The 542,169-nt window shown below is 41.2% G+C and overlaps 22 protein-coding genes, 16 non-coding genes and 2 pseudogenes across 73 annotated transcripts; 15 read left to right on the top strand and 25 right to left on the bottom strand.

Moving 5' to 3' along the window:
- The first annotated feature begins 8,215 nt into the window (after positions 1–8,215).
- Positions 8,216–34,958, top strand: LOC120551322. Of its 4 annotated transcripts, none has more exons than XM_039788641.1 (7): positions 8,216–8,301; positions 27,408–27,509; positions 27,618–27,956; positions 28,129–30,608; positions 31,273–31,635; positions 31,730–31,851; positions 34,339–34,958. In XM_039788641.1, exons 4-7 carry the CDS (start codon positions 30,533–30,535, stop codon positions 34,483–34,485), a joined length of 708 nt encoding a protein of 235 aa, XP_039644575.1. In that variant the 5' UTR covers positions 8,216–8,301; positions 27,408–27,509; positions 27,618–27,956; positions 28,129–30,532; the 3' UTR covers positions 34,486–34,958. The 4 variants fall into 4 exon arrangements, with proteins under 4 accessions (XP_039644575.1, XP_039644576.1, XP_039644577.1 ...); XM_039788642.1 differs by having other exon boundaries at positions 27,621–27,956; XM_039788643.1 differs by having other exon boundaries at positions 27,826–27,956.
- On the top strand, positions 15,934–18,017 carry LOC120551662 (annotated as a pseudogene).
- LOC120551321 lies at positions 19,584–21,246 on the bottom strand. The gene is made up of 2 exons (XM_039788640.1): positions 20,058–21,246; positions 19,584–19,943 (listed from the first exon to the last, which is right to left on the bottom strand). Exons 1-2 carry the CDS (start codon positions 20,916–20,918, stop codon positions 19,716–19,718), a joined length of 1,089 nt encoding a protein of 362 aa, XP_039644574.1. The 5' UTR covers positions 20,919–21,246; the 3' UTR covers positions 19,584–19,715.
- Positions 34,959–37,177: 2,219 nt separating the features above from the next.
- On the top strand, positions 37,178–54,605 carry fdxr (ferredoxin reductase). The gene is made up of 12 exons (XM_039789027.1): positions 37,178–37,617; positions 38,641–38,744; positions 42,470–42,565; positions 45,152–45,274; positions 46,399–46,512; positions 46,686–46,787; positions 48,650–48,757; positions 50,435–50,519; positions 51,962–52,155; positions 52,252–52,423; positions 52,521–52,694; positions 54,021–54,605. Exons 1-12 carry the CDS (start codon positions 37,530–37,532, stop codon positions 54,149–54,151), a joined length of 1,491 nt encoding a protein of 496 aa, XP_039644961.1. The 5' UTR covers positions 37,178–37,529; the 3' UTR covers positions 54,152–54,605.
- Positions 54,606–84,798: 30,193 nt separating this feature from the next.
- trnam-cau lies at positions 84,799–84,870 on the bottom strand. The gene has a single exon. It is a non-coding gene; the product is annotated as a tRNA-Met (tRNA).
- A 1,169-nt stretch (positions 84,871–86,039) lies between these two features.
- On the bottom strand, positions 86,040–86,111 carry trnam-cau. The gene has a single exon. It is a non-coding gene; the product is annotated as a tRNA-Met (tRNA).
- Positions 86,112–86,117: 6 nt separating this feature from the next.
- Positions 86,118–86,190, bottom strand: trnar-ccu. The gene has a single exon. It is a non-coding gene; the product is annotated as a tRNA-Arg (tRNA).
- A 1,037-nt stretch (positions 86,191–87,227) lies between these two features.
- Positions 87,228–87,299, bottom strand: trnam-cau. Its single transcript has one exon. It is a non-coding gene; the product is annotated as a tRNA-Met (tRNA).
- A 6-nt stretch (positions 87,300–87,305) lies between these two features.
- Positions 87,306–87,378, bottom strand: trnar-ccu. The gene has a single exon. It is a non-coding gene; the product is annotated as a tRNA-Arg (tRNA).
- Positions 87,379–88,442: 1,064 nt separating this feature from the next.
- Positions 88,443–88,514, bottom strand: trnam-cau. Its single transcript has one exon. It is a non-coding gene; the product is annotated as a tRNA-Met (tRNA).
- A 6-nt stretch (positions 88,515–88,520) lies between these two features.
- Positions 88,521–88,593, bottom strand: trnar-ccu. Its single transcript has one exon. It is a non-coding gene; the product is annotated as a tRNA-Arg (tRNA).
- Positions 88,594–90,905: 2,312 nt separating this feature from the next.
- trnam-cau lies at positions 90,906–90,977 on the bottom strand. The gene has a single exon. It is a non-coding gene; the product is annotated as a tRNA-Met (tRNA).
- A 6-nt stretch (positions 90,978–90,983) lies between these two features.
- On the bottom strand, positions 90,984–91,056 carry trnar-ccu. Its single transcript has one exon. It is a non-coding gene; the product is annotated as a tRNA-Arg (tRNA).
- A 1,158-nt stretch (positions 91,057–92,214) lies between these two features.
- On the bottom strand, positions 92,215–92,287 carry trnar-ccu. Its single transcript has one exon. It is a non-coding gene; the product is annotated as a tRNA-Arg (tRNA).
- A 1,079-nt stretch (positions 92,288–93,366) lies between these two features.
- trnam-cau lies at positions 93,367–93,438 on the bottom strand. The gene has a single exon. It is a non-coding gene; the product is annotated as a tRNA-Met (tRNA).
- A 6-nt stretch (positions 93,439–93,444) lies between these two features.
- Positions 93,445–93,531, bottom strand: trnar-ccu. Its single transcript has one exon. It is a non-coding gene; the product is annotated as a tRNA-Arg (tRNA).
- Positions 93,532–94,687: 1,156 nt separating this feature from the next.
- trnar-ccu lies at positions 94,688–94,760 on the bottom strand. The gene has a single exon. It is a non-coding gene; the product is annotated as a tRNA-Arg (tRNA).
- A 4,088-nt stretch (positions 94,761–98,848) lies between these two features.
- On the bottom strand, positions 98,849–100,031 carry LOC120551663 (annotated as a pseudogene).
- Positions 100,032–106,769: 6,738 nt separating this feature from the next.
- LOC120551664 lies at positions 106,770–111,163 on the top strand. The gene is made up of 6 exons (XM_039789158.1): positions 106,770–106,963; positions 107,344–107,435; positions 107,942–108,265; positions 108,695–108,879; positions 109,547–109,724; positions 111,062–111,163. The coding sequence occupies exons 1-6, from the start codon at positions 106,770–106,772 to the stop codon at positions 111,067–111,069; spliced, it is 981 nt and encodes a 326-aa protein (XP_039645092.1). The 3' UTR covers positions 111,070–111,163.
- Positions 111,164–135,396: 24,233 nt separating this feature from the next.
- On the bottom strand, positions 135,397–141,016 carry mrpl38 (mitochondrial ribosomal protein L38). Its single transcript, XM_039788013.1, has 9 exons — positions 140,882–141,016; positions 140,274–140,462; positions 140,011–140,142; positions 139,703–139,905; positions 139,407–139,479; positions 139,217–139,262; positions 138,506–138,664; positions 135,779–135,915; positions 135,397–135,637 (listed from the first exon to the last, which is right to left on the bottom strand). Exons 1-9 carry the CDS (start codon positions 140,964–140,966, stop codon positions 135,501–135,503), a joined length of 1,161 nt encoding a protein of 386 aa, XP_039643947.1. The 5' UTR covers positions 140,967–141,016; the 3' UTR covers positions 135,397–135,500.
- A 21-nt stretch (positions 141,017–141,037) lies between these two features.
- trim65 (tripartite motif containing 65) lies at positions 141,038–154,741 on the top strand. 2 transcript variants are annotated; one of them, XM_039788012.1, is made up of 9 exons: positions 141,038–141,715; positions 142,199–142,647; positions 142,805–142,900; positions 144,197–144,427; positions 145,345–145,513; positions 145,624–145,713; positions 145,994–146,211; positions 152,181–152,524; positions 154,020–154,741. In XM_039788012.1, the coding sequence occupies exons 2-8, from the start codon at positions 142,201–142,203 to the stop codon at positions 152,487–152,489; spliced, it is 1,560 nt and encodes a 519-aa protein (XP_039643946.1). In that variant the 5' UTR covers positions 141,038–141,715; positions 142,199–142,200; the 3' UTR covers positions 152,490–152,524; positions 154,020–154,741. The 2 variants fall into 2 exon arrangements, with proteins under 2 accessions (XP_039643946.1, XP_039643945.1); XM_039788011.1 differs by having other exon boundaries at positions 152,181–154,741.
- Positions 154,695–164,596, bottom strand: wbp2 (WW domain binding protein 2). The gene is made up of 8 exons (XM_039788015.1): positions 164,365–164,596; positions 163,036–163,144; positions 162,671–162,806; positions 160,545–160,637; positions 160,296–160,442; positions 160,059–160,181; positions 158,119–158,195; positions 154,695–156,108 (listed from the first exon to the last, which is right to left on the bottom strand). The coding sequence occupies exons 1-8, from the start codon at positions 164,424–164,426 to the stop codon at positions 156,061–156,063; spliced, it is 795 nt and encodes a 264-aa protein (XP_039643949.1). The 5' UTR covers positions 164,427–164,596; the 3' UTR covers positions 154,695–156,060.
- A 3,291-nt stretch (positions 164,597–167,887) lies between these two features.
- unc13d (unc-13 homolog D (C. elegans)) lies at positions 167,888–182,516 on the top strand. Its single transcript, XM_039789015.1, is given in 34 exon segments — positions 167,888–168,023; positions 168,944–168,970; positions 169,619–169,675; positions 169,777–169,833; positions 169,916–170,023; positions 170,139–170,198; positions 170,400–170,466; positions 171,334–171,514; positions 171,596–171,640; positions 171,729–171,800; positions 171,904–171,973; positions 172,060–172,164; positions 172,590–172,682; positions 172,793–172,893; positions 173,518–173,635; positions 174,336–174,457; positions 174,550–174,640; positions 174,642–174,701; positions 174,818–174,915; positions 175,939–175,990; positions 176,112–176,242; positions 177,154–177,271; positions 177,365–177,517; positions 177,634–177,729; positions 177,808–178,014; positions 178,128–178,202; positions 178,284–178,363; positions 178,484–178,598; positions 180,035–180,106; positions 180,240–180,323; positions 180,419–180,539; positions 180,641–180,764; positions 180,913–181,133; positions 182,042–182,516. Coding segments are annotated over 34 exon segments (3,354 nt in total). The 5' UTR covers positions 167,888–167,963; the 3' UTR covers positions 182,155–182,516.
- Positions 182,517–182,618: 102 nt separating this feature from the next.
- unk (unk zinc finger) lies at positions 182,619–193,072 on the bottom strand. Of its 2 annotated transcripts, XM_039789016.1 has the most exons (15): positions 192,820–193,071; positions 192,061–192,270; positions 190,945–191,121; positions 190,132–190,262; positions 189,430–189,565; positions 189,200–189,317; positions 189,018–189,102; positions 188,602–188,909; positions 188,376–188,441; positions 187,971–188,154; positions 187,762–187,863; positions 187,455–187,640; positions 187,191–187,372; positions 186,734–186,994; positions 182,619–184,328 (listed from the first exon to the last, which is right to left on the bottom strand). In XM_039789016.1, the coding sequence occupies exons 1-15, from the start codon at positions 192,966–192,968 to the stop codon at positions 184,173–184,175; spliced, it is 2,451 nt and encodes an 816-aa protein (XP_039644950.1). In that variant the 5' UTR covers positions 192,969–193,071; the 3' UTR covers positions 182,619–184,172. The 2 variants fall into 2 exon arrangements, with proteins under 2 accessions (XP_039644950.1, XP_039644952.1); XM_039789018.1 differs by lacking the exon at positions 182,619–184,328 and having other exon boundaries at positions 186,755–186,994; positions 187,187–187,372; positions 192,820–193,072.
- A 336-nt stretch (positions 193,073–193,408) lies between these two features.
- LOC120551539 (histone H3.3A) lies at positions 193,409–195,527 on the top strand. The gene is made up of 4 exons (XM_039789022.1): positions 193,409–193,516; positions 194,332–194,469; positions 194,580–194,733; positions 194,836–195,527. Exons 2-4 carry the CDS (start codon positions 194,342–194,344, stop codon positions 194,962–194,964), a joined length of 411 nt encoding a protein of 136 aa, XP_039644956.1. The 5' UTR covers positions 193,409–193,516; positions 194,332–194,341; the 3' UTR covers positions 194,965–195,527.
- A 43-nt stretch (positions 195,528–195,570) lies between these two features.
- On the bottom strand, positions 195,571–201,811 carry si:ch211-250n8.1. 2 transcript variants are annotated; one of them, XM_039789020.1, is made up of 16 exons: positions 200,922–201,811; positions 200,511–200,618; positions 200,152–200,227; positions 199,820–199,976; positions 199,639–199,684; positions 199,476–199,534; positions 199,229–199,264; positions 199,021–199,073; positions 198,790–198,922; positions 197,157–197,371; positions 196,436–196,478; positions 196,279–196,344; positions 196,128–196,187; positions 195,940–196,025; positions 195,746–195,825; positions 195,571–195,655 (listed from the first exon to the last, which is right to left on the bottom strand). In XM_039789020.1, exons 1-16 carry the CDS (start codon positions 201,022–201,024, stop codon positions 195,621–195,623), a joined length of 1,356 nt encoding a protein of 451 aa, XP_039644954.1. In that variant the 5' UTR covers positions 201,025–201,811; the 3' UTR covers positions 195,571–195,620. The 2 variants fall into 2 exon arrangements, with proteins under 2 accessions (XP_039644954.1, XP_039644953.1); XM_039789019.1 differs by having other exon boundaries at positions 195,571–195,825.
- Positions 201,812–201,943: 132 nt separating this feature from the next.
- On the top strand, positions 201,944–211,541 carry zgc:194990 (uncharacterized protein LOC568410 homolog). Its single transcript, XM_039789021.1, has 10 exons — positions 201,944–202,089; positions 203,798–203,889; positions 203,994–204,092; positions 204,185–204,292; positions 204,753–204,911; positions 207,187–207,327; positions 208,407–208,458; positions 208,680–208,706; positions 209,992–210,018; positions 210,114–211,541. The coding sequence occupies exons 2-10, from the start codon at positions 203,827–203,829 to the stop codon at positions 210,671–210,673; spliced, it is 1,236 nt and encodes a 411-aa protein (XP_039644955.1). The 5' UTR covers positions 201,944–202,089; positions 203,798–203,826; the 3' UTR covers positions 210,674–211,541.
- Positions 211,542–211,998: 457 nt separating this feature from the next.
- Positions 211,999–248,853, bottom strand: itgb4 (integrin, beta 4). 3 transcript variants are annotated; one of them, XM_039789024.1, is made up of 42 exons: positions 239,560–239,989; positions 237,294–237,376; positions 236,135–236,217; positions 234,658–234,759; positions 234,304–234,508; positions 234,121–234,217; positions 233,819–233,990; positions 232,031–232,294; positions 231,821–231,910; positions 231,605–231,727; positions 230,865–231,032; positions 230,680–230,756; positions 230,376–230,584; positions 229,766–229,869; positions 229,583–229,678; positions 228,256–228,388; positions 227,934–228,059; positions 226,942–227,060; positions 226,824–226,857; positions 226,524–226,718; positions 226,255–226,358; positions 226,110–226,168; positions 225,906–225,929; positions 225,656–225,804; positions 225,323–225,502; positions 225,008–225,156; positions 224,487–224,694; positions 224,062–224,379; positions 223,699–223,862; positions 223,421–223,601; positions 222,438–222,575; positions 222,172–222,354; positions 221,953–222,081; positions 218,091–218,258; positions 217,850–217,996; positions 217,290–217,424; positions 216,374–216,523; positions 215,964–216,152; positions 215,674–215,829; positions 215,333–215,497; positions 213,151–213,267; positions 211,999–213,036 (listed from the first exon to the last, which is right to left on the bottom strand). In XM_039789024.1, the coding sequence occupies exons 2-42, from the start codon at positions 237,367–237,369 to the stop codon at positions 212,906–212,908; spliced, it is 5,817 nt and encodes a 1,938-aa protein (XP_039644958.1). In that variant the 5' UTR covers positions 237,370–237,376; positions 239,560–239,989; the 3' UTR covers positions 211,999–212,905. The 3 variants fall into 3 exon arrangements, with proteins under 3 accessions (XP_039644958.1, XP_039644959.1, XP_039644957.1); XM_039789023.1 differs by lacking the exon at positions 239,560–239,989 and adding an exon at positions 248,835–248,853 and having other exon boundaries at positions 212,906–213,036; XM_039789025.1 differs by lacking the exon at positions 217,290–217,424.
- On the top strand, positions 244,683–247,225 carry LOC120551542 (autotransporter adhesin BpaC-like). The gene is made up of 5 exons (XM_039789026.1): positions 244,683–244,809; positions 244,981–245,049; positions 245,119–245,205; positions 245,926–246,422; positions 246,604–247,225. Exons 1-5 carry the CDS (start codon positions 244,716–244,718, stop codon positions 247,153–247,155), a joined length of 1,299 nt encoding a protein of 432 aa, XP_039644960.1. The 5' UTR covers positions 244,683–244,715; the 3' UTR covers positions 247,156–247,225.
- Positions 248,854–251,492: 2,639 nt separating the features above from the next.
- On the bottom strand, positions 251,493–270,973 carry LOC120551495 (SAP30 binding protein). 4 transcript variants are annotated; one of them, XM_039788965.1, is made up of 8 exons: positions 270,907–270,973; positions 264,087–264,126; positions 258,676–258,764; positions 255,544–255,635; positions 255,245–255,357; positions 255,105–255,163; positions 254,362–254,452; positions 251,493–252,318 (listed from the first exon to the last, which is right to left on the bottom strand). In XM_039788965.1, the coding sequence occupies exons 1-8, from the start codon at positions 270,946–270,948 to the stop codon at positions 252,140–252,142; spliced, it is 705 nt and encodes a 234-aa protein (XP_039644899.1). In that variant the 5' UTR covers positions 270,949–270,973; the 3' UTR covers positions 251,493–252,139. The 4 variants fall into 4 exon arrangements, with proteins under 4 accessions (XP_039644899.1, XP_039644898.1, XP_039644902.1 ...); XM_039788964.1 differs by having other exon boundaries at positions 251,493–252,321; XM_039788968.1 differs by having other exon boundaries at positions 252,136–252,318; positions 255,025–255,163.
- A 9,397-nt stretch (positions 270,974–280,370) lies between these two features.
- On the bottom strand, positions 280,371–285,041 carry smim5 (small integral membrane protein 5). 4 transcript variants are annotated; one of them, XM_039789405.1, is made up of 3 exons: positions 284,668–285,041; positions 281,486–281,704; positions 280,371–281,228 (listed from the first exon to the last, which is right to left on the bottom strand). In XM_039789405.1, exons 2-3 carry the CDS (start codon positions 281,598–281,600, stop codon positions 281,137–281,139), a joined length of 207 nt encoding a protein of 68 aa, XP_039645339.1. In that variant the 5' UTR covers positions 281,601–281,704; positions 284,668–285,041; the 3' UTR covers positions 280,371–281,136. The 4 variants fall into 4 exon arrangements, with proteins under 4 accessions (XP_039645339.1, XP_039645343.1, XP_039645342.1 ...); XM_039789409.1 differs by lacking the exon at positions 284,668–285,041 and adding an exon at positions 283,280–283,339; XM_039789408.1 differs by lacking the exon at positions 284,668–285,041 and adding an exon at positions 283,133–283,261.
- A 5,444-nt stretch (positions 285,042–290,485) lies between these two features.
- LOC120551794 (cerebellar degeneration-related protein 2-like) lies at positions 290,486–304,794 on the top strand. Its single transcript, XM_039789374.1, has 6 exons — positions 290,486–290,921; positions 299,962–300,074; positions 300,632–300,780; positions 301,623–301,787; positions 302,475–302,682; positions 302,821–304,794. The coding sequence occupies exons 1-6, from the start codon at positions 290,843–290,845 to the stop codon at positions 303,595–303,597; spliced, it is 1,491 nt and encodes a 496-aa protein (XP_039645308.1). The 5' UTR covers positions 290,486–290,842; the 3' UTR covers positions 303,598–304,794.
- A 4,706-nt stretch (positions 304,795–309,500) lies between these two features.
- Positions 309,501–309,573, top strand: trnar-ucg. Its single transcript has one exon. It is a non-coding gene; the product is annotated as a tRNA-Arg (tRNA).
- A 987-nt stretch (positions 309,574–310,560) lies between these two features.
- Positions 310,561–310,632, top strand: trnam-cau. Its single transcript has one exon. It is a non-coding gene; the product is annotated as a tRNA-Met (tRNA).
- A 1,461-nt stretch (positions 310,633–312,093) lies between these two features.
- On the bottom strand, positions 312,094–315,579 carry mrpl58 (mitochondrial ribosomal protein L58). The gene is made up of 6 exons (XM_039789296.1): positions 315,389–315,579; positions 314,363–314,387; positions 314,201–314,260; positions 313,972–314,054; positions 313,574–313,743; positions 312,094–312,381 (listed from the first exon to the last, which is right to left on the bottom strand). Exons 1-6 carry the CDS (start codon positions 315,548–315,550, stop codon positions 312,297–312,299), a joined length of 585 nt encoding a protein of 194 aa, XP_039645230.1. The 5' UTR covers positions 315,551–315,579; the 3' UTR covers positions 312,094–312,296.
- A 214-nt stretch (positions 315,580–315,793) lies between these two features.
- trnaq-cug lies at positions 315,794–315,865 on the bottom strand. The gene has a single exon. It is a non-coding gene; the product is annotated as a tRNA-Gln (tRNA).
- Positions 315,866–317,983: 2,118 nt separating this feature from the next.
- On the bottom strand, positions 317,984–320,181 carry LOC120551752 (transcription factor Adf-1-like). Its single transcript, XM_039789297.1, has 3 exons — positions 319,888–320,181; positions 319,431–319,612; positions 317,984–318,501 (listed from the first exon to the last, which is right to left on the bottom strand). Exons 1-3 carry the CDS (start codon positions 320,036–320,038, stop codon positions 318,073–318,075), a joined length of 762 nt encoding a protein of 253 aa, XP_039645231.1. The 5' UTR covers positions 320,039–320,181; the 3' UTR covers positions 317,984–318,072.
- A 96-nt stretch (positions 320,182–320,277) lies between these two features.
- Positions 320,278–338,240, top strand: daglb (diacylglycerol lipase, beta). Of its 4 annotated transcripts, XM_039789299.1 has the most exons (16): positions 320,278–320,301; positions 322,054–322,201; positions 322,332–322,483; positions 323,065–323,239; positions 323,343–323,610; positions 323,812–323,934; positions 324,927–325,054; positions 326,113–326,239; positions 326,378–326,461; positions 328,198–328,275; positions 328,389–328,469; positions 329,187–329,314; positions 329,740–329,808; positions 332,182–332,254; positions 334,915–335,168; positions 337,116–338,240. In XM_039789299.1, the coding sequence occupies exons 2-16, from the start codon at positions 322,107–322,109 to the stop codon at positions 337,309–337,311; spliced, it is 2,031 nt and encodes a 676-aa protein (XP_039645233.1). In that variant the 5' UTR covers positions 320,278–320,301; positions 322,054–322,106; the 3' UTR covers positions 337,312–338,240. The 4 variants fall into 4 exon arrangements, with proteins under 4 accessions (XP_039645233.1, XP_039645235.1, XP_039645234.1 ...); XM_039789301.1 differs by lacking the exons at positions 320,278–320,301; positions 322,054–322,201 and adding an exon at positions 320,499–320,536; XM_039789300.1 differs by lacking the exons at positions 320,278–320,301; positions 337,116–338,240 and adding an exon at positions 335,280–336,057 and having other exon boundaries at positions 320,566–322,201.
- A 781-nt stretch (positions 338,241–339,021) lies between these two features.
- On the top strand, positions 339,022–389,948 carry spag9b (sperm associated antigen 9b). 19 transcript variants are annotated; one of them, XM_039789305.1, is made up of 33 exons: positions 339,022–339,799; positions 351,829–351,949; positions 354,849–354,919; positions 356,462–356,559; positions 362,234–362,381; positions 364,299–364,382; positions 366,267–366,732; positions 368,099–368,192; positions 368,646–368,770; positions 368,898–368,909; positions 369,159–369,173; positions 369,333–369,390; positions 371,306–371,458; positions 371,592–371,652; positions 372,418–372,548; positions 377,172–377,228; positions 377,340–377,342; positions 378,358–378,537; positions 380,461–380,590; positions 381,242–381,331; positions 381,939–382,100; positions 382,208–382,379; positions 382,574–382,789; positions 383,026–383,182; positions 383,677–383,805; positions 383,911–383,991; positions 384,084–384,151; positions 384,270–384,418; positions 385,163–385,334; positions 385,452–385,565; positions 385,937–386,113; positions 386,547–386,678; positions 386,770–389,948. In XM_039789305.1, the coding sequence occupies exons 1-33, from the start codon at positions 339,500–339,502 to the stop codon at positions 386,880–386,882; spliced, it is 4,239 nt and encodes a 1,412-aa protein (XP_039645239.1). In that variant the 5' UTR covers positions 339,022–339,499; the 3' UTR covers positions 386,883–389,948. The 19 variants fall into 19 exon arrangements, with proteins under 19 accessions (XP_039645239.1, XP_039645256.1, XP_039645236.1 ...); XM_039789302.1 differs by having other exon boundaries at positions 339,023–339,799; positions 385,934–386,113; XM_039789306.1 differs by having other exon boundaries at positions 339,023–339,799; positions 366,267–366,726; positions 385,934–386,113.
- Positions 389,949–455,374: 65,426 nt separating this feature from the next.
- Positions 455,375–458,822, top strand: tob1b (transducer of ERBB2, 1b). Its single transcript, XM_039788866.1, has 2 exons — positions 455,375–455,619; positions 456,702–458,822. Exon 2 carries the CDS (start codon positions 456,860–456,862, stop codon positions 457,853–457,855), a length of 996 nt encoding a protein of 331 aa, XP_039644800.1. The 5' UTR covers positions 455,375–455,619; positions 456,702–456,859; the 3' UTR covers positions 457,856–458,822.
- Positions 458,823–542,169: the final 83,347 nt, after the last annotated feature.

Below are 542,169 nucleotides of genomic sequence, written 5' to 3' on the forward strand. Positions count from 1 at the left end.
AGATTGTCACAAACATGACTTGTGGTGTATTATATTTTACAGCCAACAAGATACATTGTGGCTGTGGTTAATTGTAATACCAATTGTATAAATTATATGTCTATCTAGATTGTTGGATATTTATGTTTGTTGTATGAAGCCGTTACGGCCTACTCACCTGAGCCACCCCTGAGTTTTACATGTTGGTATGTTCCAATTTGAGGGGCGGCGTCAGGCTATTTAGAGAGGCTGTAGTATTTGCTCGGGACAGAGCTGGAGTGTACGTGGAGGTAGTAGGACATAAGTCTGCTGGATGATTGCCACGTTAAACCTGATTTAAGGTCTATTAGTGAATAATTGTGTATTTATACTTCCGATGGTTTTGACTCTCAAGTCAATGTTAATTGTTAATTGTTAATGTTAATTTATTTCCTTGAAAGTGCTGTCTAGTTACTTTTCTTAATTTTGTTAATTTTTTTATTATCATTTTTGCCTTTGGGCCTTAATTGGGTCAGCTATAATAAAAGCCCATAATTTGCACATCACCTTTGAATCACCCTGAGTGTTAATACCTGCTCAAGACTACTCACCAGTATCTACAGCATCTACCCTCAACATGATGGTTCGGAGTAATTTCACACTAGGGTCCTTTGCACCATGACCTCGAGCCAAACACCCCCCCAGAAGCTTTTTTCACCTGGGTCAAACATTGGACGAGTTAGCGTTATCAGCTGAATAGCTTAGCGTAGGGGCTAATGGATCCAGTGATGTATCTCGTAAATGACCCCACTAATAATGCCCAAAATGATACCAAACTTCTACACTAGTACAAATAGGTTATTTACTCATAAAACGATGGATTGGAAAGTTTGTAAGTACACCAGAAGTTTATGTAAATAACACTTGCCTGTTGGCTTCTTGTCGCTGCTGCTGCTGCTGCTACCTAACGGGCAGTAAGAGTGCTTAGGGCCGTCTACAAATTACAACACCGAAAAGTGTTTAAAAAAGAATATTTAACTTTTTTTTAAAGTAAGTGCTGTAGTATAACTAGCAGGAGACAAGTTATAATTGAGGTAAGTTTGGAGACATTACCTTATTTAATCATTAAATTAATAAATATTTTTGTTGCATCTCTTTTCGGTGTTGTAATTTGTAGACGGCCCTAAGCACTCGTCTTACTACCGGCAGCAGCAACAACAACAACAGCAGAGAGCAGAAGCCAGCAGGCAAGTGTTATTTACATAAACTTCTGGTGTACTTACAAACTTTACAATCCATCGTTTTATGAGAGCATAACCTATTTGTACTAGTGTAGAAGTTTGGTATCATTTCGGGCATTTACGAGATACATCACTGGATCCATTAGCTCCTGCGCTAAGCTATTCAGCTGATAACGCTACTCTACGCTAACTCTCCCAATGTTCGACCCAGGTGAAAAAAGCTTCTGGGGGGGTGTTTGGCTCGAGGTCATGGTGCAAAGGACCGAAATGGTCAGCACGCTAGCGTTCACTGTGAGCCTGTTCATAGCTGTTAGGCTACCGACAACGTTACCTTCGTTTCACCTGTTCAACTGACTGTAGCAGGTCAGATAACGCACTCGACTGTGCTGATGTTACAGACGTGAACTAACCACGGACAGTTGCTACGTTTATGGACACGCAGCGGCGATGCTGAATAACAAGGGAAAACACAATGGATATTTGGCGTTATTTTGGCATTATTATTACAATTATAGGGGAAACACTGAGCTTGTTAGGGCGCGCGTGTGACGTTGGGTCTCCCATATTCTTTTCCAGTGTCTGAGACCCACTACTATGTGAGCAAGAGAAAAAGTGAAGGCTCATTGATGTCTGGTAATATAAGATTGTATAATGACAAAATGTGTTGTTAATCAAACTTAATATAATCAGTATCTCACTACTGTATATACACTACTGCAATTTCAAAAACACCAAACTCTAGATAATTAAAACTGTATTTAACATAATCTTAAATTTGTGTGAAAAATTCAACAATCTCCTCATAAGCAGTTGTAAATATGATTTGGCTCCAGGCAGCGGTGTGCATAATATTAAGAAGAGTGAACCTGAGGTGAGGACACAATCCACATCTCTGGTCTCCAGCAGGCTGTTGTAAAACTCCTCTCTGACAGCCTCCAGCTTCTTATCAAAGCAGGGAGCCACAAACACGTGGTAGACTTTCTCTGGACTCAGCTTCTGCTCAGAGACAAGGCACAAGGAAAAACAAAATATCACATATCACACAATTTTCTATAGGCTCATAGTGCCTTAGTTTTCTTTTCACTGACCTAAATAACAGAACATCTGTTATACCATTACTGTTATACAGTCACATTATTCACTAAGACAATTATTTTATAGTGCGTTCCATCTTTACTCGAAGTCGGAGGTCAAAGTCTGAAACACCCCCCCCCCCTGACCTCGGATTTCCGAGCTCGGAACTCCGTCAACCACCGAGTACCCCGAGCTAAAAATCCAACATGGCTGCGCGGTGCGTGGTTGTGAAAGCTGTCCTATTTGTGTCTCACTAATCAGGACAACTTGGACATGATGCTATTGGGCAGGTCAAAAGAGAATTCAGTTAGCAAGTTGGGATAACATACAGAGAAACAATATTCTAAACAGCGTAATAATTAATAATTATATTAATACCACTCTCACTCACTATCAACTATATAGACCAAGTTGGTTTTAACATTGAAATAATTTGACTCTGGTTTTCAGTCGCTCTTATATTCCTTCTCATAGGCCAATTGTTAGTGTATACAGGTGCTGTGATTGGTACTGTGCTATTATCTAAGTAGTGCAGTAAAGCTTAGACTCATGTTCGACTACAAAAAGATATTATGAACATACTATTGTCATTGCTCCTTTCAAAATTGCTAGAACAGCGGGCTGGGATTGCCACTACATGGCTCTCACAGACCGTTCCCAAATACGTGACAATACATTTGAGTAAATTTAGGTAAAGTTTCTTTACGACCAGGTGACTCACGTGCGCGTGTGGCCGGGCCGGTTGTCAAAACAAAGAACAGAGAAGCTCAGATTACAACACGCACACAGGGAGTGTGACTTCCTTCTCTGCTCAGGACTAGAGCCCTGCACGGGCCAAAAACTCCAGCCCTAACCCAGCCCTGGCCCGTGGTGTTCAAGCCGTACCCGACCCCAGCCCGACAACACCTGCAATTTTTTCAGCCCGAACCCGGCCCGATCCTAGACCAACATCAATCACTTTTAAGCTCTCTCTGACGCGCGCGCTCTTTGATGCGCTCTCTCTCTCTCTGATGCGCGCTGTCTCTAGTACACATGCAAACACACACACGTTACACGCTACTAAGATGGGCACATTGAGGAGAGAAGCTAAAATAAGCCAGAGTCCGACCCAAGCCCGATCAGTAAAAAAAACAAAACGTCCCGAGCCCGGCCCGAATGGGCTTAGCCTGTCGGGCCCCATCGGGCCCCGACGGGCTTGCAGGGCTCTACTCAGGACACCATAACCCCCCTATATCTTAATGTAGCAAATCTATGTTTGCTGCTCTATTAATGTTCTTAATGTCCAGTCCCTCATTATAATCTTATGTGTTACTGCCCATGATGAGGACTTTGTCCATCCACCCTACAATTGTTTAAAATAGAATCCAACGCAGAGTTGCATATCTTCGCTGAGTCGTTGTGGAAGCCGTTGACAGCGGAGGCGTTATTGTCACTGCAGGCTGGGAGAGACTGGAGACGCGGCGCTGGTGAGGCACGAGGGCCGAGGTTCTGAAGGCTTCCTGGAACACGTCTTCAAACATGCTGCCAAAGAGCTCTTTGGTCTGGACGTCCATGAGATCACATACAAGACCCTCAGGTGGGAGACACTGTGACTTATTCTGCTGGGATATACTGTGGTTTCCATGCACGTAGACATCAATTACAATTTCTTCGTCTGAAAACTCTCCTCCCGTTTACCGTGTTGGTAAAGGGCTGCCTCTAGAAGATTCTGCTTCTGCTTGTACCATCTCATCATTCATGCTGGCACCATGAAGGACAAGCCAAATCAAATCTTCTGTTAAGCCACAGGGGGGTGATGTCTGTCTATTTAACATTGGTGGATCTCCTGTGCCAAACCCTGAGGCTGAGGAGAAAAGAAGATCCAGATTCCAGAAAAGCACACAGGTCTACATTATATGCGGAGTGAAGCAGTGATGTCACTAAGCTGTGGCTAATAGTTAACAAAATAAATAGGTACAGGATCAGGTGGTGGCTTGATCTGCGAGCTGTTGTGAGAAATGAGGAGGTCTGTTGCAAGTGAAACTACTTATTTCATCTTCAAGGCAGGGTTGGTAATGTTGAAAAGCGAGCAAGATTTGGGGCTCTGTCTAACCCCTCCCCCTGCTCTTGGCGCTGCTTCAGAGTAGAGCAGAGAAAGTACCACAATTTTACTACAAAACTACTTCACGTCTCACTCACTGGTAAGCAAACACCTAGTCTATATTCACGACGTTCCACTTCCAGGTTTGCTCCGGTGCTGCAGGCAATTCCTCCGGATCACGCTCTTTTCGCCCGGATGTCCGTAACCTTCCGCTTTCTTTGTGTTGTGTTGTGTGTGGATTTGTGAGGACTATGGTTAACTGCTCCTCAGATCTCTGCAGGGTAAATCCAGACAGCTAGCTAGACTATCTGTCCAATCTGAATTTTCTGTTGCACGACTAAAACAACTTTTGAACATTCCACCAAAATAAGTTCCTTCCAGAGGCTATTTTGCAGCGTCACAATGACTCTGTCTGTTGCTTAGCACTGCCCAAGACGATTGTGATTGGTTTAAAGAAATGCCATCAAACCAGAGCAAGTTTTTCTCCCATCCTGGAATGCTGTGTGGACTAGCCAGACCCTCCTCCGCAGCGCCGTGGAGGAAGGTCTGGCAAAGCGAGACTAGCAAACACCTAATAATATCATACCGGATATTTAAAACAAACATGACTACTGTTAGCAATGCGGCGAACTCAGATGGAACTCAGGCTCGTATACGGGAGGGGTAGAGTACGCGCAGCGGGGCAAGGAGGCATTTCATTGGTTCTTTCCAAGCGGAGCGCGAGGCAGTGATTGGTGGGTGTTTTTTACAGGTTCCCAGCAGCTAAAGATGACGGTTTGTTTTCACTCCTTATTCAGAGCCCATAAGTTCTTTATTGCTGTCAAGGAGTAAAGAGAATATAAAACAATACATAAAAAAGTGTATACAGGAAATAGTTACCATCCCTGCCTTTAAAGAGCAACAAGCCACCAAGGAAACATATAAGAAGCTTTTGACACAACTGGAACACATGAACGGAACCTGTGCATACTGAATGTTCATTTGAGGAGTCTAATGTATTCCAGATCTAAACTGTCCAATCATGAAAGATGTTGTTGTACTTTGTTTTGAAGTTGTCCCCACTGTTCCTCGCTGAAAGACAAGACCATGTGTTCTCATACACATCAATAATAACTATGCAACAGTGGGATCGTCTTATCCTAACAGTCAGTGGAAAGTAAAGCTGCTGTAGTTTCACAAAGGCCTTTTCAATAACACTGAGTGTTTGCTTATGTGTAAACTACCAGCCCAGTGTTTGGTTTATCCGTCCCAGTGAAGAATCACGGTCATTATTTTTTTAATGGTACAAGAGGATTTCATTTGTATTATCACTTTGTTCCCATTCCACAACTTAGTATTTTTAAGTTATATGTTGTTTTTGTTCTTTGTTTGACACGGTCAAACATACATGTCACATGTTGGGTGCTAAAATATTCTGACAAACAAAGTCTCATTTAAATGTCTCTGTGGATGATGTCATTGTTCCCTGAATGAGCCTCTGCCTCCTGTAGAGTCAAAAGTTTTAAATGTTTTTGACATTTGTGCCGCTGCATGCTGGTAATCCATAAAACACACTTAAGAGAATGAAAATGTCTGAAATGGAGGTCTGTGGATTGGCCAGTGTTTTTTTCCAAAGCTGTGAGCTCCACAAATTTTCATTGTATTTGGATACAACCTTAGCTAAATGAACCAAAACTATTTACATATCTCAATACCACTAGACAAAAGTGAGTACATTTGTTTTTGTCTTTTGACTGGATTAAACCTTCAAAGGTGCTGTATGTGTACAGTGTGTGTAGCGCTAAAACAATTAATCAGTTCGTTGATCGAAAATACTGAATCAACCATTTTAATAATCAATTTGCTGTACATTTTTTGGTTACACTTTACTTGAAGGTATCTACATAAGAGTGATGTGACACTGTCATGAACGTGTCATAAAGAAGTCATAAACATTTATGACATAACGCTTCTGCCATTAAGTGTCATTCGTTTTTTGTCATGACAAGTTAGGGTTAGAATTAGAGTTAGAGATAGAGTTAGGGTTCATGTGTCATGACTGTGTCATGTGTTCATGACAGTGTCTTACGTAAAGTGTTACGATCTTTTTTAAATTCAAAATCGGCAAACATGCCGGTTCCAGCTTCTCAAATTATAAGCATGTGCTGCATCTCTTTTTTTCTATCATTTGTGATTGAATATCTTTGGATTTTGTATTGCTGGTCGGACAAAAGAGGAAATTTACTAAGGGTTCACACACAATATTAAAAAGAAAAATTGAAAGGAATAGGTCAACATTTTGGAGAGGGCGTGTTAGGTGCGGCGCTGGAGTGGATAAGCCTAGCTTGGCATCAAAACTGGATTGGGGGGAAACATTCTCCCTCAAAAAGTTAACTAGCATGTTACAGTTTTTTCCAACTGCTTACACACAAAATCTTTTCATGTCACACGATTTTTGAAACATCTCACTCAAAGTGCAAAACTACATAGCAAATCTCCAAAACCATAAACTATTTCTCAGCCTTTCACTCAGCTTTCAATTGCATAAAACACTTTTTTCAAAACATTAAACACAATTCTCTACCTAAGACACAAAAATCTAACAAGAAGTGACTTGCTATCAATTTCTAAACACAACCAATCAAAATGCTACACTTATTTACCAGGGCACACACACACTCCTCACATTTGCAAACACATTATGTCATAACTGAACACTAACCAATCATTGCTTTAGTATAGGCCTATACATAGGTCAAAGGTCAGATTACCTGTTTTGAACAATGGATGCCAACAATAGACAGAGCAAGGGGAGTAGGAGGGAGAGACAGGGGACAACAACGAGGAGGAGGAGGGAAGAAGAGTAAAAAGGAGAGCCATCTCTGATGAGATCAAGGCCACACTTATTCATCATGTGATCAACCACGGATTGACCAATGAGAGAAGCCCCCCATCTTGAGTAGCTTTACCGTGGCGTCCTAACCCTAACCCTGCATGCAACTATCTAATGACTATTTCAGCATTACAAATCAACCAGACTTTGTTTTGCACAGAGTGCATACAATTCTGTCCCCCCAACACCCCGACCCCACGACGCACAAACAATCTCAAAACCACACACACACACACAAACACACAAACCACACACAAACACACACACACACACACACACACACACACATATGCTTTATTCTAAAAATGATACCTTTGGTTTACACATGTTTATACTTTGGTTTTCTTGTTTGATGCTACTGTATACAACACTGTGCTACTCTTACTCTTGTCCAATCAATATTTTCTGTTTTACTGTAACATTACATTGTTTTTTACAGTGCACTTTTCAACCCCTCTCAGCAGATGACTTTCTCTCTAGAACATTGTAAATGTAGATATAAGCCTATGAAAGACTAAAGAGCTTTAGATTTAGAACAACAGTGTGTACATGGTATATCCAAAAATGTACTATTATGAAAAAAGTGTTTTCATAAAAGTCATTTTGAGATGTGTTTATGGTATTTTGAATGCAGTGTTTCATTTTGAAGGAGATATGAGGCATTTTGCATTTTGTGTGTGCAGTTTTAGGAATTGTGTGTAGAGTTTTGAAAAAAGGAGACATAGTTTTTGGGTAAAAAACAAAGGGCTGCTTATACAGTGCAGACACTAAGATGCCAGTAAGACGTCTTATGTTCAATTCCAAAGTGTAAAAAAAGTGATTTACATATCATACTGTCCATCCAGTGATCCTATTTGGGAGCAACATTCTTTTCCGTCCTTGATCTCTTTGTTCATCGCTTTCACTTTTCCTTCACCTCCCTTTAATCATTCAATCTCTGCAGGAATGAGTTAAGTTTCGAAACAACGACAATAAAATCCCCCCAGGGGTGGAGGGCGGGTTGGAAGTTAGTTTACTTTCAGAGTGCTGTTCGATTTAATCATTCAACGCTCCCATTGGAAAGAAGCCCTCTTGAGGTAAGCACCTCTCTTTTTCTATTTATATTGATATAAGTGTGCGCCATGGTGCGTTGTTTGCTGTTCTGCAATTGAAGCAGTTGATGAGCCACTCAAAAGCTCATTCATGTTATAATGGGTGATGGTGTAATCGATCCGAATAGGTTAACATGCAGAGTTTACTGAAAGGCTGCAGTAAGTTGTAGTTGAAGACGTGATTACGTTAAATTTACATTTTACATGTAAAGTAAAAGTAGCGATACAACAATGTGTTTAAAAAGTAAAAAAATAAAAGTCCTCCATTCAAAATATTTAAGTAAAAGTACATATGCCAAATATACTAATATTGGATAAATGATTGGACTGTTATATTGATGTTTTAACATGTAAGCAGCAATTTATTTTAGGTCTTATTTCAACAGTTGTATCCATTACTTTTGGCTGATTCGTTCAAATGTCTACTTACTACTTTTAACTACAGTTCAAGTTACATTAAATATTTTCATCTAAAACGTCACAACTAGTTTTTTTTGCACTCTTAATGACAACTCATGGCTTTGAGGTTTAAAATCCAACTGACTGAGGCCGGTTGGAGATGTGTGACATTACATTTAAGATCAGCATCACACCTATGTCTAATTGTATTCGGAGTTGTTTTTTTTTTGCATTAGTTGAGCTCCCCCACAATATTTTCACATTACCCCCATCAAAGCAGCCACTATGCCTGGTCAGGTATAATCTATAACTATGGTTTTCGTATGTTTACTTTGTAAAATCTGTTGCAACACCTTCAAATTGTACAGCTGTAAAGATGAATCGATGAGTTGTCAAGTACTAATCGATTCATCGGTGTGAGTCTAAATGATCTCACCTTTTAACTGAATTATAATTTAGCCTTTTGGCTACTTATTTGCTACTTTTTTCTCAGCTCTGTTTAAAAGTGCTCATTCCTTCATGGGATTACCTGCTGCAGACTTCTCATTAAAGCTACAAAAATGAATCAGTAGTAACTATTAAAATATGTTCATAGCCCATTCATTCATTCAACCCATTAATTAAACAGGAAAATAATAAACATATGAATTGACTATGAAAAATTGTACAACAACGTAGGCTATTGGGGTAGGGCAATGTGTTAGTTGTGCAATATCTCATTGTGCAAGGGCTGTGCTACACTTATTGCGGAGAATGCAACCGACAGAGTTGTTCCATTAAAAACTGCCACTGAAAGGAGGAGTTAATGTGCTTACTATATACGTACCTGTCTAATGTATATGAGAGCATGTTTGGTGTTGCATGAGAGTATGTGTTGAGAGATGTTTATTTTCTGTATTGTGTGTTGTCTTTGTAAAGCTGCGGAATGGACAGAGTCCAAAACTAATTTCCCTTCGGGGACAATAAAGTATATCTTATTTTATCTTATCTTAAAATAAACTTTAGTTGCAGCCCTATAAAACTGTCACTTACTTTCCACCTCTGGTCTTTTGTCAGACCGAGACTGTTAATCACATATTGACGAGTGAATCATATATCCTTAAATAATGTGCAAAGAACAAAGAACAGGCCACATCTCAATAACATCCATCCTTGGAACCTTTTTTTGGGAGGTGGGGGACAGCTGAAGACATGAAAGGAGAGAGTGAGGGAATGACATGCAGCAAAGGGCCGCAGGTCAAAGTTGAACCTGCGGCCGCTGTGTCGAGGAGTAAACCTCTATACATGGGCGCGCGCTCTACCAGGTGAGCTAACCAGGTGCCCAAACCTCCACTTGTTTAACAAAAGGTGGTAATGTAATGTTAAATCAATAAAAGACATCGTTAAAAAAAAAATGATATAGGCAGGAAGGCAGGATTACAAAGCGGTCTGTTATTTACTGGAAACTGATGCCTTCACAAGGAATCCATGACTCAGATGTGTGGAGTTGCTGGGACAGTTTTCTTTCAGCGAGGCTGTCATTTTGTTTCTGCTCTGTCAACACTTTGAGATATTATTTTTTTGATTTATATGTGTTTTATACTACTTTGAGATTACATTTTTGTTTGTGAGGGTGTGGAGTCTGCATGGTTTAGGATCAAAGTCCAGCCTGCTTTTGTGTAAACCACTGATTGCTTACAGTATTTCACAATTGCTAAGACACATTTCTTGAAACCTTCACCCATATTCTCAAAACTTTAAACACAAAACCCAGTCTTTAAACTAAATTCACAAAACCCACACTTGCCTCAAAACCATTTGATCTGTGCTCAAAATCAAACAATGCTTTCAAAACATAAACACAGCCAGTCAATATATAAACACTCATCAGCATTCATTAGACACTACATCAAAAAATTGAGAACACAGCGTCCAGGGCATGTAGTTACAGAGAATTTTTTTTTATTGCATATAGAAAATAATTTCGCCATAATTAAAAATAAATAATTCACAACTCAGGACAGCAAATATATTGCATACTGTAAGAACTGCAAGTAATACAGTATTGAATTTCTGTATTTTCAGCATAAAAATAAAGAAAGAACAAAGACAACTCTAAATGAAAAGCGTATTACACAAAATATTGTGCAATTGCAAAATCAAAGTCAATGAGAGACTCATTCTGCCTCAGCATCCCGTCTTTCTGCTGGGTCCGGCCAGAGGACTTCATCCACATCACATGCAATGTTGTCCCTTCCTAGGCAACGGGGGAAGATCCCTCTCGTGTGCCGGATCCAGCATTGACAACACTCCACACCTATGTCACCACAGGCCAATTCCATTGCCTGTAAAAGATTTACCCTTGTATATGGTGTAGGAAAAAAAGCGACCGATTCTACTCTGGCTCTATAAGGCCAGAGTCTTTTAAGAACCACCGGTCACTTCTCAAACTTTCCCCTTTACTTATTGTGTTCGTTGAAAGGCAGACCAAGAAATGAATACTCAGGATTCGTTCAGTTAAACTATAACAATCTTTAGTAAAATGATATTGCAAACAGATCTTTCATATGCATATGGATCAGCCGCTCCTTCGAGACTTTCTCTCCCTAGCCACCAACAAAGTCTTTCCGGGTCTGACACCGGACCTTCCTTTTCCCTATTCTTTTATTCATCTTCAGGTTCCTCCTCTCGCCATTGCGTCTGGGCCTCCAATTGGTTGGATATCCCTCAGACTTTCTGTCTCCGAGAAGATAGAGAAGTTGCGCGCTAGAGATTGTCTGTTCCTTTAAGATATTTTATTAGGTGCATTCTGTTCCAATTGTTTATTAAACAAATGAGGAGCACTCTTGCTCCACTAAATTTGAACCCGTCTTATCTTACACATGCCAGACAGGAGGAGACAGCGAGGCCATCCCAGGCTACAGGACATTTTTATTCTAAACCCAATATATTTCTACACCCTCTTTTTCCACAGCAACACGCTGTGGAACATAATCCTAATATTGGCAAAACAAAATAATGGGATCCCTCTTTCGAGTCCTACGTATGACTTACTGGCAATTTAGTAATCAATAATAAGCAATCAAAAGTTAACTGTGATAGTAGATATCATGTCAGAGCGGTGTGGTGCGTAGGTCTTATATGTAGATTTTAGCTCCTAATGTAAGCTGCATAATCCATTGCTCTTTCTATGACTATACCAATGGTTACAATTATTTTTGTGGAAATCCCTAAACATCGTGTATCATGCAAACTTCAAACAAACATCTCTTGTAATTATTGTAATTAATTAAAAATTGTAAAATCATACTTCAAACCTATGTCTTGCTTAAGGCTATATTGACTATGGGCTGATTTTCAGCCCCGCGCAATATCTGTGAAACAAAGAAGGGAATCTCTGACAGCAGATAAGAAGATAGAAAAACAGTTGGAGATAGGAAACGGGGACTCAGGGAGAGGGGGGCACTGGGTGGTGATTGTGAGTAATTTAGACCCAGCGTGACTATACTCCTTCCTCCTCCTCGTCAGAGGAGGTGTCAGCCTCGTCAAAATGGTTCTCATAGTTGGCAGGGTGAGTAAATTCAGTCATGGCTAACATCTGATAAGCCGGGGGAGAACCCTCTTTTGATAAAGCCGTTACTATCAGTCTATTGATTAGAGTTCTGGGACAGAAAACAAATTATATATTATATAAAAAATATATTTAGTCTTTGTCAGCTTTATTTTTAAAATTTCTACTCAACTGTATTTTTGATTGATTTTTAGATTTTTAGCTTTCTTAATTAATAGGAAAAGTATCGTTTAAATATCCCTCCGATAAAGGCAAGCAGTAGGTCCAATATATCATATAATCATAATCTCTGTGTTAAAGTTGTTGATACCTGGTTTTAATCATCATGGTTTCAGCACTAAAACTCACACCACTTCAACAGGTCTCAGGAAAGATGCAGAAACTGCAAAAAAACTAGAAAAATACAATTTAAGGTTTTTAGGAAGTCTTTGAATGGATCATTTTTATCAACTTTTCATCAATCCAATTTGAACAGTGAAATGTACTTTAAACATTTACTGACACACCAACAGAACATTTATCTTAAAAGAAAAAATAAGTACTTCTAATTCTCTTCTCCTAATAGTGTGTGTATTTTCAGAATGTGAGTCTGTGTGCTACTTAACTTCACAGTGCATCAGATGTGTCAGAGCAGAACGGTCTCTCGCTCCCCCCCTCCTTCTCTCATTCCGTCTACTGGTCCGTACCTCCAGATATCAGCGTCTTTTCCTTTGGTGAGCAGGCCTCGGGGTCATATGATTGACCCCTCCGAAGCCTTCTTATTTCAGCGTCATCAGTTCATCACACAATGCTCATCAAGGCTTTGGGTAGGGCGTGTGGTTTGCTGCTGGCTCTTAGGTTTGACATAGTGCATCTCCAGATACTGAAGTCACAACCAGACGCCAAGCACTGGTCCCCCATCCCTTTTCTTCTGGGCCGAGAACTGTAGCCAGACCACAAACCTTTATCGTGTCTAGCTGTGTTGTGGTCTGAGGGGCTGTGGTGGTCAATCTCCTGGTACAGTTTTTCACCAGTCCTGCAGCTGGAGGGGGAGTGAGATGGACCCGATCGACACACATGAGGCGCTGTGTGGCACAAAACAGAACTCCCAAAAAGGCATTACTTGTTCTTTTATCAATATTATCACTTGAAAAAACTTCTACTTATTTTAGTGAATATCAAATATTATAAAGCAGCATTTATTGTGCTAAAAATTTTGGTTTTGTAACTGTTCTCTTTTAGATTACTTTTAAAGGTTATGTTTCTGCAAATAGTGAAAGTCAATCAAAACAAAACTAAATTGTCTTTAAAGTAGTTTTTTAATTATGCATGACAAGCTCATGACTCAAAAACGCGGCACATATAAATAATCTGTTAGTAGTAGTTGTAACTTGTATAAAAGCAACAAAAAGTTGAATGAATAATTTCTTTAAAAGAAAAGGAAATTACCAAAATAGAATGTTTGACATCAACTTAATTACTAATTTATTTTTAAGCAATTTGTGATATAGCAACCCAAGAACTCACTAGAGTATGATATTAAAACTGCTTTCAGGCTGAAATCTCATATCAACCTGTATTGGTTTGCAACCCAAAGCTATACTAATCACTGTCTGATAGTTCCAAAAATCATCCTGAATAAAAGTTGTTTTTTTTTTAGGCCTATAGAGCAAACCTAAGTACTAATTTGACGTCTATTTATCCAATTTGTTACCTGATATGGGAAACATATCACATTATCAATTGTCCCTAATAGCAAAAAAACAAACAGTGTATCAGTGCAAAGCATTTCTTCATTGCATGAAGCGAGTGTGTGTGTGGTATGTGAAACCGCTATGTGTATGCTCAAAACTTCTTGGACTCCTCCTCTCTCGGTGAGAGGGTGTGTGTGTATGCGTGAAATTTGAGCTAGTTGCTCGATGGCTGTTGTCCTGTCTACACCTCTAGTGCTCTATCTTAACGTGTGTGTGTGTGTGTGTATGTGTGTATGTAGGGTTCTGTCAATAAAGTTTTCCCTACTTCTCCTTAGTGAAAAAACGAGTGTGTGTGTGTTGCAGCCGCTCAGTCACAGACAGTTCACTCCCCTTTTTTCGCCCAAAGCGTAATTTGATCCAGTCCGCAGCTGTGCGACCCACTTCACACTCTCCCTGCGTTTGGATTTCACTGTCAGCTTTCCTGACTTTTTCTCCCAATAATTATTTACCCCCTTTAATATACCGAGGATTTTATATTATTATCTTTTCTAGATCCACTACTTAGCGTTTTTGTCCCACCAAGTATGTTGATTATTATATTATTTTTATATAATTTATTAAAACTCCTACGCGTCTGTCTCCTAGGAGTACTCTCTCTAGCCATTTTTAAACCAACACGCTAACAGTCTACTAACCCAAACTAGATAAACATTTGCCACACAAATGAATACACTGACTGCTCACATCATCACGCCAAACACATTAGTACGCTGCTTTTCACCTGGGTTTTCGAGACTGGATCGCTATGGGCAAATCGCCCTGTGAGATCACTTTAGCATTTTTGTTTTTTACTCTTATTTTATATAGTGACACCAATTCTCCACCAGGTGTCACTCTTAGACCATATCTCGAAACCCAGTTTTCCAGTCAGCTTTTAGACAGCTCTTTCTACGCGAGATGTCTTTACTTAATACATTATTATTAGACAATACTCCTCACTCGAGGTGTCTTTTTACTGGACGACACTCTTCACTCGAGGCGTTCTCAGTTAAACTGGACGACACTCCTCACTCGAGGTGTCTTTTTACTGGACGACACTCCTCACTCGAGGCGTTCTCAGTTAAACTGGACGACACTCCTCACTCGAGGCGTTCTCAGTTTTTCCCAGGCGACACTCCTTGACTCGAGGCGTCTGTCTCTGCGTGCAATATCATTTACAGTACTGGTTAGCCCAATTTTTTATTAAAACCCAAGATGTCTTACCCTCACAGATCCAAAAGAAATTTAGTTTTGAGGTCCGAATGTGAGAATTTTGGTCTTTCTTAAAGACAAAACAGGAATTCTCTTACCTTTAATTTTGGTGCACCATTTGGATCCGGAGAGAAGAGTCTGAGTGTGTGAAGTCCAGCCAAAAAGTTCTGGTTGGCTTCTGTTGGTTTCCTGGTCTTTACCTCACGTCGGGGGTCACCATGTAGGAAAAAAAGCGACCGATTCTACTCTGGGTTACGGTCATAGACCTTCCATCGCCACGCAGAGAAAAACTCTTCTATTGGGTTGAGGAAAGGGCTGTATGGTGGAAGGCAAACCTTCACGAATCGCTGGTTGATGTTGAACCACTCACGTATTCGGACACCACGGTGAAAGCTGACATTGTCCCAAACCACAACATAGACAGGATGCACTGCCTGCTGATGATCCTGCTGCTCACGTTCAAACAAAACATCCCAAAGACCACCCAGAAATGTAAGAAGATGGTCAGTGTTATATGGCCCCGGTGGAGAACCCCCCCCATTGCTTATGGCTGCACAGAGGGTGACATTGCCACCACGCTGGCCAGGGACTTCCACAATGGCACGTTGGCCAATTATGTTCCAGCCTCTCCTTCTCCTCTTCGCCAGATTGAACCCTGCTTCATCTACAAAAATATATTCATGGGGCCTTTCCATGGAATCCATTTCAAACACCCTCTATACACCTCTTTTCGGGGGCGCTAATGTAAAAAAGAATGTGGGTGAAACTTCCGGTCAGACAGCGGAAGTAGCATTCCAACGGTTTTGAGTCAGCTAATTAGCAAAGAGGCTAAGTATATTTTAAGTGTTTTCGGATCGTTTTTTATTATTGTAAAGTGGTTGAGATGTCGTTAAGGAGCTCAGGGACAACATGTGCTGTTCGGGGTTGTACAAATAACCGCACAAAATTAAGTCAGTGGCTTAAACGTGCGTGTTATGAACACAAGCCAAAAACTAAAGCCGAGTGTCCATGCCAACGGTGGTACAGTTTTCATCGCCTCCCACAAGAAGATGAACCAAAACGAACATGGCTTAAGAACTTAAACCTAAAACAGCCCCCCAAACATCTGTTTGTTTGCTCGTTTCACTTCGTTGACAAGAAGCCAACACAGGATAACCCGTACCCAACGCTTTTTCTCGGTTACGAGAAGCCACCGGTGAAGAGACGCCGACCCAGGACTCGACATGTCACAGGTAGGTCCACTAGCGTTAGCTTGTTAGTTTTCTGTACACCGTTTTTTAAAATACCTTAACTGTTCTTGAAATGCTTAAAATTAATATAAGAAAAACTGTCTGCCATGGTGGTAGTCAGATGGCCTGATATTTTAACCTAGCACGAAGTTTTATCCTGCACTTGGCACACTGTGGCAGGTGTTAATTTCGTTCCCTCTTTTTGGTTTAACATTTACAGAATATCTGTTTTGAGATTATTAAACGCACTCTGTGTTTAGATGTCACTAAGCCAGAGTGCTTATTTTGCAGTGGAAAAAAGTATGAGAACAGCAACAAATAAGGCACAGACACGTTAATGTTTTTAAAAGTAGTAACGTTAGTAGTTCTTGTAATGCTTTTCTGTGTACTTTACAAAGAATATCACAATCTAAACATGAATATCAATTTATTTAAATACTGTGGTTCAAATTTGTACATTTAATTTAAGTCAATCCTTATGTGCTTTCCATATACCTGAACTGATACTACTGCAGTTATAAATCTCATGTTCTAACATAAATATGTAATGCATGTATTCCGTGCAGATGAGCCTGATGTGATGGAGGTTTCTGGGGAGCCAGACCCTACTTCACAGACCTTCCAGAATGCCCAAACACAGTGGTCAGACCCAGCAATGGAGGACCACATCTACTCCAAAGGACCTACTATCACATGTGTTGTGACAACTGCCCCGTCTTCTGATTTGCTACCTGTTGCAGAGTTAACATTGAAAGATGATACAGACTGTTTGCTGTACACAGGGATTCCGCTACTTGAATTTAAAACACTTGTGTCTTGCTTGCAACATTTTGCCCCCAAATCATCAACATTGCCAGCAGAGGACCAAATCCTGTTGACATTGATGAAGCTTAGACAGAACTTTGTTATTGCGGATTTAGCGCAAACGGCTTCAAAATGTCACCTGGTCAAGTCAGTAAAACACTGAAATTCTGGATAGATGTGATTGCTGAGCACACCCAGGATCTCATTCCATGGCTGCCTCGTGAAACAATAAAGGCCACTTTGCCGAAGGCTTTTATGGACAGTTTTCCAAACACAACATGCATAATTGACTGCACAGAAAGTGTCCTTCAGAAGGCTAAAAATCTAGACTCACGAACTGAATCTTACAGTCACTACTATGCTAGCAATACTGTCAAGTACCTAGTAGCAACTGCTCCATCTGGAATTGTTATGTACATTTCAGAAGCTTATGGTGGCAAATGTAGCGATAGATTCATCACACATAACTCTGGGTTTCTTGACCATCTGCGTGCTGGAGATGAGGTGATGGGGGACCGTGGCTTCACCATCAGGGATTTGCTGGAGGAACGGAATGTTCATTTGATCACGCCAGCCTTTACGCGTAAGAAAAGCCAGCTGACAAATGAGCAGGTCACTCGCACAAGGCGCATTGCTAATGTCCGCATACACATTGAGCGAGCTATCAGGCGTCTTAAGGTGTACAAGATCCTCTCACAAACTGTGCCTATTCATTTTGTCACTAAAATTGACAAAATACTAAAGATCTGTGCAGCACTTGTAAATTCCGCGAGGGAGCTTATTTCAAGCAAATAGACACAATAACAATAATTAAGCTATGAATTATTCCAGTGAATCTAGCTGCTACTATGAGATATGAGTGTTTTATGGTTTGTTTGTTGAAAAAACACTTTTTCGTCAGTACACTGCTAACGTATAATAACCACTTACTGAAAACGGTCTCGATTTTACGTAAGATAGTTCACCAAAATGTATTTCTGAAAACATTTTAAGAGAGAAATAGGCCATGCAGTTGCTGAATCTGTCTGTTTTTGATCGACAAAGGTCAGTTTAAAGATTTTGAGAGACGGTGAGCCGACCGCCTCCTCAAGTGGAGTGCATGGCTGTATTAAGAGAACGGGGAGTGTGGAGTGCTTAATATTAACAGTCTATGGGAGTGCTGCAGGTCACGTCATGTGTAGAAACGCTTAAGTGGGAGAGAAAAATTCAAATGACACATTAATGTATTCTTATAATTAACTAACATGTACAAGTTATTTCATATAATTGAGTTAATTTACAAAAATGTATTTACAATGTTTATTAGGGCTGCTCTCTCTTAGTGGATTAGTCGACTAATCGGTGGTTTTGGTCTTAGTCAGCTTAGATCTCTGTAGTCCATTAGTCATGTCTGATGCTGTTTTCATGCTGAATGACTTATTTCCAAGAAACGTAAGAGCACATCTCTGGTAAACACAAGAATTAAAGTGGTTCTTTTGCATGACTCTAAATTTATTTACAGATCTGTCGATTAAATCAACTAATCGATTAGTCGATACAATAGAGCTGGGCAATATATCGATATATCGATATCGTGATATGAGACTAAATATCGTCTTAGATTTTGGATTATCGTAATATGGCATAAGTGTCTTTTCCTGGTTTTAAAGGCTGCATTACAGGCAAGTGATGTCATTTTCTGAACTTACCAGACTGTTCTAACTGTTCTATTTTTTTGTCTTTACCCACTTTAGTTATCCACATTGCTGATGATTATTTATAAAAATCTCATTGTGTGAATATTTTGTGAAAGCACAAATAGACAACCCTACAATATCGTGCGGTATCGATATCATGGTATTTGGTCGAAAAAATATCGTGATGTTTGATTTTCTCCCTATCGCCCAGCCCTACGATACAGTTGAATGAGTGTTAGCCGACTAAGAATATCTTTAATCGAGCACAGCCCTAATGTTTATACAGGAACCTATTTGTTAACTTTAATATATTTAATTGTTTTTGTCTGCCTACAAAAAGGTTAGAGCGAACCGAACTTAGGGTTACCGGAAGTTTTCAATCCCAGACCGACAGGATAAAATCTGGGTGGGGAAAGTGAAAGAACAGCACTTGTCCCTCCCTCATTACCACCACTGAGGTGCCCTTGAGCAAGGCCCTTAACCCCAACCGCTCCAGTGGAGCTGCTCATTGGCCAGCAGATCAGACTGTGGTTGTACCGGGCAGCTTCCAGGTATGAATGTGGAACTGTGTAAATGTGATCAGGCGTTCCTGCAAAGAGAGCCTGCCTTCCGTGATCCCTCCCTGAATAAATAAAGGTTAAAAAAAACTGGCTTTCACCTTACAACTTTCAATAAAAGTGGAACTGTCAATGAACTGAAAAATTCTTTTGTTTTCTATTTAAACTAGTGAAACAGCATTACACTGTCTTTGTGTAGGTAGATTTCTTCAGAATATACAACCAATACAACTGATTATACAGTGTAAACCCTGCCTCAACTACTCATTAAAGATTTGCAGGTATGTTGGGCAGAGATTCATCTTCTTGTCAGCAAAATCATCAGCCAATCTAGGTAGCATGTGTAAAAAGTAGAAATTCTGCAATTGTTGAACTTGTGCATCTGTGTAGTTTTTGTCAAATGGAATGTCCATTTCAATGTCCTCACTTGGTGTCCAGATGACCAGCTTGCAGCTCTGTAGGCCCAGACACATCATGGTCAATTGTGTCTGAAATAAGGATTGTTAGTGCATGTTGGTGAAAAAAACAAACATTGAAATAGATATAAAAAAACATTGTTTGGCTAATAAAAGAGCTAATCTACTTGAAAACATTTTATTTACCTGCAGGTAGTATCCATTCTTTCCTTTGGGAAGGATCAGGTACTGTTCATCACCTAATCTTTTAATGTCACCATTTGGCCGTCCCAGAAATTCTGTCAGTGACATGCAACTCTGGAAGGGGCACTTGATCTCAAGGAGCTGTGTTGAATCAAGGATCCCATCTGGACTGGCTCCCAACCAAGGATAGTCAGGGTGCACAACCAGGCCTCTCTTCTCCACAGTATGCCCTCTGCTCTCCATGAGTGTGATGACCTTGATCTCATTTTCTTTGCCATGCTGCGTTGCTGTATTGCCGGTGAAGGTTGGGTACAGATGCTCCTTTAGAAATTTTCTGGGATCAGTGGTGCTCCTTTTTGGGACTTTTTTTGCTGTGCTGGCTGTTATACGCAGCTTTCTAGCATCATGCCATAACTGTGAAGAACTCTGCATCCTGGTTTCTTCCATCAGTGTATCTGCTTGCACATGGGACACTTTGATGCAGTCCTCATAAAACTTGGTGCACTTTGGACAGGTGAGGGTTGTGCTGTGTTCAGTATGACAGAGTGTGTTATTGTGGGCTGGATCATGTTTGCGGAGGCCTGCCTGGCTGGTGTCTACATCTGCTCTGTAACTCAACTGAAGAAGACCATTTGTCTGGAGCTTAAACAGTGGGGCCATCACGGATGAATTGCTGTGGTCTATGAACTCTCCATGGTTCTTAAAAAGTTGTGGGGAGGTTAATTCTTGCATTGAACGTAGTGATGGGCCTGGATATATGTGGCTAGGTCTGTGATGGTTAAAATTAATGTGCTTAACCTTCTTCAGACCTACATTCTTCTTTACACCAGAATTCCAATTTCTTTGCACATCAGTGCTTGCCATCCCTGTCTTGCCCTGCCTCACTGCATTTTCAACCTAAATCCAATGAAATTAAATCTTATCCTACAAGATTGTGACTGACGGCTACAGTAAAACAACATATGCAGAACATGAATGACACAGTAAACATTTCAGTTTAGTAACGTAACATTTATTATTAATATCACAATACAATAAACAATGTCTGTGCCCCTAATAGTCCATACTTTACTGACCTTCCACAAAAGTGCTGCTGCATGACTACAAGATCGTCCTGGCCCTGCAATACATGAGCAACCTGCTGTCTGTACTTCACCTGTCACTGATGCTAGCACCCAAGCCTTATGATGTGCTACGTGTGGGCTCTGGCTCGGTTCAACGTCCCGCTTTTAGATAAACGGTAGGTTTCCGACATCTTTAAACAACACCCGACCGACTTTATCACTGTGAAGATATTGATACGCCTCTGAGCTTTTCAAATTGCTCATCGCTGTACCATCACAGGCTACTGAAGCAACAAAATAGCTAAAAATGCTACCGTAAGTGATACGAGGCCACTTCTTCACGTCATCCTCCCAACCATCTACCGCGGAGGGTAAAGGTACTGATGTTTCACCCTTTTTAAGCTCGTTATGGTTGTGTTCCCACATCATTAGCAAGTTTTCATCGGTATTTATCGGTATTTCTTAAATGAATGAATGAGTAACACTTCCGGCTTGTTTACTTCCGTCTCCAGGCTCGAAGCGGAAGCGGTATGCACGGCCGTAAGCATCATGGGACGTAGGAAACTTGTGGATATATAAAAGAGATAAATAAATAGTTTATTAAGTGTTACAGAAATACATACTTCTGCAAAAGTGTATGTATATGCACTCCTGATTTACATACACTACAATATAGTGCAGTTACAGTAACAGTATAGGACAATAACTGTAGGCTAGACTTGTACTGTAAGCATCAGTGCTGAAAGTGTACACTTACACTTTGACCCTTTCTGAATTGCGCTCAAAGGGTACTCTGTACACTTGCTTCATGCGTACCCTGATGTGATGGAGGACATGGGCAGTGGTAGAAAGGCTGACAATGTTGATTCCTTCAAAGTTTAGATTGTCTTCTACAACTCTTTGCTGTATTTCACGCAGTCGGATGGCATTGTTTTGACGGACCATATCAACAATGAGAGCCTCTTGCTGTTGGGAGAACAAAGGAGTCCTTCCACCCTCATTTGGTAGTTTTGCAATTCTACAAAAGGGAAAATGCTCTTACAAATGTATACATACAGAAGCAATAGTAATGGACATCACATTCATATGTAAAATGTATTGTAAATCTTTTTTTCTTTTTTCCCTAAGTCCCCTTTCTATTGACAAACTGATGTACTATATCAAATGTATACAGTAAACTTTCAGTCGCACAAATTAGAAAAACAATACATTTACCTGTTCTCTTCTCTGAATGTCCTGGTTATGGTGGCCACAGAGAATCTGGTCAAATTGGGTTGTAGTCTTTGTCCTGCTTCCCTCATTGTCATTCCATGAACAAGAACATGGTCTATCACAGTTGCCCGAATTTGAAATTAGTATTCTTGGTCTTGCTCTTCGTTGTCCTTGTACTCTTCCTCCTCGTCCACCACCTCTTACACAAACTCTTCCTCCTCTGCCTCTCACATTGTTTCCATCCATTGTGGTATCAACATTCAACGTACCTGGGCCACCTGTGTACTCTGAACTGGCTTATATTCTAGACAACTGATTTGATCACATCATTAGTAACAAGTGTGAAAAATGTTGAGTTGTTGTGCGTAAACGAGTGACAGCTGTGCTGTAGTTGTGTTTAACTTTTGCCGTTATCCAAATGCTCAGCGACCTAAACACATTTGTCGAATCAATCTCTCTTTTGGCAAAACTCTAAACACATTGTCACTCGCTAAAACACATTTTACACTGTGATGCTCTTGTGTTGCAAAATGGTTAACACGGGCAGCAAAAGTTAAACACAACTACAACACAGTTGTCATCAGTTACACACGACTCAAAATTGTACACACATATCTCTACTGAGGTGATCAAACCAATCATAGAGAATATAAGCTAGTTCAAAGTGCACAGGCGGCACAGGAGCAATATCTTTTAGTGTAGCTGTCATTTGCTTTCATTTCGTTGTCTTTGTTCTTTGGCTTTTTGCAGTTGGTCTACTGTACAGCATTGTTCTACAAGTGCCTACAGTACAGTAATATACAGACATTCAATATTGTAGTATTTGCACTACTTGCAGTGTACAAGATATTCAATGTACAAATTGTGACTTTTTGTTTTCATTGCAAAATGTGTGTTACTGTACTACATGAATTACAGTAAACATTTTTTTTCTGTAACTACATGCCCTTGACAGTGTTCTTGAATTGTTTTGAGGTAACGTCTAATGAATGCTGTGTAGTGTTGAGTTATTAGCTATGTTTCCATCGACCCGTTTTTATCCGAATTAAGTGATATCGAATGAAAAATGCCTTATGGAAACAGTAAAATCCGACTGAATTTCATTACAGTTTTTCTCGATTGCTTAAACACATTTCTTGAAACTATGCCTCGTATTCTCAAAACAGTAAACACAAATCCACAACGTCTCACCCAATTCACCAAACATCCTATTTTCAGGTCAAAATGAAGCACTATATCAAAACCATTAACTCTTGCTGAAAAACCAAACTTTGACCTCAGACGGGACACACAAGCCGTCACAACATACACACTAAAACTTCATTTTACACACTGGTGTAATAAATTCAAAACAACATTTCCAAAACTGTTAAGTTATGTTGCCACAAACCTTTTCAGACACAACCAATGGTTACATTGGCACATTTTATTCATTACTGTATTACAGTACTACACAGTAAAAAAAAAAAAAAATTATTATTATGAATTATTCTGCATCAGCATCCGGTCTTTGCTCTGGGTCAGGCCAGAGAATCTCGTCCACATCACAGGCTATATTGGCCCTAGCCAGGCAGCGGGGGTAAAATCCTCTTGCATGCCTGGTCCACCCCTGGCACGCACCTACTGATATGTCTAGGCAGGCTTCTTCCATGGCCTGAAGGAGGTGAACACGCATATAAGGTTCTCAGTCATACACTTTCCACCGCCATACCGAAAAAACTCCTCTATTGGGTTAAGAAATGGAGAGTATGTAGGCAGAAAGAGGTTGGAAAATATTGGGTTAACCCAATATTTTCCAACCTCTTTCTGGTATCTATAAACCTGTCACGAACCAGAGCAGCGCGATGGAAGCTGACGTTATCCCAAACAACAACATAGTGAGGGTGCTCTGGTTGTGCTGGTTCCCTGTGGTCCAGCTGGAACGTATGCTCTCTTAGACCGTCAAGGAATGCAAGAAGGAGCATAGTAGGACTAGCATAGGGTCCTAGACTGGCATGGCGGTGGAGTACCCCTCGTTGGCTGATGGCTGCGCACATCGTGACATTCCCTCCATGCTGACCAGGGACATTTACAATAGCCCGATGGCCGATTATATTCCTCCCCCTTCTCCTTCATCAAAAGTCATACCTGGACATATTCCACTTGTTGGTCTTTTACCCTGTCAGAGTTTCGTTCAAAAGGGACGCGGTACACCGGTTTCATCCGGAACCGATGCTTTCGGAGGATGCGATCAATTGTGGAAAGGCTGATGGAATTTATTCCTTGAAAATCATTATCATCCTCAATCACTCTCCTTTGAATCTCTCGCAGGCGGATTACATTATTGGCAATGACCATGTTTACAAGCTCCCTCTCTTGCTCCTCTGACAAAAGCCTTAGCCTCCCACCACCGAATGGTCGTCTCTGTATCCTACAAAAATAGAAGCACGCATTACTGTATATTTGATGGATTTATTTAGTGTTACAGAAGCATAATACAACAGTGCATGTGATGTCAAAGCACAGAGTACAGCACTCAAAAGTTACTGTACAGAGCAGTCGTACTGTAAGTACACCTACCTGTTTTCCTCCCTGAAGGTTCTGATGATGGAGGCGACGGTGAAGCGACTAAAATTAGGCTGGACTCGTTGCCCAGCCTCCCTCATGGTCATCCCATGGACAAGAACATGGTCCACTAAAGTGGCTCGAATTTCAGCCGAGACGGCTTGTCTCCTTGCCCTTACTCCTCCTCCACCTCGTCTTTCACCACGTCCTCCTCTTCTACCTCGTCCTTCACCATGTCTTCCTCCTCTCCCTCCTCGCCTTCCTCCTTCACCACGTCCTCGTCCTCCTCCTTCTCCTTCTCCTTCACCATGTCCTGCTCCTTCTCCTCCTCCTCCTCCTCCTCGACCATGTCCTCTCCCTCTCCCTCTCCCTCCTCGACCGTCATTTCTCTATGGATACATTGTTCCAAAACTCAATGAACTGACTCTGGCCATTTTATCTATCTATTGAAAGTTCTGATTGGTGTGTGATCAATTTTGACTCGAAGTGTTTCCACCTGGGTAATTGTGTGCTACTTGAGCTTCAGCTGTGCTGACTTGAGTGAGCAATATTGAATGCTGTGCTTTCTAAATGACAACATGGTGTAGGCAATGAGAAATTGAGGGATTTGTGTGTAGGGTTTTGCAGTAACAGTTCAACAAATCTGACTCATGTGTCAAAACCAGGGAATAGTGTTTATAGTTTAGTGAAATGGGTGTGCTTTTTGAAAAATGGCGTTATGGTTTAGAAATTTTACTTCAAAAGCCTGGTTATAGTGTTTAAGCAATTGAGAAAAACTGTAATATCGACTCAAAAAAAAAAAAGTTCGGTCCCAAGGAATTTTCTCTTGATCAATATACGGCTTATGCGATAAACGCTGATGGAAACGTTATTTGCCGAAAATAAATAATGAATTGCGATTAAGTTTTAGGTCATTTTATGGTTGCAACCCGCAATAAAACGAAGAAGAAGAAGTTTCAGTTCATTTCCGCCCAGTATTTCCGCTCTGTTTGCACACATGACAGCTGTAAACAAAAACAGATGTAAGCGGACAAACGAGGAGACTAGATACTTTTTTAATTTAATTTACCAGAAAAATATAACGGCTATTTTAGATAGCAAAAATCTAAGATCATTTATCAGGAGCTCGTGAAGGAAATGACCAACAAAGGTTACGACAGGGACATTCTAAAAGCTTAACGTGGTTTAATGTATCTAAACATCGATCAATCATCACCAGATGAATCATGGTCATATCTTGTCATGAACACTTAAGCCTGTCAAAAAAACTAAATCGAAATCCAACGATTATAGAAGTTATCTCACGTTAATGTTTTCTTCATCATTGCGCCCTATGGCGAGGAAAAAGCTTTTTGGTTATGTACCTAAACAATGATAAATGATTACCTAATTTCTCTCTCATATTGCTCCTCATATGAAAACTGTCAAAAACTCGAACCCAAAGTCCTATTATTATGGACGTTATCTGACATAAAGCATTTCTGCTTCACAGCAGGGCAGCGGAGCGGCTGGGGGTTGACTCTCCACGGTTCTCATTGGCTTTATAAGTCCTAATGTGAAAAAGCTTAACGTGGTTTAATGTACCTAAACAACGATCAATCATCACCAAAAAAATCCTCTCCTATATTGTTCATCATAACCACTTAAAACGGTCAAATCTAACCCAATGTCCAAATATTATGGACGTTATCTGACACATGATGAAGAAAACATTAACGTGAGATAACTTCTATAATCGTTGGATTTCGAATTAGTTTTTTTGACAGGCTTAAGTGTTCATGACAAGATATGACCATGATTCATCTGGTGATGATTGATCGATGTTTAGATACATTAAACCACATTAAGCTTTTTCACATTAAGCGTTTTAGAATGTCCCTTACGACAAGCCGTGGGACGTCCTGCGGAGTAAATAGGCGCTCAAACAGCGATACACGGCTCAAAAAAGAGAGTTGTCTCGCAGCGGTGCCGGAGGGAAAATAAAAGGCAAGTTCCACCTTTTAGATGAGCTGGATCAGATCCTCAGCCAAAGGCCCATCGTAGCTTGGCTTCTAATATTAACAACAACTACTACTTTTGTCTAGCAAAACTTTGTTCGCAAAAGTTTGCTTGAATCTTGTGCGATTCAGTGCAAAAATGAATGGAAACAACATAAAAAGTCTCAAATCAATTCGATATACCAATTTAATCGCAAAACAGCATGTGACGTCATTACGCACAGGTTTTTATTCGCTTTAGAGCTGTTTGATGGAAACACACTTTCACCAGCTTTATTCGCATGAGTTTTTTTACCGAACTAAAGATAATTCGATTGACAAGTGGATGGAAACTTAGCTACTGACTGGCTGTGTGTCTGATCTGAGAGCATTGTTTGATTTTGCCAGCAAAGTCAGGTGTTTTGTGAATATAGTCTGAGAATTTGGTTTTTGTGTTTACAGTTTTGAGAAAAGGGGTGAGGGTTTCAAGAATTGTATCTTAGCAATCAAGAGAAACTCTAAAATATCCCTATATGTTTTTTTCTCCCTTCTTTTAGTTTCTGAAGACAGATCAACTTCCAAGATGTCCTCCCTCTGGTTGTATCTGACTCTGCTCTATGCTGCCAGTTTTCTACAAAACAGAGCCTCATCAGATCAAGGTATTTCATATTGATTTTAACCAGAAACAAATATGTTGTATATTGTTAATACATTATGAAGTTAAAAAAAAGGAAATCATATCATTTATTGCCCTTTTTTCCATCCAGCAGTGACACTGAAATGCAACGAAACAGTGGAAGTTAAAGCTGGAGAAATGGCGACACTAAACTGCACTATAATATATATAGTTAATTCAAACCTCTGTAAATGTTTAAGTTATTTCTGGAATAACGCCCATGGCAGCATACCATGTGGCTTGATGCAATACAACTGTGAATGGGATAATGCCACATATGTGTCGCTCTCCATCTCAAGTGTCATGAAAACGGAAAATTACACCGCTCACATACACACAGACTGCGGTCGGGCTACATCATCTCCTATAGAAGTACAACTTATCAAGCTCAGTGAGCACAACATTAAGAACCCCAACAGCACCCATGATGGTGAGTAGCTTCCAGTGTCTTAAAGTATTTTACAATTTTAAATATTTTTATGTGAGTGAATGTTTGTGTGAATGATTATTATTCATTTCTATAGGTTCAAAGTTGTGTTTGCACATCCAGGACAAATTTGATTTAATCCACATGTAATATAAGTTTTTTTTTTTCTTGCCAGGTGAAGCCATGTCAACACATGTGCCAGCCAAAGCCAGGTCAAGACATGTGCCAGCCATGTTTTGTGGCATTTCCATTATCTTCATTGTTTCGGGCATGTTGTATTTCCTATTTAAAACTAATAGAGGCAGAGAAATAATGGAACGTATCAAGAAGAAAAAGACTCATGAAGCCCATAGTGACATGGACACTGCACCAGGGAGTCAAGTCCCACTGACTGCCTGACAAATTTTCAAATTTGTGTTTCACCATCTGTGGGTATGTTACAAATATTTCTTGTTCATAAGTTTATCCCTCAACACTGCTGGCTGTGTTCTGCCATACTGTCACATTTTTCAGAATTCTGATTGATCCATGTACATAATGATTTTATTGTATTAAAGAGGCATTCATTGCATCGTGTGACCAAGACTTTGGAATGCTCTGCCTCCGCGGTTACGGACCGCTGTATATATGATTCTTTTAAACATCATTTAAAAATCTCCCTTTTTAGACAGGTGACCTGTCTGCACTTTTTTGTTTTTTTTGTAATTTTAATTTTGTATAATGTTTTAAAATGTAATATGTATAGCTGGCTAGCTTGGTTGGCACAACACTTAACAAGACATCTTTAGGCGACAAAAATGTTCTTATTTGATGAAGTGAAAACACACAGTGAGAGGGTCAAAGTTCAAGATACAACACTTCAAATAAGTTCACAGCTTTTTTGATGTACACAGTGCCATGGTTAGCATTGCTAAGCCTCTGTCCTGATTGACAGGTTGACGTAGCCACGTCCCTAAAGCATCACCAGCTTAATTGTCTATTTTTAAATAAATGGAACAGTAGACCCGTTCGAGATGAGCCAGGCCGGCGCAGAATCGATCACCGGTGATCGCCGGCCAATGCATGCCGGTTAGATTGTGTCAGAGTTGATCCCGTCTTGCTCTGACGACATGCACACATTGGCAACGATAACCTCACGAGATCAAGGCGGCCGCAGTTTTGAGAGGCATGCAGCGCAGTTGTTTTTCACCAACAGCAAGACCCAGGCGGACCCAGGGCATGCTGGGAAACGCCTGGCTCTAAGGTGATGTAACAGCTACAGCTGATTGGTTCTGAATCGACTCAACATGAATGACGTTTCATATAAACGTTTTATTGTTTTTGAATTGGAGGGATTTTAATTGCCATTTGTCTGATTTAAAGGCTTATTCTGCTCCGAACACGTAGTTTAGAAGTCAAAGAGACTAAATCCGTTCAGATTACAGATCATCCACAGTTTGTTGTATATTAACATTGGCAACAGATCGCATGTAGAGCATTTTGAAAGCTACTCTGTCATAATAAAAACCACTGGAGACTGTGTACTAGCTGATATATGGGTCTGATAACATTTTATTAAATTGGAATCTGACCTAACAGGATGTGAGGCGTGAAGGCTGCTGGAAACAGCTGCAAACTGTCCGACTTTACCGCATCTTTTTGTCACCGCCCCCGGCTACTGCTGCCTGCTCTCGTCCACTTTACACGCGAGGCGCAGTTCATCTTGAACGAGCCTAATCAACAGAACATCATGCTGTATTGAAGAAGATTTGAACCTAGTGATTGAGACCACAAACTCATTATGAAACTGTTTGCTTAGGTAATAAAGCAAGTGAGAAGTAGGGTCATTTCCCCGTAGACTTTTATAGAAACAGACTTCTTTTTGGAGCCAGTGGAGTCGCCCCCTGCTGGAAATTAGATAGAATGCAGGTTTAAGGCACTTCTTCATTGGCTTCACTGCCTGGAAGCTTCGTCCATTATTTTTACAGTCTATGAGCTTGACCCATACTGGGGATTAAAAATCAGGTGAATCCAACTTTTTTTGTCCCTTTGCAAGTCTACAACTTTATAGAAGTGCAATACAAAGCCTTTCTTGTCACTCAGTTCATTCTGTATTATAAAAACATACCAAGTAGGCATCAAAAGTAAGTGTTATATTGTATAGACCCTACTGTGAAAGGAGTGTTTGATGTAGTATGCTGAATATACTGTGATGTAATATGCTGGATATACTGTGATGTAATATGCTGGATATACTGTGATATAGTATGATGGATATACTGTGATGTAATATGCTGGATATACTGTGATGTAGTATGATGGATATACTGTGTGTAGATTATATTTGACAGTTAAGGGTGATGGAACCTCTCTTGAAATAAAATTCTGTCAATAACAAGCGTTTCCACATCTTTGATCTAATGCAGCACAGCACGCACGCACCCACCCACACACAGCTGATAAAGACCAAGTAAGTAACAACAGTCAGTGTCACATTTCCTTTGTAAACCACACTGCTGTTTTTAAGCATTCGTGTGACAGTCAGCCTGTCAGTCAGTCGGGTAGCCTAAGGGTACCCCTCCTGCAGCTACGCTTGCAGGATGAAGGCTCACTGGTGGAACTGTGTGTTGGGCTTACTCTGTATGCCTGCTAACGTAATGCTCAGCACCTGGACAGGTGAGTGTGTTTGTGTGTGTGTGTGTGTGTGTGTGTGTGTGTGTGTGTGTGTGATAGAGAGGAAGGATGGATATTTTTTTGGTTTAATATCCAAAACAATGAAGATATTTTATGTGTTTTATGTATTATGTGAGTCATCTGTTCCTGTTTGTTTGCGGCTTCATCCTGTTTTTGCTCTCTGAGCAATGTATCTGAAAGCAATGGTGATAAAATGATCCTTTATTGATTCTTTACTTTAAGTACCTATACAACAATGAATTACAAGTAAAAGTCCTTCATTCGAAATTGTACTTAATTAAAAGTATTTTTTTTAAGATTATTTTTTGGGCTTTTTGGCCTGTATTGATAGGACAGATGAAGGCAGGGGGTAGAGAGAAGGGGGTGGACATGCAGAAAAGGGCCAGGGGTCGTACTTGAACCTGGGACGCTGCAGTAAGAATTGAGCATTGGTACAGTACAATGGAGTGCATGGTCAACCAGGTGAGCTACCAAGGCCCCCCCAAATAAAAAATTATTTTATCAGCAAAATCTTCTTAAATTATCAGAAGTATTTCAACTATTTATGCGGAAAAATATTGCCTGTGTGACTGATATAGGTAATGTTATCTCCATAAATAAAGACTTGAGGCAAGGCAATCAGTAACATTCCATCTTTCCCTGACAGTTTCTCAAGATCCCTCGTCCATCTCTCTGAGAGTCAACTCATCTGCTAAGATCACATGCTCCACATCCTTGCCTGAGCCCATGGGCTTGTCCTTGAAGAGGGCCTTTCATGACAAAAGGGACATTGTGTTCTTGTCCTTGAAGAACGGACTAGTGACCAAGTATACTATAGTTGAAGAATTTGTAGGCCGCATTAACGTAGCTCCAGACCAGCAGATCCGGGCGGGCTATGGGTTTACCCTGCAGCTGTCTCTGCTGGGGCAGGAGGACACAGACTTGTATTACTGTAGCTGGATATACTTCAAATCAGAGACGGCGAATATTGAAACCCTGCCCAGCAATGGTACCATTATTATTGTCAAAGGTGAAAAGAACCAATCATTTCAGTTCAAACACGCACACACGCTGTACATTCACATAAAATTATTTTACTAAGTTGGTGTCATTGATTTCCACAGAAAGAGATCCACAGGAACAATGCAGGGATCACATTTGGGATCTCATCTTGATTGCCTTTAGTGTGACAGCACTGATTGTCCTTTCGTTCCTCTTCGCTGGAGTGATTGTGAGATGCAAACGAGTAAGTACTACCAATATGAGAAGCCATGTAGGCCAAAATTCACACATGCAGTACATGCATACTTCAGTTGCACATGCATGCATAACGTGACCATGTATGAGTATGACGGTGTGTGTTTGTGTGTGTGTGTGTGTGTGCGTGTGTGTGTGTCAGAGATGTTCACAAGTCTCTAAGTTACAGTCCAAAACAAGTCTCAAGTTTTGCATTCAGTGCTTCTTTTGTTTGGGCCTTGGTGTATGAAGCTTTTAAAGCCAAGGCTTATGATGACAACAGCTGCTGGTGCGGCCAACATGTTTGTTGTCCTCTCTCACGTGTAGCAGCACACAGCAGATACATTACATATTACGTGTTACGTAGGTAGGTCATAGGTTACGCAGGGAGGGGAATAACAGTCAACTCATTAGAAGTTTCCTAAAAATGTATATGAAAATACAATAAAAAGACTTTGATTAAAAAAATAAAAATAAAAGGTTGTTCACGAGTCCCACATCTAGAGTCTGAGTCAAGTCTGAAGTAACTGCGTGTGTGACTTAAGTGTGACTCAAGCCCACTAAAAGTCAATTTATTGACTTAATGACTTATTTACATTGACTACTTAACTCATTATCACCCGTTATCTTTTCCTAAATCTAACCCAGTATTTTTGCTTGAATTCACAACATTAACCACATGTAATATCAACAGGATGTTGCTACCACAAGGTGGTAGTCAACGTAAATATGTAACTAAGTCAATCATTTGACCTTGGTTTAAGGCAGGTTGCAAACTCTGGCCTCCTGAGTGGAAGTCCAGTGTTTGTGTGATCCCACTATCCACCCTGACCACCTGCACACACACATACATATATAGGCCTACATACATATATACTCATATTCATATACACTCATACACATTGTCATGTTATCCATGTGCAAGTGAACAGTGGTGGAATGTAACTAAGTATATTTACTCAAGTACTGTACTTACAAATTTGATTACTTTTTCCACCACTACAAGTGAGGTATATATATATATATATATATATATATATATATATATATATATATATATTAACGAGTGAAGTATTCAATTTTGACCTAGATGGCTTTTCATATAGGCAATACGGTGGCCAAGACGGTTCAACACAAAAACAAAAGCTACAACACAAACACAAAAGCGACAATACAAACTGAAAGCTACAACACAAATACATAAGACAACGGAAGTGAGTGTGTTGTTGACAATGGAGCCGCAGGAGGAAAGTTCTTGTATGTTTGAGAAGTAAGTGAAATATGGTTCCTGGCTAATTATGATTACTGTCGCTATGTGATTGTCACAAATAAGCAATGTTGTTCAATATCTTTTTTATTTTCATATGTACAGTATGTACTCTGCCATTAAGGCTACGAAGCTACAGTTATAACGTTAATCTTAATGGTGCCCAGCGTCTTTTAATGCGCAAGTGCTAAGTTTAAAGTTTATAGTTTGTCACGTTTAGTGATGCTGTTTAAATCACACAAATATTATATCCCACTGTTACATGCTTGTAACTTGTTAACCGTATATATCTGGTTATTGACTCCCAGTGGCAAATTCCCTCGATACGGTTGATTTGGAAAGTGTGTGTGTGTGTGTGTGTGTGTGTGTGTTTGTGGTTATGGTTACGGTAAACAAATGTTTAAAGTGAAAGCTAATTGTGTTACCTTCAATATACTGCCTATTACAGTGTTAATATGTATATGTATAACAGGCGTAATATGTCATACATACACACATACACGGTCTATGTTCACGGTCATACACTGTTTGTTGATCTGAATGAAATAAACCCAGAATTTAAACCATGACCTTGCTTCATGCTTACTACTGCAAAATAAAATAAGTAAATAAATAGAATTCAGACTGCGAACTGAATATTTACACTGTATTTAAAACCATGCAAAAGGGTTTGTTCATAGACTGTATATTACCATTTGTTCAGTCTATGGTTTTGCTGCATGTCCTCAGTCTTACCCTACAAATAGGCACACACACACACACACAAACACACACACACACAAACACACACACTTTCCTTCGTAGCTTAAATGGCAGAGTATACATACATATGAAAATACAAAGATATTGAACAACATTGCTTATTTGTGACAATCACTTAGCGACAGTAATCATAATTAGCAAGGAACCATGTTTCACTTACAAGAACTTTCCTCCAGCTCATCCGCCGACTCTGTTTGTGAACAACACGCTCACTTCTGTTGTCACTCACTTCTGTTGTCGCTTACGTATTTGTGTTGTGGCTTTTGTATTTGTGTTGTAGCTTTTGTTTTTGTGTTGTAGCTTTTGCGTTTGTTGTTGTATTTTTTGCGTTTGGGTTGTGGCTTTTGTTTTTGTGTTGAACCGTCTCGGCCACCGTACTGCAAGCATATTGACCTGCTCTCATAATAATGCAAGTACAATGCTACAATGTTTCAATGTATTTCTTTTTTTTTGTGTGTGTTTCTACAGTTTAAAAAGAACTTCAGACCGGCCAGAGCTGTAAAACCACCCAGAGTTAACCGGCCTCAGCATGTCTGTGTCTGTCAACAATGTCCCTACTTAGACACATATGTAAATAATCCTACTTTGGACTTCAGGGGCATTCTGTATTGCTAAGAATCAATGTGATGATAATGATATGACATGGCCATTCTTTACAACAGTTGTTGTCTAAATGGATTAATGAACTATACGGTTAATGTATTGCACAGAGGGTTTGTAACAGATGGTTAAGATATATTTTGAGTCAGCAGCTTGCCTAATGTGCTCAACCCAGGAAAGGTGTCTCACTTCTTGCTCATTTCCTTTTTTATACAAATTTGTATTTTGTTTGCAGAAAAGCGATGAGCTACCACATCCTGGCTGATGTTGCGTGTACAGGTGCAATGCGTGTGAAGAGTGTCAGTAAAGTGCAGAGCAAGCATTATTGTTCTTCTAAACAGTATGTTGCATTACAGGTGGGCTTAAACTGTTGAATTTTGCAGGATACTTATTCTATATGTTTCTTTTGTGTGTCATAAATAGTTTGAACCTTTTGAACCAGTTTCTGTCTGAATTTATATGTACATTAAAGCTCAATATTTTTTCCAGTTTTGCAGTTCCTTTGAAGAGTCTTTGATATAGTAATACAAAAAACACCATCTTTATCCTGGAATAAAATAAAATCCACCTCAAACTGGCATTCACATTATATTTCTTAATATTGCACCATTCAGGGAGACAACTTTCAACGACTTGCTCCTCAGATCTCTGCAGGGTAAATCCAGACAGCTAACTAGACTATCTGTCCAATCTGAGTTTTCTGTTGCACAACTAAAACAACCTTTGAACATGTTCCTTCAAAACAAGTTCCTTCCTGAGGCTATTTTGCAGAGGCGATTGTGATTGGTTAAAAGAAATGCCAATGAACCAGAGCAAGTTTTTCTCCTATTATATCCCGGAATGTTGGACTAGCCTTACCCTCCTTCGCAGCGCTGTGAAGGAAGGTCTGGCAATGTGAGACTACTTATTTGGTAATGTAAGCTGTCAGGTAATGGTTCCCATAGAGGAAAATAACTAATTAATTAAAAAAAGTATCTAGAGGTGACCAGCAGAGCTGCAACTTTACATTTCGTTTGGATTGAGATTTGATATCTGTGTCTTTACATTTTATGTGTAGGCCTTCATTGACATTACCCACCGCAGTGGTGAGGTCATCACTAGGCAGCTTTATTTGTATAACACATTTCATCAAAAGGGCAATTCAAAGTGCTTTACATAAAACATTAAAGAGCAGTTAAAAAACGATTTAAAACTAAAATTACAAACATTAAAGAGCAGTTAAAAATGTTTAGAAAAAAAAAAAAAGGCAGAACCATATTTCTTTGCCATCTCATCCACCACGGGCCCCACAGGAACATGTGACTTTGTACTCTCGTTACCCACAACAAGAGTGGAAGTACTTCTCTTTACCTACAATATAGCCATCGCTATGAGGCTTAGTTTAATCAAGGTTTGATTGTGGGAACGTTCCCTGAAGGTTAGTTTTTGGTTCCCATGGAAAGTTTTCCTGGCGTTAGTTTTTGGTTACATCGACCGTTCTCAGAACGTTCCCCATAACGTTCGCCTAACGTTGCAACCTTTAGAGAACGTTCCCCTACCGTTGTAACCTTTAGAGAACGTTCCCGTAACGTTCCCCTACCGTGGCAACCTTTAGAGAACGTCGCCCTAACCTTTAAGTAACCTTTATGGAACGTTCCCCTAACGTTATTTTTTACATTCCCCTAACCTTTAAAAAACTTTAACAACCATGGTACCAAAAAATAAATATATATTTATATAAGAATCAGAATCGGTTTTTATTGGCCATATAGACAGATACTGTACAATAGAGACAACATACATATAGGCACAATAACATAATAACACAATATATTGTATAAATGTGTGAGTGCAAAGTAATGTCCAAATGTAGTGTGCAAGATGCATATTGGAATGATAAAGTATGTAATGTAGGTGAATGGCCAAAGTGGGGATGAGCCCACTTATCAGCGGCAGGTGGAAAGAAGCTGTTCTTGTGTCTGGTTGTTTTGTGTGCAGGGATCTGTAGCGCCTGCCAGAGGGGAGGAGGCAGGAGAATGGCAGCAGTGTAGAAGATGGCCAATAGCTCTTGTGGTAGGCCATGCTTCCGCAGTTGCCGTAGGAAGTAAATCCTCTGCTGAACCTTTTTAAGGATGTTGGACTCCCTCTTCAGGTCCTGGGAAATGATGGAGCCCAGAAACTTGAAGGAGTCCACCTTTGACACTAGGCTGTTGGATATTGTGAGGGGGGGGAGCACTGTGGGGTCTGCTGCAGTCAGCGCGGGGAAGTTTTTCTGGGAGGCCGCTAGAGTAGCAAGTAGAAGCATAATAATTAATAATTATCCTTCACAGGCACAAGTTCAACTGGTGTTTAGGCTACCTGTGTATAAATTCAGTAGTTTGTAAATGTGCCTGCTGCATCTTAAACTGAGCACCTGAAATGTACTACCATAAAAATTAAAAAAAAAACATTAAGCATAGACATGTTAAATAAAACAACACAAAGTATGCTTTGTTAGTATGCTACTTTAGAATTTATTTTATTTTCATTTTGGATCATGTTGTTCTCTGCTGTAATAACATTTCCACTCAAGTTTCAGCTATGCCAGCTTTTAATTCTTAACATTAGGGCAGCCCAAGTTATCATTTATCAATTAGCTAGTTATTCTTTGCGTGAGAAAATAGACGTTTGGCGTGTGAAAAGTGCTCAATGTTTACAGTATGCGGAACCTTCGTACTGAATTGTCGGTGTTCCACGGACTGTCTCGGGTGTAACACATGGTGCAGCCTTGAAAGCAGTCTGTTGATGGTACCACTGTAACTATGATAAAGTTAACATTGGCACAAATAAAGAAACGCGGTTCGAAACGCGTACGTGTAATTAACTGCCAGCATCATTAACGTTAAGCTGTTTGCGAACACGCAGCCCAGGAAAGATGAACGTTTTTCACCTTGGCCTTTGCTCTCAGTCCTGCTGACTGTCCAAAGCTCAGAGCAGAGGCAGCAATGTGGAGCTTGTTACTAAATGCCAGGAAAACAACAGAGTGGGTTTAACTATTTATTTTTTTAAGCGAGAACGTTTGTTTGTAGCCAAGGAAGAAGATGAGCGGCCATAAAATGATGTTTTCCGGGTTGAAGTTGTGGACTAAAGGAAGAATTAGGCCTGCATGGATAAGCCGATTTCATGATGGTGAGGCACTTTGAAACCATAACGTTAAGTTGTGTGTTAACCCCGCGGTATTTAACGCATAATATGTCTAGAACTTCCAGTGTTAGGTTTTCTATAGGAGGGGCAACACGTGCTAAACGCAGTACAAAAGTAAATCAATTATTATTTGTCTAAGTTGCCTTCCGACAAAGCTGCATACTTGCTTGAAACTATGAGACAACACTTGACTTCGCTTGGCAATTCGGTATATATACCCAGTGTACTTAGCAGCACTTCTATCAGTAAAATGTAATATTGCACAACTTTATGCCTTAAAGTTACTCTCAGTTTTTCAATGAATCAGTACCGTCACTTAGAGGACAGTAGCTGTGAACTGCTGGGGGAATGTTGCAATGCCTAAGTAGGACGTGTTAGTTTAGTCTTTCCTGTTTGCTGCAATGCATTTATTTTTATTTATTTTTTTAAATATGTTTATTGCAGATCATCATTGGGTACGGACTGCACAGTTGTTCATACAAGCATCATTGTTTTTCTATTTTCTTATTCATACAATAACATCAATAAAGCAGCAACCAAGAACGTACAAGTGTAATTATTTGGCAGATTCTGAATACATTATGGTGAGGCACAGTAGCAAATATGAAGACTTATGTTGACTTTGGGTCAAATTGACCCGTTTTCGATTTTTGTTTTATATCAGAAAATATGGGACGTAGAAATAAGCGCTGAAAATGTGTAGAAGAAAAATGTAACAATTTAAAACGTTGGAAAAAGCAAAAACAAACTGTGAAAGAAAGGTGTCAAAAACGTTGAAAAAAACAAGTGTTTTTCTCAAGGTTGACGGGAAGACACAAGGGTTAAGAAACCAAAGAGCAAACCAGGAGTCAAAAGAGAGAAGAAGAATTCCCTTTGCAACCATCGCTATTACAGTATCCGTATATGTGACCCCTCATTCCACAGCTTCTTCCCTCAGCCCCCTTAAATGTTTTGTTTGTTTGCTGCAGTTTTAAAGAGGATCTCACATTCACCCTCTGCTGATTACAGGTATGAATGGCCGTGGAAAGGCTTCTTTTTCCACTTGCAGCCCAAAGGTGTGTATTGTTGGAAGCGGTCCAGCAGCATTCTACACGGCACAGAGTTTGATCAAGGTATTTCCCGGTTTTGGTTATGTTGGAGAATATCTATAGGCATTGGGATTAGGGGTGGGAATCTCTTGGCACCTCACGATTCGATTCCGATTCAGAGGCCAACGATTCGATTCTAAACCGATTATCAATGCATCTCGATGCAACTATTTTTTGTGATTTTTAAAAATATACATATAAATCTGAGTTTGCTACTCAGAGTTTGCTAATCACTTCCTAGACAAAGCAGCTAGACAAAGCTTAGATGACATATTTATCACACACAAGTTTTAATGAAATTATTTATTTTGGGTGGGGGGGGTCCGATTAGCACCGGTGCCTTAACGACTGTTATCTACCGGACCGAATAGCAACGCGGATTTCGGTGCTTTATTTAGGTGCCACTTAAATGCCTGCGCTTCTTTCTGATGCTCCGAAAACGGACGTTAGAGGCAACTGAAACATCGCCGCACGGGACGCTAGTTAACGCTACACTTGGCAGCAGGTAACGTTAGCCTACCGTTAGCTAGCAGCTGGAGTAAACACGGTTAAAATGCTGACAGCTACACGGTGTAAATGTGTCTGTATTTCACTGGAGAGGATTCCAACAACAGTCTGCTGCTGCCGTCTGAAAAACAACACAGATGTTGCGTTCACTTGAAATTCGCTTCGCAAGCCGCGTGCTGCATTCAAAGTTATTGTAAAATACCCTTTTCCCATCCAGTCATTGTTTTTGTCGTTTAACAGGAATTTACTGCTGAAATAAGTTATTGTTATAAGTTATTGTTATTACATTTTTAACAAATCATTTAATTTTGACCCTGTGGCCTTAGCAATAAACAAGCCATTCTTTAATGTCGCCGACTGTCGTTTTGGGCTCGTTTTTTTTAGATCAACTTTATATTTTTCATTTTTCCCACCCCTAATTAGAATTGGGCAGTATGGATTACACCTTCTATCAAAGTATAATTTCATATTGTGATATAGTTAAGTATTTGGAAAATTCTGACACCTGACAAACTAAGGTACTTTAATATTTTATTGCAAACATTTTATGAACATACAACGTTGCCATAAAGCAGTCCTGTTCACTGATTTGAGAAAATTGCCTACAATGGCCTAATACACCCAATAGTAGCTACCAATGTATCAGCCTGTGTGATCCTAGCCTAAGTTAACGTAACCACATCTGCTTCACAATTATCTACTTTTTTTTTTTTTATACCTTTTACATTATTCTGCAGCAGTGTTGGGAGTAACGGCATTTAAGTATAAAGGCGTTACTAACGGCGTTATTCTTTCAGTAACGGAGTAATCTAATGAATTACTTTTCCCATCGTTGCAACGCCGTTATCGTTACTGAGAATGTAAAGTGGCGCGTTACTTGATTGAATGAAGCCTAAGGTGTCAGGCTTTGGCTGCACACCAGCTGCCTGAGAGAGCGGGGTGATGACACCGTTGCATATGACTGCACGCTCTGACTACTACTAAACACAAGACAGCGACGAGCCAGGGAAATAGGTAGCGTTCTCGAACTGGAAGTACCGGCACTACTTGACTACTCGCTCATTGAAATTAAAGACCAGAATGTTTATGTAACATGCACGCTATGCCCAGGAAAAAAGGCTTTATCCACGTCTGCCTCAAGCAACTCCAATCTTATGAAGCCCCTCACATCAACACATGCTAACACAACACTTGTTGCTGCTGCTAACCCAACCCAGAGCCCAAATGCAGCTAGCGTGAGCTCCAGCTCTGTTAAAACAAGCAACGCTCGATTTTTCGGGTCAGCAACAGGTGACCAATGCCGAGCTGAATACATCAATCGGTTAATATAAACATCTTTAAAGATGTTATAGAACGTAATAGCGTTATAGAACATGAAAAATAACGTCACAGTTACTTTGCTGAGTAATTACTTTTACAAAGTGGTAACTGAGTTACTAACTCAATTACTTTTTGGGAGAAGTAATTTGTAACTGTAACTAATTACTTTTTTAAAGTAAGATGACCAACACTGTTCTGCAGTAGTACAACACATCCTGTAGGAACAATGTCTTAGACCATGCTGGTGGACCAGCACATATACCAGCTGCTGTGTTTTCAGTGGGGCAAGGTTATCCACCATTATTATTAGAATTATGATGTTTGTTGATAAGGATAGAAAAGTCTTTTAACAGTGGCAAAACAGAGCACATTTAAGGCAAATAAGTTTAAGACATTTCAGCTTGACCAAAAGAAAATAAAGTTCCTGCTATATGTATTATGTTTAAAATATATTCTCTGCTTGTAGTTACATAATTTTAGCCTACAGGTCCACCTTGAACAACTAACCAGGTCAAAATGAAACAGAGAATTAGGTGTGCACTTCCTTAGAAAACCAACCCTGACTGATTGACCCTTGTTTGCTTAAGTTAAAAAAAGAAGCTCATACTTATAACTGCACAGGCCTTGTAATAGTAGGACAGGAAATAAGTTGCAGACTGCTTTGTGTAGACCAAGCTGGTATTTTTGAGTCATCAGGCTAGTACACAGTACACATTGATCTCTGTGTGACAAGTTGTCCTAAATAGTGCCTAGGTTTTGTACAGATATGTTATAAGAAAGAAAGACAGAGCTTTATTTTTAACATTTTATTGTAAAGCATTAGCTGGTGTTATTTAAATGCAGCTGTGTGGCTCTTTGATGTTTTCTGTCACTGTGGTAATTCAAGTTTTTATTAAGTTTTCCAATGCGAAGAGAACATAATATACCTCAAGGCACATTTTTAATCCGTAAAGAACAGGTAACAGAAGACATCTGGGCACATGAAATGGCTAAGTCAAATAAAAATAAGAAAATTGAAGGAATACTTTCAATAATAATTATCATTCACAGGTCCCATTTTTCAAGTTCAACTGGTGTATAACAGTAGGCTACCTGTGTATAGATTCAGTACTTTGTAAATGTGCCTGCTGCATCTTAAACTGAGCACCGGAAATGTACTACCATGGTTTTAGTCTCCTAAACTTGAATTACAATCCCTTTCCCAGATCTTTCTTAAGCCCTCTTCAGACTTGACATTAACATAATGTACAACAGTCAGAGTCTGGCCCAGGATTGCCTGCACATGGCTCTCACCTCTGAAGCTAACATGGAGGTGTCTGGGCCTAATTTGTCTTTAATAATTTTGTCTCTTTTTAATCTTGTTTTGTCTCTTTAAAGGGGTTTATTCGATAGTAAGATTAACAGGCTGTACTTAAACATTATGTTGTTCTGAGCTAAACGTTTAGATATTTGAGTCTGAACCAAAGTGGACATTGCCATCCATAGAGCCACACTTCTACCATGGCCATGTTACTTTGTACACTAGGGCTGTGTATTGGCAAGAATCTGGCAATACCACGATACATGGGTCACGATTCAATATATTGCAATATATTTCGATACTGTGCGTAAGGCGATATATTGGGATTTTTTTTTAAAGAATCGTTTTGACATGATGTGCATAAAAGTCAAAGAAGTTTACTTTAGGTAAACAAAACACACAGAAAATCAAACTGCCAGCTTGGGATTGTGGTTCACAGGTTCTTAGTGAGCACATTTTTATACGCATATACACATTATATATGCGTATTCCTTTAAGTCCTGTAACTCAGCCTAAAGGGTCATGTTCTTAAAAGGAGACTTATTTCTAATCATTGCAAATATCCAACAACTGTAATCAAAAGGATTTTACATGTTGTGCCTCTCTCGTTTTGTCCTCTCAGGCCCGTCAAGATGTTGAGGTGGACCTTTATGAGCGGCTGCCGGTCCCCTTCGGTCTGGTCAGGTTCGGGGTGGCCCCTGATCATCCTGAAGTCAAGGTCCTTGATCCTAAATAGATGTGTTTAAAGAACAGACTCTATTTGGTTATTTACGGTACGGACAGGGCTGTCAGCATTTTGAGGTAGCCCACTGTGGTGCAGGCTCACCTTAATAGAAAGTTAGAGTGCCTTCATAATGCTGACATGATTAATTTGTCCTCTCTGATCTGTGCTGTGATGATTTCTCCTCTCAGTTCTTGGTGTGTTTATTACTATAGTTGGCTTATTTAAATAAAAAAAATAAGAAACTCAGTCAAACCGGTTTACGTCAGTCCTTGCAGTAGTGTGTGATGAAAGATATGTCTCACCGTTTGAAGGCAGTTTCATTCTAACAACCGTCAGCCTGGCAGAAAAAGTCCCTGGCACGTATAATGGAAAATACCAAACCACTTAGTAATGTAGATAAATTAGATATTTAGATTGTTATTGTGAGACCACAAAGTGATGTGTGATACAATTGCAGTTATAATGACAGTGTGAATGTTAGTTCAGCCCAGAAACTTTCTGCTGTAACAGTATCCTGCAGGCATTAAAGTGAAAATGAAAAACAAAACAAGCTTGGTGTTCACACGCAGGAAGAAAGGATTTGCCTCCCATTCTGGAGCCATAGTTAAAAGCACTATGTGGGAGTTTTTCATTAAGACAGTGTGTGGGAGTTTTTCATTAAGACAGTGTGTGGGAGTTTTTCATTAAGACAGTGTGTGGGAGTTTTTCTTTGCAACTCTTAGAAACTTAATATTTTTTGCAATTAAAACAGTGTGCGGGAGTTTTTCTTTGCAAAAGCAATAGTATAATAGCTTTCTTGCCAAAAGGCTAGCTGTAGCTTCATAGTTACTGTACAGACATTAGCGTCGTATCGGTCTTCTCATCTAAGCATGTTTCCCAAAATATCCAACTGTTTGCATTAAAGTTCTTCACTGTGTCCCAGAAACATGCTATGTAATAAAACTAAAGTACATACAGTAAGTTCATACTTGGCATTTGCCATACAAGAAATTAAAGTACTTTGTACTATGTTTTCTTCTAAAAGGACATGATATGCACCGACAGGGTGCAATCAAGCAACAATTTTGGAATGCCGCTGCCAATTACAAACTAGAAAAAAAGAAAAAAATCAAAAAGAAATTCTACTAAAAAATAGAAGACTTCCCAAGTATGTATTGCTGTTTTTTTTTCTCCCAATTATAGGGAACCTTTGCTTCAATGTACAATGTATCCTCTAGTTTGAAACGTACTTTCACTTAAAGAGGTCATTCCACATAATAGTTTACAACTGTGTGATGTGGCATTCCTAAAAGTCACTCATACGAGAAACTTGGTTTACGAAATCAGGGCAGTGGATTAAAGAAACCAGATTTACCACATTTTCCTCGGAAAGCTGTGTGTATGTGTTATATAATTTAATTCAAAGTCAGAGAAAAACGCAAACTGATATTTAAGCCACTATAAGTCTAAATCACTTAGAACAGCTGAACTTTTATTTTATGTTATTACTTTTAAGGTATTATTTTATATTTTTTGCAAAATTAAGAAGGGAAATCTGTGTTTTCAATATAGTCTGTCCTCTCACTGCACCATTAGTCCAAATGCTTTGACACACACACACACACACAAACAAATCATTATGCCTACAGAACTTGCCTAGTAATAATCAGGATTTTACATTGTCTTTAGATGTCTGTACTGTGATAGTTGTCTGTACTGTACGTCCATGGGTACGTTGTAAACAGGAACTGCGAATAGCTAATTTGGCCTATTTTTAATGGCTCCCAGTTGGTGCAGTTATCTTGATTTTTGTCCCGGGGGGCCACCAATGTCTCTGTCTCAGAAAGGCTGTGTGTGTAACCTGTGTAAGGTTTACATGTAAATTCATATATTTGAGTCAATTTACTAAAAATATATTAACATTGTTTATACAGTTAACTATTTACACATTTGTGTTCACACAGTCAGTAGTTGCACATTTACAGTACATCAGGTTTTTTTTTCTGCCTTAGAATGGGCCTTTGGGGGGGGGGGGGCGACGGCACGACAGTAAGCATGATCAATGATGTTTGCATACAGTAAAGACAAGTAGTCTGTGTTACCTTATTTGACAGAAAGCTATATGCATTTGGCTGTTATTTCTGACAATTTGATGAACACAAATGTCAATAATGCTTCAGTAAGTGAAACCCCACTCAACAAAACTGCTTAAAAAAAATTATATTAACATTTAAATAACACTCTTTAAGTCACCGGGAGTGTCTGACACAGCCAGACTCTGGACGGTGAAACTGAGATAAGCGCTCCTATTCAACTTTATGCTCTGCTTTTCAACTGTTGTTTGGTAAATTGCTATTAAACACAGTCGAAGAGGATTTGAATTGCTATTTTTCCTCTTAATTCTTATCATTTTGGCACTGATTTTCCTTTGGTGCTGGCCAAAAGCTCTTTGGGGGGCGGCAAAAGTTCCTCCAAAGTGTCCTTTGTGTTATAATAAGGTGCACAAACTTGTATTCTTCATTAAACTGACTTAACTGTACAAATCCAAATCCTGTTATCTTACCTTTTTGACTAAAAATAGTTCTGAACCTTCCTTCTCAGAATGTCATCAACACATTCACACAGACGGCCAAACATCCGCGCTGTAGCTTCTACGGTAATGTGAATGTGGGGAAGGATGTGAGCGTCAAAGAGCTGCAGCAAGCCTACCATGCAGTCGTACTGGTAAGAACATTAAAACACACGGCTTAAAGTTACTATATGTCACTTTTTAATGTTTCTGAAACTGTAATTATGTATATAATGATCATAAAAAACATCTGTAACAGCAAACAAGACTAACGGTGAGAAAACCCTATTTTTATGTAGTTTTTAGTAAGGCCTCTGCCCGGGTCCGATTTTTCCTGTGAAGTCACAGAATGATTTGCGGCAGGTAGACGGCGCTACAGTAACACATTCTGACGGGTCACAGATTTCTTTGTAACACCGGAAAAGCCTGTGTTAGCGTATCCAGCCAGGTAAAAGGTAGCAGGAGATTTCTTTATAGGCCTGATTGTATTTTAAATGTATTTGATAAGATATTAGTTATAGTTATGGCTGATACTGGGGCAGGGCCATCACAGGAAAAAAAGGAAATGAAATGATGTACAACTAAAAACTAAAAGGAAAAGTGACAGACAACGGGCAAGAATCCGAGTCAATCTTGGTCGGGCTATCAACAGATTACGGACGAAACAATTACGGTTAAGTACCGTTAATTAAAATAACTTTACAATGCTCTGTGATTGTATGTCAGTAGCCTACATTAAATTACGTCCACCTTCCATTTAGCGCCCGTTTTTTATTTATTTTGTGTTGGCCTACTATTTTCTTTTCCCTTGTCCCCCTGTACTTGTGTAAAGTGTCCTTGGGTTTCATGAAATGCGCTATATAAATATAAGTTATTACATTGGTTGATACAACAAACTCTTATTGCTTTGGCTCGTGACACAGTGACAGTGATACCCAGTTTAGCTCACGTGACATCCAGAGTAGGCTAAGTTACAGTATGGAACACTTGAAATGCAACAATGCACCTGTAACGTATTCTCTTATTGTACATGAAGGATTTTCTGTCTGAGCCAAATATTCAGTGGGACTATATGACCTCTCAGTAACGCTAACTCGGTAATCTACCGTGCCAATACAGCACCGTAAAGAGAAGACCTTTACGACAGCAGGTGTGGTAAAAACACTACCGCGTTTGTCCAAAGCGGCCGCTAGAATCAACACAAACTGAAAGTTACATATAGCCACTTTAAATAAGCCTTAGCATCCATATGCATTGCTTTTTGTATTCTTTATGGTAGAGTTACGGGGCAGAGGGAAACAGGAGTATGGGAGTGCCAGGGGAAGACCTGGCCGGAGTGTACTCTGCCAAAGACTTTGTGGGCTGGTACAACGGGCTGCCCAGCTGTCGAGAGGTATGCCTTTAGACTGTGTAAGTCAAGTGAATGTTTCTCAAGTGGATAATGCCACCCACATGTAAAAGCATCAGCATGTGAAAGATTATCAGATCAGTCATCTTTTTCTTTACTTTTGGTTCTACTCCTTTATCAGCAAATCTCTGTCTCGCTCTGTTATCTTTTCCATTCAGCTGAGTCCAGACCTGAGTTGTGAAACAGCTGTCATTCTGGGACAAGGTAATGTGGCTTTGGATGTCGCAAGAGTCCTGTTGTCTCCCATTGACATTTTAAAGGTGAGATACACACAGCCTTGGTTATTTAAGATAAGAATATAGTAGTACACGTATAACAAAAATGCAAAGTAACCACACAGCATGTTCTTACAACAAGTGAAAACTAAAGTATCAATGTCCATAGCGATATTACATGTGCTCAATTCATATTCACTACATACAGTATATCGTACATTTCCTTTATATTGCCATACATTACATATTGTGTGGAAATATGGGGAAACGCGTACAAAACAATCACTAACCCTATTTTTATATTACAAAAGTCAAAAATAGAAAAATATAAAGAGTCTATCCAGAAGCAGTTTCAGATTAGAGAGGGCAAGTATGAACTGAGGGGAATGTGCATGTTCACAAAGATAAAGATTAGAAAAATGTAAAACAAAGATGTGTATCAGCAAAAGGAGTAAACATGTGGGATCTTTTAGATGAGGAAGTAAAAATGTGTTACACTCTACAAAGATATTACAAAAATATTAAAAAGTAGGATGATTAACAAATATAAAAGCGAGGCATGAATGGCAATGTGTAAAAGAATGGGAATGTTACATATGTGTGATAATATGTATATAAAATACAGAAATTAATGATAATACATTTTATAAAATCTATAATATCCTGAGGGACCTAAGAACAAAATAAGAATAAAATAGATTTTAATAAATAATAATAATAATAACAATTAAAAAAGATTATATTGTGGGCCTCAAACATGTTTCCCTAAAGTAAAGTAAATAAAGTAAAGTAATAAGCTGCTGTATTTTATATAAACATGCTGTATGTTCAATTCTCAAGACCCAAAACCTTCAAAGACAGTTTTATATATATATATATACAGTACAGGCCAAAAGTTTGGACACACCTTCTCATTCAATGTGTTTCTTTATTTTCATGACTATTTACATTGTAGATTCTCACTGAAGGCATCAAAACTATGAATGAACACATATGGAATTATGTACTTAACAAAAAAGTGTGAAATAACTGAAAACATTTTTTGCTTTGCTTTTTTTGATAACTCTGCAAACCCTTGGTGTTTTCTCAATGAGATTCATGAGGTAGTCACCTGAAATGGTTTTCACTTCACAGGTGTGCTTTGTCAGGGTTAATTAGTGGAATTTATTCCCTTATTAATAAAAAAGCAAAGGGTGGCTACTTTGAAGAATCTAAAATATAAGACATGTTTTCAGTTATTTCACACTTTTTTGTTAACTACATAATTCCAGATGTGTTCATTCATAGTTTTGATGCCTTCAGTGAGAATCTACAATGTCAATAGTCATGAAAATAAAAAGGCGAATGGCGAATGAGAAGGCGGTCAAGCCTATATGTATGTATGTATGTGTGTGTGTGTGTGTGTGTGTGTGTGTGTGTGTGTGTGTGTGTGTGTGTGTGTGTGTGTGTGTGTGTGTGTGTGTGTGTGTGTGTGTGTGTGTGTGTGTGTGTGTATATATATATGTATGTATACTGACAGGTGTCCATGGGTAAATAATAAAGATCCATGACAACATGTCTGCCTTGCACCTTAGACCACTAAATACACCTCCAGTTAACACAATGTTAACGGCCGTATGCAGTGTTTTGTTTTTTGCTCCATGCTTGTACAGACAAGGAATAAGGTGCCATTTGCAGAACCTTTACCTCCTCAACAGTAAATTTAAGCAAAATGACCAATGCCAAATACCAAAACTTACATACTACATAATTGTGGACATACAGCATCATAAAAAACACCAAGTATGAAGCAAAATAAACATCAACTTTACAACCCCTCAGAAATCCAGTTTCCAGGAGGAAAATGTTGTTGATGAAGAGACAGAATTGCAAAATATCTCTTTTTTTTGTGGTTGTTTTCCCCACAGAAGACAGACATCACCCAGCCGGCCCTGGAAGCTCTGGCAGAGAGCCAGGTCCGCAGGGTGCTGGTTGTTGGCAGGAGAGGACCCATGCAGGTCGCTTGCACAATCAAGGTGTGTGTTGGAAGCAATCTTGTATTTAGTACTCTGAAGTTCCTGTCTTCCTGAAGGTGTATTTAAAGTCATGCTGGAGACGTTACCTTAGCTGAACCTTGAACAAAGATATTGCAGGTGCCGTTTACACAGATACTAAATCGTGTGGCTGGCCCACCGACCTCCAAAAGGAGACAGCCCTGACACAAAACATTCCCTTATCATGTAGCTGCCTACGTAGACTCTCTGAATCTGTAGATAGACAAACAGCTATACATGAAGAGGTTTGGTTGAGACTGGCCGAATATTCTTGTCTCCTGACCTGTGACCTATGAATGACCTGATGTTGTCATGTAAGATTTCCCTAATACTGGGAACACATCGCCCGCGTAAGTGTCGCATAGCGTAGATACGTGCCTGATTGTGCGCCTAGTCTTTCACAACGGACGTGTATTTCTACACACTGGTCACAAAGCGATGCTTCTCTCTCGCTCTCTCTCTCTCTCTCTCTCTCTCTCTCTCTCTCTCTCTTTCCGATAGAATGAGACAGGATGATTGGGGAAAACCGTGGTAATTGGTGTGTTTTGGCTGTTCTGCCTCATAGTAAAGCATAGTATTCAGGGTTTCCACATCCTTCTTGAACATAAAAAAAACAGCAAAAACATTTCTTGCAAGTAACAAGTAACAAAGATGCTTAGGGGAAATGTAGTGGAGTAAGAGTATGCATTTCATTTAGGAAATGTATTGGAGTAAAAGTTTCCAGAAATATAAATAAAGTACACAGGGTTTCCTGCAGAAAATTTGTTAGTTAAGGTGGTACAAATAACAAGGTCACATGAGACACAGCCATCTTCTAACCGTATACATACTGGGAACTATTCTCAGAAAGTCAAAATACTGCTACTTCTGCTGCTTGGGCGGAGTGATTTGCTCGCAGCACCTGAGAAGCCCCGTGGTGAGGAGCAGAGAGTTCGCCTGGAGTTCGCTCAGAGGCCCAAGTAGCAGAAGTAGCAGAAGTAGCAGTGCTTTGCCTTCTGAGAATATAGTTCCCAGTATGTATACGGTTAGAAGACTACTGTGTCTCATGTGACCTTGTTATTTGTACACGCTGTGACTATGCAAATCACAACATGTAATTAGGAAAATGCGTTATTTTGTCACTTATTGGGAGCAGTAGGCTAGATGGAGCTGGTTACCTCCAGGATCTGTGCAAAGCTAGGCGGGTCAGACAGAGTTACAACACGCACGGAGATGAGAGGGGTATGTATGGACTTATCTAACTCTGGGGGATACAGTGAATGAGCTAAAGTCCCAATAAGTCGGCGTGTTCCTTTAAATGATATGTGCCGGGTCCAGGCTGCACACCTAGTGGCACACTTGACTCTTTCCAGGACAAGCTCAGGCCCTGTGTATTAAATTATTCCTTAATTTATGTTGTGATAGGTAATAGAAAAAGACTGGTGAATCCACGTGTAGTCCTCTAGTTTTCATAGACGCTCAATGGCAAGGAGTTACAATGGGAGGTACGTGGGAGGTGTGTAGCCAACACTATGAAAATAAGATCAAGTTGTGGTAAACTAGAATTACCCTTTAAACTCCCCAAACACGTTTACTAAGAGACACATGTTCTTCCAGCTTTAAATGATTTTCTAGTCCAGCCCAGCCCAGCCATCCCTGCTATGCTCTCCTTGTCTACAGGAGCTTAGAGAAATGGTGAACCTGCCCAACACCAGACCTGACATGGTGGCGGCTGATTTTGAGGGGGTCACAGAAGCTCTTAAAGGTAAGAAATTAAATATTATCTTAATACTGTACCTCTTTTTGAAGGATGGCATGTTCGCATGTCTCATATGTTATATTTGTTTTTTCAGTTGACACCAGAGCCTAAGAATGGGGATATTTCACATTTTAAGGCAACACAATAGGCTACATACAGTAGCGTGTTTATTATATGCAATACAACAGAAAAGAGTAAAACTAGCAGTACAGTACAGTAAGATACTGTCTGTGTTGAAAGTATGAGTTTAAAAGAAATATGACTTTTGATTAATGCAGAGACAGTTGAAAATGTCACTAGGAAGGAAGAAATGTACGCTGTGGTTAACAGCCGCAACATTGAGACACGTAGCCCATATACGGTGAGGTGAATGGAAACTGTGAACCAGTAAATAAAGATTTTTTTCTAGTTCCTAAGGTTTTCTGCTGGTGTAAGAAACTGCTGAATTATGCAACACCATACAGCGTCTTGGTCCTGATGAGCTTTTTGTCAGTCTTCGTCCTTGCTAGAGAAATGACATTGAACTGATTGATGCTGCTGAGCATGTTCACACTCAGTGATAACCGTCTCCTTGCCTCTGTTCATGGCTAATTATAACAACCTTGATCTTATCTCTGTTAAACACGATGAGCGGTAAGTGAAGGCTGCTAAAAGAAACTGGTGGTTTGTGTCTGTCTTGTTTCCAGTGCTGCTAAACCTGCAAGTAATAATATTAGCAGCGCTGCAGCAGTTACTGGTGCGTGGTTAAAGCAGCACATCAAACAGCATGCACTTACAGGTACTGATAAAGACCAGTGGGTTTAAACATTTTTACAAAATAATTAAACGTGCATTTCTTTAGTGTGGATGTGTAGGTTCTGTGTTGTTGATACAGGTATTTGGTATGTGCCCACATCTGCATGTACGCACACATTTTTTCAGACACACCTACACGTTTTTTCCATGTTTATGTACAACAAGGCAGAGGCCACGTGATCACACACACATACTAGAGTTAATTTTTCCAATTACTTCAGATTTAGTCATAGTGCTGAGATGAGAAGTCTGTGTCAACTTAATTCAGATTTATATCAACAAAAACTCAACACAAAACATTTGAATCTTGTCTTGTTTAAAAAGAGCAACATTCTTGTCTGTGGTCTATTTATTTTAGTCGATAATAAATTGGTCTTAGTCAAGAAGACTTGGGAGCATTTTAGTCTAATACAAGCAAAAACAGTTGACCTAAAATGTTCTTTTTTATTTTAAGTTTGCCTTTAAACAATACTTACATACCTGTATGTATATTTCTACTTAGTTATTGGTCACTGTGATTGTTCCTCCTGTCCATTCTGGCCATGAAGAGATCAGACACAAATACACAGACAGTCATTCTGAATGTAACTACTTTAAATGTAAGAAAAACCAAAGCTGACAGAAGTTCATTTTAAGTATCTGTGCTGTGTCAGATTTGCCGAGGCCCAGAAAGCGTCTGACAGAGCTCATGTTGAAGACAGCCCTGGAGATCCCAGGAGAGAAGGAGAAGCGAAACAAGGCCTCCCGCTTCTGGGGCCTTCGATTCTTCCGGAGCCCCATTGAAATCCTGGCCGACCCTGACACCAACAGGACAGCTGGCATCCGACTTGGGGTGAACAGGCTGGAGGTAACAGGATTTTTGTTTTAACAATCAAGAAGTCCCATCGTGGTCAGCTGCTTTGTTCATTGGCCTGGTTAAAATTGGTTCCCTGTGTATGACCAGGGCTCAGGCGAGGGAGCCCGGGCAGTGCTCACTGGAGAAGTGGAGGACGTGACCTGTGGCCTGGTGATTAGCAGTATCGGCTACAAGAGCATCCCCATCGATCCATCAGTGCCGTTTGACTCCCGCAAAGCCATCGTTCCAAACAACATGGGCCGTATTGAACAAGCTGCAGGTACTACTAGTACTAGTAAATACCATAAAGAACAAGAGCACTTAGCAAGCTAAATCCTTGCTAAGAAAAAAATTCATGAATTCATCTTTCTTTCTAGGGCTGTATTGTAGTGGCTGGCTAAAAACAGGCCCCACTGGGGTGATAGCGACCACTATGAATAATAGTTTTGACACTGCACGATCCATGGTGGAGGACATGGACTCGGGAACGTTGGACGTATCTACTGCTAAGACCGGTTCACAAAGCATCGGTGCTCTGCTGGAAAAGAGAGGTACTCTACTGTCCCTTTGGTTGTTTCACTGCTTTCTGTTGAGGCCTGTTTTCTGACGTGGGAGTTTTTATAATCACAGTCTGTTTAGATTTCCATAACATTATTTAAGTGACACTTTACATCTATCTAAAATGAAAGGAGTTTCTGTCTGTATGTATTATTGTCCTTCAATTTTCTCAACAGCTGCTCATCCAATCGACTTCACACTTAGCAGGTGTATTGCTGAGCATGCATGGAAGTGCAGTGTCGTGTGCGAGCTCTTGAGATCTACAGGACATATTTAGTAGTGCGTCGTGTGTGGAGTTGTTTGGATGAGCAGTTCTCGCAGCAATACCAGAGGCCAAGCAATCAGTCTGTTGCGAACAGGCATGTTTTCAATGTGCACTGCACTATTACATCATATATATATATATATATATATATATATATATATATATATATATATATATATATATATATATATATATTCAAGGACAGCAAACAGTCGTGACTTTGTAGAGCGGAGAAGCCAGCCAGATGGCAGTAGCAGATCGTAGTAGACAGGCTCAGGTTTATGGTTTTGAGCCATTCACAGCATGAGAGGCAAGTATTTTTCTGCTAATGATGAATAAAAAGAAGCTACATAACAGCTGCAGACTGTAGAAGAATCCACTCATGAGGTGCTTCACATCTAAAAATGACACTAACTGGTTTGACATGATCAAAAGTTCATGCAACTATGGTCCTATCTACTATACCAGTCCAAGTAGGTCACTTTTATAAAAAAAAAATAACTTTGTCATATTTGCTGAAACTGTCACTACTATCCTTACAGTAGCACATGATAATCTGTGAAAACAAATCACGTTCCTCTGCCTCCCCCTAGTGAATGACTGCGGTCAAACTGTAAACAACTTGGCAGCGCTGATCTAAAAATCATCAGAAACATTGTTTAGTGTGCTGTTAAGCTATGAAATAGAAAAGTTTGTGACTCGGCTGCTTCATAAAAACAGTCGAGCCAAAACCGAGCCCCGCCTACTGACCGGCTGGAGCAAACCTTCTCATGTTACAGCTAAACAGTACACTAAAATGTTTCGGAAATCATGCAAGGTAATAATTAGGCAATGCAGTAACGAAATCTTGATTCATATTTGATCAGCCCGGCCTAGTTTTTTTTCACAATTATTTGATTAATGTGGTACTTTTAGGTGTAGGTTAAGTAGTAGTCACTGTTTGAGCAAATATGACAAAGTAGTTATTGTATTTTTTTTATTAAAAACTGTATATTGAAATGCAAATCTGTTGAAAAAAATGCCATTAGCTAAATGTGATTTGTATTGCCTGTAGGAGTGAAACCAGTGACTTTCTCCGACTGGGAGAAGATTGACATTGTGGAGATGAGAAGGGGTGAAGCCACTGGGAAACCCAGAGAAAAACTCCTGACTGTAGAGGAAATGCTGCAGGTGGCTCGAAAATAACTGAAGACAAGAATTGGTTCACAGGTGAACTCTGCACACTGATTAACTGTTGCAGTATAAAATAACAGCAGTTGTTACCATACTGATGTTATCAATAACTGACCACCATGGTCACAGAAAAATGGCATTATGAAGCACTCAACATGACCCTAATTCATATTGTACTGTACACATTAAAAGCTAGTAGGTACCGTTGTTTACCCCTAAAGTTGGTCTTGTTTTTCACTTTGAACCTGTTCGACAGTATAATCTAAAGCACTGAAAGACTGAGCTGTGGTTTCCTGTTGCACTAACCTCAAAAACAGGACTCCCTAATGGAGGCTATTAATACTTAACTTATGTACTTTTATATACTATGTATGTTAAAGAGTAAAAACTGAACTGTACTGGCTGAATTATTGTCTTTACACTTCATATGAATCTTTTATACAAAATAAAATAAACTATCCTTTTATTCCGGTCTTGGAGTAGCGTTTCCTACTGCAGCATTCTAAATATGTACTACCATGTCAGCTTAGATGTTATACATGGTGGGTTTTAAGATTATTCTGGCTCACACTTAAACTTTTTGTGAAAGTGATATTTATACTGATTCTACATTTCAAATCTGTTCTAAGATGACAAGGTTGGTAATTCGCAAAGATTTTTGCTTGGAGACTGTACCACCAAGCGAGTCCTAGCACTGTTACCTACAGTATAAACAAGTTTTAAACTGAAAAATACTCAAGCCTAGTGGATACTCACCACTCGTACCATGCGGACTGTTGTGACTAATCTTAACAGCAGCAACAATAATGTCGATCTGAGAGGGATCCCTTTTCCTGCATTTTTATTCATTTTGTTAGTTTGGAGGCCTGCATAAAGGAATGCGAAGGGAAACCGTTGTGTGAGATTGTATCAGAAATAAGGCAACAAATATAATCAGTTGAGTTTTATATAAAGCAGAGATTTTGAAAAAGCAGAGAGGTAAGTAGGTACATGCAGACACAGAGGTCAAACTGATGTCAGGTTGGTGGGCTGCTCGCTGGACGTCAGGTTGACGAAGGGAACGGACGTCAGGTTGACGAAGGGAACGGACGTCAAGTTGGCGGGCTGCTCGCTGGACGTCAGGTTGACGAAGGGAACGGACGTCAGGTTGACGAAGGGAACCGACGTCAGGTTGGCGGGCTGCTCGCTGGACGTCAGGTTGACGAAGGGAACGGACGTCAGGTTGACGAAGGGAACCGACGTCAGGTTGACGAAGGGAACCGACGTCAGGTTGGCGGGCTGCTCGCTGGACGTCAGGTTGACAAAGGGAACGGACGCCAGGTTGACGGGCTGATTGCTTGATGTCAGGTTGGCGGGCTGCTCGCTGGATGTCAGATTAGCGAAGGGAACAGACGTCAGGTTTGCAGGCTGCTCACTGGACGCCAGGTTGATGAAGGGAACGGACGTCAGGTTGGCAGGCTGCTCACTGGATGTCAGGATGGCGATGCGAACAGACATCAGGTTGGCGGGCAGCTCGCCGGACGTCAGGTAGGTTTTGAGCTCTCTGGGTCCGTTCAAGGACCATTGTACATGTTCCAGTTGGTCAGTAGAGGTCTTAGCTTCTACTTCATTGGTTTCCAGTTGTGCTGAAAGAAAATATTTACAATTGTGAAGTTCAACTACCCTAGACTTCAAACACTGCAAAGGAGAATTTACCACTAAAGGCTTTTTTTATATAAAAGTATTAAGACTTGCTGTTAAGACTTTGATAGCCCCAAAAGACTTCATTTGGCATTAGTCCAGTGGAGTTTGTTTACAACATGACAGAATCGGTTACAATATTGAGCTAGCACAGCAGTTGTGTTTCTATGTGCTGCATTTATTCAGTTTAGGATATCCCACGATCTCTACAAAGATCATGTAGCTTAAGTTGGCTGACTGAACCGGCAGGAGCTAGAAATAGTCTGTTGCTTTTGAGAGGAAATTGCCCCACAATATAAACACTGTTTAATTATTAACTTATCTTTCTGGTAACGGTGGTATAATTGCAATATTGCACAAGAGGGTGTCATGTAAAGTCATTATTGGCATGACAGTGATGCGGCTATAGGCCGAGGTCCATAAGCATCAATTGTTGAATTCTCTCTATAGATCTGTGAATAATTTGATCAGAAAGCAGCTGAATACTCCACATTGTACGGTCAATGTAGCTGTAAACACGTGTTGGAATCCCAATCACAAAAGCCAGACAACTTAACTTAAACTTCATTAACTACATTGTGACACAAAGTACCTCAGCTCTACACACTCATGCAGCATTTGTCCATTAGGGTTTCACAGAACCTGCTCACCTTCTTTAGCATCTTGCGTCAACATGGACTCCATTGACTGGAGAAGTTTAAAGGTCTTCTTCATGGAGATATCATCGGGAGACATATCTGTAGTACAACATAAATTAAGTGTCCATAAGGAGCTTTGTAAAGATTCTGTCACGAATGTGCTTACCTCTAATCATTCTCCTCTGGGGCCCATTATCATCTCTCTCATTTGTGCCACCAACTGGCAAACATGAGCCTAAGGACAATGCAGTTGCGGTTAATCAAACATTTCTGCTGTTTGATGGCACATATCACAAACTTGTTGCAGCTAAATTTCATTTCAGGAATTGAGTAATTAACCTTATGCTTTACATTTGCTATACTCCACTACCAATGTGAATACAAGCTTCAAACAGAATTAATATAACAACCTTTGGTAATCCAAACAGTCAGCACACAAATAACAAAGGCCCAAACAGCTCCCATTGCTTCAGTCACCAAGAGGAAAGGTTTCCTGTGCCCCATGCCAGTTTAAAACCCCATCATGCAGGTAGCACAGCTCTAATTGGCTCTCTCTTCAGAGAGTCAGTGCTAGTTGAGATTCAGTCCTTGAAGAAGGGGAATTTGGAAACAAGGAGGATTATAGACCATATTGTAAAGAAAGTCCAGGAAGTTGTGTTTTTTACAAGAAAGAAAGAAAATCAAGCTGTTTTTTCTGAAGTTGTATAATCAAAGGTTACAAGGGGAGAAAACCTTTACATTTTGGGGATTGTGGTTTGATAAAATGACCAGGGGTATAATTCATATCAATAAGGTTGAAGATGTAAGCATTGAATACCATGAGATGTCTAAGGCACTGTTTGGGGAGCTGATCGAGTTGCTATAAAGAATGTTGCTTTAATTAGATGAGTACTAGATTATGGATGTAATTGTTTTATATCTCAGATATAACAAAGGAATTAAGTTTCAATGATTGGATTAGTCCAACCGTTTTAATGCCACCTGTTTCACCACAGCCTCTAGTTGATTTTTCTATATTAAAACAAGGACATTCAAGCAAGAATGTATTTAATTTGCAAGCTTATGTGAAAATTGTGCTGCATGATATAGTTATTGGGTACACAACCATACTGATGGTTTGAAGAATTCAGAGAAAAGGAAAAGCTGTGCTTTTCTTTATTCCAGAATTGAAAGTTAAGGTGTCTAAGATTAACTGACCATTTATCTGCGTATGCAGCTAAAGTGATGGTAATTTAATTGGCTCTACAGTGGATAGAGGAAGTCAAAACTATGAGAATGCTAAGATGTTCAGATTCAACCCCTGGCTAGTCATCAAAATGCCAGGACATTCTTTATGAAAGTCTACTAGATAGTTGACTTTCATAAACAATGTCCTGGCATTTTGAAAATTGAACATCAATTCCCGGTCTAATAGAGTCATTAGAATGGGAATTGATGTTCAATTTTCATGGGTACCAGCTCACATAGGGTACTGGGGAAGAAAAGGAGAGAACAGTGTCTGTTTAGCAGAATGACCGGGACACAAAGTTAAATGCATCTCTACACCTTTTTGTAAAACATCCCACTGGGACATGTGGTGCCTGCAATCAAATGGAGACTGTGGATCATGTTTTTCTTTTATGCACTAAATATTCAAATGAAAGACTGCTGTTGGGGAATGGACTGGAACGTGAAGGAATTAAACACATGGACATTACACTGAACGCTGAAGAGGTCTCTGCTAAATTATATTACAGGTCAATTGTCTAAAATGCCACCTTGGGATTTCACCCAAAGAATACCGTACCTTGGGGTTCAAATCCAGTTTCATACTGTTAACTACTTTCCTATTTCCTAGTTCCCTCAACCGCAGGCAAGTCCACAATTAAAAGGGAAATGTAAATTCAGAAATAGAATGTATTGAGAAATCCGTAAAAAATATATACAAAACATTTGACAAAGATTAAAAGAAACTGTTGTAGAACACTAATGCCTGGAATTTAAAATGACCACTCTTATTTCTGCCAAGGGATCATGGAGGAGCTATAGGTGAGGATATACGAGAGCAGCCTTCCCGGAAGCCGTGCAGCTGAAGGACGTATCCATGTGACGCTTCAGAGGAAAGGCCGTCTCATCCCTCTACAACAGGGGTCTTCAACGTTTTTTAAGCCAAGGACCCCTTTACTGAGAGTAAGATGGAGCAGGGACCCATAAATAATTGTTAAAATATGGTATGGTAATGGTAATGGTATGATTTTATAAATCAAGTTTTAATGTTAAACATCATAATCCTTTACTGTATCTGTGGATGACTACCTTAGTGATAACCTTACCTATAGGCCAGTAAGCGTATCATCTTTTTTCACAAATAGGATGATTTTTTTTTGCTAACTTGTTGGATTCATGTTAAGACATTTTAAATTTTTGAAAAAAACTTTCAAACATTGCAAAGATCTTCATTCATTTTGCCAGATGATGGTCTAGTACTGAAATGTTGCATACTATTAAATTTTCTTTTTGCTAGTCAGACAGTGTGCCAGGGTGTCTTTGCAAGTTTTGACCTACTTATCCCCTGCCGACGCACCTGTCTCACGTTATAGATGTGCACAGTATTCTTCTGAAATGAAAAACTTTCAAAACATTAACAGTAATTTGGTGGCCCCCCTGCAGTAACTCTGGGGACCCACTAGGGGTAGCCTGTAGTGCACCTCTCGAAAAATTTAACTACACATCGCTCGATTGTGGCTTGGTAGTGTTGCATTTCCCCCGACTCATTTCCTGGTTCTCCTTCTCCATAAACAACATGAAATTAAAGAGAGGGTTAACTTTTTCCTGCTACAGATTTCCCACCTTGGTCAGAAAACACAGGGGTGACACTTTGTTTCTCTCCAACCCAGTCTCACAGCAGTTCGTGAAATGGTCACGTTATTTAATCTATTGATTCGTGTACACCGCCACGTTTTTCTCGTTATTTTCGTGGTGGAGTAAGGTGACCAAATTTCTGAGACAATATCTGGGGACATTTTCAGCTCAGAAGCGTAAATACCTACAAAACAGGTAATGTTTTTATCTTTGTAAAACTTAAAATGGGGACACTGCCCCAGGGGCGTCACTAGACCTAGATCTGCACTGGGGCACAAGCCCCCCTAGGGGTGTCCATGGGCATGCTCCCCTGTAAGAAAATGTTGTCCATTTTAACATTTAAATGCATCATTCTGGTACACTTTGAAAAGAAATTCAGACAACCAGCAGGGGGCGGGGGTTCTATGTGTGGAGTGGTTTTGGAGACATGCCTCTTTGTAATTATGACATATATTACTTATTTTGAGATGCAGCTCATGTTTACCACCATTTTTTATTTCCGGGGCAATGATCTGGGAACTCGCTGCATTGGTCTATTGTGTGGCGTGACAAAAGTCGACTTAACCTGCCGGTTACAAGTACTTCAAATATTGTAACTTTTTTACAATTTTTTTATTTTCTATAGTTATTTTATTTTAAATAAAACAATAATGTATACAGTCATTTGTCCTGCTGGTGCCGGTGGCATTAAAGCAAACGTAAGAGGGTCACTTAAGTCATTAGTATTTATCATCTGTGGACCTTCGATATGTGTAGCAAATTTTATAGCAATCTATCTCATACTGTATATGTTGAGATATTTCAGTCAGTGGTGGATAGACAGACTGACAGACATTTACACAGACATTGCCATCCCTTGCTGCTAGAATGGCTAAATATATATGTCTTATCAACTTATAAAATATAATGTATTATTATAGATTGTAGCTCTGCACATTGTGGTTGATTCGATCTGCTCAGGTTGAAGGAGGCAAGGCAGACAAGGCAGGGCAGCTTTATTTATATAGCGCATTTTACCAACACCACCCTCCTTCTACTTCTACTCCACCCTGGCCTGGGAACGCCTTGGGATCCCCCAGTCGAAGCTGGTTAATGTGGCTTGGGAAAGGGAAGTTTGGGGTTCCCTGCTGGAGCTGCTGCCCCTCCGACCCGACCATGGATAAGCGGACGAAGATGGATGGATGGATGGACATTTTACCAACAAACCAATTAAAAGTGTTTTAAATAAAACATTAAAGACCAGTTAAATAATTAACATTCATTAAGAGAAGATAAAAACAGCTTGAATAGAATTAGACAGGTATGAAATACAAGAATAATACAGTGCATTGGAAGAAATGAACAATTACATGAATTACCTGTAAAAAAAAGGCAGCATCAAAAACAAAAGTTGACCTTTACTGTGCCTTTGGTTTGCATTCAGTTAGTCATAAGAATACAAGTTGATGCATTGTTCATACATCAAAGCTGGACATAATCTATACCTCAAATGTCAAAATGGGCACTTTGAAAATAAAACTTTTTTTTTTTCAATTTATTGTTGCTTTATTAATAGATTTTATTTGGTGCTAATGCTGAGGTGAATCTTCATTTAGTAAAGCCCCTGTGGCCTAATGGATATGCCACTGGCATACTAAATCAGGGTTTGTGTCCCATCTGTTGTGTAGTATAGCGGAGTGGCGCAGTGAAAGCGTGCTGGGCCCATAACCCATGATGTGTTTTCTCCTTATCAAAATCCGGGATAGCATTTTTTTTAAACGGTTGATCATCTAATACATGTATGTAGGTTTTTGGGCAGGGAGGTTTCTGTGGTTATTTCACAAAAAGTCTGATGTGGGTTGCACAAAATGTAACCAGCTGTGCTGTGTGTAATTGTGGTTAACAGTGCACAGCATCACTTCAGTTAGAGACTGCAGATGGAACAGATACCTGCTGCCTTGAGATGACCGTGAAGAGACTCACCAGCATAAAGGAAAGGGCTTTAGTATTGTAGGTTACTACTATCTCATGAAAGAGCCTTTATTCTGCATAGCTTGATTATGAGATTAATGCAAGAACCACTGGTTGAAAAATCTGCATTATCATGTTGTAGGATAAAGTTATTGTTACAACAATTAACTAAATTACACATATTACAAACTAATTCATGCTTGCAAATCCATGTTACTGTCCATGCAGCTGTAACAGCATGTGGCATCTCAGGTATCAATTTCATCAAATACTTTTTTGGTGGAGGCATAAAATTAGTAGCCTTGTGAGACCGTCCTGATCTCGCGAGCTCCAGTTTTCTACTCGCAGATCAGTCTGGCATCTTGATATAGAGAAATTTGGAGCCGTTCGCCAAACGACCGACCAATCAGTGTTGGCTTTGAGGCAGGTTCAGGTGTGAAGCAACGAGAAGTGACTGTTAGTCTAAATTACATGGCAGCTTTCATGGATGAGATGAGCGTAGCTATCACGCAAGTTTTATCCGAATTAGAAAGTATTCCTTTATTGAAAGAAGAGCAAAAAAACGGCACTGGAGGCTTTTCTCGGAGGAAAAGATGTTTTTGCTCTTCTCCTGTCTGGTTTCGACAAGAGTTTGAGCTGATTGGTTGATTTGGCCCGTCTATCACCAACATAGGTGGTGATAGACAGATGGTTTATCCAAACAGCTAACCAGTATTTTCGCCCCTTCCAAAAGTTCTCCAACGGAAAGTTTCAGATGGATATGCTGAGCAAATGTGAAGCAATCCATCTGGCGGAGTCAGGTTATAAAATTAGCCAATTGGGTTTCCTGCCTCTCCCTGTGCTGTACATTGTTATGTTTGTTTTACTTGTCATTTTAAATTGAAAAAACATAAAATAAATAACAAAATAAAAACTAACTAAATGGAAATTGTCAAAAAGCATCATGAACCACCAAACAGAATTCAGTGAGTTGGTGGTCTCAACGTTTAAGTGAACTCAGTGTGATTAATAATTAGCATCATTCATAGGTTATGATGTCTGAAGTTTGGCAAGTCTGCTGATCAAACATACATATTCATCATTGGTTATTATTTGGCTTTTTATGTATGAATGCTTTAAAATTGTAAATAATGGTTGCTGAACTTTTTTTTTTTTAGATACATTTTTTTTTTTTTTATGCAGACATACAGAACAGAGAAACATAAACTGAACAAGAACAAAAACCCTCTCCCACCCTCCACCCTCTGTGGTCTCAAGGAAAATAAAACAAGCAAACAGAAATCACACCTTGCCTAATCACTCTCCTCTAGTTCTTGTGACGCTGAGGTCATTAGGTCTGATATTTGTGCTGCTGCGCGTTTCCATAGGTTGATAGTTGATGATTTAGCTTTGTTAATCCTTGCTGTAGAGAGCTCAAGCATAACTATGTCTAGAAAATACGCCAGCCATTGTTTTATACAAAGTGAGTCCCCTTACTCACTTTGTATAAAACAATGGCGCGACAATGCAAGCCACTGGTTGAGACTATGGCCGTGGGATTCGCATATAAAGTACGTACCGTGTCAATTAATTTGGCCCCCAAACCAAGCCTCTCCATTACTTGCAACAACCAGCGCTGAGCTATCATTTTCTTGGTTGCAGTTGAGCCAGCTAGCCAAATTTTCTGAATTTTTCTGGACCGTAGTGATGCCGGCAGCGCAGACCAATTGGCCAGATCCGTTTGAACACAACATAATATAGTTTCATAGTTGTCCTCGGCAACTCGCTGTAGCGATGCATGTATGGTGATGCCCAAATATGTAATTTCGCTTTGGGTTGGCATTGTACCACTAATAGCTGATGTCAATTGTCTGTTGTTCAATAGAAGAAGATTAGATTTATTCCAATTGATTTTATAGCCAAATTCGTTGAAGTTCTTAAGAATTTTTGGAACAGAGTCCTCAAGGTCAGAGATGTACAGCAAAATATCATCTGCAAATAACGATATTGAGCTGTTATTGGATTTAATCTTGACATTACATTTTTTATTTTGCCTTATGGCTTGGGCTAACGGTTCAAGAGAGATCGCAAATAGCATGGGAGATAACATGCATCCCTGTCGCGAGCCCCGTTTGATGGAGAATGGCTGAGAATGCAAGCCACTGGTTGAGACTATGGCCGTGGGATTCGCATATAAAGTACGTACCGTGTCAATTAATTTGGCCCCCAAACCAAGCCTCTCCATTACTTGCAACAAGTAGTTCCACTCTAGGCGGTCAAAAACCTTTTCCGCATCCACTGATAAAAGTTCTGCCATTGTTGGAAGGTTTTTGGCTTCTTCTATTACATGAAATTATCTGCGTACATTGTCTGCAGCATGACGCTTTGGTATAGACCAACCTAACTAACTTGATCGGGGTGGACTAGCTTCTCAATAAAGCATTCTAGGTGGAGTGCCAGGACTTTGGAATAGAGTTTAATATCAGTCCTAATGAGGCTGATGGGCCTGTAGTTTGAGCACTCCGTAAGATCTTTGCCCTTTTTGGGTATGACAGAAATTAGTGCAGTGTTGGTTTGTTGATGAAAATTGCCCATCTCTATGGCCGAAGTTAAAGTTAAAGTTTGTAAAATGATAGGTCCTAGTATGTAAAAGTACTTTAGTAAAAGTTCTGATGGAATTCCATCCAACCCCTGCGTTTTCGTTAGAGGTTGACCCAGTTATTCTGCCTCCTCTGGGTCAAGAAGAGGCAGGTTTAGCTCTTTTAGGGACTTTTGGCACTGTGTCGGATCTGGATTGCATGAGGACTCATACAACTTTCAATAAAAGGATTGGAAAGAACCGTAAAAAAAAAACGTAAAAAAAACCGTAAAAAAAAAAGAACCGTAAATACAGTAAGATCATACTTCACGTAGGTGGTAATGGTTGTAAATCGGAGATCACTAAAATGAATGTTGAGTCACTTTGTGCATACGCAAAGACAATGTCGGACTCAGTAGTTTTCTCTGGACCCCTGCCAAACCTGACCAATGATGAAATGTACAGCCGTACGTCATCCTTCCACCGCTGGTTGTCGGGGTGGTGCCCAGCTAATGATGTTGGCTATGTGAATAACTGGAGGGCGTTCTGGGGAAAGCCTGGTCTGATTGAAAGAGACTGCATTCATCCCACCTGGGACGGTGCCGCTCTCATATCAAAAAATCTGAACGAGTTTATCAGACATAAACCATGACAACCCAAGTTTGATATTAGTAATCAGAGGTGCAGTGCTACGCCGTCTGTGCTTCCGTTAGACCATCCGCCCACTCATAGTCTAATAAGCACGCGGTTGTCTGTCCCCGCGCTCAGATCGGTTAAATCAAAGGTAAACAAAAGATGCGCTATACTTAACAACCTAATTGGAATTAAAACGACTGCAATAGAACAAAATAGGAAAATTAGATGTGGACTATTAAATATTAGATCTCTGTCTTCTAAAGCAGTATTGGTAAACGAGTTGATATCAGATAATAACATTGATTTATTTTGTCTTACTGAAACCTGGCTGGGCCATGAAGACTATGTTAGTCTAAATGAAGCCACTCCTCCCAGCCATATTAATACTCAAATTCCTAGAGGCTCATGTTTAGTCCTTAAATCAGACCAAGTACTTCTTGTAGGTGATTTTAATATCCATGTGGACGTTGACAATGACAGCCTTAGTACTGCTTTCAACTCATTACTGGATTCAATCGGTTTCAGTCAGAGTGTGCACAAGGCGACGCACTGTTTTAACCACACCCTCGACCTTGTGCTGGCATATGGTATTGAAATTGAGGATTTAATAATATTTTCGCAGAATTCGGTATTATCAGATCATTCTTTAATCACTTTCGAATTCTTACTACCTGATTATATTAAATTAGATAAAAGCTCCTACACCAGATGCTTATCTGACAGTGCTATAGCTAAATTTAAAGAAGATATTCCAACAGCATTCGACTCTATGTCATGCCTTAACATAACAGAGGACCTGTATGTTAACCTCAGTCCCTCTCAAATTGATGCATTTGTAGACGGTGTTACGACATGCCTACGGACGACCTTAGACTCCGTCGCTCCCCTGAAAAAGAAGATGATGAAGCAAAGGAAACTAGCACCTTGGTATAACTCCCAAACTCGCAAATTAAAAACAAATCTCGCGAAACCTCGAATGTAAGTGGCGTTCCACCAAGGTGGAAGAATCTCGTTTGGATTGGCAAGAAAGTCTCAAAACCTATAGGAAGGCCCTAAGAAAGGCCAGATCAGACTATTACTCATCACTAATAGAAGAAAACAAGAACAACCCAAGGTTTCTTTTTCGCCCTGTCGCCAGGCTGACAGATAGCCACAGCTCTACGCCGCCATCTATTCCTCTAGCTCTGAGTAGTGATGACTTCGCGAGCTTCTTCAATGATAAAATTACAACAATTAGAGATAAAATTCAACACCTTTTACACTCAACTTCTAACGGTTCACCTTTAAACGCAGTGGGTTAGAAATAAAGACGAGTCTCGACATATACTTAGACTGCTTTTATCCTATAGACCTTCAACAATTAATGTTAAAGATATCCTCAGCTAAGCCATCTACCTGTCTCTTGGACCCCATCCCAACGAGACTACTCAAAGAAGCATTACCTGTGGTTAACACCTCATTACTAGATATGATCAATATGTCTCTATTAACAGGTTATGTACCACAGTCATTTAAAGTAGCTGTGATAAAACCTCTTCTGAAAAAACCCACCCTGGATCCTGAGGTCTTAGCAAACTATAGACCTATATCTAACCTTCCCTTTCTATCCAAGATCCTTGAGAAGGTGGTTGCTAATCAGTTATGTGATTTTCTACATAGCAATAGTTTATTTGATGACTTTCAATCAGGTTTAAGAAAGAATCATAGCACAGAGACGGCGGCGCACTAGAAATTACTAACGACCTTTTAACTGCTGCAGACAAAGGTCTTGTCTCATTCTTGTTTTACTAGATCTTAGTGCTGCATTTGACACTATTGACCATTCAATCCTGTTACAGAGATTGGAACACTTGGTTGGCATTAAAGGAATTGCTCTGAGTTGGTTTAGGTCCTATTTCTCTGATCGATCTCAATTTGTGAATGTTAATGATAAATCCTCCGAATGCAGCTAAAGTTAGCCATGGGGTTCCTCAAGGCTCAGTGCTTGGACCAATTCTATTCTCCTTATATATGCTTCCTCTAGGCAATATTATTAGAAAACACTCAATTAACTTTCACTGTTATGCGGATGACACCCAATTATACTTGTCAATCAAACCAGACGAAACCCGTCAGCTAGCTAAATTTCAAGCGTGCATTAAGGATATAAAATCCTGGATGACCTATAATTTTCTGATGTTAAACCCTAACAAAACTGAAGTTATTGTGCTGGGCCCTAAACACCTCCGAACTTCATTATCTAAAGATATAGCTACTCTGGATGGTGTTGCCCTGGCCTCCAGCACCACTGTTAGAAATTTAGGAGTTATCTTTGATCAGGATATATCCTTTAATGCCAATCTAAAACAAACCTCAAGAACAGCCTTTTTTCATCTTCGTAACATTGCCAAAATTAGGAATATCCTGTCTCAAAACGACGCTGAAAAACTAGTCCATGCATTTGTTACTTCCAGGCTGGACTATTGTAATTCCCTACTGTCAGGTTGCTCAAATAAGTCTCTTAAGACTCTCCAGCTGATCCAGAATGCTGCAGCGCGTGTTCTCACAAGAACTAAGAAAAGAGATCATATTTCTCCTGTATTAGCTTCTCTGCATTGGCTTCCTGTTGAATCCAGGATTGAGTTTAAAGTCCTTCTCTTGACCTACAAAGCTCTAAATGGTCTAGCACCATCATATCTAGAAGAGCTCCTAATACCCTATTGTCCCACTAGAGCACTGCGCTCCCAGAATGCAGAGTTACTGGTGGTACCTAGAGTCTCTAAAAGTAGAATGGGAGCTAGAGCCTTCAGTTATCAGGCTCCTCTCCTATGGAACCAGCTCCCGATCTGGGTTCGGGGGGCAGAAACTGTAATCGCTTTCAAGAATGAACTTAAAACTCTCCTATTTGATAAAGCTTATAGTTAGGGAGTGAGGAGTTGCAGTGTTCACCTAACTGGCCCAACTGCTTCTCTTCATAATTGTTAGATTAATAATACATAACAAAGTAGAGGGAGGCAGGCCAGCCAAGCCAGATCCGGCAGGGGGAGAGTTCTAAGCCCGAAAAAGCTACCTCTCCTTATGACCTGTCTCTCTTAGTTACCTGTTATAGTTACGCTGTTATAGTTCTAGACTGCCGGGGGACTTCCTTCCTTTGACACACTGAGCTGCTCTCTCCTCTCCCTTTCTATTACTGTTACTATTACTATTACTCAGCGATGCCCTGCAATGTCATGCTGCGTCCTGCTGAACCCTGCAGCTTCCCGCTACATCCAGTCACTGTTCCATTATTAATGTGACTACTATCGCCACTGTTCATCACACCCCCAACCGGCTCGTCAGACACCGCCTACCAAGAGCCTGGGTCTGTCCGAGGTTTCTTCCCAAGAGGGAGTTTTTCCTCACCACTGTCGCACTGCTTGCTCTTGAGGGAATTACTGGAATTGTTGGAATTGTTGGGGCTTTGTAAATTATAGAGTGTGGTCTAGACCTACTCTATCTGTAAAGTGTCTCGAGATAACTTATGTTATGATTTGATACTATAAATAAAATTGAATTGAATTGAATTGAATTGAAAGTGGCGGTGATATCTTTAGGATTCGTTGAGATACCTCGGTCCGTGCAGATGCTGTTGATAGCAGCTCTGGACTCGCTTTGTTTTAATTTCAGAGCCAGCAATTTGCTTGGTTTACAACCATTAAAATAGTAATTTTGCCTCACTCTGTGCATTTTGAATTCAGCTCTCCTTCTTAGCAAATAATTTAGCTCTGCTCAACTTGTGACTAGAAGAGTATGTGTAGATTTATAAAAAAAAGACTTTAAAGACTGCTACAGAGATTTACGTTCTTCCAACTCCACAATCCTTGCCTCTCTCTTTCTCTTCAAATTGACCGCAAAGGAAGATGTGAAATCTCTAATAAATCCTTTAGTTGCTTGCCAAATGAAACTGAGTCAGTATTGATTGATATAAACTCAGCCAGTTTGGCTCTAAACTAAACAAAATCTGTGTTCTGGAGAAGGGAGTTATTAAATTGCCAAAAACCTTAGAACTAGGTCTCAACCAGTTCTGAAATAGGATATGTGAAAAAACAAACCAGCCATGTAGGAGTAGTAAACAGATTATAAGATGAATGTTCTTTCTTTTCATCATGTTCTTTCAGTCTAATCAAATGTTCCTTTACAGCTTGGCTCCCAAATTCACATACTATGTTTCAACCAGCTATTAAGTTCTGAAATAGGCTATGTAAAAAGCACACCAGCCTAGTGAGAGTAATAAACATAAATTATAAACTGAACAGTCCGCGTCCATCATGTTTTCAGCCTAATTAAACATTCCTGTAAAGCTTAGCTGACAAACTTACATACACTGTACAGTACTCCAGATATGCTAATCCATAGCTGTTGGTTCCGCCAGCCCCAGCTCCAGCACCAGATGAGAGGTCCCCCCGCCATCCTCTGGGTCTGCTGACAGCACCCGGTCCTGCCACGAAGCGGCTCGTGTGGCTGTCACGTATCCGTATCCAGATCCCGACAGAACTACATTAGCTATAGTGAAGGCGAGCGCTCTCCCTCCGTTGGTCACTCCAGGACGGCCGGATAAATAAAAAAATTAAGATGCCTTTAGCATGTAACTTACGCTGTACTCCTATAAATTCCTGGCACTGCTGGACTCTAGTCAGGCTTAAAGCACAGCGTTGCATTGGAATCATGAATCGGGTCTTTCTGCTGTACTTGTCTCACCCCCTGAAGGATTGTTTGGTGGTCCTGGTATCTCAAACACCTGAAAATCAGCGTATGTGCCCTTGCCGTAGATTCGGTTTGCTCTGTCAACTTTGATGGTAGCCCTGTTCTGTAAGGAAGGGATCCACACCGGTAGCTGATTTTGCAGGAACCCAACTGGGTCATCTTTTTCGCTGCCCTCTTTCAGTCCAATGATGCATATGTTGTTACGCCGGGATCTGTCTTCCATTTCGGCTAGTTTATACTCAAATTTCTTCTGGTCATCAACACAGGCAGTCACCATGCTTCTCATCTGTCTGCTATTTTCCTGTGTCCTTTCCAGTTGTTGTACCAGGTCACATACCGTAGCTACCTGTCTTTCAAGCTCTGTCCTGATGTGTTGAAGCGAGGTATCAATTTCTGCTAACGCTTCCTTCACTGCGTTGCGGACCACTGATTGTAGCACATTTTGTTGCTTTTCCAGGACCTTGGTTATAACGTTCTCCATGTGTAGATCCATGTTAGCATCAGTAGCCATGCTAGCCGTCGCCACGTTGGTGGACTTCTGTGCTCAGGTAAACGGTAGCTAGACCTGTTTTTTTGCGCCTGCAGGCATTCCAATAAGTCACTGTGGTAACAAATAAAATGACTGACGTTGAATAAGAAAGAATAGACCTGGTTTCTCAATGAAAATGCGGAGGTGGGTGCGGAGCCTTAGTTCTGAGAAACCATTGCGATCGTCGGTCACTGATCGTCAGTGCTGAACTTTTTAAACAAAATATAAATACCTAGGGGTGGAGTAGTGATGACCGCATCACAGAAAGCCTACTCATAAAATGTAGACACAGATATCAAATCTCAATCCAAACTAAATTGGAAAGTTGGCAGCTCTGATCTGTACCTAGATACTAGATTAGATTTTAGATACTAAAAGGAAATAGCTCTACGGGAACTACCATTGACTGACAATTTGCATTGCCAAGTAATACAATTTGAATCACTTCTTCAGTGATTAAAAAAAGAAAACGGTTATTGTGTAATTGTGCACCTGAGGTGTATTGTCATCCTATTTTATCTGGTCATTCTATATAACATGTATTTAAGCTTTATCTGAACATTTATGACTGGTATCTAAGATTCAACAGGAGACCTCGGATGAACTTTACTTTCAGAAGACACCTCTCGAAACATCTGGGATGCATTATCAATGGGCCCTCCAAGACAGAGCCAGTTGGCATGAAGCCATTGGTCAAAGTATTGTTTCCTCCCCCATCTATGTTACACACATTATAGAATATATACCATGTTCAAACAAAGAAAGTCAGAGGACCACTGGAGAATCTGGGAAAACGGTCCTCTCCGATCTCTGCAGGGCTTGTAAATAGATGCTGATTTCTTGGATGTGAATAAACCTTTATAATCAAGAAACAGTGTCGGCGGATTCCTCAACACACAACATTACAGCATCGCTACCAAATACACCACACACCAAATCTTTGTAACAAATGGTATCAATCAAAGCAAAAACTGGTGCAACAACCTTCTGAACATAAGTGAGCTTTAGACTGGCTATCATAAACTCATATCACAATGTACTAAGCCCTTATACACGTTCCAATTTAGTTTAATTAATTAATCACTTCATTGTTTAATCTTCTCCCTGCAGACATGAGGGAGCCAGTGTTTGAGTTCATCCGGCCTCTAGTGGCCCACCCACAGGACAAATACCCTCATTGACAGCCCCTACGCTACCTGGACGGATACAGAGATGGAAAGGAGCACACATATGGAATATCTAACTATAAATCAGTGAATCTCTGTATGTGTGTATGTGTGTATGTGTGTATGTATGTGTGTGTGTGTGTGTGTGTGTGTGTGTGTGTGTGTGTGTGTGTGTGTGTGTGTGTGTGTGTGTGTGTGTGTGTGTGTGTGTGTGTGCGTGTGTGTGTGTGTGTGTGTGTGTGTCTTTGAAATATCCCATGAACCATTTGTCCAATCTAATTCATGCTTGGTTTCCTAGGTACCCAATGAACTTGGGGTTTGGAATTTGGAGCAGTTTGGACAGCGTTGGATATGCTCTGAGTGAAGTTAAGCTGGGCTTGCAAAGCCTATGCACCCTACCTTGATAGGCTCACAGCGAGCTCACATTAATAACTAATGGTTATATTTGTCAAAATGCCAAAAGTTAAATTTTGGACTTAAAGGTAAACTTACATACTTTATATATATATATATATATATAGAATACATTTTACAGATCAAAGTCTGTTCACAGGTCTTCCTTCATTTTTACTTCCACTTGTAAACGTAATAAAAAGTATGAACAGTGTAGTAGACACATCTCTGGCTATTCCTGCAGAGCCTACATGTGATCACTTCAAAACTAGTTAAGTGACTTCTACACTTGACTCACTTGATAAATGGTGGGTTAGTGCACGGATTGTTATGCGGTGGTGGATTATGGAAATGGATGGTTGACTTACTTAAAACGTAAATAAATAAATAAAAGGGTTGGTATTTGTAAAATTAGAGATGAGTTGTTGTTTATATTGATTATCCTGTTGTAAAAATATATGATATATAAAGAAATGAGTTAAAGTGAATGAGGGGTGGGAAACATACAAGCTTCGGCTTCATCCTTTTTTATTTTTTTATAAAATATTAAAGGAATACTTCACCGATTTAGCATTCAGCTTTGTATCAGTAGAAACCCGATAGTATTTCTGAATGACCGTGCTTCCCTCCCTCATGTCCCCCTGAGACGAGAGATCTCTGCATTTGGGGCCTGGAAAAAAATCTTCCGATGACCTAAAATGACGATTTTTGCGTCATCGGAAGACTTTTGGGCCAGAGGCAAGGACTACAGCCAATAGTAGGATCTACTTCCGCATGTTTTCAACACGCCCACAGGGGGTTGGACTGCCGAGTCTGGCCGAGGTATTCTGAATGAAAACGACTGTCAGCCATCTTGAAGCTTCGCTAAACAGGCTCTCGGTTTTCAGCAGAAAACATTTACAACAATTATCTGCATTCAAACTACCGGACGTGTGTACCACCGGGATACATCGCTACAGATCGGAGAATATGCAGGAAACGTTATTACAGACGGAAGACTCGGCACACTACGTGAGCTTCGCCTGCACGGAGACCAGCAGTGTCGCTAGCCGGCTAGGGGACATCCTCATCGGCTAGGTGGAAAGCTAACACTGTCCACCTGTCCCATCCATCCTGCTTGCAAGTGTTTGCTCATTAAACAACAAGCTGGACTACATCCTCCTTCAACGAAACTCCCAACGTGAGTTCAGAGACTGCTGTGTTTTTGTGGAAACATGCCTGAACAACAGTGTACCGGCACCGGGACTATCCAGCTACCAGGCTGCTCTCGCCGGCCCGTGGAGGTGGGCTGTGTTAAACGGACTGGTGTAGAAATAAAATCCAACTAGCTACTGCTAACTGCTGGTGGAGCTTGTGACTGTTAAATGCCGACCATTCGATATTCCACGCTAATTCACGGCTGTGCTTATATTCTGTGTTTAGCTACACCAATGCTAGTATGCGTTAGCTGAACTTTACAGATCCTGCTTGCAAGTGTCCACTCATTTAGACCACAAACTGGACTACATCCAACTTCAACGACACTCCAAACGTGAGTTCAGAGACTGCTGTGTTTTTGTTGTTGTGGAAACATGCCTGAATAGTTTACCGGACTGTCCAGCTACCAGGCCTGCTAGCCCTCCGAGCTAGAGATGCTCTGTCGCCGGATAAAAGAGGTGGGCTGTGTTAACACTGAGTGGTGCAGAAATGTGGTGATTTGTATCCATTTAACTGCTAACTGCTGGTGGAGTTTGTGACTGTTAAATGCCGACCGATCTACATTGCACGCTAATTCATGGCTGTGTTTATGCTCGGCGTTTACAGCCCACCAAGCGCTAATGCTAGTATGTTAGTTAGCTGAATTTACGGAGCCTATGAAGTGTGTTTACTAAATGTAGCCTGTTTCGTATGTCGTTTTTATATAATGTTTTTATATATTTTAAATGTGTAACACCACTTGAGTCACGCATGAAACGTTGTTTCGTGTATATGGTTGAAATGACAATAAAACATGCTTGAGTTGAGTTGAATGCCTCTGTCTGTCAAGCGGTAGGCGTGGCTTGGGAGTGGACTCAAAGCGAACGAAGCAGGTGCATTCTGGGATTTGGTGTTTTTCATCCATATAAGACCAAAACACATTTTCTGGCTTTTCTCGGCCTAGAAGGCACCAATTTCAATTTTCTTTTCACATTTCTACTACACAAGTGACCCAATTTAAAGATATATTCAGCTTTCCAGCGGTGAAATATTCCTTTAATTGTTATAGTATTTTTAATATTATTTGTAACACTGTATAGATATTGTTCATTTTCCTTTGGTGGGTTGCTACGGACTTTTTAATTTATAGTTATAGTGTATTTCTATGTATGTATATGCATGTGTATGTATGTGTATGTATATATGTGTGTGTATATACTGTATATATGTGTATATATACATATATATATGTATATATATACATATATATATATATATATATATATATATATATATATATATATATATATATATATATAAATGAAATGCGTCTCATTCTTCACACTAAACAAAGAATGTTTGTGACTCTAAAACTGGCTATTTAGCCCATTCTAAGCCTTAGAAGTGAGATAAATACAAGCCCAGTCTCAAGAATCCACCTTTTAAAATTGTGAGATGGGGTATCTCATAATGTTTCACTATTGCCATGCGGGTACAGATCCAAATGCAGAAAAGACATTTCTGAAATTTTTTTCTATTATTGAAATGACAGATATATAGGTATCTATAGGTATAGAAGTAGCTATAGCTGTTTAATATATGTAGAAGAGTAAAATTACAATAAATGAAGTACTGTAAATCAGAATAAACTGGTTTGGCCAGACCTTTCCTTCTTGTACAAAACAAATTGTCACAGGAATGGTTGAATCTCAACTAGCACTGACTCTCTGAAGAGGGAGCCAATTAGAGCTGATCAGCAACAGCTGTGCTACCTGCATGATGGGGTTTTAAACTGGCATGTGGCACAGTAAACATTTATTTTGGTGACTGAAGCAATGGGAGCTGTTTGGGCCTTTGTTATGTGTGTGCTGACTTTTTGGATTATCAAAGGTTATTTTATTAATTCAGTTTGAAGCTTGTATTTAGGAAATTTGTAGTGGAGTATAGCAAATGTAAAGAGTAATGTCATTTCTCAATTCCTGAAATGTACTTTTAGCTGTAACATGTTTGTGATACGTTAGCATATTTTTAGCATATTACCTAACTACAAGCTAGGTAATGTTATTATTGTAATCATAACGGACTCTCAAAAACTGCATAGTTAACTTTTTTTTTTTTTTCTTCTTTCAGTACAACTGGAAACCAATGAAGTGGAATGAGGCATCATTTGACCACTTGAACGAACCTAAAAAGCTCAAAACTGAGAATCTCTATCCACACAGCAGCGGGGCTGCCAACGGGACGTCCAGCGACAACCTGGCCGCCGATGCGACGTCCAGCGGCAACTAGGGGTATACCCGATCCGACTTTTTCAGTCCCGATACCGATACCGATGCCAGGGCTTTGTGTATCTGTCGATACCCGATACCGATCCGATACCGTTAATGAATTAATAATAAACTGTATACCTTCCACATCATACCTTCCTTCCACCATGTGGAAGACACTAAAGGCACCAGACCTTCCTAACTAAACATTACTTTCCTAACTAAGACAAAATAACATAGATGTAATTTATTGAATTCTAATTTATTTGTTATTTAAAAAACAATTGTGCATTCAAATCGAAAATATAATGTAATCAAACTTCTTAAAATAAATTTAAATACATAATAATGGGCCATCAATAATGGGCCACCTTTATATAGGTTTATAATGGCTTATTCTACTGTCAGGATTACATAGAATATCACAAAAACATGTTAATGTCATGTTTACTAAAAGCTTTGATTACTAAAGGGTTGGCTTGGCTCCACAACATTATACAATAACTTTAAATGAAGGGGAATCCATGAAATAGTTACAGAAGCTAAACTATTTGTATTGTGCAAACTGCAAAGCAGTAAAATAAACTCAAATCGTATGAATAGCCTACACATACAAACAACTTTAACACCATTTCCCTTTCAAAACTAACTAGTTGTAAGCTAGTACTGTATAACCACTACCTTGGCCACAGGTAAGTTAGGTTCTAGTAGTGTGGTTGTAGTGGGGGACTGAACGTAAGCTCGCTCCCGTCAGCCTCCTTCGCTGTTTGAATAACGTTAGTAGGTTGGCGGACGTATTTCAGCGGGGCAAGACATCTTAAATCCAGAGTTTTAATCATTGCTCGAACCCGTCTTTCTCAACGGTCTGTAGCGGGACCGGAGGTGGATTGCGTTCATAACGTTGCTCCGCTGCGCATGCTTGAAGTGACAGGTCTTTAACGTTAGCACAGTAACACGGCCGAGTAACGTTAGGAGCGACCGGGCAACAACCCCGTGGCTAAATTTTGTCCGGATTTGTTAGAAAGAAAAAAACTTGGGAACAACAGACGGCTCCTCTCTTTTGCACACGCTTGTTCTGGTGTATCTCCAGTCTTTCTTCATCCTCTAGCTAACTTTCTTCTAGGTTCTTGTGCAGTAGCGACCGTAGCCTCTCCCAGCTTAACAGACTGTTCTGCTACCTGGCTAGCTAGGCTAGCAGCTGTAATGTTACCCAGCATGCCATTCGGCAGTGTAGCTACATTTGTGAATGTAAAATTATTAGTGTTAGAAACTGTTTAAGTCTCAAATTGTTATATGCTATGGTGTTTTATCCTTTTAAGAGAGTTAGTTGTGGGTTATTAATTGTTGTGTTATAAAGTTACTACCATGAGTGAGAAGGGTATGCAGTTAACAGGGGCCCCGGTGCTGCGACGGAGTTTAAAAAAAAAACTGGCCCATGGATCTGTTAATTTTTCCGATCCACCGATCCAGCTATTTTTGCAATATCGGGGCTGATATCCGATCCAAATATCGGATCGGTGCACCCCTAGCGGCAACGTGACATCCAGCGACAATCTGGCCGACAACTTGATGTCCAGCGACAACTTGGCCGACAACTTGATGTCCAGCAACAACCTGGCTGCCAACGCGACGTCCAGTGACAACCTGGCCGCCAACCTGACGTCCAGTGCCAACAAATGGGTGTGAGGAACCATGCAACTAAGTTGATTTGTTTGTGGTTGTACTTGCTTATTTCAAATAAAACTGATTTTTATTTTATTTTTTTATTTTATTTCTGATAAATTACAGTCCATATGAATAGAACATCATGGAAGCTGGCAGTGCTCCTCAGGGCTTCTTTTAGGTGGAAAACTGGTTTGTCCTTTAGCCACAGAAGGGAAACTTTTCATGTAATCCTCATGAATGCTGCATAGACATGCTTGTCCAGCCTGACGGTTCTGTTGTACATTCTATGATTCGTCACATCAGTTACCAAGCCTTACACCAGACTCTACTCTTTCAAACCTGCATCTGGGAATAATTCCCCAGAATGGAAAGTAGATTGCAAATGGTGTGGAAACACACCTATCCTGATGACAATATATATTTTTACTTGCGTCACTGTTCAATATTGTTGTGGTTTGCCATGCCACAAAAAGGTTGTCATATTCACAGACCCTATATTTTATTTTCTCATACTTGCTTATGATGAGCTCAAACTGGATTTTTAGGAAAGTATATACATGTAAGGTAAAATTAAGAAGCTTAGGGGGAAACACTAACACTGTTTCAATTTTGAGTTTTTGGGCCGTTTTGCATACATAACTTTCAGACTAGTGGGAAAAACAATTTAAAGTATTTTTTTTACTTCACTTTGTCTTTTTGTCTGTAGATTTCTCCTACATTAACCAAAAGTTAACATAACTTGAATTTTACAGTATTTTAACTACAACCGTTAATATACTATTCTACTTGACTGTAGTCTTTTCCTATTGGTTGGCTAGGGCCAGGTCCTCTTTGTGCAGCAATTCCTGGTCCAATGCCTTCTCAAGTTTCCTTCTGAGGGGAGGAACTTCCTTGTAAATGATACGCCTACCCCATCGACAGTGTCTGCCTTCCATTGGAATGTTGTGTTAAAATGTGACAAACTCTGGTTAAAATATCAAATTAAAAGCAAAGATTTGATCTGTGCTCCTATAATATTGATTGGCATGTTTATCATCTGCAAATGAGATTCCCAGGTCCCGCTACCTCCCAGACACATCTCCTCACTCTTTAGACAAAGAACTGGCAATGAGCCAGCTCTTACTGCACCGGGCACTTGGCACTGAGGGCTGCTGATTCGACTAAAAAAAGTCAGCAACTCTCCAGTCAGCAAGGAAAGTCCCTGGGCTGTCCCAGAAATAAAACCATCCAATCAGACTTCCTAGCAACATTCTCTAAAAATCCTTATTGGAGGATCTCCTCCTGTGAAACAATCCCCTTTTGGAAAATACAAGGCAAATGCAAGACAAAGAAATCCTGTGCTCTGTGCTCTCCCTACATCTGCATTATGAGTCCAACTGAAGTCAAACTGAAACATTCCATTATATAGAAAGAAAGTAATTGTAACCGATTGATCATATCATGCAGAAAGTCATAACTAATTGTTTTTATAATTCTAATATAAAAAGTAATTATAAATGATTGCATTTACTATTTATAATATAGAAAGTCATTATGAATGATTGCATTTACTCAGGGCCTTGGTGTGTCCTTGTTTTTTTTAACTTAGGCACTTTGCATGTTAATTTGTATTTAATTCTTCACAAATTCCCTCCTTTCACACCATTTATGGTGTGAACATCTATGTATAATCAATGGTATATAAAAGTAAATAATGTAGGATAAACATAAAGGTAAAGATGTAGAGAATTAAAAAAACATAAAATCGTGATATATAAAAAGCATGCAGTAATGGAAGGCTTGAGCCAGTGTTTGATCAAACTAAACACACTAAATCAAACAAAGAAAACACAATATTTCAAACAGTATGGCAGTGTAGGTTTCAAACAATTAACACAATCTTTTAAATTCTCCCACTAACAGTAAAATATAACAAATTACCACAGACATAGTAAATACAATTGAGTACACAATGATCTTTGCTAAACAATTTCTTCTAGAAAGTTTGTTTTTAGCCTTCTTCAGTTTGGTTGTTCTTATTCTGTCAAGGGTGAATTTTCTGTGATAAAATCACACTCTCATTAGACTACAGACACAATTTTGTCCTGTTGCGCTGTTTCTCTTTATTACATTTTTTGGAATCAGATTGTCACTACTTGAACTTCTTCCCAATTGGACGGGAGGGGGCGTTGGCATGTGCACAATGTGAGGGGGTGACTACTCCTATTTTTGCTCTTACTTTCAGGGCATGGGATGAGCGCTCAACCACTTCCCACAGTCCTGTCCACCTGGCTTTCTCTTGAGGACTTTCACCCTTACCAGGCATCTCCAGCGTCTCAACTGCTTCTCCAGGAGTCTCGTCCGCGTTCTGGACCTGTAGATAAAACTTGTGTGATGATAGTGAGGGCTTTCATATAATCATCTACCTCAATTTGCCACAAATCCAACAAAGGACCATGTCCACCTTCCCTGGGTGGGGCTGGCATAGGTCTTCCCGTCAACAACTCATGGGGAGATAGTTGAGTTTTCCCGCTTTGGGATGACCTCATAGACATCAATGCCAGGGGCAACGCATCCACCAGTTTTAAGAATTGTATGGACAGACATGAGGACACTGTCACCTTGACATTAAACCTTTGACCTACAAAGTCTCATCAGTTCATCTGCGAGTTCAAGTGGATGGTTGTGCAACAATTCAAGAAGTTCCCTCCAGGGGGTCCTGTGTTATTGCATTCACAAGAATGGGAAGTGCGTACGTATGTAGAGATGGACGGACAACCCAAGAGCATAATACTTTTGGATAGCGCTGGCGCCGAGACATAACAAGAGACAAAGAAAGAAGTCGGGGAGACAGAGTAAAGCCCTGACAGAATGGAGAACTAGAGACAAAAGCTGTGAAATAGTGCCAAATGTGTCCAGAAGAATAGGGAAAAAACTAGAACTATAAAAGACAAACCTTTTCTAAATAATCTTTATTGTGCTCACTTTAGCTCAAAGGTTGTGCTTTAATACATCACTGAAGTGAGCACACTAATGAGTAGCACACTGGTGCAATTTGTTTACCTTGTCATGAGCGAAAGCCTTTTTCCCAGCTAAAAGAAAACAAGGCACTCTTCTGAAAACGCACAGCTGGGAGTGTTTGAGAGCACTTTTGAGGTGCTGGGAATGCTTGAGATCTCTTTTGAGGTGCAGCGTGTATTTTCTGCTGAGATAATTCCTGTGTGTTTAGGTGTGAGCCCAAATAGTCGACAAGAGACAAAAACAAGACACAGTGATCAGGCGGTGGAGCCGGGGTATCGAAGACCCCGTCCATGCAACCGAAGGATATGATCAAAACCTGTAAACAGCCCAACCATTTACCAATCACATCACTGGAAACTCATCATTACAACAGGGTCCTGACAGGGTAGTGGATGTTGATTTGTCATTATGGACAGTAAACCTCCAGAACAAGATTTGTCTGGATAATACTACTTTTTCTAGGTACTGTCACCAACTTCTCCAGCAGTTATATCATGATTCATCTCACCATGGACCTCAGGTTGAGGATCATAATCTCTTGTTGGATCACCCTTTCAGAGTGACTACAATTGCGTTACGAGCAAAAGACATTTAGCAGAGGATGGTTTCGATCCATCGACCTCTGGGTTATGGGCCCAGCACGCTTCCGCCACCACATCTGCTGAAATTCACCCCAGATGGGACTTGAACCCACAATCCCTGGCTTAGGAGGCCAGTGCCTTATCCATTAGGCTCCATGGGGCTTTACAGCCAACAAGTTCACCAGTTCAGGACAGATACATATACAGTTCTGGAGAAGTACTGGCACAGTAACCTTGTGTGGTTGTGTATGCCATATTTAAAGTGATTCCCTCTAGGCGTTCAGAGATATCGCATTCATAAGAATCGGATGGACAGACATGGGGACACCGTCACCTTGACATTAAACCCTTGACCTCCAAAATCTCATCACTTCATTTGCGAGTTCAAGTGGATGTTTGTGCAACATTTCAAGAAGTTCCCTCCAGGGGGTCCTGTTCACAAGAATGGGAAGTGCGTACGTATGTAGAGATGGACGGACGACCCAAAAGCATAATACTTCTGGCGGCTAAGCTAGGCGCAGACATAACAAGAGACAAAGAAAGAGGTCGGGGAGACAGAGTAAAGCCCTGACAGAATTGAGAACTAGATACAAAAGCTGTGAAATAGTGCTAAATGTGTCCAGAAGAATAGGAAAAAAACTAGAACTATAAAAGAAAAACCTTTTGTAGAACTATAAAAGACAAACAAGGCCCTCTTCTGAAAACGCACAGCTGGGAGTGCTTGAGAGCGCTTTTGAGGTGCTGGGAGTGCTTGAGATCGCTTTTGAGGTGCAGCGTGTATTTTCCCCTGAGATAATTCCTGTGTGTTTAGGTGTGAGCCCAAATAGTCGACAAAAGACAAAAACAAGACACAGTGATCAGGCGGTGGAGCCGGGGTATCGACGTCCCGTCCATGCAACCGAAGGATATGATCAAAACCTGTAAACAGCCCAACCACTTACCAATCACATCACTGGAAACTCATCATTAGTACAGGGTCCTGACAGGGTAGTGGATGTTGATTTGTCAATATGGACAGTAAACCTCCAGAACAAGATTTGTCTGGATAATACTACTTTTTCTAGGTACTGTCACCAACTTCTCCAGCAGTTATATCATGATTCATCTCACCATGGACCTCAGGTTGAGGATCATAATCTCTTGTTGGATCACCCTTTCAGAGTGACTACAATTGCGTTACGAGCAAAAGACATTTAGCAGAGAAAGTTTTCGATCCATCGACCTCTGGGTTATGGGCCCAGCACGCTTCCGCTGCGCCACTCTGCTGAAAATCACCCCAGATGGGACTTGAACCCACAATCCCTGTCTTAGTGCCTTATCAATTAGGCCACTGGGGCTTTACAGCCAACAAGTTCACCAGTTCAGGACAGATACATATACAGTTCTGGAGAAGTACTGGCACAGTAACCTTGTGTGGTTGTGTATGCCATATTTAAAAGTGATTCCCTCTAGGCGTTCAGAGATATCGCATTCATAAGAATCGGATGGACAGACATGGGGACACCGTCACCTTGACATTAAACCCTTGACCTCCAAAATCTCATCACTTCATTTGCGAGTTCAAGTGGATGTTTGTGCAACATTTCAAGAAGTTCCCTCCGGGGGGTCCTGTTCACAAGAATGGGAAGTGCGTACGTATGTAGAGATGGACGGACGACCCAAAAGCATAATACTTCTGGCAGCGGCTAAGCGGTACGAAGACATAACAAGAGACAAAGAAAGAGTTCGGGGAGACAGAGTAAAGCCCTGACAGAATTGAGAACTAGATACAAAAGCTGTGAAATAGTGCTAAATGTGTCCAGAAGAATAGGAAAAAAAATAGAACTATAAAAGAAAAACCTTTTTTAAGAACTATAAAAGACAAACAAGGCCCTCTTCTTAAAACGCACAGCTGGGAGTGCTTGAGAGCGCTTTTGAGGTGCTGGGAGTGCTTGAGATCGCTTTTGAGGTGCAGCGTGTATTTTCCCCTGAGATAATTCCTGTGTGTTTAGGTGTGAGCCCAAATAGTCGACAAAAGACAAAAACAAGACACAGTGATCAGGCGGTGGAGCCGGGGTATCGACGTCCCGTCCATGCAACCGAAGGATATGATCAAAACCTGTAAACAGCCCAACCACTTACCAATCACATCACTGGAAACTCATCATTACTACAGGGTCCTGACAGGGTAGTGGATGTTGATTTGTCAATATGGACAGTAAACCTCCAGAACAAGATTTGTCTGGATAATACTACTTTTTCTAGGTACTGTCACCAACTTCTCCAGCAGTTATATCATGATTCATCTCACCATGGACCTCAGGTTGAGGATCATAATCTCTTGTTGGATCACCCTTTCAGAGTGACTACAATTGCGTTACGAGCAAAAGACATTTAACAGAGTATGGTTTTGATCCATCGACCTCTGGGTTATGGGCCCAGCACGCTTCCGCTGCGCCACTCTGCTGAAATTCACCCCAGATGGGACTTGAACCCACAATCCCTGGCTTAGGAGGCCAGTGTCCTATCCATTAGACCCTATCCATTAGGCCACTGGGGCTTCACAGTCAACAAGTTCACCAGTTCAGGAGAGATACATATACAGTTCTGGAGAAGTACTGGCACAGTAACCTTGACCTTTGACCTCCAGAATCGAAATTAGTTCATCCGTGACTCCAAGTGGTTGTGTATGCCATATTTAAAGTGATTCCCTCTAGGCGTTCAGAGATATCGCATTCATAAGAATCGGATGGACAGACATGGGGACACCGTCACCTTGACATTAAACCCTTGACCTCCAAAATCTCATCACTTCATTTGCGAGTTCAAGTGGATGTTTGTGCAACATTTCAAGAAGTTCCCTCCAGGGGGTCCTGTTCACAAGAATGGGAAGTGCGTACGTGTAAGAGATGGACGGAACGACCCAAAAGCATAATACTTCTGGCGGCTGGCTAAACGAAGACATAACAAGAGACAAAGAAAGAGGTCGGGGAGACAGAGTAAAGCCCTGACAGAATTGAGAACTAGATACAAAAGCTGTGAAATAGTGCTAAATGTGTCCAGAAGAATAGGAAAAAAAATAGAACTATAAAAGAAAAACCTTTTGTAGAACAATAAAAGACAAACAAGGCCCTCTTCTGAAAACGCACAGCTGGGAGTGCTTGAGAGCGCTTTTGAGGTGCTGGGAGTGCTTGAGATCGCTTTTGAGGTGCAGCGTGTATTTTCCCCTGAGATAATTCCTGTGTGTTTAGGTGTGAGCCCAAATAGTCGACAAAAGACAAAAACAAGACACAGTGATCAGGCGGTGGAGCCGGGGTATCGACGTCCCGTCCATGCAACCGAAGGATATGATCAAAACCTGTAAACAGCCCAACCACTTACCAATCACATCACTGGAAACTCATCATTACTACAGGGTCCTGACAGGGTAGTGGATGTTGATTTGTCAATATGGACAGTAAACCTCCAGAACAAGATTTGTCTGGATAATACTACTTTTTCTAGGTACTGTCACCAACTTCTCCAGCAGTTATATCATGATTCATCTCACCATGGACCTCAGGTTGAGGATCATAATCTCTTGTTGGATCACCCTTTCAGAGTGACTACAATTGCGTTACAAGCAAAAGACATTTAGCAGAGGATGGTTTCGATCCATCGACCTCTGGGTTATGGGCCCAGCACGCCTCCGCTGCGCCACTCTGCTGAAATTCACCCCAGATGGGACTTGAACCCACAATCCCTGGCTTAGGAGGCCAGTGCCTTATCCATTAGGCCCTATCCATTAGCCACTGGGGCTTTACAGTCAACAAGTTCACCAGTTCAGGAGAGATACATATACAGTTCTGGAGAAGTACTGGCCACAGTAACCTTGACCTTTGACCTCCAGAATCGAAATTAGTTCATCCGTGACTCCAAGTGGTTGTGTATGCCATATTTAAAGTGATTCCCTCTAGGCGTTCAGAGATATCGCATTCATAAGAATCGGATGGACAGACATGGGGACACCGTCACCTTGACATTAAACCCTTGACCTCCAAAATCTCATCACTTCATTTGCGAGTTCAAGTGGATGTTTGTGCAACATTTCAAGAAGTTCCCTCCAGGGGGTCCTGTTCACAAGAATGGGAAGTGCGTGCATATATGTAGAGATGGACGGAACGACCCAAAAGCATAATACTTCTGGCCGCGGCTAAGCGCGGCCGAGACATAACAAGAGACAAAGAAAGAGGTCGGGGAGACAGAGTAAAGCCCTGACAGAATTGAGAACTAGATACAAAAGCTGTGAAATAGTGCTAAATGTGTCCAGAAGAATAGGAAAAAAACTAGAACTATAAAAGAAAAACCTTTTGTAGAACTATAAAAGACAAACAAGGCCCTCTTCTTAAAAAAGCACAGCTGGGAGTGCGTGAAAGCTTTTGAGGTGCTGGGAGTGCTTGAGATCGCTTTTGAGGTGCAGCGTGTATTTTCCCCTGAGATAATTCCTGTGTGTTTAGGTGTGAGCCCAAATAGTCGACAAAAGACAAAAACAAGACACAGTGATCAGGCGGTGGAGCCGGGGTATCGACGTCCCGTCCATGCAACCGAAGGATATGATCAAAACCTGTAAACAGCCCAACCACTTACCAATCACATCACTGGAAACTCATCATTACTACAGGGTCCTGACAGGGTAGTGGATGTTGATTTGTCAATATGGACAGTAAACCTCCAGAACAAGATTTGTCTGGATAATACTACTTTTTCTAGGTACTGTCACCAACTTCTCCAGCAGTTATATCATGATTCATCTCACCATGGACCTCAGGTTGAGGATCATAATCTCTTGTTGGATCACCCTTTCAGAGTGACTACAATTGCGTTACGAGCAAAAGACATTTAGCAGAGGATGGTTTCGATCCATCGACCTCTGGGTTATGGGCCCAGCACGCTTCCGCTGCGCCACTCTGCTGAAATTCACCCCAGATGGGACTTGAACCCACAATCCCTGGCTTAGGAGGCCAGTGTCCTATCCATTAGGCCCTATCCATTAGGCCACTGGGGCTTTACAGTCAACAAGTTCACCAGTTCAGGAGAGATACATATACAGTTCTGGAGAAGTACTGGCACAGTAACCTTGACCTTTGACCTCCAGAATCGAAATTAGTTCATCCGTGACTCCAAGTGGTTGTGTATGCCATATTTAAAGTGATTCCCTCTAGGCGTTCAGAGATATCGCATTCATAAGAATCGGATGGACAGACATGGGGACACCGTCACCTTGACATTAAACCCTTGACCTCCAAAATCTCATCACTTCATTTACGAGTTCAAGTGGATGTTTGTGCAACATTTCAAGAAGTTCCCTCAAGGGGGTCCTGTTCACAAGAATGGGAAGTGCGTACGTATGTAGAGATGGACGGACGAACCCAAAAGCATAATACTTCTGGCGCGGCTAAGCTAGGCGAGACATAACAAGAGACAAAGAAAGAGGTCGGGAGACAGAGTAAAGCCCTGACAGAATTGAGAACTAGATACAAAAGCTGTGAAATAGTGCTAAATGTGTCCCAGAAGAATAGGAAAAAAATAGAACTATATAAAGAAAACCTTTTTATAGAATAATAAAAGAAAACAAGGCCCTCTTCTTAAAACGCACAGCTGGGAGTGCTTGAGAGCGCTTTTGAGGTGCTGGGAGTGCTTGAGATCGCTTTTGAGGTGCAGCGTGTATTTTCCCCTGAGATAATTCCTGTGTGTTTAGGTGTGAGCCCAAATAGTCGACAAAAGACAAAAACAAGACACAGTGATCAGGCGGTGGAGCCGGGGTATCGACGTCCCGTCCATGCAACCGAAGGATATGATCAAAACCTGTAAACAGCCCAACCACTTACCAATCACATCACTGGAAACTCATCATTACTACAGGGTCCTGACAGGGTAGTGGATGTTGATTTGTCAATATGGACAGTAAACCTCCAGAACAAGATTTGTCTGGATAATACTACTTTTTCTAGGTACTGTCACCAACTTCTCCAGCAGTTATATCATGATTCATCTCACCATGGACCTCAGGTTGAGGATCATAATCTCTTGTTGGATCACCCTTTCAGAGTGACTACAATTGCGTTACAAGCAAAAGACATTTAGCAGAGGATGGTTTCGATCCATCGACCTCTGGGTTATGGGCCCAGCACGCTTCCGCTGCGCCACTCTGCTGAAATTCACCCCAGATGGGACTTGAACCCACAATCCCTGTCTTAGGAGGCCAGTGCCTTATCCATTAGGCCACTGGGGCTTTACAGTCAACAAGTTCACCAGTTCAGGAGAGATACATATACAGTTCTGGAGAAGTACTGGCACAGTAACCTTGTGTGGTTGTGTATGCCATATTTAAAGTGATTCCCTCTAGGCGTTCAGAGATATCGCATTCATAAGAATCGGATGGACAGACATGGGGACACCGTCACCTTGACATTAAACCCTTGACCTCCAAAATCTCATCACTTCATTTGCGAAGTTCAAGTGGATGTTTGTGCAACATTTCAAGAAGTTCCCTCCAGGGGTCCTGTTCACAAGAATGGGAAGTGCGTGCGTTATGTAGAGATGGACGAGACGACCCAAAAGCGCATAATACTTCTGGCCGCGGCTAGCGCTAGGCGCCCGAGACATAACAAGAGACAAAGAAAGAGGTCGGGGAGACAGAGTAAAGCCCTGACAGAATTGAGAACTAGATACAAAAGCTGTGAAATAGTGCTAAATGTGTCCAGAAGAATAGGAAAAAATAGAACTATAAAGAAAAACCTTTTGTAGAACAATAAAAGACAAACAAGGCCCTCTTCTTAAAACGCACAGCTGGGAGTGCTTGAGAGCTTTTGAGGTGCTGGGAGTGCTTGAGATCGCTTTTAGGTGCAGCGTGTATTTTCCCTGAAGATAATTCCTGTGTGTTTAGGTGTGAGCCCAAATAGTCGACAAAAGACAAAAACAAGACACAGTGATCAGGCGGTGGAGCCGGGGTATCGACGTCCCGTCCATGCAACCGAAGGATATGATCAAAACCTGTAAACAGCCCAACCACTTACCAATCACATCACTGGAAACTCATCATTACTACAGGGTCCTGACAGGGTAGTGGATGTTGATTTGTCAATATGGACAGTAAACCTCCAGAACAAGATTTGTCTGGATAATACTACTTTTTCTAGGTACTGTCACCAACTTCTCCAGCAGTTATATCATGATTCATCTCACCATGGACCTCAGGTTGAGGATCATAATCTCTTGTTGGATCACCCTTTCAGAGTGACTACAATTGCGTTACGAGCAAAAGACATTTAGCAGAGGATGGTTTCGATCCATCGACCTCTGGGTTATGGGCCCAGCACGCTTCCGCTGCGCCACTCTGCTGAAATTCACCCCAGATGGGACTTGAACCCACAATCCCTGGCTTAGGAGGCCAGTGCCTTATCCATTAGGCCACTGGGGCTTTACAGTCAACAAGTTCACCAGTTCAGGAGAGATACATATACAGTTCTGGAGAAGTACTGGCACAGTAACCTTAAATTAGTTCATCCGTGACTCCAAGTGGTTGTGTATGCCATATTTAAAGTGATTCCCTCTAGGCGTTCAGAGATATCGCATTCATAAGAATCGGATGGACAGACATGGGGACACCGTCACCTTGACATTAAACCCTTGACCTCCAAAATCTCATCACTTCATTTGCGAGTTCAAGTGGATGTTTGTGCAACATTTCAAGAAGTTCCCTCCAGGGGGTCCTGTTCACAAGAATGGGAAGTGCGTACGTATGTAGAGATGGACGGACGACCCAAAAGCATAATACTTCTGGCGGCGGCTAGCGCTGGCGCCGAGACATAACAAGAGACAAAGAAAGAGGTCGGGGAGACAGAGTAAAGCCCTGACAGAATTGAGAACTAGATACAAAAGCTGTGAAATAGTGCTAAATGTGTCCAGAAGAATAGGAAAAAAAATAGAACTATAAAAGAAAAACCTTTTGTAGAACAATAAAAGACAAACAAGGCCCTCTTCTGAAAACGCACAGCTGGGAGTGCTTGAGAGCGCTTTTGAGGTGCTGGGAGTGCTTGAGATCGCTTTTGAGGTGCAGCGTGTATTTTCCCCTGAGATAATTCCTGTGTGTTTAGGTGTGAGCCCAAATATAGCGGACAAAAGACAAAAACAAGACACAGTGATCAGGCGGTGGAGCCGGGGTATCGACGTCCCGTCCATGCAACCGAAGGATATGATCAAAACCTGTAAACAGCCCAACCACTTACCAATCACATCACTGGAAACTCATCATTACTACAGGGTCCTGACAGGGTAGTGGATGTTGATTTGTCAATATGGACAGTAAACCTCCAGAACAAGATTTGTCTGGATAATACTACTTTTTCTAGGTACTGTCACCAACTTCTCCAGCAGTTATATCATGATTCATCTCACCATGGACCTCAGGTTGAGGATCATAATCTCTTGTTGGATCACCCTTTCAGAGTGACTACAATTGCGTACCGCAAGCAAAAAGACATTTAGCAGAGGATGGTTTCGATCCATCGACCTCTGGGTTATGGGCCCAGCACGCTTCCGCTGCGCCACTCTGCTGAAATTCACCCCAGATGGGACTTGAACCCACAATCCCTGGCTTAGGAGGCCAGTGCCTTATCCATTAGGCCACTGGGGCTTTACAGTCAACAAGTTCACCAGTTCAGGAGAGATACATATACAGTTCTGGAGAAGTACTGGCACAGTAACCTTGACCTTTGACCTCCAGAATCGAAATTAGTTCATCCGTGACTCCAAGTGGTTGTGTATGCCATATTTAAAGTGATTCCCTCTAGGCGTTCAGAGATATCGCATTCATAAGAATCGGATGGACAGACATGGGGACACCGTCACCTTGACATTAAACCCTTGACCTCCAAAATCTCATCACTTCATTTGCGAGTTCAAGTGGATGTTTGTGCAACATTTCAAGAAGTTCCCTCCAGGGGGTCCTGTTCACAAGAATGGGAAGTGCCACGTATGTATGAGAGTGTGGACGGACCAACCTAAAAAGCATAATACTTTGGCGCGCCGCTAGCGCCGAGACATAACAAGAGACAAAGAAAGAGGTCGGGGAGACAGAGTAAAGCCCTGACAGAATTGAGAACTAGATACAAAAGCTGTGAAATAGTGCTAAATGTGTCCAGAAGAATAGGAAAAAAAATAGAACTATAAAAGAAAAACCTTTTGTAGAACAATAAAAGACAAACAAGGCCCTCTTCTTAAAACGCACAGCTGGGAGTGCTTGAGAGCGCTTTTGAGGTGCTGGGAGTGCTTGAGATCGCTTTTGAGGTGCAGCGTGTATTTTTCCCTGAGATAATTCCTGTGTGTTTAGGTGTGAGCCCAAATAGTCGATAAAAAGACAAAAACAAGACACAGTGATCAGGCGGTGGAGCCGGGTATCGACGTCCCGTCCATGCAACCGGAGGATATGATCAAACCCTGTAAACAGCCCAACCACTTACCAATCACATCACTGGAAACTCATCATTACTACAGGGTCCTGACAGGGTAGTGGATGTTGATTTGTCAATATGGACAGTAAACCTCCAGAACAAGATTTGTCTGGATAATACTACTTTTTCTAGGTACTGTCACCAACTTCTCCAGCAGTTATATCATGATTCATCTCACCATGGACCTCAGGTTGAGGATCATAATCTCTTGTTGGATCACCCTTTCAGAGTGACTACAATTGCGTTACGAGCAAAAGACATTTAGCAGAGGATGGTTTCGATCCATCGACCTCTGGGTTATGGGCCTAGCACGCCCTGCGCGCGCCACTCTGCTGAAATTCACCCCCAGATGGGACTTGAACCCACAATCCCTGGCTTAGGAGGCCAGTGTCCTTATCCATTAGGCCACTGGGGCTTTACAGTCAACAAGTTCACCAGTTCAGGAGAGATACATATACAGTTCTGGAGAAGTACTGGCAAAGTAACCTTGACCTTTGACCTCCAGAATCGAAATTAGTTCATCCGTGACTCCAAGTGGTTGTGTATGCCATATTTAAAGTGATTCCCTCTAGGCGTTCAGAGATATCGCATTCATAAGAATCGGATGGACAGACATGGGGACACCGTCACCTTGACATTAAACCCTTGACCTCCAAAAATCTCATCACTTCATTTGCGAAGTTCAAGTGGATGTTTGTGCAACATTTCAAGAAGTTCCCTCCAGGGGTCCTGTTCACAAGAATGGGAAGTGCGTACGTTATGTAGAGATGGACGGACGACCCAAAAGCATAATACTTCAGCGCTAGCGCTATTTGGTAGACATAACAAAAGAGACAAAGAAAGAGGTCGGGGAGAGACAGAGTAAAGCCCTGACAGAATTGAGAACTAGATACAAAAGCTGTGAAATAGTGCTAAATGTGTCCAGAAGAATAGGAAAAAAAATAGAACTATAAAAGAAAAACCTTTTGTAGAACAATAAAAGACAAACAAGGCCCTCTTCTGAAAACGCACAGCTGGGAGTGCTTGAGAGCGCTTTTGAGGTGCTGGGAGTGCTTGAGATCGCTTTTGAGGTGCAGCGTGTATTTTCCCCTGAGATAATTCCTGTGTGTTTAGGTGTGAGCCCAAATAGTCGACAAAAGACAAAAACAAGACACAGTGATCAGGCGGTGGAGCCGGGTATCGACGTCCCGTCCATGCAACCGGCGGATATGATCAAAACCTGTAAACAGCCCAACCACTTACCAATCACATCACTGGAAACTCATCATTACTACAGGGTCCTGACAGGGTAGTGGATGTTGATTTGTCAATATGGACATTAAACCTCCAGAACAAGATTTGTCTGGATAATACTACTTTTTCTAGGTACTGTCACCAACTTCTCCAGCAGTTATATCATGATTCATCTCACCATGGACCTCAGGTTGAGGATCATAATCTCTTGTTGGATCACCCTTTCAGAGTGACTACAATTGCGTTACAAGCAAAAGACATTTAGCAGAGGATGGTTTCGATCCATCGACCTCTGGGTTATGGGCCCAGCACGCTTCCGCTGCGCCACTCTGCTGAAATTCACCCCAGATGGGACTTGAACCCACAATCCCTGGCTTAGGAGGCCAGTGCCTTATCCATTAGGCCACTGGGGCTTTACAGTCAACAAGTTCACCAGTTCAGGAGAGATACATATACAGTTCTGGAGAAGTACTGGCACAGTAACCTTGACCTTTGACCTCCAGAATCGAAATTAGTTCATCCGTGACTCCAAGTGGTTGTGTATGCCATATTTAAAGTGATTCCCTCTAGGCGTTCAGAGATATCGCATTCATAAGAATCGGATGGACAGACATGGGGACACCGTCACCTTGACATTAAACCCTTGACCTCCAAAATCTCATCACTTCATTTGCGAGTTCAAGTGGATGTTTGTGCAACATTTCAAGAAGTTCCCTCCAGGGGGTCCTGTTCACAAGAATGGGAAGTGCGTACGTATGTAGAGATGGACGGACGACCCAAAAGCATAATACTTCTGGCCGCGGCTAGCGCTGGCGCCGAGACATAACAAGAGACAAAGAAAGAGGTCGGGGAGACAGAGTAAAGCCCTGACAGAATTGAGAACTAGATACAAAAGCTGTGAAATAGTGCTAAATGTGTCCAGAAGAATAGGAAAAAAAATAGAACTATAAAAGAAAAACCTTTTGTAGAACAATAAAAGACAAACAAGGCCCTCTTCTTAAAACGCACAGCTGGGAGTGCTTGAGAGCGCTTTTGAGGTGCTGGGAGTGCTTGAGATCGCTTTTGAGGTGCAGCGTGTATTTTCCCCTGAGATAATTCCTGTGTGTTTAGGTGTGAGCCCAAATAGTCGACAAAAGACAAAAACAAGACACAGTGATCAGGCGGTGGAGCCGGGGTATCGACGTCCCGTCCATGCAACCGAAGGATATGATCAAAACCTGTAAACAGCCCAACCACTTACCAATCACATCACTGGAAACTCATCATTACTACAGGGTCCTGACAGGGTAGTGGATGTTGATTTGTCAATATGGACATTAAACCTCCAGAACAAGATTTGTCTGGATAATACTACTTTTTCTAGGTACTGTCACCAACTTCTCCAGCAGTTATATCATGATTCATCTCACCATGGACCTCAGGTTGAGGATCATAATCTCTTGTTGGATCACCCTTTCAGAGTGACTACAATTGCGTTACGAGCAAAAGACATTTAGCAGAGGATGGTTTCGATCCATCGACCTCTGGGTTATGGGCCCAGCACGCTTCCGCTGCACCACTCTGCTGAAATTCACCCCAGATGGGACTTGAACCCACAATCCCTGGCTTAGGAGGCCAGTGCCTTATCCATTAGGCCACTGGGGCTTTACAGTCAACAAGTTCACCAGTTCAGGAGAGATACATATACAGTTCTGGAGAAGTACTGGCACAGTAACCTTGACCTTTGACCTCCAGAATCGAAATTAGTTCATCCGTGACTCCAAGTGGTTGTGTATGCCATATTTAAAGTGATTCCCTCTAGGCGTTCAGAGATATCGCATTCATAAGAATCGGATGGACAGACATGGGGACACCGTCACCTTGACATTAAACCCTTGACCTCCAAAATCTCATCACTTCATTTGCGAGTTCAAGTGGATGTTTGTGCAACATTTCAAGAAGTTCCCTCCAGGGGGTCCTGTTCACAAGAATGGGAAGTGCGTACGTATGTAGAGATGGACGGAGCAACCCAAAAGCATAATACTTCGCGGCGGCTAGCGCTGGCGCCGAGACATAACAAGAGACAAAGAAAGAGGTCGGGGAGACAGAGTAAAGCCCTGACAGAATTGAGAACTAGATACAAAAGCTGTGAAATAGTGCTAAATGTGTCCAGAAGAATAGGAAAAAAAATAGAACTATAAAATAAAAACCTTTTGTAGAACAATAAAAGACACACAAGGCCCTCTTCTTAAAACGCACAGCTGGGAGTGCTTGAGAGCGCTTTTGAGGTGCTGGGAGTGCTTGAGATCGCTTTTGAGGTGCAGCGTGTATTTTCCCCTGAGATAATTCCTGTGTGTTTAGGTGTGAGCCCAAATAGTCGACAAAAGACAAAAACAAGACACAGTGATCAGGCGGTGGAGCCGGGGTATCGACGTCCCGTCCATGCAACCGAAGGATATGATCAAAACCTGTAAACAGCCCAACCACTTACCAATCACATCACTGGAAACTCATCATTACTACAGGGTCCTGACAGGGTAGTGGATGTTGATTTGTCAATATGGACATTAAACCTCCAGAACAAGATTTGTCTGGATAATACTACTTTTTCTAGGTACTGTCACCAACTTCTCCAGCAGTTATATCATGATTCATCTCACCATGGACCTCAGGTTGAGGATCATAATCTCTTGTTGGATCACCCTTTCAGAGTGACTACAATTGCGTTACAAGCAAAAGACATTTAGCAGAGGATGGTTTCGATCCATCGACCTCTGGGTTATGGGCCCAGCACGCTTCCGCTGCGCCACTCTGCTGAAATTCACCCCAGATGGGACTTGAACCCACAATCCCTGGCTTAGGAGGCCAGTGCCTTATCCATTAGACCCTATCCATTAGGCCACTGGGGCTTCACAATCAACAAGTTCACCAGTTCAGGAGAGATAGATATACAGTTCTGGAGAAGTACTGGCACAGTAACCTTGACCTTTGACCTCCAGAATCGAAATTAGTTCATCCGTGACTCCAAGTGGTTGTGTATGCCATATTTAAAGTGATTCCCTCTAGGCGTTCAGAGATATCGCATTCATAAGAATCGGATGGACAGACATGGGGACACCGTCACCTTGACATTAAACCCTTGACCTCCAAAAATCTCATCACTTCATTTGCGAAGTTCAAGTGGATGTTTGTGCAACATTTCAAGAAGTTCCTCCAGGGGGTCCTGTTCACAAGAATGGGAAGTGCGTATGTATGTAGAGATGGACGGACGAACCAAAAAGCATAATACTTCTGGCCGCGCTAGCGCCGCCGAGACATAACAAGAGACAAAGAAAGAGGTCGGGAGACAGAGTAAAGCCCTGACAGAATTGAGAACTAGATACAAAAGCTGTGAAATAGTGCTAAATGTGTCCAGAAGAATAGGAAAAAAAATAGAACTATAAAATAAAACCTTTTGTAAACAATAAAAGACAAACAAGGCCCTTCTTCTTAAAACGCACAGCTGGGAGTGCTTGAGAGCGCTTTGAGGTGCTGGGAGTGCTTGAGATGCGCTTTTTGAGGTGCAGCGGTATTTTCCCCTGAGATAATTCCTGTGTGTTTAGGTGTGAGCCCAAATAGTCGACAAAAAGACAAAAACAAGACACAGTGATCAGGCGGTGGAGCCGGGTATCGACGTCCCGTCCAATGCAACCGGAGGATATGATCAAAACCTGTAAACAGCCCAACCACTTACCAATCACATCACTGGAAACTCATCATTACTACAGGGTCCTGACAGGGTAGTGGATGTTGATTTGTCAATATGGACATTAAACCTCCAGAACAAGATTTGTCTGGATAATACTACTTTTCTAGGTACTGTCACCAACTTCTCCAGCAGTTATATCATGATTCATCTCACCATGGACCTCAGGTTGAGGATCATAATCTCTTGTTGGATCACCCTTTCAGAGTGACTACAATTGTGCTACGAAAGCAAAAGACATTTAGCAGAGAAAGGTTTCGATCCATCGACCTCTGGGTTATGGGCCCAGCACGCTTCCGCTGCGCCACTCTGCTGAAATTCACCCCAGATGGGACTTGAACCCACAATCCCTGGCTTAGGAGGCCAGTGCCTTATCAATTAGGCCACTGGGGCTTTACAGCCAACAAGTTCACCAGTTCAGGACAGATACATATACAGTTCTGGAGAAGTACTGGCACAGTAACCTTGACCTTTGACCTCCAGAATCGAAATTAGTTCATCCATGACTCCAAGTGGTTGTGTATGCCATATTTAAAGTGATTCCCTCTAGGCATTCAGAGATATTGCATTCATAAGAATCGGATGGACAGACATGAGGACACCGTCACCTTGACATTAAACCCTTGACCTCCAAAATCTCATCACTTCATCTGCGAGTTCAAGTGGATGTTTGTGCAACATTTCAAGAAGTTCCCTCCAGGGGGTCCTGTTCACAAGAATGGGAAGTGTGTACGTATGTAGAGATGGACGGACGACCCAAAAGCATAATACTTCTGGCCACGGCTAGCGCTGGCGCCGAGACATAACAAGAGACAAAGAAAGAGGTCGGGGAGACAGAGTAAAGCCCTGACAGAATTTAAAACTAAAGACAAAAGCTGTGAAATAGTGCTAAATGCGTCCAGAAGAATAGGAAAAAAAAACTAGAACTATAAAAGACAAACCTTTTGTCAAGAAATCTTTATTGTGCTCACTTTAGCTCAAAGGTTGTGCTTCAATACATCACTGAAGTGAGCACACTAATGGTGTAGACACATATAGCCGACGGGTGACCGTTGATAGAAAACCCCGTCGATATGATCAGTCGAGGTCCAAAAAACTGCCACAGAACAGACGAAAAAGTCGAGAGGAGACGAGACGTAATACATCTCTATAACAGCAGGTGGCGCTAATCTGTAATGTTGCCCAATAAATGAAAACCGGCAGCTGATTGGACGAACGCGTCACATGGGTTTGTTTCTTCAGAAATTCAGAGCCAGACTGTCATGGCGGCCGTTCAGAATACGATCTCATATTGTACTAATATAGTTCACTGAAACGTGTTTCTGAAAACATTTTAAGCGAGAAATAGGCCATGCAGTTGCTGAATCTGTCTTCATTTCAGCTCAACAAAGGTCAGTTTAAAAGATTTTCATCAGATTTTGAGAGACTGTAATCACCTCATTCCGCTCGTCATTTCCGGGTGAGTCCCGACTTCCCTGACGCCGACCGAACATGTTAGGTCAGCCAAAATGAACGCTGACAGCCCCCCAGATGGACGACGGCACGGGACACACCGAACAGATTTGAGTCACTGACCTCGCCAGACTGTCCCACGGCCAATAATTGGCCTGATGTGTCCCGGACTTAATGAGTAGCACACTGGTGCAGTTTGTTTACCTTGCCCACAACTTCACCAGTTCAGGAGAGATACATATACAGTTCTGGAGAAGTACTGTCACCTTGACATTAAACCTTTGACCTCCAAAATCTCATCAGTTCATCTGTGAGTTCAATTGGATGTTTCTGGAAAATTTGAAGAAATTTCCTCCAGGGGGTCCTGTGTTATCGTATTCACATGAATGGGAAGTGCATACGTATGTAGAGATGGACGTACGTCCCAAAACATAATACTTTTGGCCACGGCTAGAGACAAAGAAAGAGATGGGGGAGACAGAGAGTAAAGTAAAGTCCTGACAGAATAGAGAACTAGAGACAAAAACTGCTGTTGCATCCGAACCAGTTGACCCGTAAGGCCCTTTTTGAACAAAGGACAATGCCATGTGCTCCAACAAAGGAATGAGGCCTACATGCAGCTAGTCTGCAGCCTGAGGTGTGAAAACCCTAGAAGTGGGGTGTCACCTACATGTTACCTTCCAGTTTGAACAAAAACACTTTTTTCTGATTGGCAGGTAAATCTAGGAACTCCAGGTGTCCCTGCCCATGTTACCTGAGAAATAAAATTGAGCTATAGAATTTTTCTCATTGTCTCTTCCAACTGCGACCCGTCACTAACAGCAGTGTTGTAGTACTTGAGACAGACCACTTTTCAAAGGTCTTTGTCTTGTCTCTGAATCAACCATATTTTTACTCTGTTCCGTCTCAGATGAGGAGGACTCAGGATATAATTTCAAGACCAGTCAAGACCACAACTTCAGGGATATCACTAAATTGCCTGTGTATCGTCTGATTTATGTGTTAACATCATTACTGTGATTGGATGTAAAACTTCCTGCCTCGTCTCGTCTCGACTCGACGCCCCGAAGCCTCCATTTTCCATTGTAGATTTTAGTACCGCCTGTACATGTAGTCCTTGCCTGAGGCGAGCTTGGCTGGTCGTCATAGCAACGCTGCAGGAAACTACCGTGACGTAATGCGACACACACAAAAGGTGTGTTGTTTTTGATTCTCTGCAAGAAAAATTTTATTTCAAAGGAAGCTGGAAGCAGCCAAAAAAAACACCGCTGGCTAAACTATTTAAAAATGGCGGGTTTATTCAGGACACCCCCATCTGTCGCTAGCAATGTTGATGCAGTGATTAGTGACAATTCTCTCTGACCAGGTTTTCACGTCATCTTTTGGTATCGCCTCAGCTCGCTTGGAACCTCGACGGAGGTGATACTAAAAAAAGTACCTGTTAGCAGGTACCAGGGACTAGTAATGGAAAACCAAAAAAGGCAAGTAGAGTCGAAGTGAGTCGAGCAGGTACCATGTAATGGAAAAACGCCATAAGTGTAAGTGATGCTAGCTAAGCTAGCTAGCTAAGGTTATCAATCTGCCTCTGTACCAAAACTCTTCAGAAATATCTTCACCCCTCACCCAAGGTGATTAAGCAAATTGTTAGAAAAAGTATACTTGGAGGTCACGTGACCAGCAACCGCAATGGCCACAGAAGTCTAGTGCTCCTTACCCACCTCCACATCCCTGTGACTTTAAACAGGAAGGGTAATTGTGGGCTGGAGTTTACATGTGCTGCGTTTGATGTGGCCATGTATCTTACAGATAGGGGATGGGGTCTGCGGTCTCAGAGGGTTAGGGGAGAAACCTTGGACAGACCTAGGCTCTTGGTAGGCAGTGTCTGATGGTGCCGGTTGGGGGTGTGATGAACAATGGCAATAATAGTCACAATAAAGATCAGCATCAGGGGGCTAAACGGGCCGATCAAACGAGCTAAATTCCTGGACTACCTAAGAAGAAAGATTATAGATATAGCGCTTATACAAGAGTCACATTTACGTAAAAGAGATGTAAATTGCCTACAAAATAAATACTACAAGATTGCTGCTTCATCTAGTGACAACACCAAAACCAAGGGCTCCATTGTGTTACTGTCGCGGAAATGCACACTCACCGTAGATAAAAGTAGTAAAGATCTATCAGGCAGGATATCTGTTTTCAGGGAACACAGGACGAGATGTAATACATCCTTTAAGTGCAAGCGCGTACTAAGAGAATGTCCTTGACCGTGGCAGTGTATTTGACAGTGAAGTTTTCAGGTGAGCATCCCCCTTGATGAGTGATCCGAGGGACACATCATCAGTAGTACACCTCAGGCCTCATTGGATGTTTCGGCCATTATAACTAGACATCCTCGGCTGAGGAAAGCCCTACGGGGATGATCAAGTCCCCGCAGCGTACCCCCCCAATCAAGCCGGAGCCCAGCAGGAGTCTTGTCTCTTAAACAGAGCCACTGGCTGCTTCTCTCAGCGGCCTCCGACATTGCTTTGATGGCCTGACGCAGGTTCTGGCCTCTGATTCCCAGGTCTCTAAGCAGTCTGGTGGTAGACACTGCCACGAACCCCCTGCACCCCACCTCCACTGGACGGACTTCAGTTTTCCATCCGCGATATTGTGCTTCAGCAGCCAGCTCAGCATAGCATAGTTGTTTTCGCTCGTATGCCTCATCCACTGAGTCCTCCCATGGTACAGTGAGTTCAATGATGAAGACCTTCTTCAGAGAGAGGGACCAGAGAACTATGTCAGGCCTAAGTGTGGTGATTGCTATCTCTGGAGGAAAAACAAGCCGCCTACCAACATCAACTAGCATCTTCCGATCACAAGCCCCTCGAAGCTGACCATGCTCCATAGAAGAGGGGCTGCGCCTGGCTACCTTTGCCCTCATACGGACAAAGTTGATCTGCGGCAACTTGGGTGCTGATGGTGATAGGGAGTTGGAATTAGTCCGCTTGTTTTCCAGGGTGGCTGCGAGGATCTTAAGGACTTGGTTATGACGCCAAGTAGAAGCTTATTCGCTTCGCTTCCATGCTCCACAACTCCTTCCAGATAATCCTCCTTCTCTCCACACTCTCCCAACGTGTCCATCGTCCCTGTTTACCAAGTGAGACTTCCTTGGCCCACCTTGCTGCTTCCTCCTGACGATTTATTTCCTCCACCACCAATTTCCTCCGTTCTGGTGCCGCAGGTGTGTTGCAGGCTGGCAGCCTAGTTGTTAACCCGAGGCCTCCCCTTCCCTGCTGGACATGCCCCACTATGTCCGCAAGTTTGAGAGAGGCTGCTGCCTCCTCCACCGCACTGGCTGGTCTCCATTTGCGACCTGCCACCAAGGATGGTGCGTTATTACTCACCATTGCATCACGAGATTCATTCAGTGTCATCTGGAGTCTTACTTTAGCACACTTGAATTCCTCTGTGAGACTGGTGTGGGGCAGTTTGAGGGCGCAATCTCCGTATAGGCCTATGGTGGTTAGGCATCGAAGCACTCCAAGCCATTTTTTGATATAGCCTGTGATTCCTCTTTCCAACTTCTCCACTGTTGAGAGTGGGACGTCAAAAATGGTAAGGGGCCACAGCACTCGGGGAAGAAGGCCAAACTGTAAGCACCAGGCCTTCAATCTTCCAGGCAGCTGAGTGTTGTCAATGGCCTGGAGCCCACTTCTGATTTCCTTCTGCAGCTGCTGTACCTGATCTTTGTCCTTCAGGCTGGCATCATACCACCTTCCAAGGCTCTTAACAGGCTGTTGGGATGGGCTCCTCTCCAATGAAGAATCTGCAGTCAGAGAGCACTCCCTTGACAATGGAGATGCTGCATGACTTTGATGGCTTTATCTTCATGAGCAGTTTCCTGGTACATGGAGCAGTGGTGGTCAGAGTAGTGTCATCCATAAAGGCTCTGAGGGGAGGAAGACGTGTACCCAAGTTAAGCCGCTGCCCACCCACTACCCATTTTGACGCCCGGATGATGACCTCCATTGCCATTGTAAAGGCCAGGGGTGAGATGGTACATCCCGCCAACCTCCAAGGATTGCCAAGACGTGGTAAAATCAGTTGTGGTAAAGCAGAACTGTAGATCTTGGAAATAGGATTTAACCAGGGTTGTAATGGTGTCCGGAATGTGAAAGAAGGTGAAGGCGGTCCACAGGAGTTCATGGGGCACTGACCCAAAGGCATTCTTATATATGCACCACAATAAGAAGTAGGAAAATAGCGTTTGTTTCAGTATATGCACCGTCTAGATATGACGTAAGCTTTTTCCCACGTCTAAACAATGAATTGCTCTCTCTCAATGAATATTCACAAATTATTAGGGCTGAACAATTAATTGCGTTTCACTGATTCTTGGGAATTTGGATAAAACAGGTTTTAATTTTGAAAATAAAAAATTGGTTAAATAACAACATCTGAAGGTATATCATTATAGACCAAGGTCTTGGCTGTTCAGCAATGTACCGGTGTCACCTCCCCATTTTGTATTTTTTTCATAAAATAGCCGTTTTTCCAGTTATTACTTTGTTTTTGTCAACACCGTCAGACACAATAAAAAGCTAATTATTTTTTATTTACTTGGTCTAATATGTATTTAGAGTTTTTAAATCATTATCTGGCATTCTTAGTACACATACAGTATATGCTGTTAAAGGGGTGATAGAATGCAAAACCGATTTTAACCTGTCATAGTTGAATAACGACAGTTCGGTGGGTAAATAGGACATACTGTCACGAACGACCAGGAGACAGACTGGAGTGATGAGCAGATCTTTATTTACAACGATCCAACAACTAGGGATGGCTGAAGTGAAACTGATGTTCTGAAGCTTTGCCGAGATCCCGAAGCGCAGATGTTTCGAAACACTGATCCGAAGCGCGATTCAAAACACTGATGTCACGTGACTACGGCTAAATGAAACACCGGAGTGTTTCACTAGTGTTTCAACAGGTGGCATGGTCCGTCAAATCAGCGTTTGATTGACAGGGTCGGGAACACACATCGCACATCAGTATAAAAGTGAAGTCAACGTAACCTGGCTGGTTCCGTGGGTTTTTTATTTGATTTTTGAGATAGCGGATATTTGGTGATATAGTGACATTCATAGTGCGAGTTGTTTAGTTATATTTAGGCTTACATTTAAATTTACACATTGACTGATACACTGAGACAGACAGAGTATAGACCTACATACAGTGACACATTAATAGATAGATAGATAGATAGATAGATAGATAGATAGATAGATAGATAGATAGATAGATAGATAGATAGATAGATAGGACAGGACAGTTTATGGGAACGTTTTAATGATCGTATCCGTAAAACCCAGATTATACATAATGCTACAGCTGAAGCCACAGTGGAAGTGAAAAAATACCACAACTATGCGTTTTTGCCCAGAACTCATGATCCCCTAACTTACTGGAAAGAAAGAGCAGTAATCTTTCCTCATTTGTATGTCCTTGCTAAAAAAATATCTTTGCATGCCAGCAACAAGTGTCCCTTGTGAGAGGATCTTTTCAAAGGCTGGAGAAATTATCTGTAAAACAGGAAGTAGGCTAAGTCCTTCCACAGCAGAGAAATAAATATTTTTGAATGAAAATCTATAAAAATGAGACATTGTGGCTTGATTTCTTTTATTAATATTCATTTTTTATGACCAAAATAGCATTATGCACAGTGAGGAGTCTGCAAGCCTTACAAGCTTCACATATTAGAAAAATTATACAATACAATAATACATTTTTTATTTTTTTAATGGCTCGTTATCAAGGTTGTTTCAGATCAACACCTGCAAGTGACCACTAGGTGTCATCGTTGAGACGGGTGTCAGATTGTTTCGAAGCCTCGACACAATATGGCACATTTGCTTCAACTGTTTCACTGTTTCACGAAGCCTCGATCTGCCCACCACTACCAACAACGAGCAGGAAGCAACAGGCAGGAATCTGGTAGCTGAGCAGGCAGGTTTAGATCAGCGGCAGACAACAGGAGACAAAGCACTGGTAAGGCAAACTTGGATAGAGTAGGCATAACGTGTGTGAGTCAGAGTGTCATGAAGACATGAGACTAGACAATGAGTGTGTGTGGATGTGCTGTTTATGTAGGTGGTTGTTGATTAGCTGCAGGTGGTGAACTGAGGATGAGGCTTGATGAGGTGCAGGTGTGTGTAATCAGTACTGAGGGGACTGGGAGCGACTGAGCTGCGTGAGAGATGAGGAGTATGAATCAGTAGGAGGAGTGTGTGCTGGAGAAAGAGAGGAAGGGGTGAGTGCTGGTGCCGGTGGGACCCTGACACATACATAGAAGCTCAAAATCCCATTGACACCCCTTTACAATGAAAATCTCATATTTTGAAACTGACGCTGAAAACGGGCGAATCTCAACAAAGCTGGAAGTTGACGTCAACCTTCCAAGACCTGTAACTTTGTCACGCCCATGGGTGTATTAAGAGAACAGTCACACCCCAACATTTACATAGCCTACACAACTGACCTGAGATCAGGTAGTCTTCTGAATCTAGGTCATGCAGATCTCTGCTATCCCAGATAGCAAGCCAACATTGAATAAATATTGATTTTCCATCTGAATCATCATTATGGTTGATATTGAAATTTCAATGCAAAATAAATGTTGAATCACCATTACCATAACGATGAAACCTGACATTATTAATGTTGATGACAACAACATTGGAACAACATTGATCTATAGTTATCTTTATGATTGATTAAGCATTGATAATTGGTTTACCGGGCGATATTGCCAATGTGTTAAAAAGTCAGTGATTTAAAGTTGACCGGGAAACGACCTGTTGTTGAAAAAACCATTGACATATCATATCATATCAAACTTTATTTATATAGCACATTTCATATAGGAGTTAATATAACACAATGTGCTTCGTACAAAAGCGACATAAATAAAATACTTCATAGAGAGTTATACAGAGTAAAACATATACAAAACATGTATCGAACACGCGCACACGCACACACACACACACACACACACATAAAATATCAACATTGAATAGCGACAAACTCAGTTATTCATAGACTTTTGTAAAAAGAAAGGTTTTATCCTTTTTTTAAAGTAGTGTGAGTCCTCTCTCAGTACTGGCAGGGTGTGTTGAATCACCATTACCATATCGATGAAACCTGACGTTATTAATGTTGATGACAACATTGGAACAACAATGATCTATAGTTATCTTTATGATTGATTAAGCATTGATAATTGGTTTACCGTGCAATATTGCCAATGTGTTGAAAAGTCATTGATTTAAAGTTGACCGGGAAATATGATTGAAAATGCGTCGATACGTAGTTGACCGGGAAATATGATTGAAAATCCATCGAATTTTGGTTGACCGGGAGGTGGTAGGCCAACATACTGCGCGGACAGATCATTTCTGGACCAGACCTAATACGATCAGGTAAGGTGGCTTATGTAATTTTCAATATGAATGAATTGTACCAAATAATTTTACTGTTACTCATTAACATAATGGTTAGTTTAGTAACCCACGTATGCTGCAGTCATTAAACTAATGTCAAAATCTGCCAACGATGTAACTTCATGCTGATGGCAGGTTACAATAAGTAAGCAAAACCTCCAAGTCCAGTCTATTTTTGTGATAGCGTTGTCGCAAGCTGTACCATTATATTAAGGGAGGATGTATGTCGTGAAATAACACCGCTATTACTTCTGTGAACACCGGCACCAACGGTAGCATAGTGCAGCCTTCCTGGCCACTTTTCGTTATAGCTGCCACTATCGTCACAGCCACATTTACTGAGATTTATACAAATGCCAACGTTTGTGCCAGCCAGACTAAATAAAATTTCAATGAGATCCAAAATAAACCCAGATGGACAGCAGCAAATGCATAGGCCTAGCTACTGTAGTAAGTGGCTGACATCTGCACACACAGAATTTTCTACATAAATAATCTCTCCTAATCTATAAAATACCAAACTATCGGTATAATGGCAACGGCGTTCTGTGTTGCTATTTTGCTAGGCCGTCCGAAACAAGTTCGTAGTTTAGCCTAGCCTAGCCTGACTGGGTGGCAAAGTGAGTCGTTTACTAGCTAGTTAGACAGCCGCTCAAATGCTTCTGGCGCAATTGGATAGTCCTTCAACCAATCAGACCAACGAGCGATGTAGCAGCCGGAAGTTCGTCAGGGTTATGTCAATGGGGTTTCCCTTTCTTTTACTGTTCATGGGTTTTCCCTGGGAGGCTAGTAGGCAGCCCGTGTGTGTTGCTGTGTTACGATTGTCAGAAAGTTGCATTGGTAATCATTCTAAAAACAAAGTCGGCTAATTTAATATTCAGAGTTTACAACGGTGTAATTGATGATTAATGTTAATAAACTAAAAAGAGATACTTCAAATATATGATTAATTTACTTTAATGTATATTTTCAACAATATTATTGTATAATCACTGTACCGTGGACGGCACACACACTATAGTGAACGAAGTTAATTATTCATGAACGAAAATTGTTCGGTTTTTAGAAAAACTTTTGCAAGCCCAGTTTAAAAGAACATGTTATCATCTGCTTTGTGGATAAATTATCAGGGCAGTGGTTGATTCTGAATTAAATTGCTGTTTACTGACACTGTAATTTACTTTTTGTTCTTTTTTCAGATCATTAATCCACATTGTTTATCAAGTAAGCAAGTTTTTAGTATAATAAGACTCATCTGAGAATCTTTTTAATATCAGTTTCTGAATCTGCACACCACTGCACTCACAATGGCATCACGCTGGTCAAAGAGGCGCAAATGTAGGTCAATGCTTGAGGCCACAGAGTCAGAGATACTACAGCAGTTTGAGGAGACCTTTAATGATACAAATATACAAGGCAACACTGACACAGCATCGGAACACGTAGAGTTCCCAAGGGAAGTAGTGGATCCAACTGTTTCAACCTCTAGCCACTCAGTTGTAGAGGAGCTACCAGTTATAGGGAACTATGAGCCGAGTTCAGAATTCAGTGAGACTCATGAATCAATAGACACAGCTCATTATATTGATTCAGATGATACTGAAACTCCCACTACAGAGTTTTTGATGACGAGTCTGAGATTTTGGGCTTCTACATTTTCAGTCTCTCAAGTGGCACTAACTGCACTTTTGAGCATTTGCGTGTTTCATCCAGAATTGCCTAAAGATGCTCGGACAGTTCTGAGGACGCAAGGTCAAATAATAACTAGGAAGATGGAGGGTGGGGAATACTATCACTTTGGCATAGCCAATGGTTAAGTTGCAGTTCAATATGAGGATAACTACTTTTGAAACTACGTAGCCACCGAGTTTTCTTTTTGGACAATTCTTGCTATGGTAAATGTGGATTACACCAGATCGCCCTTCCTTGTTGGCCTGTTCTGTGGCCTTAGCAAGCCTAAAAGTCCATCTGAATTCTTGGGCCCATTTATTGAGGACCTTAAAGTCATTTTGCAGAGAGGTATAATTTATAATGGGCAACAGCTAATGGCAAAAGTGTGCTCATTCATTTGCGATGCCCCTGCACGAGCCTTCGTTAAAAACACAAAGGGTCACAATGGTTACTCTGGTTGCGATAAATGCTTTCAAGTGGGTAAATGGCAGGGCAAAATGACCTTTCCTGATGTCAATGCTAAATTAAGAACTGACACAGACTTCGCCTCCATGACTGATGAGGACCACCACTTGAGTCGAACACTGTCTCCCCTAGTTGGCGTTGTGAAAATGGTGACAATGTTCCCATTAGACTATATGCATTTATGTTGTCTTGGGGTAACCAGGAAGCTTCTGTATATTTGGATGAGGGGCAAATGTCTTGCAACTAGGTTGGGCAGTAAAACAATTGGGGAGATTTCTGTGAAGTTGAAGGCACTGACACCTTACACTCCCACGGAGTTCAGTCGCAAACCCAGAGAACTCTCAGAAATTGATAGGTGGAAAGCAACTGAACTCCGGTATTTTATGCTATACGCTGGCCCTGTAGTGCTGAGAGATACGATTCCCCTGGAGATGTTTAACAACTTTATGTTGTTTTCTTTTGCTATGCATCTCCTTTTATCTCCTGGGACATCAGAGAAAATGGTGGACTGTGCCCACAAATTGCTAATTTCATTTGTGAGCCACTTTGGGCAGCTATATGGCAGATCTGAAATTACTTACAATGTCCACCAGTTGACACACCTGGCAGCAGAATATCATCTCTATGGTCCCTTAGATAATATTGCTGCCTTTCCTTATGAGAACTATTTGGCCCAACTAAAACATTTACTGCGCAAACCTCATTTGCCTTTACAGCAAATAGTTAAAAAGCTTTCTGAAAGAGACCCTCAGACATCCCAAATCAACAAAAGCCTCAAATTCTTGCACCTCCATCATGATGGCCCATTGGTGTCTCATATAGAACATGGGGAGCAGTATAGAAAGGTTGTAACTAAACATTTCACCTTATCATGTAGGTCTGGGGATAATTGCATCCAGATAGTTGATGACATCGCTCTTGTTGACAACATAGTCAAAGAAGCTCAGGAAACATATGTGATTTTCCGGAAATTTACAAGGAAGGAGTCATGTGTCCAATACCCCTTTGAATCAGCCAACATCGACTGTTACAAAGTGTGAGACTTAAGCAGCTGTGTCGGAGTTGTAAAGCTCCAAATAATTAAAACAAAATATATACTTTTCCCCAATAAAAAAGAGTTCATTGCCATTCCCCTCATACATACAAAGTAAATAATTTTCGTGAAATCAGTTCATAAAATCAGTTCATGAAAATCAGTTCATAAAATCAGTTCATAAAATCAGTTCATAAAAATCAGTTCATAAAAATCAGTTCATAAAATCAGTTCATGTAAATCGGTTCATGTGTTAATAACCAACCATTATCTTTACCATAAACAAATAGTATGAAGCAGTGGTGCCTTGTGAAGTTCAACAGTGGTGGAACAGAAGTTGTGCCACACATATGGCTTCAGGGGGAGAAGGTTTTCTGGCCTCCATACCCTCCAAAAGAGTCGGGCAAGGTTCGTGCTGCCATCAGGAGGAGGGATGAACCAACGGAGGAATGGCAGACTTATGAGCCTGTCAGGGTCCTCATAACGTAAGGTGGGTATTATTAAATCTGGTTGAAATTTTATCATAGCCCTTTGTATCAGTATTTCATAACATCTCTGTGTCTGCAGATACTTTTGAGGAAGCAGAGAGGTGCCTGGAAAGGTATTTGAAGCAGCAATGCGACACTACCGACATCCAATCAGAGGAGGAGTGCCAACAGCCTCTGAAAAGGAGAAAGAAGTAATAATGAATTTCCAAATTCATAGTGCAAAGTTGCTGAATTGTATGTGCACATGGCCATCATCAGAAATATATGTGTTTGCTGTAACATAGAAATATTTTTTTAATTTTGAATATTACAGTAACTACAGATGAACAAATGTAAATAATGCAGTGTATTTATAGTTTGTCCATGTTCACTTCTAGACCAAACCCAATCTACAACAACCTTGATGACTCTGATGAAGATGGCCAACCTCGGAGTAAATATCCCCAAGCTCCCAAAATTTTGTTCCCAGGTATAGTAGCTGTTACGGTTGTATGTATTCCCTGTGCTGTTTGTCAGTTCTCCTCCCATTCTCTACCTCTGCTCAGGTGCGATGCATCTGAGGACCTTGATTAGCAGCACCTGACCAGCTGATTGATTAGGAGTTAAAGGCTACAGTATCCTGTTCCTGACAAGAGGCCTTTGGTGTCGGGACTGCTGGCTGTCTAGTTGCTTCTCAGCCTGGGATTTTGTCTTATCTTTATTTGGACTTTGTGTCATGTATTAGTTTAATGTCTTGTAATTGTTATGTCTTGATGTTAATAAATCCCACTGGTTGGGTGATTTTAAAGGTGTTATTTATTAGGAATTTGGGTCAATGGTGGGTTTTTGTTTGCCCCTAAAGGGCTGCCTGGGGTTAACATAGGCAACAGTGTGGTGTGTTTAACAAAGTAAGCAGAGAAGCTAATTCAGCATAATAACCTGTAATATCTTTTATACCCCCCCCCTCCCAACTTTTTTTGTCATACACACCAACAGCCTCCAGCCCTCTGCAGTCTCCCTCTCCATCCTCCCAACTCCAACCGCTAGCCCCAGCGAATTGCCAGACGCTTTCCACTCTGCAGTCTCCCTCTCCATCCTCCCAACTCCAACCTCTAGCCCCAGCAAATTGCCAGACCACTTTTAATAACCCAACCAGCTACGAGACCCTGCCCGCCCCAGCCAGCTGCCAGTCTCCGCTGCCCTACCCCAACAGCCAACCCATTACATTCCCTGCTGAAGATTTTCAGTTTCCCCTCCAGTCATTTTTGCCAGTGGCTTCTACCAGTACTCCCCGGTCTGCAGCCAATTTCTCTGCAGAAGGTATGTTTTAGAAAATAGAGTTTCATGTTATTCCAGACACCTATACCCAGTCATACAGATTAAAAAAATGTTTTTTTCAATATTTTGTCACAGACTCAAGAGACTCCGCCAGGCAACTGGCCTTGGGATTATTATAGGATTCCATTAATATATAAACGGAATGGCCCTGTGAATTGAAATACCTAAAGTCTACAGTGGTGTGCATTTTTTATTTAACAGTTAAAAACTAATTGTGCATTAAATATTGTGATTGGTTGTTGATTGGTCGCTAGGTTAAATCCCCTACCTATAGCATTTAACATCCCTCGTATATATATTTGAAATTGTGTTGACCATTTCTTTATTTTACGCTTTTTATTTTCCATTACAAAATAAAGGAATGCTAAGTTTTGCACTCAACCCAAAACTATTTCTTATTCCTGTCAATAGATGTAACCTTACAGAAGCTGCTCACCACTGTCACGGAGTTGACGAAGGAGGTGAGGGACCTGCGGCAGGACTTCCGTGAGTTCCGCCAGTCCTGTAGGTGTGGCCAAAGTGCTGGGGTGGTGGGCTTGACGGCAGAGCCACTGCAACTGCCTCTGCACAGCATGGGGGAGCTGGAGAAAGCAGAGGTGATACTCCAGTCCCAGGATGCTAGGAAGGCAATGTTAATTATTTAATGGTTAAAAAGTGGTTACATCATTCTTCTGACTGAACTTCACTGCTCTGTAAGGCTGTGCAATTAATCGAAATTTAATCATTGATTATGATTTTGGCTCCCAAAGATCATAAAAACAGAATAATCAAGAAAAACTATTATTTAGCTCATTACATTTTGCAAGTAAACTCTTATTTTCTCTTGTGTTCTGAATAAAAAAATAAAGTTTAAATAGGAAAAGTATTAAGGCAAATTTCACAGTCGTATGTTTTTTAAAACTTTTTCCATTGTTTTTTAAGTTCAATTGTAAGATCTTTCCAGAAGTCAACGAGTAAACGTGTTAAATTACCGTGATTTCAATATTGACAGAAATAATCGTGATTATATTCTTTTCCATAATCGAGCAGCCCTACTGCTACTAATTTTGTTAAACTGTTTAACAAATCTGTTAATCTGTGTTTAATCTCATCCAACACGAGGATGCAAACAAATATCACACTTTAATACTTTAATCTCAGTTAAATTCAGACTTGAAAATTGACAAACCTACATAGAGCAACATTACATCATCTTTTGAAAAAGACCTTTTTAAAATTCTTTACTGTTTAAACTGAAATAGTTACACTTTTTTATTTTGATAGGTGGCCCGCTTCACAATTATCGGGGGGACCACCCTGGAGATCAGGGTTTGGCGCATGCTGGCATACAGCATGACCAACGAGCTGGCCTCAGGCCTAAACTGGGCTGGCAAGAAAAATAAGGATGTGACCAAACCGAAGCGGTCCTTTAAAGAAATGTCCCTCTGCAAATGCATGTTTGGTAAGTCATTCTGCTTAAGTATGAATGCAGTGCTTTCAGTAAACATTATGCCCTCAATCGATTCTCTTCCCCAAAAGTAGTGCTGGGCGATATGGAGAAAATCAAATATAATTTTTTTGACAAAATACCACAATATCGATACCGCAACGATATAGTGTTGACTATTGGTGCTTTCACAAAATATTTACATGAGATTTTTGATAAATAATCATCAGTAATGTGGATATAATGACTAAGTGGTTAAAGGCAAATAATAGAACAGTTACAACAGTCTGGTAAGTTCAGAAAACATCACTTTACTGTCTATATGCGACTGGGTGTTGACATGTCAAGGTGCGACTAATGGTAGCACAACTCGACGGCGACAAGTAGCCTAGCCCAGTTTGACAGAACACCGGTGTGCATTGGCCTTTAAACGAAAAAGGGAATGAGTGAAGCTATACTCCTAGGCCGATTCGCTTTTCCGTAGTTCGCCTGTGGAAGCTAAGAAAGGGCTAACCTGAGGCCGAATCACATCTGGCAGGCGAAAGTCTACCTCAGCTAGGTTATTTCTCTAAATTGTGTAACACTAGACATATTGTAACACTAGATAGACACAGATAGACACAGAAACATTTAAATATGTTTATCTATCTGGTGAAAAGGGAGAAGCATTCCTCTCAAATTGGAGCCTTATGTCATAAAACTGGTAGTCTAGCCTACGTGTTTGTCAAATAATTCCATCCTAAGCTAGGCTATTTGACAGACTTTTGCAAATTGATGTTAAAAACGACTACATTCGCCTATTAGGCTATTAGACATTGCATTTATTCTGATAGACTTACCAGTTAATGTTTCCAGATGCGAAGTTTGTTGTGGTGTCCCTTCTGCCACAAATGACCTCAGTGACGCTTCAGACCAAAGTAAGGAAAAATATCGGACCAGCATCCAGCACACATATTTGACAGTCAAGCTAGCGCCAATCAAAGAGTGATCACACCTGAAACGTGATTCAGAGAAGAGAGTGGCGTGGTCCTATGGTGACGTCGTTCTTCCAACTGAAGGGCATGAAGGGAAAACATGGGCAACGGCAGCGCTCAAATTAAATTAGGCTAGTGTAGGACTTGAGTGTGAGGCGTTTGATTTGTGAGGGAAGGATACTAGCTATGCCACACACACACACACACACACACACACACACACACACACACACACACACACAATACACACACACACACACGTTTTTCTACATGGCCTTATCAAGTTTATATTCTTTTTTATATAAGACTTATATAAGTTTATATAAGTCTACTTTTAATGTTAAACTAAAATGTACTTTTGCTTGTTTTCTATTTTAGATGACTAAACGATTGAGTACGGCAAACTTCTATGAATTTTCTCAAGCTGTGCAGAAGTGGCTGCGCTACGCCCCAGACAGGGCGGGGGGAGCTGGTATAGCGCGTTATAAAAAAAAAAAAAAAAAGAATACAATAAAAACGGTTTCATTTTTTTTTAAATGCGTGGGGTGTCATTTGTGCTAGAAAGTCTAGGCAGAAGGCTAGTCTGTCATAGTTTCTATATTTTGCTCATAGCCCATCATGGCTGTCGATAAGCAGGATCATAATAGCCTAATACTGTTTTAATATATTAATTTATAGCCTACATTTTAGATTAAACCTGTGGTATAGGCTACTAAAATACCATTGAAGTTTTGTTGATATGCTGGGATTTCAACATTGTTTCAATATCCACTGTAATCGAAATACCATTGAAATCCTGTTGATCTCTAGGTATGATTTAAATGTTGTTTCAATGATAATGGAGGGTGTAACATGATGAAGAATCAACATCAGAGTTCGATGTTGATTCAATGACTTTAACGTTGACAGCAGGATGTTGATTTAACATTGTTTCAATGACTATTTGCTCTCTGGGATTCCATTACACTTCTGAAACTTTTTTATGCGAGAAATCAACCATGTAAAGCTCAAATATGGGCCGTTTTACAAAAATGGATGGCTAATTGCAAATTTTGTCTGACTGTGTGTCGGAGTTCAGCGGCTGGTGCTGCCTGGGTTGCTACATCGCCACCCTGCCTGTCCTCCGTCACAGACCCGCGCAAAATCACCCTTTTTTGGGTGACTGGAACTACCACACACCGCTGCCCTGACAGAGCTCCAGGGCCTGCAGCTCGCTGTTCTCCCTCCCCTCTTCCTGCTACCGCGTGGGGAGTGAGATTACACGCAGCCCGCAGGTTCCAGGTAATCTTATAATGGATATGTGTGTTGAGTTATTTAAACAAACAATCGGGGAAATAAACGCCTCTTGTCCGCGAGTCTCATTGATAGAGCCGCGGTGAGCTGGAGTCCATCATGAGAGCTAGCTAGCCTCCTCCTAACTCTGACATTCACAAAAATGCATTCAATTGAAATCCGAAGTCGGACAAGTGTTAGCTAAGCTTTGTAAGACCTTGGGGAACCTGTAATATTCATGCCGTGACGAAATTCAAACTGTAAATATACTTTAGTTATGCCGAAAGTGTAGCTAGGTAGTTGTGATATTTCCCCATTGTATTGAATGGGACATATAGCTAGCAGCTGCTCGTCCTACAATGACGCCTTGCGTTCATAAAAATGCCTTAAAATCAAATCGGACACAACGGTTAGCTTTATAAGACATTGGGGAATGATGTTATATAAGTGGCGTGACGAAATTCAAACTGTAAATATACTTTAGTTATGCCAAAAGTGTAGCTAGGTAGCTGCGATATTTCCCCATTGTATTGAATGGGACATATAGCTAGCAGCTGCTTGTCCTACAATGACGCCTCGCGTTCATAAAAATGCCTTAAAATCAAATCGGACACAACGGTTAGCTTTATAAGACATTGGGGAATTATGTTATATAAGTGGCGTGACGATATTCAAACCGTAAATATATTATAGTTATGCCGGCAGCCAGCCACGGAGCCCCGGTAGTGCAGTATCCACAAAGGGTGACTTTGCCTTGGGTATGGAGCTCAGCAGGCTGCCGCTTTCTCGTCAGACTGTGTGGAGCTCCTAAAGTCCGACACGTCTTACCAAATTTGCAATTAGCCATCAATTTTCGTAAAACGGCCCATATTTGAGATTTATATAGTTGATTTCTCGCATAAAAAAGTCTCAGAAGTGAATTTGGTAAGGAAACATTGCAGTGTCTGGAATATGAGATTCTGTCGAGTCTCTAATGTGTGTGTATTGGGGATTCGCTCAACCAATCAGCGCGCGTCTCTAATGTGTGTGTATGGCGATTCGCTCAACCAATCAGCGTGCATCTCTAATGTGTGCGTATGGCAATTCGCTCAACCAATCAGCACGCAGCTCATCTAAATATTCATGAGCATACCATATTTGGAAGAAAAGCTCTTGTTACAAATAGGGCCAAAACACAGGGATGCATAAGGGCCAATAAAATATCAACCAGGCCATTTTCAGCCCAACCAATGTTACATACCCCATTAGGAGACCATAAGGAACAGTGTGAAATACCCTATATAATCATTCTATCACCCCTTTAAATGTTGAATATTCGCTTTTGTTCCTTTTTTATACTGTTTCACGTGTACTCCTTTAAAAGATCTAACATCATACAACGTTTACTTTAAGCCTAAATATATAAGATTTTTTATTTAACAAACATATTTTTGTATTAAAAGAGACTATTACTTTAATAACTAAACAGCACTGAAGAAACATATTGTAAGCATATTCATTTAAAACAAAACTCCCTCTGACGGTGGTGACTTTAGAACTGACGGTGGTGACACTAATCTGACGGTGGTGACAGGGGCCTCATTACAACATACAATTCCAAAATGTATACCACTCAAGTCAATGGCTTCTTGTTTAACAACTTTATTTAACTATTTGGTCCAACAAATAACAATCCTGAGCACTGTGATAAAACATTTTTCAAGGAATATAAGGTACAATTAAGAAATACCATTATTAAAAGTACCCCATCCCCATATTATCAAATATCAAATCATCGTAGTAAAAAATAGTCATTACCAGTAGGAATAATGTACAATGCATCATCTTAAACTGTCATCTAGTGCCCCCTACTCATAAAATAATACATTATATTCTTCTGAAAACTGTACTGTAAACTGTATATTGGACGTGAAGAACAGATAACAAATAACAATTGTGAGCAATGTGGCAAACTTTCAATAAGAAACATATAGGTTCAATTAGCAATAGGCTATCATTAATAAAAGTACCCCTAATAATCATCATAAGTAAAAAAGAAATCATTCAACTCCTGTGAGTATTCCCTGTTTTACATCACTCCACCACTCATTTAGCTTTATCAGGAAGTATATGGTGTATATGTTTCTCCTCTATGAAGTCCATGACTTCAGCAGACAGGTTGTATATCTCCCTCGTCCTGCTTGCACGACATGGTGATGACGGTTCCACAAGTTTGACCAGAATATGGTCAAATGGTATGAAGCACATATCCTTTCCACCTCCTTTTGGATAGAATTGTGTGTTGGGCCCATGAGGGTGGAAAAACTCCACTTCCACATCTTGATGATGAGCGTCCACAGTGACAGCCTTTGTTAACCACCAGTTCTGGTCATAAATGACCGCAAGCCAATCTCCGCAATGAACTACATGAGCAGATAGATCTGTCACAGTCCCGTCAGGACCACTCTTGGACAGTGGTTCTTGCTCCATTGGCTCTTGCTCACTTTCCTCCCGTTCCATATCCTTCATCAGCAAAAGGACCTTTCCTCTTTTGCATTGGTATAGGACCATCATCCTCAACCTGTACCCTGGGTGTGTTGGCAGTCAAGTGGAATATTGTTGGGCTGAAACACTCACACATCTGTGGCTCACTGTAGAAACAGGACAGTGATCTGCAATGGATCTCAGAGTTGTTTCGGTGTGTCGGTGTAACCTGATGAAGTTTCATGGTTGCAGGTACAGATTTTAGTGGTTGAGAAAGGAGTGCATCATATGGCTGCATGTCAGCTTCAGTAATGATATAGAGCTTAGTGCTGCAGAGGCTTCTGCCAACCATCTCATGGAAGATATTCCCATACACAACGTCATTCCCCGCAGTATAAGGCTGTCTGCAGTCCTTTTCACAGTTCCTCCAATGCCGTCTGGGGCTCCCTTCCCATGCAAGGTGGGGAAGAAGTTCCAGGTTGCTCTCTTGAAACCTAGAGTTGGAGGGACACTGCAGAGGAGAGAAAAGTTCTTCTTGTTCTTGTATTGCTTGCTGGGGCCATCTGACCAAAAGTGAATAGTATCAACCTTTGGAAACTTTAAACGAATATCTGTCAGGACTGGTTCCATGTGAGTTCAAATGGCAGACGCATCTTGTCGCTTGGATTCTGATACTGTGCAAAAGCCTGTCTTTGTTTCTTTTGTATAGTACATGCCAGTGTGCAGGTTGAGCTGTGGGAGGTTCTGACCAAAATGGCATGACTGTACCTCAGAATTAGAATTGCATTTCCACGCCTCAGAAAAGTCCACGTGCACAATTACTGTGCTATCATTGCACTTCTCGATCATGCTCCTGTACTCTCTGGTCTGGTTCTGAACTGAGCACACGTGTGTTGTTGTTTCTGTCCTCAGTTTGTCTTCATATCGTTGGATAAGCTCTCCCAGCGTGCCAATGTGCATCACAAGTCTTGTGTTGAAGTGGAGCCCATCTGCTGTTTGATCCTGAACTCGTTCCCATTGCTGCCATTCAACATTGGTCTGGTCTTGCTGTGGTGTGGGAAGTGTATGTTTGTAGAGACACCGGGTGCAGGAGCGCAGAAGACATGCCTTGCTTCTCTGTGAGCAGCAGACTATCAAAACTATCCTCCAGTTTCCTAGCCTTGACAACACCATTTTCTCTTAGAACTTCAAGCATCAGCATTTTCATGGTACTGACATTGGCATGTCTTACGATCCGACGGTCTTGGTGCTGTGACATAGAATAGACGTAAGGCACAAAAGGATGAATAAATGAGCTTCACTTTAGGTTCCTTGTTGGTGAACTCCTTGTGGAGGTTCAATACTGTATCAGTTAGAATCATTCTCTGATGATTATTTTCTTGCGTGTTATTGTGTCCTGTTGTCATTCGTGCTGCATTATGGTAGAAATCCTGAACCTTCTGAATAATTCTTTGAATGTATGCAGGTTTTTTGTCAGTAAGCCTCCTCTTCCGCAGTGTGTTATATGTTACGCCAAATTGCCTTGTCTGGTGAATTAGCCAATATTTTTTCAGAACCTTGCCTGACAGAGTCAAGTTCTTGTTCTTGTGGGCAGACTTGTTTTGTTTCAATTCATGAATGAGTGCGTTGTGGAACAGCAGTTTTCTTAATGGAGGGGTTTTTGAGTTGGCTTCCCCGCAGCAGCTGCTCTGTTTTTTTTCTTGGTGATTCTTGTGTTTTTTCCTTGCTTGTTCTTGTAACCAACGCTTTTTCATTTTGTTCCTATCCTTTGTTACCTCTTGAAGTTTATTTCTCATAGCTTTCATCTCTCTAGAGTATTTTGCTCTTGATTTCTTTCTTTCCCTTTCTCCTGCTATAGCCTGCCTACTCCGAGCTGGCTCATGTATGGCCTGATCCACTGGACTGTCTGGGGGAGTTTCTGGGTGATCTGAGCCCTTTCTCTTACGTGCTCTTGATACTTCTTGTCTACGTTTCCAAGCCTTTCTCTGACTTCTCTTTTCCCTTTTATTTAAGTCATTGATATTTTTTAGCTTCCCTTCCTCCACCTTCTTCTTCCATCTTTGCCTTTCCGTTCTGAGGTATTCCTCCTTTAACTCTGCGTCCCTGTGTATTTTCTCTCTCCGCTTCTTTTGATATTCCCTGTTTCTTATCCTTCTCTCCTCCACAGATAGCGGCTGCCTAGCCATAACTTCCTAAAATACATAAAGTCAAAGTTGAGTGTAATCACTATGAAATTGGGGGGAATTACAGTGAATGTTAGATTTGGTTAAATGTTGTCATGCCATTTTCATTTGGCTTTAGTCATGGGAGATGCATAGCCTACAAGGGATATTGTATACTATGTGGCGTGTTTGTGAGGATGTTCATGGATATCCTCATTCTCACTCGCGCTATATTGCTTAAGAGTAGCATGCAGTGTAGGCCTGAATGGAAGAAATATAGGGGGAATTACATAAATAAAAATATAAAAGAGGTTAATGAAACATTACAGGTCATCTTGGTATTTATTGTGATCAACAATTATATTCTAGCCTCCGTTGAGGACCATTTGGAGGTTTTTGTCCCCACCGTCATACTGTATGTCATCACCGTCCGACAGAAAACCTGACGGTGGTGACGTCTGACGGTGGTGACAAAAACCTACTCTTTCACATGATATGCATGAGTTGTTCACATTAGCCATCTTGTTTCCCCTCTGTTTTTCAAATCTAATATTTTTTATACAAAAGAGATGGTTTTGACATGTTATGGTTGCGACAGTAGCAGTGTCAAAAAATATGAACAAGTTTAAGAGAAAATACCAAACTTACAGGAGCTTGGCTGATCTTGAAGCATGCAGTAGAGCTGAAGGTTTGAAAATTGGGTCCTCAGGAATGTAGTTGACCTTGTAGTTGCCTGATTTTATTGCTTTTTATAAATATCTGACGGTGGTGACGCATATGTGGGACACATTTTGAGCAACCAAAAAATAATAGTAAATATTATTCTAAACACACTGTTTGTCGTTTTTAATACATATTACAATGTACTCTTTCATGTAGTAAAGATATTATTCAATTCAATTATTACTTTTAGTTTTTTTAATCAAGTTGAAATGATTATCTCCTATCTGAGGACAACTGATTTTGTAGGCAATGGGCCAGAATATAATCATTAAATTAATAAAAAATTAAAATAAAACTATAAAAGAACCTTACATATGTGCAAAGGACCCCCTGATTATAACCTTGATTCGTTTTATTCATGAAAATGTTATTCATTTCCAACAGAATGAGCACTTTTCTTGGTGGGACATGTTTTTGCCAAGAATCAGTGATTTGCAATAATATCGCGATATGTTAAAACGTGATTTCCTAATCGCAAAGGCTGCGATTTGGTCACGTGACTCACGAGAGCAAATCAGTCTGCACTCCGCATATGTCCGCAGAGAAAGCATCAACTTAGCACGCTAACGCTACACCGTACCTTGAGCAGATTTCTGTCATTCAAACAACTCTGAGTTGTAGTTTAAAACTTGTAAGGGTTTTATTCGGGCTCCAGTCCATACATACAGTTAATGAATACAGGCACGCATAACTGAAGGCTCGGTTAGCAACGATTAGCTCTGATTAGCGGTTAGCTCCGGTTAGCTCCGTTATAAAGCTATGGAATGGAGGAGACTGCCGCGGAGAGGGGTAACAACCAGAATCTGAGAGGGGTAACAACAGACTCTGATAAATGACGTTCGGGGAGCTTTCACAGCAGCGTGGCCACGTTGTTTCAACGGTTTTATTAGTACAGTTAATCCCACGGCAACACCTGCATGCTACTACTAACGTAACGATAGCCTCTCTGAGCAAGTGCAACGTTGTTGCAGTGTTGCTAGATCTCGCGAGACAAATAAGCAACCAGGCCTGTGAAAACAAGCCCAAAACAAGTAACTTTTTCTACGGAGCCCCCCCAGGTTCCGGGAAGAGAAAAATAAATAAACTGTGTGCACGGTTTTACAATCCGTGGGGACGGATTTTAAACTGTGGTTACAGATTGTCAATTTACATCCATGTGGACAGATTGGTAAACTGTGCGCAGTTTTGCAAAACTGTACACACGGTAGTTTATTTATTTGTCTCCCCCCTGAGCTTCAGGACAATGACCACAAGAGGGAGTTAAACCACCTTTTAACATTATTTAACATTAAAAAACTGATGTACCAAGTACATTATATACACAGTAAATCTCTGATAATTAAAATTTGCACAAACAAATAAATATCATCCTGAATTCACAAATTATTTATTTATTATTATAATAACACCACCATTATCTTTCAAGCTGCTTCAGGTACCAAGGTGCAAAATATTTAACAACATAACAGTTTGTCTGAACTGAACCTATGAAATATCTGAAAATATCTTAAATATCCTGAAACATTCAACATGTTTTAGTTCTACATCCAGACGTTCTTGATGGCCTACATTCAAACAAGAACATAATAAAACCATATAAATAATAAAAACAGACATAACAAAAACTTGTGTGAAATGAGAATGAAACTATCCTCTTGTTTAGTTGAGGAGAGTGTGGTGACCCAAAGAGGGCCAATCAAAGTCAAATGTCAAAGTGGCATATGAACTTAAGATGCCACAGCACAGGTACAGAGTAGGCAGTTTCACTCTCTGTAGAACATGGCCTTATCCTGATGTCTTTGGGGAATTCTTTAGGTGTATCTTCATACCTTCACTGCTGTTTCCTTCATGTGTAGAGGCCAGAGCTTGTGCTGCAGAAAGAAAAGGTAAGATTTTCTAATGAGGGATACGGTCAAATTATACTTCAGCTATAACACTATAAGATGGATACCTAGGATTCCCTAAATCCCATTAAATATTACAGTACTTTGAGGATTATCATCATTCATCAAAAACAACTTTCCTTCTTAGCATCATATCCTGGCTCTAATAAAAAAGATACAGTAAGAGTGCTTACCTTAATTAAAATCCATCTTCACTGTCTTCATCTGCATCCGTCTCCCTGCTCTCTGATGCTCCACTCACAGAGTACATGCGACTATTGAAGCGCTGTAACATCTCTTGGCTTGGGGCAAAGTCCTTGCAGCATATGCCTTGTCTTCTCAGTCCGTATTTTATGTGGAGTATGCTGCTGAGAGTTTGTTGTCCCATTCTGTTCCTCAGTTTGGACTTGACCAGGCTCATCTGTGAGAACACTTGTTCAAAGGCATGCTCAAAGGCATCGCAAGCAATGACAGAGAAAAGAGGGCAGGTTTTTTGAAAGTGTGGTCTCCACTGCTGTCTTTGTAATTGAGCACTTCAAACCAAAAGGCCTCTGCCTGGCTGTCCTCCTTATTTGTCCATGGGAGATATGCAACAGCCTAATACTGTGTTTCAAGAACTGCAATATCACCAGAGTAGAGCTTCAACATTGAGACTGAGCTGAGCTGTGGTTTTGTTTGTGACAGTCGGACTGAACACAGTCATAGATTTCCATATCTGGATGTTAGCTGGGAGTCTCTTTTGCACTTGTCTGCCCGCTTCCACCAAGAACTCACGGCACCTGCTCTTCATATTTCTCTCAGCCGTGCTCTCCATTCTTGCCTCATCCAATGCCATCATGAAGGTGACCCTATAATTGACTGCACCCACAGGTAACAAAACACTGGGGTCCGTTATGTCGATTGCAAGCAGTTGTTCATCTGATGTGGGGATCATTCCAGGTCTCACCACTCTGGAGATGAGGGTGCGAAAGAAAAGAATCAGACACTCCAACATTTTGAATGGATTGCCCCTGTCCTGCTGGAACAGCTTGTTGATCCTGTTGAATTCTTGTAGAAAAGGCATTAAAAACAGCAGGTACAGTTTGTTAACAGGATCACTGTACATCTGGTGCAGGATTTCAGCATCATAACATCTCTGGTGGTCTTTGGTTAGCTGAAAGTGAAGCTTCAGTTCATCCCACTGATTGAGTATGCGCAAACAGCAATCATGGCTGGAAAGCCACCGTGTACCTGACATCTGTACAAGCATCAAAGGGATTTCACCAGGATTGATGAGGCTGTAGATCTTTGCATACTCACGGCAGCGATGAGCACTGTGGGAAAACCAGTTGTGAGAATGAGAGACCAAGTATTCAAGGTTGCGTGGGAGGGTCTCCACTGCCTTGTTTACACACAGCTGTATGGAATGGCACACGCACTTGAGCAGCTGGAGATTTGGGTTTTTCTGGAGAAGGTGAGTGTACACTGAATTCCTCTTCCATACCATGACACTGCCATCTGTACCTAATCCAATGCACTTTTTGATGTCGAGTCCAATACTCTGTAGGAAATGGGTCAGAGCCTCTGCTGTTTCACCCTCCAAGTTTATCAAACCCAAAAAGGTGGACACAACTTTGTTCAGTGTCATACTGAAGTAGCGGATTACCACACACAGTTGCTTGACAGAGGGGCTGGAGGCAGCTCCTCTCTGTGCGCTGTAAAAGAAAATACACCGATGTATATATTTTTACTTATTTAACTGTCTATTAAAGTTCAAAGACAGTGTTTAAAAAGTGCAATCCACATGTTTATAGATGTTTATGTAAATAATAATTAAATAATCTAAATACTACTGAGTGTGGTAAAGCCACATTTGTTTTTATATTTCTGCAATCTGCACTTTAGTTTGTGTGATTTGTTGCTGACTTTCATATGAATGTTTACACCAGGCTTGGTCAGTGCTACTACTGTGATTGAAGTAGTTAAATAAAAGATGTCATTCATATAAATTCATCCATCCATCTTCGTCCGCTTATCCGTTGTCGGGTCGAGGGGGGAGCAGCTCCAGCAGGGGACCCCAAAATTCAACATTAACCAGCTCCGACTGGGGGATCCCGAGGCGTTCCCAGGCCAGGTTGGAGATATAATCCCTCCACCTAGTCCTGGGTCTTCCCCGAGGCCTCCTCCCAGCTGGACGTTCCTGGAACATCTCCCTATGGAGGCGCCCAGGGGGCATCCTTACCAGATGCCCGAACCACCTCAACTGGCTCCTTCCGACGCAAAGGAGCAGCGGCTCTACTCCAAGCTCCTCACGGATGACTGAGCTTCTCACCCTATCTCTAAGGGAGACGCCAGCCACCCTCCTGAGGAAACCCATTTCGGCCGCTTGTACACTGGATCTCGTTCTTTCGGTCATGACCCAGCCTTCATTACCATAGGTGAGGGTAGGAACGAAAACTGACCGGTAGATCGAGAGCTTTGCCTTCTGGCTCAGTTTTCGCTACAACGGTGCGCGATAAATTGAATGTAATACCGCACCCGCTGCGCCGATTCTCCGACCAATCTGCCCGCTCCATTGTCCCCTCACTCGCGACCAAAACCCCAAGGTACTTGAACTCCTTCACTTGGGGTAAGGACTCATTCCCTACCTGGAGTAGGCACTCCATCGGTTTCCTGCTGAGAACCATGGCCTCAGATTTAGAGGTGCTGATCCTCATCCCAACCGCTTCACACTCGGCTGCGAACTGATCCAGTGAGTGCTGAAGGTCGCAGGCCGATGATGCCATCAGGACCACATCATCTGCAAAGAGCAGCGATGAGATCCCCAGCCCACCGAACCGCAACCCCTCCCCACCCCGACTACGCCTTGATATCCTGTCCATAAATATTACAAACAGGATTGGTGACAAAGCGCAGCCCTGGCGGAGGCCAACCCTCACCTGAAAGGAGTCCGACTTACTGCCGAGAACCCGGACACAGCTCTCATTTTGGTCGTACAGAGATTGGATGGCCCTGAGAAGAGACCCCCTCACCCCATACTCCCGCAGCACCTCCCACAGTATCTCCAGGGGGACCCGGTCATACGCCTTTTCCAGATCCACAAAACACATGTAGACCGGTTGGGCATACTCCTAGGCTCCCTCCAGGATCCTTGCGAGAGTGAAGAGCTGGTCTGTTGTTCCACGACCAGGACGGAATCCGCATTGTTCCTCTTCAACCCGAGGTTCGAATATTGGCCGAACCCTCCTTTCCAGCACCTTGGAGTAGACTTTACCAGGGAGGCTGAGAAGTGTGATACCCCTGTAATTGGCACACACCCTCTGGTCCCCCTTTTTAAAAAGGGGAACCACCACCCCGGTCTGCCACTCCTTTGGCACTGTCCCAGACTTCCACGCAATGTTGAAGAGGCGTGTCAACCAGGACAGCCCCTCCACACCCAGAGCCTTGAGCATTTCTGGACGGATCTCATCAATCCCAGGGGCTTTGCCACTGTGGAGTTGTTTGACTACATCAGTGACTTCCGCCTGGGAAATTGACAATGATCCCCCATCATCCTCCAGCTCTGCCTCTAACATAAAGGGCGTATTAGTCTGATTCAGGAGTTCCTCAAAGTGCTCCTTCCACCGCCCTATTACCTCCTCAGTTGAGGTCAACAGTGTCCCATCCTTACTGTACACAGCTTGGATGGTTCCCCGCTTCCCCCTCCTGAGGTGGTGAACAGTTTTCCAGAAGCACCTTGGTGCCGACTGAAAGTCCTTCTCCATGTCTTCTCCAAACTTCTCCCACACCCGCTGCTTTGCCTCTTTCACGGCAGAGGCTGCAGCCCTTCGGGCCCTTTGGTACCCTGCAACTGCCTCCGGAGTCCTCTGGGATAACATATCCCGGAAAGACTCCTTCTTCAGTCGGACGGCTTCCCTGACCACCGGTGTCCACCACGGTGTTCGTGGGTTACCGCCCCTTGAGGCACCTAAGAACCTAAGACCACAGCTCCTCGCCGCAGCTTCAGCAATGAAAACTTTGAACATTGTCCACTCGGGTTCAATGCCCCCAGCCTCCACAGGGATGCACGAAAAGCTCCGCCGGAGGTGTGAGTTGAAAGTCTGTCGGACAGGGGCCTCCTCCAGACGTTCCCAATTTACTCGCACTACCCGTTTGGGCTTACCAGGTCTGTCCAGAGTCTTCCCCCACCCCCTGACCCAACTCACCACCAGATGGTGATCGGTTGACAGCTCCGCCCCTCTCTTCACCCGAGTGTCCAAAACATACGGCCTCAGATCAGATGAAACGATTATAAAATCGATCATTGACCTTTGGCCTAGGGTGCTCTGGTACCAAGTACACTTATGAGCATCCCTATGTTCGAACATGGTGTTCGTTATAGACAATCCATGACTAGCACAGAAGTCCAACAACAAACAACCACTCGGGTTTAGATCAGAGAGGCCCAATCACGCCTCTACAGGTGTCTCCATCATTGCCCACGTACGCGTTGAAGTCTCCCAGCAGAACTATGGAGTCCCCCACTGCAGCCTCATGCAGGACTCCACTCAAGGTCTCCAAGAAGGCTCCAATGTAGTGGCGCTCAGCCGGGGGCTTGTGAGTATCCCCACACCCGCCCGGCGCCTCACACCCTGGGCAACTACGGAGAAGAAAAGAGTCCAACCCCTATCCAGGAGTATGGTTCCAGAACCGAGACTGTGCGTAGAGGTAAGCCCCACCAGATCTAACTGGTAGCGCTCTACCTCCTGCACCAGTTCCGGCTCCTTCCCCCACAGAGAGACCCCAGCGGTTCCTCCCACAGGTGGTGGGCCCATTTACAGGTGTGTGTCCAAAAAAGTTTATGCTAGCCTATTGGCCCTATTATCACTAACACATTGACCAACTTTAAACAGGTTGAGGAGCAACTACGCTACACCAATAAATGGCATTTGAACACCCCAATTTGGCACAACATACACTTAATGTCTGGTAACAAACCTTTTCTTTATAACCAGTGGAGTGAAAGAGGTATTTATACTCTAGACCAGCTATTCAATGATGAAGGTATGTTAAGTTTTGAAGAGCTGAGAGCTATCTTTGAGATCCCCAGGACATCCTTCTTCCTTTATCTTCGCTTAAGATCAGCCCTAAAATGTTATGGAGTACCATGGGGGAACAGTCTTGAGATGCATCCAATCATTAAATGGCTTGTTGATTCTCCGGTGAGAGGATTAGTGTCCAGGATTTATGCTAAACTGATGCATCTGATGTATCTGTAGGAGAACTCCCAATACTAAAGAAATGGGAGCAAGAGCTGAGCCCGGAGGGGAACGTAATTAATTGGGAGACAGTTTGGGACAACATTTCCCACTGTTCCAAGAACCCAAATCACCAGCAGATCAACTTCAACATATGCCATAGGACATATTGGACTCCTCAGAAGAGATACTTCTCTAAAGCCATTCCTACTCCCTATTGCACGTTCTGCCAACTTGAACAAACTGGAACTTTCTTGCACATGGTCTGGGAGTGTGAACAGGTACATGAGTTTTGGAATAAAACAGCATCAATAATATCTGATGTGATAGGATGTCGTATTCCTACTGACCCCATTGTTTTGTTACTAATGATGACTCTAAATTATACCTACTTGGGAGACAGAAGAAGATTTGTCTACCTGGCTCAACCGCGACCAAGAAAATTATAGCTCAGCGCTGTCCTTGGACCTGAATAAAGGAATAGCTTGCTATTGGGGAAATAGTTTTGCTTTCTGGCAGATGCTTTATTTCCATATTAAGTGTATGATGACGTGTCAGTCACTTCATTGTCAATTGATTGATTTATCATGCTCATATATTTCCTGTTCACTTTTGTGCATTAGTATGTTGCATTACAGTCAATATTTGACAATATTTAACTATAGTGGGTAGTTTCTGTCTCCCCCATGAGGAATTCTAAGTAATGACAACAACACTGTCGGTGCGTCCACGTCGCGCCCCCACCCCTCCCCCATGCAGTTGCTAGTAGCACGGATGACACGGAGGATTAAAAAACATGATGGACTCTTCAGAAAAGGTAATTATCTTCACTCGAGCTTCTGCGTGGGAAAGTCACCGGATGCCACAATCTTCTGAATATAGTCATACTGAGAAATACAGAGAGTTTTGTGAAGCTGATAGTCTTAATTAGCTTTGTAGCAACTCATTTGGCAATGGCTTGAATGTAACAGACGTTCATTAATATCAAAAAGTTACGCACTAAAGCTTTAAGCAAGAATATACCAATAGTGTAAGATATTCACAAATGAGCAAGTAGGTTACAATATGCTGCAGACTGCCCTCTGCTGGCAATATTAACCGAACAGAAATCATACACAATCTTCATAATTGCGCAAGTACTTATCTACACATGGTGTATGTATGGATATACATTAGGGTGTCACATCCAGTTCCTGCTCTTAGTTTGTGTTTTGTTTGTTTCCCTGACTTATTTTGTTAACCACTGTCTGTCTCTCTCTGTTTCAGGTCACTTGTCTTCCCGTCTTTGTCTGCTTTCCCGCCTGTATGATTACCCTCCCTTCCCTAACCTGTGTGTAATCATATTCCCCGGTCCCAGTGTATATATACTCACCTTGTGTCATTTATCAGTTGCCAGATTGTTGTAGTACCTTGTGTGTCTCACTCTCCAGCGTGTTTCCCAGTGTTTGTTTTCCCAGTGAACCATCACCTTATCGTGGTGGAGAGGTTTGTGTGTGTCTGTGAACCTGAGGGCTGTGTTGTCTGGAGCTTTGTGCTCCTGGTAGGGTCTCCCAAGGCAAAGTGGTCTCAGGTGAGGGGCCAGACAAAGAATGGTTCAAAAACCCTTTGAATAAACGAAGTAGAGATGGAGTGACCCTGCCCGGAGGAAGCCCAGGGCCCCCGTCTGGAGCCAGGCCCAGATGGCGGGCTCGTTGGCGAGCGCCTGGTGGCCGGGTTTGCCATGGAGCCCGGCCGGGCACAGCCCAAAAAAGCTACGTGGCTCCCATCTCTCCAGCCCATGGGCCCACCACCTGTGGGAGGAACCGCTGGGGTCGGGTGCGCTGTCACATGGGTGGCAGTGAAGGTCAGGGGCCTCGACGGACCAGACCCGGGCAGCAGACGCTGGCTCTGGGGACGTGGAACGTTACCTCTCTGTGGGGGAAGGGGACCTGAGGGTGTGTGCCAATTACAGGGGTATCACACTTGTCAGCCTCCCTGGTAAAGTCTACTCCAAGGTGCTGGAAAGGAGGGTTCGGCCGATAGTCGAACCTCAGATTGAAGAGGAACAATGCGGATTCCGCCAGGGCTGCGCTTTGTCACCAATCCTGTTTGTAATGTTTATGGACAGGATATCAAGGCGTAGTCGGGGTGGGGAGGGGTTGCAGTTCGGTGGGTTGGGGATCTCATCGCTGCTCTTTGCAGATGATTTGGTCCTGATGGCATCATCGGCCTGTGACCTTCAGCACTCACTGGATCGGTTCGCAGCCGAGTGTGAAGCGGTTGGGATGAGGATCAGCACCTCTAAATCTGAGGCCATGGTTCTCAGCAGGAAACCGATGGAGTGCCTACTCCAGGTAGGGAATGAGTCCTTACCCCAAGTGAAGGAGTTTAAGTACCTTGGGGTTTTGTTCGCATGTGAGGGGATAATGGAGCGGGAGATTGGTTGGAGAATCGGCGCAGCGGGTGCGGTATTACATTCAATTTATCGCACCATTGTGACGAAAAGAGAGCTGAGCCAGAAGGCAAAGCTCTCGATCTACCGGTCAGTTTTTCGTTCCTACCCTCACCTATGGTGATGAAGGCTGGGTCATGACCGAAAGAACAAGAAATGGGTTTCCTCAGGAGGGTGGCTGGCGTCTCCCTTAGAGATAGGTAGAGAAGCTCAGTCATCCGTGAGGAGCTCGGAGTAGATCCGCTGCTCCTTCGCGTCGAAAGGCGTTAAAGGAGCTCTAAACGATGTTGGGTGATGTTACTTCTTAATTTTTTTTTCCTACCGGAGGACAACTTTATTTTTATTATAGAGCGATATTTTTTATATACACAGTATGTTACATTCAGATTTAGAATTATATTCAGTGCATTAACCATTCACCCTGTTTTAGTGAGACCCTGGATCCATATAAGGGCAGGGGGGATTTAAAGCACCACGTACGAAGTGTAACACATAACACATAAAACGCAACAAGGTGACAAACAGAACAACAGAAGGAAGTGAGACGGGTGACGTTACTTCTTGTTGACGTTCGAAGTATTTTCAAACATAACGAGACTAGCTCGCCCCTCCCTCCTCCTCATCTCGTCCCCTCTCCCTCCCTTCCACGTACTAACCCCCCAACCCCCACCCCCAACTCCTTCTTGTCGGTTATTGGCTGGAACGCTGGAACACTGTTTGTGTCTCTTTTGTAGTGCAGGTTGGCCAGATTGTTTTTGTTGCCGTTTGTAGAGCCTGGGCTGTCTACAGAGACCGCTTTTTTTTTTACAGTGTGTTCAGGGGACCGGCAGTAAGTAATATGTTTGCTGTATGTAACAAGAAATGTTGTAGCCTAAAAAATGCGTGACATCGCATTGAGTACCTTTAAAATGCATGTAGACAATTCTTTTCAATATTCTGGCTCTCTTTCTCTGCAGTAAACCCACAAATAGCAAGGGTTGTCACCCAGCCTCCTGTCTTTTTCACTGCTCAACCTCTATTCACCCAGGGCCCTACTACTACTCCAACTCCCCAGCCTACAGTTCCCCCCCATCCACACTCCGGTCCATAAACAGCCAGTAACTGTCACACTATGCCCTACTCCTGTAACCAACCCACCACAGAAGTCATCCTCTTCAGGCAGCTTCCATCCATTTCCATCCGGACAGCCAGAATACCAGATAGGTACAGTGAATTTGTTTGTAATCTAAGGATTGGAATATAATATTAATGGCTTTTAACAATACTGCAATGTTTTTACAGAATTCATACACACAACTACATTGCTACTACTGGAGTTGACCAGACAATCCCTAAACATCTACACAAACAATAAACATAACAAGCCTTTTACTAAAAACTGGAACAGGCCTTCACTGCAAGAGGATACACATTCACACTGGGTAGAAACTGGGTAACATTCTTACCACTTACAAAAGAGCTAAGGACAGATCTCGAGCAACAGGAGAGGGCCTGCTCTGTTTTACACATCTTAAATGTTAGTGGGACTTTCTGAAAAGTAATCAGTCTTCCATAATTCTTTTTCAGTGTTTTTTCACCCACAACTACAGGGCTTCATCAGCACACTCAGGAAGGGGGGAAATTATCACAGCAAGGAATGTTAAAATACCAATTTGTGTCTTGATTTTGACTTAAATTCCATTGTGTCCTTTTATACAGCAAATGGATGAAATATTTTGTAGCTCCTTGGTGGGGAGTGCACCACCCGGCACCATTATTTCCACACCACTCTTCCCCAGTCAAACTCCCTCAGAAGTTGCATCCATCCGACAATGAAGATCACCAGCCTGGTCCCTCAACTGTCAACCCCACTAACCGCACAGAAAAAGGGCACCAGACCATCATTCCATGATACATATCAGTCCCATGCTGAGAGGAGACAGCTGCGTGAGGCCAGAAGTGACAAGATGGAGACGCCTAAAGGAAGTCACATGAGAAGAAAATGGTGACCTGCATGGGTCAAATCTTGACACAACTAAAAGAAATTGGAAAGCAGCAAGAACAAATTATTGGGTTAAATGATATTTATGTGGCTGTCTTAGTAATACATAAAGAAAATTAAACACCACAAAATGAGCAGTGGTTGGATGGCTCACATTCACAATGGTGAAATACTCCCATGATCCCTTGCTGATTCAGCCTGAGCTTGGAGGCACAGCAGAAGTCATGATAATGTAGAGGCACTTCAAATCCAAATGCCTTAGGGTTAAAACTGGGATTTTCACTGTAAGGTAATGTTATGGAAGTTTCCTTTGCAGCAGGGGGGGGAAATTTCAGAGTTAGTAAATTGAAAGAAATAAGACAGACTGAGACTAAACATCAAGTTGGGTTTTTGTATTTTATTAAAAAAGATATATTTGCAAATATAGGAGCAACATGATTTCACAAAAGGCCGCAGCCCAGTGTGGAGTCAGTTTCTCAAATGAGTGAACAGAACACTAGGCTTATATGCATCTTCAGAGTGACAGCACACACGCACTTAGATTATTATGACGCTACAGTTCTTACAGGCAATCTGATACACATGAAGACAATCAGAGAAATACAAGAGACATCTTGGAGCCATTTCGCCTCCTCCTCCCGGTACGACTTTCACCCCCCAGTTACATCTTAACTGGCATGGGAAAACATGAGAGTTATAGGGTGACCTTGTCCCTTTATCTGTTCAGACAAACAGCTCACATAATGTTCCAGACTGGACACCTCAGCAATTTAAGCAGAAACTGAGATAAACTGTCTTTCAATAATGTGAGAGAATTAAAGTAGAAATAAAACATAAAAATACAAGGAATTATGCTTAAATGTAATTTTTGCCATTACATTCAACCCTTTTGATTACAACCTAATCACAATACACAAATTACTTTAATGATTATATCTATTTTTACCAATAGCGTCTTCCATGTTCTTCAATTGTCAGAGGTTGCTAGCACTTGACAAATTGTTGGAAACAAGCTTTACCATTGTTTCGGGTGTGTGTGTGTGTGTGTCAGCACTACCTTCCTCATCAGTTTTTTGGACTCAGTCAAACAGAGGGACAGGTGTTGTTCTCTGTCTGAGGTTTTTTGCTTTTTCTTCGGGCATTTACATACCCAATGTCCAAAGTCCTTGCAGTACCAACACTGGTCTGGTTCGTTGGGCCCCTTAAATTTGCCCACGGTACCCGCCTGGGCCTCTCTCGCTCCCACGAAGGACCACGTCCTTCGTGGGAGCGGCCTTTTTTCGGGTCCGCGCTCCATATGTTGCCCACCAGCCTGTTGTAACATGCAGACAAACGCTTCAAACATGGTTTTCTCACGTACTCGTTCTTTAGTTGAGTCCATGTCCTCTTCGTCCCTCCGTTTCTCCAGCTTGTCTTCCTGATTTTTAGAGAAAGCTCAGAACACGGGCTTTGGTTAGTGCTGATGAGGAGGTTATTGGTGTATGTGTGTTTTTTGCATTCTTTGCCTGCCTCTGTCTTAATTTTGTCTTTTTTCATTAGTTTTACCAAGTTTTCAATTTGCCCGAATTTAAAGGAAACCAAAAAATAATAATATATTTTGACCAATACGGAAGACACTCTAGATATTCTGAACCACCATTTACCATCTCATCCACCATGGGTCCCATAGGAGTGTGTGACCCGGATCTGCTCGATCCGTTACCCATCCTACTTACAATCGTCACTGTAAGGCCCGGTTCCTACTTACAATCGTCACTGTAAGGCCAGGTTTCTATCTTATTTCGGAAAAACCCATGCACGAAAAAACCTAACAGTTTCTGAAAAACCGTTTATTAGATTTACTTCAAAATCTAATTAGATTTGTCCCCCGAAAATCTATAAAACAAAGTCCCACCCGTGTGGATAGAGATCTGTGGCTCAGAAGATTCTAGACATACTGTCAGAATGATCACAAATGTAATTACCCAAATTTAAAGGACCAACCAAAATGTATAAAAACAACCCCAAAATGGTTGTCCTATGTCAGTTTCCAACGTCAGTATTTGTTTCTGGAAGTTTACTATAGCCAATTCAAATTACTCTTAATTCAATTTAAATTAGAGTTTGATCTTACCCTGCTGCTTGAAATTGCTTCCGTCTTAATAGATCAGTGTTGGGTCAGTAGAGCCCTCCGTGGTTTCTGATCCTCTCTCTCTGAATGCTTTTTGGGCGAGGTAGAGGCAAAGATCGTTTGATCTCGGATCGCAAGTCCTCAGTCAACCACGGAGTCTCTCTTATCTGAGCCCCGCACATGATCCCATCCTCGTCGCCATTCTGTTATGGAAGTTTCCTTTGCAGCAGGGGGGGGGGAATTTCAGAGTTTATTAAATTGAAACAAATAAGACAGACTGAGACTAAACATCAAGTTGGGTTTTTGTATTTTATTAAAAAAGATATATTTGCAAATATAGGAGCAACATGATTTCACAAAAGGCCGCAGCCCAGTGTGGAGTCAGTTTCTCAAATGAGTGAACAGAACACTAGGCTTATATGCATCTTCAGAGTGACAGCACACACGCACTTAGATTATTATGACGCTACAGTTCTTACAGGCAATCTGATACACATGAAGACAATCAGAGAAATACAAGAGACATCTTGGAGCCATTTCGCCTCCTCCTCCCGGTACGACTTTCACCCCCCAGTTACATCTTAACTGGCATGGGAAAACATGAGAGTTATAGGGTGACCTTGTCCCTTTATCTGTTCAGACAAACAGCTCACATAATGTTCCAGACTGGACACCTCAGCAATTTAAGCAGAAACTGAGATAAACTGTCTTTCAATAATGTGAGAGAATTAAAGTAGAAATAAAACATAAAAATACAAGGAATTATGCTTAAATGTAATTTTTGCCATTACAGTAACTGTCTCAAAAGTTCAAGTTATTAAATTAGTTAATGACCTTAAACATTTGCTGCAACCATCCTTAGAGCCTTATAAAATATTGCAACATTGTATTACTATTTTAAACTTGGCATTTGACCCGAAGTGCCTCACATTACCCTGTGGCATACTGCACACCAGCTCACAAAGACGTGTAAAGAAAAGAGGGAAAAAAAGGGGGTATGACTGTAAACTAAAGTGTATATTATCCTTAAAGGTGGCCACAAATCATGTCTTGGTAACGAGAGGCATCATGGTTGTTGGGCTGTGGTGGGTGTGGATCCTCAATGTCCTCTCTGAGTTGAAGAAGACCCTGCTCATCTTCATCAACTTGGTCACCAGATTCCAAACAAATGTGATTGCTGCACTGTTTGCCACTTCCATCATGTGCAGACACTTGAGCCTCCTGAACTTCGACTTTAAGATGCCAAATGCATGCTCAAGGGCCACACGAGCTGCATTGAGCTTTCTGTTAAAGCTCCTCTGCCTAACAGTAAGGTGCCCATTATCCCTGTAAGGCTTCGTCAAATGTAGCGACAAAAGATAGGCTGAATCAGCAATCATTTGCATTGCCTCTGGTACCAGGGCCTGAGGATGTAATTCCAGTTGCCTTGCAACATATGTGTTTTGAAATGCTCTTCCATCATGCCAACTTCCAGGGTGACCTACATGAACATGACAAAAGCGGTGCTCGCTGTTGCAGAATCCGGTGAGTATGATGGAGTCAAATTGTTTCCTGTTTTAATCGGCTATGGGGTTGTTGCAAAATGGTTTGACAATGGGAATGTGACATCCATCAAGAGCACAGACTGTATTGCGAAAGCCGGAAATGTTAAATCTGTCTGCAACACCCCTATTATGACTCCTCGTTGGATAGAGTCCACAGACGGGCAAGAACAGCATGGGATACAGGCAACTTGGTATGCTGTGTGTTTGTGTAGAATCGTCCCAATGTCGTCATAACATCCTAGTTAGCAAAGAAGAAATAATGATTAAATTGACGTACAAGTATCAGTGATAATACTCAAAATGCTTCAGATAACCTACCTCTACTTGTCCTCTTGACAGTCTGAAATGACTTTTAACGTCAGTCACAATGTACAAAGGTACAACTTCCTCAACAAAATGTGGTATTTTTGGAACCAAGCTAGGAGAAGAATAATGAAGCTGATTCTATACAGAATTATTAAGAACTCATTGTGTTTTTGGGAGCATTTATTGAATTAATATTGTTGCTGACAAATGATAGTTTATATGATAATAATAGAACCTTGTCTTAAACTGCGTAACAATAAAAAATAAAATTCGTATGTATTTTATGAGTGTTTTAATTTGCCAATGATGTAGGATAATTTCTAAACTCATTATTACCTGATCATTTAGGAGCATCATCAAACCTGATAAGTGGTTTTACTGAATGCGATCAGAAAAACATTAAACCACTAACGTTACGTTAAATGAACTGTGGCCATTGTTCTTTTAAATATTTAGCGTTAAATCACCTTTTCTGTTGAAGTCAATCTTCGTGGATAAGAAGGGGCATCTCTTTATCTTGAATTTCCTCAGCGATCAAAAACGCATACGCGATTTCTTCAATCATGTCTGCAAACTACAGGTAGCCTACAGATGATCAAACAGGATGTAAACATTTGTGTGACTTCCTGTATGCTTTGAAGGCTGCTGGAAAACGTGTCTGAATTGACTGCGGCTTTTTGTCACTGCCGCCAGCTGCTAGTGGTGTGCGATACTGCAATATTTGGTATTGATCCGATAGCAAGTAAATACAGGGCCAGTATCGCTGATACCGATACGATACTGATACTTTTTAATAATTAAGGTGGATTCATCATCAAAATGCCAAAAATGTGGGCGACCTCTAGCTCACCTAGTAAGAGCGTGCGCCCCATGTAGGCTGAGTCCTTTGCAGCGGCCCAGTTTCGAATCTGACCTGCGGCCCTTTGCTGTGTCATTGCCTCTCTCTTCCCCCCTTTCCTGTCTATCCACTGTCACTGTCGATTAAATGGAAAAGCCCCCCAAAAAATAAAAAGATTGCTAAAATTGAATGGATTTTCATGACCTACCTTTTGACTGTTATGTTAAAACCCAGAACTGAATTGTATATAACTTTTGACTTCTATAATTGTCAATGCAGGCTGCATCAGACAATCAGTTGGAGATTTAGTTGTTCTGACAACAGTGGAGCTGCTCAGTGGCCAGCAGATCAGACTGTGGTTGTACTGGGCAGCTTCCAGGTATGACTGTGTAACTGTGTGAATGTGATCAGGCCAGTCCTGCAAAAGAAAGGCTTCTTCTCAGTGAACCTTCCCTGAATAAAGATAAATGACATGTTATTGTATTGTTTTTTGTTATTTATGCAAGGACTACATGATTAAACTACGTATTCAGTCCGTTGTAAAGGTGTTCAACATTGGTTCACAATGAGCCAGACAATTTTGTAGAAAAACGTTGCCTATTACAATAATGTAGAATTCTCATAATGATAAGAAAATTTCATGAAAGAAATCTGTTTCCAAACTTTGTATGTTTTTGGTTTCAACCGTGTATAGAAGAGCAGGCATGTTGATCTAATGTTTGAATATCAAGATCACCATGTCCAACTGCACAATCGTCCATATCTGTCATTTCAACAATAAAAAAAAATTCTGAAATGTATTTTCTGCATTTGGATCTGTATTAACATGGCAATCGTGATAAATATTCTTGGAAAATATTTGCCAGAGATGCCCGATTTCACAATTTCTAAATTTGGATTGGATTAGGTTAGATTATACTTTATTCTCCACCTTGGTGGAAATTTGTCTTTCAATCCTGGGCTTGTATTTATCTCACTTCTAAAGTTTAGAAAGGGCTAAAAAGACAGTTTGAGTAAAAATGTTTGTTTAGTGTGAAGAATGAGACACATCTATTAATTGGGTCAAGTGTAGGAGTAACATTAAAGTTATGAAGTGATCAAGACACTTAACCTGCGTCGGTCACATTTTTCATACTTTTTATTACGTTTACGAGAAAAGTGAAGGAATTTTACTTTTATCTTTCACTTAAAACTGTAGTACTTCCCAAGACTTGTAAACAGACAGACATGTGTAAAATATGTGCAGTTCCCATTTAAATCCAAAATTTCACTTTTGGCAGTTTGACATATATACCCTATAGTAATTAATGTGAGCTCACTATGAGCCCATCAAGGTAGGGTGCAGAGGCTTTGCAGGCCTTTCACTCTGCAGATTCTACACCCAACTTGACATCCCTGCTGCAAAGAAAAATGCAATAAAGTCCACCACAGAAGCAGCTGAGATGGCTATGGATCAGCAGGGCTCATCCATGGGGCAATGCTGCTGGGACACAGATCAGTGTCAGATCAACCCTGGCTGGGTCGCCCGAGGGTGTATGATGTTGAAAGACCTGAAACAACTGATGACCTCAGATAACATCACTAATGATGTGTCCCAGCACATCCCAGGATGCATCTTTAAATCAATCACCAGTTCTTTCACCCAAACTTTCCATCAAATTGTATCGAAACAAATATTGGAACAATCCTGCTGCCTGTTTCCAACTAATAACAGACCAAAAATATGCTCCATCAGGACCAAAAACATAACCTCCTTGGCAGATATAAACAAAGTGGAATCTCAGCACAGTTGAAAAAGGCTTTATTTTTCTAACATAAATATGACAAACATGACTACACATTTGCAAGGAAATGTGTTTTCTCAACTCTGTGAGTGTTTGTCTCATAATCAATATATTCCATATGTGTGCTCCTTTCCATCTCTGTATCTGTCCAGGTAGCGTAAGGGCTGTCGATGAGGGTATTTGACCTGTGGAGGGTGGTACACTGGAGGCCGGATGAACTCAAACACTGGCTCCCTCATGTCTGCACGGAGAAGATTCAACAGGCAGACTTTATTATTATTAGACAAGCAGCTGCTATACAAAGCTAATGTCCTAAAATCCAAGAAGGCTAGGGGAAATGTGACAAGACCAAACTTGCGCTGTGTTTGTGAGTGTGACTCACCGAGTGTGGTGTGAAAGGTGTCGGTGACAGATTCGTCCCACTGGCACTGGAAGAAGGCCAAGCCTGCAGGTGTCATGTTGTCTTGGTGCTTTCTGTAGAATTCTATCGTCTTGAATGAACGATCCACCAGAGAATGGCTAAGGGAGGAGAGCCAACGCAAGCTTAGTCTCTTTGTTGCTATATCAAACATGATGTAATGTATAGGATTGGGCATCGAGAACCGATTCCTACTTGGAATAGTTTCAAAAATTAAGACTGCAATAGAATCATTTCAAAAATTACGATTCCAATAGAATCGTTTCTTTATTGGAATCGGTTTCAAATCCGATCATCATTTCCCAGCCAGGCGCTTGTTGTGTTGCAGCCTTGGAGCGCAGTAAGCAGCGCTCTAGTGTGGCTTTATTTTATATTGAAAAAGCCCTGTAAAACTGCAAAGCCACCACTGAATCAAAATAAAACTTTCCTCTTATTTGTGAAAATAGTGTGTGACCCGTTTCAACTCCACCCCTCAAAGAATCGGAATCGATAAGAACCGGAATCGAAAGGGAGAATCGCAATTGGAATAAGAATTGTTCAAATCCAGACGATGCCCAACCCTAGTAATGCATGTCAATACAGTTTACTAACATTCCATAGTCATTGACAGTGGCACGCTCTTATGTTTAAACACTTTGTTAAATTACAAAAAAATGTCCTTCTTTGGGAATGTTTTCAATGTATCACTTCATGGCTGTCTGTTTTGGCGATTGAGGACAATAACATTATCACAATCATAGAAGATTCTATTTGAGCATCACAAGACAAAATGAGCAAAGTGTACATTTAAAAAAGATAGATATTTGCGTGACTAAAAAAACTCAATTTGAGCACTTATCCTATGCAGTAATGAGTGTACAAGTATACTTGAACGATGTGGTTATATTTTATATAGTCTGACGTCAGGCTTTGCCCCTCCGCTTCCATTCTCTTTGTGTTGCTGTTCTTAAAATCCCTTCGCCACGGGAAACAACAACTTTGAGCTAGTAAGCAACATGCTGAGCGTAGCAAATTATGAAGAAAATTTGGATCGTGCAACATGGCAGGCCTGCTTGGTTCTTTCGGGGAATGACTGTAAAGATTTACAAAGAATATGTTTACGGCATTTACTGTCCAACTGGGACGTTTTGGGACCGATTGGAGAGGATTGCTATGAATGAAGTACACAGGGTGATACACGGATAAGAGCAAATAACATTTAACCATGTATCCAGCTAATTTAAATAGCTCACATTACTGTATTGTGTGAACGGTTAACTTCAATAATATTGTATGTGGTGTTTTTTTTTGCGTGGTGCAAATGTTCCACAAAAACAAGTTCATTCCCGAGACCATTTTGCAGATCCACTGTCTCTGCATCCGGAGCTTAGCGTCGCCCAAGACGATTGTGATTGGTTTAAAGAAATGCGAACAACCCAGAGCGTTCTTTTCTCTTATCCCAGAATGCATCTGTGGTGTAGCCAGACCTTACTCCACAGCACTGTGGAGATAGGTCTGGCAACGCAAGACTATGGGCCCTATTTTAACGATCTGAAACGCAAGTATGAAACGCCAAACACAAGTAGCTTTGTGGGCGGATCTCGGGCGCTGTTGCTATTTTACCGGCGGGATAAATGACTCTTGCGCCCGACGCAAATCTAAAATGGGTTGGTGTGTAAGTAGCTAGGTGTGGTTTGGTAGCGTACGGCAATAAACCAATCAAGGCGTCATCTCACATTCCCTTTAAGAGCAGGGCTTGTTCCATGGCGGATTGCTATTATGCACGGTTACTTGCGCGACCGCCAGCGGGGAGCTGCCGATGCGAGATGCGGCAAAGTAATAAATGCCCGTCTTGGCCCGGTGGCGATGTTGCTGCGGCCACTCGGGCGCATCTCCTCAAGTCTGGAGAGGATTGCTGCAGCAATGGACGTGGCGCCTCCAAACGCACCACCTGCACCTGTTGTGCCCTTCTTCCCCCACTCCATCTCCGTCCACCCGCTTCCACCAGAAGGGAGCATCGCGCATTACTCCCGGACCAGATCCCGCCGTAGTTCAACATCATGTCTCCTTAAGTCCTCTAATATTTCCTCATTTATGTCATCAACACATCCATGATTCATGGAAATGTTGTGTAAAACACAACAAGCCACAAAGAATGCTGCGACTTTTTGAGGACTGTACTGTAAAGTGCCTCCTGACCTATCCAAACACCTGAAGCGCATTTTCAGTAATATTATCTTTGTAATTATGTATGGTTTGCAAAAATGGGAACTGCTGCATCTATTTAGATGAGAGAAGTGTATGCGCATGTGCACACACTACATTATGGCCAAGCATGCGCCCCTAAAATAGCATCTGAATAACGCGCTACTGACTTTAGACTAGCGCCACTGACTTTAGACCATGTTTTTCCTGGTCAGTGGCGGAATTGTTTTCTGAAACTGCAAAATAGGACCACATGACGTTTGCGCCGGAACACGCCTCCTCTTTTCGCTGAACCGCCCCCTGGAGCTCAAATACATTCCCTAATTTACCGACGTGCGTCTGTGGAGGGAAAAGTCCGCTGTGCGTCGGGTGCAAAATAGGAATGATACATGCGTCAGTGTACAAAGGCAATTGCGCTGAGTGCAAGATAGGGCCCTATATTTCATATTACACAAATAATGCTAAAGAGCATCAGCTTCCTGTCTGTGTATTGAGTGTATTGCTCACCATGGCGACGGCCTGACATCCTCCTGGAAGTCGATGGGTCCCTCCTGCTTGAAGAGGACATAAATGTAGCGGTGGAAGCCTGTTCCTCTGGCAGGGAACGGGGGCAGGTAGTGACACAGCTCCTCTCCGGCCTGCACTGCTCCGCCTGGTATGTTCCCTCTACAGAAATACGGGTCATTCGAGGTTGTAGTTGTTAAAAATACTTAAAAATTGCTTTTACTCTTTCTAACTCCTTCTAACTTCTAAATCCTAATTTATGAATATGCAATTGTTGTTGGTTAAAAGTTGAACCGCTGGACACAAGATGTCTCCTACTTAGTTGAACAGTCCATTAGTGTATGTGCAACAGAGGTTTCCCATTTCCACATCACATTGGACCATGATTGGCCCCCAAGCTAGTTGTGATGTCACAAAATCCTGCTTGTACGCCCACTTGATAAACTCAGATGTATGGTGATAACAGAGAAACTTTCCCTCTTCAGTAGATGAATGTGAAAACAGCCTTCTAGTGTCACAATTCTGCACATCCATCATTCTGACTTTAATTTTTACTGAACTGCCCGGTTAAGCATGGATTGACAAAAGTAAATTGATGGTAGCTGTAATTTAGGTTTGTCATTAATTATTTAATCGTATTTTGATAAATCTGTGTTGTTTTTAACTGAGATTCATAAACACAAAAGCACAGTTGACTTGACTTGCAGTACTCACACTAGCCAGTGGATGTATTCTGCCTCATTATCCAAAAGATGCTCATCTGAAAAAGACGATAAATGATTTTAGATGGTCCGTAAACGCTGAGAATCCATCACTGATCTGTGTTGATTCACTTCTAAAAAGGCAATATAGACAGTTGCTGATTATTACAATCTAGGGACCTCCTGTGATAGCTGATGCTGACCTGGACAGGTGAGCAGAAGGGTCCACAGGGAGCCCTCCTCGGCATCAAAGCTGATTTGAGGGACAGACACTGCCTAGAGAAAAAGTACAGCAAAGACAAGGCAAAGAATACAGTCAGAGAAGACATAAAAAGGTGGGTGCACAGAGCAGAAAAGTGAATAAAATAAAATACACATCAGAATGCAATGAGAGAATGATGTGTTCAAAGAGGCAGAAAGAAAGATTAACTTGGCGGCCCTTAGAATATCAATTATGGGCAAAATTAGGACACTATGAACTTCCAGTCCGTTTACGTACTTCTGTTGGTGTCAGCAGATTCCCATAATGCACTTGACCACTGTTGTCCTGGCCATAGCCTATCCGGAGCGAGACTTGAGGTAGAAAATATGCCATGGGAAAGAGATCTCTGAAGACTCCGTAGTGGTCTGCAAGTCTCTTTATGTGAAATGGCCCACTGCTCTTCTCCCAGGTTTCCTGCACTTTATCCAGAGGGATCTTAACTGATGAGATAAAGAGAATATAGAAGAGTTTTTTTGTTTGTTTTTTTAAATGCATTCACTTACCAAAAAACTTAAGTAGTTCTTTCATGATAAGTGTGAGCTTACAAGTGCGCAGACGTGAAGCCCTCTCCAGCTCAATGTTCTTCTTGTTGTCCTTCATCACCTGCTTCCTCTCCCTCACTTCTTTGGTCCTGCCGGGTCGATAGTATGGCAGTCCAATGTCCACTCGCTCTGCACCTGCAACAACACAGGATTCACACTTCAAACACTTCAAACTGCGAACTTAACCAATCATTTTGTCATGACATGTTCCCACCGCCGGGAAATCACTGTCAACTGTTTCTTCAGCTTCCTCCTTTATTTCTCACCATGCTCAGGGTCAGCTTTTTCCACGTAGCTCCTGTAGGTCTTCCACCATGCAGGTTTGTTCCTTGCTTCCTCCGCTTGTTTTAAGTAACGAGTGTAGCTGCGATACTTCTCTAATGACTCCAGGTTTTCAACATCAACCTCCTCATTTGGCATTGGACCCATAGGAGGTATCCGTCTGCAGAGGAATGCTGTTGTGTGGAAACATCCCAAAGAGATAGTTAATTACATAGCACTTGTTTCACCATTCATTGTTGGTTCTCCTTGTGCTTCCCCAAACCAATAGTGGGAACTAATGCCCAAATTAGGATGATATTTTTGTCAATGGTAACCCCGGGCATGTGAGATGGATAACCCTATCAGTGCTGACTATACAGCATACAGTCCATTGTGCTGACATTATTACTATTACTGCCGACCACTGCACCACTAAGCTCACAATTAATAGTCACATTTTTCTATGGACTTCCACAGAGGAGAGCACGTAATGAGGTTGCTTCAAACTGATGTAGCTAGCTAACCTGACACACACCGTACAAGCAATACTGATCCCCGGGCACGAACTTACTAAATGTAAACACAATATAATTTGGCGATGTCGTTACAATACCTGTTGTGACAAATGTCCTCGCATTATTGACCCCTAAATCTGTCCCAGTTCGCAAGGTAGCGGCGCAAACAGTGCGCAGCGCCATCTTGAAATGACTTTTTCCCTTCTTTTTTTTTCTAGAAGATACGGTGGCCGAGAGAACGCAAAACGAGTTCGTGGACCTTAGTACCTTTTACGTGTTTTTGTTTTCTTTAGTACTGAACCGTAGTCAACTAGCTAGCTAGCAGATAAAACGGTAACATCTATTATGTTACATGTTCTTTGTTTTAGCTTTCTTTCGTGCATATTTCAAAATATAACGTTATACTTTTTGGTTTGGGAGTTAAACCAAACAGAAAAGTACATTCAAGATTTATAATTGACAACGCAGTCAATACGACCCAAATCACGCAAATGCCGATACGCGCGAGAAACTAATATTCTCATTAAGAGAACAACCTCTGTGTTTGGCTAAAGATGGTGGGGAATTTGCGGGGGGATTTTTACTTGACTATTAACGTTACAAATGGGAGGTTTTAAATTACTAACGGTAGAGGTCCCCAGGTTACACTACTCCCGTGCGAATAGGGTTATTTGTTACAAATGTAACACTGCAATAATATTAACAATGGCATTGTGACACGAATCCCCGCATAACCATGGGTGTATTATTAACGCGTATAACACGTTAGTAACGTTTCGTTGGATCCTGGTTGGACATTTTACATGTGTTTGTGTATTTTCCCGACAGCACATGAAGGCATCATTTTTGCGTCTGCCGTCATCAGGGAAGGTTCTGACGATATTCAGTCAGTATTCACACAAATGCTGTGCACGAATGTATCTGTTGAAGTGGTAAGAATTCACATTGTGTCTTGTTATAGATAGAGTGTAAAAGGGTAAAATTGTGCGCTAATTTACAGTTAGCTAAATCACCAGACTGTTTTAATATCGTGACTGTTATTATTTGTTCACACGTCCTAGCTAACCTGAACTGACTTGATTTCAGGCTAACGTTAGCTAATGTTAGCTTTTCCTTCTACTTGGTTAAGTTAATGTGTGGTAGCCAACGTTACCATTTGGACTGAGCCTTGTACTGTCCTTGACCGTGGCTTTGTTGTTGCACATTCTAATAACTGACAATAACAAAAATTGGGGCCATGAATGATTTTTTTTCTACCCTTCTGAGAAACAGTTTCTATATAAAGGGCTTACAATGTGATATTAAGATCTTAATAACAAAGATGGTAAGCAGTTAAATTACATGACATGGTGTACAGATATGATACACTGATAGAGTTCTATCCCATTATTACCAACCTCTTTTTTTTTTTACAGAGATGTCTGCTCTTCCTTCAGAGATGGATTCTCAGAATTCAAACCTGAACTGTGCCATATGCCTGGACCGTTTCCGGATCCCTGTAACCATCCCCTGCGGTCACACCTTCTGTCAAGACTGCATCAACCTTCACTGGGACACCAAGATCAAGTCTGATATCGGACCTCACTGTCCAATCTGCAATGAGAAGTTTGCTACCAGGCCCATTCTCAAGCGTAATGTGTCCATGTCAGTCTTGACTGAGGCTGTGAATACTGGCCCCTCCTGTAGAGAGTCGCTTATGAGGGGAAGCGAAGGGGCGAGAGCCTTGCTGCTGTGTGATCGCCATAAAAAGCCTTTGGTTTATTACTGCAGGCAGGACAAAATGTCTGTGTGCTGCCAGTGTGGCATCTCTGAATGCGCGAACCACGACAAGGTGTTGTTGGAGGCAGAAAGGGAAAACCAAGAGGTATAGTAACGCAATGCCACCCCATTTGCTTAGCTGGTATTGTAACATGGATTGTCATTCCAGTTATTACACTGTCCACTTTACTCCAGAAACTAAGGGGACTATGATTGTGATTATGTAAAGTGCACTGTCTCAATTTGAGGTGTATTCTTTACAGCTGCTGCTGGAAAGGAAGAGAAAGGAGGTGGGGAAACTCACTGAAGAGACGCTGAAAAGTATAAATGACTTGGCTGAAAATATCAATCAAGCAAAGGTAAACCCCCAATTTAAGCTTTCCCTCTGTGAAAGTAGGTTAAAGGCTTCACTATGCTTCAAACAAACAAGTTTTCCCAATCTGTCAGAAAGGGGACTTAAAGTGCTCATGTTATGCTCATTTTCAGGTTCATAATTGTAATTAGAGGTTATATCAGAATAGGTTTACATGGTTTGATTTAAAAAATATATATATATTTTTGTTGTATTACACATTGCTGCAGCTCCTCTTTTCACCTTGTGTGTTGAGCTCTCTGTTTTAGCTACAGAGTGAGGCATCTCACTTCTGTTCCATCTTTGTTGGAAGTCGCACATGCACAGTAGCTAGGTAAGGACTACTAGCCAGTCAGAAGCAGAGTGTGAGGGCGTGCCACGCTAACAGCTAGGCAAGTATTATAACGTGTGTTTGTAAACCTGTAACGTGCATAAAAAAGAACTTATATACTTTTTGGCTTTTTCCCTTTCATTTATTGTGCTATATATCTTTTTTGTTCATATAATAGGTTTACAAAGTGAAAAAGCCCAAAGTCCACCCCAAAGGAACTTACCATCTCCAACAGAAAACACTGTTCACAAACTGCTCCAAACAGCTCTATTGTAGTCCAGCCTTTACTTCCGTGACGAACGTGCATCACCTTGTAACACACGTTATAATCCTCGCCTAGCTGTTAGCGTGGCACGCCCTCATACTCTGCTTCTGACTGCCTAGTAGTCCTTACCTAGGTACTGTGCATGTGCGACTGCCAACAAAGATGGTACAGAAGCCTCACTCTGTAGCTAAAATGGAGAGCTCAACGCACAGGGTGAAAAGAGGAGCTGCAGCAATGTGTAGTACAACAGAAATATGGTGGGTTTTTTTTAAATTAAACCACATAAACCTATTCTGGTACAACCTCTAAATACAATTATGAACCTGAAAATGAGCATAATATGAGCACTTTAACTCTTAATATGTTTCAAAGTGATCGAACGTTGAAATTTAAGCAAGTGTTTTTCAAGCAGTGTAAACTCTCATTGGGTAACCACATTGGCACAATTCACCACTTCCTGCAGCTGTCACACACTTACAGCCAATTTTTAACAGAAATCAGGCAATTGATTATTATTGCACACCCACAAGACTTGTAAATGAAATAAGAAATGTTCAGGTCTTCACGGACAAAGCTGCAGCTGAAGCTTGATATTATTGTAGATAAATAAAAAGGCAGGGATCAAAGATTTAGGACTGGACACTATTAAACATGTGTACCCAAAATACTCAATTCAGGCATATGATTCAACATCATTTTATCAACAGGTGACTCTTCAGCAGACTTCCACCTGGGTCAATGTCAAGTTCTCCACCCTGATTAAAATACTGGCGGAGAAGCAGGAGGCTACAGAGCTCTTCACAGAGGAGCAGAAAGAAGCTGCCATCACTGAGGCGGAGGCACGGCTAGCTGAACTTAAGGAGCGCTCCCAGATACTCGAAGAGAGCCGGGAACAGATAGCAGCTGTACTTAAGCTCTCTGATACAGAGCTCATCAAGGTTTGTACTTCTGCCTTTAAACTATCATACATTTGGCTTAAATGGAAAGACTTTAATGTAACAATACAACTATATTGCACTCAGAAAGAAACCGTTAGATGCCTCCCATCTACAAACATGAGGGGGGAAATTTACCTGACAAGCAAACATGGTTTGTTACACAGAACTGTGTAACAAATCGAAGACGCTGTCGTTGGAAACTGTAAGGGGAAGGGCAGGCACTTGAAAAGAAATACCTTGCAGTAGAGATGCACCGATTACAACTTTCTAGGCTGATTCCGATTTCTGAGTTTGAACTGCCGATACCGATTTTAGCCGATTCCAATTTCATATTTTCTAACCACAACAAAATACAAATAAAATAAATATAGCCTTGCAGTATAAAGATATTTCTCAAAACACACACAGGCCTGTTTGAACAGTAAAGTTACCTGAAAACAGCGTGTAGTTCCTTTTTTTAGCAAGTTTGCTTTATTTGTCATTGTGCATAAATATGAACAATACCATTGCTGTCAAAGGGCTTATCTGCTAACGTTAGCTGGTCGCTGGTCATGGCCGATCACGTGAAAATCGGCCAATTCTGGTCACCAGCTGGTCAATCGGTGCATCTCTACCTTGCAGGTGATTGGATGAACTATCTTTCTATCGCGTCTATCATTGTTGTTTTAAATGAACAACATTTGTTCGCTGCTGTCCGAACAGCAGCGAACCCAACCCATCAGCTTCTTCATGTGTTCGCTGCAGTTCAGACACAAAACGTATTACATGTAGCCTGACAAGATGGATTTTTGTGTGATATGTGATCCCGTCATTCTCCCGTGATCTCTCCAGAATCCAGCTTTTGTGCAAGGTAAGGGGAAAATATCATCAGCTGCCAAATCATCAAGGTCTTCTTTAAAATGCTTATCTCTTCACAGGAATCAATGGTCATAGAGGTCCCGCGTTTCAAAGATATTCCCACAGATGTAACAACAAACCTTCAAGAGCGATTAAACGGTGTCACAGATGTCCTTTCCCGAGTCTCCAAGCTGGTGTCTGAGGACCTAGAGAAAGCTGTGAGCACCGCTGTGGGTCCGGACAAAGATGGTAAGATGCCTTCAGGAATGATGTTCCCTCTGTAGCAGTTTAGCTAGAATTGGCAGCAGTGTGTTCCCCAATCTTTGCTCTGTGTTATTAAGCTTGTCATTGGCCTCCAGGTTCTCCTCAAGATAAGAGGCCGATTCTAGCTGTGGTTCCCAGTCCAGCTGCTCCGTGCCACCCTGGTGGGAAGGAGGGCCTCAGTGCTTGTAAGTCCTATCTAAAAGTTTAGACAGCTTTTTTGTTTTAAGAATTAACCTGGTTCTCTGGTTCTTCTAAATGTAATTAATTAGCAAAGTGCAGCAGGACAATAAGCTTCAGTGCTTGGATGACATTCAAAGATGGGGACAGCAAAGGTCATTGTGCCTTATTGTTATCCCTGCGACCATAGAATGATTTTGTTAGAAAGAAGGGCACATAAATGTATGTTAACAGTGTAAATATCTGTTTCTGCTTCAATCTGTCTGATTCCTTTTGTTCTCATTACAGACCGATGCTCTCTGACCTTTGACCCTCGCACGGCCAACGGGCACCTGTGTCTGTCCCAGGAGAACCGGAGGGCAGAGCACCTGACCACCGGGCCCCGCCCCGTCCCAGCCCATGAAGCGCGCTTCGATCACACCTGGCAGGTGCTCTGCTTTCAGGGCTTCAAAAATGGACAGCACTACTGGGAGCTGGAGGTGTCCAAGCCCTGGGCCTACCTCGGGGTAAGGAACCATGCATGTCGTGTTTGTACACCGTTGTGTTGGGAGTGGTTCATTGAAGTTATTCAGGAAAATTAGCCAAGCCAAGTTGAACAGGAATCACAATCTTAACACAGCATCTGAAAGTAACTGTTACAAGCAAAATCGTATTTACTAGCAAAAAATTCCTAAATGACTACAGTTCACATAAAAGTGTGTAAATGTTTGCAGCCATTGCTGCATCTTTTTTTTTTATAGACAGCCAGAGCCAATAGTTGATTTGAATGGCTGACGGTTATGGAGAATGGGCAGCAATGTCTGACAAACTTCAAAGAAGCAGTTAAAAGGTACTATTACAATAAATATATATACACAAATTTGCCAAACCCAAATTTAACTTGCACGTGGTACCACCTGGGTGGTCATTTTTGATGAGCCAGCCATTACCTTTTTTCATTAATATTGGCATTGCTGCATAACCAAGTAGCACTTCATTTCTTTTGCAGTAATTTACTAAAAGTAAGAATTTACACAGTCGAATCAGAACCGTCAAGTCTTGCCTATCGTCGACTGATCGTCGAATCATGTGTGTGTGTTTGTGTGTGTGTGTGTATGTGTGGTGCTGCTGAGGAGGGTCTGGCTAGTCCCCACAGCATTCGGGGATGGGAGAAAAATGTGCTCTGGTTCATTGGCGTTTCTTTAAACCAATCACAATCGTAAGGGCCGGTGCTAAGCACGGGAAAAGCCTAGGTGCCGCTGCACAATAGCCTCGGGAAGGAACTTGTATTATTGGAACATGCATACGTTCAAAAGTTGTTTTAGCCGTGTAACAGAAAACTCTGATTGGACAGATAGACTAGCTAGCTGTCTGGATTTACCACCGGAAAATCCACCGGAGTTTAGAATGCCAACACAAAGAAAGCCCAAGGCAACGGAAGTGGAACGTCGAGGATATAGACTATAGGGGGGTTGACTACATTGATGAAATATTACTTACTGTGATAAGGTTGTGTGTACAGCTCATTTTGTATGAAAACATGCAACCGAGTGGGACACAGATATAAAAAGAGTAGCTTCTTATTGCATAAGTGGTGCAGGGGGGGAGAAGATTAATGAAAGTTGTTTGGACGTAGCACTTGCGTGTCACTCAAGCAGTCAGCTCGCCCTATGTGACGAGAAGCAGCGCTCACAGAGCAAAAGTCTGTCCTGCTGTGCGCACTCTCTACTTCTTTTACACAGACACACACACACACACACACACACAGCTGTGCTCCTGTATCAGGCTGTGGCACACAATTGGATCTTACTTTGGGTGAGTTTTTACTATTTCAAAGTGCACCCACATTTTGGATTTTCTTTTCCCAGACATTTTCAGTTAAAGATTTAAACCCCTCCACCAAGTTCTCCTCTACGGAGCCCCCCTGGGGTCAGCTGAGAAAAAAAAACGAAACCGTGCGCACAGAATAAAAATCCGTTCCCTCGGTTTCATAAACGTGAGCAAAGTTAGAAAGATATTCACAGATTTGAACTTCCGGGATCAATTATTCTATAGCAAAATGTTATTAAATCACAAACGACGCATCTTTCCTAATGTAGTAAGGTTAACAACGAGCTACAAACTCATTTTCTCACTACTACAGCAATTACTTTAAAGAACTAAGCATATTCATAATTTTGGTAAATATTTTTTGCCAAAAGAATTTAACAAATGTCATAATTACAGAGAGTCATGTCTCCAAAACTACTCTGCACATAGAAGGCCCCCTGCTGGTTGTCCTACAGCACATAGTTTTCAAAAATAATCATATGCATAATTTATGGAATATTTATTGCAAGAAATATGTTATAATTACATTCTCACAAAATACTCCAGAGAAGGTAGTTGTACTACAACAAATACTTTAGTGTAAAAAATATATATACAGTATATATGTATGTAAATGTTGTTGCCTTAAAACATGATTTTGAGACTGAACATTTAGTAAGTAAAAATTAAGTAAAATGTTATGCAAACTGAAACAAAAAAGGTGGCAGAACAAACTTAAAGTGATGGTTCGGAGTAATTCACCCTAGGGTCCTTTGCACCATGACCTCGAGCCAAACACCACCCCAGAAGCTTTTTTCACCTGGGTCTAACATTGGGAGAGTTAGCTAGAGTAGCGTTATCAGCTGAATAGCTTAGCGCAGGGGCTAACGGACCCACGTTTGTATCTCGTAAGTTACCCCACTAATAACGCCCGAAATGATACCAAACGTCTACAAGTAGTACAAATAGGTTATGCTCTCATAAAGTACACCAGAAGTTTATGTAAATAACACTTGCCTGCTAGCTTCTGCCTCTGCTGTTGTTGTTGCTGCTGTAAGACGAGTGCTTAGGGACGTCTACAAATTACAACACCGAAAAGAGATGCAACAAAAATATTTTTTAATTTAACTTTTTTTTAAAGTAAGTGCTGTAGTATAACTAGCAGGAGACAAGTTATAATTGAGGTAAGTTTGGAGACATTACCTTATTTAATCATTAAATTAATAAATATTTTTGTTGTATCTCTTTTTGGTGTAGTAATTTGTAGACGGCCCTTAGCACTCGTCTAACTGCAGGTAGCAGCAGCAGCAGCAGAGAGCTGAAGAGAGCAGGCAAGTGTTCATAAACTTCTGGTGTACTTACAAACTTTCCAATCCATCGTTTTATGAGAGCATAACCTATTTGTACTACTTGTAGACGTTTGGTATCATTTCGGGCATTATTAGTGGGGTAACTTACAAGATACAAACGTGGGTCCATTAGCCCCTGCGCTAAGCTATTCAGCTGATAACGCTACTCTACGCTAACTCGCCCAATGTTCGACCCAGGTGAAAAAAGCTTCTGGGGGGGTGTTTGGCTCGAGGTCATGGTGCAAAGGACCCTAGGGTGAATTACTCCGAACCATCACTTTAAATATCAATATCACACATTCATTCATAATGAACACATTCACAATGTTAATTTTCACATTTCAGATCTGTATTAATAATGTGAATAATGGAAAAACACAAATGAAATACACATTTTCTAGCTTTTGTTTACTTTTCTTGCTGGGGTTAATGTTCACTTGTATGCAGTTTGTGTACAATTACCATCGTGGCAGTAGTTGAAATTTTGGATCCTTTAGTTAGCCAGACCTAAACCCCAAACTCGCCTCCAGCCTCTTTAGCTAGGGCTGTTACACAACCCACAATCCCAAGGTTTATTTTTGTTTGGTTTATGTGCTGCTGTCATTCCAAGGCACTGCGTGTGAAACCAACTTGTGCAAGTTCCACACTGAATCCACACATAATATTAAATGTTTTTGGCAAAGAATATTCCCCAAAATTATGCATATGCCTATTTTTGAAAAGTAAGTGCTGTAGTACAGTGGTTCCCAACCTTGGGTCCGGGCACCCCTTAGGGGGGTGGCAAAGATCACAGGGGGTACGCAAGTCTTTATCTGGTTTAAGGTTGATGTAAAAAAATATATATATTTGCACATGTATGTTAAACAAATTATGATAATACACTAGAATATATAATGTATACAAAAGTCTGTATAAAAACTATATATTTTTGTTCTCGCTTAAAATTGTAGGCAGGCTACTTAGTAGGCCAAACCTCCGGGACCTCTTAACCTGGGACCCTTGCTGTCATCAGGTCAGCTGCTAGCTGCTATCATCCTCGTTTTTCCTGCCGCCACGACATCACTATTTTATGAATGAAACATGGCGGAGAAACGTAAAAGTGCTGATAACTGCTTTGTATCAAATAAGAAAGTAAGGCTCTATCTCGAGAGTTACCTCAACTCAGCTTTTCTTAGACATAATTGGGGGGGAGGGGAGGCACCAAGGAAAAAAGGTTGGGAACCACTGCTGTAGTACAACCAGCAGAAGAGGTCTGTCTATCTGTGAGGTAAGATTAGAGACACAACTCTATTTAACTATTAAAATATTAAATGTTTTTGGCAAAAAATATTCCCCAAAATGATATTATGCTTATTTTTGAAAGGTAAGTGCTGTAGTGCAACCAGCAGGGGGCCTTCTGTGTGCAGAGTAGTTTTGGAGACATGACTCTGTAATTCTGACATATATAAAAAAAAATTGGCAAAAGATATTCCCCAAAATTATGCATATGCCTATTTCGGAAAAGTAAGTGCGGTAGTACAACCAGCAGAAGAGTATTTATCTCTGAGGTAAGTTTAGAGATACGACTCTATTTAATTATTAAAATATTAAATGTTTTTGGCCAAAAATATTCCCCAAAATGATATTATGCTTATTTTTGAAAGGTAAGTGCTGTAGTACAACCAGCAGGGGGCCTTCTGTGTGCAGAGTAGTTTTGGAGACATGACTCTGTAATTCTGACATATATAAAAAAAAATTGGCAAAAGATATTCCCCAAAATTATGCATATGCCTATTTCGGAAAAGTAAGTGCTGTAGTACAACCAGCAGAAGAGTATTTATCTCTGAGGTAAGTTTAGAGATACAACTCTATTTAATTATTAAAATATAAAATGTTTTTGGCAAAACATATTCCCTAAAATGATATTATGCTTATTTTTTAAAGTAAGTGCTGTAGTACAACTAGCAGGAGAGTTATAATTGAGGTAAGTTTGGAGACACTACCTTATTTAATCATTTAATGAATACATATTTTTGTTGTTATCTCTTTTGGGTGTTGTAGTTTGTAGACGGTCCCTAAGCACTCGTCTTACTGCCGTCTCACCGCCAGCTGCTCGTAGAGACTAATGTTATTTCTCCAGGTTGGAGGACGGCTCGTTTTGATGAAAATCAGTTTGTAGCTCGTTACGGTAGGAAAGATGCGTCATTTATGATTTAATAACATTTCGCTATAGAGTAATTTATCCCGGAAGTTCAAATCTGTGAATATCTTGCTAACTTTGCTCACGTTTATAAAACCGAGGGCACGGAATATAAATCCGTGCAAACAGTTTATGAAACTGAGGGCACGGATTTTTATTCTGTGCACACAAAACAGGTAGTTCTTTGTAAAATCAGACATTAAGCACCCCCATATAGCCAAAATGGCATGATCCTCGTTTCATAACGCCTCTGCAAAGATTCAACTGTGAGATTGGCATTCGAATCAGGCTCCTTCGATCGAAGCACCCCTAGTACTTAGGCATAGCAGTGCTTTGAGCTATAAGCTAACATCAGCATGCTCCAAATGACCATGCTAACATGCTGATGTGTGCAGGTATAATCTTTACCATGTTTCCACTGTATTACTAATAAATACTTTGATAATAGATGCAGAAATTACAATGTGCTGTTTCAAATTCAGTGTCACTTTTGAAGATGCAACATATAAGGTCAACTTGAAACCACTTTATCGGCATTTCCGTGACTCACTGTGACTTCAACAAAACTGCAGAGCCGACGTAGTTTGCATCGTCTGCAGCTCTGCGTGTGTGCGAGTGTGTGTGTTTGTGTCAGAGCTCTGCTCTCTGTCAATTTTCAGAGAGGACAGATAAGCTTGCGCTTATGCGCTCTCAGGTACCATTTCAAGGTTTAACGTGTAAAAAAAAAAAAGGGTGGCAAATTTACTGGTCGCACATGTGCGACTGGATGCAAAATGCGACCATTTGGTATTCCATAAACAGCGGAAAGTCTGACCCAAACAGCTGATCTGTGGCATAATACAGCGTGCGGCACAGTTGCTCTTCTGCGTGGGGATACAGAAGTGTTACGGTTAAGGAAAAAGGGGTGCCAAAGGGAAGGGCTGTCTGACAGCAAGGTAAAGCGGTGAAAGATTTCAAAATCTAGCGTACACTTAAACTGATATCGTTTTGTTTAGGTGGGCCTTTTTTTTTCAGGTGGCTAAAACTACAATATTTTTTGGCTGCCGATCCCGTCCACAGCAGTACATTGCTTCTGTGTTGGTACTGCTGTCTGTCTCTCCAAACTGGGGGCATCTACTGTAGGTAATATACTGACATCCTCTCCCTCGTCTCTTATCAGGTAACCTACGAGACCATCCCCAGGAAGGAGAAGGGCAAAAGGTGCATGGTGGGTATGAACGAACTGTCCTGGAGCCTGCAACTGGACGAGCATCAGATCAGCGCCTGGCACAACGGCCGGCGGGAGACTGTGGTCGGCCACTCCCAGCACAGCCGCATCGGCATGCTGCTGGACTACGAGGCGGGGACGCTCACCTACTACGGAGACGGGCAGACCAGGCTCCACGCCTTCCACTGTGCCTTCAGCCAGGAGCTGTTCCCCGCCTGCTGGATAGGAGAGGGGGTCAGCATCACCCTCTGCTCCACATGAGCTGACTCATAAAGAGAAGTGAAGAAGAGAGCTCAGTAATAAGAACCCCCCTTTTCAATCTCTTTGTTTTTATAATGACTGCCTTCCTACATTGTTTTAAGCAGAAGAACTGGCTGTGATGGGCCTTCCTTCCCAAAACTGTCGACCTGGCTTTGACTTATTCACATAACCACATGACAATAACATAGCTAAGGAAAGGCTCACAAAACCTGGTTCTAAAGGGCGTTAGGGTTCAATTTTAAAGGCAGAATGAGTAGGATTTTCTTGAAAATCAATGTATAGACTCGTACAAAAATAACTCCTTTTAATCATGACTTAGGGAGCCACCCAAAATGTGTGGCGTGCTCTGTAATTGCAGAGAGACCCTGCACTCCCTGCCTGTATTTTCTCTTTTTTTTGCTGTGATGCTAGGGGTGTTTCTGGGCGTCAGCCTTTGGGCACTGGGTGTGTAGCCCCCAGCCACAGCGCTGGACTCAACCAGTTGCCAAATCGTAAGCACTCACCCAACAGCAAGCTACAAATGGCGGACACAGCGCTTAAAAAAAAAAAAAAAAACACAAATACATCGAGGCCAAACGTCAAGCAGACAAAGCTTGTTCCAAAAGGAGGGGGAATCTGGGGTGGGCTTTCACACGCTGGCGAGCACTGAAGGAGAGGATGGGGATGAAGAGCAACCGTGTGATTCTTGTGTCGTTGAGCCGGGGAAGTGGCCCTTCCTCCTTTCGATGTTGTGTTTAAAAAACCCGCAACGGACAATTCCTACTCATTCTGCCTTTGAGGACAGCGCTACTTAGCTTGTAGGAAATAACCCTCAGTTGTAGATTGTCTGCTTTCAGGTACGAAAAGACCAATCTCCTCAACTCAGTAGATGATTGTACATTCACTACACAAAATTGAGTTTCCTTCTTCTACTGCAAAGCAGTACACATTTATTACAGATGGTTGGGGTTGGTTTCAGGCAAGTTACTCATTATAAAATACATAGATTCATACAATTCACACAAATGCAGGTCATGCTGCTGAGTCAGTGTTTCTAAGGAGCCGATGAGTACAGTGTTATCAGTTTATCCATTGTGTTGCTTTGAGAGGGCTGGACTACGACTAAACTGACAACTCCAGCATTATTTTACTTAACCCTAAACTGTTAAATAAGTGCCATTTGGCTGGTCTTACAAATACATGACCACGAAAGGGCGACGGTATGTGCTGCCATCTTGTGTCAGATTTTACCATGCCTGACTCTAGTCTGCTTGGAACAAAGTTCATCATCTTTGGGAGACCTGCTTATTCGCTTTCTTGCCCCGCAGATCAATACCACCTTCCAGACATAGAAGTCATCGCTGTAAAATACATACAACAAAGATAGAGACCTTTTTGCAATGCTGTGAGAAGCCATTTGTTGAGGAATTGCTAAAGCATAACTTAACATAACCCTATTGCTGTTGGAAAAAAAGAAAAGAAAATGGCACTTGTGTGTGCACAAACCTCTCAAAAACTTTTTTCTAATAGTTTTTTTTTATTTCTGGGCAGAATTCAATCCACAGAAGGATGTGAGCCAGTTCATATTGTGGTGCGAAGAGGACAAAGAGCCACTGCAGGGTATAGTTTTGAGACATTGTCCTGTTAAAAGAACAACCCAAAATCAATAAAGACATTGTTAAAAAAGAAGAAAAACAAAACTCCTTAAGTGATTAGGAAAAAAAAATAAAATAAAAAAAGTCGTTGTGGGCTGTACATTACTCCTGAGAATACAAAACTGAAAATGGATCACAGTTTTTATCATCTTGGGATCTTGGCATGAACGCACAAATCACCCGGTTTTAAACCTGTGATACTGACAGTGTTATGATGGAATCTGCTGTACTTTTTTTTTTTTTTTTTTTAAATCATGAGCACTTAGAAGGCATAGCTGTGACCTTTTGGAATGTTGAGGTACTCGAGGCTCGGGACATCATGCGTCTTTGGGAAACTGCGGTGGATTTGCACAAGATGTCCAGAAGCGCAGACGTGGACTACTGACTCCGAGAAGGGAAAAGCACATTTCCAGGCTGTTTAAGCCTAATGACATAACATAACCCCCTCCTGCTGACTCTGGAATATGTTTGTGTTATGTATGCTAATGCACTATGCTGTGGTTAAAGTAGAATACCCATCAATGTGTGATTATAGCAATGCTCAGTGTAGAAATACAGACAAAGACAGTTGTGTTTCACATGAATCAAGATCCATTTAATAAAATCCAATCCAATGCATACATTAGTTGAGATCATGCTTTGTTTTTCTTACTTGAGCCAATTTAATTATTCAATAAATTAGTTTGAAATAAATACAGAGCTTTGTTATTATTCTTATTATAATACACAGCCATGACAGAGCGAACAGGAGCCCGATGCATAGCATTCTGAAAGTGCAAATAATCAGCCACGGATGTGCCACAGATACAGTATATAGATAAGTGACAAAAGAGGAAGGAAGAGTAGAGGCTCAGATACTGAGGTGCTCAGATCAGATTTAAAGACGGACCTCAAACTGGAGTTAAGTTAACTGGAGTTAAGATCACAACCACAGAAAATAGAAACATCCTCTAATGGTCTTGTTTGTTTCAATAATGTTTCAAATTCACGTTAGAAGAATGGAAAGTGAAGCAGGCCGGCGTTGAGTCTGACCAATTGTTTTCTCGAATGTTCAGAGGCATGACAAAACAGGAAGTGACATCATTGGGTGACTGCTCCGCTTTTGCACATTATAAAGATAATCCCTCCCTGGCAGTACGCCCCACACTCTCTGCTCTAATCTAGGATCAGGGATTTACTGCGGGGGCTCAACGCTGCTCTAAATCTCTATGGTCCTCTCATCCACTAAAACATGTCAAAGCAGACCAGGCCACACTGCAATCGCTCACTTTACAAAAGCTAGTTTTTCTCTACGTTAGTGTTGTGAGAAAATATCTCATTTTAAAAGTCTACATATTAAAAGCCTGTACACACAAATAATAGAAAAATAAAACACTGCATTCAGCTTGCCTCTGAATAGATTAGCAAAGTAAGTAACATCTTTAGATTCAGTCTAGTTTAATAGACAGTCGTAGAAAATTATATCTGAGTGTCAAAACATAACTGAAGTTTAGGGTGGCAGTGGGGATTCTTGGGTCACCTGCAAGGCATTAAATGTTAAATTAGCTAATCAGGTTACAAAGTTATTGTCAACCATATTGGAAAAAAACTAAACAAATCCTGACAACTTTGACCTAAACAACCGTCTCGTTTCTCTCAAAGATCGCTACAAATACTTTTCATTTCCATCACCTTCACCAGGTGCTTCTGAAGAAAATGAAACAGATTACAATACGGTATATGAATTATGTAAAAGGTATGGGCTGAGGTGGAAAAGCAATGGAAAAGAAAAAGGGGAAACCAAAAGGAATGTGTTGGAAAGGGACTAGGAAGATGAAAAAGAAAGTTAAAAAAAAGGAAAACCTTGGCCTTCCTGGTGTCGAGTTAATTAAATGAGGTGATCCAGTAGAATAGAGAGAACATGAGACGGAGAGGAATGAGGGTGAGATCAAGCAGGTCTACTGGTTCTTCTTGTCTTCTGGAGGGGAGTAGGGAGGGGGCTTGTCCTATGGAGAGAGCAGAGTTAAGGTTGGAGACAACAGTACTGTACAGTCAGCCATTCTGAGCACGTTGAAGGCCTTTTTACACAGAGCATGTCACTAACAAACGGCATGTAAACACATTGTTGCATCGAATGAATTTACATCTACTGAGTCTGCGACTCAAATTTAAGACTTAAGTTCCCCCACATTAGGTCAATAGGTCAATAAATGTTTGCACTGTAAAAGGACAAGTTAACGGCGAATATGTCCCAGACGCATGAAGAAGCCCTGCATGTAAGTAGAGCCACTCTGATATCAGCCATACCGGTTAGGACTAGGCGTGGGCCGGTTACCGGTGCCATGGTATACCGCCGTTTGAAAAAGTCACGGTTTCAAAACCACTAACATTTTCCGTCATACCGTTCCTAAGGTATGAGCTGTTTTTTAGTCTTCAAAGACAGAACGTGCACTTTAGAAATCCCACTCCCTGCTAGTGTGCAGTGTGTTTAAAAATGAAATACATGGTGTTCAATGTTGTTGTTTTTCACCCAGACATTACAAAAATAATACATTTTAAAGCTGTAACTGCGATACCGCAATACCGTGAAATCTTTGCTGAAGGTTATCATACCGTCAGAATCGTATACCCATGCCTAGTTAGGACTAGCCATCAGAAGGCTGTGTAGTCTTGGCCTGCTTAAACGTGGGGTATGCTCGCCGCAGCCGACCTGTCGAGCGCCAGTGTGACGTCATGGGAGCGCCGTAACTGTCTTCTCATGAACAGAGGTGGCGCTAGTGAGTAAAGGCTACCGACTCTGCTATTTCTACGGACTAGAAGAAGAAGAAAAAGGTAAACAAGGGCAGGACTGGCAGCAGCATTGAGGTCAATGCTTTGATTTGATTGGATGACCTACTTCGTCGGATCAAGCCTTTCATTCGCCAATTCACAAGAGAGACTTGCGGTCACTGAGAGTCCTGGCATCCGGTTACCCTCGAGCTCGTTCGGGCTTCCCGTTTCCGCTTTAAAAAAAATAGAGTGGTCAAAATCCTGGCGCGCCAGCGAGATCTACTTCATTTTGACGTCACATCAGCACGCGCAAGCTCGGATGCGCCGACTGTAAAACAGCCTTTAGAGTTTACAGTTATTTTATGGTTCTGCGGAGGCTCCACACAGAGCTTTCGCCGTAGCCTACGTAAGTGGCCTGATGTTTATACTTGTGCGCTGGTGTTTGCGTCGAGCCGGCATGTGTGTGTGTGTGGAGTGGGTGGTAGAGCAAGGGAGAAGTAAGAGTGATGGCGATTAGCTTCGGAGCGAGTAGCGACTCTAGAGTCATAGAGAGAGAAACAAAGTGTCTCCCCTGTTGTTTCTGACCACGGTGGGAAATCTGGAGCAGGAGAAGTTAACCCTCTCCTTGATTTCATGTCGTTTATGGAGAAGGAGAACCAGGAAATGAGTCGGGGGGGAAATGCAACGCTACCAAGCCACGGCCGAGGCACGTGCATCGCTGTGACGTGTAGTTCCATTTTTCGAGAGGTGCGAGTCAGGCTACGGCGTAGGGTCCGGCGTAGACGCAGAGGGGTCTGCGGGGGTACGCCAGAAGCATAAAACGGCCTTTAGCCCTACTAATTGTTTCATCTCAATTGTTTCATGCTTCTTCCTTTTTAAGGAAGAAGCAAAAGAATTTTTTTTATTTAAATATTTTTTTTATTTAAATGGTTGCTTGTCTCTAATATCTTTAAAACTGACAAAAAAGCACTGTGTAATTTTTTTTAATTAATAGCTACATACAGCCAGGTGACAAATGAAGGGAAAACATAAACAACAGAGTGGAGAAACATAATAAATACTGAATACTTCCATAAAGGGCACAAGTGGCACTTCAACAGCTACTGTACTTAAGGTGAGGGACACCCACTAGCTCATACTTGACTTGTAATTAGTAGAAGAAGAAAAAAAACGGTCTCAATATCTCCGCAAACTGGGCGATAAAGTCCAACATGAGAGGTGTCGCAGAGTGATGGAGGGTAGCTTACCTGTGGCAGGTACACATGTGTAGGAGGCAGCGTGGCACAGCTGGCGCTTGCTGCTGCCTCGGCTGCTTTGGCCTCCGCTGGGAAAGAGATGGAGAGTGAGAGAAGGGAGGGGGACATTAATTAAACATTGTCTTACGATTGTCCCTGGGATATATGAGATGACTGAAGCTAATCAAGGAAATGTAGGCATAATTAAAGGGTAATTCTGGGTTTTTTTCAACCTGGCCCCTATTTTCCTATGTTTTTGTGTGTAAGTGACTGATGGGAACAACAATCTGAAATTGAAATTAGTCCAGTATTAAAAGGAGAACTCCGGGCAATTTTTAAATGCGAGTACTGTTATTAGATTATTACTCTGTGTCTGACATTATGGAGTTCAGGATCCCTAAAGAGATGGGCCTTTTTAAAACCTTTTTGTTTAACCAGAAACAGCTCTGAGGTCGCTAGCGCTAAATCCACCAGACTCTGTTTAAAAAGACAATACTTTTAGCCTGTATAGAGCTAATGTATGTTCACGTGTAAATCGGTAAACTATGTGTTTATTTCAATCAAAACTAGAGTTGTGATTGTTGAAAAAAGTGGAAAGACGACCGAAAACGGCTTTTCATAGTTTTATTTTGTTTCTGTCGACTTTGAATGAAGTATATTTTACTATGCCAAAATTACTGTTTATTTACATGGAGTCTAGTGGCTTAAGCAAACGCATTTTCACGGATGGTTATATACATACACACACATACATATATATACATATATACATACATACATATATATATATATATATATATATATATATATATATATAATATAACACATACACACATATACATATACATACATATATATATATATATATATATATATATATATATATATATATAATTGTGTGTGTGTGTGTGTGTGTGTGTGTGTGTGTGTGTGTGTGTATATGTGTATGTGTATATATATATATATATACACATACATACATAAAAAACAATGAGCTGAACCGTTTAGTCAAATCGATTAGTCAACTGACATAAAATTAATCAGCAGCTAGTATGATTAACAATTGTTTGAAGCCCTTGTTTCAGCTTCTCAACTGCTTGTATTGTCTTATGGGACAGTTAACCTAATATCTTTGGACTGTTGGTTGAACAAAACAAACAACGTGAAGACATCACGTTGGGCTTTAGGTATTGTGATGAGCCCTAAACAAGGTTGATCAAATCATCATGCTAGGATAACACTGAAAAATGATAAACAAGGGTACTCAATTATACTACTACTAAACAGCAGCATTGCAGGTCTGTTTTTCAAAACAACTCCAATAAAGTAAATTGAGGGACAATAAGAAAGTGGATAACAATGAATAGCATCATGATAACAGTTCGGCAATACAATTCATTCATTCAAACCTTTATTTAACCAGGATAAAAAACTCCTTGAGATTACAAATCTCTTTTACAAGAGTGTCCTGGCAAATAAAGGATATAACATTAGATTAAATAAAAGAATAGATTATTTTTCTTTTTATAAATACTAGTAACAATGCAATGTATTCCCAGTTTAAGATCCCTAAAGCAACTCTGAGCCATCCCTTTCTTTACATTTTAGACTAATCAACACCTGGAGTAAACTATAACTATCACCACCAGGGTCTGAATATAACTTTTTTTCACTGTACTGTACACATGCATGCGTATACATTAATGTGTCTGCCTACAAGCAAAGGAATACAGTAAATATTTCAACTCTGTGTAGCTCCATTCAATCCTACCCTAATCTTACTAAACACGTCTTTCTGTTGGGTGATTTCCCTGTCTGCCAAAGTGGCGGATGGCCTGACGATTTTACAAACCGCTGTCAACAATTTATTTGCATGGGGCGGATGCTAATTTCAGACCCTGATCACCACCTAGCTACAAATCAGTCAGAGCCTCTTTGACAGAGATCCTCACCTGCTGCTGAGGAGGGGAGGTCGGGGTCGTGTGGGGGCTGCTGACCTAGAGGAGCAGAATAAGGAGGCGGAGGTATGTAGGCCGCTGAAGCATCAAACGCTGGAGGGTTGGGATAGTATCCATCTGGATAGCAGAGCACAGAGCTGCAGATCAGACCACTTTTCCAGGAGTTGAAGGAGATTTGTATTGAGAAATAAAGGCGATAATGATAACCACTGCAATTATTGCAGCCCCTACCTGGTGGAGGAGGGTTGGGGTAGGAGTAGCCAGGTGGAGGTCCAGCAGGGTACATCCCGTTAGTAGGGGGAGGAGGGTAAGAATAGGCCCCGTTGGCCATGTAGGGGCACCCACCAAACCCAGGAGTTACTGGCTGACCTCTTGACGCTGCAAGACACAAAGTGGGAAAAGGAGGCAAAATATGAAGAAACAATGGAGGACAATCAGCCAAAACAACAAGACTTTTTATAAATTTCTTTATAAGCATACCCTGAGCAGCGACCTGCAACATGTACTGGCCAAACTCTATAGCTCCTCCAGCAGCGAAGATGAGCTTGAACATAGCACTGCCCTCCCAGCCACCTGTGAGAGATAACACAAGGAGGAATCCATGTAGTTACTGTGTGCTAAACAAACTAAAGCCATCAAACCCTTTTAGTATAGTAGCTTTAGAAGCGTATGTAACCCGTATGGACATTTACCAAAACACTAGATCTGTTTTGCGTTTCCAGACAGTACTCTTTAATTCAGGGGGGGTTGTTACTGGATGGTAATAGCCGTGTACAGCCATGCGCTTAAGTCTAATGTATGGTTCTGCAGAGGCTCCATGCAGAGCTTTCGCCGTAGCCTACGTAAGTGGACTGAAGTTTATGCTTGTGCGTTGGTGTGTGCGTCTATCTCATTAAGAGAATAGCAGGGCCGGCATGTGTGCGCGCGGGGGGGAATGTGTGGTAGAGCGAGTGAGAAAGTGACAATGATTAGCGTCGGAGAGAGTCCCGACTCTAGAGACATAGGGCCTGATTTACTAACACTAGCGCAGTTTGCACTGCGTCTGTTTATGCGAGTTCGGGAATAGCGCACGCTATGCTTCCACATTTTGCGTAGTATTTATCAACCCTGACACCCATCAGGCAATCAGCGTCTTTCTCCGCCCACTAGACCGTAAATTGCGCTGTAGCAAAGCGGTACTTGTGCTATGATACGGCTGAGTGCAGACTGCGATATTCGCACTGCTGATGCTATGACTGTTTGAAATGATCCTGATGCCAATATTTGTAATGTAGCGAGGAGTTTAACAACTGCTGGAATGGGATGTGAACGCTGAGTGGGAGATTCAATTTCATCTTTGATTTCTTCCAGTAACTCTAATATTGCATGGCTGCTTGATCTGTAATGCTAAATGATGTTGTGTTCACTGACAAAGTGTGATTCTTGTGTTTAAAAATATTTTGAGCCTCCGCCTATGTCTTCGTCTTGCTCAAATTACTGTTGCCATTTCACCAGCGGCATAAAGGTCTACGAGGAAACTCGACTGCGGCTGGTTTAGACCTGCTTTTAAGAGGCGGAGAATTTCCCCCGCAGAATAGAGGCGCGCTCTTACTGACAGTCTTTGTAAATACCACGGAATATATAATTAGGCGCACTTTGCGCTTATCCTCCCACCTTTTTGGGTGGAACTCCCACTTTCCCCACGACCCTCCCACGAACGCATATTGAAAGCGCAACTTGTCTCTTCTCGCTCATGTGGCAGACAATCTGCCCAAGTGCGCCCTGTTTGTAAATATGCCGCATCGGTTACGTCCGTCTTTGCGACCAATTAGCGCCTGGAAACAGGCGCAAACAGCTTGATAAATCTAGCCCATAGTGAGAGAAACAAAGTGTCTCCTCTGTGCCCGGAAATGAGTAAGGGGAAATGCAACGCTACCATGCCATGGCCGAGCGACATGCGTTGCCGTGACATGTAGTTAAATTTTTTGAGAGTTGCACGTCAGGCTACATCGTAGGACGGTATCTCCACGTACCTATATACCACGGCCTTGATTTTACGCAGAAGCATAAATTGGCCTTTAGAAAGGAGCTGAAGGGACACCCTGGTAGCTCACCTGGTTGAGCGTGCGCCCCATGTACTAAGGCTCAGTCCTTAACGCAGCAGCCCTGGTTAGAGTCTGACCCACGGACCTTTGCTGCACGTCACCCCAAAGGTCAAACATGCACAAAAAATTATAATCTTTAAAAAATAAAAAAGAAGGTGAAAAAACTTTTTATTCCTCACTGCTCCATCTATCTTTCACTGTTTATCCTCGTCACAGACGATGCAGAGTTCGCACCAATTGCGGACTGCAGTGTTTCTAGCTCAACCTTTTAGTATCGGATCAGTGTGCTAGATAGAACAGAGGACCTAAAAAAAGAACAGGACGGAATAGAGCAGTTCAACTGGTACCATCCAGAACTTTTAACAATAGAAACACAAAAATAACACTAATTGTAAAAACTGAACTGAAGCAGACAGCTTGGTGGAAACGAGGCATATCAGACACAGAATAATGTACGATGATCACCAGTATAACCTAACTGACACAAGGACAGTACGTGCACACACACCTCTATATACTTACCTCCAGGCTCGGCATTGACAGTACCCTTGATGTAATTGGCTCCCAATACAGGTTGTTTGACCTCACATCCCTTTATTAGGTAGAAGGGCATCATGAAAGACTGCAGCGCATCCCGCCCTTTAGCCACAAAGATCACCTGAGAGAAAATATCAGCAACTAACATCATATCATCACTCACATGAACTCAAAAAGCAGTGTCTTTTTCCTTACTACCTTATAACTTAGTGAAAGATAAACCTAAACTGCTTATTAGTGGAATGAGAGTTCTGCAGGTTGTTGTGTACTTGCTGTAAATTGTGTCAGCATTATGTCAGTGTGATGCTGTGGCTTAATAACAAATAAGACATCTAGGTCATGTCTCTCACCCTGTATGGAGTTAGGTAGATGCTGCCCTTCTTGCTCTTTCTGAAGGCTTCAGGCAGACTGTCCGCATCACAGAAAACCAGCTCCACGTTATCATAGTTCATCAACACACTAGTGACAGAAATAGACAAAAGAACACAATCAGTGGATCACAGGACACAACAATTTGTTGATGGAAAAAAAAAATTCTATGGCATTTATATTTTAAAATGTACAAAAATACAACATAATTTATTCATATGGGTTTGGTTTGATTAACAATATGACACAAACCCCACCATCATGACAACATATTTGACTCAAAAGCTTAAAAATGAGATCACTGGGTTATTGTGCAACTGTCCAGTTACATGCCATCTAGCTAGTGCCAGGGATTACTACTGGTTCTGGGTTAGCTGTAATGGGTTTATCATTGCTCTCCAGAATGTTCTAGAAGAATCTGCCTCTGAGTTTAACTCATAAAATGTCCTGACTTGATCCGGATGTGACAAAACAAACGTTTTTTTGTAACGTTAAAGCAGGTCAGAGTAAAGATGGTGAAGACAATGCAGCAGCACGGTAACAGTTATTGCCATAACTGCTACGCTACAATTACAATATGATTAAAAATAGCATTTTACCCTCAACAATACTAATGTCTAAATACAACACGTAAATATCCATTTAATCACGTGAAGCCTGCTATGGTTGACTGCAGTGATGATATAACAGGTTGAAGGCCATGTTTGAGCTACGAGTCCGAGACCCCGGTTCTGTAAGATGCAACGCGAATATTCCATTAACAAACATGGCGTTTTAACAATTAATGCGGCCTTACGTTACTTGCCATCTAGCTAGCATTTCGTGTGCAACATATTTGGAGTGGTTTTGGATATGAGCCACTCTGACATTCGGCTTATGTGTGATGTACAATAAAGAACTTTTGTTTATATAAATATAAAATACAGCTACAGAAGACTGCTTCACGGTTCTCGCTACCGCCAACACAACATTAGCTACGTTAACGTTACTTATGATAGAATGACACTACCGTTAGGTTGTATGATAATTTCGAATAAATTAGCGTTGGTTAACGTTAACGTTAGCTAGCTAGCTAGCTAGCTGTTGTGTAACGTTACGTTAACGTTAATAACGTTAGATAGATATGTCGAATTTGCAAGTGCTCCTGGTAAATAAAGTATATTCATGAATTAAGCAGAACACCAGAGAGACATTGTTCATTCTTTTTTTTTATTAGTTTGGTGTGACGTTCTCCCCTGACAAACCGTAAAACGTGTCCATCTGCTAGGTAATGGTAACAGCTAGCAAGCCCTTTGCACCCGCTTACTTACCTTTCACTATTGTTGATGATGACTCCGCCGCCGGACTCCGAGTGGTTCTGGTTCAGAGCCATGTCGACGGGCCTCCAGACTCTCCGACAACAAAACGATTAACGGTTATGTTCCTCTATCAGAAGGCGCACTGCAGCCTTTCCTTCAGTGTTGATAACGTTTGTTGTGATAATGCTGCTGGATTTGGTGTTGCACCTGCTCTTCCGCCATACGTGTGGCACGCATAGAGGTGGCACGCCCACCATCTATGAACGCCCACCAAGTGACGTCACACAGTCATGTTTGTTATGTAAACAAACAGTATTTACTGAAAAAGGGGATTTTATGGGTTGTGTTAAAAATTATACTTAATATCTAATTTGGTGAAAAATAGTGTTTTAATCTAATTAATACGGCTATAAAGGTTTACGCCAAATATTAGTTCATTAACAAAAATACTATAAAAGTTTGGCTGGACGTTGCATTTTCTTGATTTGTTTTTTGTGAATAAGAAATTAAGAAAAGAAAGAAATTTAGCATTTTACAGACCTAGATATGGACATATATTTTATTTCCTTTGCACAGTTGGTACTAGATAGAAGCACATGGCCACATTCATAAGCAGAAATTGACTGATTCAAAGCATGACTTTGGACATTTTTGCCAAGAATTACTATGGCACCACAAATGGCTATAGGCCTATATATATTGTTAAAATGTAGTAAAGGTTCTTGTTTAACACATTTTGTTGTTGTTAAAGGTCCCATGACATGGTGCTCTTTGGATGCTTTTATATAAACCTTAGTGGTCCCCTAATACTGTATCTGAAGTCTCTTTTATATAGGCCTTAGTGGTCCCCTAATACTGTATCTGAAGTCTCTTTTATATAGACCTTAGTGGTCCCCTAATACTGTATCTGAAGTCTCTTTTATATAGGCCTTAGTGGTCCCCTAATACTGTATCTGAAATCTCTTTTATATAGACCTTAGTGGTCCCCTAATACTGTATCTGAAGTCTCTTTCCCAAAATTCAGCCTTGGTGCAGAATTACAGCCACTAGAGCCAGTCCCACAATGAGCTTTCCTTAGTATGTGCCATTTCTGTGTCTGTTATTATTGAGGAAGAGAGGGGGGGCAAGGTGGAGTGTGGGGGTGTGGCCTTGACCAACTGCCACTTTGCTCGTTTGAAAGCCATGATGTCTCTCTGTCATGGGTGGGCCAAATTCTCTGGCAGGGCAAAGCAGAGAAAGGGGAGGTAACCTTGCTCCTTATTTCTCTGGGAGGGCAAAGCAGAGAAAGGGGAGGTAACCTTGCTCCTTATTTCTCTGGGAGGGCAAAGCAGAGAAAGGGGAGGTAACCTTGCTCCTTATTTCTCTGGGAGGGCAAAACAGAGAAAGAGGAGGTAACCTTGCTCCTCATGACCTCATAAGGAGAAGATTCCAGATCGGCTCATCTGAGCTTTCATTTTCTCAAAGGCAGAGCAGGATACCCAGGGCTCGGTTTATACCTATCACCATTTCTAGTAACTGGGGCACCATAGGCAGGCTGGGGCAACACATATTAATGTTAAAAAAACCTCATAAAGTGAAATTTTCATGCCATGGGACCTTTAATATGCATCATGTGATTATCCTTTCCAGGGGTTTTCCTGCCATTACAAGGTTAAGGTGCAGCATCCGAGCAGTTTTGGGCAGCACCTGAGCCGAATGAAAACATCTTAGTTTTTTATAATTCAACTTTATTGTCATTGCATGTGTCACAAATAGGCCCTACGTAGCAACAACATGTAGTTAGTGTCTAACCATAAGTGCTTAGACACCAACTACAAAACGTCACACTTCACATTTTCTTGAGGAAGGTCACTTTCATAAATGTATATCTGTTAATGAAGGAGACTTTTACTGCATTGTGACATTTCTACTAGGCAGAGTGAATCCTACACATTCATGGGGCAGGGCATCTGCTCCAGATGAGTTACAGGACAACATAATTATGTACGGGAAAATACTTTAAATGCTTTGCCATATGAATAGGGCAGGGTCATAACGATTATTTAATGATGCAGGCTATGATGTCTTGTGTGCATACCCAGTATAGGGCATGTGCCTCTTACAGTAAAGAACAGCGCTTCTTAGAATGAGTCAAGGAGTGGAGCGTGGTCTGGTTGCAAAAGTACCCGCATCTTAGTTGTGAAAGATGGAAGTCGATGCAAATTCACGGTGTGGTTTAGTAAACAAGAGTGGAGATCTGGCTCTCTCTTTGTTTCTCTCTGGCACAACACACAGCTCATGTTTTTTGCCACTATACATACATACATACATACATGTACATACTGTACATACTATGTTTGGTTGATGCACAACATTAGAGCAGAAAGTACTAGTCAATTAATCAATTATTCAATCAAAATAAAATTCACCGGCAACTGTTTTAATAAACAAGCTGAAAAAGTAATTGTTCGGTAAGAAGGACAAAATGTCACTTGTTTAGACTCAAAAGTGTATAGAAAAAACAATAGTACAAAATACAGACAGTATTATAATATACCATTTGTGTTTAAACCATTTATCCATTTAAGTTTTCGTTTAACATTTTACGTACTACAAAGTGAAATGTGTGAAGCATCAAATCTTTATATAACATGCACTTAGAAAGAACAAGGTAATTTAACTTGCCATTTCTAAACAACTTAACACAATTAAGCAAATACAACCAACCTAACATATACATATAAAGTAAATCTAACTTAAGACTAGATGTACTTAATTTTTGCAAGGCATTCAGTTTCCTAATTTTTTTTAAATTAACCTGTCAGATTTTACAGTGAAATTTCTGGTTGAAGAATTTTAACAGCTAATCCAGCATTCTTGTGCTTGTAATTAAGTATTGCCCCCTAAATTCCAAACATCATATTGTGATCACATTTTTCTGTGACAAAAAATGTACCAGCAAGATATTTTACAAGCACATTCATACAGCTGCAGTTTAATAAAGGTTTGGAGATACAGAAACAAATATAGAAAGTCTATACAGAATGAGATGTTTGTGTAGATAGATGTGTTATACACATGGTAATATTGGCAGAAATTAACTCTCAGTGCAGTAACCATATAGAATAATGGAGTAAATAAATTTTTGAATAGTATACACCCTAATGGGACACAGGTAGGGCTAACAATAGACAAACCACAGATGAACTGCTGTGGACTGTCTCATGTTACATGTTGTTTCATTACCTCATTTGCACCATGGATTTAGGTTCACCGTGGGTTCCATGGTAACTGCTAACAGTAAAATAAGAAGAGTAGGCCTGGGCATGTACAACCCTACAATTACAATCAAAGAGCCATGCAACAGATCAATGGTTTGGGTTTGGCTTTTAGCTTTAAGTGACTGAGATCTGTTGTTTTGAATTCAGGCACAATGTAGGGCACTAGATGAAAAAAAAAGTAAAAAGTCACAATTTTTCACATAACCACCTTCTACAGGAAGTGATGACTTCCGGCTGCTGTGTGACAGTTCATCTAAACACATCACACACACAGCTTCCCTATATATCACACACACACCGAGTACGCCAGCTTACCAGGCAGGAGTCTGGTTGTCAAATATTAGCATCATAATGTCAAGTCAAAGTGAGCCCACCAGCACCGGATACAATCTACTGCAAACCCCTGAACAGGTATGGACTAAAATGTACTTGTTTGGATCTAAAATATACTACATTTTAGTTTCATTTTGGCTCTCTGCTAGTTACTAACCAAAAAGTTTTTGCGATTTTCTTTCACCTAGTAAAAAAAAAAATCGTAAAAATCTACTTTTGTTTTGAATGTGTTTTGTGTTTCTCTAGGTCTTCTTATAAATTCTGCACCCATTGTCAGGCTTTTGGCTGATGATTTTCTCTTCTCTCTCTGTCTTTGTGAAAACCCCAAACCTTAAATTGTTAGCTGAGTCATAGCAGTGTTCAAATCACACTAAAACACTGACTCATGTTATCCAAATGGCTATTTCAAGATGCTGTGACTATGATTCATAATTATTTTAGATGTATGCTTGGATCAGATGATGCAGAACGAAGCATGTTTGTCACGGAAGACAGCCACACGGTGTGTTTCTGCGTATGTTGCAGTTGTCGGCAGTCAACACATTTGGAGGAGATTCATAATGTTTTATTGAGCTATGTTTTGACTACACAGTTGTTTTTGCAACATTGCTATCATATGCAAACATAATAAAACTAGTTATGCATGTGTTTTGGTTAGGTACAGGTTTATTTGCATACTTTTAGGATTCCTTTATGGTCATTTTTCCTGGTTTGATATTGTGTGGGTTGTTGTCTCTTAAGTCACTTTTATTATCAGCAATAGAGGAAGTCACTAACAGACACAGGCCTTATCAGCACTAAAAAGCACCAGTGTTTCTTGAGAGTGTTATTTGCTAATGGAGATATTTAAGCACACATTCATTTTAAAGAGCTGATGATGAGATGATATACCTCAATCTACCTTCAAATACCTGTTTAAATAACTATTTACTTTGACATCATGATTCGATTCCCTGTATTTAAACATAAGCACTGTTATATTTTTTATCCTTTTCCAGGAACAAGGCTTATCAAGACTCAGACAGGTAAAACACATCAGCTGGCTGCAGCTTTGCTTGTCAAAGGAAGATTTCTTCTATATGTCTTAAAGAAGTTTTATATAAATATTATTTGTCATTTTTTTGCATGTTAATCTAATTTAAGTGCAGTGGCTTAGGCTTGGTGACTGCACATTTCTAACAGAAAGCCTGTGTTACAAACTGGGAGTTTGAGGTTTGAAAGACATGGGCAATGGGCATTTACCAAGCAGGAAGGGTCTACCAAAAGACATTATTGAGTTGCATTATGGGAAATGTAAAATCCAATGTTTTGGGCCTTGACCAACTGCCACTTTGCTTGTTTGCAAGCCATAATGTCTTTCTCTTTCTCATGGGCGGGCCAAATTCTCTGGGCGGGCAAAGCAGAGAAAGAGGAGGTAACCTTGCTCCTTATGACCTCATAAGGAGAAGATTCCAGATTGGTCCATCTGAGCTTTCATTTTCTCAAAGGCAGAGCAGGATACCCAGGGCTCGGTTTACACCTATCGCCATTTCTAGCCACTGGGGGACCATAGGCAGGCTGGGGGAACTCACAATAATGTTATAAAACCTCAAAGTGAAATTTTCATGCCATGGGACCTTTAAGTAAGTGTTTTGTCATGGCTGCCTTTTGCCTTTTTCTGTCTTTATCTTCAGTTATCGCCTGGCCATGTACGTAAACTGGGGTTGACGAGGAAAATGCGAGAAAGGAGGGTAGGCAACACTACGTAACCTTCAAATACCTCAAATGTTACCTGAGGATATCTTACACTCTGACAGAATCATGAAGAAAATGTAACGCTCTTCTCCTTTAGGATTTCAAGGAAGATGAAAACCCAGAAGAGAAAGCCCAGAGACACAAGGAGCAGGAGGTATCACCATTTATGTGCTGTACTTCTCATTAAATGTTTTTTTTTCCAACCGAGCTCTCACTCTGTTTATTTCTGTTTAAAGCTGAAGCCTCTGTATAAAGAGCTGTTGTACACCATCGCTCATAAGATGGGCAAACCGTCACCAGCTGAGGTCTTCACAGACAGCCAGCTTCAACAGTACATCAAGGAGGTAATGGCTCCACACCATGGCTTCACACATAACACATAACTCCACTGTTGTGTTGGCGTACAACTGGTTTACACAGATTTTTTTTCTCTCTCGCTTCATCTGTCCTATCTACCAGGCTTTCGTTATGACAGAGTCAGAGCACAACAGTCTGACCGAGAAAGTACGGAGCACAGAGGTGAGAAAAGGAAGTCAGCATGTTTGTTCCAGTGAATGCGCCTTTAGATACCCCTATATCATTCATACCAACCATCTTAACTTTCACCCACCTTCCGTTCAGTTTACCAGTGGCAGAAATGATGTCATCTGCATGTCTGAGTCAGCAATAAGTGTCTGTCTGAGTACCAAAGCATCTAAATAACTATCTGACCCATTACAGCCCCCAGTATACTGCCTCATGGCCACTGTAAAGGAAGCCAAGGGAATCCTGGGAAAAGACGTCAGTGGTAAGGATGAATCCTAATGACTTTGGTGACTTCCCCCTGACTTTCCATCTAGGGCCACCAGCAGCATAAAGTTTTCACTTAGCCAGAATGATCTCAACATCTGCTCAGTGGTTTGGCACAAAATCTGGAGATTACCATTTTTTTGCTACACAGTGAGATGGCTTGACAACTTTCGGATAGATTTCCATTTCATTTTGGTACAGACACATCTTCCCCTCAGGATGAATTGTAACAATTGATGAGTAATGATTTTTTTTCCCTCTAGCACTATCATTAGACCAAAATGTGTCCAATCCGTTGTTTTTCAACCAAATACCTGCATAACAAATTACATTCCCATCAGCTTCAGCTGAACTGTGTTCAGTGCTAGCAAATGTTAGCATGCAAACTTGTCAAACTAAAATGGTGAACATAGTAAAAATGATACCTGCCAAACATCATCATGTTAGCACTGTCACTGCGAGCATTTTAGCATGCTGAAATTAGCACTCAGCCTGTTAAAGTAAAGTGTTTTCTTGAGATTCCATTTAGAAAATGACTCTGTAGTTGACATGTTGCAGTGTTTCCGTACCTTGGTTAAATTCCTCTATACTGATGTGTTGTGTTGTAGGTGACTTTCGGTTTTCATGTTTTATCCCCTCCTATCACTTCTTGTTAACTTCGTGTGGTATTTGTGGAGTAATCTCTTGCTATCTCTGGATTATGAAATACTGTCACCACACTCTCATGTCTGAAATTACTGGAATTGTTGGGTCTTTGTAAATTATAGTGTGATCTAGACCTACTCTATCTGTAAAGTGTCTTGAGATAATATCTTTAAATAAAATTGAATTGAAGTCTACTGCAGATCTCGTGTGTGTTGAACAGGTTTCAGTGACCCATACTGCCTGCTGACCATAATGGAGGACGAGGAGGAGAGCCGAACACGCCGGTCCAGAGCCAAACCCAGTAAATCTATTGTAAAGGACGCCGTATCCGATGACAAAATCTACCAGTCAGACATAAAGAAGCAGACTCTGAACCCCATCTGGAACCAAACCTTCATACTGTGAGTCTACATGTGTGTACTTATGTCAGGTGAACCAGGTTAAAGTTTGTTTCTCTTATCATTTTATCCTTTTTGGTTTAGAGAGTTCAGAGGCATCGCCGGTGCCAGCTTCCACCTTGAGATGTGGTGAGATAAAAAACCAGAGTTCCACTTTTTCTGCTTTGAAATCCTCCTCTTCATTACATTGACCTTAACATTGCTGTTTCTGTTTCAGGGATAAAGACGAAGAGGTTTCGCTCACTCAGAAACTAGAGGATATCAAAACCAACTTTAATAGCTTAAGAAGGTATTACACTCTATTACACTCTATTACTATTACACTCTCTGTGACTCACACAAAAAAGATGACTCAGCAAAGCAGGTGAACGTTTCTATTTGTACCTGCTTAGGATGATCAAGGAAGCCAAAAAGGAGAAAGGGACAGATGACTTTTTGGGAAATGTGGTCCTAAAACTACAGGTAGTAAATGTTTTTATTTTGATATCTGCTATTTTACTTTTCACTGTCTTCCCAGTCTAATACTCATTTGTATCATCTCACTTTAGGATCTCCACTGTACTGAAGACCACTGGTACAATCTGGAGCCCAGAACAGAGACGTATCCTGATCGCGGCCAGTGCCACCTGAATCTCAAGTTCATCCATAAAGCGGTAAAAACGTGCATTCTCATCCCGTAACTCATTGTTGGTTTTATACGGAAGAGGATTAGGGCCCCACGTGAAACAATTTATTGAGTTATTCTGAGAATAAAGTCAAAATTCTGAGCAAAAAAGTCTTTAAACTTTAAACTCAGAACTCAAATAATTTTTTTACTTGTGGCCCTAATCTTCTTCCGTAGTTTTAAGAATGAAAACGTCTGTTAGAATAAATGAAGAAATGTGCAATAATAAAATGTCAAGAGCTGGTCTTTCATGGTGAAATGTGTGCAACTGGAAGAGGAACTGGGATTCTGGTGAAGTTACTGACACCTGTGTTCAAGTATGATGAAAAGTGGGCATAAAATATTACAACAATGTATTAAATGTATGCTTATATTTCATTTTTTAAAACTGGGTTCGCGTTTTATGACCGACAGAGAGACGGGACGCTGAGTGCCGGTCGTAACGCTTACATCAATTACTGTGGGATTCTGCAGCAGTTTGTTCAAGCTTACATCTCCAAGCAACAGGTAAAGGACAAGAAAACTCCATCTTTTCAAAATCCCATTTAAATCGCTTACTTTTCTTTCTTCATTTCTTTCTTTCTTCTTAACTCCCCCATCTTGCTTGTTTTTTTCAGAGTTCTGCTCCGTGGAAAGGGGCGCTGTGTGGCGAGGCTCAGACTCTGCTGGAGCTCTATGCTACGCAGAATGACCTTTCACCTTTTCTTCAGGACCTGGCGTAAGCACCGTGTTAACATCAGGCAGACTTATAACAGATTACATCAGATCAGTGTTTAGACAGGAGCCAGTTCTGGAGCTCTATACACACTGAAAGGAATTGATGCAGCACATTCTAAAAACATAATTAATTTATCAGCTTGTATGAGGTGATATGAACATATTTTTACAAAGTTCTGCTGTCGAAATTATTGATCCCACACAAAACCTTAAGTAAAACTGAACTAATTAAATAGTTTGAGGTTTTGTTTTACACATTTGAAGAGATTTGTATGATGTAAAGTATAACAGTGGAACACAGTCTAATACAGAATTGTACATTAAATATTATTACATTTATTATAAATTGAATTAAAATTTTGATATCATATTTATATATATATATATATATATATATAGTACAGGCCAAAAGTTTGGACACACCTTTCTCATTCATGCAAACACATTGAATGAGAAGGTGTGTCCAAACTTTTGGCCTGTACTGTATATATATATATATATATATATGATATCATGATAGCAGTTTCAAGCATACCAGGTATTTGTTACCACTGCAATGTGCGCATGCGATGTTCTCTTTTTGTTGCACTTCTCAGTATGTTTGTGGATGTGTGTACCTCAACAGGAAGTGGGTGGCTTACAGCAAGCTGTACCAGAGTTTAGAGGTGGACTCCTCTGTGCTGTTCCAGCAGCTAACCAGTGTAGAGTACCATTGGCATCAGCAGGAGTTGCCACACCAACAGGTAGTGCTCACTTCATTGTCAGTGGTGGAAGGTAACTTGTGCTGCCTTCAAATGGAACTCAGAGCTTGTGGTTAACGACATGGGAAGTCGGGTACAAGATATGCTTGGCGTTCAAGTTATGGTTCAAGGGGTTGAGTGATGTGGCTAGGCAACGGCAACATAGAAGCCAATGAGGCTAACAATTTAGCAAGCTAGCGGGTAATAATAATAATAATAATAATTTATTGAGGGGGGGGAATTAAAAATGTTTTTACACTGTTGTTAGAACACGCTACACACAGGCCTGAAATACACACACATGCTCAGGTCCTACACATGCACAAATGGAGAGATGTCAGAGTGAGGGGGATGAGACTGTTGGACAGGTACCCCAAGCTGTTGGGAGATTGGTTCCTTTGCTTAAGAGCACCTTGGCTAAACTCTTACTAAAAGAAGCGTTATGTCATAAACGTTCATGACTTGTTTATAAAATGTATTGCTTTCTTTTATTATGCAGTTTGACAGTGAGTTATAACGGAAAAAGAACATAAAGAAACTATTTTAGGGTAGATTTTCTTCTGGGCTTTACTGTGTTGTCAGATCGGTGCATAATCTCTGGTACTTGCCGATACCAATACCAGCATTTTAGGCATTTTAGAAACCAGGAGTTAATATCTAAGCACACAGTAGGATTGAGAAAGGTGTTGCACTCTGTTAACAGAAACAGGAACTTGGGGACTCTCTTCATGGTTTCCTGCAATACGGACTGTGTCTGGTGGCCAAATACAGAGACATCTTCCCCCCAACTCCCAGTGCCACTCCAAAACTACACACACTGCTCAGGTATACATGGTTGTGTTGATATATTTGCTAACATAGTTGTTGGAATTAAATACATAGATTAAGCAAGAAAAAGGAATGTGCTTTTGTTTCAGAATCTTGGTCCAGATCTGTAAGACTTCATACATTATTACAAATTTAATTTTATATCATAAGTCTTTAATTACTCATATTAGGACTTTTATATCAGACAGGTACACAGGAGTGGTTTACCATCAAAAAGGGTTTGCACCAGCCAATGACTAAGGTAAAGACAAGCACATCATGAAAGGCTTCACATTGTGGAATTGAGGGTGATATGGTTTCTCCATTTTATTTTATAATACTAAAGTCATGTTGTTTTTGCACCATGCTGCTATACAGGACCTGTCAGAGATCGTGAGCGCCCTCTCCAGATTGATTGAGGAGGTGCAGTTAGACATAAAACACAACAAGGATGCCTGGAATAGGGTATTTGTCAGGTAAGGTGGGACAATTGAACTACTGTAGTAAGCACTAGCGTTGTTTTTTTTCTCCATTAAAGGTGCACTATGAGTTCCTGCTTGGTCACTTCTGTTGACGTTCCAAGTAAATTTCAAACAAAACAGAGCAAGCTCGCCCCTCCCCCCATGTTTCCCTAATTGTCATGACTGTCACTAACCCCCACCCCTTCCACCAACCATCTTGTCGGTGATTGGCTGGAGTGGTTTATTGTATTTTGGTGCACAGCCTGTGCCCCTAGTGTTTGTTTGACGTTTACGACCCCTGTGTTGTCTCCCGAGACCGGGCTTTTTCACATTGTATTCAGGGGGCAGGCAACTAGCGGATCAAGGAGAGATGCCTACGATTTTAGACAAAAATTAAATCGCGCTGAAACCATGCAGGAACTCATAGTGCACCTTTAATAGACAGACATTTTGAATTGCTGTAACCAGGTATATCAAATAAACAGTGATCATGGCTGCACATTCAGTTTATTTAGTTTTCTATACTGTTTGGTTTTGTCTCACTTTTGCGCTATTTAGAATGTATTTATTGTACTTTTTATATTTTGTATATATTTTGTACTTATTGTACCGTGGGTCGGAGAGAAACGCATTATTGATTCCTCTGTATGTCTGGCACATATTTTGAAAGAATTGACAATAAAGTTGATTTGACTTGATTCCATTCAGGTTGGTCAGGTCCAGGGTCCTGGTTTTGTGTATGCTGGTTTACTGGAATGGCTCACTGGGACAGTTCGTTAATGTTATTAGTTGCACCTGTGCTTTTCCTGCTATAACATGTCAAACTGTCTGCAGTGAGAGTCAAACCAAACCAAATTGGGTTTTAATGCATGAGAGGGCTTTGGGCTAGCACTATTTATAAAGTCCCGTTTAGACAAATCAATGCGGCTTCCAAAAAAAGTATAAGAAACAACTGTGTGTTTCAAAATTGCAAAAATGTATGCAAAATTGCATTTTTACTTGTTGTAATCATGAATGTGTTTTTTCTCATGATTATAGTGCTGTGCAGGTGGATGTGTTCACTGTGGTCTATAAGAGGTTTGACTCTCTGGTAAGTGGCAAATGGAACTGTTTATGTCCCCTCAACCTCCAGGTGTCTTGACAAACGTCTTTTTAATAATTCAATCTTATTTCATCTCCCCTCATTTTTTCTCCTCTTCTCTCCTCCATAGCTTGCAAATGAAGTGAGGGAAACCTTATCCCTGATTGAGGGTCACATGGAGCAGGCTCTAGCCAAAAGCTTGTTCCCTGTTTACCTGAGCCTGCAGGCCATCCACAAAGACAAGGCTTACTTACAGAAAAGGTTGGTTATCAAAGGCTACTCACACACTTTTTTGTCAGCTGTTACCCCCTCCTCCCTATCAGATGAGGTCAGCACCCTTGCATCGATACCACCCGTAATGTTCTGAATTTGTTTATTTCAGTTTATTTTAAAGTGGATGTTTAGTAACACTGCATTAAAGCAACACTATGTAACTTTTACCGCTTCGGTCCCCCTACTGGTTGGAAGCGGGATTGTCCATTACATTACATCGTCCAGTTCATTCGGACTACAGAGCCAAGGCGACCCGAACTGGCAAACTTGCATAATGTAATGTAATGGACAATTCCACTTCCAACTTGTAGGGGGACTGAAGCGGGAAAAGTTACATAGTGTTGCTTTAAAGTGGATATTGTTACAATATTTTTTTTATACTATTGATATTGTTTTGATATTATTGAATTACAGTCGAACTGTCAATGTTTAGGTCGGTTTCGTTTGCTGCTACTAAAAATGTGTACCAGAAACATTTCAACTGTTTATCCATTACTTTTAGCTAATTAGCATACCTGTTTATCCATTATGTTAAGCTTACGCTAATTATTTCACCTGTTTTGCTGTTACTTTTAGCTAGTTATTTCAGCTGCTTACTTTTGGCAAATTATTTTCTAATGTCTGTCCATTGCTTTTAGCTGATTATCTCACCTGTTTATCTATTAGCACACTTTTAGCTAATGCTAACTATTTCAACTGTTTACACGTTACTTTTAGCCTTTAGCTAATTATTTTAGTTGCTTACTTTTAGCTAACTTTTTTAGCTAATGCTAATTATTTCAACTGTTTATTTGTTGTTTTTAGCTAACTCCCACCCTGCCTACAAAAGGGTGCTACTGAACAAACAAAATATAGACAAAAGAACATGAAAATGTTATTAGTTATTACTGTTGTTCCAGGGGATTACTTGAGTTAACAAACTTTCAAGAGGGCTTCAGAGAGGCTCTGCCTTACTGGCTGAACCAGGCCTTCAGCACAACTCAGGATAGGGTGGAGAGGGCTGTGCGGGTAGACCAGGTAACACTCATTTTTTGATACTTGACTATTATAATAAACATTGTTTATTTTATCCACGGTATTATCATGATATGTTTTAATCTCTTCTTTCAGCTCCAACCCCTGCAGTCTGGTGCTGTGCCCATAAAACACAGTAGCTCAGCAGTGGACCTGGTGGCATGTATCCAACCTATCTGCCAGCTGTGGGAGCAGCTGTCCTGGCCTGACCCTGAGGAGGCCTTCATGCTCATGGTCAAACTCACTGAGGTGCAGTATTCTGCCATTAAAATGGTCCTAATCAGATGCTATACTGTTCCGATTATCTGACAGTGGGAATGCTGGTCGTTGACTGTGGTCTATCTTTGCTTTCTGTGTGTTTTCAGGATGTGTGTAAGATTGTGGTGAACTACTGTCACATCCTGAAGGAGAGGGTCAGGGTGCTGTCTGAGAACTCCGACCACGGCAGCGCCATCAACATGGTAAGGGCAGGCAAGGAGAAAATACATACTTTTAATGCTACATAGTACACTCATTTACGCTTTCTACTCTCTCTGTAGTTGTGTGTGGTGGTGAATGACTTGGAGCACTTACGGTCAGTACTGACCCGACTTCCTACGCAGCTGAACTGGGCAGGGCTCCGTGATCGGACCCAAAATGTGATTAAGGAAAGCCAGTTCCACAACACTCTGCCCTCACAGCTAGAGCAAGCCCAGGGTGTCCTTGGCCGAGAGATTCGCTCCGCTTTAGACACTCTTGGAAAAAAGGTGTAACATTTAATCATCATTATATCCGTAAAACTAAATGCAATGATGATGTATATGAGTATAGAGAAACCTTCAATATGACCTCTCTGTCTGCCTTCTGTCTGCCTTTCCAGTTAAACAGAGACATTGAGACTCATGTCCGAAACATGTCAACCAGGCGGAGGATTCCCTCCAAGTCCACAGAGGATGTAGGTGACAAATATACAAACATATAACACAAATACAGATGTCTTTTATGTATGGCTGATATCCAACCACCTCTCTTTTAGGCTGCAGCCCCTCTGATGCAATACCTGGAGCAAGAGCTGCAGTATATGAATGAAAACCTTGTTCAAGAAAACTTCAACAGGTACAGTACACAATTCTATCATTGTGAGCTCTCATGGTTCCATGTTGATTTGATCCAGTCTTGAACTCCACATCCCCTCGTGAAATTGTGTCACTTTTTTTTTTAATCTCTCATGCCCAGTCTCCTGATGCCTTTGTGGAATAACTCAGTGAAGATCCTCCACCAGGTGGCTACTCAGCATCCACAGCAAGAAGGGCTCATGGTGTTCTGCCAGAGACTGCTGTACACACTGCAGGTCGGTCCTCAGCCGTGTGGATGTCTTGACTGCTAGGGCAGAAAAAAGCTTTTGTAGTATAGTAGTGTGCACTTTAGCTCAGAAAGAATTCCACTTAAAGTATCAGGTCGACATTTTTGGAAATATGCCCAATCACTTTCTTGCTGAGAGGAAGGTATAGCCAGGAGACATAGCTTAGCTTAGCATAAAGACCGTAAGAAGAAGGAAAGAGCTAGCCTGGCTCCATCCAAAAGTCAAAAAAATCCACTTACCAGCACCTCTAAAGCTGTACAAAAACAACATGCTGGGGTTTACAGAGGGGCCATAGTTTCATAATAATAATAATAATAATAATAATAATAATAATAATAATAATAACTTTATTTGTATGGCACCTTTCATACATTAAATGCAGCTCAAAGTGCTTGTCAGTATGGCATTAAAAACAAAACACAATAGGCAAAAGACAACATAGATAAGTTCATTAGAATAGAAGACAATAAAAATACAAATTCACCGAAATAAAATAGATAAATGGCAGTAAAAAAAGCTAACAACGAACTACACTAACTAAACGCCAGCCTGAATAAGTATGTTTTCAGTTGATTTTTAAAAGTATCACTGTAGCTTGCATATCTAATGTAGCTGGGTCCCAATCTTGGAGCGTAGTAACTGAAAGCAGTTTCTCTGCTTGTTTTGTGGGCTAATTTGCGGAACAGTTAAAATACCAGTAACTGAGGACCTGAGGGCTCTTGTTGGTTGATAAGGAGTTAAAAAGTCTGAAATGTAAGAAGGTGCCAATTATTAAGAGCTTTGTATGTGAGTAAAATGATTTTAAAAGCAACTCTAAAAGAAATGGGAGCCAGAGCAGGGTAGCTAAAACGTAAAAAAAAAAAAAAAAAAGTGACATGCTCTTTTTTTTCCCAGTATTTGTTAAGTCTGGTGGCAGTATTCTCAACCAGCTGAAGTTTTCCTAACAGCCTTTTTTGGTAGTTCCAGCCAGAGAAGAGTGCAATACAATAATCTAACCTGCTAGTAATTAAAGCATGAATCAATTTTTCAGCGTCCTGCTTTGTTTAGAACGGCCTTACTTTGGTCACATTTCTCAGGTGGAAGAAGGCTGTCCTGGGTCACTTTGCTAATATGAGCTTCAAAACTTAAATCAAATGTCGAAAAATGACACCAAGACTTTTCACTTCTGATTTGGTATGGTGAGCCAGGTCCCCCCGCCTATTAAAAGTGTTTCTCTCTGGCATTCACGTCCTAGCAGCAGTATCTCCGTTTTATCTTCGTTGAGTTTTAAAAGACTGCTATTCGTCCATTGTTGTATCGAGGCCAAACAGGCAGTCAAAGACGATAGGCCAGCTGGGTTATTAGGCTCAACAGAAATGCGTAACTATAGCTGGAAATTTACTATGGAGTTTCATGGTACATTTTGATTTTGGCTTTGAATTTAGTGCCTGGAGCTGTGCTTCCACGCCGAGGGAAATGGACTCCCTCTGAACACACTCCACTCTGATGAGTACAAGGTAACTAAAGACAACATTTCCTTGAATTATATATTTTCGGGTCTACATTTCCTCATTCAAAAAAAGAAAAGAAAACCGTGTACGTGATAATATGCTTCGTTCACGTTCCATTCTTTCTCTCCTATGTGTCCAGGCTCTCAAAGCTCACCTTACTCACAACTCTCTGAGCAGCTGGCAGCTTATGGAGAAGTTCCTTGAAAGGAAAATATGGGAGCAGGTGAGAAAGGCACCTGCAAGAAATGCTTTTCAGACTACGGCAAATTCATGCTAGTTGTTCAATCTTTCTCTCTGTTCCTCCTGTATGCACAACAGAAGGTGTACAGTGGAGAGAAATATGGTGCAGTCACCCTCCTCACGTCCTACAGGAGATCAGACCAAAGACTCAGAGTCGAGGTGTTGAATGCAGTCAACCTCATACCAATGGACTCTAATGGTAAAACTATGCAGAACAACTGCAGCCATATATACATTTCAGGAAATGCACATTGCTATGCAACCTTTCCCTGAGGGCTTAATGCTTTGATGCTTTGCCAGGTTTCAGCGATCCGTTTGTGCAGCTGAGTCTGGAGCCTAACCACATTTTTCCTGAGGTAGAACTTCGCTGCACTCAGATCAAAAGCTGTGAACTCAATCCCCTTTTTGATGAGGCCTTTGACTTGTAAGTTGTTGGTTTTATATTTGCCACTATTCTTGTCATCATTCTCCATTTTGACACTGCCAAGTGAACCTGTACAGCCATCAGCTTTCCAGATGTTTTTTTGTTTGTTTTTGTACATCCTCTGATCTCTGTCTCCACTATATCCCAGTCTGGTATCCCTGGATCAGTGCCAGGCTCCAGGGGCTTGCCTGGTCGTGACAGTTCTGGACCATGACACCTTGAGGACAGATGACTTTGAAGGTGAGGCCTTCCTGGCCCTCAAGGCCATACCAGGAGTTGCTGGAGGAAAGGAAGGAGATGGACTCAGCACACAGCCAGATGCCAACCCTGCTCAGATTCGACTGCCTCTGATGCATCCTAAACCGAACGGTATGATCCGAGCCTGGTTCTAGGCATGGGCACGGCAAATGCTCCCCAAATAAAAATAAAAAAATAAGTATTTTTATTTTATCTTGTCGGTTCAACCAATCATACAAATGCCACATTGAAATAATATCTTTAATGGCCTATAAAACATGGAGACGTAACAAGAGAGCAGTGTCACTTTTCTGATCAGTAGGTTTTCCCTAAGCGTTAACTTGCCAGACCGCACATGCACTCAACCTGAGCTGGTACTGTGGGAGACCGTGTCCATAGTACTCAAAGTACTAAAAGTCCCATTCTGAGCCAGGAAAACCCCTGAAAAAAACACTAGTCGTTGGTGGCCAACCAACCTCTGTTACTGCCCACCCCCCATTCAAACCAGTCTACAACCAGACCTGGTATGATCTGTCAGTGGGTTTAGTCCAATGAAGCTGGATATTATTTTAATCCCCCCTTTCTACTTTCTACTCTTCTTCCCCGAGGCCTGCTGGACGTGCCTGGAACACCTCCCTAGGGATGCGCCCAGGGGGCATCCTTACCAGATACCCAAACCACCTCTACTCCAAGTTCCTCACAGATGACTGAGCTTCTCACCCTATCTCTAAGGGAGACGCCAGCCACTCCCCTGAGAAAACCATTACGGCCGCTTGTACCCGGGATCTTGTTCTTTCAGTAACGACCCAGCCTTTATGACCATAAGTGAGGGTAGAAACGAAAATTAACCGGCAAATCGAGAGCTTTGCCTTCTGGCTCAGCTCTTTTTTCGTTACAACGGTGCGGTGAACTGTGACAAAAAGAGCTAAATAATATATCTAGCTATAATAATCAAATCAATATTTTAAAATGAGCAAATTCTAATCTAAGTGACAATGTTACTATGCTGCAAATCCTGAAGCGGTTTCTTATTTTCCCAGAGGACAGCATTCTGAGGTTACTGGAGTCCAGGAGAGGAGAGCGAGATGCTCAGGCCTACGTGAAGAAGCGAAGACAGAGAGAGAAGCAGTCCCAGGAGGGGATTCAACCGTGACAAACATGCGGACAATTTCTTCTTCCAAAAATATACAATTTGTTTTAATGATCTGTACCAAAAACAAAGAAAAAAAAAATCACTCAGAAAGAAACACTGGTGTTGGATGAGTTGTGTGTGGACAGTATGCCGAGCATGGGTTCACCGAAGACCATCACAGTGATCATGAACACTTTCAACACCTGCATTTAAAACTCATACACCTGATACATGCATATCTGTCTGCTTCCTGATGCTTTGTCTAGTCAGTGCAAGAGATAAGTATGACATCACTTAACTATATATATATATGTGTGTGTGTGTGTGTGTGTGTGTGTGTGTGTGTGTGTGTGTGTGTGTGTGTGTGTATGTATGTATGTATGTGTGTGTATATGTATGTATGTATGTATACATATTGTATACTATATATATATATATATATATATATATATATATATATATATATATATATATATATATATATATATATATATATATATTGTGTATGTCAAAGATTACTACAAATGTAAAAAATTTGGCAGAGAAACCTGTCAGACATTGATTTTTAACAGAAAATGGGCCGGTTTTAACAAAGTTTGTTAAAGAGTTAACATGAAAAGCGTTTAAGTAAAAATGAAAAAATATGTAATTTCAAATACTACACAAGTTGACAGAGTACATTTGCCTTGATTGTGTTAACATGCTTTCCTCTTCCAGTTTACGTAGAATATTCGAGAAAACCTGAGTGTTTTAACAGAGGCCATCTGTTTCATATTTAAACAAATATTACTCATCTTTAATATTTTCTGTTATTTTACAACAGTAATTGACCATTTTAAATAGATTTTGCTAAAAAAAAAAATTTAACACGAAATTCAATATAATCTAAACAAGTGCTACTAGCAGACTGGTATGATGGCCCCCTTTTGGCTGTAGCATGATAGGATAATTGTCTGGATGACGCTAAATATGCCCTTTAAGTGTTTTCAGTCAGACCTTTTGATTTTGGTAAGACAGCCCAAAATCCTGCTAACCTGATAGGTCATCCATCCATCCAGGTTTTGAGATCTTTGCTGTCACATACAACACCATTTGCCTCTTTCCAGAAATGATAACAGTTACTCATGTGACCCTGAATTGGATGTAGACACACAGCATTGTGTTGGTACTAATGATACTATCCAGCCGCCAAGCATTACTTAGTTATAGCTCAGTTAAGAAGCCCGCTGTAGTTTTACATTCACATGTGTTGTCACAAAGCATATGAATCTTATCTTTGAGTATTGCTTTACTTCATTTTATATGGCATGTACAGTTAGACTTACTTTATTAGAATATAGATGTCAGTTAAACCGCTTGTAATAAGGATTGCTATTAACTGTGGATTATGGTTATTGTGGTTGATGAGGACTGGGAATTATCACGAGTAACTGTCGTGATTTCAGAAAAGAGACCTAACTGTTGAATTTCATATAAAAATGTTTTGGAGCTTTGAAGTGCCAAAAACCAAATGTCATTGACCTTTTTTTGTACTAAGTTGACAGTGAACATCTTTAAAACTTAGCAAATCACACTGAAGCCATCCAGATGGATAGATAAAACTCCAGAAATACTTTTGCTTGTGCTTTAAAACATATCAAAATATGATTTAGAACTATGTATGCAAATGTTTTATAGTTAGGGTAAGAGAAGAAATAACAGCAGGTCTTATTTTTTACAGATCAAGAACAGGGGTAAAGAACAGTGTTGCTGGTCAAGAGCATTAACTCGTTAAAAAAGTACTGGTGGTCCATGTGTAACCACTAGAAAAATTATTAATTCTAAATTCCACATTAAGAGCTTTCACTTAGCGACCTGTGCTGGTCATTCATCAGTAAACGTCATCTTAAAAATACAAAACCAGATCAGCGCTTGTGTTGTTACCACATTATAAAATGACCTTGACATAATTTTGAATGGCGGTTGAGATCCAAGGCTGGCATCTGTGGAATCAGGACTGACTGGTCTGAAATCTCTGGTGGTCTGAGTGGGTTGTAGGGTCAAGAGAGCTGCTGCTCCAGTGTCTGTTCAGGACAGAGTGGGCACTCTGTAGAGGTGGAGCAGCTCTCACACTGTAGTCCGTGGCCACAGGGCAGGGAGACTGAGCCCTGCTCTCCACACGTCACACAGCACTGCCTTTGTTTCCTGTACACCACCTTGGGAAACATAGAGGGAAATATTTAGACCTCTTAAATTGAAGAATGTTGGATGAATAAGGGGACCACACTTGAAGTTCATCACTATATTGTGAGCAAAGTAAAACAAAAAATCAAGGTCAACAAAGACCAACAAATATAGCTATGGAGTGACAACGAAAAACAAAAGAAAGAGTTAAGAAAAAAGGAATTTTTCGAAGAGACCCGTTCTGCCAGCAAGGCTGCACTAAAGGTCATACAGAGTTTTTTTGTTTTGTTTTTTCTAGGGGTGACCCCGAATAGTCGAAGATTCGATGCATGGAGCCTGATTCGACCACCAATCTCACAGTCGAATCTTCGCGGGTGTTATTATGAAACGAGGATCATACCATTTTGGCAATATGGGGTTGCTCAATGTTTAATTTCACACAGAACTACTGGTTTTGTACGGTTATATTAAGTTATATACAGCCTTTAATTATGACAGATTTAAGTTTCACTTTCCCTGATCGGTGACAGACGAGGAGCATCTTGGCGGCAGGGATTAACGTTACTTAACAATGTCTGGAAAAAGAAAATCTAAAGTGTGGATGCACTTTGAAATGGTAAAATATGATCCAAAAAAAGTTATATGCAAGTTGTGCCAACAGCTCATGTCCTACCACTCGTCAACAACAAACATGGCTTTCCACTTAAAACGGGTAAGTTTATTACCAATAAAGACGGTTCACTCTTTCATATATAATGGCGCTTTTAATTTACGAATAGCAATATCATATGTTGGGACTTCAGACTGACGACGGCAGTTCATCTAGTAGTTGTACCGGAGCTGCGCCAAAACTAACTAAAAGAAAGCTAGATTTGAGACCGTCATTGTCTGAGAAAAAGAAAAGAGAAATCACGGACAAAATTGCAGAGTTTATTGCGCTCGACATGAGGCCAGTGAATGTTGTGGACAGTGAAGGTTTTAAAGAATTGCGGCACACTTGCGCGAGGCAGGATACACAGTTCCCAAAAGAGAGACGGTTATGCATGTGGTGGATGCAAAATACGTGTCCATAAAATTGTTTTACCCTCCTGCTGACTAGTGTCGTGCCCCTCCCAACCTATTCACACACACACATAGATGATTCGACTGTCAGTCGACTATAGAAAGATTCGACAATTCTGATTCGAATGTGTAAATCCTTAGTCGGGGACACCCCTAGTTTTTTCTCTCACAGATGTGTCATTTTCCTCCCCGAAAATCCAGCCTAAAATGACAAAGTAAGCAACTCGAAGGCAACATTTGGTGCTCTGAGAACATGCAATAGGCATTCGTCATTACTTTTTACACTTTAAACACTAAAAATAATCAAGACATTATCGCTAGATTATTTTATAGCCACAATAGTCTGGATCAATGACATCAACCAACATTTTCAGGATAATTGCCTCACATGTTCCACAGGATGTCCCTCGCCTTTCGCTCTCTGTGTGTTGCTGTTGTCTAACTCCATTCCCTTCGGAAAACAACAATCTAGCAAGCTTCACGCTGAAAATGGTAAGTTGTGAAGAAAGTGTGCACCAGGCAATAAGGTGGGCCTGCTTTGTTCTTTGGGTTTGTTTTTTAACGCGTGATTAACGCACGCACGCACCCACAAGACTCAAGTTATTTTCACGTAACGTTCCTGTCGATCTGAACTGAGTTACCAGCAAAGTAGTAGAGTCTTAATTACGGCCCACCACTTGAGCATTAAAAATGGGAAAAAATATACCTTTTAAAGTACATTTAGAACAGATAACAAATGTGCGATTAATTTGTGATTAATGTATGTGTTGAGGAGCCAGACCTTACTCCAATGCGCAAAAATAATAATAAAAACCTGTTGAGTCTGATTATATGAGATTAATGTTTGTTATAACGTGAAACTCATATTTGAATAAGGATACGGATACATTGAGGAATACGTTCTTCATGCTTGGGTTGAGACATGGTGAGGTTCTGCTGTTATTGAGCACAGTGTATGGAATAAGACCATTAATAAATCTACTCTTAATTTATTTAGATTGTTTTCTGTGAGATATTAATGAGTTTATCTTTGCTGTTGTAAACATTACAGTTGCTGCTATTCAAACAACATTTAGCCTTGTTAAAATTAAAATATTGAATTATAATCCGGTTCTGAGTTTTAAGAGACTTAGGAATTGTATAGCTAATATGCAGACTTTAAATTTGTGTTTATTTATCACGAGGCAGCCATACGCTTCCATACCTAATTTTTTTTTTTAAATGCCCACAAGCACTAATTAACTACAGTGCTAGTGTTGACACATACAATCATGGACTCTAAGAAAAATGATTGAATCAGAACACTATACTCATATATGTTAAGGTTCCCCATGCAGGACTTAGGTACATGTAAGTTATGAATCTGTGGTATTACCTGTTCCACGGCATGTAAACAGCTACAGAGCTGGGCCTGCAAACTGAGGACTGACTCCAAGGGAAGTCGGTGTAGTAGCTGAAGTTGATGCAGTGCTAGATGGGGGTTGTCTCCACTCCTTAAGCTCTCCATCGCCTCTTGTAGGAGAGAAGCCTGCCTCTGTGCGTCCTCCTCAGCCTGCCTGGCTCTCTCTGCGTCCATGGCTAACCGTGCTGCATGGGCACGTGACTCCTCTGCATCTGCTTTTAGTGCAGCCCACGACTACAAGAGGCAGAATACCCATTGAAAATGGTAATACTATATAATATAATTATATATATATATAATATATATATATAATTATAACTAATATAATTTCCACATTCATTGCAATTATGTACACACATGCATGGCATTGCACAAACTCAACCAGCCATCTCACAGACATGCATGCACACATGCCCCACTACCTACCTACCTGAGCTGTGTGTCTCCAGCTGTGACCCCACTGCTTCAGTGTCCTATGAGCTTCCTCCAGCTCCTGTTTAAGCCTGGAAGTCTCTGCACCGGGGCCAGAGGGCAGAAGTGTGGGGGGTGTACCAGGGGAACCCTGGCCTGATGGAAAATGCTCCCAGATGTTAGTGCTCATACCATTCAGACCTACAAAGAAAAGAATAAATATAAGCAAAATCATTGTATCCCTCACTACCTAACTTGATGTCTTAAATCAAATTCCACAAACCTAAAGAGCTATGAGATGGTCCCAAGAAGGTGCTTTCTGATTGGCCAGGTTGTGACAGGTGAGTAGAAAAGAATGGTGAAGTGTGCGGCCTGATTGGGGGAGATGGTGAAGGGGAGCTAAAGGGAGCAGAGCTGCTAAAGGATCCTGGGATATTGACCGGGGCAGAACTCTGAAACTGGCTACCTCCTATAAAGGGAGACACATAATTAGGAGGAGTTATGTTTATGTACATGCATAGTGCTAAATGGTGTGTTCATATTTAAATGGCATGTAGTTCTGTGTTTTTATTCTTGTGTCTTTAAAATACCCATCATAACTCCAACACTGGGCAGAGCAGAGCTGCTCTCCAAGCTCCTCTCCAACACAGACACCCCAAAATCGTTCAGGTCGAGATCATCCAGGGCTGACTCTATAATACATACAACACAAGAACTATTTGTCAGCTTAACAGTTATTTCCTATTTGTATTGACAACTGTTTGACATGTGGATTCAGAATTAAGTTCTTTTCACTTACCAACAACTGACTCTACAGTCTCACTGGTGGGGTAAAAGGGCAGGGCATTAGCGTTCATGCCTGAGGAGATGCTGCATCCCGGGGGTCCGAGAGGGGCTGGGCTGGGAGGGGTGGCAGCCAGACTGGAAGGGATGCTGGAGGACAGACTCAAAGGGCTTCCCACAGGCAGAAACACTAACAAGTCCTGAAGATACAGATATGGAATGTGTATTTTGAGGAACAGGGGTTAGTTTATTCTTTTGTCCTTGCAGCAAGATTTGTATTGTCAAGAAAAGTATGTGGACAAGCTCAAAGTATGCTAAAGTTCTGAATTTTCTAAGAATTTTTATTTTTAAATTCAAATGTTCTGCATAAAAACGATTAAAAAAACAACAGAAACACCTGAGTTTGAAGTTGTAATTGTACCTGTTTGCTTTGTGCTGTTGCAAATTCTCTGCTGCGCTGCTCAAGAGCAAAACTCCTTTGCTTCGCCTGAAACCACAAGCAATATAAGACTGACGACATGAAAACATGCAGCGTAAGCCGTTTTGTACTAACTATGACATCATTCAACAGATGATTTTCCTTTCGTTTTATTTAGTATTATCTCATAAGGCCCAGGTTCCCCCTATTTCTTGTCTGTCCTTCTCACCTGATCCTCCCTCTCAAATCCAGGTGCTCTGCCGTACCCTCCCTCTCCTGCCCAAGGAGACACGGGCTCAGCTCTCCCACTCCTGTCCGCACACAGAGACAAAACACTACCCAGCAATCCATGCTCCGCTACACATGACCCTGCAGATGGGGAGAAGGGGTCTGAAACAGAACCAGAACTAGGCCCAAGCCCCATGTTGTGTCTGCTGGGACTTGAAGACGCTTCCTGGGCAGGAAGAGGGTCTGGAGGTCTGGGGGGTGGAGGGGAGCTTGGTGTGGGGAATGGTGGTTCCTCTGGAACAAAGGGCCCTGGAGAAGGTTTAAAAAAAAAAAGAATAGAAAATATAATGTTAAACTGTAAAATGAATCACTAGGTGGTTTTTGACAGGGCCTTAGAAATGTATTGTGGATACTTACTTTCAATGTGAGCAAAGGCACAGAAGGGCCCCCTGGGACAGCTGCCACACTGCTGCATGTCATTACACTTTGTGGATTTATATATCTGTGACAAAGTAACAAATCACAAACACCACGTTTATATGCTATCTCCTGTGATTTCCGGTCTAGATTATATAAGGTATTTGACGAACCAGACAAACCTCTGGGTGGAACTGCTGTTCTGTCCTTGTGTGGCAATACTGACACCCCTCTGCTCCCTCACATTTACTGGGATCCCCCCATTCCTCGCTCTGTTTCACAGCTGGACATGGCAACGCTCTGTGGCAGAAAGAAAAATAACCAACTTTGTTAAAAGTTTTTTGGGGTGGCAGTAGCAAAAACAATACCATGATCTTCAAGTATTTTCCTTATATAAGATGTAATGGAGCACCTGTATTTGTGCTTGTGTGGGCTTCGCCTCCTGTCTTTGCTGTTATGGTAGTATGGACAAGCGTAACCTTGGCGGCACAGACGAGGTGGTTTCTTACAGAGTTCTGTCTTATAGTGGGATAGCACGTAGTTGTTATCTAAGGAGTTAAAACAAAGAGACACAGAAGGAGAAAATAAGGCAAGCAGATGGTGAGGGCTGATTAAGAGTTATCCAATAAAGATATTTGACAGTAAAATGATTGGTCAACCTTTAAACAAAGAAAGGGGGGTGAGGCTGTTTTTTTTTTGTTTTTTTTACTGCATTTTAAGGGTTAAGTAAGGCCATGTTTAGACCTTTCATTTGAATGAGTCCACTCCTGCGATGCAGTGGGGGTACCCATACAAAAAAGTAGGCTCAACTTTCACATTCCTGGTAAATTAATTTGAAACATGAATGCCATATTTCTACAGTTTACCCCGCAAACAAAGATAACGCAGTTGCCACAGTGATAACTCTCCAGAGTTGTAGAATCCTGTCTCAGAGTATTATAGGCCAGTGTGCAGTGTTTGTGGCATCTGATAAGTCTCCAAACTCATGGATCTGTTACTCAAACTGGACTTCCTACACCATATTTCATGTCTCACCAGTATCATAAACACATCGCCACCAATGCAGCACCTTACAGTAGTTTAACACAAGGCTTTTTTCGGTCTGAGCATTTACCTTGCCAGCGTGGTTCCTCACTCAGGATCTTCTCTATGAGGGCTGTACTTGCTGCCTGTCCAGACTGTCCATCTCCTCCACCTCCCTCTGTGGGTCCCAAGCCTCCCTGTGACTCCATTACCTGCACTTCTCTGTAAAATTTAAAGTGTAAAGAGACTCTGTAAACAACTACAGCACAAATACACATTCAGAAAGGTTGTCAAAAGTTTGATTGATAATGTGGTAAAACTGAAAGAAAAGTGCACACAGCAGAATGCACATCTCCACCAGGTGTGTCTCCCTCTCCTCTTCTAAAAAAGGAGGGTTGAATCAATTGTCCTTCCTGGCTTTCTCACAGTCAAGATGGCAGCGAAAATAACAAAAACATGGACTTATTTATGTCATATCATGCCTTACTTTAGTGGATCATAACATATCTTCAAAATGAGACCAAACTTTTCTATGGATTTTAGTTTTTGAGCCACGACAAAGGCCAGAATGTGGCCTGCAAACGAGAGGTAAGGCTTGTTTTTAGCCTAGCCAATCCCCGAAAATGCCTTTTGCTACTGAAGCCCTTGTTGATCACGTGTGGCCCCGATCCGGCTTTTTTGAGAGGACTGAGGACTCTGCAATCAATGATGGTATAAAACAGTGCAGTCAGGTTTTTTTTCATGTGCATCACCTTAACCACTAGAGGTTCTTGAGTATACCGTCATAAATGAATGTGCAAAAAAAATACTAGGCTGATGGGTCCAGTTGTATGCAAGATTAGCTGCGGACAGACAGATCCACATACGCATGGGACCGAACACATTAATTAAGTTATTTTGGCACCTGATATCATAAACAGGGCTGCGCAGGTCATGTGATCCGTGTGCAAAGGCACAGTGGGAGCCGTTTTTGCTGCAGTGGCCTTTTGCATCTGTTTCATGAATACATGATCCCGTCTTATAGTAGCGGAGGTGGTATCTGCGCTCTGTGTCACCTGCTGTCCGATGAAGAAATGGGCATCTGGAACAAAGAAAAAAACATGGATACAAACATAAAGATATGCAGGTCTTTTAAAGCAAATGTACAGTATACACAAAGCCCTGGCACTAAAAGTTATTTCCATTTGTCATTTGTTTTATTGTAAAACATTGCAAGAATTCAACATTCACAAAATATTATGGTTCTTGCCTGAAATACATAAAAATAACAGAATATTTTTTAGCAGCTAAACGTTTCCTTTATTACAGTCTGTAGGTCACTTTCCACTTTTCCCAGATCAGCGTAATGGTAATTTCTTTTCTCTACAACTAGGCATTTTGAGATGAGATCTGTAACAGGAATCGTTTGAAATGTCCCACAGAGGGGGAGAATGGCTATATTCAGGTGCTAATGTTCACTGTGAAGATTATGCATCAGTCACTATTCCTCCATGGTGTTCAACTTGACTGATCATTGTGGATAGGGTGTATCCTCAATCACTACTTAACTTTTCTAGTCTTTTACCCAAAGGTCCTTTGTCATTCAATGTTCCAAACATTCTGGTAATTCACTTGAGCAATTCAGTATTTAAATGTAAAAGCTAACAGACGTTAGAGATGAGACAGGGACAATGCTTTGGATACCAGCAGGATTTAACCATTTAGAGTTAAAGAGGCTTCTGCGAACCCCCAGACGCCTAGGTCTTTGGGGCTTCTAACTGAAGGCCAAGTAGCTGTAATTTACTTTTATACACAAATACAGACTACAAAAAGTTAAACGGTGCGTTCTTTACACAGACGACATCTTCCCAGATATGGTGTGTGCCGTTAATGCAATTCAGTGCAAAAACAACAATAACATTTCCCCAAAGGTCCCCGATTGTTTATCTTAAATGTAGGCTCTATTGAGGGTCTAATGATAACCAATGCAGACATGATGTAAAGCAGTCTGTTATAATACTGAAATCTCAGTTGCACTCACTCATCTCCATCAGGGCAGGTGCCTGTTCCCTCATCATATTTCGTACAGTAAACATCTGGGCTATAGTTGAAGGTCCCATCCCGTCTGCGAATGGGTCTGCGGCGCCGCTGGTTCAGGAAGTGCCAGTGGAAACAGGAAAAAGGCCTGTGTTGCGTACATTTATGCTGTACGAACAGGGGGCACTGCTCAGTTCTGAACTCCTTCAGATATCTGGGAGAGAGCAGCAACAGTAAGGAGAGTGAACTAGCAACAAGAGAGTGAAATACATTTCTAGAAAGTGTTACTTCCTTTCACAGTGCTGCCTTTTACTGTTTCTTAAACAAGCAAGAGTGTATTAAAATGTATTTGCAGTAGATTCAATATCTGCTTATACGTGACTATTTTTCTAGGGTTCCTACCTGTCTTATTATCTGCTGTGACAAACAAAGGCAAATATATAATGTAACTAAACTTGCATTAAGTTTATGCAACAGTTAGACATATTCACAAATACAGAACTCAAATAATGCTGTGCCACAAAGCTTTTAAGAAATGGCTAACGTTACTGTTAGTAAATAAGGTAGGCCTCTTTATCGAGACCTGCTCCGGTTAATGAGCACATTATCGCTCAATAACCTTGGTTCAGTCATTTCAAAGAATATGAAGTTCATCTCTCACTCATTTTTTCAAATACAATTTAGTTGTTGTTTGGTATATGCAAATACACGTGAGGTTGTGTACACTTAGCTAGCTAGCTAATCCAGCAAACTAGCTACGTACGTGTAATGTTGAGGTTTCTCAGGCTGCACGTTTAACACGGTTGCTGGAGATGTCGAGCCCCCTGCGGGCGAAGACGAAGACGACGAGGAGGGTCCCCCGGTAGTCGTCGCTGCCGAAAATGACGGGGGTTGTGAGTGTGTTTTAGACATTTTAGCCGTTTCAAGCCTAACAACAAGAACCTTGTTTTTAGCTTACTGGCTAGCTATTCTTACTAGCTTCGAAATCCGCATTCTACAACGATGTGAGCTTGCGCAAGGCAGGAGGAAGTAGTAGCAAAGAGACAACATTGAACTATGGGACATGGAGTTCTTCTTCTTCTCTCGGTTTACTGGCGGATGGGACATAACGTCCAATCATAATTTAATTAATGATTGTGGCGATCACGAAACATTTTTATGCTTAGATCATTCACTTTGATAATACATTATAGAGCTATATACAACTTGTTTGTATAAAACTGAAACATGGAAAAAATAAGGAGCATTCATGGTTGTGGTTTCTTATTTATTGATTGGCTGTAACAGATGTCAACTTTGAACGGTGAACCAATGAGTGTAGTGTGTTACCAGCATGACGTCACGACTAAGTATTTATATTTGGCCTCAACCCCTCCTCACGACACAAATCGTTTTCGCTGGTCGCCAACGACAAACTATTAGTTACGGCGAATTGCCTCTTATCAACCGACGTCTTAAAGGTAAATACATTTACTTCTCCATGTAGACAATGTAGCTAACGTTACGTGAATTCGTTGTCAATGTAATATGTATCTGCGGATTGCGTTTCTGTTTCCAGGCATTGTTTTTGCAATAGGCTAACATGGCGACTTGCTAACGTTAGCGTTAGCTAAAAATAGAACAATGGAATCTTACAGTTGACGTTTCTAGTAAAACATCCCCAGCTCGTTCAAGTGAAACTAGACTTATTAAACAAGTTAGATTAGCTTTAATTAACCATCGAGATGTTGTGTAGCTATGTCATACAAAGATGACAATTAGCTAACGATAAGCTATGTGTAAGCTAGCTAATGTTGCCTGAGCTCAATCGAGGCAATGTCGTGTGGGGGTGAAATGAGAAACTATAAAATGGCGAAATCGAAAAGCAAATGCTCACTGGCGGGGCTGGTAACGTTACAGGAACCAAGTGTTTGGACACTAATGTCGCTGGTTACCATGGCGAGTGTGGTCCTTGTAAATGCTCATGGCGCCTACGATATGTAGCTAACTTAACTTCTTCTCTGATCTGCGTTTAGCGCGGAGTCGGTTTATTGTGCTTTTTATTTTAGGCCTTGCTGGTAGTCGAATGTAGCGTTTATGGAGCGTACCGGCGCAAACTCGACGCCTCGGCCCAGTGTTTGCAACCGGGGGGGGGAGCTTGTATGCTAGGCAGGGCTAGCATCTTATCTTCGCAAATAACTGATCCGTACGGATTGGTGCTGCTACGTTAAGTAACGTTATCAGCATTACTTTTCAAGTAATCGAAGTTTAATACAACTCGGTTTGTTTTATTTAGCAAATTCGAGATGGCCCGTACCAAGCAGACTGCCCGTAAATCCACTGGAGGAAAGGCGCCAAGGAAGCAGCTCGCTACCAAGGCAGCCAGAAAGAGCGCACCGTCCACGGGAGGAGTGAAGAAGCCCCATCGCTACAGGTGTAGTACTTATTCCTAAACTTTTAAATATGTAGCATATCTTTTTCTAATAGTTTACTATGACTAACTTTGGCCACAAATGTAGTAACGCTAAAATCGTTTTGATTTAGACCTGGAACTGTGGCTCTGAGGGAGATCCGTCGTTACCAGAAGTCCACAGAGCTGCTGATCCGCAAGCTGCCCTTCCAACGTCTGGTGAGAGAAATTGCACAGGATTTCAAGACCGATCTGCGCTTCCAGAGTGCTGCCATTGGAGCTCTTCAGGTAAATAACATGTAAAGTCATCAGTCAGATTCTTGGATACTAGTGGCAAAATGAGCAGTAGTCGCTATGAACCTAATTTATTTTATATATTTTTCATAACAGGAAGCCAGTGAAGCCTACCTGGTGGGTCTGTTTGAGGACACCAACCTGTGCGCAATCCACGCCAAACGTGTCACAATTATGCCCAAAGATATCCAGCTGGCTCGTAGGATAAGGGGAGAGAGGGCCTAAGCGGCTAATGGCAACGTCACGACAAATGATCCTATTTATCGTACCATTTTTGTGGAAATTTTATTTCTTGGGTATTTTTTACAATTTTTCCTTGAATTTTGTATTTTAGATTGGGACAATTCATCATATTACACAAACCTGAGTACACTTAGGATAGTTGGAAATGTTGTACAGTAGGACTATCTACATATTCCATTATGCATCATTACTACATGTAGCATCGTACCACCCTTCAAGTTCTTTGTGGGTATCAGGCTCCCTCTGGGGATCGTTTTTCATGAGAGGATTGATCCTCTAAACTTCTACAGGGGTCCAGGGTCTTGTCACCCATCTACCACTCATCACAAAAATGCCAGCGTGTCTTGCTTAACCAGTCTCACTGCAGTGTCAGGGCATTGGCTGCTACAGTTGCTGCTCTACACTGACTGGGAGCATGAAAGACCTTCCTGTATTTTTCTGGACTGCTTTTTACATGTTTTTCAACATAAAATCTTGGCAGCTACATTTAATATTTATGAAAATGTTGTCCATGTCTTTCTATTAAAGGTCTTTATGATTCAAAAGCCTTGTGTTCTGTAGTTGTGGTATTCAGTAATGCAGTGTACACATGATCTGGATAGACTTTATTTACACCTCTATACACAATAGTTGAGTTGTCATACAAACCACTCTGTATGCTTGAAACCAGTAGCTGTAAGAAGAATACAACATGGCTTTAAGGTCTCTAAAACTAATGTAAATTATGAATTTCTTGTATAGAGCGTGCATAATTGTTCCTCACCAATACGGCACTCCTTGATAGTGCTGGCCCTCAGTGCCATGCAGCAGAAGCCTGTTGACTGAGGGGTTTCTGGGGAGCCACTGAGCAAACCAATGACAATGTAATGGTGTGGGTATTGCATATCCACATCGCCTTTATGAAGGAATGGAAACCCCTTGCAAAATCAACCTTTGCTGCACGTATGTAATACTTACGCCACGCAGAATGCAAATATTGTGTAGTCCCCTTGGCCGAATCTCCCTACACATGAAATCTCTGGATAGTGATGCTGAAACAGCTCCTGATAAAACAAGTTTAAAGAGAATTTCATTGCAGCTGGAGAAATCTGAACATTGTCAAGCAATTGCAAAGAGGGACATGAACGACTAACATGTCTACTTACCGATTTACTGTTTCTTTCTGTGCATGTCAAATGCGTTTCTTTCATATCCAATAGCACTTCCTGTGGGACAAATTACACTGTTTAAGTGGATGTTGATATTGACAAGTGTTTCGCAGGCAGCGATGACAGGTTAGGGGAGCAGTTCCATTACCTTGCTAGGTAGGTTTTTCTGCAACACTTGTGTAATGGCATGCTGCAGCACCTCCTTTCCCCCCAACTAAGAAAGAGACCACACAAGTTACAGGAGAAACTAGCACAGGTATACATAAAGATTGAACATACATTGTAAAGCAGTAGCGATTATTTACCATTACGTTTGCCTTTCCCAAGAACTGCACAATGTACACAATCCTGTTAAGGAGAGGTGGGTCAGTGTCTTGACAGTTTTTTTTCGATTGCTAAACGACAGTGGTCTGAAGCCACATGTGCAAAACTCTAACTACAGTCTGCGTTACCAACAATCACCTGAGCTAAACAATTCACATCACATGCAAAACTCATTCACAGCAACACAACTCTTCACGCATCTCAAAACAGGCTCAGTGCAGCCAAACACTCAGAACTATCCTCACTGAGATAACACACCGTCACTCAGAGTAAAAACACTAGCATCAAACACCAATACAGAAATTACAAACTTTTAATCTTTACAGTTTGAATAATTTAAGGCACTTCACACTAATCAATAGTTTTTTTTTTAAAAAGAGTGAAATTCTTCAATACAGAATGAAATATTCTGTAGCCTATTTTGCTGTCAATACTGCCGATGTTGTCTTTGCTGTAATCAAATCCGTATATATTTACAGACAAGGCTAGCAGCAGCAGCGCCGCGTCAGACACGTTTCTGGTGTGCAAAGACATAGAAAACGCCACACAACAGAAACGCCACGCTCGCGCCATGCAGGCAGTGTGCAGGAGCCCTTACTCCACTATATCTTTACATAGCAAATAGTCGTTTACTGCTATGTTCTGAATGTTCTATGTACAGTCCCTTTTAAATAACCCTTAAGGATTTGGTAACCAACTTGCCTTCCCTCCTTGAGACACTGTGATGGAGAGTTTCTCTGGTCCTTGGTAGCTGACTGCTGGGAGGGAGCGGGACCAATCTGCAGGGTGGGGTCCTCCATCCTCAGGGTCTGCAGGAGTTTGATAAGGGGCAGATACACTGTCCCATCCTGAGCCCTCAACCGCAGAACACCAATGGATAGAGGGCAGCCCTTTAGGCGAGACAGAAGCACACCTGCCTGGGAAAACAGAGAAAACAGCAACTTCTAAGGCGTGTCCGGTAGCAAACGTAAACACTATTTTGAGAGTGGCAGGATTTTAAAATGTATGCAAACGATTATAGGATTTGTCATGGGTGTGGCTGACCATGGTTTCATGGGTTTAATCAATATGGAAATACACACATAACGTGAGCTGTACATCTTAACTGGTAACAGGGCTGCAGTGAAACCTCACACAACGTCACAGCCCTAACAGAGCTGTGAGGCTGTTAGTTTGTGGTTACTCTTATATGTTCTTTTAATGCTATGTTTTTCAGAAAACCTGTAAAAATATCAAAACAGGTGATTCACTTCTTCCAATGTCAATGTTATTCTTTAGCATTTAACTGTATTTCATCTAGTCAAATTCAAAAATCACTTCCTCGCTGCTCTAATTTTTGCACCGGTTTAGAATGAGGTTCTAAAGTGGGATCATGTTTATAATGTAATAATCAGAGCTCTGCTCAGGTTTAGAGCAGCTGTGCTGGGAATTGTGTAATGCTAAACTACATGAATTAATAAAAATGAAGTGTAAGAAGGTGCCTATCAAGCAGTAAGTAGGCTACACACCAACACAGTTCTGAGAAGAGTTCTAATCAGGCAACGTAAAAGAAAACACCTGTGTGGGCCTTTTTCTCAGAAAACATTTTGGCACGTTAGAACAGGGAAATACAATTAATGATGTCTGAATTCCATTTGCTGGTATTGTTGATGCTGGCTCACTGTTAAACTGCCATGGCTTACAGGGGCACTTTAATAGAACAGTGCTATTATTTATGTTATTAGTAACCCCTGTGGTTCTTCTACTGGGGGAAATGTACTGTATGTATGTCTGCTGGGAAAAAGGTATATTGTAACGTTCCATTCACATATCATTAAAGGTGCCCTTTTACCTAATGAGGTCTGGTCTCAGAAGCCACAGTGCAGAGGTGCAACAACTTTATCCGTTTTGTCAGGAAAAAAGTAGACACCATCCGCTCCCTCTTATCTAGCTGGAATGCTCTCCCTGAGCACCTGAGGACACCACATGCTGTGGATGTTTTTAAACATGGCCTTAAGACCCACCTTTCCTTGTCCTTTTGTTGTTTCTTTTAGTTTTAATACTTTTTCTCCTTAGTATTTCTATGTAGCACTTTGAGATTTGAGTGAAGTGTGTTACAAATAAAATGTATTATTATTATTATTATTGTTCTAATCAGGGCACCTTTGAGAAGCCCGCAATGTAAAGCTCAGTTCACTGCATGCAGTTTCTTGTGTGTTCTCTGAGGGCTCTAATGAAGAATTCCCAGATATCTGCACAGGGCAAATGTAAAGGCTTTTATTTATACCAGCTACGCTGTGGTGACACAGAAAGAGATTTCTTTATACAGTACTGAATACTGCATGTTTGAGGATACCTGTCCATTCTTGGAATTCCTCAGCGAGGTTCCGTTGATCTCATCAATGATGTCACCAGGAGAGATAAAGTTGTCGACATGAGCCTGACTACCAGGCATCAAGTCGAGGACGAAGACGCGCCCACTCAGATACCTGAGAGACAGAGGGAGAGGATGCAGCAGGTTGGACAGATATATTTATGAGATTCATATACTTAACGGAGAAGACTTCGTAGAGTGGAAGACACAAACCTCAACACCATCCCTACCTCCCGACAGGGCACTACTTCATATGTCTCACACACCTGGGAACATGTACAAACAATTAACAGATCTCTCACATTCTGCTGAGTCCGGAATTTCCAGGCATCTTAAAGTTCCCATGGCCACTAAAACCATAATTATATTGTTGATGATGATCAATGCTTTTAGTTCTGAAAAGAAAATCATTGTTTTTTACCGGTAGGAGCCAGCTTTCATCCAGAAAACTGCAATTCTGTGTGAAGAGACCAGAGTTGGTTACTAGTGTAAAATCGTTTGAATTCGTAGTGATTTGAAAGAATAGTAGTTTTTACCAAATTATAGTTTGCATTAAAGTAGTCATGTTATGTTTATGTATAAAATCCTGTTTGGCTTGAACAGTTTGAAAATGTTTACACAGCACATCTGCAGATTTTAATGGCATAAATAAAATAAGTTGAACAGACCTCCATGTCCAGTTTGAACTCCATGTGAGAGAGGACCAGCAGCAGCGACATGAAAGGCTCTGGAAAAGAGAGAACAGTGTTACTGAATGCCAGTGGTGACAAGAATTTCCTCGGCTTTGCTCAGCATTTGGTGTAAACAATCAGATCAAGTAAAACGCCTCACCCACAAATTCCTCATTCCTTAGGATTGACATTGCTGGACTGTACCACTGGAGGGGAAAGGAAAAAGTATGAACCAAAGCTGTTTTAGTCTATTAGTGAGACCAGCAATGGGCATATACAATTTACCAGGAAAAGCCTAAATATTGTGTATCATACAAATGTATTTGGTCCATGTATCTGACCTCCAGGACTCTGGGTGTGTGCAGCAGGTGTGTGATGAACTGTGGCAGAGCCTTGCGGCTGAGGGCCAGTCTGAGCAGGTAGCGGCCTCGGCCCTGAGCTGAGAGCAGCTTCCTGCAAACTCTGGTCTGCTCCACTATTAAAGACAGGGCAGACAGCCTGCACACACACATACACACACACACACACACACACACACACACACACACACACACACAAAGACAACAGGTATTAACAATGATTTAAATAGTGCTAATTTTATTAGTAATGAAAAATTGCAGTGTACAGTTATAAAATTGTTAAAAATAATTTAATCTAGGTAGCATGTTGGTACCTGCCACAGGTATCGTGGTGGGTAAGTTGTTCAAAACACTGCCAGTAGTCTCTGTGTACCAGACTGAGAACCGGCTCTGGAGGGAGAGCAAACACACCCTTAGTACATACTGCATAAATTATTTTACATGTGGTGCTGCAGATTGTTTATTATTAAGATATTAGAAATACATTAGATTTTGCCCCTAAATATTGTGTTTTTTAATACAACAATTGCAACAGATTAAAGCATAGACTGCCTGACATCCCAAAATATGTATGTCAGGTATACAAGCACATAGCAATTTGTTCCCAGCATGTAGGTAAAGAACATTAACATTGCATGTGGTATTTTTTAGGGGAAGCACAAGGGATACTTACGTTGGAGCCCCTTCCTGAGGACCAGCTCAAGAAGCTGACAGCAGGAGGCGAGGTGAGGGTTGGTGTCTGACACCATCTCTCCATTTGACTGCAGGTTCAGGACACACACTGGGAGGGGGGAAAAAAACAAGCAATTGACAGTGAATCTGTTGTCGGTCCGCATGACAGTGGCCAGAAATATATACATCGCCATTTCACACATTAACACTATTGCAAAAGAGGCTGTATTATGCCTTTGTCTTCAATGAAAGTAAAATTCGAAATGATAAAGACAGTCGTTTGTTTTGGCGAGCCATATCCAGTAATAAACCGCGCAACTACTAAGCAATCGGCTGCCTCTGACACAAAAATGAATCCAGCAATTATTCCAACAACAGCATGTTGCTTTATGCATTTATAATGGTTTCTTACATTTGAGAGTGCCGAGTAGAGGGTCTTTTGGTGCCATGTTGGAGGTCCAGCTGTGATAAGAGGCTGTCTTTGACAACAGACACACAACGCCTCCTCCTGTCATTTAAGCACAGCGACAAGCGCTGTAATTACACTTCCGTGTAGCCTACCTAACATACCGAAACACCTTCCCATTCCACAATAACTGTTGCCACAAACAGAGAGGGTGGACAGTAGATGGATTAACACCAGCTATTTAATTTGGTTTATCATTAAAACAAGCGTATACAATAAAATGATCAAACACCTGCCGGAGTTAGGGGCTTATAGACGCTCTCTGTGCCTCGTAGTAAAATACGTTAAGATAAGTGTTTATTGGCTGTAGTGACATCTGCTGTTCTGCTTTCAAACCTAAAAACGGTCGCTCTGCCTTCAAAGACTCAGTAGGCTACTGGAACCTTAGCTACATTTCCAAATGTTCCAAGCGTTGTATAGACTACTGTTTTATTTTAGATTAAAAAGTAGCTAACACAGAGCTATATGCTCTGCTGCAGAGGCTTATTTAATGTTTAAAATAATAACCCAAGGGTTGTGGTATAGCCTAGCTAAGTTTTTTTTGTTTTATAAATATAGGCTAGACCTATAGGCCTTGGTAAAACACCACTACATATTTACAGCTAATGTAAATATGATTTTTTTTAAATGCCACTTAGGTATAATCATTCAGTTTTAGTTAGCCCACTTATCTTTTGTTAAGCCTAATATTTCTGAAAGCAGAACGCCATAAGCACGAGACATCGTTAGCATGATACTGTTACTGGCTAGCGGCGTTTTAAACCGTCTGCTGTGGGCTTGCAACGGTGTTTAGTCAATAAACCAAACGAATTATACAAGACAGTAGCTACCTGGTAAAAGATAGTATCAGTTTAACTGGAGCTATGGCGACCTCTCACGGTTGTTTTTCAAACTACAGCTCAGTGAAGGCGGCGGCAGATAACAGGGGTAGGTGGATAAGATAAGAGCGCGCTGTGTGTGTGTCTCTCCTGCAGCAGTTCGAGTGTGGATGAAACATTGAAGTGCATCTCTTTAGGGTCTCGGAGCGCTAGCTAAATCAGTCCGAGTTTAGCGAAAACATCACGGAGGAGCTGCGCAAAGTTATCTGCGGAAAGGAAAATTCTCCCTTAACAAGGTGAGACGTTGGCCTTTTTTATTTAATTTTTTTTTTACAAAAACGTCAATTTCCGTAGAGAAAAGCGGTTAAACTGCACCGCTGCTTAAGGCGTTGTTAAACAAAAATAGTTTGTCTGCCTGTTAGTGATTTGTGGTTCATTTTTGGAAACCGTTCATGGGTTCATCTTCCCTGTTACGTGCCAGTTGTTGTGCGCGGTGTATCATAGTAGGCTATATGCGTGTTGTGATGTTGCTGCCTTGCAGAGGTTGGTCTTTCAGTCCTAATATAGAAAGTCACTACCTGGGTTTGTAGCCTACAGCAGCACCGAGGTAATCCTGGATTTTCTCTAATCTTCCAGCTCCTCTGCCACCTACACGCTCTCCCAATGCCCAAAATAAACCAAGTCGTGTTAGACTATATATAGGCACATTTATTTACTCAGAAATATATATATCAATAGCCTATTCATTAGTTAAGATGTTCTGTGGATGTTTCTTCCTTCCCAGTACGTGCCATGGCCTCAGTGGGCAAGTTCATACAATTTTTTTTTATACATGACTCTTTCTGGCTTCTTCAGTCATATGAAAAGGTTCACCACAGTGTGCCATTTCAAGTCATTGCACTTAGTGATTAATTTTCTTTGAGGTGTGTGTGTGGGTGTGTGTGTAAAATTATTGATAGAGACAAATTATATAGATTGCACTGACGTGATATTTTCCTGTGATATGCTGCCTGCAGAATTCCACTTGTTAAGCCCCTGTAGGGTTTTTAGGCAATTCTTCTTCACACGTATCTTGCAAACTATATGTCATACCCTTTAAAATTTTGAATATGTGTAAATAAAAAAACGAAACGAATCATCATCATAGGGGAAAATATCCACAAAATTCAGAAAAAAGCATTTGTCTTTCATCAATCCTCAGTAATAATATTTGTCACTCAAAGGTAAACTTTCAGTTATCAGAGTTTGTCCCTTAAGTTGGATGTCTTTTCTTCGTCAAAGAACTCTCAAAACCATATGTTCTCTTAAGTCCTTGGGAAGTCAGTAGCAGCATCCTTTGGCTCAGCTGCCACCCCTACATCACAGAGGGAACAGCAAATCCCCCTCAGCGCATCAAACTGGCGTACAGAGGCGGACTGCTGAATCAACAGCAAACTGGTCCAACGCTCCCCCGCACCCTCCGCAGTGTTGTTAAAAGTGCTCTGTGCTGCTGTCTCAGATCTCCTTGGGAATAAATTTCCAATTTCAAGGCCTTGATCAAGATGCATCGACCCACACACGTCAGGAAATCCTGTTACTGTGCAATATTTTTTGCCTGTTTCTACATTGTGCCGCTCTCTGCCTCTCACTTTGTGGTGTTGTGTGTGTGTGTGTGTGTTGAGTGGGTGAGCTGTCTCATTTCACTCTTCTACCAATGCGTGGGTCCTCTTAACCCTCCTCCTTCTCACTTAATGATAGCTCAGAGTGCCTAATAATGAGCCCTCTGTGGACGTCCAGTGCAGAGCTGTGATATAAGTTCTGCAGTGCTTTTCTCTCTCTCTCTTTCTCTCTTTCTCTCTTTCTCTCTCTGCATGCATACATACCTTTTGCCACCTCTCATAAATTACAGATTTCTGCTCTCTCATCGATTTGTGTGGGCGACGCGAGCCCAGTCAGCTGCACTTCAGCTCCAGCTCCTGACAGAGTGTGTGCCAGTACTAAAGCTTTTTTATTATTGTACCACAGGGCATCTGCCTCGCTCTCCAGCCAGCAGCATGATGAAGGACTGTCTGCAGTTTCTTATCGAGCCGGCCAAAAAGCTCAAGATCCGACTCAAGGTACGGTTATGCAACTCTGTTCTGCTCTGATAGCAAAAAAAAAATGTTTTGCCATGAAGTGCTTCATTTGTATACCTTGCTACAAAATGTTTCTTTTGCCCCAGGAGTCTCGTAAGCGAGTGAAACTTGAGAAGAAGGAGCCACTGTTGGAGAGTCAGTTATTTATCATGGAATTAGCCCGAGAGCTCAACAGAATTTGCCAGGTAAGCTTTTCTCCTCTATCGTTTCTTTCTGTCACAGACAAACATCGACAGACTATCTCATCTATATTATGTACTGTATATCTTTACCCTAGAGGTCAAACATCCTCGGCCACATCTGGACCAGTGAGGACATCTGGCCGGCCAGTGTGTGCCGTGATTTCATTGTGGAATGGGCTGCTGTGTTGGAGAAGAGAGTACAGGTACGTACGGTCTACGGATGGGGCTGTTTTTTGTCATCAGTAACTAGATCAACTACATGCTTTCTGGATGTTCTGCTTTTGGTGAAATGTGGGGCTCCGGTCAATGGTGTAGTCTACGTGATACGCAGGTATACCCAGTATACCCAGTATACCCACTAAGAAAGCTCCAGGATTTCCATATAGCCACTTAAAAATGGCCAATGACATACTTTCCATTATATGGTCTTTCTACCTTAAATTGGTTCATAAAAGTGTATCCAAGTACAGGAAATGAAGTCGCTGATGCTGAAAACTTCCCAGGGGAGGACATCCAGACCCCCCACTACGATATGCCCCCCACCCCCATAATCAATTGTGCCAAAATGGCACAAAACAAACTTGAATTGATTCTAAAATCAATAGTTTGTGTCAATGTACTAATCGTTGCAGCTCTACTTTAATGTTTGCGTTTCCTGTTCAGCCGAGGATCATCCTGTCTGAATACCAGCAGGAGAAACCAGAGAAGAAAGACTGGAAGGGACACCTCCTCTGCATGCTGGAAGCAGGGGGGGAGTGCGACATGGGGCCCCACAAAAGAGTCATCATGGACTGGACACGGGAGATAAAAAGCAGACCTCAGGTGACTATAGGATGATGTGTTTCTTCCAGCACCTATTTCAATCAGGAGAGACAAGTGAATTAAGTATAAATGAATGTTTATTATAGCGGATGATATGTGAGTGAGTATGTAAGATATGTACAGTGCTCAGCATACGTAAGTGAATACAGCCATGCTAAAGTTGACTAAAAAGTTGAATAAAAAAATCATCTTTTAAAAAGGCTATTTTAATTCCAAAGGCCAAGGGAACTTTATCAGGATGCATAGTATCCTGGATCCATAAAATAACTGGCCTTTAAAAAGAAAAATCTGCCTCTATGGGAATTTAACATAGGGGTGTACTTATTTATGCCCCCTGTATTTTAAGGAAGAACATTTATTTATTTACAATACATTATTCATTCACAAAGAAAATTGGTGTCTTTAAAGGTTGGATTTTTCCTTTTTTTTTTAATTAAGGGATTAAGATGAATTTCCAAAAGATGATTTTTTTTATTCCTCTCCTTAGTCAACTTTAGCGTGGGTGTATTCACTTATGCTGAGCACTGTAACTCTTGGCAGAACTCTACAGGGAGATTTGTAACTGAGGGGTGTCCAGACACTGGTGGTGGTGGCGGCTGATGATTCTGATAAAGCTGGTGGAGTTGAAGGATTCTGCGAAGACTGTTGGTGATGGGGAGGTAGTGGGGCGAATTGCAGTTCACGGCGATTTGCACTGAAATGACAGCTGACTACAACAGAGAGAACAGATTTAAATAGCAAAGCAGCCGTTGACGTACTGCACGCATAACAGCAGCATAAATGCACTGAAGGCAGAGAGAGAATCATATTCAAACAGTAAGCAGGATGACAGGCTGATGTAGGCGTGACGCTGAGCTATTGGATAGATGAGATCAGCTGATGTGACCAGCTAACGAGAACAGCTGATAGGATAATTGACTGTGACAGGCAGGACAGCAAGGAATAGCGAGTGAGCACGTGTGAGGGGATTGAATGCAGATGCATGAGAAATAAAACTACACACCTAAGCGTACAAAAGTATAATCTTCGTGACTGACCGGACACGTGGCTAGTCGGTGATTAAAGTCTGACCCACTTGCCTCCTTGCATCTGATAAAGATGATTAAACTAAACCCCAGCCTGTGACAGTCATCACCATCATACTCAGGGCGCTTTCACACCTGCGGTTCGGTAGACTCGGTGCGATCGGACGGTGAAGTTGCAACATTGTCGAAATTTCTCATTTGGTTCGGATTGCGTTCACTCTGCCATTTGTCAAAAGCACCAAGCACTAGGGCTGCATGATATGAGGAAAATATCTAATTGTGATTATTTTGACTGATATTGCGATTGCATTTATAATATTGAAGGGAATGATCATGTTTGTATCATTATTCTCATTTTCACTGCAAAAATTCAAATGATTATAGTGTGATTTTTGCGAGGATCTGTACCAAACAAAGATGTTTTCTGTAGGATGTGTAGGCCGGGGCGTTTCTGTAGCATCACAATACTTCATTCAGAATGGTTTGACACATATTTTGCCTTTAACAAATATTGCACCCCTCTGCGATTTGGATATTGCACTATTCCATATTGCGATTTGGATAAAGTTGCGATTAATTGTGCAGCCCTACCAAACACTGTAAACAAATGTCACACGGTCGAAACGATAGCTGGTGAACCGAGATCCCCATTTTCAAGCGGACCAGAGCTCGGTTGTTTGATCCGCACCAAAGTTCGAATGAGATTTTACACCACTCCAAAACAAACTCCAGGGTTCGGATAAAACGGACCAAACTGCGCAGGTGTGAAAGCAAACCTCAGAGCGTGCTGGAGTTATGATCACAATTTAGAGTAAACACTAGGGCTGGGCGATATGGAGAAAATCAAATATCACAATATTTTTGACCAAATACCTCGATATCGATATCTTCAGCGATACTGTAGTGTTGACTATCGGTGCTTTCACAACATATTTACACAATGAGATTTTTCATGAATAATCATCATTAATGTGGATATAACAACTAAGTGGGTAAAGGCAAATAATAGAACAGTTACAACAGTCTGGTAAGTTCAGAAAAGTACATCACTTTACTGTAATGCAGCCTTTAAAACCAGGAGAAGACACCACTTATGCCATCTCACGATATTACGATATCCAAAATCTAAGACTAGTCTCATATCGCAATACCGATATAATATCGATATATTGACCAGCTCTAGTAAACACTTCAATAAGTAACACTGATCATGTTTTTTTGTTGTTGTTTTCCTACTCGTGTGTTTCCAGCCCACCGTCTGGCCCGGCGAGCCTGTGCTCATGATGCTAGACGACCTGGAGTTCCAGTGGAAGAGGGGTCGTCTCCCCAACCTGCTCCCAGCCATGGAGCTCGTCATGCTGGCTGTGATGAACGCGGACAGCCTCGTCAAGGTCTGGATGGCTGTCACAATATATCCCTGCTTAGATTATGTTGAACGAAATTGGTTTATTTTCTACTTCTGTTTTGTAGTTGAATTTATTACCAGTGATAGAATAAGCAGTGTGGGGCACCTGGGTAGTCAAAAATTTCAAATCAAATTTTTAGGCCTTACAAAGTCTTAAATTAAAGTGTTGTGTTGTAGGTCCTAAATCATTTTAAACAGGTCTTAATTTCCCTACCTCTAATGCTCATTGAAATTTTCCCGCAGCGCTTTACAATGTTCATTTTTAATTCTGTGGTATTGTAGTAGAGCTGGGCAATATATCGATATTATATCGGTATCGCGATATGAGACTAGATATCATCTTAGATTTTGGATATCGTAATATCGTAATATGGCATAAGTGGTGTCTTTTCCTGGTTTTAAAGGCTGCATTACAGTAAAGTGATGTCATTTTCTGAACTTACCAGACTGCTGTAACTGTTCTATTATTTGCCTTTACCCACTTAGTCATTATATCCACATTACTGATGATTATTTATCAAAAATCTCATTGTGTAAATATGTTGTGAAAGCACCAATAGTCAACACTACAGTATCGCTGCGGTAACGATATCGAGGTATTCGGTCAAAAATATCGTGATATTTGATTTTCTCCATATCGCCCAGCCCTATGTTGTAGTTCTTTCTGTCGCTAGTCCAGTTATAATTTGCTGTATTACGACTACAAATTAGACCAATATGCAACTTATATTGCAGCCAATCTAGACACCGGTCCTATAATGCAAAAGAGAAAATCAGGGAATTGTTTCGGATGATGTTTGCGCACTCTGACATCTGACTATGTTTTTTTTTCTTCATTATGTTGTGATATAGGTCTTACATTTAATTCATAATGGTCTTAAAAAGGTCTTAAATAGGTCTTAAATTTGACTTGGTGAAACCTGCAGAAACCCTGTAGCATGATGCTGTCAATAGTGTTACTGTAACAGTGTGAATTGTTATGTGTGTGTGTGTGTGTGTGTGTGTGTGTGTGTGTGTGTGTGTGTGTGTGTGTGTGTGTGTGTGTGTGTGTGTGTGTGTGTTTAGGAGGACATGACTAAACAGTGGCTGGTGAGAAAGCAGAGGAGCCAGAATATTGGTGAGTACATTTGAGGTATCTATTGTCAACTTTAGGGAAGTGTTCTTTAGCAGGAGTGAAATTTGATGAGTCACTTTAATCAGAACTAATCCGGACCGATATGTGATTAGAGGATAGTGCGTGAAAGCAAGTTTAGAAAAGGAGCGTGACGAAGGACTTGGGTGATGAATGCAACTCCTGATTGTCTCCTTGTAGTCCCAGTAATCTCTTTCTTCTTTCAGACACTGTCCGCTACATCCCCCACAGCGGTGAGTAGAAATCCTCACTATTTATTATAATTATATATAATTACCCTGAAATTAAATCTGCATTGTAGTGGCTGTGCTGCTGGGTTATATGATCTAAAATCTACAGTCAATCACAATAGATTGTCTTTTACCTTGATAATAATAAACATAATAATAACCTTTTTGCATTTTATTTCATTACTTGTGTTGGCTCACCCCTGAGGTTTGTTCTGATTAATTAGTTTCATGTATTATATTTATATTTATTTTTCTGGACTTAAATGTACAATCAGTGCAGACCGGAGACCTTATGTTTGCCGCTCCATTTCACTCTCTTTAAAGCAACTAGAGGGGTTAAAGGTTATATAGTCTCACTTTGCCAGACCATCCACGCGCTGTGGAGGGTCTGGCTAGTCCACACGGCATTCCGGCATGGGAGAAAAACGTTCTCTGGTTTATTGGCAATCACAATCGTCATGGGCGTCCGTAAGCTCCGCACGTCTGCTGTCGTGCGAGAGAAAACTCAGATTGGACAGATAGTCTAGCTAGCTGTCCGGATTTACCCTGCAGAGATCTGAGGAGCAGTTAACCATAGTCCTCATGAATCCACCGGAGTTTAGAACGCCAAACACAAAGAGAGCGGAAGGTGACGGACATCGGCGAAAAGACATGCATCCGGCGGAATTTCCTGCAGCACCGGAGCAATCCCGGAAGTGGAACGTCAAGGATATAGACTAAAGGTTATATGACGTCAAATGACACGCTCCGTGCCATTGATTAAATTACAGATTTCTCTGGGTTTGACCATTATTGGAAACATTTTGGGATAATTTAAGTACAGATACAGTCATTTTTAGACATTTTAATGCAGAAATATTACATATTATATCTTTAAGGACCAGAGCTGTTTGGTTGGTTAAACATCTGCCTTCAATTATCGTAGCCATTTATAGTTTAATTATATGGGATTCTGAAAATGTATTGACATTTGGGTTGGTAGGAGACAAATGTAGGTCCATTAGTCACTCTCCTATTAGCTCTGTTTTGGTCTCCACCAACTCCTGAGGGAAATATCTGGCTCTTTAGCTGCTAAATGCTCCACTCTGTTCACCAGCTAGCTGCTAATGTTGTCTGTGTGCTGTTTGGTGCTGAGCAGGTAGTGTAGTGGGTTTAGCAACAGTCAGTTGATAATTCTTCATCACTACGAGCGACTCCTTACACATTACACACGTCGTCATTTGATCCATCGATAATACAAAACATATTGAATGTCAGCTTTAAAGATGTTCTCTTCTTTCCTTTACAGTCTGGAATTGGATTTGCGATGCTGCAGGTATGAAAATCATTGGCAATCACATCATCCCTGTTCCTCATTAAAATCTGTAATCAGATTTGTTATCCCATCTTTCCTGGTCTGTAACTCTGCAGAGGAAGTCACTCTGGACTCAGACTCGGCCAACCCAGACCTGCTCATCTCCAGTGATCATAAGCGCATGCGGTGCGGCCTGAAGCGCCGGGAAGTCCCGCGGTGCCAGCGGCGCTTCGACGGCTGGTGGTGTGCCGTGGGCCAGGAGGGCTACACCTCCGGACGCCACTACTGGGAGGTGGAGGTTGGGGAGCGGGACTGGCGGCTAGGTGTGGCCAAGGCGTCCGGGGTGAGGCAGGGCTTCCGCCCGCTCACCACAGCCAGAGGCTACCTGACCCTCCGCCTGGAGAGGGGCACAGATCTGAAAGCCCTGACGGTACCCGCCACCCCGCTGTCACAGAGCCTGGTGCCCAGGAAAGTAGGGGTGTACCTGGACTATGAGCAGGGCCAGCTGTCTTTCTACGATGTGGAGAAGCGCTCCCACCTGTACACCTACAACGAGAAGTTCACAGAGGAACTGTACCCCGTGTTTGGGACTGTGGAGTCGGTCAAAGACCTGGTGATAAGGCCCGCAGGAGTCAGACAGCCGTGCCTCTGCCCCGGGCCCTGCCTCTGGAATTGAACTGCTTAACACACTCCTCAGTCACTCCTCAGTCCTGACCCTCAGCAGCCCACAGAGTCTGTGCTTTTATTCTGGTCTGTGATTTAGTGAATTTGAATTGTGTGCTAATTCTGGACTAAAAGTGTGACTCTTTCTGTGAGGTTCCTTTTAAGGTCTCACAGGGACAAGAACCGCCATCATTCTGCAGTACACTTCCTGCAACACTAGAGAACTTTTCCCGCTTCGGTCCCCCTACAGGTTGGAAGCGGAATTGTCCCATTATGTCTTATTTGAACTACAGAGCCGCCACCCGATCTGGCAAACTTGCGCAGTGCGGTTATAGCCGGAAAAGGGTTGCAAAGCGAATGCAGAAGTGCTGTTCACCCTGTTACGAGTTGATTTTGGAAACATTATTTTAAGTTATAAAATGTTCTAGTGTTGCCTTGTCTTTTTTCACAATGCCCAATAGGCTTTGAGAGAGTTTAGTCCTCAACCCTCAAAGACCCATGTGTTTGGTTTTTTTTCAAGTGAAAAAAGAATGCCAATGCTGGTTTTAATGTCACAATGGAGATATGGAAGTGTATTTTTTGATTGCTTTTTTTATTACTTATAATTGAAACGTGCGAACTAACTTGACAAATGTTATAAAAGCATGAAGGCACTATGGAAGGAGGTGCGACCAGCCACTTAGAGCCTCAGTGCAGTGAAACATTGCAGCTGCTGAAGGCTTGCTAAAATGCACAGGCAGATAATTACAGACTGGGTTGACGCATGTGAAGAGTTAATTCTCAGTGTTTGCTTTTTTTGTCTCCTGCAAACATTTGTCAGGCTTGTTTTGGCAGCTGTGTTTGTGTTTATTGTTTATGCATGCAATATTAAGATGGCTCCCCTGCCAAACATCAATAAATGAACTGCAAATGCTCCAACTTGTCTTCAGTGGTCACAGATCTAGAGAAACATTCAAATGTACTACAAATGTATTTCAGATCTTTATTGTGCAATAGAATTGACATACCAAAAAGAGAAACGTAACAATGCAAAAGGTAAGCTCATTTTGCTTAAAGCTAAGTGATACATGATGGTCAAAAGAACATGAATACTTAACTGAGAGTATTTTGTGGTGAAACGTTCATCCACTTATCCACATCAGGTTTTGTGACAAAATATTTATTCTAATGATAATTTAATCTTTCTGTCTTTACGTACACTTTCTCTAAAATATCAAGATCTCATTGTTTGAATATTAATCGACTTAAAATGCAAAATACAATGGCCTTGGCAGAGCAAGCATATGAAAAGCATTAACTTGAAGCAGTGGATACTATATATATATATATATATATATATTTTAATATTAAACATCTTAAAGAATGCAAAAACATGTTACATCTAATAGATCTTTGATAATTTGTCTGTATTGTAAAATCATGCTGTCAGTAGAATGTGCATATCAATGAGCAACACAAGCACCAACCTATTTGTGGATGTATCTAATATTTGGCATTAGATTTAATGTAATGTATGTAAAAAATCGTTTAAAAAGTATTAAATATGCTTGGAAAATATAATACAAATCTATGAACAGTCCCAAATACACCACTTTTATACTCTTGATTTCTCAAGATAAGACCACTTGGGTGAAAATGATTAACCATGTGAAACATCCACAGCAATTTCAAGCAAATCGCTCCTGCATGCAGACGCAGCTCAAAAAGCTGTTGAAATTCGGTGGGTTTAACCTGAAACATTCAAAACACCTCGCATACAGACACAACATCTCTTACAGACAGGTGGAGGACAGGAGACAAAAGGGGGACACTTGTCCCTTTGGATTTCTGTCAGATTACTGGCCCGGGCTGGGCCTGGTTTAAAGCCTCAGTGTGTTACCAGATCTGAACCGACAGAAGGGAGGGAGGAGTCTAACGCTAACTAATTTGCTTAGTAGCAAGTAACTGAAATGAAAGATATCAGAAGCAAGAGTGAAAAATGAATGTAAATGATAAAAAAATGACCCTCATCTATAAAGGAAAGTGGCCCCAGTTTGTAACAGGCATGAGAGAACGGCCTCCCCTCCATCTTTTTATTACACTATATCTTTTCTGGTCGCAGAATCTCACACCCACACACACACATTAAAAACATCCGTGTGTGGGTACTCTGAAGCAGACTCTTTTTAAAAGAGACTCTCAGATATGATTCCTCATCATGTTGGACCTTTGGCTGTTAATTTGGGCGTAGCTCAATAAGATATTTTTAAGATTCATAAAACATCTTCTTTGTGACGGTGGTTCCTCCCATGACGCTCCTCTGAACCACTTCCTTGGTGACTTGACGGGTCACCATGCCGCTGGTCTCTGAGTGCTGTGTCGTCATCATCATCCCATCTGTTAGAAATGAGCAGGTGGTATTAATGTGGGAATGTATTTTTTATTTTTATTTATGTTGTTCAGGAGAACAGAACTGAAACTTTATTTTATTTTATTTTTTATCATTTGTACCTGAGAAGTAGGGGTCGTTGAGCATGGTGTGGGACACGTTGGTCCGCGTGCTGACCTCTGTTGGCATTTGGAAAACTTCCCTCCTCGTTGATTGGCTGCTGTACTGAGACAAAGCGCCTACAGGGAGCAAGGAAGGAAGGAAAATACTGGTATGTACTAGAATGGGATAAGTTATGAGAACGTGATAGGAAGGCTAAAACGAATATTTGGATAATACGGAAATCTTGAGTATTATTTAAATGTTGACTGCATTTTCGGTCCTAGGATGGTCTAGAACAGGGGTGTCAGACAAACTTTTCAAATCTCCGAAGGGTCCAATCCGGCCCACGTTTATGACTTTGCAATGTGTGAAATTTGCAGAGAAGTCATTCATTCCAAATTTCCAAATATTCCTAGCGCTGTCCTAATAAGTGTAGCTGGCCCTATGCTGATTATGATTATAATAGATCCTGATTATTATAGATCCTATTGTGCTTACATACAGCTGTCAAGCGTAGGCTACTGTTCATGCAGGAGCCGCCGGTGGAAAATGTCTCCTTCAAAAAGGAGAAAAGTGGAAACAGCGTCGGGTTTGACCAGATCCTATTTCTTCACAGAGGTAAATGGAAAGCTCACAGCGCCTTTCCAACCTCGAGGAATATAACATTCAGACTAACTTTTTCCGTCCTGACCAGAATACATATACAGTAAGTACGGAAGAGGATTAGGGCCACATGTGAAAAAAAATATTGAGTTCTGAGTTAAAGTCAGAATTCTGACTTTAATCACAGAATTCTGAAAATAAGTCAGAATTCTGACTTCTCGTTTACTTAAAAAAATGTCTTTATAATTTAACAATTTAAATTAAGAATTCTGAAATTTCTTTTTTCAAGTTTTAAAAAAAAGTCTGAATTCTGACTTTTTTTCCTCATAATTCTGTGCAACGTAAGAAAACCTTTTTGCACACCTCTTTTGTCGGGCAGGTGCGTAGGATATTATCAAGAGTAGCAGATCAAACATTTTTTTAGAGAAAATCCCGCACGCTGACCATTACGCAAGCAATAATTTATTAGAAAAATACAACGTTTCGGTCTCAGACCTTCATCAGGTACATTTTAAATCAGGTATTTACCTGATGAAGGTCTGAGACCGAAACGTTTTTATTTTCTAATAAATTATTGCTTGCATAATGGTCAGCGTGCGGGATTTTCTCTCAAAAAATGTCCTCATAATTCTGAATTTAAACTCAGAACTCAAATACATTTTTCACGTGTCCCTAATCTTCTTCCGTAAGTAAGACATATTTTTCAAACTGCCCTTATTTTTCCTAGGATATCTCAGGCTGTTCATTGTCTGTTTTGTCAACAGGCTGATCATTATGTACTTGTACCCCTTTTCACTAAAAGAGAGGGACAAATTTGGAGTTGTTATTTATCGGTTATTATGCACTGGTTTTACTGGTCCGGCCCACTTGAGATCAAATTGGGCTGACACCCCTGATCTAGAGCGACAAATCTCAATAACAGTCACATTGCCATGAACTTTGGTATAGATATTCAAAGTACACAGAGGGTCATTTCTAATGATTTTGGTGACTTCCAGACCTTTCATAGCGCCACGCTTCATGTCAAACTTTCTCCTCGACTGAGGAGATCAATAAGTTTATCACAAAAAATGTCTACATTGTTTGCTGTTGAAATTCACGCCCCTTAATGGATGACTCTTAAGTTGTTGTTTCGTTTTTTGTTTTTACACCAGATATTCATTTATCCATGAAACCTACTGCAAATATTCAAGATCCCCAAGCCATGACCCCAAATGTTTTCTCTGGTGCCGACATCCGGCCAAAATTTCCAACTTGAAATTTACTGAACATGTTCACGCCGCTGAATAGATGAACACTCTCCATTTTCAACACTTTTCCATTTGCAACATTTGCTCTAGCGTTCCATCCGGCCAAAATGTCAACAGTGTACAGATGATGTCCCATCGTTTAATACATTCATGCTCCAACTGGATAAACAGTCCTGATTCAGGACCCTGTGATCTTTCCTCTAGTGCCATCATTAGGCCCTAAGAAAAAGTTTCTGTTCATCCCCACTGTCATATTGTGGGGTGTGTTAAACATTTCAGTCTCTAGCCACTATTGGGAGGTTTGAGTTTTAATTTATATCTAAAGCTCTGTCAGTAGGATTCATCTTACTTCCATCCTGAGACTCAATGGTGATGATGCCCTCCCTCTCAGGGCCGAAGCCCTGTGTAGTCCGAGCCTGAACTTTAAACTTGTAGGGAACATTCTCAGTCAGGTTTGGAACGGTCAGACTGGTCTCAGAACTGTCCCCGTTCACCTGGAAGGAACGCACGTCTCCTGGAGGAAACCAAAAATAGAGGTCAGAAAATAACGTACTTTCACAACAAAGCCTTATGGCAACCTGGTAGATGCACAAACCAACTATGGTGTTTTTTTTATTTTTTTTATTTTATATTTGAATTTGGAATATTTTTAAGTTGTTTTTTCTCTCCAATCTTTCCGGAAAGCCTCACCTCCACCATGCAGCTGTTCGCAGCTGACTACATAGCCCAAGATGTCTCCGTTGGGTTTACGAGGTTTCTCCCAGCTGAGCTGCAGGGAGTCGGGGCTAAGAGCAGTAAAGACCAGGGGGCCCGGGGCACTGGGAGTGCTCAGAGTAAATGGTGAGCCTACAGTGAAAGATGAGTAAATAATAATAATAATATAATAATAACAATAAAAAGAGAACATTGTGCTTCTGGTAACTGCATAAAAACAGTCATTGTGTCCACGGATTAATCCAAGAAATCCACAGAACCAGTACCTGGCATGGGGCTGAGGGGACTCTTGGGGTCGACAGCCGACTCGATGGTGATGACTCCCTCTCTCTCGGGACCCCAGCCCTCCTGGCTCTGACCCTTCACCTTAAATAGGTAGGAGTGGTTGGGCAGCAGGTCCTGGATGATTACAGAGTTCTCTGCAGGGTTCGTCACATTGATACGCTTCATCTCCCCTACAGGACAGGACACAGCTTGTTTAGCATCAGCATTAAATACTCACAAATGGTATTTAAAAATAAAAAGTTAAAAGTAAAAAAAGATTTGTGTCTTAGATTGATTTCAGGCATATGCCTGTTATGCCAAGAAGTATATACATTGTATCCTAATATAGCAAAATGTAAGCTCTTTATTATGGAAGAGATGAAAACCAATGGTCATTGCAGGGTTCATGTACCTCCACTGAGCAGCTGGTAGAGAACACAGTAGCCCAGGATGTCTTTCTCACAGTGGGGCTCCTGCCAGCTCACTTTGAGGGCAGTGGGACCAAGAGCAGAAAACACCAGTCTGCTGGGGGTGTCTGGTACACCCGGAGACAGTCGAGCATCTGATGGGTGACACAGACAGACAGGAGTAAGACTACTGTTGGATATCATCACTATAAACTGGGTCTATCTCCGTTTAGACTCGAGAGTACAAGGGGTGAAAAGACAGAGAAGTATAGATTGAACCTTGTCATACAAATTACATATAAAGTACTTTGCAATACTTCTGACCATTTTCCAGAGCATATTGTTTTTAACATATTTTTTGACTGTTTATGCAATAATCTGAGAGCTACTTAAATGCTCGACTGCAGAGTTTGCTTGAAATTTTCCGTAGTTTTGTCATTACAAGTGACCACTTTCACATTATACATATAGTCTAATATAAAACCAGTGATTAGTGCAGCTTTAAGAAATGACCACATTAACATAATCCTTTTGGACAACAACCACGTTCACTTACTGTTCTGGGTTCAATTTGTGGACAACATAGCGCGTGAACGCAATGCTCTTCATTAGCTTATCTAAAATCTGTGATGTCACTGCATACTTGAGTACAACAAGAGGTTTTCTAAACAGTCACTGCCACCACTGAATTATCATATGATATGACATAACTTTGATTAAAAGTTCTTTGAAAGTTCATTTTCATAGCATACAGTAATGAATAGAAACAAATAGGGAGATCTTTAAAGAGGAGATCAGAGAGGAAGACAAAGTATGAGACAAACACAGAGGCAGGAATAAAGATGACTGAGTAGGGGTGGATTACGCGTCACACCCAGCAAACACATCCAGTGCCTTCATGCATGTGAGCCGCAGACTTACCCAGGAGCACCCTGTCCAGATTATATAGGGCTTCATTGACGTCTGAAGACTCAGTCCTGGCCCTGGAACCCTGAGACAGGTTGTAGCTGAACTGGCTCTGAGAGCTGCTCTGCATCCCAGCGTAGCCGAACCCACCTGATGGCGCATTGAGCAGGGGGGGCAAAGGAGGAGGACGAAGGGGTGGTAATAAGAGGCAAAGAAAAGGATGGAAGTACCAAGTAGGAGGGAGAGGTGGGCAGGTACAGGGTGAAGTAAAGAAAGAGGTCAAATTAAATAAATAGAACAAAGTTGAGACAAGGGGAGGGAGAGAGAGAGAGAGAGAGAAAGAAACAGCGATAGTCAGCATAGCTCCTGCAAAGTCAGTGTGGATAAGCCTGCTTTGCAGCCAACAGCCCCAACCCTGCTAACAGATGTCCAAGCAATCAACCTCATGCACTTTGCACAGTGTACCTGTTGAGACATCTCAAATATTGCACCCCAAAGACATGGACCAGAAAGACAAAGCTAATTTTTTTTCTTTGGAATAAAGAAATAAACTCCTGCAGAGGTCCAAAGCTTACCTAGATCTGGGAACTTGCTAGACACATCTCCAATGACGATTGAGTCCCGGATGTTTTCATCTGTGTAACCCCTGTTCTCTGAGCGCTTCCTCATGATAACTTCTGATGAGTGTACTCCTCCGATCATTTCATGTCTACGGGAGCCTGCTACAGGAAGAGAGAAAGATCAAGGATAAAGACAAATAATATCTTGATGTTGTGACTAAATTTGTGTCGATATAATTACTGCCGTCCATCTTACCTGCTCCGGACATGTAGGTGGTGGATGTTTCTGTGGTAAAGGAGCCGCCTGCCCCTCTGTAGTTTGAGCTCAGAGTGGACATAGGAGAGGATGATGCTGACAAGTTGCGTGTCGCTGTTCCCCCTGGGAAAAGGAAGTTCTGGTCCCACTTCCCATTGATCATGTAATCTGTGAAACAGCACAATAGGAGCCAGAATAGTCAACCAACAGAGTACAAGAAAAGCAGCTAGCACTGAAGCATTCTGCCATTTGGATTGGAACAACACATTTTGATGTCAAGCACCCAAAACCAGGCTCAGGCCTATAGAAGAAGCACAAGCAGTTTCAGATCTGTAGCTCCAGTCCTCCTTGTGCCACTTACAGGTTACAGAAACAGCAACATTTTAGAGCAGGTGTGTGCCATATACAGGCAAGCAAAGTAATAGAGTCTGGGATTTTGTCAATTGTGCCACGTGCAGCCAATTTTTTTTTTTTTTTGTAGCTGCTGAACTGTTGTTTTAGTAGAATTGTGGCTATTTCTCCAGATAATTAAAACTCAATTTAAATTCATAGCTAAGAGTTTACAGCCACGTCAGCAGGTCTAATTAAATGCTAACATCAACATGCTAGCATGTTCACAATGCCAATGGTGACATGCTGATATCAAGCAGGTATTCCCATGTCCATCATATTAGCACGTTAGTAAGCTAAAATCGCGTAATTAGCTCTGAACACAAAGTGCAGGCTAATGGGATTGATGTTATTAATCCTAGTAAAGCTGTACCACATTTATGTGCAAGTCATCCAATATTTGTTGAGACACTTTACCAAAGTCATTTGGATTAATGGTCTGGGTCTTCATGCCAATCAATCTAGCAGATGTTGACATATTTCACTGGATAAGTTTCACTTGGTTAACAGTTAGGAGATCACCAAAGTGCACTTCTGGGTGCCATGGAAATCTGCTCACTACTGATTTTAATGACAATCCATCTAATAGATGTTGAGACATCAAAAATGATGGCATCATAGAAAAAATCAGGAGATCACCAAAGTCATTAGGATGAGGGCAGCTGTGGCTCAGGTGTAGAGTGGTCGATCTCTGGCCCAGCAGTCCTATGTCGAAGTGTCCTGAACCCCAAATTGCTCCCGATGCTGTGCCATCGGAGTGTAAATGCGTGTGAATGTTTATCTGATGAGCAGGCGGCACCTTGTATGGCAGCCTCGGACAAAGTGTATGAATGTGTGTGAATGGTGAATGGTTCCTGTACTATGTAAAAGTGCTTTGAGTAGTCGTAAGCGCTATATAAATACAGTCCATTTACATTTATCCCCTGGAGACCACTTTTTGTTGATACAGCAGTTAAGATTTTTCAGTCTGCACAAAAGTGGTTTACCAAGTGACAGATAGACATTGTCATTGCTTGAGCCTCCATGTTGCTAAAAATGCGTCTGTAACACTGCAAGTTAGCTTGGGATCCAGACGAATCTGCGACATCATGTTTTATTTGCTCTTGCAGATATGTCTTGTCCCCTTCCCGTTCAGGCAGATTTCCAGTCGGCCATGGCCTGGTCGGGCCAATCAAAACCATTTATCTCATATGGTAGTTTCCGACGATGACTGACAACTTCCACACCCTCACCCCAGGGACACTATGGCAAGCACAAACCTAGCTTATTAAAATTGGAGCGCTGTTGAGGCCTTTCAAAAAGCTGATGTGGAACTTTCTGTTGAAGTACTATTTTCAAATTCTGATTGCAAAAACAGCAACAATGGTTTACAGACATATTGATGCTACACCATCACAGCTCATCTCTGCATGCTGTCTGTTTACATTTGTCCGACGATCAAACAAGCAAGATGGCAGCCTGCAGTAGATGAGCAACTTTCTGTTGAAGTACTATTTTCAGTCTGTTTACATTTGTTCGACGCTTAGCGCTACATCACGTTTCGTTGTTCTGATTGGTTGTCGGTCTATCCAATCCAAACGCACCATGAAATCGAAAATGAACTGAGAGGTTCCAGACTAACTTGCATTTGCGATTTGGTCTGGCTATGTCATACTAGTAGGTGTCCCAAGAGATAAAACTGGAGTAGATTTAACCTTCCTTGCCTGTAGGTGGTGATGTCGACATGTCTTCATCTGCAGAACTAAACTGGTGGTGCTATCACTTTGACATGTAAAAAAAAACATGTAAAATACTGGCTGAACAGCTCCCCTTGTGGAGAATCTGCAGCCTGCTAACTGTGAATAAGGATGATGGTTTACAAACCAGTTTTTTTATGGTGCTTTGCATCTAAAAGGGCACATCAGAAGATCAAATCAAATATAACTGCAAGGAAAAACTGATTAACAGCTGCAAGGAAAAGTGTCGTCATTGAAACTGCCCTGCAGAGATGAAACTGTTTTTCATTTAGAAGCCATTATTTTCATACAGCCGCACAGTAACTAAGCCTTTGCACACACCAGACAAGCTGCCTCCAGATGGCTACCTCCCAAGTGGGATGGAGAGAGGACAGACAGAGACAGGCACCTGGAAAAGCCTGCCCCCGATCATCAACTAAAGGTGGGGCAGTTGATGCCAGTGCTCCTCTCTGGGCAGGTGGCGGGAGGATAGATGGGATAGGTGCCAACTAGGGGCAAGGGGACAAGGACTGAAGCCCGAAATTGAATGATTAGACCAATGTTGATATTTCTGACAGGATCGAATCACAAAGGCAGAGAGAAACGTTGGTTGCCTTGCCGGGCACCTGACTGGCCGTGCATTACAGCTGGCATGCTAGCTGCCTGTCTGTCTATCTGTGGCTCTGATGGAGTGGTCTTCACCTGGCAGGGGTGTTTGGGCGTAGCTTGGGTGGGGGGCCTCATCTGAGCTCGTCTCTGTGTCTGTGCTGAGCCGATAGGGGATGACGTCCACTCGCTTATCCCACCACACCTTACGGAGATCCAGGTTGGACCCCACCAACTTGACATATTTCCAGCCTTGTATTTGGGGTCATAGGGGAGAAGCAAGTTGGCGAAGGACAAATTTGTAGCGAAGAAGTATCAAGGGTTGGCTTTGCCATACATTACTTTACAAAAAAAACTATCAAACACATAAATGGGATTACATAAATGTATTGGTTTATGTCATAAAAGTTCAAATTGTCTTGGAGTCGAGGAGCAACACCAGCATTTACTTCCTGAGAAAACTAAGAACACAAAAACGGCAGAAGAAAGCAGGAGAGTGACAGCAGATTAAGGGGTGGAGGGGGGGGGGCTTGTGGTTTGTGGTCATAAAGCACTTCTATTGCAGATATCTGGGGATGTAATTGAAAGCACATCTTCTTGCTGCCAGGCTGGGGCATAAATTACCCGACAGATAGAAGTGACAAAGAAAAGGCAGACCATTGATTATGATGCCATCCCTGTGCTTCACAGCTCTTCCAGCTCTTCCTTAATTCCACAATTGTAAAATAAGGAAGAATATTAATGTCACAAAGAAAAAATGAAAAATGAGAAAGCGCCAGTAATCCTGAGGTTTTCAGGAGTAGTCTCACAGGTTGGGTGATATTCTATAGCACAGATATGACCTGTGACACATTTCACAGTGTTGTTCATTCCCTCTCCATTTGACAGGGCATTGACACCACAGCGCATGTTGCATAAACAAATGGGCTAACCACTTGGCTACAAGAACAAAGAAAGATGTCTGGGAGTCCTGAGATTGTTGCCTGAAATAATTGGATCCATATTACAGCAATAGCTCACACTCTGGAAGTCTGGCAGTCACATCCATTCCTTTCCAGAGCAAAATAAATGCATCAGAATTGAGCACTTGCACAATGGTTTACACTGTCAGCTGTTATAAGTAGCCTGTGGTTTTGGCTCTGGGTACCCACCATCACCAGAGACGCTGGGCGTCTTGGAGCCTGTAGGCGACTTCAGCACCTCATTGCTGTACATCAGGTAGCTGTCATACTCGTCTCCTGCCTCTGCATCCACAATGGGGATATCTGGAATGATGGGAACTAGAGACAGAACGAAAGGAAAATTAATCTCTTTCAGGGAAATACAGATTGACTGAAAATGTTCTGGAGGTGTGTTTTCCCCTGACTTACTGGATAGAGGTCTGACAGGCTGTGATGCCAGGTTGATGGTGGCATCTTTGAAGGGGCCCCAGCCTATGCTGTTCATGGCACGGACCTTGTACTGGTAGGTCTGGGCATTCTGAAGGTTCTCGATCAACAGCATTCGCTTCTTGGGGTTGTCAATCTTTACTTTCTTAGCGGGGCCCACTGGCTCTGTGACAAGAGGATTGGGGAATGATGAAATAACATAATGCAAATGAATATACAGTATTTCCTTTTATAGGTTGGACTCTTACTCCTTCCATCATCAATGGGTGTGTAGATGACCTCATAAGCCGTAATGTTGCCATTGGTCTCAGCAGGCTCTGCCCAGCTGACCTGAGTGACAGTTGGACTGATGACATTAAAGGCCAGACGTCCAGGTTCACCAGGCACTGGAGAAAAACAGCACAGGAATGTAGAGATGAGTTTGTTGTATGAACACAGAGTCACTGCCAGGTGTAAGTGTTGCGTAGCTGACAAAACCAACGTTAGCTTCCTAACATTTGGCTTGTAACTGTTTAGAGTGAGTAGTTAAGGAGGTAATATAGAATATGGTTGACAGATTTGAGCTAACACATGATTAAATGCTGTTTAATAATGAGCTAAACTGGGAAGACTTAAAATTACATTTCAAAAACTAACATAACATCAAATTACAAAACATTATGCTAATATTTTTTATACTTTAATACTTATTTTAGTAATATAATAATAATAATTATATATATATATATATATATATATATATATATATATACACAATATATACACAATCATTTTTCACTCTAACTGTAGAAATACTACTGATTCTGAATTCATGATTCAAGAATAGTTGGTGCATAGGTGTAATTTACAGGGGGTTACAACTCCCCCAATAATCAAAACTGGCCAGTGAATCCCACCCCGAAAACCTATTATAATTTCCTTTATATAAATAAAGACATTTGCACCATAAATAGATGCAGACAAATTCACCAGAATGCAGAAAATGAAGTGTTTGACACTTCAAATTTCAATTTTGCTCTAAAGTGGAGATCTCAACCCCCGCAATGTTGAACCCAAAGTTACACCCTTGGGTGTAACCCAATCAGGAAGATTAAATCACATAAAAAACCTATAAACTCTACAAGATAATCAATTTGTCATACTTTTGACAGTTTTTGTAACCAGTTATATTTGGTAGTATCTCCTGCATAGCCCTTCAGGGACAACAGTTAACTGAATTCTCAGTAATTACCATCCTCCAGTGTTTGACAGGAAACCATGTCTGTTTCATAGCCATCTCCCATTGCATTGTAGCCGCACACTCGCATCTCGTAGTCACAATAGGGGTACAGGTTGGTCAACTCAGCTTGAGGAGTCTTCACATCTAAGACCTGGGCATCTTTCTCTGGGTCGCCATAGATCCAATACTTTACCTAAAACGAACAAGGAAACAAAAGATGAAGCATTTGAAAAATCGGAAATGATGGTTAGTAACTCAAGTTGAAGCTTCTCAACATTGTGTTAATGTACCTTGTACCCCATGGGGTTACCAGACAGTGGGTCCCAGTTGAGGCGAATGTTTCTGGGTCCAGTTGCTTTGGCCTTAAGGTTTTCTGGGCTGTGGAGATGACCACCAGGGGAGTTGGCATTCTGGTTTATGTAGCCCTTCTGCTGCATCTGGGCAACTTCTGGAGCTTTGGGGGCAGGAAGAGGGTAGACCAAACATTTACCAGATACAGGACCTCTGCTTTAAATTGTTCCATTATCTTATATATATATATATATATATATATATATATATATATATATATATATATATATATATATATATATATATATATATTCAGCTTCAACTTCAGAAACTCTACAAATGCCTTTTTATGTAACCTTTACCTCCGTCAGTTATATTGACAAGGGTGGTCTTTCTGTCTCCAACAGAAGCGTTGCTACTTGGGTCCAGCAGCTCCAGTTGGATGGTCTCTGGTTGGATTGGGCTATTGTGGGCCCTTGGGTCGATCACTATGTTCTTCTCTGTCTCCCCAGGACTAAACTTTAGAGTGCCGGCTAAGTCAAAGCGCTGGGCCTTCTTGGTGCGCCATTTCACTGTGGCGGGACTGTCCTGGTTGCGAGTGCGGACCACAGGGATAACGTAGGTTGGGTCAGATGTGGTGAAGTTCTGGGTGCCCTTTTTGAACATCATAATACTGGGCTCTGGATTTTTTTAAAACATAGTCAGAAGGACGAGAAGAAACATTAGCAATCAGTGATTTGGACAAAGGGTAAGACACTCTGTTATAAAGCCTCTTGCGTCCATATACCTGGTTGGTCCGCGATGGTGATAGTAGTTCTCGGGTAGCGTCCCAGCTTGGCACCGTCCCGTGGGTTACTGAGATCCATGACAAACTGCTTGACCTGTTTTTCTTCTAGGAGGCCATCTTTCTCGCCCAGCTCCAGCAGACGAACAGGCACTATTTTCTGGGTCTCACCTGGAGCATAGCTCAGGTCTCCTTCCACAGTCACATAGTCCTAAAATACATAAGAAGAATAAGTTAGGACTAGAGCCCTGCTGCAGACCTGTATCTCACAGACTAGGCTTCAGCCTCTGAAGGCCGTTTTGCTTCACAAAGGCCAAAGTTAGTCAGGGAAGAAATAACAGGACATGTTTTAAAGAAAAGAAAGGTGTGGACTTCTTTCAATAAACCGTGGCACATTCTAAGTGAGAACATAATCCATATCAACTAAATGTAGCCAGCCTAAATGTTTTTTGTAGGTATCAGGATTCCAAGCAAAATGAAGGGCAGTGCATCAGTACAGTATCAGTACACAGCCATCAGCTTACCTTCTTATCCTTGGCTGTGAGGTCCCGTGTGCGGTAGGTGACCTGTGTGCGTCCATCTTCTATGATCTCTCTGCTAATGGGAATGTTGGCCACTCCGTCCTGCCTGCTGTAGGTGTATGCAGGCTGGAGGAACGAGAAGATATTGGTGGCTGGGGAAGAGAAAGTGGAGAATCCATTATAGCAATACATTATACACTTTGTCATTAGTTCAGGTCACAGGAGCTCTAATGAGTTGGTTGTCTCATTTTCTTTGTTTGAAAAGGTTTACAGACAAAGCAAGAATTGTTTAAATCTATGAAGTCTGAGGTTTCTCACCATGCTCTTTGATGATGGTGATGTTGACCAAACGTTTTCCAATCTCAGCAATCCCCATTGGCACATCCACGGCCTCCACCAGCAGCTGCTTCTTTTCATCGTCTTCATCCTTGACAAAGAGCGGCACATGAACGTCTACTGACTCCACACCTTCTTGGAACTCGATGGCTCCTGCAGCCTCTGCAGAGGAAGAGCAGACGAGACGGAAGGTTTATAGCAAGATTGATAATACAAGCTTGATTAAAGATTAGAGAGCAATTGGCTTAACTTTGCTACAAACTGTACATTAGAATTTTCATTTCATCCACACACACAGCTAGTTAACAATCTAACCTCTGTCTGTGGCCACAGTGTAATAGCCGGGCACCACTTTGAGATCATGTAAGTTTCCAGACTGGACATTTCTCTCAGTGAGTTTGACAATATCAGGGTAGCTGCTGCGAGGAGCGGATAAGACGGTGTCCATGATGGCGTAGTCCTGCCTGAGAAGAGCACAGGAGGGGAAGAGAAGTTAGACATGCATGACCTTTGGGTCCTTAAAAGAAACTACAACTCTGGTGTTGTATTGTAATCAGAATGTTACCTTTTTCCGGCATTTCTCTGCATTCTGCAAAAATCAAAACAGGTATTTATGAGGTAGAGAACAGACATTTAATTTCCGTCTTCATTTTGATTACGAGAATATGAAGAATACAGTATCTTACAATTTTGTTCGTTTGCAGTCCAAAAAAAAACAGTTAAGGGACATATTGTATGTAATTAGCACATGTAGTTTAACACATCTTACCTGAATGCAGTTTTTTGCACTTTCTGGGCGCCGGGAATCTGCTTGTACACCTCATTTAGCTGAATGGGTGAACAAATACAGTACTCAGTGACACAGCAGTCATTCATACACTCATGTGCCCACCGCTAAACAAAAACACACTCACGTTATCGGCCACTTCCTTGCGAAGCTGTTCGGCGTCTCTGGAATCGGGGCGAGACAGGTTCTCAGAAAACATCCTGTTTAGCCGGAGGGAGATCGGGAACGGGACTACAAGGGGAAAGAGGAACCATGAAAAGAAAGCAAACAGAGGTTAGAGTTGTAACGTGTATCATTTTATCTTTAAATCCCTAACCCCTTTAGCTTAACATGCAGAAGGTACGTTTCGTACGTATTTGGTACGTATTGTTGTTGCTGAAACATTTGATCACTCACTGGTCTCTTTAGGGTTGGGCTTTATCAGAGCCTGGGGGTGATTGGGTGATCGGTGTACGTTATCAGTGACCTTCCAGCGGACCACATCGGTTCCTTTGGGTGGGCCGGTCCTCACCATTGGTGTGTCCAGATGGTCTGAGGTGAGCAGAGACTGGCGGAGCAAATACTCATCTTCCTTGAAGCCAACCATACGACCTGGAGAGAATGCAACATAAGGTGACTCAAGTTCAACATGGTCCCAGGTGGCAGGATAAAGCATTTAAAGCAATACTGTCACATGTAATATATCAAAAGTTGTACCTCTCCCACAACAAGGCAGCAGGGCAAGACAGCTCTGTGTGAAGAGAAGACAGAAGGCATTACTTCCACGTAGAGTTTATTTATTATCATTTATCGATGTAAATGTAAGTGTTTATACCTGGCAGAGGTTTTTGCAGCAGGCGCAGTATTTCCAGCAGCAGAGCAGCAGCAGGGCCAGCAGTAACAAGAGGAACAAGAAGAGTGGGAGCAACCACAGGAGGCTAGCAGGGGGACATTCTGAAGGACCGTCACGAAAAGTAGATAAAGTTAGAAACTCAACGGTCAGAATGCTGCTGCCAGAGGTTTATCTGGCTCACATCACTCCTGTTCTAAAGTCATTCTGCTGGCTTTTATTTCGATGCTTTCAGACAGTTTCAGTCTTTCAGACAGTTTCAGTCTTTCAGACAGTTTCAGTCTTTCAAACAGTTTCAGTCTTTCAAACAGCGAGCCGTTTCTGACCCTATTTAATTCCAGTGATGTCTAGCCATGCATATAGTTTGGGTTTTAATTGTCCAGGTTTTAACATATCTATCCTCCACCAGCAAAAAAATTGAGGTGAAAGGAATGGAGTCTAAGTTGCTCCCACCTTTGTACTGCAGAGATAAGTTGTTTTTTTTCATTTCATAAAGCCCCTAAAAACAAGGTATCACATGTTTAATATTACACCTAAATGAGCCACAATCAAAGTTAAAATTCAGTAAAAAAACATCCTTAAACATATTTAACATATTTATGAAGACTCAAAAATGCTCAAAAACTCTGCTACTACTCTGTTTCATCAGGCCTGTGTAAATACGTGACATCACCTTTTTCCAACTGAGCTCCGCCCACTTCAAACCAGTGACAAGAGCACAGACAAAACAGACAGAAATATCTTATTTGAAATAACCAAAACTGTTGTAACTTTGGCCCAAAATTGTGTATCCATGTAAGACCCCCATCGCTTACAGTAAGAAGCTGATTTTATCAACTTTGAGCATTACAGCTCAAATCAGAGAAATCCCCTTAGAAAGCACAAAATCACAACAGGAAAGTGTTTTAATAATTATACATCAGTTGCTGAAATGAGAGCACAAAGCATATTTGATACATATCCAACCTGCAGCTCACCTTTCTTTTCGAGCACCTGGACCTCCAAGTCCTTAACTAAGGGATCTTTAGGGTTTTCGACAGTGTAGTAGTACGTACAGTCATCATCCTCATCACGGAAATCGCATGCATCAAGCACCTTCTCACCTGAAAACACATATATAGATGCACATATGACTCATCACAAGTGTTTTTAGGTATTACTGCTATAGTGCCAAAGTGGCATCATCATCATTATAACCTAAAAGAATATGAGAGATGTATGTGCAGAGTGTATCTGGATAATAAAATATTCAATAAAAAAGCAAACCACAGTCATTTTGCTCCTCTTAGATGTGCTTACGTTCTTTGAGTTCATCCACCAAGGTAATTTTAAAGGGGCACTTGTCACACTCCTCTTTCTTTTTCTTCTCTCCTGTCTTCCATGCCTGACACTGGACGCAACTCCTCGTAGCCTCACACACGCCCAACTGGGCCTAGACAGGACACACACACATCAAAAGAAGCTCAGGCAGGACTGTACAGAAACACTTATTTAGGCTAAAAAGCTAAAAGCTTAACACGGTACAGAATGGTAAACTACATAGGATATCTCCAGAAAAGGGACCAGGCACAACAAACTCAAGGGTATTGCATAATGTCATAAAGGAGTTAGGTCTCACTGATCCATGGAGAAATGGAACTCTAGTGGCAGGGGTTTTACCTATTGCTCTAATCCACATGGTAGTTATTTAAGAATTATTATTTTCTTGTGTCACAACAAGCTTTGCACTAAGTCCTAGAATGTGGCATAGACACAATAACTATAAATAAAACAAATAGGATAATTAAAAATATAATACTATATATAAGACCTCTAAAGAAAATATGATAAAGACAACAGAGATAGGAGAAGCTTATCAAAATCTAGATGATGACTCATAGTCTGAATTCATAGGAAATACAACACAGGCATTCCTAAGAAGGTTACATCTTCCGTCATTATCAGTAGAGGAGGCTTCTGAAATGACTCGGCCAATATCGTTACAGGAGATATCTAACACTATTAAAGCCCCTAAAAGCCCAAAGTTGCTGAAGTTCTGAAGGGATGTTCAGGGTGAGGAAGGGCAGATTCTGAGCATTAACTCTCGATCCAGCATTGTTCGTTTTTAGTATACCTCCTGAGAATGTGGCGGAGAGCGACATGGTCTACTTAAAGACAAGTCTGCTGTAAATAGCAAAAAATGTAATTACAGCTTCTTGACTGAGGCCAGAACCCCCGAGCATAGCTCAGTGGAGAGAAAGGGTAAGAAATGTATATCATATATGTATATGTATATCATGGAAAAGATCACAGCAAGATTGCAGCTGAGTACAGATAGGTTTGCTAAAAAACAGTGATAAAGGCAATGTCATAATGGTAGTAATTCTTTATTTTTTATATTTATTTATTTTATTTTCTCTTTTCTTTTTTGGTGGCTTTAATTTCATTGTTTCTATCTGCAAGCTTGAATAAGTGTGTTTATGGATGCATCTCTTTCTTGTTGTTTGTTAAAAAAAAAACAGCTAAAAGCATATACAAACATTATCGGGTATAATATGAGTATATATGTAGTTGAAAAAGCAAATATTTGACTAGAAATTACATTGGAACTGGCATACATTGAGTCATAATAATAAAATCCACACACCTGGAAATTTGGCTCACAGGATGAAGTAATTTCGATAGCAGATTTCAGACACTCACAGCGGCCGCATACACATTTACCTTGCCCATTGCAGATACCCTGGTGCAGAAAAAGACACTGTCAGGCACTTACTGATATCTAAGGTGACATGATAACTCTACAAATAAAAACTGTGGCTCTACTCACGCCCTTGGTGTCCAGACAGGTCTGGTTGCTCTTGGAACACTCACAGGCACTGCCCTCCCAGCCCTGACTACACACACAGCGACCCATACTGCAAGAGCCACGGTCTGATAAGAAAAGAAATAATAAGAATAAGATTCAACTATAAGATTCAACTATATTATATACATATCATAAGTGGTGTGTGTGTGTGTGTGTGTGTGTGTGTGTGTGTGTGTGTGTGTGTGTGTGTGTGTGTGTGTGTGTGTGTGTGTGTGCAAATGGTGGTAGTCAAGTTGTCGAACCATGAATTACTAATAGTATACAGAAAGAAAAATAAGACAAATGTAAATGTAAACCTATTCTGATATAATCTCTAAATGAAATTATGAACCTGAAAATGAGCATAATATGAGCACTTTAAAAACAAAGTGGGACAGGGCCGTAAAGTGTGTGTGTCTAGCCCCCCTCTACTTTCTGCACCCATGTTCTAACACCAATTCTATGCCCTTGAAGTTATGCAGAGACATAAAAGTACAGAATGTATATAGGGTGCTCACATTTTGATAGATAGTAACACCATACACATACATACACTCTTAATCACCAATTCAACAACAGCAAACCATCGTACCATTGCAGAGGAAGCCTCCATATCTTTGACACTGCGTCTTGTCCCACTGACAGTATGGTCCTTCAAACTGTTCCGGGTTGTAGCATACACAGGTTCCACACTCCAGGCAGTCCCCACGGCCTGAACAAGGCTCCGTCATGCCCGGTTCTACACACTGGCTGGTATCCTTAGCTGAGGTACTTACTGAGCAGTTACAGAATGTACTTACCCTGAAGGAGACATAACAGAGAGAAAAACAAAGACCTTAGAGATGGCAGAGGTGCCATAACTTATATACTTATAAGAATTAATATTAAAGTCTCACCAGCCACCATAGCACTGACACTTCCCACACACCAGGTCTCCGTTGCCATAGCACCTGGGTGCTCCACGGATGACAGACTGGAGAAAATGCAAAAAGGACACTGGGATGAATCTACCATAAAGACATGTGAGTAAGTGACTTCATCTTGACTTTGTGTGCGCTTTAGTCTTAATCTGTGTGTCTACCTTTTCACAGTCGCAGGTTGGACACAAAACTGAGGCATTAACATTGACAGCAGCGTTAAAGGTTGTAGGTTTGACTCTCATTATCCCCTGTTTTTCATCTCGATTCATCTGACAGACAGGCTGCTCATTGATCATTCGCTCTGCTTTGAGCCGCATCTGGAACTTGCCCTGGATAACACACACAAGCACAAGGACAAACACACACACAATCAGAGTTTGTGTGTACACAGTAAGCATTTCGCTGTATGAGTCTTAGCACTAATAGGAAACCAATAAGTTAGGACAATATTTGACTTCTTGACTAAAACTAAAGAGCCTGTAGAAGCTGTCAAAAAAAGTCAATTTTGATGATTTGGTCAATCATTAGTTACATTGGCCATCAATTTGTGGAAACTGATAATAATTAATAATTCAAGTTTTGTAATTCAAATTTCTACTTTCCTCTAAATCCAACATACATTCCACATCTGCTTACTATTACAAAAGGTAATTGAGGCACTTGCTTCTTGTTTTTAGTAGATTTCCATTTGACACGTTAAGGGAGATAGCCTCTAATTTTGGTAAATAACTCTTTTTTTTTTTTAAGATAATTTTGTGGGCATTTCAGGCCTTTATTATATAGGACAGCTGAAGATGTGAAAGGTGAGAAATAGGGGGAATGACATGCAGCTTCAAAAACCCATACTATCTTCTAAATCCATATGTTAAATCCGTTGTTTCCATCTTGTTTTTCTTCTTACTATTGCTCCAGGTTGGAAATCAAAGGCCCCGTACTGTGCGACGCTTCCATTGGTGGCCAAGAACTGTGTCACAAATGCCTTGGGTCTGTCCTCTGCACGGATGCTCATCTTAGAACGGATATTCTGTAAGGACATAGTAGAACATCCCATTTAGAACATCAATTCTCTACAGAGTCGAACTACTCTCCTAGCCGATAATTGTTAGAATTGAAATACCTTGAAGGCATCGTCCATGAGTTGTAGGATATTGGAAGAGTCTTCTTGCAGCAGACCAACTTCAGCAATGGGGAAGTACTCTTTTAGTTTCTACACAGAGAAGCACACAATACAAAAAATAAATCCATGACCTAAATTCTGACCGAAATCTTGACACCATATTTCAGGAACCTAACTTCAAAGAAAGCTGAATAATTAAAGCCCACTAACCTCATAATACGTGTAGGAGTGGGCCGTGACAGCAAAGATTGGGATGATATTGTGTTTGCCCAGCAGACGAACCAGTGTGGGTATTGAAGGGTAATCCTGGTTTATATCGTGTGTGTAATTGCCGTCTGCGTTCAGGTGGCAGAGCTCGTCGTTGCGCTGCAGGATACCTGACAGCACGTTAGCACCATCAGACTCATAGTGGAAGGCTGACTCGGTGGAGAAAACCAGAAGATGGGTGCTGTGGTTACGCCAGCCGATCTTATCCTAGAGTAAGAATACCAATAAAAAAGGGAGAAGAAACAGTGGTTAGTAGAGAATAAGGATCTGTAGGTAAAAGATATTTAAAAGATGCAACTTTTGCTGAGCAAAAGCCATTGTGGCCAAAAGTAACAATTATTTTTATTGGCATATTGAATTTCCCTTCATTACTGGAACCACAGGGGTTCTAACAGAAGCCCTGAGTCTCTGAGCGCCCTTCAGAAATCGTGCAATGAGGAGACTACAGTCCTTATGAAAGACTGCATTTCCTCACACGAGCTGCTTTGATGACAGCCACCATACCTTTAAGGGTTGAGAAAGCCTTACCCCTGTCCAATTGATCCTGCAGGACAGACATGTAAGTGGGTCTGCGTGGTTTGCCCCACACCTCAATTTAAACCCCTCCAACGGTACGATTATGCAATCCTCATCAATTGTGGGATGTCCGAGAACCAGACCATGTGAGGCCAGTTCGGGGCTATCAGAACTAAACGCACTTTCTCTATCCAAATACTCTGCAGCAGGGGAGGAAGAAGACCAAAAATTGGAAATACATACAGAAGGCCGTGGAGCCACTGATGGGCCATGGGAAATACTTGGTCTTCTAGTAGCTAGATGCTCCACTATGTTCACCAGGTACTCTCTAATTTTGTCTGGCATTTGGTGCTGGACAGGTATTGTCTAAAACTAAAACTGAGTGAAAAAAAAAAAAAAACTAACTTCTTCTACTTTTGATCAACACCACTGAAATATTTATCTGTAAACATAGTCTAAATGTAGCACAAGTAGAGAAGACTTTTAAAGTCAGGGAACTGACTCACTAATGTCAGTTACGCAGAAATGAATACCCAAGTTAGTTTACATTAGTTAACATTAGCCACCATAAGATAACCAGTCTAGCTCACCGAATGTACATTGCTGGGATAAAGCACCATTGCTGCAAGACCGCCCAAGACAGTTGTAATTGGTTTAAAGAAATACATAACCCCAGCATTTTTTCCCTATCCCAGAATGATAAGCCAGTGTAGCCAGATCATACTTTTGCTGCCCATATTGGCCAGGACTCCCTGGCAGAAGAGATAGTGTATGTCAACTGGACCATTCTGGTTAAATAAAGGATAAAGAATAAAGAAATACATAAAATACTCAAGGGCTGACACAGCGCTGTGGACATATGTCTGGTATCTTATAGTTCTGTATTGCCAGACCTATCTCCAGAGCGCTGTGAGTATTTTTTACAAGAAGGGCTGTAGCAGCAAAACAATTAAAAGTATTGAATTGAGCAAAGGTGCATTGTATTGCTTACAAATTCAACATTATGAATTCAACATTTCATATGTAATAGGAAAATTGGTTTATCTTTCCTTTTAAAAGTTAAATGGTCTGACCTCAACAGAGAATTAAAATGCATTTTTAACCTTTGTTTTTTAAGAGAGGTATGGTTGATATTTTTGGGCCTGGGATTTTAACTCACAAGTGTCTGGTCACAAGTCTATTTTTGCCACCCAAATGTACGCAGAGTTTACTAACCCCACAAACTGCAGCCTGCAATATAGCATCAAAACCTCCTTCAGGAGCATCCAGGTTGCCAGATATTCTCTCCTTCTGGAGGTCCCTGTTGAAGGAATCCAAGTCGCTGGTCAGCTTGATGACGTTTTTGAAAGAGAACGGAGGGTCGCTGTTGGGCCACGGCTGCTGAAGTCTGAGAAGGTGGAAGGAGGATGGACAAAATAGAAGAGAGAAATCAGAAATGGCATTTGCATTTGCATTAAACTACTGTATTTATGTGCTTAACTTTCTTGAATGTGTTCATGTCACATTTTCTTGCTTACTTGTCGGGTCTCATGTCCGTCTGGGGCTCGATCACTTTGTCCACAAACTTTCCAAACCCAATGGTGTAGTCATCTGACAGCTGCTTAACCAATGAAGCTACATGATGTACATTCACCATCAGTATCATCGCAACAACTCACTCGACAGTCAACAAAATACGTTACCAACACAAAGATGCTCACCCAGCTCTTTGCCCATGCGCTTCAAGTTGTCCAAATCGTCAGCCATGGAGTTGGAGAAGTCCATAAGAATATAGAGGTCAAGAGGGCCTTTGGTTGGAGCAAACACTTGCACATCCACCAGCTTCTCCTCTCCTGGCAGAAAGCTCATGCTCATCTGCTGTGGAGACACTTGAGACTGCTGAAGTCTAACGTTGATTGCTTGCGCCTGAGCAGCGAGAGAAGCAATGGAAAGGAAGCACAAGGGGAACAACAGAGGAAAATGATTTCACACTTGATCTAAAACATACATACATACATTTAAGAATAAATAATGGTGGAACGATTTTAAGAGCATTGAGAGTGATGAAGACTTACCTTATTTATTGTCATACTGCTTTGAGCTGTGATTACAGCTGCAGCACTGCAGCCATAGTCAATTATATTCTTGTACAGGTCACAGCGAGGGCCATTAAAGGTCTGGACAAACAGGACAATTGATTAGTGAGTATTGCTTTCTAAACATTAACTTGCTGAGTCTTCATATAACAATATTTTTGTTTTATTCAAATTATGAATTGATCCTGAAGATGAATTTTTTGCACCTTGGAAATGCTAGAAAAAAGACCAGGAGATGCGGATGACAGCTTGAGTTAATTTTTTTTTTGTTAAACTACTATTATTATGTGCCTGTAGTTTCATACCTAGGTTATGTTATGAAAACTGAGCCATCTCCATGACAAATGAGCAAATTCCACCCACTGATGAAGACCACAACATGCAGCTGAAAGCTCCCAAAGAAGCTACTATTTTGACCTTGAGTTAAATTGTCAAATTATAAATTGGAATTCAGTGGTCTTGCTAATTGATTTATTGTTTATGAACATTTTAGATGTTAAAAAAATGTATTAAGCAAATCATTTAGAATTTTCGGACATCAGCACATGGGGCACAATGGGCACTAGGGCAAGATACGTAGCTACCATCCAAGACTATACTAATACTAATCAAGTACATGGTATGCCAGGGCTGTAGTCAAGACCAACTTAATCAAGTCCAAGTCAAGTCCAAGACCAGGTCCATGGAGTCTGAGTCAAGTCCGAGTCCAAAGGCAGTTGAGACCAAGTCAAGACCGAGTCCAGAGTAAATCGAGTCCTTTTCAAAACCATAATAGGCAATAGTGTCTTTCCTATGATAATATAGTTATAAGGAGTTAGGCTGAACATAAATAATCTATATATATACAAGATGGATATATCTTCTAACAACAAACTAATCAATGCAAAGAATTTAGGTTTGAGGACCTTTACAGGTTTCTTGTCACATTTTGCTATTAGCTGAGCTAGCGTGCTTTGCTCGTGTAAAACCTAACGGCAGTGGATGAGATAGCGAGATTTAAATATGCTTTCTACATGTTAATATTTGTTATACAGGTGTATTGATAAATGTGTCTCCACCGCAGCCTCTCTGATCTGCTGCCTGCTGACTTCGCTCTGTGTGTGTATGTGTGTGTATGTTTGTGGAGGTGCTCAGTGTCTACAGGAAAATTGCCGCAATGGCAGAGAGGAAGAGGCGGAAGGATTTTTTTAACGCATCATGTTGGTAGAATCAGGCAAAGTTCAGTACAACTGATCCCAAATCAGCAGCCAGGAACAACTTGGACTTGTTCTCAATAGCTGAGAAGTGCAAGACTTTAAAAAAGTGGACCGGACTCGAGTAAGCCTACTACAGCCCTGTGGTGTGCTAAAAAAAGACAGCATTTCACCCTGAGGAATGCCACAGCCCTAATGATTTATCTCAGGATTGACTGATTTGAATTCAGTTCTGTTATACTCCTGCTGTTTTGTGCTCTCACCTCATCAGGGCAGTATGCACAGTCTTTCCCCGACTGCAGGCACTCTGAACAGGTCTTGGCCCTGGAAGCGAAGCAGTAGTTCTCTGTATGGGGGTGGGGAGTCACAAAGAGGCAACAAAGTGAGAATCAAACCCATGAAGCATAGCTAGAATACCTGTGGTAACACTAAAAAGACTTTGGCACAGCATCTTATTTTCTCCTGATAGTGTTCCAAAAGAAACCAATGCTGAAAGCAACATCTAACAGTGACACAGTAGTAAACAAAAAGGTAGATAAAATGAAAAAATAAAAAGGCACTGATCTTCGTAGAATAAATCTTTACAAATACAAAAAAATATCATATACTGTACATACTGTAGCCATCAGTAGTATTATGCAGTACGCCATACACACATCAGTCTAAAAGAATGAGTTAACTTTGCTAAGTTTAGGACTGCATCTAACTATTAGACTAGAACTAGAACTACTATAATTTTTAATGATTATGTATTATATTATATAATATTATATTTTTGATTCATGGATTAATCATTTATTCTATATAATGACAAAAATAATGAAAAAATTGATTAACAATCTCCCCCAGGGCCAAGGGGAAGTCTTACATACAGTAGCTCGATTTTATCCGATCCACAGTTAAAGCTTTAGTGTGTAACTTTTGGATATGTTATGAACGTCCTCTACATTCAAGCCATTGCTAAATGAGTTATTAAGACTATCAGCTCCACACAACTCTCTCTGTATTTCACAGTATGACTATGTTCAGATGATTGTGGCATCTTGGCAATAATGGCAGTTTTGTTGTCATTACTTAAAATTCCTCATGAGGGAGACAGAAACTACGCACTATATCTTTAAAAAAAAAAATATTGCATTTGTAATTATATAGTTATGAAAATCTGGAAATCTATCATAACAGAGGCTTGAAACAGAGATTGTCAGGAAATCTCCCTGATAAATGACTTAGACAAATAATTGTTGATTCACTTACTGTAAACTACCCTCTTAACATTGATGAGAAGTCTCTAAAACTAAAAAACATGTTGTGATTCATGGCCAACTATTCTATTGCATACACAATACTTGCATACAAAACAGCATGTCAATAAGTAACTTGTAGTGAAATAAAATTATGAGATATGAGCCTGGGCTTCCTCACCTTCAGCATAACAGCAGGTTAACAGGACGGCTAGAAGCCCAAGCCCCACTGAGAGATGTAACGTCCATCTCCCCATCTCCTTCCTGCAACAGAAACACAAACAAATACATTCATGCACATGTACAGTACAACTGTAATTCCCTGTTGCAGAGAGAGAGCAAAAAGGCAGAGAGAAAGACTTTTCTCCCCCAGTGATATCTCTGCAGACTAACGTGTAACTTGAACCACCTGTACTTTCCCTCAGTCAAGCCCTGGAGAAAGTGAACAGGAACACTCCCCTTACCTTGACCTCAGTTTGTGAAAAGAGCTGCTTACTGCGAGCGGTTAAAACAGAAAGACGTTGTACTTTCAGAAAATAACACTACAAGCAGCCTTTTTTAACATTTTTCCTCTTCAATAATTGAATCCTATTCTAAAAATGATATAAACATTCTTTTTACACCTGAGTATAGACATATATAGTGACCTACATGCAATTTTAAAGGGCCTGTTCACCCAAATTACACATAACATAATTATGTGCTTCTCGCTCACCTCTAGCCAAATCTAGCCATGTGGATAGTTTTGGTGCTCACGTTTTGAGATATTTATATCTGAGATTTTAGCCTACACCCCAATACAGTTCAGGTAAATGGAAATGTAGTTGTCTGCTGAAAACGCTGTCAACAGAAAATAGTCACTTTGAAAACTGTTGACATTAAGGTCCGTCGATTATGCAGTAATGGGGTTTAAGCCATTACTGCAATGGGATTGTGGAAAGCACGACACACGAAAATCCAATCACCTCTATTATATTGAATGAAAGCAGAAATCTCAAAGACAGATATCTTAAAACCTGGAATAAAAAAGTTAAATTGGTGTACCATCTGCTATTGGCATATAGGTAATGTCATATAGACTAACCATAAAGTGCCTGTTGAGGCATGATAAAATGTGAAAAATGACAACAGGAAGGGAGCAATACAGGGTGGGACCTGTAAATATTCCGGGCAGCATGCTGTGTAGACTCTCCACAATAAAACCACTTCATAATTTTATACTGGAATCTCAGATAGAAAACAATCTGATAGACAGGAAGCTGCAGAAATGATCTTGACTAAAGACGGGAGGTGGAGAGTGAACAAAAGGGCACAATGTGACATGAAATGTCTCAGTAATTGTCTCAGTGGGTAGATAACTGAATATGTGCCACCCCAGTGCACAAGAAAATGATGATTTGTGTTCTGAAGATTTACAACTCTAAGAAGGAATTTCTCCTTGAGGCGAGAGAAAGGCCTGTCCAAGTTAAAAAACACAGTCTGAAAACACATGGGAAAGGCACCTTAGCACCTCGCCGTGAACTGGAGCTGACTACAGGTGTTGTGTGCATGCGTGTGTGAGTTCATGGAATGCGGTGTCACATAAATCACTGACCAAGATGGGTCAGGAAAAAAATAAAAAATAACAGAATAGACCAGCTGCTATCTTACAAACTTGACCATCAGTCACAGAATATGAGCTGAGCAGAGAAACAGTACTTTGTATTCTTTTTTACCTCTTTCTCAGACAAGATCATAGGCACGCAGCCGTTTATGACACTCACAATGAACTGGGAGACACAAATTACAGTTTCCAAGAGACAGAAAATAGAAGTGAGTCATTCATGCTGCTTTTTCTTTGGTCTGAATGACTCCGTGGCACCAAAAGAGGGGACATTTTTCCTGAATTCAAAGCTGTAGTTGTTGTCATACAGACACCAACATGCCTGCCAGGTGAACATACCACCACTGGGTGTGGGGTTGTCTCCCGCCATGATATCATCCATAAGGGGTGGACAGGTTTAGGGGTCATGCTCGGGGACAGTAAGCTAAATCACAACTACACACACCTTGAAAAACCCAGCCTTTGAAGCTATCACTACATTCCACCTAAAAAAAACACAAATAACACAAAGCAAACTAACTGCCTTTCACCTGTGTTGCATTGTAGTCAGTGCTTTGATGTTGGCAACCATGCAAAATTAATAAAAAAAAGATTCAAGCGAAAGTAAGCAGTGACCTAAATAAGTCTTTAGTATTGCAATTCTAAAACCACATGGTGAGATATAAAGTTACATAACGCATGCTTTATATTACATAGACACCATTCACCTTGCTCAAAATGTGAACCAGCAGAATAATCAGTCAATTTTGCAAAGCTGAGAAGAAGATATTTAAGGTGAAGGGCATTGAAAATAATGGATTAGGAAAGGTATGACTGGATACAAAGAGATTACTGATCAACAAACCTCTTATTGCGCTCTTGCCCAGTCCAAGTCCAAAAGTCCAACAATAAATAAGAAAAAAACTAATTCCTTTTTGCTTTGTTTGACCCAAGAGTTTGGGAAAAGTTTGTATCCACCTATAAAACGAACAGAAAAAAACGTCTTCTCTAAGTCCTTGTGTCCAAGTTCAAAGTTCCAAAAAGAGAAGGGACAGATTTCCAGTTTTTCTTTTCTTTTTCTTGTCTTTTGTTTCTTCCCTCCCGTACAGTCCGATTTGGTCAAATATTGACTTATTTTTCCTTAAACTCAGCTCTGTGTGTGTGTGTGTGTCTCCGCGTGTGTGCAGGATTTTTTAAGTGTGTACGGGAGAGATATGAGAGACAGTGAGACTCAGAGCAACCGAGTGAATATAACTGTGCTGTGACTTGATCCCTCCTTTACTAGCTTCTGCACACACACACACACACAAACACACCCACATACACTCTCTCTCTCTCACACACACACACACACACACACACACACACACACACACACACACACACACACACTCTTTCCAATCCCTATCCAGGTGAGTGGCTGTGACGGAGAGGGTTAACTCCCTTCCTGTACCTCTATCTCTCCCCCCCGCCCCCAGTGAAAAGCTCCACACCTCTGTGTGTCAAGGCCCCCTCCCTGCTGCATTCCTCCCCAACAGGAGTTCACCTGTGTGGGCTTGAGACTGGGAAAGGAGGCCCCGCCTTCCATGGCCTCCTCCCAGCTCTTGGGAGTGGCACACAGAGCAGAACACTGCCTGCAGGCTATGGGAAACGGCTTTGGGACTCGTGTGTTTACACAATGGAGTGCTCATCCTACCGGGAACATTTTGTTTGTTTGCATTTGTCAGCTATTTGATGTGAACATTATGATTGCCACATATCTTTTCTCCCTGTTCTGAAGGTAAAGCCACTTTCTTTGCTCTGTAAATGGACTGCTATTACCGTATATAGCGTTTTCTAGTCTTAACGAGTACTTAAAACACTACAGGCACCATTCACCATTCACACACATTCATACACTGGTGACCGAGGCTGCCATACAAGGTGCTAATCAGATAAACATTTATTCACATTCACAGAACGATAGCGCAGCAACTCATGATTCAGCGTCTTGCCACAAAGACACATTTCGACATGTAGACTGCAGGGGCCAGGGATTAAATCACCGACCTCGCGATTGGTAGACGCCCGCCTACCACCTAAGTAGAAGATGTGAGTACACTTTAATATCTAAATATGTTTATAGCAAGTAATTTCGTTATCGCGATATTCAACATTATTGCATATGGCATATTTTCTACATAACGTGCAGCCCCAGTTTTAATTGGGTTTCTACAGCCTTTTACAAAGAGGCCTTCACAGCTACAGTGGACGAAATTGTGGAGACAATCCAACAACTGAAGGTCCACAGGTTTAAATATCATCTCAACATTAAGAGTCCAAACATAATCAATGGCTTATTAACCAACCCATGAATGAATGGCTGTCTAATCCTGTGAGCGTTTTCTAATCAGGGATTGGACAAGAGGAGTTAGATGAGAGCTTCTCGAAACCAAGAATGACAGCCAGGTACACAAAACATTACATTGGTCCTAACAACCTCTATGGTTAAGGTTTGGTTAAGTTTAGGCAACTAAAACTACATGGTTAAGGTTAGGTAAAGATTGTGGTCATGGTTAAAACAAGCAAGACTAACTTTTGATACGAGATGGGATCATGAAAGTTAGACACATTGTACAAAATATTTCCTAAATGTCAACTCCAAATCTTTTACATTACACCTTTTATTGCCCACCAACTCAAATTCCAGGAACACTGATTTTGACCAGCCAGCATAAGTCCTGTCAAAGTGGCCCTGAGAAAAATACTGAACCCCTAAAGTAATTCCCAAACTGTAAAAATTCAGTTGGTGTGATATGTATGATATATATATATATATATATATATATATATAGCATAAGAAATGACACAAATAAGCCCAAAACCAGCATGATTTCTTCTTATTCCCATTTGTCTCAACAGTTGAGTTGGTGAACCATTTGCAGTTTCCCTCTTGCATTGATAACTGCTATTGTGAAACGTATTCATTTATCCACAGAATGAGTATACTACGAACATATTATGGCCTTCCTGACAGAGACAGTTTTGTCATATTTTGCCTCTTAGAGCCGACACTCATAGTTATGCAGATGATACACAGATCTCCATCGCTCACCAGTGGATTCAGACCTGTTAATACATTAATTCAGTGCATTGATTATACCATATAAACCTGTGGATGATACAAAATGTTCTAAAAAATTCACAAAACAGGTTATAATGACTGTACCAAATCAAGTTTTAACTCCTTATAATTACTTCTTCTTAGTTTATACTGTGCTCACGTGGTACATATTCCTTAATAAAGTTGCATTTAATCAAATTAGCAGAAACTCATTTACACACTTTACAACACCATTGGTCTTTTAATCACTTAACAAACTATTGCCTTTTACATCCCTACATTCCTTCAAAACTCACCTTTTTAATTCTGTACCAGGGATCTCTAGACATTGGTTTAGGTCAGGGTTCACATACATTAATTTGTTTCACATTGTTTCCTACTAGGTAATCATCTTTTTGAATCTAGCCTTTTCCTGTAACTTTTTTTTATTGTGTGATCGACTTCTTTGTGTTGCATTCCTGAAGGAAGTAGTAGGAGTTCCAGATAGGGCCAGTGTCAGTGTAAGCGGTATTGTTTATTTCTCTGGAAAGGCCTTTCTTCTTGTCTCCAGCAGACCACACATCAGATGTTAAAGGTTATTCACAATCCCTGTCGCTGCACTACACCCTCATAACTAGACTCACAAAGACTCAGGTCAGTAGCCATGTTAAACCTGTGACACAGATATGGGATTCAAGACATGAATCACAGAAGAAAACAGCCTTTTCCTCTCATACGTACCACACTGGTCATTTTGAACACTGACATACACAGTCATGCTCCTAGCAACCAGATCTGGTTTGATACAATGGCTAACTTCTCTCAAGGCAAACAAAACCTCTGCAGAAACAACTCTTCCCCTCTTTCTGGCTTTCTTGGCTGACACTCTTTGCAGTGATGCCAGTCTAAACAGCCCTTTCACATGTCAGAGGAGGAGCTGAGAGGGAGTGGCCCACCTACTGTATCATTTTTGTAATTTGTGCAAGGGTTCCCTGAGTTCGAGAAATAAAGCTTTAAACTTTTCAGGCTTGATTTAAACCACAGGGAATGACTCCTAGCAGTTACTGTTAGCAATATGGAAAGTGGCACATATATGTTATGCCAGCGACGGGGCATCAACCTGATGTCCAGCGCCAACCTGATATCCAGTGATGGGGCTGCCAACCTGACGTCCAGTGACGGAGCCGCCAACCTGATGTCCAGTGCCAACCTGACATCCAGTGATGGGGCCGCCAACCTGACGTCCAGTGACGGGGCCGCCAACCTGACGTCCAGCGACGGAGCCGCCAACCTGATGTCCAGTGCCAACCTGACATCCAGTGATGGGGCCGCCAACCTGACGTCCAGTGACGGGGCCGCCAACCTGACGTCCAGCGACGGAGCCGCCAACCTGATGTCCAGCGCCAACCTGACATCCAGTGACTGGGCCACCAACCTGACGTCCAGTGACGGGGCCGCCAACCTGACGTCCAGCGACGGAGCCGCCAACCTGATGTCCAGCGCCAACCTGACATCCAGTGATGGGGCCGCCAACCTGACGTCCAGTGACGGGGCCGCCAACCTGACGTCCAGTGACGGGGCCAGCAACCTGACGTCCAGTGACGGAGCCGCCAAGCTGACGTCCAGTGACAACCTTTATTATTGCTAATATTGTATTATTTATTGTTGAGTCTTAAGTATTTTATTGCATGTATGTTTTAATTATGGATCTTGTTTTTATTTGTTTTTACTGTACGGCACTTTGTAACCTGGTTTTGAAAAGTGCTATTCATACAAGTTATTATTAAACACCCTTGGACAACCCAGCCACGGTTGATCTGACCCTGATTTGTGTCCCAGCAGCACTGGCCCATGGCCTCCTGATCTGTAGCCATCTCAAGGCCCTCTCAGCAGCCTCTATGGTGGATTTTAGTGCTTTTTCTTCGCAGCCCCAGGGATGTCTGATGTCTGATGTATGTAGACTCTGCAGTAAACGAACGGCCTGCAAAGCCTCTGCACCCTACCTTGATAGGCTCACAGCGAGCTCACATTAATAACTAGTGGTTATATTTGTCAAAATGCCAAAAGTGAAATTTTGGACTTAAGGTAAACTTACATACTTTATATATATATGAATACATTTTACAGATCAAAGTCTGTTTACAGGTCTTAGAAAGTACTACGGTTTTAAGTAATAGATAAAAGTAAACTTCTTTCATTTTTACTTCCACTTGTAAACGTAATAAAAAGTATGAACAGTGTAGCAGACACATCTCTGGCTATTCCTGCAGAGCCTACATGTGATCACCTCAAAACTAGTTAATGTGACTTCTACACTTGGCTCCCTTGATAAATGTGTCTCATTCTTCACACTAAACAAAGAACGTTTTTGACTCTAAAACTGGCTATTTAGCCCATTCTAAGCCTTAGAAGTGAGATAAATACAAGCCCAGGATCAAGAATCCACCTTTTAAAATTGTGAGATGGGTCATCTCTCTGGCAAATATTTTCAAGACTATGTTTCACTATTGCCATGCGGGTACAGATCCAAATGCAGAAAAGACATTTCTTACATTTTTTTTCTATTATTGAAATGACAGATATGGAGGATTCGGCATCCTTAGAGGCACTATATGTGCAAGGCCCACAGAGGATACATTCTAATGACTTAAGTTACCCTCTGACATTTCTTTTAGTGCCACCAGCAGGACAAATTGGTAGAAACTTTTTTTTAAATAAAAGTAACTATAGCTGTTTAATATATGTAGAAGAGTAAAATTACAATATATGAAGTACTGTAAATCAGAATAAAATGGTTTGGCCAGACCTTTCCTTCTTGTACAAAACAAATTGTCACAGGAATGGCTGAATCTCAACTAGCACTGACTCTCTGAAGAGAGAGCCAATTAGAGCTGATCAGCAACAGCTGTGCTACCTGCATGATGGGGTTTTAAACTGGCATGTGGCACAGGAATCATTTTCTCTTAGTGACTGAAGCAATGGGAGCTATTTGGGCCTTTGTTATTTGTGTGCTGACTGTTTGGATTACCAAAGGTTGTTATATTAATTCTGTTTGAAGCTTGTATTTAGGAAATTTGTAGTGGAGTAGGCTATAGCAAATGTAAAGATTTCAATTCCTGAAATGTCATTTAGCTATAACGTGTTTGTAATATGTGCCATCAAACAGCAGAAACATTTTATTAACAGCAACTGCCTTGTCCTTAGGCTTGTGTTTGCCAGTTGGTGGCACAAATGAAAGACGTGATAATGGGCTGCAGAGGAGAATGATTGGAGGTAAGAATATTAGTGACAGAATCTTTCTGGATACACTTTCTGACACTAACTTATTGTTTCGTACTACAGATTTGTCTCCCAATGATATCTCCATGAAGAAGGCCTTTGCACTTCTCCAGTCAATGGAGTCCATGTTGACCCAATCTGCTAAAGAAGGTGAGCAGGTTCTGTGAAACCCTAGTGTGTTTTGCGGCACAGTGTAGTTAATTAAGATTCCGTTTAACTCTGTCTTGCTTTTGTGATGGGATTCTAACGAGTGTTTAATACTACATTGCCCATACAATGTGGGGTATAGAAGTTTGTGTAGCGCTGAAGTTCTCTTGGCACAATGTAGTTAATTTAAGTTTAACGCTCTTGAGATGGAATTCCAATATTTTACTTACTAGAGATTTATTTAAGCTAAATTTGGGGGGCCAAACTTAACTTATGAAGTTAAATTTCTTATAGCAATTTTTGAGGGGGACTGAAATAATAATGCCAAAATTGTACTTTTATAGGATTTATGTAGTTTTGCTACTTTAGTAAGTAGGCTGGCAAGGCTAGTTTAGAACTTTAAACATCAGCTGAAGTTATTCTTTTCTCCAATATATGCTAAACTGAAAGCTCAGTTTTGTGCCCCTTAGCTAGCAATCTAGCTAACTAGCTGGCCGGCCACTAAATTGGTAAAATGTAACCACCTAATGTTTTATTAATACTCTAAGGGTATAAAAAAGCAGTGACAACTTTACTTCGGTTCAATTTCAGTAACCGTGTAAAGTTAGCATGAAGGCATGTTGGGTGGAATTAGCATATTAACTAACTACAAGCTAGATGTTATAATTGTAACTAACACAGAAAACTGCAGTTTAAATTTTTTAATTTTTTTTCTTCTTTCAGTACAACTGGAAACTAATGAAGTGGAAGCTGAGGCATCATTTAGCTACCTGAACGAATCTAAAAAGCTCAAAACGGAGAAACTTCTCTATCCACACACCAACCTGACCGACAACCTGACGTCCAGCAACAACCTGACCAACAACCTGGAGGCCAACCCGACGTGCAGTGACAACGCGACATGCAGCAACAACGCAACGTTCAGCGACGAGACGTCCAGCGACAACCTGGCCGGCAACGCAACGTGCAGCGACAACATGACGTGCAGCGACAACGCAACGCTCAGCGACGAGACGTCCAGCGACAACCTGGCCGGCAACGCAACGTGCAGCGACAACTCGACGTGCAGTGACAACGCAACGTTCAGCGACGAGACGTCCAGCGACAACCTGGCCGGCAACACGACGTGTAGCGACAACTCGACGTGCAGTGACAACGCAACGTTCCGCGACGAGACGTCCAGCAACAACCTGGCCGCCAACGCGACGTGCAACAACGCGACGCGTTTCAATAACGCGACGTGCGCGCACAACGCAACATTCGGACGCGGCGACGCCCGGAGACAACCTGGCCGGCAACGCGAACGCAGCGACAACTCCACGCGGTAGCGCACAACGCAACGTTTCAGCGGTGACGACGTCCAGCGACAACCTGGCCGCCAACGCGACGTGCAACAACGCAACGTGCAGCGACAACGCAACGTTCAGCGACGAGACGTCCAGAGACAACCTGGCCAGCAACACAACGTGCAGCGACAACTCGACGTGCAGCGACAACGCAACGTTCAGCGACGAGACGTCCAGAGACAACCTGGCCGGCAACGCGACGTGCAGCGACAACTCGACGTGCAGCGACAACGCAACGTTCAGCGACGAGACGTCCAGAGACAACCTGGCCGCCAACGCGACGTGCAGCAACAACGCGACGTGCAGCGACAACACAACGTTCAGCGACGAGACGTCCAGAGACAACCTGGCCGGCAACGCAACGTGCAGCGACAACTCGACGTGCAGCGACAACGCAACGTTCAGCGACGAGACGTCCAGAGACAACCTGGCCAGCAACGCGACGTGCAGCAACAACCCGACGTGCAGCGACAACGCAACGTTCAGCGACGAGACGTCCAGCGACAACCTGGCCGGCAACACAACATGCAGCGACAACCTGGCCGCCAACATGATGTCCTGCGCCAACCTGACGACCAGCGACAACCTGACCTCTGCCAAGAAATGAGTGTGGAACCAACAAAGTTTGTTTCTGGTTGTACTTGCTTATTTCAAATAAAACTAACATTTTATTTGTTTCCCTGTTTCTGAAAAATCTGACTTAACATCATCATGGAAGCTGGCAGTGCTCCTCAGGGCTTCTACTTTGTACATTTCTCCTACTTTAACCAAAAGTTGGCATAACTTGAATATTTGTTTAGAGAAAATCCCACACACTGACCATTACGCAAGCAATAATTTTAGGAAAATACGTTTCGGTCTCAGACCTTCCTTATTTTAAAATGCACATCTTTAAAGGCTGTGTCCTCTGAGTATTTCTCGGTCTGAGACAAATCGTACCACTTTCATTCCTCTCTATATTCTAAAGCTTTTCACTTTTCAATCCGGCATAGTTCACATTCTACAACAACGTATACCTAAAAAAAAATTTTTGTGGCAACAGTTTACATTGATTTCTTGAGTAACAAAAAGAGATCCTAAATTCCCTCAGAACTTTGACGCTAATGCTGCATTCTATTTACCTCGGAAGCCAGAACTGGAAATGACGTCCTATCTGAGTTGAATATGTTCTATTTTGAAGTTGGGATTTTCATTAGCTCTAGCCCAGTTAGCAACCAGTTGATAACCATGCATTATGCCAGTTTTTTTTTTTTTTTTGTGCATGCAAACAGTGTAAGATGTCCACAGATAGAAGTTGGACATGCCTGTGTGAATGACTGATTTAGTGACACAAATAAGACAGAAGTGCTTATAACTTAATATAACTGATACAGGGGGCAGCCATGTTGGATTTTGAACTCGGGCTACTGCAAGGTTGTATGAGTTCCGAGGTCAGGGGGCATGTTTCTGACTTTGACCTCGTTAAAACGGAGTATCGAGGTAAATGGAACATAACATGTCAACAAAATGAATCATGAATTTTTAACCTGGCTTTATCAAATGTTCACATTTCTTTTCTGGACATTCATGCAAATTAGCACATATTTAACAAGAGTGCCTCATTTCCATATTTAAACAATTTATGAAAACTTAATACAAATAATAAATATTGTCTTATTGGGCAACTTTGCTCTGGAAGTGTTTCCTACCCTAGATAGCAAAATATGATTGAATCCATAGTAAATTAGTCAGGCAGAAATATTGACATTGATGCCTGACATTGAAATTAAAGTGAAAGCGCTCATTATGTTTAATGTTGTACAAATGTTTAAATTCAATCCTGACTTGACCTGACTTAAAAATTATTTGAGGAAGTTGGCAGTAGGCACACTGAGACGATATTGATTAAATGTGTATTTCAGTGTTGAAAGCATGACCCTTACACAATGTGAATTCAATGGCATTGTTTTCAACATATAATCTCTGACTGCTGTAAAAAAATTTATTGAAAGTTGTATTTACAGCCTCAACCCACATAGCAACTTTTCTGAACTCTGTGCTGAATTAACTTTCTTTTTACCTCCTTGCTGTAGGCTACCAAATAACCCAATTATGGTATTGTTAACTCTCTCCGAAACTCAGGCTTATTTAATGTAGAAAGTGAAATTATATCGTTCATTGACCACCAAAACACATACACATAGCCTACGGTAAAGCCACCAGTTATCACGGCTGTCGCATATTTTGCATTTACCTCATTATCTGTCCTTTGCATACATGCTAATTATAACGTAAGACGTCACTTACTGTGAACAAGAGGCTGTTGCGGTGAACTGGACTCATTAGCGGGAAACACGGTCGACACGCAGGCTGTTGGAAAAAAAAAAAACAAGTGTATAAGTTTTTGGATACAGAGGGAAAGGCCGACAAGAATGCCTTCACTTTCAGCTCCTCTTTGCTCACATTAAACGAAATCCAGTCCGTGCCCAACTCCTCGCCAATTTACATGACAAAAACTGCACTTTTTGGACCAATGAGTTCATTCAGTGGCTAATGGCGTCTCCTTTTTTTTCCACCAATGAATCAGCCAGTGTAGCACAGAGGACACCGGCGACACACGGGGTGAAAAAGTGAAACCTTTTTTTTTTAGTTTTCAGACAGTGTTGCATATGACAATAATGATGAAAACAATGACAGTTCCCTGTATTTTAAACGGGAAAAGAATGACATGCCAACTATGTATAATTGTCCCCTATTATATAGGCAACAGAATGCTATGCTAAATATCTATAGCTTATACATATTCATATACAGACAGACAAGCAACATGCAGGAATAATTAAGAATATGTTCATATTTTGTTCATATTTCATAAGTCTTGCGTAAACACCTACTGAGTCAAATGTGCGTGACGACAGCGGAGTGATAGAGAGTTTGTTGAGGTGAAAGTTGTGACCTGCCCGGTAGGGTACAAGTTGTACTTTGCAGGTGAGCCCACGAGACACACCCAGAGTGTGCGCGCGGTCACAGGAACTAACACACACTTGCGGTGTTGCCGATCTCATAACTGTGAATCATCCCGATAAGATTCCATTCCGTGGTACAGCTCTGAGTTTACACTCTTTATCATACCTTATGCGGTTTAATGTATCATATTTCTGTTGAAACTATTCCATTGAAATATGTGGAGAAAGGGAAGTTTCACTTTACATTGTAAAAAGCTGCTAAAAGATATTAAACCGTTGAATCAAAGCACAAATCTACTATTTTGGGTCCATTTTATGCGTACAGCTTTTCCCTCGCAGTGTTTTAAAGTATACAAAACTACATGCTATAGTTTCTACAGCCTTACCATTATTTTTATTTATGAATACTTTCATAATTAATTCCACATCAACATAACCAGACAGGCGTTAAGAATAGAACATACATCTAATTTATTTCTAAAGGCCACGTTACTTTTTACATTTTGTGGTTCGTGAGAAAGTCCAATTGAGCATTGTGATTCGCTTTCAATAATCATTCATGATCATCAATGTGATTCCTGTGAGGGAACCATCCAATCCGCTGCACACTGACTTGCATTGTAGGCCTACTTTTTCTCTATCCTCAATAATTCCAGCTGGGAAAGATTTTATTTTGAAATTCAGTGGAACCAAATGTGAATACCACCTTATCATAACATGTCAAACAGAGTCTTTAAGAGGGACTGCATTTTTTTAGTACTGTATTTTAATTCCAGGCTCTGCAGAAACACGTTGAAGAAACAAGAACATGACAATTTGTTCATCTACTGTACCAAATACATAACTACCGTAACGGCTCAGTGGCCAGCTGTGGTTATGATTCAACTGAATGTCATCAATTACTCAGGGCTATGCCTCAATCTGTTCTTTAATCGTCTAATAACCCTGTAGGGTCCAGTGTCACACCCAGACCTTCTTCATCTTCTAAATAGACAGTAAATGTTGAGAAGTCACAGCTTTATTGCCCAGCCATTAGGGCTGGGCAATATATCGATATCGTGATATGAGACTTGATATCGTCCTAGATTTTGGATATCGTAATATCGTGATATAACAAAGTGGTGGCTTTTCCTGGTTTTAAAGGCTGCATTACAGTAAAGTGATGTACTTTTCTGAACTTACCAGACTGTTCTAGCATTTGCCTTTCCCCACTTAGACATTATGTCCACATTACTGATGATTGTAAGTGTGAAGTTATTTTGTGAAAGGACCAATTGTCAAACCTAGAATATCGCCGCACTATTGATATCGAGGTATTTGGTCAAGAATATTGTGATATCTGAGTTTTCTCCCTATCGCCCAGCCATCATGCATTTTTGTATGACATTAATATCAATGGGAATACAGACCTAGGTTTAGATAAATACAATTACAACACAAGAAAGTTGCCTTTGCATATTTTGGTTTTTAGTTAAAAGACCGCACCCACAGTCACTATCTTGCAGTGTGAAAGGTTATACATAATATTTGCAGCATGTAACAGTAAACAAGTGGGAAGGGCTCTATTTTTTTTTTAAATAACTCAATGGGGAACTTTGGCCTACTCACACTGTCAACTTGTACCCTGAATGGTGCGTCAGAAGTACTACGTACTCTTAAAGCACCCTTATGGAAGTCAGATGTGGAGACTGAGGTGAGGTAGAGCATAACTGAAAACTCCACCTGGAGCACACATGCATTCCTTGAAATAAGAGACAAACACTCTGTGTGTGTGTGTGTGTGTGTGTGTGTGTGTGTGTGTGTGTGTGTGTGTGTGTGTGTGTGTGTGTGTGTGTGTGTGTGTGTGTGTGTGTGTGTTAGAAAAAGAAAGGCTGAATATAAACTGGATGCCTGTTTCTGGTTCCATGTACAGAAGGCTTTACTTTCAGTATGAAGTGACTTTAGAGTAATAAACTGTTTTTTTAATTTCCACAAATTGACAATAATTGAACAGAAAAGGCAACATCTGATCCATTTATTTACCTTATCATCAATACATATGTACAAATGTAAAAAAAAAAAAAACCTTACTTACTTAATAGCCTTATTCCAATGATGAAAGAAAAAAACAATGCTGGAGAAAAAAAAAAAAAGATGCACATGTCGAGCTATAACACAAAACTGCTAGAGGGAATGAAAAAAAACATTGGATCGAAAACACACATTTGTGTGATAGAAACACTTTTTCAGATATTTCTACCAGGTCTGTTTGGGACCCCTTTCCTTACACAAACATTGTCATGCTCTGGTTTTCTTCAGCTGTTTTAAACTAACAACTATTGCCAACATATAAAAAGATGAATGAAAGACATACTTTCTGATTTTTAGAGGGTCTATGAGTATTTTCAACAAACTGAATTTGGCTTTAGGATGCAATAGTGCCGATACAATCCCAGAGATAAAACTCAGTGAAACCTTAGATTAGTCCGTATGTAGCAAAAGGGTATTTGTAGGTTGGTTCTAAAACACAAAAGAAGTACACTGAGTGTCCATCAGTTCATTGTCCTTCTTTCCACATAGATAATGAGCACAGGAAACACAGGTCTTCCAGCTTCATGTCAGTCATTGCTTCTCATCACACACTCTTCTAGACAAACACCAAACAAATCACTGCTTTGACTTCTTTAGGATGGTGCCCACTGCAGAGATGACAGTGGTCTTGGTGCCACTGGCGGTAGTTGTCACGGAGACGACAGCAGGCAGGGTGGCGCTCGTAGTGATGAGGGTGGGCTGGGCCAGGGTCACAGGGATTGCAGAGTCCCACTTGCTTTTCCTCTTCTGGGCCTCTGCTGAGGAGAGTAAACACTGATGTGAGCTCAGGATTTAAATCACCAACTGCACAGGAAGGGCTGCACGATGCTATGCTAAGGAAAGGCATGATATTACTTGAGATAAAAGGTGCCCCGTGGCGCTATGAAGCGGTGTTTACAAGCCGCAACACTGATTATATATATATATATATATATATATATATATATATCTGTTTATTTGCATTTTCTGGGGGCTACAACTACATTTCATTGTGCAATCCTGTATTGCATAATGACAATAAATCCTTGAATCCTAAGGATTATGAGCTCATAGGAAACTTGCCTTGCTTTTCACTAGCATAGATCCTCCTAACAACCTCTCATCAATGTCATACTTTATTTAATAGAAGAGATAATAAGATTATAAGAAATAAAAATGTAATGTAATGTAATTCCTAATTTGTTCACATCCTTCACAGTGTTTCGTAGTTTATGAAACTGATTATGATCATTTAATTTCTTTGTGGATAAGGGATGATAAGTAAATGACAAATATATTGCATTACCCTCAAGGAGGAGGAACACAACGCCAATTTAATCTCTTTCGGTTTATTTTGTCTTGTGCTGCTGTGGCCTTAGTATTAATGTGACAACAATAATTTCAGACTGGTGTTGTGTTGGAAGTGTTTTGTAGGTTCCAACTTAGGAAAACAATTGCCCAGACAGGGGGGGGGGGGGGGGGGGAAGGGGGGGTGGGTTTTTTTTTTTTTTTTTTTTTTGGGGGGGGGGGGGGGTGTTTTGGGGGGTGTATTTTGTTTTGGGGGGGGGGGTTTTTTTTTTTTTTTTTTTTTTTGGGGGGGGGGGGAGGGTGTATAGCTAAAGACACGGCACCACCTTCCCTTCTCGGATTCTCTTTATAGTCGCCAGATTCATCTACCAACCCTTATTTGAGCTGGCTCAGATTTGCCTTGAAACAGCTCTTAGTTATGCTGTTCTAAGTCTAGACTGCCAGGGGACTTCCTTTGACAAACTGAGCTTCTCTCTCTCCTCTCTCTTTCCATCTGTGTGCATTCATGTCCCAGGAATGCTTACTAACCCCCAATTACCACTGGCTGCGTAACGGCTGCGTAACGGCTCCGGAACGGCTCCGGAACGGCGGCGGAGTCATTAGGTTTCCATTAAAGTCAGTGTGTATTTCCACTGACTGCAGAACGGCTGCGTTCCGACTGCGTCCCAGCTCCGGCGATCCGCAGCCCTCTGGAGCAGATACGCAGAGCTTCTATTTTTGCCGGACGCCGGAGAGCTCCGCAGCAACTCAGCACACGGCAGATAGTACGGGACAGGAAGTCGAGCACAGAAACAAAATAAAACATCCGGTTCATTTTCAAAATAAAATACACCGTGCTCACGGCGGATCATATTTCCCTGCGCTACACCTTGAAAACACAGCACAGAGCTGTTTCCCCTCTACTCCTCCGGATGGAAACAAACTGTTGTTGGTTTTGTGGTTCTATTCTACCTGAATTTGCGAGAACTACAGCTGTCAGTCATGGCCGCAGCCGTGCCGCAATAAATCCGGACCTAGTGGGTATTGACGGACGGTGGAGCACGCAGCAGACACGCAGCGGAGCCGGTCTGCAGCCGTTCTGCATTCAGTGGAAATCCGGAGTAACTTATCTCCAGGGAGCTTATTCCCCAAAGACAGCTTTCCTTGGATCAGGGTGGCACCTAAATCCTGGTTGCAGCTGCCGCCGTGGTCCTGCTCGGCGCCCTGCTACGCCCTAATTCGCTCTATTACACCCTGCTACGCCCTGAACTGCATGCCCATGGGTCTGTCCGAGGTTTCTGCCTAAAAGAAAAGTTTTTCTTCACCACTCAAGGTTTCTCCCTAAAAGGAAGTTTTTCCTCGCAACTGTTGCGCCAAATGCTTGAACTTGGGGAAATTATTGGAATTGTTGGGTCTTTGTAAATGATAGAGTGTGGTCTAGACCTACTCTATCTGTAAAGTGTCTTGAGATAACTTTTGTTATGATTTGATACTATAAATAAACTGATTTGAATTGATCGGGAGGTGTTTACCTGTGGCTGTGGTGGTGGTGGTGTTGCTGCTGGTGGAGGATGCTGTGCTGGAGGGGTTGGTGCCCTTCTTAGTCCCTGTGACAAACTCAATCTGTGAAACAAACAGAACATTAAAACGCCGATTTCATTCCTGGTGCTGTTTGACGTGTAACTGTTTTTAACCAACAACCACAATCTGCTGCTGCTTATCGCGGAAGGCGTCAAGTGCCAAACTCAAGGGCACATCAACAGTGACCGTATTTGAGTGAGAGAAGAAAATGACTCATTCCTTCGGTTTCGTTTCATTCTCGCATCAAACTCTTACTCCTGTTATGTCAACTCTGCTGTCGCCTGCATTCCACTGACATTTCACAGTAGAGAATAACAAAGCACGTTTGTTCAAGTCCAGTTTCTAGCTTCGGTGCAGCTGCTGCTGATCATAGCAGCCTTTAGCACCTCTGAATGATTATTCAGCATAACTTGCTAAAGCAAAAATAGCTGGCAAAGAAAGACACACTCGGTTGCACTTCTACTGAAGATGTGGAAAAACAGTGAAAAACACGTATGGGCAGAGCTCAGCTGTAAAGCCGCACTGGGCTGGGCCTGAGCTGCAGTCATGAGAGTTAAACTTGGCAATGCCGACTTCTGCGTGTGTCTAATGAAGGATCGTGAAGTAGAAATTACCTGCAGCTGGTGGAGACTTGCCCCTGACGCAGACAGAGAAGAGAACTGACAACCCTTTTTGTTGTTGTTGTTCGACTCACCTTGGTCCTCTCCTTCTTGGCTTTCTCCAGTTTGTCCATCTCCACTTTCTGGGCTTTGGCTGGAAGGATAAGACGCATACATGAGTGTCTTGTTGAGTTCCAATCACACAGAGCTGTAAAGAAGAAGTACATTGGCTTACCTAGAGCTTCATAGTAAGAGTCCTCTGACCAGCCATGAGGATCAAACATATCTTTTGGATAGTTAGTTCCCAGTTCATCTATACTGCAGAACTGAATTAGCTTCTCATAAATGCTAAAAAAAGAAAGAAAGAAAGAAGGAAAAAGCTAATAAGACAATTGGAAACATTTGTTGTTCTTTTCGTAGGCAGAGAATAAGAATATGCTTGTTAAGTGTTTAGACCAAAGAGTGTGTCTGGTATCATGAGTAAATGGCACTCCGTGTGTAATGTTTCTCGGTTTGGGCGCATGACCTGCATACCTTGGGTTTCTAAACTCTTTCTTTTTCTGGATGTGGCTGTTTGTGTCAAAATCTCCATGGAGCTTCCTCTCGTACAGCTTGTGGATCTTTTCCTGTTACAAAACAAACAAATCAATGAAGGACGTGAGCAGGTCATCATGATCAGTGTAACACGATCAACGTCTGCTTCCTCCACACTCCACGTTTGGCAGGAAATGCTGTCAATGTCAACAGATAGACAAAACCTACTGTATATATGATTAGCTCTGCTCGAAGAAAGGGTCAGTGTGAACGGAGCTGTTGTATATGGCGTTTCTGACACCTTTGGGAAATATTTGACAACCAGGTTTAACTGAGCCACAATGTGCTGGCAGGTGTATCCACGGTGATAAATGAGGGCTAACATGGAACAAGAAGCAAGAAGGGAATGCTGCTAAAAATGAGAAGCTGTTAAGCCCAGGTTCAGACCAAAGATTTGGGACGAGACAAAACCGTTTTACAACGTCGCAGAGAAAAGTTTCAGCGGTGTGAACCGGCCCATCTCAGCTCGACTCAAGCCAGCTGATGGTGTGGCTGCGACTCAGCTGTTCAAGTCGCATAGGCTGGTTTTAGAACGCAAGGGACGTCATTGTGTAAAGTCGGCTACAGACTACAGAAATAAAACTAACCATAATCCATTTTATTTCATTTACTGATAAAGGAACACGCTGACTTATTGGGACTTTAGCTTATTCACTGTATCCTCCAGAGTTAGATAAGTCCATACATACCCTTCTCATCTCTGTGCTTGTTGTAACTCTGTCTGACGCCCCCACCACTAGCCTAGCTTAGCACAGATCCTGGAGGTAACCGTCTCCATTTAGCCTACTGCTCCCAATAAGTGACAAAATAATGTCAACATTTACCTAATTACAAGTTGTGATTTGTATAGTCACAACGTGTACAAATAACAAGGTCACATGAGACACAGCCATCTTCTAACCGTATACATACTGGGAACTATTTCTCAGAAGGCGAAGCACTGCTACTTCTGCTACTGGGGGCAGAGTGATTTGCTCGCAGCACCTGAGAAGCCCCGGGGTGAGGATCAGAGTGTAACAACGGTGCTTTTCAGGTGTCACATTAATCACTCCGCCCAAGTAGCAGTGCTTCACCTTCTGAGATGAGATGTATGGACGTAACTAACTCTGGGGGATACAGTGAATAAGCTTAAGTCCCAATAAGTCGGCGTGTTCCTTTAACTGGTCAAAATGGCACATAGACGGAAGCTCAACGTGTGCCCGAAAGCACTACGGTCGAGCTAGCTAGACAGCGACTGAAGAGAGCGAGCGGCGTTAGAACAAAGCTGTGAATCAGAGAAATAAAAACGCGTTTTTCGCAGATTCATCACTAGAAATGTAACCGTAGCAAGCATCTCACTATCACTAATGTTATCCACATTCATATTTAGACGCAACAAAAAAGCCTGGAAGTCTGAAGATACAACGGCAGTGGCCACAAAGAGTCGTTCCATTGGAGATAATATTACTCCGAGTGATCAGACACCCCTATCGGCTGGATGACAGCTGACATTGGAAACCCTTACATATGATTGTTAAAAAAGTATGTATAGAACTGAGATTTGGTTAGGGGTTAACCACAGGTTAAAAACACCTTGTGGAGTTATTAAAAACAAACAAAAGTTATGTTTACATTAGGTGTTGCTTATCAAAATGCATTGTGTACATCCTTGAAGTCTAACAAACTTGCATGTCCTTCCTATTAAAGCATTTGCAAAGCCAATTTGTTTTTTTCAATAGTTTGTTTTCATCTACATTTGGTTGCTAGCAGTCTTCTTCTTCATTGCCTGCTTCTTTGCCGCCACCATTATAGGAGTGCCCATATAACCGACTAATTATTTAATCTCTAAAACCAACATTGACTGTTAGTAGGAAAAGGAAAGTGAACAGAGGTAACCCCTGTACCTCCTTCCTATGAGGTTTTTCTGTGCTGTTACGAGGGCACGTTACTTACCCATTTGCTTCTGACAGACTAGAGTCATAAAACACACGGTAACTTGAGGTCTGTGTCAGGTAAATGTAAAGGCCGATGCTGTCGTTTTGCGCCGGGCAAAGTTAAGGCTCACTGAAGGCCTGAGCTCACAGGTTCTGGCTGTCAGTGGGATGTTGACCTCAAGTTTTGGCCTCGCAAAATGCATTTTCGAAACTGTTCATAAAGGGGATACGTTCCAGAAAACTGCCTGTACCAAACATATTCTAAGCATGTGTCTCTGTTCCTCCATAACCTGAGGGCAGGGATATCCAGGCTGTTCTGGTGAAGGTGAATCATAAGTTGTTCATCTAATAGGTGCGGGAGTGTCAGCCCAGCGGGGATACTGCTGAGCTGTACACTTACTAAGTCAGCTGTGTGTCCTGACCTGCCTCAGCTCCTCACAGAACACAAACCATATTTGCAGTCAGACGCACCAAATGCATGTGAATGCAGCACAGCAGTGCTGGTGTGGGGATACAAAATTGATAGAAGATGACACTGTGTGCTGGTTTAATTACAGGGGTGAGTCTCAGGATTTATGTAGCCACCAGAATTTCTTTCTAACCCCAGGGGGAACGAGGGAAACTACTCACTTGGCGTGGAGAACAGGTTATTTTCACTGCATCGACACCGAGATGACTAGTCTCTGGATAAGGTCGCTTTTATCCTCTTAAACAATCTAAACTTCAACTCTTGATCTTGAATTCCTAATTCTAAACCTACATATGCCAAAGGGGAGAGTGCAGACTGTGTGTCTGCTTATGAAACCAACATCTTCCTTTAGGGGCCAGTGACAAGTCTTCAACTTTCAGCAGGATACATTTACTAGCTGGAAAGTGTTTCTCCAGCACACAAAACGAGCTTACAGACATGTTAAAACACACAGGGCACCAGGACTATTCTGTCAAAGCTCTCAGAAAACCCACAACCCCCAGCTTTATCCACACACCCTCTGCTCTGATTAGCAGAAGTAACTGTGGCCTTGGGGGGGGAGGAATAAAAACTGCTTGCACTAGACTATAGCAGCAGTGTATTATTGTGTTTAAACAAATGTGCGTGCAACAAGAAAAGCTTTGCAGTAAAAGTTATGTGGCTAAATAATCATATAAGAGGTGTGTCTACCTGTAGATGGATCGAGCAGCATCCCGGGGGCTCGGGGGGGATCCTGATCTCATCAGGTGACATGTTCCTCACCTTCTCGGAGAATAGAGCTGGCAAGAAGACAGCGACATAAACATGAGCACTTAAATGTTTTCACTTCGGCGGCTTTTCCTCTCTGCCCCGTCTTGCATGTCTCTACATGCTGAATAAGGATTAACTAAGAAACCATTGTTATACAAACACAGTGATACGGGAGAAGCCAATCTCTTTTACTGTTTGAATAAACAGATGACAAATAAGAAGAAAGGTGGGATATGGAATATGCACTGGAGCACAAACAAAGGTTCACGGTGTGATAAGCAAACATCGCTGGTGAATTCCTAAGCATCCTGTTGTTCATCATATTCCTAAGTGTATGCCAGTGGTTTTATAGGGCAGTGTGGTATGAGGAGAGCACGTCCCGGGCAGGGAGTGGCTGTTGTTGGGGCTTGTAAAGGAGAAGGGAGGCTCCTCTACCCTCCCTTTTGGACCCGTCCCTTGTCTCTCTATCTGCTTTCTCTGACTGCAGGCCAGGCATTCTTCAGTGTCACTCTACATCCCAGTGAAGACAAACAAAGTCTTACAGTCATTCGGCGCTGTCAATCCTGCTCTGAATAAGTACTGCAAGCTGTGTGCTGTGTACGCGTACACGTGTAAATGCAGGAGTTGGTCCCTAGCCGATATTCTACGCAGCTCGTCGACAAGTAGAAACTTGACGGGACACGAGAAGATCATTTTCATCTGAAGTGCTGTCTTTTAACTTGGCCTGGCTGAACACTTTATCTTACGAAATGCAAGAGGAAAACTTCACAGTCACGTACTCTTACACTGTGAAGTGTAATCAAAATCTGTGATGTGATCAGGAGATTTTTGTGTTTGTAATGTTTTGCTAAAACAATAACATATTTTTAAGGCAGAATACTGACATCAATAATGTAAATGGACTGTTTTTATATAGCGCTTTTCTAGTCTTAACGACTACTCAGAGCGCTTTAACATAGTACAGGAACCATTCACACACATTCATACACTGTGGCCGAGGCTGCCGTACAAGGTGCCACCTGCTCATCAGATAAACACTCACACACATTTACAATACATTTGCAACTCAGGGTTCAGTGTCTTGCCCAAGGACACTTCGGCATGGAACTGCAGGGCCAGGGATCGAACCACCAACCTTCCAATTGGCAGGCAACCTTTCTACCACTTAGCCACAGCCGCCGCTTATTCATAATAAGAAATATTATGCAAGTTGTTGTACTACTTTACATACACAAAACAACATTTTCTAATAAGACCTTAAATTTGTTAAAAGAATTGCGACCACAACATGTACTGAGCAGGACAATTTACTCAGGGACATGTCAACATGTTCACAATGACAATGCTGATGTTTAGAAGGTAATGTTGCCAAGCTAAAACATCTTAGCATCCTAACTTTTGCACTAATCGGTTAGCTCTAAACACAGCTGAGACTGATAGGAATGTCATTAGTTCTGCAGGTATTCGGTCATGAATAACTACGAAATTTCATTGCAATCCAATCGTTGCGGAGATAGCACAGCTAAAAATAAAACTTGACAGTGTTTCTGGTGGACAAAGTACGTAGTGGCGACACAGTTTCTAAATTAGCTAAAACGTATCTTCGGCATTTCTGTACTGAAATTCCTTGTTACTTATATACACGCAGATATGATAATTTTGTAAAAAGCTAATCAGCTATAAGGCGGTCATCAAATGACTGGACAAATTTGTAATCTTGCCTATGTCCTGATCAAAATCCAAATTTAGACCTCTTGTACGGCTACTGGCGTTTAATACATAATTGAGAAATGTGACTTATTTTGTATTGTAACAAAAGGATTTAGTAGCAAACATAAGTAGGGTATTGATAAAGTATCACAACATTTCAAAAGAGACCCAGCTCTACCAACTGACAGTGTCTTTTTTTTTTTTTTTTACAGTTGACTGATGCTTTGTTGACCGTTTGGTCCAACACTTCTGTCCAAGAACAGGTTCAGTAGCTCTAGTGCATGCAGTCTCTTTATGCTGGCTACAATAGGTCTGTTGACATAAATATTGCTGGTCCACAGTGAAGCCATCCCTGCCCGTGGGCCTGTGCCAGAGGTGAACTTTGAAGCGTTTGTCTGCAGACGGGATCCCGTCGTATACTGACAAACTTTTTCCAGCAGTCCTTCCCTTCAATATCTTTAATGTTTTTCCTTGGTTTGCTTATCTGCTGGGACCACAGATACACACGTGTGGATACTGACTTGCCACCCTGATCTCCCTTATGCCTGGAAAGTACAGAGGAGGAGCGGTACCCCCACCCCCCTCCATCCGCTTCATCGTCGATATGGTTTACCTCCCTCGTCGGGGCAAACGAGGGGCAGGGCGTTGCCTTTGTTGGCTAGACACATAAGTAACGGAATGTATGTATGCAGGTTCACACACATTCTTTGATAGTAAAAGTACACAGGTATACAGTTACATGATGATAAATGGTTCGATGCATGTAACTGATCTGAACACCTTATATTTGAAATCACAGAACATGTATACTGAAGCCTCCAACAATAAAAAAAAAAAAACAACCTGACAAGGCAAGTCTGATGAGTCATAGGCATTAGGTGGAAGCTTGGCATTTCATTTAACTCTCTCACAGACAACCAGACACACACACACACACACACACACACACACACACACACACACACACACACACACACACACACACACACACACACACACACACACACACACACACACACACACACACACACACACACACACACACATACTGTCAGACAATTACACATTGTAGCTGCAACAGGGGTTTAGCATTGTGGAAGCCTGCTAATCTACGGTGTATAATGGTAGATTTAGTTGATAGTTTTGTAGCCTTGTTGGACAAACTCTAATTTAAACACCAAAATAAACTCTGTAGCCCTCCACAGTAGAAAAGGAACTGTGAATAAATCACAGCCTGTGTAATAAATAATCTCCGTTTATAATTTAGTTCCGTGTGAGAGGAATATTCTCGTATAACAGCAGTACTGTCAGGAAGGACATGGAGACACAGTGTAATAAACAGGACAGAGAAAGGATTATATTCTGCGACAAAATTACCATCTGTCGTCCCGAAAATAACAGATAGAAAGTCACAATCTGTGCCCTGAGGGTCTGTTTGGAAAGATGGACAATGTCTGGCTCTTGAGTGAACAGACAAAGGGCCGTCTTCAGCCTGCTGACGGGAGGCCTTTTGCCAGAGCCACTGTGACATTTACTGACAGACGAGACAGAGGAGCCGAGCTCCGCTGCAGTAATGCCAAGTGTCCAGGCCCACGCTATGAGTCACACTGCCACTGTAGTACACTAACGCCGGCTGTTTTGAAAACTAAAAATGGCTCTAGTGCATTTCCCTTTCCTATGCAACTTCTTTTTATGGCTGCAACAAACCAGAAGAGTGATAGTGGTGATGATGAAAGGAGTAAATCTGTGGGCAGACACCACCAAGTCTACTCAGCTACTGCTGAGCCCTAAGTACACTTTTAGAAAACAACAGCAGCATGCCGGGATGCAAAAAGGCGTGAGAGCTTCACTTTGAGTGAGTTCAAATCAGCTGCATAAAATCAAGTCGCACTTGGATTCATTTAGACATTCCTTTCAAAATGAAATTATTTCTTTATGAGCATCATTTAGCAGTTATACTATTTATTATTATCATCAGATCTGCGCCCTCATTGCAACACATTATTATATATTGTTTTCGGAGGTTATTTTTTTTCAGTCAAATGATGGATGAGGAGTAGTGCTGCATTGCATAATCCGTGCCGTCATGTGCATCTCGCTACGGGCCTGTAAAAACAGCAGTGTGCCAAAAGCTTATGGTTACTGGCGTTTATCAGACTGGTGTGTGAGAAGCCACTCCCTGTATCACTCATATCCTGTCTGATCTCTGATGCTCACTTCCACACCTGTACAGGTCAGCCATTACTCACCAGCTAGTGCCAGCACCCTGGGTCATGGCACATCTGTCAGTCGATGGACAAAGAGGCTTTTATACCTCAGCTTGTTCTAGTTAGTGATTCAGAGATTTACTGCACCAACACCCAACTGACACAATAAAAACCTAACAGTCTGATTCTTACGCTGTATCCTACTTTATATTTGTTTAATTATACATGCATACACATCAAGAAGCGGGTGTTTTTCTATAAGGTTCTTATTGTCATCGATGACGAAAGGCTCTGTAATTTCCTAAAACAGAAAATAGTAAAAAAAAGAAAAAGAAAAAAACTTGCCTGAAACAAGAGTAAATAGTGCATTTATTAGGGTTATTTTATGCAGATTGATACAGTATTTCTGCAGGGTTCCCCAAGATAAATTGTACGACCTTTTAAAACCATATAGAATTAAAATGAATACCTGTTTCATGTTCATACTGGTCAAAATTTTTAAGTAGGATGAAAAATCATTAGGGACAATGTGGCTTAGCCTGGCTGACACCAGACCCTTCTCAGCTGTAATAGAGTGGGTCTGGGAAAGGTTCATTGACAGTTCATTTCCAAAGGGGGCGTCACCAACGGACGCCGCTCAAATGCCTCTGGGCGCAATTGGATAGTCCTTCAACCAATCAGACCAACGATCCGGGCTTCGGTAGCCGTCATGTTGAATGTAAACAAAAAGCTGCTTGCCGTCGCTGCGCTATAGTCGTTGCGTAAAGCACGCCTCAGCGGTTGTGATTGGTGCCTCGATTTTGGGGACATTGGCAATGGGTTTGAATGGGCTCTTCGCCAGACTGACTTGCAGAGCAAACCTCAAATTTGCTGGAAGTTCATCAGCGTTTACCCAGGCTAAATGTGGCTTAGAATTATTCATTATTATATCACAGTTTTCAGTACTTTCCAGCAGAAGTAAGAATTCTAAATGCTATAATTAATGAAATGAATGCGACCTGCGCCCAGATAAGCAGTAAAAATGGATGCATTGATTAACCAATTAAAAAATGGCTGAAATTGACAGTTGCTCATTATGAGATGATGAGCTTCGCATCTACTGTAGCTAGCAGTAGTGACAGTGTTTGCTGTGGAGATCTATGGCACAGAGGAATAAGATCTATCAGGCTTTCGGTACCAGCGCAGCACAACAACACACACACACACACACACACACACACACACACACACACACACACACACACACACACACACACACACACACACACACACACACACACACACACACACACACACACACACACACACCTTAATACTAGGATCAATTCATTGTTAATTTTGGTCTTTTCATGGGATTTATCGACAACAAACAGCAGCCTTATCCATTAAGAGTTGGTGTGTATGTGTACTCTGTATTTGTGTATGTGTACTCACCAACTAGCTCATTGGGGTCCCTTTTTTCTACTTCTGAGATCTGTAAAAAAATTAAAAAAAATAAATAAATAAATAAATAATTAATAATAATAATAATAATAATAATAATAATAATAATAATGAAGAGAGAGAAACAAAGAGATACATGTGATATTTAGGTCTCATTTGGACAGGAGAATGTAATCATCACCCCTTGTGGTGAAGGGAAACATTGACAGCACCAGTGGTATCTATTATCAAACCATGTCCCCAGCTTGGAGATTACAAAGGTCAGTGTTTCAAGACAAAGCATGAAAAGTTGCTTCAGGGAAAAGCACTATTTGTTCAATCATTAAAACCAACTGATTCCATCATGATATTTGAACTTGAAAGCCATGTCATTCAGTATGGTCTTGAAATTGTAATAAGTGGGGTATTTGATGATGCTGAAAAAGTGGCAACGGCAGCTGGGATTGATGTTTCCCACCTACGGGCTGCACATGAAGAAGCAGATACCCACATATTATTCATATGTATATAATACCACATATTATATACATGCTGTTGATGCCACAACCAAAGGGTATGAGAGGCTCATCATTAAGTGCAGAGAGACAGATGTACTGTTGTTGCTTCTTGTGTTTGCACACCTGCTGAGCCCAGAAATTTGGATGAAAGCAGGAACTGCCAAGAAACATCGCTACATTAAAGTGCACGATATTAAAATGTCAAATGAGATTCTGGATGGTCTGTTGGCATTTCATGCCATCACTGTATGTGACACTAACAGTCAGTTCACTGGAATAGGAAAAAGGACGGTGTGGAAAGTGTTCCAGCAGTGCCTTCATCTTCTCCACAACTTTGGTGAGGATGAAGTACCAAGTCCAGCTATTCTATCCTCAGCAGAACAGTTTGTCTGCAAACTGTATGATCCAAAAACGACCAGTACTTCAATCCATGATGTTCGCTGTGCCCGGTTTCGGAAAGTGAAAGCCAATGTGGATACTTTACCACCAACTCAGGATGCCTTGCCTCTGCACCTCATGAGGGCCCACTATCAAACAAAGGTTTGGAAACAGTCACTAGTGACCCATCCACTGTTTTGCCTCATTATATGCAACTATATTGTTTCAGATTATATAGCATGATATTTCCTGTTTTGTAGATTAGATTTATATTATGCCCTTGGATGCATGCATGCATGCATGTTTTGTATTGGGAAGGTATTCATTATCAAAACAGTAAATTCTTCTTTGGTGTCCCTGACCAGGACTCACACTGAGCACATGGACATGGTCCCTGGGTGCCTTCTGTTGGATGCCTACCTGAGTGCCGCTGCTTTGATGGGGAAAAACATACCTTTGCCATACGACTATTACATAGTTATTACTACTAACTACTTACTAACCCCTAACCCTAAAGAAGTGAGAGAGCAGTTATGTTAGGATGGAATTAATAACTATAGTGATATGTCAATTAAATATAATTTGTGTTACAACCTGGTACATTAATTAAGTCAAATGGCACCATAGACCACCATCTACAGGTCTACATTTCCACCTTGACATTAAAGTATTATAACTTGTGCAGCATTGCACTGTCTCTCCCTACAAGCTTTAAACTTGGCTTGACTCATTCCCGTAGATAGGGGTACTGATTGATAGAGGTTTTGGGATACTATGTTAGGTTTCCAAGCTGATATTCTCTTTCAAAACTGGTTCTCTTTAGGCAGAGATTGTTTTTTTCATGTTCTAGTTCTGTTGTCTCTTACACTGTACAATAAATGTTCATTCTGACACTTTAGCAGACATCCCATGAGTGTTAGCTTTCATTTGATACCATTATGTATATGGTCCTTGTGGTTGTGGAGATATTCAACATTTATTGTTGGAAATTGCTTGTACAAGTCACAAAAAAATGAATCAGCTTGACAACCACCCTAATATCTTACCTTTTGGTTTTTCTAACTAAAAAAATAGGGTGACAGCTTGTACCAAAACATGTCCGCAAAAGTCTTAACGGAAGCCCTTTTCAGAATTGGCCCCCTGACTATATAGTTAATTACAGTGGATTATAAGCGGTTTGGTGAGGTGAACTGGCAGTTCCTGTAAAATACGTGGAGCTGGAAACAAACACTCATTCCATTTGTACCTGAAATCCAGAAATGACACATGCTAATGCAACAGACTGAACGGAATATAAGCTGACGGGGGAGAATAGTTCCTAAGAAGGAATAGAAACCAGAGTCGTAAATCCTGGCAGTTCCCAGTGAAAGCCTGAGCTCGGCAGGAGGAGGAGGAGTATTGTACAGCCTCTGAAATATGCTGCCTGTTGTGCCAGCTCTGTGGGCATAACACAGGTTCAGCACAAAGGAACAGTGCTGTTATTCACAGGCATCATGTCGTCACCTAGCAACTGCACAGGAACATCAAAGGATTGTCCTGAAGTTGGCCAAATTATGAGGACAAGGATGAGGGAGGGGCAGGGTGAACAGAAAGACATGGAAGCACAGCAGAGCCTGCTGGCAGAAATACAAACCAAAAAATATATATAAGGCACCTGCTGTTTGAGACAGAGCCAACAAAATACTCTTCAGTTCACTGATCCACATCTGAAGTGCCTTTCCCATTTGGCCACCCTTCACAGGACGGTCAGAGGTCACGTTAAGCTATAAAACCTGCAGCACTGGAGCTGGTATGACTCAGTGCCTTCCAAGATTTTTCTGAATAAAGAATTAAATTTTAGCAGCATAGTATTAGACCAAGCCTTTACCAAAAAGCCAACAATGCCAGGAATAATTCTGTTAAATGTATCAACAACAAAGGTTTTAAGAGCAGCGTTACCTGAATGTGTTTGTGGATGATGGCAGTGAGAACAAATGTGTGGAAACAAAAAGATAACATTTAGCTGATCTTCTGAATGCCTAATTGTTGACATAAAAACTATTTAATCTGAATCTTCGCCTGGAGAGAAACCGTGTCACCAACAAGAAGCTTTCAGTCGTATATTTTCACTGACAAAAGATACTATACTGGATTTGAAAGTTAAACCATACTATAAAAATAACATTAACACTTTAAATCAAGGTTATAATCTATTGTTCCCACCAGACTACTTTTCATTTCAGGCTCTGTATATACTGTATGCATCATCTAGCCATCTGTCTTACATAAATAACAGAGCCACATTGATACACTCTACCAAGCACACAGAAAGTTACAAAAGATCATTTTCTTAGCGCTTTTCTATTTTTTGAATAAAATGTGTAGTACAATCACAAACTACAGCCTCTGTGATAGGATATCAAATTCCTATTGACCCAATTGTTTTGTTACTTAATGACGACTCTAAATTACACCTGCTTGGGAGACGGAACAAAATTTGGCTAGCCGGCTCAACTGCAACCAAGAAAATGATAGCTCAACGCTGCCCCCCCCCCCACTCGCTTCGTATAAAACAGTGGTTGGAGTATTTTCTAGATATAATCATGCTTGAGTTCTTTACGGAAAGCGCAGCAGCACCGGTATCAGTTCTGGTGAGCTCGGCCTCACAAGAATTGGAGGAGAGTGGTAAGGTGTGATTTTTTTTCTCGAGGCCGCAGAGGGTGGGGGGGTGGGAGAGGGTTTTTGTTCTTGTTCAACTGTATTTTTCTGTTCAGTATGTTAAAAATTTAAAAAACAAAAAATTACCCCTAATATATTTACACATTACGCTCAGTTAAGTCGTTTAAAACAGCTGTAGAATATCTTCTGTGACTCTGGAGGGAGATTTCTACAGTACAGTCTGACAAAAGAACCCTGATGATGTCATAACACAAAGCCTGCATCACAAACTGGAGGTGTGGGGTTTGAAAGACATGGGCATTTAGTAGACAGGGATGGTCTGATAAAAGATGCTGTCCAGTTGCATCATGGGAAACACAGGATCTGAAATGTTTTAGCTTGACTCACACTATGGGCTAACAGTCAGGATATGGCAACCTCTGTGGCTTCAATTGTAACCTTTTTTTATTTGAGTTTTATTTTTTTTAATCTATCTCTTATGAATCCCCCACCTTTGTCCAATACAAATTTGCCAAGTACCCCTTTGAACATGTTTTAACACTAACTTGCTGTGTATTTTCTAATTACTCAACTATAAGACCATCAGGTCTTAGCTGGTGGGTCCTACATGAAGACAGGAGGGACCTTGTGCCCTTTCATGCTTTTAACAGATAACAATGATTTGCAAATCCATTTCAACCTATATTCAATTGAATGCACTACAAACACAAGATATTTAAAAGGCATACTATCGTCACCTTCCTAAAATAATTGCCTAAGTCATTTTTTAACAAAAATGATTTTTTTGGACAAAAATCATCTCCTCATGGTGCTGGCCACCTCTGGTAAAATTTCCTAAATCCTCAATTGAACAGGTTATGTGATTCTACACCTTTAGTATAATTGCCGATGTCAAGCATGTGACTTAGGCAGTTTTATTTTTTGTGTTTTCCGAAAAACCTGAAAAAATGACTTAACAAAAATGATTTTGTTGCCTAAATCATCTCCTCATGGTGCTGGCCATCTCTGGTAAAATTGCCTAAATCCTCAGCTGAACAGGTCATGTGATTCTACACCTTTAGTATAATTGCCTATGTCAAGCATGTGACTTAGGCAGTTTTATTTTTTGTGTTTTCTGAAAAACCTGAAAAAATTACATAGGCAATTATTTTAGGAAGGTGACGATATGTAACTTTTCCGGCTGTAGTTCCAATGAGACAACCTAGAGGGAAAAGTTACATAGTATGCCTTTAATGTTCAAACTGAAACTTTTTTTTTTGTGTGCAAATATTCACTCATTTTCAATTTGATTTGCAAATCATTGCATTCCGTTTTTATTTACATTTTACACAACGTCCCAACTTCATTGGAATTGGGGTTTGTAATACATGTGCAATAAAGCTCTTTCCCAAAGGACCATGGCAATGTTTCAAAGATCTCCTGAGTATTCTATTGCCCCAGTTAAATAAGGGCCAGGTATTGTATAGTGACCTTCTTATCTACAAAAGACCAAGTGCCATTCACAGTCAATAGATAAGATAACATTCTGTACCAAAGCAGTCAACACAAGGCTAAACATTATCACCATCTTCTGTTGCTACACAGGCTACAATAAATCACACATGTAAAAACCTAGACAACATATTATTTTAGAGCTGCAACGATATGCCAATCGACAGAAAAATAATTGCGTAATATTTTGATTATCGATTAATCGTTCAAGTAATTTTTCATGCAAAAATGGCAGAAACTACTGTTTTCAGCCTCTGAAATATGGATATTTCATGCTTTTCTCTGTTTTACATCATATTAAACTAAATATATTTGGATTTTGGACTGACACAACAAGAAATTTAAAGATATTACCGTGGACATTTTAATGATTCGTTGTCTTTATTGCTAATTGTACTCTTACCTTATTTTTTTTCTTATTGTTTTTATAGCATTAATACGGAAGCTGCAATCTTAATATCAATGTTGTGTACAATGACAAAGATATTCTATTGGATTAATCTCGAAAATAATCAGTACATTAATTGACAATGAAAATAGTCATCAATTGCAGCCCTAAAATATTGAATATAATTTTTTAAAGTTCACAACATTGTTTCCACTAATTCCCTAAAAAATGTTTCTCTTTCATGGGTATATTGAAACATGCTCCACATGTCGACTCATGTATTATTGGGAAATCTCATCATGACACATAGTGTTACAGTTACGATAGTCTATATCCACGATGTTCCACTTCCGGGACTGCGCCGTTGCCGCTGGAAAATTCGCTGATTTCGCTCTTTTTCGGACGGATCTCTGGAACCTTCCGCTGTCTTTGTGTTGGCATTCTAAACTCCGGTGGATTTATGAAGACTATGGTTAACTGCTCCTCAGATCTCTGCAGGGTAAATCCAGACAGCTAGCTAGACTATCTGTCCAATCAGAGTTTTCTCTCGCACGACTAAAACTACTTTTTAATGTACACGTTCCACCAAACCAAGTTCCTTCCCGAGGCTATTTTGCAGCAGCACCGAGGCTCTACCTGCTGCTTAGTGCCGCCCATGACGATTGTGATTAGTTTAAAGAAACGCCAATAAACCAGAGCCCGTTTTTCTCGCATCCCGGAATGCTGTGTGTACTAGCCAGACCCTCCTTTGCAGCGCTGTGGAGGAAGGTCAGGCAAAGCGAGACTACAGTTACGATATCACAAAATCCTTGCATTGCCAGCGCTGTAATCTGGGCCTCTTGACATGGCATATCTAAGAGAGACAAAAATCTCACAAAACAACAATTTATCAGATTATGAGCAATCAAAGACTGTAAAAGGCTGTAAAACAAATCCTCAGACAGAGTAGACATCCTCTGACTTGTATTGTTCCTGTTTGTTAGGTTTGTGACTCACTCTCACCTCACTGACCTGTACCAAACAGCGCAGCAGGAAGCTGGCAGGCTGTCCACCTCACATGGCTTTACAACACACAGAGGGTGGGGCTAGTATGGTGTGCAGGTCCAAGCAGTTTACTTGGAAAAAAACAACACTGTTGGCTGAGCTCTTTACTTCAGAAGAGGTTTGAGACTCACAGTCAAGTGACTCAGAATATACTTTAGGTACAAGTCACTAGTCTTACCTAGATGAAGTGCCTCATTTGATATTTGCGCATTCATCTGACATTACATAAACCCATAGCACCATCTAGTGAACATGCTACTCCATGGCTTTTTGGCATTTAACATTCCCATCCCTTTAGGTCACAAAACAAATGAAATAACAATCCATCCCACACCGTGTGTAGGTGTTTAAATACCTCAACATCATCTGCGTCCCTCCCCTCGTCAGATTCCTCCATTTCCTATAAAAACAAAAAATGCAGAAGGTTAACAGCAGCAGAGACTGGATGACAAACAGCACCCCGCTACGACTGTTTTATACTAGTTCTAGTACTACAAAGTCTTTGATAAAAGGAACATTCCAAACATTTGGTGAAATGTGGTTGATGCCCTTTCACAAAAATCACAAATATCTATTTGGACTGTTCTAAGTAATTTAAAAAGGCCAGCCCACCAATTTTACATATGAGGGTCAGTTGTATAATTTCTTCTGTGGCTCTGGAGGACATCACAGCGGTCTGACACTGTAACAATGTTGATTTTACAGTATTTAAAACTGACATCCTCAAATGTGTTATTTTGTCTGACGAACAATCCAAAACTCAAGATCACTTTACAATGATAGAAAACACAGAAAAGCCTCACATTTAAGAAGCTGTAACCAATGAATGTTTGGTGTTTCAAGTGCTGGCTCCCCCCCGAGTTGCTTTGTATAAAACAGTGGTTAGCTTATTTTCTGAACATAGTTATGCTTGAGCGCTCTACGGCAAGGATTAACAAAGCCAGATCATCTACTATAGACCTATGGAAAGGTGCATCAGCACAAGTATCAGTCCTAATGACCTCAGGATCACAAGAAGTAGAGGAGGGCGACTAGGCAAGGTGTAATTTCTGTTTTTGTTTTCCTTGAGACCGCAGAGGGTGGGGGACGGGAGAGGGTCTTTGTTCTTGTTCAATTGTGTTTGTCTGTTCTGTATGTTTAAAAATAATAAAAAAATTGATCTAAAATTTTTTTTGAGGCTACTTACACATTTTAAATGACAATACGCTTTTTGTACAGTAGAGGTTTTAGTCATGAAAGACAAATTAAACTATAAACTGTAAACCACGTTAAAAATGTTGATAACAATTACTGTTTTCATTTAAAATATCATTATTATCATGGTGGATTACCACAGTGTGGAAACCGTGTGTTCCCAGCTTCATCAGAGTCTCATGAAGCTGCCGCGCGAGCACACTGCGTAGCTTACAGTGCGTTTCTTGAAGTTGGAATCATGGCGGATGAGAGCGCTCCGGACATTCATCAGCCTTGTAAAAAAAGGCCATAGTAACACTTGCTCTCTCTCCTGAGATGATTGACCAATCAGTGACGAGAGTCAGCGCTTTGATCTCCTGCCAATCAATCGCGCTCAGAGAGGAGAAGGGGACAGAACAGCAGCTGTAAACTGACTTTTTTTTTTCTTTATCATTCTTTTCCCGTTTTTGGACTTGTTGAAGTGATGTGTGTAGCCCAGAACGTGAGTTAAAACTATTCTGTAGCTTGTTAAACTGTCATGGGTTTGAGTGCCTTGTTATCTGTGTAAACATTAAAGCTACATTTATTCATATTTCAAAAAGTGTTCTGCTACGATGTAGATAAGGTTAGCCCGTGTTACGACATGACATTTATATGGAGAGAGAGAGATATATTATTGCCTTGATAATATTGCTGTTGCTGTGTTTCTTATTGCATAGCTGATAGATGTGCAGATTGTTTAATATTACTTGTGCAGCCACGTGGTGATATTCAGGTTGTGTTAGGGCAATTTGCTAGCAACGTGCAATGCCAGTAAACAGACTAGCGCTGTGGAGCCACGTGCTTAGCTATTAAAGGTGTATTACAATGTTTGCTCTGTTATGGATATGTGTGCTGTAATAGATGTGGCTTATTCTCAGTCTGTGTTACTGAGCAATATGTTACATTTAGGTTACTTATTACAGAGAAATGAATGTAATTCTTAGTATTGTTTCTTGTTATATGCTGGTGGCTATAACATTTAGTCTTGGTAAATAATGTTCATGCTAAGTCAGATGCTTATTAATGTACATTATTATTTGCTTATATTTCAGAACCACATTCCAACTTCACATGTAACGTCAAATACAACTTCATAGTTAACTTCATGTTGGAGTTGTAAATAAATCTTCCTGGATCTCAAAGTCAGACATCTCTGGTTCAAGTTCTTACCGGACCCCCTACAGCCGGCCAGTGTTTCAGACAGTTTTCAATAGTTTTTACAAGCCTATTGCCTATACTTTTGTAATATAATAATAGGGCTGGGCATCGTTCAAAATCTTTCGATCCGGCGCCAATTTCGAGACCTCAGTTTCGATGCCGGTTCCTAACGATACTTTTTTCGATACCATATGTTTTAAAATCCATTTCAACATCAACAAAAATACATTAAACACAAAGCTTTTATTTTCCAACTTAATTGTGAATCAAAACAGTTAACAAAATGTAAAAATTCAGGTAACACTGCTCACTCAGAGTAACATTAATAAAGTTGCCTTGCCTTACAAGCTCAGCCTGTCAGTCAGTCATCAGGGCAGAGAAACCACCGTTGTGCCTGCTTGTCTAAGAGGAAGTGTTACGTCAACGGCACCGCGACAGCTTTCGGCTCGCCATTAATATCATATCACATATCTGCTTGAAGTTTTGAAAAACTGTAACCACACTTGAAACCCCTTTATTGGCATTGCTGTGACTCACTGTGACTTCAACAAAACTACAGAGCCGACGACGTAGTTTACTCGGCCCACACCTCTCCGGGTGTGTGTGTGTGTGTGTGTGTGTGTGTGTGTGTGTGTGTGTGTGTGTGTGTGTGTGTGTGTGTGTGTGTGTATGTGTATGTGTGTGTGTGTGTGTCGGTCGGAGCTCTGCTCTCTGTCAGTATGCAGAAAGGACAGATAAGCTTGCGCTTAAGCGTTCAGACGCTTTTGGAACCAAAATTTGGCACCGAAAGATTAATAATTTTTCGATACTCATAGGATCGGAGATTTTTTTTTCGGTGCCATAAAAGTATCGACATTCAGTGCCCAGCCCTATATAATAAACACTGTTACACTTTTTGAAACTATTTCAGCTTGTGTAGGCCTATCAGTTCTTTCTGAACATATTGAACACACTTTTAAAAATGCCGCGATAACACCGAAAACCATGATAATAAACTTTAAATTTATATTTACTAAAAAATATTTTTTTATACTGGTTATATAAAATTTTTTTTTATTTTTTATGTTTATGTGTATTAGTAGACTATTACATTTAAGACGGATCTTTGGCCCAATGTCTTTTGTTCTTTATGATCTTTTTCCTTTGTCCATTTTTCTTCTCTCTTCTCCATAGTTTTTTTGGTACTTACACTTCCTATTCTTCTGTTCGTTCAGTTTTTTACTCCTTCCTGTCATTCCAGACCTTGTGGGTTCCATCCATGTTCTTCTTTCCTTCCTGTCTCAGTCCATCTCCACATCTTGTCATTCCTAGTTCCACCGTGTCGCTTGTCGTAAATAAAGATTATCGCATGATAAGAAAATAGAAAAAGCTCGATAATTTTTCCGGCCGGTTCGTTTCGATGCTTGTTTATTTTCCTCGTTTCCCCCTCTCTCTCTCTCTACCAAAGAGACTGGAGGACTAGTTCCTTACCGTAAGCTGTGTAACCCTCTTGTCACGGCGCATGGTCTTTGTGTGGTGGTAGCGCTACTCCAGGCGGAAGACGAGAGAAGTTGGAGCAGGGTTTCCTGCAGCACTTTGCAGTTAAAGGCGCCAAAAATAAAAAAGTATATATGAGCGATATCCACCGTGTTACTCGGCGTCCCGTTTTCTCCGTTTCATTCCAAACCACACAGCAACCGACAACCGCAGGTTGAGACTGTGGAGGATCCGGACGCCTAACGCGCACGCTGTGGACTCTTCAGTCTAACGCCGGTTTCAGGAAAGTGGCTCCATGTGTCCGACAAACGCAAACGAACATTAACGGTTACAAGCCTACAGCTGTCCGGGACAGCCGGATGTGGAAAGTGTGTTTGTCTGTGTGTGTCGGCGCCGGCCACGAGCTCCGACCGATACAGAGGTAGAAGCCGCACCTTCGCCAAAATGAAGGCTGAAAACCAGAACTATTTTGGTACATTTACTCGCCACGTGGCAGCTAGCCATACATTTTAGATTTTATTTTTTATTATATATTATTTAAATGTAATATTTAGTGTTAAATAATTGTAAAATGTAGTACAGAGTCTCTAGTCTGAGAACTTACGTGTCACAAACGGCAATTCCACAACTGTAGCCTACATCAGCGTGAAAGACGACATACCAAAGGAGATCAAAGACATATTGTGGATATTTAAAATGTCTTCCAGTTCCAGTGTTAAATATTCTTTAGAAATAAAAGTGTATTGATCTTTGAAAAGGTGTAGTAGTAGTAGTAGTAGTAGTAGTAGTAGTATTATTAGTATTAGGCCTATTATTTGGACATTATCATTATATTAGATGCAAATGGTCTCTCGATGACAATATTATCGTTTATCGCAATAATTTCTGGGACAATTTATCGTCCAGCAAAATTTGTTATCGTGACAGGCCTACACACACATGCATAATTCAGTTGTGCACACATACAGTACATACTTCACACCATCACTGGCAGCTGGCTTTGAAATAAGACAGAATGAATGTCTTGGTTCAGCATTAATTGCCAAGCCCACTAGCAGTGTCAGTGCATCAGGGATACAGGAAGACATCACAAAGCCATAACCACAGATATAGTGTACAGTTGACTTCATGTTAATATGTCGATATATTAACGTTATTCACATACGTTAATACATAACATAGCTAACTAATACAATACGGCCATAACGTTCACTATCACGCACGCACGAACGCACGCACGCACACGCACACACACACGCACACACACACACACACACACACACACACACACACACACACACACACACACACACACAATCTGTGGGTAAGAAGTACCAGTAACCAGTAACTTTATAGCAAAACAAAATAACGTGAACGTCTCGTTTTTTATCCAACGTTAACGTTATGTGTCAGGGAAATCAACAAGACCAAAACAAAACCAATAAGACCCTGCTGAAATAACTTTATATGACTGAACTTTGTAGGTTCATGTTTCTTTTATTCAAAAAAAACAAACACGTCTTGAATAAATTAGACATTGTCTGTAAACTAACTAGCTGTCGTTAAGTGAGCTAGCTACAAGCTAACGTTAGCTGCCACATGAAATCCGGGGTAAGATTCGCACAGCAACAGACAGCGTTTTTTAGCCTTTATACATAGAACCACAGAACCTGTTACATTTGGTATCAGTTACCCGTCTCTTCTGGTTCGGAGTCGGAGTCAGGCTCCGAATCGTCTCCATAGTCTGCCAAAGAGGAAAGCAGGACACTCTTTTTACCGCTCGCCATTACTGTATGCGTCGCATAAACTCCCGGTCGCAAAGTAAAAACGTCAGTGACGGAAACTGTATTACGTAGGCACTGACGTCGCACCGGCGTAGCACTGGGATGTAGTACGTAGTCCTCATAGAACAATGTACTGCAAAGGCAATAGCTCTATCAGAGTAAAAAATGGGACTTCGCCGAGATTTGAGTTGCAAAGAGGCATCCGGCAGGGCTGTCCTGCCTCTCCTTACCTCTTCATTTTATGTACACAACTTCTTTCCACCCATATTAAAAATAGTGCCTTAAAAGGAATTTAAATTGCAGAAAGAGAAGTTATCCTCACCCAACTAGCAGATGATACCATATGATACTAATTTATTTAAAAAAAATGCCAGCCAAGTGCCAATCGCTATCAAAACAATATAATTATTTTCCGCAGCTTCTGGACTCTGCTTAAATCTGAAGAAATGTGAACTTTTTTCCCTTAAAGAAAGCGACACCTCCCAGATCTGTAACATACCAATCAAGGATAAGATTACTTATCTAGGGATTACTATAATGAAAAATGAGGAGGAGAGATGCTCTGAAAACTTTAATTTGATTAGTGATAAGACAAAGAAAAAGCTTAATCAATGGCTGCAGAGAGACTTATCCTTGAAAGGACGAGTATTGTTGACAAAAGCAGAAGGTTTATCCCGTCTTACCTATGCAGCTATCCCCCTGTTTGTCAACAAAAAGCTCTGTAAATCCATTGATAAATTACTTTTCAATTTTATTTGGAAAAACAAGACGCATTATGTAAAAAATCTGTTATTATGAACACCTTTGAACGTGGTGGTCTTAACTTTCTTGATTTTACAACCCTTAATAATACTTTTAAAATAAATTGGATAAAGCAGATTCTAATAAATCCCACATCTACATGGAATTTTATTCCTAACTATATTTTCTCTAAAGTTGGTGGTCTTGAATATTTACTTTTGTGTGATTATAAAATAGAAAAAATTCCCTTAATTTTATCTAAATTCCACAAACAAATGCTCTTAGCATGGTCATTAATCTACAAACATAATTTCTCCCCACATAGGTGCCTCATCTGGAATAATAAGCTTATTAAATTCAAGAATAAATCTTTATTCTATAAAACTTGGTTTGATAATAACATTATTCTAGTGTCCCAACTACTAAATGATAATGGATCATTGCTGAATTATTCTGAATTCCTTCATACTTTTGGCATTCCAATCACCCCAAGAGAGTTTGCAATTGTTATGGATGCCATCCCATCTGGTATTTTAACTCTCTTAAAAGGGACTGGAAAACCAGTTTGCTTACCAGCGTTGGACCCCAAGTTGACCTCAATTGGTAATATGTGTTTCGCTTCCACAGCTAGAAATAATAATCGTAACATTCGCTGTTTATTACAGAGAGAGGTCACCAGCACCCCTAATGTTGTTCCCTATTGGTCTAACTTTGTTGACAACCTGAATTGGGGGAATATTTGGAATCTTCCTTACAAGTACCTCCTTACGAATAAAGTAAGAGAAGTGTCTTTCAAAATCATACACAGGTATCATCCTGCTAAGCATTATCTCCTTAGGTTTAAGCTTGACATATGTGTTAACTGTTCTCTATGTGGAATATGTCCAGAAACAATGATTCACCTGTTTTGGCCCTATGTCCCTATTACATCACTTTCTGGAAGGATCTATCTCGATACATTACTGATAAACTTATCGCAGATTTTTCTTTGTTGTGGAAAGATGTACTGTTTGGTTTCCATGACCACAAAGTAAAAAACAGAAAGAAATATATCTAGTTAACTTATTGATCATTTTAGGGAAATATCATATTCACAAAGCCAAATTTAGTAACTCTAAACCTTCTTTTATTGCTTTTGGTAAGGAAATGGAGCAGTACATCAAAACCATCTATGACTCAAAAAATAAGAAAGCTGCTAAAACCATTCAGTTATGCTCTATTTGTAATGTTTTTATTTGATACTCCCCCTGGCTCTCTTCACTAATGTGTTTTTTTCTGTATTAATGACTGATTGTTTATGCTGTTCTGTACTGTTTGTATCGTAAAGATTTAATAAAGATTGTTTATAAAAAAACTATCTATTTTAGACATGATTTTAGACCATAGACTAGGCTACTGCTACTGTACAGCTAAAACCCTTCAATTGTACAAACCCACCCCCAGAAAGAGTCAAAAGAAAAGAGGAGAAAGATAGTAGGCTAAAGAATCAAAGTAATACATGATGCAGGCTTAAACATGCACTCACAACTTTCATATCTTATGAAAATTATTTTGACTGTGCTTGTCTAACTGCTGTAGTGGCATTTAAAAAAAAAAAAAATCCACCAAACCAGGCTTTTCTTCTTCACCTTAGCCTTTCAAATGTTTGAAAGACTCCTGTGCATGGATGGATGGATAGGGCTTACTAATATGCATCTAAAGAAATAAACCACATTCAACTTCCGGTAAGCAGACACTGATTTGATGATTTGCAGATTAAAAGACATATTTTAAGTTAGACCTGCTAATAACCTTTGTTCCTACACATATAAAAACAGTCACTATGTATGCACCTGGACTGACATTGCTGACATTTGCATGCTTTTTAAGTAAGTAAGTTAATAAGTTGTTAACAAGTCAATAAAGAACCTTTATAATGTTGGCAATTCAAAAAAATGAATTGATTACTAAATGTTGTACAAATGTTTGACTGAGGATGGTTATGATTATTTCAATATCATGTCTGCTATATCAGTCAATTATATTTGAAAATAAAATTTAACAAAAAGTAGTTATAGTACTGTAAACATATAGGAAAGTAATGGTGTGCTGCCAATGTTTAATATTATTTAGTCAAATCTGGACCATCACCCCTTACCAGCATACACAGTTACTACATTATACTGCAGCCTGGTGGATGTAGTTCATGAAGATAACTGACTACAAAGCCAAGTTTATGTGAAATAAAAATGATGGAAGATTTCATCAAGATTTGATCACAATGATGTGGTCCCACTCTCTTTATGGTGTCACAGTCGACATACAAAAATTGAAAACAGCACACACAAAAAATTACCCAAAGGTGGACAGGTACATTTAGACAAATATTCCATCATGTCAACGTTCATTTTACAATAGGCTTTACACATGTGAGTCAGTTTTCTTCACACACGTCTAGATCACTCCCTCCTTTGATTTCTGCTTCTTCTTCTGGTTCTCTTTCGGGCTGCAGCAGCACCCATACAGCAGCGCGAATGTGACCAGGGACAGAATTCCCAGCACAAACACTCCTATGACCACAAAACCGCCCAGTGCCCACGGCTCCTGATGCAGCCGATACAGAAACCATTCCACCCAGTCCTCAGGTGACCCTGTGGGTTTCTGCTGCTCTGAAACACTGTACAGGAAGACACAAACCAGATAAAAGCTCAAATGGATGATCAGGAAATTAAACTAATGAGATAATATTGTTGGATACCATTAGTTTCCACTAATAAAGCTTAATAGAACCCTTGGAGCCACATTATGTCCTGATGATAAAACATATAAAACAGCTATAAAACAATTTAAAAAAAAAAAGTTTTTTTTTTTATCAGCATGCTACATTGAAATCGGCTGTTAAACGGTATTGTCACCCGACACATTTCTGTTCGGAAACTCACCTCTCCACGGCCATGTTCCACTAAACGATCCTCTCACGGCTCAGTGACTCCTAACAGCGCGGGGATATATTGTGTGAGAACAAATGGTTTCAGCTACTGTTCTGATCCCCACGCAGCCCTGGAGCTATTTTAACATAACCAAAACACCACCGTTTACTATCAGTTTGTGCAAGGCATTCTGTAAAACTCCAATGGCAACAATTCTGCTTTCAGGTAACACTTTCAGTTGCTCTGTGTGGGCAGGGCAAAGTAAAAGCAAACTGCCCCTGGTTAATGTTTACTTAAAATATTGACTGGTGGAGGCAAAAGACAGATCTGTGATGATAAGGTATGCATACAATAGAGTGTTTTTCTGGTGGGATTTATACCAGAGCTTATTTTGATGTAAAGTGGAGGCAATTATTGAAATAAAATCATGCAAATACTGCATGAATTTAGAAGATGGGATCATATCATGCTTTAACAGATTAACAGATAGTTAAATCTTTACATTTGATCCTGTACAAAAAAAAAACAAGTCAGTATTATATTTGATTTTTATATATATTGAACATTTATTACATTTCAGTGACATCAACAAATGCAATATGGCAATGCCTCGGTAAAAAGGACAAAAACAATCCACTATGTCACGATATAACAAGAATACATTTTTAACTGTTGTACGTCAAACAATAAAAAGCTATTTTTTTCCATTGGCACAATTAGCAAAAATAAAAGAGACACTCTTCACTGAGCCAGCAGAGGGCGCACTTACGTCTTTTTACACTGGATAGTTTCTACACAAACGCAAGTTAAAATGTCTGTACATATTCCATGTTGTTTTTCATATCCTTGATGAATATCAACAGGATACCAAACCAGTTTATTCTAATAACGGAGTCACGGTGACATTCAAACACAAATCAGCTTTCTTACTCTTCCTTTTTTTAAATCACTTGCTCCACTGTTAGGTTTTTGTTGTTGTACAAGGCTGCCACACAGTGTTGCATTGTACTGGTCTGAAATGAATCTTGATGAGTCGTGCCACTCTTCTGATTTATATGGATTCCAGTGGCATGTCTCTCTCTCTCTCTCTCTCTCTCTGGAATGTACATCCAGTCTTTGTCCCAAAACTGGAAATATTATGCAAGTAAGTCCCCATCCTTGAGTTGATGAATTTTATTTGTATGATTTCCTCCAAGAAATCAATGACTCTGAAAAGGCGCATTTCCGGTTATGTAACGGTGTGTGTGTGGGTGATTACATGAAGGATGGAAGGAAGGACGGAGTGTGTTCTCTGTCTCATCCTTAGACAGGCTGTACTCTGGTGGCCTGGTATTTTGACTTTCCACAGCAGCAGCAGTGGAAGCAGGACAGCACAATCAACAAGAGAAACGTGGCTAAAAGGAGACACAGGACAGAAGACACAGGGTGGGGGGGTGAGTTGGGTTAGCACATGCTGAGGGAAGAGTTTTGTATCATATTTAAATCTGCATTTAGCTATAATTGTATATGAACCATGGGTCAACTATGCGTAATATGAAACGAGTGACCAATTCAACATTATCAAATGACCCTGCAGTGTTTTACGCTTCTTTCAGTGAACATTATTCAAATGCATCAGTGTCATATACTGTCGCTAACAGAGGAAACTCACCAACAAACAGGATGAGCACCAAGAAGGCTCCCAGCTCCAGAGGACTGGCATGTGGGAGATTCTGCAGTTTGATCAACACCTTCTGAAGAATATCCACCACCTCTTGATTCACCATGCTGACTCTCGGATGCAGGTCCCACACAGAGATTAGAAAACAAATGCCTCAGGTTTTGCTTTCAGGGAGGCAAACAGGCCTTTATAGAGCTCACACAGCTACACCTAAAGGAAACAAGACGGTACAGTGAATGGATGGTCTCACTTTCTGGTGAAAAGATGCTCTGAATGTATAAATGTAGAAGTTATTTTCATCCTCAGCTCCACCCTTCACTACTGCAATTTTATACCTCCACCCTGCAATTACCCCTCAAGGCCTAGCGGGCAAGCCCTTTATCCCTAAATACTCTATGTGCTTTGGGAGTACTCACTCATTATATATCAGCACCCCTTATCAGCCCACTGATGAACTTCCAGTGTTTGTATGTGTGTGTGGATACACCACGTGTCCAAATTGGGTGTGACTTCCTGCTCCAGCCTGGTTACATTTGAATCCACACACACAGAAGGCACCGGCCTACATGTTCAGTTTTAATTATAAACAAAGCAGACTATTTCAGGCCTGGCATTTCAAGACTGAGGCCTGTCATCCTCACTGGAGCAGCTGTGTGTGGGTGAGGTGGGACCGATACTAGACAGGCTGCACAAGAGATACGGACACATGGCTGTGAAATGGCAACATAACAGGACACTGAAGTCATCAGAGATCAACTCTGAATAAATGTGTGAGTGTGTGCTGTAATGATACACACTCATTTCATTAATGAGTCATTGGGTGTTTCATATATTGTGACTACTATTTAATATCTTGTATTTCTTTTTTACTTATTACTTTACAACTTACAAATAAAATGGAACAATGATCAATATAATATATGGTCATACCAACACTGTGCACTCTATACACACACCCCCTCCAAAGAAAGAGAGGAGTAACTAGCTAGATACAGAAGCTGTGAATATGGGAAAAGTGTTTCAAGTTTGCAAGTTGCAAAATACACAAAACACATATAATGATTTCATGCAGATTCTGCGCTCTGCCTTTCCCTGATCATCAGGGGATGCCGGCGGAAAATTCAGTAACTACCAACACAATGTGCTCTTTTAACTTTTCTTTTAACTAGTTTGTTTAAAAAATATATAAACCTTATCTTTATTATTAACAGTCCATAGCTCATATAAGTCCATCTACTATATCATATTTATATTACAGTAAAATCAAGTCGATTTAAATGTGATTCAAAGGCAGCTTGAACACACCAAGTCATGTGAACGCCACCAGAATCAAGGGCTGATACGGCAGTTAGCTAGCTACGTTACTGCTAACGTTACTTTTACTGTGTAGCTAGCTAAAACTAGTTAACGCTTAGCAGGAGTTTGTTAAACTACTAACTCATTTAACTTAGTTATGTGGAATAACAAACTAACTTACCAAGATGTCGGTTCATCAAAATAGATAGTTCTTAATTACAAATAACGTCTATGGAAAAATAAGCAACGCAAGAACATTTAGTTTAGCTAAGCTAGCTAGCGTTAAGGCTAACCGTGTCTATCTTACCAGCTAGCAAGCTTTCACGTTCAGGTCTTGCTCACCCGGAGAAAAGCGGGCATCACACCACTGGACACTTGTGAACAACATGCCATGTTACATTCAAATTATCATTTGTTCGTTGGCTCAAGTAGCTTATTTTGATGTAACTTTTAAATATCAGCAACAATAACTAGCGTTAGTAACTGTACCTCAGAATTCCTGGCACTTGCGTTGCTAGGCAACAGCTGAATATGAATGAATACGTTTCACGAGGCTCAAATTGATACTTTTCTCAATGATAAATCAAGAGCAATAGACATACAGTAAATCAAGTAGGTCTACATAAGACAACTATTATTAAACAAAAAAATATTATTTAGATAATTTGCGGTTCTGATGTTATGTTTTTTTGTATTATTTTTTTTTTTAGAATTCAAATTATAATCAGTTATCACAGTCAGTGAACATAAAGATATACATACATAAGTGCAAATAACAATATGAAAGTAAATAAGAAAGTAATAATTAAAAAAAGAAAGAAACATAAGTACAGAAGAGACAGACTTGCAAACCTCATTAATAATAATTCTTAAGTTCTTAATTAAATACATTTGAGTATATATCACTTATTAAAATACAAAAATAAAAATGTAAAACATGGTGTTGATTTGGAAAATGTTGCTTTATGAATATGGACCTTGCCTAATAAAATAAAGAGATTTTCAATACTACATACATTCTTATCTTTACATTCAAAATATGTAATAATATGTTTCCCTTCAGTTGTAATTGTATGTGATGTTTGAAATACTATATCATTTTCAAAACATTTCCAGAAAGTAATACAAAATGAACAACCATAAAAAAAATAGATGGGTTACCGATTCTTATCTGTTCTTGATGTTATCTATTTGTTCAGGAAGTGTATGTGTGACACCAGACACGACGTCTGCCTTACACTGATTAAAGAGGTTTTTTGTTGTTCACTTTTGTGGTTGGCATACTGCATACAGTCTGCAGCTCTTACAGGAGGAAACGTTTCCTGACATCAGTGCAGAAATACTGTGTCCACTGGCTAGTTGCTCAATTTGATTCCAGAAATCAATTTCCAATGTTTTACCTCCAAAGTGCATTCATATTGCTATATATGCATACTGTGTACACCTCCTGGGTGTGTACATTCATGTTTGGTTTTCTGGAAGCTCTCCAGCTGATTGTGAAAATCTCACCCGCCTGTCAGAGTGGAGAGTCTCGAAGAATGTCTGACCTCGGCAGCTGGCCCTCTCTGCTCTGCAATGTCCACTTGTTTTTACCTTCCGCTGCACTCCCACCCCAGGTTGAATCGTTAGCAGAACATAGTCAAATACCAAAACATGCTGCAGAAATCTTACTGTAATGAAGAAGACAATAACGTCTTTGCGTTGAATCTTGGTTATGGTATTGTAAATAAGTTTGTCACTAAAAACCAGCTTCTCTCTCTCTCTCTCTCTCTTCACCTTAGATTTTTATCTTGACTTGCTGAAAATTACAACGGTCTTTGAATTTAAAAAAAAGTTGACAAGTAACATATGAAAAGTAAAAAAAAACAGGTTCTTACCTCTGCTGTGAATGTGTGCTTCACTTATTTGTGTCACTGTTTCCACTTGTTAATTTGTCTTTGCAAGGAGAACCAAACTCAGCTGTACATAAACACGTCCCCACGATGTTTCACAGACTACTCCGGCTTCTTGTTTTCACCCTCCCCCTCTTCTCACTGCTCTCATATGATTTTCTGACGCTTGTTTGCCTGCTTGTCTACGGCTCTTCCTCTAATGAGCCTGCTCAAGTTCAGACTGAGAGACCAGCGCTATAGGTGTTGTGTGAGATAATTTGACTCGGCGTATCAGCAGCCGTTTCTTCACTGTAGGCCTATGACTGCAACTGCTGCCCCTGCGGTGTGTGTCCACTTTCTCCCCCTTACTAACTCCTGTTCTCAGGGAGTTTGTGTACCTCCTCCCTCTCCTCCTCTTTCACCCTCCCTCCCTCCCTCTCTCTCCTCCACCACCTCCAACCACAAATCCCAAATCGACTCTTTTACTGCTGCTTACGCTGACTCCCCCCCCCCCTCACCCTCTGTCCCGTCTGTACATCTGAACACTCATTCACTGTTCCACCCCCTCTTTCTCTTGGTTGCTAAAAACCAGCTGTGCCGGGCCTCTTTTTTGTCTTCAGTCACCGTGGAGACAAGGCTCCTTCTAAAAGGAGTAGGGGGTTGTGTGTGTGTGTGTGTGTGTGTGTGTGTGTGTGTGTGTGTGTGTGTGCATCCATCTGGTGCCCAGCCAGCTGACTCCCATCTTTCTCAAGAGCATGTAAGCTTGCTTTTTCTCCGGAATCACACTTGTTGTCTCCATGTGCACATGGGAAGTTGTACAACCGACATTTTCAATAATGGAGAGAATACGGACAAATCCATTGGAGGCTGATTTCCCTCCTCCATCTATATCAGAGGTGGGGTCTCCATTGCTACGGAAAGGGTCTCACAAAGCATGAGAAGAACAACAATGAGGCTATTCCTTTCTCTTAGTTGTTTGTTTTCTGAAATAGCGACCTGGCGGGTGTGTGCTTTGATGAAAGTCAGTTGTGTGGTTGTCTACATGCATTAGTAAGTTTGGATTCTCTGAGCTAAGCCCATTCATCCCCAAATGGCCATTACTCAGAATTTATCACAACACTGTGCAATGTTCCTTTTATGGAAGTGTGGAAACTGTTGAAAGGTGTTGTTAAGCCTAAAGTTATGCGTTTCTGTCAGGCATGGTAAATAGATAGATAGATAGATGGATAGATAGATAGATTCCAGGTTAACTGACATACTACCACTGCAAATGTCTGCTTACGTGTGTGTGTGTGTGTGTGTGTGTGTGTGTGTGTGTGTGTGTGGGCCCATTCACATTCATTGCTCATCGACTTATCATTCATCATTCCAATTCATCATTTCATACTGAATTTCTTACAGCTAAAAATGTGCCTAGAACAAAAAGTGGTTGACATCCTTAAAAAACAGGATTACTATGCCATGTAGCATGGACAGTTTGGAAGTATGAACTTCAGCCTACAACAATCATCAACAAGAACATCATTAATTCATTCTGAATGTAAATTCACATCTCATCTCCATTCTAAATACTGTAAAAGAAAAGACTTTGTGGGACAGGCATTAACATTGATTGAAAGTATCAGTGGTCTATGAGTATGTAGGAAAGCCCAGTGTACAACAATAGGCTGATTTACATTGACCTCTGTGTGATCGGATGTGGGAGGCCTTGTGAATAGAGGCCAGTGGAGTCAGTCTCCAGTCAGGCTTCGTTTTAGGCAGTCTCAGTGTGTACCATGATAGCACTTTAACCTTGTGACCCCTGACGCTGTCTACACCCTTTAAACCCTTGTAGGCGGTGTGGTCTGAACTTTCTATTTTTAATTTACATAACATAGATAGGGTAGGAATTTGGCGTAAACAGCATTACTAATCTTGAAACCTATTTATAATATGCTGAAGTAGATTCCGCAGAATGATTTTTTAGCGGAAAAATCTGCTACATTTGAATCCATCCATCAATAAACTAGGTTGCTCTAATTGCAAATTAAGGATCATCAACAATGTCATGTAAATGTAGTTTTTCAATATTCAGAATTGTATATTGGCCCACAAAATGTATGCTTTACCAAACACCCTCCCATTTCAGGAAATTAGGGACTAGATCTGGGCAGTCATGTCTCAACAGCCCATATTCCTCATATCACTTATTTTTCCTGTCTCTACAAATTTTGCTTTCACCACAGCCGTGCCATTAGCTGCAAAAAGCTTTTTCATTAACTCATAGTCTCATAGTCAGGCTGACGATACATTAGAGGGGAAATAACACGCTTTGCTTTCTTCATACAAAGGATCCATTTAAATTGCTAAACTAGACCTTTTTCCTCTGCTTTCAACTTGGAAAAAGCTACTCTGAATTCTGAGCAGATGTCTGCTTTCAAATAAATCTCTGTCTTTTACAACCCTTGGTCAAAGCTTTTTTTCTCCTGTGTAGTGTATCCTGTGTACGTAGTATGTTCTACTACTGGCAAAGTAGTATCCTAGCAGCGGTGGAGGTGAAGGGATGCTAGCTAGCTAATTCTTGTCTCTTTTATGTTCTGATAAACATAAAAAATTCATCAAATTCAGTGGCCACATTGCTATTTTCCAAGCTACTGAGCTGTCATATTTCACAGAGAGGTACAACCAAACCCTTCCCCCCACCGGTGCTGAAAAAAATAGTTGGGGAAACACTGATATCTGAAATATATTGTGATATTGTGGTTTTAGCTGGCTAATGTTAGCTAATGTTAGCGTTCCTGCGGAATAATTGCTAGCTAGCTAATGTGATGGGATAGAAGTGTTTGGCCATATGGCCGCGACCTAAGTTATTCCTTGCCTCCAACTAAGATGTTTCCATCAATGTATTTTTATTTGCATTTTTAAGTATTGCATTAGAAAATGTTAATGGCAATGGCAAAATTCAAAAAAACTTCCTAAAATTTGCAAAAAAAAGTTAAAGCGCAAAATGGGAGATGGAAACAGCTTTGCCTAATAAGTTGTGACGTAGCGAACATGTTACTACATGACTATAGTCACGGTATCCATCGGATGGGGGAAGGATCGGGAAACGGGTCCCATCCAGTGCGCCGTACACTTGTGGCCCAAGGTGCGTAGTGGCGTTGCGGTGCGCCATAGCCTGGGCCTCAGCCACGTCGGATAAATGGACGAATTGGTTCGATTGGTGAATCGTCTGGCCCTGTACACCGCGTATACACAGCGGTGAACGGTTTTCTTGCTGACACCAAATGTCTCTGCTACAACCCTGTATTCTGCACAGGTGACCAACTTGTCCAATGTTACCTTTCCATTTAGCCAAAGAACTTAGCTTCTAAACTCTTTGATTTAGCAAGCCGGTTTGCAATCTACAACCATGCGTAACGTCAACTTGTGATGAAACTACACTTTGCCTAGTCTAGTTTATTCACTCTAAACCAGTTGATGGAAACGCTTCTAATTCGCAATCAATTTTTTTTTTTTTACGACATTTTAAAAGTTTGCTTAAAATTCACTTGACACTTAGATGGAAACATGACTACTGTCATGTCAAATGACACGACTCTGGATGAAGGAAAAACAACAGATTGTGCAGCTGCAAACTCAGCTTTCTTGGTCAATATACTGAGGAATTTATTACTTCAATCGGCTACATTTACCATCAACACTGATTTGACACCCACATAAAAAGTGGCAAATTTTCCTTTAATGATGCCACCAAAGGTTCACTGTGTGCCAGCAGCACAGATACATAAATCAAACATATGAAAGAACATACAGTATACACCATCTTTTATTATTTAGGAGTAGGGTTGCAAAGGGGTGGAAATTTTCCAGTAAATTTCAGGAATCTTTCCATGGAAAGTTTAGCTGGGGAATTTTGAAAACATTCCAATTTGGAAACTTTCATGGGAATTAACGGGAATTAATGGGAATAAACTGGATATTTTTAATATTGCTTTCCATGGAAAGTTTAGCTGTGGAATTTTGGAAGAATTCCAATTTGGAAACTTTAATGGGAATTCATAGAAATTATGGGAATTTGGATGAGATGTAGTCCTTGGGCTCAAATGCAGTACTGTCTTCAATCTGTCTTCAATCAGCTTCAATCTGCTGTAGAATGTTGGATTTTAGAAATGATCTGTGCAATGGGTGTGGCCTCAATAGCCCTGCAGTAGGCTAAGTAGTAGCCCAAACCATTGACCTTTAGCTTAACATATGAAGGTAGCTAGCATGCTGTCTTTGATTATGGTTATATGCGTGCTAAGGTAACCATCAGCGCTGTCTATTGTTTCCAGCCTATCAAGAACAAGTGGGCTATACAATTAACACATATAGGTTAATAGCAATGGGTTATGTATTACCCCCCCTCCCATATTTTAAAAACTAAATGTTGTATGTAGTAGCCTATGCTTATTACTGTGTGCGTGCATGTCATTGCCGAATATAGTGAGGACATTCAGCTGAAGTTGCATTAAATCAGGTTGTTTTAACCAAGATTATGCTACAAAATGTTTTTTCAATTACATTTAAGTTCCCTGTTATAGACTGACGGTATTATAACAAGCAATATTAAAAATATTGGGTTTATTCCCATTAATTCCTGTTTATACACGTTAATTTTGCAACCCAAGAACAAAGGGGATTTCTGTGAAATGTATGTTCTGTATGTGTGTTCATTCAAACCTTTAAGAGGGACCTGTTTTGTGGCATGTATAAGACTCGAGCATGCACTCTAGTGGTGTAAATAACATAACACTGCTTGTAGCAGAAGTGAGCTGAATGATTTTTATAGCAGTCACCCAAAGTTGAACTAAACAGTTCAGTCAGCTGCCACATAACGCAACGCCTACAGCTGCAAAAGGATCTGTTGGAAGGTACAAAACAGAGCATCAAACTGAGTCCAAGGTAACACAGCAGTGTAACTCCACAGAGCACATCTTCAAGCAGGAACAGAGTAGGCCTAGCTTGTAAACAAGATGGTAGACAGACCTTGTAGTGATAGAGATGTGATATTACAAATGCACCATACTTATTTAGACAGCAAGAATAACCAAAATAAACTGTACAATGAATAGAAGGGTTGTGATTGCATCGTAGTAGCACACCCACCCATTTAAGCCTGCATTCACTACCACTGCATCAACAGACACATTTGCTGTACATTATCAGCACGTCTTGTATGCACAGCTTGTGTTAGAATTTGTTATTCACTTTTTGACATAAACTGTAGACAGACAAATCATTAAAAGTCACAGGTGCTGGGACAAGTAGGCTACACAATCCTTCACTGGCCTCCCACACTGCAGTTGCATTGCGTTCGATGGGGCCAAGTTGGAAGTAGTGCTGTCAGGAACTGAACCTAGGTTTCTGGAGAAGCTGCTGAGTTGTCTTTCTACTGCACAACATAGGCACCCCTATCAAAAACTGTATATTTAGTTATACTGATTGCTATATATACCTTCATTTAATTTTTTTTAATATAAACTATAAGCTTAAAAGCATTTTTAACCTGTAAACAAATCCTAATCGAATCACAATTCTGTTCCCTGAATCTGGGCTCCAAGTCATCTCATCTCATGAGGTAATGTAGCGTTTAGATGCGGTCTGAAATTTTAGCTTTATGATATAGTAGCCTATTTGGTTAGCTTTTTTAACAGATGTGCCATTGTAATAACAATGTCTAAATGAATGGCGTCATCATGCCCGTCTTTCCAAAGAAATCTAGAGGGCGCGCTTGACCGAAAGCTTTGGAATGTAAACAGAGCTGTACGTTTACAGCTTACGGGCAGCACGTGAAGGCATCGTACGTGTGCCGCTGATAACAGGGAGAAAGGAAGTGCTGTCATTGCAACATCGCTGCCACGTCTGTAGACTCCTCTGCAGCAGCAGCAGCAGCTGGTCTGAGGACCAGGATGGGCCGGTGCCTGGCGGTGGGGGGATGAGAGGGAGAGGCGGGAGTGAACGAGGAAACAACGAGCAGAGGAAGGAAAGAGGAAACACGTAGAGCCACAACACAGCACTCCCTTGGCTGAATGAAACCCGTGCGCAGCTCCAGCACCAAGGAGCGACCACCGCCTTCTGGAGGAGTCTGGGGGAGCTCTATTGTTCAGACAGCACGGCTTGCTTCTGCGGGTTTCCCGGGTTCAGGAGGAGGGGGACACCCATGCTAAGCTCAGGGAGAATGGAGGAATTCGTGACCGAAGAGGAAGAGCCGTGGTACGACCAACAGGACCTGGAGCAGGGTAAGACAAGACACCGTCCTCCCTCCCCGCAGCATCCCCTCTCTCAGCGGCTGGCGCCGGCGCCGGTGTCGGTCAGCTGGCTTCCACTTAACAAAGGCTCTCTGTCATGTAACGAGACGGCCGATGCATGTTTTTAGAAGTCCCTTCTCAATTTTATAATGCATTCAGATAAACGCTGAAGTAGTTTCAAAAGGGAGCGAGCTGTTCTTCTTTGACAACAATGCATTGAAAGCATGCCAAGCAGGGCCTGGTATATTGCTGTCAGCATCAGTGTGTTAGACCCTCAATGAGGCTATGATCAGGGCATATTTATGGAAGATTTAACATTAATAAATAAATGATATACAAAAAAGGATGCTTTTGATCTTCAATTATTTGTTTATCAAGAAAAATGCAGAACATGTTGTGGTTGATGCCAACTCAAATGTGAGGATTTGCTGCTTTTGAATCTGTTTTGTATTATTGTGCATTGAATGTCTTTGGGTTTTGGACTGCTGGTCAGACACACCATGCAAGTTGAAGACGTCACCTTGGGTATTGGACAGATGTGATGGACACAACGTCACAATGTCACAATTTCATAATACAGAGCCTAATTATTGCAAAAGACTCATGCTCTCTGCATGCGCTTTAACAAAGTGTATTCAATTATTTCAATGGCATGTACCCATTATTTTAGGCTAACATTAAACCTGAGTACACAATAAAGCAGTGTAAAAACAGGATTTTTTTCAAGGAAAAGTCTTGATGTTTTTCTGAAGAAAAAATGGCCTATGGTTGGCTTTGATACCTAAGATACGTTGTTTTTTTGGGTCTAAATAGTGATGTAATATCAAACGTTGTGTACCGATTAGGCAGTAAAAAGACCGCCATAGTCAGTAGTTTTCGTATAATTCAACATTGTGCTAGTTAAAACGGCAACTGACTATAGTTTTCATTATTGATTAATGCGTCAAATCCTTTGATTATTAACTAATTACTCTTTAGGTCTTTTATAAATTGTAAAATGCTCATCACAGTTTCCTAGGTGCTCTTTTTAAACGTCTTGTTTTGTCTGAATCAACTAAAATGAATGAACGAAAATGAAAACCGGCAGCTGATTGGACGAACGCGTCACGTGGGTCTGGTTCCCCCCCAGAAATTCAAAGACAGACTGTCATGGCGGCTTGTTCAGAATACGATCTCATATTGTACTAAAATAGTTCACCGAAACGTGTTTCATAAACGTTTTAAGCGAGAAATAGGCCGTGCAGTTGCTGAATCTGTCTTCATTTCAGATCGACAAAGGTCAGTTTAAAAGATTTTCGTCAGATTTTTGAGAGACTCTAGTCACGCTCATCCCGCTCCCCGTTTCCGGGTTAGCACTCTACCAATCAGATTGGTCATTTGAGTCCAACTGCCGGCAGTGCCCACCCTCCCGATTATACATGTCAAATCGGCCAAAATGGAAGTCGACGGCCCCTCCGACGGACGACGGCACGGAACAAACCGAACAGACTCGAGTCACTGACCTCGCCAGACTGTGTGTCTTTCGGTGTGTCTTTGGCTTTAATGAACTATGTTAAACTTCCCTCCGTCACAGCGTACTTTAGCATACACAAAGAGTCTAGAAGCGGATACCGAACTCCGATGAAACTTCAAACAACTAGGCAGCACTTAAATATAAACCAAGATTCTGTTACTGTATGGTGTAATTCTTGCCTAAAATGTTTTCATCTTACCATTTAATGGGCTTGCATTATGTCACCCACCAGCGGGAGTGTTTTTCGAGAGGCGAAGTCCCTCCCCTTCCGGTTGACCATGGAACCTTATTTCGGAACAAATATGTAGGCTAGACTACAGTAGTGAAGAGGCAGAGACAACTAATTATTTGATCCTGTTTGAATTGAGCCATGAATTACGCATATGATGTTCGCTAAAGCTATAATGCGTAGTTTAAGTTTCTTGAATGTAAAGGACGTTCATTAATATAAAATAGTTGCGCTAAAGCACTTAAAGCCATAGTGCGTAGTTTTTCAAGTGATTCTGTCAGATCTAACTAGGCTACATCTTGGTCATTCATGGTCCTAAAATATAAATATATTTAAATAGTCTGAGAACCAACCAGCTGAGCATGCAACAACATCCCCTTTTAAAAGGTTTTCAAATTTTTTTTTCAGTATTGATAAAAACAATGCATTTAATCACATTTATATTATGTCAGATGGATTTGGTATTTGTCAATTTCTATAAAGATGAGGTCTGTCTTTTTATGTTTCACTTCAGGGGAACTAAAAAGTCAGTCACAAACAGGCAAGTACATTTAGGATGAGGTCACACTTTGTATATTGCTATGTACTGAACATCTGTAAAGACATTTATTAGCCAATTGACCACCAAATATAATGCCTATTTAATTTAATTTAATTGGTGAGCCCTCTCATGCTGAAATGCATGACTTTTGAATGTAGTTTTATATTTTTTATTTTTGTTGTTGTACGTGTCCTTATTGCACCGTGGGTCGGAGAGAAACGTATTTTCACTTGCTCTGTATGTCTGGCACATATTGCAGAATTGACAAATAAAGTTGACTTGACTTGACGTAATTTATAATGGTACATTTCCGGAGATGAAATAGTGCTGATGCAGTGGTTTTTACCTGACTACAAACATATGTGCACACATAAGCATCTATGTACTGTAATCATGACGCAATGGATTTGTTAGACAATTTTTTTTACTGTGGACCTGAGAATAAAAATACATCTTCACTAGTATTTACTTTGGGAATACTGAGGAAGAAAGAGTAAAAGAGAGACAGCAGCAGAGAGGACGAACATTCATAAAAGTCAAAATGGCTGGTGTAAAAAAAGGAGCAGTGTCCTCATGTGTGCGTGTCCGCGCAGAGCTCTGTGTCTGATGGAGCAGAGAGGATGTCAGACCTCTCAGAGCAGCACTGTGCTTCAAAATGCTGACTGCCTGAAGTCATGTTTTGTTGTAGGGCTGCAAAAAATAAATCTTTTTTTTTTTTTATCGTCATATATCGCGATATCACATCGACAGGCTGCGACATATCGCAAAAGACACTCAAGAGATTTTTAGTGTTTGTTCAGAGACAATATCAGTAGAAAACTGCACTTTAAAATGTAACTGTCATTGTTTTTTTTAGTGGTGCCTTTTATATTCAACTCAAAGTTCAATAAAAGAAAGTTGGAAGTGATTTCATTTTATTTAAATTCAACAAGCAGTTTGTTATATTTAAGCAGAATACTGAAAGCAGCAGAACCAAGTACACTTTAATATCTATAATATCGTATATCGCACATTTTTCTCATGTGGTGCAGCCCTATCTTGTTGTGCGACTATTCAGGAAGCCACGGATCCTTCAGAGAGAGACGCCACTGGCCCAGTGTTACAGTACAGTCGTTGTTGTCATGCAGGAATCACTGGCAGGCGGCTCTGTCTGACCTTAGAGCTGTGGCAGGAAAAGGGCTCTTTTAGGAGGTTTATGGAAGGCATGAGGAAAACATGGAGGGATGAAGAGTACTAACATTTTTTTCTCAAAAGCGTGGAGCTGAAACGTTTAGTCAATGAATTGATTAGTCGATCAACAGAAACATGGTCTGAAACTGTGTTGCCGCTTGTTTCAAGCAAAAAATATTGGACCTATGCCAAACATTCTCTGGTTCCAGCATCTCAAATGAGAGGACTTCGCTGCTTTTCTCTTTTGGACTTCTGGTCGAACAAAACAAGGCATTCGAAGATGTCATCTTGGACTCTGGGAAGTTGGGACGGGCATTCATTCCCAATTTTTAGACATGAGATTCATCCATTCATCGAGAAAACCACTTGCAGGTTAATCAGTAATAGTCAATACTATAGTTGCAGCCATAAAATAGTGTTACTCTGCACCTGCTTTAAGCTGCTCCTTTGGAATCAATTATTAAAAAAAAAAAATTGTTATTGTTATGTTTTCAGACCTTACCACAAGCAGATTCTAATCAAATCTGATGGAAGGTCAATGAGCCAAGGAAGAATTAATACATTTTTGGTGCACATTATCATTATGTTTGGTATGCCCTACTCTTTTCCAAAACTGGTTGTTAAATTCTTGGCCTGTCTACTTGAATATAGCCCCCTTTTCAGCAGCCTTGTGGGAGTATATATTATACAGTTAAAAACATTTATTTTAGTATTTTTATTTTAAGACTCTTATTTTAAATAGATTTTTTTTTTTGGGGGGGGCATTTTAGGCCTTTATTTTGACAGGACAGCTTTAAATATGAAAGGGGAGAGAGAAGGGGGGAATGACATGCAGCAAAGGGCCGCAGGTTGGAGTCGAACCTGTGGCCGCTGCGCCGAAGACTGAGCTTCTGTATATGTGTGCACGCTCTGCCAGGTTAGCTAACCAGACGCCCAGGCTCATCTTATTTTAGTTGGATAACCAGCAAATTCTGAGGATTTCATTGTAGGATTTTCACTAGAATACTATTAGCGTTAGGAAATAGGAAAAAAAAGGAAAAGCTCTTTAGTTTGAAAGCAGTTTATTTTGAGACAAAAAAGTAACTGCTCCATTTAAATAAAACTTGCCTAAATTATAACAGAACAGATAACTCAATTACAAAAAATTTGAAGAATCCAAATACTTACAAAAAAGTAGTAAGGGGCTGGAGGAGGCTGACCCTGGTTGCAAATGTATTTAGAAGGGAACACATCAACTTTAAGTGGAGTGATCCTGTAAAATGCGATGGCATGTTCCTTATTGGTCTTTTGTTACCTTCAGAAAGAGCCAGGCTAGCTGTTTCACCTTGATTCTAGTCGTTGCGTTAAGCTAAGCTAACTGGCTGCTGGCGGTAGTTTCACACGCACCATAAAGACACAAGGGTGGTAGCAATCTTCTTTATGCCCCAAAAATGTTAACCTCTTCCTTTTAAGTCTTTTAAGAATAAAGCTCCTCATTTGCGTGCAAATTTAGCAAGATGTCAAACTTGGAAAGCACAGCCCCACTGTGGAATGTAGGAGATTTTTTTTTTTTTTGTAGTTACAGCTCCCATTTCAACTCAGAAATGCAAAGCAGAAAAACAGGAGGGATAATAAAATAACGTGTAATTAGGGTGCGTCTTTGTTTGGCCGCGTTTGTTAGCCCCATCCTTTATTGGCCCAAGTCCACCAGGAAAATATGTGGCTCTACCACCTGAGACCAGAGCTTTGTTGGCTTGACTTAACATCTGATGAGAGGCTTCCTTTGCTCTTGTTACAGCTTAATAAGTGTTTATGCCACATGCGTACAGGCTATTAAAGAGCAAAGGTCCCAGTGTTGAACATAAAAAATGTTACTAGATACTACTGTTTTGGCATATAATGCATTAGTGCAGTTTATGGCTAAAAAAAAGCTTTTGCACTAAATAATTCATTTCTGGCCACTGAATGTTTCTAGAACCTTTTTCTGTTAAGATGTCGGGTCTGCTGCAACACAGGAAAAGAGGAAGAGGAGAAGTCCTTGTTTTCCACATTCCAATAAATGTCATGGGTCCAAAACAACACTGCCTGTGGAAGAGATCACCACATACAGTATTTTATCAGATCTGTCTAAATGTGCACGTGTATCTACAAGTTTTCAGTAGCTGGTTGCATTGAAAAGAAAGTGCAACCAAGTTCTCTGAACACACAAACACACTCCCGACTGGTTGCAGTCGGAGCATGAAGGAAATGTATTTGTCATGAATGATGTGATTATGCTAGAGTTCTGGCTTCAGTGCTTTCATCCTGTGTGGGTCAAGCTTCAACAGTCTGTTGCCTAGTATTGACTTGCTAAGTTGTTTTGCTGGTGCAGTGAGTTGCATCGATCGGCTCTTTCCCCCTCTCCCACTTTCACTTTGTTTTCCTTTCTTCTTTTATTCTCTTGTCACTGAGCTCCCTCTCCCTCTCTGCCAGCTGAATGTGGACACTAACACAGTGTTGTTGTTGTTGTTGTTGTTGTTGTTGTTGTTGTTGTTGCTTTTTGGTGGAATTTTTGGTTTTAGATTTGTCAGATTGGCCCATGTCTGGATAGGATTTCAAGATCTTTGCTTATATAACTGGTTTTATTTTTACTGATGAGAGGAATGCTGGCTTTAACATACCAACCATGACCTTGGTCTACCGAGTTATTTTCAGAATACCGGTACACAAGTTTTGTTTACGTCAGAAACCGGTAGATTTTCACATTCACAAGGAATTTGGTATTTTGGTGCGCAGTGGTCACAATAAACAGAATAAGAGGAAACAAAAAAAGTAGCCTACTACTGCCAGAAAAATAAAAGTACTGATTTTATAGCTTGAACTCTTTTGTTGCTATAACTTTCTAATGCTAACTACACAACCCTTCCTCAGCATATTTCAAACAAATCGCTTCCTGCGCATCAGAGCAGAGATGCTAACTCATCAGGGCTTTCTAGTTAAGTTGTACTAGCAGAAAGAGGGCTAAGGTGGGCTCCTGACTCACTCAGCATCCAGGAGGAATCCATTCAGTGGTACCACAGCTGCTGATGCCAGGGCCCCCGCAAGAATTCACTGAGCTATCAGTACTCAGAGGAAGTGTGTGAATTAGTCCAAATGGAGCTATTGGCAACCGCATGCTTAGCTTGCTACTCATTAGTTTAATTGAAGAAGGTGACGACAAGACTGCCAGGTAGAAAGAAGAGAAGCATGCTTTCATAACATACAGTGACTGAAAAAGAGAACATGGCTGATTTTGTAAGGCTAAAACCAATATTGAGATTTTAGGGATAATGCAATATATGAGTCAATACAGATGTCTGTACTGCAATTCCTTGCTACTTCAGCTGACATGTGCTGATAATAATATATCTGTGATAAGCTACAATCTTCCTGACGACGATTTATTCGTCGGGCTCTACTGGAAAAGCTAGCAGAGTGTACGGTGACATTTCTTGAAGGATCTTTAACCCTGCATTAACTGGGGGCAGCAGAAACAAGCTGTACACTGACATGTTATCACCTTTTTAAGTTGACAAACGTATTGGCATACAGTTGCCTATTTACACATCAAGCAGTAATGGAGTTCCATTAGCTTTTTCATTTGGAGTTCCTGGCCACCTGGTGAATTGAAGTCCAATATTAATTCTTCTTTTTTCTCTGTTTTTGGTCTCCACCAACTCCTGAGTGAAATGTCTGGCTCTTTAGCTGCTAAATGCTCCACTATGTTCACCAGCTAGTTGTGACTGTGTGGTGCTGGGCAGGTAGTGTACAGTGGATTCATCAGTGCTTTTTCACTGAAAACAGCTGTGACAGGAAAACGCTATGAGAGCGGTGCGACCGAAACCATAGCCAAAACAATGAGCTAAAAGGATGGATTATTTTTCTTCACATCACACAGGTTGATTACACTTGTTTTCTATCTGCTAAGGTTGGGTATCGTTTGGGTGTTTTCCGATACCGGTGCTAAAACAATACTTTTAAAACTGTGCCCGTGCCTAAACTGTGCCTGACCCAATACTTTAAAGAAGAGCGCAAAACAACAGTTGGCAAATTTTAAAGAATGACTTGTTTATTGGTAAGGCCATATGGTCAAATTTAAATCATTTATTTAAAATGTAATATTAGTAACTTATTTCAGCAGTCAATTGCTGTTAAACAACAAAAAGAAGAACCACTAGATGGCAGAAGGGTACTTTACAACAACAGCTTGAGTTTACTGATGTGCACTTGAATGCACCATGAGCTTACGAGGTCCAGACCTTATCAAGTCCCATAGCTGTTGTTTCTCCGTCAACTGCGACTCCGGCAGTGGCCATGGTGTCTCGAAAAGGGCAGCTGGGCTACGCTGTGTCTTTAGCTGCAGACTGTTGAACGTCACAGTGTTGGAATCCTTTCCAGTGAAATACCGCCCCACTTTGGACCTTTTAGCTTTCAGCATTTTAGCTGTGTTTAAGCCAGCTACTAGCTAACTGTAGGCTAATGTTACCCGCTGCCAATTGCAATGTTAACTAGAGACTTGCGCATTTCGGAACACCAGATGGCGCGCAGGCATTTAAGTGGCACTGAAAGGAGGCACTGGAATCTGCGTTGTTATTTGGTCTGGTAGATACTGGTTGTTTCTGTACCCAACCCTACTATCTACTCCATGTAAGGTAAATGTTGCAGTGATATACAGTAGGTCAGGAGTTGATGTTATAAGCTTGTTACCTGGCATCCGTCCGAGTGATCACTATTCAATATTGCGGACAGACCCAAGACTGAATGAGAGATGACTTTATTGGCTGTTCAGTTTAGTCCTCTGCTTTCTTTCTAAGAGGTCGCAAATCACATCTTGCTGACTCAGACCCAACAATGTAGGCCATCAATGCTGCTGAGTCAGAGCACATTTAGAATAAAGAACGATGACATTGACTCATCTTACTGTGGAGGTGCTATAACAGTTTGGAAGCACAAATAAAAACAGTGTGGTGCAATAAAGGTAAAGCAATGGACTTTAGACCAAGATCAACAACGCACTATTATAGAATACATTGAATGTGAAATTGCCTGCCTTAAAAGTCTCCTGCATGCCAGCATGTTAAACTTCAGCCTATTTCTGTGCTAATCTCAGCGGAGAGGTGTCTCTTCAAATAATCTTGGCAACAATCTCTGACCTTCATTTTCAGTTAGCGGAGAGAAGAGGACCTGCAGGGGGAAGACAGTCTTTCTGTCTTTCCTGCTCTCCTCTCTGTATAATTGAACTGGTCCAGTTCAGACTGAGACAACGTAATGGGCCCTTTAATCATTCTGTTCCAGACCCTGTTATAACCTCGCCTGAAATAGAACAATGCACTCCATTAATCGTGACAGCGGATCATCTAAATTGTACAGTTGCAGTCTGTCTTGTTTTGTCAGATTTAGTTCCCCCTTTCCTGTCCTCTTAATCCTTCCTCTCCTTATATTTCCATCCCTCCTCCCCAGACTTCTTTTTCCCAAACTACCTAAACTTTCACTCTTTGTATCCATCTTGGTCAATCTACATCTCTGTCTGCACTTGTGACTTATTTGTTCATCTGCTTCATAATCGCATTCTAATTTCTAGACCTCCACTTGGCGGCAGAGCTGGGAAAGACTCTGCTGGAGCGGAACAAAGAGCTGGAGGATTCCCTGCAGCAGATGTACATCACTAATGAAGAGCAAGTGCAAGAGATCGAGGTATACAGTAAATGATGGAGTGCTGTCAAGAAGTTGTACTGATTCAGGCAGGATGGGAAGAGACGGGCTTTATTATTATTATTATTTATGATAGATTTTGAGAATTGTTTTATCTAATCTAGGAACTAATGTCTCCCTCATTAACCTAATCCATTAATTGAATTCATGAATTAAATTAAGTACACTTAATAGATTTTCTTTTTTTTTGGAATGTACCTTTGAAAGCTCCAGAGAGTAGATTTTGATTTGAGATTGTTTTAAAGGTTTAGAAATGAATAAATAATCAATATATTTAATTGTAAAGCAGTATATTAACTGGTAATAAATTGCGCAATAAATCCTAATAAATCATTGGAAAATGTATCACATCAATGGAACATAAATTGGAAAGTATACTGCCTAATTCCTATGGCAGCCAATAAGAGCCCTTGTTGCTTCCATGCTGTTCACTGAGATCTGAACTTCTAAGATTGTTGCTCCTGTGTGTGGATTTGTGTGTACATTGACCTTCCCTGTGTATAGGTGATTGTACATACATGTTTTTGTTTGTGCGACAGTACCTGTCGAAGCAGCTGGAGGTTCTTCGGGAAATGAACGAGCAGCATGCCAAAGTGTACGAGCAGCTGGACGGGACGGCCAGAGAGCTGGAACGCACCAACCACACGCTGGTGATGGACAGCAAGGGCTCACAACAAAAGATAGAGAGGTAAGAGGTTTTCTTTTCTCTCTTGTTTCATACCCACTTTCAGTTCCTAAACATGTTCTCTTCAGATTCAGAATCAGAAAGGGCTTTATTGCCAAGTCAGTAACACCTACAAGGAATTTGCCTTGGTGGTTGGTGCATACATAAACAAACCAACCCACTGAACATTAATAGGAAATAAACAATAAATACAGAAACAAATATATACAAAATAGCTGTTAAAGGTCCCATGGCATGAAAATTTCACTTTATGAGGTTTTTTGACATTAATATGAGTTCCCCCAGCCTGCCTATGGTCCCCCAGTGGCTAGAAATGGTGATAGGTGTAAACCGAGCCCTGGGTATCCTGCTCTGCCTTTGAGAAAATGAAAGCTCAGATGGGCCGATCTGGAATCTTCTCCTTATGAGGTCATAAGGAGCAAGGTTACCTCCCCTTTCTCTGCTTTGCCCGCCCAGAGAATTTGGCCCACCCATGAGAGAGAGACATCATGGCTTTCAAATGAGCAAAGTGGCTCAAGGCCACACCCCCACTCTCCACCTTGCCCCCTCCCCCCCCTCTCTCCTCCTTAATAGCTACAGACACAGAAATGGCACATACTAAGGAAAGCTCATTGTGGGACTGGCTCTAGTGGCTGTAATTCCGCACCAAGGCTGAATTTTGGGAGAGAGACTTCAGATACAGTATTAGGGGACCACTAAGGTCTATATAAAAGCATCCAAAGAGCACCGTGTCACGGGACCTTTTAACATAAGAAAAAAAGAGGCTGAATGGATTGAGTGCAGAATGTGCAAAAAATATGAGCCATCTTGGATCAAATGCATCAATTCTCTTCCTCCTGGAACAGGTTAACCGGGACCATTGAGACTTTGCAGAACCAGGTGGAGTCTCTCTCAGGGCAGGTGGAGCAGCTTCGCTCCATGGAGCAGCTCCGAGTCAGGAGGGAGAAGAGGGAACGACGCAAGACCATCCACTCTTTCCCTTGCCTGAGGGAGCTTTGCACAGCACCCAGGTACTTGGCTATTGTTTTCCACAGAGCAGGTGGCTAGTCATCTTTACAACAATGAAACACACTACCTGTTACCCCTTTTCCACCGAGGCAGAGCTGGTGCTGGTTCGGAGCCAGAGCCTAGTTTCAAATCGGTTCTTTGTTTTTCGACCACCAAAGCACCAGCTCCGAACCAGTAAAAGCGGTTCTTAAGTAGCACCAAATCATTGCTGGGCCAGAAGTAAGAACCGCTTACGTCAGCGGCTGGGGGCGGGGTTACCGTGACCAACAAGACGAACAGAAACTTGTGACCGCCATTTTTGAATTAGCAGATAAACACGATGGACGCGATCAAACAACAACAGCAGTGGTCAGAGGAGGAAACTAGCTGCTTTCTTGCACTATAAGGGCGAGTTTGGATGCCGATGTAGGTCCGCAAAGCCATGAACATCAATAGCAAAGCAACGTCCGCCATTGTTGATGGTGTGTTTGTGTTTGACGCCGCCGCGCTAACGTTGCTGGGAAAGATGAGACGTATACAGTGACATAAGACCTGGCTCTGTGCTGGCTCTTTAGCCTGTGGAAAAGCAAACCGGTTCTTTGGAGGCTCCGAACCGGCACTAGCTCTAGCTCTGAACCAGCACCTGGTTCTTGTTGGTGGAAAAGGGGTACGTGAGGAACTAGCTCTATATTTGCCTGTCTTTTTGCCAGGTATGAGGATGAGTTTGTAGTGGGCCGGGCTGAGAGCTTTACAGTGGATGTAAAGCGTCCACCATTTGAAGAAGAGAACCAGCATCTGAGGGAGGCGGTGTCGGCTCTACGAGCGGCTGCCCGGACTGAGCGGGGTCGTAGGGAAGGGGTGGAGAGGGAGTGCAACCTCCTTGTTGCAGAGTTCTCCCGCCTGCAGACACGGGTGCAGGTAGGTAGACATTTTGAATTTTTTCGTTCACCTGCCTTTAATAGATACTAGATGTACAAAAATTCATCTGTCAAGAATGAGGGACGGTTTTATCAGATAAATATATTCAGCTACAATTTTGATCGTCTTTGCTTTTAGGACGCTGAGAGCTGCCAGGCGAGGGTGCGGGAGTTGGAGGTGGAGCTCCAGGAGCTGCAGCAGCTGCGCCGCGCTCGGACTTTCCTGCTGAGCAGCGAGGACGACGGCGCCGGTCTTACCCAGACTGTCCTCAACAGCACCCCGGAGACGGACACGTTCCTGGAAGTCGAGGTCGGGGAGACCGGAGGAGGCGTGAGGGAGGAGACTGACGGTGGAGGAGGCGTGGGAGGGGAGGCTCTCCCCGAGTCCAGCCCCGTGAGAAAAAGCTGCAGCGACACGGCGCTCAACGCCATCGTGGCCCGCGACGCGTCCGGCCGCAGGAGAGGCAGCTACGCCCTCCACGCCAACAGCGTGAGGAAGAGAGGGATGTCCATCCTCAGGGAGGTGGACGAGCAGTACCACGCCTTGCTGGAGAAATATGAGGAGTTGTTAGGGAAGTGTAGGCGCCACGAGGAGAGCCTGTGTCATGCCGGTGTCCAGACTTCCAGACCCGTCTCCCGAGACCCGTCCATGAAAGACTGTGCCATGGGCCCCACCCCGGCGCCTCCCCCTACCCCCACCCAGTCGCCCTCCACCCCTGAGGCCATTGAGAGCATTAGCAAGCAAGTGGAGGCGGTGGATAAGAGGCTGGGACAGAACACTCCAGAGTACAAAGCCCTTTTTAAAGAGATCTTCTCTCGTATCCAGAAGACCAAGATGGATATCAAAGCTACCAAAGCTGCTAAAGCTAGCAAATCTGGCAAACCTGGCAAATCTGGCAAGTCTGGTAAACAGTAATGGTACACTGGTTGGCTCCAGAGAGGACGATAGTGTGCTATTTCAGCGTTAAGGAGTTTGTGAACGGTGGCTTGGTGTAAACATTCTTATAGAGGGTGCTAGTTTGAAAACCGCTAAATTCAAGTACAGTTCGGTTCAATTGAGGTCAAATTAGATCGCGCAGTTTCACCAAGAACTGTAACCTCGCAGCTTACACAAGAATCTGATTTGCATGTGATCAATTCAAAAAACTTTGCATAATTCAGTCATATATATATAAAACATGGATGAATTAGTTAATAACTAGATTGATCACCCCCTTCATATTCTTCTATTCAGTGTTCCTACCAAATATATACTGGCTTCACTGCCTGACTACTCTAATCATATACTACAGTAATAGCAATATGCCTCTCATGAGCCTCACAAGTGCACTAAATGTTAAAAGCTTCACATAATGACACTAGAAAATTGCATCTGTCTCTCTGACGAAAACACGAGTGGGAATCTAAATCTAATATTAACATGAACTGTATCTGTTAAGTTTATTATAATGGACTCTACTAACATTTGTATAATTACAGTAAGAAAAGACAAAGATTGATCCTCTCAGGCCACTGTCTCAAAGGACCTCAAGGTGCTAGTAATTCTCCTCCCATCTCATATATTACTATACAAATGGACACTGTTAAAAATTTAAACAAGCCTTTAGTGTGGATGATATCGCAGTACCCTTTTATCTAGAGATTTGAGGGACAGCTTTCTTCCTGGCAGTTTGATAAAAAGATTGATACCAGTTTCTGCTCAGTAAATATGAAGCTACAGCCAGCAGCTGGTTAGCCTGACTGTCAACAATAAGGCTGTGGCTTCATATTTAGTGAACAGACATGAGTGTGGTATCCATATTCGTTTATCGGTGTTTTTTGCCCCCAACGGTGCCTTCCAGGCAGCGCTGCCTGGAAGGCACCGTTGGGAGGCACTGGTTATGGTTAGGGTTAAGGTTAGGGTTAGGTGCCTTGAAGGCAGCGGTTGCAGCACTGCCTGGGAGGAGCAGTTGGGGGCAAAAAACACCATTGAGCTCGATATTCTCATCTAACTGTCGGCAAGAAAGCAAATTATCGCATTTCCCAAAGTGTTAAAGGAGAAATCCGGCACAAAATGAACCTAGGGGTTAATAACTCATGTGTACCAAGTCGACCATTCTCTGGGATATGTTTTCATGCTAATGGATTGTGACCAGTTTAAGCGCAAACCGCTAATTAGCTTATAAAGCTTGTTGTCGGGGCACGGGTAAAGTAAAAAGAAATGGCTATTTCTATACCACTAACAAGGCTCAAAATTGCACCACACTTCCACGGTAGCATAATGAGGGTCCCTACATGTAAACCGAAGCATTGAGAACTTTGTAAGTGTACAGACAGAAAAGATAGTTTATAAAGAAATTACCATTCACGTATATGCGGGCGCCATCTTGGGACTACATTACTGGTTACTGGTTGCACGGCGTTCGTCGTTCGACTGGTCATGACTGTTTTCCCAAGATGGCGCCCGCATCTATACGTGAACGGTAATGTCTTCATAAACTACCTTTTTAATATAGAAATAGCGACTTCTTTTTACTTGACCCGTGCCCCGAGAATTAGCTTTATAAGCTAATTAGCGGTTTGTGCTAAAACTGGTCACATTCGATTAGCATGAAAACATATCCCAGAGAATGGTCGACTCGGTACACGTTATTAACCCCTAGGTTCATTTTGCGCCGGATTTCTCCTTTAAACTGTGTTCAACTAGTGTTGAATACTACAACACATGCGCTAACATTCAAAGTGCTCAGATGCCATTGGAGAGTTCAGGTAAAAAAGGGATGCTAACTGTAAAACTTAAGGAAAGCAATCCACTGAAAATTGAATTTACATTTATAAAATAAATATCTTCTTCCTCCATTGTGTTAAAGTCACTTCAGCTCTCTTATAAGTACTGAAGTGTGTCTTCAACTGGACTACGTGAGCCCATGGGGGCAACAACGATTTAGCTCAATGAGACACGTAGTAGTTATACGTAGTAGTGAGTGATATCTACAGTACAGGCTATACTTTAGCTAGTTAAACCTGTTGTGTTTTTAATGTGTAGGATTGATGATCCCACTATATGCTAAAAAGCTGCTGTCTTGCAAAAGACAATCTCTGCAGATTATTTTCACTATTTCCTGGGCATTATGGACACTCGCCATACAGAATATAAAAACCTTGAAGTAGAGATGTCTAATAATGGTTTTGCACCACATATACAGTATTTTTGGGGAAACAGTTTTGTTTCTACATCTAGCAGACCAGGCAAAAAAAAGAAGCAAAAACCCATGAACAAGGTAGAACACTTCATTGTCATTGGGATTGTAAAAAAAAAAAAAAACAGGCCATTGAATGAGGACAGCATGAAGATTTAAAACACATAGGGATGTGGATGTGACTCCTTTTGAAAGAAATGGGTCCAGTGGTGAAAACTTCTACAAGTGTTGGGACTAGTTTCCTTTAATTTTAGCTAGACAGTAGAACTGTAACCATAAGGCTTTTTTTGTCTAACACCTAGCAGTCTTACCAAACTATAAAACTAACCTGCAAAAATATTGCACCTTTTTCACAATATACAATAGTATGCCTTTTTTCTGACTAAACTCCTATGTATAACCTTTGTTATAATGAATGTTATTACAGCTAATTTTATATCTGATTCTCCAGCAAAGTTGAAGTCATAGCCAAGCTTGAAACCTTTTCACATGACGCCTGAGGGACCCTACGCTCGTGTTTGGGGCTAATGTGTGTAAAAAGAGGGAAGGATGGATGTTTGCCTGCAACCTGGTACTGAAATCTGAGAGGAATCCTGTTACTCCCTGATCAAATAAAGGTTAATTGATTGTTGCAGAAATGAGTCTATTGGAGAACTGGTGTAACAGGCGCATTTGAGGACAACGCTCAAGTCTTTTAGAATAGCAGCGTATATAGAGGGAGGAATATGTGTTAGCATAGATGAAACAATGCCAAACCAGAGCCTGTTATCATTTTAAAGGCTCATGAGGTTTCCTGTACTGTAATTTCTTACCTATTGCACTTGAAAATGTTTGACGCCTCATCTTTTGCATATTTACTATAGCTAAAATGAAATTGTACCTGTGTATTTATTTGTGTGTGAATGTTTCTTAATATTTTTTTACTTTTTCAGTGCCTATATGTGAATGTCACTAACAAACTGTCAAAATGAACCTATTTAATTTGCTTTACTTTTATTATCCAGTTAAAATGTTGCATTATTATTTACGATATTGGCATTTAAGTTTTGTCTGCTCTGGTATTAGTTCTTATCATTACTGAACTAAGACCTACTTTACCCTGTTAATAAAGCATAAAATGCATCCTGTGTTATATTCACTGTATATATAATGTCACTGAGTGGGGAAATACTTTGTAGAAGAAATGCAAGAACACCAGTATCTTCCTACTGTTAAGTTTTTTCTTCAATTTATTCTTAAGAAAAGTCTACGTCAGATTCATGACGTGTTCTTAAACCGCAGAATTGTTTGCACCTTTGTTCTTATATGTATTGTATAAATAAAACGTCCCCATGAATAAAAAACACTATCACTATCAGAATATGGAGAACAGGACTGGAGGTGCACCGTAGAATTTACAAAGAATTCTTAGTCATAAGTAACTTTTCTAAAATCATTATAGAAAACAAAACTCTAGAATACTGTTTTCTACTATTGGCAGACTGTTCTCTTCTCTTTTATAAATTGCTCCAGTGTGTATATTATTTAATTATGAAAACCTGTATATTGTGCTGCTGGTGCCATAATCTAACGTGAGCCTGTTTTTTGCAATTATAAAGCAAATAATGTCTCTGTCTGAAATTGGGCCGGTAAGGGACGGAATTGCCAGGGCCGAATTTTTATCTCAGTCCGCCCCTGCGCACGACTAACAATTTTTGAACGTACACGTGTTCCACCAAAACAAGTTCCTTCCCGAGGCTGTTTTGCAGTGAAAAGGTGGCTTAGCGTCGCCCCAAAAGATGACTGTGATTGGTTTAAAGAAATGCCAATAAACCAGTACAGGTTTTTCTCCCATCCCGGGAAGGTTGTGTGGACTAGCCAGACCCTCCTCCGCAGGGCTGTAGAGGAAGGTCTGGCAATGTGAGACCACCAGCATCTCAACCCCAGAATTTTGTAAGATGGTTACTCTGAGCAAACCGCCATTTTGTTGCCTCAACCTGGTCCCCTCTGTCCTGAAAATTATGAATACATCCTTTGAAACTGGCTGTTGTCATTAGGCCTTTAAAACTGCTGTGGTGAATAATCTACTGTAGAAGCCTAATTGACTGCCCCCGCGACCCGACCCCGGATAAGCGGACGAAGATGGATGGATGGATGGAATTCTGAGAAATCATAGACCCATATCAAACATGCCATTTTTAAGCAAGGAAAGCGTTTTCTACCAGATACAAAAATTCTGAATTAAAAATTTCAATCAGGTTTCAGAGCTAATCACGGCACAGAGACTGTCCTCCCAAAAATAATCATCGATCTAAGACTTAGTGCTGATTCAAGGTTAGATTTTAGTGCTGCATTTTATACAGTAGACAATGAAATATGAAATTCTCTTGAACCGCTTTCAAAAAATTGGGTTGGCCTAGTCTGAATATGTTCCAAACTGGCTCCGAAAATATGTACGTTACAGAAAGAAAATGTTATTTTTGTCTTGGGAACCATGTGTCAGAAAACATGTAATATAAAATATAACTTCTCAATGTTGCACAAGGAAGTTGCCTTGCCCCTCATGCTGTTCTCACTGCGTTCTTCCTATAGGTGATATTATAAAGTTAGCTTCCTTAGCTATGCTGATGATACACAATTGTACATATAGGCCTATTTGTTGAGCCGAGTGATTAAGTTGCCTTAAGCTGCCTCACTGCCTGCCTGTCGGCAATAAATATATGGATGAATAATAACCTTTTAAAACTAAAGGAGGATAAGACAGAAATTCTATTAGGTGGTCCCAAATTCATAAGGGATGAGCTGCTAAAAACACTTACCTGACTCCCTGGAAGTAATAAGTCTGGGTGGATTTTGGACTCTGACATTGGTTTCTATGGCTCCCAAAGTGACAAAGGCTGCTTTCACCTCTGAAACATTGCCAAGGTATGACCATTCATGAACCATATGCAGCAGGAAGCTAAAAAAACAATTTATAATTGTCATTTCAGATATCAACGTAATTCTACCTTGGACAAATGATCACTTTTGCAATTCATGTGTATTGGGCATTCAATTACATTTATGCAAATAGCCAATCAGATGGATTTCTTTCACTGACAACACCTGCCGGAGGAAAAAAGACACACGGGGGCCGGCGAGTAGCGACAGACATATTGTTGGTGCCCATACTCTTCCAACAAGTATGTTCAGCGGTCTGTCGTGTGAATTCCAAAACCAGCTAGAAATCCCCAAATCATAGGCTACAATCAAGGAACTATCACACTGTTCAACAATGAATACGCTTATCCTACGCAATTCGTCTCAAAACAGGTTTATCTCAAGTTGTCAGTGAAACTCAGTCGGGTTCTCAAATGGACGGTAGATCGAAAATGTACAGTAACATCCGTATTATTCTAGATTTAGCTAGATTAGAGTGAATGACTGAGGATCAGGGCTTCATTTTAATCCTCGATAAACAAAAAAACATTGCTCATACCACCAACTATGTTACATCCTATGAAAGCACTGTGGTGTCTGATAACTTATGGACAAATTGAACATCCAAAACCGTGTTAATTCTTTCTTCGATCAAGAATTATATGCCATATTTTACGCAATGGCAATAGTTCGGTATGTTACATATTATTTATACAGTATATGGTTCTTTCTTTGTCAATCAGACCGCGTGGCCTAATGGATAAGGCGTCTGACTTCGGATCAGAAGATTGAGGGTTCGAGTCCCTTCGTGGTCGTCCTTTTCGACCACGAAGCATTTAAAAACGGGTCCATTTACCTTTACTTCTTAAACGCTGTTTAAGAAATCGAGTTGTATTGACTCTATTAACAGTTCAAACAATACTGTATTCACTCTACTCAACATTCAACAATTTTGTATAGATCTTTATCCCCCCCTAGCGTTAAACTTTGGCGTAAAAGAAATTTGTTTTTTCACTCTTTTATTTTTTTTCTTTATTATGTTTTCCCTTATACTTGGTTTTAGAGAGAAAAAACAAGGGCCCATCTCTTGAAGTGTGTGTTTACTGGTGAACTCCCTTGAAAATGTAAGATGTCTTTATAAGAAATAAGAGTAATGTAGCAGTAAGGTTATTAGGCTGCACTTTTAGGACCGCAATCATGGGAACGCATTTCTAGGACGCGACAGTTTCGTGACCAATGGAGCTGCAAGCATGGACGGATCTTTAACAATATATTATACTCAGTATGATGGACGACAAGCACTACAAGCGGAGTGTGATTACTGATTGTGAATTAACGTTATTTTTATTTGTTAAACACTAACGTTGAACACAGTTCTGGTGTCTTGAATTGGACAGCAAAGTTAACGTTAGCTACCACAGTGTGAGTAAGTTACGTTAACTTTAATAGTATTAAAAGCGCCACAAACAATCGTTTGTTAACTTTAGCTTTTGATAGCTTGCTAATAGTAAACCTTTAAAATGATACTGTAGTAGTAGGCTACTTCTTTTCAGAAATTAGTTTCTGGATGGAATCAACCTTTAAAACGTTTGTGCTCATCCTATTCGGTAGGTGGCGCTGTAACGTTAGTAAAAAATTGGGTGATACAAATGCGGTCCTGAAAATACAGCCCAGGTTTAGTAGCGCTTTAGAAAAAATCTAGGGTCCTAGGGATGAGGTCCTGAGAATGCAACCTTCTGTACTGTAGGAACATAGTATTGAGAGCGTATAAAACACTAGTATCTACGATGTAGTTTCGTGAAAGCAGAGTGGCGCAGCGGAAGCGTGCTGGGCCCATAACCCAGAGGTCGATGGATCGAAACCATCCTCTGCTATTTTGTTCACTCATTTCTGTCTCTTTATTGACACTTATCCGCGCAGCGGAATCAAAGACGTCATCATAATACTAACAATCTCTTTGCGGAAGCCTGCTCGGCCCGTAACAATCAGCGGTTCGAAAACATTCTATGCTAGGTTTTTAATTTCTTTCCGTCCATATATTGACAACTTATCTGAGTTACAACAATCATTGTTATATCTGCTTTAAATTATCATTCGTTTATCCTTTCCTCACACTTAATTCAGTAATTTCTGCTGTAACACTGGTGTATTCCGTGACCTAAATAGGACTATTGCCAATGTAAATGTTTTCATCATACTTTATGACATAGGCTATCTAATTTTAATAGGTGACCTAAGTATATCTGCAGAAATGGTGGCATATCAGTAGTTGGATAGGGTCCCTAACTTTGATAGATATTATTTCGGTGTACAGGAATTTGTGACCCATGAGATGCCGTCATATCGTAGAGAACGAATAAATAAATACAGAAATATAAAGACTTGCGCATACACACAAATACTGCATAAGTGCAATACTCGAGCTAGAACTTCAATTCTTTTTTTAAATTAATACTGACATATTGACACGGTCAGTACTTTTCTGCTCACTTTCTTTTGCTGCTTTTCTTTCTCTTTCTTTCTTTTTTAATATATACATATATTTCGCACAAGTATTCATTAATATTTCTAATTCCACTGGGGAGAAGTAGGACGTTCAAGCTTGTTTTTGTCCTGTTGCCATGATGAATCACGTTATCTGCATTCCATTGATGAGGGCTTTCTATATTTATGCTAGTGCACACACTTTACCCAGGATTAACCCAGGTTAAATTGATTGACCTAATTCTTATCACCTGTTCTGGAGTCTATATTGACGACCGCTTTCTCTGTGCTGGCGTTCTAACCTCCGGTGGATTTGTGAGGACTATGGTTAACTGCTCCTCAGATCTCTGCAGGGTAAATCCAGACAGCTAGCTAGACTATCTGTCCAATCTGAGTTTTCTGTTGCACGACTTAAAAACAACTTTAGAACGCACACGTTCCACCAAAACAAGTTCCTCCCCGAGGCTATTTTGCAGAGGCAGCGTCATGGAGTCCGCTAAGTTAGCGCCGCTCAAGAATGCCAATAAACCAGAGCACGTATTTCTCCCATCCCGGAATGTTGCGTGGACTTGCCAGACCCTCCTCCGCAGCGCTGTGGAGGAAGGTCTGGCGATGCGAGACTACCTGTTCTGAATCCGGAAACTCTGAGTTTCAAAGTTCAGAGTCAACCCAGAGTTCTGGTTTGGACTCAGAGTTTGTTAAACCTGTTTTCTGAAATAGCCCTCTATACTATAAAAGTGTGTGCTATCTTTCGCCCCCAATATCTGAATATACAAGGTTGACATTTTTGGTATAATATAAATATGCGTACAGTGGCAACGCCGCTGAAAAAGTACAGATAGCTCACAAAATGCAGTTTAACACCAACAGTAGCAGTTGTTTATTATAAAACATGCACTGGTCTGCATATTTCTGGTACGTAGTTAGAGCAATGTTGCTACTTACTTTATTGTACAAAAAATGAAAGTCAAAATAATGAACACTGCGTGCGTATAAATTACATGTTATTATTGACAATACAATCATGGGAGGTAGAAAGGTAACAGTCAATCGGTTAGTCAAAATCTACTCGTCTGCTCTTCTTGGTAGCTGAATGGATCTTCTTCTGTTTGAGTCGCTCCTTGTTCCCCTTCTCTAACCTGCGCAACACATTTCACATCAAGACACATAGAAGACTCATTCATAATCAAGGTGGATACAGTGCTGCTCATGAGTTTAGGAACCGCAGCTAAAGTTGACTAGAAAGAGGAATAAAAAAAAATAATCTTTTGGAAATTGATCTTAATGTCTTATTTGAAAAAAATAGGAAAAATCCAACCTTTGAGAACACCAATTCTTTTTGTGAATGAATAATGTAGCCTATCGTAAATAAATAAATGTTCTTCCTTAAAATACAGGGGGCATAAGTATAGACACCCCTTTGTTAAATTCCCATAGAAGCAGGCAGATTTTTCTTTTTAAAGGCCAGTTATTTCATGGATCCAGGATACTATGCATCCTGATAAAGTTCTCTTGGCCTTTGGAATTAAAATAGCCCCCCCACATCATCACATACCCTTCACCATACCTAGAGATTGGCATGGTTTTATGTCGGTTAGCCTAATAGCTGGGTTGATTTGCATTGAGAGATGATCTTATGGAAAGTACCCCATGCCAATCTCTAGGTATGGTGAAGGGTATGTGGCATAAATATTACCACCCAGAAGAACTTTATCAGGATGCATATACTCTGATCCTAATAACTAAACAAACCTTCTGCCTCTATAAGGAATTTAAAGATCGCCCTAGTTTGTTGAAATAGGGCTTATCACGGTCTCCCCTAGCTGTAGATAGGTGTGCCAACGCATTTTCTGTGCATGCACTGTTTTAGTCCGATGCAACACCGGCAGCGCCGCCGCTAGTTAGCTTAGCGGAGTGAATGGAATCCTATGTTGCCGGTTAGCATGTCCTGAGTAAAAGTGAGCCAACAAAAGACAAAAAAACCTAATTACTTGCACTGAGACAGAAAGAAATGCGTTGGCCCACCTATCTAGAGCCAGGGTAACCGGTGATAAGCCCTATTTCAACAAACGATGGCTATCCCTTACAACAGAGGTTGCTATGCGCCTGTATTTTAAGGAAGAACATTTATTTATTTACGATACATTATTCATTCACAAAGAAAATTGGTGTTCTCAAAGGTTGGATTTTTCCTAATTTTTTCAATTAAGGCATTAAGATCAATTTCCAAAAGATGATTTTCTTATTCCTCTTTCTAGTCAACTTTAGCAGGGGTTCCTAAACTCATGAGCAGCACTGTATAAAACAATGTCCTCTACTACTGGGAAATACCTGGCTGCCCTAAGAGCTACGTCTTCTGCCGTTGGGTCACGTGGCTTCTCGCTGGCCTCAGCTACGATGGCAGAAATCTTCTGTATACAATCCGAAAGGTTTCTCTGCTGACTCCTGCTCAGCTCTGAGGTCACCAGCAGCTCCCCGGCCTTGTTGATGCGGTTTTTGTTCTGTGCCACGAAGCAGAAAATGTGTACAGTTGGTTTTAATAGTTACAGATTCAAAATGACAGGGATAAAAAAAAAATCAGCAAAAATCAGAGGCCGTTCAAATACCAATAGTACTGCATGACTTTTATTTGGGAAAACTGCAATAATATACAAAGTGTAGTAAGTACAAAAGAGTTGCGATCAACAATTCAGGCTTTCATCCGGATTCCACGGCATTTGAAAACAAACCTTTTCAAAGATATTCCGTCGAACGTCTTCTGGGATCCAATCTGCTGTTTGCACATGGAATCGGACCTCTGCTTTTGTGCTGACTGTGGATTGAGACGCCATTGATCACTGGAATATACTGTGCATGATAGAACAGGAATTCAAGATTCAAGTCCTTGTAAGCTGTCAGGAGGAGTCACTTGTCACTTTGGCATGTATGCTAAATACAATTAAGTTCAACTTTGACAACCTTTATTGACATGCTGACCGCCGGGACCACTGCTTCTGCTGTAAGATACTGTCAGGCGCTCTAAGAACCAGAAGGGGAACAAATATATTGTTGTAAAATACAAAAAGAGAATGAAAATATACTTTCTTATTCTGCACAGTGAAACTATATTTCTATATTTACCCACTGGAATGTGCACTTGGGTGTCCTGAAAAAAAAATAAAACAATATATTTTGATTTACTGCGCATTCAGGATGCAGAATGCATTTATTTATTTATCTGTTCTCATCTCTGTTCTCATCTCATGGAGAGAATGTCACGACAAAGTCCATTCACAGGTCTGACCACATTGCCATGACATTGACTTCTGCAGTTTTATGAAGGGAAAAGCTTAGCGCAGCTTCCGTCTAAAGTCAGTACATCCTGCAATGATATGCTATAATTTTCATCCCAAGCATGATCTGTTCCTCCTGTGCCTCTCTGTCCTGGGCCTGAACATTTTTGACCCTTGTGTTTGTGACGACGTCGCTGGGATGTCAAATATGGCACTGGCAGTAACTGGGTGCTTATTTGGTTCACCCATAATATTGCAGTGTGACCCATTTTCCCTGAATGAGGTTAAGATGCATGTTATACTTATCAGAATCAGAATCAGCTTTATTTGCCAGGTATGAGGACACATATGAGGAATTTTGCACAATGTGCTTACTCATACAAAACAAACAATATATACACACTATAAACAGAAACAATATAGACAGGTTGAGGCAGTAGTGCAATGAAGAGTGCAAAGTGTGCAGGAGTAAATTATTTTTTATGATAAATTATTATTATTTTAATTATGGAGCATAGTGCAAAGGATGCTGGAACAAATAAGTATTATGTTATTATATAAGTATTATATTACAATATGAACAGTTTGAACAGCTCTGAAATAGAGAATGATGAATAAATAAATAATAAGTGGAACCAGGAAACAGGTGCTGATTAGAGACAGCGTCGCTGGGTTATTGCAAGAGCTTACAGTCATCAGATCGCTACACAAAGCGTTTTATGTTCAAACGAATCCTGTTTATTTGTAAGAACGCCAAGGGTTCGATTCCCACTGGAGCTAGGATGATATAGGCTCGTTTAATGCAGTCCGGGTTTTAATGGACTTTGGCGTGACATTCTTAATCGAAGGCTGCGTTTAGGGTTATTTAACTGACCTGTGTGGTGTCTGTCCCTCGGCTCCCGTAACCAGCGCTCGGCTGGATAGTGTTGTTAATGTCTCTCATCGCAACATTCCGTAGTTTGACTTGCTGTGGAATCAAGTTTACTCCTGCACTACGACAGAGTAAATAGCAACGACGTGCTGTGTGCGCCGCCATGTTGGACTGACGTCATTGTTGGCCCATGGTTTTCTTTTAACTGTCTATGATGGTTATGTATGGCCCGTTCATATCTGGTTATGGCCCATGAACTAGTTTCGCATTGCCAGACCTGACCTATCGCCACAGCGCTGTGGAAAGATGTATTTATATGTATGACACTTGCATGTATTGTGTGGGTACAGGTCAGGAATAGCGACAGACTTGCGTGCTTCAAAACGCCATTATGAAGAAAATAAAGTTAGGTTCCACCGAGATTTGAACTCGGATCGCTGGATTCAGAGTCCAGAGTGCTAACCATTACACCATGGAACCACATGTACCAATGTGTGGATGGATGTAAATATACTTGCAAAAGTAACATGAATTATTTACATTTCTACGAAAAAATCGTATGCCATCTGGGTAAAAACCAAATTAACAAAACGAACGACAAAAACATTAATGGATTCAATGATCTATAATGAAGACCTGTGCACATGACATGCTTGTGCAACAGACTAGACAGTGACAGGCAGCTAATGGTAATGACGGCTATATAGACCAGAATAAAAAATAACAAAATGGCTATAGCTAACTAACTAAATAAGTAATTTCTAACGTGCAAAGTGCAAGAATTATAACAATATATATTATATATATTATATAACGGACAGGACAGCCTATTGACTGTTCTGCGCTGAAGGAGTGCAAGCTCATGACTGTGATCTGGACTTTTAAAGCGTGTTTCAATGATGTTCTCTTAATGTTTTGGGAGTGAGTTTATGTTATTTGGGTTTTAGTGTTGTGTTGTTAATTTAGTCTTCATGTTAATCTACATGTAATATTGGCTCCCATGACCAGGACCCGGGTGGGGATTGATGGCTTTTGGGCTGAGTGTGTGTCAAAAGTCAAATTAAGTAGTTTAGACATTGATAACTCTGTCTCCTGAGTGAATCTTTTAACGTCACAATATTCAATTGATAAAAAGTTATCAATTAATTAAGCTATAACATGATTTTAAATATACATACCTTAACCTTTCTCATATACAAATGACTAACTGTATATCCTAGTTGACATGTCCAATGGCAAAAGAAGGTTCTGATTTATTAGGGATCAAATTAATCTAATCTGGCAAATATTGCAGAAACTGATGGATGAGATGACTGAAGGACATGCACCGTCACAATTGTAAGCTCTTGATTTATTATACCATGAAGCACATATAATTGGATTTTTTTTTTTATTCCATTTGAGTTGTGTATTGTAACGTTACCTGAATGAAAAAAAGTAAAACAAGAGTACAGGTTAGGAGGATGGACTGTCCAATTTTCAATTCAGCATTAGGAGGAGCACAAGTGTACACAAAAGTCGTAAAAAAAAAAAAATAAAAAACTCCTCAACATCTGCCAAGAGAGGGCTCAGGTGCTTAAAGGCTCTGACACACCAACACGACAACTGACCGTCGGCAGAAAAGGCAGTCGGACTAATCAGTCGGCTCCTGTCTCTCAAAAAAGTTCCTCGGAACACACCGAAGCGACGCCGACTTCAGCGTACGTTCTTCGCGTGCGCGAGACGTTATACGTCTCCATAACAGCAGGCTGGCGCTAATCTGCATTCTCGCCCCAAAAAATGAAAACCGTGAATGACAGAACATCTCTCTAGACCTAGTAAACACAGAGCACGCCGTCGTCAGTCAGTGTTGACAGTAGTCAAGAAGGATCGTTGTTGTCATTACTCGCTGAACGGAAGAAAATACGATGGCTAGTAATAAGAAGATACTGCCGTTGTCAGCTCTCGGGCTTCCTCTTGTGGAAGAAGAAAGATTTTAGCATTTTAGTAAATATTTCATTATATCTTTTAATGGGACAACACTGAAGAAATTACACTTTGCTACAATGTAAAGTATTAAGTGTACAGCTTGTATAACAGTGTATGTTAAATTCCCATAGAGGCAGGCAGATGTTTATTTTTAAAGGCCAGTTATTTCATGGATCCAGGATACTATGCATCCTGATAAAGTTCCCTTTGCCTTTGGAATTAAAATAGCCCCCCCACATCATCACATAACCTTCACCATACCTAGAGATTGGCATGGTTTTATGTCGGTTAGCCTAATAGCTGGGTTGATTTGCATTGAGAGATGATCTTATGGAAAGTACCCCATGCCAATCTCTAGGTATGGTGAAGGTTATGTGATGTATGGGGCTATTATTCAATTCCAAAGGCCAAGGGAACTTTATCAGGATGCATAGTATCCTGGATCCATGAAATAACTGGCCTTTAAAAATAAACATCTGCCTGCCTCTATGGGAATCTAACATAGGGGTGGACTGACTTTTTTTGCCAGCGGTTTAGACATGAATGGCTGTGTGTTGTTATTTTTAGGGGACTGCACATTTACACTGTTATACAAGCTGTACACTTAATACTTTACATTGTAGCAAAGTCTAATTACTTCAGTGCTGTCCTATTAAAAGATATAATGAAATATTTACTAAAATGTGAGGGGTGTACTCACTTTTGTGAGATACTGTATATTAAGAGTCCTTTGTGTGTGTGTACAGGTTGTGCTCCTCGAAAAAATTAAAAATGAGGTTTTGAACTCTGTTCTCCAATTGAGGCAGGAGATGTGGTGGCACCATCCTGAACTTGTGTTCTATGCATTGGCAGGCCACTGCAATGAAGTCCGGTCTGCCCTCTGCAGACATTCTGTGAAGCGCTGCGTCTGTTGTGCGCATCAGTCCCATCAACGTGTCCGCCAGCGAATCACTGTGAGATTTCCTGCTGCGCTTTGCAGGAGGCCTTGGCGGGCTTCCAGCTGACGTGCTGGTGCTGGTTGACTCAAAGTCTGGCTCCACCAAAACAGTAGATTCTGCAATCGGCGGCTCAACAGCCGTCTCATCCTGGTCGTTGTCCAAGTCATCAACAGGGGCGCCTGAACTGGTGTCAGTAGAGGCCGGTGGTTCCTTAATAAAAATAAAATAAAAATCATAAATGTGGATTTAATATCATGGAATCAATGCATTCATAACAAAAGCAGCACAAATCTCCATATTTATACAGTAAAATTGTTTGATTTTCAGTATGGGTGTAGTCAACAATGTCATCTACTCAAATATGGCAGTCATTCCCTGGAATTATGGAGCAAAGTCCTTTTATAGCACCTTAAATTGCAGATTTGACGTCATTTTACCCATAGAAATGTGGGACTTTTACTTCATAAAATCTCAAAAGTTAAACCGGTTAATTGCTTGATTTTAAATATGGGTGTAGTCAGAGGTGTCCCCTGAAATAAATCATTGTCTGGAATTATTCATTGTTAATGTTGTATTCCTGTAAACTCAAACTATACATTCCTTTCACAATTTACTTATTTGTTTTGTATAAAAGGACAGACACGGGTATATGTTTTACTTCTGGTGAATATAATCCATTAATCTAGTTTTTGTATGTACGTTGTATTAACACCTTATTTTGAAAACCGGAAGTAGTCCCATGTGTATCATCTCGCTAACTTCGCTACTCGGATCTGGGCATTGACATATAGGATCTGGGCCGTTTGAATGCATTTACCACGCGTACCGGTATAAGAGCGCACTACAAAATTTAGTGTCGGCTGATTTGACCACGGAGATCCTAGTGTCGGCTGGCTTGACCGCAGTCCAAATGAGTACTATTCAGGCTTCAAAATTAACATTTTCGTCTATCAACCAAATGGCTAATGAATTTTCAAATATTACCAGCCATTCAATAGATTACCATTGGGTTTTTGGCTGGTGAGTGAAGCAAATCTACCAGCCACTTGCATATTTCACCAGCATTTGGCTGGTAAACGGTGCTAATTTAGAACCCTGGTACTATTTAACAATGGGAGTGGGACAGTGGAAGTTCATACCGTGTGAGGGAGGTTAGATCCACTTTCTTTGCTTTTCGTATGCGGCTCCAGAAACCGTAACCTCCGCAATATCCACCGCTGTCTGGGAGTCTTGTCTGTCCCAGAACTTCCTGAGGGAGAGAGCTTGCGATAGCGGCAAAACTGTGTTCGCAGGGAGTCCCACTTCTTCTTCGTCTCTTTCTCTGAAAAAGTTTACAGAGTAGGAGTTATATTTATTGACACCACACCAACCTACAAGATAACACAAACACTCAGGCAAGGCCTGCATTATCGAGATCACATACACTTACGAGGCAGGCTTAATGTCCACACACATCACAGGCTATTTCGATTAATAAATTAAGGCAATGTTTCGACCCTGTGGTCTCTTTCCTGTCTTTCGTGTATTCTGCCCTTTGTCCTACACGTTGCGCGAAGGTGGGATGTACACACAATTAGACAGGAGAGAAAATCTTACCTGATATATTAATTTTCTCCGTGATTTGACGCCAGCAGTCTCTCTTCACTTCTCGATTAGAATAGTTCTTTTCAGATACGTTGTACAGCGGCGGCCTCTCCTCGATCATGTTGATCATCACCTCTTCGAGTGCTTCGGTCCACAGAGTCATGGTGATCCAAAAATCAAAACAGAAATCCAATCCAATAATCAATATCCAGACTGTCCGACGACGTCCGACGGCCGATAATCGGGTTGGTTCGACGGAGACCAGTGAAGTACTTTTCCGATGATGGCTGAGCGTTACTGCGCAGCCTCAAACTGAGCTTGACGACGTAAATGTGACGTGAGCAACCTGACTGAAAAGTTGTTAGTCTTCTGGTAGCTGTGCCAAGAGAAATCTCAATCATTCCCAATCTTGCAGAGACGAAGAGCGTAGGTATATAAGGAGATAACATAGGCACAGGCTAATTAGTGCTAACTAAAATGCTAGTTAACATTAGTAATTCAATTTAAACAGCTAATGTGAGTCGAAACTACCTGCGAGCTTCTCCTGTACTATTTGGTAATACTGTGCGACAGAAAGTCCAGAAAGTCAAGTGGTTATGACACAATCGTTAGCCGATTTTTACAAAAACGTCTGCTACGGAGCCATAACGTGAGGTACAAGGTAATGGAGCCTTTTATACATTGTCGTGTTTCTTTAGAAATAAACAACGGACAAACAGAGTTTTTAAACGCTTAAGATGTAAAGTTATTCGCTGTCAAAGTGACGCCAAAATGAAGGGGAGTCAATGGAATGCTAACGGCGGGTGATGGCTTGTTAGCTAGTCTCCCCATTGACGGTAAGCTGACAGGTATCGTGCCTAGGTAGGCTACTAGCTATACTAGCTATATCCACGCCAGGATTTGTAGCCCCTGCCCACGGGAGCGCGCGAGTACCCCGTGGCATGCACTCAGAGCGGAGTTTAAAACTGTTGCACTTCGAATTCATCTCTTAAATACTCGACAGGATTTTCCATAATAACAAGGGTCTCATTTATCTACATATACGTTTATTTGTCTGTTTCATTAAGGCGACGTGTAAATTGTTTAATGCTTCGTTTATTATTGTGGATTAATCGACAGTGTTTTCCAAAAGTTCCATATTGGCATGCACCTTAGCTACATAGGCCAACTGATAGTGAGTCATGCAGGTTTATGAACAATATTTTTTCCTCGTCTTTGCTAACCCGTCCCTCCCTGCCCTCTAACGTGATTTCTGTTTTAATTTAATTTAGTTTAATATGGCTTTTTAATTAACCGCTTTGTTCATGTAAGTTACAGAGGGATATACACAAAATATCAGGCCGTTTTTTCACCTGATATAATATCCCCTCCCCTAAAATGTAAAGGGTCTGTCCTCTCCTCATGTGTGTTATTTTCTGACTTTACCAGGTCACAATAAACAACCTGAGATAATATGGAGATGTCTGCTGTTTTTTAGCAATATTTAGATTATTATATATATTATGTCAATGAGTACCTTGGCACGACACCGGAACTATTGTACGGTGGTCTCTGTTGCATCAGGGTACCACCAGCGGACGGACACGTACTTGTTTTCGTTTTCAAACCATTTCTCTATTTAGCTGTGCTTATTGTTACCTACATTTTTTTTGTATAAATTAGTAACGTTAGATAGATTAGCGTAACTAACGTTAGCTAAACAATGGTAGTGTTTGTAATACGGGATTACGTTAGCTAGCATTTTTGGGGTATGACTTTAGAGTATTTTTAGCTAACGTTACCTTTACATTGCTAATATATGCTAGTCACGCAATAGTACGATTCTGCTAGCTGTCGTTAACCGCATTAGATACATCTAATATGTTCAAGCTTTGTGTTGACACGTTGAAAAACGCAACACTGTATATGACATCTACATTTTAGCTTGGTCTTAACTGACCTCAAATAACGTAACGTTAGCGGATGCACACTCGCCCAATACTCCTCTAACGTTAGCGTGTGTAAGGGTTAACGTTAGCTAGCTACACGCCAACGTTAGATGTTACAAAATCATTTGGGCTATATTAAGCAACGCAGGAAAGTGACGTTTGAGTTGCCAGCCAGTGTAGCTACGGCTTTGGGGAAGTCAGGCATGACTTGAAGTGTGCATTGCTCCAGAGAATCCTATCGCCTTTGCAGTGGTAAAAGGCTAATTACCATCGGTGGGATATTTGGTCTTGTTTACCTGCAAAATGCCTGGCCTCGTGGTGTTTGGTCGGCGGTGGGGGATCGCCAGCGACGACCTTGTTTTCCCCGGCTCCTTTGAACTGTTCGTCCGTGTGCTTTGGTATGTTGTTTACCTTCATGAATGTCCGTGATACACAGGACTTTTGCCACCTGACGTCCAACTATTTAAGCATAATGACAACATGTAACGAGTCTGCTCTTGTCATTCTCTACTGCTGTTTTCTCCTTAGGTGGATTGGCACCATGATCCTATTCACTTATCACAAGGGTCATTTTGATTGTAATGGGAGAGGAGTTCTTCACAGCTATCTGGTTGGACTGTTGGTTGTGCTGGCGCTCATCATCCTGTCACTTTGTGCTATTGTCTACGTCAGTGCCCAAGGTAAATCAGGTTGTGGTTTATCAGGTCTCCTGAGCTTCTAATAATAATAATAACAAGTTATACCTTATTTACGTTTACATACAAAGATAACTAGGCATGGACAACCTTTGCAGGAGTGGAAATCACAATGATTTTCTGGAAGCATTTCACGTCCGTTTCACACAATTTTGCACTAAGCAGCAATAGTGTCGAAATACAGGTTATTCCGTAAGACCGTTGCTGTGCCACACAACACGCTGTTTAAGAAAGTGGTCGTAAACAATTTAAAACAAAGTTCACTAAATGTAACTCCTTCAGTGCACAGACAACATGTACACAAGTGGCATCATATTATGCCTTCATATTGAAAACGGCTTTAAACTTGCAAACGGCTTAACTTTATGGAAGCACAGCTCTTCAAAAGGAGGAAGGAGACACATCTGTCTACTCTGATGAAACATTAATGGTACAACTTCTAATCATTAGTTTACTCTGATCATCCTCTGGATTGCAGCTCATTAAACATCCACTTGTAACAGGTGTAAAGCACAGGTACATTTATTTTATTGATGATTACATAGATGTCTATGATTTCTTCACAGGGACTATCACAAACCCCGGCCCACGGCGCTCTATCCCTGCACTGGTGTACCTGCGAGCTATCCTGTACATCCCTGAGCTGGTGTGGGCCTGTCTGGGAGCTGTCTGGGTGTCTGATGACAGCAAAGGCTGCGATCCTGCCACCGTGGGTGCTGTCATCACAGCAGTGGTTGCCAGGTATAGGTCGTTTAGGGTTACGAGTTCATAGTTTCATCATTTTATAATTGTTGAATGTTAAAGAGGTTTTGATTCAGCATCTTTTTGTTCTGTGTCACAACAGCTGGATCATCCTGCTGTTCACTGGGTTGGGCGTGATATTTGTGTTTGACCCGATGGGGAACCCCCGTCCTCAGCCTGCTGCCATGGAGCCACTGGGAGTAAGAGACCTGCAGAGCAACGAGGGCACCCAGTTCTTCTCCACGGCTCGCTCTCTGGCTGTCAAGGTGTGGGAAAACAGGCTGCGGCTCCTGTGCTGTTGTCTGCCGCAGGACGAAAGCCACCGAGCAGCGTTCTCCAGCATCGCGCAGCTCGTCGGTGGATTCTTCTCTGTAAGGGACACTTTCTCTCTCTCTTCTTTGTGCTGTCCTCTACATCTGGCAGTTAGAGGGTTTGTGCAAAGTGCATTCAGTCAGATGACATAATAGAATACATCAAGAAAGACTAAAGCAAATTGTGTTAGTGTGAAATATACAAGAACTGTCTAGTGATATGATGCTTTCCGGTATGGTGTTTGTGTATGTGTGTTGCAGGACACAGACCTGGTCCCCAGTGACATAGCAGCTGGTTTGGCTCTGCTGCACCAGGAGCAGGATAAAATGGAGCAAAGTAGAGACCCAGACGTCATGGTCGATCACAGCCCTTCCTCTCCCATCGTAAGTACCGGAGTCTGTCGGTCACGTAGGTACTGTAGACCTAAAAGCAGGCAAAAGCATTAAAACGCAGGTCTTTCCATTCATTTTGGATGGGGGTAGTGGGTTTAGACTGCAGTGGGGAGGGACACTCAAAAATACGCAGCGGCGAAAAGTTGAGACCGACTCAACGCAATTGAGCTAAGGTTCGAGGCAGTGTGAGAGTCCCATACAGTAAACGGGAAACATCGCTAACTTTATCACAAACACAAGAAAGTTTTGAAACACTATAAGGGTTAAAAAAATAAATGAAAATGGAAACACTAGGGCTGCTCCCTCTTAGTCAACTAATCGCTCGTTTTGGTCTTAGTCAACTTAGATTTTTGTCATGTTTGATGCTTTTTTCATGCTGAATGACTTATTTCCAAGAAACGCACGAGCACATCTCTGGTAAACACAAGAATTAAAGTGGTGCTTTTGCATGACTCTTTGCGGAGAAACTCAGATTTACAGATCCGTCGATTAAATCAACTAATTGATTAGTCGATACAATTGAATGAGTGTTAGTCGACTAAGAATTTCTTTAATCGAGCCGTAGGAAACACAAGCACTGAACTGCCCGGGAGTTTTTTAAATAGCTGAATGTTTCCTGCAACAACGAAGCACTCGCTATGTCTCGCTCGTCTCTTTTCTTCCTCTCCTGTGAAATAAAGCTGCCTTCAAGTGCGGTGGGAAACGTTGAAATCTATGAACGACCTGATGGAAAATAGTTACTGTGAAATATAAAGTCTACTTGTGCTTCGTTGGGAGGTTTAAGAACACAACAGGACGTCACACAAATGGGCTGTTCATTGGCACGCCCCCCCCGCTGCAAAACCCTGCGAACACCCCTCCCCCCCCCGCCAGCTTGCTTTATTTGGTGTGAATGCCCCCTTAAACAGTAGTCATGCCAGTCTGTAATACAGTGTTGATTATTTAAAAATGTTTCTTCTTGTATATCTTTTAATGTTTGTAAGGGAGAAGATTTGGAGACTGAGTTGGAGAAAGCCGCTCACTGTATGCGATTTGCTGCAGCAGCCTATGGCTGGCCGCTGTACGTTTACTCCAACCTCCTAACTGGGCCCTGCAAACTTAGTGGAGACTGGTAAGATCTTTGCTTATGTGTGTTAATGAGAACCCAGTGTTTCCTTTTAGGATTTTTTATTTATTTTTTTTGCAGTGGGGGCAGGTCTGTCCGAACAACAATACAAAACATTTAAGAATGATGCCAATAATGCATCATTTATAATAATGCATCATTTATAAAACATATACAGGCTTTGAGTCCAATGTTTCCAAAAGCAAGATGTGTACCTTGTGTCACTCCTAGCAACATCAACTAAGGACACAATGATCATATTCTTAGACCCTGTCAGTCTGCACACGAATCTGTACATAAAATTTCTTAAAACAGCGTTAAAAGTGGGCACATTGTTTGACACAAACATTTCACTGGCACTACTCCACCTAGGAATTTTAAGCACAATTCTCAGTGCATCATAGTAAGCCACTTGAAGTTTTTTCATTTACGACTCACTAGAATTACACCACAGGTGGGCAGTATACAGTGAAGTGCAATAGGTTTTGAAGAGTGAGATTTTTACATCAGGGGTGCACATGTGGAATTTGTGACAATAAACTCCATCAACACAACAGTATGTGGAGTTAAACTGGACGGGCCCAGTAACCTCTGAATAGTTCTACTTGTTGTTAAATTGCAATGTGAGCGGCTGCCAACGGGGCATGACGTCGGCAGGATCATTTAAAAGGCAACCGCGTCTACATTTTTTTTCGATACAGCCCTATTTCTGATACCGTGGTGGCAGAAATATTGCCAAGGTGGGCCGCCACTACAAAATCAACATAGAGGAAACACTGGGAACCTGTCTTGATAAGTCACAAGACCATTTGGGTTCAGTTAACAGCTGCTGACTGAATGTAGAAATGTGCTGTCCCAAGAAGCATCAACAGTTAAGTTATTTGTTTCTTTGTCATGAAAAAAGGTTGCATTGTCTCCTGCTTCTAGAGAAAGGTGTTTCAGAAACATCCAAAAGCCAAATACTCTTGGGACAGCAGATAGTCTGGCCTACAAGGTTACAAACTACAAACTTAACAACTTGATCCCCGTTTTGATTCAAGACAAACTGTGTTTGTGCGTATCAGCTGTAGAGGTCGTGCAGCCGAGTATGAAATCGTCGGAGGGGACCACCTCGGCTGTCACTTTTCATCCATCCTGCACAGCACTGGTTTGCAGTACAGAGACTTCATTTACGTCAGCTTCCACAACCAGGTAGGAATTTCACTAGTTGCTCCTGGGAGGAATACTCCATATGTTCAAAAAAAATGTCCCTCAGTTTCAGCTGCCTGCACCTGTCCAACAGTCTCAGTAATTCAACAGCGTCATACGTGTGTTCTCTCTTCGTTACAGATCTATGAGATCCCCTTCTACGTGGCTCTGGATCATAAGAGAGAGGCTGTTCTTGTGGCTGTCCGAGGAACACTGTCACTGAGGGTCAGTTGGGACTCCCATCTCCCTTTTTTGTAAATAGTAGATCATAAAAAATACAGTAGTAGTAGTAATAATAATACATTTATTTTATATAGCACTTTAAAAGGTACTCAAAGGCACTTTACAAAGTAAGACAAAGAAAAACAATTAAAAGATCAGTACAACAGAAATAGTAACCACTGGAGATAGATATTCAGTCCTTCCAGTTTTTTTGTGATTGTTGCGGGCCAAAATCCTTGATTATACGGCACGTTTTCTTAAAAAATGCGATGGAATATAGAGGATATTTATGCAGTTGTATGCGATGAAATTGCGGGAACTTGATAAAAAAGTGATTCCCCCAACACCCTGCTTTTCGATGAAGTTCACGTCGCATAATTACGTCCCTTCGTAACGTTCCCATGGCAACAGGGGAAAATGGCTGCTCTTGTGTGAGGTAAACGCAACATTTTTCAACTTTCTGCTGAGATATATGTGACTTTTTTGCAACGAAAATGTGGGGATTATGAAATCATGCGAGCCCCTCCTATTTTGCGCAGAAATCTGCAATTTATGCATAAATATGCGGACTTTGGCTGATTATGCGATCGCATAATCACGTTTTTCTGGAGGGACTGTATATTAAAAAGGTGAAGCAAAGCAGCACAGAAGAAAGGGGGGAGAAAAAAAAAGTGCGGGTTTGAAGTGAGTACGTGATGTGGAAAGTCTGAGGTGTTGGGGGAGCGAGTTCCAGAGGGAGGGGGGCAGCAACGGAGAAGGCCCCGTCCCTCCCCAAGTTCGGTGCTTGGGGCGAGTGAGAGGGGAAAGGAGGTTGGCGGGTGGGAGTATGACGGTGCAGGGGATCAGAGAGGTAGGAGAGGGTGAGGTTATCGACAGCTTTGTAGGTGATCAGGAGGATTTTGAACTGGATTATGTGTTGGATGGGGAGCCAGTGGAGGTCTAGGAGGACCGGAGTGATGTGGTTTCTGGTGCTGGAGTGAGTGAGCAGACAGGCGGCTGAGTTTGGGATATATTGTAGTTTGCATATATACATTATATTTTTACAGTGATGTTAGATGGTTGGTGTTCTGATTTGCGCCTTCTAACATTTGCAAAATGTATTACCATGAAAGGAAATCTACTTTTGTACTTCCTCCTCTAGTACTATAAATCAAATATGACACCCGGAACCATGAACTCAGTCTGTCCATTGTGTGTACATGGAAAAAGGAACGGGGTTATTATTTTTTTTTTTCTCAGTATTACCATCAGTCTTTCTGTACAACTGCTTTTGTGTGTTATCCTCCCGCTTCCTCTTTTCGTTCAGAATCCCTTCCCTATTTGTACAGATGACTCGCTAACTGATAGAAGAGTGTCAAAGGGGACTGATAAAAATATAGGTGCCCCTTGGTCTATATCTGATGGCATGCGATGTGACCATTCCTCTAAAGAAATTTTAAATGGCGCTTGTTTAGAAAAAGAAGACATGAGTGTGGTAAGGGAGGCATGTGTATAAGAGTATCCACCCATGTCTACATATAAAGAAAGTGAAAGAAAGATGTATTGAGGTGGTTTGGTTGAAACATACTAGAATCTTTCTGCTTTTGTCCTAAGATTTGATTTCGATCAAAGCATTTTGTTCAACAGCCAAAGATTTTTCTACATGTAGCCTTTTAACTTTTGCCTTGGACGTCGGGTCTGATACGAGGCCAGTCAATTTCCCAGTTTATTGTTGATTTCACTCGGTGTCTGTCCTGCAGGATGTCCTAACAGACCTGTCTGCTGAATGTGAGAACCTGCCTGTAGAAGGAGTGTCTGGAGCCTGCTACGCTCACAAGGTGAATGCACATTTAAACACAGAGCTCTCCACCTGCTTTAAGTAGAAGCGTTTCATGTGTAACTCGTGTTTCAGTAGAGATCAGTGCTGCTGCTTTGTCCCTGACTCCTGCAGGGCATGTGCCAGGCGGCAGGTTACATCTACAAGAAGCTGGTCACTGATGGCATCCTGAACCAGGCCTTCTCCATTGCACCGGTAAGAAATGTAACGGAGGTTGGAAACTACATTTTAGCCAAAGAAAGCATCGTTGTATTTCCTTTCAGTTAGATACCTGCTGAAATTTTATATGGGACAGGGTTACAGGGATGGGAAAGTTGAAAAATACGATGCTGGATTGCATTACTCTTCCAATAGTCTCGCTTTGCCAGACCTTCCTCCACAGCGCTGCGGAGGAGGGCCTGGCCAGTCCACACAGCATTCTGAGATGGGAGAAAAACGTGCTCTTGGTTTATTGGCATTTCTTTAAACCAATCACAATCGTCTTGGGCGGCGCCAAGCTCCGCACGGAGCTGCTGCAAAATAGCCTCGGGAAGGAACTTGTTTTGGTGGAATGTGTGTACGTTCATAAGTAGTTTTAGTCGTGCAACAGAAAACTCAGATTGGACAGATAGTCTAGCTAGCTGTCTGGATTTACCCTGCATAGTCCAACACAAAGGAATCGGTGAAAATACATGCATCCGGTGGAATTTCCTGTGGCACCGGAGCAATCCCGAAAGTGGCTTATGATATAGACTACTCTTCTGATTAAAAAAAAAAAACACACTGCTTTCTGCTCAGTGTACTTCCATGAAGAATGTCCATTCTATATACTGTATTTGTTAATCATTTATTGTCAATAAATAGCATCAGCTTTGCAGACGTAATAGCTCATGAATAATCCTCTAATGTGTTTGCGTGTTTCTGTGTTTGTAGGAGTATAAACTGGTCATCACAGGCCACAGTCTGGGAGCTGGCACAGCATCACTGCTAGCTATCCTCTTGCGCAATTCCTTCCCCACCCTGCAGTGCTACTCATTCTCTCCGCCAGGGGGACTCCTGAGGTAAGGAAGACTGTACTGTAACACTTTGGCAAGTGCAACCAGCTGAGGGTGGATAGAACTGGGCTGGCCTCCTGGTTTTGAAGTCAAAGTGTTAATACTAATTCAAAATGCTCTTAATCCACCTAGTCATTATGGATACAGGAGTCTAAGATTCTCTTTGTTCCTACTAGACATGTATTATCAAGATGAATAACGATTGCATGCTTAAAAACGTATGTTTTAAATGTTGAATTATCATTGAAGTTTGTTTTCAAAAACTTTTGTCTATCTTTGAGCCCTAATTATGAGCCCTTACATACTTGTACATGTATTTTACGGGTCTGACTTAACATATGCAATGTATGTACACCTAAAGTACAATGCATGCTGTTAGTTATTGGACTGATCTAACTATGTTTTCTGTTCTTTGTTTTATCTATATGCAGTAAAGCCTTAGCTGATTACTCCAAGGACTTTGTGGTCTCGGTTGTGCTGGGAAAGGATTTGGTACCCAGGTTAGACTGATGTTGTTGTTTTTTTTTTTGTGTTTTTACATAACATACTTCTTAGCCTTTAGATGCTGTTTAATCAAAGTTCCAATTCATGATCAGGGCTGTCAGCATTAACGCGTTGTGTTCATCTCGTTAATCGCGTGCACCAAAGATTCTTTATTTTAATTAATTTAATCTTTGCTACGAAGCATAGGCGCCCATTTCTGTTTTTCTCCGTGGGTGCTCACGGGCGCACGCCCTATTTAAAAAAAAAAAAAAAAAAAAAAAAGCAGCGGACGACACGAACACACACGCCTATTAACTCGATAATAAAGCCGTAAACTCAACAGCACCACTTCTTACAAATACAGATAGCATTGGAGATGAGAAGTTTAACTGACACGTAACTCCGATCAGCTTCGTGGGAAATTAAGAATCAATGCCACCGACATAACCAATCGCACTATGACAGACGCTCCACTTAGCACGAACTTCAATGTTTGATTTTTAAATTAATGTAGCCTACTGGCAGTAGGCACATGTGGGCCTATGCTACGAAGAATCACTACGCTCTAGAATTTTTGGCTGCTACTATTTTGACCCTTTGAGGCACCTTTTAGTTGTTGTCAAACCGCCACAGACACTTCCTACCTCCTGCTGCAGCCATTGAAGATAAATGGTGTGTTTTACTTAAAGTGATGGTTCGGAGTAATTTCACCCTAGGGTCCTTTGCACCATGACCTCGAGCCAAACACCCCAGAAGCTTTTTTCACCTGGGTCGAACATTGGGAGAGTTAGCGTAGCGTTATCAGCTGAATAGCTTAGCGCAGGGGCTAATGGATCCAGTGATGTATCTCGTAATTGACCCCACTAATAATGCCCAAAATGATACCAAACTTCTACACTAGTACAAATAGGTTATGCACTCATAAAACGATGGATTGGAAAGTTTGTAAGTACACCAGAATTTATGAACACTTGCCTGCTCTGTTGCTGCTGCTGCTGCTGCTACCTGCAGTTAGACGAATGCTTAGGGCCGTCTACAAATTACTACACCGAAAAGAGATGCAAAAATATTTATTAATTTAATGATTAAATAAGGTAATGTCTCCAAACTTACCTCAATTATAACTTGTATCCTGCTAGTTATACTACAGCACTTAGTTAAAAAAAAAAAGTTAAATTAATAAATATTTTTGGTGCAAAGGACCCTAGGGTGAAATTACTAGCTAATCAGGTGAAAGTCGCCACAGACCTGTGGATGAAACGAAATCGATAATGGGTGGCAACTAACTGCACACCATCTTGTGCATGCACTTGTACTGTATAATTTTGTCAGGATAATTATTTATCAAAGAATGGACAAAATCACTGGAGTTTACTTGCAGCGAGTAGAGTCAGTTTACAGCACTTCAGCATAAGTACAGAAAGTGACTGAATGTTGTTCACAACATTGTCTTTTTTTAAAGGAGTTGGGAGTCAAGTTAGTTATTCGGTTCATGTGATCAGTAGCTTTTCTCCTTATCTCTGGTCAGGCCCGGCATCTCCTCCACATGATGCGCTCTGCCCTCAGGGATACATCCTGCGCCCTTTGCGAGGTCACTCAGCTTTCATGATTAACACATGAAAGACAGAAATACTAAAACAGCAGTTTGGATGCAAACGGTTTAACAAAGAAACTGAAGCAAAACCGTTCTAAGCATCATTTTTCTAACACATTTATTTTTACATTTAAAAAAAAGCAAGCTTAAGGCAAGCTATATTCCTGAAGACGTTGTTTTACCTCAGTCTTGTTGCACATCTTTTGATTTATAATAATCAACTAAATCTAAAAGTCAAGTTCATAAAGTAACTTTCTTTGCATTCATTTGATTCCCTATCAAGATCCACTGGTAATAATTGGTTTACATTGATAACACAGACTTAAAAACAGTCATGAAATGCAAAATAATAGAATTTGAATCATGTGATAAAACATGCGTTTAATCGGCATTAGCTATTAAAATTCAGTGATTAAGAAAATTAATCGTTTGACAGCCCTATTCATAATAAATACATATTTTATGTTAATACTGGTTAGAGCAGTTTGGTTTATGGAGACTTTTTTTTTTTTTTGTTTACTGTGGAACACTGAAGGTAAATATATGTTTGTGTGTTAGCAGCAATGCAGCCTCTTGTGTTTGAAAGGCCAATATGCATGTGCTGTGGTGGTGGCCAGACTCTTAAAGACTACTGCGTGATGGAGACTCTATATTTGGCTCTGCCCTATTATTACAGGCCCAGAGAAAGAGAAAATGAGAGCAACTCACACGCTCCTTTTTCCTCCAGTGTTTTTCTAAAAGTTATGTTTTTCCTTTGCATTATTCCCTCTTATAATCAATCTTCTTTTTTGTACAGATTGAGCATTCCCAATATGGAGGATCTGAAGAGAAGGATTCTTAAAATAGTTTCAAACTGCAATAAGCCCAAGGTAAGAACTATTCAAAGTGCTGACATTGGCACGAGCTGTAAGTCTCTTTTTCAAGAATGTACCTCCTTTTGAAATATGTATTCATCCAAGTACCCCCTGGCCAGCACAATACATTTTTGATTGAACAATATTGTAACTGAAAAACACTAAAATGCTACATTTTAAATGTTCAGAATCACTACACTTATTCATTATTATAGTGTATAATTATTTTAGGAATTATGCATTAAAGGTCCCATGACATGGTGCTCTTTGGATGCTTTTATATAGGCCTTAGTGGTCCCCTAATACTGTATCTGAAGTCTCTTTTATATAGGCCTTAGTGTTCCCCTAATACTGTATCTGAAGTCTCTTTTATATAGGCCTTAGTGGTCCCCTAATACTGTATCTGAAGTCTCTTTTATATAGACCTTAGTGGTCCCCTAATACTGTATCTGAAGTCTCTTTTATATAGGCCTTAGTGGTCCCCTAATACTGTATCTGAAGTCTCTTTTATATAGGCCTTAGTGGTCCCCTAATACTGTATCTGAAGTCTCTTTTATATAGACCTTAGTGGTCCCCTAATACTGTATCTGAAGTCTCTTTTATATAGACCTTAGTGGTCCCCTAATACTGTATCTGAAGTCTCTTTTATATAGGCCTTAGTGGTCCCCTAATACTGTATCTGAAGTCTCTTTTATATAGACCTTAGTGGTCCCCTAATACTGTATCTGAAGTCTCTTTTATATAGACCTTAGTGGTCCCCTAATACTGTATCTGAAGTCTCTTTTATATAGACCTTAGTGGTCCCCTAATACTGTATCTGAAGTCTCTTTTATATAGCCACCTTAGTGGTCCCCTAATACTGTATCTGAAGTCTCTTTTATATAGGCCTTAGTGGTCCCCTAATACTGTATCTGAAGTCTCTTTTATATAGGCCTTAGTGGTCCCCTAATACTGTATCTGAAGTCTCTTTTATATAGACCTTAGTGGTCCCCTAATACTGTATCTGAAGTCTCTTTTATATAGGCCTTAGTGGTCCCCTAATACTGTATCTGAAGTCTCTTTTATATAGACCTTAGTGGTCCCCTAATACTGTATCTGAAGTCTCTTTTATATAGACCTTAGTGGTCCCCTAATACTGTATCTGAAGTCTCTTTTATATAGGCCTTAGTGGTCCCCTAATACTGTATCTGAAGTCTCTTTTATATAGACCTTAGTGGTCCCCTAATACTGTATCTGAAGTCTCTTTTATATAGACCTTAGTGGTCCCCTAATACTGTATCTGAAGTCTCTTTTATATAGGCCTTAGTGGTCCCCTAATACTGTATCTGAAGTCTCTTTTATATAGGCCTTAGTGGTCCCCTAATACTGTATCTGAAGTCTCTTTTATATAGGCCTTAGTGGTCCCCTAATACTGTATCTGAAGTCTCTTTTTATATAGGCCTTAGTGGTCCCCTAATACTGTATCTGAAGTCTCTTTTATATAGACCTTAGTGGTCCCCTAATACTGTATCTGAAGTCTCTTTTATATAGGCCTTAGTGGTCCCCTAATACTGTATCTGAAGTCTCTTTTTATATAGGCCTTAGTGGTCCCCTAATACTGTATCTGAAGTCTCTTTTATATAGGCCTTAGTGGTCCCCTAATACTGTATCTGAAGTCTCTTTTATATAGACCTTAGTGGTCCCCTAATACTGTATCTGAAGTCTCTTTTATATAGGCCTTAGTGGTCCCCTAATACTGTATCTGAAGTCTCTTTTATATAGGCCTTAGTGGTCCCCTAATACTGTATCTGAAGTCTCTTTTATATATATAGGCCTTAGTGGTCCCCTAATACTGTATCTGAAGTCTCTTTTTATATAGGCCTTAGTGGTCCCCTAATACTGTATCTGAAGTCTCTTTTATATAGGCCTTAGTGGTCCCCTAATACTGTATCTGAAGTGTCTTTTATATAGACCTTAGTGGTCCCCTAATACTGTATCTGAAGTCTCTTTTATATAGACCTTAGTGGTCCCCTAATACTGTATCTGAAGTCTCTTTTATATAGACCTTAGTGGTCCCCTAATACTGTATCTGAAGTATATTTCCCGAAATTCAGCCTTGGTGCAGAATTATAGCCACTAGAGCCAGTCCCACAATGAGCTTTCCTTAGTATGTGCCATTTCTGTGTCTGTAGCTATTATTACTATACTATACTATAGGTGGAGGGTGGGGGTGTGGCGTTGACCAACTGCCACTTTGCTCGTTTGAAAGCCATGATGTCTCTCTCTCATGGGGGGGGCCAAATTCTCTGGGCGGACAAACCAGAGAAAGGGGAGGTAACCTTGCTCCTTATGACCTCATAAGGAGAAGATTCCAGATCGGCCCATCTGAGCTTTCATTTTCTCAAAGGCAGAGCAGGATACCCAGGGCTCGGTTTACACCTATCACCATTTCTAGCCACTGGGGGACCATAGGCAGGCTGGGGGAAATGCATATTAATGTTAAAAAAACCTCATAAGGTGAAATTTTCATGCCATGGGACCTTTTTAAAAAAAAAAAAAAAAAAAAAGATTCTCATGTACACCCTGCAGTACTCCAAAGTACCCCTAGGGGTACATGTCCCCCCCCATTTGAGAAACACTGTCTTAAGTCCTTGCCATGTAAAAAAAAAATAATAATAATTTTGTGTGTGTTTCAGTACCGCATCCTGCTGCAGGGATGTTGGTACGAGCTCTTTGGAGGAGACCCCGATGACTTCCCCACTGAGATGGACAACAGGAGGGAGGAGGAGCTTAGCCAGCCACTGTTGGGGGAGGAGTCACTGATGATTCGCCACTCATCATCCTATCAGAGCCTGGCGTCTGATGACTCCCCTGCCCATACTGCTGCTCACTTACCTCTCTTCTTGCCTGGACGCGTTCTGCATATCACAGAAGATGGGCCATCACGGAGGTCTGTCTACAAATACTATTTAATCTCTGAATCCCCTTCAGAACTGATTTACCCTACATACGAGCTGATAAATAGGAATACGTGTTTATGTGCGCCCCTCCAAAACTGCAGAGGCCTGCAGCTAAAAAGTTCAACTTTTGAAGAAACGCAACCCGATGTCACGCTGCCGTTTCCAATCATGTGTGAGTCTGTTTTGTCAGTCCCTTTTTTGAGGCAGTGTGAGAGTCTTGTACAGTAAACAGGAAACATCACTGCCTCTATAGCTGCCACTAGATAGATAGATAGATAGATAGATAGATAGATAGATAGATAGATAGATAGATAGATAGATACTTCATTCATCTCCGTGGGGAATTTTGAGTGTCCAGCAGCTCACACATAAACACACATTCCCATACATCACACAGTTCTCCATAATAAATACAATGCAAATGCAAGGGAGTTAAAAACAGGATAAGAACAATACAAGAAAGTCTGAAAACATGGAAACACTTTGAGGGTAGAAACAAAACACAAGCACTCAGACGCCCAGGCATTGGTGTACCAGCTGCAGGTTCCCTGCAACAACAAAGCACTGTCCCTTTCTCTGTGAAATGAAGCTGCTTTCAAGTGTGGTCGCTAATGTGGAAATCTATAAACGATCTGACGGAAAACGGTACTTGTGAAATATAAAGTCGACTTGTGCTACTTTGGGGGGGTTAAAGAACACAACAGGACGTCACACAAATGGGCCATCCTTGGTCTGAACTAGGGATGCGCCCAATCCAGGATTGGGCTTCGGATTGGGCTTCGAATATTGGGCTTTTTTAGAATTTTTTTTCCCACCGAACCCTTCGCTTGCACTACGCTCGCTACGCTGGTCGACGTGATGACGCCGCCGTTGATTACAAGAATGTGTTTACATAGGTGGAGCGTTCAATGCAGTAGGCTGTGAGAAAGTGAAAATGGAACTTGTGAGCAAAAAAAGTTGTTGTTTGCCAGTACTTTCAGTCAAGAGAAGGCCATTCAAGTCCAGCTACATGTTCACTTTGCAATGCCGATTTGTCTCATGGTGGCAAGGACCCTAAACAACACACAACATCGCCGCTGTTAAGACGTTTGCGTATGAAACATCCGAAAGAATACAAGTTGTGCATGAAGGAATCTACAGACAGCAGCCAAAACGCAGCAACTTCAGGTACAGCAAATGCAGGACAGTTGATGGGATGGGTTCGGTATTCGGTTTCAGATTCTTAACCAGTGGATTCGGTATTTAGCCGAACCCCAAAAATCTGGATTCGGTGCATCCTTAGTCTGAACGTGCACTAACGGTGTCAACACAAGCAGTAAATGATGTGTCAACACGCATTTGAACTACATTCATTTATTTCTCTTTAACCGATGCCTCAGCTCCTTTTAAACCCTTTCTGGTCTCAGGTTCAGTGTTGAACAACAACAAAAAATCTTCTTTAGCTCTTCTAAGTTCTTCTAAGAACTTCCGTTCATCCTGTTGATATACAGTTTATTCCAGCTGCTTTCAGTGTTTTTTCGTTGACACTTCAACTTCTTACAGTTTATACACTTTAACTGCAAATTCCAGCTCAAGCCTCCTACGGCTGACTTTTCTCCTTTCAGTGCCTTCAGACTTTGATCTACTCTTCAGCTCCTTGCATCACTTAACACTTAATTCAGTGCTTGCCATTAAACTTCTTTCAGCCCTTCCATTTGAACATTTGTTTCAGTAATTGTATTTTGATTGCCACTTAAAATACAACTTTTTTTCAGTATTTGATCTATTTTGCTGGAAGTCACATGGACAATGCTAGCACACCTATATAACAACATATTGAAAACTGGATGTGTATCAGCGTTGGGTGGAAAGAGGCTTCAGATTATTTTTGAAATGAGAATTGTGAGTTGGATTTGCCACCAAATTCCTTCTTTGTCTTTTTTTTTTTTTTTTCTCAGATCCTGTTTTTCCCAGGTCCGGTACCGTGCAGACTGGTCCAATGAAATGGCATTCAGGAGTGTTTTGATCAGTCCCAGGATGCTTGCAGATCACATGCCCGACGCTGTCCTCCGAGCACTCGACAGCCTGACCAGAGACAAGCCCTTCTCCCTCTGCCCGTCATCTTCAACCAACAGCCAGCACAATACTATCTGAATGTGATCTAGAGACTTAACTCTTATGTCTGTGCTCCCTGGCTCTGCAGTATTTTAAACCCACCGGTTTGTATGTCTGATTTTCTCCACACCTGATCCTGGACTGTTTCAAATCCGTCATGCTCTTCATTTGCATCTCGTTTGCAGGCCCGATCCTGAAGCCCCCTTTTCTAACGAAGACATTTGGAAAGTGGATTGTAATGGAATACATGAAACCATAGAGACATTGTGAGCTCCATGAATACACTTGATCAGTTCAAATGTTGGGGCACAAGTACACTACTTCGTTAAATTGCACTTTTATTCATTTCATTTAAATTTGTTTCATTTCAGCTCTCTGAGTTACTCCACGAGGAACTTTATGCCATGATCTTTGAATGTGCTTTGTGTACAATATTTGATAGTGCTGCAGCTTTACAGTAATGTCAGTGTTTTATGTTTGTGTGAGTGCCGTAGGCCTGGCAGAGGCTGCCCCGTGGTCACTGAATGTGTCAGACGCTGTCTTCTTTATATGGGTAACTTTTACCTCAAAATGTGGACAGGAGCATTACGTCTTCATTGTATAGTAACTGTGGTTTGTCTGTTTTGTGTTTAATGTCTTGATAAATCAGGGTGAACAGTGCCTATACACAAAAATAAGTCACAGAATTGCTTTACAGAAAAATAACTGTGATGAGTGCACTGTGTTTACAGTAAGTTTCTGTTTCTAATAGTGCATGGTGTTTGTCAAAATAAATGAAAGATGTAAGAGGTACAAAGATTGTACATTGTGTGGCAACCGGTTTACTTGCCATGGATATTAAATTTTTTTCCCCCCCGGTAATATATAATATTAAAGTTTAAATCAATTGATGCCTGCATAACTAGTTCACATTCCCAATTAGATTGCGTTGGACTCCTTGATACAAATAAAAACTCTTGGGAATAACATTCCATCCTTTGATTTTCTTTTTGTAATGGGATAAATACAAGCAGGTCTTAACCTCAGCAACAGCCACCTGTTGAACTGAATGCAAGCAAATTAGATTTTGAGGAAAATTTCATAAATCAAAAAAAAAATGGGATTAGTCAGTTGCCTAAAGCCAAATGAGTCAATGGGATGGGGTGTACATATTTTTTTAAATGTCTCCAATGAATAGACCACAAAGGATTATCCACAGTTTTTACTCTATCCTTCATCAGTCCTCTTTGGCATGTGACGTAAGCGCGACGTCCCGTCATCAGCACATGGCATCTTCAAGTGATCCTCGTTAGCTCCTATTTCTAAGCTCGGACATAGTAAATTCCAGAGCGGATAGTCTGTAAAGTATCAAAGTGGGCTAAACAACACATTCTACTTTTCTCTTTGAACTTATGTAAGTAATTAAATGTCACTCCCACATAACTACTTTTTTGTGCTGCAGCTTTAGACCTTTAGAATGAAAGGGAGGAAATGTGTAGTAAGCCAGTGACTAAAATTAATTTGCGAGGTAAATAGCCTACATGTGACAAAAATGGAACATTAAAATTATGAGAATCGCACATAACCCTTACGTCTGTAAAAAAAAACTACATAAACTGTGGATTTATTTAAATAAGTTATTATGTCTTGTTCTCCGCCCCTCAAACGTCACATTGCAACTATATAATACGAGCAACTGGACACAAGACATTTTTCTTTTAGCTTCAACAATATGTTTATTGCCACTCACACATTTTTACAACATTGTATTGCTTTAAATGTTTTTGTGTGCACTTTTAGCTTTGGCGTTTTGCAAAATTACACATCTGATATTCTGTATATACAGATACAGATAAATTACAATCCGATCCGTTCTTTCTGCAGTGTTTACTACTTTGCTATGTCGTTTAAATGCGTTCATCTCCATCTTTCCGACAGCACTTGAAGGCAGCAGCAGGAGCTCATCTGTTGGGCAGGAAAACTAATCAGGAGCCAAGTAAAGACTTTTCAGTACTGCTAGCTACTCGGCTAGCAAGCTTTTAAAGTCAGCTGTCCGTACGACTAATTAATACAGATTCTGTTTTTTTAAGTACAGTCTGTCTTCTGTAGAGTACACAATATTCAAGCTATGTTTTAGGAACACCGTTTCTTTGCGCTGAAAGTAGTAAGGCGGACAGCCTCTGGCCAGCTGAAGCTTGCGGCTAGCTTATTCGTTAGCTGGGAAAGACGTGCAAGTGGAGGCAAGAAAATGGAGCTGGACGACGTAGTCCTGTATCAGGACGACTCGGGCAGCTCTGCCATGATGTCCGAGCGGGTCTCAGGTCTGGCCAGTTCAATATACCGCGAGTTTGAACGGCTAATCCAAATATACGACGAGGACGTAGTGAAAGAGTTGATGCCGCTGGTCGTCGCCGTACTGGAGAACTTGGACTCGGTGTTCGCTGTCAACCAGGAGCACGAAGTGGAGCTGGAGCTGCTGAAGGAAGACAACGAGCAACTCGTCACCCAGTACGAAAGAGAGAAGGCACTGAGAAAACACACAGAGGAGGTGGGTCTGGTTTCACCACATCACTGCCAAACTAATTTATAACCTGGTTTATAGATTAGAGGCTCGTATTATGTGCTTTGGCACGGAAAGATGAAATGCCAGACCCAATTCAGAAATCTGGCAATTCACTTTTGGCGATGCTTATCAAATATGTCATGTCACATTAATCACGAATTAGTACTTTTATTTTTTTTTTTAATGAAATGCATAAACCATTATTTCATTAGGCATATTTACAGAGCCCTAGAAAGAACTTTTTTGAAGAAGAATTACACTTTCTAAAGTGGTTGTTGATACTTTTCACGGCCCACTATCGGGCATTTTGGCGGAGGAAAAATTGATGGAATAGCAACTTGAAGTCTCGTGTATGCATTTCCTGAACGGCGAGTGTCTTGAGTTTGAGAAAGAGGTTAAAAAGACCGCCCTGTAGCAGCCAGTTACGATCATTTGCCGGAGCGCTGACTGTACTTTGGCTGCAAGTTCATCCCACCATGGATACCAGCCCACTCCTGGGACCCACAGTTGCAGTTGATACGCGCCACTTTAGTTTATCTTGAAAATCTGAACATTCATTCAGTCGAGGCTCAGACAAATGCAAACCAATGAGTGGATATCTTAGGGCTGGACGATATGGAGGAAATCAAATATCACGATATTATACCTGATACCGCAACGATACTGTAGTGTTGACTATTGGTGCTTCCACAAAATATCTACACAATGAGATTTTTGATAAATAATCATCAGTAATGTGGATATAACGATTAATTGGGTAAAGGCAAATAATAGAACAGCTAGAACAGTCTGGTAAATTCAGAAAATGACATCACTTTACTGTAATGCAGCCTTTAAAACCAGGAAAAGACAACACTTATGCCATATTACAATATCCAAAATCTGAGACGATATCTAGTCTCATATCATGATATCGATAAAATATCGATATATTGCCCATCTCCAGGATATCTCAACATTCATGCAGTCAAGGCTCAGACAAATGCAAAACAAATGAGTGGTTTGTTTGTCCGATGGTTGCTTTCTGCTGTCTCCAAAATACAAATTTGAACCTCAGTGATCACATTCAGCTTCGTGACTAATGACCATCTCGCTGCCCTCTCATTTGAGCCAACCTAAATGACACACCTATTGACACGCTGTTCATTCCTTTGCCGCTTACAGTGCAGTCTGTGTTTGGACGGTGACAGGTTCACAGCTGTTATGGTGCTGCACTAGCACACTGGGTCTCAAACGTACGTGTGTGTTGTTTATGCGGTTATTAAGTCAATAGAAGTCCTAGTTTTGTTCTACTGCACTGCATGAAAGTTTGGGTTATGCTGTATATAAAACGGTTACAATTGCACAGTGGTCATCCAGTATTAAATCTTGAATGTACAGACACTAAGCCTGTGTTAAATCCATGGTAGCAACAGGCACACTGATGTGATGAAAGCTGTTAGATCAGTGCTCTGTGCTTTGCTTTAGAAGCCTATTAGCACAAACTCATGTATGCACTCTTTCCTACCGTTGCCATAACCTATTGTTATATAGTGGGTACCGAGAGTGTACCGTATGTATGTAATAAGGTATCCTCTCAATCAAAGGTCCAAGGTACTGTAACTCCTGTTGCATCAATCACACTAACAATGTGTGATACGGGTGGTAATGCGATTGGTTGCAAGACATCTGTGATATAAACGCTGGTGTGCCAGAGAGCAGAAGAGTCCTAAAACTAAAATGTCTATTCCTGTTTCTGTTGGAATCATAAAATCTAAAGCTAATAGTAAAAAAAACAAAAAAACATTTGTGAGCGAAATAGCCTTTTTTCCCCTTTTCACCAGGTACACCAAACTAGAAGGCAGACTGTGGCGTCGCCTCACGTCGCCTGTGTCTTGGCCAAAAATCTCAGTTTGTTCAAAAAGGGAATGTGGATATACTAAGTGTCGCTATGCTAACCCTCCGCTGGATTTATGAGGAGTAGTACACATGTTCCACCAAAGCAAGTTCCTTCCCGAGGCTATTTTGCAGAGGCCCCGCAGCTTCGTTCGGCGCTTAGCGATTGTGATTGGTTTAAAGAACTGCCAATAAACCAGAGCACCTTTTTCTCCCATCCCCGAATGCTGTGTGGACTGTCCAGACCCTCCTCCCCAGCGCTGTGGAGGAAGGTCTTGCAATGCGAGACCATGCTGTTTTTTTTTTTGTTTTTGTTTTTTAAACCTGACGTCACCATATTTGGAAAAGTGGGTGGAGCTGGGGAGGATGATGAGGCTGAGCCAGTGTTGTCTATGGTTTCAGTAGAGCTGTGCTAAGCTAAACGGGAAAGAGTGAAATGTGCAGATTTTCAACCCACTGAAGCGAGTTATCTGGCAGTCTTGCCGGCAAGTAACCGCAGACCTCCTTCATCTGCACGGCAGTACACGGAGCCAGTTTCCCTGAAGATAGGCTTGGTTGGCAAGGTGCTACCGAACTATGAACAAGACCTCTGTAGACCACCAAAATGTTCCAGTCAACTTTTGATGAGGTGAAAACACACAATGACTATGTTTACAAGCTGTCAATTTTCGGGTTATAGTCGGGTTAAGGTCACTATTCGGGTTTCTGAAACATTCAGAATAACCCGTTTACATGCGTGAGCAGAGAGAGTTACTCCTGTATACATGGAATTTGTAATCAATTGGCAATATCCCGACGTAAACGGCGACGCACGTTTAGCGTCTGGACGTAGCCTACGGACAACCTTAAGACGCAATAACTTTTCGGTCCCCTTCTTATAAATCTCACTATCTCGGTACTTTCTGCCGTCAACAAAAGACATTATATTCATGGTTTTCACCACACTAATAAAGAAATTGGTTTCCTCCTCGCACCAAAAGTGTGGTGCTGTGCTGCGTCTCGCCATGTTTACCTCTACTTCTTGTTTACTTCCGGTATACTGCGCGTGCGGTTTTCTGCATGGACATATATATAACTATATTATTGTAGTATATAATTATTATTATTATAACTATGTTTTCTGGCGCATACAAGAAGTTCCTCTACTCAAAACCAAGATTCTTGCGATAGAATACGCGGAACACAAATCAATGTTCCTTTTGATGGGGATATGCCGATACGTGCGTTTACGATCCAAAATTTCGGGTTAGAAAAGGGTAACCCAGGTAGCATATTCGGGTTTTTTAAAACCGGAATATGAGCATATTCGGGTTTTTGCCGGTGTTTACATGGCCGTGCGCGACCGGGTTATTGCTAATATTCCGGTTTTGAACGGGTTATTGGCTGCATGTAAACGTAGTCAATGAGAGGGTCACGGCTATTTTAATGTAGACAGTGCCATGGTTAGCATCGCTAAGCCTCTGAACTGACTGACCGGTCGGCAAGCATCCCCTGCTTTTAAAATAAACTGGACCATCCATCCAACCATCCATCTTCGTCCGCTTATCCGGGGTCAGGTCATGGGGGCAGCAGTTCCAGCAGGGGAACCCAAACTTCCCTTTCCCGAGCCACATTAACCAGCTCTGACTGGGGGATCCCGAGGCGTTCCCAGGCAACGGTGGAGATATCATCCCTCCACCTAGTCCTGCGTCTTCCCCGAGGCCTCCTCCCAGCTGGACGTGCCTGGAAAATCTCCCTAGGATCATAATTACAAAATTATAATTATGCTGTATTGAAGGAGACTTGAAACTAGCGATTGAGGTCATAAACTCATTATAAAAGTTTTTGCTAAGGTAATAAATTAAGTGATCAGTAGGATCATTTCCCCACAGACTTCTATTAATTAATCAATGAAAATTACATATTTTCTGGATTTGACCATTGTTTACCATTAATGTACACAACTAATAAAAAAAAAAAAATTAAATATATATATATAAAAAATATGTATTTACATTTACACAGGTATAGTCTTTTTTTTCTTCTTTTTTTGACATTTGAATGCAGAAGTATTACATATTATGTCTTTAATCCCAGCATAATTAGTGGTGGCCAACATGATTTAGACTGGAAAAAGATCAAACTATAAATAGGGAATTATGATTGAGAAGATAACACAAAATCATTAATTTCTTAATTAAGTTATGCGAGTCAGGATTAGAAAACTGTTTTCATGTGCAGTTTTTGCCACTTCTCAGTTGTTGACATTTAACTTGATCGTTAAATGTTGAATGACAAGTGCAGCAGGTCACAGAGCAGTGTGTTTTAATAATTTATGTCCTGTCGTAACATGTTGCTAAAGCTTTTAGATAGACCAGTGCACTCGGGATTTTCCATTGGTGTGTTATGGGCTTTCATTTGTGAAGAGCTTGTTACCTCTCGCTACTGTGTGTAAAATACCACACACACACACACACACACACACACACACACACACACACACACACACACACACACACACACACACACACACACACACACATTATGCAATTTGAAACTTTTGACTTCTTTAAATTACCTATTTAAAGCATTATGTCAGCTGTGTGTGTGTGTGTTTGTGTGTGTTTGTGTGTGTGTGGTGATTTTTAAAGGGGTGATAGAATGATTATATAGGGTATTTCACACTGTTCCTTATGGTCTCCTAATGGGGTATGTAACATTAGTTGGGCTGAAAATGGCCTGGTTGATATTTTATTGGCCCTTATGCATCCCTGTGTTTTGGCCCTATTTGTAACAAGAGCTTTTCTTCCAAATATGGTATGGTCATGAATATTTAGATGAGCTGCGCGCTGCTTGGTTGAGCCTTAGCCCCGTACACACACGTAGAGACGCGCGCTGATTGGTTGAGGGAATCCCCAATACACACACATTAGAAACGCGACAGAATCTCATATTCCAGACATGCAATGTTTCCTTACCAAATTCACTTCTGAGACTTTTTTATGCGAGAAATCAAATATATAAAGCTCAAATATGGGCTGTTTTACGAAAATGGATGGCTAATTGCAAATTTGGTAAAACTGTGTTTCGGAGTTCAGCTGCCTGTGTTGCTGCCTCGCCGCCCGGCCTGACTTCCTCCACAGACCCTGGCCTGCTGTGAGCTGATTGAGCTCCGGCACGGCTGCTGCAGCCCACAGCACCTCATACCCGCGCAAAGTCACCGTTTGGGCAAATGGACTACTACCAAACACCGCTGCCCTGACAGAGCTCCAGGGCCTGCATCTCCTCTCTTCCTGCTAGCTAAATGGCCCGTGTGTGAGAGTGAGAGCACAGTCAGCGAGCTTGTTACACCAGCAATCTCTTACCACATGTTACACACATGTCATGCCACTTAGCTATACAAAATATACCTAAATGTCTTATAAAGCTAACAACGGTGTCCGATTTCAAGTTAATGAATATTTGTGAGCTGTAAGGGTTTCGTTAGCTGCGACTGTCCCTTCCATCCTATGTGTACAGATTGCGGCTAGTTAGCTTCATTTTTGGTCGTAATTCCAGTATATTTACAGTTTGAATTTCGTCACGCCACTTATACAACATCGAAGTAAATGTTTTTTATTAAGCTAACAACGGTGTCCGATTTCAAGTTAATGAATTTTTGTGAATTCCAGAGGAATTCTAAGAGGAGGCTAGCTAGCTCATTGATAGAGCTCCATCCAGCCGAAGGCTCTATCAATGAGACTCACGGACAAGCGGCGTTTATTTCCCCAATTGTTTGTTTAAATAACTCAACACATTATAATTACACACATTAAAAGAGTAACTGGAACCTGTGGTAAGAGAATGCTGGCGTAACAAGCTCACTGACCGCGCTTTCACTCACATACACCGGGCATTTAGCTAGCAGGAAGAGGGGAGATGAAGGCCCTGGAACTCTGTCAGAGCAGCGGCGTTTTGTAGTCCATTAGCCCAAAACGGTGACTTTGCGCGGGTATGAAGTGCCGTGGGCTGCCAGACGTAACGGAGCTCAATCAAGCTCACAGCAGGCCTGTGAAGGGAGGCAGGCCGGGCGGCGAGGCAGCAACACAGGCAGCACCGGCCTCTGAAGTCCGACACACAGTCGGACAAAATTTGCAATTAGACATTAATTTTCGTAAAACGGCCCATATTTGACCTCTACATAGTTGATTTCTCGCATAAAAAAGTCTCAAGTGAATTTAATGGTAAAATAGCATATGAACAATGTATACAATTTCTGAGATCTGCACGACCTAGATTCAGAAGACTAACTGATCTCAGGTCAGTTGTGTAGCCTATGCAAATGTTGGGGCGTGACTAGGGCTGGGCGATATATCGATATAAACAAATATATCGATATATTTTTAAATGAGATATGGAATTAGACCATATCGCATATATCGATATAGTTCAAATGTGATCCTTGCTCCCATAGATATGTCGCCGTGAGGTTCTAAACATACGTCAAAACCCGCCGCCATCTTGGAACAGGGGTCCGAAGCATTCAGATCAACGCTAAAGATGCCGGACTTTTGTACTGCTTAATTATGTTCGATAGAGGAAATGAAAAGAACAAACAGCATGGATAACATTTAACAGGTGACAATGTGTTTTATGATTATATATGCCGCCTCCAACAGCAATCTGAGCTCCGCGGCAGCGGAGGCGGAGAGCCCCGTGGCGGCCGCAGCGTCTCTTCCCCGGCAAAAAACACAGCTTCGTCTCGCTGCTGCGCCGGGTCCCCGCTGATCCAGATCGGACCAGCCAAAGACAGAGTTGTGACCGTTAGGATCTTACACGTAGTCCAGGACGAACTGTGTGTCGATATCGGCCGGAAAGTTCCACTAAGTTTGCCGGGCGGCCGCGACGGAAAGAAGCTACAGCGGGGCAGCGACCGTCTGCGGCTGCAGGATGTGGAGCTCAGTGCCCGTTAAAATTACATGTAACGCTTAAATACATACAGAAATAAATAGTGGAGGAATGAGCCTGGACATTTCAGTCTGTTTAAACTTCACCTTGAAGCAGAAACTCTTAGTTCAGAAGGGTGAAGTTTCCGTTTTGAGTCAGATCTGTGAACCGATCATAATAAATTTCTTTGTTTTGTAGTCGATAGTTCATCTTTTAGTTTACTTAAGTGGAAGCAGTATCAAGTGGAAGAATGGGACTATAACCTAGGCTTACAGGCATGAGGCATTACATTGAACAAAGTAGATTATATTAATATCAAAAGCTTAATTGACCTTTGGAACGAATCACAAATAGCCTATGGAGCTTTGATTTCAAAAAAGTTACTCCTGTTATACAGTATTTAGGTTTACATTTTATTGTTATTTGAACAGCTGAGCATTTAATCATGAACCAGGTGAAGAAACCGGTTTATTATTTATTTGATTTTGCAACTGTTTCTATGAAACTACTTGTGACATGTCAAATTTGATTTGGGCTTTGACTGAACATTTGCTCTCACTTCGCGGAAAAAATATCGCGATATATATCGTATATCGATATTCAGCCAAAATATATCGGGATATGACTTTTGGTCCATATCGCCCAGCCCTAGGCGTGACAAACACAGAGACTAGAGCCAAATGAGGAGGAGCCGCAATAGTTGACGTCAACTATGGGGCTCGTTGAGATTCGCCCGTTTTCAGAGGCAGTTTCAAATAGTGAGATTTGCAGAGAAAAGAGGTGTCAATGGGATTTAGAGGTTCTATGCATGTCCTAGTTACCCACTAAACTGTCATTATTCAACTATGACAAGGTAAAATCAGTTTTGCATTCTATCACCCCTTTAAATGAAAACCTTGTAAATCTTACACATGTTGCATATTTTAAACAGAGTCATGTTGTTACATTAAGCAATAAATGTACATGTGATTTATGATAAAAGTTGGTGAAAATAATAATTGAATACAAAAAAAGTAAAACTGAGACCAAAGGTTGCTATCTCATTCAGTGAATGCAGAAACTACATCTTTCCAAGTATTATAAATCAAGGGTAGGTGTGATCAGCACTAAATCTCAGCAGTTTCCACAGTTTTGTATCTGCGCAAAATCAAAACAAATGCACCAGCATGTCTCGTGTTCTCGAGTTCTCCACGAAATTCACAGTTCATATTAATGTCGTTAAGTTCCTGTGCACTGAACCCCTGAGGAGTCATGATCAATGATTGACAAGTACAGCTGTATCTACAGCAGTATCTTTCCTTGCATGTGCTGTTGAAGTTTGACTTTCTATATGAATGAAATGTATGAATGAAGAGACAATGAGCTGTCCCCCATTGTCTCTTTATTCATCCTCAGTGACTACTGTTGCTTCCTGGTTCTGGATGATGTTTGTCGGGAAAGACCTACCAGATATTGGGAGTTTACTAAAAATAAAGGGCATTAGGCAAAATGTAAAAATAATTCTATCACTGTTTTGTCAGAGGCGCTAAATGGCAATGTATGTATTTGAAAGCATGCTGGACATCATTGATAGTATTGAGTAAGACAGGTGATGGTCAATTTTCTCTATAGACATACACCTGTTTAGTCCACCACAGTCCAGTTTTACAACAATTGCCAGATGCAGGAATCCATGACGTCTGTGTGCGCACAAGTTGATACCAGTTGCGTTTCACGTTGTTAAACTGTCACACAATGACAGAAATTCATAACACCCTCAGACTGTTTAAATGTAACTGTTAAAAAGTCTGCCACTGCACCAAACTCAATGGAGGCGAATGTGAAGCATGGCACAGACTTTGCAACTAAGCTGCTCGTTTGGGTGACAAGTCGCTCTTGAAGCAAATAAGCACATTAATCTTACCAAACAAACCCATTGTACGAGCCAAGTCCTGCTTTTCGCTGCTGCAAGCCCAGAGGAATACCTCCTCTTAGTAGTTTGTCTCAGCAAAAGGGGAGGAAAAGGAAAGGCAGGAAATTCTTGGGGGAAAGCAGCACTTCCCTTTAGTTCTTTTGTCCATTCAGGGTTGTCTGCTGACCCGCAAAAGACCACAGACTACTTACATATAATGCCAGCTGATTGATTATCATTCATCATTAACATGAAATCTATTAATACACAGAGCAAGAGTATTGATATATATGGTAACATATGAGGCATAGCCTCCTATGACATGAGCAAAATGCTGGCCGGTGATAAGAAAGACCGAAATGTGACTGACGATTTTAGCCATGCTAGCAGCGTCGCCATTGCAATGGCTAAGTCGGCCGGCCATTCACTCCATCACCCATCTCAGTAACTATGGGATAGATTGCCATGCAATTTTGTTGGCACAGTTATGGCCCCTAGAGGATGAATCCTACTGGCTTAATTGATCCCCTGACTTGTCCTCTTGTCAGCTGTACTTTTATAGTGCTAACGTTAGCATGCTAACACGCGCATGGTAAACATTATACTTGATAAACATCCGCATGTTAGCATTGCTATTGTGAGTGCGTTTGTCTGTTAGCGTTTAGCTCAAACCAGCACTGTGGCTTAGTGCAGTCACACAGAGCTGCCAGCATGGCTGTAGTCTTGTCTTTTTATTTAACCACTGCAGCAGCCAGTATGTTTATCAGCAGCTGTGTGTGTCGTACACAGCCCAGGAAAAATCATGCAATATAAATAACTTGATTTCAGTAGGCTTTAATTAGCAGGCTCAATTTTCTTCTCACCAAAAATGGCTGCATGGTTGGTAACATTAGTATTATTAACTGTGTCATTATAATGGAGTGATCCTACTAGACACACTGCAGTAGTTCTTCGATCAGTTCATTGCCTCTGATTTCCAAGGCCTTACACTGCTGTTTCCCAAATGTCCCAGTAGCAACCCACAGCCAAAAGCACCAAAAGGAGTTGATTACATTCTCTGCCAATTGAGTGCCAATACAATGGAGCCCTGTCTGTGTGGGTGTGCACGCACTTGTGCTGGACCCACGTGTGTGTGTGTGTGTGTGTGTGTGTGTGTGTGTGTCTGTCTAAGTGTTTCTTTGCACTCGGGGACAAAGGGAGCATTATACAGGCAGCGTAGGGGGAAGATTGCACGTTGAAACGCAGGAACACTCATTCTCTGGAGCGTTGTCATATGCAGAAACCTCCTTCCTGGCTCGTATGATCAACCGCAGTGTGAGAGAGGAAGATGTTGCGAGTTGTTCTAAAGACTGTGTTGATACAAAAGGAGGGTATCGTCGGCATGTGTCATCCATACAGTACGAGAGTCTTCGATGGTGTTAATTGGTGTAAATCTAAGGAGAATCCTGCATTTTCTGTAAATCTTTATTGCTGTCAGCAGTTTAAAATGATCAGAAGCTACGGCCTGTAACTGTTTTAGCTTGTCTTTGTGTTGTAGTTACGTGCAATTGCAGATTAGGGGGCACCCGCCACTATGAACCCTCCTGTCTGTTGTCTAGCTCAGTGCTATGTTAATGCTCTTAGTAGATTTACATGGGAAATGCTTCATTACTACCAGTACCTTAGTTCTTAAGATGCTCCCTGCCATGGGCTTTCCAGACCCCACAAGGCCCTCCGTAAATCCTCACCCTCAATCCCCAAATAACTCCCTTACCCTCTTATAGGTGAGATTAAAGTCAGAATTCTGAGAATAAAGACAGAATTCTGAACTCAAATAAATGTTTCACCAGTGGCCCTAATCCTCTTCCATAGTTAAACATCACATTCAATGATGAATAATGGCAAAACAAGAGCTCTACACTGAAAGAGCTTTGAGAGCCTAAAGGCAGAGAAAAACATCTCAGCCCATCAATGACTGACTTGTGTTTAAAAAAAGAATAAAACCAGGCTTGGTCTTCAGAGAGAGTTCACAAAAGCATCTTGAAGAAACGCCATTGTTAGACACCTCCAGTCTGATGTCCGTATAAAGAAGAGGCTGTTTATAACGGGGAGCTCAGGTGATCTCCTTGCGGATGACATCCAGCCTCTGCCCGGGGCCCGGCTACAGGGCCTCTTATCCACAGTGAGCACTGAAATCACAAGACTGCATGTTTACAGACTGCAAGTCTTTGTCTCTCATCAGACACCTGACTCAAAAATCAGCTGAGATATCAATAGATGAAACGCAAATACTTTTTATTTTTAGAATTATAGGCTGTAGCCATTCACGTTTACTTGTCAAAGCAGTTTGAATGTTATGTTATATTATGTGAAAGACGTCCTCTGATAATTATGTCACATCTGGCAAATGGGGCCTGCATCTTAAGGTTTTATTTTAATATTCAATCGGGTCTGTAGTTATGAAATTTTCCATTATTTTTGGTGCAAGTGCGAATTCCCACACAGTCCTATTTTCTCATATGTCTTTAGTGTGCATCACCAGTGTTTTCAGGCATTTACTTTATTCTGGTTCTTCTTCACTTTTTCTGGATATTTGTCCCTTCAGAGACCCTCTTTTGGTTAGAGCTCATTAAAGATCCATCTAGTCTAATCTATTCACAAAGAAAGTGTAAATTGCAATCAGGGGGCAATGGTTGAACCACCTTAGATTTGGGCTGAATGGTGGATTTGTGGCTGGAGACACTTTGGGAAGCTGGGTCGAATCCCCACGTGTCCATTCTGTCTCTGACCCTGACCACTGATATCCATTTGTCTTTCTGGGATCAGTAAAGTAACCGATGATGAACATTATTCTTATCATCTTAATGGTTTATTGTAAATGATGGTGTTCAGAGTGCACCAGATGTGCTGTGTGATAGTTTATCCTGATATGAAAACAGTTATAGAGTTCTTAGTCCCCCGATCCCCTGAGAGAAGGTGTGAGGTTAGTAACAACGGCTGCTATGAAAGTTGAAAAAAACAACCTTGACACAGATATCGACTGTTACTAACTTGTCAAGGAAACTCTGCGCGCACACACACACACACACACACACACACACACACACACACACACACACACACACACACACACACACACACACACACACACACACACACACACACACACCATAGATGGTGATGATTGTGAAGTCAGTCAGAGCTGACCAGATGTTGAACTGACTGCCACATTTCTGTCTCCTGTTGTCATAAACAAACCATCTCATCAGTCAGTCACTAGGAGTTGCACACGTTTACAGTGAATTCCAGTGCTTTGATAACAAATGCTCTGTTCTTTTCCTCTACTTCCTGTCTTTATCTGCAGAGGTACATCGCCTTAGAAGACTCCCAGGACGGCGAGAAGAAGGATCTCCAGTGTCGGGTTGTGGTGTTGGAGTCACACACACGTCAGCTAGAGCTAAAAACTAGAAACTATGCAGATCAGAGTAAGTCCACAGACACTGGTTTTCATGCACTGGCTGTATTATTGGAAAGTGTAACACACACACCACACGCACACACAGGCTATATACCCTGAAAGCAGCATTGACAGCAGGTCTTGTGACTGTTTGATAGCCTGATGTGCCAGAGGGCAGATGGACTCCCACGCCCCGTCTGAATAAAGGCCATTAATACATACTATGAGTGGTTGCCTGTCAAGTCTGCTAAATAAGCAGGTATACAATATATGTATACAAATGTATTCCAAACCCAGAAAGGTTCATTTGGAGTACAGGAGAAGTTTAGAGTTCAGGACAAAAAGCACCGCTAAATGCCTAAAGCATTCACTTAGAAGGAATTAATCATTGTCTTCTTGGAGGTAGGAAAGACATTTTGAATGTAAAGGACAGTGTAGTCTTCCTTTTTAAAGGGGTACTTTGCCGATTTTCAACCAGCTTTTTTATCACAAAAATGTCGGTAGTATGTGTAAATGAACTATGATAAACTTCCTATGGTAAACTTAGAAAATCTGCTTGTTTTTGTTTCACCGCAGGACTGACCATACACTCAGGGAAAATTTGAGAGCTCTCAGCTAATTTCTTTTTTATTTCTTTTGACGTGACTCTTCCCTTTTTCTGTTTTGTGAGTTTCATTTGTCTGTAATTAGGTTTTTAGACTGAATTGGCAGCAATGTGAGTTATATTACTAATCTGGGTGTGATCGTGCCAGTAGGAACACACACAGTCTAACTCTATAAACCCAAGGACACTTTAATGAATGCAAACACACGGTCAACTTCTTTTCCTGTTTATTAATTTTTCTTGTTGCATTACTTTTTGAATTAGTTTATTTTTTTATGTAATGTTGCCTTTACTGGATCATTTACAATATAGAATGACACAACTCAGGGATAGGTGGTGGTGAAAAGACTTGAATTTGGGACTAGATCTGAAATGGTTAGCCTGCTCGAATAATTGGTAAGTCATCAACAGAAAAATAATTGCCGACTATTTTGATAATAGATTAATTGTGTCAGTCATTTATCAAGTGGAAAAAATGCAAAAACGTCTCCGGTTTCAACTTTTCATATGGGAAAATGGGAGGATTTTCTGCGTGTCTTAGTAAACTGAATGTCTTTTAGACTTTTGGTCAGACAAAACAAGACATTTGAAGATGCCACCATGGGCTTTGGGGAGTTATGATTGGCGTTCATTTGCAATTTTTCACATTTTTCCTGATATTTTATAGACAAACCCAATAATTTAATAATTGGAAAAAAAAAATCTGCAGAGTAATCAATAATGAAAATAATCGTAAATCGAAACCCTACTTGGGACCTCACAGCTACATGGTATGCATGAGTCTCAGACCAGGGGACAGGAGAGCACCCAGGTCAATAGAACTCAATAGGTGTCTTATTGTTTTTGACAGCCATGTTCCCTAAAAATTGCATCAAAGGAATTCTGAAACAAACTCGGGTAAACCGAAACATTCCCTATGAAATTACGGTTTATTCAGTATTGAATCAGTGGGGCCACACCCTAACAATCATTTGTTTACCTTCAAATTATTATCTCTCAAATGTAAGTATTTGAAGTAAATTGTTATGAGAAGATCCGTTCTTTCAACAAGACGTATTCAGGCTTTTCATGTGGGGCTTTCCTTTAGGATCACTTCCTTTTACTCTTCACACCTCTGTATCTGACCATGGTTATTTCTGCTCCACTCTTGAACCACTAGTTCCTCTATCGGCTCTATTATTAGCACACCGGTCACAGTTTACATCATTCTATGCAGCTGTTGTCTGAATTGTTGCTATTCATTGGTCGCGTAGGTGTTTTTATTTTTAAATTTTTTACCAAATCCTGTACTTGAGCCTGGTTAAACACCTGTGAATAAGGCTATTTGAAACCTGTGCTGCAAAGCATGAAGTAGGAAAGGTACTTAGAAATCAACTCTCAGCGGATGCTCAGTGCATGGCCACTTCTTTCGGATTTGTGCCACTGTCCCGTATTTGTTAGATGGCATTTTGATTGGCTGGCATTTGAAAACGCACGAAGACTGTCGGGCTGTTTTGACTACAAACTGATGTCACCTTAGAGCATCAAACAATGGATTACAACTGAGGCTGATGGATGCTCTGTGGATAGGTGTGTGTGTGTGTGTGTGTGTGTGTGTGTGTGTGTGTGTGTGTGTGTGTGTGTGTGTGGTGTGGGTGTGGATTGTTCATAACCTGCTTTTTTTTTTCTTCTTTTATTGTTTGATGGTAAACATGAAATGTGTAGTTTTTACCTTGTATTTTTTCACCACTGTTATTTCCATTCTTCACCTTGACTTTACTTGGACTATTATTATTACAAACCACATACATTAAAATGACCACCGTTAACCGAGAGCCAAGGAGCTGCTGTGTCATTTTCATTAGCTGTTGATGAAGTGGAGTGTTTGATTGAAATTTTAATATGACTTAAAACATTGATGATGATGACGATCATTGTTTTTGATTTCTTATCCGAGTCTGTGATTCAGAGAGGTGAAATAACCCTCTCAATGCTCTCTGCTTGGTGTAGCTTAGGAGGGGTTGGTTGATGCGTGGTGGCCCTCCTCTGGCTCTGAGATGTTATTGCAGCAACGACTCTGCCACCACATTCAGTACTTCAGAATTAACTGATACATGAGTACATGTGGGGTAAATCTACTTGACTTCCCACTGGGCAAATAATTTGTCAGTGAAACAGTTTGATTCATGATTTGTCAAATAATTGACAAAATGACATCAGTTAATTCATATAGAACAATTGCCGTTTTGGGACAAAGTTCCCTCTTGTTTTCAGTCAATCTTGCTGAAATCCAATGGATTGTTTTATCATGTAATTTGAGTAATTGTTTCTCTTTTTCATCCAGTTGGCAGATTTGAGGAGAGAGAAGCAGAGCTCAAGAAGGAGTATCATACTCTTCATCAGAGACACACAGAGGTATGCTGGCCTGGGATAAACCTGTGTGTTTGGTTAGGTTCAGCACAAGTTTTTTTCATCTGTGCATGTTCTTACACAGTAATGCATACATACAGTAACAACATCTCGCATTGTGTTTTTTAGACTCCACACAACCATTCATCCAATTTTCCAAAGGCGCATTCTGTTTACTAATCTGATTTCATTTTAAAAGGCAAACTGAGAAAACATTGGAGAACCCTTTTGCAATTATGAAAGCACATAATGTAATATGAAAACTGCTGCCCTGGTTAAAAAAAACAATGCAACTGATCTCAGCTGGTATTCTGTCTATAATGGAGTGGAATGGAAATTTCTAAGTGACCCCAAACGTTTGACTGGTAGTGTATATCATTTTTATTCCTGTGTCCTTTACACCAGGGTCATGATTCAGAAATGCATATATACTGTTGTACATGAGTGCATTGTGCACTACAAGTGAACAAAGAAACAGAAGGCAAAGACAAATCCAACGAATGATGTTTAGGATGCAGAGATAGAATCATAAAGAGGCAAATTTGCAGAAAGGTATAAAACTACTTCTAAAGTCCTGGAAAATAACAGAACCGAGCTAAAAGAATAGAACATATTAGAAGTGGTCTCTGACTCAAGTCAAAGACTCCAAGAATCACCCTGAAATACTGAGTTCTGTGGCTAAATTGAGAGATGTCCCACACTGTAATGCTACAGTATATAGTGGCCAGAAGGAAGTTGCACTGGAGGAACTTAATTGGACACAGTTTATCACCTGTTAAATGTGATTGTAGCCGCATAAGGCCAATGAGCTTTTCAAAAACATTTAAAGAGGAAATGGTGATAACAAACGACTCATTATCACTATTTCCTCTCTACAGACTCAACATACATTACCTGCAGAAAATCTGTTAGAAAAAGTATGTTGAATTCAAGATTAAATCCCAGAAATGGGTGAACAAAATGGTGATAGTAAAAGGTTGAAGAGCGAGTGAGAGAGAGAGAGAGAGAGAGAGATAATTGTATAGCTGACCTGTGAGTGACAGAAAAACAAAGGTGCTGATTAAATGATGAAGTATCCAAACTTGAATAATGTTTCTGCTGAGCCATTGGTCCGCCTTGGTCTGTTCTACATTATGCATCACTAACAGATGCTCCAAAACCTCTCAGGCTTCAACAACCAACTGCTGATCTGAATAATGTTGAATAGAGAAGATGAAAGCCTAATAAAAGTTGTCACTTGCACACTGTTGCTACATCTGCATTATTAATTGTGTGTCTGACTGTCACAGCTGTGTCTGGACACAATATACCTCATATGTCAGTGACAAATGATGGTTACTAGTGGTAGGAGTTCTCGTGACCATTTATAATCAAATATAAGTTTGATAGTAACATAGTCATATATTTTTTTTTTTAGTAGTAGATTTTAATACAGCATATAAAACATAAAACGACACAATCTGTATTATCCAGATTGCAAAATAATTGTACATAAATAAGAACATTTGAACTAATTCCACGACTCCCTGTGTGTTGCATACCCTCCAGATGATCCACAGCTACATGGAGCACCTGGAGCGAACTAAACACCAACATGCGGTCACAGTAGCAGAGTCCTCTGATGCAGGCACATCAGCCAGAACACGGTGAGACAACCCAACCACACTTTTTTTTTTTTTTTTTTTTTTTTTTTTTTTTTTTTTTTTTTTTTTTTTTTTTTTTTTTTTTTTTTTTTTTCTCTCTTCTCTGCTCTCTCTTTCAATTTTTTCAATTTGTTGCTTTATTGGCATGACAAAAAAAAATACATCTGTGTTGCCAAAGCATAAGAACAAACATACATATAAAATGACAAGGAGTAAATACATCTGATGTAGTTGTAGTAGTAATAATAATAATAATAATAATACAAGTAAACATATTATAATTATGTTATAAATGCAGATACTAAACAACTTCTGTGCTGTTCCCTCAGAGGGTACATTGAAACAATATATATAAAAAAAGAATACAAATAACATAATAAATTAGAAAAGAAATGATAATCTATACAATTCTCTATTTATTTAGCCTTGTATTGTGGCAGGAGAAGACATATTTAGCTGCTAGCCATGCCGTGTTTTTATCTTCCCCTAATAAAAAAGGAAGCTTTTTGTCCTCAGTCTCTCTCTATCTTTTATTTATATATATATATATATATATATATATATATATATATAAATATATATATATATATATATAAATAAATAAATAAATAAATAAATATAATACATACACACACACACACACACACACACACACACACACACACACACACACACACACACACACACACACAGGGTTTGTTCATTCTAAACAAAGTCACTGTGTTCACCCGAAACCTACATCATTTGTCAGTCCTATAAAGACTTGGACTTAAAATGTCCATATAGCAAAGTCTTCGAACATCCATTTGGACTTTTAACAGCAGTTTAATCAATGATACGGCTCTCATCAGGAAACCCTTTCTTTTAGAGACACTTTTTTTGGGGGGGGATTTCTTTATTTGAAAGGGGACAGTGAACATTAATCAACATTAAAACAATGTAAATGTTCCAGAGTTAGCTCAAAAGTGCTAATTTTCATCGGTAGTCCCCCACTTAACACCTTTCTACACTCTGGGTCGACACAATGTCAATACTGATTGTTAAATCAGTATATTCAAACGCTTTGTTATGTAATTGGTATCAGGGATTTTTGTTAATAAAAAATCAGCCAGTGGACAGTTGGAAGGTTGTTGATGAATTTTCTTGATTAGTGTAGAGTGATATTTGGTTTTGTTTTAAGATATTGACACTAACTGCAGGTAAACCTTATGAAATAAATTAAACTCCAACTGCAATTTTTATGAATAGCCAAAGTTTGGAAGGGAGACCTTCATTATAAACCAAAGGCAGGAATTCAACTGGAACTCAGTGTTCCAGATCCACAGCATGATGCTGCCTTCACTAAGTCACTATGCTTCTTAATGGGGAAGCTTTGGTTATGCTAAGGGATAGTGTTTGGTTTTTACTAATAAAGCGTTAAGTACAGTGGTCAAAAGGCTCCATGGTCCTTTCTTTCACTTAGTCTCAGCCACTTGCCTTATGGTAAACACTAGTTCAGATGTTAACACACATGTAAACACCAGGGCAACAGTTATTGTATGCACAGGCTCTCCTGAGTTTTTGAGAAGGGCCAGCTCTAGGCACATTTACAGCGGTGTCATATATTTGTGAGGGGTTTTCAGTCTTTCAGTGGACAATTCATTGTATCCTGATTGGTTCTATTCAACAATATTGTTTTGGGGAAATATAGATTTGTCCTACCGATGTGTTTTCTTTTAGCCACAATAGCAGCATGGCTCTTGTAATAGCAATGTTGCCATTTGGTCAGTCAACCACTTTGTTCCAGGCTGAAATATCTGGACAACTGTTGTATCGATTGCCCCGCAGTTGTTTTTACAGACATTCATGGTCAGAGGATGAACCCCAATGACTGTGGTGATCCCCTGACTTTTTATCTAGCACCACCTTGAGTTTTATATTCTTTTGTTTAGAGTGCAACATCTTGACAACTGTTGAATGGATTGCCATGAAATGGTACTAATTTTCATGACCCCCTTTAATAACTTTGGTCATTGTTTGACTGTTCCTCTAGCGCCACCATCAGGTCAAACTTTCTATTTGTCTAATTCATAGGGTTTATGTTTATGCCCCAATACCTGCAAAACTAATGACATTTTTCACACCCTCAGCTGTTCTTTGTATTGGGAGCTAATCAGCAAATGCTAACATGCTAAACAAAGATAGTGAACGTTCTAAATCCTGCTAAACATCAGCATGTTAGCATTGTCATTGTGAGGATTTTAGCAGTATTTAGCATTTAGCTCAAGCACAGCCTCACAGAGACGTGAGCTGACTCTTGTTGCCAAAAAAGTGAACATCCAACAGCTGTTGGATAATCTCTCCGTTCAACTTATTATGCAACAAAGGGAAATTGGTGTGTCTGTAATGATATAAATGCCACTATTTAACAAGTTTAGTTTGTAGAAACATTATCACCGTGGCATTGACAAAACAGGAAATGGTTCCAGGAGGTGTGACTGGTGGTTAAAAGAATGGCACTGTCATGTATATTTTAATTGACCACGGAATGTATTTGTGCATTCAGGCAGCCCCTTGTATCTCCTAGCTCTTCACTATCCCTGCAGTTAATGCAGACACACTGCCAAACACACACACACACACACACACACACACACACACACACACACACACACACACACACACACACACACACTTTTTGATCAGTCTCCCTGTGTTGCAGCCAATAAGCTGCAGCCTGAGAGAAGGCATACGAAACGAGCTGCCTCAGCACCCAAAAGAGAGAGGGAGATGTAGAGGGAGGGGGGGGAGGGGTTGCCATCAGAGTGAGAGAGGGAGAGCGTCAGAGTGTTCGACACTGCACAGCGGCAGCTGCGTCGCATCTCGCCAGAGGATAAGTAGAGTGAAGGAGGAAGGAAACCAGTTATCACCTGCTAGAGGAAGACACTGGAGGAGAGGAGCTGCTGCCAGCCTCTTCCTGCTCGCTGTGGACGATCTACTGCTCCGTGTGCTGCTGCTCTGCTTCAATCAATCACTGCTGCTCAAGCCACGAGGATTACTGTTGTTTTGTCTGCTTTGACCTGCTCCCACTCTCTGTCTGCCTCACAGTTGAGCTGCAGTATACAGAGCTCACTGCTCTACTGCTGTAGATATACTTACAGTGGGTAATGTCCAATCAGAGGTCTGCCAAGGTGAATTTGGCGCTTCAGTGATCCCCACCTCATCTGGTGTCATCGTCTGTGCCCCTCAACCTCCTGGTTAAGGCACTGGGCCATGATCTGGGGGGGCCATGAGCCCCGGGTGTATGCTGCTGTTTGTTTTTGGCTTTGTAGGGGGAGCGGTGGTCATCAACTCTGCTGTACTAGTCTCTCTGTCAGTGCTGCTGCTGGTTCACTACTCTGTCTCTACCGGCGGCTTACCTGCCCTGCCTTCCTTACCCTCCTTACCCAGAGCCAGCAGGTATTGTGTGTGTGTGTGTGTGTGTGTGTGTGTGTGTGTGTGTGTGTGTGTGTGTGTGTGTGTGTGTGTGTGTGTGTGTGTGTGTGTGTGTGTGTGTGTGTGTGTGTGTGTGTGTGTGAGTCGCTAAATGTATGTATCTTCCCAGGTATAATATGTGTCTATGTAGATAATGCCTGTTTATAGCCATGCAGTCGTAGTGTTGCTGCCATGTGGGTGTGTTATAGTCAGACAGTATGAGACTGCACTCTAAAAGTAGGTCAAGAGAGACAGGAATATCTGAAAGACTACACCACCTTAGATATTTTAATTTTGCCAGAGTTTATAGCTGTTGCACGATTATTCTCATAATTGAATTAACATCTTTTCCCCAGATGAAACCGTGGTGGAGGACTGTGAGTTTTTTTTCCCTCACCCCTCAGTTCAAATAACAAAAGGCAGCATTGGTCACCATCAGTGGCCTGCATGTGACCTCTCAATATGGTGGTGTGTCCATTGTTTTTGGGCTGCTGCTTTTCATTGCTGCCTGCCGGCAGCCATTGTTGTGCTCGACTGTACAATATTTTTTTTCTACCTAGCCACTGGAGTGAGGATAACTGCTGGTGTGTACCTGGTCTGATGCAGTGGAGAGTGCATTGTATTTATTTCCGTGTGTTCCTATGCATTCCTGAATATCATTGGACTTTCAGTGATTAGAGTTGTTGTGAAATTGGAGTTTGAAAATGAACACCTCCATGCAAGAGTGAGCTAGTTTGTGAGTTTTAATATAAGGGCTGTGGGATGTTTCCTTGCCTCTGTGTGTCTCTCAGCTGGCCTCTTTCTAATAACACACATGGCAGAATGCATCTCCAGTCATAGAGATACACACAGACCTAAATGGATGTGTATTATTGCCTGAGCTAATAGGTGGGAGGTAATGGAGTTTATGAGTTTTAGTTCTCTTCCTACCACTTGAGTGCCAAATGGTCCCAAGGGAGTCTTTGCTACAACACCTCTCTGTGAAGTCTTGACTCACATCACACATTCTGTTTTGTTTGGTCTAACTGATTACGTTATGCTGATCTGCTTCCACGGCACTGAAAAATGGGCAAATTAAAATGCCTGCCCATTTAATTTAGCAAAAGCAAATGAAATGTACAACACGTCGTGTAAATGAGTTCAGGCTTAGTGAAGTACAATAGCTGTTGCACCAAACTTTATTCATCACTTCACACTACAGCCTTTTCTACCAAGTGTCAGTCTCTCTGTAGGAGAGAGAGGGCCAACACATTGAAACTAATGAGAACATGTCCAACCTGGTTTATATAGTATGCAATATATTCCGTACCTTGCACTTTTTATTGCACAGTACAAATCACATGTTCTTTCACCATGCTGTTGTCAGGACTGCTTTCCCCACTTAAGGTCTTCTTTACTCCCAAAGCAATCAGGCAGACTAGCAGTGTGGCTCTAGGGATGGTGATGTTGGTCTGTCGTCTTGGCACAGAATTCACTACAAACATCCATTGTACCCAGAGGATGAATCCTAATGACTTTGTTATTCTCTCTTAGCACTACCAGTAGGTCAAAGTTTTCACTTATCCACTGATATACTCTATCTTAACATCTGCGAGATGGGAGTGCAACAACAACTTTGTGCAGACATTCATGGTTCCCAGATGATGTATCCTACTGACTTTGTTGATCCCCTGTCTTCTCCTCTGGCACCATCATGAAGTTGACATTTGTGGTTTTAATGGATGGATTGATCAGACATTTAGTACACGCACACATTCATGCTCCTCTCAGGAGAAATTGTCAGAACTTTGGCAAACCCCTAACTTTTTCTTTTAGAGTTGTCATCATCACGGTCAAAATTTCAATTTGTCCAATACTTTGGTGTATGTACCTGCAATGACAATGACATCCCAATCAGCCTCTGCTATACTTTATAGAAAATGTTAGCATGCTAACACGCTAAACTAAGATGGTGACCATGGTTAACATTTCATGTTAGCATTGTCATTTTGAGCATTGTGACATTAGAATTTAATTCAAAGCAGCGCTGCCTGAGTACAGCCCTTACAGAGCTGCTAGAATGGCTGTAGACTCTTGGTCTAGATTTTTGTATGTTCTAATTACGTAAGAATAACTTAACAAACAGGCCAATCTCTCAGGCACTTTTTGTATTCCTTGGTTTCAGAATTTCTGTTTTTTTTTCTTCTTTTGAATCATCCCTCCTTTCTTTTGTCTCTGTATCCAGAAAGGAGCGTCCTATCTCCATGGGCATATTCCAACTTCCTGGGACTGATGGTATGACCCCTGACCTCCAGAGGGAATCTTTGGACACCTCTTCAGAGCCATGGAGATACAACAACATTAGCCATCCGCGGTCCAACACCAGCCTCAAGGTATGACACACATCGGTCCTGCTTTTAAAGTCTTAAAGAATTAAAAAGAAAGAGGTCTTTATATCACTAGTTATAAAGTGTAAAGATACTGTCTGAAGTTGGCTAGTAGAGCTTCCCACGGATCAGACTAGTGACATCATGCCCAGTTCAATTAAATAAGGCTGAGGAAACAAAATGCAAGCACTAAAGGCTAGCAAACACCAAAGAACTAGTACATTTCTATTCAGAGAGAAAGGATTGTTCAGTGTGTCCAGAATTTTTAGCAGCAGCTTGTGTGTAAGGGGGTGGCTTGGAGCCCAGCAATCAGAGGAAGTGGTACCATTCGGGGGCCTGCCTTTAACCTCAAGGGAGGGTGGAAAGACAGAGTGTCTTCACATTGTTGCTGTTGGAAACCATGCTGCAAGCAAGGCTCCATCATGCATATTAATGACCACCTAATAAGTATTCATTTGCTGTTATTACACTAGTACAGGGTCAGATGGAAATTGTAAGACTAAGGTTTGAGTTTTTGTAACCGTTATTTTGACCCACGTTATCAGGACTTGTGTTTCATTACTGGCAGCAAATGTGATTTGATAATTCTTATCTCACCCTGAGTACAATATAGGCGTACATCTTTCTCACAACTTTTACACACACAGTCTTACCAGGCACCCCCCAGTGAAGATATACTGCAGTGCCTTTCCTTTTGTGTTTTGTCCTCTGACTTGACATTTTCCAAAGATTCACAGTTAATGATCTCTTCCCTCTCACCATGGCACCATGGGAAGGTGTGTGTGTGTGTGTGTGTGTGTGTGTGTGTGTGTGTGTGTGTGTGTGTGTGTGTGTGTGTGTGTGTGTGTGTGTGTGTGTGTGTGTGTGTGTGTGTGTGTGTGTGTGTGTGTGTGTGTGTGTGTGTGTGTGTGTGTTGCTGAGTGCTACTGTAACAACAAAAGAGTGATGGCAGCATGCAGACAAGAAAGGAAATACTCCCATCAGTGTTCAGGTAGATGAACCGGACACTAGAAAAGGGAATACATTTGAGAAAAAAACAGTATGGAGAAAGCTTAATTCTCTAATAGTATCTCATTTAATGTCTGTGAAATCTTTAAAGTAGGGCTGGGCAAAATACAGTATATCGATTTTATATCTATATTCTGATATGACACTAGATATGGTTTTAGATTTTGGATATCGTAATATTGTTATACGGTAAGTGTTGTCTTTTCCTGGTTTGAAAGGGAGCATTACAAATGAAATTATGTAATTTTCTGAACTTACCAGACTGTTCGAGCTGTTCTATTATGTTATACAACCCAACGATATCGTCGCAAAATATCAATTTGAAGGTATTTGATCAATAATATCAAGGGATATCTGATTTTCTCCATATTGCACAGCCCTACATTAAATTCTCTTCTATTTTCAAGGTGAGCGAAGGATCTGTATGGATGCTTTGTTGTTGTCCTGATTGTTGCTTTTCCATCAGGCACTGTGCTATTTATAGGACTAAGCCGCTGGCATTAATGTATCACAACAATACAGTGTTAGCAATTCTGCGTGCCACCGGGGGTTCTAAGAGCTGATGAAACCTTAGAGTGATTGATTGTAATGTATATCCTACTCATTTTCATTTAGAATACAGCCTCGAACCAGCAGGTCACCGTGCGCACCAGAAGAAGCCATAAATACTGCTCACTGCACAGTTCACTCATGGAGTTCAGGCTTTCCCCACACCTTTGCTTTATTTTCTTGGACACATTCAGATCAGTTATAATTAAAACATATTTTTCCTGTTCTTTTGAGTTGTTGCAACATCCCTATATATCTGTGTATTACATATAGCCTTGGTTGTTGTTGTTTTTGTTTTTTTTAAATAGTTTTAAGGAATGAATGTTAGGAAATATTAATAATCAAGGTCTTTTAATATACCCTCAGTTTGAGGGACAGTTTTCCTCAAGCAAAGTGGAAGGTGAAAGATCGCAGGAGAATTTGCCCAATCAGAAGGCTGATCAGGACCAGGTAGACCTGTCTGTCACCCATGGAGAACCTCTAACCACAGCATCAACTTATCTGGTTTACTAGTTGTGTTGCAGATTTAGTGTGTAGTGTGATTAAATCCAACGGTGCTAACAAACTGGCTATACCGCGTATCTAATTGAAACTGCTTGATGCTGACCATATATTCAGCTGACTAAATGTATGTTTTTTTTTGTTTTTTTTTAAAGGAGACCTGTTATGCTTTTTCTTTTTTTCTGTCCCATAAATATAAAGTTACAATTTTGGATGTTCATAGGTGGCCAAAGCTTCAAATAATGAGGTAAACTTATGTAAAAAAAAGAAATAAAAATAATAATAAGACAAATCCCTGTGAGCAACCCCCTCAGGTTTCAGACGATTCTGAACACTCACAATCTGCTCCAGGCACGGTACTGCAGTGTTTGCATTACATACACTGTATGCTGCATGTAGCTGCATGGTAACCCCAGGGAAACCTGTGGTCTTGATTGCAGGTGTTGTTAATTTCTCCCCAATTTCAGCTCACATTCCTGCTGAAACATGTTCAATTGCAGGTACCATGTAATGGGAAAAATGCCATAAGTGCAGCAGTATAAAAAAACAAACACAAAATGCATGTATAAACCTGAAATGAGCATATTGGGTCCTCTTTTTAAAAGCAACAGAATTTCTTTTTTTGGGGATGTTGTAGCAGGAAAAGCACATATTTGATAACATTAAAAAGGCTGCATTCCATTTATGTGATCATTAATAAGTCAATTTTATTCATCAGTTTAATTTAATTCTTTAAGTTCCTACAATTTATGCATTCAAACATATAATGAGTAATAATGATACATATATGTGTGTATTATGAGGGGTGGGGGGCAGTCCTAGCCAATGTTCTCATTTGGGATCCTAGTGGCCTGGTGTATCCGGTACCTTCTTCCCAACCTCAACATGGAGAAAGGACTGTTACCTGGGTGGTTTGGATCCTTAATGATTCTCCTAGCCTTTTTCTTGCAGTGCCTGGTGTAAACATTCTTAACCCAGGGTAGGGCACTGCCTATTGAATGTTTAGCCAAAGCTAGTGGCTTTCTGGGACAGTCAATGCAACTAAGCCATTGCTAATGAAATTTGTTTCTCCTTTGCATTTCCTGCTATGACAAGTCAAAATGTCCGCTGTGAAAATGGTCTATTTGAGACGGAGCATGGGCTCATAACTTCTTAAAACTGTCAGGATTGACATGCCTTTTTTTAAGGCTGTTTTGACACCCAAACCTAATTTTGATTGTGGTTATACATTGCCATAATGACTACGATTTGTGAAACATGGAGTGTCCTGATTGCACGTTTTGATGTTTGTGTTGGTTTTAGCTGCATGGAAAGGTGCACACTGTTTGGCACAGTTTGTGTTAATATCTATTCTTTTCATTCATTTGATTTAAACAAAAGGAATGTACATGTATGTGCTAATGTAGTTTTCTGGAAGATTCCTCAGTTTGAAGAATCCTCACTCAAGGTCCACTTGCTCAGGAAAACGCTAGCAAGTGGACCTTGAATTAAGATTCTTTTGTCAAGCTACAGTTTACAAAATTAATGTCAACTTTGACGCTCATTTCTTCTGAGTGTTTATCTTTTTTAATCTACTTTGGGAATGGAGTATTATTTAATTTTTTTGACTTGATCCCACTTTTGTTTTATTTGTTTAGTTTATACTTTTTGTTATTTTGTTTGGTTTGCATTTATACAAATGTGCTGCACATTAACTGTATTTACAGCTTAATGTGTTGGAGGTTGATAATGTTTAACAAGTAGACCTGTATTGTTGACTTCATGAAGATCATAGTTTTACCTTTTTGTTTTCCTTGTTATCCCCATTCTTCTCCCCTCCTCCTCCATCTTAAGGATGAATTGGCCGGTTCGAACCGTGGGGGCTCAAAGTCCAGTACTCCAAACAACCGGGGAAGTGTCTCCAAAAGTGGAACTCCTGTATCTTTACAAGCTGGAGGTTCCAAATCCGACACCCCCATGTCCTCTCAGGGTGGTCCCTCTAAATCAAACACCCCCACATCTACAGACAGTGCTAACTCCCAGTCCACCACACCACTATCTCCTCATGATAGAGGGTCCACCGGAATAAGTCCTGTGTCTCGCCAGGGCGAAGGGTCTGCCTCTGTCACACCTGCGTCTATTGCTGCTTTGGATATTGCCATGGAGTCTGTGGACCAGGAAGTTTCAGATGGGCTCAAGAACCTAGACGGGAACCGTGGAAAACCAAAGAGCAGTAAGGACATTGCAGCCGTGCAAGGACAGAAGGGTGAGCTTGGACACGATGGTCAGGACTCTGCCACTACACCCCTCAAAGGTGATGGTTAGTACTGCAGTTAAAACACCTACACTCACCTAAAGGATTATTAGGAACACCCTACTAATACCGTGTTTGACCCCCTTTCGCCTTCAGAACTGCCTGAATTCTTTGTGAAATTGATTCATCAAGGTGCTGGAAGCAATTTTTAGAAATGTTGGCCCATATTGATAGGATAGCATCTTGCAGTTGATGGAGATTTGTGGGATGCACATCCAGGGCACGAAGCTCCCGTTCCACCACATCCCAAAGATGTTCTATTGGGTTGAGATCTGGTGACTGTGGGGGCCATTTTAGTACAGTGAACTCATTGTCATGTTCAAAAAAACTATTTGAAATCATTAAAGCTTTGTGACATGGTGCATTATCCTGCTGCAAGTAGCCATCAGAGGATGGTCGTGGTGGTCTTAAAGGGATGGACATGGTCAGAACAATGCTCAGATAGGCTGTGGCATTTAAACGATGCCCAATTGGTACTAAGGGAACAAAAGTGTGCCAAGAAAACATTCCCCACACCATTACACCACCACCACCAGTCTGCCCAGTGGTAACAAGGAATGACAAATCCATGTTCTCATTCTGTTTACACCAAATTCTGACTTTACCATCTGAATGTCTCAACAGAAATTGAGACTCATCAGACCAGGCAACATTTTTCCAGTCTTCAACTGTCCAATTTTGGTGAGCTCGTGCAAATTGAAGCCTCATTTTCCTATTTTTAGTGGAGATGAGTGGTACCCGGTGGGGTCTTCTGCTGGTGTAGCCCATCTGCGTCAAGGTTGTGCGTGTTGTGGCTTCACAAATGCTTTGCTGCAGACCTCGGTTGTAACGTGGGTTATTTGAGTCAAAGTTGATCTTCTATCAGCTTGACTCACTCGGCCCATTCTCCTCTGACCTCTAGCATCAACAAGGCATTTTTGCCCCCCAGGACTGCAGCATCCTGGATGTTTTTCCTTTTTCAGACCATTCTTTGTAAACCCTAGAAATGGTTGTGCGTGAAAATCCCAGTAACTGAGCAGATTGTGAAATACTCAAACCAGCCTGTCTGGCACCAGCAACCATGCCACCATCAAAGTTGCTTAGATCCCCTTTCTTTCCCATTCTGACATTCAGTTTGGAGTTGAGGAGATTGTCTAGACCTGGACGACACCCCTAAATGCATTGAAGCAGCTGCCATGGGATTGGTTGATTAGATCATTTCTTTAACGAGAAATCTTACAAGTGTTCCTATTGATCCTTTAGGTGAGTGTATATACACCTATGTCTATAATGTTAACCCAGGACTAGTAGCACTTTAACATCATCTATCTGCCGTTTTTGAGTGTACTGGCTCGCTCATTCCTCTGCTTTGTATCTCTGCTGGCTGTATTAGATGGAGCACACAACCAGGAGAGCTCTGAGGTGCAGGCCATCATAGAGTCCACTCCCGAGCTGGACATGCACCACGATGGCTGCTTAGGAACAAGGTACAGGACTGATGATTAGATGTTTTATCATCATTACCCTACAATTAGGAAAACGTTAAAGGATAAGGCTGGTATATGTCTGACAAGTCCCATGAGAAGACAAAAAGTATGTTTTAATCATATCCGATGATCTGAGCCCCGTATCCCCATATTTAAACAATATATTGTCTCCCCCCTTTTTTTCACTGGCTCATTAATGTGTTTTTAATAGTTTTTGGACAGCAGTGGAGCTCTAAGTCACAGAGGAATAAGTTGCAGTATATTAGGTAGTATTTGTTAGTAGAATCAATTCATTGTTGGTTATGGTATATTCATGGAATTTGTTGACAATAAGAAAAAACAGATAAAAAATAGCGTTTAAAAGTAAAAGCTGTGTTCACATTTATGATGGCGATATTATATATCAATGCCTCCTTCATCACTTTCCTCCCCCTACCTTATCTGTCCACCCAGCACACCAGCTAAAGGTGGCATAGAGAATCTAGCGTTTGACCGCAACACTGACTCTCTGTTTGAGGAGCTGTCATCTGCAGGAAACGACCTGATAGGAGACATGGATGAAGGAGCCGACATGCTGGGTAAGAAGCCTCCCGACTTGATGTTATAATTTCATCGTCATCTCTACTTTTACAAACTGCTTTCTTCCCCTGTTGAATTTTCTGAATTGTCTTTTCTTTGGCTGTCGGGCTTTTATCGTCCCCACAGATGAGTTTTCTGGTGTGTATCAATGAATTCCCTGAAGATCTATCTACCAGCTCCTTATTATCATCATTTTTGTCCTTGAGTCTGGGTTCACTTTCAGTTTCCTCCCTTCCTTATGGATGTGCAGAATAGTAAATAGTGCCACTGTGTTGAGAAGGGCAGTAATACTATAGACTTCAGATTTAGTTCAAACGAGCCAATTTAACTTACTTACGGTGTCATAAACCTCTCTCTGATTTGCATCATCTCTTGCATGACTCTCAGACTACAACTTTCTAGGTAAGACTGAGAGAACAATATGTTGGTGTGTAGGATAGACCTAAGAAATACGTCTTTATTGATGTGATTTTTCAATATTTTTTATTTTTCCCTTTCACGACCGAGCACATGATAAGATTCAGAACATTCTGTATTCACATTATGGGTGATCATTTTCAGGCATGGGTCGGGAAGTTGAACATCTCATCCAAGAGAACGCCCAGTTGCTGGAGACCAAGTTAGTAATCCTAACCTCTTTTCTGAAGCCATCTCTGCCCCACGTGTAGATTTAAGCAGCCAGAAAAAATGGCAAACACATAAAAGGGACTGTACTCGATATTTAGAAGATTGCCTCAACATGACTCTCGCAGACCATTCCCCAGCTCGTTAAATACCCGCGCTTTGTCCCGGCCCTTAGCGTCCGATACAGAGGCATGAGGCACTCACAAAGCACTCCCATACACACGCAGCCAGACCGGCTATCAAAACAAAGAACAGACAAACTCAGAATACAACACACACACACAGAGGGAGTGTGATTTTTATTCTATGCTAATGATGCGGTTACTACACTCCATTACATAGCAAATAGTTGTGTACTGCCATATTAATGTTCTGAATAGAGAGTACAGCCAATTTAATAAAAAAAAAAGACTTTTAACACTGAAGTAAATTGCAGACATTGCTGCTTTAGTGGGTCGTGTAAGGTTACATGCCAAATACCGGCATTAGCTTCCCTATTTATTCTGTATATGCTTGTTGTTATGGTTTCTTGATAATGCCCTTTGTGTTTGGCATATGGTTACGACATTTCAGACTGTTACCCAGACATATCAATTTGCAGTGTCTACTGATGCACCTGCAGTTTGGATGCAAATTACTTATTGGAGTTCTGTTATTTTTCTCATTTGATTTTAAATTTTGCACATCAAAGCACCAATTGCTAGACATTTAATGGCTAACGAATGCTGTTTATTGGTATTGAAACTAAGGCTATGTTTACACGGAAACGATCTGAAGAGAAAACGCAAAAGTGGCGTTGCGTTATCACTTTTTATTCTGCGTTTAGACGAGCGTTATGGAGGGGAAATCTGCGTGCATATGGTGACGCAAAAGTGTGTGAAATTCGATGTAGTATGCACTCCAGGTGACTAGGTGGCACTGCCACACACTTATTTCTACCGGAAAGAACAACGCACGGGGCAGCATTTTCATTCTCTCCTTAGTAGCGCGAAAAACCAAAACATGCCGAAGCGAACAACAAAAGCTTGTCTGGAAAGACGAGGAGGTGGAGTTGCATGTTTGTCTGATGATGACCGGCACAATTGACCGTGATAAGCCACAACACAGCACCACGGGAGCACTACCAATACCGTGAGCCTCGGCCCTTCAGCCGCTGCTTGAGAGCGAGGAGGCAGCGCAGCGGGCAGAGGAGGCTGAAGCAGACCCTCCTCTGGCCGCTGACGGCTGACCTCTGCCCGCTGACCGTGCCGCTACCCGCTCTCTCTCTCTTCATCCGTAAACGTTGGCCGCCTGCTCTGGCTCAAATGAATAGCCTACATATCGTCATCGAACTATAACAACCTTATCCACATTGTTGAAATCATTTAAATATTGAGCCATTACATTGAAATTCTAACAGGAGCCTATAATTTCTGTAGCCTACTCCGTAACAAGAGACGCCTTTTTCCCGTCTCTCCCACACCTCTGTCTTCAGACTTTTGCGTTTTTACCCTTTAGACGGTAACGCGACGGTGGAGCGTTTTTAAGATTTCCACTCTGGAGGGTGGTTTCACTTTTTTGCGTTTTTAAGCCCCAAAAACGCCGTCGCCGTATAAACGAAAGGCACATCCGATAAAATATTTTTTCGTTTTCACCCGAGAGCGTCACCACTTCGGTAACTGTGATTACGTTTCTTCAGTTAGAACCCTTTTCCAAGAGGTGCTACTATTTTTTGGTCTGCACCTTGTTGCACTTTATTACAAAGATTGATATTGATTATGAGGTTAAAAAAGCAATTTCATGAATACATAAAAACAGAAATGTCCCCCTTGCATTGTTGAGAAACAGGACAGTGCTGCCACCTTGTATTTTAATTTAGATATCCCATTAGAATGTCCAGTATGTTGATATGCATGTTTATTTGTTTTCAGAAATGCTTTGAACGTGGTGAAAAATGACCTGATAGCACAAATGGATGAACTGACTTGTGAGAAGGAGGTTCTGCAAGGCGAGCTAAAGGCTGTCACTCAGGCCAAGACCAAACTGGAGGACAAGAACAAAGAATTAGAAGATGAACTCAAGAAGTGAGTTGGTTTGGACTTTGGCTTCAAAACACAATATGCAGCACTAACTGCCTTCCAGTCTATTGTTATATCTAGTCTGTGTAAGTCTGTATAAACGTGGTTTACGGATTATAATTTGTGTACTCAATTGCAGGATTCGAGCAGAGCTCGAGGCCTCCAAAAACAAGGTCAAGAATGACAACAACGAGGATGATGTGAGTCTTTTGATCTTTAATGTGATCTGAGTGTGTGATACACCTGTATGGATTAGAGCAGTAAAAGTTGTTGAGGAATGCTACCTACTGTAAATGTTGAACTTGATTTTAAATTTCTCTAAATATTTATGTTTTAATGCCATAGCAATAAAGCCTTTAGTGTATTATGTATTGATACAAGTCTACTCACGTGTTTATGAACACGCACATGGATGGATGACTCACAGACCGCAGCTATTACAATTTACAATATCCCCCACGTATTCCTCTCAGCCACTTTCACCGCTAACTCCAAAAATGAAACCTAGCAGTCTAGTCGGCACGTTTTTTTATTTTTTGCAAACCCAAACAAAGGCACAGATTGGCTGATCCCTGCCATCCCGCAAATGGTGAGGCTTTTGTCAAAGTCACACATTAAACACACATCACCCGTCTCTTTCAACAGCATTGGCACACCGCAGCAGCTTCGTTGAATTGACCGCAAACCTTCAGTCAACCGATTCGTAACATTAGAACCGGGCCATTGGCCGAATCTTGGTCCATTTAGAGTAGACCGATGCCGGGGTCCGTGTATCGATGTAGCCGTATCTGTGATAATATAACCGGATACCGATTTGGATCGGTGAATCTTTACACCCCTACTTCATGGCCATCATATTGATCGTATGATTTTAAATAAAAGGCCAATGTGAGCATGCGTTACATATAATCTGTATATGTATTGAATAGTGGTTCAGTGGACTTATGCTGGTGTTGTGCCTGCAGAGCGATGTGCCTACAGCCCAGAGGAAGCGCTTCACCAGGGTGGAGATGGCCAGAGTCCTGATGGAGAGGAACCAGTATAAGGAGAGGCTAATGGAGCTGCAGGAGGCTGTCAGATGGACGGAGATGATCCGGTAAGAGAGGAGGAACAGAGGCAGCACTGCAGGGCTGAACAAATAGTGGAAAATATCTTATTGCAGTTTTTCTGACCAGGCCTGTATTCGTGGTTTACATGGTATTAAAAAAGATATGATTGCACCTTGAACACATGTACCTATTGTACATCAATAGGTCAACCCAGTTAGAGAAAAAAGTCAATTTACCTATTTGTCTAAAGAAAAATAATCGATTTAGCTCACATTTATTAAATAGTGGCAGTGGTTGCCTAAAGGTTAAAGAAGCAAGCTTGTGACCTGTAGGTCGTCGGTTCAATCCCCAGACCGACAGGATAAAATCTGGGTGGGGAAAGTGACCACCACCACTGAGGTGCCCTTGAGCAAGGCCCTTAACCCCAACGGCTCCAGTGGAGCTGCTCAGTGGCCAGCAGATCAGACTGTGGTTGTACCGGGCAGCTTCCAGGTGCAAATGTGTAACTGTGTTAATGTGATCCGGGCGTTCCTGCAAAGAGAGGTTTCCTCTCAGTGAACCTTCCCTGAATAAGTAAAGGAAAGAAAACATTATAACATTAGTGGAATACTGGACATTACTCAATAGTATTCTCATATAAGCATGATATTCGGCATACTGTACAGAAGATGGCCAGTAATGATAGTAATGACATCTTATTGAGTTAACCTTACTGTAAGTTTATGCTCCAGGATTAGAGTTTTAAGGTCAAGTTTAAGCCAAAGCCAAGTTTAACCGGTAGATTCTGATAAATCTATTTGATAACTAATGTGAGGCGATAGCCTAGATGGTTTCTGCAGTTGAAGACTCGCCACTCTGTTAGTCTTTTATGAATAGCAAAAGACAGCCCACAACTCCTTTTTTTCCCAACATCAAATATGATACACAGAGTGATGTTTCTTCTTCCACAAAACCATCTTTGGCCAAGTGTAAGTAGTACAGACGCCGGCATACATAGACCATATTAACTAGACAAAGCGACGATTTCGTTTTAGTTGTGTTGCCAGAAAATTGCTCTCTTTGATATAAAAACAGTTAATCATTTAGCCCTGATTTCAAGTTAAGTGTTATCCCTGCCATTATTTGTTAAACTTTCTATACACTGCTATTATTTGATCATAATGTACTGCTGTTGCAATTGAATACAATCCCCTGGTTCCCTTCGCTTGATCCTTAAAGGGAAACTTCACCTATTTAGCATTAAGCTTTGTATCAGTAGAAACCTGGTAGTATTTTTGAATGACCATGCTTCCCTCCCTCATGTCCCCCTGAGAGGGGAGATCTCTGTATTGTGGGTCTGGAAAAAAGCCTCAGATGACGCAAAATGACGATTTTTGCGTCATCTGAGGCTTTTTTGCCCAGAGGCAAAAGACTACAGCCTGTACTAGGAGCCACTTCCACATAGCCCATAGGGGGGTTGGACTTTCGGCCTTTTCCGGAGATTGCCGAGGAAAAAACGAGTGTCAGCTATCTTGAATCCTCGCTTAGCTTCTCAGCAGGAGAAGAAACTGTTCATCCCGACGGAAATTTTAGAACAACAATTATGTGCATTCAAACTACCGCACACGTGTACCACCGGGATACATTGGTACAGATCGGAGAATATGCAGGACGCTTTATTACAGACGCAATACTCGACACACTACGCGAGCTTCGCCTGCATGGAGACCAGCGGTGGTGCTCGATGCCTCTGGCCGGTAAAGAGACCTCATCAGCGGGGAGCGTTGAACGAGTGTGCCGGTGGAAAGCTAACGCTAGCCGGCCAGCTCTTCCACCAATACTGCTTGCAAGTGTCCGCTCATTAAACACACTGGACTACATCCAACTTCAACGAAACTCCCAACGTGAGTTCAGAGACTGCTGTGCTTTTGTTGTTGTGGAAATATTGCTGTGGACAAAGCCTGCTGCTCGGTCACCGGGTAAGACTACTAGTGGAGGTGGGCTGTGTTACCCCGGACTGCCTGTTGCAGAAATGGGGTGATTTGTATCCAACTAACTGCTAACTGCTGTGGAGTTTGTGACTGTAAAATGCCGACCATTCTAGCTACATCCCACGCAAATTTACGGCTGTGTTTGTGATGTTTATACCACAGCCCACCAAGAGCTAATGCTAGTAGCTATGTGTTAGCCTTCTTTTATTACATGGCTTGGTTGAATTCTAATGTAGAATGCGGTCTGTTATTTCTTGATAACAGACCACTGCTAAGGATAACACACCGTTGCCATGCATAGCAGAGCGTTGCCATGGACACAGTTCTGTTCCCTCTGGAGCTATCAATCAATCCACTGAAAGAAGTCCGGATAATGTATCAGCTGTGACAAAAAAGTATATATTTTAAATGTGTAACACCAATTGAGCCACGGTGAAAAGTTTTTTCGTGTATATGGTTGAAATGACAATAAAACATACTTGTTGAGTTGATCGTCTGTCTGTAAAGGGTAGGCGTGGCTTGGGTAGTGAAGCAAGTGCATTCTGGGATTTGGTGTCTTTCATCCACATGAGCCAAAAACACATTTTCTGGCTTTTCTCGGCCTAGAAGCAACCAATTTCTAAAAAAGTTTCACATTTCTACTCCATAAGTGACCCAATTTAAATATATATTCATCTTTCCAATGGTGAAATAGTCCTTTAACACACACACACATATCACATATATACAGTGCCTTGCGAAAGTATTCGGCCCCCTTGAACTTTTCGACCTTTTGCCACATTTCAGGCTTCAAACATAAAGATATAAAACTGTAATTTTTTGTGAAGAATCAACAACAAGTGGGACACAATCATGAAGTGGAACGAAATTTATTGGATATTTCAAACTTTTTTAACAAATAAAAAACTGAAAAATTGGACATGCAAAATTATTCAGCCCCTTTACTTTCAGTGCAGCAAACTCTCTCCAGAAGTTCAGTGAGGATCTCTGAATGATCCAATGTTGACCTAAATGACTAATGATGATAAATAGAATCCAGCTGTGTGTAATCAAGTCTCCGTATAAATGCACCTGCTCTGTGATAGTCTCAGAGGTCCGTTTAAAGCGCAGAAAGCATCATGAAGAACAAGGAACACACCAGGCTGGTCCGAGATACTGTTGTGGAGAAGTTTAAAGCCGGATTTTGATACAAAAATATTTCCCAAGCTTTAAAAATCCCAAGGAGCACTGTGCAAGCGATAATATTGAAATGGAAGGAGTATCAGACCACTGCAAATCTACGAAGACCCGGCCGTCCCTCTAAACTTTCAGCTCGTACAAGGAGTAGACTGATCAGAGATGCAGCCAAGAGGCCCATGATCACTCTGGATGAACTGCAGAGATCTACAGCTGAGGTGGGAGACTCTGTCCATAGGACAACAATCAGTCGTATACTGCACAAATCTGGCCTTTATGGAAGAGTGGCAAGAAGAAAGCCATTTCTTAAAGATATCCATAAAAAGTGTCGTTTAAAGTTTGCCACAAGCCACCTGGGAGACACACCAAACATGTGGAAGAAGGTGCTCTGGTCAGATGAAACCAAAATCGAACTTTTTGGCAACAATGCAAAACGTTATGTTTGGCGTAAAAGCAACACAGCTCATCACCCTGAACACACCATCCCCACTGTCAAACATGGTGGTGGCAGCATCATGGCTTGGGCCTGCTTTTCTTCAGCAGGGACAGGGAAGATGGTTAAAATTGATGGGAAGATGGGTGGAGCCAAATACAGGACCATTCTGGGAGAAAACCTGATGGAGTCTGCAAAAGACCTGAGACTGGGACGGAGATTTGTCTTCCAACAAGACAATGATCCAGAACATAAAGCAAAATCTACAATTAAATGGTTCACAAATAAACATATCCAGGTGTTAGAATGGCCAAGTCAAAATCCAGACCTGAATCCAATCGAGAATCTGTGGAAAGAACTGAAAACTGCTGTTCACAAACGCTCTCCATCCAACCTCACTGAGCTTGAGCTGTTTTGCAAGGAGGAATGGGCAAAATGTCAGTCTCTCAATGTGCAAAACTGATAGAGACATACCCCAAGCGACTTACACGCTGTAATCGCAGCAAAAGGTGGCGCTACAAAGTATTAACTTAAGGGGGCTGAATAATTTTGCCGCCCAATTTTTCAGTTTTTTGTTTGTTAAAAACGTTTGAAATATCCAATAAATTTCGTTCCACTTCATGATTGTGTCCCACTTGTTGTTGATTCTTCACAAAAAATTACAGTTTTATATCTTTATGTTTGAAGCCTGAAATGTGGCAAAAGGTCGAAAAGTTCAAGGGGGCCGAATACTTTCGCAAGGCACTGTATATCTATATAACGGGCCACTCATCAACTATCTCGGGCATCACGTTTTTTAAAAGGGATGTTTTGAATCCTAACCGAAGTTATATATATATATATATATATATATATATATATATATATATATATATACACACACACACACACACACACACACACACACACACACACACACACACACACACACACACACACACACACACACACACACACACACCATCCACAAAGGGAAAATACAAAGCTAACTATTCCAAAAGAAAATTGTTTGAAGTTTCGAGTAGTAATGGAGACAGTGACTGTAAAACCCCATCAAAGGCATTTGATTCAAAGTGAATTGTCTGTTTCAGGGCATCAAAGGAGAACCCAGCTCTTCCAGAGAAGAAGAAATCCAGCCTCTGGCAGTTGTAAGCTCCTCTTTTCACTTCAGCTCTCAAATATCCGCCACAGTATGTTTACTGTGTTTTTTGATGCGTTTTGTTTTGCTTTTCTTTTATATTCCATGTTGTGTTCTCCAGGATGTAGGTAAATCTTTGACATGTTAACGGTGTCTATCTTGACTGGCTTGCGATGTTCATCTTGACAACAAACAGACTTAACAGACGAGAGCCAGCCAGGAAACAGTGGCTCTGATCTCAGATCTGAGCTGCTTTACTGTCACAAGTATTTATTAAAAGTTAAAGAAAGTTGTAAACCTCAAGCGTGACAGAATCTTTTGAGGGAGGTATGGGGAATGCACATCTTTGCTCACAGAGGAACTAAATCTGATAACTGAATTTCTGTTACCCGATCCCTGCTCTCCTTTGTTAAGTTTCAAAAGGAATGAGTTTGGTTTGAACGAGTGAACATTGTTTGGGGCAGGTTTTTGGCAATGGGATTGGGACAGATGTGTATATGAGAGAAGCAAAATCTGATAAATCCACCATCTCTTCTGCCCTGTTTCTGTGTGTTTCTCTATATCCTGCTGATGTTGTGATGTCTGTGTGCAGGAGGTGTGTTGGGAGGGTTGCTACAGAGATGGGAGGGAATGCAGGAATTTCGGGTGGAGTTTATTGGTCAAACAAAGCAAATACACTCATTAAGATAGACTTACCATTTCCTATCTTTAAGTTACAGGCGTATATTATATGCTAAAGTATATATATTTGAACCATCTGTTGCTGACTGTATATAAACGGTCAGATGTAATGAGATAAATACCGTGTGCTCTCACCGTAGAGTTAGGTGGAAATGAAGTGTTATTGTCCAGTTTTGCTCTGTGTTGTTGACTAACGTCCTAGTCGGTGCACAATATTAACCCTGCACTCTGCACTTTCGGACAGCTGCTCTGGTTAATGGGGACATGCATATCAATGTCTACCTGTGTGGAAGCTGGCATGGTGCATTTGCATGGGAAAAGGAGCCCTTTTTACCCTTAAATGTTGAACCTTACTGCTGCCGCTGGAGCTACTGCTTGTGTCCACCCCTCTATACGTTTGTCTGTGTGCTTCTTTTTTTTTCTCGTTCCTTTCCACTTCCCCACCCTTACACCTCCAGTTTCAGCCGTTTGTTCAGCTCTTCGGGCGGGGCAGCCAAGAAGCCGACAACGGACGCCCCAGTGAACGTCAAGTACAATGCGCCCACCTCTCAGATTCAGCCGTCCGTCAAGAAGCGGAGCACCACACTGCAGCAGCTGCCCAGTGACAAGAGCAAAGCCTTTGATTTCCTCAATGAGGAGTAAGTCAGTCAGGGTAAAGTAGAGTAAATGAAAACGTGTGTTAGCGTTACCTGTGTATGCTGAGGCACTGTTGATCCCTTATGGTGCATCGACTCAAAGATCAAGAACACTTGGAAAAAAGGAATAACGGGCCACTCATCAACTATCTCGGGCATCACGCTTTTTAAAAGGGATGTTTTGAATCCTAACCGAAGTTATCTCAGGACACTTTCCAAATAGAGTAGGTCTAGACCACACTCTATAATATACAGAGACCCAACGGTTCCCCCAAGAGCATGCACTTGGTGTGACGATGGCGAGGAACAGTTCCAAGCTATAAAAGCCCAAGCATACAGATCTGTTTGGTGGATGAGGCCTCACTGCTGAAACGCATTTGAATGGCTTTCAAAGTTTTAAATCGGACAGCCTGCTGCAGATGAAACATCTTTACAGAGAGCGCTTGAGAACCTGGGTCTTTGTGATGGGAAAACAAACTTACCAACCACAGGAAGTTTTGACTGGAGATATGTGAATATAGTATGAATTGAAAAAATAAACGATTGGGTGTACATATGGGCGCCCGCTCTACAAACTGAGCTATCCGGGCGCCCATATGTAGATATAAAATACAAAATAACAAAATAAAGGCCGGAAATGCCCCCAAAAATAATCTTAAAAAAATAAAATAAATGATTGTTAAATCCATCTGCTGATCATAATAACCGTTAAGAAAGAGATCTCCCGATCTGTAGTTAATAAGCGATGAATAGCCCAGTCCGTATTTAACACGTACGCTTTAGTATGCAAGTGCAGGGATTTTCCCTTATTCATCAGAAAAGGGGGTAAATAAAGTGAATTGTTGACACTAATCTTAAAAGTGTGGGGATTATATAGATCTTCTGTGCTATCGGGTTGAAGATTTTGCCAAACAATACACTTAATACCTTTTTATTAAATTACTTCAAAGTCTTCACTTCATAGATTATAAGTCTGGACAGACATGGATGTAAACTGCAGCAACTGTACTGGTTGGCGGAGACATATAACCGCAAGGTGGTAAATCTAGTTTGTAATAAGTCTGTGTGAACAAAAACTGGATAAGATCTAAAAGACGACGTATCATTTTTTTCTGGACCACATTTCATGAACTGCAGGTGTGAAAGCATCCTTAGAAACTCATTTCCATCAGCGAGACGGCATGTTTAATTTTTTAGATATATTTAGAATAACATTCACAGTAACCAGGTACATTGTGTTTCTTGGACTTTTTCAATTAAGTAACTGTCAATGCTCTGCATATTTCTGGTCTGAAAAATATTAATTAAAATCCAACACATGAATTGAGCATAATAATAACAAATTTAATCAAACTGGTCACAGCGACTTTCTAATTTGTATTTATTTTAGTAGAAACCCTAGTCTCGCTTTGCCAGACCCTCCTCCAAAGCGCACTGGAGGAGGGTCTGGCTACTCCACATAGCATTCTAGGATGGGAGGAAAACGTGCTCTGGTTTATTGGCATTTCTTTAAACCAATCATAATCGTCTTGGGCGGTGCTCAGCACCGGGAAAAGCCGCGGTGCCTCTGCAAAATAGCCTCGGACCGAACTTGTTCTGGTGGAACGTGTACGTTTAAAAGTTGTTTTAGTCGTGCAACAGAAAACTCAGATTGGACAGATAGTCTAGCTAGCTGTCTGGATTTAACTTGCAGAGATCTGAGAAATGGTTAACCATAGTCCTCTTAAATCGACCAGAGTTTAAAATGCCAACACAAAGCAAGCCCAAGTCAACAGATATCCGGCCTAAATGAGTAAAATCCGGTGGATCTTCTGTCGGCAACGGAGCAATCCCGGAAGTGGAACGTCAAGGATATAGACTATAGAAACCCTAACCGTCCAACAATAGACATCTTTGTCAGTGAGCTGTTGTTCTGTCCCCCCCCAGAGTGGCAGCTGATAATGTGGTGTCCAGGCGGGAGCAGAAGAGGGCTCAGTACCAGCAGGTCAAAGCCCACGTCCAGAAGGAGGACGACAGAGTGCAGGCTTGCGGCTGGAGTCTGCCTAAGAAATACAAAGTAAGGACATGAGCACTAAAACCTTATGCAGAAGCACTTTATGTCTTCTGTTATCATTATAGCTCATTGTTTGAAGAACGCTGAAGACTGCTGCTTTGTGCCGATACGCGTGGGTTGCTGCCCAGTTCTCCTGTTTAAACGTCTATTTATTGGTATTTTAGAAGGCAAACCTATTTTACAAATTCTGTAAAATATTACAGAAATGTTTTTATAAAAACATTTACATACACAACAGGTCCTGTACAAAAGATAATCCGATTAGATAATAATCAGAGTACAAAGTTGCTCCGCATGCTTATTGACATCACACCTCAGGTAGTTATCATAGCTAAGAGTTAAGGTAAGAGCCAAAGGAATATTTCTTGCCTAGCTTCTACTATATCAATGGAGGGTTGCCAAGTCTTATAAAATGTTTCAACGGAACAACGCAATGTATGCCCAGTTCTACTTTTAATGTAAAATTGCGATAGGAAATAGCCATCTAAATAAAGGCTTCCCTTTCCAAAGAGCACCTTCATCATCGTTTTGAACTTTTCTTCATAACAGAACATAACAGTTTGCTCCTCTTCATTTGATGGTAGAACTGTTGTAAGCTATAAATAAACAAGCTGTAATGCAATTGGTTTTTTTTTTGTTTTGTTGTTGTTTTAGGCCAATGGTGGCCAGACAGAGAGTAAGGTGAAGAATCTACCTGTTCCTGTCTTCCTCAGACCGCTGGATGAAAAAGATGCTTCTATGAAGGTACTTCCTTTTTAAGGCTGCAACTAAGGATTATTTTCATTGTCGATTAATCTGTTGATTATTTTCTCGATTATTCGATTATTTGTTTGGTCTATAAAATGTCAGAAAATGGTGAAAATGTGGATCAGTGTTTCCCAAAAAGCCCAAGATGGCGTGCTCAAATGTCTTGTTTTGTCCACAACTCAAAGATGTTCAGTTTACTGTCCCAGAGGAGAGAAGAAACTAGAACATATTCACATTTAACAAGCTGGAATCAAAGAAATATTACTTTTTGTCTTAAAAAATTACTCAAACGGACTAATCAATTACCAAAATAGTTGGCGATTAATTTAAGAGTTGACAACTAATCGATTAATCTTTGCAGCTCTACTTCCTTTAGCTTGTTAGTGTATAATAACTGTAATTGCATACAAAATATCGTATTTTTTTTTTTTTTTATCTGCGACATTAAGCACACAATTGCATTGCATTTAATTATAAGGTCATTTTCTTGATAGCTTTTATACATGTATGAAAACTATCAGGAGATATGCAACACATCTAAGTAGTGTGATAGGGATGCATTGATATTGTATTTGACTGCTGTAACTGTGTGTCTGTGCTTCAGCTGTGGTGTGCTGCTGGTGTGAACCTCTCTGGAGGTAAAACCAGAGACGGAGGTTCGATCGTAGGAGCCAGCGTGTTTTACAGCGACATCCCCGGACCAGAGAGCCCTAAAAAGAAAATAGGATCTCAGAGCAGCCTGGATAAACTGGATCAAGACCTCAAGGTACACACACACAGACTCTGCTTGTTTTCCCACGCCTGGTGATGAAGATAATTATATACATAATTACTAAATAATTCAAATCACACTTGGTTTGTTGGTGGTTGCAGGAGCAGCAGAAGGAGCTGCAGCAGCAGGATGAGTTGTCGTCGCTGGTTTGGATCTGTACCAGCACCCAGTCCACCACCAAAGCTGTTGTCATTGACGCCAACCAGGCTGGAAACATCCTGGAGAGCTTCTTTGTGTGTAACTGCCACGTCCTCTGCATCGCCAGTGTTCCAGGTCAGAGGATGAATACATGTGCCTCTGACTGTTGCTGCAAACCCACACAGTGGAAGAGAGGGGTTTTTATTACTGACATCTCGTTTTTGTATTCACTGGCCCACAGAGGAACTGGACCATTTACGAGGGATGTCATGTTTTCTTGTTCATGATTTATATATGTATGGGTTTTTTTTTTTTTTTTTTTTATTTAGGTGCAAGAGAGACCGACTACCCAGCTGGTGAGGAAGTAGCTCCTAACTCTGAGGCAGGACCAGCAGGGGATGGCGGATCACAATCAACCGACAGCATCTCAGCAGGCGGCGACGACGACGACGTGCTCGGAGGCATCACTGTTGTTGGCTGTGAAGCTGAGGGAGCGGCAGCTGTTCCTCAGACAGCAGCCAGGCCAGGAGAAGACGGAGACAGTGGTCAGAGATGTTTACTGTTCAAGCCCTTTTCCGCCTGACATAAGCGTGCATTCTCTGTGATAAGGGCCAGTATATATCTGTCAGTCAGTCAAAGAAATAACTGTAAATTAATGCCAAAACTGTGACTTTTAACAAGCTCATACTAGTCAATGAAGGTCTAAATTAAGAAAGACGCCATAGATATTACCTATACATGTGAGTCGGCCCAGTTTACTAAGAGACGATCCTCTCTACAGAATCGAGACCAGCAGAGGAAGCCACAGAGGCGACAGAGGCCAGCGCAGGGCCTGCCGGCCAAAGAGAGAGCCTGAGGGGAGTCTACACTGAACACGTCTTCACTGATCCACTGGGAGCTCAGCAGAGCGCAGAGGCTCCGGCTAACTACTCTCAGAGGTAACACCAGGACGCCCATTACACAACCCAATGGTATTACAATTCAGTCTGTCCAATAAAACTGTCAGTTTTATCAGTGCAACCATAAACAAACCCACCGAGCAACAATATCAAATCTCTGCAAAACAATTTTCTGTTGGATCATGAAACCTGTGTGCATATGTTCTTCGATGGTAAATCATTTTTTGCATTAAACCTTTGAGTCAAACTTCCTTGCTGCATCGCAGGATGGCCGCGTGTGTTTTGCCCCTGGCTACCTTACTTGTTACCCTCTGCAGAATGGGCCGTAACATTGTATCAGGCATAGAACTAGTGAAAAACCCAAATTTACATCCAGTGTTAGCACTGTCCAATGTAGAAACTTTTTTCCCCCTTGTTTATTGACCGTGTATGGTGACGTCCGATAGGAAATTCTTCACGAGTTGATGTCTAGCCGTAGTAAGTGCAATTATACAAACGCAGCCTCTCTAATGCCTGCTGACTCTGATGACCAGGGAGAGTGATCTGTTGAAAGATGGCGTGAGTTCAAACCCCAACGCCGAGGAGCAGGACCTGATGAGAGAAGAGGCTCAGAAAATGAGCAGTGTTCTGCCTACTATGTGGCTGGGGGCACAGAACGGATGGTGAGTTTTTTACATTTCAGTTGCCCAGCACACTTGTGTTTGTGTCCAGAATTCAAGAAATCTGGATTGACGATGAAATTATCGAGACAACTTTTCTGATTCTAGTGTGTACGTCCACTCCTCTGTGGCTCAGTGGAAGAAGTGTCTCCATTCTATAAAGCTGAAGGACTCTGTGCTCGGCATAGTGTAAGTACAATCAAATAACCCCAACCTCCGTTTCATTGTCATGTTGCTACTTTATTTTTTTTGAAAGTGTAACCGCTGTTTCTCTCCCACAGGCATGTGAAAGGGCGTGTACTGGTGGGTCTCTCCGATGGCACTTTAGCCATTTTCCACAGAGGAGTGGGTAAGGACACACAAGCACATGCAAAAAGTTCTTTTAAATTGAACAAGTAGTATCTACCTGATGTGGGATTTCTCTGCAAGTATCACCATGTATCTTGACTTCCTTTTGTTTTTGGCAGATGGACAGTGGGATCTGACCAACTACCATCTGTTAGACCTAGGGAGACCACACTACTCCATCCGCTGCATGACTGTAGTACATGACAAGGTGTGGTGTGGCTACAGGAACAAGATCTATGTGGTGCAGCCCAAAGCCATGAAGATAGAGGTATGATTAGACTTAACCCTCAGTCAGTCATTTATTTTATTTTATTTTTTTAAAGATTATTTTTTGGGCTTTTCAGCCTTTAATAGACAGGACAGCTAGGGGAGAGAGAGGGGGAAGACATGCAGGAAATCATCACAGGTCGGACTCAAACCGTAGACCACTGCGTCAAGGCATAAACCTCCAAGTATATGTGCGCCTGCTCTACCCACTGAGCCAACCCGGCCACAGTCATTTATTTTTTTATTATTTTATTTAGACTTCTGCACACACATGCAGAACTGTAGTCAACAATTCAGTTAAATTTTATTTATAGTATCAAATCATAACAAGAGTTATCTCGAGACACTTATACACTTAGATAGAGTAGGTCTAGACCACACTCTATAATTTACAAAGACCCAACAATTCTAATAATTCCCCCCAAGAGCAAGCATTTAGTGCGACAGTGGCGAGGAAAAACTCCCTTTTTAGGGAGAAACCTCAGACAGACGCAGGCTCTTGGTGGGCGGTGTCTGACGGTGCCGGTTGGGGCTACTACCAGGGGTACTACCAGCATGTAACACAAAAATTGTAAAACAATCAAGTATTTGCCGTACTTACTGGTTTGTTGATCCACTAAGCAAGAAAAGGATTTTGTTCAACTTCTCTTTTTTCCCCCCACACTTTATAGAAGTTGCTTCAAATCAGCTTGACCGTGTGTATTTTTGCCCTTAATCTCTCCCGCATATCCTCCGTCCTTTGCAGAAGTCATTTGACGCCCACCCTCGTAAGGAGAGCCAGGTACGTCAGCTGGCCTGGGATGGCGATGGCATCTGGGTGTCCATCAGACTGGACTCCACTCTCAGGCTGTACCACGCTCACACCTTCCAGCACCTTCAGGACGTCGACATCGAGCCCTACGTCAGCAAGATGCTGGGTCGGTTCACTCGTTCTTACAAGATTGAAATGCATGAAACACAAGAGCCTTTGTTCATCAGCTCCGATTTTGTGCTCTTTTTATTTATTTATTTATTTTTAATTTTTTTGTTCTCAGGTACGGGGAAACTAGGTTTCTCATTTGTGAGGATCACAGCTCTCATGGTGTCATGTAATCGCCTGTGGATCGGCACTGGAAATGGAGTCATCATCTCCATCCCTCTGACAGATAGTGAGTTCCGGAGCTAGACTGATATTTGTTTCTCCTTGATATATTTTTATGGGGCTAAACCTCTGGTGGACACACCCATTCACACTTGCTGCTGCCCATATATTTGCAGTCCCTCGTTACCACTATCACTCCACATTTTGTGGTTTACTGAAAATACTTAACTTATATTTGCACAAGTTGTGATTTAAGTTTCCTGATATTCAGAAAACTAACAATATTGTACTGCAACAAGAATATCACATTCGTTACACACACAGTGCATTATAAACATCGTCTTGAAGGTGGATTGCACAGACTGAGCATTTTGATTGGCCCCTTCAATTTCTCTGTCTCTCTCTCTCCCTCTCTCACTTCCACCGTTCCATCAGCAGCCAACAGGGAAACCAATGCAGCAGTTAACCAACCTGGAAGTGCAGTTCATGTGTATGGCGACGACAGCAGTGACAAAGTGACAGCTGGGACATTTGTTCCATACTGCTCCATGGCTCACGCTCAGCTCTGTTTCCATGGTCACAGAGATGCTGTCAAGTTCTTCACCGCTGTCCCAGGTAAACAAGCCAGGCTGTTTATTTCTATATATTCCAATGTTATGTCCTAATTCTACTATCAAACCCTTGTGGGTTTTAGCAATGATTTTGGACCTACCAAATCTATCCTTTTTTATTGTATATTATTTTTCTATAAAAAAAAGAAGAAAGGAAAAAAAGTTGTCCTTATAGTTGCTTCTGCCATACACTTGTAATATATGATGTGATATTCAAATGAGATGACACACACAGCAGGCCTTCTTTCTGTGTATAAAATGCAAGAAACTGTTAGAAACGGACTAAACTTCTCATATTATCAAATGCAGATTCAAAACGGATGAGTCAGAGCTGAGACCTCATTTCAGTACAGTACACCGATACGAAGGGCTGGACCAGATAAACACAGTCTGGACTTGTTTGCTGTTATTTACAGTTTGTGGCTCTGTGCTTTCAGGTCACGCCGTTCCATCTGCGTCCTGCGGCGCGGAGGCAGCAGGTGACAAGACGACAGATGCCGCAACTCAGGAAGGAACCAAGTCCATGTTGGTGATGAGTGGAGGCGAAGGCTACATCGACTTTAGGATGGGTGAGTTTGCAACACGTAACGGACAAAAGCATCCCTGTAGTCACCACAGGAGACCTAGAGACCGTGACGCCCCTCTGTATGTCTTTTTAAGGTGATGAGGATGGCGTGGAGGACGAGGACCCCCTACTGAAACTGCAGCCCTTGCTGGCTAAAGCCGAGCGCAGCCACCTCATCGTCTGGCAGGTCCTCGCCAGCGAGGACTAAGCTCTGACCCGGGTCCCCTCAGGCCTGATTTGCCTTTTCTCTCAAACCCGCTGCCACGGAGGAGGAGTTCAGGTGGCCGACTCCCCTCTACAGACACGAGTTTAATCAGCACTTATTTCTTCCTCAAACCAGAAACAAGCAGAAACTCAGTGGTAAACTGGACAGGAGCAGTGTAAACCGATTTAAGCAATCTGCATGTTGTTGTTTTCTCTTATTTGTTCCTTTTTAAAACCTATTTAATGAATTTGAATTTCAATATGTCATGTCTTCTTATATTATTTGAGGTAAAGCGGTTATTGGATACAGAACGTTTTGTTACATTTGCTCAGCAGATAGAATGAATTTTCCTCCTGACATTGCCAGCTTCTCTTAACTCGGTTCAGTTGATGCGCGCTCATTCTGGACTCGACTCGATGCTAAATCAGTTGGGCAAACAGAAAATAATCACCTGTGGGCTTCCCTGTTGCCCTTTAAAATGTAATACTCATTATGTGTGGGAGTAAATCATGTGAGATTCTTGATGAATCCCAAATCCTCTTTCATGTTTTTTTTTTTTAGTTTTTCACCCTTTTGAGAACTTGGCATTTGATTGTATGCAAGACAAATGGAATTGATTGCCAGTTGTTTAACTCAAATGCAATACATCAGCTTCATCTGGTTAGGATGTGCTTGAGCAGAAGATGGCCCTGTATTTCTCCTAATATTCAAGATCTTGTTGCGGTAGCCCCAGTTTATGCCTCTCATGCGTGCATTACCATTCCATTCCAGTCACAGAGCCAAGCATCCAATATTCTGAGAAGTAAATGAAACCAGCCAATTTTCTGATAAAACCCCAGAGGGTGGTTTAATAACACCAATGTTCTGAAGAGATTCTCAGAATCCTCAAAGACTATTTTAATGTTTCCGATTCTGGAAATGCCTTCAGAACAGCGCTAAGCGTAAATTACCTCCTCGGTTTTTTTTGTGACGCTAGCAGCATGGCTCTCTGGATGGCGGTGTGTGTTGTTCAGTCCTCCGCTTTGACCCAGACTTTGATCCTCAACAGCTATCTGATAGATTGCCATGAAATTTGGTGCAGAAATTCATGCCCTCTCCCCCACCACCCACCCATCTGGATGAGTTGTATTAACTTTTGTGATCCTCTGAATATTCCTATAGAGCCAAACATTTAATTTGTGGTTTGGTTTATGAAAAACCTGCAAAACGAATGGCATTCCCATCAACCTCATCTGTACTTTGCATTTAGTGCTATTTAGCAAATGTTAGCATGCTAACACGCTAAACCAAGATGGTAAAACATTACCATTGTCAGTGTGAGCATGTTAGCATGCAGATATTAGCATTCAGCACAAAGCAACACTGTGCCAAAGTACAGCCTCACAGAGCTGCTAGCGTGTCTGTAGACTTAAGTCTTGTTCAGAAACCGGCGTGTAATGATTTTTCAGAAAATGGGATACTTCGCTCTGCGACTTGAATGTAATGACAGTACACTAGAGGCACATGCTTGAGCCTGAGCAACTCCATTCACAAAACTCTTACTTATGAAATGAAAAGCAGCATCTGCTGCTACATTACCACCACACACTGTAAACCAGCCCTTCCTTTAAGTTAGTGTTGGTTGTAATGCTGATAGATTCGTAGACCACAGACTTGTGTTTATTCCAGTATTGCATGAGAAAGCTGTCCGTCTACCCACCAGCTCCAGCTAGTAGACACTTTAAAAAATATGCCTTAGGTATCAAGGGTTGAAAGGACTTGAAGTTACTATACTTTTCAGGTGTGACAAAGTATTTATTTTTTTCTTGAAAGAATGTTGTGCTTGCTACCAAAGGATAAAGAAAGAAAGATGGATAGTTTGCCACGTGCTGAAACAATAATAGTATCTCATCTAACATTGAGCAGCATGTTTGAGTCTGCCTCCATGTAGATAACATGCACGTTTTTGTAACCAAACTCCTGGTGTAAAGATAAGATATATTTTTAGACTTTCATATTTGGAAATTGACATATTTTCAGGGTGTAAGAGAAGAGAATGTGCTAGAGCTGTCACTATGAGAGGTAACTAGCAGTAACACTGAGGATTGCATAACCCCCCCCCCACCCCCTTCCCTGCCAATCCTTATCTTGACATTAGGTCAGAATTCTAACATTGACATTTTTGGTTTTGCTGCGCTGCTCTGCCCACTTTGTGCAGGAAGATGCTTATCTGAATTCCTCAGTGATCTCCCCTTCTGATTGCAAACTGATGTTTTAGGTATATTTTTATGAATTTTTTTTTAATGTTTTTTTGACTGTACTCTCTCTGAGTACAGTGCACAAGGTGTTCTTTTGGTTGTAATATGAGAATATGTATTTCTGGCCTCTGTGTACCAGTACGCTGCACTGGTATGTTCCTTGTTTTGTCCTCTTTGTATTGAACAGTATCAGAGGTATGTCCTTATCGTGTGTGTGTGTGTGTGTGTGTGTGTGTGTGTGTGTGTGTGGCTTCTCTCCAGGACAGGAATGAAATGTTATTGCAGTTTAGCCATTTCAGTATTTATTTACAATGATTGAGCCTTTGCAATTCAGAATGTATCTTTGTACATTGAATATGAATATATATATATATATGATTATATATGAAACATGAACATTGCTTGGGTTTATTGTTTTGACAACAGTTGTTGCTGTTGAAATGATATGAATTTGTTTTGTAAGGGGGTAACCTTACTCTGCTATGCACTATGTCTGAGGGGAGAGGAGTGAGGCAGGTTTGCCTCAGGCCTGTTTTTGATTTGTGGATTTTGAAGTAGAAACCCCGCGGCCGGTCCAGACTCTGACACAATCGGTTTTCAACTAACGCAGGAAAACAAGTCAAACTATAGTCGAGTAGCGAGCATCTTCATCCCACCACCTCCCTCCTCCGCAGGTCTGTCATCCCTCTCATCTGCATACTGTATGCGTGTCATTAACTTAGCAGGGACTTTCTCTCTTCCAGGTTAGCAGTACACACGCCATCCTTTACTTCTACAGCGTCTCTAGCCTTACTCATTTTTAACCGTCAATTAAAGCAACTTTTGTTGGCAAGTTCTGTCTACTTGTAATGTTTTTTGTCTTCATCAGAAATCATTCACAGCTAGTCTAAGATATAGAGCTGATGCTTTATAGAAGTTTCTTTGACTTCAAGCTTGCAGTGAAACTCACCAGTAAACAATCTGACCAATCAAAGGCAAAACGACACCACTTAAACCTGGCTTACTTCACTAAACCAGGCTCATTGTCCCTTCCATAAATATGTTAAAACATATGTATAAATTGTGTGTGTGTGTGTGTGTGTGTGTGTGTGTGTGTGTGTGTGTGTGTGTGTGTGTGTGTGTGTGTGTGTGTGTGTGTGTGTGTGTGTGTGTGTGTGTGTGTGTGTGTGTGTGTGTGTGTGTGTGTGTGTGTGTGTGTGTGTGTGTGTAATTAATTTTTTTTTCTTCTTTTTTAAGTATCCAAGTAAGTACAACTTTGACCCATGGCTCAGCCTTATAGTATGCATTATTTTTACCTTTTTTTTCCCCTCTCTTTAAATGTATAAAAAATACCTAGTCATCTATCTATTATGCAAGGGGATCACAGCCAATCTGAAGGCATTTAAACAATATTTTGACCACATGGAAGCTGTTATGTCACAAAACCAAGAAGCAAAATCCTACTGAAAGAGAATTTTACTTTCTAGAAAATGCCAGTTATCTCATTCTGTTGCTATAAAATAAAGTGCTTGCCTGGGGTCTTATTTTAAACTTTAATTATGTTTGTCATGTTTCGCATGCCACTGTATTGAGTTTTTCATGTACTTACTATACTGTACATCTTGTACATCCATCTTCAATACCTACCATATAGTGTAAAAACTGGTAAAATGTCTAAAAAATAGGCTATACATTAGCGTGAATCCAAAATATGAGCAAAGATATATCGGCCTATTCGTAAAAGAAAAGAACTTGTAGCCATCCATTTACAGATACAGTTAAACTTAAGGATTCTCTTTGCCTCTCACATGTATGTCAAAACATGATGTATAAATAATATATGAATATCCATCCATCCAGCTCAGTTAAATATGCAACAAAATTGTATACAATATATGTAGTAAGGGGTCCCTGCTCCGTCTTCTCTTTCTTTCTCTTGGACTAAGAAACATGGAAGACCCCTGCCTTAGGGAGCCTACACGCTTTTCTTTACCAACACTAGGTGGCGTGCTTGAACTACACTGTGATACTGTTCTCCCAGTGACTTTCTTGGAAGGACAGAAGCACCCCTCCCCTGCCTGTGATTGGTCCACCACTGTTCTATTCAAGGCCTTGGTTTCAGCCCATCGAATGAGGCTGAACTGGTGCTTAGCGGGCTGAGAGACAGATAGAGAGGCTTTAATCTCTTCCCAAGCTCTGAGGAGAACACCTGGCTGTTATGGATCCCAGTCATGATGGTGGAATAGCAGGTTAAGTGATAGACATACAGAACAGTACGGTGTGACTGGTGTGGTTCTAAGAGCATGTCACCGATGAACAATAAACATGGCTTGTTTACATCTTGGTTTACTGTCCATGTATAGCTCAGTTGGTAGAGCGGGTGTCCATACTGTAGAGGTTTACTCCTCGACGCAGCGTCCCCAGGTCTGACTCTGACCTGCGGCCCTTTGCTACATGAAATTCCTCCCTCTCTCTCCCCTTTCATGTCTTCAGCTTTCCTGTCAAAATAAAGGCCAAAAAGGCCCCAAAAAATCATCTTTAAAAAATAAAACCTTGAAATGTTAATATGTGATATGTAGCGTAGCATTAGCACAAGTACTGAAAAGTTATAATCAGTCCTAATAAAATATCACGATTTTTTTTGTGATTGTTGCGGGCAAAAATCCTTGATTATGCGGCACGTTTTCTTAAAAAATGCGATGGAATAGGCGGGATATTTATGCAATTTTATGCAATGAAATTGCGGGAACTTGCAAAAACTGTGGTTTGATGAAAAAGAGAAAAAAAAAGTGATTCCCCCAACACCCTGCTTTTCGATGATGTTCATGTCGCGTAATTACGTCCCTTCATAATGTTCCCATGGCAACAGGGGAAAATGGCTGCTCTTGTGTGACATAAACGCAAAATTTTTCAACTTTCTAGATATATGTGAATTTTTTGCAAAGAAAATGTGGAGATTATGAAATCATGCAAGCCCCGCATTTTTTGCGTGGAAATCTGCAATTTATGCGGCGAAAGTGTGGCATATTTGAAAAAATGTGGCCCCTGCATAAATATGCGGACTTTGGCTGATTATGCATTGAATTATGCGATCGCATAATCGCATTTTTCTGGAGGGACTGTTTAATGTCAAAAAACTGACTCCGTAATGTCACAGTGTTACACAGCCATATCTAATGTTTGCCAACATGAGCCACCATAAGCTACCGGTCATATACCAAACCAAGTAGAGGCTGATTTATAGTTGTACCTAAGCTGTTGCCTATGCAAGTGCTCTACTCTGTATTTGTGCGCTGGGGTTGTCTGCATCGCTGTGCCATTACACCGCCAAAACGCTTGTCGGGTTTCTACGCCACTGTGTTAACTTTCTTCGTGTACTGCAAACGATGGCGACGGAAACTGAGCGGCTCATGTTGGCTCATGAGTTGGAGCTAATAAATGTTGAACAGTTACTTCTACTGTAATTACTGCAACACAGAAAAGAGAGAAAACGTTGGAGGAGAGGGTGTGTACGACCATTGAACCGAGTGAGGCAGAAGGACGGGTGAATTTTCTGTGCTTGTCTGGCGTACGAGTAGAAATGCGATGCTACCAAGTGGACCAATCACAGTTGTTACATTTCTGGGGAGGTGCATGTACCGTCGTAGATTCAGCGCCGAATTTTAAACTGACTGAAGCTGAAAATCACAGTCTTACTTTAAGATTCTTTTGTCAAACTGTAAACAGGTTCTTACTTATGCTTCTTCCAAACTCTCCAGAATAAAAGCATTCGTACGTTTGTGACTCAGTCTACTCTACAATTATGTAAGATAGCCAGATGGTGGCTCCAGGGTTGTGTGTATGTGTGTGTGTGTGTGTGTGTGTGTGTGTGTGTGTGTGTGGGGGTGTATATCCAGGTCCCACCACAACCATTACCTCATGTTCGTGTCATGGTAACTGCTGCACAGGATGCTCCAGGTTAACTGACCTACTACCACTGCAAATGTCTGCTTATGTGTGCGTGTGTGTGTGTGTGTGTGTGTGTGTGTGTGTGTGTGTGGTCGTGTATATTTCACAAAAGGTCACACGGGTGTAATGAGGTGGATGCTGATTTTGCTGAATGCAAGGTTTTCACCAGGAGAAGGCAAACGCATATAGTAGAAATCCCTGCTCGCAGAAATTCTCCATCTCCTCGAGACAGATTTGCTGTGGTGCATCTATTCAGCATGAATCATAAGCAACTCACAAATGCATACACACACTACCGAAGAGGAACAACACACACCTTTTGAGTGTGTGTTTATGCAGCCCGTCGCCTGGCTTTGTCATCTTAGCTGGCTCAACATAGTCTTCCCTGGTGCAGGATAAACACACAGCTGGAGACCCCTCCGATTCACCTATTTCAGATTTTTTTGGGGCATTTTAGGCCTTTATTTATATAGGACAGCTGAAGACATGAAAGGGGAGAGAGAGGGGAATGACATGCAGCAAAGGGCCAAAGGTCAGAGTCGAACTTGCGGCCGCTGCCTCGAGTAAACCTCTACATATGGGCGCCTGCTCTACCAAATGAGCTACCCAGGAGCCCCTCTCATCGTTTCTCACACTCTGCTTTACCCTATTTGTCATCCCTTTTGTTTTGTCCTTATTTGATGTGAGGACTCCCTTCCTTTGACAATAATCTATTTCACCAAAGGCTTTTTCTCTCTCTTTGTGTGTGTGTGTGTGTGTGTGTGTGTGTGTGTGTGTGTGTGTGTGTGTGTGTGTGTGAATCTTAGATCACTTAGAACTGACAGTGTATGTGAAGTTATCGAGAATTGTAACATCCAGCTTCAGCACACATCTTTCCTTTTTGCTTTCATTACGTACACTGCTCATACAAATACCTGGGATTTATATTGGAGGAAGACATGTCTTTTAATTTGCATATTGAGCAGTTACTCACTAAATTGAAATTGAAGCTGGGTTTTGCTTCTACCTCGTTTTAGACTATGGAGTTTTATACTATGGAGAATGTGTTTTACAGCCACTCCACAAAGACCCTGTCTGAATCATTGGCTTCTGTGTATCATTCAGCACTGAGATGTATAATGCATGCCAAGTACTCTACCCATCACTGTGTATTATATGAAATGGTTGATTGGACTCACTCAACTCAAGAAGGCTCAAACATTGGTTGACCTTTGTGTACAAATCAATAACTGGGCACACTCCTTCGTATTTAACTACACTTTTAGCACCTAGTAGATCTGAATACAATCTAAGATCAAGTAGGTACATACACAAACTAAAACAGAGCTTGGCAAAACTGCTTTCAGTTACAGCGCTCCAACTTCATGGAATGAGTTGCACAATCAGCTAAAACTGTAGGCTTTTATTTCACATACTGAATTCAAGTCCTACCTAAATCAAATATATCAACATGTCTGCGCTTGTTTTTAAAATGTGATTTTCTGTTTTTATTTCTTATTGCTGTCCATCTCTGTCTGTCTGTTACTTGTTGTCTATTAAAGTGGATCCTCTATGTGCTGCCTTCTCGGCCAGGGCTCACCTGTAAAAGAGATTGGAATCTCAATGTGATTCTTTTCCCTGGTAAAATAAAGGTAAAATAAAATGAGAAATTAACCACCAACATTAAACAAATAGATTCTTAGAAAATAATGTCTGAGTGCATAGTGCCTGCTCTCCACTTCCAGTCATTCGACACTGATCTGCTTCATCAGGGCTACACACACACACACACACACACACACACACACACACACACACACACACACACACACACACACACACACACACAACATTAACTTAACGTTGCTGATTCTGATTATATGCACTAATTTGTCCTTTATCAGCCAAGAGCCTGCGGCAAAGACAAAGGAGATAATCTCCCTACCCCTTTGCATGTCATTTTTCAAATATATTTTTTCCATCCTTTCCTGTAATGGCATTTTTGCAGCATTCTGTTTGGTATAAGCTTTGAACTTTAGCTGTTACGTGTCTTTATTGTAAGTGCTGATATTGGTCATATCTAACATCTACTGTTGATAACAAAGTCATTTTTTATTGAATTTGACCATAATTCATGTTTAAATTGTGATGCCAAAACATGAATACTGACAAATAATGGATTTTGATCTGGGTGGCCTGCAGCTCTTTTCCACAATGGAACTGTCCATTGATGAATTAAAGAGCTAGTAAAAAAAAGACTAAGATAATGCTGGAGGAAGATAGCAGCAAAAGGGATTTTTACACAACCTGCCCAAAAGTTACTCTTCTACATGTAATTTAACTGATCTAGAAAGTATTAAAATGTTTTATTGACCATTAAGCCATTAGTTTTGTCTTACGCATTTTGTATTGTATGGATTTTAAGAATTATTTACTGTCCAGTTCCATTTATATTTATATTGTATTGTATATTGTATATGTCAGATTGCCACACAGCCACATCAGAGGCTTGTCAGCTAAGGAGCATTAGCTTAGCATAGCAAGAAGACTGGAAGCACGTATACAAATAATTTTACATTTTGGTTTTTGTACAGATTAAAAAAAGATGACCGTCTATGTTGTTTAGTGATTTTTAGAGGTGCTGGTAGGTAGATCTTGTTACCTTTGGACAGAGCTAGGCTAGCTATTTCCCATCTTTATGCTAAGCTAAGCTATAGCTCCATATTTAAGAGACATTTAACAGACAGATACAGATATATATAGTGGTATCAATCCTCTTTCATCAAGAAAGTGAGAGAAGGACTTTAAGAAGGACAAGTGAGGCAAATTTGTGATCAGGGCTCATGTTGCTGATGTTCTTTAGTGTATACTTTGACATTTCTTTGATTTTGTTGCCTAGAAGAATTAATTTAACAGTAGTATCATGTATCATAATCACCTCCTCTCCCCTTTCCCTTTTAAAAATGTATAATAACTGACCTATTTTTACTTTTATTTAAAAAGCAAACACAACTACTATTAAAATGTCTTTAAAGTAACAGTACTATCACCTGAGTACAATATTCTAGTACTTGTTCCACCTCTGGTTATATGTTATAATAAAAGCTGAGTTCTGTGGAGATAGGGGTATCCTCCTTTAAAAATGAAGGGGTATATTAGCTGCAAAAGATGAAGAGAAATCTGATAATATGCCAGAAAAGACTAAAAATGGAAAGGTGAAATTAAGAATTGTTATAAAAAGAACTAAGAAAGGTATTGATAATTGCATTAAAATAAAAAATTAAATCAGAGCTTATGTCACTTGGTCATTTTTGTAATGAGGCACGTATCCCACAAAGCCCAATAATTATGGACTTGGCCCTGCACAACTTCTGTCTGATTGCTTAGGTTGAACGTGGGGATATGCTGACATTAGACTACACAATGTCATCAAAGTTCAGGAGGTGTCAATCAAGCACACGTGTACACACCCACCCAATCGTGATAAGTCAGACACATAAAGTGAAAACACCTGTTGTACAGTTGGCGTGTAGGGTCGTTAGATTGTCAAAGTAAAATCCTCCTCTACTTGTGTTTCCACGTCTCCCACAACCACTAGCTGAGAGGGGATTCTTTTTGAGCTGTCATAAAGCTATGAATGATGAGTCACCAGTTATTTCCCATCTGAGCCATTGAACCCCGTTGCTCCTTTAGTGTCCATAGGCCTCTTAGTGACCCCCCCCTCACTAGTGCCTCTCTCACACAGAAACAGTTTTTGTCTGCTATGGGCATATTTGTAATTATTTATCCAGGATTTATTCTTGGAATGACCCATTTTCTTCATACTATCTTCATTCTATCCTATTCTATCATTTATTTATATTTTTATTTAATTTCTAGAGTTTTCACTGTAACGTTGTAAAGAAATCCTTCCAGATATCAAATGAAAACCGTAGATGTTTAATATTAATGCACAAAGCATCCGGTTCGGCGAAGTGCTGCAAATGCGGAAGTGCCTTAAAACGGCATTCTATCTGAATTCCAGCAGGGGGCGACACGTGCGGTTGCAAAAGGAATTCAGTTTCTGTAGAAGTCTATGAGAAAGTGACCCACTTCTCACTTGATTTATTACCTCAGTAAACATTTTCATAATGAGTTTATGGTCTCAATCGCTAGTTTTAAGTCTTGATGATGCTTGATGATGTTCATTTTTTTTAAAATTATGGTCTTGTTGATTTTAAAATCGGCGATAAAGCAGGGGGTGTTTTAGGGCGTGGCTATGATGTGATTGACAGTGAAAGTGTGTAACGTAACGCATTAGTCTATGGCTCCTCCCTCACTCCTCCCTTTCGTCTAAAATCGTCTCCTCCGCAACCAGGATGGCTGCGCCCATAACGGCAAACTCGCCGACTCATAGCAGATCTCCACAAACCAATGGGTGACGTCACACATGCTCTGTCCACTAATATTATACACTCTGTGATGAAAACTCACTTCAACAGTAAGTTATTAATATTAATTTATGATTTAGGCCAAAATTAGTTATTGAGTTTTTTGTTTTATATGCATCGGCAGCACTGATGGGCAGTAACGCGTTAGAAGTAACGCGTTACTGTAATCCGATTACTTTTTTCAAGTAACGAGTAAAGTAAGGGATTACAATTGCAAAAACAGTAATTAGATTACTGTTACTTCCCCGTAAGCAGGCTGCGTTACTGCGTTACTTAACCGTGATTTTGTTTCGTGAGACTGTCTCGTGAGTGACAATGACGTATGAGCGCCGCGATGTGTAGTGTTGATCAAGAGACAACATGGGGCGCGGGAGAGAGCAGGACCATGCAGCGTTTAATGCTTGGAAGTACCGACATTACTTTGAGTTTGACTCGGTTAAAGGTGACAAAAACATCAGCGTCCGCTGTGCACTCTGCGTGGGAAGAAAACTTTTATCTACAGCGAAAAATTCCACTTCAAATCAGAGCAAGCACCTAGCAAGCCGGCACAGGAATGTGAAACTCACTGGAAAAAAAACCTGAACCCCCAACTGACATGACTGCTGCGGCTACATCCAGCTCTACCGGGCGAACCTCCGTGGGCCCCCCTCCTGCTAAACAGGTGGAAATAGACTTCAAAGCGACAGGACTTGCTGAACTGAAGAAGCTCGTCGCTGGCTATATTGTCGAGGACATGCTGCCAATTTCCACTGTTGACTCTGAATCGTTCCGACGCATGTTTTTGAAAAGTAACTTAGTAAAGTAACTTAGTAAAGTAACTAGTACAGTAACTAATTACTTTTGAAAATAAGTAATCAGTAAAGTAACTGGATTACTTTCTTGGAGAAGTAATCAGTAATCAGTAATCAGTAACTAATTACTATTTCCAAGTAACTTGACCAACACTGATCGGCAGATTTGTGAGATGTAATTAAGCAATATACCAAACTGCTTTGCTAGCTCTATCCTGTTGTAACTAAGATATCTGCCTAAAAATGTTTTTTTTTTTTTCATGGATAGATTTACTAAACGTCCGCAAAATTCAAGCAACAGAGACGATTACCTGTCCCTGTAAAACGTTAATCAGCAGCTAACTTAAGCTAACGTTAGCTTGGTAGAGATCGTGGGATTTGGATTTCCCAAACTGAATAACTACCACACATATAAACACCAAACTACTTTGCTAGCTCAGTCTTGTTGTAACTAAGACATCTGCTGAAATAAAGTAATGTTTCCATCGACAGATTTAGCTCCTGTACGTCCGCGAAAATCACATTTAGCAGCTATTTTCTAGATGGCGCCGTCACCGGCACAGCTGACCCAAAACATTTCCAGTGAAAGTTAACTTCAGAGCGTTGTAACAAATAAGTCATTTAATCCGATGAATCGCTTTATATACTAGTTGGAGAGCTTTTGTGTGTACCACCGTGGTTCCTGAATTACTTACATGAATAGAAATGTTTTGAAACTGTTTTTAAATTCAACTCCGTAATGTTGACACAGAAATGGCGGAGTGATATTTTAAGAGATGCGGCAGGTGTGCTCAAATGGCTGTCATGCTGATCCGAGCACGTTCTAAATGTCTAGCTGACCAATCAGATTGCCTGGTCGGATCTACTTGTTGAATAATGCACAACATTGGGACATAGTTAAATGCACTGAATAGGATTATTATCTTGCAGGTGATTTTGGTTGTTTTATACTGTATATATATGTACTATATGTACTTGTACTGTATATGTACTGATATATCTACGTTGGGAGAATCTCTTATCAGTACAACAGATGAGATCTATTTGATGAATACCTACAGTATCTGACAACCATATACACAAACGCACTGCAAATACAGAAACGACACAAAAAGAAAAGCACACAATCCCCCAAAAAACAAATGCACCAGAAAAACGCTGCATCCAGTTTACACGACGGTGTAGTTCTCCAGGCCTCTAGATTTTTCGACCCCACGGGGAGAGAGAGCGCGCTGCCTTTTTATTACCACGAGTTTACAGACACCTCTCTGCTGATTGGGTATCACCTGTGACCTGAGCCAAAAAACTAGAGACACACCCACCAAACAAGAGAAAACATATCCCAAACATAGACTTAATATTTACAGTCTATGATCTCAAAGCAGTTGCACAGCGTTTCGCAACGGTGCACACTGTTCTGAGATTGAACGTGCCCCGGCTCTCTCACTGGAGAGGTACAAATGAGTACAAATCCCCACTTCAGATACTGGGTAGGATGACCAACAGGCATACGTCTGCCAAACTAGTGGTGCTATGAGTGTCCTTGTTCAGGGGCCAGTATTTGGGGATGGACTGCTAAGTGGCCTCCTAAGCCCCCCTGGTGCGTGCACAGAGGAGGTGATGCTGGTCAGCGAGTTCAGACTGTCTCAGTGGTGGAGTCTGCCCTCCTGTCTTTTGGATCTCCAGACTGGTGCCATGAACGCTGTCAGGATGAATGAGGCTTAGCGTTTGCTCTATTCTCTGCCCTCGCTGCTGCTCGTCTGTCAGCCCGTCTGCCCGTCTCTCTTACTCTCCGTCATCCTCAGCCCTCACCCCTCTTCTTTCAACAAGTGAAGAGGCATAATTAACATTGTGAGGCGGAAAGTTGATTTTATACTGGTTCCGTGTAAATGTCACGTGAAGTGAGCTGATGAGATGAACAGAGAGGAAAAAAGGTGAGAAAGGAAAAGAGGTGTATTTTCAAAGGCAGCGCCAGAGGGTGAGATGAGTCACCCCATCCTCCAAAACGCACTGGGCCCAATGGGAACACACACACACACACACACACACACACACACACACACACACACACACACACACACACACACACACACACACACACACACACATGTTCTGCCTCTCCCACACACCGTCCTTGCTCTATTGCTCTGCTCTACACTCCAACTTTCATCCACGCATGGGTGCACACACTTAAACGCACAAGGGCTGCACTCAACCCGTCAACTGCACAAAGTGCAGCCACTGAGTCGTCATTTGCAGCGTGACCAAATGTAATATAATGATGCACCACATGACCATGAAGTACAAAATATTACATCTGCCCAAGTCCCTTTGATTAGCAAAAATGAGCTCCTCCCACTCTTGTAGCTTTTATTTTCAGCCACATTAAACCGTGAATATCATTCTATTGAGTCTAATCCTCAGGCAGAATTTTTGGCTGTAAGTTATGTAACACAGACAGAGGGCAAGCACAATTATTCCTCAATTTGTCCTCTATAAATCGTGGAAAGTAGCATCACATCACATGTAGTTCTGTATCGGGTCGAGGTACGGCGATAGATGTTCTGAACGCTGCCAGTCCTCAGGCTGACTGGAGTTCAGAGCAGTCGCTAATGTATCCGCTCATTTGAACCCTGGATGCCGTCACCATGTCGAGCTGTCCTCTGACCCGTCCTGCGGCACCGTACGCCGTCACAGATACACGCAGCGGATGCAGCAGACTGGTCAAAGGCAGCTCAGTGACCCGCAACGCATGCCCTTCATAATGACTGGCTTCGAAAGCAGTTATGGTTCAGGGTGAAAAAGTCAAATCTGCACTCCTGCTTCCTTTGGTATTTAGTGCCTTCCAGGCCTCTCGGAGGATGGTGTGGGGTTTTTATGGTCTTTGCCTTCACACTGAGGTGTGGCTGCGACCTGCAGGGAGCACTACTGTGTTGGCAGTTGGAATAGAAGAGAAGAAAACAAGCTCTCTCTTTACCTTAGCCCTGCAGAGCCTGGAGAACACTCCTCCCAGCCAAATTTTAGTGTGTGTGTGTGTGTGTGTGTGTACCTGGCCTTCCTGTCTGACCCTTTTCCTTCTGTCCTCCTGCCCACCACTTCAACTTCCCGTGTCCTTGTTGAGTCTCCTTTACTGGGTCAGAGAATATTGTGGGAGATATTTGACCAATCAGTCAGAGGATCTAGATTACTGTTAAACCTCAGCACTTGACAAATTGCTGAAACTCTAGCTATTGTAGGCGCAGCAGGCCTGTCAAGTTTGGATTTCTCTACGTCAAAGTGGTGAATAACGGACTGTAAGACAGGTAATATGTATTTAGTGTGAGGGTTGTGTCTTTTTAATATACTCAAAATACGAACAAGTATGTAAGCTAGGCAGCCAAACAAAATAGCAGTATGATCTTTCATTTTTCTTATCATACTTATGATATTAAGACTAACTAGCTCTTATGTCTAATACGAAAAATGCTTTTATTTCCACATCTTCTACTTGGGGCTCAGTGCGTGGGGACTTGGCTTGGGATCCGGTTCAAGTCCCTGTAAGGACCAAGTAAGGAGGTGGACTGGCAGCTGGAGAGATGCCAGTCCACCTCCTGGGCACTGCCATGGTGCCCTTGAGTAAGGCACTGAACCCCCAAACTGCACCAGGAGTGCTGTATCACGACTGACCCTGCGCTACCCCCCTGAATTGCATGTGTGCGTGCTGTGTGTTTAAAGAGGGGGACTGCAAAATATACATTTCAGCTGCCAATTACCTTGTGTTGATTGTGTGACAATCAACTCAAATATCACAAATTACAAATATCGATAGTAAAAGTAAGTACAGTAATTATGAATCATCAGGATGCTGGCTTTTTATAGCTTTATACTTAATGTTGAGCACTATATCAAAACCTTTTTACAGGGTTCTTATTTTAGCTGAAAACATTCAAAAGAGACAGTTTTCACAGTTCACATGGAACTAAGATGAGCTAGATTGTTCAGTTTGCCTGCTGAGTCACAGTGATTTCTTACTTAAATGATTGGGCAATTGGCAATTTTTTTCAACCTGGACCTTATGTTTCTATGTTTTTGTGTCTAAGTGACTGATGGGAACAGCAATCTTTGACCTTGGTCCAGTATGAAGCGAGATTAGATAGCGGTGAAACAAGCTACAATGTAAGTTAATAGGGCAATTGTCCAGCTTGTATTTACCTTCACAAAAGTGCTTGTTTGCCACTGACAGGCTCAGATTAATATTCTAAAAAACTATATAAAAATAGTGTTCTTTTCACTGTTAGTCTTGTTTGCTGTTAACAGGTCATTTATGATCATCAGATTGAGCTCATCTTCTCTGATGTTTACATTTGAAAACTTGATCAGCCAGCTGGCTAGCTAGCATAGGCTAGCAGAGTCAGCAGGAGGTTAGCAGGAGGTTAGCAGAGTTGGCAAGAAACACTGGCAAGTTGATTTCCCGATCCTGATGAGGGACTCATAGCCACATCCCGTCACCCTCCAATGTCAACCCCATTAAGCACAACTAATATTTGTAAAAAAAAATCGACAATTCAGCATACATTTTACGGAGCTGACGGAGAAGCAACTGGAGAGGTGTGCATCTTCTAGAACACGTGTCAAACTCAAAGCCCGCGGGCCAAATCCGGCCCCTAGCTAAATTTTGATCCTGCCCACATATCAATTTAGGTTCACAATACATTTTTCTTCTTCATCTTTTTAAATCTTTATGTGGATCAAACTGTAAGTAAGAAGACTATTCAAGACAGGCAATAATACAGTCAAAAACATGTTAAATGTTCAGTGAATTATACATGTCTGGTTCTTGATGTGATTCTCATTTTCCAGTGTGGCTCTTAGTGAAATTGAGTTTGTTCTGGTATTTCCACAGTAACATACAGGCTGATGTGAATTCTGATGGAAATTGCACCAATTTCTATAAAATAATTATGAGGTTAACGCAACTGTAAGAAAGAAGCTGTAGTATTGACCTACTGTATCTGTTGGATCAGTAACTGTGAGGCGATTGCTGAAAATGGAACAGCTATGTTTCACTCTGTTAGAGGAGAAAGTAGTGGTAGCAGTTATATACTCATTTTAATAAATAACCTCCAACACTGGCTTTGAGGCAGTAATGTGTTGTATACTATTTGAATCCATCGCTAACAGAGCGTCTACAGCCCAGAGCAAATGCTTTGCACAGCTATGACCCACAGAAACACACTGAACTCAAATCAGCATTTTGAGCCAATTTACGCAATCACTTGCCCAGAGAAAAGGGTGTTATTGACCCGTGAGTGGGTCCAAAAACTCATCATTTATGTGAACTGCTCCGAGGGTGGGCTGTTGGTTAGGAGCAGCTCTGCTGACAGTGATAGCTAACATCTGAGCCAATGTTCATTCAAGGCCTCAATGTCCTGACTCTGGAGCTAAAGTAAGAGGAGCCACTGGCCTCAGGTTCACCATGACCCAGTTCTGTCTGTTTGTTGCCAGGACAGTGTCCAGAGGAGATGGACGGGTGATATAAGACACTGGCAGAGGAGAAAGGAAGTTTGAGTGGACTGGAGTTTAGCAGAGTTTACTGTCTGGCCTTAAAGGAGAACTCCGGCCAATTTTTATGTTAATCTTGATCGCTATAAATATGCTAGTACTGTCGATAGAAAAAAACCTGAGCTGAATCGGTGCTAGTAACACGGAGCTGCTGCAGCTACGTGTAGAGCTCCAATTTAGCTAAAACGGCAGTTGTGGGGGCATGATCTAAAGAGTGCCTTTGTGCCTCTTAACAGACACAAAATACAATTAAAATGTCTGTGCAACATGAACAGGGCCCTTACGTGACAACTCAGACATCCTGCCGGTAGCTAGCTCGCACTGCTAGCTGCTAGCTGCCGTTTTTAACAAACATGTACTGTATAAGCAATGTGAATAGTTTTACTCACTACAAATGATAAAAAGTAATGTATTACAAATTACACATTTCAAAAGCAATTAACTCAGTTGGTATGTGGCAGCAGTTACTGTAATACTTTTTCTCAAACTTGCAACTGCTGTCTTTTGCTTTCATAAATGAGAATAACATTTTCCTGATTGGGTAGCCAGTGGCGGTGTCCAGTGCACTTTTTGTCAATAAAACCGAGGAGACTTTTTCCACCTGGAGATTTTTAACTTCTTCACTTTGACCTCTTCAACCATCTGTGGTTGAAACATTATCTCAATTTTTACGTACAAAACTGCAAGCTAGCTGGTAGTCCCGGCATACACGTGTCCCCCTGATGTATCCAACGCAGTCATCCACTCCAAGTGGCCAGAGGCTGTTTTACCAGGCTTTGAACAATACCTAAGATGCCACACCCGAAATAACAAGATCCTAGATAAATGCTACGGAAATATTAAGAATGCATATTCTGCAAAGCCAAAACCCCCTCTTTCTAACTCAGATCACAATACAATACACCTAATCCCCTGTTATAAATCTGTTTTTAAGTCAAATAAACCAGAACGTGAGACTGTTAATGTGTGGACAGATGATTCCATTGAGACACTAAAGGGGAGTTTTGTGTACAGACTGGTCTATATTTCATGCACTAGAGCTTGATGATGCTACTGAAACAATAACTGATTATATAGAATCATGCTTTGACAATGTGGTAGACAAGAAAAATGTTATTTACCCTAACAATAAAACCTACATTACAAAAGAGATTAAAAACGGCATAAATCGGAAAAGGCAAGCCTTCAGAAACAAAGACAAGGCAGCACTGTCAGCTCAAACAGCTTCTCAGAAATACAAAAGAACAACATAGGCAAACCATGGAAAACAGTATACAAACATCAAATACAAAAAAAACTGTGGGCTACTATGAAATCAGTCACTAACATGAACCCTCCAAAAAAACAAATTATCACCGTGGATGAACTACAAAAAGGCAAATGAGCCGAACGACTTTTTCCTGAGGTTCGAGTCAGAATATTTGAGGAGCTGGATAGTGTGTGGCAATCTTTGCCTGATAATGATTACACCTGCTGGCTGGAAGTGGATCCACCCAGCGTTGTGCACCAACAAGTCAACAGGCCCAGATGGCCTACCTACCTAACCTAACTAACACCAGCATGGTGTCCCATATTCCAACGGTCTCTGGACACACACACTGTCCCAGCTTTATGGAAGAAATCCATCATAACACCAGCCCTCTGCCACAGTGAATAATGACTTTCGTCCCATAGCTTTGACTTCTATTGTAATGAAATGCCTTGAGAAATTTGTAACTCAGCTTAAGGCAGAGGTTGAGCCAGTGTTAGACACGTGGACATTTGCCTATAACATGAACAGTACAGAAGATGCCATCCTCTGCATCTTACTTCTAAACACCTTGAGGATGCAAAAGCCTATTCTAGAATATTATTTATCGATTTCAGTTCAGCGTTTAATATCGTACAACCTTATCTTCTTTTAAAGAAACTGAATGATATGCATGTTAAAGGTGCACTACGAGTTCCTGCATGGTCACTTCTGTTGACGTTCCAAGTAAATTCCAAACAAAACAGAGCAAGCTCGCCCCTCCTACCATGTTTCCGTAACTGTCATGACCAACTGACTAACTGTCACTAACCCCCACCCCCTCACCCAACCATCTTGTCGGTGATTGGCTGGAACGTGGTTTGTTGTATTTTGGTGCACAGCCTGTGCCCCTAGTGTTTATTTGACGTTTACGACCCCTGTGTTGTCACAGGGCAGGCAGCTAGCGGATCAAGTAGAGATGCCTACAATTTGAGACAAAAATTAAATTGCACTGAAACCATGCAGGAACTCATAGTGCACTTTTAACCCTGCCCTGATCAAATGGTTTCACACCTTTTTAACTAACAGGACACAACAGGTGAAAGTCAATGGCATGCTGTCAGAGGTCAAACATAGTCCCACAAGGTTCTGTGGTATCACCCATACTTTTCACATTGTATACCAGTGACTGCAAGAAAGTACACCCAAATATTGATATTATAAAATTTGCAGACAATACAGCATTTTCTAGCCTTTTCCAGATGGTACCACTATGAGATAGACACCTTTATCAAGTGGTGTGACACCAACCATCTTATCTTAAATGGCACAAAAATACAGGAGATGGTCCTTGACCCAAGGCAAGTGATTGACCATGAGCCAGTCGTCATCAAAAATCAGGAAATCATCCATCGTCTTACAAATACTTAGGTGTCCATATAGACAGTCTTCTCTGCTGGAAAACACACACCTGTGACCACCTGTGCAATAGACTGCAGCAGAGATTATACTTTTTAAGGCGACTGAGACTGTACGGAGTAAGCAGCCAGATCATGCTCATGTTCTACCGGGCGATTCTGGAGAGCATTATCAGATATGGAATCACAGCATGGTTTGGCAACTTAAAGGTACTCTAAGCGATGTCACACGTTTTTTAGGCTACAACATTTTTTGTCACATACAGCAAACATCTCCTCACTATCCAGGAGTTGCTGCTCCCCTAAACACACTGTAAAAAAACGCGGTCTCTGTAGACAGCCTAGGGTCCACACACGCCAACAAAAACAAAGTGGTCCAACCTGGACCATGCAAACATACACAAACCGCGTTCCAGTGTTCAGCCAATAACGGACGAGAAGGCTTTGGGGATGGGGGGGTTAGTGCGCTGAAGCACAGAAGGGAGGGAACGGGATGAGGAGGAGGGAGGAGCGAGCTAGTCTTCGTTTTGTTTGAAAATACTTTGAACGTCAACAAGAAGTAACGTCACCCAACATCGCTTAGAGCACCTTTAACAGTGCAGCTGAAAAGCAGGTGGTCGTCACACATAAGGCAGTTACACACCAACCAGACGGCCAACCGTCAGCAGAAAAGCCAGTCGGACTGATCAGTCTCCCCGAGTTGGACCAAAAAGTGCCTCGGAACACACCGAAGAGACGAGACGTAATACGTCTCCATTACAGCAGGCGGCGCTAATCTGTATTGTTGCCCAAAAAATGAAAACCGGCAGCTGATTGGATGAACGCGTCACATGGGTTTGTTTTCTCCGGAAATTCAAAGCCAGACTGTCATGGCGGCTCGTTCAGAATACGATCTCATATTGTACTAAAATAGTTCACTGAAACATGTTTCTGAAAACATAGCCTTAAGACAGCTAAAGGTTGTTTTACTCGTGCAACAGAAAACTCCGATTGGACAGATAGTCTAGCTAGCTGACTGGATTTACCCTGCAGAGATCTGAGGAGCAGTTAACCATAGTCCTCAGAAATCCACCGAAATTTTAAACGCCAACACAAAGAAAACGGAAGGTGCCGGACATCTGGCCGAAATGAGGGACATCCGGCGGAATTTCCGGCGGCACCTGAACAATCCCGGAAATGAAACAGCGTCGATATACACTACTCACTAACTAACAGACCCAATACGCCAAATAACTTAAAGTCACATTTTGCTAAATTAGTGAAAATAGCCTATAAAATGTAGAGTATCAAGTATAAAATCCCATTAAAAATGTCTTATCCATTACAAAGTTATCATTTTCTTAGCCATACTCACATATAATTACTATAAATGTACATATCTAATAGGTATACTATAAACCTATGTATGTAAAAGAACCATAATAAACAACAAGACAGCTTTTGCCTCATACATCAGTTTTTTTTTCTTTTTTCATTTGCATAACTTTGAAAAAAAATTGTCTTTACTTTTCTGTCTTGGATATTTACATACACAACAGAAAGTGGAGTTTAATTCTTCTGTCTTATATTTCAAAGGCAGAATTTAATGTTATTGCTGAGTGCTCAGAGCAGCTGTAGAAACAATAAATGTAGAAGTATGGGGCACAGGTGTGACCAAAGTGTGAGTTATACATGTGCACCCATTAGTCAGCTGGTCAGTGTTGCATGGAGTCTCTCCCATGTTAACAGTATGTCTGCAGGCCACTGGTCTGGATCCCTGCTTCATTTGCATGTTAAGAGAGAAGTGCATGATGGTTCTGAGATTGTTGCTGTGACGACGCAGAGGAGACATATGGCTCTTTCAGAGAATCCTCAGGGTGTCAGGATAGGTGGAAGCTCTCGCTGTGTGTGTGTGTGTGTGTGTGTGTGTGTGTGTGTGTGTGCAAGGTTGGAAAACAAGAGCGAGAGAAATGTTTTGGTCTTTTTATGTAGCCGAGCTTCCTGACGCACATTAGAAATGCTTGCCTCCCCTCCTCTGTATTGGCAAACAGCAGCCCAGGAATTTATTATTAAGGATGCTTCACCCTAAACAAAATCTCAAACAACAGAAGAGGAAGGCTGTACAAAATGAAATGTCGCAGTCAAGGTGATTTGTGTGGGATGGAAAGTTGCCCACACTTCATTTATGAAAAATGTTTTTAGATGACTGAGGTGCTGTTGTTTGCTGCATTTGGACACAAAGCAATGACTTCCCTAAACATTTAAATAGCCTCATGCTAGTCCGCCTTAGCAAAACCCATATCATCATTTTATTATCATACAAACACATGCGTGCTGCTGTTGTTTTCCAAGCCCTCTCAGGGCAAAAATAATGTGACGCATTGTTTGTGAGAAGGAACACGTGGCGCCCTCAGACTTAGAGAGCAGCTGGCAGCACCATCAAACATTCATGGGAGAGATGGAAAGACTGTGAAGGACAGTGTGGACCCAGGGATACAGAAAAAGAGGCAGAGAGTGTGAGCTAACAAAGGTTAATAGGACTTATCTGCATTAACTCTGAGCTGCTGTTGTTTTTACGGGCCATTGTTTGTGTGTGTGCGGTGGGTTTTCGAGGTGAGCTGCAATCGAGTTTCTGTCACCAGTGATGCTTCTGTTCCGTCCAGTCTGTGGCAGCTGCTCAGTTCAATATAACTGAGAGATACAGGCCACCGTTACAGTACTGCAAAGCAGCTGCCAGCACATTTTCCCATTTCCCATCCTATTCAGAGAAGCACAATTGTCTGTTGATGGGAAAAAACATACAAGTAACAGCACCTGTAATTCTGCACATTGTGTTTGTTGAGTCTGGAAGCATTGTAATGCACATGTACTTGACTGGTAGCAATTTCCACTGAGACTAGACTTAAGTGCTGAAAATAAAAAAAAACATTTGGCAATGTTGCAGCTCTCATTGTATCCACTCAGGATTGGTTCCAATTTGAGGGCAGACAGGTGAACGTGTCAGACTGACCTGACTTCAGCTGAAAGGGCTAACGGTGAATTCCTCTGAAGGAATGTGATGAAAATAAAACCTTCTCTTTCCGTGTGATCGTCTCTTCAATTGCCAGGTTGTATGAATTATTTTTATAGTTTGATCAAGGTTAGACATAACAAGTAGAGGTGAACTTGCGCTTGGCAAAGAAACCGCAGTGGTTTTCTTTTGAGAGCAGAAATAAGAAAGGAGGTTTTGGAGGCTTTTGGAGGGTGTCATGTTGCAATAATGTGAATTCTGTGATAAACACACCCCATGCTGTGACAATAAACGGGAAGGATCCCTTTCTTAGTAAAAAAAAGAGGGACGGTTTACTTTGGCTGTGTGTTTTACTTCTTTTGGCTCAGGATGACGAGGTAAGAGTACCATAACTTCAGTGGGGAAAGTATGCTAAAAGGGAGAGTAGCGTTACTACTATGTGAATAAACGGTTACACTTTACTTGAAGGTATCTACATAAGAGTGACATGACACTGTCATAGCATGTCATAAACATTATAAAAAAGTCATAAAAGTTTATGACATAATGCTTCTTTTAGTAAGTGTCATTCGGTTTTTGTCATGACAAGTTATGGTTAGGGTTAGTGTTAGGGTTAGATTTGGGTTAAAACGCAGCGCCCCGAATGGGCGCTACGAGGGGCACGGGCACAAGGGGACCACTGGTGTGAATAAAACACTTTAAAAAACACTTTAAAAAACTTTTAAAAGATATTAAAAGGTTAAAAGAACCACCGGACAGGAAGGTCAGCGGGAATTAAAAACTTTAAATAAAAGGTCACCTCCACAACTACCCTGGTGTCTCTCCTAGAGAAATAATAAAGTAAAAAAATAAATAAATAAAATATACACCCATACATATACCCATACACACACATATACACACATACATACATACATACAAATACACATGTATATATATACACACACACACATACATACACATACGTACATACACACACATATATCCACATATATATACATACACACACATGCATACACACATATGTACAGTCGTGTAATAAATAAAAATATATAAAAAGCCTGGTGTCCCAATATAAAATAAATTCTATCCCAATATTAAAACCATGTTATTTAAATTCCAAAATTTAAGACATTTAAAAAGGTTATAAATACTGTCTGAATTACTTGCCCTTCAGATTAAAAATATAAATATAAATACACATACCATTAAGAGTTAGTAGTAAGTGCTATGTTTAAAAGTGCTTTAAAAGGTAAGAAGTGACAAGGCCTCTTAGGGTTAGGGTTAGGGTTCATGTGTCATGACTGTGTCATGACTGTGTCATGTGTTCATGACAGTGTCTTGTCACTCTTATATAGATACATTTAAAGGGGTGATAGAATGCAAAACCGATTTTACCCTGTCATAGTTGAATAACGACAGTTCGGTGGGTAAATAGGACATACATAGAAGCTCAAAGTCCCATTGACACCTCTTTACTATGAAAATCTCATATTTTGAAACTGCCGCTGAAAACGGGCGAATCTCAACAAAGCTGGAAGTTGACGTCAACCTCCCAAAAACCGGAACCTTTGTCACAGCCATGGGTGTATTAAGAGAACGGTCACGCCCCAACATTTACATAGGCTACACAACTGACCTGAGATCAGGTAGTCTTCTGAATCTAGCTAGGTCACGCAGATCTCTGCTATTCCATTACAAAATTCACTTCTGAAACTTTTTTATGCGAGAAATCAACCATATAAAGCTCAAATATGGGCCGCTTTACGAAAATGGATGGCTAATTGCAAATTTTCTCCGACTGTGTGTCGGAGTTTAGTGCCGGTGTTGGTGCTGCCTGGGTTGCTACATCGCCGCCTGACCGCGAGTGTCAGCGAAGCTTGTTACGCCGCCAATCTTTTCCGCAACCCGCCGAGGTTCCAGTAAATCTTATAATGGGTATGTGTGTTGAGTTATTTAAACAAACAATCGGGGAAATAACGCGCCTCTTGTCCGCGAGTCTCATTGATAGATCCGCGGTGAGATGGAGTCCATCAATGAGAGCTAGCTAGCCTCCTCCTAACTCTGACATTCACAAAAATGCATTCAATTGAAATCCGAAATCGGACAAGTGTTAGCCAAGCTTTGTAAGACCTTGAGGAACCTGTAATATTCATGCCGTGACGAAATTCAAACTGTAAATATACTTTAGTTGCGAAAGTGAGCAAGCTGCGGTATTTCCCCATTGTAATGAATGGGACATATAGCAAGCAGCTGTTCGTCCTACAAAGACGCCTCACGTTCATAAAAATGCCTTAAAATCAAATCGGACACAACAGTTAGCTTTATAAGACATTGGGGAATGATGTTATATAAGTGGCGTGACGAAATTCAAACCGTAAATATATTATAGTTATGCAGTATCCACAAAGGGTGACTTTGCGCTGGGTATGGAGCCCAGCAGGCTGCCGCTTTCTCGTCAGACTGTGTGGAGCTCCTAAAGTCCGACACGTCTTACCAAATTTGCAATTAGCCATCAATTTTTGTAAAACGGCCCATATTTCAGCTTTATATAGTTGATTTCTCGCTTAAAAAAGTCTCAGAAGTGAATTTGGTAACGAAACATTGCATTGTCTGGAATATGAGATTCTGTCGCTTCTCTAATGTATGTGTATTGGGGATTCGCTCAACCAATCAGCGCGCGTCTCTAATGTGTGCGTATGGCAAGTCGCTCAACCAATCAGCGTGCAGCTCATCTAAATATTCATGACCATACCATATTTGGAAGAAAAGCTCTTGTTACAAATAGGGCCAAAACACAGGGATGCATAAGGGCCAATAAAATATCAACCAGGCCATTTTCAGCCCAACCAATGTTACATACCCCATTAGGAGACCATAAGGAACCGTGTGAAATACCCTATATAATCATTCTATCACCCCTTTAAGTAAAGTGTTGCCGAATAAACCTTTATCTTTGGTCTCTTTTACTTGTTACTAACATTAGCATATTACCATTAGCAAGGTGTCAAAATAATTAATAAAGTCAAAGTAAATGATAACGTATACGTATCTAATGTTAGTCTGATCATAAGCTTGTGTCTTGTGGTTATTTTCTTTTTAACAGCTTCTGGAATAACCCAGCTAAGGTTAACAATATATGTAACCATGTCCAACCAACTAACATCACCTGCACTTTGACTAACGCTAAACCAGTTTAGCATGGAATATATTTAGCTAATTTTGAGTATTTCTTTCATTCCGAGCTAAAACACTATTGGATCACTATTTTGCAAGCTTTTGGGATTGACCATTTGCGATTACCTGACGAACAGCATTACATTAGTGCTACTTAATATCCTGTTCAGTACCATTATTTTGGTGGGGGAAAAAATGCTGCAAGATGTAATCAAAAACCTTTGAAACTGTGAAAAAGGCATTAGTCTCCGATCTTCAAACATCCCACTCAATTTTAAGGGAAGGATTAATTTTCCCTAATAATTGATATAGCCTTAAGCACAATATTTATTGTGTTCTCCTTGCATTTTTATTAGAAAACTTCAGTTTTACTGTCAGATATTTTCTGACAGCTTTTCCCTTTTAGAGCTTGGATCACTTTATATATTGTAAATATTCAGGATGTGTATTTCGACTAAGATGAAACCCTTCAGAGCAGGGTTACAGCAACCTTGCAGTATTTCACACTGCCCTGTACAGTATTTGTCTCTCACCTGCCGACTCTCCTCGCATAAATGTGTTCCTTTTGTCTTAATCCTGTCGATACGAGGGGAAAAGGTCACTAGTTGGTGTGCTGGCCAGACTTTGATCAAGAGTGCCTTAAAAATAAAATCTGTGGCTTCGGATTCACAGGCCCAGCGAAGCGGGATTGAGGTCAGTTTGTGTGTGTGTGTGTGTGTGTGTGTGTGTGTGTGTGTGTGTGTGCTTGTCTACAGCAGAGAGAAGAACATCTTAGAAAGTTAGGCGATTAGCCGCGTTAGTGTCTGTGCTAATACTGGCCCATATCTGCCATTGATCCTCATCAGCCCATATGTTCCCAGAAAGGGAACCGTTAACAGCCAGGCTAACAGTTTACAGTAATGCACCGCTATTTACAGTGTGGATGCTATGTTATCTGGCCAGCCATGTATGGCACAGTACAGTAATAGGCCCTAACACTAATACCGGTCCTTGTTTTGTTGAGCGTCAGTGGTGGAATGTAACTAAGTACATTTACTCAAGTACTGCAAATTTGAGGTACTTGCACTTCACTTCAGTCTTTTCTTTTCATGCCACTTTCTACAAGGGAAATATTGTACTTTTTACTCCACTACATTAATCTGACAGGTTTATTTAGTAGTCACTTTACATTAGGGCGGGGCGATATGCAGAAAATCAAATATCACAATATTTTTGACCAAATACCTCAATATCGATACCGCAACGATGTTGTAGTGTTTCACTATTGGTGCTTTCACAAAATATTTACACAATGAGATTTTTGATAAATAATCATCAGTAAATAGTCTCTGGTAATGTGGATATAATGACTACGTGGGTAAAGGCAAATAATAGAACAGTCTGGTGAATTCAGAAAATGACATCACTTTACTGTAATGCAGCCTTTAAAACCAGGAAAAGACACCACTTATGCCATATTACGATATTACAATATCCAAAATCTAAGACGATATCTAGTCTCATATCACAATATCGATATAATATCAATATATTGCCCAGATCTACTTTACATATTCCGATTTTTGCACACATAACGCATGGAGTTCATAAAATATGATGTTTTATTATAAATTAAACTACCTAACAATATATACTGTGGACATACAAGTCCAGCTGAAATGATTAGCCAATTAAACACTTGTTGATTGACAGAACTGTTTGGATCGTTTCCAGTTTTCTAAAATGTGAGGATTTTTCTTTTCTTCTTGAGTACTTTTGATTTTATTCGTTAAGTACATTTTCCTGATGATACTTACGTAGCCTACTTTTACTTAAGTAACATTTTCAATGCATGACTTTCACTTGTAACAGAGTATTTTTACAGTGTGGTATTCATACTTTTAGTAAAAGTAAAGGATCTGAATACTTCTTCCACCACTGTACAGTGGCAAACTGTACTTTCATCATGTTGACAAATGCTCCTACAAATCAGCTGTGACTGGGAACAGGATGTAGCATGGCCTGTGTTATTACACAAATAAAGTCTGTGTTTGTGTGTGTGCGTGTGTCACTGTGTGTGAGTGTGTATGAGCCGTGCTTTTGCATATCAGTCCAGATGGTCAAGAAAGGCCTAGTTGAGCCCTATCTGTTCTGGCTGGCTGTGAAACTAAGAGGTTCTCTCTCTGCCTCCATCTGCTCGTGCTCAGCGAGTCTCCAACCCGCGGCAGTAGTAGGGCAGTTATTAGCCGGCTGGGTCTCAGGGACGACAGTAATTAAGAGATGAGATGGACTCGTGTGTTCCTCCAGGACTTGGCCGACTGCTGCAGCATCGGGGGCCCGCCTCACTTCCACAACCATTCTGTTTCTGTAGCCTGTCAGAGAAAACAGGGCAAAACAGACAGACTGCACAGGCCTCTGTTACACGACAGTGTCCTTACTCTTCGTCAGTGTCAACCACAGTTTGTGTAGTTCTTATACAAACCATCATCACTTTATCTAACTAACTAATAACTTAGATTTTTCATCAGCTCTTTCATAACCAATCAATACTACAACTACAAGAATAGTTTTTTTAGAAGTCTATCTTAATACAATACTCACATGAACATAGTGCGGTAAAAGAGTTACTGTTCGACAGCGTCATTACTGTGATGGTTCCCACTGTCCATAGCGGCAGTATGTTTACTACGTTCCATGCATACTTCAGTCCAGCCGAAGCTAACATGAGGCTTCAGCCGTGTAAGGGCCTTTACACATTGGGTACGTTTTTTTTACTATTCCCACGTCAATATATTTTTTCAAACTTTTTTTTTTGTCATGAGTACTTTCACACAGAAAGCTAATATTACGCAGCGATAAAGCGACTTCATTTTTCTTCGGAAGAGAGTTGATTTTTCTGAGCTTTGGCATCGCGATTAAAGACATCGACCAATCATGTTGTGTTGTTTATTTATTATAGGAATCATAATATCACAACAGGTGGCTGTATGGACGGCAAACTTCATTACTACTCTCAACCCTGACAAAGGCAGTGTTTACCAGAGACACTCTTTCTGTTCTTACCTTTCACAATAAAAGCCCTAGACCTATGCTACACTCATAAACACGAATATTTCGCTAAATAAAATAGCTGACAATGCTTAAAGTTAGCTTTTACCTGCTTTGGCTTCCCGACCAAGGTCGGACAGTTACTGTAACATTCACTTGATATCTTCAGCGCTAAAGTCTCCTCTGCTCTGATCACTCTCTCTCTCTCGTCTGCCCACACCGCATACCGCCACTTTCTTTCTCGCTTCAGCAGCATGCCCAGAAGGACCTCAAACTGCCGTTCATTCATCACACACCCCGTGTGTAAAGGCCTTAAGTGTGTATCTTTAGAACGTCCTTTTACGCAGTTAAATGGAACAGTCACGTTACGTACACACATGCTTACGACGGTTATCGACTCGGTTATTTAACGTTAAATAGAAGGGCCTTATATGTCGTTTTTGGAGTCATAAGTAATCATCCTATTCTGTCGTTTAGGTATGAGGGCGTGTTGGTTTCTTAGTGCTGATCCTCATCGCTGTAAGTAGGTTAATTGTAGATTGTCCATCAACAAACCTACATGAGACTTCCAGGTGCTATTCTTCCCTCACAGCTGAGGCTGTAACCAGGGCTTGACTGGGGTAAAAAATCATCCCTGGACTTTTGAGACTGTTGAGATATTTCTATTATTTTAGACATATCATCTCATGTGCCTGTCTGTGTGTGGGTGTGCGTTCTGTTGGAAAGGTTTGGGTGCAGTTTAATGAGGTGAGATAGCCTGTAGGAATGTGTGTGTTTAGGCCTCGGTCAAGAGGTCACGGAGAAGGGAAGAGGAAGAATGAGACAGGAGTGTTCTGTCTTATCTCTAGCTAGAGTCAAACAGCCTGACTGGTGTTCATGAAGACAGCAACCACCTCACATCCTACTGGACGGAGGAAGGGGGACAGCCCATGGAGGATAAATAGACTTGTGACTTTTGAATATTCGCTCATAACTTGGTAGACACGAGGAAGTCACAGTTGTGGGCCCGCATGTGTATTGGTATATTTTAAAAATGCTGTTACTAAAGAAGTGTTAACTTCATTCTATCGTCTCATTAATTTATTTCAGTCCACCGGTTAAGTGATCATCAAAAGAACACGCTCAAGAGGCATAGTTTAGAGTGTAAGGAAATTGGAATCAGAATCTGGGGTCTGAGTGCCTGAGGTTTCAGATCTTTAATTGATCCTTCTTCAAGACCCAGACCAGCCCACCACAATCGGCCGGACACCACCCGTCCTTGTACTCCCTTTCAACACATACCAGCAGGTTTAAAAACATTAGCACCATGGCTGGTAGATTTGCTTGACTCACCAGCCAAAAAAAAGTAACATTTCAACATTCACTAGCCATTTGGTTAGTGGACAAACTAATTCATTTAGAACCCTGCATACCAGCCCCTGATACTCTCACTTAGCTAGCTACCGGCACTTTGTGGATTTATTTTCGCCGCTATTGGGGACGGGACTTAAATGTGGTCCCTCTCTATGGCAGGATGGAAGTGAGCCATAGTGGGATGTGATGGGCCAGTGTTCAGATGAGAGACAAACCAGTGGGCCAATCATGTGATCTCTTTACTCTCTGTGGGCCCGGTCAGTCAAAGATCGAGGATGTGAATGGCCAGTGTTCACATGAAAGGCACACAAGTGGGCCAATAATGTGATCTCTCTTCTCTTTATATCTCCCAGTACTCCCGATGGCCAATCCATGCCTGGCTACAACCTAAGCCTGATCAACCTGCTGTGAGGCCCAGGAGCAAAAATGAACAGTGGGCCTCTATTGACTCATGTTTCTCACACTCGCTGTGTATTTAACACTAGGTGAACCTGGAGCCTTTGAGCTACCCGAGGTTTTTGGGATTCTGGGGGCTTGCTTTGCCCGGATGGTAATTGTTTTTGACGAATAGATTCATCGTTTAGTCCTTAAAATGTCAAATGTGTCAAAATGTCAAAAAATACCCATTCCCAAAAAGACCTCTTCAAATTGCTCAAGAGTCAAATTGTTCAACGGTCAAAAAACATTATATAAAACTGAGAAAGGCATCAAATCATCAGATTTAAGAAGCCAGAGCCAGTGAAGTTTCTTTGCTTGATAATTTATAATCAAATTAGTAGTTGTCTACTTTCCTATCGTCTAATTGATTAGTTGTTTCAGTGCTACTCTATGGACCTTAAAATACCAGGATGGTATGGTATTATGGAAGGAACATTATTATTTAATCTATATATTATCTAATGACCACGAATCATCATGACGATTACTTTTCGCTTCATGTTAAGCTGTTAAACTTCCTCTGTTGTTGTTTATGTAATCATCTGACAGTAAATAGCGGCCATGTCCACCTGAAAGCCCCATGACGATGTCACTATTTGGATTTTGCTGTGTTAACCAAGCTGCAAAAACTTCAGTTCGACCTTGATGCAGCTGAGTTGAATTGGTAAGCCAATACTCTTATGTAGGGCAACGTTAAATACAATGGAATTATTATTAACATTATAAGGAACCAGTATAGGGAGAGTTAAGGTCATGGCTTTAATGCCTTCAAATATCCCTATGGGGACAATCATAAAGTGTCAGAAAAGAAAGATGGAGATTTAAGTTTGAGACAGCAGGAGTAGAGAAGAGTCACTTGTCTGTGAGAAGAGGGTGACGTGAGGTATTTCTTGAGCAGGTTCTCAGCTGAAGACAGAATGACTGTAGCGCCCAAAGGTGAATGCAGTAAATCACAGAGATGGCGGTGTGGAAAGTGCAGCGTAGATTTTGCTTTATCATCTGACACAGAGTTTGAGGTTAAATCCCACCTGCTGCTACAGTAATCTGGCCATGCTCTATGCCGAGGGTCTCTTTATCCACAGGGCTGCATCCATGTTAGTCAGCTGAACATACAAACTGGCTCCATGTCTCCTATAGTCCAACACAGACAGATGCCATCAAGTCATGTTTCACTTGAGAATGTCTAATAAGGGGAGAACATCCACTCTAAGGAAACTTCCAGCTTCTGAACTGGTTGCAGTTTCACTCTGGTTCCATATGAGGGCGCTCACGGGCAAGTGCAGAATGAATGGAGGTCTATGGAGCTATACCCTTCAAAATCCACTTTTCTCAGGATATCATTTTTTGTCTAGTAATTTGAATGTTGCATTCGAAAAGGAAAAGAAAATACACACTGCTGGGTGTTAGATTTTTTAAAAGTCGCTTTCTTGTTCTTAAAAGCCTTTTAAAATGTCAATGACGTCATACACATTGTACGGCCAGAGATACTGCTTTACGTTAAGCTTCCTTTTTTCTCTCTCAAGGCACCGTCAACACAGCTGACAGGTTAGTCTCTCCCTGTCACTACACTAATAACTAACTAACTACGCTAATGTTTTAAAGTCCACCTTAACATTCTCAGAGAATGCCTGTAGACGGGCTCTGACATTCTGGTTCCGCTTCGGATGCCATCAAGTGGGATCTCTGATCATAATCAGTCCTTCACTGACCAATCAGCATTCATTAGCAGAATGCTAGCGTGTTATGGGCAACAACGACTCAACCTGTAAGAAATCAAAAGGACATAAGTACTCGTTCATTCAACTTTCGACCTATAATCCATGTTGAACTTGCAAAAACTGCAATCAAATCTGAGATTTCTCAACGACAATCAGGCAAAAGAGACAAATTTAGCCGTCTAGCTCCATAGACTCCCATTCATTTTGCACTCGCCCGCGATCACCCCCAGTGGAACTCTGGTGGAACTGCAACCAAATTCGGTACAATGGGGCTTAATAGGGAGTGAACTGGCTCTCCGTAGACGGGCTCTGGTTTCACCTTGGTTAAAGACACAGAGTGGAGAAAGAGGAACTGCTGCTGAATACACAAGCAGATATCAAGCATCGTAACAAGCTGCAGGACAAAAGTAATCAATCTTTTTTCAACTCAGAAAGGGGCTATTCTCTGCTAAGTGTATTAACATGGGGAGGATATTGAAGCCCATGATTACAGAACCGAAGATACAATTTGAAACTGTGACCTTCTGCATTTGTGTCACCCCTTCTTTTATTTGACCCCTTCATGGGTCAGCTCACGGGAGGCTCAGATACTTGTTTATGATGGCAACTGACCTATGTGTGTGTGTTTTGGTTTCCTTTTGGTGTGACGACAACTAATCCATATGTGTCTGTATGTGTGTGTGTGTGTGTGTGTACAAGCCTGCTAATGGACTTGTGTAAGAGGCTCAGAACGTCACAGGCTGCCGTGCTAGTGGCATGTATCCCCCACCACCCTCATGAGAATGAGAAAATGAAGGTGGTGCTGGAGCCAAAACTAGCGGCTGCTGATGGATTTTCTGGTCAAGAAAGTTAGCTCAATATTTGAACAGAAAAAGAAAAGAGAGAGAAAAACATGTAGATGTTTGTTTTAAATCATGAAAGTAAAATGGACACAAAGCTGCGTGTATTTTAGACAAAAGGTTAGATGGGATTGTGGAAAAGATGATGACCAATAGGAAGCAAGTCCAGCCATCTGTTTGGTCTCCCCAACCAATCAACCTGTTAGCTGAAGGGTAGTCTATAACTATATTCACTTCCGGGATTGCTCCGGTGCCGCAGGAAATTCTGCTGGGTGCATGTATTTTCCGTTTCCTTCCGCTTTCTTTGTGTTGGAATTTTAAATTCGGACTATTTTTGACTGCTCCTCAGATCTCTGCATGGTAAATTAAGACAGCTAGCTAGACTATCTGTCCAATCTGACTTTTCTCTCGCACAACTTTTTTGCAGCGGCTCTGCTCGGTTCTTAGTGACGATTGTGGTTAGTTTAAAGAAAGAAATAGAAATAGTAGTTAGTTAGTAGTTGTTGTAGTAGTTCATGACGTAGCAGGGCACTGCAGGGCATAGCAGGGTGTAGCATGGCAGCTACTTGTGGGCACAGTAGCTGCTGTTTGATTTTTAACGTTCGCCATCTTTGCTACGAAGCGGAAGCTACAGGACCACCAATGTATTTTCAAACTTTTGAAAATGGCCGGAGAGGAAACTATACAAATTAATACTTTATGAAAAAGTACAACTAGACTGTAGTCAGATAGGGAGAAAACAAGACAGTATATATTTTGGCGGCTGACAATAGCAATGGTAATGCTCCGCCGGGTTGCAATATACCATTAAAAAGGAGTAGAAGAAGAGTCTTTTCGGGGCAATGCATAACCGTGCGGGATTTGAGACAAATTTGAAACACTACCCTGTCGAAATGTACGCACTGCACAAGTGAGTACATAGTGTACACAGTGTACAACATGTGAGTGTACTCACGGAAGTTTACAAATTGAGACACAGCAATGGACTCACTTCAAATGCTCTGCACATCCTCACAGGTGTTTTTATTTACTCTGATTAGACCTCTGCTCAGGTTAGGCGGACCTATGCTGGTTACCTGAGGTCACCGGACTCGATGTACCAATAAGAATGATTGAGGTATGATGAAGGTGTAAATTGTCCCACCCGCGAAGCTGCCGCAAAGCTAGGAGAGTTGAGGAGATGTCAATCAAACTTAGTCAGCACACGCCTACACAGTCCCGAGAAGAGGTCTAATCATCCAAAATTAGTGGGATTACCTGTGCGGATGTACCATGGATGTGCAGGGCTTTGACCATTTTAAAACAAAGATCTCATCTGACCTGAAAACAAAACATCACAAACAGTTTCTTCTCTCTTCAAATAAAGCTCCCTCAACTAGTTTTCTTGAATTTCCTCTAAAAGTGTCTCAAACTCTCATAATATTAGTACCGTGATCTACAGTAAATTTCAACTGAACTTTAATGTCACAGTAAAAAAAAGATGTTTCTCTCTAGGCTACTGTACTGCAGTTTATGCAGTAAAGACTGGCTTAAAGTGCCCATATTATGAAAAAAACACTTTTTTTCTGGGATTTGGGGTGTTATTTTGGGTCTCTGGTGCTTCCACACACATACAAACTTTGAAAAAAATCCCTCCATGCTGTTTTGAGTGAGATACAGTTTCTGAATGTGTCCTGCCTTCAGTCTCCGGGTGAGCTGTTCAAAATCAGCAAGGTTTTCTACGTCACAAGCCGAAACAAGGTGGCTAACCGCAACCGTTAGCTTGTAGCGTTAGTGTTAGCATGCTAACGCTAACCCTAGCATGCTACCTCGTTCTCAATAGCAAAGCACTGCAACAACACACACAAGTTCACCATAATCTACAAAAGAACTACTTACATGTGTGCCCTCATTTAGAAGTATCTCAGCTAATCCTGCCTTGTAACTGACTGAAGTTGGAGAAACAGGTTTTCTTTTACTGTCTATGGAGCTATCTGACATGATCTACATCTGAGCTACTGCGCATGTGTGAGTACAATCAAAGATAGTATAGAAGAAGAAGAATAAAAGAGGTCTCACTCTGTAGCTAAAACAGAGACCAGGTGAAAAGAGGATCTGCAGCAGTGAGAGAGAGCTGTGCGGTACAACAAAAATATGGTGTTTTTTGAAAATTAAACCATGTAAACCTATTCTGGTACAACATTAAAATACAATTATGAACCTGAAAATGAGCATAATATGGGCGCTTTAAACCAATTAAAAGAAAAATGATATTTTCAGTGTTGTTTTTATCTTGCCAGTGTTTAAAGGGGAACTGAGCCCAATTTCACAACGTATACGTTATTCCTATGGAACAGCTAACATTAACGTTACAGCTAACTGAGCTAACGGCAGCTAACTATAGTTAGCAACTATATATATATATATATAGTCGTCAAACTGGTCTTATAACTTTTAAGACATCTTAAAGAGCCCATATTATGCTCATTTTCAGGTTCTGAAGGCACATTCAGAAACCAGTCAAAACAGCATGAATGGATTTTTTTCAAAGTTTGTATGTGTGTGGAAGCACCAGAGACACAAAATAACACCCCAAATCCCAGAAAAAGTTTTTTTTTCATAATATGGGCACTTTAAAGGAACACGCCGACTTATTGGGACTTTAGCTTATTCACCGTAACCCCCAGAATAAGACAAGTCGATACATACCCTTCTCATCTCCGTGTGGCTGTAAGGCTGTCTGACGGCTCCAGCGGCATCAGGCCAGCAGAACATGCAGGCGAATGGTTCCAGCAATCCTACTGCTCCGAATAAGTGACAAAATAACGCCAACATGTTCCTATTTACATAGTTGTGATTTAGAAAGATACACCATGTGCTTAAAATTATCGTAAATAACAAACCGGGAACTATATTCACAGGCGGAAGAATATAGTGCTTGGGCGGAGTGATATGCTCGCAGCAAGCCTGTCTGAGAATATAGTTCCCGGTTTGTTTACAGATAGAAGGCGGCTGTGTCTCATGTTACGTTGTTTTTTGTACATGCTGTGACTCTACAAATCACAACATGTAAATAGGAACATGTTGGCGTTATTTTGTCACTTTTGTCACAATTTGGAGCAGTAGGATTACTGGAACCATTCACCTGCATGATCTGGGCTAGGCTAAGCTAATGCTGGAGCCATCAGACAGCGTTACAGCATGCACAGAGATGAGAAGGGTATGTATCGACTTGTCTTACTCTGGGGGTTACGGTGAATAAGCTAAATTCCCAATAAGTCGGCGTGTTCCTTTAATGACAAGTCCAAATTGTTTCATTTTACTTGAGGTCATTATAATGCTCTCATGACAGCCAATGTAAAAAACAACCTCTTAACGACAGTTTAATGCCTGTTTAGCAAGCTAAATAGTTTATTAAAGTTTGATAAGTGGGCCTGTCATGACATATTTATGACAGTTGATGTTGTCTAGGTTAATGTCAAGTTGTCATTACAAAGACATCAACAGGTTGTACTGTCTTGCTTACTACTGTCTGTCTTACTCCTTCATGTTCATGACAGATGTCATGTCATAATAATGACAGTTTCATGTCAGTCTTATGAACATCCCTTGATGTTTGTGATATTACTGTGACAAAAATCCACTTTTCAGACAACTTTCATGTTAGCTTTGAAAAAAAGATGAATCTCTTAGTAGTCATGCTAGCGGCTTTGTGAAGCTGCATTTAGTCACAACTGCTAACATCAGCATGCTATTGCTATTGCTAATTGTTCTTAATGGCAATTTTAAGATGCTGATATAATGTTTACCATGCTCACCATCTTAGCTTTGTGTGTTTGACCTGATGATGGTGATAAAGGCAAAGTCATTCATTCAAATTGACCCTGAGGAAAACATGAATGTCTGTACCAAATTTCACAGGAATCTATCCAAAACATTTAAATGAAAAACTTAAACGTCAAACTCATGATGACGCTTCCCATGCCGCTAGCGTGGCCAAAAATTAAAACGAATTCATTTGGAACCAATTTCATAAATGAATGTGATTGGTGCTTGGCAGGATTATACTTCAAATGAAATTACTTTCTTTGATTGATATTTCTGCAGTGCACTGATCAATAGAAAGGCAACCCAGCCATTTGTTTCTTTTCCCCACAAGTCAATCAACCTGCCAGTGTTCAGTGACTTCTACTGATTAAAAGATTTACACGTAACAAGTCCTACATCTGTTGAATATCTCTGCAGTGTTCTTATGCAGAAGGCAGCCATATGAGTATATCTTTCCAAGGCTTATAGCGTCCATTTGGCTGCGATTCTTGAAACATTCACACGCTAGGAGTCCTTAGTCTATTTGAGGTTTATGTGTAGGTTGAAATGGCGATCGGTCATAATATATTAACCTCTCTCAGCGCTTCAGGTCCTGCATGCTCTGCACATGTAGGAGTGTGTGAGAAAGAGGGGGAAAGAAAGGGAGAGAGTGATAGTGGGATGGTGTATACTTCCATATATCTCTTACATAACTTCTGATTTAATATTTCCGCGTAGCCACAATCATCTCTTTCTGTCTGTCCGGGCTTTAAATACAGATTCCAGCAGGATTAACTGAACACCCAGATCACCCCACACAAACACACACACGCACGCACACACGCATGCACGCACATGGACACACACACCTCATCCTCCCACATTATCCCCCTTTAATCCCAAATCCCCCCGAGGTCAATCAAAAAGTTCCAGGTCACAAAGTTATGATGCCGGGACGAGCGTGGTATCCTACTCTTCCCACTGGCTGAGGATTACACTGGCTGACAGGGAGGAGACTTTTCTCTCATGGGGACAGTTGCTAAGGGTAAATATGGTCTAGAGAATTACCCTTCCACACACAACACAAACACACACATACTGTATAAACACACACACGCAGCCCTCTCCTTCTGTCTCTTTCTTTCTTTCTTTCTTTAAAGAATAATTTCAATTTATTACAACTTTGGTCGTATGTTTGTAGTTTTGGCCATCATTTTTACTGTGATAACTTTGAACGAACTAAATTGCTGAGATCGTGTAACACATAAACATTGACAAATTCGACAAGTCCTCCGATCGAAATGACAGCGTTTTCTGATCTGCCACTTTTATGGATCAAGATTTGAACTTGTTAAAGGTTAGAAGAAGGTGTGGATATGGTTAAAAGAAACTAGTGTAGATCTTTGGTGGGAGATGTACGGTGGCTGACAGGGGCAAACGCCCTGCAACTTAAGAAAACACATGCAAATAGACTAACCACAAGCAAATTGAGAAAACATTAATTTGACAACACGTGTGCAGCATTAAGCAAATGTGCTGCAAATACACACAACACAACCAAATACACAAACGTGGTGCAAATAAAGAATGCAAAATGAAAAGCACACAAACCCTGAAAACAAGAAACGCTTGCACATTTTTATGTCGCCTCTTTACTACACTTTTCTTCCCGTTTCCAAAACAAACCTCTCATCTGCTCTCTCTCTCTCTCTCTCTCTCTCTCTCTCTCTCTCTCTCTCTCTCTCTCTCTCTCTATTTTAAGGATATAATGCCACACTGTTGAGATGTACGATGTTTACACAAACAGAATGTGTGTGTAAGTTTGAGGGGAAGAATTATTGTGACTGGCTGGATACTTGTTTGTGTGGGAGTCCTTGTGCTGTGAATTGGTTAAGGGAGAGTAACACTGCTTGAGAATCATCATCACTTTACCATAATGTGCTTGTTCCGGCCATGGGGGTCCAATTGGCATGTTTTCGTTTTGAGGAGCTGACAAGCAAACAAGACAGGGTCACAGATCTGGGATCACCAAACATATAGAAAAAAAAACCACTGAGTAGTCAGAGCTTTGGGTTTCTAACTTCACGTGATTTATGGCTTGGTAAAGATCAGAGTGTGTGAGACGTGCACCACAAGGTCAGAGGTCAGGAGAACATCTGTGGCTCTAAAAATAACTGTGACCCACTTTTACAGATCTTCTTCAAAGACACTGTCATTGTCTGCGAGGTGTGGGATTAATGGGTCAGGCTTTCCAAACTGGGCTTCAGTTTGCCCTGTAGTGCATTCATTTTGAGAGTGTTAAAATGAATGCACTAACTTTTTTTTTGTGCTGAGCTGGTCACTTGTCATGTGGACTTTTGCATGATGCTTTACTTCCCAAATCCAGATAAAGTTAGGTTCTTTCTCGTGAGAATGAATTTGTGACTGATAAGTAGGCCTATGATCAACCAGGGTTGTTCCTGCATAGAGAAAGTTTCGGCACCACCCAAAGAGGTTTTAGTCAGCGCCAAGGGAAAATCCATTTTCCAATAACCATTGCAATAACCATTGCTCTTGCACACGCATTCATTCTCCATTGTGGGGGAGGGGCTTAGGAGACCGTTTTGGGCTTTAGCGGAAAGGGGGGGAGGGACTGAGAAGTTGTCGATGTTCAAATTTTTTGGCTAAGTCCTGGATCTTCACAATCCTACCTACAGCACCTTTAAGACTAATCATGGGTCAATATGCTCTTTGTAGATCAAGAGAAGCCGGCTTATGTTTGACAGGCTTACTTTTGACAGGTGGAGAGACAACTGTCACAAAAATTTCTAAGCTAAAAAAATGAGCAGCCTTTGTTGTACATCTGTTGCTGACATGCAGTTTAAATTAGGCAACATCTCTTTGAAGTCACCCTCCACATTTCTATCAGGAGGAAATGTTTTCTTCAAAATGTGTTCTGCTCATCCAATTACAGCGTGGCCTTCACAGACAGGCTGGGGAAAAAAAGGAAAATTGCCTTTTATTATATACTTATCCTTACAGGGCCTTGTCACATTTGTGATTCACCTTGTTGCAGCACTCTTTTTCATTTGACTACTACCACAGAAGGCTGTCAGCCTGAATCACATTGTTTGTAAGCCTCTGGGACGAGACAGAGCTTCAGTCAGAGCCCCCAGGGAGCCCAGTGTTGTTTGGCTTATAAAACCATGAGTCAGCAGATATTTATTTCTGATATTTGCAGGTGGCACTGGGAGACTGACCTAATTTAAGTATTGACACTCTAGGTAAAACCACAGAAGGTTGGACAGTACTACGGCTGTGGTTGAAATAGACCTGCTGCAGCCTACCTCTTCTAACATTGTGCAATATTCCTACAACAACAACAACAAACCTCCAAAATCTTTGGCTGCAAGTTAAAATATTAAACTCAACTCAACTCACCTTATATCTTTACAGTTGGATTCCTACCTTTCTCTCTCGTCCTCCTCTCTGCCTGTCTCACCCTGTCTACATTTTCAGTGTCAATGGATAAAACTTGAACATGAAAAGTGAATATTATTGATGAAAAGTCCCCATAGGCTATCTTTGATGTATTCAGGCATACACCCAACATTTCAGAGAAGTCCAAGCTTCTCTGCAAGAACATTTCCAGACTCACAACTGGGTAAACCTGTGAAAAAACTTCAGAGAATATTATTACTAAAACTAAAGAATGAACTGTATGTGTGAACTGTGTAGATGTAATAGAATTTTAGATGATGGGTAATGTTCCTCATTACTATTAGCTGTACACTGTGCTAATGAGCTGCATTTTCATGGAAGCGAACAAATGCTAGTATGGTGGCTATAGGAATAGCAATGTTAGCATCCTCATACCGAAACGACATTATAGGTCGATTTCCAAAGACTCCTATTATGACACATAAGACTGTTCTATACATGTCAACGCAATCATGTGATGGAAACGGTGCAATTTTATACATGTAGTAAACGTTGTGAAACAGAACTACCGGTAGTTAAGTTTAGGCAACAAAAATACATAGTTAAACATCCGGGATCGGCTTAAAATTAATCTCTAATTAAAGCTACATTGTGTAAGAATTTCTCCCATCTAGCGGTGACACTGTATATGACAACCAACTGAATATTACTTTCTAGCCCTTCCTCCTATGGTGGCCGAATCCGAAATTAGATCTCTCCATCGTTTACACGCAGCTGTTCTAGCCACTCCAATATTAACTTTGGTCTTGTTGCTTTGCCTGTCGCGTTAATTTATTCTCTTTTTCCTGGCAAGTAATCTCTCCCTGGCATTCGTCACGGTGCCACTGAAGAGGGCGAAAGGTGGAGGTATGTCCCTCTTTGGCTAATGTATTTTAAAGATGGAGGCGCAACATGGCTGCCGTCATTCGAGCGACTGTATGTATTCTGAATTATTCTAAATGGCAGATTCTATGCTTACGAGAATACTTTGATTAGTTGGAAGAAGTAATTACAAATGAATGAGCACATATTTGTGAGGGAACAAGGGTTTTTTCCTAAGAATCAACTAAAAAAATTACACAATGTAGGTTTAAATGAGGACAGCATTGCGTCATGGACTAAGGTCCATTAAACTCAAAATGACAGTTGACCTTTTGTTTCACATATGACCCAAACCCTGAGTCTCCTGAGTGAAAGTCCTGTGTTTGTTTGACCCATCCAACACCCCAACCTGCCTCGCTCTTATACTTTTTGGTCAGTTCACACTGAAATATCTCAACAACTATTACATAGATTTCTTAACATTTTGTACAGACACTCAGGGTTCCCAGAGGATGGAGCCTGCTTTGGTGATCCCCTGACCTTTCCTCTAGCGCCGTTATGAGGTCGACATTTGTGGTTTTGGTGAAAAGGGCAGGTAATGTTAAAATCACCCCACATACCCGAGTGAAATAAATCCAGTCCAAATGGGCCTTAGTAATGTTTAGGCTTGGTCTTGCTTGAAACAAGTTAGTTCATATTAAGTGTTGTATATCCATGTCTAAAGTCAAAAGTGCTTATAGCTGTTCCAAATAGCCACATCATAGGGATGGACGAGACACAACAATCGTTCAAATAGGGATAACAGCGAACACTTTTGAGCAGTCTCTTATTAAAGCCATTTCTGGTATCGCACTCAGTTGTACACACATAAAATGACAGAGATACCAAGTTCAGACCCTGCCTCACCTTCACACCTCTGCATACCTGGCTAATCGCCACGTGAAGTGGGTGTGATTGTTGGTTTTGGAAAGTTACAGAAATTGTCACCCTCCCCGATTGTAAAGTGTAAGGGTGTTCAGAAAGGGTCGCCAATCCAAATGTTTAAAGCAAACTGATGCCTTTTCGCTTTCAATAGCAGATGAGTACACAAAATACTAATCTAGCTCAAAAGAACTCGTGGTAAAGTAACACAGGTAACAAAGGAAGCAAAGGATACTTTAAAGCTACAGTGTGTAGTTTCTGTCTCCCCCATGAGGAATTCTACACACTGTTGTCGCATCCACTTGACACAAGCCTTTCATAATAGTGCACTAATAGTGCACCACCCCAACCCCTCCTCCACGCAGTTTTGCTTGTAACCAAGGAGGACATGGAGGATTCAAAAAACATTATGGACTCTTCAGAAGAGGTCATTAACTTAACTGGAGTTTCTGCACGCAAAACACAGCCATACTGAGAAACACAGAGAGAGTTGTGCGGAGCTGATAGTTTTAATTAGCTTTGTATCAACTCATTTGGCATGTTTTGAATGTAATAGGCGTTCATTAATATAAAAAAGTTACACACTAAAGCTTTAAACTTGAAATAGCTGAAAACAACAATCATTCCAGCTACGTTTTTAGCCTGGCGGCTCATGCTGTTTGATTGCAGGAGCTTTTTTTTTTTTTTTAAACCAAGACATAAAGAAATGTAGACATAGCCTGAAAAACAAAAGATAGAAAACAACAGAAACAAAAACAGATAGCAATCACAGCAACAGACAAAAAATAAAAATACAAATACACGAAAAACCTATATAAAATAAAAACACACATTACAAGGACTTAATACAAAATAAAATACCTTTCCCTTTCTGATCCCTTCTTATAAGATATATTTGGAACACATAACAAATCAAACAGTGTCACAAGCCAATATAAACATCCCTCTGCTGCATAAAAAAATACAAAATTACTCATAATTCCCCTCGTTTGCCAGTACACCACCCACATGATTTTGTTCAACAAAGTCCAAGAATGTTCCCCAAACCTGTTTAAAAGTATCTTGTCTATCCTTAACCATATATGCTATTCTTTCCATTGTTAGGCAAGAAGACATTTCCCCAAGCCACTGACCAATACTAGGCCTATTCACACTTTTCCAAGCGAGAGGGATCAACCGTTTTGCTTGCAATAAACACATTTTTTTTTTTACTTCATTGCCCATATTAAACATTGATTGTAATTTTAGCAATACAATACCAACACAAACCCACACACACCCACAAATACTCTCTCAAGGATAGGTTAAAGCAACAAAACATGAAAAAAAAAAAATTCAACACATATATTGACTACATAGAAGCAGGGTAAATAAATCATTGCACATCACAGTATGTTTAAGCTATTATTCTAAAGCAATGTCTAGAATGACAGGAGTCCATCTTCTCACGAACGCAGGTACTTTCAACAGAAAAATAGCAGTCATATTTTCCATTGTACGGACCTGTTTGATTTTTTGTATCCACTGAGCTATTGTAGGGGGGGGCTAGGCTTCATCCAATTAATAGTGATAATTTTTCTTGCAATCATTAACAAAATATATAACATGTAGCGTTGGTCCTGAGAAAGCAAGTTTTCAGGTGTTTTCTCCAGTAAAAAAAATTAAAGGGTCCAGAGGGAAATCTATCCCTAATATTTTGTCCACTTCCTCTTTAATGTCTTTCCGGTATGTCTCTATCACGGAGCAGTCCCAGAATATGTGGGTATGGTCCCCCACCGTGCCACAGTTTCTCCAGCAAATGTTGGGGGCATTGATACCTTAAGAGGGGTCCTAAAGAATCTTATCTTCACCTTCCAGTCAAATTCTTTCCACATTTGACTTCCAATCCCTTTATGACTCGCCAGACATATATCTTCCTCTGTATCATCATCTATAATTGTATTGAGTGTATTGTCTGATGTGTCCTTCATAAGACTCTTATAGATATGTGATACTTGATTTTTTGTTAATGCCACTTGTTGAGAACTATGTATGAAGGACCGTTCAACATCAGTTGGATCTCTTTTAAGACTATCCCAATCTGTGTGCTTTGTGATGTAGTGTCGTATTTGTAGGTATCTATACAAGTCATTTGAGGGCAAGTCAAACTTTTCTTGAAGTTGTGAAAATGATCGCAATGTGTTGTTTTCAAACAACTGATTTATAATAACCAGCCCCTTTCCCGCCCATCTTCTGTATGCTAAGTCCGTCACAGATGGGAGAAAGTCAATGTTTCCAAGAATGGGCATTGCCCTTGATAGAGCTATAGACCCCTTTAACTGTTTCTGGGCACTGTTCCAAACCTTTAGTGTGTGTTTGACCCAGATGTTATAAATTCTTAATTTTTCCTCAGCCTGCTGACTAAAAAATGGAAGAGTAGATATTGATATCCCTTTTAAGGAATTCTGTTCAATGGATAACCATCCAGTGTCTTCATCTTTGGTCATCCATGCCACTATTGCTCTAAGTTGGGCTGCCCAGTAATACATATTAAGATTAGGTAGACCCAGGCCTCCTTTTTCTTTACTTGCCATCAATATTTTTAGACATATTCTGGGTCTCCTATTTTGCCAGATAAATTGTGATATACATTTTTCAAGAAGCTTAAGTGTTGATTGTGGTACAGTCAATAAGTATTTTACCTCTTTTTTAAATTTGGATAAGTTGGGTATAACCCCAGGATAAATACTTTGGGATGGAGAGGCAAATGTACAGACACTATTTGAATTATAATTTGCGCTTCCTCTTTCCAGAAGTCTTCAATTTTTAACAGTCCCAAAAACAATGAAACAGAGTCCCTTTGAAGTGATTGCACTTGTATGTATATAGTATAGATCTGGGTTTACCATATTAAACTTATTTAACTTTGCTGGGATAATATATGTTCAAACGATGAACGCAGTGCAACCAGTAACCATTAACATAGCTCAAGCACGGCGTTCGTCGTTCGACTGGTCGTGACTGCTTTCCCAAGTTGGCACCCGCATCTATCTTAATAAACTGTCTCTACACTTACAAAGTTCTCACTGCTTCGGTTTACATGAAGGGACCCTCATTATGCTACCGTGGAAGTGTGGTGCTATTTTGAGCCTTGTTAGTGGTATAGAAATAGCCATTTCCTTTTACATTACCCTCTGCCCCGACGACTAGCGTTATAAGCCGATTAGCAGTTTGCGATGAAACTGGTCACATTCAATTAGCATGAAAACATATCCCAGAGAACGGTCGACTCGGTACACATGTGTTGTTAACCCCTAGGTTCATTTTGCGCCGGATTTTTCCTTTAAGCCTGGTATTCACGGTCTGTTTCTGAGCCTTAATACAAATGCTACTCCAATCCTTCAATGTTATGTCCTCCTGAATGTCTTCCTTCCATGAGTTTAATTTGTGCACAGAAGATTCCGTTGAGGTAGATATCAGCATATTGTATAAAGCTGAGATTCTACCCTTATTATTGCATTTGGTTTATACAATATTTTCTAACATGGACAGAGGAGGGTTCTGTGATTTGTTTATTCTGGGCAGTGATTATATGGCTCCTTATTTCTAAGTATTTAAAAATAATGTTTTCTAGGAATATTGTCTTTTACAATGAGTTCTTCAAATGACATAATATTTTTATCTTTATGCAAGTCGAAGATTTTTCTCAAACCTTTGCTGGCCTAAAGTTGGAAACCCGGATCAGCCGTCCCAGGAGCAAACCTCTGGTTTCCCCATATGGGACTGAAGGCTGACAGCGTGTTTGTTTCACACCTCATACCAGTCATTAATTGTATTTAAAAGAAAAGGATTCTTTGTGTGTTTTCTTAGTTACTTGATAACTGGGAAATTACCGGGGCCATTGCAGGAGTTTTTTAATAGGGACAGCGGTATATTCCATTAAAATTAAACTTGTTGAAATGAACATGACTGGGCCCATTGTTATTTGAAAATGCATTTTTTTCAAAGTAATTTCCTGTCCTTGGGACCCCTGCTACACATTTGATCTCAGCCCTCTTGATTTCAGCTCTGGCAGATAAAAGCTTGACTTGTGCTGGTGGATGAATAGATCAGATGTATGGAGTGGAGTTTTGAAAATCACTGAGCTAATGTGGCCTTGGGCTTCTATTTTACTGTATTTTCCAAATACAAAAATAAAACCTTTATTTGATACATTTTTGTGGGTTATTTACTTTTTTTGCATTTTGAGAAGGAGACAGGAGTGTGAAGCTGAGGTTTGGGGCTAAAACACAGCAGCAGAGACAACATTAAAACATGACATGAGTGCGATGTGGGGAAGGAGTCGTCTTGAGGAACATGCTGTAGGGAAATGACAAAGAGGAGTGTCACTGTGACTTACTAGAGGAAGTGAAAAAGAGGCAGGAGATGATTTCAGAAATGTGGGCACCATTGCGGTTATGCAAAAATATGTGGGTGTGACAATGCAAATAAAACATCAAAAAATCAACATCAACATCAACTCTGCTAATCACAGTAAAATATTGCATACCTTCTTTGTCTCTTCGTATTTCATACTTTCTCTCACTATCTCAATCGCCCTTAAAATATTTTTCACTTAGGTTGGAGGTTTTGCTGCAGTCAAATTGGAAAGGAATTATCTTTATAAGTCAACCTTCCTCTGCCTCTACCTAATATGTGAGCGACAGAAGGGGTATAAGCCTCAGAGCTTTCAGATGTTTTATTTTAGCCATGGTGCAATCATGTGCCAGCAGACTGGGACTGAGAAAACTCAGCAACTTTAAAACGCAAATGGATGCTCAAACAATCTGGGAGGACATTTGACATTGCCGCCTGCTATTACAGTTTGCACACAGTTAACATATGGTCATAGTGTGCTATGACATAACGTCATGAAGCCAGAGCTAATTGCTGTGAAGAGCTATCTGCTGCATTTGATTCCAGTCCTTCTGACAGAGTCAATGTGCCAAATAAACTCAGGTCTTTAGCAGGGCTGTGCTATCTGGCTGTGTCTCTACAACAGCTGGCTGCCTCATTCAGATCTCTTAGTGCGACTGGAGGCCGCTGCCATGATCTCCATTAGATCTGTGGATGTGCAGATTATAGATATTCTCAGTGGGCTTGTCCTCATCGGGCCAACCGACGCTCTAATCCACATCCTGTCAGAGTGTGTAGCCTGAGCCAGATGTGGTGGTTGTGCGTACATAACCGCCTGTGAGTGTTTATCGCTCAAATCTTCAAGTTTTGGCATGCAACATCAAATTACGCAACTTTTAACTTTTTGAAAACAGCCGTCACGTTGTCCAAACCAAGCATGTTATCCGTTGAATTAAGCATCCCTGTGGGTACAATTCAAGGATGTTGACAAATATCTCAGCACTTGCTACTTTTTAATCCTCTGGGGAATGGAAATCAGCTGCCAGGGCCAGGCCACTCAGGTCTGTCTCTGCTAGTATTGATCAGGGTCTGCTCTGTTGGGCTGCCTACGGCACACATGATAATGCAGAATCTCACTGCTGTCTGCTTTTAACCTCTATAACTCCTGGAGACTGGAGAGATTAAGTTCCAACTCTCAAATGATTAATCAATTCCAATTACCCCCCTTGTGATCAATCATATTCTCATTAATGTCTGAAGTGTTGCCCACAGCTACGGGGCCGATTACTACTCAGGCTACCAACTTGAACAGCTTTATTGCTCAAGTCCTTGTAAAATATCTTTTACAGTCTCATAAGAAGCTCAAGCGGCTGGTTGAGGGTGATGCTGCCCTGTGTTTGCATGTCAGAGGTCAGTCGGTGGTATCTTGTGCTATTACCCAGGAGATCACTGGCAAGAATACTCTGCTGATCACCAGGATTCCCTATCTTCATCCTGCACTGTTAAAAGACAGAAATTCAACCCCATTATGCTCTGAAGTTAAGAAATCTGTTAGTCCTTCCATGAATTCCCTTCAAATGATGAATTTCCGCAGCTGGCGAACAGAGGTTACACGCTACGGTTATCACTTTGCCAAACCCTCCACTGTTTATTAGCTAGTCACGTTTTCTGGGTCACAGTGATTTGTTTGACCACTTCCTGTGCTGAAGAGCAGCAAGGCTGGAATACTGTGTAAGTGAGCTCACCTTTCATGTAACTGATCCTGAGCCTGATCGCGCACCTGGAGGTTCATACCAGACGTGAATTTCTCTGCGGCGGGCACAAAGCGATTCTTCTCCTCTCCACTCGACAGAACATCTCTCTCTCTCTCTCTCTCTCTCTCTCTCTCTCTCTCTCTCTCTCTCTCTCACTCTCTCTCTCTCCCAGTGAGTGTTTGGTTGTGTGTGTGTGTGTGTGTGTGTCTGTCTGTCCGTCACTCAGTCTGTCTGTCCGTTCGTCTGTCTCTCTGTTTATGTGCATCATCGTTTTTCTTGCTGTAGACAAAGCTGAGAAGTCAAGAGAGCCAAAATCACCATACCCCTTGTGGTTTTATTTTGAAATTTGTTTTATTTTGTAAAGCATCTGGCTGCACTGTGGCCTTCCTGTATGTGATTACCTGCCTGGCTAAATAATTAAATGAATGTAAATATTCATATTCAAATGAATTAATTAGTTAAATAAATATATTAAAAGCTTTTACTTATTTCATGGTACTTTTATTTCATAAGTCCACGTTTATTTATTTCAAGAGACTTTTATTTCATAAATCCACATTTATTTATTTCCGTGGACTTTGATTTCCTAATGCCACATTTATTGATTTCCCTCACTATTTATTTCCAGTTCTTATATACAAATCAGGGGGCGTGGCTATCTCTCACATTCAGAACAGAGCCGTGGGCAATAAAAGTCTGGCGAAGTGAGAGTGCAGACATAATGGAAGACATCGGTGGGCTCCGAGATAGCATGCTATCATTAGCAGATCAAATCGATCAACATGGTTTATCAGCAGATACTATTTTGGCAGATATTGAAGACTTTTTGGAAATACTAGGGCGGATAATTGCTCTTAAAGAAATATACATACAAGACAACAAAGTTTTGAGCACCGTGTTCGTGTGGAAGACGTCCAATTCTAAGAAGACAACGTTACCGCTGGTACTACAAGCACAGGTGTTGGACGCCCGCCTCTGGATATTCCAGGCGACATGCTGGCTAACTTTGTGTTGTCTGGTCTATCAACCTGAGAAATCGCGGATCTGTTGGGTCCGCGATTGACTTACTTACTGAGCTAAAGAGTAGGCTATATGGTGGGCAAAAACTTATATATTTATAATACATTAATATTTTGCCCCCCCTTACGGGCTGTGGTAGAAGCCATATATTTTATGAGTCGGGCTGTTTTGGGGTAGCCTCGTGAGACCGTCCTGATCTCGCGAGCTCCAGGTTTCCACTCGCAGATCAGTCTGGCATCTTGAGATAGAGAAAATTTGTAGCCATTAGCCAAACGACCGGGCCAATCAGCGTTGGTTTTGAGGTGGGTTAGGTGGTGATAGACAGATGGTTTATCCAATCAGCTAACCAGTATTTTCAGACAGCGGTAGCCCTAATTCTGTTAGCCGCTCGCTAATGCTTTTTTTCTCTTGGATCCTTCTTTTGGAATATGGTCCAGGAACCTGAAATGGGGCCTTTTATTCCTAAATTCTCGTTACACAAACGGCAAATATCCTTTACCGACATGTTGCTTGCTTGCAGGAGCTAACGAGCTATGCTTAGCCTGCAGCAGCAGGGGCGGGCTTGTGGTTGTATTTTCATACGCTTCGTGGATCTGATTTGTTGATTTGGTGTTAGATGGTTCATCCAATCAGCTAACCAGTATTTTCGCTCTTCCTGAAAAGTTTTTCAGGTTAGTTTTGGGGTGCTGCCGTGCTATCGCTAGCTATAGGTGGCGGGCAATCGGCTGCTCTAATTAATTCACATTAAACTGAACATTTCCGTTGATTGTCACGTGAGACAAGGTGAATGGGACTTCTTTGGGACTATTTATGTGGACGTTTCTGTCCTCATTCATCTCGTTTCCTTCTTGCACAGCCGCTGCAGTTGACACACGTGTAAACCCGATGTTATACAAAATAAACAAATACAGAAGCGTCCAGCGGTAACGTTGACTTCTTGGACGTGGACATCTTCCACACGAACACGGTGCTCAATCTTAAACTATTTAAAACTTTGTCGTCTATGTATATTTCTTTAAGAACAATTATCCGCCCTAGTATTTCCAAAAAGTCTTCAATATCTGCCAAAATAGTATCTGCTGATAAACCATGTTGATCGATTTGATCTGCTAATGATAGCATGCTATCTTGGAGCCCACCGATATCTTCCATTATGTCTGCACTCTCACTTCGCCAGACTTTTATTGCCCACGGCTCTGTTCTGAATGTGAGAGATAGCCACGCCCCCTGATTTGCTTATACGAACTTGAAATAAATAGAGAGGGAAATCAATAAATGTGGCATTATGAAATAAAAGTCTCTTGAAATAAATAAACGTGGACTTATGAAATAAAAGTACCACGAAATAAGTAAAAGTAAAACCTTTTAATATATTTATTTAACCAATTGATTAATTTATATATGAATATTTACATTTATTTAATTATTTATGTATTTATTGCCTCATTTGTTTATTTCATGATGTATTTCAAAGGCATATTTATTTATTTATTCTTGTATTTATGTATTTATTTACGTATTTATTCAATATTTAATAAAACGGCATTCCACACTGACACACACACACACACACACACACACACAGACATTCCTCGATTTATAGTTAGATGTGGGTTCACTTAGAGTGATGTCACAACTAAAAAAATATTATATAATATCAATTTATTCAACAACTAACTTTTATAATTCAGGTCTGAATTAGTCTTCCATGCAATATTAAGGGAGTGCTGAGGCCAGCAACACTGCCAGCCAATCAGTGTAAAATGTCACCAGTATGCTTCATACACATACAGAACTCATACTAATTTCCACAAAAAATAAGAAGACCCCTCCCTAAGACTAACGGTCTTACAGTGGAATCAATATTGTTTCGAAGATGCATTTCATGTGCATCATCCGAGAGGAGAGTGATCTCTGTGGTGTCCTGCTAATCAATGGGCAGATGGCTTCTCCAAATCTTCGGCGTCATATTTGATTAGTATTCGAAATGTTGCCTGATTGCAAAGTGGGCTGCTCCACCTCACCACCGCTAGGTTTATGTGATATTTCTCAGAGCGGATGCCTGCAGACGAGAGTCCCTTTGCTTCTGATTACACCCTTGAAGCAAGGGCTTCATACTGGCAAGAACCCATGTGTGGTTGTGTGTGCGTAACAGCAGCCATTAAGACCTGGTTCTGTATTGTGCTGGGACTGCAGTGATGGCCATTACACTCCCTGGTTCTGTCTCTCAATAATGCATGATTAATTAGCCAACTCTAAAATAGAGTGAAACTGAGCACAGGGTGGAAACTAAAGAGGGACTCAGTAGGTAGCCACAGTCTCATACAGAGACCTACACACACACACACACACACACACACACACACACACACACACACACACACACACACACACACACACACACACACACACATGCACTCACATACACAAGAGTGTGGCATATGCTCAGATATGCCGCCACTGTGTCTTATTTCCTAGATCCTTGAGTTGTTGTTGTATGCTCTTAGTGAAACTCTTGAGGACTAGAGTGAGGACTTGAGAATTAAAATAAACTTAGTGCTTCACTTAGTGCATTCTGCAAAAGCCACCCCAATACATATTTTTATATTATCAATGAAAGAAATTACTGTAACATGTAAGAGGTCATTCATAGTGACAAACCCACCGAGAATTATAACCAGACTCTGCAGTTGGCCTCAGCTCTATGGAGCGCTTTACCTTTTAGCTCAGTGTTTGGGTTTTATGGCCCATGACTTTCCTGTTTTTGTCCACACTCACTGCTCTCGTCAACTTACTGTCATTTGTCATTTTTTCAGTGAAAAAAAGCTTTAAACTAAAACCATTTTACACTACCTGCTCACCACCAAACTACAAACAGACAAAGTTAGCACATAGCTTGTGAACGTAGTGGAGCACTTAGCAGCTAAAGAGCCAGATATTTCCCTCAGGAGTTGGTGGAGACCAAAACAGAGATACATTGGTAGGACAGAAACACCAAAATGTTTCTCCGTGTCTGAGAGGTGAATTATATGCATTGGCTGGACAACTAATTCACATGTGCAGTGGGCTGGCCATTGTTTAAAAGTTAGCTAGGTAGTGCATCATAACTATTTAAGGGAGTTAATCACCAAAATAAATCACAATAAAAATAAATTACACTAAAATTAGCTATAATAGCTGTGCCAGTCTAAATAAGGCTATAGCAGCAAAACCTCTTCTTTCCAATGTTTTATAATATTCTTTTTAAAGCAAGTAAGAATTAATTCTGCCTTGTTTTAAGCTACTGGCCATATAGTTCAGTGTGTCTTAGAGTGTGTTGCAATGTGTTGGCAATGAGAAGCGATCTCATTACGTTGACAAACTTCTATTTTAAGCAACATGTATGTTTGATTTTGAATAATACACTTAATATAAGGTTTGCAGTGACCTCTGTCTCATTTAATACATCCGTTTATTGCTCTTTTCCTGCTCTTGTGTCTGTGCCAAATTGTGATGAAAGCCCTTAGACTTCACTTCCATGTGTGAGGGTTAAAAAGTGTCCAAGTTTGGTCAACAAATGCCAACTATTTACATGCTCTGAACTTTCCCCACAACTTTAGCCAAAAAAACTACAACTCCATCAGGTCTGTCCCAGGCAACAGACAGGTAACATGTCACAGGGAGTCAGAGAAAAAGAGAGAGAGAGAGAGAGAGAGAGAGAGAGAGAGAGAGAGAGAGAGAATGATCCATAAATAGGGAGCATTCAGCCCTGCCTCTGCCTCATTCCCCACAGAGACTAGGCCTGGGCTGGAGTTTCACCCCGGTCTGGCCCGGTGAAATACAAACCTCTCTCATCACGGACTCTGATTCCCACTAGAAACACATTATTGATTCCTCTCCACGACCCCTCCATATTTTATTATTGCTAAGGTGAAAATGGATAACGGGAAAGCTCAGATCAGCACGTCGCTGAACAATACTGCATAGTGGCATCTGAGCTCCACTCCACTGAGAAGAACAACTACTCCTGAAATCACTCCCAGCACCCGTGGCTGCACACAATTATGATCCTTTGCTCAGTCTGCCCTGTGCCAATAATGAATACATGGATACACAAACACAAGATGGGATTGTGAATCAGCATTCGATAACAGCTGCTGTTGAAAGAGAAGCTCTGCTTGCGTAAGCTGCCTACTGTCCTGCTGAGAAAGCGTGCGGCCTCAATGTTAGGCAGCGGCTGTTGTCTTCATCCAGCTAGTTTCCCCTAAATGAATGTTGAAAATATGGCTATTGTTGGCTCTAGCAGTATGAAACAAGATGTAACATTATTACTGTTTTGCTTTTTCCTGAGAGGACTCAGCTTGTGGGTTGCAGTCAGTCAGATGCAGTTCCAGTATTTGCAACTCAAGCGATCTTTAAAGCAGGGGAAAGTAGCTTGGAGTGTATTAATACAAATAATAATAGAAAATCTTGAGTTGGAGTTGAGAGTGTGGATGATGATGTGACAATCCATCTTGCGTGCTCGTTCTCTCTCCCCCCGTATCTCTCACGCTTTCCCCAGGAGTTTGACGCGCTGACTCACGGTTGTTGGAGGTGGTTTTTGAAGCAGCTTGAGTGACATCCGTGCGTTCATTTCTTTTGCGCTTTGCATTAACGACAGCAATCTGTTTTGTTCAGGAGCACAGATGCAGGTTTGGATTTGGAGGCAAGCTGCGGCTTGCTCATTGTGATTAGTAGTCCCTGGAGCCACATTCATGTATTTCTATCATTATTTCCATCAAAATATTTTGTAGTCCAGTCATATTTGCCATTTTAAAGTAAGAAATGTGAGCAAATATAATAGTGGTGTCAACAATAATCGATTCGGCGATGCATCGCAATGCGGGGCATGCACGATTCAGCATCGATGCGGCAAAGTGCCATAATTGATTATGTCACTGTTTTATTTTCTGGCCTTGAGTGGACAATAAAGTTGTGAAGTTTCAGTTACTTCTGTATCAACGATACAGGAGAGTGATAATACACACATAGCAGCCAATAAAATCTGTTGTTCAATATCTGACTGCTTGTATTGCCTCATGACTGATGAAAAATTTGCCTTGTTGTGTGCAGTAGAATTTTGATGCATCACAATGCACCGTAGAATCAAATCGTTACCTGGTGAATCGTAATCAAATCGAATTGTGAGGGCAGTGCCAATGCACACCCCTAAAATCTAAACATAAGAATAACCATTAAAGCTTTCAGAAATACCTAGCCACTACAACACACTATCCGACCCTAAAGCTAGCAAAAACAATACTTTGGCGTTATAAGGTGATACATGTTGTATTCACAGCTTGTGCTGCCCCCAAGCAACAAAAAATATTAATGAATGCAGCTCTAAAACAAGCCACAGCCCACTTCTTTAAAAAAAGAAATAAAAATCAGAAGCAATGACAATGACATGTTCCATCTTGTTTTAAGAAACTTACTCATTTCTGGACAATTCTTTAAATAACTAGATTTGTTTTGGAAACAGTATCAATAAGCTTTCTGCAATGGCAGACCGAACCAGAAATTTGTGCGACTCAATGACAACAACAACAGCAACATGTAAAAAATAGATATTTATTTGCAGCATGTTGTTTGTATCTAAGATATGATTTTTAATCAATTTAAGGCATGTGGCATTTAGATTAATTAAGTCCAATAGTCCTGCTTCGTCAGCACTAGATTACAAACAAATATTTTAAATCTAAATATAAGATTTTTTGCAATCACTGTTTATCCTATTGATTTAGCGCATAAACTTATTTTGGTCTTCCTGTAGATACATTTCTTCCGCTGTCTTATCACCACACTGCTATATTGGTGAGCATGCCTCAGAGCAATTATCAATAACACAGCTGACTAATGCAGCATGTGTGTGCAATGTGTCCTAATGTTAGAATAAGCAGACATCATACCAACCCAGTGAAAAGGAAAAGGCAGCATACATATTTGTGTTTGTGTGGTTAGTTGATCCGACCCTATTCAAATCAAATTGAGGATGTACATGATGATCTTGTAGACACATGGCAGAGTGTGCTGGTCTTGGTCATGTGACACGCACGCGCACACATGCACGCACACACACACACACACACACACACACACACACACACACACACACACACACACACACACACACACACACACACACACACACACACACACACACACACACTCTTGTTCTCAAAGCAGGTTTGCCCAAGCTGTTTGTAGTGGCATCGCTCCAGACTTTAACCACTCACACTGTGACTGAGTGGAGAGAGGGAAAAAATGTTATGGAAAGTACAGATAAGAAGAGCCAACTGTCTAAGGGGAAAAGGGCAAATATTACAAAGCTAAGTGTAAAGAATATGGCGCTTACACAATAGAGTGAAGAAATTGGAAAGAATGGAAAAAGAAATGGTTGGAGTTGGGGGAGTCTTTTCCTTAGACTGGAGGAACTTTTTCATAGTTCTATTACATTATATTACATTTGCTTTTATCCAAGGCGACTTACAATTGCTATATATACATTAGAGGTCACACGCCTCTGGAGCATCCAGTGGTTAAGTGTCTTGCTCAGGGACACATTGGTTGATGTATCGCAGTGGGAATCTAACCCAGGTCTCCCACACCAAAGGCATGTGTCATACCCACTGCGCCATCACCACCCCAAACCCCCCCCTTATTACTGTGTCACAAGAACTAGGAACGATTGTAGTTCTTAAAACGCCGTTTTGAGGGACTATTTTTAACTCCTATTTCAGAGCAAGGGTTGATGCATAGATTGTATAAGTTAAGTGTACAGTAAGTGATGCTGCACAAAGATTGTTGTTGATAACTACCACACAAATACAACCCTCCCTTCAGAAGCTCCGCCCCCCTCCCCAGATTCATGGACAGATAACTACTGGTCGGCACATTCACATGCTGCCTCCCCCCTTCCCCCCTACCATCAACTGTCGCCGCCTGTTGCTGATTGGCTGGAATAGTGTTTTGTGGCTTGTGCACTCCTTTCTGTTTGTTTGCCATGTACAGAGCCAGGGCTGTGTATTAACACTGGATTTTTTTTCAGCACACACAGAAAAGAGCGCTAGGTGACCGTGAGGAGATATTCTGAATTTGACAAAAAGTGTATTGGATAAACATCACTTACTAAACCTCTAAGCCAAAACATTTTGATCACCCCCCGGTGGCTGGCTGCAGTATAAGTCACAAACCCCGCCCACTCCATGTTGGCGGATGGGACACATCCAAACTAAAAAATCAAAGTACACTTCCAATAATTTTTTCCAAAAGACGGTTTATGTCATTTTAGGTAGTTGTTATCATGCTGATGTTTGTTCAAGTGTTAATTTATTCTGATAATGTTGGTTTTTATTACATGTTTCATGCTATAAAAACGGCTGAAACGTCATGATTGACAGCTGTGATTGACTCGCACTTGGTCGGTCGGGTGTATGGGCGGTACTTCGATACCACGGCTACACCGCCTGATCACTACTCCAGACTCAAGCACCAAAAATACAAGATGGCGGCACCCGTATCCAGGATATTTTAACTTCACTGTTGTACAGTGGGAGTAAGTGGAGATGCGTCCATCTTTATATACAGTCTACGTTTCAGTAGGTACTCTCCCAGCACAAGAGGAACTTTGGTGACGTAAATGTACGGTGATTGGTCAAACACATGAGCCAACAAAGCATTGTCAACCGCCAATTATCTTCTTTTTTTCACCATTCCTATTGGCGGTGCGAAGGCAAACAGAAAAAAAGCCCTTGAAGGTATGTCGTTCTCGAGGGAGCTCCCTAGTAGGCAGTTCCTCTCAGGGGGTCCCCAGAACAGTTTGGTCCAAAAATGGCTACAGAGAGGCATGTTTGCGTTCATTCTCTGACGTCTCATTTCAATCAGGGCAAATTTGTGATTAATGGATTTTCACACAGACATGGAATCACTCACCACTTCCCTGTGAAATTCTTCCCAATCTGTCGGCTCTTACCAGGCCGGATTCCAGTTCAGGGCCGTGTGAGTCTCGGCAGACAGTAAACACTGCACTAAGTAAATGCCTGACAGGACTCAGCTCAGAAGGAGAAGGTTGAAGGCTACACTGGGCTGTACATACAGAAGCATATTTATTTGCACCTCTGTAAGCCGAGGCACACACTAAACGCTTATTACACACATACTTGCTTTGCACGTCTGTGGACAAATCTAAGGCCAAGCAGGTTTTTGGTTACTATAAACAAGACTAAGGGCCTTTTAACACCTGAAAGTACAAACCAAGGTTCACATTTTTGTTACATTGTATACATTTGATCAAGTTAGTTTTGGTTTTACATTGCAATTATGCAAGCACACTAAGGAACTATACATGACATGCCTGCGTCCTGTCGTCATCAACCTACGTTAGATGCGTCACCCTACTTGCAATTGATTGGTTTGTAGACGTCCTCTTGGAAGATAATTGAAAAGTGTCGTCATTTTGGAAAGTTTTTTTCCAACTGACTCTATAAGTCGTCAGACCCAATGTTAAATAATCATTTGTTCTCCTCTTCTCACCACGTGGCTCATTTTGATTTGTTGCGTTGTTCTTCCCGTTACCGATTTCTGACTGTTCATTTCTGCTTTAGCTTACAGGTTGTAGGAGAGACAGTGTTTTAACCCCCTCCACTTTTCCCAGCAGTTGAGAAGAAAGACATGGGAACTTTACTTGGGTTTTGAGGACCTACATTGTTTATTCATGGACAAACTGAAGCCTGCACCCTACATTTACTACCACTTTACTGCTAATTTGCTGGCTGCTCTGAGCGCATACACTATATATATATATATATATATATATATATATATATATATATATATATATATATATATATATATATATATATATATATATATATATATATATATATATATCACTCTCTCTCTCTATCTCTCTCGTTCAGCCAAACACTTGTTACGCACGCATTATGCACTGAGCTATTCCTTATTCGAGCTACGCTACTCTTATGACATGATTATAGCCTGCCAGAACTTCCTGAAAGTTTGGTTTAGATCAAACTGAAAAGTCCGAAAGTCCAGAGCAAACTAAAGAAAATGTCAACCTGATGGTGGTGCTATAGAAAGGGCCAGGGGATCATTGTCAAAGTCAGTAGGATTCATCCTCTGGGGACCATGAATGTCTGTACACATTTTTATGGTAATCCATCTGATATATGCTAAGATATTTGAGGGGATAAGTGAAACCTGCTGGTGGTGAAAATTCGGGGATAAGCAAAGTCAGATCAGCTTTGGGCACCATGGAAGTCTAGAGCAATGCTACTAGCATGGTTAAAAACTACATTTAGGTAGCTGATTTCACAAGGAATGAAAGGATTCGACTGTTCAGTTATTAGCTTTGTACTAAACCCACAGACACAATAGTGGTTTCAATATTCTAAGCTAACACTGGAAAGAAAGCAAATAAGCGTATTTCCCAAAATGTTGAGCTATTCTTTTACAGTAATTAAGAAAACATGCGCTTTGCAGTTTCAGTGAACCAACTCTTATAGTTAAAATGGCTAGCCTACTTGGCTTAAACAGAAAAATAATGAATGCTAATCATCAACCTAAATAACGGATGCAGCTATCAACATTTCTGTTGTTATTATTGTTCTGACTGAGAAAAGTTAGTCTTTGATTCAACAGTTCTCAAGCGCTAAGCCTCTCTTTTTTCACATATTCACCATAAATTGGTACATTGGTAAAATGAGGAACAAATGCAGTTTTCAGTTTTACACCTAAACCAGCTTTTACAGATGTGAGGATTCTACCTCTGTTACAGCTATAGTAAAATAAGGACACTGGGTCAGTGACTTGTTGACTATGTGGCTCGCAGTTTGTATGTAGATAAGCCTCTACATAATCTGAAGTTTGACCTCAGTGGGTCAGCTTCCCTCCTCCTATCTCTCACCATCCAAACCAACATCATGTGTCCAGTTACGCCACCTCCTATAAGTACAATACAAAAGGCCACACAAGGCCTCTCCAGTGCTCGCCACAATAAAGCTGAGCTGTGTCAATCCCACAAAGCTGCTGGTGTTGGGAAATATCCGCTGCCTAGTGGCACACAGAGACTCAGTCTCCACACCAACAGCTTAGCTTACAATGTGCGATAGGAAAATTCCTACATCCTGGTTATTGATGTAATACGATTTGTAGTAAATACTAGTGTAGACACACCACAAAGTTGAACTCCGTTCATTCACAGTTGTTATTCACATAGAATTAGAAGGCAACAGAGATTGTATTGTGTAGTACTGTGCTACAATGTACATCCTATCAGTTGTGTTTCCCCTTCAGACAGCAGCGCTGCAGCTGTTGCAGCTGTTGCAGCTGCTGCTAAATGATTATATATATAAAAATCACTCTTAACGCAATAAACTCACTATCTCTACTTTAAGCAGCCAGATTTGGGGACAAGCAAGAATTATAAATCGAACACCCCCAGACATTGCCACCGTTCAGCAGTCTGTTATTGGGCGGTTGAAAGCTTGTGTGTTTTTTGAGGACACAGTGCACAGGAGAGACAGACGTGAAGTAATGTTAACGTTGTCGGTAGTAGTCTACCGGTTACTAACATTCTCTGTCGTGAATGCCACGGTAACGTGCTGACGGATTAAGTGTTTTTGTGTTTTTAGCTGAGCTAGACCAGATAATATTTAGTTTAAACAAATTAATGATGCTTTTTTGCCGTCATTGTTCTCCCTAAAGTTTGCCGGAAATGATGTAATGTAACGTTAGCCCCAGTGTGTTTTATGTGTAGTAAGCACTTAGCCAGTTTAGTGGTTTAAAAAATAGCCTTTTAAATGCTCTGTTTGTCAGCAACCAGTCATATGGTAACTTAAGAGGCAATTTGGCCTGGTGTGCTCTGATTCATTTGGCATGCAGTTAACATACCAGTCATAATTCTGCTCTGATGAGAAACGACAACAGTCTTTGCTGTTGCTCAACACTGTTTTGGAAGATGAAATAATGGGAGTAACAGGCTTTAAAAGTGACATATTTTCTAAGTGATGTACGGTGGAATTAATTTATTCCAAGCTGAAATGTGGATTTCGAAAAGTAACTTAACTGATAAATATTTAAAGAAACTGTAAAATTTAAGAACAGAATTTGGTGTGGTGTTTTGTTACCTTGTTACATTTTTATAAATAGGGAAATTAGTTAGGTTTTACTGTTAAGTAACTTGCAAAATAGTCTTTCCCTGTTGGACACTAATTGGTCAGATTATTCCAATGCCACATGATGTGCATAATGCTAATGAAAGTGAAAAATACTTTTTGTATCTGCCCCATAATTCAGATCTGCTCCAAAATGTAATGGGTTCTTCCTTGGCACAAGATACACCCTTCCACCAAAGTACATGAAAATTGGACAAGTAGTTTTTCCGTAATCCTGCTGACAGACAAACAGACAAACCAAGCTGAAAACAAGGCCTGGTAGAGAATTCAGGCTTAACAATAAGTGTTCTCTGCCACGAATGACATCAGGAGGGAGCCTTTGGAGAAATCCTTTTCTTTATCATTCAGGTGTATTGCAGTTAGGTGTTGCCACCATTTCCATTTATCATCCAAACCGAGTGAATTGACTAAATTGACCGCGTTGAGTATTCACCCCAATGCTTTCTGATTACTGGGCTGAATTGCACTAAGTAGCAATTCCCAGCCAAAAAGCAATGTCACAATTACTCTCCTTCTCCCCTCCCCAGAGATTACAGAATTGAGCTGCTGATGCAGTAGCATACAGTACAGCGGCCCCTGAAACACTCGTTTTTCTGCACCGCGGCTCTTTTTTGTGTTCTCACGCTCTTTTTTGCCCAGCCTATCACCTTTCTCCATTTCTATCAAAGGACATCCATCAGCGAAATATGGCTCCACCTTCTCTTGTTACCCCAACAGCACTGTGTCAGCCTTCTGAACCAGAGAGCACTTACTGCTGCTGCTGCTGCTGCTGCTGCTGCTGGTGAAGGAGGGGGGAGTTTTGTCTCCATCAAAAGATGTCCCTTTTCGTAAGTGATTCACTGAATATTCAACGTACAAAGCAAGTGAGTTCCCTTTAGGATGTTTACAAAAAAAGCAGCACTCATTACCCTCTCGACACATGAAGGGTCATGACTTCTAGCTCATTATCCCTTCTAATCCTGTTTTCCCATCCTGGTCAGCTGTTTATGAAGGCAGAATGAAGCAAAGGGTTAATCTTAACAGAGCTGCTTCCTCTCTTTCCCCTCTCCATCACATTTGTCTCTGTGGCCCATACACTAATCTCCCTCCTCTGCGTTTCCAACTACCAACTGTAAAAAACCTCATTGCCATTTTAGAGATGAGATCTGACATTTGTCAGAAAAATAGCACTTGAGTGCCACTCTAACCGTGAAAGAGCATGTGGTAATGTGTAAGAATAGTTGCCATGACTACATTGACATCATTTCTGGCAAATAGGATTGAAGGCTCCTCAATAGAGGGTCTGTGCAAATGCTGGCTGTGCATACACTTTGATGGGAGTTCATGTGAAAAAGCCATGTTTTGAGGATGTATTCGGGCTTATATATGCTGTAATGTGTTTTTTGTTAATATCTTGATGATGATGATGATGCATGTGGTTCGCATAATCTGACATCATCCGTTGCAATGTCTGCCCAGGGATGGATCTCACCCACACAGATGAGAGGAGAATACAGAAATCCGTTTTAAGGAGTGTGCAGCGGGCTGGCGAGAAGGTTACAGGAGGAGCAGAGGGGGGGATAAAAGTACAAATCACAATGACAGGGACAGCCTGCCTACTGTAGCATACTCCATTCAGTATTCATGGAAATGTGACACATTCCCACTGCAATGGATGCCTCTCACTCTAAAACCCATTCTATCCACAAGCACTGGCTGTTCATTTCAGAGCGTAATTGAATTTCTCAAAAAGTCAATCTGACTGCAAGGGCACAGCTTTGCCATGTAGTGTGCCGTCTGAGGCAGGACGGCAGCAAAAACACGGAGTGATCTTGTCTTCGTGCCACACATGTGTTATTAAGCTTAGTGCAACTCTGTTTTGTTCAGTTGGCTTTTTCATGACACAGCACCCGGCCTGCTAAACATAATCCCCCAACATGAAACCAAATAGTAGAGCAGAATGTTATTTAAATCGGAGGAGCACAGCTGATCCCCTATTGTGTAACCTTCCTTCTCCTTCAGATGGCTTGATATGAATCTATCCAGGGGTCAAAACACCATAACCGGGCTCAAATGGGAAACCGCTGGGTGCTACATGGCATGAATACGCTCATTATTCCACAAAAACACCCGTTCATCATCCCCCTCTGCAGATGCATGACAAGTAAGCTAAAGCTCAGACTCACCAAGAAATGTCTGTGTTTGTCCATGCATGCAGGTATGAGAGTGTGTCGGGGGGTGCTGCGGAGGCAAATATTACCACTGCTTATATTAATGACATTCCTGGCACTGGTGTGAAAAAGAGCTCTCTGGCGTCCCTCTGCCTGCCAAAGCATTTGTAAACAACTCAAGAGGAAGCAGCACGTAATACACAATCCCCATGCACACCAGACTCAAGAGGACTGTCATGTACCAGAGTAAAGACTCATTTTCTAAACTTTGAAATGATTTTCCTGAGTAAACAGCTCATACGTGCTGCAGATATACTGCCTTCTGCCTGCTTTCATCATCGCAGTCAACTGTTTAAAGACCATGATTCCTTTGAATTTAAGGGAAGAATAAAGCAGGTGCTTGTGCGTGTGAGCATGGAGCTATAAATTCCAGTGAGCAGCGTAATCTTAGATTGCTATCACTACAGATGGGCTTTGAATACTAATTGAGCACCACCTCCTTCTTCCATGGCTAAGACTGTATTTTAATAACAGAGCAGTAAAACCTCTGTTCCACGCAGGATCACATTAATTCAGGTAAGTAAGTAAATTATTTGTATGCACAGAGAACTTCTTTACAGATTTAGTAACAAGAGATACCTGCTGAAGAGAACTTTGTGTCTGGAGGGAAGATTGTAAGAAATAGTATTCGTACATCATTTTACAAAACAGGGGCGGAGTCAGACGTTGCAAACCTAGGAGGGTCCAGGGGCATTTACGGCAGCTACATCCACCATTCATTTGATGAAAGATTACCTAAAAATAAATCTGTACATCATTTGGGAAAAACATGACAGTTGCCAAGAAAAAGAATTATCGTGTCCTGTTTGGTATCTAATTGTTCTCCAACTGTTATTGTGAAACCAGAACACAACAAATGTTGAGGATGACTAATTTTCATTTCTGCCACCTAAAGAGAGACAAAAATATCCTGCGTTTTATATATATATATATATAGATGGCCCCAGTAATAGAACTTTTGCTCTGTTGATTTGCAGCTCCGGTCATGAAACAAAGTTGAAATTATTTTAAAAACCTAAAAGATTCAGGGCTTTTGAGAAAACATTTGGGACTGGAGCCCCAGAAGCCACCCCATTGATCTGCCCGTTATAAAAATCAGTCAAATTTCAGTGTTTTTAAATCTTTTTTTATTTGTAGGCATTTTTTTTTTTAAAGATCATGATAATATATACGAGATGACAACTGACATGTTGCTCGGTTAATTTCAAGGCAGGACATTGATCAAATAAGTCAATATAATCTTCAAAAACTTTACATGGCCAAACTGTCATACTTCTCCTCAGTTCACTGACACACATCTTTAACACTTTATTTTAAATTGTGTATTTCATCTTCTGACATTTTATGCAGATATTTTGGTAGAAATCTATTTACCCATGCCAGCTGACTGTGTGAGAACTCGGTAACTTTTGAAAGATGAAATAATAAGTCTTCCTCTTATAAATGGAAAGCTGAGTTCATAATATATACATACCTTTGCTCACTTGAATACATTGGTCTATGACCAGCAGTAGCTTATGATGGCTAATGTTAGCCAACTTAATAGGGGCATTGTTGTGTAACTGATGTTGCTAAGTCAGCTTGCTAACTTTATGACTCTTCTCTACTTGCGCTTACACTATTTCAAAGAGTCTTCATGACTAAAGATAGCGCATTACACACTGCCCCAGTGGTATGATACGGTACACACTCCCTGCCTCCTAAATGGGCGTGGCCTCGTTTGAAAGTGTAGTGAACGTCGTGTGGATGGATGAAAAGTTATATTTGCACAATTTATTAATATTTGCTTCTGCTAACATTAGATATTTACACAGCTAAATGCCATATTTAGCATCAGTTTTGTGAGAGCATTCGTGAACGTTAGTTGACGTTAGCTTATCTGTGTGGCCAGATCTTAACCCTTAACTGTTACATAAGGCTACTGTGGGCGTCAGCCAACGGTCCTACCTTAAAGTGGCATTCCGGTGACCCAGTGTACCATCTACTGTGATTGCATTGACCCCAGTTTGATTTCCTGTCAGGTCGCTACTGTCCAACTTTGATTAAAAAAGGTAAAAACTCCAGCAACACAAGTATATGTTAGTATACACACACGATATATATATATATATATATATATATATATATATTAAGACAGATGCGTTTTACCTTGTGGACTTCATCAGGGTCATGCTGATGAAGGGCCATAAGCCGAAATGTGTCAGTCCTACAATAAAGTTGTTCTATATACTACAAGTGATGCTGGAGTTTTGTCCTCTTTAGACTCCTTTCCCCTCTCCATGCGCTTTGGATGTAGGTGAAGTTGTGCTAGAATCCCTCACTTAACTTTGATTTAAAGGCAAAAATGCGCCCCAAATACTTCAACCTTAAACCAATTGGCAACTGGCAGTACAAGCTGTAAACACAACATTGACATATTATCACCTTTTAAAGGCAAATTTAGGTATTTTATACCACGTTGTTTTTTTCAACCTGGACCCCTTTATTTATCGTGTATTTATGTCTAAGTGACTAATGGGAACAACTATTTTTAAAAATTGTTTCAGTATTGAGTGAGAGCCCTGCAGCCAGCAGCCACAAACCGCGGCTGCAATGTAATCCTATGGGGCAATAGCAGTCATCAATGTACATCTACTAAAGTGCTTGTTTTTGCCAGTGACAGGCTCAGATAGTTATTATTATTCACTCTCTTTTAGTTTTGTGTCTCCTCCAACTCCAAAAAAAGAACTCTAGCTCTTTAGCTGCTAAATGTTCCACTGTGTTCATCAGCTAGTTGCTACCTTTGTTTGTATTCCATACGATGTAGCATACCATACGAAGTAGCATACAGTCTGATTATCAGAGCCTTTTTGCTTCACCAGCTGCATGCTGCGGCTGAAAACGACACTGATGAGAGCGGTGAGAGTGAACAGTAAAGTTGCTGGTCAGAAAACCAGACCAATGAGATGAAAGACGGTAAAAGGCTCTGTGGAGGGGAGGGGAGCTGTTTAGTCAGGTGATAATTCTCTGTAGGTTCATCACTAATATTAAATCTCTTTCAAATTAGACATAGTCATCATGTCACATCAATTGTTAATATAGAAAATATTGATTGCAGCAGCTTTAACAAGGAGACAAGCTCCAGCATGGTTTGGTTGTTGTTAGTGTCTACAATAGACATAAGATGTATGCTGCTGCACTTGGTTGGAGGTCACAAAATGTTGAAATTAAAAGAAATGAGGATAAGTCAACTGAAGTTAAATGAAAAACTGCAGGAATGCTAAGAGCCTCTAGTTTGTTAGCAATCTATATTTTTTTTGGGGGCCTGTATTTTGAATTATACTTGTTCATCTTTTAAGGAAACAAACACACAGATAAGAAAGTGCTACATGAGTTGCATAACGTAAAACTGAAAAGGGTAATGAAGAAGTGTCTACTTTATCTGGAGAGATCAAATTCTGAGCTCCAGATCTGAAGAAAGCCCACATGGTGAGTGTAAAAGAGTAATGTTACCTTTCGTGACACTGTTTGAGCTTTGAAGTCCACTAGAAAGAACAGGATCTAATAAATGTACTTGAGCTCTCTCAGTTTTAGTCAAATAACCATAAGAAATGAATGCTGTCTTCAGATTTCATTATACAGCATGCTCGCATGACCAATGCCACTTCAGTTCAGTATGCAAGAACCCAATGTCTTTCCTCATAAAACGGCTGTAATTTTCATTTCCTTCCTGCTGGTAGTAAGCAAACACAGAGAGACAAATCATTCATATTATCTGTTACATTTAATTCCCCCCCACACGTATTGAGCATTTGATGTTACACATATCAGATTAATATCCAGTGACCGCATCTGGGAATTTAACAGCGCTTGTGTGCAGCGACAAAGCCAGAAAGAAGAGAACAGGATTTCACAGCTTTGCGAAGAGAAAGGGTAAAATGTCTACGAACTGACTTCACTAAAAGAAATTTGCATGAGTCATGCTAAAACATCTCACATCATTAGCTGTGTTTACCTCCAGGTCCCAGCCAGACAGACTCACAACAACAGGAGGAAACCTTCGCCACTGACCAGATCCATACACTCTGGTGGAGAATAACAAATAGGTCATTGTTAAGCACCACCTACCCACCGCCAAAACTAACACTTAGTTACTGAGCAGACACAGCGGGAGAATGAGCAGAGGGGCTCTGGATCTGCTCATGGCATTTCTTACATCGCTGGGAGAAAGTATTTCTGTTGAATAGTGATGCAGCCTAGTGCAAATTGAAACATGTTTGAACATTTGGTCATATAGTCACACATTTCCTGTGCTGTGAGGAGAAAATAAAAAATAAATAAAGCCGGCCGTGCTCCGGTGGCCTTGGTATGTCTCCAAGGCCCCCATGGTGTGTTAAGTTTGTGCTCGGGTCATCCATCACACGAGATCCTCGGTGGTGGAGGGACTCATCTCTCACACCTGCTGAGACTCAATCTGGAGGCTGTAAGAACTCTCCATTGTGCCTGCAGCATCCTGCAGCCCTCCGGCTACGATCTGACTGCATTTGATAGCACTTTGTTTATGGCACTGCGACGTGGTGGTACTGAGCTAAACATCAACCGTAGCATTGTGATAAACACCGATTTAACTCAATATCCACACATATGGGGCTAATGTATACCTTAATAATTTTTTCAGAGATCTGCATACTTGATTGAGAAAAGGAGTAATGCTATGAATAGTCACTTCTCTTACAAATAACCTCTCAAATGTAAAATTTACAGATATGGCATACACCATTTGAGTGTGTTTTTGAGCCGGGAAATACTTTTGTGTATCAGCTCCTCCCTCCAAAGAACAGTCTCCACTTTCCCCTGCCCTGCCACCTCACTCCCAGCTGTACAATTCATGTGGCATTGTATTTATTGTGCAAACACACAGTGCGGGAGCCCATGTTAGGTAAGAACAGGCTGTGGTGTCAAACAACTTAGGCCTGACAGGGGACAGCTTCAGCCTTGCACTGCTGAAAACAAGAACCCATCATGCAGGCACCGGAGAGCAATTGTGTATAATGAAGATAATTTTATCACAGGTACACAGTGGGAAAAGAATGTCAATATTTACACAAATGGCAATTACGAGATTCCATCTGTTTTTAAAGTTGTGGAAATTGTGCTGTATTATAGAACAGTACTCTCAGTAAGCAAATGCTGTTAGGTTTGGATACACAGCTACAGCTGGGTCCAGGAACAGTAAAATGTTATTGGTGAGGAAAAGGAGCACAACCATTGAGAGGTGTGTCCCTCCGCCACAGTGACTATCTAGCTCTGTTTAACCCTGTAGTGGGAAGAGCAGAGTCAAATGTGGTTTCATTTCAGTGTTTACTCTGGCTGGCAACAGTAATTATATAGACTATTGAGTATTATCATTACAGTAGACTCCTTGTTCAGCCATAGATTTCATGCGTGGCTGAGCACAAACCCTGAGGACGGAGGGCCTTTAAGAAGGCTTGGCATCACATAAAACAGAAGTGCGCAGAGTGCGGACGTGTCAGTCTTTACCCCTCAACCATGATGGTTTTAGATTTTTTTCTATGGTGTTACAGGAACCACATTACGACCCAAACAAGGCTTTCAAAAGATATTTTAGTTAAAACCTGCTCGAAATAAAATAGTCCAGAGCACATGAAAGGCAAACCACTACCGTAAATAGAACCCTGCGGTTGATTGAGCACAAAATCATCCAATCACAGCAGTAGTTGGGGTTGGTTGCTGATGACGAGGCCGCGTTTGGCCAATAGAAACACGTTACTGGGTGTTGACCTCTGTGAGCCGCATCACCACCTCCTCCATGTCCGTGGCGGAGGACTACTATATAAACAAATCAGCCCAAGTTTTAAAGGGTAGAGTTGTAAAAACTCCCAGGCTGTGGGGAGTTCGTTTGCAAGCCTGTGAATCGGAATTCAACTATACCCCCACAGAAGCAAAATCGCCTGGAGCATTATAAAGACACGACGACGGCAACATCATTTTGTATCTCCTTTAGAAAGCAAACCTAGAGGCTGTACAAGCATAACGTTTGCTGGAGCGGACTCTGGCTAGTGCAAGAAGGACCTGCTGTGAATTTCCATGTAAGTAAATATGAACTTAAATTCGTCATAACAGTCGTTTTATCGTTAACTGAAACACTTTGCATTATTTTGTTGGTATCCTATTGATTCTCAAACTGTCACTTAATGGTGTTGTTGCATGTCGGTTTTACAGTCGAATATACAGGCTCTAGCCTTGGCTAATTCAAATGCTAACGTTACGTAGCTTGCTATCGATCAACACGGTCGTCAGTCCAGATTTATGCGAATTTTCTTCTTTTCTCGCTGTTAACAGTGACGTTACCACTTGCCGTACGTGTCCGTAAAGCGCTATCTTTAGCTTGCCGCGGGGTAACCCTGATAACCAGCCGGTCGCGATAAACCTTAACCGTAACGTTATCTGGCTTCTACATGGCTAGCAAGCTACATTTCTGTTCACACCCTTCATTAGCTAAGTTTTCCAGCTAGCTAACGCTCGTTGCTCGGCTATGTCAGAGCAGAACGTGACGAAAAAGAGACGTTTTTAGTGTGTGTTTTTTAATGTGTATTGTCACTGTCGTCAATGTAGATGGGGCTTTATAGCCGTGGCTAGACTCTGAATGTTGATTATGTAACGGCAATCTTCGTCACAAGCCTGTACGTGCTCCTCTCACGTTATAGCTCAGTCGGTGCACGGGAAAGGACTAGACTAACGTTAGCCTTGTTTTAGGTTGAAGGAACAAACATTTCTCCCAACTTGGACGCGCGAGGTTGGAGTTTTGCTTTAACATGTCCGCGTGCCAAAATGAGGCAATCGAAAAACATTGTGACACCTGCCTTCAGACCCACCGCCCTCCGCAGAGGTCAACCATGCTTGCGTATTTCTGTCACACTAGACCGCTGGGGGACACACACTGCTGACACCGTCTGAGTCAGTGGCCTCGTTTATTTATAGCTGTTTATATTGTACAGCTGAGATACAGCACTGCTGCAGGGAGGGGGGTGGGGGGGGGATGGTGACTAAATGGTAATGTTACTTGAAGCTAAGAGAGATGGAATGTTATTGATCATAATGGTGTTTTTTATTTAATGGCTTCATATACTTATACAATATGTTTTTTTTTTTGTTTTTTGCTCCATTTCAGGATCCTAAACCTAACCCTGTTGCAGAAAGGATATTCATTTTGGCAACAAACGCTCAATCACAGTTTTCCTAATAAACTGCTGCCGTGGAGGTTTTTGCAAAACTCAGAAAAAGCAACTCTGTAACGGAAAAAGAATCACCCTTGCCACCGAAGCAGCTATGCAGCTTGAAATTCAAGTAGCACTCAACTTTATTATTTCCTATTTATACAACAAACTCCCTCGACGACGTGTGAATATCTTCGGCGAGGAGCTCGAGAGGCAGCTGAAGAAGAAATATGAAGGCCACTGGTATCCCGATAAGCCATACAAAGGTTCAGGGTTCAGATGCATCCATGTAGGGGAGAAGGTGGACCCTGTTGTGGAGCAGGCAGCCAAAGAGAGCGGGCTGGATATTGAAGACGTCCGGAATAATCTCCCTCAGGACCTTAGCGTGTGGATCGACCCGTTTGAGGTTTCCTACCAGATTGGGGAGAAGGGACCGGTAAAGGTGCTATATGTGGATGATAACAATGAGAACGGGTCAGAGCTGGACAAGGAGATCAAGAACAGCTTTAATCCTGAGGCCCAGGTCTTCATGCCAATCAGCGACCCTGTTGGGGCTTCCTCAGAGTCCAGCTCCCCCTCCCCTCCTTTCGGGCAGTCTGCTGCCGTGAGCCCCTCCTTCATGCCACGCTCCACCCAGCCCTTAACCTTTACCACCGCCACCTTTGCTGCCACCAAATTCGGCTCCACTAAGATGAAGAGCAGCGGCCGCGGCAACAACACTAACGGCAGCAGTAGCAGCAAGGTGGCCCGCAGCTCCCCTACCAATAACTTGGGTCTGAATGTCAACACCCTACTGAAGCAGAAAGCCATCTCCACCTCCATGCACTCACTGTACGGGCTGGGCCTGGGGCAGCAGCAGAAGGCCTCTGCTCTCTCCCCTAATGCCAAGGAGTTTGTGTTTCCCAACCTCCAGGGCCAGGCCAGCCCTGGAGCCGTGTTCCCTGGGGAGGGCTCCCTGGGTCTCGGCCCTCTGCAGTACAACAATGCCTTTGACGTGATTGCAGCCTACGGAAGCCTCAACGACAAGTCCCTAATGGATGGCCTCAACTTCAGTCTGAGCAACATGCAGTATTCTAACCAGCAATTCCAGCCAGTCATGGCTAACTAAACTCATCATGAAGATGTTATTTATGAATGAGGGTGGCTCAAAGAGAAGGAAAAACAAAACGCACACTTAGAAACTGGACTTTCAAAGATATATTGTCTAGTCAGTCAAGCGCATGTGCCCAAGGGTGTTTTTTACTGTGCCCCCTTGAGTTTGTTTCTACTAAAAGCTTGTTGTACAAACACATCCAAGCTTGGTTACTTCAATTAACATGCATCATTGTTTTTCTTTTTCCTTTTTGCCAACCAAGCACAAAATTTTTTTACCATGTTGAAAAAAATTACTTCAAAAAAATGTAAAAAAATACAAACTTAAAGTTTTTGGCCTCCTACAGTATTTTACAGGTGGTAAGACGAGGCTGATTTTTATGGATTGGCACTAAGTGGGGTAACTTGGTCTTTTTCTAATTGTATAATTTAATTTAGTACAGAGTTTGTAAGATATCAGAGTATATATTGTTTCTATGACATGGTGTTGCATTTATATCTTTTTACTACTCCAGTGATCTGTGATGGCTGCAGCAGCTCTTTTGTTTTTTCTTTTTTTTTTTTTTTTTAAAGATAATTGTTAAAGAAATTGATCTTTAAAAAAAAAGAAAAAAAAGAAATTGCATCAAATATTCTAAAGATTGTGTACAGAGTATACCTTTAGTGGTGGAATTCAAGTGTAGGGAGTATTTGCTTTTTCTGAAAGATGAATTGTATTTTCTGTTATGAGGTTAAGATTTTGCTATACAATGGACAAAAAATGTAATCGTATGAATATTAATTTTGTACCTACATTGTGCAATACTTGATAAAAAAAATACGGTATAACAAAGTATTTTGAGTCAGTGTCTTACATGTCAAGAGGGACTGAAATAGTTTATATTAAGTTTGTATTAAATGCTTAAAAATTATATGCTTGTCTTTATTTTTTTTAATTTCATATTTGCACCCTGGTCTTTTTAATAAAATAAACTACAGTTGAACATGATTTGTGGAAAGCGGACTTATTTATTGCTTGTTCAAACTTTTTTTAATTGTAATCTTTAACCCTTGGCAGACTTGGCCATTGGGCAATCCTCTCCCTGAGCTCATAATAGTATTGACGGTCACATGGTAGTAGTTGACACTCTGTGTCATGAGGGCAACTTGAGGTAAAAATAGACTTGACTGTGAAATCTATGTAGCAATGCCTGGAGTGTACTGTAAACTTTGGCACTGTTCCGGGTTTAAAGGTGGTAAGAATGTCCCAGTAATCAGTGGGAGTAGCCACACTGACATCATGGCTGTGGAGACAGGTGGACAGCTCTTTATTTGATTTCAGGGTGGGTATGGTATGTTACATGCTTGGAAACTGCAATTCTAGTAACTGTATGGGAGTGTTAATAATCCCACTGTTTGGTTGTCATGTGAAGGACCAGCCAAACATTCCCCAATGTTTAGAGTTCAAACAGATTCAATCACCCAAGACCTAATCACATTTTAAAGTTCTGTATGACTCAAAAGGTCTGAGGAGGAAATAGCTTGTGTGTTTCTATGCTTTCACGATTCCTCCTCCCTTTTTTGTCAAAAGACTTATGTACGCAAAAATGTCATGTCACCCCTGCCAGCTGAAAACCTAAAGCCTGTTACAGATGCTCATAAATGACTATTGTATCAGTGTTTATTTTCTTAAATGCCTGACTTAATGACAAATATGGAAGTGACCTTTATAGCACTGTTATGTAATTTGATTCTGTAATGAAAACTGACATTTTACCATTGTAGCTGGTTGACATGGAGCTAGTTTTAACATTTTATACAGTTGCTAGCTAGAATAAATCTGAGGGTTTGTGAGATTATTGATGTGAAATTACTAAATCTGAAAAAAAGAAGCAACTGAATATTTAATTTGCAAAATGTAACTATAATGTTGCCATTTAATGGAATAGTTCAACACTTTGAAAAGTATGCTTATTCACTTTCTTGCTGAGAAATAGATGAGAAGAACGACGCCACTCATGTATAGTAAATAAATATGAAGCTGGAATCGGTTATCTTAGCATAAAGACTGAAACAGCTAGCCTGTGTCAAGGTAGCAAAATGTGCCTATACCTCTAAAATATATTTTTTTTAATTTGTATTTATTTTGTGGTTGTTTCACTAATATTTGGGCCGCACACTGTTTTTTTTTTAAATGAAACCATCTGAAAAGTTTAGAGGGGAAATCACTTTTTGGTGCAACTGCCAACTACTCATAGACATCTAAAGGTCCCATGCCATGGTGCTCTTTGGATGCTTTTATATAGACCTTAGTGGTCCCCTAATACTGTATCTGAAGTGTCTTTTATATAGACCTTAGTGGTCCCCTAATACTGTATCTGAAGTGTCTTTTATATAGACCTTAGTGGTCCCCTAATACTGTATCTGAAGTGTCTTTTATATAGACCTTAGTGGTCCCCTAATACTGTATCTGAAGTCTCTTTTATATAGACCTTAGTGGTCCCCTAATACTGTATCTGAAGTCTCTTTTATATAGACCTTAGTGGTCCCCTAATACTGTATCTGAAGTCTCTTTTATATAGACCTTAGTGGTCCCCTAATACTGTATCTGAAGTGTCTTTTATATAGACCTTAGTGGTCCCCTAATACTGTATCTGAAGTGTCTTTTATATAGACCTTAGTGGTCCCCTAATACTGTATCTGAAGTCTCTTTTATATAGACCTTAGTGGTCCCCTAATACTGTATCTGAAGTCTCTTTTATATAGGCCTTAGTGGTCCCCTAATACTGTATCTGAAGTCTCTTTTATATAGACCTTAGTGGTCCCCTAATACTGTATCTGAAGTCTCTTTTTATATGGCCTTAGTGGTCCCCTTAATACTGTATCTGAAGTATCTTTTATATAGACCTTAGTGGTCCCCTAATACTGTATCTGAAGTCTCTTTTATATAGGCCTTAGTGGTCCCCTAATACTGTATCTGAAATCTCTTTTATATAGACCTTAGTGGTCCCCTAATACTGTATCTGAAGTCTCTTTTATATAGACCTTAGTGGTCCCCTAATACTGTATCTGAAGTCTCTTTTATATAGACCTTAGTGGTCCCCTAATACTGTATCTGAAGTCTCTTTCCCGAAATTCAGCCTTGGTGCAGAATTACAGCCACTTACCAACTGCCACTTTGCTCGTTTGAAAGCCATGATGTCTCTCTCTCTCATGGGTGGGCCAAATTCTCCGGGTGGGCAAAACAGAGAAAGGGGAGGTATGACTCCTTATGACCTCATAAGGAGAAGATTCCAGATCGGTCCATCTGAGCTTTCATTTTCTCAAAGACAGAGCAGGATACCCAGGGCTCGGTTTACACCTATCGCCATTTCTAGCCACTGGGGGACCATAGGCAGGCTGGGGGAACGCATATTAATGTTAAAAAACCTCATAAAGTGAAATGTTCATGCCATGGGACCTTTAAAAGCTTATCATATATTTCTAATGTAAACTCTTAATCTGAAAGGTAACTACAGCTGTCAGATAGATGCAGAGTGAAAAGGACAATAATTCCATTTGAATTAGTGGAATAGTAGTATAAGTAGTATAAAATGTAAATGCTCAAGTAAAGTACAAGTACGAAAACATTGTATATTGCAGTTCTGGTGTAAATGTACTTAGTTATTTACCACTACTGCATTTCTGTATCTATATGTACGTATAGACAGTCATGGCTACGCAATAAGGCCTTAGAAGTGTGTGATGCAGCCATCAGAAAGCTAAAACACATAACAGCCTGAAAGTATATGTCTACTTCGGAATTCTGTTTGCAGTAAACAAAATCTCACTTGAGATTGGTGTGGCAAATATATTGCTCAGAATCTAAGACGTTGGAAATGAATTCCTCCGGTGCTCAGGGGAGTAGCTTGCGGAGCATTAGATGGAAAAGTTTTTTTGCAAGTTGCAAATTTCCCCTTGTAAGACACGGTCGCATTTAAACCATTCCTAGTTAATGCTGTGTGTAGCGTCAATGCCTTTGTGTATAGGGATCCCAGTCTTTGCTTTCGTATCTGGTTTATTGTCAGATTACACACCCATTGTGGTTGATTGTCTACTGCCTAGGATTGTGCCGATTTCTCTGGGATGTATTAAAGTGAGTGTAATGTCAGTATAGTATGGTATCAAGGTGCATATCCAGTCAGATGCTATTTTTGGAACTCAACTTCTCAAACCAAAGTCCATTTTGCATCGTATGCACTGCTGTGACTAAATAGGTCAGTCTGTACCAGATAAACTATTTTAGTTCTCATCCCAAATTGTCACTTTTTAATAGGTATTGAAGTCTTGCAAGCCTTGCAGCCTGAGTGGAAAGCCATATTCAAAACGAAGACACACACACACACACACACACACACACACACACACACACACACACACACACACACACACACACACACACACACAGTTCCACATGACCACCTCAGCTCTCTGGGATAAACAGGCCCACAGATGGTCTGGTGTCACCCCAGCTGGGAGACTCCCAGGGTGTGGGGTGTTGCCTTGCTGTGACTCCATCTTGTCTGTTCCAGAGTGTGCTCTCCCCCTGCCTCAGAGAGATACATTCCTGACATGAGCGTCACATATTACACACAGATCCTTATTATACCGTATCTCTCACACGCCCAGCAGCATTGTGCACTCAACATGCAGTACGTGTTTGTTCTGAAGGGTGTTTCTCAGCTAAGGGCAATGCTGTGTTTACAGTAAAGGTAACGTGACTACTAAGCTGCAAATACTAGCTATGGAAGCACAGACAGGCCATAATAACTTGAACTTTATAAATATCTAATTTGGAAATGTGATAACAGTTTTATGACAACTTTAAATTTGACATTTTTGGGGAAAACGTGTTTATTCGCTTAAAACCACTGTCAAGTTTTTACGACAGATGTGAAAAAATGGCTTAGCCAAATATTTAATTGCAAACTTTTACCACAATGTTGCAATTTAAAGGATTAGTTCAACATTTTGGAAAGTATGCTTATTCTCTTTCTTGCCGAAAGCAGCGTGTTGTTTTTAGCATTATGGTTTTTGTACAAATTAAACAAATGAGATATAAGATATTTAAGAATAACTTTTTTTTTTAGATGCGTTTCATCTTTTGTGGTTGTTTCTAATATTTGGGCCTCACACTGTTTTTTTTTTTTTTAAATGAAACCATCTGAGTTTAGAGGGAAAATAACTTTTTGGTGAAACTGCAAACTACTCATAGACATCTGAACCGCAACTACAGCCTGCTTGTTTTGTAAGGGCTCACAGGCCACTGGCTTTAGTTTTAGTTTTTTTTAAAAGTTTTAATGGAAATGTCAAGGGGAAAGGTGTAGGTGGAAGAAGGATGTCGTCTGTTAGACTGGTCTGGGAGGACGTACTGAAGACTCAAGAGACTCAGTGTGGGTGTTCCGTCTCAGGCGTGTTTCCACCCAAGGTGATCAGAGGCCCCCAAAAGAGTCCGATTTAAAATTGAGCTGAGTTGAGTGTGAGCTTGACGGAGATCATTAAGATTGTTGCGGATGTAGCAGTGATATGCATGAGATGACCAGTGGCTGAGCACCTGTATGGTTTAATCTGAGATGCACGGTCTGGCCGAAGTGGACAGTGCTGTGCCTGAACGCGTTCATTGAACGATAGTTCATGAACTCGTTCATATTTTGGGCGAACGGGAACTGAACGTACCGTATTACTGCCTGATGAACGTTACTGTGAACTCGTTCATTCTGGTGTCTGTGAACGGCACGCTCTCTCAGTTTAACTTCGTTCAATAGGGTGCCAAATTTCCGGCTAAAACACACTGTAAACAGGCCTTAATATGTAGCGGGAAAAAAACACCCAATCTGGTAACACCAGCCACCAGTGTCACACAGCAAACCTGAAATGGCACATTGAACTGAAGCAACATATGGAAATAAAGAACTATGAACTAGTTCATTTTTGGAACTGTGAACTTAGTTCAAAATTTTGAAGTATGAACTATGAACTGAACTAGTTCATTTTAAAATTTGGGAACTGAACTTTGAACTAGTTCATGTAGAAAGTGAACTTTACCAACACTGGAAGTGGAGGCTGTGCCAATGCGGAAGGAATGGCTCGAATAGTGTTCTGAAGATAAGCCTGTGCTTCTGGAACCAGAATTGAGGTTGATGCCTTGGCGGCATACCTAAAACTGATGTATTTGGTCAGTGGCATGTATGGGCTACGATAGGAGTCGCGATGGGAAATGTAGCTAGGTAAAGAGACTCCCAGTTGGTCTGTTTTGAATAGAGAGTGTGAATATGAAGGAGTCAGAAGGGTGGATGGGGATGTCTGGGATTGTAGGCAGATGAAGTCGTGGCAAATTCGGAGCACCTTAGGAAGCCAAAGTCATTAGAAAGTCACAGGTAAGCGTATACGTAACTGTGAGGGCAGGTTCCTGTCCTGCACAAGCCTTTCATTAACATTGTACCATGGGAAAGGGGTGAGGCCAGTGACTAGTTTGATGAAGAAGTTGATTCCTGCTAAGTAGGTCTGGATGGTGTAACACCAGATTTTTTTCTCTCCTTAGTCTGCGCTTCGCGAGCTATACCTCATTGACTCCGAGGCGAGAGATTTGAACTCTGAGGGCCAAGCAGAAGCGAACCATCTCTCTCCACGTAGTAGCTACCGGAACCTATAGAAGGAGCCGCGTCCGTGTGAAGTTGACGGTCCTCGGGTTGAATCGTCTTAGAAGAAGGATATGCCATTCAAAGAAGAGAGAAAATGTTGCCACAAATGCATTTCAATTTTGCATGCACCCTCCGGAACGACTCTATCTTTAGTTGAAAGGTTTGACAGGAAGGGTTTCGCTTCTTCTTTAGCCAATGAGGTGTCAACAGTGTGAGGTTCTGTGAGAGTGGACTGAAGGTTGCGGCAGACGTGGGAAGTGTCAGAAAGTACTTCTATCCCTGGGTGGAAACCATGTGTAAAGCCATTGATGAGAACGTGAACAAACTGTCTATCTGGATGGTTTTGTAAAGCGGTGGCAGGGACATTTACCTCAATGGGTGTGCCGAAGTGTGGTTGGAATTTGGTGACAAATACTCCTGGCGTGAGCACCTCCGCAGAAGGAGTAGATCGGCAGGAGGCGGAAATTAGAAAGTGCAGCCAAAGTGGTTCGAAGTTATTGCACACCAGCTTTCCTCGTCTGTCGACTCATTCGGTATTAACTGGATAAAGGAAAGGGAAGACCAGTTGGAAAAGAAGGAGGAGGCCGAGAATTACCAACTTGATTAGCCTGTGGTGGGGCCCCTTGCTGGACGAGGCCATTCGGCTACGACAGAATATGGAGTAGCAGAAGCCATGTTGCTGTAAGTGGCTGAAGGAAGGGATATTGGGATGAAAGCATGTATGTGCACAGGAATTTTGTGAAGCCTGCAGACAAAGGAATAATAAAAAGAGAAAGCTGAGATCATCTTGTTGCAGTGGTTGTTGTTGCTGAACTAATGATGAAGGCTGAGTAGAGATGAGATGTCCAATGTGGCGTTATTATCACTGCAGTGGAAGGGAATGCCTTTCCTTTTCAGAAATCATTGGAGGCAAGTGACGGTCCAGTCTCTGATCTGGGGCTCCATTTGTGGATGTGGAGGCCGCCGAATTGAAGGGGAGGGCCCACTGGAGTGTGCTGTGGTGGATAGCCGGAGACTGTACGCGAGAGAGGGTGCTGATGATGAGGAGAGGGTTGGTCCTTGAACTTGAAATTACCTACTGGAAATTTCAGAAAGGGGAATTTAGACCACATGAATCCAGATAGATTGTTTTCTAAATTAAATATTTGAATGCAATAAATTAAAGCCAGGGTTGGCAATGTTGAAAAGCGAGTGAGATATGAAAGTAGCATCTCCTCGGGGGGTTCCGACCCACACACAGAGGTGCACGAGCACCGATGCCTCGCTGCTTCAGAGCAGAGCGGAGAAAGGACAGCAATTTTACTTCATGCTTCACCGGTAAGCAAACACCGAGTATTCTCACACCGTATGTTTAAAACAAACATGACTACTGTTAGCAGTGCCTGATGCATTGGGCTCAGGCAGAGTACCCACAGCGGGGCAAGGAGGCATTTCATTGGTTCTTTCCAAGCGGACCGCGAGGCAGTGATTGGTGGGCGTTTTTACAGGATCACAGCGGCTAAAGATGCCGGATCTTTTGTCACTCCTTTTTCAGAGCTGTCAGGGTGTAGTTTGCGTCGGCACGTCCACATGATACAAGCCTTCCGTGATCGCCACCGCCCCCACCCCTCTTCCACGCAGTTGCTAGTAGCCAAGGAGGACACGGAGGATTAAAAAAACCCTGATGGACTCTTCAGAAGAGGTCATTATCTTCGCTCAAGTTTCTGCCCGTGAAAGTCGCCGGAGGACACCATTTTCTGAACACAGCCATACTGAGAAATCCAGAGGGAGTTGTGTGGAGGTGATAGTCTTAATTAGCATTGTAGCAACTCATTTGGCAACGGATTGAATGTAACGGACGTCCATTAATATCAAAAAGTTACGCACTTTAAATTTTAAAGCTGAATTACGTCGCCAAATTGGCAAACTCTTTTCACTTGTAGAGTCATCCTGAAGTACAGAGTACATTTTAACACACAGCTGTGAATTACAAGGCTTCCAGCAAAGAAAGATGGGTCCAAGTATTTCAGCACAATGCCAGGGAACATATAGATGAGCTGGCAGAAAAACCCAGCATTTTGGGGATTGTAGTTAATACCAGATGGTGATTTAAGATCAGTAGGCCAGAGGTGAATTATGTAATCTGGTATAAATCATTACACATTTTCCATCCTGCCATTGAGTGTCGATAGGTGCTGGTGGCTTTTGAGCTTGATCAACACTCACACTTCTATATTAAGCCTGTGTTTGGAGCTGGTACCTTCATGAATGTTAGGAAGTGAGGTTAGCACCTGTTCCTGGTTATTGAGTTTGGCGTACAGTATGGGAGTGACATTTCAGAGGCTTGCGGGCCAGAGATACCGCCACGCAAGCAGGAAGCACATCTGCAATTCAAGGAAGCTCAACATTTCACCTGATTGAAAAGAAAAAAAAAGACCAGAGAGAGGGGAAGATAAAGCAGATATAAAAGAGCCCCATTCACTCTGTGTTATTTGCTGATAAACCCGGAGCTGAGACTTTAATGAATACAGGCTGTGCTGTGTTTGGCCAGCACAGAACCTCAGTCAGTAGCTGCTTTCAAGTGCTGCCAAGTCATTTTAGTGGGGATCATCCATTCGACCCTATTCTTATTCCAAGCCAGACAATCATTCAACCTAAAAGCACCGCATCTCAGCAATATGCAGTCATAATCCATATTTCATTGTTGCTCTATACGCTTGAGAGGCAAAGAAAGAGCTGGAGTTATTGTTGCCATTGCACTCTCTCTCCTCCTCTGCCTCGCTGTCTCTGTTTGTTTTGGTTTGACGGCGCAGTTGAAGGTTACGGTACTGAAAGGGTGTTGCACACTTCAGTAGGTTTAAAAATAGACCTTGCAGGGTTTCTGCGTCATCGTAGGAGAATCCTCTCATACTACCCCCTCCTCCCTCCTCCTCCCACCAGCCAACCATGCCTGTCTTCACAGCAGGGACTACTTGTATGCTAATACGGCATGGAACATTTCTTTCCGCTCACACCTGCATCATAACATGCGCTGACGTAACGCCTGAAGAGGAATGAATCACCTTTTGAGGAACCTGGGTGCGTCCTGCTCTTGAGTTATGTATTCTGCCCTCAGAGGCATGAAGAGAAGCAAGAACAGCAGGCAGGTCTGCATGAAGGAAAGGGTGAAAACAGGGCAGAGACAAAAGGAGTGAGATACACATATGTTTTCAGACTACACTGATGGCAAACCATGTAGCCATGACAACAAATTTCCTTCACCTTTTCATGCTGATAATGGCTTGCTGGAGCTGGAGTGCACTAGCTGTTAAATTAGGCCCAGGCAATTCACCAAAGGCAAATAAATGCACTGAAAATGTCTTGCCTTCTTAGGTATAACCTTGTTAGAGGTTGAGAAAACACTTCAGGGTACCTCAGGTATTGGCTCCTATACAAATAATCAGTGGGAAAATGGCAGTGTCAGGAGTTTCCACAGATCTCTGTACTGCAGCTAGATGTTTGAGCTGTGAGCTATCAGAGTTGGTTTACCTCCATTGTTTCCATTAATCTAAAAAAAAAAAAAGGAGTTGATGTGCCTGTTAGGTGTAATTTAAGAGTATCTTTACAATCATCTGATCATTTAGAAAGCCCAAGTCAGGCACAGACAAAAGGTATTTTGAGATGCAAAAGGTCTATCGCTGAAATGATTGATTAGTCGTGGTCAACAGAAAATGAACCAAAAACACATTTTTATCATCGATTCATTTTTAATCAAGCAAAAGCATTCACTGGTTCCATCTCCTCAAATGATTTGTATCATTGATTACTCAGTAGTTAAAAATAAAAATTAATGACAAGTTAGTCAATAAAGATAGTAATGGTTAGTTACAGCCCCAGTTGTAACACACTTTCAATATGACATACACCTATTAAAGTAAGTGTAACAATATGTTTTTTGTTGCTTAGGTGAACTGCCCATTTACCCTTTAAAGGTCCCATGACATGCTACTTTTTGGATTTATATAGACCTTAGTGGTCCCCTAATACTGTATCTGAAGTCTCTTTTATATAGACCTTAGTGGTCCCCTAATACTGTATCTGAAGTCTCTTTTATATAGACCTTAGTGGTCCCCTAATACTGTATCTGAAGTCTCTTTTATATAGACCTTAGTGGTCCCCTAATACTGTATCTGAAGTCTCTTTTATATAGACCTTTTTTATAGGTCCGGCTTAGGCGCAGAGGGGTCTGCGTCTACACCAGACCCTGCGCCGTCAATTCGACGCACAACCATAAAAAGGCCTTTAGGATGTGCCATTTCTGTGTCTGTAGCTTTAAATGTTATTGAGGAGAGAGGAGGGGGCAAGGTGGAGGGTGGGGGTGTGGCCTTGCCCAACTGCCATGCTTTACTCGTTTGCTAGCAATGATGTCTCTCTCTCTCTCATGGGCGAACCAAATTCTCTGGGCGGGCAAAGCAGAGAAAGAGGAGGTAACCTTGCTCCTTATGACCTCATAAGGAGAAGATTCCAGATCGGCCCATCTGAGCTTTCATTTTCTCAAAGGCAGAGCAGGATACCCAGGGCTCGGTTTACACCTATCACCATTTCTAGCCACTGGCGGACCATAGGCAGGCTGGGGAAACTCATATTAATGTTAAAAATCTCATAAAGTGAAATTTTCATGCCATGGGACCTTTAAGACATTTGAAAGACTATAAAATTACAGCCACAATATTGCCATTAAATATTCACTGAGCCCCTTTTGTGATGAGGCACATTTGTATAGTTTCAAGGGCTGTTACTCTAGTAAGGCCTTGCTTGGTGGTGTATTTGAGGACAACCGAGCGTAGAGGACTTGATGGAGATGGGTTTGGTGTAGTACATCTCTCTCTCTCTCTCTCTCTCTCTCTCACACTGCTCCGTTATCTCTCCCTCTTTATTCCCAACTCATCCAAACCCCATCGTTCTCTCCAGAGCCTGGGAAGTTTCTCCTGTATTTGATGTTCTCTGTCTGTGTAATTTAATCTCAGTGATTCCCTGCAGCTCTCTCCAACCATAAAGCTCTGCTCTAATAATAGGAAGCCCAGGAACAGTCTCCTCTCTAATCTCTGCCTGTGTGTGGATGTTTGTGTGTAACTGCTCTTGCCTCTGCACCGTAGAGATAAGGCTGCATTTGTTTTGGCCAGGCTAACTTCCAATCACAAATTGCAATAGTGATACCGAATCAGGGAAGAGGGAGGTAGGTGGTTAATATAAGGAATACCAGACCTGAAAACATTCATGTTTAGTGCAACTTTGCTGTTGCTATGCAGACTTTCTGTTGTGTGTGCTATCAGGAAACAGATAGATATAAGTGCAGCATTTAGACATTAGAGAGGAATTTAACTGGTTAAACAGTTAAGAAGTGGCTCTGTTGGCTTTCAAAGTCATATGTGTCTGGAGCAGCCTACTTCCCACACTCAGCTGTGGCCTATTTGGGAAAAATAAAAACAAGGTTTCCTCATGCTATATTTTTTGTACTAACATGGAACTGGGAGAATAGAACAAGGAAGGCCAGAATTTTATGAAAGCATCATCACACTTTTGGGATTTTGGAAGGTTTAAACTTCCTGTTATCATAATTGACTGTTCACTAACCCCTACGAGGGATTGTCTGCCTGTGAAGCTTTGGACTTAACCACATGCCCAAGCTATGTTCTGGGCTCTAGAGCGATATTTGAGAGTTTGAGTAGCATCTAGCAACGGCTTTCCAAAACGAAAATCAGAAGTGCCAAATTGTACTGTAAGCAATGGATTAAACAGTGTTTTTGACTGCTGTAGCATTAACTGTAGCAACCACATTACTTCATAACTAGCTTAACATCTACAGTAAGCATTCTTCCAAGGCTAAACAGTAAGTCATTAGTAACATTATTTTGTGGGTCTAAAAAAATTCAGGACAGACACTTCCACTGCGCGAGAGCCAAAATGCTACTATATCAGAGTTAAGGCTAACATCAGTGGCTAATGTTAAGCCTGACCAGTGGTGGAAGAAGTATTCAGATCCTGTAAAAGTAGAAATACCACTCTGTTACAAGTAAAAGTCCTGCATTGAAAATGTTACTAAAAGTATGTAGGCCTAAGTTACACCAGGAAAATGTACTTAAAATATTAAAAGTAAAAGGACTCAATATAGAAAAATCATATCATTTTAGAAACTGGAAATGATCAAAACAGTCTGTCAACTGTCAATCAACTAAGTGTTTAATCATCTAATCATTTCAGCTGTATTTGTAGGTCTGTATATATTGTTGGGTAGTTTAATTTAATGTATAATAAAACATTGTATTTTATAAACTACATGTGTTTTGAGTGCAAAATTCTAGTTTAGTGAACGGTCACTTTATAATGGACTTTTAAGATCACCTCTTGTGTGTGTCAAATGAAAGGGGCGGATGGATTTCTGTATTGTGTGCTGGTTGCCATCTGTTTCTGTATGTGACATGAGCATGTATAGACAGAGAGCCAACCACCCCAAGATGACTCACCACTGGAGAATGCCTCTCTCCGATAGATAGATAGAGGCCAGTTAAAGTGTGGTCAGTCAGTTGCTCCAAGGAGTATAAAGAAAACCATGCATCACTATTCCTCTGCCTGTGCTTTTCCTTTCCCTCCTTATTATTTTAACAGCTGACGGAATGAGAAGTGATTTGCAGGAAAGATAAGCTGAGAACAGATGTAAAATCTGCCTGCTTTCAAACATAATCAGTGTTTGCTTTTGGAATGGAGTAGGTGAGGTTGTTTAATTTTTGATTGCAGAGGCAGTAAATCATAAATGTAATGTAAAGACTACCAAAATGCACTTTGTTTGTCCAGATTGAGGTTCCATCACCCCATCGCCATGTTTGATTAATGGCTCGCATCAAAATATATGCGGTGCAGTCGGTTCCTACCTCTGTCATATTTCTTTCAGAAAAGAGAGGCACTGGGAGTCGGCACTGCACTTTAAGCAGCCCTCTCCCACGGTTTAAATATTTCACTAGCCGAGAGAGTATACGGCATTCTGATGCGCTACATGATATTCAGCAAAAGGTCAAGGTGGAATGGAAAGATTCACATCTGTGCCGTTTTTAGGACTCCTCAAGAGCAAGTGCTGCTGGGAAATCTGTCGGCTGGAGTAACATCAGCCTCAGATCATTGCTCTGCGGGTCGATACAGCTTTCATTCCACTACTCCAACTCCAAGCCTTTCAGCAATATCGACCTATCTGATGTCTTCTTAGACTTGTGGCCCTGAGGATGTACAAAAAAATCCTTCTATTTCGCTTTTAACTTTGTAATATTATTTCTCATATTTAACATTGCTGTCACATTCAATACATCATCATGTTGTTAGTTGCTAGTGCTGACAACTGAACAACTGAAAAAGGGTATTTTAGTATGTAATGTGTCTCAGTACTGTACCGTATCTAGTGCCCTGTTACGTCCTGCTACGTCCTGCTATTCCCTGCAGTGCCCTGCTACACCCTGTAAAACCCTGCAGTGCCCTGCTACGCCATTAATTACCACAAATACTATTTCTAGTCATATATATATTCCATTATCTTTATTGTGACTATTATTGCCACTGTTCATCACACCCCAAACCGGCACCGTCAGACACCGCCTACCAAGAGCCTGGGTCTGTCTGAGGTTTCTCCCTAAAAGGAAGTTTTCCTCACCACCCGAGGTTTCTCCCTAAAAGTAAGTTTTTCCTCGCCACTGGCGAAATGCTTGTTCTTGGGGGAATTACTGGAATTGTTGGGTCTTTGTAAATTATAGAGTGTGGTATAGACCTACTCTATCTGTAAAGTTTCTCGAGATAACTGTTGTTATGATTTGATTTGAATACATTCCGAAACTTAGATTCAAAGAATGTCCTCTCCACCTAATCCTTTGTTGGCCTGACAATGATGTTTACTTCTTGACTCTAAGTTTGTTGGTTACAGTTACTAACATCCTATTTTGCACTTCTGCATTCTTCTGATTCCTGAAAGGTGATTGTTTGACACACTGCAACACACATTCAAGGCCAACACTCACTTGTCCTCCCACATGGTTTGGATTAGAACCTTTTAGCAACCACACAATGTTTGACTGCCGCTGGGAACCACAAGCGACACTATTATTCAGGAGCGAGATAGGATGACTCAAGTGCTGCTACTGTGTAGAAATGCTAATGTGAAGTGCATCTGTGTGCTAATTTAAAGCCCAAATCCAGTTTCTTACGACTTGGATCACATTTTTATAATCGGTTAGGATAACATTGTGTAACTGCTGGGATCTGGCAACACCATGACATTACCATAGGTGGTTAATTCAGATTATTTTTGGGGCGTTTTGGCCTTTAATTGATAAGACAGTTGTAGACAGAAAGGGGGTGAGAGAGAGGGGGAAGACATGCAGCAAAGGGCTACAGGTCAGAATCGAACCATGGCACGCTGCGGTAAGGACTGAACCTTGGTACATGGTGCGCATGCTCTACCAGGTGAGCCACGAGCACCCCCCTCGTGCATTTCATACCTTCTGTCTTGAATATATGGATGTGATCGAGGCCAAATTCTGTGATGCAAGTGGATTTGTTCATGCCTTAGGAGTGTGGAGTAAATGTGTACTATTTTCCAAGCCAGGCTGTGCTGCTGGTATGAAATACTGCAAAAGATACGTTGTTGTACTGGTTGCAGCTTTCACTACACAGCAGCCGAAGGTGATCAAAAATGATGGAAGGTTGGGCTTTGGGTTAGCAACCCCAACCCGTAAAAAACATATACTGTATGCTACAGAAACATTGGTGAACAAACAAGCCCGCTAACACCCATCTCACTTGTTTACGTCTGTAAAAACACCAGTTCTGGCCTTTGAACATATGCATGCAATCCATCTGCAACAAGCGAGAGTGATACTTTGAAATTGCATAACCACTTAAACTCAACTTTCATGCGGCAGCAGAATTTCAAAATAGCTCGCATTAGACATGCAGCCGAGCTGTGAGCAGAGTAGCACTGTAAAATTCACTTTTTTCAAAGCCTGCGAGTGTGTCTGAGCTGTGTGTGTGTGTGTGTGTGTGTGTTTGTGCGTTAGAGCCAAACAGTTTCTCTGCATTAAGATTCTCATTACAGGATCAGCTCTTTCATCCTTGGGTTCAAAGCGCCGCCCTAGCCAACGGCAGTGGGCGAGCAGATACATACTACCATTTGATGAAGGGAGAGGAGAGGGAGGAGAGCAGAAGATCAGAGGGGAACGGAGGGACACGACAGAGGGAAAGGACAGATGAGGGAGGAATATGAGGTAAGGAGAATGAGGGAAACCCTGTGCCAGCTACAGGAGGGGGTGAGAGAGGAAGTTCAACAGGAGGCAAACCACTGGGTGAGGACTAGTTTCTGGATTATGTAACCAAATTGGTAGGGATGAGTGCCCAAGTCGGCCTCATGCGTATGCTCCCTTGCAAATTGCTAAGTTGCCGGCCGGTAAAGAACCGAGCCGCGTACCGGACACCATCTGAGAGGCATTTTAAATACAAAATGGCATGACTCTATTATTCTCTCGGTGGTGGAAGAGCGCTTGCAGACTCAGGCAGCGCTCCCTGTCCCTCACTAGCGGGCTTTTCATTAGCAACTTGGTGAGATCACATTGCATATCAAGTGTTTTCATTAAATTGGTGTTATTTCCTCTCCTCTTCATGTGTGCTGGTCTTTTCACAGGGCCAAATATATTTTCTCTTTTTAACAGCCTACAGTTCCTGCAACAGCAAATCAATAGAGTTATATACTGCTATCAGTGGGGAAATGAGCAGCTCTGTGCACAGCTGCTGACATCTGTCTCACGATGTAATGGAGTGGACTGGATTTCAGCTCTACATCAACCTGAGACGTGAGACATGTTGAGATGAGACAAGGCTACTGATTGGGACTACTGGGTTGTGTGTGTGTGTATCTGTACCTCATCATTGTCCTCATTGTCCGACTCCTTTGTGAACAGGGGACAGAATGCTGCGATGAAGGGGGTGGGGTCAGTGGCAGGAGGTGTCACCTTCCATCTTTCCATATACTGACCTTCTGAGGTGACGCGCTCAGCTTGGCTTGGCCCTACATTTGTGTGTGTGTGTGTGAGTGTGTATCGTTCTCACTTTGCGAGCCAATGAATCATTTGCAGTGGCGGCTGCTAAGATGCCTTTGAGGTACAGAGAGCAGCAAGAGAAGGTCAATTCTCTCATGATTCTGTCAACTGTAGGTTTTCAATCAAGACCCAAGGCCCATCTATCTTGCTCTCAAACTTCTGTTCTTACAGAGACAAAACCAAAGGTGTGGATGTAGGTTTGGGTATCTTTTGGATGTTTTCCGATACCGATGCTAAAAGGATACTTTTAAAAAGGTGCCGGTGCCTAAACGGTGCCTGAACCGATAAAAAAAGAAGAAGAAGAGCACAAAATGACAGTTGGCGACATTAGAGAATGGCTTATTTATTGCTTAGGCCATATGGTCAAATTTAATTTAAAATGGAATAACAATAACTTATTTCACCAGTTATTTGCTGCACTTCAATCCACCATGAGCTTACGAGGTGCAATTGAGTGCACCACAGACTCCCGTCTCTGTTGTTTCTTCGACAACTCCGACCATGGTGTTTCAAAGTGCAGCTAGGCTACTCTGTGTCTTTAGCTGCAGACTCTTTTTAGTGAGACTCTTAGACCGTTTAGCTTTCAGTATTTTAATCGTGTTAAGGCCAGCTATTAGCTAACATTACCTTCTGCTGAGTGTAGTGTCTAGCGTCACATGCAGTGATGCTTTTGTTGCCTCTAATGTCTGTTTCGGACCACCGGACGGCAGCGCAGACAATGAAGTGGCATCAAAATGAGGCACCGATATTTGCGTCGTCTAGATAGCCGGTCGTTTAGGAACCGGTGCCATATTGGCATCAGGTTTCGGTACCCAACTCTATGTGGATGCCAACATTAAAACTTCCCTTATTTCATTTTCCTTTAATGGTATTGATTGTTGGATTGCCAGGTCCAAAAGTGGAAAGCTAAAGCTGAGTAAACATTGTCTTGACATTTGTCAAGAAATCGCTCCTAGATCTATCAACCTATTTATCTCTTTCCATTGTGGTTTTGGTATTTATTTGTCTTTTGATATACTATACACCTTTGTGCCTGTAAGCAGATGCTTCCATACAGGGCACAAAAAGTCACTGAATGGTTTGATGTGAATCATATGCTTTCACAGTTACCAGATCTCAATCCAGATGAACACCTGAGAATTCGGAGTATTTAAAAGCGCTCCACACCATAATTGAAGCACCAAATGAAATAATATCTTTTAGAAGAATGCTGTTAATTCCTCCTGTAAAGATCAGAGAGAGAATGTATGCCTAATACTCAAGCTGTTTTGGATGCTTGTGGTGGAACAATCTTACTAAGACATTATGCTGTTTTCTTCTTTAATTTGATATGCATATTGATTGGTTTTGTACGTCACCAAGTGTTTGGAACACCAAATACCAAGTTGTATCTTTTAGTATTAAGAGTAGGAAACAGCCTAGATGTTTATTTGCATGAAAATGACACGGATGGGGAAATAAAATCCCCACGGTAACTCTGGAGAAGGGTGTGTGTGCCTTTTCATTTCCTCATAGCAGGAGTGTGTCTTTATTTCCTCTATGTTATTAAGGTTCAAGCCTCGCAGGAGTACACACTGTACTGTACGTACTTACAAACGTGAGAATTTATAACACGCAGCACACACCATTTATGATGATTAACTATTGTATTTACTTCTCTGTGTGTGTGTGTGTTTTTATCTGCTGGTCTCAGCAAAGTGATTGTGTTAGATATTGATGCAATGCTCTTCACGCCTTTACGGAGTGTAAAATTAACGAGCTGTCGGCTATGCTGATGAGATTAAATGTTGTATTTCTGTGTGTGTGTGTGTGTGTGTGTGTTTGTAAGAGTCTGCATGATTCACTGATGGTGGGCGTTTGGAGAGCTGCTGCTCTGCATGCTAAACTGACGCCACAGGCTGTGAGGGTCAGCAGGCACCGAGCTCAGGAAAAGGCACCAGGGTTGAGAGGAGAAGCTGGACTACTGTCCCTCTGGCCGACACTCCAAGCCATGCATTTATATCAAGATCCCTTCCCCCTGCATTTATAAGCAGTGGTGGAATGTAACTAAGAACATTTATTCAAGTACGCTACTTTAGTACAAATTTGAGGTACTTTCCTTGAGTCTTTTCTTTTCATGCCACTTTCCACTTCTACTGAGAAATATTGTACTTTTGACTCCTCTACATTAATCTGAAAGCTTTAGTTACTTTGCAAATTAATATTATAAAATACTATGTTTTAATATAAATGAAACTACCCAACAATATATAGGCCTACAAGTAGAGCTGAAATGGTTAGCCGATTAAACACAGAACAGTTTGGATCGTTTCCAGTTTCTAAAATGTGAGGATTTTTCTGCATCGAGTACTTTTACTTCTAATACTCTAAGTACATTTTCCTGATGATACTTACATACTTTTACAGTGGCTATATGTAACTTTCAGTTTGTGTTGATTCTATCGGCCGCTTTGGACAAACGCGGTAGTGTTTTTACCACACCTGCTGTGGTAAACGGTGCTGTATAATGCCCACTGTAGATTACTGGGTTAGCGTTACAGGGAGTTGCGATGAATGTTTTGCTCAGACAAAAAAATTATTTATTTAAAATGAAAGAATAAGTAACAGATGCATCGTTGCATTTCATATATGCAATGATATATATATATCATATATTTGGATGTTTCCTGGGCTATCACTGTCACTGTGTCACGAGCCAAAGCAATAATAAGAGTTTGTTGTAGCCACCACCGTAATAATAACTTATAATATAGCGTATTTCATGAAACCCAATGACGCTTCAGGGAGACACAGGAAAAGAAAATATTAGGCCAACACAAACACAGACTGAAAAGGAATTTAAAAAAAAAAGTGTATATTGGAAAATGTTACCAACCCTACCTTTAATTGTTTATTTACTGGTTATAAATGCCTAATAGGTGGGGTTAAAATACAGTGTTGCGCTACATAAATGACATGAGTAATATTTTTCATGTCATGTACCTTGGTCATTAGGGTTGATGAATACTTCAGACAGAATCCCTTTACTCAAAGCTGTCACCATTTGAATTATTATTATTATATTATTAATCTTTCTAAAGAGCATGTTCACTTATCAGAACGTTGCAGTCCCTGTGCAGCTCTATTAGCTTATAATTAAAATCACACCAATCTTTCCAAATATGAAAATTGCTACCCCTCTAATTAGAGTCCTTAAAGGCAAACTGCAGGGGGAAAAAAAGGCTCCAGACTCTGAAGCTAAAGCTGGCTGCTGCTGTTGTTTAATGCAGGAGATATTTTGGGGTGTGGGATGAATAAAACATCAGAGCACCTTGTTTATTTCCATCCTTCAACCGTAACTCGTTCTTTACATAATTGAATTCTAGTCCGTTCGAGGCAGTGCATCTAATTGAACCTCTACGCATTGGAATGATTTGTTTCCATGCTGACTCCAAACCCTGATCCTTGGAGGGCTGCTTCTTACCGGGGAGAGGTCCTCTAGATCACAAAAAGGGTTGGGGTCAGTGTTTCAATCCTGTAAGAAAGAGGACTGCCGTGCCTTGTCTTCTTGCTGGAGGATTTTAAGCTCCTCCTGCTTGTGCCTGTCTCTGTCCTCATGTATTTCAGTGTGAGAAGCTGCCCTCCTACCTGGCAGCCATTCAACCTAGTTGATTTACACACTAAACTGGATTGCCCCCCTTCCCTTCTCCAGTTCAAAGACTACCCTCCTTCGCCCTCTTCCTCTCCTTCTTTTTCCACACTATGTTATTTTGTTGCCTAATCTGTCATGTTGCACATTACATTGGAGAGTGCTTCCCCCCTGACAGGCTTTGTTCACTGAGGTTCTTTATGCACGGCCATGCCCTCTCCATATGGACGCCATTGTGGCTCGCAATTAATGATCACATTCAGCTCCACTTCCGCTTTCTCACACTGAACAGCAGCACATTAACATTCTGCCCCAACATGTAGCCAGTGGAGCAGAAGGGTTACAGGTAGTGGGCATGGTCAAATGTAGGAAAAGGAAGTAATTCTATATATAGGAGATGTGAATAAACCATTAAGTATTAAAATGCTCATATTATACTCATTTTCAGGTTCATGATTGTATTTAGAGGTTGTACCAGAATAGGTTTGCAATGGTTTAATAAAAAAAAAACACCATATTTTTGTTATACTGCATATTGCTGCAGCTCCTCTTTTCACCCTGTGTGTTGAGCTCTCTGTTTTAGCTACCGAGTGAGGCATCTCACTTCTGTTCCATCTTTGTTGGGAGTCGCACATGCGCAGTACCTAGGTAACCACTGCTAGCTTGTTAGGTGCTGAGTATGAGGGCATGCTAGCAGCTAGGCAAGCATTATAACGTGTGTTACAAAGTGACGCACATTCATCACGGAAGTAAAGGCTGGACTAGAAATAGAGCTGTTTGGAGCAGTTTGTGAACAGTGTTTTCTGTTGGAGATGGTAAGTCCCTTTGGGGTGGACTTTGGGCTTTTTCACTTTGTAAACATATTACATGCACAAAAAGTTATATAATACAATAAAGGAAAGGGAAAAAGCCAAAAGCATGCACTTTAAGATGCAGTTATATAGCTCTATGTCACTGTGGTTATTCTTACCTCAATTAACAGATGACGTTTAATGGAGAGAGCTAGGTCTGCATACCGTAGGTCCTGTTAGGCCAGGTCAACAGCCTGACCTAAATGGATATATGACTCACTTAATGGACAAATGCCCTGTTTGAAGACACAGAATACCAAACTCTGCTTCATAACTGCATGCAGCCAAAAAGCATTTTGAGTATCGATGAATAGCCTTCTTCTTTGTATTTTACCTCAATGTCATGCTGGTCATCCTTTATACTGTACATTTTGTCATGTTTTTAGTGGTTGTTAACAGACAAATCTCACAACTAGAAAGGGCCAAAGTTTTTGAAGAAGATTTGCAGTGACCTGTTTTTACAGGATTACAGCAGCTACAGATGATGGATCTTTTTTAGAGCCCATAAGTTATAGCTGTCGGGGTGTAAAGACCATTTCAAAAAATATATTAAAAAGTGTATATTGGAAAATGTTACCAACCCTACCTTTAATTGTTTATTTACTGTTTATAAATGCTTCATAGATGGGGTTAAAATACAGTGATGCGCTACATAAATGACATGAGTAATATTTTTGATGTACTGTCCTTGGTCAGTAGGGTTGATGAATACTTCAGACAGACTCCCTTTACTCCTTTATACTGTTCTTTTGGCCACTGTGTTGAGGAGAAAACCTCTATATATGGGCAAGCTGACCAGGCGCCCAGGTTTTTGAAGAAGATTTGCTTACTGGTGGAGTGTTTTAAAGGGGTGATAGAATGCAAAACCGCTTTTACCTTGTCATAGTTGAAAAATGACAGTTTGGAGGGTAAATAGGACATACATAGAACCTCAAAATCCCATTGACAGCTCTTGCCTCTGCAAATCTCACAATTTGAAACTGCCTCTGAAAACGAGCCACCGAGTTGACGTCAACTTGGTGGCTCCTCCTCATTTGGCTCTAGTCTCTAGTCTCTCTTTGTCACGCCCCAACATTTACATAGGCTACACAACTGACCTGAGATCAGGTAGTCTTCTGAATCTAGGTTGCGCAGATCTCTGCTATTCCATTACAAAATTCATCTTTATGAATTCATAATTTTATGCGAGAAATCATCATGTAAAGCTCAAATGGGCTGTTTTACGAAAATGTATGGGTAATTGCAAATTTTGTCCGACTGTGTGTCGGAGTTCAGCGGCTAGTGCTGCCTGGGTTGCTACATCGCCGCCCGGCCTGTCCTCCTTCACAGACCCCGGCCTGCTGTGAGCTAGATGGAGCTCCGTCACGGCCGGCAGCCCGCGGTGCTCAATACCCGCGCAGAGTCACCCTTTCTGGGTTACTGGACTACCAAACACCGCTGCCCTGACAGAGCTCCATGGCCTGCAGCTCGCTGTTCTCCCTCCCCTCTTCCTGCTAAATGGCCGGTGTGTGACTGAGAGCGCGGTCACAGCGAGCTTGTTACGCCCGCAATCTCTTACCGCAGGTTCCAGTTAATCGGGGAAATCGGCGCATCTTGTCCGCGAATCTTTGCTATAGCCCGCGGTGAGCTGGAGTCCATCAATGAGAGCTAGCTAGCCTCCTCCTAACGAGACCTCTGAAATTCACAAAAATGCATTCAATTGAAATTGGACAAGTGTTACCTAAGCTTTGTAAGACCTTTTGGTAGCTGTGATATACATGCCGTGGCGAAATTCAAAGTGTAAATATACTATAGTTATGCCGAAAGTGTAGCTAGCTAGCCACTATCTATACCCATTGGATTGAAGGGACACTAGCAGCTAACGAAACCTCTCATATTCACAAAAATGCATTAAATTGAAATCGGACACAATTTTTATTTTTATAAGACCTTGGGGAACCTGTAATATAAGTGGCGTGACGAAATTCAAACTGTAAATATACTATAGTTATGCCGAAAGTGTAGCTAGCTAGCTGCGATCTTTTCCCATTGTATTGAATGGGACACATAGCTAACTAGCTGCTCCTCCTAACTAGACCCCTCACGTTCACAAAAATGCCTTAAATTGAAATCGGACACAACTGTTAGCTTTGTAAGACCTTAGGGTAGCTGTGATGTAAGTGCTGTGACGAAATTCAAACTGTAAATATATTAATAATAATAATAATAATAAATTGAATTTATATAGCGCTTTTCATGGACTCAAAGTCGCTTTACAGGGCAGGGTAGATTATAAAAACATAACAAAACAAAACGAGCAAACAAAACAAGTAGAACAAAACAAGATACAAATATATTAATAAATTATAATATTATAGTTATGCCGGCAGCTGCAAATGTCTCAGAGGTGAATATGGTAACGAAATATTGCAGTTTCTGAAATATGAGACCTACTCTCTCGTCTCTAGTGTGTGTGTATGGGGATTCGCTCAACCAATCAGCGCGCAGCTCATCTAAATATTCATGAGCATACCATATTTGGAAGAGAAGCTCTTGTTACAAATAGGGCCAAAACACAGGGATGCATAAGGACAAATAAAATATCAACCAGGCCATTTTCAGCCCACCAATGTTATATACCCCATTAGGAGACCTTAAGGAACACTGTGAAATACCCTATATAATCATTCTATCACCCCTTTAAAGTTTAAATGGTGAAATGTGAAAGTATGCAGAAGTAGCTGAAGGACAAAAAAGTGAGGGTAGGTACACTGCAGTGAAATGTACTATACTGTGAGTAAGGTGAACTGCAGAGATTGGTTGTGTAGCTGACCTGAGCTACTCCAGTCAGCTGGACCCTAATACACTGACCAGGCCTTGTCGCTCCCAATTAGCCCCACTCAGCCTCTCACTGTTCCTAATTCAATCCTTCTGCTGAGCTCAGCCTGGAGTACACTACTCACACGTCACTACTTACTGCTAACCTACTATCAAGAGGTTTGTACACTCTGCTAACATTTTGTCATTAATTGTCCTCCTCCTCCCTATCATAGCTCCAGCTGACTTTGTTTCTCTTTGTTTTCAAGGTAGATATGTAAGATTGGAATTTGGATGTTACTAAACCAACCACAAAAAAATTATGTTATGTTGAAAATTCTGAAGGTTTCACATTTGATTTACAACCATATTTGAAGTGATTGTTTTGTGGTTGGGTTCAATCATCCACATTCCAGTCTTATAATGTACCTTATTTAATGTAAAAGACTATGAACATGTTTGTGATTTTGCCATTGGCCTGTCTTTAGAATAAGCTTTTGCTTTGTTTGCTGTACTAGAAAAGCTTCCTAACTTTTTTTGTGCTGTACAGCAATCTCTGTTGTTGCTAATCCATTAGATTTCCAGCCTAATTCAGCCTAATGGCACATCAATTAGTAATATATATATATATATATATATATATATATATATATATATATATATATATATATATATATATACTGAACTTACCTCAATATCTTTACTCATCCTGCACCTAGCCATACATATTTTTTTCTTATTGTTAAACAGTTATATTGTACACATTTGTTTATTTATATTATCGTTTCATTTACATTTATTGTGTATTTCCTTATAATATGTTTATTTATGCACCATTCACCAAGTCAAATTCCTTGTAAGTGTTACTTACTTGGCAATACATCCGTTTCTGATTCTGATTTAAACTGTCAATAGGCAAAATACTGAACCTCCCTGCTCACTAATTGTAAGTCATTATGCATAAGAGCAACTAAATGCATAAACAGTGAATTGCATGCTGGGCTTCTTGTCAGGGAGACAGCACAAGGTCAGAGGTCCACAGCTTGCAGTGATAGCAATGTGTTCATCAGCAGTCATATATCTTGTAAAAGTGTCCTTGGACTAAAGCTCTGTCTCACTATCTGCTCACTTACTGTAATCTGCTATCAGGAACATAGCCAGCCTAAAGCCTGAGATGTAAATATTGCACAGTTCATTTTTTTTACAACTTCCATGGGCTCACATTTCAATTTCTCTCCCTTGTTATCCTGACTGTGGAGGTGGTATAGGGCTGTGATAAAGAATAATATAGGCCAGAAAACAAAGCGTAAGCTGATCTCTTGTTTTGGAAGAAGGATGTGACGGAGGTAGAGGTTACAGTCACAAGTGGAATGAATGAGAGCGGCCTCCTCAGCAGCAGGACATATGGGGATCATGCATGTGTGTGTTCTCGTTGTGCGGTGACTGACGGCTGGTTTCATGTGAACAGGAGGAAACCAGAGACGAGGAGGTCAACAGACACTGGGCTCACTGGCTCAGGTTGATTGGGTCAGTGTTTCCACTCACACCTTACCATCCCTCGACAAAAAAAAACAAGTCATTTAATCTACAGGGTTAGAGAAGAGAAAAAAGCTGCTACTCAGCTTGTTCTAACAATTGCTTACGCTTAGCTTTCATTTAATATAAGTGAAATACATTATAAATTACACAATACAGATGTCAGCCTATAGACTCCATAGATGGTTTGTTTACCTCTTTGTGCAATTATTCCATAATGCCAGGCTTACGGAAAAGAATTGGCATAGAAACTGAAACCTACACGGCTGTGATGATTACGAGGGATCTTTACAGGGATGCATTCACAAGGATTATGCAAATGTGTTCTCACTCAGCAGCCAAGGATAAGGATACAGGATCCTGGGGAGGAAGTTACTTCAGCTGGGGCGAGGAGCCATGGGCAGCAGCAGTAAACAAACTGAGACGTGGCAGTTAGACACCCACAGGTCACATCTGAAATGATTGCCTTTTTCTATTGTGTTATGTGTATCAAACTAAGATTCCTGCTATTGATGTTAGCTAGCTGCAGATCCTGCCAACCTAATTAACATACAGACACAGAAATAAAAAATGAAATCACTGAAGAAATACAGAAATAAATATAACTAGTAATGCATGCATGCATATATTAATAAAACATGTAGATTTGTAGAAATGAATAAATAAAGATTTATTTTGTATTGTTTAAATATGCATGTATTTATCTATGTACAGTATGCATAATATTAGCTCTTTATTTTATTATTTAGTTACTTATTATAGTACTATATATATATACTATATATATATAGTATACTAGTACTATACTATTATAGTACTAGTATATGCATGAACTTTCAAACTTCAAAAGTCAGCTAAATAGCTTTTGAAGATGAAGGGAAAAGCAGAAACTGGAATGTTGCAGGTTGAAACCCTATCATCTCCAAAATGCATCCATCAAAAGTCAGTGTTTCATTAACAAGGCCCAGGATCCTGACATACTATACCCTGTCCATTTGGTTCACTTACTATATTAGGGTCGGATCATGTTCTCACCTAAAATTAACCAAACCCTAGTATACTTGGAAGCGAACTGAGGACCATGTTTTCAGGCGGACGAGAGTTTGGTTGATTGGTGCGCACCAGAGTTATATTTGCACGTATACAATAGAACTGAATACGTCTTTACTGTTCACCAGGGTGGAAATGTGTCTTTGAATCAGCATTCACAACACCCCACTCTATATCCATGATGTTCCACTTCCGGTAATGCTCCGGTGCCACTGGAAATTCCGCCGAATGTTCTTCTTTTCGGCCGGATGTCCGTTTCCTTCTGCTTTCTTTGTGTTGTAATTCTAAACTCCGGAGGATTTGTGAGGACTATGGTGAACTGCTCCTCAGATCTCTGCAGGGTGCACAACTAAAACAACCTTTGAATGTACATACGTTCCACCAAAACAAGTTCCTTCCAGAGGCTATTTTGCAGAAGCACCATGGCTCCTTCCGGCGCTTTGCGCCACCCAAGATGATTGTTATTGGTTTTAACAAAATGCCAATAAACCAAAGCACGTTTTTTATGCTGTGTGGACTAGCCAGACCCTCCTTGGCAGCGCTGTGGAGGAAGGTCTGGCAATGCGAGACTACACCACCCCCAACCAACTGGACTAGCCAGCAAAGCGCTGCAGGGTTCAGTTAACCCTGTGAGTGCACCCTTAGTCGTGACATTCTAAAAGTTCTGAGCTCACAGGCAAACCGGCAGATTGTAACCAAGAGCATAGGCATAGTCATGTATGCATTTTTGTAACCGTGCTTGAAGGTGCACACACACACACACACACACACACACACACTCACTCACATCCACAGAAACAAATAGTATCTCATTATATCTCAGTTGTGCCCTGCAGCATGGTGAGTATTTAGACAGTTGGGTTGATAGAGTTTGCAGTCAGTTACTTTGTTAGATTGCGAGCAAATTAGTTTGGACCCTGAGGGCTAAGTCAATGCCAGCCTCAGGAGCTCTCTGTGTGTGTGTGTGTGTGTGTGTGTGTGTGTGTGTGTGTGTGTGTGTGCGTGTGTGCATGTGTGTCAGGTCCAGCTCCCGCTCTTACCGTGCGTTCATGGACATCGGAAAAACATTTTTCCGAGTGAAAACGTCATCATTCACGTCACTTATCCGTGTCCTTTCCCGTTTGTTGTCCTGCAGATAACACAAACAAGCACCTGTCCATGTGCTGTTCCTATGCTCGTATAAGAAAACAGCAGCACATCTTTTGTTATTGTGGCCTCCATGTTTTCACACACCTGATGCTCTAGGCTACGCCCAACAGTTGGTGGTAGTCATGCAACAAGTTGTTATGCCAAACGCCAATATAACAGAAGAAGAAGAACACGCATCCCGACTACGTGAACGCTGGCAGTCGGAAAAACAACGTAATCACGGGGGCGGTCCCTGTTATTCCCAGGTGGGTTGAACGCAGCAGTCGTTCATGTTTGTTTTGTTTGTGTTGACTTCCTGTTTTATTTTGAAATACTCACTGTCTGTTTCTGTTACGGGTAATTACCCTCTGTCAGTACCCGATCCGTTCCACCTGCACAATCCGTTGCTGTGGTACGAGGATTTACGACACTACCCAATCTGTTCCCACGCTAGCCTCCAGCTAACGTTACTTTAGCTAATAGCTAATTCGGCGGACCGCTGGGTGATTATAGCGGTCTGCCGTTAGCCTCCACCGAGAAGCTAACGTTAGTTTAGCTAACTGTTAATTTGGCTAACCGCTATCTGATTGTAGCGGTCTGCCGTTAGCCTCCACAGTTAAGCTAACGTTAGTTTAGCTAACAGCTAATTCGGCTAACCGCTATCTGAGACAGCATGTAAACTTTAAAAGACCCTCAAAATAAAACTTGAAAATAAACGTTAACATCAACATGTAACAGCTGTTACGTCAGTTCTACTCAATACTTGTCTTTATTGTTATTACTGTAAATTTAGCTGTAGCTTGCTTTTCCCATTATGTTTTGAACTTAACATTATTTTAGACTGAATATAGGTGTCCATTCTGCCTGCACAATCCGTTCTGCGCATGCGTTATTTTAGACTGAAGGCTGTCGGCTAGCGGTTAGCCGAATTAGCTGTTAGCTATCCCGGTGGAGGCTAGCGTGGAACAGATTAGGCAGGTGGTAAAACAGTTTATCTTCTGCGCATACTTCATGGCATACGTGTCATCTTGCACATGCGCAGAACTGATCGGGTACTGACACCCTCCCTTCCCTAATGTGTGTCACCTGTGTGTAATTGTCTCCAACCACCTCAGTGTATATATACTTACCTTGTGTCCCTTGTCTGTTGCCAGATTGTTGTAGTACCTTGTGTCTCACTCTCCAGCGTTATTCCTAGTGTCTCTTCCCTGTGTTTTTGTATGACCTCTTCCCTGCCTTTGACGTCTTTGCCTGCCGTTTTTGTACCTTTGCCTGCATTGTACCTTTGTACAATAAACTCCATTACCTTTTACATCTGCTTTGAGTCATGCTTTTGGGTCCTCTGAGTCCCGTGACTGTGCGGGCGTGTGTGTGTGTGTGTGTGTCTCATGCAGAGCAATGCATATAAAGAGAGTGTGTCTGAGTTTCCTGGAGGTGGAGGACATAACACTGTGTAACACTGAGGGTAAAGTTCACCAATATGTCACCTTCTTGTGTGTATCACGTTTGTCTGCCTGTGCTCCTCCTCCTTTGCTCTTCCTCTTCAGTCTTACATTAACTTTAATTCAGTTCAGTTCCTCTCTCATCTTCCTCATCTCCCTCTCGCTCTGAATTTGCTGCGGCAGCTGTTGCTCTTTTTAATTTTAGTAGGCCTGTTGGCTGCCTGGTGATTAATTGGACGGTGGGGCTGAGGTTGTAAATAGATGTTCTATTCTTATGGTTGTTTACCCCGGTTAGGAGACCACCAAGCTGATTAGAATACTCACTGAATATGAAACACAGCAGGTGCTAGAAAGCCCGGAGTTAACACGAATAGCACACAATTACAGTTGTCCGTGTTTCCTCTGTGTGTGTGTGTGTGTGTGTGTGTGTGTGTGTGTGTGTGTGTGTGTGTGTGTGTGTGTGTGTGTGTGTGTGTTTCCAATGACAGACTGGAAGCATGTGACTGTAAGTTGAATACACAGATGTGAGCAATGCACAAGGATGTATTTTTGCCTGTGCCATACTGTTACCACATATACAGTCACCAGAAGGCCCAAGATGTTGCTCCTCAGCCATGGTCCTTAATGTTCACTACAATTTCATCATCCCATTTCAAAAACGACAACCCACAGCAGATGTAGTCCTGCTGTCACCAGGCAGCCATGTGTCCCGAGAAGAACAGTGGCTCGTGAGGGACATTTTCAGCCACCACGGTTGTGTGCATAGCCCATCTACGGAGAGCCAGTTCACTACCTATTAAGCCCCATGGGAGTCTATGGAGCTAGACGGCTAAATTTGTCTCTTTCGCCTGATTGTTGTTGAGAAATCTTAGATTTGATTGTAGTTGTTGCAAGTTCAACATGGATTATAGGTCGAAAGTTGAATGAATGAGTATTTACGTCATTTTGATTTCTTACAGGTTGAGTCGTTGAGCCTAGCCTAGAAATCTAGACGCACCCTAGTGGCAGCAAATTTATTTTGCAGCCAGGGGGGTCAAGGCACTCTCTGTTGACTTGCGAGCTGGAAAAACCAAATTTTGGTCAGGCCAATCACATCGTGTATAGAGTGGTGCTGCTGGGACCGCTGCTGCTGCTGGGAACAGCTGTCTTCTGGAAGACTTGGAGTTAAGCTTTTCTTTGAGAAAAGAACAAAGAACGGCACAAAAATCATTCTTAAAAAAGGAAGATGTGTTCGGAGTTTTGCCGACCGGATACGGCAAAAGTTTAATCTATCAACTAGCTTTGCTACCTTCTTCGTTGCTCTGCCTGGTTGTAGCGCTATCCTATTACGTGCAGAGGGAATTTGAGATACAACTGTTTATCCCGCCCCTCGGATTGAGCTCCGTCAATGGTGAGTTCCCAGACCCAACATCTTGATGTGGGTCTGGCTTGTCAGGCTAGTTGTTGCCCATAACACGCTAGCATTCTGCTAATGAATTGGTCAGTGAAGGACTGATTACAACCAGAGATCCTGCTTGACGGCATCCGAAGCAGAACCAGAATGTAAGCTACTGTATATTTCGGTGTGGTCTTTAAAACATTAGCAAACCAAAACTCTTTCTAGCACGTGTATTGACAGGGAGAGCCTAACCTGTCAGCTGTGTTGTCGATGCCTCGAGAGTAGGGTTGGGTACCGAAACTCGGTGCCAATAGGGAACCGGTGCCGACGTAAACGGTAGTAACGAGACCGAATAAGAACGAAAGTTTCGGTGCCTCATTTCGGTGCTTGACTTTACACTACACCTGACAGCATGTAACGTTAGCCTACCTTTAGCTAGCAGCTGGATTAAACAGCGGTAAAATGCTGACAGCTAACGTTAAACAGTGTAAAGTGTGACTGTGTTTCACTGTGGAGGACTTCAACAGCGGGATGTAACAGTCTGCAATGCAGCGCAGCAGCTGCCATTGTCGCAATTCATAGATATACAGTATGTTAATATGGTCGGAATTAAACAACACAGACGGTGCGTTCACTTGCAGCTGCCGTTGTTGGAATTAAACAACACAGACGGTGCGTTCACTTGCAGCTGCCGTTGTCGGAATTAAACAACACAGACGGTGCATTCACTTAAAACAGGTAGCCTCGTGGTGCATTCACAGTAATTGTAAAATACCATTTTCCCATCTGGGGTTCAACAGCAATTTACTGGTGAAATAAGTTATTGTTATAGTTATTACATTATTATTAAATCTTTAATTTTGACCATGGCCTTAGCAATAAACAAGTCACTGACTGTTATTTACTACCCTTATTTTTTTTCTTTTTTTTTTTAACTTTATTGAAAAGTACCGGTTCAGGCACCGTTTAGGCACCGGCACCGTTTTAAAAGTATCGATTTAGCACCGGAATCGAAAAAAACCCAAACAATACCCAACCCTACTCGAGATAGAAAAAAGGAAGTGACTCAGAGCTTGACGTAAAGCAGTATCTATGGCCGTATGATGTCACTTACATTTTAAAAGGCTTTTTAGGACAAAAAAGGGACTTTAAAAATATCTAACACCCAGCAGTGTGTATTTTCTTTGCCTCCCCTTTCGAATGCAACATTCAAATTACTAGACAAAAAATGATATCCTGAGAAAAGTGGATTTTGAGGGGTATAGCTCCACAGACCTCCATTTATTCTGCACTCGCCTGTGAGCGCCCTCATATGAAACCATATTTTATTTTTTATTTCAGGGGACTTTCATTTCCTAATGCCACAATTATTTCCCAGCTCTTTTTTTCACTATTTTATATTAAAAATTAATGGGGTGTGGCTATCTCACAGATTCATACCAAAGCAAAAGCACAAGCACAAGAATTAGCTAGCTAACGCACCCTGTGGTCCCTCTGATTCACCCCCCACTGCTAGGAGACTACTTTGCCGGAAAGTAGAGCAGTCCGGGATCAGACCCCCGGCGCTGGGGTTTGCACTGGCTGAATTTGAGTTGCTACAGCCGCTAACTGAAGGTCCATCTCCGGAGCTGCCGTCCACTCTTCTTGTAGCAAAGTAGTCTTAGGCCACGTCCACACGTACCAAAACAATAATTTTTTTCCCTGTCTTCCTTGGAACCATGTAAAACAAAATGTGTGTCCAAACCATAAACTGTATATTATTAGTGGACAGCGCATCCGGTTCGGCGAAGTGCTGCAAATAAGGAAGTGTCTTAAATCTGCATTCTATCTGAATTCCAGCAGGGGGCGACACGTGCGGTTGCAAAAGGAGGTCTGTTTCTGTAGAAGTCTATGGCGAAATGACCCAATTCACACTTGATTTATTACCTCAGTTCACATTTTCATAATGAGTTTAAGGTCTCAATCGCTAGTTTTAAGTCTTCTGCAACACAGAATGATGTTAATTTTTTTTAAATTATGGTCTCGTTGATTTTAAAATCGGCGATAAAGGAGGGGGTGTTTTAGGGCGTGGCTATGATGTGATTGACAGTTTGCGGCCTGTCAAGCATGACAGAGGTTTAGCAAAGCTTATCCATGGCACGTAAACTTCATTTTGGAGTTTGACCACGCCTTCTTCGTAGTGACGGTGACACTTTGGACCCTAATAATGTCTTCTTCAGCATTCGGTTGGACGACAAGACACTCAAAGGAGTCGGCAGTTCAGTTTTTCCGGTAAGTAAAATACTGTTTTTCGTTAGCCAACGTTAGCATCCCAATTAATATCAGTTAGCTAGCTAGATTGCACCTTGCTAACCAAGCTAGCGGGCTAACGCTATGCAGACCGTATAAACGGATTCAACGTTACAGTCGTATACAGTAGGTATGCACAACGGTCTCGCCGGTGATCTACTTTAAGGGCCGTTACAGAGTCAACGCATCGGTACGCATACGCGTCCGCAAGGCTACGCATCGCTACGCTTCGGCCGCCATTATGCGTCGCTGCGTAGCCAAATGTGTCCTCCCAGTTTTTGATACGCGACGCGCCGATGCGCACAATACTATGCGTTGTCGGTGGGGGCGACACTGCACGTATTGTACATTAAAAATATTGAATCAACATATCTGTGCAATTTCATCAAACATAGGACTACTGAGTCACATTTTTCGGTATGTATCAACGTTGTGTGTGTATAGTCTATGCTGTGTGCCCTCCTCAAGAGGCGAGAGAGAGACCCAAATGTATCTATATATTTTTAAAACCTGCTAAACCATGTTTAAGCGACCTTTTATCAATGTATTGGTCAGTGCTACCCAATCGTAGCATACTGTACTGGTGGGGAAACACGCCCACCAGTACAAGCAACAAGCATCTGATAAAAAGAAATCAGCCAGCCAGCTGCTCCCTTACAAGAGCCACTCTTCAGGAGGGTCTGGCTCTGCCGACTGAACACCATGGAGCACTCTGCTACCCCCTGTTGCGTGGGCGGTGTATTGCATTTCACGCATCGCCCGTGACGCTTGGGTCTACTTGCGTCCGCTGTTTAGACTATGAAAGGGAGCGCGTTGCTCGCGTTGCTTGTTCGCGTTGCCCTATATGTCGTGTTATTGCTAATCGATGCCTAACTCTAACCCGCAAGCTAACATTACCATTACATGTAATGGTAATGTTATGGTGCAAATTCATATAAACCCTATATTCTCACGGGATTATAATAATTTTGGGACCGCGTGTAATTTTGAAATTACCCCCTCACATCTGAGTTCCGTGTGGCGCATTCGCACAGGACAAGCAGAGACTGCTTTTACTTGAATATACTGAAATAAATGTTCCTGCCCGAGAGTTGGGCAACGTTACCCGGAGGTGCCCGAAGGACAGAAACATACCCTATCATCCCCGCCGCCCCCACAGCATCACTGTCACCCTCACCCTCGGACAAAGCTGCGGGGGAGCGCGTAGACTCGGAGACGGAGGTCTCCGGGCGGGGCAGTGGGCCAGAATATGCGTTTTTGCGATAAAATGTTGCACATGAATAAATATATATATTATTGTAAAGTTACATTAGTGTTCTATCTTGAAAAATCTTCAGTTCTTAAGCCAAATGTATTGTATAAAGCACCAGGTTCAATATTGGAGCGTCACTATGTAAGATCTTTTTTCAGACTGTTAATGTACCTAACAAGCATGCTGTTGCAAGAGTTATTAACCACTGTTGTTGATGCTGTTACACTGATGTCTTTCTTCCACTTACTGTCTACTAATTTATTTATAGACTCTGTCAGCACATTAGTCTGTTTAAAGATGAGTCACATACATGTTACAATCTATATTTACAAGTGCTGTTTATTACCAAAATGTACATATCATTAAAAAAGTGTTGCGTATAATACACATTGTCTAGGATAAATTTGACATGTAGGAGTATGTTTACTTAAAGTGCCCATATTATGAAAAAAACACTTTTTCTGGGATTTGGGGTGTTATTTTGTGTCTCTGGTGCTTCCACACATATACAAACTTTGAAAAAATCCATCCATGCTGTTTTGAGTGAGATACGGTTTCTGAATGTGTCCTGCCTTCAGTCTCCTGGTGAGCTGTTCAAAATCTGCCCAGATTGAGACGTCACAATCCGAAACGAGCTGGCTAACCGCAACCGTTAGCTCGTAGCGCTAACATACTAACGCTAGCATGCTACCTCGTTCTCAATAGCAAAGCACTGCTGCAACACACAGAAGTTCATCATAATCTACAAAAGAACTACTTACATGTGCGCAGGGCTCTCAAGTTTTGAATAGAGTTCAGAGTGAGATTTTGGCGGCAGGGGTTTGGGTGGGGATGGAGTCTGATCTGATAAATGACTTCGTGCAAATAATTTTTTTTTAATTTAATTCAGTATTTCTTAGTGTATGTGTGTGTGTGTATGTGTGTGTGTGCATTAATTAATACTATGCATTGTCTGGATAAAATATAATGAAATAGCCTAGGCCAAAGGTTTTCACAATGAGGGCCGGGAGGTTGTGCAGTAAAAATAAAAGGAAAGAAAAAACTAAAAATATTCCAAATTATTATGGGTATTGTTATAAAAGTATTATGGGTAGGCCTATTATAAAATGGGTATCTTTATAAAAATATAAATCTGTCAGAGTAGCCCTGCAGCCGATTCAACATGTAGCTATAATAATAATAATAATAATAAAAATAGGCATAAAAGCTACCCAGTGTTTCCTCTATGTTGATTTCTGCCGCCACAGTATCAGAAATAGGGCAGACGCACAACAGGGTTTCCGCTATGTACATGTAGTATATAAAGTCCTAATTACAGGACTCTACAGAGCCGTGTGCTCTACTGAACTCAAGCGAACTGTCATCCGCTGTCTCTCCCCTCAACTGGAACAGTGACAGGACGTCATCACTCGCGAAGTCATGGCAACCAGATAAACAACAGGACAAGTACATTTGTCACTCAATCTTAGACAAAGTCACAAACAGCGACGAAAGCCGCAACTTGAAATCTGCATTCACTCAGCTGGTGCGTGGCAGGCACTAGCGGCGCCAGGATTTTGATTGTAGGTGGGCCTCCAGAAAACTGGATGGGCCAATTAAAATAAGCCAAAAAAAATGTATTCAGGTTCCCCCTGCATTAAGACAACCAGACACTAATAATGTTAAGACACTACTTGCCTTGCTGGTGTGAGGGGGGGCTACGGGGGGACTTGATGGGGAGAGTGCGGCCGAGCAGGATGGTAACTCGTCACTTGTAACCGCGTTACAACGCCCAATGCGTGAGACTTGAGAGCCCTGTGTGCGCCCTCATTTAGAAGTCTCTCAGCTAATCCTGCCTTGTAACTGACTGAAGTTGGAGAAACAGGTTTTCTTTTACTGTCTATGGAGCTATCTGACATGATCTACATCTGAGCTACTGCGCATGTGCAAGTGCAATCAAAGATAGTACAGAAGAAGAAGAAGAAGAAAAGAGGTCTCACTCTGTAGCTAAAACAGAAACCAGGTGAAAAGAGGATCTGCAGCAAAAAAATAAAAAATATGGTGTTTTTTGAAAATTAAACCATGTAAACCTATTCTGGTACAACCTTAAAATACAATTATGAACCTGAAAATGAATATAATATGGGCGCTTTAATACTGCATGTCCTCAGCTGAAGCATAGATGTATGTACAAGCTCATATATTAATATAATTCATTGTGATCTACCATGCCTTAACTACATGTTTGTCTTTTACCACAATCAACCGCTGCGTCATATACTGGGTCATGTCATATACCAGGTCTGCTCCACTCTGCATCAGATAATAGTCCAGACTATCTTCCTCTGACGGACCCGCTCCTTCCCAGAAGCCACTGACCTGTTCTCCATCCTGGAAACTTGGACGTGCTTCTCCCCCTCAGAAACCTGGACTCGATACTGGAGTACTGTAAATAAAACCTGTTAATTCACACTCCTGGCTCTGCGTTCTGTCTGCATTTGGGTTCTGTTCACCACTCAAACCTAACAGTTAGCACTTTAGAAATATGTATTAGGCATATAATTTAGATATTTGGTCACCCCCCAACACAAAAATGGTTTGACCACTGATCAAAATTTGATGTTGTCAGTAGATTTGAAGTACGGTACGTTCAAAATAGCTATGGGACAACCGACTCTTTTACGTGAGTCGTTTCAACGTTGGTTGGAGTTTATAGATTTGGTCACTGGTTCGCGTGCCCTCGGCGACGGGGGGGGGGGGTGGTGATCGCGTTCCCCCGCCAGGAACCAAGACACCGCGGAAGACTCGAGCGGCTGCGGTTACATTCAGTCTCGACATATTATTTACACACTCATACTGACCGACAGTAGACTCACTCACTGGCCACGGTTACATTCGGTAGCCTGGTGGGCCGTCTCCTCATGACAGTCTAACTACCATGTAGCAACATTCACTTCTAACATTTAACTTAACATAACTACCAAGATAACATAACTACCAAGATAACATAACTACCAAGATAACATAACGTGTATTTGTATGTGATATAATACTTTCCCCTTGGTAATGTAGCCTATGAATTTCCATGAACACAATTCTAAAATGCACGAGACATAAGGGCTTCTGCTATCGGTTGATAACTCAAACTTGCAGAGAACCTAGACACCCGTGATTACATAGACTCATGCGTTAGGCACGGTTACGGTCTCTTTCAGTAGCCTGGTGCACGGTCTCCTGGTGACAGCCTACCTATCACGTAACAAAACATTTAAGTTAACATTACTAAGATAACATGATGTGCATTTGTATGTGATATCCATCGATAATGTAGTCTATGAATTTGTATGTACACAATCATCTAAGATACACGAGAAATAAAGGCTTCTGGGATCGGTTGATATCTCAAACTTGCCGAGAACCTAGACACCCCGGTACTCATGCAGTACCCTCGGTTACGGCCCTTACGGTCTCGTTCAGTAGACTGGTGTGCGGTCTCCTTGTGACAGCCTACCTACCGTGTAGCAACATTCACTTCTCTAACATTTAACTTAACATAACTACCAAAATAACATGACTTGTATTTGTATGTGATGTACTTCCCCATCGATAATGTGTGAATTGCCATGAACACAATCATTTAAGATGCACCAGAAACAAGGCTTGGTTAATAACTCAAACTTGCCGGGAACCAAGACACTGCTTGATTACATTAGACTCGAGCGGGCCGGCCGGTTGCACGGTTACATTCGGTCTCGTTCAGTAGTCTGGTGCGCAGTCTAGGCTGATTGATTCTACCACCACCACTCCAGTGGAGGCCCTAATGAGCTAGATTACTACACACACAGTAGCAGAAGAATACCAGCTACACACAACCTTATATATATGTCTGTCACTACCCAAAGTGAGAATAGTGCAGATTTGAGTTGCGCATGCTCAGATTTAAACGGTTTAAGGCATTACGTGTCATACCCGATGTTAACCGAGTCAGACCGGCTTTGGTCGAGTGCAAATGTGAGTTGCGCATGGTCAGATTTAAACTGTTTACGGCATAACGTGTCTTACTGAAATTTGTGAAATCTGTAAAATAATAAACTTTTCTCTTTACATACAATAACAGAAGATGGGAATCATTTCTAAAAACGTTTTAGCAATCTATGATTGTTTGGTTGCTAACGTTAGCTCAAAACGCCATTCAAGTGACATAAAGTGTAACAGCCTGTGTCTGATTGCTAATTTGTAGCTAGCAGTCATTTCAAAAACGTTTTAGCTCTCTATTATTGTTAGATTGCTAACGTTGGCTCAAAACGCCATTCAAGTGACAGCCGATGTTGTGTTTGATTGCTAACTTGTAGCTAGCAGTCATTTCAAAAACGTTTTAGCTATTTATGATTGTTTGACTGCTAACGTTAGCTAAAAACGCCATTAGCATCTAGCTAGTAGGCTAGCTACTTGATTGTTAACGTTAGCTCAAAACGCCGTTAGCATCTTGTAGGCTACTTGTCGCAAAGTGACGCATGCGCAACTCACATCTGCACTCTACTCACTTTGGGTAGTGACAATGTCAATGCACACAATGGCACGAATAAAGTAAAAGAAAAAAAAAGTGAGTCGGTTCATTGACGTATGGCACTCGAGTCTCCCGGTTCAGTGACACGAGTCGGGTTAATTAACCGGCTTTTCGGTCAGTTTGTCAATACCTAGTTCAAAATGTCCGGTCAGCACAAGTCCGCTGCTCAGAAAAGTAAAGAAAAGAGAAGAAGAGAAGAAGAAAATAGAGGCCTTAGAGATTTTCTAAACAATTATTTTGAAAAAAGGTGGCGACGGTGAAGCTGGAACTAGTAAAGTCAACGTTAGTAAGCAAGGAAAAAGCGTTCTGTTCTCTTTGACAGAAACAGTTGAGTTTGGTAGTTCCGTCAGTAAGGATGAGACAGAGAGGAGGACCTGCAGCCAGCTGACAGAGAGAGTGATGCAGGAGGGGCCCGCTGCCCTGCAACGGAGGGACAGAGTCAGGCTCCCAGTGAGAGAGAGAGAGAGAGAGAGAGAGAGAGAGAGATGCGGGAGGGGCCCGCTGCCCTGTCAGAGAGTCTGAGCAGGATGGATCAGAGACTGATCACACACTTAATTTCAGTGAGAGATGTGAAAAGAGGAGAGGAGGAAGATCAGAGGATAGGCAGAGGAGAGGAAGAGCAGAGGACAGGAAGATCAAGGGAAAAGGAGAGATCTGGGTGCAGGGGCAAGACTGTCAGCTGGCCTGATTTTATGTATAGGATTAAACTGTTAGAATTAGATATTGACATTGCATGTCCTTGTATGGTTTTTAGTTTTCATACTTTAAAAATGTCAGTGCAGTAAATATAAGGTACATTGATTTAATTATTACATTGAATAAGTTGTTTATTTTTTCTTTGCAATTTGTGATCATACTTTTGTTATAATGAATTTACAATAACCCTACGCAGATTACACAGCACCTAGTGCATTTTCAATTACCTACTAAACAGTTGACTACGTATTTCAAAATTAAATATATTCCTATAAATTAATCTAAAAGGCATAAAGACAAACAAGAAAAGCACAAACTACATTTTGCTGATCCTTCTTTGTCAACATTCAAGTAAGTATGGTTAACATTTAAGGAATCATTTATGTTGATTAAAGACAAAATAGACAATTTTAATCAGTTACAAATTCTATCAAATTACCAATGTCTTGTATGACTACAATACTGTATGTTCCTATAGTTACTTCAGAAAAACAACAAATGTAGCTTTAGAAAGACCTTTATTTCACATTGAAATGGGCATTTTCTTCAAAAACTACATAAACCACAAACAACACTGGCAATATTTTTAACATTATGTTTAAATTGATGAATTAAATAATGCAGTTCACCTTTTACAATTCCACACATAAATCACTGCTGTGGGTCAAGGTAAAGGCAAACTTCACTGTCACAAGTGAAGTCTGCATAATAAGAGGTAGTTGAATCACTAGTGCCACATTGTTAATTACAGTAGAAATGGTTGACATTGCAAACCACAATATAAAAATATAGCTTAACATATAAAGCTTAAAGCACTTGTGCAACACTGTTCAGTCAAGTCTAAATGCCTGGATAAAGAAATAAAAGCTGCCTTTACAATTGACCTCTCGCCGGCCCCTCCCCCAAAACGGCCTTTGTCCAATCACACATCATAGCAACCGTTACTATGTGAGCAGGTCCGACAAACATTGACTCCAAGCAAGATGGTGAAGCGGTGCGCCCCATGGATGCAGATACAGTGTTCGGCGGGAAGCCCCATACGTTCCAACGAAAGTGCTCAAAAGCGCTAAATCCAAAAATAGCTATATCCATTATTACAGCTAGCTACATGAGTCATGTGAGTGGCCGTGCACAGTCCCGTGGGTCTGCTCACGTCCATTATGCGCGTTCATCATTTCAAATTTAATAATTCTGGATTCGCTTCTAGTGAATGTTAAAAATGTTAAAAACGTAACGTTTTAAACAAGGACCCTTTCAGTGTTTACCATGGATATCATTGCCAGAATGTTAACCTTTAACCTTTAAGTTTAACGAGCCCTTTAGCTTTAGCCAACATTAGTTAACATGTTAGCTAATGCTAGCTACATTAGCTGCTGTTGTGTTGGGTCTTTGAGCTCCCCAACTTTATTTTTCGTCAGTTTACAACAGAGTCGAACATAGTGCCCCGACAAGCAACTTTAAATAATTTTGTTTTTATCTTTCATGTTGCATTTGAGGTACAGGTCATGGGGTTTCTCAGATTTCTCTTGAGACCGGTAAGCATTAGCCTCGATAGTAGTCGTGTCTCCTTCATTGCGTCATTCATATATTTTGAATATATCCCTCCACTGCATACTGTAACCCCTTTTGCCTCGATCTGGAGGTATTGCTCCAAAAAAGGTCACTGACACGCACGGGTATACCTCTTCCCGTCGTGGCAATCTGTCGCGCTGGTCGTGTTTGACCATTAGTTTGTCGGACGTAGCAACAGTAACTAAGGGGGGCGGGGCTCGGCGAAAGTCTAATTACAGTGAGCATAGTGTGACAGTCTGTTGGTTGTCTGTAAAAGGTTCACAAACCTGCAAACCCGGATTGGCAACAGCCCTCCACCTGCATCTCTGGGTGATGCCAGAGAAGATGAACTTCATGCCTGGATACTGCAGGTGGAGGTGCTGTAGGTCCTCCTTAATTCCTGCGACGAGGTTGACGCCGTTGACATCTCCCAGGTCATTCCCGCCACGGTGAACAAGGAGGACATCCGGGGCTGCTCTTCTTTGTAGTGACTGGAAAAAAAACGGAGAAGGCTCCTACACCGCAGACCACCCCAGCCGAACCAATAGATGTAGATATCTTCAATGCCAAGGATGGAAAAACACATTGTAATAGTGAGAAAAGTATCATATTTTAGGCTATAGAGAAAAGAAATAAATGAGCAGCACTCTTAATTACACACAGTTATTTGAAAATGCATTATTACCTTGGCTTAGTTTTACAAAACAAGTCCTATAAAAGTTTAATGTTGTACAATCAATAGCAAAAGAAAAGTAACTAGTACTTAATTCTGAGTCATTGGATGGGTGCACATGCCATCGCGGCTCTCCACACTCCTATTTCTGAAAGAAAGAAAAAGAGTCATCAATTTCCATTTGAGCCCCTCATAGTTAAATATGTATGCACACTAGCATGTAACTGTACTTCATTAATTATCTAGGAGAATACAGATGAATCAACAACAGTGTATTGTTCTTTAGTGTAACTTTAACTTAGTTAAATTAGCTTATTTCTGCTAACGTTAGCTCTTAAAAGCATGTAAAGGCTAAATGCGCCAACCATAGACTGATGGCGCAAACAGTAGCAAGACATTATCGGTGCTTTATGGTTATTACAGTTAACCAAACGAAACATTGTTAGACATTTGCTAATAGTTAGCGTTAGATAATGATAAGCATTGACAATCACCGCTTTGCATTTCGCTGACACTACGTTTAAATTAGGAAAACATAGCTAAACTTCAATTTGCAGAAAATTAACATTAGCATGTTTTACCATAAGTGGCTAGCTAACGTTACAGACAATTTACATGGTAACATCAGATGCATTTACTTTACAATGTGACTCCTCTTATATGTAATATAACTATAATGGGACAAAGATATATTTAAAACCTAGCGAAGCTCAATCTTACTTCGAATTATGTATGCTAGCTTTCAGCAGAAGTTGCGTCCAGATTGCCAGTGAATGTGTGTAACGTAACGAAGAGTGTAAGCAGCGCTACCAACTCAAAAAAAAAATAAAAAATCAGTCAGATACCGCCCAACAGTCTACGGCACCTCGCACCTCCCTCACTCCTCCCTCTCGTCTAAAAACGTCACATCCGCAACCAGGATGGCTGCGCCCATAAACGCAAACTCGACGACGGATTGCTGATTGTTGGTACACGATCCGTGCTGCCTGCACGATCCGTTCTGCGTATGTGCAAGACGTTAAGCGCATGCGCAGAGGAAAATCCTGTATTACGAGGATTTACGCAATTTACAACATTGCACTAGCGGTTAGCCGAATTAGCTATTAGCTATATAAACTAACGTTAGCTTCCCAGTGAAGGCTAACGGTAGATCGCAAACAACAAATCGTGCAGTGTCCAGTATCCTCGGTAAAACCGTGTAAAAAGGATTACAATGCACGATCTGTTCCACGCATCCTGTCGTTGGTTTAAACGTTAGTTTAGCTAGCTAGCTTTACTGTAAAGTCTTAATTTAGCTGTTGCCTGCTTTTCCGTGTTTAGCTTGAGTTAATGTTATTTTAGACTGAATCAAGCTGTCAGCTAGCCTGTCAGCTAGCTAGAAGTTAGCCGAATTAGCTGTTAGTTTAGTTAAACTAACGTTTAGCTTCCCGGTGGAGGCTAGCATGGAACAGATCATGCAGTGTTATCCCCACATGTGGACTATTAAGCCTGCCCACACAGGCTGACGTTTGCGTGCAAGCTTTTCAAGCAAGCTCAATGAGACAGACACAGACCGTAGCTATCATCAGCTAGCTAATATGAAAGGCAAAGCGAAGCAAAGCAGTTTGTTTTCATTTAAATTCAGCAAGAAACGCTCCGAGGAGCAGGAGGACATTTTAAGTAACGCGGTTACAAGTTACGAGTTAACATCCTGCTCGGCCGCCCTCTCCCCATCAAGTCCTCCCATAGCCACCCCCTCACACCAGCAAGGCAAGTAGTGTCTTAACATGATTAGTGTCTGGCTGTCTGAATGCCTTAATACCCATTAATGCTTTTATAAAAGTACCCATAATAATTTGGAATATTTTTAGTTTTTTCTTTCCTTTTATTTTTACTGCACAACCTCCCGGCCCCCTTTGTGAAAACCTTTGGCCTAGGCTATTTCATTATATTTTATCCAGACAATGCATAGTATTAATTATTGCACACACACACACACACACACACACACACACACACACACACACACACACACACACACACACACACACACAGAAATACTGAATTAAATAAAAATAAAAAAAATTGTATGAATCTCACTCTGAACTCTATTCAAAACATGAGAGCCCTGCTTAAGAGGATACTGGACACGGCACGATTTGCTCCACGCTTCCGGCCAGAGTTGTAGCGGCCAGCCTCCACTGGGAAGCTAACGTTAGTTTATAAAGCTAACAGCTAATGCAACCTGATCTCACAGAATTCCGTAAAATGAACACGGGCCCTTAACTCTAAATCCGTGGCAGTTTCACGGAATTGCAACAAAATCTGTGAAACTGCCACGGAATAATTCCGTTAAATGAACACGGATCGCCAACGGATCGTCAAATTCCGTGATGTGCTCACGGAAGAATTCCGTGAAATGAACACGAATTGCCGAAAAAGAAACACGGGCTTACTTGACACGCAAGAAGAACGGAGCGGTTGGGTTCAGGAAAAGGTCGTGGGTGGGCTTACGGTTCTGTGACACACGCGGGACATGCTTATTAAAAAAAAACAAAAAAAAACACAACTGACAAACACCACATGCGGGACGCGAACTCCAGTCTCCTGGGTGAAAGTCCTTTGTTTTACCCATCCTCCACCCCAACCAATTTCCTGATGGGGACGGCCTTATATACTGCTCACTACCGTGCTATGTCATCTTCTCATTGACTTTACATTGGCATTGTTTTCCGTGGTGGCCACACGGAATTTTCACACATTCCGTACCACCACCACGGAATGAGCTGTTACCAGTCCGTGCCCATTTTACGGAATTCAGTGAGACCAGTCTGGCTAATGTCGTAAATCCTCGTAAAACAGGATTTTCATCTGCACATGCGCTTAACATCTTGCGCATGCGCAGAACGAATCGTGAAGGCAACACGGATCGTGTACCGACAGGATCCATTTGTAAAAGACTGAACACGCTACTTCATATTCCAGGCCAATAGGTGGCGCTGTTTCTGCTACAGAAATTCACAAAAAATGGACAAGAAGGGCATATTCTTCACTTCCACTATCGTTCATAACATGTAAACTTTAATAACTTTCACCACTGCTCATTTTATAAAGGCCACCACAAGAAAACGTGTCTTTGCTTACATTGTATAATGTGCTGTTGGATTGCTTTTTATTTTGCAGTTCTGTCTGCCATCGGACATGATTGCAGCGCGCTAGCTAGCAGAGGTAACGTTAGCGTACTAGCTAACATCGGCAGTCACTCGCACTGCTTGCTCTTGAGGGAATTACTGGAACTGTTGGAATTGTTGGGGCTTTGTAAATTGTAGAGTGTGGTCTAGACCTACTCTATCTGTAAAGTGTCTCGAGATAACTTATGTTATGATTTGATACTATAAATAAAATTGAATTGAATTGAATTGAAACAAACTGTCTTTTTGATAATCTAGCTACACGTTTTTTTTTGCGGTAGCCTTTCTACAATAAACTGTGCTAAAAGTTGCTATAATCTGTTCAAGGAGTTGATAAGCAGACAGATTAGCTAGCTAGTTGATAATAGAAAAAATCTACTTCCACTTTATAAACAGCTAACCATAGCAGCTAACGTTAACGTTACGTCCCTGCTGGAGTGGTCAGCTACTTTAGGGATGTTTAACGTTAGCTAGCTACATAACGTTAGCAATATATCTTGTGTCGAATACAGGACCGGCAGAGCAGAGGGAAAATATTTAGATGAAGTGAGCTGGTTTGACCATGGAGATGGGATACGGTTAGCTTGACTGCAGTTGTGTCAGTGGCCATGCACTAGTTAGTGCAGGCTATGAGGTTGAGTGGTGTGGCGATGACATCATCAATTCGCACATATGCGTCTTTGCCGTTCAGACGAAACCAAAATGAGCCGTTTTCAAATTTTTTCACCCTGAGACCAAGTGCGTTTTCAGGCAGTGCGTTTACAGGATTCGTTTGGATGACCGGCCCAAATGATGCAAAACGTGCGTTTGCATCAAAAAGCGTGTGGATGGCCCCTTACAGCTGCTAGAAAGCTCTAGTCCTTTTTCTTTTTCTAGTCCACATTACATAACTGTTGTCCTGCTGCTGCCATTTGGTTGCAATATCCCATTATGGATCACAACTACCAGTTTTCATAACATGCTGTTATCATAATTGTCTTGTTTCAACAATTACCTATATTTTTTGGAGAATTTTCAGCATGATTTTAACAGAAGGGACCTCAAATATGTAAGTATTATGGGAATGTGGCATCTCAGTTGATAGTGAGTATTTTACACTAAGTTGTCATGCCTCCTCTGTCTTGCTTTTGTATACACAACACACAGCAGCTCCCCTCTGGAGGATCCTCACATTGGAGTCCATGGGATCTCTAAATAGTCTGAAGTGGGGAAGAGGTGTATTCATTTTAGCACTCACCTATTAATAGGTCCGGCGAGGTCCACCGCCTCTCTAACGTCACTCCCCTTGTCAGTAAGTCTGTGCCTTGGAAACAGCACCCATGACACCACTAACCCATCACATAATGAGGGGAAATAGCTAGCAATCCGGCTGCCCCATCACCTGACCCACTGGAAAAAATAACCAGGACTTACATAGGGTGAAGTCACCATCAGCCTGGGAAGGAGATGTTCTGGCACAAGTTAGGATTAAAGCTATAGGGGGTAATGGTACATTTAGAAAGTACAAGGGGGCATTAAATGTACAAAGAAATGTGTGCAATGACAACAAACTCAGTGGGCCCTATCTTGCACTCAGCGCAATTGCCTTTGTACACCGACGCATGTATCGTTCCTATTTTGCACCCGACGCACAGCGGACTTTTCCCTCCACAGACGCACGTCGGTAAATTAGGGAATGTATTTGCGCTCCCGGGGGCGGTTCAGCGAAAAGAGGAGGTGTGTTCCGGCGCAAACGTTATGTGGTCCTATTTTGCAGTTTCAGAAAACAATTCCGCCACTGACCAGGAAAAACCTGGTCTAAAGTCAGTGGCGCTAGTCTAAAGTCAGTAGCATTCCGATGCTATTTTAGGGGCGCATGCTTGGCCATAATGTAGCGTGTGCACAACGCGCATACACTTCTCTCATCTACAGCAGTTCCCATTTTTACAACCATACATAATTACAAAGAAAGATATTACTGAAAATGCGCTTCATGTGTTTGGATAGGTCAGGAGGCATTTTACAGTACAGTCCTCAAAAAGTCACAGCATTCTTTGTGGCTTGTTGTGTTTTACACATTTCCATGAATCATGGATGTGTTGATGACATAAATGAGGAAATATTAGAGGACTTAAGGAGACGTGATGTTGAACTACGGTGGGATTGGACAGTCCGGCGGAATCTTGTCCGGGAGTAATGCGCGATGCGCTCCTGGTGGATCGGGTGGACGGAGATGGAGTGGGGGGAGGAGGAAGGGGCACAACAGGTGCAGGTGGTGCATTTGGAGGCCCACGTTCCATGGCTGCAGAATCCTCTCCAGACTTGAGGAGATGCGCCCTAGAGGCCGCAGCAACATCGCCACCCGGCTAAGACGGGCATTTATTACTTTGAAGCATCCCGGACAGCTCCCGCTGGCGTGCGCCAGGCAAATCCGCCATCATAATAGCAGTCCGCCATGGAACAAGCGCGCCTGCTCTTAAAGGGAATGAGAGATGACGCTCTGATTGGTTATTTTCCCGTTACGCCCAAACCACACCTAGCTACTTCAGACCAACCCATTTTAGATTTGCGTTGGGCGCAAGAGTCATTTATCCCGCCGGTATCATAGCAACAGCGCCCGAGATCCGCCCACAAAGCTACTTGCGTTTGGCGTTTCATACTTGCGTTTCAGATCGTTAAAATAGGGCCCAGTGTCTCTGAGGCCATATTTGCATTGGCAAAAATGCCCTGGGGATGCCCAGTGATTTACTGTTATTACTGACATCATCTGTGAAGTTGCTAAAATAATGCTCATCAGAATTTTGAGAAGACGGTGCTCTAAACATATACTGCAGCAGCTACAACATGGCAATGTTTGTATACAGAAATAACATCAATATCTCAAAATATAAGCTGTAATATTTTATTGATGTTTTGTTGATATGCATACCAACTTCATACAAACACACACATACACGCAAAGAAACACACCTGCTGAGCTACAGGCCACAAATATGCATGCCCGAACTGCGTGTGTGGCATGCAAGAGTATGACGCTACTAATGCATGTCACAGACTCAGGAGTGGGCGTTAATGACAAGAACATAACTGCAGTTAGTCTGCACACCAACAGGACGGTGACATGTGAATGTGTGAAAACCTAAATATAAACGTCCTCTAAAGCTTATAATAACCCATATCCACAGGCGAAGTTTTAGGCTATTTTGCTTCCACAACACTTTTCTTTACTAGTGGAAAATAAACATCCAATATGTACATTTAAGTGTTTATTTTACTACACTTTGTGCCTGTAGATTTCTCCTGAATTCACCAAAGTTAGAATTAGATAATGCCTAATTTGCATATTTAAACAAGAATTACAGAAAACTTAAATGTGTAGGAATTTCTCCCATCTAGTGTTGAGATCATATATCGCAATCAACTCTCTCGCACCACGCAGTTCAAAGTACGTATTACAGCTACGGTAGTCTTCACGCTTCTAAAAAGCCGGTCTCTTGCTCTTTGCAATATCCTTTTTCTTTTTCTGAGCGAAGAAGATGACTCATGTTCCTGAAATTTGGATTTTAAATACGTGTCGTCCTCCATGTTTCCTTCTTCAAACTTGCCGTGGCCGGGAAGCTACGTTACCCATTAGCAGCATTAGCAGCACCTGTGAGTTTATCATGTGACAGCGAAAATGCAGAAGGCGGAGCAGTATGTCCTGTATGTCCCTTACCGGCTAACGTATTTCAAGATGGAGCATGTCTACCCCAGTTAATTCAAATTTAAAATTTCAAGCCAAAAGGAGTACTTGGAATTGATGGTGGTGGTAAAATATTCATGAAAAAGGACAAGTTTGTGAACGGGCAACACAGATTTTGAACTAAACACGTTACACAATGGACTGTTATTAATGTAAGGGGAGTTTTCTCAAAATTTGTTTTTCTCATACTCTGAGCCAGAAATCTCCACTTCAGTAGCACTTCCATACACCACATGTTGCAGTTCCATTCCTATCTATATTCTGAAGGATTTTACTCTATATCAGGGATCTTCAACAGGGGGTCCTCAGAGTCAATGCTGGGGGGCCTCCAAATGATTGCAAAATGTTTTCAAAAATTAAAAAGTCTTAACATGAATCTAACATTTTATTAGCAAATATAAATCCCCACTGATGATAGGTTTACTGGCCTATAGGTAAGGTAGTCACTTAGATCTCCATCCCCAAATATAGTTCATCCTAAGGATTCACTGTGCCACATTTATCTTTTAACATAAAAACGTGATTTATAAAATCATGCCAATAATTATTAGGCTACTTTAATAGCTTAGTATTCTAGGCAAAACATTTATGTATAAAGGTTTTAGGCTGCCCTACACGTTATTGTAGGCCCAATTTAATATGCAACTTCATTTTATACAATATATGTAGTAGGGGGTTAGCCTGGGTAAACCCTGACGAACTTCCATCAAATTTGAGATTTGCTCTGCAGTTACAACTGAAAAGGGTCTGGTGTCAACCAGGCTAGTAGGGGGTCCCTGCTCCGTCTCTCTTTCAGTTAAGGGGTCCTTTATGGAGTTATATTCCTATCTTTAATCAAGAGCGCATTCTTTCAATTTGAGAGCATTTCTCACTGATATTACGTTCAGATTTTGTAATAATTTCCCTCAAAACCTTGCTCTCACACTCAAATAGTCACTGCTCGCGCTTGGATTTGCTCTGCTTGTGCTCAAAGTTTGTGCTCGCGCTTGGATTTTCTCTGCTTGTGCTCAAAGTTTGTGCTCGCGCTTGGATTTGCTCTGCTTGCACTCAAACTTTCTGCTTGGACTCAGATATGTTGTTGTTTGGACAGATTTCCTGCTCTCAGCTTTGAACCTTCTCCTCGCACTCAGGCTGATTCTGCTCACTTGCAAAGTTTCTGCTCTCGGTTTCTCCGCTTGGCGGCATTTTTTGTGTGTTATAACCCTATCAAAAGTCAACAACCAATAGAATGCCAGCTGTAGTGTTGACCAATGAAATGATCCCAACCCCCGTTGAGGTTGCGTTCACTTTACTTTAGAACGTCTGTTGAGGGCGCGGCACTGTAACCTGACTGTAACCAAGTTTATATATCCCCGCCGCTTTATAGCTTTATTATAAGTATATGTCAACAATGTGCACAGAATGGTCGACGCACTTTCACCTGCACCCGTCAGGAAACGAGAGAAAGCTTTGAAGTGGGACGTATGAAGTTATGTCCACAACTACGAGGGTGAGTAACATAACTTAAGCACCTAGCTAGCTAGCTAGCATATGGCCTAGCTTGATGTCCAGAAACAAATAGAGGTGGTTTAATGTACCTAAACAATGATCAATGATTACCAAATTTCTCTCTCATATTGCTCCTCATAACCACTGAAAACTGTCAAAAAATCTAACCCAAAGTCCAATTATTATGGACGTTATGTGACTGATAACTGATTGATATCTGATTGATCATTGTTTAGGTACATTAAGTTACCACGTTAAGCTTTTCCGTTAACGCTTACGAATGTCCCGGCTGCTGTTGAGGGAAACTGTAGTCTATAACTTCCTGAGCGACTGATCGTCCATTTTTGCCCCCTTTACATAATAAATATGGCTATGAAATGGAACATGAAATACATAAATGAGGCAATACATATATAGGCATTAGTCATTATAGTTCAATAGCCTAAATACATATGTTTTACTTATATTTATTTCCGGGGACTTTTATTTATTCCGTCTATTTATATGCACGTATATATTCAAAGGAAGTTTAGTTATCTCACAGGCTCAGACTAAAAGCAGCAGCAAGCCTGCCTGACATCAGTGCATAGCATATCACTGCAAAGTAAATAAAATATGAATAAATCACGAGCGCGTAGATTCCCAGGTCAGCTAGAGCGGGTACGCCAGCTCTGCAGACGGACCAGAGTCAGTCAGCACCGAGGGGCGAACCGCGGGGACCAAGCTCACAGGGCTGGTAGCTAGCTGCTAGCTAGCTGCAGCAGCTAATATTAGAATATTAGACCCAGCACCGGAGGTCTGATCCCCATGATTTAAAACGAAAATCAAATAACCATTTGTTTTTAATACCTGTTTATGAAATGAAAATCAAATGAACGAAAAAGTACAGGACCCAGTCTGTTAAGTACAATTTCACCACTAATAAAACAGATCTAGAGATGATATGCTTTATTTGCAACTTAAATGTAATTTTTTAATTAATACAAAGCAAACTGAGCAGAAAGAACAAGTATTTTGTTGGTTTGTTTCTCTTCTTCCAGGTGTGACTTAAGTACCCGTTGAGCTGCATCACAGCTGCACTATGTGCATGGACCTGTGCCAGTCAGAACATTACTCACCTGTGTGCAGAGGACAGGCAGCAGTAGCACAAACCAAGAAGGTTGGCAAGTCTGATAATAATGCAATTGTAAAAATAATAATAATATAATAGTAAAATCATGTTACATACACTTATGTTTCTTGCTTAAATTCACAGGGTGCACAACCAGGCCTGGGAGAGGAAAATTACTGATGTCCACAAAACCCAAATCAGAGAAGGTAAGGTAAGATAGTAATGATGTTAAAGCAAGCTATGTACACCTAATATAATACGTGTTGATGTCTATGAATCTGTCTTTAATAGGAGCATACTATACAAAGACAACAGTGGAGAGTTCCTGGATCGGTCTGTCCTCAAAGTGCCAGAGATCTACAAGGACTTCACCCTTTTCTGCACCATCAGCGTATAATCAAAGTGATAAAAGAGAGAACAAATTATTGTTTTCTCTGTTGACATGAATAGGTGCCTGTAATGTCTGTCCATATATTCAATCAATTCAATAAATGTTGATAAGTATCACTGCTATTTCTTAAATCATTGTAGTTTTTCAGAGCAATAAGATACAGATTATTAAAACCATGTTCACATTTGCAACAAATTAAAACCCTGATCAAGGCAAATTGTTTTTTCATGTTCCATAACATTTATAAAAAAAAAAACAGTACAATTAAATTTACCAGACACTTGGTAAATAGCTTTAATTTACCTTGTCAAAACAATGAGTAATTCATAACAAATTGCACAATATTTGACACAAAACCGTAAAAGTGTATGGTTCATACTACGGTGAAGCAGTACAATGTGCCTATAGGATTTACTGTAGCAGGAACATTGATATTGGCAAACAGATGACCCAGGTTCAGGTGAGTTTGTGAGCAGGGTTATGAATAAAGATAAGATAGGCCTAGTGTTCACAAGAGGGATGATTCAGGTATGGCAACACAAATTAAGAATAATTCAATTAAATAGGAGGTATGTACAACTAGTAGAAGATAAATTGACTATACAAGAGCAATTAAGGTAAAGTTTTGAGGTGGCAAGCTAAAGTATAGTCAATAGCATGGAGTCAAGTCAACAGTGTACACCAGAATAATATATACTGTGATTAAGTAATGATACTTACTGTTGTCTGTACTAATATAACACAAAAAAATAATACAGTGTTTGATGCAGTATGGAGAACAACCAAGTCCCATATGAACCCAAGAGACTTTAAGTGCAGCTGTTGATGATGTTCACTACAAACAAAACTTGCAGATGGTTGTAGTCTGTAGCCAGTCATACAGTAGGTAGATCTGGAGCAGATGGTTGTAGTCTGTAGCAAGCCGTACAGTAGGTAGATCTGGAGCAGATGGTTGTAGTCTGTAGCAAGCCGTACAGTAGGTAGATCTGGAGCAGATGGTTGTAGTCTGTAGCCAGTCATACAGTAGGTAGATCTGGAGCAGATGGTTGTAGTCTGTAGCCAGTCATACAGTAGGTAGATCTGGAGCAGATGGTTGTAGTCTGTAGCCAGCCGTACAGTAGGTAGATCTGGAGCAGATGGTTGTAGTCTGTAGCAAGCCGTACAGTAGGTAGATCTGGAGCAGATGGTTGTAGTCTGTAACCAGCCATACAGTAGGTAGATCTGGAACAGATGGTTGTAGTCTGTAGCCAGACATACAGCAGGTAGATCAGGAGTAGCAGGGTGAATTCTAGCTATCATGGGTTGGTGATATGACACACAGATCAACAGGGGTCAAACCCCTCAGCCCCACCTGGATGAAAAGAAAGTAAAACAAAATACTTGTTTTTTCAGTTCAGTTTGCTTTGTATCAATTAAACAAATAACTGCTATTTAAGGAGCAAATAAGAAACCATATCATTTCTAGATCTGTTTTTATTATAGTGATAAAATTGAACTTAACATTACGTTTTATACAGATTGCTATGAATCTATTTTCAAACTAATGTTATATGAAGGAATGAAGACTAAATTCTGATGAACAACAAACAACAGTGATGCAAAAACTGACACAAACAATCCAGTTTCTTGTGTTTTTTCAGTTATATTACAGTTTTTATGTTTTACTACTGGCTCTAACATGGAATTAGCCAAATCCCAGGAACATGGTTAACCAAACGAGGAAAAAATACAAAGTAGGGTCATCACATATACACACACTGTCCGTCATATGTCGTTCAATCTAGCTAGCTATACAATAAAGAACATATATTTGTTTTTGGACATCAAGCTAGGCTATATGCTAGCGCCATATGCTAGCTAGCTAGCTAGGTGCTTAAGTTATGTTACTCACCCTCGTAGTTGTGGACATAACTTCATACGTCCCACTTCAAAGCTTTCTCCCGTTTCCTGACGGGTGCAGGTGAAAGTGCGTCGACCATTCTGTGCACATTGTTGACATATACTTATAATAAAGCTATAAACGGCGCGGGGATATATAAACTTGGTTACAGTCAGGTTACAGAGCAGCCGCCCTCAACAGACGTTCTAAAGTAAAGTGAACGCACCCTCAACGGGGTTGGGATCATTTCATTGGTCAACACTACAGCTGGCATTCTATTGGTTGTTGACTTTTGATAGGGTTATAACACACAAAAAATCCAAGCGCGCAGGAGAAATCCGAGAGCAGAAACTTTGCAAGTGAGCAGAATCAGCCTGAGTGCGAGGAGAAGGTTCAAAGCTGAGAGCAGGAAATCTGTCCAAACAACAACATATCTGAGTCCAAGCAGAAAGTTTGAGTGCAAGCAGAGCAAATCCAAGCGCGAGCACAAACTTTGAGCACAAGCAGAGAAAATCCAAGCGCGAGCACAAACTTTGAGCACAAGCAGAGCAAATCCAAGCGCGAGCAGTGACTATTTGAGTGTGAGAGCAAGGTTTTGAGGGAAATTATTACAAAATCTGAACGTAATATCAGTGAGAAATGCTCTCAAATTGAAAGAATGCGCTCTTGATTAAAGATAGGAATATAACTCCATAGTCCTTGGCCTAAAAAAGTTGAAGACCCCTGCTCTATATCATTCATAGCCTGATTTATGTGTCATTTAATACCTAAAGACATGGTAAAAATTGAATTTATTTATGGCTGTTGACAGTATTTTCTGATTTATGTAGTGATTAAAAAAAAGATATCCGAAAGTCCTTTTGTAAAAACCTTTGACTCTATTATTTACAGTTAACTTAAGGTTGACCTTTTGTTAACTTGTGTGATGAAAACTTCCTTGACCTCAATGTCTCGAAAACAAAGGAGCTTATCATTGATTTTCGAAAAAATATCAACGTTCCTAAAGCTAGCTCTATTCATGGTAAGGATATTGACATTGTTGACACTTACAAATATTTGGGAACAGTGTTAACATTTGGTGCAAACACAGATTCTATTGTTAAACAGAGTCAACAGAGAATCTACTTATTGAGGAAGTTAAAATCGTTCAAGGTGTGCAACAAATTCCCATGCATGTTTTATCAGTCATTTATTGAAAGTCTACTAACCTTTTCATTAATTCTGCTGGTTTGATGGTTCAGCTGTCAGGCCTTCAAATCTAGACAGTAGTCTCTGGAACGAGCATCCTGTTTTGTTTTCCTGAGGTGTGAGCTGCTTTGTGTTCAATTGTGTCATTTCTCGCCTCAAACGGGGCTGTTTACACTCGCTGCCCTTCCCTTCTATTCTGTCTCTGACAATCTGCTGTCTGTTGTGTATGCGTTTATGTGTAAATGTTTTTGTTCTTGGGGTCTGAAGACTGCTGGACACAGAATTGCCCTTTTTGGATAAATAAAGTTGTTTGAATTGAATTATGTCAACAAAATGAAACAAGAATTTTTCAGTCAACATTCCCATTTCTGTTCTGAAAATGTATTTTATCACATATTTCATAATATAATGCCTCATATGCCTATTTAAACATAGCATTTTAGAAAATGTATAATACAAAAATATTATCTTAATGTAAGGAAAGTGTTATGGGGGATGTCTATTAGTTAAAATATTTTCCCTATTCACCTGTAATGTCTCTCCTTACTTTGGTCCCTAGAGAGTCTTCTATAGGTGTTGTCGGTTGTATCAGCAGATGTAGCACCATTCAGAGGTTTTGCAGGGAGTATCTTAATGCTCAAATGTGCCATAAAACACAAATTCAGTCCCATTTTAATCAAGCTTTCTTCATAAGGAAACCCCTCTAATCTCAGATGTGGACATGTTGAAATAAAAGTGAATTTCCCAGCACAGCAATTTAGCTTTTCTCTCTAACAAGGAGAAGTAGTAGATTTCTTCAGTTCTGTGTTGTGTATGGACAAGAAAGTGGAGGACTGCTCACCCCATGGCCCAGCAACCGCACTCTAATATCCAATATGACATCCTGACCTCCGCCCGCCTCTTCATTCCACCCTTTTGTTGGCTTTATCTCCACATGCAGCCACTGTAAAGGTCATTCATCCTGAGTGCTCTCTCACACTGGCAGATAAGACTTAAACATACATGACACACCACCAAACAAATAACACACAGGCCTGAGACTGCCATGTAATTGGGATTTCACGTAGGGTATGATGAATCCACTCCTGTGCTTGAGAAATAATTACTCCCAAAGGTTTGTGCTGCACATGAGAAAATATCAGCTGCTTGAAGTCCAACTTGATTTGAATTTGTGGGGCTAAACCCTCACAAATCACAAAGAAAGGAAAAGAAAATGAGTAAAATGTCTCTGTCATCTGAGTTGTGTTTTTATTAAAAGCTAACGTGATTCCTAGCATGGACAAGAGTTGCTGTTATGAGCCTCAAGCACAGAGAAAACAGTGACATCTGTAAAATACCCAAAAGCCTGTACATCCGATCATCCCCTATTAATCTCCAGTCATGTCACACATATTTCTGTCGCTTCTGTGCTTGTGTGTGTGTCCATGCACACAAGTGACATATTTGTTGGGTGTTTTCTTTTTTAATTCTCAGTGAAACAGACAACATATGCACAGATTCACAGTATTAATGGTGACCTACATCTACTGGTCAATTCAATTCTATTCAATTCAATTTTATTTATAGTATCAAATCATAACAGTAGTTATCTCAAGACACTTTACAGATAGAGTAGGTCTAGACCACACTATAATTTACAAAGACTCAACAATTCCAGTAATTCCCCCAAGAGCAAGCATTTAGTGCGACAGTGGCGAGGAATTAGTCCCTTTTAGGAAGAAACCTCGGACTGACCCAGGCTCTTGGTAGACAGTGTGAGACAGTCTCTCACTGCAGGGCATAGCAGGATGTAGCAGGGCATAGCAGGGCGTAGCAGGGCACTGCAGGACATAGCAGGGCACTGCAGGGCATAGCAGGACGTAGAAGAGCATAGCAGGACGTAGCAGGGCGTCACTGAAGTGGATTGGCACCAAACCTGTCTCTGGGAAGTGGTAGTATGCTTCTAGACCTCTAAATTGCTTCCCACATCTTAATTTTTTCAGAGATTTATGAAAATGAAATGGCAATTTACCATGAGCTAAACCCTGATTGTCCAAGCAACCGAAAATACGGCACGCCTGCCAGGCTGGATTTCCCTAATGTTGGAGTGGTGTGCATGGGGCTGTAGTAAGAGAGGTACTTTGCATTTAAAGAGTTTGGAGGGTGGTGCCTTTCTGTAACCTCTCCAAAAGTGTAAGGAATGGATTAAACAGAATGCTTATCTGCTCTTATCTAAGCAATCATTAGCATGCCCGGCTAACTAGCTTACTACCTACAGTAGTAACCAAGGGGGTAAGCTTCGCTTCAGAACTCAAACCTCCTATGGCGCCATTTTGATGCAACAAAGCGATCACCTCCCGTTAGCATTCAATTGACTGCCATTCATTTTGACGTCACTTTGACAGTGAATAACTTTACATCTGAAGCGTTTAAAGACTCTATTTGTCCATTGTTTAATAACCACTAAAGAAACACGACAATGTATAAAAGGCTCCATACCTTCTACCTCATGTTATAGCTCCATAGCAGACGTTTTTGTAAAAATAGGCTAACGATTGTGTCATAACCACGCGACTTACTGTCGCATAGTAGAGGAATTACTGTATACTACGTGAGAAGCTCGCAGGCAGTTTCGACTTACATTAGCCGTTTAGGTTTAATTACTAATGTTAACTAGCATTTTAGTTAGCAATAATTAGCCTGTGCCTATGTTATCTCCTTACATATACCTACGCTCTCCGGCTCTGCAAGATTCGGAATGATTGAGATTTCTCTTGGCACAGCTACCAGAAGACTTCCAACTTTCAGACAGGTTGCTCATGTCACATCTACGTCTTCGAGCTCAGTTGGAGTGCTTCTAATATCCTTCACTGGTCTCTGTCCAGAGCAAGTGGATCTGTTGGTCCATTCTTATATACTGTCTATGGTAGTAACCGACTGTTGGTCTCCAAGGCCAATGAGCACATCATTATCTAACTACATTAGTTTGTATGGTTACGGGATGGTTCAAAATAAAAGCCCTGAGCAGAGGGAAGTGTCAGGGAGCAGAGACAAACTATTTAGCTAGATGAAGTGAGCTGGTTTGACCATGGAGATGGGATATGTTCGCTTAGCATCACCGCAGTGAGTAAAGTCGTGTGTGGCTGTGCACTAGAGGTTGAGGGGTGTGGCGATGACATCATCGATACAGACGTATTCGTATTCGCCATCCAAACGAAGCCAAAACGAGAGTCATTTTCGAATTTTTTCACCCTGAGACCAGGTTTCAAAAAAGTGCGTTTTCAGGCAGTACATATACAGAATTAATTTGGACGGTCGGCCCAAACGATGCAAAACATGAGCGTTTGCATCTAAAAGCGTCTCCGTGTGGATGGCCCCTTAAGATTATCTTGCCAGATTTTCCTGTTTTGTGATGAATGTTTGAGCTAGGTAATTTTTTTACATCCCCTGATCATCTCTAAAGTCCATCCTGGCCTCACCAATTTGCATATGTGATATCCTGTTGTATATGGGGAACACCGAGGACACAGTCTAGTGTTTTTGTACCCAGGCCAGGAGGGAGAGCAGTGCTCATACGGAGGTCATACTGCTGATCAGCGGATCACGAAGGGAAAGAAAGGGTGGGGGAAACGGGCAGTGCTAACAGCGCTAACGGCTACAGTGCTAACAAATTAGTTAGCTCCACAGTTAGCTCACACTTAGTCTAGCATTGCCAGACCTTACTCCACAGCACTGCGGAGGAAGGTCTGGCTAGTCCACAAAGCATTCCAGGATAGGAGAAAAACGTGCTCTTGTTTATTGCTATTTCTTTAAACCAATCACAATCGTCTTGGGCAGCGCTAAATGCCGGACGCAGCAACGGTGCCTCTGAAAAATAACCTCAGGGAGGAACTTGTTTTGGTGGAACATGTGCACGTAGGGAGGCGAGCTCTGGAATTCAAATGGCTGTCGAGTGTGTGATGGGCGCATTAAGCAGCAACAGTGGATCTGCTAAATGGTCTCAGGAAGGAACTTGTTTTAGTGGAGCATTTCCACCCCGCAGAAGAAAGCATAACATAAAATATTAAATGAAGTTAACTGTTACACAATACAGTAACATAGGCTATATCAATTAGCTGGATACGTGGTTAAATGTAGTTTGCTCTTACCAGTGTATCGCTGTGTGTACTTCATTCATAGCAATCCAAACAATCGATGGAATGTGGCAGAAATGTACTTCTGTTGATCCAGACTAATTTTAAACTGACTGCTTAGTTTGTGTCTTGACCAAATAAAAGGGATGGCGATAGTCAAAGCTAATATTATTAATTATAATGATATTCATTATAACACAACCATATCAGAAACACCACATTCAATATGGCAGTAAAATTTGGCACTAATGTATATTCAGTTCCTGCTTGAAAGAAAATATTGTCAAACTGGTGATTGGATTTGTGCATTGATTGTAGCAGTTGTAATTAATGATTAGGTAAAAGTCAAAATAGGAACTCACAGCAATTTTAAGACTGCATGATAAGTGTGTTTTAGGTTAATTTGACAGGTTTTATTCATGTGATTGGCAAAACAGGCATAACATTTGATGATCACTTGCTCTCTTCAGAGTTCTTTATTGTTTCAAACACTCTCTAAAGTCAAATATGTAATAACATCCCTGATTACAACATAAACACACCCCCCCTGAATGTGACATATTTTCCAATGCCACCTTGTTCCATCTCACAAGACCACTTCCGGATTGACTCATTCCTCCATCCTTAAAATAATCTGTCTGGCTATCGATGAACTAGTTTGGACCCAGCTTCTTATGTGCTTATCCATCCCGCTTAGGAGTGACCCATCTCCCAGAACAAATAATCTTGGAACTGAATGGAACCTGGCTCCCTGCAATCAGACATAGGTTATCATGTATCCCCGTCCCAAATTCCTGAACCTTATCACAGGAGTAATTGGCCTTCTGTCTTACATTTCCAACAATTTGGTGTGTCTTTTAATCCAAGTCTAAACAATCTGGAGGGAGTTCGTATCACACCAATCAGAGCGTAAGAATTGTCGTACATTGATAAATGCAGCGGCTGGAAACAATCGTCATTTAAATATCACGCCCCAATATATTCTCGGTTTTGAGGCCTCGCCCCTACAATTTACGACATGGCAAGACGTAATCCGGCTGAGAAGCGGCACTTTTCAGAGGTGGAGATTGAAACCCTGATATCTCAGGTTCATTTGCACTAACGTGTGTAGCCTACTTTTTGGCAGCCTGAAAACTGTTCTTAAAGGCTGTAGAAACAATGCGGGATGAAAAGAGATCACTGATGCGGTCAACAGTGTTGCCGTAGTAAATCGGACTCCAGCTGAAGTTTAGCCTATTTAATTTATACATCCGTGACACATTTTCTATAGTCTTAATAGTAATATACAGGCTTCTATTGCAATCTCTTAGGCCTACACGTGTCTCCTGACAGCAGAGAGGCTGGAAAAACAAGCCGAAATAACTCGGTCAATGGCAGAAATAAATCATTCACGACAGAGAAATGAAAACCTGAAGAATAAATAAAAATGTTGTGCATCGTCATGTTTTCTGTATTGAATATCACTGCCAAACATGACACTATAGGCTACCTTTTAAAAGCGAGGAATAATACCCTGTCTCCTTGGTATAGCCCCCAGTTGGGGCTGTGCTGGACACTGCTCTCTGGGCATCAGGTCATCTGGCTCCATCACTACATTTATGACACCCAGTTTTCCTGCGAGATTTTGTGCAGCCTCATGACCTTTTCCATATTTCAACACCTTATCTAAACATTCTGGTGCCTTCGGGGCTGAAGAACTGGATCCAAAAATCCCCAATGTCAATTAGTTATTTAACATTACAAAAAGAACTACTGGCTATATCATGTTCCTATATTATGTTAATGTGTTAGTCACCTTTTGTCGGCTAAACCTAACTGCAGCGGCTGCTGAGATGACCATGACCTCACAGTGCCCTTTACCTGGCTCACAGTAACCTTTCCTTGGCTAAATTTAACTGTAAAGACCAGAAGTAATGTCAATTTCTCAGAGAGAAATTGGGATTTTTCATTTTCATTGTCACTCTACTCACTGGCTGTAGTCTACAATTATTTATGTAAACATTAACCTGGTGCATCATCCTGCAAATCACAACGCACTGCAATACCCAGCCATAATGTGAAAACCACATATCTCTAAAAAGTCAGTTTCTAAATAGTTTATTTAGCTTAAAAAGTAGGAGAAATTCCTCAAACCATGAAGGAACATCAGTTTTCTTTTGTTTTCACCGGACAGGAAGGTGATCAAAAATCATAATTTGAAAAGTAACTGGTAACTAAAGGTTTCAGATACATGTAGTGGAGTATAAATTAAATTTTTTTGTGGTGGAGTAGAAGTTTAAAGTTGATTAAAGGTAAAATACTTGAGTACGAGTTACTCAAATTTGTACTTAAGTAACATATTTGAGTAAATGTACTTAGTCCCCAGTATATGTTGAAATAATTTCCTGGCATTAGCCCTGACACTCCTTTCTTACTGTAATCTTCAGCCACACAGCTGTTATAATGCCTGTTTTTATTTATACCCCTAAAACACATAAATGCTAGAAACTATCTCTGCTGAACAGTGAAGATATTCTGTGTGCTTGCCAACCAATAAATTAATTTGAATTTGATCGCTGGGTCATTTAGCAGAATGGGATTCTTGCTTAGCTGGGAGACAATTAGAGCCAATCAGCTATGACACAGCCTTTGCATAAATCTTATTTTGGGGCTGTGCTGCGTTGAGTCCCTCGGCTCATTCCAGTTTTTACCTCAAACAAGACAACCCTCCCACCCACTTTCCCTAAAAGGAACTGAGAGTATTGATTTTACTGTGTGATAAATCATTATAGCTTACATTAATAGAGGCTGCAAAACAAAGCAGTCTCTCTACAAGTTATTTCACCCTAAGTGTGTGTGTGTGTGTGTGTGTGTGTGTGTGTGTGTGTGTGTGTGTGTGTGTGTGTGTGTGTGTGTGTGTGTTGTCTTTTGTTGGTGGAATGTATCTGCTGTCTTTCTCCAAGGTGTGGAAAAGCAACAATCCCTGATCAGAGGACCTCAGAGACCTACTAGTGATGTCAGGCCTCAGTAGCTCGACAATGTAGGCAGGTACATGATTCTGCTGCGCTCTAGAACTCTCTAGAACTCTCTAGCACTCTTCAGTTGGAAGGCCAGTGTGAACAAAATCAAGATCATTGTCACATGAGAGCTTTTAGAGAACCTGCAGCAGCATTCTGGGCCACCTAACGTGTAAACAATGCAGGGATGTCTTGCTAAGGCAGGTGAAGACACCTGACAGAACTGGACACAGTTGTCTTGACGGTCTGTTTTCTAAACAGTTATCAGGACATAAACTGTAGGGCTTTTGCATGGCAGAGCATTTGAACTTAAATTTGGCTATAGAAATAAGACTATGCTAATTTAGCTAACTTTAGCTATCAACAATAATGGCCTGTGGTTAGCAAAGACTAGGACTGCCACTATTTGTTATAAATAGATCTGTGATTAGGGATATTTGATACCACAATCAACTGATGTCATTCAGTTGTACCAGCAGGGATACAATAGTGCACAGAAGCCCCATGGTTACCACGCATTGAGCACCTGAGCCCCTAAGCACTTGTCTGCCTTTCTATTCTTACGGCATGGCAGCTCAGCTGCATGTCACTTTATATTCTTTCTAAAGCTTTATAAACATCTGACTTACCATGCTGGATGAAGTGAAAGTCACTTTCCTTGCCCGCAAACTCAGCAATAAAGTCTTTGTAGTCCAGTGTTTGCGAAATCGGTCGCGCTCTCGTGTACCTGGCATCATTTCTACCATCTACTTTTTCTTTGCTCTCACTCTTGCAGGGCGGGCTAATGTAACCATGGTAACGGCATGGATTTTTTTTGACAAACTGGGATTTCATTTTAGAGCACATTGAGTCAAGAACATCACAAAAAAAATAGAATGTAAAGAATTAAAAGAGAGAAGAAAAAACTTCATGATTACAAACCAGGCAGGCGCGAGGCCCCCAGATCCGCGAAGCCCTGTGCGGTCGCACAGTTGGCACAACACATACGACAGTTCTGTGTCTTAGCATTCTAATATTTCCTAATTAGCACTAAAGACAAGATGACCCTCACCTTCTGGTCTCTGTGTGTTGCTGTTCTCAAACTCCATTTGCTTCAGGAAACAACAACAAACTTTGAGCTAGCAAGCTACATGCTGAAAATGGCAAGTTTTAAAGAAATTTTGGATCGTGCAACAAGGCAGGCCTGCTTGGTTCTTTTGGGGAATGATTGTAAGGATTTACAAGGAATATGTTTACGGCATTTACTATCTAACTGGTACTTTTTGTTTTGGGGCCTATAAGAGAGGATTTCTATGGACGAAATACACACGGCGATAAACTGGTAAGAGCAAGTTACGTTTAACCACGTATCCAGCTAATTTAAATAGCTCACCTTACTTTATTGTGTAAATAGTTAACTTCAGTTAATATTGTATGTGGCGTTTTCTTTTGTGTGGTGCAAATGTTCCACCAAAACAAGTTTGCAGAGCCATCGGCGCTGCGTCCGAAGCTTAGCTCCGCCCACCACAATTGTTATTGGTTTGAAGAAATGCAAACAACCCAGAGCGTGTAGAAAGGTCTGGCAATGTGAGACTAACCTGATGATGGAACTAGAGGAAAAAGCAGGGGATCATCAAAGTCATTAGGCTTAATCCTGAAGGGGACATGAATGTCTGAACCAAATTTCATGGCAATCTAATATTTGAGATATTTCAGTCTGGGCTATAGAAAGAAATTCTTAGCTTTGTCTCGAGCTCTGAGGGCCTGTCCCTTAACACAGGAAGGAGCTGGCTCGGGAGGAATATTGGGATTCAGCTCCAGTCCTCTTCCTCTGTTTTCTATTCTGTCTGTGCGAAGCAGGGAGAGCAGGAGAAATAGACTGTTCTCTGTATCAGCACTCCAGGGGCTGCATGGCAGGCAGACACAAGTTGCCAGTTTCTCCATCGCATGGAAAGCTTCTCTTCTGTATGTGCACATTCAGAACAGCCTGATATTTCAGAATTTTAATTAGCTTTGGTGTACTTTTAGTGAAAGTGCATGCTGGTGCAATATTTCAAAGTGACACAGCATCTGAGAGCCTGTAGCATTATAGCACAGGGAGAGTCAAACTCCCTTATGAGAAATATATGTTTAAATGCGTCACAGCTAACCTTGGCTAGTCAGTGGAGCTGTTTGTTTTGGGCTATCTTCTGCGTGTGTGTGTTAGGAGGTGGTACATCAGCCCTCCACCCTTGGGTTACTGCAGTATTTCTCTCTCACTCTCTGTGGCCCTTTATTACTCTCTCTCTCACACAATCTTCCGGGTAATTGTATCAGACGTACATGCAGACGTGCTTACTAGCATATGCACACGCCGCTGCAGTCACACACACACTCTCGCAGGACAGATGTGCAGGCTTGAATGACCCGTTGCTTCTGAGCGGTTGCTGAAAAAAAAGCAGCTCTGCCTGCTCCGAGTTGATGGAATTGCATAATGAGTGTGATGTCAGCATTGTTCTTCCCACGGTAACCAGTGACGCTGATGGGCAACAGAGGCAAGGAGCGGCGGGCTGATTGAGGGAGATGTAGACGAGAGGAAAAGCAGAGAGTGGCAAGAACATAAAGGAGAGAAAGCTGCAGTTAGTGAGATTTTTTACATCACAAAACACAGCTTAAATCATAAAGTGACACTGCAATAGAGAGGAGCATCCCATTAACACTGACTGGGATGCTGTACGTTCTGTTTTCCCTAAATTACATTCTGCTAGTAGGGACACTTCTCCTCACCCATGAAAAGATCACTCAGAATTAAGAGCGAAACAGTCTATTTGTGAAAGCGGCAGTCATCGTTAAATATTTGACCTCTCTCATCCCTATGGTATCTGCTGGTATAAAGTGTCACTGGCCAAGCATAAAGCTCGTAGTGTGCAGTTCACTGCAGTGATGGAAGAAGTATTTACCACAATGTAGAAATACTTAGTTACTAGTAAAAGTTCTGCATTCAAAATGTTACTTACTGTAAATGATCAAGGGTGAAAGAACTCAGCAGAGGTGCTGCACGACTCAAAAGAAACAGCTTGCAAAAGGAATGGTCAAAATTGAAGCAGCACAGACCAAGATATCCTGATTTTTAAACCTTAGTATGGGTCAAGCTCCTCAAGCGCAGCATTCTACATTTTCCATAATACAACAACAACATAATTTACCTCCTTGACCCTCCTTCCCTGGTTATGCCTTTCTAACTCTATATCTCTACTAACTTGGGGAAAGGAGAGGATGAGGGGTCTGACTAGGGCCTCCAGCTAATTTTTGTCCCAGTATCCCCTAGCGGATTAATCTGGCCCTGTAAAATCTGAATCTGCAAAGTTACTAATAATTATAGCTGTCATGACTATAGTGCAGAAAAAAGAAAAATATGTCCCCTTGAAAGGCAGTGGAGTACAAGTATAAAGTAGAATGCAGCAAACTTACTCAAGCACTGATGTGCTGATGTCACGTTGCAGGATTTCAAGTTTGCTGCTATTTGAAGCCTCCTGCATAGAAAGTCACCTACAGTAGTTCAGCTTTAAATCAAGACAAGAGTGAAAAGGTGGAGGTTTTTATGACAGTGAACATGGTGGGCTGTACCACTTTCACAGCTGAATGATAGTGTTGATTTTCTGCTTTGCCAGAAGAATTTGCGTTCATGGTGCTTTAGTATCAGATGTTAGCTGACCTCATCTTCAATCATTAATCTCAAATGGTTGCTCACTTGCTTGGCTCTTCACTGCCTCAACACAGTTGTTCATAAACACATGTTCCCCTGGCCTGTTTCTCATCTGCCACACACACACACACACACACACACGCACACACTGTTACTAGTGTCTACATGTAAGTGGTTGCCCTAAGAAAGAAAGAAACAAAGACATGCTTTAACATTGGTTAATGGTGTGCTTGTCTGATGGTGACCAGTTTGCTTTCTTGTTGTTTAAACCTAAATGTCACTCTTCCTCGTAAATACAGTATACTGTCGTGTCACAAGCACCCACTTCTGAATTTGTCTAAAGAAAAGAAACATCTTTTTTGACCAACATGTTAGCCAACAGTTGCCTATTTTCACATCAAGCCTCATCAGCATTTATTTGAAGTAGTGTGTCCACAAAATGTACAATTGGAATCTCCTTTCAGCATTGTTGTCCTCAGCAACACTAGAGAAAAATAAGTAGCTCTTTAGCTGCTAAATGTTACACTATGCTCACCAGCTAGTCGCTAACTTTGTCTGCTGTTAGTGCTGGGCACGTAGTCAGGTAGTATTTTTGGGCTGAAAACAGCTGCCTGGTGTGGTTGGAATGGTGGATAAAGAAAGCACAGTTTGTGAGACAAACCAAAACAATGAGTTAAAGAGGCAAAAAGAAATTCCATAAAACTAAAGGAGACTGGAGAGTTGGAAGTGCGTGAAGCGCGTATCGAGGCTTGTATCGTTTTAGACAAATGACGTCGTTGATGACATCCGAAGCCTCACTTCCCATCCGTACCACGTGACTGGTTTATGAAGTGGTTCGAATCTACCCGGTTTTATTATACATCCATGATCTACACAAGCACATTCACTGCCCTCTGCCCAGTTAAACCATTGCCACTTTCCAGTTTTAAAATACAAATATTGCGCCTCCTGCTATTATTATATTATGACCAAAAGGATTGTTTAACATACGTTTGATAGTTGCATTGCTCTCAAGGAAATTAGTTTCTTATACAGTTAGGTTGATTATATTATATATACCAAATGAGAATACACACTACATTGATATAAATGGATTACGTGAAAATTGATTTTTTTCTTCATCATTATTTATAAGTCTTTACTGGCGCAAAATACAGTCAAAACCCGTTTCTAATACAGTGTATCACAGATCACATGGATCATCTGTAATATATCTGCCTGTTTTACACTCTTTGACCAACAGGTGGTGTTGTGAGAAATGAATCCTTTTGCGAACCAATTTGCTGGAAAGCTTCAGTGCTTCATGAGGCTTCATCTCGCCATCACTAGCTTTAACACCAGAACATTAAAGCTATAACTTCATAATCTAACAAGGAAATTGTATTTAAAATTATAGGTGTGTCTCAATTCTGATACTTTAGTGAGTACAGTCACATGTAGTACAATGTGTACATTACATTCTCACTTGTGTAGTGTGTGAATGTTGACAGTGTTGTTTCAGATCGGACGTGGCCGTTATGCACTGACCGGAAATTGCTCTTCTTCTATTTATTTTTAATGGTAATTTACAGCCGGGCGAAGCATTACCACCATCTATTGCTGCACGACAAAATATACGCGCTTGTTTTCTCACTATCTGACTAGTATAGTGGTACTTTTTTTGTTGTTGTATAAATTACATTTGTATAGTTTGCAGCAGCTGCAAACAATATTTAGGTGCCACCCCAATCCAAGGAAAACTGCGAAGCGAGAAAAAATAAGGACTAAGTGAGAGGAGAGTGGAGCTCTGAGTATCAAAGGAAGTCCCCCGGCAATCTAAAACTATTGCAGCATAACTAAGAGCTGGTCCCAGGCAAACCTCAGCCAGCCTACAAAGGGTTGGTAGATAAATCCGACAACTATGAGGAGAAGCAGAGAGAGGGAGGCGGCGCACCATGACTATGGCCACACACCCTCCCCCGCCGGTCTAGGAGAACGCTGCCACTCCTCACTACCTAACCATAAGCTTTATCAAAGAGGAGAGTTTTAAGCTTACTCCTAAGGGCCTTTTTACAGTCGCCGCAGCCGACCTAGCGCAGGCCAATGTGACGTCAAAATGACGTAGATCTCGCTGGCGACCGGGGGGTCGTGCACCACTCTATTTTTTTTTTTCAGCCGCGCGCGACAAAATGGAAACAGGAAGCATGGATGAGTTTGAGGACAACTGGATGCCAGGACTCTCAGAGTGACTGCAAGTCTCTCTTGTAAATTTACTGGGTTAAGATGAGTTCTTTTATCGTTAATGAAAGGCTTGATCTGACGAAGTAGGTCACTGAATCAAATTGATTCATCGTTAACATTAACAAACTGAGATCGATCTGATAAATAGGACTCAAACTAGCTTAGTGCGGTTCCTTTAATGCCAATAAAATGTTCCAGTCTCTGTGACAGGATGCTATGGTCAATAGTGTCGAATCCGGCACTAAGATCTAATAAGACAAGTACGGAGACAAGTCCTTTGTCTGAAGCAGTTAAAACGTCATTTGTAATTTTGTGTGCCGTCTCTGTGCTATGATGCATTCCAAATCCTGACTGAAAATCCTCAAATAAACTATTGTTATGTAGAAAGTCACATAACTAATTATTATTACTAGATTAATTATTACCTTTTCAAGGATCTTGGAGAGAAAGGGGAGATTAGATATAGGTATATAGTTGGCTAAAACCTCTGGATTGAGAGTAGATTTTTTTAAGAAGAGATTTTATCACAGCTACTTTAAATGACTTTGGTACATTTTTATTAATAAAAACATGTTTATCATATCTAGCAACGAAGTGTTCACTAAGGGTAAAGTTTCTTTAAGTAGTTTAGTTGAGATGGGGGTCTAACAGATAGATAGATAGATCTAGTAGGGTGTTTGTGTCACATTGGTTAGATGCCCGCCGCCGCATGGCTAAGTGCACTAACTTTACCTGGGCTGGGCATGCTATCAGCTGCACTCGTTTGACTGCTAACAATACATGCTAACCATGCTAATAGGTCAATAGTGCTAACGCAGCTAGTGGGATTACTAACTGAGGAGGTCGGGGAGGCGCAAAGTTTTCCGCAGGAAGCATGCAGAAAACAGCACGCCTCCCGACCATCCCGTTAGCTAGCTGCTGCCTCCTGGGCTCTATCATCTCCACAGCTGCGCGTGGACGTCTTCATGGATGTATTTGAAGAATGTATTAGCTCATCTTAGACTAAACTGCTATCTGTGTGGACTGGATCATGTGAAGGCATCGCGCAGGTGAGAGCTGCAATCTACTGAAGTCATTCAGTGGACACTGTTCATTTTTTAAAGAACCTCTCGGAGATTAAATCCCAGAGGCGTAAACTCAAATCTTACGGACTACAACTATAAAGCATTTATTTTTTAATGAAAAGAACAAGAACACATTTGTAAACAAAATTCAATAATTTTAAGGTCTTATTTTTAAAAGAATAAATTTAAGACTTTTTTTATCATACCAACATTATCTTGACAGAAAGAAGAATAACATCTGGTCTGTTGCTATTCAATCCCTAAAGGATTCCTTCTTTTTTCTAATGCTTTAAGGCAGCCTATTATTTCCTTCAGCTCAGCTAATTTGAATTTAGTGTTTTTTTGCAGCATTTCAACAAGATAGATTTTCTTTATTTTTCCTGTTATTTTATTGAGCCAATGCTGTTATGTTAAATGGTAGCTGTGCCTTGAGACTAGCAGTAGGAGGATGTTTGAGTCCCAGCTCTGCCTGGTTGATTAGAGTTACCAATTAGACGAAACCTCCCTGTTGGCAGAGGAATTTTCCCACAAGCCATTTACTCAGTTAAAGAGCAAATATAGTTTGGTCTGATCCTTGGAAATAAATTGAAAATTTGTCAATTAGTCAGTTAGATTCTTGACCTGAGAATATTAAGACTCCTGTTCAATTAAAACTCTGTGAATCTATATACCCACATACAGTTAGTGCTGCAATGTAACTTTATCTCTCTGCGTTGGCATTTTACTTGATAGAGTGATAAGTGCAGCAGTAATGAAATCACAGTGCAGTAAAAGTCACAAGGCAGCACAGATCACAATGTGTTGATACAGTAACTGCCTTTCAAGACAGCCTCAATTTCTCGGTCAACAGGTTTAAAGCTGAAAAACAAACTAATAAACAATCTTTAAGCAAAAAACCCACATGCATACACACAGTGAATCCCCTCCTGCAGTTCTTCTAAACCCTCATACAATAATTCCACTGCGAGAGAGATCAAGGGTACATCATTGTATTTTGGTCACATTAAAAAGGAGCAGGCATACTGATTTGGAGAAATAGCCATCTAATTACCGCGCAGGATCGGAGAAATAATGAGTGTAAGCGGTGGAACGCAGCAGGAGGGGGAAGTAGATGCCGAGGCCTTTATTATTCGGAGCTGTGGAGAGTTACAGTCTGATAAGCTGGAAAAGGTGTTTTCTGCCACTTTGCGTCCACCCTCAATTTCAGATACCTTTTTCTGTTCCAAATTGTGGCAGACAGCATTAAAAAAAAAATTGTCCGTGATTTATTTTTTGTGTTACACTCTATAGTACTGTTGTTAATTTAAAATCTCCCTTCTGGTGCAATCAGTGTAATCCTTTTTATTGCTTCCAATCAAGCCAGACAGCAGGCCCATATCTGGACCTGGCAGAGCACTGTTGCCAAGCAGCAGTTGTAATTCTAACTAAAAGCGTCATGATGGATTGTGTAAATACCCCGGTACTTGAAGGATTGGAAACAGCAGGGGAGAACACCAATGTGCAAACAACCAGTGTATCCCCAGCTCTGACGTATAGGTATTGACGTCACACAGTTTTTTTTTCTTCACTTTTTAATGTTAACTGAGACTTAGAGTTAAGTCTAAATATAGCAGAGAAGGGAGAGGGGGTTGAGTGAGTCATCAGGATCAGCTGAACAGAATACAATTGCAATAAATGTATCAGATATATCTTTCAAAATAGTTTTTGAGTTACTTAGCATGTTGTATGATACTACAAAACGTTGTTATAATGTCATTTTAATATTAAAGGTAATTATATGAATGCAGAATAAAGATATTAAAGGGTCAGTTCACTTAAATGATATACAAAACATTTTCAACTTCAGTGCTGGAGGAAGTGCTTAGATCCTTTGCATCCTCTCTCTCTCCATCTGTGTGCATTCATGTCCCATGAACGTATGCTACTTAGTAACTTAGCTTCTTAGCCCCGGAGTCCTTGTACTTTCTCGCCTCGCAGATTTCCTTGGATTGTGGTGGCACCTGGATCGTGGTTGCAGCTGCTGTTGTGGTCCTGCTCGATGCCCTGCACTGCTACTACTATTATTACTAGTCAAAAGCCCTATTCACACAGGATTAGTATTACCTGGTGACCTCTAGTCATTTGTAATAATTACGGAGGTTGTCTGTCATCTTAATCCTGCGCAAATAGGCCATGTCTGTAATTTGTAAAGTACAAATACCCCACCAAATGACCTACCCCCGAACACCGAGGTCCTGTGATAATAATGGTCCCGTGCGCATCGTCTGTGATTTGGCAGAGTCGTATATAATTTTTTCAATGTTTTTGTTTCCCAACCCAAGTGGCCGTCCTCTGCGTGCCTCCAGGTAGCCATCTCTTGGGATACAGATACATCAGTAAATTTATGTAAAAGCAGGCCTCGCTTATCCCGTGCGAATGCGCCACACAAAACTCAGATGTGGGGGTTAATTTCCAAATCCCCAGATGATACTAATCCCTTGCGAATAGGGCTATAGTTTTATCATTTTTACTGTTACTACAATTGCCACTGTTCATCATGTCATTACATTACATTATACCCACTGCCATAATTATTATGAGTCATATTTCTGTATTTCCGTATCTCTCTGTCTCTCTCTCTTTCTCTCTCCCTCCCCCAAGCCGGCAGCAGCAGATGGCTGCCCACCAAGAGCCTGGGTCTGTCTGCGGTTCCTGCCTGTTAAAAGGAAGTTTTTCCTCGCCACTGTCGCACCAAATGTTTGCTCTTGTGGGGAATTGTTGGGTCTCTGTAAATTATAGAGTGTGGTCTGGACCTATTCTATATGTAAAGTGTCCTGAGATAACTTCTGTTATGATTCAACACAAATGTAATTGATTTAAATAAGTTGGATAAGATTTAAAAGCTCAGTATTATCAGCAAGATCTACAAAAGTAAAAGTGCTTGGTCTGCAGTAAAACAAACACCTGTGATTAATAAGTAAGCTAATATATTATTAATATATACAAGTATATTATCGGAGTTTTAATACTGAACCATTAATGAATAGGCAGCATTTTCCTATTGACTGTTTGACGTGGAGCTAATGCTAATGCTTAACAAACGTAAACACAGTCAAACACTGTCTCAGGCACTGCTTCTTTGTAAAGGGTCTCAAGTCAAAATGTTTGGGAACTGGTTTGATCTTTACTAATGCATTGCATTTTATAACTATTAAATCTAATCTAAAAGATGTAACCATTGGTCAAATAAAAGTAGTAAAAAGTATAACAGAAATGTACTTTACTTTCCACAACTGCTTCTAGTAATATTTATCCATGCAGATTGTTTTGCTCTTCCGGATTTGAAGAAATTAATCTGTGAGACTTCTGCTTCCACCCTAATACAGTGAAGGTGAATTGGATTTTGTTAGTGATGCTCACAGTATTAAACAGTATAGTATAGGACTCCAATTATGTGAAAGAAAAAGTGGTTGGTGCTTCCTCTCTCAAGCTCCTTTTTTCATTCGTTTACACGGCTACTTCTGTCACTAGTCACTGAGTGTAACTAGAGATTTTCTCAAAGTGTGTGGTTTTATTCCCACAAGAGTCATCATGTCAAGATTACAAAGACATGTAAAACACCCCAATCTCTTTGGTAGAAAGTTGTTCCAATGGTATTATACTCAGTGAAGGCCGTAGTTTATCCAGAGTAACCTGGGCAATGTTTCTGCAATTTGGGTGAAGCGACCCCTTTAAGGATCAGATCGTAGCAATGGTCATCAGGAATAACCTCCAAACATACACAGACACACACAAAAACATAATTTACCAAAGCCTGTATATGATTACAGAGCCATTAGCATCAGCTGTAGTGCAGCTGGAATGAATGCATGGGAGAATTGCAAACCGAGTCAGAGGAGATTCATGGCAGGTTTTCTAGAGACGAAACTTAAACCTTGAGAAGGCGAGATGAGAAACATGAAAAGGCATTGACTCATCTCATCTTGTTTTAACACTGTCTCCATGGATATTCAAGCAATATACGGAATACGGAATAAGTCTGCCTGTGGATCTACAATGCCACTACTCAGTAAGTTTACATAGAGCTGTCGCTGCCGAGGCATTTCCAGTCAAGTAGGCCTAGATGTGCTGCATCACCTCAAATCTCTAATAGAGTGGAGTGTTTTTTAAAGACAGACTCATTTAAGTTTCATCAGGCTGCTCCTGAGGGGCCGGGGAAGGGAGTGGTCTCCAGCCGAGTGGAGCTGCCGTGGAGTCAGCTCAGGCCATGGCTGACGACCAAAAGCCTGATTGGAGCCTCTCTTCATACCGTCCTTCTGCACTTCCCTTATTCACATTAGTGCTAGTGTAGAGAGTGTTTTTGAGGTGTGTTTCTCCTCCTACCTCTTAGGTAGGCCTGGGGCAAACATGAGCAGTTGGCCCCTAATCAGCACCCAATGGGTTCCCAAGTTAGTTTGGTTATACACTCAGTAGCCAGTGTATTATGTATACAAACTAATGCAATCTAATACAGTCCTACTATAAATCCTCCATGAAGGTTATATTGTGCAGTTTATGTCTAAACTGCTTTATCATTTTGAAGGATGTCGTTTGTGGTCAATCAATCAATCAATCAATGAGGGTAGGCTAAAATAAAAGATTCCTACATATGCCACATACACACTTCAGGGCTCTTTTACTGTAACAGGCAGGATTAAAGGAAAATTCCCCGGAGTGCTAAAACTATAATCTGTTGCATTACCTTCAAATCAAATCTTGTGATGTGTATGACCAAATAGAGGATTAGCTTTAGAAATACTTTAAATTGCTAAACTTCGAATCTGCTATGGATTTTGTTCCTGATTAAAGTTTACATAAGGTAAACAGTCACAGTGTCTGTTTTGTTTGTGTGTGTGTGTGTGTGTGTGTGTGTGTGTGTGTGTGTGTGTGTATGTGTGTGTGTGTGTGTGTGTGTGTGTGTGTGTGTGTGTGTGTGTGTGTGTGTGTGTGTGTGAAAGAGAGAGAGAGGCTTAACAGATTGTTTTCTGTGTTTAGGCTGTTAATTATGTCAATATGTCTCAGCAATTCCGAACAAGTGTTGGTGTGTTGGTGTGCCGGCCTGTGTGTGTGTGTGTGTGTGCTGAGTGTGTGAGAGAGGGACTGCAAGGGAGAAATGGGAGAGTGAACACGATGTACCCAGGCACAGTTTTCCTGGGCCGCGTCCAAGTGTCGGAGTAGGCTTGCAGCTATGTGGACACCTCCCATCACGTCCCCCCTATTCTCTGTCCTCACCCTAACCTGATCTACCCTTGTGACCTCACTTTACCCCCACCCCCCAACTCATACTGCCGCTGATACTCCTCCAATGCCCTCAACTTCCTGTCTTGTCCTGCTGTCTGCTCACGTCTTTCCTCTCCTCCAGCCCCTGTACTCTAGACCTGACCTGAGTCCTTTCATGGTTTTCGGCAGTCCCTTAATGGTTTCTGTGCAACACTCTGCCCCACCTCTGCTCCACCCATACAGTCTCTCTCTCTCTCTCTCTCTCTCTCTCTCTCTCCTCATCTTTCGTCCCTCCCTACCATACCTTTCACTTGTCCTCTGGAAGCTTAGGGAAGTAGAGGTGTCATGTGAGGTGAACACTGTCTCCTGTGCCAAGCCTGCAGGCTGGCACCAGTGGCATAAAGCCAAAACAGAACCCATATAATACACACACACACACACACACACACACACACACACACTCTTTAGCGCTACACCAACACGTGCATTGAGAATTGAAAATGGTAATCCTTGGTAGCTCCTTTTTGTTTTTATTTTGGCAACACGTCTGTCTAAGCAGGACTAAGCAGTCCTTACGGTGGTGTTTTGGCTCTGTGGCCTTTGTCTATTTACACTAGCGAGACTAGCTGACGTCAGGCACTGCAAATATGGCGATGGCCGGAGCCACCGGGAGCTGCCCACCTTTGAGCTTCATTTTCGCTCTTTAGAAACCTATGAGTAATGTCACAGAGACAATGTCCACATTTAATACAGTTTATGGTGTGGCAGTGTCAGCCTTGCTATTAATTTGTCCATGTGGTGAAATGTGGTACTGCAACAAAAAATCCCCCGAACCCTAGTCTCGCTTTGCCAGGCCTTCCTCCACAGCGCTGCGGAGGAGGGTCTGGCTAGTCCACACAGCATTCCGGGATGGGAGAAAAACATGCTCTGGTTTATTGGCATTTCTTTAAACCTGTCTAGGTAGCTGTCTGGATTTACCCTGCAGAGATCTGAGGAGCAGTTAACCATAGTCCTCACAAATCCACTAGAGTTTAAAATTCCAACCCAAAGAAAGCGCAAGGTAACGGACATCCGGCCGAAAAGAGTGAAATCCAGCGAAATGTGGAAGTGGAACCTCATGGATATAGACTACTCGAACCCTAACACTGCCTTTCATCCCTGGTCCTTAAACAATATTTTGTTATATCAATCAACAAAAGAGAGCAACAAAACATCACCTGAAGCAAGTGGAAATGATGTCAATATAGAACTGATTCCTAAATGATAGACAAAGGAATGAGTGTCAGTAATTTGGCAAACCAGCAAGGCATATTAAGGCAGAGCATGTATCAAGAAAATCAAAGTTGATTAAAGAAAATTCTAACATCAAGAAAGAGGGTTTGTGTTGTTCAATTGTTTCAAGTTAAGCTGGCAGGAGATTTGAAGCGTCAAATACAAGATTAAATGACTTGTTAAGATTACTTTTTTTTTTTGCAGTACAGGCACTTCGGGTTAACACTCTCCTAAATCAGGGAGGACGGGCAATTCCGACAAGACAGAAAAAACACTGATACAGAAAGAGGAATGGGTGGATAGATTGAGAGAGAGAGATGAGGTAAGGAATGAGGAAACTGACGGGATGAGCAAGGGAAATCATGGGTTTAAGAGCTTTGCTTTGCTTTAACATGAGCAAATTATTCAGAGCTTGCAAACAATGAAGCCAAGAGAGGAATCAGCTGAGATCAACACCATGTAGGAATTAATGAAGTTCTCCGCCAACACACAGCAGAGAGATTGTACAGCCTGGAGGCTGGAGACACTCTTCTAATTGTGCTTAAAATAAAACATACAGGTTTCATATATCATTTTCCCATTATAACTGGTGCACTGATTAAGTTAAGTAAAAACCTGTTTGCAGAGAACCACATTTACACCAATTTGTACTGAATTAGGCTACTATATTATTCTATTTAGATCTTGCAATCACAACTGTACCTGATGAACGTTGAACAGAAACAAACGTATATAAATATTACAGCAGTAAGCGAGACAGTGTTTGTTGTCGATTTGCTTGACCGTTCTGTTGTAGCCTGCTGAAGCTCCCTCAAGTTTATTTTGAACTTCGGTCGAGGACCATACTACTAGGAGACTAGTTTGTCTACTGACTACTGTTTAGATTTTGCGTCCATAGTGACATAGCTATGTGTTTTTAGAAATGGTTTGTCTTGTTGGTCACGATAATCCCTGCCTGGAGGACAGAACATGACTTAGGTCTCAATAAATTAATAAATGCATAAATAAATGTTTTAATAAATACAGGAAAAAATAAATAAATACAGGAATAAATAAATAAATACAGGAATAAATAAATGCTGAAATAAATGAATAAATAAATAAGTCAATTAATGTATTAATACATAAATAAAAGAATAAATTAACGCTGAAATAAATAAATACACCCATGAATAAATAAATAAATACATTTACTGCATATATCTATTCATGTATTTATTTATATCCGTATTTTTTTATTTAATTATTCCTATATGTTAATGCATTTATTTATTGAGACTTAAGTCATGTTCTGTTCTCCATTGACACAAGCAGTTCTTGGTTCAATACCAACAAAGTGTTGGTGCCATGTTTGGAACCAGTTCTCCTGGCCTAGGAAGTGGTAGTAGGAAAGTGGCCATTGGCCCCCCCACTTTACACCCCTGATCTGATTTGGCATAGCGCCTGGTGTGATCCCACTGCAAGACATAACATTATTATGTATATTGTGCCATTGTTTTATTGTTACTTATGCCGCTACCCTTGAGCGGCATTTAAATGCTCTACCTGGTCAAGTTAGAGCTCATTTTAACCACGTTACATACGGTTGTGTAGTTTAATCCACATTTTATAAGATAATCAAATGTGATCACATGTTTTACATACAAAACATATGATTCCATTAATATGATCGCATGTATCGCATGTACAATCTTAATCTGCAATGTATCTAACATGTACAGTGATAAAATAAATACTCTACTTTAGTGGTGTAAAAAAATTGGGTAATGTAGAAAAAGAACAATATTTCTCTGAAATGTAGTGTAATACAGTAGAAATATAAAGCAGCATTAAATGAAAATACTTTATGTTAAGTACAAGTGCCTAAGAATTCTACAGTACAAGTACAGTAGCCTACTTGGGTAAACCAACTGACAATATGAACAATAATTTTAGCTTCAACTGAGTATTAATTAGGATCTAGGATCCCGTCTTGATTCAACATTTCTTTTCATGCAATTACATAATCTTCCGTCAGAAATTATGTCACACAGATTTAGATTGAAGTGGATCAACTCTGCTGTGCCAAAAATAGATGTTTGTTTGAGTGGAGTGGAGTGTACCCTCCATACAACTCTAATCTGAAGCTAAATCAGGCTTCTTACTTATGACGCTGATGTTTACACTGCTGTCTGTCTGCTGGTAACAATGAGTGTATAACATGGCTGAGTGTGTAATGTGCCTGATAGATCATGTATTGATCTCTCTCGCACCCACACACCCTGGGCCTTTTTGGTCTGCCAGCAGCCTGATTAAACTTCTAAAGCAGATTGCGTAAAACATGCAACAGAAGCGGGGAAGTAGAGATTTAGAACAGCAGCCTCTCTCTCTCTCTCTCTCTCTCTCTCTCTGATGAAGGGATTGCATAAGGAAGGAGAAGGGATGGATTCAGGTCATGGTGGCTATGGTAGCCAGTGTGAGTGATTAGACCAGACACACTCAGGCAACTCAAGCTCGCTTCCTGTCTAGAGAGGAGGGATGGAGGGAAGTGAAGGAGAGACAGACAGAGACTAGCCTTTCAGGCTGTCAACCCATTCCACTTGACTGCTGTTCTATTCTTGACCAGTCTGTGTGCTGTTCCAAAAATAAAACACTATCAAGGAATGGGAGAGGACTTATGCAGCTCGCCCTCCTCCCCTAAACACACAAACGCACACTCACTACTCACATTTACAACAAGCAAACAATGTATTGTATTATTTGTGTCTTTCACGGCGCCCTTCTCAGTAAAAAGTGAAAAAGAACATACACATTTTTGGCAGGTACAACATCAGATACTTTTCGAAATCCACATTAAAATAGATCCAACTAGCAAGTACATTCTGCGCCTGCGTGTGAGGAAATAACTCTCCATGCCAACAAGCGGTGGTAGTCTATTTGTCATTCAAAAGGGGAAACCGGAGATACATACAACAAAGCAGTGTTTTCCCACCTCCTGAATTATGCTAATTGGTTTTACGTTGCTTCATCCATAGGGCCACGCAGTTGTGAAAATATTCATTGTACTAATTTAGCAGCCAGCCAGCTAGTTAGCTACCTTGCAAGGGGGCTAAGTTCTCAGTCTAGCACCAGAAGCAACAGTGCAGAGAGAGGGAGGGAGGTCTACGGTCTTCAAATTAGGTTGTACGGTGTAGGACATTATAAAAACACTACACTAACACTAGCATTCACATCAATTATGCTAATTGGGAACCATGCCATCCAATATCTAGTGATTGATCACCAGTGGTGGAATGTAACTAAGTACTCAAGTACTGTACTTAAATACAAATTTGAGCTACTTGTACTATACTTGAGTATAGGCCAATACTATACTTGAGTATAGGCCAACTATTCTACTCCGCTACATTTCAGAGAGAAATAATGTACTTTTTACTCCACTACATTAATCTGACAGCTTTAGTTACTTCACAAATTAAGGTTTTTGCACACAAAACACATGAAGTTTATAAAATACAATGCTTTATTAAACTACCCAACAACATATAGACCTACAAGTACAGCTGAAATGGTTAGCCGATTAAACACAGAACTGTTTCGATCGTTTCCAGTTTCTAAAATGTTAGGATTTTTCTGCATTGAGCACTTTTACTTTTAATACTTTAAGTCCATTTTCCTGATGATACTTACATACTTTTACTTGAGTAACATTTTCAATGCAGGACTTTTACTTGTGCCGTAACAGAGTATTTTTTACAGTGTGGTATTAGTGTTTTTACTTAAGTGAAGGATCTGAACACTTCTTCCACCACTGTTGATCACGCTGTTTTTGTTTTATTTTAATATTATTATTGCCTTTATTGGATAATACAGCTGAAGATAGACAGTAAAAGGAGGAGAGAGAGAAGACGACATGCAGCAAAAGGCCAAAGTTTGGATTTGAACATGGCCTGCTGCAGTAAGAATTCAGCCTTAGTATATGGGACACACACCCTATCATGTGAGTTAGCGCTACTATGGCACTGTATAGACCTGTCATTTTGTATGTGTTATTTTATATCCACAACTGACGCTATTAATTATGACAGCTTGTTTGGCTTCACTTCCTGCAAAAGTGCCTCCACTTCAGAACTATTGAAGTTTTTTATTAAGTTGGGAGTCCGGTGCTTGACTTAAATCTCTCAACTTTTCTTTTCAGTGTGAATGTGCACACGGCCCTGCAGTCTCATGCCCTTTTATGGGGATTGGTAGGGCATTTATATATGCTAATAAGGATTAAGTGGCATTCCCTTTAAATTTACGAAGACAATGGGATTCATCATTTTATGAACACAGGTATGAACAATTCTGTGGTTTAAGAACATCTTCATAAATCTGACGTACACTTTTCTTAGGATCTTTCTTAAAAATAAATTTGAGAAAAAACTTAGGTGAATTTGGTGAAGGAGGCCCATTGTCTTTTTCTTAGCTCTTTGCCATTATATGCCTTGCAGCATTGCACAAGCACTGTTTAAATGTTTAGGAAGGAAGTGCACTTCCTTGAAATGATGACGTGTCATGGGAATGTTAAAAATAAAGGCCTATCTTAAAGATGATATGTATCAATGTTTTCTGCTCTTTGCTGATATTTACTGTTCTGAGGATTTCCTTACCACACAGTCAGCATGGAATCTCATTATGCATGAAAAAACTAATGGCACCAATGAAATATTCAGGAGCAGTCAATCAAGGCCTGTAAACTGCTTCTGAAAGTGACACTCTGTTATCTCGTCAACACATGACATGAAGATAAATGAAGGGAGGATGCACCATCTCCCCTTATTTTCCAGCCAGTCACTGTTTTGCTCCGAGCAGTGAAACCTGCTGAGTGTGCGTTGTGTGTCTGTGTGTGGTTATATGTTTTCCCAGCCGTTTTATTACATAAGGACAGCAGCAGCAGTGGAACAGACGTGACCGCGGGCTCAGTAACTGGTTTAAAATGTGAGGTTTTAAAAAGCGTAATCTAGCAGCTAGATGGGGGGACAAAAGCCTGCAGTCCATTTGATAGCTCCCTTTAGTGTCTTCATTACATGGTCGATTATCCGGGACTTACATAACAGTACTTTTCCACAAGAGGACACTAAAACTCGAGCAGCGCTGCTTTTCCTGAACATGTAATAAGTAATAAGACAACAGACCACTGGGCTCTGAAGTAGTCTAAATGCTGCATGAGTTTATAAGAAAATACATTAACAGATAGGATGTGAAGTGAAGTGAAAGGACGTTGCAAGCACAAAGTCGTGTCACTGTGCTTCAGTATGAATGTGAGACACATTATGTGAGATTGTGCTGCCCTCTAGTGGAGTCAAAGATTTACTGCATCAGTTAGTCACATGATTCCAGGGAGCTGGGACCTATAAATATTTTATTCATTCCTTCTATTTTTGCCTGCTTGTTCCTATTTGGGGTCTTATGTAGAAATGTACTTGTGCATATTAGAATGAAGGTGATTCTAACATCCCATAGAGTTATAAAGCGGGCTTCCCATCACAGATTTGTTTTAAATGAGATCTTTGACACTCCCAGAGGGATCTACCCTTGTCTTGTGTTACCTTTAAGCCCAATCTTTTGTTTAGTTTTTTTGGTTATTTTGCGGCAACTGAACAGGCTGAAAAATTTGTTCTGACAAACCTTTCTTTTTGTTTGCAGACAATTGCATACACACCCAGCAGGCACACAGCAATACTAGCATTTGTCTGATTTGTGTTTTTCTCTCCAGCAGCTAAACTGGCTCTTTAGCTGCTAAATCCTGCACTACGTTCACCAGCTAGTTGCTAACTTTGCCTGTGTGCCATTTGGTGCTGAGCATGTAGCGCACAGTTGGTTCACCTTGTCATAGTTATACAGTCATTTGTATCTGTTTAATATAAATATGCATTAGCTGCTTTATGTTTTCCTGGTCAGAAAAAAAAATCCAGAATGGACCAAAGTTTTCTCATGCTGAAGAAATGTATAGGCTATACTAGATATGTTTTCAACATTTTAAGCAACAAACACAATGACAAAAGCTAAAGTAATTATTTATATAGTTCAAACATTTAAAAGAAATAATCAATATGTTTGATGTTACTGCAGTACCAAGAATGATAAAATAGCTAACTATAACATAGATCTTAATCAGATATTTCCTACATTCCCAGTTAGGGAAGTTTTGAGACTGATACAGTATGCCCTGCAGTGTTTGTGGGCAGCACATTCACAGTACACCTACAGTACAGTTCATAACACTATACCTACCTAGACTTTAGCTGATACTTACGGCTTACTAAATATTTCCAACCTCCTATCAATGAATATATTTGCTGACGTGTATTGTAGCAGCCCAAACAGCTTTTATTATTTATGTAGACAAGTTTCAGCCAACACCAGAGGATGCTGTGGTTCAACCTTGTTAGCAGCACTGCTCTGCAAATGCAAGCTTCATATTCCATAAGTGTTTAAATGGGAAAGAAGCCCCAAGCTGAAAGTTACTTAATTGATACATTTCCACTTTTGCACGTATGTGAAAACCAAACAAAGGGCATCAGATTTGATTAGTATAGAAACAAATTACATTATGAGACTCAACACTAGAATAATGACTTGATTAATACTTTTATAGGAATTATTCCTACCCTGGCTTTCACTCAATCCTTGAACTGTATTAGAGAGTTTGTAAGTTTTATCAAAGCAGCATTTAGGGGGATGTGCCTTACTCAAGGCCCCATCTGAGTGATTCAAGGCATTTCTCAATCCTTTCCCCATCCAGAGCAGAGCAGCTACCACCTACCAACTTCAAACCTTTCAGCTGCTGCTGCCCCAGGATGATATACTGCCATGTGATCCTATTCATCTCCGGTCAATGCGTGTGAGTGGCTACTGTATCTTTTCAATAGACGTTCCAAATGATATGGCCATAACAGATGCAGGTCATGAATCAAAGGTCTTAAACCACCCGGCTAGCTGATCTGTTCAGCAGCTGCTACTGTCCAATCTCCGCTGGATCCTCAACATGGAGGCTCTACATAGAAATAATACGCAGAGTGTAACAGGCTCTACTGTCCTGGTCTCTGCTGTCTCTTTATCAATGTTTTAAGCCCCCAACGTCTCCTTCCAAGCAGCGCTGCCTGGAAGGCACTAGGATTAGGCAATGGTTATTGTTATGGTTAGGGTTTAGTGCCTTGAAGTCAACGGTCGCAGCGCTGCCTGGAAGGAGATGTTGGGGGCTTAAAACAGCATTGAGCCTGCTGTCTGCTGTGTCCTCTCTACCTGGTGCAGGTCTACATCTGAGCCTCGCATGGACCACACTGACTATTCCTGCCTTGTGTGAACTGAGCTCGTGAACGCAATGACCCCATCAAATCAACAAAGCCTGAGAGGAAGAAGAGGAAAAAAAGATGTGAGCGAACATTTTGCACAGCATATCAAAGCATAACTCTTTTACCCTTTTACTTGGCCCAACTCAAATTAAAGCATAAAAGTGCTTGAAAAATAAGGATCACACATGTTTCGAATATGGTGAATTTTAATTGATAATAAATTGTGCTTTTGTAGACCCCAGACTATGCATTGAAGTGGTTAAAGGTGTTTTTTTTAAATGGACATAAAATCAGATGAGAAGAAAAATAATTGATGGCATTTGAGGTTGTTTGAGGGGGTTTAGTTCCCCTTAGCTGAACTGTAGATTGCACCTGTGATTGCTATAAAATCCACCAGTTGGGCTCAATCCAAGCTACATTAGAGGGACAATAGAGTGTACCACCGACAACCATTAGGAAACCAAAGGTTTCTTCATAAGTACCAGTCTGTGGTTTAAACCTTTTTGGCTGATCCCTTAAAATGTTGCAAAGTGGGGCTCCCTGTGGCTTTGAAGAAAAGTTATATGGAAATAAATAATGGTTATTTTTTTAAAGATTTAAAATTTAATTTATTATTGTTGTAGGCCTAAAGGGATTCTTACATTCTCCATTCAGACTACGTAATATTTCCGTCAACTAAAATGTGCGTCATACCCTACGTATGTCTACAGCACAGCACCTTATCCTCAAATCTTTTCCATAGAATAGCTGTGAATTACAAATTCAAAACAAGAAAAGTCTTGAAAGAAAATGAAGAAATCAAGAGTGCGTAGACAGATTAATTTGCTTTCAGCTGGGGATAAGAGAAAGAGAGTAATTTCTGAACTGCTGCAGAGCAAATGTACTTTAAAGAATCAAATCTCTTTAAAGATTCAAATCTCCAAACTCCACTAATGCTGCTAGCTTTGTGGCAGCTCAGGAGATAGTAAGGCGTGGAACGCTGTTCACAGACTGTGAATACATGAAAGAATTTAAGTTGAAAATTAAAGATTAGTTGGGGTTAGGCATTGACCTCGAGTGGTTAAGGTTAGGATAGCCGATTGGTCAGGGGATAGGACCTGAAAAAATTTGGTTACGTAACTTTGTGTAAGCATGGAACCTTACACCTAGATTCATTAGGGTAAGATTCATTAGGGTAAGACAATGTAGAAATATCAATAGTGAGCATTTTATTCAAGATTTAATTTCCATAAATTGGGACAGGTTTCAGTTAATACCCTCTGTTGAAGACACTTACCATGGATTAATGGTGATCTTATTTAGACAGAGAGACAAGGCCTGGGAAATATATATGGCTTATCAAAGGACTCTGATGACTGGAATTCATATAAACTTTTACGGACATGTACAACCAAAACCAGAAATGCTAAATCTAAGTACTACAAATACTTTAGAGATTTTAAAGAATTAAAGATTTTACTAACCCCAAACAGTTTTGGAATAAAATTAACAGTTTAACTAATAAACCCACTAAAAACTAATTTTCTCATATTAGACTCAATATTGAAAATCTCACTGATTCTTCTACAATTGTCAATGCTTTTAGCCAGTACTTTTCTTCCATCAGCAGCTCAAAGTTCTCTGATTTCCTCTATCCTGGAATCTTACCACATAACCCTATATGTCATAGCTCCTTCTCCGTTAGCAGAATTCACCCAACTGACATCGAGCAGGTTATTTGTGGATTAAGCTCAGGTAGTGTGGCTGGCCCAGATGGTTTGGAGATTAAGTTTATTAAAACTGCCTCTCATGTTCTTGCTTATCCTGACTTTTTTAACCTCTCCTTATCCACATGCACAATTCCATCAATTTGGAAATGTGCCAAAGTTAACCCTTAGCATAAAGGTGGTGACCCTTCTGACCTCAATAATTACATACCCATTTCCATCATCAACAGC

The sequence above is a fragment of the Perca fluviatilis genome, chromosome 21 (assembly GCF_010015445.1).
Source record: "Perca fluviatilis chromosome 21, GENO_Pfluv_1.0, whole genome shotgun sequence".
NCBI classification, from domain to species: Eukaryota; Metazoa; Chordata; class Actinopteri; order Perciformes; family Percidae; genus Perca; species Perca fluviatilis.

Coding starts and splice junctions, on each gene's coding strand:
- itgb4 (XM_039789024.1), bottom strand. CDS start 237,369: ATGGGGAGATGGACGTTACATCTCTCAGTGGGGCTTGGGCTTCTAGCC. Junction 232,295..233,818: donor TGCAGGCTGCAGTTTGTGGG/GTTAGTAAACTC, acceptor TTCTTACTCTAG/GATAAGATCGGCTGGCGTAA. Junction 229,870..230,375: donor TGGAGGCTTCCTCTGCAATG/GTACGATGGTTT, acceptor TTTTCTTATCAG/ACCGTGGCTCTTGCAGTATG.
- unk (XM_039789016.1), bottom strand. CDS start 192,968: ATGTCTAAAACACACTCACAACCCCCGTCATTTTCGGCAGCGACGACT. Junction 191,122..192,060: donor ACCTGCCCTGATGGAGATGA/GTGAGTGCAACT, acceptor TCTTTGTTCCAG/ATGCCCATTTCTTCATCGGA. Junction 184,329..186,733: donor GTTTACATGCCGTGGAACAG/GTAATACCACAG, acceptor ATGTTTCCCAAG/GTGGTGTACAGGAAACAAAG.
- LOC120551794 (XM_039789374.1), top strand. CDS start 290,843: ATGCTAAGCTCAGGGAGAATGGAGGAATTCGTGACCGAAGAGGAAGAG. Junction 300,075..300,631: donor AGCAAGTGCAAGAGATCGAG/GTATACAGTAAA, acceptor TTTGTGCGACAG/TACCTGTCGAAGCAGCTGGA. Junction 302,683..302,820: donor GCCTGCAGACACGGGTGCAG/GTAGGTAGACAT, acceptor CTTTGCTTTTAG/GACGCTGAGAGCTGCCAGGC.
- tob1b (XM_039788866.1), top strand. CDS start 456,860: ATGCAGCTTGAAATTCAAGTAGCACTCAACTTTATTATTTCCTATTTA.
- mrpl58 (XM_039789296.1), bottom strand. CDS start 315,550: ATGGCGGCGCACACAGCACGTCGTTGCTATTTACTCTGTCGTAGTGCA. Junction 314,388..315,388: donor GAGGGACAGACACCACACAG/GTCAGTTAAATA, acceptor TTTTTTTTTCAG/GACACCCAAGTGCACATTCC. Junction 313,744..313,971: donor GACGGAATATCTTTGAAAAG/GTTTGTTTTCAA, acceptor TTCGTGGCACAG/AACAAAAACCGCATCAACAA.
- zgc:194990 (XM_039789021.1), top strand. CDS start 203,827: ATGATGAAGGACTGTCTGCAGTTTCTTATCGAGCCGGCCAAAAAGCTC. Junction 203,890..203,993: donor AGCTCAAGATCCGACTCAAG/GTACGGTTATGC, acceptor CTTTTGCCCCAG/GAGTCTCGTAAGCGAGTGAA. Junction 208,707..209,991: donor CCGCTACATCCCCCACAGCG/GTGAGTAGAAAT, acceptor TTTCCTTTACAG/TCTGGAATTGGATTTGCGAT.
- LOC120551542 (XM_039789026.1), top strand. CDS start 244,716: ATGTGGCACAGGAATCATTTTCTCTTAGTGACTGAAGCAATGGGAGCT. Junction 245,206..245,925: donor GACCCAATCTGCTAAAGAAG/GTGAGCAGGTTC, acceptor TTCTTCTTTCAG/TACAACTGGAAACTAATGAA. Junction 246,423..246,603: donor ACGCGACGTGCAACAACGCG/ACGCGTTTCAAT, acceptor TGCAACAACGCA/ACGTGCAGCGACAACGCAAC.
- daglb (XM_039789299.1), top strand. CDS start 322,107: ATGCCTGGCCTCGTGGTGTTTGGTCGGCGGTGGGGGATCGCCAGCGAC. Junction 322,484..323,064: donor TGTCTACGTCAGTGCCCAAG/GTAAATCAGGTT, acceptor ATTTCTTCACAG/GGACTATCACAAACCCCGGC. Junction 332,255..334,914: donor CAAACTGCAATAAGCCCAAG/GTAAGAACTATT, acceptor TGTGTGTTTCAG/TACCGCATCCTGCTGCAGGG.
- spag9b (XM_039789302.1), top strand. CDS start 339,500: ATGGAGCTGGACGACGTAGTCCTGTATCAGGACGACTCGGGCAGCTCT. Junction 366,733..368,098: donor TACACCCCTCAAAGGTGATG/GTTAGTACTGCA, acceptor TGGCTGTATTAG/ATGGAGCACACAACCAGGAG. Junction 385,335..385,451: donor CTACGTCAGCAAGATGCTGG/GTCGGTTCACTC, acceptor TTTTGTTCTCAG/GTACGGGGAAACTAGGTTTC.
- LOC120551664 (XM_039789158.1), top strand. CDS start 106,770: ATGAAGCAGTGGTGCCTTGTGAAGTTCAACAGTGGTGGAACAGAAGTT. Junction 108,266..108,694: donor AGCCAATTTCTCTGCAGAAG/GTATGTTTTAGA, acceptor TCCTGTCAATAG/ATGTAACCTTACAGAAGCTG. Junction 108,880..109,546: donor GGGAGCTGGAGAAAGCAGAG/GTGATACTCCAG, acceptor TTATTTTGATAG/GTGGCCCGCTTCACAATTAT.
- LOC120551321 (XM_039788640.1), bottom strand. CDS start 20,918: ATGGCAAGCACTGATGTGCAAAGAAATTGGAATTCTGGTGTAAAGAAG. Junction 19,944..20,057: donor AGAATGGATACTACCTGCAG/GTAAATAAAATG, acceptor TCCTTATTTCAG/ACACAATTGACCATGATGTG.
- mrpl38 (XM_039788013.1), bottom strand. CDS start 140,966: ATGGCGCTGCGCACTGTTTGCGCCGCTACCTTGCGAACTGGGACAGAT. Junction 138,665..139,216: donor GAATACATCCACTGGCTAGT/GTGAGTACTGCA, acceptor GTATTTCTGTAG/AGGGAACATACCAGGCGGAG. Junction 135,638..135,778: donor CACCTTTCACACCACACTCG/GTGAGTCACACT, acceptor TTCTCCGTGCAG/ACATGAGGGAGCCAGTGTTT.
- LOC120551495 (XM_039788964.1), bottom strand. CDS start 270,948: ATGGAGGAATCTGACGAGGGGAGGGACGCAGATGATGTTGAG. Junction 255,358..255,543: donor AAAGAGTTTAGAAACCCAAG/GTATGCAGGTCA, acceptor TTCTTTTTTTAG/CATTTATGAGAAGCTAATTC. Junction 255,164..255,244: donor CTCTTACTATGAAGCTCTAG/GTAAGCCAATGT, acceptor TTATCCTTCCAG/CCAAAGCCCAGAAAGTGGAG.
- smim5 (XM_039789405.1), bottom strand. CDS start 281,600: ATGGTGAATCAAGAGGTGGTGGATATTCTTCAGAAGGTGTTGATCAAA. Junction 281,229..281,485: donor GGTGCTCATCCTGTTTGTTG/GTGAGTTTCCTC, acceptor GTCTCCTTTTAG/CCACGTTTCTCTTGTTGATT.
- LOC120551752 (XM_039789297.1), bottom strand. CDS start 320,038: ATGACTCTGTGGACCGAAGCACTCGAAGAGGTGATGATCAACATGATC. Junction 319,613..319,887: donor GGAGAAAATTAATATATCAG/GTAAGATTTTCT, acceptor AAACTTTTTCAG/AGAAAGAGACGAAGAAGAAG. Junction 318,502..319,430: donor GATCTAACCTCCCTCACACG/GTATGAACTTCC, acceptor ATTTTTATTAAG/GAACCACCGGCCTCTACTGA.
- trim65 (XM_039788011.1), top strand. CDS start 142,201: ATGTCTGCTCTTCCTTCAGAGATGGATTCTCAGAATTCAAACCTGAAC. Junction 142,648..142,804: donor CAGAAAGGGAAAACCAAGAG/GTATAGTAACGC, acceptor TATTCTTTACAG/CTGCTGCTGGAAAGGAAGAG. Junction 145,714..145,993: donor GAAGGAGGGCCTCAGTGCTT/GTAAGTCCTATC, acceptor TTCTCATTACAG/ACCGATGCTCTCTGACCTTT.
- LOC120551539 (XM_039789022.1), top strand. CDS start 194,342: ATGGCCCGTACCAAGCAGACTGCCCGTAAATCCACTGGAGGAAAGGCG. Junction 194,470..194,579: donor AAGAAGCCCCATCGCTACAG/GTGTAGTACTTA, acceptor GTTTTGATTTAG/ACCTGGAACTGTGGCTCTGA. Junction 194,734..194,835: donor CTGCCATTGGAGCTCTTCAG/GTAAATAACATG, acceptor TTTTCATAACAG/GAAGCCAGTGAAGCCTACCT.
- wbp2 (XM_039788015.1), bottom strand. CDS start 164,426: ATGGCTCTGAACCAGAACCACTCGGAGTCCGGCGGCGGAGTCATCATC. Junction 160,182..160,295: donor CCCCAACCCTCCTCCACCAG/GTAGGGGCTGCA, acceptor TCTGCTATCCAG/ATGGATACTATCCCAACCCT. Junction 156,109..158,118: donor CACATGTGTACCTGCCACAG/GTAAGCTACCCT, acceptor CTCTCTCCATAG/GACAAGCCCCCTCCCTACTC.
- LOC120551322 (XM_039788641.1), top strand. CDS start 30,533: ATGAAGGCTCACTGGTGGAACTGTGTGTTGGGCTTACTCTGTATGCCT. Junction 30,609..31,272: donor AATGCTCAGCACCTGGACAG/GTGAGTGTGTTT, acceptor TTTCCCTGACAG/TTTCTCAAGATCCCTCGTCC. Junction 31,636..31,729: donor TACCATTATTATTGTCAAAG/GTGAAAAGAACC, acceptor TGATTTCCACAG/AAAGAGATCCACAGGAACAA.
- si:ch211-250n8.1 (XM_039789019.1), bottom strand. CDS start 201,024: ATGACAGGAGGAGGCGTTGTGTGTCTGTTGTCAAAGACAGCCTCTTAT. Junction 199,074..199,228: donor ATGAAAGCTGGCTCCTACCG/GTAAAAAACAAT, acceptor ACATGTTCCCAG/GTGTGTGAGACATATGAAGT. Junction 196,026..196,127: donor CAGAAAGAAACAGTAAATCG/GTAAGTAGACAT, acceptor TTGTTTTATCAG/GAGCTGTTTCAGCATCACTA.
- fdxr (XM_039789027.1), top strand. CDS start 37,530: ATGAGCGGCCATAAAATGATGTTTTCCGGGTTGAAGTTGTGGACTAAA. Junction 46,788..48,649: donor CTCCCATTGACATTTTAAAG/GTGAGATACACA, acceptor TTTTCCCCACAG/AAGACAGACATCACCCAGCC. Junction 52,695..54,020: donor TGCTCTGCTGGAAAAGAGAG/GTACTCTACTGT, acceptor TATTGCCTGTAG/GAGTGAAACCAGTGACTTTC.